The sequence below is a fragment of the Toxotes jaculatrix genome, chromosome 5 (assembly GCF_017976425.1).
Source record: "Toxotes jaculatrix isolate fToxJac2 chromosome 5, fToxJac2.pri, whole genome shotgun sequence".
Lineage (NCBI taxonomy): Eukaryota > Metazoa > Chordata > Actinopteri > Toxotidae > Toxotes > Toxotes jaculatrix.
Window position 1 is genome coordinate 12202686 of NC_054398.1, and position 508082 is coordinate 12710767.

At 40.7% G+C, this 508082-nt stretch overlaps 24 protein-coding genes across 42 annotated transcripts; 9 read left to right on the forward strand and 15 right to left on the reverse strand.

Moving 5' to 3' along the window:
* Window positions 1-41698: 41698 nt before the first annotated feature.
* On the reverse strand, window positions 41699-46824 carry LOC121182640 (endoplasmic reticulum-Golgi intermediate compartment protein 2-like). The gene is made up of 13 exons (XM_041039250.1): window positions 46393-46824; window positions 46194-46302; window positions 45931-45977; window positions 45740-45807; window positions 45517-45557; window positions 45028-45129; window positions 44770-44862; window positions 44603-44658; window positions 44340-44438; window positions 44153-44250; window positions 43900-44062; window positions 42723-42802; window positions 41699-42593 (listed from the first exon to the last, which is right to left on the reverse strand). The coding sequence occupies exons 1-13, from the start codon at window positions 46496-46498 to the stop codon at window positions 42525-42527; spliced, it is 1131 nt and encodes a 376-aa protein (XP_040895184.1). The 5' UTR covers window positions 46499-46824; the 3' UTR covers window positions 41699-42524.
* Window positions 46825-47268: 444 nt separating this feature from the next.
* kxd1 (KxDL motif containing 1) lies at window positions 47269-49453 on the reverse strand. Of its 3 annotated transcripts, none has more exons than XM_041037427.1 (5): window positions 49313-49453; window positions 48871-48993; window positions 48528-48680; window positions 48402-48448; window positions 47269-48291 (listed from the first exon to the last, which is right to left on the reverse strand). In XM_041037427.1, the coding sequence occupies exons 2-5, from the start codon at window positions 48966-48968 to the stop codon at window positions 48035-48037; spliced, it is 555 nt and encodes a 184-aa protein (XP_040893361.1). In that variant the 5' UTR covers window positions 48969-48993; window positions 49313-49453; the 3' UTR covers window positions 47269-48034. The 3 variants fall into 3 exon arrangements, with proteins under 3 accessions (XP_040893361.1, XP_040893363.1, XP_040893362.1); XM_041037429.1 differs by having other exon boundaries at window positions 48871-49006; window positions 49313-49446; XM_041037428.1 differs by having other exon boundaries at window positions 48871-49443.
* A 615-nt stretch (window positions 49454-50068) lies between these two features.
* On the reverse strand, window positions 50069-56675 carry LOC121182509 (SIN3-HDAC complex-associated factor-like). The gene is made up of 6 exons (XM_041039062.1): window positions 56552-56675; window positions 53720-53847; window positions 53504-53603; window positions 53248-53371; window positions 52943-53093; window positions 50069-52332 (listed from the first exon to the last, which is right to left on the reverse strand). The coding sequence occupies exons 2-6, from the start codon at window positions 53845-53847 to the stop codon at window positions 52002-52004; spliced, it is 834 nt and encodes a 277-aa protein (XP_040894996.1). The 5' UTR covers window positions 56552-56675; the 3' UTR covers window positions 50069-52001.
* A 2296-nt stretch (window positions 56676-58971) lies between these two features.
* Window positions 58972-75523, reverse strand: LOC121181985 (DENN domain-containing protein 5B-like). The gene is made up of 21 exons (XM_041038234.1): window positions 75263-75523; window positions 70936-71045; window positions 69623-70337; window positions 69084-69271; window positions 67393-67890; window positions 67044-67272; window positions 65891-66041; window positions 65104-65194; window positions 64890-65009; window positions 64636-64788; window positions 64389-64467; window positions 64211-64286; window positions 63726-63854; window positions 63488-63609; window positions 63059-63204; window positions 62829-62947; window positions 62050-62234; window positions 61782-61864; window positions 61133-61259; window positions 60690-60864; window positions 58972-59379 (listed from the first exon to the last, which is right to left on the reverse strand). The coding sequence occupies exons 1-21, from the start codon at window positions 75372-75374 to the stop codon at window positions 59196-59198; spliced, it is 3792 nt and encodes a 1263-aa protein (XP_040894168.1). The 5' UTR covers window positions 75375-75523; the 3' UTR covers window positions 58972-59195.
* A 1076-nt stretch (window positions 75524-76599) lies between these two features.
* Window positions 76600-80468, reverse strand: armc10 (armadillo repeat containing 10). Its single transcript, XM_041037416.1, has 6 exons — window positions 79958-80468; window positions 79609-79754; window positions 79340-79474; window positions 79039-79215; window positions 78761-78832; window positions 76600-78522 (listed from the first exon to the last, which is right to left on the reverse strand). The coding sequence occupies exons 1-6, from the start codon at window positions 80214-80216 to the stop codon at window positions 78271-78273; spliced, it is 1041 nt and encodes a 346-aa protein (XP_040893350.1). The 5' UTR covers window positions 80217-80468; the 3' UTR covers window positions 76600-78270.
* A 340-nt stretch (window positions 80469-80808) lies between these two features.
* fbxl13 (F-box and leucine-rich repeat protein 13) lies at window positions 80809-96767 on the forward strand. Its single transcript, XM_041037376.1, has 21 exons — window positions 80809-80880; window positions 81162-81268; window positions 82098-82197; window positions 82329-82396; window positions 86924-87078; window positions 87431-87540; window positions 87674-87772; window positions 88682-88777; window positions 88877-89012; window positions 92478-92530; window positions 92671-92771; window positions 93251-93380; window positions 93872-93970; window positions 94171-94291; window positions 94397-94559; window positions 94650-94769; window positions 94892-95015; window positions 95107-95187; window positions 95487-95621; window positions 95756-95919; window positions 96002-96767. The coding sequence occupies exons 1-21, from the start codon at window positions 80809-80811 to the stop codon at window positions 96192-96194; spliced, it is 2427 nt and encodes an 808-aa protein (XP_040893310.1). The 3' UTR covers window positions 96195-96767.
* LOC121181473 (leucine-rich repeat-containing protein 17-like) lies at window positions 89024-93582 on the reverse strand. 2 transcript variants are annotated; one of them, XM_041037378.1, is made up of 7 exons: window positions 93321-93582; window positions 91967-92129; window positions 91371-91850; window positions 91012-91226; window positions 90111-90266; window positions 89668-89809; window positions 89024-89578 (listed from the first exon to the last, which is right to left on the reverse strand). In XM_041037378.1, the coding sequence occupies exons 2-7, from the start codon at window positions 92089-92091 to the stop codon at window positions 89296-89298; spliced, it is 1401 nt and encodes a 466-aa protein (XP_040893312.1). In that variant the 5' UTR covers window positions 92092-92129; window positions 93321-93582; the 3' UTR covers window positions 89024-89295. The 2 variants fall into 2 exon arrangements, with proteins under 2 accessions (XP_040893312.1, XP_040893311.1); XM_041037377.1 differs by having other exon boundaries at window positions 91967-92237.
* A 149-nt stretch (window positions 96768-96916) lies between the features above and the next one.
* Window positions 96917-101482, reverse strand: fam185a (family with sequence similarity 185 member A). Of its 2 annotated transcripts, XR_005894091.1 has the most exons (9): window positions 100941-101482; window positions 100683-100792; window positions 100321-100413; window positions 99976-100114; window positions 98849-98890; window positions 98659-98754; window positions 98405-98539; window positions 98093-98275; window positions 96917-98052 (listed from the first exon to the last, which is right to left on the reverse strand). XR_005894091.1 is itself a non-coding variant. In XM_041038479.1 (8 exons), the coding sequence occupies exons 1-8, from the start codon at window positions 101374-101376 to the stop codon at window positions 98163-98165; spliced, it is 1164 nt and encodes a 387-aa protein (XP_040894413.1). In that variant the 5' UTR covers window positions 101377-101482; the 3' UTR covers window positions 96917-98162. The 2 variants fall into 2 exon arrangements, 1 of the variants encoding a protein (XP_040894413.1); XM_041038479.1 differs by having other exon boundaries at window positions 96917-98275.
* A 748-nt stretch (window positions 101483-102230) lies between these two features.
* Window positions 102231-114528, reverse strand: LOC121181513 (proteoglycan 4-like). The gene is made up of 4 exons (XM_041037430.1): window positions 114453-114528; window positions 109398-109499; window positions 104582-108233; window positions 102231-103396 (listed from the first exon to the last, which is right to left on the reverse strand). Exons 2-4 carry the CDS (start codon window positions 109416-109418, stop codon window positions 102687-102689), a joined length of 4383 nt encoding a protein of 1460 aa, XP_040893364.1. The 5' UTR covers window positions 109419-109499; window positions 114453-114528; the 3' UTR covers window positions 102231-102686.
* Window positions 114529-115094: 566 nt separating this feature from the next.
* On the forward strand, window positions 115095-124164 carry LOC121182021 (lysine-specific demethylase RSBN1L-like). The gene is made up of 8 exons (XM_041038297.1): window positions 115095-115619; window positions 115879-115998; window positions 116411-117099; window positions 120530-120667; window positions 120796-120938; window positions 121167-121334; window positions 121461-121572; window positions 122431-124164. The coding sequence occupies exons 1-8, from the start codon at window positions 115130-115132 to the stop codon at window positions 124162-124164; spliced, it is 3594 nt and encodes a 1197-aa protein (XP_040894231.1). The 5' UTR covers window positions 115095-115129.
* A 1374-nt stretch (window positions 124165-125538) lies between these two features.
* tmem60 (transmembrane protein 60) lies at window positions 125539-127240 on the reverse strand. 2 transcript variants are annotated; one of them, XM_041038298.1, is made up of 2 exons: window positions 127080-127240; window positions 125539-126772 (listed from the first exon to the last, which is right to left on the reverse strand). In XM_041038298.1, exon 2 carries the CDS (start codon window positions 126721-126723, stop codon window positions 126319-126321), a length of 405 nt encoding a protein of 134 aa, XP_040894232.1. In that variant the 5' UTR covers window positions 126724-126772; window positions 127080-127240; the 3' UTR covers window positions 125539-126318. The 2 variants fall into 2 exon arrangements, with proteins under 2 accessions (XP_040894232.1, XP_040894233.1); XM_041038299.1 differs by having other exon boundaries at window positions 125539-126816.
* Window positions 127241-127545: 305 nt separating this feature from the next.
* Window positions 127546-135812, reverse strand: prr5a (proline rich 5a (renal)). The gene is made up of 11 exons (XM_041038329.1): window positions 135565-135812; window positions 134137-134267; window positions 132099-132224; window positions 131923-132003; window positions 131331-131379; window positions 131175-131232; window positions 130968-131059; window positions 130739-130879; window positions 129955-130090; window positions 129568-129846; window positions 127546-129454 (listed from the first exon to the last, which is right to left on the reverse strand). Exons 2-11 carry the CDS (start codon window positions 134265-134267, stop codon window positions 129165-129167), a joined length of 1383 nt encoding a protein of 460 aa, XP_040894263.1. The 5' UTR covers window positions 135565-135812; the 3' UTR covers window positions 127546-129164.
* Window positions 132291-142331, forward strand: rad52 (RAD52 homolog, DNA repair protein). 3 transcript variants are annotated; one of them, XM_041038325.1, is made up of 12 exons: window positions 132291-132696; window positions 138762-138839; window positions 139253-139354; window positions 139615-139708; window positions 139803-139870; window positions 140003-140121; window positions 140217-140292; window positions 140383-140612; window positions 140711-140904; window positions 141354-141434; window positions 141554-141793; window positions 141879-142331. In XM_041038325.1, exons 1-12 carry the CDS (start codon window positions 132649-132651, stop codon window positions 141938-141940), a joined length of 1392 nt encoding a protein of 463 aa, XP_040894259.1. In that variant the 5' UTR covers window positions 132291-132648; the 3' UTR covers window positions 141941-142331. The 3 variants fall into 3 exon arrangements, with proteins under 3 accessions (XP_040894259.1, XP_040894261.1, XP_040894262.1); XM_041038327.1 differs by lacking the exon at window positions 132291-132696 and adding an exon at window positions 138424-138518; XM_041038328.1 differs by lacking the exon at window positions 132291-132696 and adding an exon at window positions 138449-138473.
* LOC121182036 (serine/threonine-protein kinase WNK1-like) lies at window positions 142331-170234 on the reverse strand. Of its 5 annotated transcripts, none has more exons than XM_041038323.1 (28): window positions 170043-170234; window positions 166970-168220; window positions 158765-158937; window positions 158178-158398; window positions 156364-156521; window positions 154845-154933; window positions 154534-154753; window positions 154297-154398; window positions 153747-154125; window positions 153456-153619; window positions 153192-153275; window positions 152772-152807; window positions 152132-152269; window positions 150843-150910; window positions 150588-150750; window positions 150384-150500; window positions 149831-149944; window positions 149673-149721; window positions 149414-149557; window positions 148334-149301; window positions 148166-148240; window positions 147925-148044; window positions 147478-147823; window positions 146710-146887; window positions 146398-146591; window positions 146056-146232; window positions 145727-145956; window positions 142331-145570 (listed from the first exon to the last, which is right to left on the reverse strand). In XM_041038323.1, the coding sequence occupies exons 2-28, from the start codon at window positions 167765-167767 to the stop codon at window positions 145184-145186; spliced, it is 5892 nt and encodes a 1963-aa protein (XP_040894257.1). In that variant the 5' UTR covers window positions 167768-168220; window positions 170043-170234; the 3' UTR covers window positions 142331-145183. The 5 variants fall into 5 exon arrangements, with proteins under 5 accessions (XP_040894257.1, XP_040894254.1, XP_040894255.1 ...); XM_041038320.1 differs by having other exon boundaries at window positions 147925-148047; XM_041038321.1 differs by lacking the exon at window positions 170043-170234 and adding an exon at window positions 169575-169651 and having other exon boundaries at window positions 147925-148047.
* Window positions 170235-171463: 1229 nt separating this feature from the next.
* On the forward strand, window positions 171464-199259 carry LOC121181927 (ELKS/Rab6-interacting/CAST family member 1-like). 3 transcript variants are annotated; one of them, XR_005894085.1, is made up of 21 exons: window positions 171464-171620; window positions 173013-173780; window positions 173921-174109; window positions 177098-177389; window positions 177993-178120; window positions 178248-178322; window positions 178404-178559; window positions 178670-178837; window positions 179083-179250; window positions 179397-179534; window positions 179652-179792; window positions 180124-180264; window positions 180402-180595; window positions 181772-181907; window positions 181988-182119; window positions 183109-183269; window positions 183472-183619; window positions 184669-184764; window positions 185909-186094; window positions 186182-186716; window positions 199250-199259. XR_005894085.1 is itself a non-coding variant. In XM_041038157.1 (20 exons), exons 2-20 carry the CDS (start codon window positions 173235-173237, stop codon window positions 186317-186319), a joined length of 3333 nt encoding a protein of 1110 aa, XP_040894091.1. In that variant the 5' UTR covers window positions 171464-171620; window positions 173013-173234; the 3' UTR covers window positions 186320-189127. The 3 variants fall into 3 exon arrangements, 2 of the variants coding, with proteins under 2 accessions (XP_040894091.1, XP_040894092.1); XM_041038157.1 differs by lacking the exon at window positions 199250-199259 and having other exon boundaries at window positions 186182-189127; XM_041038158.1 differs by lacking the exon at window positions 199250-199259 and having other exon boundaries at window positions 181772-181901; window positions 186182-189127.
* LOC121181928 (F-box/LRR-repeat protein 14-like) lies at window positions 189862-192482 on the reverse strand. The gene has a single exon (XM_041038159.1). The coding sequence runs from the start codon at window positions 191900-191902 to the stop codon at window positions 190691-190693; it is 1212 nt and encodes a 403-aa protein (XP_040894093.1). The 5' UTR covers window positions 191903-192482; the 3' UTR covers window positions 189862-190690.
* A 10118-nt stretch (window positions 199260-209377) lies between the features above and the next one.
* On the forward strand, window positions 209378-245411 carry LOC121182550 (genetic suppressor element 1-like). Of its 4 annotated transcripts, none has more exons than XM_041039124.1 (16): window positions 209378-209598; window positions 229501-229680; window positions 231256-231455; window positions 233948-234114; window positions 234279-234482; window positions 235921-236076; window positions 237125-237432; window positions 238716-239037; window positions 239170-239765; window positions 239939-240051; window positions 240147-240426; window positions 241420-241533; window positions 241645-242016; window positions 242211-242513; window positions 243164-243267; window positions 243447-245411. In XM_041039124.1, the coding sequence occupies exons 1-16, from the start codon at window positions 209562-209564 to the stop codon at window positions 243582-243584; spliced, it is 3594 nt and encodes a 1197-aa protein (XP_040895058.1). In that variant the 5' UTR covers window positions 209378-209561; the 3' UTR covers window positions 243585-245411. The 4 variants fall into 4 exon arrangements, with proteins under 4 accessions (XP_040895058.1, XP_040895059.1, XP_040895057.1 ...); XM_041039125.1 differs by lacking the exon at window positions 209378-209598 and adding an exon at window positions 220301-220428; XM_041039123.1 differs by lacking the exon at window positions 209378-209598 and adding an exon at window positions 221467-221515.
* A 412-nt stretch (window positions 245412-245823) lies between these two features.
* Window positions 245824-248163, reverse strand: LOC121182135 (dynein light chain roadblock-type 2). Of its 2 annotated transcripts, XR_005894092.1 has the most exons (5): window positions 248120-248163; window positions 247741-247816; window positions 247472-247639; window positions 246260-247301; window positions 245824-246097 (listed from the first exon to the last, which is right to left on the reverse strand). XR_005894092.1 is itself a non-coding variant. In XM_041038486.1 (4 exons), the coding sequence occupies exons 1-4, from the start codon at window positions 248120-248122 to the stop codon at window positions 247258-247260; spliced, it is 291 nt and encodes a 96-aa protein (XP_040894420.1). In that variant the 5' UTR covers window positions 248123-248163; the 3' UTR covers window positions 245824-247257. The 2 variants fall into 2 exon arrangements, 1 of the variants encoding a protein (XP_040894420.1); XM_041038486.1 differs by having other exon boundaries at window positions 245824-247301.
* Window positions 248164-248198: 35 nt separating this feature from the next.
* psmd7 (proteasome 26S subunit, non-ATPase 7) lies at window positions 248199-251847 on the forward strand. The gene is made up of 8 exons (XM_041039393.1): window positions 248199-248336; window positions 248771-248862; window positions 249191-249283; window positions 249382-249479; window positions 249602-249682; window positions 249909-250000; window positions 250203-250401; window positions 251220-251847. The coding sequence occupies exons 1-8, from the start codon at window positions 248263-248265 to the stop codon at window positions 251481-251483; spliced, it is 993 nt and encodes a 330-aa protein (XP_040895327.1). The 5' UTR covers window positions 248199-248262; the 3' UTR covers window positions 251484-251847.
* A 608-nt stretch (window positions 251848-252455) lies between these two features.
* Window positions 252456-257995, forward strand: hprt1l (hypoxanthine phosphoribosyltransferase 1, like). The gene is made up of 9 exons (XM_041037564.1): window positions 252456-252764; window positions 253132-253238; window positions 253638-253821; window positions 254120-254185; window positions 254275-254292; window positions 254843-254925; window positions 256036-256082; window positions 256649-256725; window positions 257428-257995. The coding sequence occupies exons 1-9, from the start codon at window positions 252747-252749 to the stop codon at window positions 257473-257475; spliced, it is 648 nt and encodes a 215-aa protein (XP_040893498.1). The 5' UTR covers window positions 252456-252746; the 3' UTR covers window positions 257476-257995.
* Window positions 257996-258515: 520 nt separating this feature from the next.
* On the forward strand, window positions 258516-259806 carry nudt7 (nudix (nucleoside diphosphate linked moiety X)-type motif 7). Its single transcript, XM_041037563.1, has 3 exons — window positions 258516-258932; window positions 259013-259171; window positions 259273-259806. The coding sequence occupies exons 1-3, from the start codon at window positions 258777-258779 to the stop codon at window positions 259624-259626; spliced, it is 669 nt and encodes a 222-aa protein (XP_040893497.1). The 5' UTR covers window positions 258516-258776; the 3' UTR covers window positions 259627-259806.
* A 2879-nt stretch (window positions 259807-262685) lies between these two features.
* Window positions 262686-282350, reverse strand: nfat5a (nuclear factor of activated T cells 5a). 2 transcript variants are annotated; one of them, XM_041037561.1, is made up of 12 exons: window positions 282033-282350; window positions 273029-273157; window positions 269982-270612; window positions 269649-269832; window positions 268678-268868; window positions 268397-268569; window positions 268078-268212; window positions 267903-267955; window positions 267656-267788; window positions 267070-267254; window positions 264818-266978; window positions 262686-264594 (listed from the first exon to the last, which is right to left on the reverse strand). In XM_041037561.1, the coding sequence occupies exons 1-12, from the start codon at window positions 282103-282105 to the stop codon at window positions 264191-264193; spliced, it is 4452 nt and encodes a 1483-aa protein (XP_040893495.1). In that variant the 5' UTR covers window positions 282106-282350; the 3' UTR covers window positions 262686-264190. The 2 variants fall into 2 exon arrangements, with proteins under 2 accessions (XP_040893495.1, XP_040893496.1); XM_041037562.1 differs by lacking the exon at window positions 282033-282350 and adding an exon at window positions 271161-271223 and having other exon boundaries at window positions 273029-273119.
* Window positions 282351-284688: 2338 nt separating this feature from the next.
* Window positions 284689-408037, forward strand: wwox (WW domain containing oxidoreductase). Its single transcript, XM_041037892.1, has 9 exons — window positions 284689-284903; window positions 285825-285889; window positions 286284-286341; window positions 286459-286628; window positions 295469-295575; window positions 319221-319309; window positions 323669-323854; window positions 326648-326912; window positions 407846-408037. Exons 1-9 carry the CDS (start codon window positions 284797-284799, stop codon window positions 408035-408037), a joined length of 1239 nt encoding a protein of 412 aa, XP_040893826.1. The 5' UTR covers window positions 284689-284796.
* A 1127-nt stretch (window positions 408038-409164) lies between these two features.
* mafb (v-maf avian musculoaponeurotic fibrosarcoma oncogene homolog b (paralog b)) lies at window positions 409165-474878 on the reverse strand. Its single transcript, XM_041037894.1, has 3 exons — window positions 473606-474878; window positions 466309-466379; window positions 409165-409284 (listed from the first exon to the last, which is right to left on the reverse strand). The coding sequence occupies exons 1-2, from the start codon at window positions 474580-474582 to the stop codon at window positions 466352-466354; spliced, it is 1005 nt and encodes a 334-aa protein (XP_040893828.1). The 5' UTR covers window positions 474583-474878; the 3' UTR covers window positions 409165-409284; window positions 466309-466351.
* Between the last annotated feature and the right edge of the window lie 33204 nt (window positions 474879-508082).

Sequence of the window (508082 nt, forward strand, 5' to 3'; positions counted from 1 at the left end):
GACCGAATGAATGCAGCATGATGGCAGATCCAAGTTGTACTTGTAAACTGGTGTAGACCTACTGGTAAACTGCTTTTAGCGAGATAATGCACCTGCAGACTGGGACACTAGTAAGACAGAGTGCGTAAAGCGTCATCGGGACCGAACTTGACCTGCAGTGGTTTCTGGGTAAAACGTGTGGTCCAGATGTTTCTGAGCTGACTTGAAAGATACAGTACGCTGGGGGTTGATGTGATAAACTCATTAGTGAGGAGCATGAGAACATGCCATTAGGCTGTAGAAATGTGTTTACTGTATGTAGGTGAAAGAATATGTCATCCAGCCCTCTGTCTCCATCCAGGCCGTCCCCCTGCCTGCCGTGAGTGATTTTGTATACAGAAACAAAACGCTTTATTGGAACCCGTGAAGGATGGCACGTTCATAAATCCCCATTGAGATCAAGTATAACTGTGTAGTGTTAATTGTGTATTATTCACCTTGTACAGCTGTATTCCTACAAATATGGTTTACTGTATCATTGATACTGTAGTTTCAAAGACGTGAACAACTATTTTTATGAAATGCGACAGTACTGATATATTACATTTTGCTAAAAAACAAAAAACTTGTTTACTGAAAGATATTCTGAAATACTGTCAAATAAACTCTTGACATGGTGTAAAATATTTTCTTCTAGAAATTGTTTTACTTATAACCAGGGGCGGGATGGGGTTGAAATTCAGCCCAGGAGCTTGGTTTGGAGAGACCCGATCGCACTACAGACGCACGTGGAACTGTGATTTTAACATGAACACTTTATTTGCAAAAAAACAATCTAATGATATACATGATATACAGTCAGTAGAGTGTACTAAAGTAAGCTACATATGCTCACACATACTATGCATACTCAAACACTATGTTCATTTAAAAATTAAAACTCTCAAAATTAAAAATCTTAATTTACCCCACTCGTCTTTCACCCCCCCCCAACAGTGTTCACGGAGGTGGAAACTATCAATAGAGACCAAAAACAAAAAAATGTACCAGGCTGTAAATATGTTAGGATGTAAAGTTGGCTATTTTAACATGGGGGTCAATGGAGAATTGCTCACTTCTGGGGGCCAGCCCCCAGCGGCAGCCGACCATAAATCAGCAATTAAGTCATAAGCCAGCGGCAAAATATGCTAATACATGCTAGCTAGTACAGTCTACACTACAACAAGCCATACTGTCAAAAAAACCTATCCGAACATTGGCAAAGAAATACGTCCACTGCAGCCCCTGTCAACCGCTGGAGGTAGCCGGTGGCCTTTGGATGTAGCTGCCTAGCCCAGCCGATGCTTTATCAAAGAGCTAACTGCCAGTGCCTGTCTATGAAGCTGTCGCTCAACATAACCACGCCCTAATTTATGTAAGAATTTTAATCGGGTGAATTTTTTTGTACCACAACCGTTTTAGTGTTATTTAGGCTTTGAGGTCTTATTAAAACATTACTTTTTTGGCATATTTTGATGCCTTACGACCGTATTATGACGTTTTTTATGACATTTTGAGGTCTTACTAAAATATGACTTTTTTTTGGCATATTTTGACGCCTTACTACACTATGACGTTTTTTATGACATTTTGAGGTAATACTAAAGTATTACTTTTTTTGGCATATTTTGACGCCTTACCCCCCATGACGTCTTTTATGACATTTTGAGGTCTTACTAAAATATGACTTTTTTTGGCATATTTTGACACCTTACCCCCCCATGACGTGTTTTATGAGATTTTGACGTCTTACTAAAATATGACTGTTTTTGGAATATTTTGACGCCTTACTATACTATGACGTTTTTTGACATTTTGAGGTCAGAAATTTTTTTGACTTTTTTTGGCCGATTTTCATGCCTTACTATACTATGACGTTTTTTATGACATTTTGAGGTCGAAAAAATTTTTGACTTTTTTTGCCCGAAAAAAACGCCTTACTATACTATGACGTTTTTTATGACATTTTGAGGTCGAAAAAAATTTTGACTTTTTTTGTCCGATTTTGACGCCTTACTATACTATGACGTTTTTTATGACATTTTGAGGTCGAAAAAAATGTTGACTTTTTTTGTCCGATTTTGACGTCTTACGGACGTATGACGTTTTTTATGACATTTTGAGGTCGAAAAGAAACGTGACTTTTTTTGTCCGATTTTGACGCCTTACTATACTATGACGTTTTTTATGACATTTTGAGGTCGAAAAAAATTTTGACTTTTTTTGGCCGAAAAAAACGCCTTACTATACTATGACGTTTTTTTATGACATTTTGAGGTCGAAAAAAATTTTGACTTTTTTTGTCTGATTTTCACGCCTTACTATACTATGACGTTTTTTATGACATTTTGAGGTGAAAAAAATTTTGACTTTTTTTGTCAGATTTTGAAGTCTTACGGACATATGACGTTTTTTATGACATTTTGAGGTCGAAAAAAATTTTGACTTTTTTTGTCCGATTTTGACGTCTTACGGACGTATGACGTTTTTTTATGACATTTTGAGGTCCAAAAAAATTTGACTTTTTTTGTCCGATTTTGACGCCTTACTATACTATGACGTTTTTTATGACATTTTGAGGTCGAAAAAATTTTTGACTTTTTTTGTCCCATGTTCACGCCTTACTATACTATGATGTTTTTTATGACATTTTGAGGTCGAAAAAAAATTTGACATTTTTTGTCCGATTTTGACGCCTTGCTATACTATGACGTTTTTTATGACATTTTGAGGTCCAAAAAAATTTTGACTTTTTTTGTCCGATTTTGACGTCTTACGGACTTATGACGTTTTTTATGACATTTTGAGGTCCAAAAAAATTTTGACTTTTTTTGTCCGATTTTGACGCCTGACTATACTATGACGTTTTTTATGACATTTTGAGGTTAAAAAATTTTTTGACATTTTTTGCCCGAAAAAAACGCCTTACTATACTATGACGTTTTTTGACATTTTGAGGTCGAAAAAAATTTTGACTTTTTTTGTCCGATTTTCACGCCTTACTATACTATGACGTTTTTTATGACATTTTGAGGTCGAAAAAATTTTTGACTTTTTTTGTCCGATTTTGACGCCTTACTATACTATGTTTTTTATGACATTTTGAGGTCGAAAAAAATTTTGACTTTTTTTGCCCGAAAAAAACGCCTTACTATACTATGACGTTTTTTATGACATTTTGAGGTCGAAAAAAATTTTGACTTTTTTTGTCCGATTTTCACGCCTTACTATACTATGACGTTTTTTATGACATTTTGAGGTCCAAAAAAATTTTGACTTTTTTTGCCCGATTTTCACGCCTTACTATACTATGACGTTTTTTATGACATTTTGAGGTCAAAAAAATTTTTGACCTTTTTTGTACGATTTTGACGTCTTACGGACGTATGACGTTTTTTATGACATTTTGAGGTCAAAAAAAATTTTGACTTTTTTTGCCCGATTTTCACGCCTTACTATACTATGACGTTTTTTATGACATTTTGAGGTCAAAAAAATTTTTGACCTTTTTTGTCCGATTTTGACGTCTTATGGACGTATGACGTTTTTTATGACATTTTGAGGTCGAAAAAAATTTTGACTTTTTTTGTCCCATTTTGACGCCTTACTATACTATGACGTTTTTTATGACATTTTAAGGTCCAAAAAAATTTTGACTTTTTTTGTCCGATTTTGACGCCTTACTATACTATACTATGACGTTTTTTATGACATTTTGAGGTCGAAAAATTTTTTGACTTTTTTTGTCCGATTTTGACGCCTTACTATTCTATGACGTTTTTTATGACATTTTGAGGTCGAAAAAATTTTTGACTTTTTTTGTCCGATTTTGACGCCTTACTATACTATGTTTTTTATGACATTTTGAGGTCGAAAAAAATTTTGACTTTTTTTGGCCGAAAAAAACGCCTTACTATACTATGACGTTTTTTATGACATTTTGAGGTCGAAAAAAATTTTGACTTTTTTTGTCCGATTTTCACGCCTTACTATACTATGACGTTTTTTATGACATTTTGAGGTCCAAAAAAATTTTGACTTTTTTTGCCCGATTTTCACGCCTTACTATACTATGACGTTTTTTATGACATTTTGAGGTCAAAAAAATTTTTGACCTTTTTTGTCCGATTTTGACGTCTTACGGACGTATGACGTTTTTTATGACATTTTGAGGTCAAAAAAAATTTTGACTTTTTTTGCCCGATTTTCACGCCTTACTATACTATGACGTTTTTTATGACATTTTGAGGTCAAAAAAATTTTTGACCTTTTTTGTCCGATTTTGACGTCTTATGGACGTATGACGTTTTTTATGACATTTTGAGGTCGAAAAAAATTTTGACTTTTTTTGTCCCATTTTGACGCCTTACTATACTATGACGTTTTTTATGACATTTTAAGGTCCAAAAAAATTTTGACTTTTTTTGTCCGATTTTGACGCCTTACTATACTATACTATGACGTTTTTTATGACATTTTGAGGTCGAAAAATTTTTTGACTTTTTTTGTCCGATTTTGACGCCTTACTATTCTATGACGTTTTTTATGACATTTTGAGGTCCAAAAAAATTTCGACTTTTTTTGCCCGAAAAAAACGCCTTACTATACTATGACGTTTTCTATGACATTTTGAGGTCCAAAAAAATGTTGACATTTTTTGTCCGATTTTCACGCCTTACTATACTATGACGTTTTTTATGACATTTTGAGGTCGAAAAAAATTTTGACTTTTTTTGTCCGATTTTGATGCCTTACTATACTATGACGTTTTTTATGACATTTTGAGGTCCAAAAAAATTTTGACTTTTTTTGACCGATTTTGACGCCTTACTATACTATACTATGACGTTTTTTATGACATTTTGAGGTCGAAAAATTTTTTGACTTTTTTTGTCCGATTTTGACGCCTTACTATTCTATGACGTTTTTTATGACATTTTGAGGTCCAAAAAAATTTCGACTTTTTTTGCCCGAAAAAAACGCCTTACTATACTATGACGTTTTCTATGACATTTTGAGGTCGAAAAAAATGTTGACATTTTTTGTCCGATTTTCACGCCTTACTATACTATGACGTTTTTTATGACATTTTGAGGTCGAAAAAAATTTTGACTTTTTTTGTCCGATTTTGATGCCTTACTATACTATGACGTTTTTTATGACATTTTGAGGTCCAAAAAAATTTTGACTTTTTTTGACCGATTTTGACGCCTTACTATACTATGACGTTTTTTATGACATTTTGAGGCCGAAAATTTTTTTGACTTTTTTTGCCCGAAAAAAACGCCATACTATACTATGATGTTTTTTATGACATTTTGAGGTCAAAAAAAAATTTGACTTTTTTTGTCCGATTTTGACGCCTGACTATACTATGACGTTTTTTATGACATTTTGAGGTCGAAAAAAATTTCGTCTTTTTTTGCCCGAAAAAAACGCCTTACTATACTATGACGTTTTTTATGACATTTTGAGGTCGAAAAAAATTTTGACTTTTTTTGTCCGATTTTCACGCCTTACTATACTATGACGTTTTTTATGACATTTTGAGGTCCAAAAAAAATTCTGACATTTTTTGTCCGATTTTCACGCCTTACTATACTATGACTTTTTTTATGACATTTTGAGGTCGAAAAAAATTTTTGACTTTTTTTGTCCGATTTTGACGCCTTACTATACTATGACGTTTTTTTATGACATTTTGAGGTCAAAAAAAATTCTGACATTTTTTGTCCGATTTTCACGCCTTACTATACTATGACGTTTTTTATGACATTTTGAGGTCAAAAAATTTTTTGACTTTTTTTGCCTGAAAAAAACGCCTTACTATACTATGACGTTTTTTGACATTTTGAGGTCGAAAAAAATTTTGACTTTTTTTGTCCGATTTTCACGCCTTACTATACTATGACGTTTTTTATGACATTTTGAGGTCGAAAAAAATTTTGACTTTTTTTGGCCGAAAAAAACGCCTTACTATACTATGACGTTTTTTATGACATTTTGAGGTCCAAAAAAATTTTGACTTTTTTTGTCCGATTTTCACGCCTTACTATACTATACTATGACGTTTTTTATGACATTTTGAGGTCCAAAAAAATTTTGACTTTTTTTGTCCGATTTTGACACCTTACTGTACTATGACGTTTTTTATGACATTTTGAGGTAAAAAAATTTTTTGACCTTTTTTGTCCGATTTTGAAGTCTTACGGACGTATGACGTTTTTTATGACATTTTGAGGTCAAAAAATTTTTTGACTTTTTTTGCCCGAAAAAAACGCCTTACTATACTATGATGTTTTTTATGACATTTTGAGGTCCAAAAAAATTTTGACTTTTTTTGTCCGATTTTGACGCCTTACTATACTATGACGTTTTTTATGACATTTTGAGGTCGAAAAAAATTTTGACTTTTTTTGTCCGATTTTCACGCCTTACTATACTATGACGTTTTTTATGACATTTTGAGGTGAAAAAAATTTTTGACATTTTTTGTCCGATTTTCACGCCTTACTATACTATGACGTTTTTTATGACATTTTGAGGTCCAAAAAAAATTCTGACATTTTTTGTCCGATTTTCACGCCTTACTATACTATGACGTTTTTTATGACATTTTGAGGTCGAAAAAAATTTTGACTTTTTTTGGCCGAAAAAAACGCCTTACTATACTATGACGTTTTTTATGACATTTTGAGGTCGAAAAAAATTTTGACTTTTTTTGTCCGATTTTCACGCCTTACTATAGTATGACGTTTTTTATGACATTTTGAGGTCCAAAAAAAATTCTGACATTTTTTGTCCGATTTTCACGCCTTACTATACTATGACGTTTTTTATGACATTTTGAGGTCGAAAAAAATTTTTGACTTTTTTTGTCCGATTTTGACGCCTTACTATACTATGACGTTTTTTTATGACATTTTGAGGTCAAAAAAATTTTTGACTTTTTTTGTCCGATTTTGACGCTTTACTATACTATGACGTTTTTTATGACATTTTGAGGTCAAAAAAATTTTTGACTTTTTTTGTCCGATTTTGACGCTTTACTATACTATGACGTTTTTTATGACATTTTGAGGTCAAAAAATTTTTTGACCTTTTTTGTCCGATTTTGAAGTCTTACGGACGTATGACGTTTTTTATGACATTTTGAGGTCAAAAAATTTTTTGACTTTTTTTGCCCGAAAAAAGACGCCTTACTATACTATGACGTTTTTTATGACATTTTGAGGTCAAAAAAAAATTTGACTTTTTTTGTCCGATTTTCACGCCTTACTATACTATGACGTTTTTTATGACATTTTGAGGTCAAAAAATTTTTTGACCTTTTTTGTCCGATTTTGAAGTCTTACGGACGTATGACATTTTTTATGACATTTTGAGGTCGAAAAAAATTTTGACTTTTTTTGTCCCATTTTGACGCCTTACTATACTATGACGTTTTTTATGACATTTTGAGGTCCAAAAAAATTTTGACTTTTTTTGTCCGATTTTCACGCCTTACTATACTATACTATGACGTTTTTTATGACATTTTGAGGTCCAAAAAAATTTTGACTTTTTTTGTCCGATTTTCACGCCTTACTATACTATACTATGACGTTTTTTATGACATTTTGAGGTCCAAAAAAATTTTGACTTTTTTTGTCCGATTTTGACACCTTACTGTACTATGACGTTTTTTATGACATTTTGAGGTAAAAAAATTTTTTGACCTTTTTTGTCCGATTTTGAAGTCTTACGGACGTATGACGTTTTTTATGACATTTTGAGGTCAAAAAATTTTTTGACTTTTTTTGCCCGAAAAAAACGCCTTACTATACTATGATGTTTTTTATGACATTTTGAGGTCCAAAAAAATTTTGACTTTTTTTGTCCGATTTTGACGCCTTACTATACTATGACGTTTTTTATGACATTTTGAGGTCCAAAAAAATTTTGACTTTTTTTGTCCGATTTTCACGCCTTACTATACTATGACGTTTTTTATGACATTTTGAGATAAAAAATTTTTTGACTTTTTTTGCCCAAAAAAAAACGCCTTACTATACTATGACGTTTTCTATGACATTTTGAGGTCGAAAAAAATGTTGACATTTTTTGTCCGATTTTCACGCCTTACTATACTATGACGTTTTTTATGACATTTTGAGGTCGAAAAAAATTTTGACTTTTTTTGTCCGATTTTCACGCCTTACTATACTATGACGTTTTTTATGACATTTTGAGGCCGAAAATTTTTTTGACTTTTCTTGCCCGAAAAAAACGCCATACTATACTATGGCGAAAAAAACGCCATACTATACTATGGCGTTTTTTATGACATTTTGAGGTCGAAAAAAATTTTGACTTTTTTTGTCCGATTTTCACGCCTTACTATACTATGACGTTTTTTATGACATTTTGAGGTCGAAAAAAATTTTGACTTTTTTTGCCCGAAAAAAACGCCTTACTATACTATGACGTTTTTTATGACATTTTGAGGTCGAAAAAAATTTTGACTTTTTTTGTCCGATTTTCACGCCTTACTATACTATGACGTTTTTTATGACATTTTGAGGTCGAAAAAAATTTTGACTTTTTTTGTCCGATTTTGACGACTTACTATACTATGACGTTTTTTATGACATTTTGAGGTCCAAAAAAAATTCTGACATTTTTTGTCCGATTTTCACGCCTTACTATACTATGACGTTTTTTGACATTTTGAGGTCGAAAAAAATTTTTGACTTTTTTTGTCCGATTTTGACGCCTTACTATACTATGACGTTTTTTTATGACATTTTGAGGTCGAAAAAAATTTCGACTTTTTTTGCCCGAAAAAAACGCCATACTATACTATGATGTTTTTATGACATTTTTAGGTAGAAAAAAATTTTGACATTTTTTGTCCGATTTTCACGCCTTACTAGACTATGACGTTTTTTATGACATTTTGAGGTCGAAAAAATGTTTGACTTTTTTTGTCCGATTTTCACGCCTTACTATACTATGACGTTTTTTATGACATTTTGAGGTCAAAAAAATTTTTGACTTTTTTTGTCCGATTTTGACGCCTTACTATACTATGACGTTTTTTATGACATTTTGAGGTCGAAAAAAATTTTGACTTTTTTTGTCCGATTTTGACGCCTTACTATACTATGACGTTTTTTATGACATTTTGAGGTCAAAAAATTTTTTGACCTTTTTTGTCCGATTTTGAAGTCTTACGGACGTATGACGTTTTTTATGACATTTTGAGGTCAAAAAATTTTTTGACTTTTTTTGCCCGAAAAAAGACGCCTTACTATACTATGACGTTTTTTATGACATTTTGAGGTCAAAAAAAATTTTGACTTTTTTTGTCCGATTTTCACGCCTTACTATACTATGACGTTTTTTATGACATTTTGAGGTCAAAAAATTTTTTGACCTTTTTTGTCCGATTTTGAAGTCTTACGGACGTATGACGTTTTTTATGACATTTTGAGGTCGAAAAAAATTTTGACTTTTTTTGTCCCATTTTGACGCCTTACTATACTATGACGTTTTTTATGACATTTTGAGGTCGAAAAAAATTTTGACTTTTTTTGTCCGATTTTCACGCCTTACTATACTATACTATGACGTTTTTTATGACATTTTGAGGTCCAAAAAAATTTTGACTTTTTTTGTCCGATTTTGACACCTTACTATACTATGACGTTTTTTATGACATTTTGAGGTCGAAAAAAATTTTTGACTTTTTTTGTCCGATTTTGACGCTTTACTATACTATGACATTTTTCATGACATTTTGAGGTAAAAAAAAATTTTGACTTTTTTTGTCCGAAAAAAACGCCTTACTATGCTATGACGTTTTTTATGACATTTTGAGGTCAAAAAAAATTTTGACTTTTTTTGGCCGATTTTGACGCCTTACTATACTATGACGTTTTTTATGACATTTTGAGGCCGAAAATTTTTTGACTTTTTTTGTCCGATTTTGACGCCTTACTATACTATGACGTTTTTTATGACATTTTGAGGTCGAAAAAATTTTTGACTTTTTTTGTCCGATTTTGACACCTTACTATACTATGACGTTTTTTATGACATTTTGAGGTCGAAAAAAATTTTTGACTTTTTTTGTCCGATTTTGACGCTTTACTATACTATGACATTTTTCATGACATTTTGAGGTAAAAAAAAATTTTGACTTTTTTTGTCCGAAAAAAACGCCTTACTATGCTATGACGTTTTTTATGACATTTTGAGGTCAAAAAAAATTTTGACTTTTTTTGGCCGATTTTGACGCCTTACTATACTATGACGTTTTTTATGACATTTTGAGGCCGAAAATTTTTTGACTTTTTTTGTCCGATTTTGACGCCTTACTATACTATGACGTTTTTTATGACATTTTGAGGTCGAAAAAATTTTTGACTTTTTTTGTCCGATTTTGACGCCTTACTATACTATGACGTTTTTTATGACATTTTGAGGTCAAAAAAATTTTTGACTTTTTTTGCCCGAAAAAAACGCCTTACTATACTATGACGTTTTTTATGACATTTTGAGGTCCAAAAAAATTTTGACTTTTTTTGTCCGATTTTGACGACTTACTATACTATGACGTTTTTTATGACATTTTGAGGTCGAAAAAAATTTTGACTTTTTTTGTCCGATTTTGACGCCTTACTATACTATGACGTTTTTTATGACATTTTGAGGTAAAAAAAAATTGTGACTTTTTTTGCCCGAAAAAAACGCCTTACTATACTATGACGTTTTTTATGACATTTTGAGGTCGAAAAAAATTTTTGACTTTTTTTGTCCGATTTTGACGCCTTACTATACTATGACGTTTTTTATGACATTTTGAGGTCAAAAAAATTTTTGACCTTTTTTGTCCGATTTTGACGTCTTACGGACGTATGACGTTTTTTATGACATTTTGAGGTCAAAAAAAATTTTGACTTTTTTTGCCCGAAAAAAACGCCTTACTATACTATGACGTTTTTTATGACATTTTGAGGTCAAAAAAAATTTTGACTTTTTTTGTCCGATTTTGACGCTTTACTATACTATGACATTTTTCATGACATTTTGAGGTAAAAAAAATTTTTGACTTTTTTTGTCCGAAAAAAACGCCTTACTATACTATGACGTTTTTTATGACATTTTGAGGTCAAAAAATTTTTTGACATTTTTTGTCCGATTTTCACGCCTTACTATACTATGACGTTTTTTATGACATTTTGAGGTCCAAAAAAAATTCTGACATTTTTTGTCCGATTTTCACGCCTTACTATACTATGACGTTTTTTATGACATTTTGAGGTCAAAAAATTTTTTGACTTTTTTTGCCTGAAAAAAACGCCTTACTATACTATGACGTTTTTTGACATTTTGAGGTCGAAAAAAATTTTGACTTTTTTTGTCCGATTTTCACGCCTTACTATACTATGACGTTTTTTATGACATTTTGAGGTCGAAAAAAATTTTGACTTTTTTTGGCCGAAAAAAACGCCTTACTATACTATGACGTTTTTTATGACATTTTGAGGTCCAAAAAAATTTTGACTTTTTTTGTCCGATTTTCACGCCTTACTATACTATACTATGACGTTTTTTATGACATTTTGAGGTCCAAAAAAATTTTGACTTTTTTTGTCCGATTTTGACACCTTACTGTACTATGACGTTTTTTATGACATTTTGAGGTAAAAAAATTTTTTGACCTTTTTTGTCCGATTTTGAAGTCTTACGGACGTATGACGTTTTTTATGACATTTTGAGGTCAAAAAATTTTTTGACTTTTTTTGCCCGAAAAAAACGCCTTACTATACTATGATGTTTTTTATGACATTTTGAGGTCCAAAAAAATTTTGACTTTTTTTGTCCGATTTTGACGCCTTACTATACTATGACGTTTTTTATGACATTTTGAGGTCGAAAAAAATTTTGACTTTTTTTGTCCGATTTTCACGCCTTACTATACTATGACGTTTTTTATGACATTTTGAGGTGAAAAAAATTTTTGACATTTTTTGTCCGATTTTCACGCCTTACTATACTATGACGTTTTTTATGACATTTTGAGGTCCAAAAAAAATTCTGACATTTTTTGTCCGATTTTCACGCCTTACTATACTATGACGTTTTTTATGACATTTTGAGGTCGAAAAAAATTTTGACTTTTTTTGGCCGAAAAAAACGCCTTACTATACTATGACGTTTTTTATGACATTTTGAGGTCGAAAAAAATTTTGACTTTTTTTGTCCGATTTTCACGCCTTACTATAGTATGACGTTTTTTATGACATTTTGAGGTCGAAAAAAATTTTGACTTTTTTTGTCCGATTTTGACGACTTACTATACTATGACGTTTTTTATGACATTTTGAGGTCCAAAAAAAATTCTGACATTTTTTGTCCGATTTTCACGCCTTACTATACTATGACGTTTTTTATGACATTTTGAGGTCGAAAAAAATTTTTGACTTTTTTTGTCCGATTTTGACGCCTTACTATACTATGACGTTTTTTTATGACATTTTGAGGTCAAAAAAATTTTTGACTTTTTTTGTCCGATTTTGACGCTTTACTATACTATGACGTTTTTTATGACATTTTGAGGTCAAAAAAATTTTTGACTTTTTTTGTCCGATTTTGACGCTTTACTATACTATGACGTTTTTTATGACATTTTGAGGTCAAAAAATTTTTTGACCTTTTTTGTCCGATTTTGAAGTCTTACGGACGTATGACGTTTTTTATGACATTTTGAGGTCAAAAAATTTTTTGACTTTTTTTGCCCGAAAAAAGACGCCTTACTATACTATGACGTTTTTTATGACATTTTGAGGTCAAAAAAAAATTTGACTTTTTTTGTCCGATTTTCACGCCTTACTATACTATGACGTTTTTTATGACATTTTGAGGTCAAAAAATTTTTTGACCTTTTTTGTCCGATTTTGAAGTCTTACGGACGTATGACATTTTTTATGACATTTTGAGGTCGAAAAAAATTTTGACTTTTTTTGTCCCATTTTGACGCCTTACTATACTATGACGTTTTTTATGACATTTTGAGGTCCAAAAAAATTTTGACTTTTTTTGTCCGATTTTCACGCCTTACTATACTATACTATGACGTTTTTTATGACATTTTGAGGTCCAAAAAAATTTTGACTTTTTTTGTCCGATTTTCACGCCTTACTATACTATACTATGACGTTTTTTATGACATTTTGAGGTCCAAAAAAATTTTGACTTTTTTTGTCCGATTTTGACACCTTACTGTACTATGACGTTTTTTATGACATTTTGAGGTAAAAAAATTTTTTGACCTTTTTTGTCCGATTTTGAAGTCTTACGGACGTATGACGTTTTTTATGACATTTTGAGGTCAAAAAATTTTTTGACTTTTTTTGCCCGAAAAAAACGCCTTACTATACTATGATGTTTTTTATGACATTTTGAGGTCCAAAAAAATTTTGACTTTTTTTGTCCGATTTTGACGCCTTACTATACTATGACGTTTTTTATGACATTTTGAGGTCCAAAAAAATTTTGACTTTTTTTGTCCGATTTTCACGCCTTACTATACTATGACGTTTTTTATGACATTTTGAGATAAAAAATTTTTTGACTTTTTTTGCCCAAAAAAAAACGCCTTACTATACTATGACGTTTTCTATGACATTTTGAGGTCGAAAAAAATGTTGACATTTTTTGTCCGATTTTCACGCCTTACTATACTATGACGTTTTTTATGACATTTTGAGGTCGAAAAAAATTTTGACTTTTTTTGTCCGATTTTCACGCCTTACTATACTATGACGTTTTTTATGACATTTTGAGGCCGAAAATTTTTTTGACTTTTCTTGCCCGAAAAAAACGCCATACTATACTATGGCGAAAAAAACGCCATACTATACTATGGCGTTTTTTATGACATTTTGAGGTCGAAAAAAATTTTGACTTTTTTTGTCCGATTTTCACGCCTTACTATACTATGACGTTTTTTATGACATTTTGAGGTCGAAAAAAATTTCGACTTTTTTTGCCCGAAAAAAACGCCTTACTATACTATGACGTTTTTTATGACATTTTGAGGTCGAAAAAAATTTTGACTTTTTTTGTCCGATTTTCACGCCTTACTATACTATGACGTTTTTTATGACATTTTGAGGTCGAAAAAAATTTTGACTTTTTTTGTCCGATTTTGACGACTTACTATACTATGACGTTTTTTATGACATTTTGAGGTCCAAAAAAAATTCTGACATTTTTTGTCCGATTTTCACGCCTTACTATACTATGACGTTTTTTGACATTTTGAGGTCGAAAAAAATTTTTGACTTTTTTTGTCCCATTTTGACGCCTTACTATACTATGACGTTTTTTTATGACATTTTGAGGTCGAAAAAAATTTCGACTTTTTTTGCCCGAAAAAAACGCCATACTATACTATGATGTTTTTATGACATTTTTAGGTAGAAAAAATTTTTGACATTTTTTGTCCGATTTTCACGCCTTACTAGACTATGACGTTTTTTATGACATTTTGAGGTCGAAAAAATGTTTGACTTTTTTTGTCCGATTTTCACGCCTTACTATACTATGACGTTTTTTATGACATTTTGAGGTCAAAAAAATTTTTGACTTTTTTTGTCCGATTTTGACGCCTTACTATACTATGACGTTTTTTATGACATTTTGAGGTCGAAAAAAATTTTGACTTTTTTTGTCCGATTTTGACGCCTTACTATACTATGACGTTTTTTATGACATTTTGAGGTCCAAAAATTTTTTGACCTTTTTTGTCCGATTTTGAAGTCTTACGGACGTATGACGTTTTTTATGACATTTTGAGGTCAAAAAATTTTTTGACTTTTTTTGCCCGAAAAAAGACGCCTTACTATACTATGACGTTTTTTATGACATTTTGAGGTCAAAAAAAATTTTGACTTTTTTTGTCCGATTTTCACGCCTTACTATACTATGACGTTTTTTATGACATTTTGAGGTCAAAAAATTTTTTGACCTTTTTTGTCCGATTTTGAAGTCTTACGGACGTATGACGTTTTTTATGACATTTTGAGGTCGAAAAAAATTTTGACTTTTTTTGTCCCATTTTGACGCCTTACTATACTATGACGTTTTTTATGACATTTTGAGGTCCAAAAAAATTTTGACTTTTTTTGTCCGATTTTCACGCCTTACTATACTATACTATGACGTTTTTTATGACATTTTGAGGTCCAAAAAAATTTTGACTTTTTTTGTCCGATTTTGACACCTTACTATACTATGACGTTTTTTATGACATTTTGAGGTCGAAAAAAAATTTTGACTTTTTTTGTCCGATTTTGACGCTTTACTATACTATGACATTTTTCATGACATTTTGAGGTAAAAAAAAATTTTGACTTTTTTTGTCCGAAAAAAACGCCTTACTATGCTATGACGTTTTTTATGACATTTTGAGGTCAAAAAAAATTTTGACTTTTTTTGGCCGATTTTGACGCCTTACTATACTATGACGTTTTTTATGACATTTTGAGGTCGAAAAAAATTTTGACTTTTTTTGTCAGATTTTCACGCCTTACTATACTATGACGTTTTTTATGACATTTTGAGGTAAAATATTTGACTTTTTTTGCCCCAAAAAAACGCCCTACTATACTATGATGTTTTTTATGACATTTTGAGGTTAAAAAATTTTTGACTTTTTTTGTCCGATTTTCACGCCTTACTATACTATGACGTTTTTTATGACATTTTGAGGTCGAAAAAAATTCTGACATTTTTTGTCCGATTTTCACGCCTTACTATACTATGACGTTTTTTGACATTTTGAGGTGTAAAAAAATTTTTGACTTTTTTTGCCCGAAAAAAACGCCTTACTATACTATGACGTTTTTTATGACATTTTGAGGTCGAAAAAAATTTTGACTTTTTTAGTCAGATTTTCACGCCTTACTATACTATGACGTTTTTTATGACATTTTGAGGTCCAAAAAAATTTTGACTTTTTTTGTCCGATTTTGATGCCTTACTATACTATGACGTTTTTTATGACATTTTGAGGTCCAAAAAAATTTTGACTTTTTTTGACCGATTTTGACGCCTTACTATACTATGACGTTTTTTATGACATTTTGAGGTCAAAAAATTTTTTGACCTTTTTTGTCCGATTTTGAAGTCTTACGGACGTATGACGTTTTTTATGACATTTTGAGGTCGAAAAAAATTTTGACTTTTTTTGTCAGATTTTCACGCCTTACTATACTATGCCGTTTTTTATGACATTTTGAGGTCCAAAAAAATTTTGACTTTTTTTGCTCGGAAAAAACGCCTTACTATACTATGACGTTTTTTATGACATTTTGAGGACGAAAAAATTTTTGACATTTTTTACCCAAAAAAAACGCCATACTATACTATGATGTTTTTTATGACATTTTGAGGTCGAAAATTTTTTTGACTTTTTTTGCCCGAAAAAAACGCCTTACTATACTATGACGTTTTCTATGACATTTTGAGGTCGAAAAAAATTTTGACTTTTTTTGTCCGATTTTCACGCCTTACTATACTATGACGTTTTTTATGACATTTTGAGGTCGAAAAAAATTCTGACATTTTTTGTCCGATTTTCACGCCTTACTATACTATGACGTTTTTTGACATTTTGAGGTGTAAAAAAATTTTTGACTTTTTTTGCCCGAAAAAAACGCCTTACTATACTATGACGTTTTTTATGACATTTTGAGGTCGAAAAAAATTTTGACTTTTTTAGTCAGATTTTCACGCCTTACTATACTATGACGTTTTTTATGACATTTTGAGGTCGAAAAAAATTTTGACTTTTTTTGTCCGATTTTCACGCCTTACTATACTATGACGTTTTTTATGACATTTTGAGGTCCAAAAAATTTTTGACTTTTTTTGCTCGGAAAAAACGCCTTACTATACTATGACGTTTTTTATGACATTTTAAGGACGAAAAATTTTTTGACATTTTTTGCCCAAAAAAAACGCCATACTATACTATGATGTTTTTTATGACATTTTGAGGTCGAAAAAATTTTTGACTTTTTTTGTCCGATTTTCACGCCTTACTATACTATGACGTTTTTATGACATTTTGAGGTCGAAAAAAATTTTGACTTTTTTTGTCCGATTTTCATGCCTTACTATGCTATGACGTTTTTTATGACATTTTGAGGTCGAAAAAATTTTTGACTTTTTTTGACCGATTTTGACGCCTTACTATACTATGACGTTTTTTATGACATTTTGAGGTCAAAAAATTTTTTGACCTTTTTTGTCCGATTTTGAAGTCTTACGGACGTATGACGTTTTTTATGACATTTTGAGGTCGAAAAAAATTTTGACTTTTTTTGTCAGATTTTCACGCCTTACTATACTATGACGTTTTTTATGACATTTTGAGGTCCAAAAAAATTTTGACTTTTTTTGCCCGAAAAAAACGCCTTACTATATTATGACGTTTTTTATGACATTTTGAGGTCAAAAATTTTTTTGACCTTTTTTGTCCGATTTTGAAGTCTTACGGACGTATGACGTTTTTTATGACATTTTGAGGTCAAAAAATTTTTTGACTTTTTTTGCCCGAAAAAAGACGCCTTACTATACTATGACGTTTTTTATGACATTTTGAGGTCAAAAAAAATTTTGACTTTTTTTGTCCGATTTTCACGCCTTACTATACTATGACGTTTTTTATGACATTTTGAGGTCGAAAAAAATTTTGACTTTTTTTGTCCGATTTTCACGCCTTACTATACTATGACGTTTTTTATGACATTTTGAGGCCGAAAATTTTTTTGACTTTTCTTGCCCGAAAAAAACGCCATACTATACTATGGCGTTTTTATGACATTTTGAGGTCGAAAAAAATTTTGACTTTTTTTGTCCAATTTTCACGCCTTACTATACTATGACGTTTTTTATGACATTTTGAGGTCGAAAAAAATTTCGACTTTTTTTGCCCGAAAAAAACGCCTTACTATACTATGACGTTTTTTATGACATTTTGAGGTCGAAAAAAATTTTGACTTTTTTTGTCCGATTTTCACGCCTTACTATACTATGACGTTTTTTATGACATTTTGAGGTCGAAAAAAATTTTGACTTTTTTTGTCCGATTTTGACGACTTACTATACTATGACGTTTTTTATGACATTTTGAGGTCCAAAAAAAATTCTGACATTTTTTGTCCGATTTTCACGCCTTACTATACTATGACGTTTTTTATGACATTTTGAGGTCGAAAAAATTTTTTGACTTTTTTTGTCCGATTTTGACGCCTTACTATACTATGACGTTTTTTTATGACATTTTGAGGTCGAAAAAAATTTCGACTTTTTTTGCCCGAAAAAAACGCCATACTATACTATGATGTTTTTATGACATTTTGAGGTCGAAAAAAATTTTGACATTTTTTGTCCGATTTTCACGCCTTACTAGACTATGACGTTTTTTATGACATTTTGAGGTCGAAAAAATGTTTGACTTTTTTTGTCCGATTTTCACGCCTTACTATACTATGACGTTTTTTATGACATTTTGAGGTCAAAAAAATTTTTGACTTTTTTTGTCCGATTTTGACGCCTTACTATACTATGACGTTTTTTATGACATTTTGAGGTCGAAAAAAATTTTGACTTTTTTTGTCCGATTTTGACGCCTTACTATACTATGACGTTTTTTATGACATTTTGAGGTCAAAAAATTTTTTGACCTTTTTTGTCCGATTTTGAAGTCTTACGGACGTATGACGTTTTTTATGACATTTTGAGGTCAAAAAATTTTTTGACTTTTTTTGCCCGAAAAAAGACGCCTTACTATACTATGACGTTTTTTATGACATTTTGAGGTCAAAAAAAATTTTGACTTTTTTTGTCCGATTTTCACGCCTTACTATACTATGACGTTTTTTATGACATTTTGAGGTCAAAAAATTTTTTGACCTTTTTTGTCCGATTTTGAAGTCTTACGGACGTATGACGTTTTTTATGACATTTTGAGGTCGAAAAAAATTTTGACTTTTTTTGTCCCATTTTGACGCCTTACTATACTATGACGTTTTTTATGACATTTTGAGGTCCAAAAAAATTTTGACTTTTTTTGTCCGATTTTCACGCCTTACTATACTATACTATGACGTTTTTTATGACATTTTGAGGTCCAAAAAAATTTTGACTTTTTTTGTCCGATTTTGACACCTTACTGTACTATGACGTTTTTTATGACATTTTGAGGTCAAAAAATTTTTTGACCTTTTTTGTCCGATTTTGAAGTCTTACGGACGTATGACGTTTTTTATGACATTTTGAGGTCAAAAAATTTTTTGACTTTTTTTGCCCGAAAAAAAACGCCTTACTATACTATGACGTTTTTTATGACATTTTGAGGCCGAAAAAATTTTTGACATTTTTTGCCCAAAAAAAACGCCATACTATACTATGATGTTTTTTATGACATTTTGAGGTCCAAAAAAATTTTGACTTTTTTTGTCCGATTTTGACGCCTTACTATACTATGACGTTTCTTATGACATTTTGAGGTCAAAAAAATTTTTGACTTTTTTTGCTCGGAAAAAACGCCTTACTATACTATGACGTTTTTTATGACATTTTGAGGACGAAAAAATTTTTGACATTTTTTGCCCAAAAAAAACGCCATACTATACTATGATGTTTTTTATGACATTTTGAGGTCAAAAAATTTTTTGACTTTTTTTGCCCGAAAAAAACGCCTTACTATACTATGACGTTTTTTATGACATTTTGAGGCCGAAAAACTTTTTGACTTTTTTTGCTCGGAAAAAACGCCTTACTATACTATGACGTTTTTTATGACATTTTGAGGACGAAAAAATTTTTGACATTTTTTGCCCAAAAAAAACGCCATACTATACTATGATGTTTTTTATGACATTTTGAGGTCAAAAAATTTTTGACTTTTTTTGTCCGATTTTCACGCCTTACTATACTATGACGTTTTTTATGACATTTTGAGGTCGAAAAAAATTCTGACATTTTTTGTCCGATTTTCACTCCTTACTATACTATGACGTTTTTTGACATTTTGAGGTGTAAAAAAATTTTTGACTTTTTTTGCTCGAAAAAAACGCCTTACTATAATATGACGTTTTTTATGACATTTTGAGGTCCAAAAAAAATTCTGACATTTTTTGTCCGATTTTCACGCCTTACTATACTATGACGTTTTTTATGACATTTTGAGGTCCAAAAAAATTTTGACTTTTTTTGCCCGAAAAAAACGCCATACTATACTATGATGTTTTTATGACATTTTGAGGTGTAAAAAAATTTTGACATTTTTTGTCCGATTTTCACGCCTTACTATACTATGACGTTTTTTATGACATTTTGAGGTCGAAAAAATGTTTGACTTTTTTTGTCCGATTTTGACGCCTTACTATACTATGACGTTTTTTATGACATTTTGAGGTCCAAAAAAATTTTGACTTTTTTTGTCCGATTTTGACGCCTTACTATACTATGACGTTTTTTATGACATTTTGAGGTCGAAAAAAATTTTGACTTTTTTTGTCCGATTTTGACGCCTTACGATACTATGACGTTTTTTATGACATTTTGAGGCCGAAAAATTTTTGGACTTTTTTTGCCCGAAAAAAACGCCATACTATACTATGATGTTTTTTATGACATTTTGAGGTCGAAAAAAATTTTGACTTTTTTTGTCCGATTTTGACGCCTTACTATACTATGACGTTTTTTATGACATTTTGAGGTAAAAAAATTTTTTGACTTTTTTTGCCCGAAAAAAACGCCTTACTATACTATGATGTTTTTATGACATTTTGAGGTCGAAAAAGATTTTGACATTTTTTGTCCGATTTTCACGCCTTACTATACTATGACGTTTTTTATGACATTTTGAGGTCCAAAAAAAATTCTGACATTTTTTGTCCGATTTTCACGCCTTACTATACTATGACGTTTTTTATGACATTTTGAGGTCGAAAAAAATTTTGACTTTTTTTGGCCGAAAAAAACGCCTTACTATACTATGACGTTTTTTATGACATTTTGAGGTCGAAAAAAATTTTGACTTTTTTTGTCCGATTTTCACGCCTTACTATAGTATGACGTTTTTTATGACATTTTGAGGTCGAAAAAAATTTTGACTTTTTTTGTCCGATTTTGACGACTTACTATACTATGACGTTTTTTGACATTTTGAGGTGTAAAAAAATTTTTGACTTTTTTTGCCCGAAAAAAACGCCTTACTATACTATGACGTTTTTTATGACATTTTGAGGTCGAAAAAAATTTTGACTTTTTTTGTCCGATTTTGACGCCTTACTATACTATGACGTTTTTTATGACATTTTGAGGTCAAAAAATTTTTTGACCTTTTTTGTCCGATTTTGAAGTCTTACGGACGTATGACGTTTTTTATGACATTTTGAGGTCAAAAAATTTTTTGACTTTTTTTGCCCGAAAAAAGACGCCTTACTATACTATGACGTTTTTTATGACATTTTGAGGTCAAAAAAAATTTTGACTTTTTTTGTCCGATTTTCACGCCTTACTATACTATGACGTTTTTTATGACATTTTGAGGTCAAAAAATTTTTTGACCTTTTTTGTCCGATTTTGAAGTCTTACGGACGTATGACGTTTTTTATGACATTTTGAGGTCGAAAAAAATTTTGACTTTTTTTGTCCCATTTTGACGCCTTACTATACTATGACGTTTTTTATGACATTTTGAGGTCCAAAAAAATTTTGACTTTTTTTGTCCGATTTTCACGCCTTACTATACTATACTATGACGTTTTTTATGACATTTTGAGGTCCAAAAAAATTTTGACTTTTTTTGTCCGATTTTGACACCTTACTGTACTATGACGTTTTTTATGACATTTTGAGGTCAAAAAATTTTTTGACCTTTTTTGTCCGATTTTGAAGTCTTACGGACGTATGACGTTTTTTATGACATTTTGAGGTCAAAAAATTTTTTGACTTTTTTTGCCCGAAAAAAACGCCTTACTATACTATGACGTTTTTTATGACATTTTGAGGCCGAAAAAATTTTTGACATTTTTTGCCCAAAAAAAACGCCATACTATACTATGATGTTTTTTATGACATTTTGAGGTCCAAAAAAATTTTGACTTTTTTTGTCCGATTTTGACGCCTTACTATACTATGACGTTTCTTATGACATTTTGAGGTCAAAAAAATTTTTGACTTTTTTTGCTCGGAAAAAACGCCTTACTATACTATGACGTTTTTTATGACATTTTGAGGACGAAAAAATTTTTGACATTTTTTGCCCAAAAAAAAACGCCATACTATACTATGATGTTTTTTATGACATTTTGAGGTCAAAAAATTTTTTGACTTTTTTTGCCCGAAAAAAACGCCTTACTATACTATGACGTTTTTTATGACATTTTGAGGCCGAAAAACTTTTTGACTTTTTTTGCTCGGAAAAAACGCCTTACTATACTATGACGTTTTTTATGACATTTTGAGGACGAAAAAATTTTTGACATTTTTTGCCCAAAAAAAACGCCATACTATACTATGATGTTTTTTATGACATTTTGAGGTCGAAAAAAATTCTGACATTTTTTGTCCGATTTTCACTCCTTACTATACTATGACGTTTTTTGACATTTTGAGGTGTAAAAAAATTTTTGACTTTTTTTGCTCGAAAAAAACGCCTTACTATAATATGACGTTTTTTATGACATTTTGAGGTCCAAAAAAAATTCTGACATTTTTTGTCCGATTTTCACGCCTTACTATACTATGACGTTTTTTATGACATTTTGAGGTCCAAAAAAATTTTGACTTTTTTTGCCCGAAAAAAACGCCATACTATACTATGATGTTTTTATGACATTTTGAGGTGTAAAAAAATTTTGACATTTTTTGTCCGATTTTCACGCCTTACTATACTATGACGTTTTTTATGACATTTTGAGGTCGAAAAAATGTTTGACTTTTTTTGTCCGATTTTGACGCCTTACTATACTATGACGTTTTTTATGACATTTTGAGGTCCAAAAAAATTTTGACTTTTTTTGTCCGATTTTGACGCCTTACTATACTATGACGTTTTTTATGACATTTTGAGGTCGAAAAAAATTTTGACTTTTTTTGTCCGATTTTGACGCCTTACGATACTATGACGTTTTTTATGACATTTTGAGGCCGAAAAATTTTTGGACTTTTTTTGCCCGAAAAAAACGCCATACTATACTATGATGTTTTTTATGACATTTTGAGGTCGAAAAAAATTTTGACTTTTTTTGTCCGATTTTGACGCCTTACTATACTATGACGTTTTTTATGACATTTTGAGGTAAAAAAATTTTTTGACTTTTTTTGCCCGAAAAAAACGCCTTACTATACTATGATGTTTTTATGACATTTTGAGGTCGAAAAAGATTTTGACATTTTTTGTCCGATTTTCACGCCTTACTATACTATGACGTTTTTTATGACATTTTGAGGTCAAAAAAATTTTTGACTTTTTTTTGTCCGATTTTCACGCCTTTCTATACTATGACGTTTTTTATGACATTTTGAGGTCGAAAAAAATTTTGACTTTTTTTGTCCGATTTTGACGCCTTACTATACTATGACGTTTTTTATGACATTTTGAGGTAAAAAAAAATTGTGACTTTTTTTGCCCGAAAAAAAACGCCTTACTATACTATGACGTTTTTTATGACATTTTGAGGTCGAAAAAAATTTTGACTTTTTTTGTCCGATTTTGACGCCTTACTATACTATGACGTTTTTTATGACATTTTGAGGTCAAAAAAATTTTTGACCTTTTTTGTCCGATTTTGACGTCTTACGGACGTATGACGTTTTTTATGACATTTTGAGGTCAAAAAAAATTTTGACTTTTTTTGCCCGAAAAAAACGCCTTACTATACTATGACGTTTTTTATGACATTTTGAGGTCAAAAAAAATTTTGACTTTTTTTGTCCGATTTTGACGCTTTACTATACTATGACATTTTTTATGACATTTTGAGGTCCAAAAAAAATTTTGACTTTTTTTGGCCGATTTTGACGCCTTACTATACTATGACGTTTTTTATGACATTTTGAGGCCGAAAAATTTTTGACTTTTTTTGTCCGATTTTGACGCCTTACTATACTATGACGTTTTTTATGACATTTTGAGGTCGAAAAAATTTTTGACTTTTTTTGTCCGATTTTGACGCCTTACTATACTATGACGTTTTTTATGACATTTTGAGGTCAAAAAAATTTTTGACTTTTTTTGCCCGAAAAAAACGCCTTACTATACTATGACGTTTTTTATGACATTTTGAGGTCCAAAAAAATTTTGACTTTTTTTGTCCGATTTTCACGCCTTACTATACTATGACGTTTTTTATGACATTTTGAGGTCGAAAAAAATTTTGACTTTTTTTGCCCGAAAAAAACGCCTTACTATACTATGACGTTTTTTATGACATTTTGAGGTCGAAAAAAATTTTGACTTTTTTTGTCCGATTTTGACGCTTTACTATACTATGACATTTTTCATGACATTTTGAGGTAAAAAAAAATTTTGACTTTTTTTGTCCGAAAAAAACGCCTTACTATGCTATGACGTTTTTTATGACATTTTGAGGTCCAAAAAAATTTTGACTTTTTTTGGCCGATTTTGACGCCTTACTATACTATGACGTTTTTTATGACATTTTGAGGCCGAAAAATTTTTGACTTTTTTTGTCCGATTTTGACGCCTTACTATACTATGACGTTTTTTATGACATTTTGAGGTCGAAAAAATTTTTGACTTTTTTTGTCCGATTTTGACGCCTTACTATACTATGACGTTTTTTATGACATTTTGAGGTCAAAAAATTTTTGACTTTTTTTGTCCGATTTTCACGCCTTACTATACTATGACGTTTTTTATGACATTTTGAGGTCGAAAAAATTTTTGACTTTTTTTGTCCGATTTTCACGCCTTACTATACTATGACGTTTTTTATGACATTTTGAGGTCGAAAAAAATTCTGACATTTTTTGTCCGATTTTCACGCCTTACTATACTATGACGTTTTTTGACATTTTGAGGTGTAAAAAAATTTTTGACTTTTTTTGCCCGAAAAAAACGCCTTACTATACTATGACGTTTTTTATGACATTTTGAGGTCGAAAAAAATTTTGACTTTTTTAGTCAGATTTTCACGCCTTACTATACTATGACGTTTTTTATGACATTTTGAGGTCCAAAAAAATTTTGACTTTTTTTGTCCGATTTTGATGCCTTACTATACTATGACGTTTTTTATGACATTTTGAGGTCCAAAAAAATTTTGACTTTTTTTGACCGATTTTGACGCCTTACTATACTATGACGTTTTTTATGACATTTTGAGGTCAAAAAATTTTTTGACCTTTTTTGTCCGATTTTGAAGTCTTACGGACGTATGACGTTTTTTATGACATTTTGAGGTCGAAAAAAATTTTGACTTTTTTTGTCAGATTTTCACGCCTTACTATACTATGCCGTTTTTTATGACATTTTGAGGTCCAAAAAAATTTTGACTTTTTTTGCTCGGAAAAAACGCCTTACTATACTATGACGTTTTTTATGACATTTTGAGGACGAAAAAATTTTTGACATTTTTTACCCAAAAAAAACGCCATACTATACTATGATGTTTTTTATGACATTTTGAGGTCGAAAAATTTTTTGACTTTTTTTGCCCGAAAAAAACGCCTTACTATACTATGACGTTTTCTATGACATTTTGAGGTCGAAAAAAATTTTGACTTTTTTTGTCCGATTTTCACGCCTTACTATACTATGACGTTTTTTATGACATTTTGAGGTCGAAAAAAATTCTGACATTTTTTGTCCGATTTTCACGCCTTACTATACTATGACGTTTTTTGACATTTTGAGGTGTAAAAAAATTTTTGACTTTTTTTGCCCGAAAAAAACGCCTTACTATACTATGACGTTTTTTATGACATTTTGAGGTCGAAAAAATTTTTGACTTTTTTAGTCAGATTTTCACGCCTTACTATACTATGACGTTTTTTATGACATTTTGAGGTCGAAAAAAATTTTGACTTTTTTTGTCCGATTTTCACGCCTTACTATACTATGACGTTTTTTATGACATTTTGAGGTCCAAAAAAATTTTGACTTTTTTTGCCCGAAAAAAACGCCTTACTATACTATGCCGTTTTTTATGACATTTTGAGGTCGAAAAAAATTTTGACTTTTTTTGCTCGGAAAAAACGCCTTACTATACTATGACGTTTTTTATGACATTTTGAAGACGAAAAAATTTTTGACATTTTTTACCCAAAAAAAACGCCATACTATACTATGATGTTTTTTATGACATTTTGAGGTCAAAAAATTTTTTGACTTTTTTTGCCCGAAAAAAACGCCTTACTATACTATGACGTTTTTTATGACATTTTGAGGCCGAAAAAATTTTTGACATTTTTTGCCCCAAAAAAAAGCCATACTATACTATGATGTTTTTATGACATTTTGAGGTCGAAAAAAATTTTGACTTTTTTTGTCCGATTTTCACGCCTTACTATACTATGACGTTTTTTATGACATTTTGAGGTCAAAAAATTTTTTGACTTTTTTTGCACAAAAAAAACGCCCTACTATACTATGATGTTTTTTATGACATTTTGAGGTCCAAAAAAAATTCTGACATTTATTGTCCGATTTTCACGCCTTACTATACTATGACGTTTTTTATGACATTTTGAGGACGAAAAAATTTTTGACATTTTTTGCCCAAAAAAAAACGCCATACTATACTATGACGTTTTTTATGACATTTTGAGGTCGAAAAAAATTCTGACATTTTTTGTCCGATTTTCACTCCTTACTATACTATGACGTTTTTTGACATTTTGAGGTGTAAAAAAATTTTTGACTTTTTTTGCTCGAAAAAAACGCCTTACTATAATATGACGTTTTTTATGACATTTTGAGGTCCAAAAAAAATTCTGACATTTTTTGTCCGATTTTCACGCCTTACTATACTATGACGTTTTTTATGACATTTTGAGGTCCAAAAAAATTTTGACTTTTTTTGCCCGAAAAAAACGCCATACTATACTATGATGTTTTTATGACATTTTGAGGTGTAAAAAAATTTTGACATTTTTTGTCCGATTTTCACGCCTTACTATACTATGACGTTTTTTATGACATTTTGAGGTCGAAAAAATGTTTGACTTTTTTTGTCCGATTTTGACGCCTTACTATACTATGACGTTTTTTATGACATTTTGAGGTCCAAAAAAATTTTGACTTTTTTTGTCCGATTTTGACGCCTTACTATACTATGACGTTTTTTATGACATTTTGAGGTCGAAAAAAATTTTGACTTTTTTTGTCCGATTTTGACGCCTTACGATACTATGACGTTTTTTATGACATTTTGAGGCCGAAAAATTTTTGGACTTTTTTTGCCCGAAAAAAACGCCATACTATACTATGATGTTTTTTATGACATTTTGAGGTCGAAAAAAATTTTGACTTTTTTTGTCCGATTTTGACGCCTTACTATACTATGACGTTTTTTATGACATTTTGAGGTAAAAAAATTTTTTGACTTTTTTTGCCCGAAAAAAACGCCTTACTATACTATGATGTTTTTATGACATTTTGAGGTCGAAAAAGATTTTGACATTTTTTGTCCGATTTTCACGCCTTACTATACTATGACGTTTTTTATGACATTTTGAGGTCAAAAAAATTTTTGACTTTTTTTTGTCCGATTTTCACGCCTTTCTATACTATGACGTTTTTTATGACATTTTGAGGTCGAAAAAAATTTTGACTTTTTTTGTCCGATTTTGACGCCTTACTATACTATGACGTTTTTTATGACATTTTGAGGTAAAAAAAAATTGTGACTTTTTTTGCCCGAAAAAAACGCCTTACTATACTATGACGTTTTTTATGACATTTTGAGGTCGAAAAAAATTTTGACTTTTTTTGTCCGATTTTGACGCCTTACTATACTATGACGTTTTTTATGACATTTTGAGGTCAAAAAAATTTTTGACCTTTTTTGTCCGATTTTGACGTCTTACGGACGTATGACGTTTTTTATGACATTTTGAGGTCAAAAAAAATTTTGACTTTTTTTGCCCGAAAAAAACGCCTTACTATACTATGACGTTTTTTATGACATTTTGAGGTCAAAAAAAATTTTGACTTTTTTTGTCCGATTTTGACGCTTTACTATACTATGACATTTTTTATGACATTTTGAGGTCCAAAAAAAATTTTGACTTTTTTTGGCCGATTTTGACGCCTTACTATACTATGACGTTTTTTATGACATTTTGAGGCCGAAAAATTTTTGACTTTTTTTGTCCGATTTTGACGCCTTACTATACTATGACGTTTTTTATGACATTTTGAGGTCGAAAAAATTTTTGACTTTTTTTGTCCGATTTTGACGCCTTACTATACTATGACGTTTTTTATGACATTTTGAGGTCAAAAAAATTTTTGACTTTTTTTGCCCGAAAAAAACGCCTTACTATACTATGACGTTTTTTATGACATTTTGAGGTCCAAAAAAATTTTGACTTTTTTTGTCCGATTTTCACGCCTTACTATACTATGACGTTTTTTATGACATTTTGAGGTCGAAAAAAATTTTGACTTTTTTTGCCCGAAAAAAACGCCTTACTATACTATGACGTTTTTTATGACATTTTGAGGTCGAAAAAAATTTTGACTTTTTTTGTCCGATTTTGACGCTTTACTATACTATGACATTTTTCATGACATTTTGAGGTAAAAAAAAATTTTGACTTTTTTTGTCCGAAAAAAACGCCTTACTATGCTATGACGTTTTTTATGACATTTTGAGGTCCAAAAAAATTTTGACTTTTTTTGGCCGATTTTGACGCCTTACTATACTATGACGTTTTTTATGACATTTTGAGGCCGAAAAATTTTTGACTTTTTTTGTCCGATTTTGACGCCTTACTATACTATGACGTTTTTTATGACATTTTGAGGTCGAAAAAATTTTTGACTTTTTTTGTCCGATTTTGACGCCTTACTATACTATGACGTTTTTTATGACATTTTGAGGTCAAAAAATTTTTGACTTTTTTTGTCCGATTTTCACGCCTTACTATACTATGACGTTTTTTATGACATTTTGAGGTCGAAAAAATTTTTGACTTTTTTTGTCCGATTTTCACGCCTTACTATACTATGACGTTTTTTATGACATTTTGAGGTCGAAAAAAATTCTGACATTTTTTGTCCGATTTTCACGCCTTACTATACTATGACGTTTTTTGACATTTTGAGGTGTAAAAAAATTTTTGACTTTTTTTGCCCGAAAAAAACGCCTTACTATACTATGACGTTTTTTATGACATTTTGAGGTCGAAAAAAATTTTGACTTTTTTAGTCAGATTTTCACGCCTTACTATACTATGACGTTTTTTATGACATTTTGAGGTCCAAAAAAATTTTGACTTTTTTTGTCCGATTTTGATGCCTTACTATACTATGACGTTTTTTATGACATTTTGAGGTCCAAAAAAATTTTGACTTTTTTTGACCGATTTTGACGCCTTACTATACTATGACGTTTTTTATGACATTTTGAGGTCAAAAAATTTTTTGACCTTTTTTGTCCGATTTTGAAGTCTTACGGACGTATGACGTTTTTTATGACATTTTGAGGTCGAAAAAAATTTTGACTTTTTTTGTCAGATTTTCACGCCTTACTATACTATGCCGTTTTTTATGACATTTTGAGGTCCAAAAAAATTTTGACTTTTTTTGCTCGGAAAAAACGCCTTACTATACTATGACGTTTTTTATGACATTTTGAGGACGAAAAAATTTTTGACATTTTTTACCCAAAAAAAACGCCATACTATACTATGATGTTTTTTATGACATTTTGAGGTCGAAAAATTTTTTGACTTTTTTTGCCCGAAAAAAACGCCTTACTATACTATGACGTTTTCTATGACATTTTGAGGTCGAAAAAAATTTTGACTTTTTTTGTCCGATTTTCACGCCTTACTATACTATGACGTTTTTTATGACATTTTGAGGTCGAAAAAAATTCTGACATTTTTTGTCCGATTTTCACGCCTTACTATACTATGACGTTTTTTGACATTTTGAGGTGTAAAAAAATTTTTGACTTTTTTTGCCCGAAAAAAACGCCTTACTATACTATGACGTTTTTTATGACATTTTGAGGTCGAAAAAATTTTTGACTTTTTTAGTCAGATTTTCACGCCTTACTATACTATGACGTTTTTTATGACATTTTGAGGTCGAAAAAAATTTTGACTTTTTTTGTCCGATTTTCACGCCTTACTATACTATGACGTTTTTTATGACATTTTGAGGTCCAAAAAAATTTTGACTTTTTTTGCCCGAAAAAAACGCCTTACTATACTATGCCGTTTTTTATGACATTTTGAGGTCGAAAAAAATTTTGACTTTTTTTGCTCGGAAAAAACGCCTTACTATACTATGACGTTTTTTATGACATTTTGAAGACGAAAAAATTTTTGACATTTTTTACCCAAAAAAAACGCCATACTATACTATGATGTTTTTTATGACATTTTGAGGTCAAAAAATTTTTTGACTTTTTTTGCCCGAAAAAAACGCCTTACTATACTATGACGTTTTTTATGACATTTTGAGGCCGAAAAAATTTTTGACATTTTTTGCCCCAAAAAAAAGCCATACTATACTATGATGTTTTTATGACATTTTGAGGTCGAAAAAAATTTTGACTTTTTTTGTCCGATTTTCACGCCTTACTATACTATGACGTTTTTTATGACATTTTGAGGTAAAAAAATTTTTTGACTTTTTTTGCACAAAAAAAACGCCCTACTATACTATGATGTTTTTTATGACATTTTGAGGTCCAAAAAAAATTCTGACATTTATTGTCCGATTTTCACGCCTTACTATACTATGACGTTTTTTATGACATTTTGAGTTCGAAAAAAATTTTTGACTTTTTTTGTCCGATTTTGACGCCTTACTATACTATGACGTTTTTTTATGACATTTTGAGGTCGAAAAAAATTTCGACTTTTTTTGCCCGAAAAAAACGCCATACTATACTATGATGTTTTTATGACATTTTGAGGTCGAAAAAAATTTTGACATTTTTTGTCCGATTTTCACGCCTTACTAGACTATGACGTTTTTTATGACATTTTGAGGTCGAAAAAATGTTTGACTTTTTTTGTCCGATTTTCACGCCTTACTATACTATGACGTTTTTTATGACATTTTGAGGTCAAAAAAATTTTTGACTTTTTTTGTCCGATTTTGACGCCTTACTATACTATGACGTTTTTTATGACATTTTGAGGTCGAAAAAAATTTTGACTTTTTTTGTCCGATTTTGACGCCTTACTATACTATGACGTTTTTTATGACTTTTTAAGGTCAAAAATTTTTTTGACCTTTTTTGTCCAATTTTGAAGTCTTACGGACGTATGACGTTTTTTATGACATTTTGAGGTCAAAAAATTTTTTGACTTTTTTTGCCCGAAAAAAGACGCCTTACTATACTATGACGTTTTTTATGACATTTTGAGGTCAAAAAAAATTTTGACTTTTTTTGTCCGATTTTCACGCCTTACTATACTATGACGTTTTTTATGACATTTTGAGGTCAAAAAATTTTTTGACCTTTTTTGTCCGATTTTGAAGTCTTACGGACGTATGACGTTTTTTATGACATTTTGAGGTCGAAAAAAATTTTGACTTTTTTTGTCCCATTTTGACGCCTTACTATACTATGACGTTTTTTATGACATTTTGAGGTCCAAAAAAATTTTGACTTTTTTTGTCCGATTTTCACGCCTTACTATACTATACTATGACGTTTTCTATGACATTTTGAGGTCCAAAAAAATGTTGACATTTTTTGTCCGATTTTCACGCCTTACTATACTATGACGTTTTTTATGACATTTTGAGGTCGAAAAAAATTTTGACTTTTTTTGTCCGATTTTGACGCCTTACTATACTATGACGTTTCTTATGACATTTTGAGGTCAAAAAAATTTTTGACTTTTTTTGCTCGGAAAAAACGCCTTACTATACTATGACGTTTTTTATGACATTTTGAGGACGAAAAAATTTTTGACATTTTTTGCCCAAAAAAAACGCCATACTATACTATGATGTTTTTTATGACATTTTGAGGTCAAAAAATTTTTTGACTTTTTTTGCCCGAAAAAAACGCCTTACTATACTATGACGTTTTTTATGACATTTTGAGGCCGAAAAAATTTTTGACATTTTTTGCCCAAAAAAAAACGCCATACTATACTATGATGTTTTTTATGACATTTTGAGGTCAAAAAATTTTTGACTTTTTTTGTCCGATTTTCACGCCTTACTATACTATGACGTTTTTTATGACATTTTGAGGTCGAAAAAAATTCTGACATTTTTTGTCCGATTTTCACTCCTTACTATACTATGACGTTTTTTGACATTTTGAGGTGTAAAAAAATTTTTGACTTTTTTTGCTCGAAAAAAACGCCTTACTATAATATGACGTTTTTTATGACATTTTGAGGTCCAAAAAAAATTCTGACATTTTTTGTCCGATTTTCACGCCTTACTATACTATGACGTTTTTTATGACATTTTGAGGTCCAAAAAAATTTTGACTTTTTTTGCCCGAAAAAAACGCCATACTATACTATGATGTTTTTATGACATTTTGAGGTGTAAAAAAATTTTGACATTTTTTGTCCGATTTTCACGCCTTACTATACTATGACGTTTTTTATGACATTTTGAGGTCGAAAAAATGTTTGACTTTTTTTGTCCGATTTTGACGCCTTACTATACTATGACGTTTTTTATGACATTTTGAGGTCCAAAAAAATTTTGACTTTTTTTGTCCGATTTTGACGCCTTACTATACTATGACGTTTTTTATGACATTTTGAGGTCGAAAAAAATTTTGACTTTTTTTGTCCGATTTTGACGCCTTACGATACTATGACGTTTTTTATGACATTTTGAGGCCGAAAAATTTTTGGACTTTTTTTGCCCGAAAAAAACGCCATACTATATTATGATGTTTTTTATGACATTTTGAGGTCGAAAAAAATTTTGACTTTTTTTGTCCGATTTTGACGCCTTACTATACTATGACGTTTTTTATGACATTTTGAGGTAAAAAAAATTTTTGACTTTTTTTGCCCGAAAAAAACGCCTTACTATACTATGATGTTTTTATGACATTTTGAGGTCGAAAAAGATTTTGACATTTTTTGTCCGATTTTCACGCCTTACTATACTATGACGTTTTTTATGACATTTTGAGGTCAAAAAAATTTTTGACTTTTTTTTATCCGATTTTCACGCCTTTCTATACTATGACGTTTTTTATGACATTTTGAGGTCGAAAAAAATTTTGACTTTTTTTGTCCGATTTTGACGCCTTACTATACTATGACGTTTTTTATGACATTTTGAGGTAAAAAAAAATTGTGACTTTTTTTGCCCGAAAAAAACGCCTTACTATACTATGACGTTTTTTATGACATTTTGAGGTCGAAAAAATTTTTGACTTTTTTTGTCCGATTTTGACGCCTTACTATACTATGACGTTTTTTATGACATTTTGAGGTCAAAAAATTTTTTGACCTTTTTTGTCCGATTTTGACGTCTTACGGACGTATGACGTTTTTTATGACATTTTGAGGTCAAAAAAAATTTTGACTTTTTTTGCCCGAAAAAAACGCCTTACTATACTATGACGTTTTTTATGACATTTTGAGGTCAAAAAAAATTTTGACTTTTTTTGTCCGATTTTGACGCTTTACTATACTATGACATTTTTTATGACATTTTGAGGTCGAAAAAATTTTTGACTTTTTTTGTCCGATTTTGACGCCTTACTATACTATGACGTTTTTTATGACATTTTGAGGTCAAAAAATTTTTTGACTTTTTTTGCCCGAAAAAAACGCCTTACTATACTATGACGTTTTTTATGACATTTTGAGGTCCAAAAAAATTTTGACTTTTTTTGTCCGATTTTCACGCCTTACTATACTATGACGTTTTTTATGACATTTTGAGGTCGAAAAAAATTTTGACTTTTTTTGTCAGATTTTCACGCCTTACTATACTATGACGTTTTTTATGACATTTTGAGGTAAAATTTTTGACTTTTTTTGCCCCAAAAAAACGCCCTACTATACTATGATGTTTTTTATGACATTTTGAGGTTAAAAAATTTTTGACTTTTTTTGTCCGATTTTCACGCCTTACTATACTATGACGTTTTTTATGACATTTTGAGGTGTAAAAAAATTTTTGACTTTTTTTGCCCGAAAAAAACGCCTTACTATACTATGACGTTTTTTATGACATTTTGAGGTCGAAAAAAATTTTGACTTTTTTTGTCAGATTTTCACGCCTTACTATACTATGACGTTTTTTATGACATTTTGAGGTCCAAAAAAATTTTGACTTTTTTTGCCCGAAAAAAACGCCTTACTATACTATGCCGTTTTTATGACATTTTGAGGTCCAAAAAAATTTTGACTTTTTTTGTCCGATTTTCACGCCTTACTATACTATGACGTTTTTTATGACATTTTGAGGTCCAAAAAATTTTTGACTTTTTTTGCTCGGAAAAAACGCCTTACTATACTATGACGTTTTTTATGACATTTTGAGGACGAAAAAATTTTTGACATTTTTTGCCCAAAAAAAACGCCATACTATACTATGATGTTTTTTATGACATTTTGAGGTCGAAAAAAATTTTGACTTTTTTTGTCCGATTTTCACGCCTTACTATACTATGACGTTTTTTATGACATTTTGAGGTCGAAAAAAATTTTGACTTTTTTTGTCCGATTTTGATGCCTTACTATACTATGACGTTTTTTATGACATTTTGAGGTCCAAAAAAATTTTGACTTTTTTTGACCGATTTTGACGCCTTACTATACTATGACGTTTTTTATGACATTTTGAGGTCAAAAAATTTTTTGACCTTTTTTGTCCGATTTTGAAGTCTTACGGACGTATGACGTTTTTTATGACATTTTGAGGTCGAAAAAAATTTTGACTTTTTTTGTCAGATTTTCACGCCTTACTATACTATGACGTTTTTTATGACATTTTGAGGTCCAAAAAAATTTTGACTTTTTTTGCCCGAAAAAAACGCCTTACTATACTATGCCGTTTTTTATGACATTTTGAGGTCCAAAAAATTTTTGACTTTTTTTGCTCAGAAAAAACGCCTTACTATACTATGACGTTTTTTATGACATTTTGAGGACGAAAAAATTTTTGACATTTTTTACCCAAAAAAAACGCCATACTATACTATGATGTTTTTTATGACATTTTGAGGTCAAAAAATTTTTTGACTTTTTTTGCCCGAAAAAAACGCCTTACTATACTATGACGTTTTTTATGACATTTTGAGGTCAAAAAAATTTTTGACTTTTTTTTATCCGATTTTCACGCCTTTCTATACTATGACGTTTTTTATGACATTTTGAGGTCGAAAAAAATTTTGACTTTTTTTGTCCGATTTTCACGCCTTACTATACTATGACGTTTTTTATGACATTTTGAGGTAAAAAAAAATTGTGACTTTTTTTGCCCGAAAAAAACGCCTTACTATACTATGACGTTTTTTATGACATTTTGAGGTCGAAAAAAATTTTGACTTTTTTTGTCCGATTTTGACGCCCTACTATACTATGACGTTTTTTATGACATTTTGAGGTCGAAAAAATTTTTGACCTTTTTTGTCCGATTTTGACGTCTTACGGACGTATGACGTTTTTTATGACATTTTGAGGTCAAAAAAAATTTTGACTTTTTTTGCCCGAAAAAAACGCCTTACTATACTATGACGTTTTTTATGACATTTTGAGGTCAAAAAAAATTTTGACTTTTTTTGTCCGATTTTGACGCTTTACTATACTATGACGTTTTTTATGACATTTTGAGGTCAAAAAAAATTTTGACTTTTTTTGGCCGATTTTGATGCCTTACTATACTATGACGTTTTTTATGACATTTTGAGGCCGAAAAATTTTTGACTTTTTTTGTCCGATTTTGACGCCTTACTATACTATGACGTTTTTTATGACATTTTGAGGTCGAAAAAATTTTTGACTTTTTTTGTCCGATTTTGACGCCTTACTATACTATGACGTTTTTTATGACATTTTGAGGTCAAAAAATTTTTGACTTTTTTTGCTCGGAAAAAACGCCTTACTATACTATGACGTTTTTTATGACATTTTGAGGACGAAAAAATTTTTGACATTTTTTGCCCAAAAAAAACGCCATACTATACTATGATGTTTTTTATGACATTTTGAGGTCGAAAAAAATTTTGACTTTTTTTGTCCGATTTTCACGCCTTACTATACTATGACGTTTTTTATGACATTTTGAGGTCGAAAAAAATTTTGACTTTTTTTGTCCGATTTTGACGCCTTACTATACTATGACGTTTTTTATGACATTTTGAGGTCCAAAAAAATTTTGACTTTTTTTGACCGATTTTGACGCCTTACTATACTATGACGTTTTTTATGACATTTTGAGGTCAAAAAATTTTTTGACCTTTTTTGTCCGATTTTGAAGTCTTACGGACGTATGACGTTTTTTATGACATTTTGAGGTCGAAAAAAATTTTGACTTTTTTTGTCAGATTTTCACGCCTTACTATACTATGACGTTTTTTATGACATTTTGAGGTCCAAAAAAATTTTGACTTTTTTTGCCCGAAAAAAACGCCTTACTATACTATGCCGTTTTTTATGACATTTTGAGGTCCAAAAAATTTTTGACTTTTTTTGCTCGGAAAAAACGCCTTACTATACTATGACGTTTTTTATGACATTTTGAGGACGAAAAAATTTTTGACATTTTTTACCCAAAAAAAAACGCCATACTATACTATGATGTTTTTTATGACATTTTGAGGTCAAAAAATTTTTTGACTTTTTTTGCCCGAAAAAAACGCCTTACTATACTATGACGTTTTTTATGACATTTTGAGGTCAAAAAAATTTTTGACTTTTTTTTATCCGATTTTCACGCCTTTCTATACTATGACGTTTTTTATGACATTTTGAGGTCGAAAAAAATTTTGACTTTTTTTGTCCGATTTTCACGCCTTACTATACTATGACGTTTTTTATGACATTTTGAGGTAAAAAAAAATTGTGACTTTTTTTGCCCGAAAAAAACGCCTTACTATACTATGACGTTTTTTATGACATTTTGAGGTCGAAAAAAATTTTGACTTTTTTTGTCCGATTTTGACGCCTTACTATACTATGACGTTTTTTATGACATTTTGAGGTCAAAAAAATTTTTGACCTTTTTTGTCCGATTTTGACGTCTTACGGACGTATGACGTTTTTTATGACATTTTGAGGTCAAAAAAAATTTTGACTTTTTTTGCCCGAAAAAAACGCCTTACTATACTATGACGTTTTTTATGACATTTTGAGGTCAAAAAAAATTTTGACTTTTTTTGTCCGATTTTGACGCTTTACTATACTATGACATTTTTTATGACATTTTGAGGTCAAAAAAAATTTTGACTTTTTTTGGCCGATTTTGATGCCTTACTATACTATGACGTTTTTTATGACATTTTGAGGCCGAAAAATTTTTGACTTTTTTTGTCCGATTTTGACGCCTTACTATACTATGACGTTTTTTATGACATTTTGAGGTCGAAAAAATTTTTGACTTTTTTTGTCCGATTTTGACGCCTTACTATACTATGACGTTTTTTATGACATTTTGAGGTCAAAAAATTTTTTGACTTTTTTTGCCCGAAAAAAACGCCTTACTATACTATGACGTTTTTTATGACATTTTGAGGTCCAAAAAAATTTTGACTTTTTTTGTCCGATTTTCACGCCTTACTATACTATGACGTTTTTTATGACATTTTGAGGTCGAAAAAAATTTTGACTTTTTTTGTCAGATTTTCACGCCTTACTATACTATGACGTTTTTTATGACATTTTGAGGTAAAATTTTTGACTTTTTTTGCCCCAAAAAAACGCCCTACTATACTATGATGTTTTTTATGACATTTTGAGGTTAAAAAATTTTTGACTTTTTTTGTCCGATTTTCACGCCTTACTATACTATGACGTTTTTTATGACATTTTGAGGTCGAAAAAATTTTTGACTTTTTTTGTCCGATTTTCACGCCTTACTATACTATGACGTTTTTTATGACATTTTGAGGTCGAAAAAAATTCTGACATTTTTTGTCCGATTTTCACGCCTTACTATACTATGACGTTTTTTGACATTTTGAGGTGTAAAAAAATTTTTGACTTTTTTTGCCCGAAAAAAACGCCTTACTATACTATGACGTTTTTTATGACATTTTGAGGTCGAAAAAAATTTTGACTTTTTTTGTCCGATTTTGACGCCTTACTATACTATGACGTTTTTTATGACATTTTGAGGTCCAAAAAAATTTTGACTTTTTTTGACCGATTTTGACGCCTTACTATACTATGACGTTTTTTATGACATTTTGAGGTCAAAAAATTTTTTGACTTTTTTTGCTCGGAAAAAACGCCTTACTATACTATGACGTTTTTTATGACATTTTGAGGTCAAAAAAATTTTGACTTTTTTTGTCCGAAAAAAACGCCTTACTATACTATGACGTTTTTTATGACATTTTGAGGTCCAAAAAAATTTTGACTTTTTTTGCCCGAAAAAAACGCCTTACTATACTATGCCGTTTTTTATGACATTTTGAGGTCCAAAAAAATTTTGACTTTTTTTGTCCGATTTTCACGCCTTACTATACTATGACGTTTTTTATGACATTTTGAGGTCCAAAAAATTTTTGACTTTTTTTGCTCGGAAAAAACGCCTTACTATACTATGACGTTTTTTATGACATTTTAAGGACGAAAAAATTTTTGACATTTTTTGCCCAAAAAAAACGCCATACTATACTATGATGTTTTTTATGACATTTTGAGGTCGAAAAAAATTTTGACTTTTTTTGTCCGATTTTCACGCCTTACTATACTATGACGTTTTTTATGACATTTTGAGGTCGAAAAAAATTTTGACTTTTTTTGCCCGAAAAAAACGCCTTACTATACTATGCCGTTTTTTATGACATTTTGAGGTCCAAAAAAATTTTGACTTTTTTTGTCCGATTTTGACGCCTTACTATACTATGACGTTTCTTATGACATTTTGAGGTCAAAAAATTTTTTGACTTTTTTTGCTCGGAAAAAACGCCTTACTATACTATGACGTTTTTTATGACAGTTTGAGGACGAAAAAATTTTTGACATTTTTTGCCCAAAAAAAACGCCATACTATACTATGATGTTTTTTATGACATTTTGAGGTCAAAAAATTTTTTGAGTTTTTTTGCCCGAAAAAAACGCCTTACTATACTATGACGTTTTTTATGACATTTTGAGGCCGAAAAAATTTTTGACATTTTTTGCCCAAAAAAAAAGCCATACTATACTATGATGTTTTTTATGACATTTTGAGGTCGAAAAAAATTTTGACTTTTTTTGTCCGATTTTCACGCCTTACTATACTATGACGTTTTTTATGACATTTTGAGGTAAAAAAATTTTTTGACTTTTTTTGCCCAAAAAAAACGCCCTACTATACTATGACGTTTTTTATGACATTTTGAGGTTAAAAAAATTTTGACTTTTTTTGTCCGATTTTCACGCCTTACTATACTATGACGTTTTTTATGACATTTTGAGGTCGAAAAATTTTTTGACTTTTTTTGTCCGATTTTCACGCCTTACTATACTATGACGTTTTTTGACATTTTGAGGTGTAAAAAATTTTTTGACTTTTTTTGCCCGAAAAAAACGCCTTACTATACTATGACGTTTTTTATGACATTTTGAGGTCGAAAAAAATTTTGACTTTTTTTGTCAGATTTTCACGCCTTACTATACTATGACGTTTTTTATGACATTTTGAGGTCGAAAAAAATTTTGACTTTTTTTGCCCGAAAAAAACGCCTTACTATACTATGCTGTTTTTTATGACATTTTGAGGTCCAAAAAAATTTTGACTTTTTTTGTCCAATTTTCACGCCTTACTATACTATGACGTTTTTTATTACATTTTGAGGTAAAAAATTTTTTTGACTTTTTTTGTCCGATTTTCACGCCTTACTATACTATGACGTTTTTTATGACATTTTGAGGTCGAAAAATTTTTTGACCTTTTTTGTACGATTTTGAAGTCTTACGGACGTATGATGTTTTTTATGACATTTTGAGGTCGAAAAAATTTTTGACTTTTTTTCTCCGATTTAGACGCCTTACTATACTATGAAATTTTTTATGACATTTTGCGGTCCAAAAAAATTTTGACTTTTTATGTCCGATTTTGACGCCTTACTATACTATGACGTTTTTTATGACATTTTGAGGTCAAAAAAAATTTTGACTTTTTTTGTCCGATTTTGACGCTTTACTATACTATGACGTTTTTTATGACATTTTGAGGTCCAAAAAAATTTTGACTTTTTTTGCCCGAAAAAAACGCCTTACTATACTATGACGTTTTTTATGACATTTTGAGGTCCAAAAAAATTTTGACTTTTTTTGTCCGATTTTGACGCCTTACTATACTATGACGTTTTTTATGACATTTCGAATTCGAAAATTTTTTTGACTATTTTTGTCCGATTTTGACGCCTTGCTATACTATGACGTTTTTTATGACATTTTGAGGTTAAAAAATTTTTTGACCTTTTTTGTCCGATTTTGAAGTCTTACGGACGTATGACGTTTTTTATGACATTTTGAGGTCGAAAAAAATTCTGACTTTTTTTGCCCGAAAAAAACGCTTTACTATACTATGACGTTTTTTATGACATTTTGAGGTCCAAAAAAATTTTGACTTTTTTTGTCCGATTTTCACGCCTTACTATACTATGACGTTTTTATGACATTTTGAGGTTAAAAAATTTTTTTGACTTTTTTTGTCTGATTTTGACGCTTTACTATACTATGACGCTTTTTATGACATTTTGAGGTCAAAAATTTTTTTGACTTTTTTTGTCCGATTTTGACGCCTTACTATGCTATGACGTTTTTTATGACATTTTGAGGTCCAAAAAAATTTTGACTTTTTTTGTCCGATTTTGACGCCTTACGATACTATGACGTTTTTTATGACATTTTGAGGCCGAAAATTTTTTTGACTTTTTTTGCCCGAAAAAAACGCCATACTATACTATGATGTTTTTTATGACATTTTGAGGTCCAAAAAATGTTTGACTTTTTCTGTCCGATTTTGACGCCTTACTATACTATGACGTTTTTTATGACATTTTGAGGTCCAAAAAAATTTGGACATTTTTTGTCCGATTTTCACGCCTTACTATACTATGACGTTTTTTATGACATTTTGAGGTCAAAAAAAATTGTGACTTTTTTTGCCTGAAAAAAATGGCATGTTTTTTATGACATTTTGAATAGAATTTTCCCTGTTTTTTTGCTTGTTCTCCGCGCACACACACACACAGAGTAGTTTTAGTTTTTAAATAAACATAGTGTTTGAGTATGCATAGTATGTTTGGTTTTTTTTGCAAATATTCATGTTAAAATCACAGTTCCACTTGCGTCCGTCGTGCGATCAGGTAAAAGGCCTTTCCAAACCAAGCTCCCAGGCAGAATATACCACTGACAATCCTGAACATTAACAACAAATCCACATCAAGTTGAAAGTGGATTTTATTTAACAAATCAGCCTCATATTTACACATAGGCACACTTGTAGAACAGTTTAAAACCTTTCTAGTCTTTTCACACAACCCTCCTTTAAAGGCCCTGCAGGTGTTTCCTTTACTGAAGCTGATTATACGTCTTTTCAGCTTTAAGTTGGGCAGAGCTTTGCTGGGAGTTTTCTGAGGTCACCAAACTACATGATAGGATCAGAAAAACATCCCTCTCATTTCACAGGTTTAAACCTAATCTGTCAGGGAGATGTCAATCAAGTGCACACTCCAAAATATAACCCAGAATCAGCCATTAGCCAGAGTAAGTGTGGATACCATGGGAAAATTTAACACCAGGTATTTAATGAAGTCAGACCTACAATAATGATGTAAATGATTTCTGCTGTTCAGTCGTCCTGGTCTAGCCTTCAAGCGAAAGTGACAGGAAATTATTGCAGCAATCAATTAAAATCCTTCCCAGGCGGAACGGTGATGTCTGACTCTTACACCCAATCCAGTAAAAATGTTTTAAAAAGATAAAAATATGTACACATTTCTGAGCACAGCAGGGACAAATTTTATAATTAAAAAAATGTAAACATTTTCCCAGCATCTCATTGCTGAAAGGTGGGTTAGGCCAAGATGGTGAGAAGTCAGTCGACTGCAGCTGAGTAGTAGTTCTCACTGTTGAGAGTAATTTTCTGTCTGAACTGGGGTTTTGCTGTTTTCCTGCACATCCAGAGGAGCCTCCTGAGAAAGAGGAACAGAAAGATTAATAGTGATGACACTAAATGAGAGTTAAATTGCTCTGTCAATTTGCAAATTGGTTTTAATTCAAAGTGGACACTCTTTAAGCTTCACAATCATGGATTCGTTCACCTTAAGTTGCCTGTAGATTCCCATTTGGAAACGACAGCAAATTACATCAACCAAGAAGCCGACCATCCCATGGAGCATTCCTGCAAGAGTGGAACAAGGTCCAACGTTTAGATGCTGATGACGGCTCAGATGAGGTGAAAATAGCTTGGTTTAACCTGTCAAGTGTGTCAGCTGTGGCTTTTATATAAGCAAGGACGTTGAGTCAAAATACAGGTCTGCATTTGACAGACACCCATAAATAATACAAAAAGCTACTCAACACATTTTATTCAATTATAAATTATTATTTTAAAACTAAATGTCTAACGAGCAGAGTTATTCTTCTGCCATTTAAACTTCAAGCTTGCCAGTAAGTCCATCACCAAATGATGATACACTATCACCACCTCCCATCATCTTTAATATCTCTGTGAGAAATCAGACAGCCCAGCTTTAAAAGCTGTTTTTTTAAAACATATGACAAAATTACATAAATGTAAAGGTTGTTAAGTCTTGTTTTAAGTGGTAAATGAATGGGCCTTTAGCTAAAAGGAGAATACCAGTTGTTATACATGATTTTTATACTTTTCAGGCATTTTTTCCACTTCACAGGAGTATGAAAATGAATTTGTTAGACCTGTGTGTGAGCTGATGCAGATGCATGTGGGGCTTTTTTTTCTTAATGTGTTCAGGTGCTTGTACAAAGCTGTAAAATCCAAAACTAGTAAATTAGCAACAGCAAAGAATTGCCCTCCTAAGCTACGTCAGAAAGTCTAACCTACACAAATAATATATTTTAATAAATAAACAAACATGGACACTGTTAATATGGGTTGGTAGTTTACTGCTTTAAAGACACTGTACTGTAGACCAGCTGACTCAGATGCTAGAGAATCCAAGAAAGATTTTTCTAGTCAGAGCTTCCTACTCCATTACCTTGCAACAACAGCATTACTTTTCCGTTTTTACTCAAAGTAATGAGGTACTTTTCTTTACCACGTGTTAAGTTGCTGAAAGTTGATGTTCATACTGTAGTTTGATCAATAAACTTAAAGCACCCATGGCTGCCCAAAAGTCTGGAAAGCAATCTAAAAATTTTGTTACAGTATAATCTGAAAGTGCTCACAAAAGTGCATATGAAAACCTCATGGGTTTGCCACCCAGTGAAACATATTGCCAGTGAAAAGTGTTTTCCTACCTGTGGTAGAGAAAATGCCTCCAATGATACCACAGAGTCTGACGAGAAACTGCCAGAGGGGCATGTGCTGCTCAGTGACTCTGACCATCAGTGAACTGATATCGTACTTCATAAAGATCCCTGAGACTCCATGGCTGCCTGCAGCATGGTTTATCACTCGCTCCTGCAGAACAAGAGGAACACAAACACATTAACTGTGCTGATACATAGCACACCACACATATACGCAAACATGAGCAAAATTAAAGCCTACCCTCTCAGTGACTGAGTACTGATGAGTGTCAGCAGACACCTTGTAGGTATTCAGCTTGGTTGGCACGATGGTGATGAAGTACTGAAACATGTGGTTAGCTAGAGAGAAGCATAAATAATCCATCAATGGAAAAAAAAGCATATCAAAGTGTAGATGAAGATAAAAATGGATTCAACACAGGACGTACAATCAGCAGAGATTTTCTCTGTGCCGTCCAGTGGGCTGATAATCCCAGGGATCACCTCTCCAAAGGACAGGTGGTCGATCCGATGAGAAAAGTTATAACCTACGGCACAATGTCAAGTCAGAACAGTTGTCTTCAACATTTTAAGTGTCACAGCAAATACAACTTTAGTATACAGTGTGGACATCATCAACATAAACAAAATATGAGAACAAACATCAAGTAGATATGTGCAGAGTAAGGTTTTATTAAAAAGATAAACTCACTGTCGTGGCTGACTAGAGCAGCTAAATGGGCATGGCCTCTGGGATGTGGGATGGACCTGCGTAGGGGTAAAAAGTTCCTGTTCAGTGTCTAATGTTACAATAATGAAATTTCCACTAAATTATCAATATATCATCATGAGCATGTTTATAACTGTATGGATACATACTTGCCAACAGTAATGTGGAAATTTCCTGCCACCTTGTTGACATACAAATGTCCATGTATCCTACAGGCAGTGAGGGAGGTGGCGCTGTCCTCGCTGTGAGCGAAAAAAAAAAAACAAACACAATGTGGCAGGGATAATTTTATCAAAGTATCTGGAAGGTTGAACTGTTCCTGATTTATAAATGCAATCATGTCTAACTCTATGTCGGTCCATCTCTCAACTCCAAACACACAACAGCTCATTTTTAGGATGTAGTACCTCTGAGGCAGAGCGGGAGGAGCTCCTTTAATTGCAGCCTTGAAGAGAACATCCTGAAGAGAGTGCTCCACTCTCAGACGCTCCTGGATGTGCAGCAGAGTCCTGATGGGGAGGGACAGAAAAGTTAGGAAAACAAAGGACTCACTTGGAATGAGACAAAAACAACTCAATGGATAAAACAACATTTAAAATTTAATTTGGCTGGTCCAGTAAAACAAGTAATCTTGTTTTCACAATTTTGTAATGTTTTATGGACAAAAAGATGAATAAGTTAATCAAGAAAATAACTGCCAACTTAACTGATCATAAAAAAAAATCATTATGATTAGTTGCAGCTCTGCTACCAGTGAGAGAGAGAGAGACTGTCATCTGCCATTAAAATGCAACTCTTTGCTGAATGTAAATAACATAGCAAAGAGAAAACGTCACCATATTCCTTTAGGGAGTGTCTTAGGCATTACAGGTTCAACAAGTTAATTGGAATCTTACATGTGCCATAATCTTTGCTGTGGTGAGAGTTCAAAGTTGACCTGAAATGTCAAAAAATCAAAAGTCAGACAAGTATGAAGAACCTTTACCACCGAAAGATAAAGTTTTAAACAGGATTAATGGTGTTTTGTAAATTAACATCTTTAGATTTCCACTGACAAGTTTTACTTTTAGCACCACATCTTTATTATTCAGTAATTTAATTGTAGAAACTCATACTCACTGGTTCATATTTTAAGCCATCAGATGCAACCATGGTCTCTGCCAGATCCAGGACATCTGCACCTATATCTACATTCATGCATAAACACAAATTAAAAACATATCATGCTACCTTCGTCAAGCAAATATGAAGGAATGGTTGTTGTTTTTTTTACAGCTGACGTGAAAATAAAATCTATTTTTTCTACTTACATTGGCATCTCATGGCAACAGTAATGTCAACATTTATCCTGAGTTTACTGTAAATAAATAGCAGATGCAGAACATACAATCAGTTGCCAGTTTATTAGGAACACCTACCTAAAGCTAATGCAGTCTAATACAACAGCCCTGCAATTACTCCTGCTTTCACAGAGATTTCATTGTTGAGTTTTCGTTGATATCGTGTTAAAGAGGTGTTCAGCTGTATGATCATGTTTGGACAGTGCAGTCTGTGGTGTTGTTGGCTTTCTCACCTGCTGAAGTCCTTGTCCACCTCGTACTCATACTTCATCCATGTGTTTCTGTACACGAAGAACTCCAGGAAGGCAAGTACAGCCATGAGAGTGAAGGCTATCAGAGACACTGGAGAGAGCATCAGCGTGAGTCACTATGGTGAAATTAACAGCTGAATGCCATGAATGCTAAGAGTCGTGTTTGTTGTGGTATCTGTACCTGTCCCACCGCTGGTTGTGGACTCCACGTAGCTCTCGGGAACTTTGGGGAAGGCGTCCAACTCCTTCACCAGAGTTAGAGCCTTCTTCTTGGTTAATCTCCTCATCTTAGAAGCAGAGTGACTTCAGGTGGACACCCTCATAAAGTGAACGTTTTCTAACGGCTTGGTTGTTTTTGAGGGTGAGCTAACGATCAGTCATACGTTTGTCTTCTCCAGGCTGACGTCGACCATGACAGCAACCGAGCTAACTGTTACCGTCAGCTAATCTAGCGGTCTAAAACATGGCTGTGGTTAAAATTAGACAACAAAACGATACTGTGCCGCCTGTTAACGCGCTTTTTGTTAAAGTTAGACGTTAAGAAAATCCCAAACCCGCAACATCTGGTGAATGTGTTGTAGACTAGGGTTAGCTACCTGTGCCATTTGACCCTATTGTCTGAGAAAAAAAACTGGTCTTATCCGGACTTAGCGCCCTCTGGCGGTTTGTTACGTGTTACAAACACATATTTTATGGCTTGAATACGATTTAAATGTTTTTAAATTATATAGATATGAAAACGGGGTATACAACAAAAAAAAAAAAAGAAAGAACCATAGAATTGGGCCCATGGCTGGACTTGTTAAGAGGCTCAGGGCATAGATGCCATTAAATATAACAGTCTTCTTCTTTTAGCATATTCAGAGCAACATACTGCGCTTTTTAAACACTCAAGACTGAATATTTAGACTGTTCCTGGGTTAGACCATCAAGAAGGACTTTATGCCCTTTCAAACCTTTTGTCTCTCTGCTTTTCAAGAAGATTTTTTTTAATCCATAAACTGAAACAGATGTAAAAATATGACAGAAATAACAAATGAAGGCTGGATTTTCCCCCTTTAAACGAAAACTGCATCTTTAATGTGTAGCAATGTGGCAGAATGGTTAGATCATACACTCACACAACCTGGTTTCCGGCTCTTACAGCAAATTTAATGTATCCTTGAATAGTCTGCTGAGTCCCTGACAGCGTCGGGGACACAGATAACTGAGAGTTAACCTAAAATCTGGCCCCCCTGCAACTGGGAAGGAAAGAAAAGGGAGAACTTCTTGGCAGGATCAGTAAAGCATCAGATTAAATGCTGCTAAAATTATTCATACCCCTGGTTTTAACAGAGCTCCACAGAAAAACAATGCTGCAACATGACAGTGTTGTTAATAACTATATGAATGACTCACAATCCCAAACTACTATTATTCAGGTTTAGAACACTAACTTTTGTCTTTCAAGTAACAAAAATCATGAGTGACATCATGAGAGACTTCTTCCCTAAGTCAGGTGTGCGTCTCTTCAAACTCAACAAATGAAATATGCTTATATTCACATAACAAGTGAGGTTTACTGTCAGTAAGACAGATATAGCTATAGTGAGATAATATACAACTTCAAGTATTATCTGCATTATTTTAGTGCTGTGCAGGCGTAGGACAAATAAGCATGCCAACAAGTATCCAGTGTCCTCAGAGACAGTTCATAGCCACCTCTAACATCGAGGTTGTGATGCCCTTTGCAAAAGACAGACTAATGACTGGAAAAGTTAGCAAATATTGTAAAGGCCAACTTAGTTTCAAGTTTAATGAAATCCATTCACAAACTGTCCGCTCTATTCTGCAGGTACAGAGTCAGGACCTTCGTCCTGTAGGACGGCGGTCTCTAGGATGTTGGAGGTGGGCGTGTCGGGCGGCTCTTGAGAGAGATCTTCAGAGCATCTGCTCACAGTGGGTGAGATCACATCTGGACTTGTGTCACACGACTCTGTGCTCTGCTCTGAGGTGGCTGTTGTAACTGTTGTGGCAACACTGGGAGGAACTGGGTCAAACTCATCATCATCGTCCTCCAGGATCGGTGACTCGTGAATATCTGCCCACAAACAAACAAACAAATATTTTAGACATAACAATTAGATAAGCTTATGTGGGAAAGTTGATTGTGGCTATGAAAGGATAATTGGAATGAAAAGGCTCACTCACTGCTGAAAGCTTCTGGGTACTGCTTAGCAATTTTCCCTTTTAGTGTCCTGAAGAATCAGAGGAGAGAAAAAAATCAGAGGTTGTGTTGGTCTGTGTGTATGTTTGCACTGGTGGGGTAGTGTTTACCTGATCCTTCTAAAGATGCTGTCCAGATCTTTCTTCATCTCCACAAGGGTGCGGGTGTGGAGCAGGAAGCGCTCGTTCATCTGCTGCAGTCGCACGTTAGACAGCCCGTTGAAGTTGATGAGCATTTCATTGGTTTTCTCAAAGCGGTCAAGCCTGTTTCCACAATAATCCAGCAAAGCAACAACAATCTTCAGGTACCAGTTTAGATAGAGAAAAGCTTGTGGCAGCATCACTGTCACATACAAGTGCACTGACCTTCACTTAACAGCTCAGCCTTTTCATAATTAGAAATATGAAGCAGCAGAGAAGCACATATGAAGATAAACAGAGCTACGACACTCACATGTGTCTCTGAGCCTGGATGATGGCGTTCACATCCTCAGAGTTGACCATGCTCAGCATCCTGCTACAGAACACGCCGGATGCCGTGGGCTCCACCATGATGAAGATCAAGTCGGAAAAAAAACTGCCAATGCAAACTTTTATTCAGAAATGTGCAAACAGTATAATATACTCAAACATTAACAACATAACAGCACCGAAACCATGAACCCACAGAGAAAGCCTCAGTATAAAATAGATTCAGTAGCGTTACTACACGTAGCATCATCTTCTCCAGGCACAGTCAACTCCAGCTGTTCATTTTCTCTGAGATGTTTTAGCTGCAGCAGGTTGTATCGATGATCAACTTTATTAACAGTTCAGCTGTCTGGACAAACCGTTGATCACACCGTTAGCTTGGAAGCTAAAATAACAAGCGCAGCAACGACATTCGTGTTACCTACCTCAGGTCCCACGGTGGTTGTTTGTCGATCTCTACCTGTTAAAATAGCAGATTTAAAACAACATCTGCAGCCTAAATGTACATCTGACAGCTGGCTCTAAAACAAAAACAAAGCACATCCGTATTTTTTTTAACTTCCTGTCATAGGACCACTGTTTCCGGTGTTTTGTTTTTTTTTTTTCAATTTTGTTTTTGTCTTTATTTAAAATTGCACAAATTACAAATGTAGATCACTAACAAATCTAATTTGGTTTATTTTTGTCTTATAGAGGAATTATATAATAATAATAATAATAACGAGTGCGTGGCACGCTAAAGACCAATACATAAATTAATAGCTGTAAAAAAATATATATTTTTTTTTTTTCTTAAACAAATACAAAAGCATATAGAAAAGCATGTAATTACGAAGTGCACGTAATATTTTTAAATTTCAATTAAAGTAATTATAGTGTAATTGCACTGAATGTTTAAATACAAGTGACCAGATTCTTTCAAAAGATTAGACAGATATGCAGTGTTGTCTCTGAAATTCACTTTTACTTATCTTGTATATCTATCTTGTAATATCTTATATTGATATATATATTGATTATATCGATCATATATCTGCCGTAAAAGTATGTCTTTTTGAGGAAATAAAATAAATCATTCCAAATATAACTGTATGGTTAACTACATTTTGATTTTCCTGCTGAGTTCATGTTTATCCACCTCCTCACCTTATAGAAATAAATCCACTAGCTCCATATTTCCAGAAAACTCACAAAATTACTTTTATTAAGGGACAAGTAAAAAAAGTACATGATGTATAAAAAATACAAAACCGCTTTGTCTAACTTGTAAGCTAAGTAAATGCATAGCAACGGTACATGCAAGTCTAGAGTTAGGTATCCTACTGTTCTGTAACATTTTTAAGCTACAGGCTAAACAGGGGGAAAGTACAGTTTGGTTGCAATCTATCATTCGTTTCAGTCTACGTGATACAGATCCAAAGGGATGATACAGAATAAGTTAGGCTGCACGCAACTCAACCGATGAGCAAATAAATACTTAACATCATTTCACAAATATTGACAACCGGTAATTCGACGCAATGTTAAACAAAGTCTGCGTGAGAATTACATTCGATTTCTGATGTACAAAAACCATGCTACGCATAAGCTAAAGATGAGAAGAATTCGTAGTATTACACTTCTAAGCGGGGATGCAGTGATACAAATAAATATGAAATAAATAAATAATGAAACCCTTATAAGAGCCATATTGCTCGCCCAACCCCTTATGTACATAACACACCCTCTGCTCCCAACTACAACATCACATGTATGAAATTTCATATTAGTGTTCGTTTTTAGAATACCATAAACATACATACAAATGACCTCGGACAAGCACAAGCGTCCATAGAAAACCTGCATTGATTTGACATTGGGTGAATTTCAATGTGCTTTGGCTTTCATTTGATAAATAAAGTAATATTAGGCTATATATCACAACACATTTGTGGTATATAAGAGGCAATGGCATAGAATTTCAGCTTGTATAAAGACTTTTACCATATACTGACCCAGGAATGAAGGAAATGACTGATATTGATATTGCTGAATGACTATAGACCGATTGTGTGTTTTGCTGTCGTATTGTGTGGTATTATTATGCAAAGACACTTCTATTTTCACTTTTTCATTTTTTTTTACATATAAAAATAAGTTAAAACTTCAGAGAAATGGATCCAAAAAAATAAAAGTAAGATTTACAGTTTATATAAGGCCATGCAATTTTTAGTACTCATGCATCAGATCATTAGGTCTTTTGGATGAGTGGCTTGCCATTCATGCAAAATGCACTATGTGTTGCTGAGGCCACGATAAATATAGCTACTGTCCCTTTTTGTTCCTTAATACCAATCCAGAATTAACACTAGCACTGTCTGTAACACATAATTAAGGCTGGTGTATTTGCTGTTGAAGCTGTGAATAGGCCTTATTTAAATGGGACCCACATACGTATTTGCACACAGAGACGCTAATCCAGTCTACAAACACAAACTCTTTGATAGGAGTGGATGTCAATGTGAATAGACACAAACACAAGGGCTACTGTACAGGTCTGTGCTCTGTCAATGTACAGTGTCATTCATTCCAAAACGAGATATCCACCATTTAAAAAAATCAAAACAAAACAGAGATATCTACTCTGTACAAAGAAAGCAAAATCTAATCCCATCATATTAGTCATCTTAACATATATGCTTATAAAATATCCACATTGAGAATGGGTTCAGCTGTATGTTTGAAATGTTGAGTAATGAATTTCAAGTAGCACCTTTTTCTGTGAGTAAGTGGATCTATTGCGTTTTGGAATAAAATCTTTTAAATGTACCAGCACACTAGAGCTCCAGCATTTCTTCTAAAGTAGATCAAAAACACCAAGGATGATGGTCCACCGTCAGGATGGTAGGAATATTAAATACAAAAAAAAAGGAGACAAAGTGGAAACACAACAGTCCATAAGTTACCGTTTAAACATAATAAACAAACCTCCAACATTTTTACGGAGAAGACCAAAGGATTTTCAGCTGCTTTATGATTGAAGGCAATCTGAGGCAACTTCTTTCTGTAAGTGCTCGAGAGAAAAACAGCACCCCAAGATTTCTTCAGAGATGTGTGCAAGGGGGGGTTTTCACTTTACCACCCTCCCTCTGCCACCACCACGCTTCTGGTTGGAGGCGTTGTCACGGTAACGCACAGCTGAGCAGGCTCTGAATTTTCCTCACACGCCGGAGTCTCCTTCACTTCCTCTTCCGTCTGGGATTTTTGCCCGCTGACATCCGTGCCCACCTGGCCCTCCTCTACCTCCACTTCTTCCTCTTCATCTTCCTCCTCCTCGTCTTCTTCCTCCTCCTCTTGTTGCTGCTGCTGCCGCTGTTTGTTGCGGCAGCACGGTTTGAACAAATGCGGGTCGATCAGCACCTCCCCGAAGCGCCCCTTGTAGATTATTCCACAGCACACTTTTTGCCTGTACAAAACATGATACATGGTTCCTATTCAAGTGTTTGAAGCAGCATCAAAATGATTATAGGCTTCTGTTAACCATGCTTTAGACCATTTACACTACTGCACTGAAATGCAATGATAGTGTAACTGTGACAAATATCTAAATAGTAAACATGTCATTTAATGATGCCTCCATCTTTTATTCAATTTATGTAACAGACATTGTGAGTTTTAAGCTTTTTTGACCCAAAAGCTCTGTAAAGCACAGCATTAAAGACCCTCAATGATTAGACATCACCAAACTATGAACTAATGAACACTGTGATGTGTCCCAGCCAGAATTAGCAGGAGAGTGAAGGAGATGCTAATCAAGCACAGTCCGTACACGCCCACACAGCCTGAAGATGAGCTCTTAACAGGCAACTTAAGTGAAAACACCAGTGTGGGTGGACTACTGGAGTGTAGAGGCTTTAATAAACTGACGTCTCGCCTTTCCATTTTTACAATGTGAAACTGTACTACATGAACCAAAATGGCTCTTTTATTTATTTTTCTTTAAGTGATGCAATGTGCTGTTCTGAATAATGAGTCTGTAGAACAAAGAGGTGCCACTGGTCCACTGTCCAATTTACCTCTTCCAGTAGGTGAGGTCCAGGAAGGAGAAAACGGGGGAACGGCTGGATCCTGGGCTGAGCTCAGTGTCAGAGCCGTCATCCGACAGGTTGCTGTAGCTGGGAGACTGAGCCGGAGAGGCACTGGAGGTGGTGCTGTGAGCATCTGAGTCTAGCGGGCAGAACAAAGCACCAAAAGTCAAGGGATGATTACATCTGTTGTGTGTATGATACACACACAAAAATATCTACTCCTCTGAGAAACAAACGAGCAACCATCATTAAACATGAAATTGTATCAGTGCATGCCAAAATGCAGAACTCACTGTTTCGTTTCAGCTCTTTCTGCAGCCTGCTGATCTGGCTCGGCCGTGCTTTCTTGGAGATGGACTTTATCTTCTTGGGCCTGGATGTTATCTTTAAGCTGGGACCTCCCCGGGCATCAACCACCTGTGAGGAGGAGAGGTGAAGAGAAAGGAAAGGAGAATTTTTTGACTTTTAGTAAGTTTGAATAATTTGAAAGTATTTCATCATGGCTCATCACAGCTCAACCATAACATCAGCACTGTGATTCCCACTCACATGGTTCCAGTTCTTCTTGGTTCCCACCGGTAGCTTTTTCCATCGTTTCACCAGGAGCACACAGGCGTTACAGATATCTCCAGACCGCGTTTCACTCAACCTGCGGGACAATTACAGTTTGTGAGGGACAATATTTCTCATCGATGAGGTATGTTAAAGTCTAGATATTGTGACGGATCTCTCTCCAAACTCCACGTGCTCAGGTGTGTGTCCTACCCGAAACAGCTCCTGAACTCTTTCTCGTATCGCTTGCTGTCCGTGAAACGAGAGCTTGACGACTTTGCGCGGCAAATGCAGCAGCCGTCCAAACTCCTGTACATTTTCGGCTTGTGAAAGCCAAACATCTGTGTGCAACAAACAAACAAACAAACAAACAAACAAACAAACAAACAAACAAACAAACAAACAAACAAACAGATATAAACATCTCAGGCTCTCATCAGTGTGCATCGCGTGTTAACTGCAGTACCTCCCTGCAGCCGTAGCCTACATTTCTGGTCCAGATCAGAGGTAGTATTTTATTGTCCCGTTTCAGATTAGCCACATGTGAATTAATGCATAAATATCGAGTGTTTTTGTCACAATCAGAGAGCATTAAAAACATCCAGGGAAAGCGGTTTTGCTGGAGCATCTCTCCGCTCTGACCCACATGGGGGGGAAGTAGGTCAACAGTCAGACAGCGTGTCAGACAGATCATGTCACCATGCTGCGCTCACAGGATGCACGCTTAATTTTGGAAACTCAAAATATAATACTGGCACGCACTTAGTCCGAGCCTCCGGGCTGCAGGGGGATACATTATGTGTTATGATCAAACACAAACTACAAAATGCTAGGTTTCGTTGCCAGAGAAATGCTCGAAATATAAACGTGTCCGGGGGAAATTGCTCGAAATGCAATGAGCGCGGCGATTATGGAGAGGAATTATGATTTATGTTGCTAGGCAAAAAAAAATATTCTCCACAGCACATGTAGACCTGAACTGCGGCAAAACTGCGAGCCGCGCCCCCCAGACTGGATTTTTTTCCCCTTGCCATCAGTCCTCGGGGTCTTCTGACAGTGCGGTGCCATGGAGAGCAGGCAGAGAGCAGGAGAATCACAGACATCTCACTCTGCTGGTTATATCAGATACTAGTTAAGGCCGGGCAATGCTGGGGAGAAGATGGGAAATAGAAAACTATCTCCTGGTGGCTAAAGATTTCAATATAAGTATGAAAAAATGACACGACAAACAGATTGGATGAGAATAGAAAATCACAGTAGAGCTCACTGTCAGCAATGAAAACTTGGTAACATGGTAAGAGCATAATATGACAAACGTCTATAAAATAATAGCTACACACGCCTAGTACTGTAAATTTTGTAAAAAACAAAAACTGCCATATTTTCATGTACAAGATTTACTCTTGCAGCCCCCCCAGCCCAGGAACTTGCAAATAAAACCAATGTCCTGCAGTTGTGCAGAGGTCGAATTCATAGCTCTCTTTAAACAGGAATCTGTGCTGCACTGCAATTAAAAATTTATTTTCCAGGAGTGTCCTGACCAAGAGACAACAGCAGCACACAGAACACAGGGGTCACACACCGTAACAGACTTACAATGAAATATAAAGAGAATAATAAATAATAATCAAATCCAAGCACATATGGTAAGAAGGACAATAAAATACAAAAATAAATAAATAAATAAGGCATAAAGCATATCAATTTAAATTTATAGGTGTTATTGGATAAAAACAACCTCGTATCAGCTCGTGCATGTTTACGGGAGTGTGCGACAAGGTTTTTCAGGTTGGAGTGTGTCCTCTGTAGACAACAGACGATCTCTGCAGCAGAATACAGTACGTGACGCAACTCAACATGGCAACACACTTCAAAGGCGGAGGCAGTGTGGAGAAGGGGGTGTGATGCGATTTTCCGCAAAAAAAAAACTGTCATATTTAAAGTAAACTGTAAAAATCCTCTCGTAAGCGGTCGGGAGTTGGGCGAGGGACACCTCCGCTTTTTAAAATAAAATAAGGCGCCGAAGAATGCGCTTGTTTTTATCGAGAGAAAAGTGCAAGTCGCCAATTTCACCGCCCACTCCAGCGAGGAAGCATGGCATGCCACACGACCTGCTTCATGCGCACCCATTTTATGACGACCGTCCTCTGCTCGACGGTGCCCGACTTTCTTACCCCCCCCCCCCCCCCCCCCCCAACATCAACTTTACGCAGTGAGATAAACTAAGACGAACACGTTTCGAAAGCAAAACGGCTCGTTCGTACATTTAAGGAGGAGCTGTTCTCCGATAATCGTGTAATTTGATCTTTACTCTTTGTTATTCCAGAGCCGCGTCGCTGCAACAGTCCACCTTCAACTACATGTGCACGAAGTTGAAAGCGACGGCTTTTTTCCAAGTCGGTCTTTAAACTGCCTTCGTACCCTAAAGACGTTTTCATAATCCAGCTTTTGTTTTCATTAGCCGTTCATAAATAGTTTGTGTTCTGCTGTTTTGTTGACAGCAGCGCCCGCGTGCTGAGACTCATCTCTGCTCCGGGTGGGCGTGAGAGATTCAACTTGGCTTATTTAGCAGGCGTAGATGTGTAGTAGACTGCAGGCGCTCCGCGGCCACACTGTGGACATTCATGCTTTGCAAAAGAGCATGTTTCAGAGCGTAGCTCTCACAATAACCGACTTTAGCCAAATTTCGGCACCGATAAAAAGGAGCAACTCCCTCCAACAGCCAAATGCTCCGAAGCACCCCATAATAACAACTGCCTGCCCCTTGCTCATCATGCTTGCACATGAAGGCCATTCTGACACTACTAAACACATCCTTGCGTTTATCTCGCCTTCCCTCCACTTAAGCCGGTTACTTCAACTGTTCAAAAGGTGACCTACACATCAAGCTGACCACCCAGTCGGTTCTGCAGCGGGCCTAAAAGAGCAATTGTTCAGAGACAAGTCGAAGCTTGTTTTCAATTATACATCCGAAAGCTCCGCTAAGACTTTAAAACGCCTTAAAGCTTCAGAACAAAACAAGTAAAAACCGCCGTCACTCGTTACCTTGCAGCAAGTTGTGTGGAGCTGAGTCAAAGTAATGGTCCCTGTAGCGCGTCGTTACGATGTGACTATTATGAAAATCAACCCGCATCAGTAACCCGCTCTCTTGTTGATGTCTGCGCTTGTGGACGGGACTGGATAGTTGTGGACCTAGTGCGCATGCGTCGTATCCACACCTCCATTTCAGAGTAGAGCAGGAGGCTTTTTTCTTTTTCTTCAATCAAACCATTTACATAAACGACGTATGACGTGGCCGTGCGTCTGCATTCTGCTGCCCTTATAAGGATGGGAACATTGCGCGGGAACAGGGGGCTCGGCCCCGGTTGCTATGGCACATTGGAGAATGTAAGCAGAGGGGCGGGGCCTGTCTTTTTTACTACAGAGCGCCAGATGGCTCGTCTGGAGGCCTACGGTTTTTAGGGGGCTCGGCGTCTAGCACGGAGATGCGCTTTGTTGGTTTCAATTGCGTGACAACGGACCAGATTAGTAGTAAATAAACTCTGGCTGAAACGCGGGGTCTCCATCCAGTGGTCAGCTTAGGGCGAACAACCACTTGTACCACTTTTTTTCAGACATAACACTGCGTCAGTTTGATAACACTATTGGGATGTATGGACTGTTGTCCTGTGGTGGAATGTAAACACCGGTAAGTACATTAATTCAAGTACTGTACTTAAGCAGAAATTTGAGGTACCTGTACTTATTATATTATATTATATTATATTATATTATATTATATTACATATTATATTACATACCACTTTGCCCCACTATTACTCCACTACAGTTCAGTAGGAAATAAGTTTTTTTCTCCACACTCTACAACAGCTTTAGTTACTAGTAAATTAAGATTTTAGCACACAAAACATGAAAATGCCGAAGAAAGAACAGCTGATAATTAAGTGACAACTATTTTCCCTTTTTGTCCTTTTTCATGTAAAAATGCCAAATATGAATGGTTATTTTGTAATAATTTTAATTTTATTTAATTTAGAAATTTGGACCATTGGTTGGATAAAACAAGCATTCTTAAGGTGTCACTATGAGCTCTGGGTAATTGTGATAGGCATTTATCACTATTTTTAGAATATTTACAAACCAAACAATTATTCAAGAAAGTAATGAGCAGATTAATCCAAACTGTAAATCAGTCCGAGTCCAGTAGCCCTGGAATAAATACTCTGAGTACTTGCAAATTGCATTATACTGCATCTACTTTCTTTGGGTCGTCCCTTGTCCCACGAGTACACAGTAAACTTGGTTTTGCAACTGAAAATCTGAAAATCACTTTACTGTGCAATTATCATATCCTTTCAGATGCCACAGATTTGAGATTAACAGCACAAAAGACCCCAATACCAAGACATTTCAGTTATGTCAATATTAACTTTAATCTTTGACAACACATTTCATAAATAACAATTCATTATTGCTTTGTCTAATCTGTATTTAAATGATAATAGAGGACTGGGAATCGTGGGTTACATAGTGCTTGCAGGAGAGTGCAGGAGACAGCATTTTCACAATTCATCAACTGTTAAATTAAATGCGACATCAACATAATACCTAGCGTTTTTAGGAACCTGTGCTCTATTCATTGTCTGATTGTTCCAAAGACAATTGAACAGTTTAGAAACAAACAGCATGACTATTAATCCACATAATCAGTAAAGGGTGTCCACAGCGAAATCTATTGTTTTACACAGACACAAACCAGATGCCTTTATACAGAAAAATATGCCACAAATTCATTATACCATAATACCAAATGGCCACAATTCTATCAAAGATCAAATGAGGCAAAATATTTACAATGAGAGAGGGAAAAAAAACTTTCTGACAAAGTGGCAAAGACAATTTGAACTGACACAATTAGGACACCAGTTTGGTTTCAGTGTTTCACCAACGGAGGAGGATTTCATGAGCACGATTCTGTGCAGTCTGTGACCCCAAACTCAAATAAACAAGGAGAAACAGGCCAGACGTTACACAGCATAACAAGAGCATAATAATATAACATTTTGTAACACATTATAGTGTGGGAACATTATCTTTCTTTAGTATATTTACTAAGATATTTAATGAATGATGCCAAGAAAAATGTTTATATAATAAGGCCTGAGTCCTGATATTTCAGATTACAACACACTAAGACATAAACAAACAAAGAAACAGATTTTGGCCATGCATGTGCTTAGTTTAAAATTCAAGTGCAAGCAATACAGCAGTAGAGGGAGAGTTATAGTAGTCCCAGGTTCAGGTACAGTAAATGGTGTGAGTTGTGAAAATATCTACTGTAGATGTGAGATTATGAATGACTCTCTATTTCTCTTCAAGGAAACAGAATTTCACAGTGTAAACAAGCATAGGAAAAATCTGACTATTTCCTGAAGCAAATAAAGTATCTAAGACATTTACATTGGTGAACAAGGCAATATGTTTGGAGCTGGAGTTGCCAGTGACTTCATCTGGTCCACTGTCCTTTTTCTTTTTTTTCTTTTTTTTTTTTAAGATAAAGTCACTTTTCTCAAGTGTCTGAATGTACGTCCTTTTCCCACAAGATGGAAAGATTAATATTTTAACCCATCAGCATTCCTGCATTAGGTTGCAGAGAAAGGGGGGTGGACTTCATGCTTATCTGTCAGGGTCAGAGGTCAACCCCCTTAACCAGTGCCATCTCCAGGGTGATGGTGAACTCATTGAGTGTGTGTAGGATGCGGAACAGGGAGTGTACGGCTGCACGGTCCCGCAGCAGAGCACCTTCCTCGTACGTTCGTGGTGTCAGAGGACACTCTGCCAACAGGGGGAGCCACTGAGAGAGCAACCGGTCTCTGCCAAGAGGAGCAGGTCAGTGGTCAATAATTGTTCCATAAATGCCAAATGAAGTTTGGCATTGAATTGAGAGCAAGTTAACTAGCTGTAAGACAAAACCAAAGCAATGTACTTTCTCTTGAAACACTTCAAAATGCTTTCACTGTTCATTAACCTGAATATTCAGCTCATTCAGTTTCAGTCCAAAGGACTAGTATCATTAAATGACCAAGTTACATGTATTGGGCAGATTATACCCCAAACATATTGCTAAACTGTTCTTACACTTTCCTTCCTTTCCCAGAGAAAAATAGGAAAAAACAGAAAAAGATAAAACGTGACATGACTTATTAGCAAGACCTAAATGCATTTGACTATGCACATCTCTTCTTGTTTATCCCATCACTACCTTACGTTGACTACCTAAATAATTTTACTCAGTCTACATACAGTATTTCATAATAAAATGATGCTACTTTGAAATATCAGCCAACTCAGATTTGATGTAAGACAGTATTTATTCATTCTGACTGTATTTGTTTCAAGACGAGGAAAGAAAAAATGATTTCTGTAACAGTGGTGTCACAGTTTTCAGACTGAAATTCTCTTGTCCCACCTGAAATAGACTGAAGCTAAATTTTGCCATGTGAATTTCGACTGCTTTGCTTGGCTTGTATATGACATTGTGTGACAGGTGCCATCTGATCAGGGTTGTTTTTTTTGTTTTTGTTTTTTATGTGGGCACTTGTAATGTGATTTGAGAACAGCAGTAATTTGAAGTAACATCCTCAGCTCATTTGAAAACAAAATACTCTTATCTTTATCTAATTTACAATCGGAGATATGAATGATTTTTCTGTCTGTTAGAGGACGAAGTTTGATAGTTTCCCTCCCTGAACTGTGTCATGTAAATAGGTCAGTCAGAGAAAACAGTCATGCAGTCAAGCTGCAGGCCACTTCCTCATGGCCTCAGGCAGGGAAACTGTACCACCTTTGCAAAACACAATGCAATGACGAGGATCAGATAAAATCATAAATCTGTGTCGGAGACTTATTTTATTAGACTTCTTATATTGGGACAATTTCATTAGTATGGGTACTACAATTTAGATTATAATGCTTTTGTTGTATTTTGTATTTGTACTGTTACAGCTTTCTATTCATTTTTGTGTTTTTGTAATGTCTCGCCATTAGCTCCTATTATAACCCCAGCTATGTAAGGAGGGTGATGTCTTCTTCCATTTTTTTCTTTGGGTGTTTTGGGGACTTTTTCCTGGATCTTTCTTGCTTGAGTTTTTAAACTATCATTTTTAAAATTATGAACACTCACCTGATTCCCAGGCAGACGAACAGCTGGAACTTGCCCTCTTTTCCAATGTTTCGGGGCGAAGCATTGATAGCGTTGACGTAGTGGCACAGTGAGTCGCAAGGTGGACCCTTTGTCAGCGTTGATCCATGCAGGTCGCCCATCTGATCAGCTGTCTCCATGGAAACCACTGCCTTCTCTGTGGGAAAGAGTTGGTCATACTGTCAGTGCATGACTTATTAATATACTGACAATACTGTAAAATGAGGACAAACACCGGAGACGGATGGTGTAACACTGACTGTTAACAAAACATATCAGTCGTGCTTTGTTTCATGCAATTTGATATATGAAACTCATAATCACTGCCACTAGATGGAGACAGGAAACAGACATCTGTAAGAGGTAAAACATCACTTTAAAAGTTTAATGCATCCTCTTAATGAACTCGCGTTCACAGTACCTACCGATAAAGTCCCAAACAAACACGTTCCTCTGGAAAAGACGGTTGGACTTGAACCCGTGGAGAAGGAACTTCTCCAAGGACAGCACCAGCCCTCCTTCGCCACATAACAACACTGTCAAGTTTCCCCTCTGGGAGGAAAGAAATGAGAACAGAGATTTAACACAGGCACTGTAAGCAAGAGGCTCATCTTACAACTTCAATAAATCTGCTCATATGAGTAATAGAAAGCACTGCAGTTTTCCCTAATCCACCACAACAGAGAACAATCTGTTTATAAGTAACAGAAGTAAACAGAACTGTGCTTGTACATTACAGCCTGTGCACTGAAGATGTTATTACAATGAACTGGAGGCCCATTACAGATAAACTAAAGTGATCCATCACGTCTCTTCAGTGCTTTTAACTCGCTGTTGAAATGAGAGGGTCTAGAATGATACACAAGTGAAGCCTAGGCTGGAGAAGCCAGGGTAATGAACCGTGTTGGAGATAAAAATAAAACACACAGGAGGTTGACAGTTGAACACATCCCTGCAGAGACGCTCTTCTTCGTGTTAACCATTTTCTCCCCTTATTTTAGCTCAGTAAGCAAACGGGTTAAACGAATGCAGGAGCTGAATCATGGGGACACTCTTACGATTACAGTCACATACCTCTTGTTCAGGTTTGTGGAAGTGTTTAACAAGGTTATTTGCCGCCTCCCTCATGTCCTCTTGTACTTCAGTAGACAGCATTCCTGACAAGATAAATGAAGGAGAGTTACAAACAGGAACATGAGGATGAATGATGACAGTCATGAGGGGAAGAGAACAGGGACTGAATAGAAAGGTGATACAGGAGCCGAATCTGGCATTGTGATGAGCTTACCAACAAGTAGGTCAGCTATTGTACTAAAAGAATGTGTTCTCTGTGGGTACATACTGCTTCGGCTGCCAAGCGATCCAAGCACCGTCCGTACACTCTGAGAAGGAGAGGCCAGCTCTGGAGGCGTCCCTGTCCACCTTCCAGCATCCTCCTCTCCACCAGGTGACACCAGCTGACCAATGAGAACTCTTTCCAAGCTGCCGTCACCCACGCCTTTCCCCAGCCACCGGCCACACGGGAACCTGAGAAGAAAGAGGACACAGTGTTTCATTATATTCAACATTAAAAAAAAAAAATTATGTGATTTATTATGCAAGGACCTGGCGTAAGTGAGAGCCATCTGTTCTAATTTGGTGTTTTTGCCAAGTGCATGCAGTTTATTTTTCTAAATAACTTCAAGAATCACACTTTTGGTTTAGTATGTTTTAGTCCATCTACTATAAATCATATAATTCACATTAATGAAAACAATTTTCCAAGGCATACAATTTATCTTTAGATTTAATTACTATCTATCAGGCAGCAGCTGGTTTCAGTTCATGACAATATTGTATTAAATAAACTTGCACAGACCGCGGACATGTAGTCACTAATTTTCTATGCCTACATTTTGTTAATATCATGTGATAAACCAGCTTTCTCATGAGAATGTTTAAGGGAGCTCAGACATCCAACATTTGACAGTGAGGATCATTTAGATGTCAGCATATCTTAAACACGTTCTCACATGTGGAGCTGCCATGTGCCAGAAACACATTTTTGCACACACAACTACGGTGCTGAAAAGTCACAGTCGGTGTTCACTAATGAGACCAAGGTCAGAGGATGAATCTTACTTGTAGGTGTGTCCAGTGATCTCATTGTACACCATCACACAGTCAATCAGACACTTGGCCAGCAAACCAGAGTTCTCCTGTCCCAGCTGCAGAGTGCTCAGCCTGCCCAGGTTCTTGCACTGAGGTGAAAATCACGGATCACAGAAAGATCAGCTTTACACTAAGGCTGGATGTTGCTTTTTATGTTTATGTTGACATTAATACTGAGGGATATATATATATATACAAACCTGGAAAAAAATCTCTTGTGTATTCTTGGGGATCTGCCTAACTCCTGAATCACCCAGTTCTCCTGACACACACACCCAGGGGTTAACTGTGGCCATTGCAATGCTCAGCTTCTTCATGGGTATAATGACGACGCGGTATGGAATACCTAGAGAGACACAAGACACCAAGAGCAAAGTTTTATTAAATCATTCAGCCATTTTCTTCACACTTAAACTTGTCCAACTCTTCTGAGTAAGCACGATTTTCAAGTGTTGGGCAATTTCAATCTGGACCCAAACCCCAGACTTTCTAAGTTGCAGAAAGTCTGGGGTGGGGGTGGGTGTTGTAAAACTCAACACACAACCAGAAGTAAACTTTCAGTGTCTTTGTAAGCTACAAAAACTGCCAGTAAATTCTACCAATTTGTTGTTAAAGTTTATGGGACTCACTGATGGAGGTGAAGACCCGTGTAAAACAGAGGTAGTCCACAGTGTTAAGAGACAGCAGGTGGAACAAAAACTGCTCCCTTTCTTCCTCACAGAGCAGGAATGCATGAGGTTTATACAGCTGCCTGTTGGGGAGGGGTGGGACGGGGGGGCAACACAAGGGTTAAAAAAAGATTGTCAAAGTTATAGCCCTTAGCATGAATTAAATCTGACAACATACTGATTATGAATGAATTCTGACCTGAGCAGCTCCTGGTTTGTAAGCAGCTCTTTAAGGTGCTGGGAAAGCATTTTTTTCTCCAGAGCCAGATGGATCCAGGCCCGGGCCTGACCCACCTCAGACAGACCCTCACTCATGGTCTGGATAAACCTAGTAGAACAACAGACAATGATCTGTCAGAAATGAGATCTAATATTCAGCCTTTTCTTAGGTACTTCATTTATCTGGAAAGTCAGTCAGCAGAATACTGCAGATGTAATTCATGTGCAATATATTAGTATTTTTAAAAAATCAAAGATTTTTGTCTTCATCTAAACCTCAACTAAAATGTGTTATTTAAATGGGAAAATGAGGCAGCTTTTAGTGCAGCCTGAGGTGTTTTTTCCATCTGCATTTTTCATGAAACATAGATCAAAAACACAAACACAGCCTTTCATGCCATATACAGCATTGGCCACATAGATACACCACTGTTGCCAATATCACAACACGTTTGCTCTCATTACCTCATGTCCTGTATTAAGGATCCTCTCAGGAGCAGAGCACCATCATCAAACATTCTCTGGTCCGAACCATTAGATCCTACACAGGCAGCAAGGTTTAACACCAACGATCAGTCAAATTTTAGCTCTGTGATTTATTCAAGAAAAACAGTAAAAAAAAACAGTAGGATTGTGCTCTGACCTGGGGACTCAGCTGGTGTCTCTGTCTTCCCCTGGGCAGCCTGGAAGTGAAGCAGATGGGACCAAAGAGCAGACTTCCCCTGTTTGGAATAAACACACATCATCATGAAACCAGTTCATATAATCATCTCTTTGTGTTCATGTGCATGCTGTAAATTTGTTTACAAGAGGACAAGCAGTTCCAGATGTTTCTGTAGGTCATCTGTGCTGATAGGGCAAGGTGAATCACACGTCTGTGTGGGTCTGACCTGTTTCAGCTGCAGACCATGGCCCCAGGTTCTCTCCAGTAGGTCACACAGCCCGTGGATGAGCGTGTTTTCCTGCAGGCCTGTGATGCTGGCTTCTCCCTGGCCAAGTTCCACACTCTCCTTCCCCATCCTCTCCATCAGCATCCGTTTGGTCTAAAAAGACAGAGAACATTTTGCAGCATTAACCTTGAACAATGATTTAAGAAGCCAATGACAGCAGTGCCTCCATCACCACGCAGAATGAGAGCTCTCACCTTCAGACGACACTCGCTCAGCAGCCCATCAACAAACTCTCGGTGAGTCTGAGTGATGGCTTGAGGCGACGGGTCGAGTAGCTTAGACTGTCGGAGGTTCTTCCTCACAAATGTGTGCTTCTATTAAACGAGAAGGTAATATTTCAGACATAAGTCTCCTAAAGTCTTAGAGAAGGTATCTGTGTGTGTGTGAGTGTTTACCCATGAAAAGTACCTGTCTCTGTTCATTGTCCACTCCTGAGGGATCAGTCATCGCTGATCTCTTGGGGTCAGTCCTGCGTGATGCTGTCACACGACCGGACCACCTGTTAAACCCAGATAACAAACAAAATAAAATTCACAAAGCCAAGTGTGTGCAGTGTGCTTAATCATGTGTGTGTATTCTGGTAGACCCTGGCAACTACTTAAATTGATGTCCAAATGCAGTGGTTCTGGCTCCAAACCTTTTTTATTCTGAGATTTTAAACAAACAAACAAACTATAAGATGAACTCAGGAGTCCCATCATCAACAGTCTTAATTTTAACTGATTTTAAACTGGATGATATGTAACAATATTGCCTACATAAAAGTGGATAATCTTACCATAACCATAACCACTGTTATCATTTTTTATCAAGTTTAGGCCAAATTCCTGGTGCAGCAGGAGCAAGACATCATTTATCATTTATCCATTGCCTTTAGCTATTAAACTCTTTATCCATTACTTTGAGCTATTTTAACCATTTTTCCATATTTTAGTTAATTATTTCAGCTGTCATTACTTTTAGCTAGCTACTTGAACTGTTTATAAATAAATCTTGAAAAAACTGTTTATAGTGAAAATAAATTCACAAAAGACCTTCATCATACCAATTTCTAATCTAATATCTTTTTTTCACAAATTAATTAAGCTATTACTTGTACAGCCTGTCAAGAAGTACCCCCTGAGATAAAAGTACCCCTGCTTGGGAATCACTGTTCTAATGTTTTCTCCCTGAACAGCAGAAAACGGAGGCTCACTTGTTGGTGTTTTGTCCCTGTGCAAGCACATCAGCCTGCAGCTTAGGGAAATATCCCGGCTGGTGACGACCCTGGCCAATCCTCATGTCCAGCAGGTGGGGGTGTATGGCTGTGTGGTCGGCTTTCAGCAGCCTGCGCTCAGTTGCCTGGGCTGCAGAGACAAACACGGGTTTGTATTCAAGCTGGTTAAGTGCTACTAAGTTTGTTTAGATGCAAGCAGACACACAGGACAACTGTATGAGAAAAAACAGAGACATGAAGAGACTGACAGTATAATGGAAAAGAGAAAAGCAAGAGTCTGAAGCAGAGTCTAAATGCGGATAGTGACACAGACAGACTGAGATGTGAGCAGAGCATTTTCTGCAGTGAGGTTGGCAGGAGTTCAGAAAAGCAGATGGTTTGAAACAGTTTTCACTGGACACAAAGTCCTGTCCTCTTATATAATGTTCTTCCCCTGCTGTATCATTTAGTTCAGCCCCTCCCTAATTCTCTAATTCTACCTATCTCTCCCCCTCACTGTCAGATTCTATCCCACCCACTTTTGTGTTTCAGCTATTTACCAGATTATTTAATTTCTTCTTTTTGTGTGCAAAAAAAAATGTGGTGGCAGAAAGGCCGTGCAACATAAACAACATATAAACCCAAACAGAAGGAAAGACGGCAACAGATTTGCAGACTCCTTCTGCGAAGTCTGGCGTCCACTTCAATCACATTGTTCAGCTCAAATAACCATGTTGAGGTTACAATCTACTGATAAATGCTGAAAAGAAACTGGTGAAACAGCCCAGAGTTACTCTTGGCTCATTGCAGGTTTCCGCTAAAACATACAGCTTCTAAAATGACTGAAAGTATGTAAGTGCCAATGTCTCTTTAATCGTATAATCATCATTGCCTGCCATCAAAGGCAGCAAACTTGCACATCACAGTCAGATTTACATAAAAATCTATGGAAATGAGGTCAGGTTGAGTTAAGTGTTTCCTGGTGAGAGACAGCAATGATGATGCATGAGATATCAGCTGCAGCACTGGACCAGGAAAAGCTTTAACATGTTTGTTTTTTTTGCTGCCTCCTTTGCCTGTAGGAAAACATTTATATTTTAATTTATCTTGCAACTGTGTTCATGTCTTAGTGCTTTATTTCATCCTCTTTTACCTGACTCAAAGAGCGTGGTGCATTTCCTGTAGTGACAGTTCTGGGAGTCCTTGTCTGTGTCATACGGTCGTTCTTTCTCCAAACGGTTGTCAAACAGCTGCTGCAGTGGCTCTCTATCCGCCCAACGTGATATCACTTTCCCGTCCACAAAAGAAGAAAACATGGATGTCTCCAGGAACCGCGACAAGAAACGCAGGTGGGTCGCCGGCTGAACGGCGAGGAAGGAACCCTGAAACGTTGTAAACACAATCAACATCAGCATTTTCAATCATAATAAAAAAGGACGCAAAACTATTTTAATACATGGGGAAATAATAGGATCCGTGTGCAGTGACATTTACTGAGGTACCTTGTCAAAGCTGAATGTTCCCTCTCGGTTGTTCAACCAAGAGTCCAGATCCAGAGCACTGTGGATGACAAAATCCTCATACCTGCCAAACATGGCAGCAAAACGTCCAGCAAACACCTCCCTCAGCTGAATGTTAAGCTTCGCAGCCTTCAGCTCTTCCTCCTCCTCTTCGAATACGTGTCCCAGTGTCTTCCCGTCGTCTGACATTTTTCCTCCCCCGCACCTCCGTGCCAAAGCCTGAAGCCTCTCCAACACCGCCAGCTCCTCGCCTCCGAGGTTCCCGTTCCTTCTGTCCTCCATCAGATCCTCCAGGACCAGGCTGCTCACACGGGGGGAGGTGGTGGTGGGCTTAGTGATCACACCGCCCTGTGGAGGGAGCCCAAATCGCAGCAGTACCTCACTCAGTTCTTGGATTAGCTCAGTCTGGTCTGGAAAGACGGGAAGGTCCTCGGGGGCTTCGACACAGTGGTTGTCAATGTCCACGAAACACAGGTTGGCCTGTGTAGGAATGTGAGACAAACATCACGTAATCATAAAAGGTTTAACCGGTCACGATGCTCAGACTCATTCATCTCATGGAGACAAAGTGGCTGAGCTTTAACATCCAATTAAGATCAGAGATGAAGATTTACACTTCATAAAATTCTTGGCATTTCACCGTGAGAAGCCCTCACAGGACATTAGCATGTGAAGGATTATCTAATAATTACTGTTATCACTGCAACAGGAGAAACTGTGCAATATCAGCCTTTCACACCGGCAAACAACATCAGAGACCTATGCAAAAACTGTGCCCATGAAGCTGCTGAGCAATGAGTAACAGAACTTTGTGTGAAAAGATAGGCACTGATTTGGAAATAAAACTGCCTCTGTAAGCAGCAGTGGAGCACAGCGCAGTCAGCAGCACAGCAACACGACCTTCAACAGTGACCTCAAGCAGTCAGTTTATAGCCTCAGGGGAAGTTGGGAGATGTACTGTAGAGAGGACGGAGGCAGACATCCTCTTACCCCGACAGCATACTCTGCGCAGCTTCATCCTCCCAGTTAATGTCTTCACTTCTTAGTGAAGATCCTTTCATCATGTCTTTGATCCAAAGAGGAAAACGAGGATCAGGGCTCACACAAATATATTTTACCATTATCACCACACAGCATTTATTGGTGTTGTGATAAATTCCTACCAAACCACAATTATCACTAGGATTAAAATACTTTACACTTCCCTCAAATTGCACAACTCAAGAAATAGGTGGCGATTCCCAATTCTCATTAATTATTCAGAGAGTCCCATTATTCTGGATCTCTCATGCTCTGTGTTTTTGCTTTCATCCCCCCAAGCTGTCTTCCCATTGCCTCTTTTCTGGGGCAGAGCAACTTCAAAGAGGCTTCAGTGAGATATTCATGCAGCATAAAGTGATCTCAGTTGCAGGATTGGATTTGCAGGGGCTGAGATGGGTGGGGGTTGGGGGAGCAGCTCTAAGTTTGACAGGACGGAGGCAGGGGGCGAACTGTCATGCAAGCAGAATGGAGGAGATCAGCAAATGACTGTACGAATGTTTCAGCGTAACAAAACCCGTTCTAGATATCCTTTTGTGTGAATGTTTATTGAAATGTCTGCATCCTGAAACTCTGGCACATTCACACGAAAACAACACGTGTTTTACACACGAGCTCCTTGCTTGATGCCATACCTCGTGTGGTAGGTGGAGAGAGGATTGCTGAGCTCCATCTCTGCGCTGGATGCCCATCAAGAACGGCACAGGGGCATCCAGGAGATGGTGTAACGGCGTAGAAACGATGGGCAGGTAGATGTGTTGCCACTGGAATGGGAACAGCAAGGTGGTGATGCCCTCTGCCACTGTCATCAAACGCTGGTAGTCTGAGGAGATGAGAGTGTGAGAGAAAGATGGCACATTAACAAGAACACTCTTTAGTTCTGATGTAAGTTTCCCTGCAGTATTCAACCTCAAATCCATGTCATGTTGTTGCTGTAGGTAACTTGTTTAGTTTCATTTTGCACCATGTCTTGTAGTTCTCTTATCTATTTCTATTCAGTCTGCACTCTAATGTTATGTCTATGTCATGTTAAGAATGATGTATTATGAACAAAAACAGCTGCCAGAGATTGATTAAGCTGCTCTTCAGTACAGTCACATAGATAAAACTGATGTTGTTTTGTTAATATCTTCCTTTGATTTCAAGCGTGCTAATTAGCGAACAAGGTTCTTACCATGAGAGTAAAGTAGGACTTGTGTCTCCAGAAATGCACATGTGAGTAGTTGCACCATATTGTCGACACCCAGCAGGGAGAACGCCTCTCCAAGAGGATACTCCCCCAGCGGGAGCTCATCAGGCCCAGGGCGCTGGCACACAATGGGCCCCTGCACCCCGTGAAACCTCAGCGACCTGCCGGGTGGAGGCAGGGGCACCTCGTATAGGATGTTGTGGATGTAGCTCTCTAGAGGGAGAGGTGGAGCTGTGTGTGACGTCACCGCCTGATGAAGCTGGGATAGGAACTGCCTTGAAGCTTGAAGAAAAGGGAGTGGCGTCAGGAGGCAGAGAGCTTTGGACACATACAGGGTGTCACGTGTTGGATCGAAGGAGCCTGCACAGTTGAGGCAGCCAGAAACCCCGGCCAGGGATTCGACGTCTGACTCATCCAAGCTGCTCACAAGAGAGTCCATGCTGGAGGTGGAGGGCGAGGAGGCAGATGAAGACGTAGAAGAGGGAGAGGAGGCCGACGAGGAGGACTGGTGCTCCACATGGTGCATCTGATACAGAGTCTGCATGGCAGTGATGATCTGAGGACTGATCACTTCCTCATAAAAAGTGTGGACAAAGCCGTAGGAACGTGTACCATCGTCAGAAGAAATTGTAAATGAGTGGAACTGAGGATCGAGTCTGTCTGCCTGAGTGCGGAAGGACAGACCCCTCGGCATACAGAGCTGCACAGAAGTGGTGAGGAATGAAGAGGAGGAGACAACATAAAACAGGGTTTTAGTGGCAATTTTATGTTGGCAATGTTAGGTTTTATTTGTGTACCTTTAAAATGTTTCCAGATCTGAAAACCCAGTAAAATTACACTAAAAACTGTTTAGAAAGATCATCCTGTGATGTCTTTGGGAAGCTGTTTATAATAGATTTTAATTATGTGAAAGAAGGAAAACTAGATATAAAAATGAATTTGATTCCCTCTAACTGTTAACAGTTCTTTTGAGGCTGATTCTTTCATCGTCCTGACCTGCTTTTCCAACATATTCTGTGTATGAGGATAAAAAAAGAAAGAGTGTGTGTTGTGTGAGAGGCAGACAACAAGCAGAGATACATGGGTCTCACTACACCTTTTTTGGCGACTTGACTTTGTTATCATGTTCCCTTTTTCTTTTGTCGTTCATTGCATTATTCACTTACACTGGTTGGAAGAGCAACAAAACATTTGTCCTACAAACAGGCACATCTTGTCCTTCCTTATAGTTTCCATTGTTGTGAGAGAAAATGAGCAGCACTGAGGACAAAACAATTATGTGCAAGCCAATATCTCACCATGTTAACAGCATCTTTATTGAAGGGGTTCCTGTCTGTGTTTTCAGGGTAGTGCACCAGAACCTTTGACTTGAAGGACCGTCGAATGGGGCTCTGCTCAAAGCTTTCACCTGAGAAGACAGACACACAACACTGATTTATGAAAAAGCTCGGACAGGACGACCTTGTCTGACATCAAAAAATAAATAAATAAATAAATAAATAAAGAGTTAATCTGTTGTCGACAGCAAGGGCCATTCTACAGCAAAGAGGGAAAATCCTTCCAAGGGTTATGTAACTCAACTCATTACCATAGCGATAGACTGGAAAAGTGGTGCAACACCCCTCATCCCTGACACTCTGCAGCAGGAAACCTTTTACACCTCTAGGACAGAAATATGCTGCTTTTTCACACATCAAAAGCTTTCAGGCTCAGGATAAAGGATGAGAGATTTCTATACATCAGCTACATGTACACAAAAGGAGTGAATTTGCAGCACGTGCAAGAAATGTCTACTATATATCCCTACATTCACAAGGCACATATTTGATGCATTGCCCCTGTCTGGCTCAAGTTTCTCCTCTCTTCAGTCTCTGCAGCTTGTGACAGCCTCTAGCTCCGGTTACATACAGAGTGCTGTCTGTGTGAGCTTGAGTGGATGAAGAGGAGCTGGTGAAAAGGAAAACAGGCAATAGAAATAAACTGTGTGTGTATGATTCAGACTGTGTAATTGACTGACAGCAGTGAATGAGTTACTATCATTATTCATCCACTTTCCGGGGGGATGCCCTTGAAGGGCACTCTTCACTGCGTTGCCCATTTCTCTAATTCACCATGAATTCTCAGAGTTCACCTTCAGCTGTAACTGACATCACTGCATTACAAGAACAAAAACAACTACAAATGGCAAACTAACAGTTTTCTCTCAGCTGCCAGCTTTGACGCACTCATTCAGCATTCAGGAACATCCACCTCGCCTGCCTACAAGATGACGCACAGGACCCCCGAGAGAGGAAACTGCGCTGGAGGCAGAGTGAGGAAGGAGCACCACTTCAAGTGAAACTGAGTCAGACTGGTAGGTGGGAGACCGAAGCTAATGGATCACAGAGACGAGAGGGGGAGTCAATGTTCTTTGCTAAGGATACAAATTGGTGTTGGCGCTGAGAGGCAGAATTGAGCCTTGCACAAGGACGCCTAGTTGCCATGGAAGCCACATCCGCTGTGGCCTCGAAGATAGCCATCAGACAAAGCTCGTCAGCTGTTGCGTCAGCCCGAGTTTCATCAGCTGACCCAATTAAAACCCACACTCAACCTGACACGAGTTCTCACCAAAGAGTTTGCACAGAACACATTCAAACAGTCTCTCTCTTCTTTTGTTCACAGAGTAAGAGGGAGGTGGAGGGTGGTTTGTTATAGTATTGGAATGACAGCTTAAACGCCTGTTTCAGTTAGGCTGTAATGAGCACGTTCCCTCCTCTTAACCATGTTAACACACAAACACTAAATGTATACGAGCCCATGTGTTGCAGAATGCTTTATATCACTCAGTAATGATTAAATTCATAATTAAAAATGTAATATATGAAATGTCCAAAAATAGTGACAAAAAAACCCAAGGTAGCGCGTTCAAATAGCTTATTATAGTCTGACCAGCTCCAAAAACTCGAATATATTCAATTTGTTATCACATAAGACAAAGAAAATCAGCAAATCTTCACAATTGAGATGTTTTGCGTAAAACGTTTTTAAAAAATGTATTTAATTATTACTTGATTTAAAAAGTCACTGCAAATTCATTTTCTGTCAATTAATCAACTGTTTCTCATTTAATCTTCAATGCTTAAAAATGTTTATCACTGTCACTATAATATCAATATTGTCAATGTTTTAAGAGGACAAAAGCAACCAAGTATTAATTCCACAGTTTAGGCATTCATCACGAAGATTTATGGCCCCAAATGTTCCTCCATCCCTAAAACAGGAGCACTTCATCAGGGAAGATTGAACAGCCACAAAGGTAGACATCTGTCATATTCACCTACCAAATTACCCCCACTGTCCCATTTGTCGCATCACTACAGGAGTAGATGAGGACAGACGTAAAGAGTGGAAAGAGATTAAAATGACAGCAAATGTCAGCTGGCACTGACTGATGAGGAGTTATTCCTTTTTGGCTCAAACAGTTTAAATCACTCTGTCTTTGCATTACAGGCTTTGTCCGTCTGAAGGTGAATCATGTGACAGAAAAATGACAAATTTTACTTTTCATCTCAGCCTGAGGCACAGACGTGGTGCTGTGCTCATTTGCTTAAAATAAAGGATAAAAGTAAGTGCCTAAAAATAAAAACAACTCAGGCTGGATGTTTTACGTACAAACAGCATGTGTATTAATAAGACAAGTGTGAGATTTATACATCTCTCTGTAAACGGTATAAAGCAGCTCTCAAATGTTCGGTCAGGGAGTTCTCGTCCTCCGCTGACGTCATTCCCCTGTGACAGTCACCCAGCGTGAACGGGCGCTGGAGCCTCAGCCATTCAGCATTCAAACAGGCAACATCATGTGAAATTTGATTAGGCTGCAGAAAACACAGTGGCATCTATTGAGAAGCCAACAAGGGCAGCTTGTCTCTCTGTAGGCATGCACTAATTACACAAATACATGGAGAAGAAGATATTGTATTAACTAACAGAAACAGTTATAGGGCCAGTGTACGTAAAGGAATAAACATCTCACACCTGACTGCAGCTCATGGCATATGTATGGAAAGGCAAACACACTCACACACACACACACAGGAATCCCTTGAAAGGAGCAGACCCCCCTGCTGCAGTGGGTCTGAGATGACCTGCTGTTACATAAGCAGATTGGTAGCGCTCAGATATACTAGCCAGCGGCGCTGTCACTCGCCGCAGGGAGCCAGCTATCAAAGTCCTCTCTGGTTAGTTAGAACACAAACTAATCTGCAGCAGAGCTATGTGTTCCAACATGATACAGAGATCATCCTAAATACTTTGTGCTATTATTCAACATACATTTAACTGTAATAGGAAATACAAAAAGGATAAAGGATACAGGGTGTGACTATTGTTTGAGCTCCACAACTCAAACCTGGAAGTGACACGTTAAGGGTGTAGATATTCAGCCCACCTGCAGAGTTCTGTTTCCTCACAAAGACCAAGGCATGGGCTCACACACACACACGCACACACACACGCACGCAGTGGGACACGTGCAGACGTCACAGAGAAGCTCCTGGGTGACTCTGTCCTCACCTCACCGAGCTGTGCGTCAACAACTCAGACCAGAAGAAAGAATACATCACCTGATATTTCTGTTTCTAACAGCGTTATCCTATCCACCACAAATAAACCGTCACGAGCGCCTGACACAAGGTAGCATCACTGCAGCTGTCATCACCGTAGCAACCCCCACATCCACCAGCAACACAGCATCCGTTACCTTCCACCTCCTTCACCACTGCTGGCTTTGGTAAGAGAAGGACAGAGGTCTCCTGCCTGAGACCAGGATACATGTTAAGAGACATCACACAGATAATCACTGTTTTTTGACACACCAAAAAAATCACACACTGCCCTGAGTTATCCACGAAGAACTGCCTGGATCTTCAAGTTCCAGCTGTATTGGGAGAAAAGGGTGACAATGATGATGATGATGATGTCCTCTCTGTCCAGCATTTTCTCTGTGATGTACCACATCCAGATGTAGCAGTGGATGACTTGCAGAAACCAGCAAAGTCACATTCTCAACTGACTTTCAATATCGTCTTGAAAATACGATCAAATCACAGTGAACAGACTTGCACTGTTTTTCCCAAGCAGATGTAATACAAAAGGATAGGACTATAGAGGACAATATAGTTGACCTGTCATTTAAAAATTCAATTCAAACTGCTGTAGATTCACAGGAAAATCTTCATTCTTTTGGATTTGTTTTTTGTTTATGATTTATTTGTCTCATACATAAAGATATTTACATTTCACCAACCCTGTATGTTCAGAGATAAAATACACAGATTCTGCCAAGTAAAGTGTATCAGCAAATTCTGATGGAATTCATTCAGGGAAAATTGTTCTGGGCCAGACAATAGGTTATTCTACACAAGCTGCTTGCAGATGTTATGTTGTCAACAACCCTTTGAAAGGCAAAGAGACGAGGCGCCCAATCAAAACACGTTTAAACGGATGTCACCCCAGAACAAACAGGCCTATACGAACCGGTAAATATTTAACATGACAAAGAATGCCACGAAATGTATTTGTATTTTTTCGCCTGTGTATTTCCGCAGTGTGGTATTTGTTTTCTTTCATGTTTTGTTGCCCATCTACCTGCTCCATCGTCCGGCTCCAGGCCCGTCTCCGCGTCCAGTCCACACACGACAAAATAGTGGGCGAAACGGCAAGAAGAAGCCGATCCTATGGTCGCTGCGGTCCCGCTCATCCTCGACACGTTTACGGTGTGATATTTACTTCTACTAAACGTTGCGGATGTTCATAGCTGACGAGTCTGATCCGTATTGCTGTGATCCCCCCCCCAACCCTGGTCCTTTTCCTGATCCGTGCGCTGGGTCGTGTGAGCCCGCCCGCCTGCACTCACTGATCCGCGGTCTGACTCTGATGGAGCACTGGATGATCCAGCGATGGTCATCTCGTTTGTTTCAGAGGGGGAGGAGGCTGCATGTAGGCCTGTGAGGGAGGGAGAGAGAGAGAGAGGGAGAGGGAGACAAAGACCTAAACGCATCATCAGCCTCATTTTAAAGGGTGTTGTCAAAATACATCATCAGCACCCACATCAAAATAACCATGCTTTGACAAAGGGACTTAGTGTTCATATACGTGTGTGTGTGTGTGTGTGTGTGTGTGTGTGTGTGTGTGTGTGTGTGTGTGTGTAACCGTGACATGCAAGTTTAATCTCAGAGGTCAATAGATTTTTTTTATTTCGCTATTTTTAAGTTTAAGCCAAGTTAAATTGTAGAACACATTTAATGCACAAAGGCAATTCAACATGCTAAACAAAATGCATGAAAACATTAAAAGGAGTACAGCATAAATAATCAAAATGGAAATTAAGACATTATAAACCAGTTTAGAATAGTTCTTTTAAAATCAAAAAGACATTCTGCGTTACAAACTGTAGGTCTTGAGGTTGATTGACGTGTTTTTATCAGTCTTATTAAATCGACGTAGAGTTGCATTGTGGGAAATGTAGGTTCCGGTGTTATTCGAGCTTGACCTATACTACAGACTAAAAGTCATGGTGTCTGGGTTTGACGGCCGAGAAGTTTCATATGATCATATGATAAAAGACAGAAGACGTGTTTTGATCCCGAGCCACCACCGAGAGATTTATAGACATTTAACAGTAAATTACACTCTGTTCTTCAACATGCTTTAGCAGAAGTCCACTGAGGTTTTCTTTTTTTGTTGCCCACACTTTGCTAGAAATAAAAGGAATGCATGGACAATCATTCACTAACACAAGTATTCTGATTCTTGCCATATTATTTCACATGGTAGTAAGACAAAGTGAGACAAAGCCAAAAGGCAGTCCTAGGCATTTAGCCTATCATCTACCCACTGCAGTCTGTCATGAATTCACTGGATGTTTCTAGTTTAATATATTTGAGTAAACTTGAGAAATAAAGAGGTGGATATCCACATTTATAGGTCATAGGGTATTTATTGAACCATTCAAACACACATAAACAAATTTCTCATTTTATCTGCAAAATGCTTACTAACTTCATTAAATAAATATGATAATCTAGGTCACAAGTAATTCAACCTCCTGCTTTATCTGTTCTAGTAAACCATATTGCCTGAGAGATATTTAGGATTTGGGTTAAATAAAGTCAGTGTCCAAACATCAAAAGATGTGCAGCATTTCTGTAGACCTGGACTGGCTCATGCCATAAAGTCCTTGCAGTAAAAACCAGATTTTGAGATAATCATCACATTTTTCATGCAAATTAGAGGTATGCACCTACACCCGTCCTCCTTTCTGTAAATATTGTTTAACAAGTGAGCAGATGGATCCACAGCTTCAGTCCTCCAGGTAAACATGTGGATCTATCACTTACAGCCTGTCTTTTTACAGTAAGTACATAACAAGGCTTGTATTTAACATTCAGTCGCTGTTGTCATTCAACAGCTATTTTATGCATAACATTTGTCACAAACAGTAATCATGGCTCTTACCATTACTGTGTTCTCCAAGGTGAACCACTCCTCCATTTGTTTTCAAGTTGCATATTTGCCTGACTTATGTGGTAGTTGTAAAATAACTGCAGCAGTCCAGACATCCTTTTTCCTGTGAAACTTCCTCCAGCTCCTCCCTGGGGGATATGCAGGTGTTTGTAGGCCAGTTGAGACATTCAGCAACGCTATTACATCCCACATCAACCTGTCCAGGCAGATGTGATTGGTATACCGTCAAAGGCAAAGTTTATCCAAGTGGCTTCCTCACCAAGTAACCTATACACCTCAGCTAGCTCTTTTTTAATGTGGGGAAGGTGTGTGTCAACTTCAAAATCTTCCTGACACACTGAATCCTTCCTCTTGTCACAGAATCCCAGAAAGTGGGGCCAACCACGCTGCAGCTTAACCTCACTTTGTCTCTTCTAAAACCATGACACACTTTCTAAAATTAAATAAACAGATCAAAGATGTTGGTATAAGACTATCCAACATGTTGATACATTAGTGAGGACTGGAGCTGTAGTGCACCCATTCACTGGTGTCTCCAAGGCATGCTAAAGAGTGCAGCAAGAAGACAAGTCTCTGTCTGAACCGCAGAGGGATAGTATATGAGGTCATGCTGCACTGGTCATTCAAACAAACACATTCTCTAGAAAACTTTTGGCAGTGGGTTTGGGTTCAGAAATTTCACCTGGAAAATATCTTCAGAGAAAAATAGGTGAAGTTCTCAGAAGGAAGGGCACTGTGGGTCTTTGAAGGAAAACAGTCTCTGGCAATGAGAAGAAAACTCTCAGTGGCAGGAAAAAACAGGGAAAGGTGGTTTTATACTCTACTTCCTGCTCACTCACTGCTCATCAATTAACTGTAGTGTAAGTAGCTGGAGATCAGGGAAAAGTGGCTGGTGAGCCGGAGCAGATCATTTAGTTTTATGTGATAATAATATTGATCGGGGGAATACTGTAGGTATAAAGAATGTGGGAGAGTGAACTCAGAATCCACAGGAAGCTATGCAGCCTGCTCTTCTATAAGGTTAATGTTAACAGATTTATAATTTAACTTGAAGGGTGATAAGTTGATGGCTTTGGCAAAGTGTGTAGAAGCAAAAGCTGTGCATGGATCAAGAGTGCAGATAGAGAGGTCTATGTCAAGATACGAGCCACTTGGGCCTGAATCTCTCCATCAGGGTGTGAAAGCAGCTGGACCAGTTTGCTGTGGAGCTGGGAGGATTCATCTAACATGACCCGGAAGAGGCAATCCTGCTTCCGCCTCAGTTCATCAGCTACCTGGGCTGAAGGCCTCCAGGCCTTCAAGTTCCCTGCAAACGTCAGCAGTCGCAGAAGCACTGCCGGAGCCGTTCGAGCATCAAACAGCAGCAAAACAGAAGCTGGAGCCTTGGGCAAAAAGCACACAACAAGATCAAAATGAGGATTTATAATGAAATCTGGAGTCCTGTCACAGCAGTCTGACAACAAAAACCTTGGATTGTGCAGCATTTGCTTGTTTTGATTAACTTTTACCACAGAGCCATGCTAACTTATTTACTGTGTATTATATAGACAGACAAACCTCACTGGTTGTTTAACTTAAATGACAATGATAAGACTGCATTTTGATCCCTTTTTGACTTACCTGAGCTTGAACAATGTCATCCATCATATCTGGATTTGAGGACAAATTCACGAGGACTTTCAAAGCCTGAACCTGAAACAAAAAGAAAAAAAACTTACTCTTACTGGCCTTAACTGGTTTCCAACTACAGCAACAATTTTTCGATCATCTCTGAGAGATATCAATGGTATCACATCATTGTTTAAGGATTGTTAAATAGAACATTTATAGCATCCAAAAATCAGTTTTTCAGAAATGTAAAAGATATCAAGCCAAGGGCAACCTGAAAAGATACCAACCTGCAATGCTTCAGCGCTCACTACAAGTAGAGACAGTAAAAGCGTAACTGATTCCTTCAGCAAGTGTTGATGTTTGTCTGTGACTGAAAGGTTTGTCAGCAGCCTGAGAGCACCGAGCTGAAGGTCAGAATTCACTGGTGACATCTCAATCAGTTCTAGCACTTGTGGCACATAAACCTACAAGACAAGATTTTTAGTGAAACAAGTTTGTCCCCCCAAAATAGACATGAACTTATAAACAAAAAGACTTCATTCTCTGCAACGGATTGCATGCTATTTATTGTACAGAACGGCAACAAACCTTTAGCTGCTCCTGGTTTTGGATGTTCATACACAGATTATTTAAAGCATTCAGAGTCTGCACTCTAACTTCTGTCGCAGGATCAGAAAGGAATCCAGCTATGATATGGATCCCTTCAAATTCCCGTATTAGATTCTGGAGAACGAGAAAGAAAAAAGAGAGTTAGAAAACACAAAAGCTACATTACTAAAATACGCAATTTACAGTATTAGACTCTTGATCGGCAATAAGCATATAGAGAAAGTATACTTTTACTGTTACTGTTTTACCTGATTCACAGTGAAGGCAGCAGCGTTTCCTAACGTAAGCAGGATCCGACATCTGTCAGATGGATTATTGCTGGTCTGCAGACATGACAGCAGCATTTTCAGGTGCTGTGGCTCCAGGTTGCCGGGAGACTGGTGGATGATGCCACCTATGGAGCAAAAGAAGCCTCTTAACCTACGTTTAATGATACCCAATATGTGTTTGCAGCGAAGGAGACTGCAGGACTATAACCGAACTAAAATTACTGTTGAAAGTCTTGAGATACTCACTTTGCTGGAACACTCAGATAAGTTTAGATATATGCTATTTTCTGCGAGTATTGTCCAGTTTTATAAGCTATATGGTTCCTACCTGATGCATCATCCGCAGGTCGGGGACAGACAACATCCAGTCCAGACACTTTAGCTAGCAGGCTGCCCGGCTGTACAGTAACTTCACTGGACGGAGTGCTCCTTACACCAGGACTTTCACTTGTGGCACTTTTCTTGTTTCTCTTGAAGCTTCCTCCGCTGAGAAGTTTGTATATCCCGTAGGAAGCTCCAGCGCCGGCAACTATTCCGAGCAACGCCTTCATGTTGCCGAGCCTGGGAGTGATAGTACCATCGCCCATGCTGCTGCTAATTGTGCCTGTAGCTGAGCTTTGCTAGCTTGCTAACGTCAAGCTACAGATGCTCTGAAGCGTTATGATTTAAATCTTTTATGTTACCAGCTAAATGAACCGGCTCATTAGTTAGCTAGGACTGACGATAACCAACCGAAAACACTACAAAGCCCAGACAAACTAATGTAAACAGCTTCATTGTACTGAAAACTGGAGAAGTTTGCTGACAAGCCACAGTTGTCAACAATGTTTTGTTCCGTTGTTCCGGCCAGCTCAGGGTGGCCAACAAAATCTTTCGCAGAGTGACTAGGGAAGACAAAATCTTAGGCTTAAATTTTGTAATATGCATTTTGACTTTGTTTTGAAAACCTAACTTGGTATAAACAAATTGTTAGCTGAAAAATCCAGTGTATGTATGTTCACACCGTGGACTTTGCTTCGCTGCATTAAAACTCACTAGCTGTCCAACATTTAAGGTTACCGAAGTTTTAATTGCTTCGTTACCTAGCAACGATGAGTTTCAAAATGGAGGAGGACCAGGCGAAATCTGACAAACTATAAACATAGATATTTTAATTAACGGACGTATTGAAGACAAGACATGGCTGTAGCAAACACAGAACCTGTTCTGAAAGAGTGTGAACTGAATCACTGCCTCCCACAAATATACAAGGTACGTTATCGTCAGTAGAAATGGCATGTACAGTAACGTTACAGATAACCAGAGCCCTTAGCTCAGCTCTTCAGTCATTTACACATAATCCCATCGCTTTCTTTAACTACTACTATCGCCACTTGATTTATTTTATTTTATTGTATTGTATTGTATTTGTTTATTTATTTTTATTTATTTATTTTTATTTTTATTTTTATTTTTATTTTTATTTATTTATTTATTTATTTATTTAACTTGAACCCAAAAGTTCATCATCTTTATTTTTTCCTTGACAACAGGCCTTGTTGACAGCTTCATGCCTGTCATGTCCCAATGACCCAATACAGTTTCTGAAAAATACTCTTTTGGCCTTCCAGGGCCATGATAATCTTCAGAATGTAGACTGGTAGGTTGAACCTCCTTTTCCTTTGACTTTTCTTGAGACGGACACATGGTGGCTCTCTTTCTTAACTTTACTTTTACTCCTGGGAGAGAAAGTCATGGTCGGCTACCAAATGTGTAGGAGTGGAGATTAAAACCCATATTTTTCCATATCTACATTCCATCTCTGACCCCAAAAGGTGGTTCAGTGAGAGGAAAAGCATGTAGAAATTACACAACAAACTAAACTAAAAAGATTAGTGTATAATATATAGATATTTTTCAAACCACACTGTGTTTTCAATTGCATCAATTTCTCCTCTGATTACATGGCCTACCATTGCACATTTGCTCACAGATTTTAAGTGGGCCTTTTAGGTACATACACAAGAATAATCAGATACTCTACGTGGATGGATATACAGTTTCTGCACCATTATACTGTTAAGTGACTTTTGAAAAGTGACACCCCTGGGGGTTAGCATCAATATCCCTAACACCTATTATCACTAACAATTATAGGCATAATTCACATAATAGGCATAAAAAAAAATTTTTTTTAAACAGAAACTTAAGTTAACAATAAGCATATGTTAACTTAGGTTTCTGTTTAAAAATATTTTTTTCAGACTTAAGGAGTGGTGGTCTTTACAGGTCATTTAAACTAATCTTGTGAAAAGCCACTAAGCAGACAGGATGCATCTCTTCCTCTACTAGTGCCAATATATATACCCTTTTACTATTATACATGTACTCAATTTAACAGAGTAGCATTATGATTGTGTTAAATCATTCAGGAGTACAAATTAGTCTGGGGCATTATCTGTTTTTGATGTCAGTTTTATTCTTTTGAGGCACAAATTTATTGCTGATGCAGAACAGCGAACTGCAGCAACCACCTCTCTGATGCGTAGGACTATGGACGCAGCCTATATGGATCCAGATGACAATATGGTACAGTATGTTTGAGTAGCATACACAGCTTTTACAGTCAAGTTGAATAACAGATTTTCTGGATAAATTAGACACAGATGTAACAGTTTTAATGCTTTTTATTATAATTGCTATTCTGTATTCCTTTCTAGCTTTCCTTTTGTCTTTTTGAGAAGGCCTACTGCTGTTACAGGAAAAATTTAACAAGCGCTTGCTTCAGGTAGGCTCACAGTACTGACTTCTAGACCAACACATGAGTGACTGATGAATCATTTGTCAAAGGGGGAAGGAATGGAATTTCTGAGAAATATCAAATTGTGATGCCTGTCAAAACAACATCAATAGTGACGTTGAGTATACATGGAATACGTGACACAAAATACAGATCATCAACTTAAAACATTGAACTTGTTGAGTAGATTATCCAATTTGACACAATCAAGAGGTGAAAAAATATTTACAGTATTTCATGCCTTTACTGTTTATGGTGGATATGTGTAGAACACTAGAAACTTGATTTATTTCCCCAGTTGAAGATGGAAACAGGCCCTATTGAGCAAAAGAAAGAAATGTTCAGCTCCAGTTTTCAGGTGTCTGAGAAATAAACATTCAAAATATGAACACTTACCCATCATTACAAGAGGACTGATGTCAGTCAGAAATTGACCTATAATTAAGAAAATAATAAAGAAATCCAGTTTAGTATTGAGAGCCAGAATTGTCATATTGAACACATTTTGCAGCAGTTCACTTTCTAGTTATGCTTGAGAGTCTGGGCAGCTACAGTATGACTTTTATGACCCTCCAGATTTTTTCATTTGAATGTTTGGCTCTAACACAATTCTATCTTTAAAAAAATAGTCTGTATTTACTGCTGTCTTTAAATCTATTAAGATTTTAATCTTCTCTGTCTAATGGCATAACTGAAGGATAAATTCAGAATGGGTAGCTCTGAGATGTGAGAATTTTTTCAGCTTAAGGTTCCAACTGTAACCACAGCAGTTATGACTACATGTAATATGTTTAAAAGTTTTTTTGATACCATTTTATCTCTCTGTGTTGATGCCTCCCTACTGTTCTTCACATCCTTGGGGACAGTTGGGGCTGGTTCCCATTGGTCTTTAACAGTCTTGCCTTCAACAGGCTGATATGGTGTATAACGGGTCTTTGATAGAGATACTTTACTCCTTACGTAGCCGTTTCTGGATTTCATAACATATGCATTTACAAAAGGCAATGACGTTTTGGGGCCCGTTTGAGGAGGATGCCTTTTTGTGTTGCCACCATTCTTCCAAAAGACTCCACTGAGAGTAGAACCAGACACATTGGATGCAGACAGCAGTTTAGGGGGCCAGTAGACCATGTTGAAGGGCTCTTTATTCACATTAGCTGAATGATTCTGTACTTTGGTCGGTTGTGTGAAGGTCTGAAGAAGGCCAGCTCTCATTGCACTCACAAAGACATCATTTAGAGAAATGCCTTGCCTTTGTTGGGTTGAAAACAAGCCCAGGCCATTTCTGGCACCATGTCTATCACCAGGAAGAAACCTATCAGAGATTATATTCTTGATTTTAAAGTTCTGGGACATGACTTCATTGCCAAACAATCTTGAAAAGGCTTTCTTTGGTTCTGATGTTGGAGCCAAATTGATTGGAGAGTTAAAACTTGCATAAACATCACTGACCTGAGATGAAATTCCGCTCTGGGTTGAATATAAGCCACTAGAAATGGGAATGCGGGCATTCATTTGTTTTGGGTCCTGAATTGCAGATTCTAGATTCTGCTTGGACAGGTCAGTTTTCTCCTCATCTTTTGCCTGGGCAGTGAGGATGGATGAACCAGAAACACTGACTCTCTGGTTTCCGAGATAGCCATCATGTCTGCTTGAGTCTTGAAGAGAGCTGGAAGGTTTCACAATAAACACTGGGTGGGATCTGACCAGATGCTTTTTGCTAAATACTCCCTGGGGGTCATGTGGGCTGCTTGTTTCAACTCTCACATGACTGTCACTACCCTCAGATGAAAGGTCAGAGTTGGAAGAAACAGAACCAGTAGACACAGGCAGGTGGATGGTAGGAGTGTAGTTTATATCCTTTGATTCCTTGCCAACAGTGGGTTGATATGCCTGAACCAGTTGGGCTCTTTCCCTGTGTTTAGGAAGATTATCTGGAATATAGAGTTGACCTCTTGGTGCACTGACATATAAACTTTTACCATAGGAATTCAAAGATGGGGGCTTTTCTGGAGACAGGGCATCGGCATGTGTCACTCCACCTGGCCTCTCTCTTTGGAAATCTTTACCAAGTTCAAAACCACCAAATGTTTTTTTATACCCCATTAAAGAGTCTCCACTGTGAGACGAATATTTTGGTTGTTGGATATTCTTCTCAGAGGTTAGGGGTTTTATGCTGGATTTCTTAGTTTTATAGTTGCTGAGATCTTTTGGGCTGTTTGGGATGTTGACAGGGGATGCAGTCACATGGCTACTGAGGAATGAGCCAGAGGGTATTTGTTCAGGGAGCTTGTAGCTTGTTGACTGAACATCTTCAGTTTTCACATCAAGAGCCCTTGTGGAAATGTCAGGGTTTTCCCCAGAAATGTCACCACTGGCCAAACCTCCATAATTAATTGAGACACGTTTTGTGGCTAAATTATGGCGTGGGTTGAGAACAGAGCTGGGGCCAGAGTCTTGGTTGTCATAAACAGTGGGAGAAATGAGAGTTTCAGTAGAGTCGACAGGATCAGGGAAAAGGAGGCTTTCACTTGGCTTTTGGTAGTTGGTGTCTGGTTCACTCTGTTCAAACTCTGTATTCATAGGTTCACTCCAGACTTCATTTTTACTGTTGTCACCATGAGTGGATCCCTCTTTTACAGAATCAGAACTAGTAGAAGACTCTCTGTTAATATTTTCAGCACCAGAAGTCAACTCATTTTCCATTGTTTCCCGAGCAGTTTGGAAATGTCCACTCAAGTCACTTCCTGGTATTAAGAAGGAGTTCTTCATTATTTCTATGAAACGTCTGAAATCCGTGATTGTTGGGAAACTGATGCCCTCCACAGCTTTCTCAGATGTGTGCTCCTTCACTAAGCGGCCAAAGGGATGTTGATAACCAGAACCCACATGCTCATATTTCTGTACAGAAGGAGCAGAGGAGACCACTGAAAACTCATCTTGCTCCTGTTTTGGCTCCGATTTGTATTCCACCATCTCTTCACCAAGACCAGTAACTGAGCTAACATCCTCTCTGTTTTCATGATGAACTGATTCTCTCTGAGGGGAACCAAAGCTCTGGTACATTGTGGCCTGTGTTTCATCCTCATGGTTTGTGTTCAAAGATTCTCCAGAGTGAAACTGGTTTGAGGTTTGTAGGTTCTCATTTGCAGAGTAGCCATGTGCAATATTGTAACCTACAAACAAACATTACATTAGATTCATATAGCAGAACACAGCAGTGAATAATTAAAAAATAAATCTTACCTTTGTGAAGAGGAAAGGAAATGCAGCCCCACAACAACAGAGTGCAAAGCCAAGAAATCCTGAAAAACAATTAAGTTATAAACAACAACAACAACAAAAATGCACAGGCCAAATTTAGCCAAAGATACACACTTGTATCTTATTTACCCATATGGAAGATCCATGGCAGTGAGTTCAAATACTGAATCCACCTGCAGCAACAACAACAGCAGACTGTTGATTGAAACTACCAGACCAGACAACAATTAATCATGCCCTGTTAACAGCACAGGATGACAGGAAAACTGCGAGCAGGGATGGTAAAATGTTTGAGATTCTACATACACTGATTGCAGTGAGGTGATTGTAGACAGCTGGTGCTGTGTCCAAGTCAAGCTAATTAGACAAGCACAGGTGGAACATTCGTTCAAAGGACTGCATGGCGATGGCCTAAATGTCACTGAAATCAATCCAGAAATGAAAAAATCATAGCTTAAAAACATCTGTTGTCTTCCTCTTTGTGTCTTCTTATAAATCTGTGCATCTTGAATATATAAATTGCACACTGCTAAAAAGAGGACATTAAGTTTGATAAGGTTTTTGGAACAGTATGTAGAGGTTACTTCCAGGTTAAAAGCACTTTAAGTCAACTTGTCATGTCATCATCTGCCACTTAACTGGGTCCAGGCCCAAGTCACGGGGGCAACTCCCACCCAATTTACAATGCACCGAAGTCCCATGGCACCTCCACGGGTGGTGAGCCCATGGGAGGTGGTGCTACCCAGAGTGGGATTCAAACCCATGACCCTGAGAGGTTGAGTCTCATGCTCTACCAACTGAGCTAACTGGGCAGCTTGAGTTAACTTCTCCTACTTGAAAAATGTTGAGGTCTCAAATTTGATCATGATCAGAGAGTGACTCAGTTGGAGCTCTAGGCAGAAATTTGACCCATGCGAATTAAAGTTTTGAACATTTTCTCTGGATCATTGTTAACAAGTAGATAAGTTCATGAGGATATTCAGTTTCACAGATTCCCTTTCACCTCTCCATTGTCAGTGCACTCACCTCCATCACTGGCCTTTTGTCAATCACACTGTCCTGTCTGAAACTCCAAACCTGCTTCACCTGCATCATCATTAGAATAAACTTATTTAAGATGACACAATGATTTAATTAATCCATGAGTGTTATTTCAGTGTTGCTGACTCCTGTCCTGTTGAGTATATTCAGGTTCCTGACAACCTGCCTTTCGTACCTGTTCACTGAATTAATGATGAGCTGTGTACACAGGAAGTGGAAGAGGTTCACTGTGCAGAGCAAGAGAGATACCATAGAGCTGGCTCTGAAGATGGACGTGACAAAGAAGCACTTTGAGAGGACATGCCAGCACGCTGCACTCACCAAATGGTTGAATTGGGTAAAATTACACAAGAAGACACAGGCTGGTAGGTGACCACACAAGTGTTTCCGAGGAAAAAGTAATCATGAGGAGGGTTGGCTTAACTAACGTGAACCGAATGTTTTTGCAAGTTGTGACTTTATCATGCATATAGCCAGAGAAAACAGGCATTGTGGTAAAGAAATGTGTCCAAACTGAAAATCTTTCCTGACAATAATTTCTCGCCCGCTGTATACACCCACTCTTGTGACTCATTTTGTCCCCTGTACTTTCAGCATTAAACTCTGAGACTGGACTAAGTTAAAAAGCTAAATTTGTCTTGAGATTCAGCTAAATCCAACTCTGTCACAATTACAAATACTTGTTTGGAATATTTTTCATATTTCTTTTCAACTTAGCTGCCATTGAGAAACTCGAGAGACTTGTGGCCGCTCGTCGCCTTAAGCGCATTGTAGTTGCATGGCGTAATGTTGCAAAGGACTCAAAGAGGACAAAAGAGTACTTCAAGGTATACTTTTATGTGGAATTTTAGTTAAAAAAAAAAACAAAAAAGATATGTAAATAAATACAGTATAAATATACAGAACTCTGCCAATATTCTGTGTTGTTTGATTGTGTGTTTGTGTGCTTGTATCTTGCAGAACTTGGAAATGGGTTTTATAGAAATCACTAACAAAAACCACCAGATTGGAGAAGGATGTGACAGACTGTCTTTGCTCCCTAGGAGCCTCTCATTGAAGGTAGTTCTTCTAAAATCTCCCAGCATTCACGAAGTTTACTCACAGAGTGAGGACGGCCCTAGTTTAATAGCTGTAGCAGGGTAATTTCTCAGTTCTCTGAGCAGTCAGTGATGAGATCATACGTATGTGTTACATAATACTGTGGACTTCACTGTAAACATACTTCCAGTCTCTGTGAGGCCAGCTGATTAAAGTCAGTCGCAGCTGGTTATGCCATAATGTACCTATTACCTGTTACCACAGAGAGGGCTGTGTTTATGGGGCAACTCACTCACAAGATCTGTTGAGGTGTTATGGTTTTATGCATATTAAGAATAATATTTGTGTAGACCTTATGTAATTGTTGAAGTACTTTCATACCAGTGGCTCTCTAGATTATAAATATGTTGAAAACTTAAGTGAACAAGTTATCTTGCCTGCTCTTCTTAAACTAATCAGTTGTGGCCTCTGTTTGCTTTGGATTCACATTTGCTGGCAATGTGAGTGCAGTTTTTGGTTTTGTTTGCTCTGGTGTTTCTGTCCAACACCTCTCTCAATAAATAGCGCTCTAACATGACTATGTTTGGAGAGAGAAAGAGCTTGCTCTCTTGTACCATTCTGAAGTGGCAGTGCCAGTGGTGGCAGTGAACCTTGTCTGGGCACCTAACTGTCCCCTTCACATGCAGATATTTGCAAGGTGAGGGGTGGTTAGGTGAAATTAAAACCTGGAGGACTAAATATCAGACAAAAGATCAGTATGGAAGTTGCGTCATTGTATAATCATAATCTCTTTCTCATAACATTTGCCACAGACAAGGATATGCTTAAAGTTTTAGTAGAATAAATAGAGAGGCAATTCATATGTCTACCCTCTGTCATCTGACCCTTTTCAGAATTATCAGATATGTTGTGTTACTGTTTCTGCTTCAGGTCTTTCAATATCTAGAATTACGAGACTGGCTGAATTGTGCTGAGGTGTGTTGCACATGGAAAGCCATCATCCAATCAGGCACATTGTGGAGTCAGGTCTGTACAGAGATTGATTCTTGTTTTCAGTGCATAGAAATGTTTGAAGTCATAACTGGAACAGGACTATAAATGTTTCTTAATGTTTGTCCCTTTTAGATCAACTTCTCTGTAGAGAAAGACTGGATAACAGACAGCACAACGAAGCAGATCCTGCAGAACTACCGCCCATTTGTGATCCATCTTAACCTGCGAGGCTGCACGTCACTTACATGGCCCAGCCTGAAATGTATCAGTGAGTTTTCCAGATCCTGTTGCCACATATGATTTTTTTTGTTTTTCTGTGCGCTGTGCAATACCCCTGTTGACTCATACAGATCATGCTCTAACAGTAATGATTACAGTACATCAGTAAGCTGATAAATCTTATATTTTGATTACACAACTCACCACAAATCATAACAGCAACACTGAAAATGTAGTTTCTCCATCTGATACAGACTGTTTTATAATATTGATAGCAAATGAAAGAAAGGAAAACAGAGAACCTCAGATTTCAGGTCAGATGTTCACTTTAGTCAGGACAGTCGGATGATCTGGTATTTCTGGGGAACTCTCAGGTGGCTTGGCTCCAGCTCCTCCTCCAGCTCTCCCTGCACCTCCATCGGTGTGTTCCAAAGCTCAGGGTTCGTTTCGTCTTGGTCTGTTCTGCTGTGCTGTCTATCCTTCGGACACGCTCTATTGTAGGAACTCACATAGTCCTCCACACGCTCCCCAGTATGTTCAGGAGGGGAGCGGCAGAGCAGGCCAGAGTGCCTCACCCCTGGGTGCAGATGCAGCCAGTACACCATGTAGTGGATGCTGGAAAAAAAATGCCATCAGTTTTTAATAATGATTTGCATTTTTGTCAAACAAAATTTGATTGTACACATTTGAGCAGAAGAACCCACCTATAGTCACACACCCAGGGGTTTCCTCCCAGTTTTAGCTGGGACAGAAAGTAAAGGTCTTCGAGAACCCCATACTGGATAAAATGCAGGCTGTTGTCAGATAAGTCCAGCTCACGGAGGTGCAGGAGCCCAGACAGAGACCCTGTGAGAATGAAAAGAAAGAGGTGCATTGGCATTTGTTTCTTACTTCTCTCAGTATCATTTTATGTTATGTGTTGTTATTAAATTATAAAAAAGAAAAGTAAAGCTCAGGGGTGCAATCAGCAGCAATTGCGTAACATGTTACACCTTTTGAGTTCCCATATGTTTTCCAGCCAAAGCCAAAAAAAAACACTACTTTATTTGTCTAGGTTTTCATCCTGGATATTACAGGAAATATTAGGCACGTACTGCAAATCATGATTAATAGGTATGCAGCAATAATGAAACATAGAAGGTTTTACCCGTGTCGATACGCTCCATGTTGTTACTACTGAGGTTAAGGGTTCTGAGGCTCCTCGCTCTTTGAAAATCTTTGCCTCTGAGATGACGGATTGAATTATGGGACAGATCGATATGAACAACATCATCTGGAATGCCTGTGGGCACCTCAGTTAGACCTGAACACAGGGAGGAAAGGGTTACTTAAGGGGTAACTCAGAAGCATTTGATTATTTTATGTCTACCAAAAAAATAACTTTACTTCATTCACATGCTCAGTATGTTTTCTTAATTAATTAGAGTAATGGATTCTTCATCTATTCCATCCAAATCTGTCAAACCAATGACAAAGAAATCATCTTGTTTCCTCTCTTAGTTCTGCAAGTTTAGTAACTGAAAAACTGGCGCAGAGATAGATTTATGCTCTGCCTCTATCCATGACCTGAATTTGATACTAATGTCCAGGCTGCCTGCCAATAAGAGGCAAATAGTAGCAACACATTATTTGATTCAGTCTATTCTCAAGCAAAATTAAAATGTTTTTACATGTTTTATTTAGCTAATTCTTACCACGTTGTTCATAAGTTGACAAATGACTGTAACATGGAAGTAGTCAGAGGTTAAGCAAGCAACATAACACTGAATAAAAGACACCTGCCAAACCAGATATGTCTCTTTGCCAGTTCTATGTCTGGCCCTGAAAATCCCTTGAGAAATGGAAGTTTAGTCATTCCAGTCATGCAACAGTGATATTTTATCATGAGTGAATAAGCTCTGTGACATGGCGCTACAGAGGTATTTTTCTTAACTCCTCTGTTGCATGAGAAACACGTGTTCTGGATTTCTCAAAACATAGTGAGGCTCAATGTAGGGTACAATTAATCAACAATGATTTACAAAAATATTAGCTGATTGCAGACTTGCCTCGTTTACTGCAGTCCATTTGCATTTGGGGGAAAAGGTAGAAATGGCAAGATGTGGTGGCATCTGGTTTGCCGCGAAATGGACTGGGCTTCATGGGGTCGGCGGTATCTTTTTGGTCGCCCTGCGGGTCGCCTGTTGGGTCTGACTCCTTACAGAGTAACTCAGCGTCAACCTCCTTCAACTTCATGCTTTGTAGCCTGATCGGCGCTGCACACCTAGCAGAGGAAGTACAGTTAAGGCATGGAGAAATCAAATGGTGTACTTGGAGGCCGTTTGTCATTCTGAGTAATGACTTGTACACCTGTGGGATCAGAGTAATCCATCACACTGTGTCAAAGTCTTATGGTGAAATCATTCACCTGGCATGATTTCCCAAATTACGGTTACTTGGGACCTGGAGGGTGCGTATGAGACTATCCATCGGGCAGAGACAGTTCCAGGGATTGTCATATAAACGCAGGTAGCGAAGGTTTGGCATGGGGATGAGGGCCTCCTCGCTAAGTGTTCCCAGGCGGTTGTGCTGCAGCAGCAGGGTTGTAAGGTGTGTCAGGCCCTGGAAGGCTCCTTCCTCCACTAAAGCGATCTGGTTCTGCTGCAGGTCTAGACTGGCTAAACTCTCATATCCAAAAAAGGCCCCATCACGAAGGACTTTGATCCGATTGCGGGCTAGAAGGAAGTGCTTAGGTTGTTTGGACCAAGTTTGTGAAGTGGGAATGGAGGTGAGACGTCGGTCCTGACAGTCCAAAAAGACGTCTCTAGATTCTGTTGACTCCAAGCAGGTGTCAGGTGACACGAGCCTGGAGGGGCCAGATCTGCTGTGACGCCCAGCACCTCTCACCCTGACAGTTTTCAAACACAAAAAAAGACAAATTCATGGCTTTTCAATGTCTACACATTACCATAAAACTCTGTGAAAAATGGATTGAACAAGTCAGACTCAAGAGTAAATCCATACCTGTCCCGCGTGAGTTTGTGTCGTGCTCCCTTGAGGCCTCTGCCCTTCCCTGGCCTTTTCATCTCGATGGACGAGAGCAGGAGGAGGAGGAGGGAGGCTAAGAGGAGACAGGAGGTCACATGCATCCTGAGCCCTGCAGGGATTACCTTCTCAGCAAGAAGATCTGGAGCCAAAGCAGGGGTTTGGGGCGAAAATCTTATGAAAACAGGCTTGAAAACAGAAGCAATGGGTCAAGAGTGTAATGGCTGATGAGACACAGCTGCAGCAAACCCTGCGGAAGAAGTGAGAGGTTGCACATTATGTAAGCGATAACAGCCGTCCAGGAATGTATATACAGCTTTGAAACAAGGCAGAATACTGCATCACTTCATGTTGTTCCTCATATAAAGTTGTATATTGCTTTATTATATTACAACTCAGATATCATATTTGTTGCAAATTATCTCTAGTTTGTACCAGCTAGTAGTTTGACCAGCTATCTGCTCTTTCTGTGCATTTTGTCTTATAATAGGTGAATGCAGAAATCTGCAGGAGCTCAATGTATCAGAGTGTTTTAATGTCACAGTAAGTAAAACATTGTTGAGACTATTGATATTCTATAAGAAAACCTGTAAGATAATGCATCTTCTTCACCCACTCACTCTTGTAACAGTTGTCTTGCTGAGAAAACGTGAAGTGACATTTGAACCTGTGCTCTTTCACAGGACATGATGGTTCAGAGAATTGTCGAGGGCTGTCCCTGCCTGCTCTACTTGAACCTTTCCTGCACACTTGTAACAAACAAAACTCTGAGAGAACTGTCCAGGTAATCCTCCAGCTGTGGTAAAACCATCAGACATTAGACTTTATGACCAGATTAGATTTGTGCTCTAAACTGGAGTCCTACTCACTTTCTTTTTCTGGCCTTCTGCCCCTTAGTTCCCAGAATTATCCCCATTTCTGTTTGCCCAAGATGCAGCCCCCTGCTGTATTGTACTTCATGTCTGAAAGCAGCCTGGTCAGTGCCAATGTAATGATTTAGAAGAACAGATGTGGCACTCATAACGGCTGGACTGCATGATTGCATCATTGATAGTTTTGCAGTATCTCTCTCATGGGTGGTGGTATTGTGCAACATGTTTTGGAAATATTTCACATTTTACCATTCAAGAATTTGTAGGTATCATTTTTCATTTTGTTTAATGATGTTCATTTTTGTTTAGCAACCAGCTGTAATCGACACACAGCTTAAACACAAACAATTTGAGTGATGTATTAAATGTGTGTAAAATCGATTTTGGACAGGAACTGTCTCAACCTTCAGTATCTGAGTCTGGCCTACTGCTACAGATTCACGGATAAAGGCTTTCTGTACCTGAGCACAGGGAAGGGCTGCCACAATCTCATCCACCTCAACCTGTCCGGCTGCACTCAGGTCGGTTGGTGTGCTCCTCTCAGTCTGGTATATGGTCACAGCTTCAACTGTAGACAGGACACAGCTATTTTCCTTTTGAAAGTTCAGTGTTGAGTCCACCTTGGATAAATCCAGTCACTGCTCTCTGTTTGCATGTGTCTCCTCTTGTTACTGGCTGTACACTGGCGACTGTTTGCACTCATTCAGAGCTAAAAGCAAATCGCCGAATATCTGAAGGAGAAGTAGAGTAAAAGGCAGCTGTGGCCAAGTGGAGGGTTGGGTTTATACAATCAGCTCTGGCCCACCCACTCAAGATGTGCACACTCCATAACATAACACACATGCACCGCAACTTAAAACTCACTTCTCCTCTGGAAATGTGCATCAGTTTGGTTCCAGATGTATGGTTTCACTTTATGGGGCCCTGAGAATGTGAGGAGTGACGAAAACTGCATCCAGGAGAGTGATTCAGATTCCTTCATAGACATATATTTTCCTGTCTCTCCTCCCAGATGACAGTAAATGGGTTCAAATACATTTCAGCTGGATGCCCTTCACTCAAAGAGGTTGTGATCAATGACATGCCCACGCTGTCAGACAGCTGTGTGTTGGTAAGTTTGTCTGTTTCTAACATCATAGGTTTCATACAGGCTTAAAATTACAGCTCTTTAAGGTTAAACCAAGAAAATAAAGAATAAATTAGACGAGAAGAAGAGGAATTTGCTTCCTCAGCTCAAGCATAATTGTTTGTCCACACACCCTTAACCCCTCATAGCACAGAAAAGTTTTGAATCTTACTCTGCTTTAACAGGCACTACTTTCCACATGTCGCTGTCTCTCTGCCATTTCTCTGTTGGATGCTTGTCATCTTTCCGACATCGCTTTCAAAGCCATTGCTGAAGTAGCCACACTGAAGACGTTCAGCACAGAGGGTGAGATCATTTTGCAGCCTTCAGGCTTCATTTCCATTTACACATGAAAAAATATAAATCTGATCCAGTTTGATCTGTCTGTTCTACACCTCATGTGCGATTTAGGCAACAACCAACTCTCGGACGTCAGCTGGAAGGCCCTGTGCAGCAGCTCACAAGGCCTCCGCAGACTCCACGCTGCCGAGTGTCCCAGAATGACCGACACCAGCCTCAGATCTGTGGCCACCCTCAAGGACCTGCGATACCTGGACATCTCACTTTGCAACAAGTGTGTGTTTGTACCTGCTGAAGCGTGTTACACTGTCAAGCTTGATGCTGTGCTTTGTCATTACAGTGCATGATGTAATGTGTGTTTCAGGGTGAGCGATGTTGGGATCAAGTACTTGACTGAAGGCTCCTCAGTCGCCAAATTGCGACAGCTAAATGTCAGTCACTGCACTCACATCACTGACATCTCTGTCATGAGAATTGCACAGAGGTACACAGTATAACTGCACACACACATATACACACTCTTGCAATCATACCTGGCTGTGGTCTGTGGATTAGTGTCATACAGCAGCTCTAATGTCTCATGTGCATGTGTGCACAATTGATCAGGTTGTATAAACTCTACCATCTCAACTTGAGCTACTGTGAGAGACTGACTGACACGAGTCTGGAGTGGCTGAGTGGCAGCTCTGTCTGCTCTCTTGACATCAGCGGTTGCAACATCCAGGATCAGGTATCGTTTGTTCTTACAGTCACACATTCCTGGAGAAAAGATAATTAAGCCTTGCGGTGAACAGTCTGTAACCTGATACTTGTATTTTTAGGGTCTGGCTGCTGTCGAAGGAATTCGCCTGAAGAAGTTATGTCTTGCAGAGTGTGTCTACGTCACAGACATTGGCATAGAGGTACAAATCTCGCTACAATTTCAACACATGGCCAGATGTGGCATTTTTATAGAACAGTTTACAGTTTTAATGAGTCCAAGTTTACTTCCTTTTCCAGTGCTTGAACAGTTTCCTGGTAAAGCAATTCCAAAACAAGAGTCACTCTTTTTCTTCACTGACTGTTACTGTCCACAAACAGATGTGAACAGAGCATCAAATTTAGTCATCTTGTAAGATGTGGTTTCCCAATAGCTTCATGGCATCGGTTCACATTTAATCCAAATTCTCTCTGTCATCTCCTTTGTTCCCCACGAGGACAGAAGCTGTGCAAAAATGTGAGAGATCTGGAACATGTTGACGTGTCTCACTGTGTCGCTCTGTCTGACCCAGCCATCCGAGCCATTTCATTTTACTGCAGAGGTCTGGTCACACTGCGGATGTCAGGTTGTCACAAGGTAAACACACAAACACACACACACAAAGACACTTTTCTAAAGCCTTTCAATGTTTCCTGGTTGTTCCCAAGTCGACTGTGTTTCCCCTTGTCATTTCATACCACGTTTTCTGGTTTTCTGCTGCCCTGCCTCAGATGACAGATATGGCTGTGCAGTATCTGACGACTGGCTCTCAGTACCTGCGAGAGCTCGATGTGAGTGGCTGTGTTCTTCTCACAGATCGCACGCTCCGACACTTGGAGAGGATTTGTCCACCGCTCAGCTCCATCACGATGGCCTGCTGCAGCAGCATCTCCAAGTAAGACACAAACTTAGAAGGATACTGCAAACTTAAAACGCTGCCTGAGAACTTTTAATGAGCACTGAGTGTGTTCCCTCAGGGTGGCCGCCTTAAAGCTGCGGTCGCGTGTGCAGCACTGGGAGCACAGCAACGACTACCCTCCATACTGGTGTGGATATGACATGGGCCAAACAGCGCATTCAATAACGAGACCAATCAAGACTGATGACACCTGGGAGGTGGTGGAACAGCACTCAGTGATGGCAAGAGCAGCAAGTACAGAGAGAATATAAACAGATCTCCACATGTAATGATTTTGTAAAAATAGAGCCTTAAGTAATATGTGCAGCATTACTGACAATCATGCGATCACAGCAGCTATCATTGTGGTATATACTTTGTATCAAAATGTATTAAGTGCATTTTCAACAAACCAAAATTTGAGAATAATCAGATGAAGTTTCACCTTTATCTGTGTGTGTCCTACCTTTCAGGACAGAAGCTCAGACATACAGTAGCATATATTTCATCAGCTCCTGACAGTGGAATGTCCTGTGCTGTCCTGTTTTGCTTTTAATACTACAGATCACTTTTTTTGCTTCCACATAAATAGTTACACATTGTCTTTGACCCTGAAAGCCTTTAATGCCTTTAAGAATGCTTTTATAAAAGTAAATTCAAACGTGTGCTACTTTTGCTTCAAACATTCTTCAAATATTCTATACAGTCAGCCATCAAAGGTTTGCAACCTCTCAGCTGTAAGTTTGTTTTAAACTGTGAAACAACTAAGTGAATGTAGTTCCAATTTTGGAGTCAAAATTGGGCTCTTATATATTGTATTACTTAGACCAGGGGTGTCCAAACTGTTCCACAAAGGGCCGCTGTGGCTGCAGGTTTTTGTCCCAACCAATGAAGAGCACACAGTTTGACCAATCAACTGTCTGAAGACTGAGATCAGTTGATTAAATGAGTCAAGTCTGGTGTGCTGCTGCTTGGTTGGAACAAAAACCTGCAGCCACACCGGCCCTTTGTGGAACAGTTTGGACACCCCTGACTTAGACGGTGCTAGGACAGGCTCTGCCTCAATGTGACTACACTGGGTTCCAGACTGAGGACAAACTTAATTTAAGTTTTAGATTACAGCGATACAATCTGTAGTTGAGCTATAGCCACACATCTGGAATCACTAAATGGTGTTTACCACTCAGCACTAATTATTTAACAGAGATGACAACTGATTGCAAAAGTTGGCCATCTTCAGTTGAAAGGACCTTTACAAAGTTTTATACATTCATATACAAAGGACCAACCACAAAGCACTTTAAATTTGGGCTCTTTAGTGTTGCTCAACCAGTTCAACAGCCTGATTTCAGAGCTTGTTAAATTTGATCATAATCCTTTTGCTTCTTTCTCTAAATGTTGTGATGGTTTGTCTATGCAGTATATGTACTTGTTTATCTTTTTCCTTTTGTTTATTTATACTTATTAAATTAAAAAAATTTAATAATCTTTTGTCAGGAAGAGTGTGTGGATTTGTTTATGGAACCTAAACTGTATAAAGTCAGTAAGATCTATAATGCTTCGGTGAGATGAAGCTCATTAGCTGAAGCACGTACAGATTCTGTGCAGTTTATTAGCTCATCTGAGGCACTAAGATTAGGCTCTTTTAGAATGTGCAAAGGGGATTGTGGGAAATGTGTTTTAATATATAAATAAGTGTTACGATTAAAATTTCATAATAATTAATGTTCATTAATTAGAATTCATTAACTGACAGGAATGATTTGTAACTAATTAAATTTGACGGTGTGAGTGACTTCAGTCTGGGTGAAGTGTCTAAGATATTCCATGTTACTGTCACAGTCTGAGGTTTCTGATTCATTTTTAGAGTATTTACATACCATACAGAAAACATACAATCACTGGAAGCCAAAAGTAAACTTAAAAAAATATGAACAAACTAATAGTTTCTTATTAACATTCTGGACAATTTGACAATTCAGCACAAACCAGTTGCAACTTACTCAGCATGCTTCCAACACTCAGTGTCTGCACAGTGATTTTTGACATACAGAACATTTGTTAAATACTATAGATGATACATCATTTCCTCATTGAAAGCACAGTACATAATGAGCAGAGAGTTAAATACTTCAGTGAGGTAAAGGTACATTCGGTCTTTAAGATCTGCTGTAAATATCTGGCTCTGTCTGTAAGTGTAAAGCCCTATCATCATGGACAGAAACCCTGTCGGTCATAACTCAGCTCCCTAGCTTCAGCGACTCAAACCAGCTTTGTGTCTTCAGTCTGACAGAGCCCCTGTCTGCCCGAGCTTTAACCCACTGCTCCACTGGAGACGCTCCATTCATATAACCTAAAAGAAATACAGGAAATATTCAGGGTATGTAAAAGAAACAGAACATTATGTGTTGATTTACTTGGTGGAGGGTTTTGTTAATTAACTGTGCCGTGAAACGTGATGTAATGAAGAATAATGGTCTACCAGTAACTGTGGTTTGGCCTTCAGTTGCGTTGTTTTCTACTCCATGCAGAGCAACCTCTGGGCTGATTTCCACCGATGCTCCACAGAGCTCCACCCCTGCTCTTAACGTGGATGGGACACGCACACAGGCCGCTCCTGCGAAAGGCAGAAGAATGAGGGATAAACTAAGAATATGACTCAAAAGATTGGACAGCACACAGGAAAGAAAGTTGCGGTTCATGAGGTGAATAGTCTCTCTTATACTGTGTGTTTACCTTCCTGACTGTGGAGTTCAGCGCTGCCACCGTCTCCCACATAGACATCAATGCCTCCGCTGTGAGAGGAAACCTTCAGGAAACTATTTGAACCATCTGCAAAAGCAAAGCAAGCCTCACGTGTTTTGTTTTTACCAGCCACTGATAGATACCATACGTAGGTCATTGTGTAATCAGTCAGCATGCTTACCTATAACCGTATCTCCAGACACATTCTTCACAGTGGCTTTACCTTTAAATCAATGAAAGCACAACATCAATTTAAGTAAAGGAACTAAATGTTATTATGATTATTTAAAGTTACCAGTAGGTAAATTACAAAATATGGAAAAGACTGAGGAAAATTTGGCAAGGCCTCTGTCACAGACTGTACGTCTCATAAACCTGCATCACGGACGTTTGTAAGATAATTGTTTCCATGTATTTGATGATGAGAGGCTCGTCTGTTTCAGGAAGAGATTAAAATTCTATGTGGATGACGCTTTTTTTTTTGCTTCATGTCACATCAGAGAGCTGTTATCCAATCTCTACATCCAAAAATGAGTCTTTTTACAACTAATCTATTTTATAGCTACCACAAAAACAAACAAGCTCAGAATTTTTAGATAAACTGCAACCACATTGCAGTTAAAAATCGACTCTGTTGGATCAGAGCCCAGGATTCCTAACGTACCAAAGTCCTGCTTGACCAGTCAAATTAACACAAAGCAGCTGCATCACAATGGCTCATGGACAGAGGAGGTTTTGAAATTTTTGATCCCAGATGCCAGAATGACCTACACAAGCTGCTGGTTCTTTTAACTTTAACTCTAACTTAAGTGCTAGCGGCTGTAGTTTAGGTTGTAGAGTGGGTCAACTGTCAGTCATAGAGTTGGTGGTTTGACAACCCCCCCGTCCCATGTCCTTGAGCAAGATGCTAAACCCAATTACCTCCTATGTGTGTCTATAATTAGGAAAAAAAATGTATATAGAATATATTTTAAAATTAAGTTAAAATCATCACACTCATGCTGGTAGAAGTCTTTTCCACTTTTTTAAAAAAAGAAAAGCAGACTGAAAGGCAGGTGAGAGAAAAATAACTCTTTTTCCATCTGTTTAAACCGAAGAGAGAAAACATTTTAGATCAGACTTGGAAAATGGAGACAAATAGACAAAAAATAACTTGGTAAGGTGCTGTGTCCAGTATGTAAAGTCTAAATCCACAAAGTATCTAGCAACTATTGATGTCAAATAAATATGGAGTGAAAAATACAGTATTTCACTCTGAAATATAGTGGAGTAGAAGTACAGTATGGTTGGATGGGGCTGTTTGCTCACCATGTACGTGTCCCAGATGTACCCTCCCAGAGCAGGAGGAGATGCAGCTGGACTCAGCATAGATGGCTTTGACCTGCAGAGGGCCGTGTTCTGTTGAAACATTCATCTTGGTGCCCTGGAGCTTCTTGACATCCACTGCCTGCAAACACACATGCACAGCTGATCGGTGCACAGGGATGTAGCCAGGTGATGTATGAGTTAATTTTTTTTTTCAGTTTTACCTCCATAAGACTCAGTACTCTAAAAACACACAGTGATAAATTCTGTATTCAGGCTGTTGCTGCCCCCTAATGTCTGCTGAGAGTGAAACCAACAAGAACACAGTAATCACAATGTCCTCCTTACACTGTCTCCACATGTGCTGATGTCCACATTGCCGTGGATAGTGCCCACACCTGTGACATGTCCTCCATTGGACTGCACCTCAACCTCATGACCCTGAGATACAACAAATAACAGTGAGACAACCAAAAATGACAAGTCAGTCCTAAGATTTTTAGGAACACCTCCCCCAGTTTGGTAACCGCTGTTCTTGTTGTTCAATGCTGACTCCAATATATATTTTTGAAGAAGATACTATTTTATTTAATGGGCAATTTGATAGTTACATGAAGTGGCAAAGAAAATGCTAATATCAGACACATAGTAGGCTATTCCATATTAGTGATAGTGACTCTCTTAACTTATGTTGTCATGCCACCGCCTACCTTGACAGAGTGCAGCAAACAGTTGCCTCTCTCAGTTTGCACCTTGCAAATGTCACACTCCATTTTCTTCACTTTCACGTTGCCTTTTCCTTGAGTAGTGATGTAGAGATCTGACAAAACACACACACGCGCAGAAACTATTCAAAGACAACGTAAGGACAGTGAAGCCAGGATCAATCACAGGCTCTGTTGTAGAGATCCAGTGTGGTACCGTGACTGTTTCATCCAGACCTGCATCATTTCACAGGACACACTCACTGCTTTTGATGGGTGCAGCCAGATCAATGGACACGCTGCTGTTCACCTTCTCAGCGGAGATGAGCAGCTCTTGGCTCTGATCATCGTAGTGGACGTGTAAGTGATCCAGACCGACCTCCTGCTCGGTGTCTGTCGCGTGGACTGTGATGAAGGCTCGGTCAGCCTCCGGGAAGGCGTGCGGGTCCAGCGGCCGGATGGAGATGCTGCAGGCCAGGTGTGCCCGCACCGTGCTGAAGGGGCTCACCGCCAAAGCCCACTGCTTCAGAGGCTGTTTCACCTCTTCGTGGGTTGGAGATTTCCCGGGGGCAGAGATGGAGAAGGACCGTGAAGTGTGCAGATTGCACCGGGCGGTTATGAAAGTCCTGGGGCTGACTGTGAGGGACCAGCAGCGGAGAAGTCCGACACATCCCCGCTGACCTGCTGAACTCCAAAACATCTCGATTAGAGTCCGGTAAAACAGCTCATTCACACTGTTTCAGCTAATTATCAACACTAACTACTGGACTACACAAGCTGCCATTCGGTCAACATGGACTGTCACAACGCTGTCAAGTTTTTGGATACACTGATGCAACAAGAGTACACTTCCGGCATGGGTTTTCAGACTAAAAGCGACACCAATTTACAGCTTACATTTTTCAGTTTGAGCAAACACGAAATGTCAAATGCGGCAGTATTTTCTGTGTTAGTATCAGTAAGTGCTCTACAAAATAGATATGAATGATGAAAAAATAGGAAAACAGAAAGAATGAAAAAACATTGTTGAAATGCAGTTAGCTTTTTTAGCAATACAATGCACATTTAAAGATGTTTTTTTGTTTTTTTTGCTTCTATGTTGAAGGTATACTCTTTTATTTCCGGCCTCAATCACCGTCAAACTAGTCAATGTGACAGACCGGATGTACAAGCTTGTGTAAACGTAGCACCACCCTCTTCTGGTTTTGTCCAATCAGGAAGCCTATATGGCAACTCGCATGTGACCTTATTCTATCCGTAAAGGCTGTTGGGAGTTTGAGTCTTGAACAATTCATGCCCCACGGAAGTCGAACTCAAGGGCGCCCAGCTTCTCGAATGTAAACCTGATAGGTCTCATGTCTGAGGGGTCTGTTGCTTTTCTAATGATGGTGACTTAAATATCTATTTGTTATTTAATGTATTGGTCAGTTTGTGCATTAGTTTGCAGTTAATTTCAGCAGACAAAAAAAAAGAAAATAATTTCTGTAAATTCCTTTTTATTTATCTTAACAAAATGAACTTATTTATAAAACATCCAAAACAGCTTCAGTCAACCATCAACTGGCCTTCCAGTACTGTAATAAAAATATCAGTCTCTTTTGCTACATAACAGTCGGATTCAGATCTTCATAGAAAAATAACTCTTCACAAGAAGATTTCTCTCTCATCACTGAACTAAGTCCCCTCTAAAAACAAATAATAACGTTATGACATTTTAATATTAAAGAGGTTATTCTAAAAGATGCTATGTAATTAGGACTATAACCTTTGTAACTATGTACATCCTCAGTTATTGTCATGTTAACCTGTAAACAAAACAGTAGGCTATTGAAAACTCAAACACCACAAGGCGGCAGTATTGTGTAAATTGTGTCCAATAACTGTGTGGAGAGTATACTAAGTTTTATAAAAATTGTAAGGAGCATCTTATGAGCTTATGGTGGAAGCTAGTAGCTACAGTAGCTACACCCTTTGTCTTTATTTTTAAACATGCCCTGGCAGAGTCACAGCTCATGGTGCAAAGCCTTTTGGCCTGATCATCATCCTGACAGTTTTAAAGGACCGTCTGTCATTGGTGGGGTAATACTCTGCAGATATGTTATGCCACGTACCCCAGAAAATCCCATCCCGGACTCCTGTGTACTTTCCCAAGTAGTATCTCCCGTTGAGGTTTGCAGCGAAGCAGGCATCAAACCACCAGCCGGAGCTGTAGTAGGCCCCGCAGTTCCCAGATGGATAGCGGTCATTGTCCCTGTCTGGGGTGGTGAACGGCTTGTTGTTGTGATCGTAGCTTTTGCTGAAGCGGAGAGCATCACCTGCGGTGCCAGAGTAACCTCCCACTGTCAGCCTGTAGCGCAGACGCTCACTCGCCACCTTGAACTGCTCGTACTCTGCGTACTCCATCACCCCGTCAAAGTCCTCCAGTTCCACCCGCAGCACCATGTCCCTGGCCAGGGTCAGCAGGTGGATCATATTGTTACCCAGCCAAAACTCCCCTCCGTCCAGCTCCCCGAAGCCTGATCTGTACTCAGCCCAGGTGCGGTTGAAGCTCACGCTGCCGTCGTGTCTGCGCTGCAGGACGGTCCATCCTCCACCACGCAGCTCCATGTCACAGAACACTGGGAAGCTTTTGCTGCGGATGTCAGGGATCACCAGGTACACTCCGCTTTTTGTTTCTCCTCGGAGCAAGAGGTCTGAGCAGTCTCTTCTCTTCGTAGTGACTGCAGACAAGGAAAAGTCGAAGAAAAAAATATTGAAAACTTTATTTTTTCTTAAAAAGCTTCCAAAGGCAAACTGTCCCTTCTTCATTTAGGAAATTAGCTAACCGGAGTCCTGCTTCTGCTCATATCTTGCAGGTGAAATTTTCACTGCACCTGGGATACAGCCGTGAAATGTGTTAGGTGAGGTCACAAGTGCAACAGGTCAGCGCAGAACTACTTTTCCCCCATAAAATATTTAGTGCTTTTGAAGCCTTTCTAGGTGGACCTCCACAGTAGATACACATACACAGTTTAAAACAAAAAAAAAAGTAAGTGGAAAATGATAAAATGTGTAAAATAACTACATTTTTAGTCTGAGTTTTCAACCTTTTCCCAGCAATTGTTTCGGTAAATAAAACACAAGTATTATTTATAGTAAAGAATGAGGTGAACAAATAGGATAATCCTCTTTATCTACACCTGTTACTGCAGGATTAAAAGGCGGTCAGTTGTTACTTTAATTCATATGCAGTGTTTGAACTCAAGTGTTAAACTCAAGAATCCATAAGATTGATCTGATGCCAAATTATTCACTTACTGTAAGCCACGCTGCACTGATGTTTTTAAGCTGTTAGTCTGTGCATAGTTGTGGTTTTTATCCCTAATCACCACACACACATTTTGCACACGTTTGCAAATTCCTCCTTTGATAAATAATAGCCACGATGTATGGTACAAAGATGATCTCACACGGCGCATTATCATTTAAATTATATGTGGAGTCATTAGAGCTTATTGTGTGGGCCTCTTAGTTAAAATCCTTTCGGCTCAGGTCATACCAATTTGCTGTTTCAGCGAGTGATACAATTATAAGGCTCTCAAATACTAATGTACAACAGTTCTTCAGAATTATTCTCTCAGCGTAATTATTGTGACGTAATGTCACCAGAGGACAGAAGATCTTTGTGAGATTGCTTGTAATTTTCAAAGAATTTGATTGTGAAGTTGCATAAGCCTTCTTTCTTCCTTTTCAAGCTAAAATTAATTCGCATTTAAATGTTTTGTGCAGTGAATATTAATATATAAAAAAAGATTAAATTATTGTACATGGTGGTGCAAATCAATATTATTTGCTGCTACATGTGGTTTGCACATAAAGACAAAACTCGATCAGGCACTGTAACAATATGAAATAATATTTCTTACCTTGAGATGGTATCCGCGTTGGTGGTTTGCGGTCATTCCTGCTGCCTCCCTGGTTGTCCTCTGGGTGCTCTTTAGGGCGCCTGTCCAGTGATCTTCCATTTGGACTCAGGCTGTTATTAAGAAAAGCAGCCACCTGATTGATTTTCACACGCAGCTCACGTGCACTGGGAGTGGAAGACTCAGCAGCCGGGGGCTCGGGGCCAGAGGTGGCGGCAGGGGTTGTTGACCTGAAGTCAGGGCTGAGTGTGGAAGTAGTTTGGGCACTGGGGGAAGGGACTGGAATCATTTTGTCTGCATCTGGAGTTTGTCTGGATGTTGTTTCCTCCACATTGTGAAGTATTTTAGCTTGTAAACTGGAATCAACATTAGAACCTAGATTTAGCTTTGTGGATCCTGGACTGGTGCTAGGGATAACACTTGGCAGGATCCCACTGATGATTTTGTTTGGTTTTGTTGTCATTGGGATCGATGATGGTTGACCGGCTGTTTGTGGCCTCAGATCAGACGTAATCCTGCTGTTTGGGCCCACCGTGAAACCTTCAGGGAGAGTATGAAGGAAAGGGAAGGGTCTAGTCTCTGGGCTGTTGGAGATCTTTGGACCCTGAGTGATAGTTTTCCTCATGCTGGGACTGAACTCCGTGTCCCCCCGGGAATGAGTCACTTCAGCAGCCTGTTTTACAGGGCCAGATGTAGGTGGCATGTCAGTTTGAGAATTTTGGATGCCATCTGAAGTGGTCCTGCTGATATGAGGAGGATTTAAATCTGTTTTGGTCTTTGGTCTTGGCTTTAGTTGCACTGCTGGTTTTGGCTTTTGAACAGATGTTGCTCCTGGCTTGAGCGTAGGTCCGGTTGGTGGTCTGTGTCCATGGGGAGGCCTAGGTTTGGATGTTCTGTGGGATTCTGCTTTGGGGATTTCATCAGGCACAGGTTTTGGGTTAAGATTAGGCACTTTGCCAGGTCGAGGTGTTCTAATGCCCTGATTTGTTTGTGGTGCTTGGCCGGGTTTAGGCTTCACATTTGGTTTAGTCTTTTGACCTGTGGCAAGTTCTGGATGTTTTTGGTACAGTTTAGGGGATTTATTCACAGGATCAACGGCAAGCTTTTGTCCAGGTGTTGAGTCTTGGTTAGGCTCAGGCTCTGGAGACAGGTTTTCATCAGAATTTCCCATTAAGTCTGTTACAGACTTTTGGTTAGGTTTTGGTGTGAGGCTAGCTGTTTCACTTCTGTCATATTCGGGCTCTTGAACAGGTGTGTAATGTTCGTTTGGTTCAGACCTTTGATCAGGTTTTGTTGTTCCTTCAGTTTTCGGCTTCTTCTGAGGTTTTTGCTTTTCGTCAGGCTTTTCTGTGATAAGAGGACGATGTGGCTTTTTCTTGAGTTTTGAGTTTTGATTAATAGCTGTGATTCCAGTGGAGTCAGGCTTTCGGTCAGTCAGAGGATCTTTGTCAGAACTGGATGTGTTTACAGTTGCAGGTCTTTGATGAGACGTAGGTCTCTGGACAGGATGTATAGACTTATGATGAGATTTTGGCTTTGGAACAGATAGCTTGTTTCGATCAATTGTACGGCCTTCATCATGTTTAGGTATTGGATTGTTTTCTAGATTTTGATTAGTAGTTAAATTATTGGGTGGAGCCCTCTGATCAGGTTTTGGAATTTGGACTCGTTGAGGGCCTCTGCCAAGTTTGGGTTTCTGGTCTGCTGTGGGTTTTTGGTGAGAAGGCTTCTGCTTTTGGTCGTATTTTGTGTTTTTGTCAGGGAATGGAGCTCGGTCAGGTTTACGGTCATTCTTAGGATTTTTTAGCTTTTGATCTGCTTCAGGCTTAATTCTAGGTTTATGCTTTTCACCGGGCTTTGTTCCTGGGCCTGGTAGGGGTTCTAGTGTAGTTCTAGTGTTCGAGCTGAAGTTCTTTTTAGCTGTCTCATGGCTGTGGTCTGCGAATCCTGTGAATGCAGTTGTGTATAAATTCTGACTGGGAGTTGTATTCATGGTTGTAGTTGCCGTGGTTGATCTAGCTCGCCCCTGGAAGCCTGCCCTCGGTCTCGGATTTTTTGTAGTAGTGAACCTGGTTATCTGTTGTCCGGGGCCACCCAGTGTGTTTATTGTGGCTGTTGTGGTTTGCACGCTTGTGGTCCTAAAGCCTGCCTCTGCATCAGGGCTTGGGAGCTCAGAAATGCCATCCGCTTCAAAGTCTGTTCTTTGGGTTGGTGATTCATAAGCAGCTACCGTCATCGCTTGACTGACATCTGTGATCAAATGTGAACTGGACAAAGGAGGAGATGGAAGAGATGACGTAAAGGTTGTAGCTCCACTTGAGTCCATGGAGTCATGTCTAATGATAGACTGAGGAGTTGGGCTGATTGAAACAAAGTCTGTCCCTTCAGTTGCTTTGTTGGATGCTATTTCTCCATCACTGTCTCTCTGTACACTCTGGACCGCTTTTTCTCCTTCTGTTTTGATCTCCTTTTCCATCTCCCTGTCCTCCTCCTCCCCTTCCCCCTCTTTTACAGTCTTCTCTTTTTCTACGTGCCCGATGCTTTCAGTCTGTTTTGGTTTCTCATTATTTCGCTCCACTTTTATGCCCTTCTCTGTTTTCTTTTTCCTCTCCTCCCTGTGCTGCTCACGCTCCTTATTTGTATGCTCATCATAGTCCTCAGACATCTTTATTCCATCACTGCCCCTGTTGTCTTCAGTTTGGGTCTTTTTGTCTGTTTCCTTTGTTTCACCTCCCCACTCATGATGGTCTCTTTCCTCTGTTTTCTCCTTATTTTTTATATTAGTGGGTTTTATATTAGTTATCTCTCTTTCTTTTCCACCCTCCAACTTATCCTCTCTATCTCCCTTTGAATCCCCTTTTCTATCTTTTTCTTTATTTCTTTCCGTCTCTGTCTCCCAGTTGTTTTTTTCAACAACCTTTCCTCTCGCCACATCCCCTATTCTCTCATTTCCACCAGCACTTGGCACCTTTGCCTGCCCCAATTTGTCCCTTCCTTTTGCCCCCTCTGTGTGAGTTTTTCCATCTTTTTCCACCAATTCTTTTAAGGTTTCTGCTTTTTCATTTGCTTTTACGACCCCTTTATCACTCTCTCTTTCTGTTTCCCACTTCTTTCTCCCTCTCTCTTCCAAAATGGTTCTTTTTTCTGAGTCAGTGTCACCATCTCCTTCTATAGTCTTTTCCACTTTAACCCTGTCTGTTCCACACTCCTGTCTCAAATCTTTTAGTGCCTCAGGATTTCTCCCATTCACCCAGCTCCTCTCATCCTCAGGTCTACCTTCATTCAGGTTCACATGCTCTCTTTCTCTTTGCCTTCCACACTCTCTCTCAGTTTGGCTTACTGTACAATCTGCACACATCTTCCTCAGTTCATCCACATTGTCCTTCAGCTTCTGCAGATCCTTCATGATCTTCTCCAGCTCTCTGAGCTGCTCGGGCAAACGAACAGTCAGCGGTGGTAGACTGAGTAGGTAGGGGCATGTGTTCTCATCCTGCCCTTGTCTGCATGGCCCCTCAGGTCGCAGCGTTGCAGTGCAGGGCCCATTTCCTGTGTCCCCTAGGAGGTCTCCTTCACCAGAGTCTGCTGTGGTCCAAGAGAGACTTGAGAAGGCCAGTAGGGTCCCACAAACGCACAGTGCTGTTAACCTCATTGTGTCCTGAGAGGAAAGAGTGAAGGCAGAGGAGGGAGAGAGTGTAAAAAAGATCCACCTCGGTTTGTGAAGCACAGTGACAGTGAGAGGAGGAGGTAAGGTGGGAGGGAGAAGAGGAGGCAGGGAGAACTGATGAAGCTGTTCAGTGGAAAGCAAATCTGTGAGAGAAAGAGGAAGTGCGACACTTTGAGGAAGGCAGGTAAAAAAAAAAAAAGAGTGAGAGGAGGATTGTGAGGATGTACTTTTCGATAGATGGTGTCTGAGATAGTGGATGATAAGCATGACGTGTGAGAGAATGGTCAAATATTTCTACTTCATAATATAAGCAGAATTAGTTGTACCAGTTAGATATCAATCACGAAAAAGCACAAACTGTGAAATCTTTAGAAAGCATGTGTCTTATTGTAATCCTGTTATTACATTCCAATTTATCCTCATTCTAATCACATCATTTAATGAAGACCATTTGCGATGCATTCTCACTCCATGCTGTAATGATAAGTATATCATGGCCCTCAGTATACATGTGTGTCACAGTCGCTTTGGCAGGCGCTTCCCAGGCTTCCTGTCAGTGGGTCCACAAACATGTGAAGGACAGATGCGACAGGTCAAAATATGCATTTGAAGCAAAATATTGGCTGCTGGGCCAGAGCCAAGAGTTTGTCTCTGAGATTTGTAAGGACATATTTCATTTTACTGTAAGCTGTGTGGCTTAGTTCAGCCTCTGAGTAATGGAAGTCAGGAATGTCAGATTTCTCCAAGAGGGCCACTTGATTCAAATGCAATGCCAGGGGAGAGAAATTTCTCATGTACTATTGATTTTATTTGGACAATACTAATCCTCAACAAGTGTAGAGAATCAATGAGGCAGTCTCTAGGTGGAGAGGCCAATCTCACTCTGTACAAACTGTAAGTTCACCTAAGATTGGGGCATTGTGTCCACATATAGTCAGAAAAAAAGAAAGAGAGAAAACACAGTTACATGAACCAAATGAGGAATCTGCTTGGCAGGGAGTTTAGATAATGAGGGTTTAGTTTCTCAGACCCGGAGAATGAATGTCAGTCCCAGCACAGGATATGAGATATGAAGGATAGCATGCAATGCCTGTGTTTGATGTTTCAGGAAGTTGTCCATTTTTAATTCTTGTTAGAGAACGAAAATTGTCTTACTTTTAGACGGCGATGAAACATGACCCCTGTCCATTTTGGCTCTGTCTATTTCACTGGATGGTTGCTCTGACTGCACGAAGCTGGAGAGATGTCTCAGCTGTCCTTTAATAATGACAAAGGAAACCATTTGTTTAGTGAGAGGACTGTGGGAAACACCACCTTACAAATGAAAAACGAGTAAAGGTGAAAGAAAAAGACTCCATATAGGTCATAGCTACGTCTTGTAAGAGCATAACAGCTTTGAATGCTACAGTTTGTTGAAATGCCACTTTAGAAAATAAACTTTTATATGTTTCAGCTAAATTATAAAGGCCATTAGACTATATTTATGCTCTGTAGTCTGTGCATATATACATCTGTCCAACCCCACTCTATATGACTTTAAAGTTGGACCCATCCCCCTTCATCTATGCTAATGCATCTGTGGGCTCATTTGACATTTGACAACTGTTGGCAGGATAAAAGCCAGGAATAAGAATCCTTTCACCTTTCACAGTCACTTTAATGCTTCAACACTTACACTGGGAAATAGTGTGAGAGAAATGTTTACACTCTCAAGAGACTTCTGTCTGAACACTAGGCCGTATTGATTTATTATCACAGAGCCACATCTCTTACAACACAGCCAAGTGTAAATTTCGAGACAGACGCTGCTTAGCCACAGCGAACTAACTTGATGCACGAGCTGCATGACGAATGAGAATGATTAGAAGTTAGAATGTGGTTTATCGAGGTTAATAGGGTTGATTCTTTTGAAAGTAGCCAATCTAAATTAATCCATTCTGTTCTCAACAGCTGCATAACACAGCCAGGAGCCCTATTATTCCCAATAATACCCGCTCTCCTGGCTTTACCCATTTATGGACAGCAGTTTTTTTTTTCTCCACAAGGTGCCCTCTTGGGATACAGTGTTTTGAATTCCCCTAGTGAGCTGGCTTGGCCCACTCTCTGTCCTGGATTGTGTAAACACTGTGGTTTTTTCCATACAGACTAGAACAAACATCTGACCATCAGTCCAGCTTTGCTGCCTGAGCTTCCTGGCAGGCCACTTCATCTCCATCCACTTTGGGCAGAGGAGCCAGTGTCGTCGGTCATGTCTGTTATGTGCATAAGTGTCCCATTTCCAACTGAACTGGAGTGAACCCAACGACTGTCGTGGTGCAGCGCCAGCCTCTTGTAATACCACACTCAATCTGCCTGCCTGAAGGTATAAACCTACCTGGAAAATGTTATTCCGCTTACTCACTGTTTGCATGCTGAGAACAAATAAACATGTTCGTTTAGAAAAACAGCTCTATGATACAACACCTGCCTTAATCCCGTGGATCAGTGTATATCCATTTAAAATTAAAGTATCCCTGCTTGTCTCTGTCTGTCCTCTCTGTCATACACACACAGACATATTCACATTCGCATGAATAGCTCCGTTGCCAGTTCCTTAATCCTTCAGTAACTGATACATTCCTTTGCCATGTGTGAGAATGTTTTTCATCGGTCAGTTGACTGATAGCGATTCTTAAAAATGAAACAATCAAGTGTCCCTCACATCTGGGCTGGATTTCCTACAGCTAGCCAACACCAGATAACGTCAGGTCAATTTGCTTCTATTCCAAAAGCCTGGACTTCATTAATCCATTGTTTGAAATTTATATTTAAGAATCCTTGTCCTGATGAAGGATATGGAAAGCAGGCGTAACATGGGAACAGGTTATCTGCTGCTGTCACCTTCTGCCCAATGGGACAGAACTCTGAGGTGGGGGGAGAGGGGGTGCTCTGGCACGCACAAGAAATAAACAGGTATTTTTCCAAGACAGAAGAGATTATTTTAAAGCATGTTTTGTAATAAACTTTCTATAGAAGGGCATTAAAATGAAGCTGTTTTGTTTTCCATCATATCCTGGTGTTCATACTGAATGGATATGTGCTGGATTCTGTATATTTCCCAGCTGTGGTTAATAGAAACCATGCAAAATACACAGCGCTGACAAAAAAAAAATCGCTGACCTTTCCTTTTGTCTTTATCAATTTTAAATAACATTTAGATTACGCCTGGTAAAAGTAATTAATTAGAATGACAATTTGCTGTATTATCCTGAAGGTCAGTGGTGGAGGAAGATAGGAAGATATCCTTTACTTGAGTAAAAATAAATACCACACTAGAAAAAAGTAAAAGTCCTTTATTGAAAATGCAAAACTCTAAGTATCATTAACAAGAGGTACTTAAAGTATCACAAGTAGAAGTACTAGTAATAGTAATAGCAATGTAATGCTAAATAATGCTAGTAATACTAAAAAATGCTTGTGTTGTAGTAGTAAAAATCATATTATTAGATTATTATTATTACATACAGTAATGATACAGTAATGTGTAAGTGGCATTTTACTGTTGTAGCTGGTTGAGGTGGAGCCAATTATAATGATTTTATATACTGTTTAATTAATTTGCAAATGAGCTAAAACTGTCAAAAATGATGGTGTAAATACTACATTTCCCTCTGAGATGTGGAGGAGCAGACGTATAAAGTGACATAAAATGGAAAAAAGCAAAGTACTTATACCTCAAAGATGTATTTGAGTACAGTGCTTGAGTAAATGTATTTTCCATCACTGCTGATGGTACTGTAAAGGATTATTCTATTTGCACTGCCTCGTTTTATGGGAACCAAAAATAACCTCTGCTTTATTATCCAACTAACTGTGTCTTCTTCGCTATAGCAACTGCTCAAGTGTCAGTGCTCAGTGTGACATTCACCCAGTGAACAATTTGGGTCAAAAGAAATCAACAAATCTCATTTTAGAGTAAGCCAATGTCAGCACTGATGAACGCTGTGTACACTACCTTTCCAAGCTCCCTGACAGATTAAGACTTCTACTTTAGAGGCTGCAGATTCGGATGAGAGTAGCATATAAATGGATGTGGACTGAGAGAGACGACCATTTGACAGACTGGTTGGGAAAAATGTAATTTTCCACATTTTTGGAGGATTTGTTTATATTTTCTGTCATAACAAAAAGCCAGCTTTCATCCAATATTAATATGTTATGAAAGACAGTATTTAGCTATTGTATTGAAATTTTAATCACATAATGTTGACATTAAATGAATAATAGAACATAGATCTTAGATGTAATAAAACTCGTGACTAACCAAGTCTTATTGTGCAATAGACATGCAAACAATTTTTCAGCCGACGCCTCCCGATATTTGTGAGTGTTTTTATGCAGGAGCTGTAATGACACAGCTGCCAGGGTCAGTGTATGTGATGATTTTCACAGAGGAAAAATGCTTGTCAGTATATTTCCATCACTATACTGCCACCTAGAGACACATTAAGAAATATCTTAGACTATAGAACTAATAAATCTGTAAGAAGCATGATAAACGGCATGTAATCGTCAAAAGTGTAAATTGGACAACATATTTTAACAAAAAAGACAATAAATTGTCCTACAATTTACTGTCCCTGTAGGACAATAAATTGACCTTGGTCCTACAGGGTCCTGCAGGGTCCCACAGAACAATTTATTGTCAATTTATTGAACTGTATTGTCTTGAGATGGACTCATGAAACCATGAAATCTGTTTGCTCCAACTTATTTGTTTATTTTTTTGTTAGTTTGTTTTTCTTCTTTTTTGTTTATGGAAGCTGTAATAGTGAAGCTCATAATTATCACAGAATGTGATCCATATTCTTTCTTTAGTCCTCTTTAACTTTATTGTTGTTGTCATATGTTGGACAGACTGTAAATCCCTCTCAGTCAAATGTGTGGTTATATAAATAAAACTGGTATGACTTGATAGGTATCCAAAAACAAACAACCTAAAACAAAATAAAAATAGATTAGAAAATAAGGAATTAATTTTAAAAACGTAAAGTCAGAGGTCCGAGGTCTAATCTGGAACCAGCTATTTTACTAGATATAGTCCTCTCTCAACTCATTTAAAACTTAAAACTAAAGGTTTAGGATAAATAACTCGTCATCTGTGATTACACTATCGCTATTAAAGCAATATTTCCATTTTTTACTCCCGGTTTGAGAACTGAAACTAAAACAGTCCAGCAAAGCCAAAGAAAAGGAGGCCATCAATGCCCCCCCCCCCCCCCCCCCCCCGGTGTAAAAAGGTCTCCTGTGTTATTGCCATACTACATATAACCATAGACTGTATAAGACATGGACGTAGCACCCATGACGTCACCCACTGGTTTCGGGGAGTCGGTTTTGTGACCAAACCATGGGCATTTGAGCTGCGCCATCTTGGATTTTAGTGGGAGTGTACTTTCCATATTTGGCGAAGAGGCGGTTACTCTACGGGTCAGCCGGGGTCAGCCAGCCGAGAACCCGGCCACTTAGCTCGGAGCAACCGAGCTAGCCTAAGGCTAATCAGCTAGGCTAACAAGCTAAGCGGCAGCAACAACAGATATCATAATGTTGCTGCTGTGTTTTAAACATGACTGTTTCAGATAGAGAGGTTTTAGATGGAGCTGCAGGGTTTGGTGGAGTTGTGGGGGGAAATTTATTTCTAGCCTGTTATTTAACTGTGAAACTATCAGTATTATTTCATATTGATAAAATATATTTAAAAGTTACATTATTATTATTATTGTTATTATTATTGTTATTATTATTATTATTACTAGTACTATTATTATTGATGATAACGATCAAAATAATGATGATAATAATATATTAAAATGTTTAATATTTAATATTTACCGGGTTTCACCGTTGCCTCCACCCACTATCCACTTACAGTTACAGCAGCACACAAACAACAGCAGCCGCTTACTGACGGAGCTGCTCTGTCCATGCAATGTCGGACTTTTTACACAGAAAAATGAGACGAAATAAAATTGTAGCCTAGTATTCCCGCAATAAACGGACTCAGAGCACGGAACACACCGCAGCAGCGTTCCTAACATTAGCTGCTCCGGTCCTCTATCTGTATAAGCAGCGAGCATAAATCGGCAATTAAGTCATAAGCCAGCGGCAAAATATGCTAATACACGCTAATTAGTGCAAACATCCAGGTAAAATAGTGAGAAATTTACTTACCGAAAAACTGCAACACAGACTCCTTCAGCGGTCGGTTAGTACAGTCTACAGACACAACAAGCCATTTTGTCGCAAAAACCTATCCGAACATTGGCAAACAAACACGGACACTGCAGGCCCTGTCAACCGCTGGAGGTAGCCGGAGCCCTCTGGATGTAGCCGCCTAGCCCAGCCGATGCTTTAGCAAAGAGCTAACTGCCAGTGCCTGTCTATGGCCTGTCACTCAACGTAACCACGCTCTAATTTATTAAGCCTAAATAACACTAAAACGGTTGTGGTACAAAAAAAATCCACCCCCCACAGTGTTCACGGAGGTGGAAACTATCAATAGAGACCAAAAACAAAAAAATGTACCAAGCTGTAAATGTTTTTTTAGGCTGTAAAGTTGGCTATTTTAACATGGGGGTCAATGGAGAATTGCTCACTTCTGGAACCAGCCCCCAGCGGCAGCCGAGGAACTGCAGCTTTTTGAACGCGGAAGTGATCCTCACTGCTGAAACCTACAACTCCCCCCTTGGGTATATAACACAGCGCAGCTTCTTGTCCTGCAGGCTGTAAACACTCCTGTCCGCCGCTCTTCGTCCTCCGTGCGTCTGACGCAGTTCGCTAAGGCCCGCCCCCCGGCCTGTCTCTCACGCACCAGTTACGTCTGACCGTAAAAAATAGAAACTTCCAAGATGGCCGAGTCCGTGGACTCCATGCATTTCGCAGCAAACAGCAAAACAAATTCCCCTAAACCCCTGATAGCCAAACGGCCGCCGGAGAGCCGACCGCAGTCTTCCAGCGACATTTACCCACCGCCCCCCAAGAAGGTCCGGGTGGAGGAGAAGGGCCTGAAGCACAGGAAACTGAACGGAGAGGTGTGCGCAGGGGAAAAACACAACGGGAAGCAGAGTTGTGGGAGCCCAGCGAAATGGAGTTTCGGCCCGGCCAAGGCGAGCCACTCCACCGCCGCCGCGGTGCCAGCGACCCCCGCTCGGAAAATCTTCAAAATCAGCAACTTCCTCGCTTCGCCTCTCAAAGTGAAGAAGGCGAAAGAGAAACGACACAAGGAGAAGGAGAAAAGCGGCGAAGCGCAGCGGAGCTCCGCCGCGGGTGTGGAGAGAGTGAGCCCAGCTAGCTGCCATACAAAGACCGAGAACGGCGACGTGAAAATGCTACAGAGAGGTAGGACTACACAGCCAGCCCGCTCACCACAGGACTCTGTCCAGCCAGGTTATCACCTAACTAAAAACCCAATGTGGAGTAATACTATGATAAAACGATTTATTGAATTATTACATAATTTGCTGTACCACAGGCCCCAGTATTTATTAGGCCCAGATGGGGATTTATACACGTGGAAATGTTTGTTCGTCAGTAATGTGTCTCTACATGAACATAACAGCATTTCACTTCACCCTGTCTCCTCCACTACTCTTCTCAGATCATCGTGTGAAGGAGAAGGACAGAGAGAAGAAAAAGAATAAAGAGTGGAAAAATCACAAATTGCCACCTGTGCATGACATTGCAAGAGAAAACGGAGAAGTGATTTCTCCACAGAAAGGTAGGAATTCGGTGTAACATTGACCAGCTGGGATGAAAAGTGTTTTTTCATTATGCTGGGACAACTCTGAATTACATTGGTCCCTTAAATATGTTTTGCCCACATATAGTTTTAGAAGTGTGACTTAGAGGTGCAGCTTTGCTCTTGTGTTAGTAGAAAACAGGTCAAATCAGAGCAAATGACTCCAGTATGATTAAGTATCTGAGTTTAAACAATGTTAGGATATGTAATGATATCATTTTTTATTTTTTGAGTGAGAGAGTTTAAAGTTCATGCAAATCAGAAACACTAAATGCACATTGATTTGTAGGTACATTAAAATATAATCTAGTGCAACAAATGTCTTTACTGTTACACGGTGTTGTTAATGTTCAGGTGTAGAAATAAAAAAAATTATTATCCTCTCTCACAGAATCTAAGGAGAAGCCCAAAGCTGGTTCAGAGGAAGACCTTCTGCTGAAGAAACTCAAGAAGAAGAAGAAAAAGAAACACAAAGATGGGGAGCGGGTGAAGGAGAGGTATAGCCGACCCAAAATGTATCATCGCTCATGCCAGACGGTGTGTTCAGGAGTGTCCCTGGGTCTGCCTGAGTTCCTCAGTCGAATTAATGGGAACAGCAGCATTGACGGCAGCGGTCTTCTCCACACCAACACTGCGCCACAACAACACCATCAGGATCCTCCTGTTACTGCCACTACCTCTGCCTCCATCTCCTCCATGGTCATGGACAGGCTTGCCTACAGCTCCCCGCTGCACTGCACTCCAGTGCCGGGCCTGCCCGGTCTGGAGTTTGGTCATCTGATCCACATCGAGCAGCAGGCCAATGGAGGAGCGTCTGTGGCGCACGCCTATAGCGAGCAGCTTTCCGCTCTGTCTCCAGCCGAGATGCAGCGCTTCGCCCAGGAGTTTGTGACCCTGTCGTTCAGCGAGGACGGGGACCAGGCTGCCTGTTTCGTGATGGGAATTATTCATGGAGCGGCATCCTACCTCCCAGACTTCCTGGACTACTTCTCCTACAAGTTCCCCAATGCACCAGTGAAGATGGAGGTGCTCGGGAAGAAGGACATAGAGACGACAACCATGGCCAACTTCCACTCTCAGGTGAGATTGTTGTTTTCTATTGTAAGAAAGCTCTGTGTGCAAGAGGCAGCTGGACTGTCCACAGCACAGGTTCACACGTGAACCGTTTAAGTTTTAAGATATCGTTTCACACTGCTTTGAGCCACCTTTGCTCCTGTGCTCAAAGCATTTCACCGTCCAGGTTGTCTCATGGGGCTGTAAGCTTTCATGGTGTGTGTCACGTCATCAGTCGTCACTTATCTTTGGTTTCTTGGAAATCTGGTCTGCTCGAGTGCTTGATGGTGATTATGACACCTTAATGTGTCAGCCTCTGAAGGTAGTGCTGAACGAAGTTTAATTATGCATAAGCTCAAAGATGTTATTCTGTGCTTTGTAAAGGTAACTGCAACTAGGCCTGCATTCTGGTGACTGTTTTGTGGTAGCCTTGGTTTGTGTTAATAATTTTGTTTTGATGCTAAATTTATAAAATGAGCAGAGGTCCACGTCTTCAGTCTAAACTTCTCCACCAGCTGGTTGCAGTTGTTGTGATAATCTTCAGTGTTGCTTTCACTTGATTTTTTTTTGTATTATTGTTTCTGATTTGTTTCTTATCGCTTTCCTTACATACTAAGTAGGTTTGAAACAATTCTCTTTCACCCCCTTAATCTAAAATCCTGTCAAATTAGTTAATTTGACAAGATATAAGTAGAATGTTGCCATTCGCAAAAAAGAAAATAAAATTATGAACACCAGTGAAAGCTGCTCAGCACTTGTCTGAGACAAGTGTTTTTATAAAGCATTTGTCTTTGGATGTTTATTGAAAGAACCTTTAATGAAACGGCACAAGATTTGTTGTCAGAAACCTCCAGTTTTATATGAGTCACAGTTTGTTTCCATATTAGCCATAAAACAGTGTTTCCCACCTGCACGTGAGATACATTAACGTCAACTCCCACAATGAGGCACAAATATCCGAAGAAGTGCCAGGATCTTGCTTTTTAAATTATTTATCAGTAATTACTAAACATCTATTTATATCTGCCATAAACGGCTGCATCCCTACAGTGGCTGCATCTTGCTAGACATGATTAAGAAATCTAATCCACTTGAGACAGCTGTTTGTTAAATTATATTTCTAAAACTTAAAAAAAAGGATGTTAGCATTTACTAACAATTACAAATTATGTTGCTCTTACACCTCATCCACAGCTTTTAGTCTAACATCATCTGAACATTTTTAGGACTTGAGAGAATCCATTTAGGTCAGGCAAACATCAGATCATTCATGCCAGGGACCCCTTACTGGGACGAAAAATTTTCCAAGGTGTCCCTTGACCGTACTGGTTCTCCATGCGCTTTGTAATCAGATATTGCTTCAGCTTGTCTGGCATCATGCCGTCCTCCACTACCAACGTAAGGCAGATGATGCATTTCATCCTGCTGCTGTTCTCTATAAAACCAAATTCGATACAACTGTCAGCATATTTTCTTGATTTAGCTGGTTTGGGTATAACGTCACGTGATGAACGGGAATGTGAACTTATATTTTTCCATACCGGCACACGGTGATGGTGAAGCATCCGTGTCGAGTGCTCCCCCACTTAAGTGAGTGATTGATTCATGACTGTGTTTGCTGTTAGACTTGACAAGATGTGTCAGAATCACAGAGTCTCTACTGGCACTAAGCTTACACGTGGGAGTAATGGATTCAGTATTTACATGTATTTGATTGCACAGCTTGGCTCAATAGCCTGAAATACGCACTTTTTAATAAAACAGCACAGTTTTATCTCAGTGTTTTGTTCCTCCTGGCTGTGTGTCAAGGCCCACAGGGGTCTTCAGTTCTCACTTTTGAGAATCCCTATTTTAGAGCATCTCAAACGGCGTCTTGTGACGCTGCAGCGTGTTTTGTCTTTGTTGTGGAAGACTGGAGGGAGCGCCACTTGTCAAGGCCCATTCTCCCTCTGTGTCTTCCACCAGTCCTGGAGTAGGTTTAAGGCATAGTCAGGCTAATTTTTCTGCAGGAAAATAAAACCTCTTACACACAAAAGTAAGTCAGAAGGGAGAGGAGAATAACGTGGTGGTAGTCAAGCCTTTGGAAGTCATCAACTCCAGTGTAGCTGAAATCTTGATTGGTCTAAATGTTCAAACACTTGATTATTTGACCTATGTTGACATTTGGAGTTGGGAGTCTTGGAGGAAGTAGTTTGGAAAATACTCTACACCTCGGCTGTAGTCAAGTAAACACTCACAGGGTCATATCAACAATTTAATCAGTATCTGGTGTCATTATCTGTCGCTGTCAAAAGACCAACATTTAAAGGAGGGTTAAGTGATTCTTGAGGAAGACTGTTGATATTTGAACTCAGCAGCAAAACAAATACACCCCTCACTTCAGTGCTCATTTAGAAGCTCCACCCCCCCAGTTCAGGGACGTGTATTGCCGCGGTAACGACACAATGGCAGAATCCAGAGCGTCATATACGGTGTGGAAATGGACACACTTATCTCATAGCTAAGCAAACATTATAATAAATAATGTCATCAGACAAATGACATGCTCACCAACAGCATCCAAAACACAACAGAGTAAAACCCTACAGTGACAGAGGGAGCCCAGTACAGTGACCTGAGCTTTCCGTGTGTGATACGTGCATATCACATATCCAGAGTACAATAAAATGGAATTTACAGATTTCTGATAGTGCCACCTAAAACAGAATATTATACAATGTCAGGATTGTTGTATTGGGTTGCATTTGTTGTACCTAATAACATGACTATTGGTGTATGGTGTGTGTGTGTGTATATGTATATATATATATTCATTTATTTTTACTGTGTAATCATTTGCATTAAAATTTCTCCTTTATCCTTTTAAGTTATAACTTAATTCAGTGTAACTAGAGACACAGGTGTTGTACACAACCTTATGTAGTCTCCTCACACACATTACAAACTAAAGCTTCACAGTGATCAAAGAGTTGAATCACTCTGATTCTGACACATAATAAAAGTTGATAAGCTTTTCTCAGGCTTCATGAAATCCCCTTCACACTGCGTAAGTGGACACTGGACACGTTCGTTCAGCTGAGCCCTTGATGTGTGGGTCTTCCAGTTTTCTAGATTTGATTAGCTTTTTTTTATTTTTGCTTGAAAATTGAGCGCATTGGCGTTCCACCAAAAGACCTAAATCTGTGTGTTTAAGATCCTGTTAACTGGAAAGCAGATGCTGATGGTGCTGAGTGCTTTATCAAAGGCAGGTGCACTGGAAAGGCCACACCATTTATGTTAATAACACATTGACAGTTCTAGCCTGAGTAGTTGTCTATAAAAGGTGCATATAGTTTTTAAAAACGTTTCGACCAGCAGTGGGCTACATGTTGTTTTTAGTGAAAGATTTATTCTGGTAAGATTTATTGATATCTGCTGGGTGAGTCTGATCCGTTTCCTCTGTGGTCCCATGCTACAGGTGAAGCGGACATATTCCCAGGGAACATACCGTGCCGGGGCCATGCGGCAAGTAAGTCTGGTTGGAGCTGTGGATGAAGAGGTTGGAGACTACTTCCCAGAATTCATCAGCATGTTAGAGGAATCTCCCTTCCTGGAGGTGAGTGTTTTCGTTACGCATGTGTATGTGCCCACCCCTACAGCTAGAAGACGTGTGAACACCTGTCTAGCTTTTCCTTGTCAAAAGAGTCATCATGTGATGAAGTTTCTCGCCCCGTGTTTCTGCAGCGGACTCTGCCCTGGGGGACGTTCTCCAGTCTGCGGCTGCAGAGCCCCACTGAGAGCGACGACGGCCCCATCATGTGGGTCAGACCCGGAGAACAGATGATCCCTTTGGCGGACATGCCAAAGTCACCCTTCAAAAGGAAAAGGTGTGTGGAAATACCGAGTCTGTAAATGTTCACCAGCGCACAGGTGTTATCGTCTCACCAGTGTCCTCATTTTTACAAGCAGGAAAATTAGTTTCAAGTAGAGCTGACATAGCAAAACCACATCTTAGTAAAATATTTTTGGTGTTATCTCTTACCTGAACATGCTACGTACTTGTATTTCACCATGCCCTGAACATATCCGGACTATTGCAAATAAATGTATTTCAGGTCCACCAATGAAATAAAGAACCTGCAGTATCTACCCAGAGCCAGTGAGCCCCGGGAGATGCTGTTTGAGGACCGGACAAGAGCCCACGCCGATCACATCGGTCAGGGGTTCGAGAGACAGACTACTGCTGCTGTGGGTGTGCTGAAGGCCGTGCGCTGCGGGGAGGAGTGAGTACACAGTGGCAACTTTTTAACTGTATCACACTTTTAAATCATGCTTTTGCTCAGTTTATTCATTGTATGTCAGATTCTAAGTCAGACCCGGTAAACAGGACTTTGTTTATTGCCCTGCAGCAGTGACGCTCCTGCCAGGATCACCAAAGATGTTGTGTGTTTCCACGCTGGAGATTTCCCAGATGTGGTCATGAGGCTGCAGCTGGACCTCCACGAACCTCCGCTGTCTCAGGTGGGTCAGATTTATAAATCCTGTCTAGTCAGATGCAGCTGGACACGGCAGATATAAATAGACAACTTCTTGTCAAATATCCCTCAGAGCTTTCCAATATGTTTATATTAACACTAAACCAAATGACTGAGTGTAATGTTATAGGGGTCACTCACACAGACAGTGATCACACAGCTGCAGTTCCCCTTAGCTCAGCTGAGGTTTTAGTGTCTTCCAGCTCATTGTTTTGTTTTTTCCAGCCCAGAACTTGACTATTTTGGTTTACTCATCAACCTGCTTTCCAGCCACAGGCAGCTGTTTTCAGTTGAAAAGCTCTGATAAACCCACTGTAGACTACTCGCTCAACACCAAACGGCAGACAGACATAGTTAGCTACTAGCTGGTGAACATAGTGCAACAATTAGCAGCTAAAGAGACAGAAAATCTTTACAGGAGTTTGTAAAGACCAAACCAGAGCTAAAAGGAAAGTCAGCACTGGCCTTACAGTCGCCCTGCTGTGTGTGTGAGCAGAGGTACTCCAAATGAATGGATGCCGCTCCATTTTTGTAGTATATGTAAAGGCAAGATGTCTGTGATATTAACTTTAATATACCAGCACTGCGTTTACAGTTTGTTGCCAGAAAAAATCGATATGATGCAGCTTTAAGTGTGAAAAAGAAAACCTACAGCTTTTGACTTCTGACATGCCACATTGTCTCTTGGTAATCAATATATAGTAGAGGAATTTTCCAGTATAATGCTTTTAGTCTGTGAAGTAAATCAACTTTTTTTCCCCCTAACACACAACTGAAGTTCCACATGTGCTCGTTTTATCACGGAATTACTGAATCTCATCTTTTCCTGTCACTGCGCCCACAGTGTGTACAGTGGATCGATGATGCCAAGCTGAACCAGCTACGGAGGGAAGGGATCCGATACGCCCGTATCCAGCTCTACCACAATGACATCTACTTCATCCCCAGAGGAGTTGTCCACCAGTTCAAGACTGTGTCGGCTGTCTGCAGTCTGGCCTGGCATATCCGACTCAAACAGTATCACCAACACGAAGAGAAGGAGGAGGAAGAGGAGGAGGAGGAGGAGGAAGAGGAAGAGGTGAAGGAAGAGGAGAAGTGCGCACAAGCAGTCACACTTCCTATCAAGGAGGAGGAGGAAGACGAGGAGGTAGAAGGGAAGGAGTGTGACCGTGCTACACAGAAAGTGACGAAGCCAGAGGAGGAGGACACTGAGGGAATGGAGGCGCCGTTCCCACAAACTCTGACACAGATTTTCAAGGAGGAAGAGCAAGAGAACAGAGCTGAGATGAAGGAGTCATCAACGACACAGTCTGTAACTTTTGTCAAGAGGGAGACAGACGAAGGTGTGCTCACTCATACACTAAAGGAGCCTAAAGCTGAGGAAGATGAGAAAGAGGAAGGTAAGGGAGGGGGAGATAGAGGCGCAGACACATACCAGACTCAGCAGAAAGGCCAAGAGGAAGGTGGAGTGGACAGTGCATCTTTAAAGTCGCTACAGCAAATTAAGAAGGAGAATGATGTGGAGGAAGAGCGGCAGCAAAAGACAACTCTGCCAGGTCAAGGTCTGAAAGAGAAAACTAAAGATAGTATAACGACCACTTACAACACATCACCAATCAAAAAGGATAAGGACAAAGGAAAAAGAGAGAAAGATGAGAAGGAAAGGGCTAAGGAGAAGAAGGACAAGGATAGGAGTAAAGAGAAGGAGAGGGATAAAAAGGAAAGGGGAAAAGACAAGGATAGAGAGAAGGACAGGATGAGAGAGCAGGAAAAGGTTAAGGCGGAGGGAGGAAGAGAGGGTAGTGCATCGATGCAGCCTTTGCCACAGATAAGGAAAAAAGAGGACGAGGAGCGGACAAGAGAGGGCAGCAAAGCCTCTCAAACTTCCCTGCCCGCTCAGAGAGACGAGAAGTGGGCCAAGGAGTGGGACTCAAAGACACAACCCCACATCAAGAGAGAGAAGGAGCACGATAAAGACAGGGGAGGCACACAAGCAGCGTCTCACCCGCGGCCAGACAAAGAGGAGGCTCGAGACGCCTGTTCACATAAACACAAGTCTTCGCATGGGAAGAAGGAGAAGAGCGGGCACAGGGAGGGCAAGGAGAGCAACCCGGCAAGTACGCAAGGAGTGCAGGCAAAGACAGGGAGAGAGGACGGGAAAACGAGCACTCCCAAACCTGCGAACATTCAGGCTAAGAAGGAAGGAAAGAAGGAAAAAGACGTCGGCATTAAGGACGAGAGGAAGAAGTCGTCATCTGGTCCCACGCCACCAGAACATAAACAACCACGGACACTCATCACCTTTGACCTCTTTAAGCCGATGGAGGCTCACCAAACTCTCGCTCTTTCCTTCACAGACAGTAGACCTAAGACCCACCATCACAGTGACTCTCGAGGCTCTTCGTCTAAGCCTGGATCTGACAGTCGGACAGTTGTGCCCTCTAAAGGACCAAAAGTAAAAGACTCGGTGCAGGGAAAACCTGCCACACCCCTACAGGACACTCGGCCACAGCAGCACTCGTTAAAACAGCCCCTGAAAACACACATGCCCCAAACACAGAAAGACTTCTTAATATGAATGTCTTGATGTCTAGTCGTCTTCTTTTTTTTTTTTTTTTTTTTTTTACTGTACAACTTACGCCAAGGCTTTGTTAAAATATTTGAAAATGCATCCTTCCTTCAGACATTAACTGGTCTAATTTGTAAACAACGAGCAGGTGCATTCCATTCATTTGCTGACACAGCCGTATTATGCCAGTGAGGCAGTGAGGATGCACTCTCCAAGTGTTTTAACAGGGCCTAAGAATGTAAGCTAAGTAGCTCACTTCACGTTTGTTAGCGAATGTATGTAGGCTCTTTACAAAATGTTATGTGACCCGTGTGTCAGTGCCTGTGCACTACTTAGCTTCGCTCTTAAAGCACCTATTTTAGGTACTGGACTAGCCAATCTGAAAACAACCATCCTTACTCCCTGCTGTAAGAATCACCTGCGTTCACTGTTTGGAACATGTCAGCAAGTCACAGAGCTCCTGCTGAAATCCTCTCTTGGCCATGTTGCTTTAGTCGATGGAGTTTGTTTGTTTCTAACACTCCAAAAATCGGAGCAAGCAGTTGTTTTCAGACTGGACTTTGTTTGACTCACACAGGGCTGTAAATGATACTGTATGTACCAAAACTGTACAGTATAGATGTTATTAGCACCAATGTGAGAAAATGTATACAGAAATTGCATATATTTTTTGTAAGACAAGTTTTATTTTCCATAGAACTTATTTATATCATTTACTGTCTGTTTTTATTTGAAACCAATGTATGTGAAAATTTTGTTGTAAATACATTTTATTTCCTAAGATAAGACTTGGTAGTGTGATTTATACTCTGATCAGAACCTCTCAATAAATGGTTCAAAATATTGACTTAGTCGATGTTAATGTCTCTCCTGCATTTCATGTTTTATTAAGGTTTCAGTATTCGTCTTTTTAGCTCCTGTAGAGAGCTTGGCTCTACAGATGACGGATGTTGGTCCAACACTGAATACTACTGGATGGACTGCCATGAAACTTGGTGCCACTCAGTCCAAACTGTCCACTTCTTCATCCCTTCAATCCATGACAGGATATCTGTAATATCTGTGATGCTAAAATAAAATAGGCTGCTAAAAGGCCTATTAAGCAGCACAGTGAAAACAGGTTGCACTTAATGTAGGTCACTTTGGACAAAAATGTCTGCCAATTTAAAGTACTATGACTGACAAAGGATGAAGTGCAGCTCAAGCTTGACATGGTGAGGCACGACAAAGTGACAGTTTACACTGATGACAGCTGAGTCTGACAGTGTTGAGCTGTGCCTGAAAAGGTGAATTGAGATGTCCTGAAACAGCCAGTACACAGGATAAACCCAGCTGATCGAGGGAACGGCATGGCCTTTCATCCAATCCAAAAACTACAATGTTTTCCATGAAAATATAAAGGACTTTTTTTAATCCATACAGTCAAGAGAAAGTTCTGAATTTACATTCAAATGGTGTCAGTGGCAGAGGGACGTCCCTGGAGGGTTACTGACAAATTTGAGATTTCCTACTGCTTTACAGAAATGCTCAAATAGTGATATACTTTGCAACAGTGAATCCACAAACAGGTTATATGGCTCAGTGGCACACAGTGCATGCTAGTGCAGACCAGGTAATTTCATCCTGTCAACACACCGCTAGTGTCAGTGTTACATGGACACCACATTCGAGAGTGTTGCATTGGTGTGTACATATGTGTGCTCTCTCCCTAAAAAGTTAAGAGGTGAATTGTAGACCAACATTTAGTGTAGTAAAGAACTGGTGTATGGATCACAAGTCACAATTTCTTTTTCGCTGTTGCCTAAAGACAAGTCAGAAGGCAGTGATGGGAATGCCAGAGCAATGTAAATTCTCCCTTCCTCTCATATTTAAAAACTGTAAACCACCCCGTGTAGAACTCATTGGAGCCTGTTTAGGTGGCAACCTGCTGTAGCTTATGCAAAGTGTAGCAGAAAAAGTGAATATCATGATTACCTTGACAAAGAAACAGTGTTTAATGTGGATCAGTCATGTCTGGCTGATCCACAATCTGCTTAATAAGGTCAGTGTTGGCTCTGACACCAATCCAGGGGATTGGATTGGTGCACCCATAGCTAGAGAAGCTTGAGTGCAGAAGGTTTTAGTCCCCTGTATAATAGTACTGCAGAGTTCAGTACCTCCAGTTCAGTCCCTCCTGTAGTGGAAAACACTGTGTCCCAGCTCCACCAGTGCCCCACTCAACAGCACCCACAAAGGGACACACACTACGCTGACCCACATGTCAGTGAGTTTCTCCAGGCGGGAGCACAGAGTCAGGCAGAAGGCCAGCTTCAGCAGCAGGGCTGTCAGGTACCACAGCCTCCTCTTCAGGCTCTGCTCGCCGTCCCTGGGGTCAAAGTCTGGCTTGCAGCGCCCTGCCATCTTCACTATCAGCATAAGGATGAGGATGGTGTCAAAGGTCCAGACAGGGAGGAAGATGAGGAACCAGTTCCAGTGGATCTTGGAGTCCAGCTTGAGGACCAGCATGATGAGGAAGATCAGGGCAAAGATCCAAGAGAGGAGCACTCGCTGAGCCAGGGACATCTTCATCTACAGAGGACTGGCACAGAGCCAGTGTCATCCACACCCAGAGAGAGGACTGAGGAGCACAACCAAGGTGACACACACACACACACACACAATCTGAAAACACACCACAATACAACTCAGCAGGCTTCCTCTCTGATGGATGTGATGCTCCATTAATGAGCACATGACAGATAATAAGAGTCAGCTCTGGTCGTACATCAAGACTCTCACCACTAGTGTTTAGGCTTTTCATAAATTTCGTCAATGAGTCCTCTCACTTCCACTTAGCATTAGAGCAAACCTAAAGCTACTGCCTGTTAGCAAGCTACAGCTAACTTATGAAACCAAAGTAAAAACATTGTTCAGAGATGCCTTACCTCGTTCACCAGGAGAGTCAGTCTGTTTGCTTAAAACCGAAGTTTGAAAGACCAAATCTACACCAACAAGGCCAGTGTCAACACATCTAAACAAAGATTTAGTTTCTTACAGCGAGGAGTAGGGGATACACTGTAGTTAGCTTTAGCTGCGGTAAAGGCAAGGCTTCCGGTCGGTATTTTCGAAACAAAAGCATGTTCTTTTTAATCGACGGTTGGAATTTATTTTGATAGATAACAGCAAGGGCTCCAGTTTACAAATAATATAAACTTGGTGGTTAGCCTAATATTGTTATATTTAATTATAAAATGTGAAACATTCCTGTCTATGGTGTCTGGTAATAATTTCCTGAGGTGAGGTGGGATTGGGATGTATACTGGGGGAATCTGGACTCTTAAGTAGTATTGACACACATGGCAATATCAATCAGGGCAAATACTCTATTACCAATAAACCAGGTATTTACAATAGAAAGAGATAACCAATGTTTTTAAACATTACTCCAATTTATTCATTTATTTATTTATTTTACTGGGCTAGTATAACAAATTAATACAAAGTACAACTCCGCAGACATCATAGATTGTCAAAAAAAGTAAAGTACAAAACGCTTGAGGTAAAACATCATTTGAAAAAGATTCAGTTAAAAAGCCCTTATTAAAATCTCAATTAATTTCAAGGTAAAAGCTCACTTTACACTAATTAGCTGTCCTAAAAACCAACTATGCACTTTTATATACAAGGTAGTGGTGGTGCAAAATACAGTGTGTGAGACAACATTCAGTGAAAATATTCATGTCAAATGTAAACAATAAACATCGGCATTATTCCTCAAAGTCCTGCTGTACAAAGCTAATGCAGAAAAGCAAATGCTTTCACACTGATGCTCTAAGGAGAGAATTCTGCATTAGACTTCTACGAGCGCAGCTGACAATAAAAACAATTCAACAGTCCACATTTTCATCATGACATGTCGTGCAAAAGTGAGAGCATTACTGTGTTAATGCTAACTGGCAGGCAAGAGAGCATAAACAGAATGTAAAACCCTTATGAAGTTAAAAATATGCTAATACAAAATAAACCCATAAATTAACCCATGATGATTATGTAAAATTTCAGACATTTTTGTTTAAATGGCGGCTGTAACAGCCATCTCCTCAGAAGAGGTAAGGTACTGCTGTTGTGTGAAAACCTTGTAACTCAAATTCTGGTAGTTTATTTCAGGGGTCTTCAACGTTTTTCAGGCCAAGGACCCAGAATCTAATCTATTCTTACCAACCAAAAATTTCATGACCCCCCCTGCAGTACCTCCGCGGACCCCCTAGGGGTCACGGACCCCCTGTTGAAGACCTCAGGTTTATGTGATTTTAACTTCAGTTTGAACGATTATGTGCCCCTCTATAGGTTGCAGGATAAGGCTAGTGATATTTTATATTTTTGTTATTGTCAGCAAATCCCATGAAAAAAACAAAACCACAAACACATTAGTGTCACACTGCTGATCCAGCCTATTTGTGGCTTTCAGCCCCCAGCCCATTTGTTTCTGTGGAAGATCTAACTCTTTAAAAACAGGTCACAAATCTGTAGTTCGGTTTTTTTAAGGCTAAATAAGTTACTAAAAGTGCTGACAGTTTGTACCAAGCATAACTCAAACAAGAATAAATATTGCGTTTGTTAGCAACTATTTCCAGATGCAGATTAATACACATTTTGCACGTGAGTGAGTATTTATGGCAGCAGGAGGGTATACGTGGCATTGACTCAAAACAAACTCTAGTGCCCACGTTAATGTAGGAGCATGTCAGCCAGTGTAATGATGTGACTCATTAATGTGTTTTTAAATCATTTTATGTATTTGTTAAACAAGAGTGTTTTTGCATGGTTTTTAAAAGGTCGACATTTTAGAGTTACAAGGTTTTCACTCACCAGTGAAAGCACTTGGAATCGTCATGGAAACTCATCATACTACAGAAAGAAAGGAAGATGGTACCCATTTAATGAAATGTAATTTTATGATTACTTTGATCTTTGTCCCAGATTATTGACGTACACACTGGAGGGGGGAGCGTTCCGAAAGGCAACTACAGCTACACAGTGCTCTGTCTGCTCTCGCGGCTGTACCCCATAGCCTCGGATGAGTGAGAAGGGAAATCAATAAATATCCCATCTGAGTCTGAGTCCGCAGACTCTAGCACTTGTCCAATTATGGTTTCAGGGCTGGATGATTCACTGGGTGGCGTGGAGGATGCACCCTTACTGAGATCAGTCATTGTTGTTGTGGCCTCAGTGCCGTGGAGAGCTCCTGAGGAATGTAGAGGAAGGATGGAGGGCGACGAAAGAGGCAGGTCCATGGCACTGGCTCCTGCTTGTACAATACCTGTGAACGACAGGGTGCTGGATTATTGTGGATGATTAGATTATGATTTTTTGTTTCTTTCTTTGCTTTTTTTTAATAATAACGAACCAACCACATCTTAATTTTTGCCATACCATTGAACTGAGAGCCCACACACAGCCTGTTGGAGGAGGCGCCAGACAGTTCAGATCCTGGGGCCAGGTCAGCGTAGGCCAGTCCTTGTTCCTCCAAGCATGATATAATCTCGCAGGCCGAGTGCCGTCTAATTCCTCCACTGCCAACAGAGCTGGCATCTGGGTCATACTCGGCCACTGGGGTCAGCAGCAGAGGGATGTTGTAGCTCTTCGATCGTACCACAGGGTTTTTAGATGGTTGATCTGTGGATTTGGGCCAGCCCCACGGTAAACGCTTGTCTGAAAGACGAGAGGAAGAGAAGACAAAGTTCTGATTGAGAAATGTTTCTTCTCAGACACAAACAACATTACTACTCTGCTTTTGGGTTTATGCACATTAAGCCTCACCCAGAACACAGCAATGGGCCTCAGCACCATCTCCAGAGTAAAGGCCGTGGGTGCCCAGGTATGGTGAGACCACCTTCTGAACCAGAGACTCCAGCCTCAGGTAGTCCTCATTCACACCACGTGGCTCATGTACCCCCTATAAACACAGACAGACATCTTAGTGGGAACTAAAGCTGTTACTTAGTGCTCAAGAAAAAGAGCAATTATTATTTTCATATTTAGAATAAGTTAGTTATAAAATAAAAATACCAAACATTTAATGGTTGCAGCTTCTCAAATGTAAATAACTTGTTTTTATGATTGTAGATCTGACAATATACAATAATCAACAACAATAGTAGGAATAGGAATAAACAACAATAAAATGTCACTGCGGGCTCAGAATCAGAATCACAATCAGCGACCTTTGATGTGTTATTGACTAAAAGTTTTTTTTTTTACTCTCATAAATGGGTTTTATTTATTTCATTCACTTATGTATTTCTGTGGCACTCAATGCACCTTGATACACAAAAACCAAAATATTTTTTATCAGCATTTCTAAGGGTATTTTTTGCAATTCTGTCTAATGTGTGTATATCCATGTCTGGATACAAGATACTACATTTGAGCAGGACCGAAGATGCAAAACAGCAGGTGTTTATCATCTGTGATGGTGGCTTACCCTTCTGTACTTTGAAGCAGTCACAAATTAACATGTGCAAAGCTTGAAAACATGATTGAGTGCTAATTTGCCTTATTAAGAACAGAAAATAAAATTTTTCCTTCGTGCCTGCAGGCCCACCTGTAGAATAAGCAGCATCTGTGTAACAGAGGGGGGCACACGGGCCCGAGGTCGAGACAGTGCGTCTTCTAACTTTACACTCAGGACTATGGTGTTCCTGAAGTGAAGCAGAGCTAGCTGTCGGACAGAGGGCTCCTTACCCTGCAGACGGAAAAGAGCAGAACTGTTTGAAATTTATCCTTCGGGCAGCAAACACAAAAACAAGCAAACTCCTCAGAAGGTTATGTACCTGAACCGGATGAAAGATGGCCTGCAGCATCGAGAGAACATCGCAGAAGAAGAAGTCCCACGTCTCCGCCAGAGAGTCGAGCAACTTCTGACCTGCACCAATCACACAAGAACAAGCCAAGATGTCCAAGCCAAGCTGAGTAAAGCTTAACTCAGTTGAACCACACACTATGATATATTTTCACACTACGTATTATTGCAGTCATACCTTCGTAGAACCTTATTTTGTCCCGAAGGATGACCATGCCTTTTGTCAGCAGCTGGTTCTGTGAAAAGAAGACAGTAATTATGAACATCTGAGGTACTGTCACTGCAGAACTTCATGTGTCTGATCCTATTTCATTTAATACCAGAGACGTGTTACCTGAAGGTATTCTGTGAAGAAGGATCCCAGCTCAGTCTTCAACAGATGTCTGAGAAAACAAATATGTGACATCTACTTAACTTCAAAAGTCAAAATGAACATGAATAAACATATAATGGACATATAATGGAGTTAAATCATTGTCAGTAACGTGTCTGTGTGTTTATGATCTGTTTATTACTCAAGTAAGCAGAACCACAGAGTGGAAACCAATCTACTAAACACCCTGTTTTCCTGCATTATAATGCAGAGTTTCCTGTGTAGTTAAAGAAATGTGTGTGTAAACCTCCTTGTGGCTTTTCTGTACATGGAAATGTGTTTACTGGGCTATAATGGAGGCTGATGTGATAGGAGGGACGGGTCTGGTTTGGTAAGATAATGAGATATCTGGCAGGACCACATGACTCCCCAGGCCCACATACTACAGTACATACACACAAACAACCTCATTCACAAGAAAACATCCAGTGAGCGTACACAGGACAGACAGTAATTATACTAATTATAGAACAAAATGACATCGACAGTCTAAAATAAGGTACGTTTTCCCTGTGCTGTAATTGTGTGCGGCTGTTTCTGTGAATAAACTCACCGGACACCTTCATTGAGGACGTAGAGTTCATTATCTGCCAAACCTTTCTTCTGGAAGACTGCTATGACAGCGTTGTGGATGCTGCAACAGAAGATACACACATAAAACCGGTCCACACTGCCGTCCCAAATGTATTTAATCACCACATTTTATGCACGTTTTTGCATTTGGTGTACCTGTTCCAGGTGGCGTTGGCTCCTGCCCTCTTCTGCTTCTCCCCTCTGTCCTCTGGTGAACTTTTCTCACTTTTCCCCAGCTCGCTGAGGCTGGGGGAGCTCATCAACTTCAGCCGGTGCAGAGTCCTCATGAGGGAGATATAAAGGAAGTGGAGAGAAATAAAGAGTGTGCACTAAGTACTGGACAGGAGAGAAAAGAAGGTCAGGCGATGAGCTGACACACAGAGACACAGAAGAAGAAACACAAGGAGATAGCTGGAGGGGAGAGGAGAACATAAGCAGTGCGACTCTGAGAGAGAGACAGACTATGCAGACGGAAAAAGCACAATGACAATACAAAGAGCGGCCGGCGACAGAGGAGAAGAGAAGTAGGACAGGATGATGCATGGTGAGAGAGGGGCAGCACGTCAAGAGCAGGATGGGTGGAGCCAAGCCGTGAGGTGGGCCACAGTGTCACCGCACTGCCCGAGAAGAAAACAATAGCACATGCACTGATGGGGGCATACTCTTCCTCCCTCTCTGCCTCTCTGTCAGTACAATACAGCCATTGATGCAAACAAATATTTATGCAGAGCACAGATGCCAGAGGAACTGCAGGGTAAGCAGAGTGAAGCAATTGGGACTTTGTCACTGTACGCAGGGGAGGGGAGGTGGAGGAGGAAGTTGTCCGGCTTATTAACAACAACAAAAACAGGGATAGGAAGCTGTGACACAATACAGGACAGAAGGTTGTCTTGCTCTTCCTGCTCTCTCTTCAACACAGCTGGTGCAGAACAAAAAAATAAATAAAAAGTAGTACAATACATGAGACAAGAGCCTGACTGATACTGGATTTTTGCGTTGCTCTGTCCAACGTTATCAAAAACCACAATATCAACACCTCTTAAAACTGACTAGTTGTTATTCCTTGGTTGTTTAATCCACCCAAAAACTAATTCTTGTCATCACTGTGAGGCTGCCAATCAACCAGCTGACACTCCAGGAAGTCACTGCACCCAGCTAAGAAGTGAGCAAGAACAAAGCCCCCATAAAACAAATATTTTTTTTATTTTGGTTTTTGTTCAAATTAAACAAATAAGATTTAATATATTTATAAGTGAGCTTCAGTTTTACTTGTAGGTGTTTTTTTTTTTGTTGCCTAGCTAGCTGCCTCCCCCCTGTTTCCAGTCTTTATGCTAAGCTAATCAACTGTTGTCTCTAGCTTCATATTAGCATACAGATGTGAGAGCGGCATCAATTTTCTCGTCTAATTCTTGGCAAGACAGGCGAATTTCTCAAACTATTCCTTTATAAAATCTGATGAAAATATATTATTGCATTATAATATACATGTTTTAATACATTTTAATTTTTTTTTTAATGTATTGAGCTGGCCAACATATTTCCTGACAGGATACATATGCAATCAGCTAATGTCATCCATATACTGGGACCTTTGCTTTATCTTTTGGTCTAGCTCTATATGAGATATCCTCTACTCTGAGACATGTGATTCTCACAGGTGTGATCATAGTTTTTTAAGTGCGAATTTCTCACGGATTAATTAAAAAAAAAAAAAAAAAAACTAATAAAAAAACTAATACATCCTGAATTGAATTGAGTGTAAAAGAAAACACTGTTTACATATATGCAAGAGGGACTGGTGAAAACTCACACTCTGAAGAAAAATATGGAATGATGAGTTCAAACCTACGCAGTCCAGAAACTCTCTGCTGACAGCATGGCAGTCAAACGAACAGACCCCCCCGTTCAACACCCACGTACACACAAGCACAAAAAAACAAAAACAAAACAAATACATAGAAAGCAAGTGTACAGACTGATGAGATGTACACACATAAGAAAATGAGTCCATCAAACATCCCCCCAGGAGATCATTATCATTAGGTCAACATGTGTTGGAGGTAAAGCTCTGACGGTTAATGAAATCTTCTGGGACAAGAAATGGTGGGATTTTTTATGAATGCTAATGAATAGTTCATGCATTTCCCAGGATGCTGTATGTTGTGAAATGTTAATCCCAGGAACTGAGCCTTACCTCCTGATTGGATGCTCACTGCTGCTGTCCATGTCCGGGCTCGGGGGAGGGGCAGAGAAGGTGCTGAAGTTGAGGGACAAGGGTCGGGGGGAGGGCCGGGAGACATGTCTCCGTCGCAGTCCATCAAGCATCTGAACATATAAGGAGGGATATGATAGAGAAATGGTTATTGATGTTTGCGTAAGCGTAGAAATGTCAACAAAGGCAAAGAGAGCCTACAGGAGAGATCACATTTTTTCATGGAAGCGTGAGACATCAGAGAAAAATGTCCAAGGCCCTGAAACAGTCATGATCCTCCTGCTACCCTTTTACTTTGAGACAGCGAATGATTTGAGGACCACTAACACAGACTAACACAATCATTTAAAGTAAAACCTTACAGTCACAGGGGCACAGGAGAAAATCAAGCCACACATTTGTGATCTCAAAGGAGTTTTTGTGTGAAATCCGGAGGCTGCTTTCTGTTTCCTTATTCTGCCAGTGACTGTTATTTCAACATGTAAGAGTGTTTTGCAATCAGAGCTCAACCTACGCTCCAACCTTACCACAATCACACACACATTACATCAGGGGAGGAAGAAAAAAAAGAGAGAAATGCATGTGTGTGCATGTACAGTATGAGAGTGTGTGTGACTGGATTATTCTCGTAAAAGCCACGTAGCCACAGTCCTCTCTCTTGGAGTATGACATTACAGTATTATAGTCTATTTGGGTGTCTCCCCACAGAAACATACTGTACATAGTGAAGCACCATCCCCTGGTCAGAGAGGAGAACAACAGTCTGGGCTGTCACTCTTCAGACAAAGACACAACACAAGCCCCCTCCTCTGCCACCATGAATCCATGTGATAAATGGGTGTTTTCTGAAGCACTGGCCTGCAGTTTTATTAGAGTAAGATCACATCTCAGTCAGAGACACAGACCCAGACTACACACTGTGTACCCAACATGCCATGCCACGCCAGTCTGGGCATTTCAGCTTTTGTTCACCCCTCCTCCTTGTCTTTTAGGGGCGACTACAATCATATCGATACCACTTTCAATTTCTATTATTATATTCTATTTCTATTGCTTTCCTGACTGATATCCCAGTGTGCTGTCCCCGACCTGTTTATTCGACATAATATAAGCAATCAATCGGCCAGACACGCAATCAACAGTCCACGTTTATCCTACAGGGAGGAATGCACAGCCAGTCATGCGTACGTGGAGGTTTTGCTGTTTTTTTTTTTTTGTTTTGTTTTTTTACCTGTGTGGACGAGAGGGTGAGGCAAAGTGTCACTGTAAACAACGTGTCTGTCGTATGAATACACACAGTCTGGCGCAGACGATTCATTAAGCCCACCTATGGATAAAAACTGTACCATAATGGCTACAAAGTTACCGTATGTCATGCGCCTCTGCCCGCCCACTGTAGCCTCCACTCACCGTTGCTTATCCTGTCGTGTTGTTCCTGGTGGGATGAAACGCGGTCATGTAGTACTGACGGGATATGTTTACTGCCCGGGCTCATTAGCTGGACTGCTCCACGCCAGTCTACGCACCCACACGGGCATCAGGGTGCAGGCGGATGAAGGGTCCGACCTGCGGCGCTGGTGGAGGGGGACTCATTCATGAAGCATGCACCGCCGCTCGCTCACTCGCTCACTCGTCCACTCGTCCGCTCGCTCGCTCGCTCTCTGGCTCGCCCCCGCTTTGTTTTGACGAGATGCAAAGCGAACCTGGACGCGGACGCGAGCAAGCACGTGGACGCGCATTGAGGTTTTAGCCGTATGCAAACGAGGGGAGTCACTGAGATTCAAGAGAGAAAAAAATATATAAGAGCGGGAGTTTGTCCAGATGTGGACATGTTTGGACATTTTTTTCTTTGTTCCTCAAGCATTCAAAATCAGACTCATGTAGGAGACATTAACATAGAGGCACATAGAGGCTCATAACCCCTAACACACAAACATCTTCTGGACCAAACAAAGCAAGAGATCTACTGTATTCGCACCATAGCACAGTAGTACAGCAGGTGTGCAGACACTGGTACTGAGGCCTGCATGTGCCATGTTGCTTTGGCCAGTATGGATAATCAGAACAGGAGGCAGTAAAACGCATAGTATCCAGCACTGACCCCAATCTATACAGTTTAACACACTGGGGGTCTTGCCATCTGTTAATGCAGGCACGAGTCTTTTGTAGATAATCCTCCATTTTCACGGGTCGTGATGTAAATTTGATTTTTTTTTTTTTTTTTTATTAAAAAGAATTATCCGAAACAACTCGAGCATGCAGACAATCTCTGCTGCATTCTCAAAATATAAGGATATTATTTTCTGTTCAGATAATTAATTGCACAATTTATTCAAAGTGAAAAAAATGTGAAAAGACCAGGGAGGCTTACAGTGGATGTTAACCATAAAAATTCAAATGAACGTAATGTATTTTTTAATTCTTTTAAAATATGATTTGATTTTATTTCATTTAATTTCATAGAATAAATTAAAATACAATCTTAACCCATCTCCTGGACTGCAAAACACTGAAAAAACACGATCTGTGATCGATGTGGTTGAAGATTGTGCTTGATCTCGAAGAATTAAGAGATAACCACTCTGTATAAAACATGGACGTAGCACCCGTGACGTCACCCATTGGTTTCGGGGAGTCGTTTTGTGACCAAACCATGGGCATTTGAGCTGCGCCATCTTGGATTTTAGTGGGAGTGTACTTTCCATATTTGGCGAAGAGGCGGTTACTCTACGGCTCAGCCAGGGTCAGCCGGCCTAGAACCCGTCCACTTAGCTCGGAGCAACCGAGCTAGCCTAGGGCTAATCAGCTAGGCTAACAAGCTAAGCGGCAGCTACACGCAGCTACATCCACCACACGACAGTCCCCGAGTCCAACCCGACTAGCTCGACCTCGTACAACCGCGACACACAGCATACACAGAGATCATAATGTTGCTGCTGTGTTTTAAACGTGACTGTTTCAGATAGAGAAGTTTTAGGTGGAGCTGCAGGGTTTGGTGGAGTTGTGGGGGGAAATTTATTTCTAGCCTATTATTTAACTGTGAAACAATCATTATTATTTCATAAAATATATTGAAACGTTAAAACCATTATTATTGTCATTATTATTAATGTTAACAATAAAAATAATGATAATAATAATAGTATATTAAAATGTTTAATATTTAACATTTACCGGCTTTCACCGCTGCCTCCACCCACCATCGACTTACAGTTACAGCAGCACACAAACAGCAGCAGCTTACTGACGGAGCTGCTCTGTCCATGCAATGTCGGACTTTTTACACAAAAAAATGAGACGAAATAAAACTGTAGCCTAGTATTCCCGCAATAAACGGACTCTGAGAGCACGGAACACACCGCAAAAGCGTTCCTAACATTAGCTGCTCCGGTCCTCTATCTGTATAAGCAGCGACCATAAATCGGCAATTAAGTCATAAACCAGCGGCAAAATATGCTAATACATGCTAATTGGTGCAAACATCCAGGTAAAATAGTGAGAAATTTACTTACCGAAAAAACTGCAACGCAGACTTCTTCGACTGTTTGTTAGTACAGTCTACACTACAACAAGCCATTTTGTCGCAAAAACCTATCCGAACATTGGCAAACAAACACGGACACTGCAGGCCCAGTGAACCGCTGGAGGTAGCCGGAGGCCTCTGGATGTAGCCGCCTAGCCCAGCCGATGCTTTAGCAAAGAGCTAACTGCCAGTGCACGTATGTGGGGCTGTCACTCAACGTAACCACGCTCTAATTTATGTAAGAATTTTAAGCCTAAATAACACTAAAACGGTTGTGGTACAACCCCCACCACCCCCACCTCCCAGTGTTCACGGAGGTGGAAACTATCAGTAGAGACCAAAAACAAAAAATGTATCAGGCAGTAAATATGTTTTTTTAGGCTGTACTGTTGGCTATTTTAACATGGGGGTCAATGGAGAATTGCTCACTTCTGGGGCCAGCCCCCAGCCGCAGCCGAGGAACTGCAGCTTGTTGAAGTGATCCTCACTGCTGAAACCGACAACTCCCCCCTTGGAGATAACAGTCATATCAACAAAGCTGAATCAGAGCGACTCGTTTATAACGTAAAGATTCGCACAGTCTCTCACATGTCTTAAAACCACATGTAACCACAGTCTCTGGTAAAAAAACAAAAACAAAAACAAAACAAACAAAAACAAAACAACAAAAACAACGTGTACGGATACGTACAGTATTTTCCGACAGGCTCTGAAGGCAGCACAGGCTCCTCCTCCGGTAGTCGGAGCGGGAAGTTCAGATGATCGGCTGAGATGCTGCAAATGTCCCGGTGCTTCGGTTGCTTAATTCAAGACAAACTTTAACTCTGAGGAATTTTAACCGGTGAATTTGTATTGATATGCATATGAGCTAATTTACAGCAGCACTGAGTCATGGCTAATGTGGTATTAGCAAGCTAAGTGAAGCCAATGTTTATTAGTCAGTTTGGTAAAGTTAGCTTCACTTTATGTTAGCTTACTTAACGAGCAGGCTACAAGTATGAATGGTTACAGTGCGATTTGGTGGGTTAGAGCAGCTGACACTAGCTGTTATTTAGCTACATTAACTACTACCTGTTTATTTCAGAGACCACAGCAGAGCTCTGCAACCATGTCCGGCAGCAATGAGGACAGGAGCACCTCTGCAACCAAGAGCTTCGGACAGGTAAAACATCATGCTGCTGACTGCTTTAAATCTTAGAATAAAACTCCTCTGACAGACTCACCCATTCAAATGAGACTCAGGTAGGCAGAATAAATTGATTAGCTAAGTAAAGTACACGGCTTGGTTTTAGGGTTAGAATCAGGTTTAGGCTTGGGTTAGGCATTTAGCTCAGAACATTAAGGTTAGGGGTAAGGAATGCATTATGTCAATGAGTGTCCTCACAAAATTATAAGTACAAGTATATATGTATAATGTGTGTGTCCAAAAATCAAAAAATGACAAGAAGTGTACTGAGTTAAAAGATTAAAGAATAAATAAATATGTAAGTGTGTAATAATAAGTGTAGAATTTTCCTTCTTTCTTTAGTGTCCTTTTTTTGTGTGTTTCTAACTGTAAGCGTATTGTTTTGACAGTGTACCTACACAGCTGAGGAGTACCAGGCGGTGCACAATGCTCTGCGCCAGAGGCTGGGACCAGAATACATCAGTACCAGAATGGCTGGAGGAGGACAGAGGGCAAGTCTTTGTTTTTCACTCTGTCGGTCTCTGACTGTGTTTTTCTCTCCGGCTCTGAAGCAAATTTACATGTTTTAAGTGAATTGTAGAAATGTTACAAACACTTAAAGGGGGTTAATGTGAATTAATATGATCCAAAGTCAAAAGAAAAATCAGGCAGGAATGAAAACTTTGTTATGATATGGAGTAGCTGAGTCACAGCCAAGTGAAATCACTTGGCTGTGACTCAGCTAGCACCACTGTCTCTCTGGTTTCTACAGGTGTGCTACATTGAAGGGCACCGCGTCATCAGCCTGGCCAATGAGATGTTTGGATACAACGGATGGTCTCACTCCATCTCTCAGCAGAATGTTGGTACGACTCATGGAGCTTCTTGTCGTCAGATGATCCTGTTTTAACGCCAAACCACTGCTATGCAGCTAACAGGCTCAGTGTTTGTGCTTTACAGACTTTGTAGACCTCATCAATGGAAAGTTTTATGTCGGAGTCAGCGCGTTTGTCAGAGTGCAGCTGAAGGTTAGATGATGGCGAGTTTTCTTGATTCTGATTCCAGCAACATTTTCACACAGTTTCAATCTCATCAGAATTAATTTCACCAGAAATCTTCTATAGCCTTACCCCCTCATCACCCTCATACTTTTCCTCCAGGATGGGTCGTTTCATGAGGATGTAGGCTATGGAGTCAGCGAGGGACTGAAGTCTAAAGCTCTGTCACTGGAAAAGGCGAGAAAGGAAGCTGTCACTGATGGCATGAAGAGAGCACTGAAGTACTGGGATTTGCATGTTTATACTTCTTATCTTATTGTATGAAGAGAAAATCATTTAAATAATTTTTCTAAAATATATGTGTTGTCTTGTTGAGATGCTTCGGTAATGCCCTTGGAAACTGCATCCTGGATAAAGAATACCTCTTAGCCATAAACAAGATCCCCAAACAGGTCAGATACAGTATAAAAACTTTCAGTGTTTTTATTTTCATTCATTAAACCAATGGATGCTGAATCTTATAACTTCTCTTCGACACAAAGCCTCCTCCTCCTCTCAATCCGGCCCAGACCAAGCGCTCTGAGGGGGAACCCTCTGTAGAGAAGGCCCGGTTCTCCAGTCTTGTCCAAGAGGAAAAGCTTGCACCTGTGGTGGGTCCTGCCAGGATGCCGCTGGAGCCCAGAATCCTTGACCAGAACCAGAACTGTTCAGAAGTTCACACTCCTAATGCTGGCTCTGCTCCCGACAGGACGAGTGAGAACATCTGCTCCAGGTAAACTGCACCAGGTTTAACCTCTGATTTTAATTCTGCTTAATGCCTCCTCATTTAGACTCCACCTTCGATTTCAATTCTCCCCATCCTTTCCACAGATCTGCCATGGACTCAGCGGAAGCTGTTGGGTCTGAATTGCACACAGACCCCAAGCAGCTCAGGAAGCTCCGGCAACAGCAGCTGCAACAGAAGTTCAGGAGAGAGATGGAGGCCAAGAAGCTCCAGCAGCAGAAACAGGATCAAGCCAAGTCTGAAGACAAAGACGTCGCTATTGGGCAAAGATCCAGTGGAGGTGAGGGTTTCACGTGTACAGTAATCCAGAATGATTTCATTCTGTTTAAAGCAGCGGTCTCGTACTCAAATAACATTTTACTGGACAGGTTTTTTTTCTGCCATGGAATTACAGCTGGAATATTGCAGATTCGTTTTTTTCTTCGTCATACCTACACTAAAACTATTTGGGCTTGTATGCTTGGACTCAGTGGCTTTTTACTCTCAGACATTAGAGAAATTCCACACATTTAACTCCACAAAAATAATAATTTTCTTATGCTCTCTGGAAATTACCTTTGCACCGGTTTCTAAAACTTATATTAAAATTGGAAAAAAATTAAAATTTATTTGCAACCAGATGCAACACTAAATTTAAAACATTCAGTTTTAAATTCAACACTGAATTTATAACATTAAGTGTTGCATCTCCGCCATTGATGTTTTTATGAAGATGTTTCTCTTTGCCAGATCATGAACGTGTACCTGCCTTGAGTGACAGCACTGCAGCGGGACACACAAAGCCCAGCAGTAGGGACGAGTACTTAGCAGGTGCTGTAAGCCACCACCAGAGGACTCAACACTCTTAAGACAGTGCGGTGAGGAAACCCGCCTCTGTTCAGCCTTTACCAGGCGGCCTTGGTTCACTTCTGGTTTGCCTTCCTCTGCAGATGATCCTGAGATCTGGGATTTTACTCTGGATGGGATTGAGGAGCTTGATGTCCCCACAGGCGAGCCGCTGTCCAGAGGGCTCAGGCCCAGCACGCCCAGGAGTCACCAGATGCAGACGCGCAGTCAGACCCCCCAGAGACCCCCCAGAAGACCTCCAGACGAGGCCCCATCGTACAGCAGAGGACAGGACAGGACTCAATACAGACCTCAACACCAGAACCAGTATCAGATGAGACCAGGTGAAGTGTCATGGGCAGAGTCACTCATTTATTAGTGAACTGTTTTTATGACCTGTGATTTATTTCTACTTCTTCAATCTTACAGGCGAAGCCTTCAGTCCATACAGACAAGGACAGCACATGAAGAAACGCAGACTGGACACTTAAGATTTTTGTCCTCAACACGTTCTAGAATCCAGCCACATAATCTTTGCATTTATATTTATTTTTAGTGTATTTGTTATTAATGGATTGCTGCTACATCCAATATTTGGAGAAATGTTACCTGGGTTTGTGAAAATTATTATTGTTATTAATTATATTATTATTATTATCATTATTATTAATATTTTGTGTTAGAAGTATTTAGGATTTGAAACCCAGTTTTCAGGGCCTTTAAATAAAATTTGATAACCTCTTTTTTTAAAAAACTATTAATATGGGACAGTAGAAAAAAACAACCCAGTTTATCCATGATAAGTGTTCAATTAGTAACAAACCCAAAAAGAAGCACAGTCTGGTCATAACATTTTTTAATTACACCAATAAACACGAAAGTGCTTTAATTGATATTTTTATTTGTTTTTACATTTTGTACAACGTGAAAAACACAAAACAGACAGAATCACAGAAAGTCTGTACGGAGGGATCAGAAATAAAGAGTCCAACAGATATTACTGCGTGTCAGTAGCCTCAAACAGTACTGTATTGAGGTCTGTGATAAGTACTGATAATACCATAGTAGCACATGGACCAAAGCTTTGCTGTGAGCTTGTGCTGTACAGTGGCCAGTTGTCATTTGTAAGATTAAACACCAGTGAAGCCGGCATGCAGAAACCATATGCTGATAGTCTGATATTGAAGTTGTGTCTGTGATATTGGTGAATGGCAATTAAACATCAACACTTTGTGATGACTCTCAGAAAGGCAAATAACAATAATAATAAAAAAAAAATCACTAATATTCCAATATCAAAAACACTGAAGTCAGTAACAACCCTCATCAGCATGCAAATGTTTCCATTACCCCTCAGACCTTATAAAACTTTAAACATTGCATATTCTGCATTGCAGTAACTTATTTTTTCTCTAGAGAAGTTTAACTATTCATTCAATCTACAAGCAGGCAAAAGAGTCACAATGACAGCATGGCACTCGTGTGAGGTGGTGAGACAAAAGTTGAGCATGCACGAGAGCGTGACAACTTTTTGAACCTTGATACAACTCACTCGCTGCCTGGACAAGTGCTTCTATGAAACGGTTTAATGATAAATCCACAAAAACATGTCAGTCTAAACCATGTACGCATGAGCCAAATATAAATACACAGCTGATTACACAACCAACACAAATGTAACTGTAGAGAGAAAAGAAACTGTTTCCACATTACTCAGTGTGCTCTTTGTTCTGCAGTCCTGTGTGTGGTGTCTGGTCCAGCGGTTCAGACCGTTACGTCCTCCAAGTTGGCCGTGTCGGGTTGTGTTTACATCGTGTATGGGTTAAGTGGTTTTCTGCAGTACAGTCACAGCTACAGGACTAGATGAAACTGGAACTTGTCATTAGTGAGGATGCAAGGCACTAAAGTGTTCCTCATGTTTACAGGTTAGAGTGCGTGTGCATGTAGAGTGGGTCACCACAAGCATACTCTAGTGACTGAGCGTTACGTGAAAGCGTTTACCTCACATTAACGTATATACAATAAAATAGAAAAGGGGGGGGGGGCAGGGCAGTCATAGATAGAAGAGCTTAATAAACCACAGGATTACTCCTGCGTGGTGAGTAGGATACCAACAACAACAACAACCCTGCAATTGCACTTTTTATATTCCTTTAACTACATGTTGTTTAACAACCTTTAATAATAATTACAGTGAAACAACATCAAAATCTGATGGCTGAATACAGGTCCATAAAGAACATTTTGTTTGTTTTTATTAAATAACGCATACAAAAACAGACCACAGAGAGAGAACCCCAGACACTTGTGATTTGAGAGGTGACGGCTAAATGTTATGAGCGGAGATATTTTAATGTGACATGACTTTGCTAACAGCCTGTTCATGAGCTGTGCACTATCTGTGTAAACAACTGGGAGAAGTGGGGACTCTGTGTTCCCTCAGAGTCTGAAACCAAACACTATCCTAATAAACAAAAACTGTTTAATTTTGTATGATATGAGAAGCAGACTTTGAACTGCTCGTCTCTCATTGCTAAGCACTAGGTGAAGTGGTTTCATGTGTCAACTTAGGATTCTTAACAAGATTTCATTCTTGTGCTTAAACAAAACAAAAACAAAAATAACAAAAATAATTTATCACCCTGCAAACACTCTCTACCCAGATTGTGAACTACAGCAGCATCACCTCCTTCAGTTTCAAACTCCGAATGGTGGTCAACACCAGGACAATGCTTTTTTATGTGGCAGATCCACTGGCTTACATGTCAGATGTGAAGAATAAATCAGTATGATAATAAATCTATATGGTAGAAACTCAAATCACAATGACACTAGACTCTCACGGGGACATAAATATGCTAAACATGGAATCATAATCCAGTGAAGAAATATCTATGTACAAAGTCAATGTTTAAATGTTTGGGGATTAAGGCCACAGTTACAAGGGACAGTTTTATCTACTCTTTGCCGTTATTGCATTTTACTTCATAGGTAGCCACAGGGATGTATTCATACTCCAACCCTACCCATTACACTCCAGCCTAACTTGCCATGTCTTTCTTCTCACTCCACCAGTCACACTTTACTGCTCCACCTGGGACAAACTAACTGTCCCTCGCTCTTATCTTCCACTTTCTGTACACTTACATTCTCCCCTCACTCTCTGAGACAAAATAACCTACCATCCCAAATCACTCAACCATGTCAATGTTTAGTCGGGTGTGTGTGTGTGAACACACGTGTCTGTTGTGGTGTATTAGTTCCACTGTTTTCAGTGCCAGTTTGGCTTAAATTCAGGACCAGTAAGGATGTCAACCAGAATCCCTCCTACCTTCTCCTCTTCAAAGGAATCACAACATTACAACGTCTGCTTTCACAGGACATCTTTGGCAGCTGTTGGTTATGCCTTTGGGTCGTTACATCACAAGACACAACCAACCCATTCGTCACAGCTCAATTCCACAGCTAATGGCAGGCTAAGTGTGAGACTCTTGTGCTGTGGGTGTGTATTGCACTCTCCCTCCAATTGCCAGACAGATTTCGTTCTGCCTGAGAGGACACAGGTCAACTCATAACACAAAATGATACAAGTTAAAATAAAAATAAAAAGCACAATACCCAGCCAGCTAACCAGCAAACTGCAAAGAGAGCTAGTGGTTCTCGATCAACGACTGTCTGCCCTCTCTGCCCTACATGGACCTGCTGTCTCAACCTGGACCGGGGCTCTGACTCCGCTACGTAGGCCTCAGGTTGGACCCTCCAGGGTTGACTGATTTCTGGGGGGCTGGCGTGGTTCCCATGTGGTAGCCTTGGTGCATGGACACTGGGGCTGTCGTAGGCGGCTGGTACTGTGCTAGCGGCTGTGCAGGGTTAAGCATGCTGACCTGGCATGTGCCTGTGGGTCCTGCCCACTGAGGAGTGCTGTATGGGGCCGAGGCATATCCGTACCCCTGAGCAACTGGGCCCAGAGAGCCTTTACGGGGCCCCAAAGCGACAGAAGGATTGGCTGGGTTGGGAAGGTGAGTGGTGGTGGTGGATGTGGCGTTGGGAGGCGTGGGAAGTGTTGGGCAAAGGTAGCCTGGAGCTGAAAATTTACGGCCCATGTTGGCTGGAGGGATCATCTGTTATAGAGAAAAAAAAATCCTATAGCTGAATGTGCAGCATTATTACAAACAGTAAGTGGTTAATAAAAACTCAAGTGTCATATGTGATCATATGATCATAAAGTACTACAATGACAAGATCATTTTTATTAAAAGAAAGTAGTGAACACTTACATCATGTCCCAGTACTGCCTGTGCTCCAGTTTTAGGACCTCTCTTGCAGTGGGAGAGGCTGATGGCGTCTCTGGCCCAGTTATCCACCAGTTGGTGCAGGTCATCAGTGAAGGTGCCCTTGCCCTTCTGGGTGTGAGAGGCAGAAGGAGCGGGTCCAGTTGCTTGGGTCAGGGAAGTAGGATGGTTCTGGCAGTGGCCTGAACCGTTTGTGGAGCTGGTCCCGCTAGATCCTGGGAATCAAGAAGAGAGGTTGAGGTGTGAGTGAGGAAATTAATTTAGGAAACCAATTCAAGCAAGTCATTGTGACAAGATTCAGTGCTTACACATACCTGTGGAGCAACTGCTGAGGATGGGCATGGATGGAGAGGATCGGAGCTGCTGTGTGGATGACTTGCCAACTGTTTGAGACGACTCTGTTGCTGTTTCTGAGGCCTCTGATGCAGAGGGTGAACTTTGCTTCGGAGGGGACTCTGAACTGTGGAGGCTCTGAACTGAGGCCGGAGATCCTGAACACATGAGCCCAGCACAGAAGGAGTGTCATATTTAAACATGAACATGGTATTTTAGCAGCTTAGCTATTTGGTAAAGCACGAATATAGAACACAAACTGCAGTACTAACCTCAGCAATGAAATTAAACTCGTCGAACAACAGCCAATTCAGTGTCCTTACCTGAGTGGATGGGACTGGGTTGTCCACTACTGCGAGCAGATTTGTGGCTTTTGCTTTTCAGCCTACGTCGACCTCCAGCCATGGCCACAGCAGGGGATAAGACAGAAGGAGGAGGATGTTTGCCCATGCTCGTGAACAGAGCCTCAATCTCCTCTTTCTGACGAGTATGCAAGGCCTGAATCTCCATCATGTGTCTGTGAGTGGGAGAAGAAAGGCAGAAAAACAGTCAAATTACTTCTACTGAGCAGTGAAATAACATTCATTCAGATAAATGTGGGTGGTGTAAAACGGGATTGTAAATACGTGACATACTTTTCTCTCAAACGGCTAATTTCCTTCTGTAAAGCCTCGTCCTCAGTCTCCGAGTCGTCATCATTGTCACTGCTGTAATGGGCGTGTGCATTATGCGGGTCAGATGTTGAAGATGAGGGCCCGTTCTGCATACTGGAGCCGTGTGATGGACTGGAACCTGCTGCAGGAACTGGGGTCACTGAGGGAAATTAAACAAGGTCAAATGATATAAAAATGTACTCTTCACATCTGTGTTCTGTGTACCGGATACAGAAAATCTTTGTTTCATGCAAATTTACTGACCAAATCCAGGGATTATCTTCTGATATGATTAAAACAAAATTGATTTTTAAGCTCAGTAGCTCCATATGTCTAATGAAATTGCAAATGCTATCAAAGCTCTGCAGCCTCTGCCAACAGTATATATTTAAAAATAATGAATGAGGCAGAGGTGAAGATGCCTCCACACAGAGTCCATGACTTTCCACAAAGACACCCAAGAGCGCTTTAACCTGCTTTAAAAGGCTGGCTGTGATAAAATGATCTTCCATTTTTCTAGACACTTATTTTATGCTTCATTTAGCCTTAGCTTAGTTCAGCTACAGTGATAGCTGTGAATTAAAGGGTAAGATAGTGTAAAGCATCAGTTTTATATGGTACTCAGCATAGTGCACTATGCAGTAGGACCCTGTGTAATGTATTAGTCCAGTGAAAAGGCTTTACACGAGTTTTTCAAAGCTAGTCTCTGTTACTAAGCTTTTAAGAATTTGCTGTGAACCTGGTGCGCACCTGTGACTGAAAATCGTCCCACTTTAGAGCCAGTGGTGGGTCCAGATGTGGCACTGCTGCTCGTGGACACTTGGAAGCGGCCAATAGTGGTGAGCTGACTGGCAGGAGCAGCAGACAGAGATGGGGCTCCATTTACAGCGTCAGTTTCATAGACTCCTTTGGACAGAGGCGATGACCGGTGGAGGGTATTTTCTGGACTTGAGGGGGAGGAGGAGGAAGAGGAAGAAGAAGAAGAGGAGGAGGAGGAGGAGGAGGAGGTGGTAGAGGACGGTGTGAGCAAAGAAGAGGAAACAATGCTGGAGGGATCTGGAACGCTGCTGGACACACCATCAGTGGCAACAGATACCTGAGAAAGAGGAAGGAGGCAATTTTAATGAACTGAGCCTGTGGTTTAACCGGTTCAGACCAAATTAACCACAATAATTTTAAGTGGAGTCTAAAACTTACTTGGAAACGTCCCAGAGTGAACCCTGCCGCTGGAGGCTGGACTCTGTTACCTCCCTGAACAGTCTCTGGGCTCAGAGCTCTTCTCAACTGTGCATCCAAATTACCCAGGGGTTGCTGTGGCTGCTGAGTCACACAAACAGGAAATAAAACAAACAATTTAAGTAGAACACTTAGAACCTACAGAAGTAATTACAGCGTCAGTTTCATTGTAATTGGGCAGCAGGGACAATGTAGATCTTACCTGATTTGGTCCAGGAAATGGAGGTACAAGGTCAGAGGGAGGTGTAGCAGCTTGATCAAAACCAGTAGGTAGGGTCTAAAAAGTATAACAAACAAGGAATTCAAAACATTAATTACTACAATAACCTGCATTTAGGATTTAATATTGGTTGCTGCAGTTTTTACTGACCTGTGCCCTGGGCTTTGTTGGAGGGGTATGGGGATGTCCAGCTGGGGTAATAATCTGTCCCGGGGTGGCTGTGGGGCCCAAGACACTTTGTACCCCAGAGGTGAGGGGAAGGTTAGAGGGGGGCACCAGGACAGCTCCAGGTGGAGGGGAAGAAGTCCCTGTCGGAGGAGAGGAGGTCCCTGCGTTTTGACTGGGATCCACTGACGTTGAGGAGGCAGTGCTCTGGTCTTTAAAGAGTGACCGTAGCTTCTTATCCAGGGTTTGGATGTCATCTCTACCAGCGGTCTTCGACTGGACGTCAGCCCCCTCCGACTCTACCGGCTGTGACTGGACCTGGCTCTGACTGGTTGATGAGGTGGGAGGTGGGAGCTGAGCAGAAATGGGAACGGGCTGACACTGGGAGGTTGTGTGCTGTGGTGCATGGATAGACGAATTCATAGGCTGAGAAGATGTAACACCACTATTAAAAGGCTGCTGCTCTGAAGCAGGGACGGTACCAGTACTACTAGATGCAACAACAGCAACAGAAGAGACAGAGACAGAAGTACTGCTCTGCTGAGGCCCAGGTACTGCAGGGACGGAGGTCTGCACTGATGGGGGAGAAACGGCAGCTGGTGGAAGCTGTGAGGGGGGTGTTTCATGGGAAGACTGAGAAGGTGGACTGGGATCACTGCTGACAGGAGCGGGAGTTTGGGACTGAGTAGATATAGGTGGAGGGGAAATCCTCCCAGTTGAGGGAGGTGGCAAGGATGTTGCAGTAGATGGAAGAGATTCTGGAGGAGGCATCATATTGTTAGAGTTTGGGACAGGTCCAGCCTCAATGGACGGCACAGTGCCTGGCTCTTGATCAGCAACAGGGAGATCAAGGGTGCTGCATCTCTCTACACGAGCCTCCTTCATCTTGCTGAAAGCCTGCTGGAGGGTCCCAGATGGAGCGGAGAGAGAAAGGCCCAATGTCATAGAGGGGGCTAGAAAAAAAGTGAAAAAAGGAATTAATTATATGAAAATTACATCAATGGACGTTGACAAATGTAGAGAAGTATGTGAAAACTGCTTATGACCAGACAAAAACAAACTTACCGGGGGCAGGTTCATCTCCAAAGGAGGTATTAGCAGAAGAAGGTCCAAAGAACTGCTCTTTAAGACGAGACTCTGGCACTGGGCTGACGATGAACCTTCGTCCTGCTGAATGCACCACCTGGGCTGTTGTACTGGGGGAAATACCTGAGAGAAAGGTTAAAAAAAAAAAAAAAAGTTTAGATATGAGGCGGGAGGGGGACTTCATAAAAAACCAATAGCTGGACATTAAACACTGTATATGTGACTGAAGTCTGTTAACCTGGCAGCATTGGAACAGACAGCTCAGGCTGTTGTTGGAGGTCACTCATCTGCAAAGAGACAAAATGTAGGTGGTGAAGCCTTCAGGTTCAGCAGGTGTGGATCAAAATTGTCATAATGGGCATCTGGATAAAAAGATGATATAAACTAAAGAAATACCTGTGGAAAGCCTTCCTTCATCCCCTCTCCTTTCTCATCAGCCATTTCTATGACTTCACGGATCTGCTCGATGAAGGACTCCCTCTCACTCTCCAAGATGAACTCACTCTCAACCTGAAACCCAAAGGAAAGAAGTTGAACTACTGTAACTACAACTATGTTCCACAGAATGATTTCATATGTTTGATGGTCATTGTCATTGGTTGAGGCAGAATATAGTAAAGGAAACAGAGAAACAATTAGTTTTTAGTTGTATGTGCCTTCTGATCTTGTTTTTTGTTCTGTTATGGTGGATTGTCATTGTCAGTTGCCATTTCAGTGGGATTTTGTGAATGATAGCCATGCAAAGCTATTTACACTATAACTATAGTCTTTATAGTTATAGACTATAGTTATAGTGTAATAGTTATAGTGTACATAGCTTGTAAATAGCTTGAATAACTATATTCTGTGTATTATACGTGCATATAGAGATCATATTCATTATAAGAAGTTACCATTAGACAGTTGAAATTTTCTAAATGTTTAACAAAAACTAGAGAACCACTACTACCATGATCTGTGCAATCTCCTCTGGATTATCACCATCAAGGTCAAATCTGAAGGTCACCATCTTCCTGTTGTGTGTTTCCAGCTGGCACTCGGCTACTCTGTCACCCACATTAGAAATCTGCAAAACATTCATTTAGGTTAAAACTGTTTGGTCACAAAGAGCTTTGGAAACAATATGAATGAGCTCATCATTGCAGATCCGTACGCTGAGAACATTTAGCTTGGCCTTTGCGGTCTTGTCATGGCGGGAACGGCTGCGCACGGATCGCCTTTGGTGACGCTTCAGTGAGCGCCCCTCATGGCGACCTCCTGATGTAGAACTCCCATCATTGCCGTCACTAAGACCTGAAGCTGCATCTGACAGGCAGCTGTAAGAGACATGAATCCATGAGAGAGAGATCGGGCAAGTTGTGTGGTGCTGATGAAACCTAATTTTTTAAAGAAATAACTTCCTTCTCACCCTTCAACAGATTGTGGAACCAAAGCTGGCTGCTCCACTGATGTGGACTGAGGACCACTCACAGGGGTCTGAAACAAAGATAAAATCCAGAAATCAAGCACCTTGTGTAAAAAGCAAATCTCAAAATTGACAATACTTTCGTTTGTCCATTACTATTTTGAAATTATTTAGGGATTAGCACCCTGAACAAATGATTGTTTACATACCATTCATATGATATTTAGGCATTTAATTTTATTTTGGTGATTTATGCTGTAACTATTTACAGCAAATGAAAGGATTTAAACCAGACCATCCACCAGGTGGAGCTGTTTAACCTTGTGAAATATGCTGAATATGGGTACAGCAAGAGACGCCATTATTCACCTCTCAGGCATGGCGTAAATATTGCTGTGCAATGGAGTTTTGATTTCATTTCCCTAAGTGTACCCATTTTTTCCCCTCTGCTGTGTTTATGTGAATATACGTTATGTTTACATAGGCTCCTGCTGTTCTATCAAGTTCCAGTTCCAGCTTTGTTGGTAGTTACTCTACTGTGATTTCTTTAACTGTGATAAAGTCTCTTTAATTTATTACAAGCACACACCTTATATCCACTGGTGTACTGTTTTCACAGAGGAATTTAAGCTCCAAGTATAACCCTTAAGCTGTTGAGCAGCCAGTAGATATGAAATTCGATAAATTGTCTAATGGTCAAAGTGAGCTTGTACTGCCCTCCTTATGTTACTCATATGTTTATTGATGCTTAATATTTACATAATGGTCTTTTTTTTAATGTTTTATTTTTTTGAAGGGTGAATGTACACATATTTCAGGGAAGAGAAACTGCATAAGGAAGTGTGAACCACATGCTTCACACCTGACCCACATACACCCACACACACAAATCTGTTGTGCTCTGTAGAGTACCTGCAGAAGAGAGAGGCATGACGCCTGATAGAGGAAGAATAGATGCTCTGCGTTGAGTGGAGGAGACAGGATAGGAGGGCTTGGATCATTGGCCCAAGACTAAGAGTCATGCAGGAATAAGCAGCATGCAGAGAGGCGAGGGTGGAAGAAACAAGGGGACAGCCACGGTAATGAGAGTTATGTGTTCAGAGAAAAGAGAAAAAAAGATTTAGAAAAAAAACGCAAAAATAAAAATGGACAGCATGAAATTCATACTGTAGTATGGTCATGCGGCAGTGGAATTAATGAGTTCAACAGAAATATATGTCACAGTTGGTGTTTCAAAGCAAGATCTAAGACATTTTCATGTCAGGTGTTAGGAGGAGAGGTGTGTGTGTCACCTGTAGCTGCTGAACTCCAGTCGGTGCCTGTGGTACAGTGGAGCTCTGAAGAGTAGAGCTGCTCTCTGGCTGCTGCTGCTGCTGCTGGGGGGCAGACGACTGAGACGATGGGGGTATCACCACTTGCTGGGTGGGAATCTAAAAGAACAGGATAAAGATGGAGTGGAAGATACAAGAATAAAATTAGAGAGGTAAGATGTTAAGACATGATAAGGAATTGGCACACATTCACTGTGACATTAAGGCTACTTCCTGAAAATCTAGATTCTTTCTATTTTTTTTTAAAACCTTGGCTCTATTACACAGCCACATGCACTTACCTGTTGGAAAACATAGCTGCATAAATCAGACCATTTATTTGACAGAGTGGGGTGTTAAGGTATTGATCAGTGAAAACTGAAACGTGCAAGGTTTTAAAAAACTGGATCCAACAGTTTTGTCTGAAAAACATAAATTCCTTTTTTTAAACCCCACCACAACTAAAAATTTATCATCCATCTGTGAAAACTGACCACAAAGGCTGAGTCTGCCATGCAGACCAACAGAGAGATTAAGCTCATTTTGTTTCCGAGAACATGTTATCTGAAAGGCTGTGGGTATATTTAAAAGCGGTAACAGGAAAATGGGACATTTTATCTACCTGAGGGGGGAGCGATGGTTGGTAGTAAACTCCGTACTATAAGAAACAAAACATAACACAGGGTGAGAGTAGGAAACTTTAGAATGGAAAAAAAAGTAAACTAGGGAAAAACCCAGGGATTCAGAATGCTCAGCTACTTTCAATGCAGCTGCCTGAAGCAGAGAAGGTAGGCTTTAAAGCTTACTTTAACACCCTCTGAAAATCATATTTTTGCTGACCTAGAGTGGTTGAAGTTCACATTTGCTGTGGATATATAGAAGTCTACTCAAGGTGTGTTCAGTACACCCTGACATTATTGCTTACTGTGTTGTTACATGCATCAGATTTGAAATTTTTAATTTGAGGTCAGTGAAACAGTGCTTTTGAGTTGGTGTTAAGTTGTGCTTTAAAGGCCATTAAGACATGCAGGACAACTTATACCTGTGGAGGTGCCACTGGACCAGACTGGCTTGTGGGTGCAACAGGAACAGCTTCAGGCTGGACACCTTGCATCTGGGGCTGAACCTTGTGCACCAGAGAGAGAAAACAGCAGCATATGTGGTGAAAAGAAGGCAAAGAAGAAAGTAAACTGACAGAAAATTAAATGCAATGAATATATACTTAACTCTGAGGAACACATGACAAGGGGAAAAGCATCTCATTCTCTTCAAATCAGGCTTATGTCTTATTTTCAACATGACTCACCACAGGCAGCTGCTGCTGTTGCATTTGGTCATTTTGTGTCTGCGGGCATGACACCTGGGGCTGAAGGTGCTGACTGGGAGGGGAGCTGTAAGATACTCCTGGCTGAGGAGGCTGGGCCTCAGGAAGGATGGAGGAACCAGGTAGTCTGTCTCCCATGTGACTGGCTGTAAGAGGGGAATATTAGGTTAATTTATGAAAGGACCCAATGCACTCCCCTTCAAAATTTGAACTACTTTATGATCATATAATGGGCTGTAGGTGTATTTGACCATTATCAACCTTCATACACACCTCCTCCAGTGTGCTGTAGATGTTGGTCAGTCTCAGGCTCCTCTGACTCTGGCTGGATGGTGGCCACACTTTGACCCTGAACTGGAACTGGGACTTGCCCAGCTGACTGAGGAACATAAGGGACCCCCTGTACCACCCCAGTCAGTTGGGTTGATTGAGCAGTGTTGTAGTTAGTACTATGAAGGCTCTGCTGAGAAGCAGGTTGGACAGACATTTGTGTGCTGTGTTGGTTTGGTTGTGGAGGAACATAAGAAGCAGGCTGTGGCACTGGCTGGGACTGAGGCAACTCTGTACTAGATTGTTGGCCTGGTTGCTGCACTGGCAGTAATTGACTCTGCAGTTCTTCTTCCAGCCTTCTCTTTTCTTGATCTTCTCTGACCTTCAAGACAATCAGCACCAAATGTATTAAAATCTCTAAAAGAGACCATTAATAAGCAACATGTGAACCCCACAGCACAATTACATACATCCAATGACTGAGTATTCAGATAAAAGCACTTAAGCAACTTAAAAAAATAAATAAGATGCACTACGGTCAGTCTGGACACACCTGCTGCCGCTGTGCTCTCTTGCGACTGATTAGAGACACCCTGTCTTTTATGGCCTTTGCAATGGTCTTGTGGTCACCCTCACACACATAGCCAGACTCAACCTACAGCACAAAGACATAATGTAGAATTCAGCCATGAGCGTTTCAAAGATAGCAATGAAAACACTTTTATCAATCTTGACTGTATTAATGAGATGTTGACTTATTTCTTTTCACGACATTAAAAGACCAATTCACCATTTCCTGAGCGACATCCTCTGGAACGTCTTTGTTGAGGTCAAAAGAAAACTCAATAGCTTCGTTGTCTTTGTACTTCCCCTTGAGTCTCTTTATATCCTCAATTCTCAGCCACAGCTTAATCGCCTCCATCTCTCCATCATCCTCTTCTGCCAACTCCACACGCACCCCTGTGTCCTCCTGGAAGAAGGCATGGTTCAGAAGGTCCTTGATGGAGTACCTAAAAAAAGGAGAGAAATCAGTGAGCAAATGTTTCCTGGAGACCTTGATTACCCTTAACTTGTTAATTGTGCTCGTTTTAAGTTCCAGACCTCTCATCCTTGTTCTGCCGAATACATCCCTCAATGATCTCCTTCACCTCGGGAATGGCCACCTTGTCGAAGCTGCCAGGTTTCACTCCCTACGGGAAACACAGAACCCTCAATGAGAATGGTTCTCCATCTCATCTGACCTTATTTTGGATACTACCCCATAATCTTGTTGTCTTTCTCAGCTCAGAGACTCTACATTAGAACCACAAAAATATCTGCCGTATTGCAGATGACTGAAACAACTGCAAACATAAACTAACTTTGTCTTTCAACTTTGTTTTGGAATGTGTCTAAAAAGTCACACTATGAAGTGGAGAGGGGGCTGCCGCTAAGAAACATGATCTCCACACAAATCCATTCAAATAATGTTAAAAAAAAATGGTATGGATTCTGCCTGGTGGCATTTAAACATGATGTGCAAATAGATGCAGGTAACGTGCAAATATCTGGATGTAAAATGCCAAGTGATGGGAAAAGGAGCGAATAAGCCAGTGGAGGACAGCTGATAAGAGGTGATGGACTGAGCCAACAGCAACAGGAAGCTGCCTGGTGCTACAGGAAAATTAATGATGATGAAAGGATGAGAGCTGAACAGCTGAGCTGAAATAACAACGTAGGAAGAACAACAGTCCGTCTCCCCAAGGAATACTACTGCAAAACTGAGGATGTCACGCTATCTAAATGTAGGCTCCACAACACAATAGTACTTTGTTTCTCAACTGAAGTAACTATGTTTGGTGCTCTTCAGTTTGAGCGATTTGTGGTTCATTAATAGAACTGAAGAACTCTATATTTATCACTGGGCCAAATAAAATCTGCTCTGCTGAATCATGCTTCAGTGTTCAGACTTTAGTGTTGCAGTTAATGATAAACTGGTAGTATTGGTATAGATTTCAAAGGCACTTTTTAGATAAGAGTCTAAGAACAGGTTCAACCTTTTTAATCTATGAGACTTGTACTTGCATGAATCATGTGTATGAATCATATCAGTGGCTATGTATTTCAAAAGTAAACCAGTATGAACTGTATGAATAAGACTAAAAATATGTGTTTTTTTCTATGACAGTTCCTGCCCTTCTGGCATCATCACAAGACTGAACCTTTAGCCCTTGGGAAAACAGCAGGACTATGCTTGTTCAGCATCTTATCAATCATCCACACCTCTGGTCTACATGCTTAACCAACATACACCATAATCCAGAGGGAAAGAAAAAAAAACACTGTGTGAGGTGAAGTAAAGGGACTCGTTGTTGGAAATAACACGTTTTCTCTTGGAGGATTTCTAAGTTCATGGGTTCTTCTAACAGGGCAATGGGACTTTACCTGGGAGATACAAGACTACACTGAAGTTAAGAGGTGAAATAAAATACTAGAAGATAGAAATGTGATATAAGCTTGACAAAGAGGTGACAGCAGGAATATGAAATTATTCCGGAATGGGACACTGGCCTTCTTGGCACCTAGGAAGAGGTGAAGGCAGGGCAGAGGGGTGACATGGATGGTTGAAAAGAAGACTTACGCTGGTAACTCTGCGGTAGATCTGTGCAGCATTCTGGCACTCTGAGTAAGGGTACTCTGAGGTGGCCATCTCCAGCATGCACATTCCAAAGGCATACACATCCACTGACTCGTCGTACTTCTCCTCATACATCTCAGGCGCCATGAACTCAGGGGTACCTTAAATCAAAACAACTATTCAGAACTCTCGAACTCCCTTACTGATTGAGTGGGGTTCTCACAACCCATTGCCCCTCTGCTCCTCTAACCCGTGTGGGGTTGAGGAAGAGGAGGATGAGAAGAGTGACCAGCCTGTTGACATCTCCTGGACCAGAACCTGTGAGGTGAAAGTTGGAAGAGAGAGGAAAAAAAAGGGGGAAGGAAAGCAAAAAAGAGACAGAAAACAAAAAAGGAGGGAGAAGCTGGGCTCAGTTAGACTGCAGAGAAGAGGGCACGTGTTTGTCTGTGTAAGACCTTGACATGTTGCATTGTAAGAATGTGACTGAGGTTACCAATGTGCAGAACACACTTGTTAGCCAAAGTGAATGCCATTTACAACATTTTAAAAAATCTGCTTTAAAATTAGGCACTTGAGAAGAATCCTCAGGCCAGAATACAGCATAATTTGTTCACAAGGCTGCCAATGATCTCTGTGAGAGAAATATGACTAGCTATGGAAATAACTTTTGTCAAGACCTTACCTTACAACCTCATTAACATTATCTTTTATAGTACACTCACCTTTCGAAGTCTGACTTACCATCTCTTCTTGACCTGCAGGAGGAAACTGTTATGGTCAAGGCTGAGAGAAGCAGATCCCATAGCTAGTTACTGTGCTGAGCAGTGTGTCCCTGCACATCAGCCTTGTTCTGTTAATTTTAATTTCAATCTCAGGTCTTACACAGAAAAACTGATTTGGTTATTTGAATGTAATTGTTTTTGATATTGATGTGTGTTACAGCACACTGTCAGACTTACCAGGCCCATAAAAGTTCATACTTACTCAATGACCAGCAGTACCCTATTCATTCCAAACAGCAGAATGGGGCACAGCTGAGGCTAGAGCCTACATTTTAAAAACATACCCAAGAATGTGAAAGTAAAAAATGAATAAATAAATAAAACAAAAAAAAAAAAAAAACAACCAAAGGCAAAAGGCTGACAGAGAGAAAGTGGGGAGAGCTCCCTGGACACAAAGATGGAGCAAAAAGATTCTGCGGTCCTGCAATATTTTCAAAGACAGTAAGAGACAAACACTAGGAAAAAAAAACCTGTTGAGGCAAACCCATAGAAAGAGAAGTTAAACATCATAGGTGTAACTGGCAAACAGACCACATATTTCCAAACCACAGAACAAAGACCAGTCTAAGACAGAAGCAAAGGCCATACCTTTAGCCATGGCCAGGTTAGCCTGCAAGAAGGCATAACAACTATTATAATAATGATATTAATATTTAACAGTAGGAGAAATGTTAGGCGCTACTTACATTCAGTAGGTGCCTGAAAAAAAAACCCTCTCTTTTTTGGAGAAACATAGGACAGTAGTATTCTGTACAATGACCAAACTTGATAAAAAATACTGTGAGTGCAAAGAGTGAAATCCTTGTGGTTATCTGCCTGAGATGACCACAGTATTTGGCCTCCTTTTGAGCTGTGGTTTGAGATGCAGCTGAAACGCTGTGGTCTGTTTTTGAACCACATCGTCAGAAAAACAAAGGAAAATACCTTCTCTAAAAACCATCACTTTCAGTACAAACTGGACATCATGACTTCAGAAAAGGTACTGCCCCAGAGCAGGACAGGGATCAGGAAGTAGAAATGACTTTGGAGTCGTACCTATAACACTCTTGGCAAAAGATGCACGCTTGAGTGTGGCCAATCCCAGGTCTCCAATCTTGACGGATCCTGTTGGGCCTGTGATGAAAATGTTGTCACACTTGAGGTCCCTGTGGATGATGGGGGGAGCCCGGGTATGAAGGAAGTGAAGCCCCTTAAGGATTTGTCTACACCAGCTCCGCAGCACTTTAATTTTCATCACTTTGAAACGCTTCAGATATCTACGAGAAAACAGATCATAATTTTCCATAAATCCTCTGTGCTGTATTTTCAAAAGTGTAAAAGGTAACAGAAAAAATAATGCTTGCAAATGTTGTCTTTCCTGTACACTTCAGAATAAAAGCAAATAAGAAGTGTTGAAGTTTTGTATTCAATTATGTATTCCATTAAGTTTTAAAGTTACATTGTTAATTTTATTGATAGTGAAACATGTTTTGTTTTCTAAAACCTTAGATGAATATTGGTTATAACATTCATAATCACTAATCCAGATTATACTTTTCATGAAAATGGCACAGCACTAGTGTATACTGTATGTATAGTATGAGTCCCGTATGTTTGTTAGCTCTGCCAAGTTTGAGACTCACGTTTTGAGTGTACCAGAAGTCATGAGTTCAGTGACCAGTACAATGCACTTCCTGCCTTTGGAGGGTCCCTCCCAGGAGTCATAAAAGCGGACAATGTTGGGATGCTGAAGTCCCTTTAACATCCCTGCTTCTTCCTTAAAGCGCTGCCGCTCCGCCTTTGACAGCTTACGATCCTGCCGGGGGACAAAAAGGAAATACTTAAAGATTTCACACAACACAGGCAGCACTATTTACACATGCATGCAGAATAATTTAGAGTAATGAAAAAGTAATATGCAAATTTCTGGAATACTGAAGATCAATGGCCATGTAAAGTTCATTTTCCCTCTTATGAGATGAGAAGGACATATTTTTGAATCTACAATGAGCTTGATATTCCAGCTTTGGCAACGGGGGGGGTTTCAAAAATGGCTTTGAAAGGTTAACTAAAAAAGTATTACAATATACAGTTCCTTCTTTCCACTGAACATTGCTCATATACTCTGACACAAGTGCACATACAGTTGGGGGCACAGGGATGTGGCCCTGTTTTCTCTGGCAGACGTCTAGCTTTGTCCTAGATTCTAAGCAAACCAAAAAAAAAGAGAAAAGAGCCTCAGCATGACTGAAAATTAAGGAAGATTAGTAAAGAACAGGCTATGTCAAAAACAAACAAAAAAATCTGACAAACACCACTCTGAAGTAGGTTTAAGCAATGTAGGGAAAATAAATAATAAATGACTAATTTCAGTATACATGATACTTTGTCGTGTATGGATGTGGAAAACTGCCTGTTGTAGTATCTCAAAAAGTATTCATCACACAATTGTAATGCATGAAAATAGATAATTTATTAGGAGTGTGATTCGGGCTCGGTTCATTCTGTTAATTTAGACTGTGTAGCATTATTCACTATGTTGACAATGATAGACGATAATGAAATATTAATATTGATATAATGCCCAGCCCTTCAGATACTAACTGTATCTGGTAGGAAGCTAACACTGTGCTCACCAAGGCCTGTGTTCTGAAAAAAGATATGGATGATACAAGTCGACAAATGTCTGGCAGCTGACAGGTTTGTCAATGAATCATAGCTAAATGTATATAGACTCGATAGCACTCTGCCTAGTGGGATTTAACATTCCATAAACTGACTGGTGCATAAATAAGGATTGGCAGAAATGCCTTTTGTGGGGTCTGTGCATTAACACAAAAATCTGGAATGTGCACAACCACCCCTCTCAAGTTTCCTGAGTAATTCCTGGAGTGACCTACATTTACAACATGCATGACTATAGAGCAACTAACCCATGCCAGTTAGACAATCCCAGTGGAACCCCACAGCCAAAGACCTCCCCTGAAAACCCCAGAGACCTGGCCACAGTCCAGGCTGTCCAGGAAATTTAGCCCATTGGAGGCCCATAGAGAGTTAGTGTTTGACTTTGCGTGTGTGTAAGCAAGGGATACAAAACTTTCCAGTGACTGACATCACACGAACAACAACACAATTGAGACTGCTGCAGCCTTTGCTGGAGGTATTTTGGAGGTCTGAGGTTGAATGTTTGCAAAGTCTGGGGCAACGTAGGGCAGATAAAATGAGAAGCTGAAGGGAAACGTGTAAACAATTAGGAGTAGGACGCTGAATCAGGGAGCAATGTCAAAGAAACAGAGGCTGAGGGATGATGGGCAAGTAATGGAGGCTCCACCATGCACTTGGACCGACTGACCTACTTTCCAGAGTATTTATCTAGTGGGGCAGTGGCTCCCCTTTGTCTTTCTACACAACATATGAAAACAGTCATGCAAAATATCCACTGCAGCAGTCATAGCCTCAGAGTTCCTTGCCTTGGGTGTGTTGTACCGCAACCCCCATACATACCAAACTACTGTATCAATGACAGCATTTCTGCTGGAGCCACACTACCACACTGATAACTCATTTAACAAGTTCAAGCCAGTTAAATCCGCATTCCTTGGAGGATATAAGATATTCACCTACTAAACTGGCATCTACTTAAACTTCTGCTAAGAAAACATTGAAGCAACTGGGGGAGTGTTCATTTGTGAAGATACATGCTAAAACACTGATATGACACTTTTTGGGGGAAAATCTACTTAACAGATGGCTGCAGATTTTTTCTGCATAAAGAATGATGACAACACGCAAGCAGATTAAAACCAACAAAGATCACGGAAGGAGATCAGAAAGTAGTACATTTAGTTTGCACCTAAGTTATTTGTACAAATATTTCACTTGAAGTTATATGTAGGCGTTGCTACTTAAAAATATGTAGACCCCACGGCATGTAAAAACCCTCCAGGAATTTACAATCTTGCAATCAGACGTCACACTCCCTTTAACTGTCACTTGAAAGAGATCTTTGGCCTGTGCCATGTCATGCTGTTACTGCCACTGGTCACAGTGCCTGGCAGTCTCTAGTACATCCACAAATCCTGAGCAGAGAGGCCAAATATCCATCATTCATTGAACAATGAAAGGGAAACAAACAGAAATTCTCTCCCTCATTAGTAAGATTACCTATCAAAGTCAGACTATCGCCATTTCATTTTTCTCGCTGTCTCATTTACTTATCTTTAACAAATAAAAAATGTGGATAAGACTCTTTGAACTCTGCAATATGAAAAAAAATCTTCCCCAGCCGAAATTAACGGTTGAAGAAATGAAGGAAATGCATACATATTTCCATATTATGTTACAATATTTAACATCACATCTTAACATGTATTTTGGAAACAAATTTGACAACTACTGTTCTATTAAAAACAAGACATTAAATACATTTGAACAAAAGTATGGTTATGTGTATGGTGTCTTGGTGGAGCAGCAGTTTGACACTGAGACTACAACCTGGTTGACCTTGGTTTGCGCTTGGCCAGAGATTTTTGTTTAATATTATGTCCCTGTCTTTCTTCCCATGTTTATTGTGGGCTGTCACTATCAAGTATCTGATAAAGGCAAAGGGCAAAAATGTTTTTTTTTTTATGTTTTGGGCATGTTTTATTGACTGACAGGTGTCTCAACCTATCACCCAAGGTGGTTGTGGCTTGCTTATACCATCCCCCATATCTGACATAATTTAGATTGTCTGGTTCAAAAACTCACTAAGACGGTCACAATTGGTAAAACACAACATAAGGCCTTAAATCAATACTTCAAAACCTTAAGGTGCTTTTATAGATTCAGTGTCCATATTTTTAGGCAGACAAGGGTGCTGTCATATTCTATACACAATTTGGAGGGAGACGCTTTAAAAGTCCATAAATTCAGAAACATAACCTGGATGGCACTCGGAGGGCAACAGCAGCCACCACTGCCTTTACAATATCATAACTCTCATCTGTAAGATACTGCCCTGTCTGAAAGTGATAAACTGAGAGAAAGAGTACATGGAAAAAATACAGTAGAACAAATGTGAGCATAAGCTATACGCACACACAAATTAATCGACATGTGGGAATGATACAGAAATGAATTTTAAACTACTTTTCATTGTTTAACTTTAGAATCTTAACAGTCATATCTTCCATATCAGATTACTCAACACTTTTTTTTAACCACCTTTGCAGAGTCAGCAGCACAACACATCTAAAATTATGATACCATTGCTTCAGGTCATTGGCACACCCCTCAACAAGCCAATACATGCTTAGGCAGATGAAGTAAAAGCCCAAGTTTTTAATCGCAGTCAAAATTCTATCATTGTATTTGATTGTGTGAATTAACTAAATGAGCTGAACTAAGGCTACAACTTAGGACTGGATCAACTTTGATTTATTACCCACCCCTAGTTGTAGTCCAAAAACATAAGAGAAGATATTACAGGATACTACAGGGAAATTTAATCTAATCTTTTATCAATTTTCAATCAATTTTACTGTTATAATATGAAAATCATCCAAATTAATGACTGAGTTTATTTTAATTGTAACTAAGCTTTTATGTATTCTCTGAAGTAATGCATGGCATACATTTGCAGTGCCATCAGAAAAATACTGCCATTAATATTATTACATTAATTTCAACCATAATCGCCAAGCCCCAATATTACAACTTTATAACCTAAGACGTTTCCAGCTGACGTGAATCACATCTAATGCCAGTTAACTACAGTATCACCAAAGCGGAGCAGAAAATACTGCTTCTAGGCAAAGGCCATCATAAATAACCCAACAACCCTAAAAATAGAGTGAAAGAAAAAAATCTGTGATCATGCCAAGGGCTGGCTCTGTCAGGTCCCTGCTCTGAGGTTGACACTGAGGATTAGATGGAGCCCTCTATGTAACACCGGTTAAGACCTGGGTAACGTCTGAGAGCCAAACGGCCATGTTGAGCCAAGTCCACCCTAAATGTTTCTTTTTATTGTGTTAAGTGCAGCATGTCTCTGTGGGAAGAAATGTTTGCTGTAACTAAGACACTGTGAGACACAGCAATGAGGTCAAATATCACTGTGTCAAACTGTTAGCAAAGGGTAAGATGACGGATCCAGGTCTTTTCACATCTGCTCGTATGACTATTCGTCTGATTTTAATAGTGTAGAAAAGCTATTGTAAAATACAGCAGGATCAAAGAAGGCAAAAATAAATCCACACAAAAGTTCTTTTCACAAAATGCAAAAAGTACTGTTCCAACATCTTTACTGCCCCTATCAACAATCTTAGACAAATTAGATGGTAAACCACTGAATGTCATGCGGAAGTCTACCCACTGATATCACAAAGGAATGCTGACAATGCAATCTTGCTGTACTAAATGTGATATTTCCTCACAATTTTGCTGTGTCTAACACATACAAATAAGCTATCAAAATTCAAAATATTATGGTAAACTCAAAGACTGCTAATCATGAAAGGTTATTACAGATGAGTCACTGTTATACTACTTGGATATAGCATGTCACTCCCAGCGGATGCCATTAGCCAGCTGGACAAGCAGCTCCAATAACTTCTAAATGATACCTGGGATCCTCTTCTTTCAATGTTTGGCTTTAGCTAGTAAGGGAGAGGAAGGAGGTGGGGAGACAACGAGTGGAAGTTGACATGGTTGAAGATGGAATAGCGAGCAAGAAAGCGGAGGCTCCTAAATGTATTCCTCTTTTTTTCCTCAACTTCCTCTCTGTGGTGACCTACTTATTGGTCAGACATGCTTGCAATGTGAGATCCGAAACAAATGTGTGGGTTCACGGGTGGGTGAAAAAGGGTGGACGCCTAGAAATTCTTAGACAATTGTGGACATATGGCCTCTCAGACTGACTAAACCTGGGCCACTGCATTTAAACTTTACACACTGAAGTTTTTTGCCATGATTGCAGCATAGCTTGAGAGAAGGCTGGTTGGTTCATCACTAGTTAGAGATATTTCATTCTGGTCCAAAGTGAAATATCTCTAACTACTGAAAAACTTGCCTTGACAGTTGGTACAAAAATTCAGTTTGTCCAACGTTTAGATATTTATGTTTTTTGTACATGGCTCCTGACAAAGATCTTGATCTTTCGATGTACGATGAGCATTACAGCCTCACAGGACTACTAGCGTAGGTCTGGAATTTTTGTCATGTTTAAGGAAGATTACAGGATTTTTGGAGAGAAAACCTGTCAGACTAGTTTCAATGGCGTCCAGGCACAGGTTCTGCTGTTGCTTTCAGCTGACACTGTATTCCCAGGGAACAAACAAGTGGCAAGGCTGATTATTTTCTGCATCACTGATTATAGCATCAACAGGAAACAAAACAATAAGTGTCTTAACCGAATGAGTCCCTACTCCTTTCTTAAGCAATGTAGTCTTGAATTTTGTTCTGAATACATTTACTTTTCAGGAAAATATTTGCATTTTTTATGCAGGCAAAGTAAAAAAGTAGAAAATGGTCAATACACTTTTATCACTGTCAAAAGCTAAGAAGAAAGAGCAGTAATTACCTGCTTGGAAAGGGAATCAACAACTGAAAACACTTATATAAAGTAATGTATTTTTACATTATATTCCCAAAAAAATCTGTATATAAATATACCCGTGGGTTGCATGTGCAACGTAATACCAGCACTTCAGTGACCACGGGACAGCTTTAACAACCACGTGTGAGGGGGATTTCAGCTTCTGTGTAGCTGAACCGTTTCTAGTACTGAAACTCCCGAGTTGAGAGAGGAACGAAGGGGAATGAGAGTGTCAGGTTACATGTTCATATTTCAGAAACGACTACAAGTCTGTTAAACAAAGCTGGTTCTCATTCAACTGTAAGAATTTCATTAAAGTCCCTCTTTCCATCAGTCTCATGATACAAGTAGTAACTGACAAAGACCCAGTTTAATCCTACACTGAGGGGAATCATTTTCTACAAACCACGCAAACAAAGAGATGGGTACATTTTGCTTTTGATTTTTGCCTGCATTTTCAATATGGTCCACAGAAAGTCACAAGGATCATCTCTCTGATAACACTAATTGATGCCCCAATCTTCAAACTATTTTACTCCATAAACAAGAAACTGATAATCATAAATCACTTAAGTCAACTGGCTCTAGTAACTTATGTTCATTTATCATTAGCTGCAGCCCTAATACTTATCAATCTATAGAACTAAAGAGCAGTATAAATCTCATATATACCTTACATATCACAACATGACGTCTTGTAATAGATGAAGCCAAATGCATACTAACAAAGGACGTAAATATGAGCAATCACTGTGGCAAAGCAAAATACCAGTTTTCATATAGCCCTCTATGTATGCTGCAGTAGCTGGCTGACAAGTAAGCTGCTTTGAAATCAAGCAAAAAAAGACTGTAGAGTGAAGTTTAGACAAAAATGACAATATATGCAACCTCATAGTGTAATATTAACTAATGGAAGTAGTGATTGCTTGAAATAAGAAGAGTTAAGAAAAATAGAAAGGTGGGAGGTGGACTAATAGTTAAGAAACAGGCCTTGGCAGGCAGGCCGGCCTGCTGGGCTTCACACAGGAGATTCCTCTGTCAGGAATGTGACCCATTTTACATTCACATGAGCATTCGAAGCAGAAATGCACTGAGCATGCGCGTGATTTGCTCTGTGTGAGGGGGGGAGGGGCACGTGCCTCCAATCTTCACATTGTTCTGAAACCAGTGTGCATGTGTAGCTATGACTATAGTATGTGCTGCTGTGTGAGGCCTCTCATGACTGGGTGAAAGCGTGACAGTAAAAGCAAATAGTCATGTGGTGAATGAGGTCAGACTTTGCTATGGGCAATGTACCTGCATTAACTGAACAGACAGCAGAATTACAAATGTTTCACAAGCTTTTTTTTTTCCAGAAAAATACTAATTACTGGTCTAAAGATAAATGATGGCATATTTAACACAAAAACTGTATTCATGTAAAATGACAATGAAATAGGTTCAATAAAGAAATTGTTTTAAAATAGTGTAGCTCAATTATAACTGCTGTTGCTGCATTTAGTCCTGTTATAATTGCTTCAATGGCATTTTATAGTTTTATTGACTTTTAAAGCATTTTTTACATCTAAAGGTGTAATAACCTGAATGATTAATTTCCCCTTTGGCTGACATGAATTTTCTTAGTTATAGAGTAATGTACTGTTATGATAATCTGCATGTCTGGAAGACAGGTATCATAATTTATTTCTAAAATGGTATATAATGTCCTCTGCCAGTGTGAAAGCTGAATACAGGAAATCGTTCTCATGACTGCATCAAATCTGCACACTAGCAGTGCAATGAAAAAAAGCTGACTTTGAAATCTAGTCCAGAGTAATTTCCTGCATCTAAACTGTTAGGTATGCCTTAGTCATAGTTATAAACATATATTATACAAGCCTTGATAGCTTCTGGAAATTTGCCAATGTCTTATGCAATTATGAAGTGGACACTTTCAAGACATCCAATTTGAAGTGAATTCATGCCAGTCAGAAACTAAGCTATAACAAAACTATGCCTCTCAGAGGGGAAATGACAGAGTCTGTAGCTCAGGTAACTGTGTGGAAGGAAATTGCTTTGGCACTACTCCACCATGGTTCAGTCTGGTAAAACCGGGTCCAAACTAAATGAGATGATAACACTTGCAAGAGAATGCAACACTAAAGGTGACTCAGTTAAAAGATATTAACTGTGAATGTGTTGAGTCAGTGCACAGAGGTGAAAAATGTATTCAAATGACAGCAACAGTAACAAAGGAAGGTAAGTAATAACAACAATGGTTATCCCAATTTCATACCTGCAGCTCACACCAAGCCACCTCCACTGTGGTCTCGGTGTCCAAGCCCTTGTAGACTGTCTTGAAGGAGCCACGTCCAATTTCTATATCAAACTTTAGGAAGCGCCCATCTGGTGATGTTCCTACTGCTTTGGTCTCCGCCTCTTCGATGTCGTCCTGCACTCTTTTCTCAGCTTCTCTCTGCTCTGCCTCTGCTCGTGCCTTGGCAGAGTCCTTATCCTCTTCCTCCCCCTCTTCATCATGATGTACCTTCACCTCAGTGGTGCTTTCAGGTTCTGTTCGACTTGGCAATTCTCTTCCTAACCCTGGTGCAGAGTGAGCTGCTATCACGGCCTCTCCATCACAGATATCTTGTACACTCGCAGGCTCCTGGTCTGAAGGCACTACATCCACCTTGGCTATTTCTGTATCTTTTCCTTCTTCTCTTCCTCTTCCACCATCAGCAGACTCCTCATTTTGAGCTAAACTTGTTTCAGTCCGCGGCAAATGAGCAACAGCAGTAGCCTGTTGTCGCTGGGGGGCAGCTTCCCGTAGCTGAACCCACTGAGGTGCAGGGATGGAGATTTTGGTGGGTAAAGGGAGAGCCAATGCTGTAGCATTAGAATCACTGATGACACTGCGACGCAAGAAACGGTGCTCAGGATTACATCGATCACGCTCCATGGTGTGATGCCGGCGTCTCACTTCCGCTGGCCGGCACTCACTCACCATGGAATCTGAACCAGAACTGGGGCCGTTTCCACTCTTCTGAGGGGGAGCCAGGAACTTCACCATTTTGTCGTCTGGCTTTTCCGACATCCCACCACCCACACTAAGAGTAAGGGGGTACAACAACTGAAAAATTAAAATAAGGATACTTCCATGTCCGTCATACAGGCTTATATAAGCAGTATCTATCTGTGCTTTAAAAAGGAAAAGGATAGAGCACTTCAATCTCTGGCTGTCTTCTTTATTGCTCAAAAACGGTCTTTATATATATAGTGCAGAGACTGGAGATGTAAGATGGGAGGTGTTCTCTTGTAAATGGAAAAAGACTGAACACCGCAGCAAAACACAGAGTGCTGATGTTGATACACAAGTCTTTTTAGGTCCACACCATCCATCCTGTAAGACACAGGGTGCAGCTTCTATCAAGCATAAGGAATCACTGGTGAGGAACAAATGTGCACAGCCTGCAACAGGCACCAAACTTCCTACTGTCGACAAAGACAAGATGGCCAGACACTGCGGATATGTTCCGGTCCAGTTTCACTGCAAGAGAAAAAAAGAACACAAAAGTTGCCAGACATGTTTTGGAAAGTAACCAACATTATGTCAAATGTCAACAAGATTTGTAAATGGCCAGCCTAAGTGTTCACAAGTAGAATTTACAGTATACATAAAGTTTAATAACACTGATTTACACATAAGCACAGATGACAGATATCACATATCTAGTGCTTCAGATATTACCTTAATTCTACTGCATGTCTAAACGTGTATTTTTAGAGTGGTGTACTGAATCACCATCATTTAGTGACACACTTTTGATAACTGAAGAATTTTTAGGTTCCCCCTCTTTGAAAAGAGTTGGTGTCTTACGAAAGGACATGTCATGTACAGTAAGGCACATGTTTGCCTTCACAGTGGCTTCAGTGCAGGTCCTGAACAATGTTAGTGTAATTTTCAGCTGTGCCCAATCAATAAACCATTCAACTGATTAGTTTAGTGGGCATTAAATATTTATCTATATTAAATGTATAATATAAACAAGCATTTAAGTATGTAATGTGAGACAAATCCCGAATGAATTCCACAGCCCCTGGGAGTGACACACTAACCTCTCAATGCTTCAGATTTGTTAAAGAGCATAAGTTAGTACTTGAGCACAACTGACAGCTGATTGTTTCTCCGGTATAAAGCAGAAATCATATATACCGCTACTTATACGGTCGGTGAACATTCTCTGAAAAACTAAGATTAAGTCCATTAGTGAAACAGCTTTGATACACTGAATGTTTAAGCTGTATATAGGTATAAACCTTCCAACATTTAAACTGTAGCTGCAAAAGATCGGTGAAATTCAGTGCGACTACTTGTGTAATTGTTAACAGGCTTGCAATGACAACCTTATTACTTATTAGTCATCTATATCTTGCCATGGTTGCAGCCATTACCAGCGGAGACAACCGCAACCAAACCTGGCTATGTTAGCGACAATATTATTCCCATAAATAAAACAGACGACCGTGCAAATTAATTAAAATAGTATTTTAATTAACGTAAAACTCGCCGTGCGTACCTCTGTCTTCGCTGCCTTATAAGTGACACCAGAACCACTTGAAACGGCAACATCGAGCATACAAAGCGAGGACGAGCAACGGCTCTTTGTTAGCCCGCTAACGAGCACAGCTAGCACAGAGCTAGTTAGCTGGGGTTAGCTAATCCTTAACCAGTGAAACGTTAACCAACGATGAATGATTTCCACGTCACGTCTTTTTAAAATACATAGCGCCCTGTTATTAGAAACAGGGCTTACGGTTATCTCACATAGCTACCTAATATTGTCATATTAAAATATCCAAAACGTTAGAAATTAACGTATACTGTAAAATGACAACTTTACCGTATCCAAGTCAAGCGTCCATCCCTGAGTGACTAACATTACAAGCCGAGCTAACACACCGGATACGTTCGTCCGGTGTGACGCCGGTTGGAAAGCTACCAGGCAGTTACAAATAGCGCCAGTGCTACTCGGCTTGCTAACGTTAGCTAGGCGGGTCTTGCTGCTGGCCTACAAAGCTAGACCCACCTCCTATCTGTCCCCATTCAATTTGACGTTATCTGAAGGGTTAATAACACTGGCGCTTCGTTTTTTATTATTACGCAGTGTTAAATATATTTTGATAAGCTGGTTATGACCACTATTCGTATCCGACTGGTATACCATCTAAATAACGTGTTTCTATTTTATAAGGTTACATTAATTAGCTGTTCGTCGTTGTCGAGATGGGTTTTGCTAACAGTTTTAGCATTGTAGCCCTCCACGACCTAGCTAGCGTAAAGTGGTGCCGGGTGGCAGACAGCGACCTACCTCGTATCCACAACACAGGCTACGGTCATCGGCGTTGAAATTGCCCACACAGCGTGAATCGTCGCATATATAAAACGGAACACATGTATAGTATCCTTAAGTGTGAAGCGGACCCGTTACACAGTTAGTGAATATCACAGACGAGATTTGTGGGCTCGCTTTCAAACAAGCTGAGCAGTTGCTAAATATTGACGAAGAAACGGGTTTTTCCGAAAGCGCCTGCGCCGGTGAAGAATGACCTCATAACCATAACAGACACACATCAACGTGAAGCACCTTCATGCTACTAATGTTTCAGATTTTTTTTTTTTTTTTAAATAAACCATTTATTGGTGCTCTTCTAAATTCTATGATAAACACGTTAGAAATTAAGGTAAAGAAAGTAGACCCCAAATTCGTCTGGGGTCCGTTAGTGTACGATACTAACTGGAATAAAACATTGCGATTCTGTAAACTCCCCAAAAGGCTTTAAAAAGTCCCCTAATGTTTCATATTTCATCAGTGCTGTCAATGTCTTTCTGTTGGAGTCTGAATCACTCACATTTCTCTTTTACCGCTGTGAATTTACTGGACTTTTTTGGGCTAGACTTTAAGAGTAATTTTCAATATTGTTAACCCGGGTTACAGCTATTTTTCTTCATTGACTAATGCCTTTTTTTTACTAAACATATTGATTTGATCACATCATTATTAGCAGAATCATCCTTAACAAATTATATTATAGATGCGGTCTCATTATTAAAACAGAACAGAACTGTTTGTGAGCCCAGAGGTCTGCTGCTCCTCAAGTTCAGATTTCTATCGGCCTATCGACTGTAAAAAAAAAAAAAAAAAAGATAAAGGACCTTGTGTTAATGAGTAGCTAATATAATACGTCTGCATATTGTTATGCAATGAAAAATGAAAAAATATGAAAAAATAAAATCTGCAAGACTATTGGCTTTTTTTTGTTGCAGAAACCATTTCGTATGTACACTTTTCTTTACAGGTAAGCACTGCCCCCTGCTGGTATCTGTTGACTCATCATGGCACGTGTAATTTCCATTTTAATAGTATATCACCCAAAATGAAATATTCACTGCTGAAGACAATTCATTCACGATGTCCAATTAATATTGCATTGTCAATTTTAGATATTCTAGATATTCTACACTTAATAGAATTAAACTACCTTTCCATTGGTGCCTGCTTACTGAATTTAATTCTGAAACACTCCAGAGTTTGACCACAACTTTTCCTCGTCCCATCATATTTATTCAAAGTTCTACATTGGTGTCAAAACACCAGAGACCTGCTTCACGCTGTCTGTCTACATCCTCGCACCAAGAACTCGTGATCGCGCATTTAAATTCAAGCGTGGCGAGGAAGACTGTCGTGAACGCGCACAGGAGGCTTGACGTCACTGAGGCGCCCTGGCTCTCCTGAGCCGCTGGTACTGCTGGTAAAAAAGATGGGAAAATCAGATAGACATCTATCGAGTAATTAACATAAAATGACCGTTTTTGCAGCTGATTTCTATCCATTTGACAGAGGATTCAGCACTGGCACCGGTTCGAGTTCCATCAGACAACGAGAAAGGTAGTTTGTTTGGAGAGGTTTTCACCACTGGCTATTGTGTTAGCGAGAAAAAACAGAGGTTCTGCTTGACCACATAAATTGGATGGACTAGCCTCCATATGTCACGGCGAGCTAACGCTAAACGTTATGTACATTTGATATTTTATGTCTATCCTTGATGTTTACTGGACTCGTCATGTGTTTGTGAAGCTCTGAATGAAGAAAACCGTAGCTTAAAATGAAAATCCGCTCAGTAGTGGAGGAGGAAAATGGGTATGGTTTGATATGGGTGTCTCCAAAGCAGACCCTGTACGGTGTCGTTAGGTTTGTACAAAATGCTTCAATTCTGGTTTAATGTGTCACAGTTTGACACCACATTTAATGAACTTATCACATCAGCCATCTAGCTGTCTGTCCGGGAGGTTATTACTTCCATTTGTATTCATTTTTACAAGCCGGGAGATTTTTTTTTCTCCTTACAATGTCCACCATGGACAATCCCCTTTGCTTCCCTTGCTAGTTTTAATCCACAGCGTCAGCACGTTGGAAAATGATTCAGAGGTCCAAGATTTAGTCTTCAGACACAATATATTTACAGACGTCTGAAGCAAAACGACAACGATTTAGGGATAACATGTACTTAAAGGTAGAGATGTCAGCCGTTACTGTTAGCCGGTATGTTAACGTAACGTTAGCTGCTAGCAAGGCCACGCAGACTGCCTAGTTAAATGGCTGTGGTGGAAATTCAGTTAAACTCAAAATTTAAAACAGAGCACAAACCTGAACAGTCAGATGCATGTGTTTATAAAAAAATAAATAAAAAAGAGCTACTTTAAGGTTAACTCGTAACGTTAGACTAAAACTCGACTTACTTTAACAGTTACAACGTTCAATTAACCTTTGGTGAGCATAAAGCTAAATCAGTGGCTCCAAAACTTTTCCACATTTATGTCCTTAAGATGTAATTGGCTGATTAGGAATGAGTCTGTGTGAAGGGACACCAGCTGAGAATAATTTTTGTTCTTCAACATGACTTTATACAATTACATAACTGTACTGCAGGAAGGAATCCAGTGAAAGACAGTGAAACCTAAATTCAGGGTAGGAATCCCTACTCATTCTCATAGTGCTAAATGTTATAAAGTGAACCAAAAATGAAATGTAATATCATATCATCTCATTTGGAGGAGATAGATAGAGACTCCTTCAGTGACACTCAGTGGACTCTAGACTGCATAATGAAACTACCAGTTTTTTTCATTTAGAGTTCCCACAGTTTGATGATGATTTAGTTGAGTTTAGATAGTACTTTGTCAATTAACATTCATCCAGCTGCAGTATTATATTATAATAGCTGATTTATGTATGCTCTTGCTGTGCAATTTACGGTGAACACCTATGTTTTCTTTGCAGATTGGTGTCATAATTTGTAACACTGGATAGCTCCTGCTGGAAGAGGAAAGGCTTATTTTTTATCATGAACATTGTGCCGACTGTCTCCAGTTGAAGCAGGGTCACCATCACATTTTCACACAATTGTTGAAAGTCACAGCCCCAAATTCAGCAAGAATATAACGGACACTTGAGGTCATAAATCAGTTTTGCAGTTAGCTCCGTTCTTCTATATAGCAGAAGATGTATGGTAGTGCCCGCTCTGTTGGCAGGGGGGATGCCAACCATAGTGGAGGAAGAGATGGAGGTGGTACTGGTAATCAGGGATCTGGCCGTTCTCCTCGCCTTCCCCGCTCTCCTCGGATGGGACACCGTCGTACCAACAGTACTGGAGGCAGTGGAGGGGGACCTGGAGGAGCAGGAGGCAAGACGCTTTCAATGGAGAACATCCAGTCCCTCAATGCTGCGTATGCCACCTCAGGCCCTATGTACCTGAGTGACAATGAGGTTGCCATGGCAGGTGACCACCTTCCCAAAAGCGGTGGGACAATGACAACCATGGGGAGACAAAGGGTGACATATGGCTCAAGGGGCAGCAGTGGTGGGGTGGTGGCTGCTAGCACTCCCAACATCTCCACCTCAGTGCCTGCCAATGCTGTGTTGCCAGCAGGCATGATGGCAGGTGATGCTTTAGCATTTGGGGACCATCACATGGCCTCCACTGTTCCTCATTCTCTGAGGCAGGCCAGAGACAACACCATACTTGACCTGCAGGCCCAACTTAAAGAGGTATTTTGCTAATATTTCTCCCATTTTGCAGAATTTCTCTATGAGGGATGTGGCAATATTCAAGGCTGTCTTGGTAAGTTTGGCAGACCATATATAGGTGCCCAATATTTATGTGCTACTGCTTTATCCTGCTTTCTCAGGTTCTGCGTGAGAATGAGATGCTGCGGCGGGAAGTGGAAGTTAAGGAGAGCAAGCTCAGTTCCTCCATGAATTCTATCAAGACCTTCTGGAGCCCAGAATTAAAGAAGGAGCGAGCTCTCAGGAAAGATGAGGTTTCTAAGATTGCTGTTTGGAAGGAACAATATCGTGTCATTCAAGATGAAGCACAGGTGAGTGTTCCCTTATATTATTTTGAATAGACTGCTTAGATGAATTTGTTTTAGATTTCCTGTTTCTGATCTCATCAACTAATTTTTCTCTGTTTGAACGGTCATCGATCTGCCTGGATCAAACATGTTTGACTGGAGAATTGCATATCACACTGTGTGTCAGCTTTAGTACAATCATGTTTCTCTCTCGCTTTCTCCCCTCTCTGCATAGGTTAGAGGCAGTTTTTGAACATCTAGTTAATCCTCTTATACGCAGCTATATGCTCATGCTTAATAGATGAAAGCGGCCGTAAGTCTAATGGCAGCTTTAGCATCTCTGTATGTTTCAGAAATCGCTGGATGTGGTGAACAGGATAAAAATGTGGAGTGCAAATCTAAAACTAGGTATATGTGTGGTAGTTTAACCACTGCAGAAAATAAGAAATAATTTTAAGAGTGATCTTAAGAAAAATCTTCGATCATGAGTAGCAGTAACAAAGGAACACTTGTGAATAGCACTTTTGATTTAGTATGCTATTTATGTGCCTTTCAGCAATATGGGACTTAAGGTTCTCATCTGGATTATCATAAGTTTTGGACACAGGCTGTTGTACCATGCATTGAAGTCAAATGACCAAAAACCAGATGAATCCATACCAAATCTACAGAATTCACTTTCAACACTTTTATCATATTTTCTCATGGATACAAAATAATCACTCAGTATGAATAAACGTGCTGAAGGTGGACGTTTAGATGGAAGAAAAACGCAAGCAAGAGAATGTATACCCATACTGTATGTATGTGACTTGTTGTTGACTGTTTTGATTTCTTTTAAAAGATTACACGTTTTTATAAGCTCCTCTTTCATTCCAGTTTTTTTTAACTGGGTTTGAAAATTCTAGTCCTCACAGTGTCGCTTCTAGTACCTGTCAAAATAAAGTATACAACAGTCTACTGGACTTGCTATTATAGAGTTTAATATGTGTTGCCATTCATCCAACTGGCTTCTTCATTCCTGATGTCAAGTGTGGAAACCCTACATTTTCAAAGGCCTTGTAATTCCTGTAATTTCTTCTGTGTCAATCTTCTCTTCCTTGGCTGTGGATCTAAAGTATAGAGACACAGGCTTAGCAAAATTTGAGACCACTTCCTTGCTTGTGAGTCCGTGTCAACCTGCACACATTTAGCAGATAATAAGTGAATAAATACATTCACAAGAGCTATTTTTAAAACCCACAGTATGTTGTGGGCATTGTGCAAATTAAGTTTCCCTAATGAACAGAAATAGTCTTTGTTTTGTTGTGATTCTTAATGGCTGGGCAGACCTGTATAATTTGCTGTTTTCACTCCTGCTGAGTCACAGAATCACACTGTGGACTAATTCCCAGTAATGCCCGACTAGCGCAGGGCAAATTAGTGGGTGCTGTAATTTAAAGATGTCTGCTTTCATATGTCAGCCTCCACCTCCCACGCTGGCACACATGCAGCAGAAAGCACAGACACACACACACACATTCTCAAAGGCATTTGGTTAATTACAGCTTCAGTTAAACTGCATTCCCTCATTGAACATAGGTCCAACTGACTGTGCATCTGCAGTTGTATGTTTACATTTACGTGTGGGTGTCATTTTGTTGTGTTTTTGTGCTTGCTATACTGATATGCACACTGGCCACACTGTTTCCAAATTCAAACTACAAAGCATTTCTCTCTGTCATTGTCTATTACACACCATTACCTAGTGTGTAATAATGTGAAATGGATATCAACTTCCTTTTCCCGTTTACCAAAAAAAAAAAGGTCAGGTACTCATCTAATAATCATCATTTATTTCTTGCTAAGTACTCTTTGCCACATGAATAAAAATCCCATTTATCATAGGTTGTTGTGAAATGCTAATGATGTTTTATGAACTGATTCATAGTAGTAGTGATGATAGTGCAACACATATAAGATTTTAATGTTAAGATAGGGAGAATAGAGAAAAATCAAACACAGAGCATCTTTAACATTTTGACTTTCATACAGTTTGTCCAGCGGTGTGGATGCTCTCATAACAGGGGTTTGGTTTTGTGTGCACTGTGTCCTTACCAGCTGTGACTTACTGTTTATATCAGTTCATTTAGTGTATCACATCTCCTATGCTTTGTGCTCTCTCAAATGCCTGACTGTTATCTCTCCTCAGGCAAAGAGAGAGTGAGAATATGGGAGGGGAAGGGAGAAGGTGTGTGTGTGTGTGTGTGTTTCCGTGCTTGTCCGTGCATGCATCTGACTGTGTGTATATTGGAGGGTGGATCTGTGCAGTCACAGCAGTGAGTCAGCCTTAGTCACGGGGTAGAGAGGGTGATGGAAAGGGAGGGTTAGTGAGAAGAGAGGTGAGAGAGTTGGAGGGAAGAGATAGGGTGAGAGGAGGCAAGGTAGATAAATAGTGTGTGAGGAGGAGAATAGTGTGTGCCGGTAGAGGGAGAAGGAGAGAATGACAAAGGAAGGAAAGGGAGGGGGCTGGAAGAGGAGGACAGAGAGAAACGAAGGCAGACACTGACTTCTCTCTTTGTTCTGTCGTCTGAAAACGCTCACAGCTGGTTCAGACCAGAGTGTAACACAGCCTTGTGCTACTGTCTCAGAGCAGCCCTGCCAAGTGTCCGTGGCGTCAGATGCCACAAACAATGCAATACTATACTGGGCCGATTGTGTTTCACCACTTGTATTTGTCTGAGCATGAAATGTAACACTGTCAAAGCCTGGCTGTTGGGGGTACATCTGTCAGGGCACTGCTGAATTTTCAATCATGATTAGAGGCTGATTTTTAACAGGGCGTAATACAATACTATGTCAGGATCCATTCCATAAAGTGGGCTGGTTGCAGCCCCGCGATCATTTAAATAATCAATGTATTTCTTTACCTCATCTACCCCTGTGTAAATCCTTTTGTAATAAAGGCTTTCAAACAGAGGGAAGAACAGATGAATGTTAACAAATGCATGTGTGTCTCTTATTTGTCTCTAGCATCTCCAGATGACTGTTCAGGCTCTTCAGGATGAGCTGAGGATCCAAAGGGACCTCAACCAGCTGCTTCAGCAAGATCCCGCCACCCAAGGCCGGGACCTGGCCCTGACATCTGAACCTACAGAAGAGAACTACCGGCGGCTACAGGCCGAGCATGAGAGGCAGGCCAAAGAGCTCTTCTTACTCAGAAAGACGCTGGAGGAGATGGAGCTGAGGATTGACACTCAAAAGCAAACCCTGGGAGCTAGAGACGAATCCATCAAGAAACTTCTGGAGATGTTGCAGAGCAAAGGTAGTTTTGAGCCTCAGGGGTATAGCAGAGCACCGGGTTTACAGGTTTTCTTCTACTGGCCAACAGAGTCTCTATCTTAAAAAAAAAAAAAAGCAACAACAACAGTATATAAAGGGGTTCTCCTGTTGAGTTGATATAAGAGGTTTCCTCCACAAACATTTTGGGTCTCAGTAGGTTTTGGGACTCTGGCTATCACTTTAAGCAGCTGTGGTTGCTGCTCACTTGTTCCCAAGCTCTCTCCCCTGCTGGCCAAATATGGGTTTGTTTTCTCTATAAACTGACCACAATGCATGCTTTAAAAACCCAAGCATGCTTCTGAGGCTACAAACATTTGAGGGCTTCATGAAGACACCCTTGCATAGGTGTCTCTTACCCCAGAAAATGTTTTACATACATACAAAATACCTATTTTTAAATAACTTTAATTCTGTGTGCTTTTGCTGTTTGGTTATTTGGTCTCAGCTCCTGTGTTAGCCTCTCTGAGTTAAACACATGACTTATTATGCTCCGCTTGACTCTTATAAAGACTTAATGTTTCAACTACATAAATGTCTTCTCACTACCTTCGTCATGGTAACCAGATTGTTATGTTTGCTTTGTCAGGGCCATCTGCCAAGGCATCAGAGGAGGACCAGGAGCGGACCAGGAGACTGGCTGATGCAGAGATGCACAGGCATCACCTTGAGAGTTTATTGGACCAGAGAGACAGAGAGATCACTGCATTACGAGAGGTAATGTCCAGTATTTTTCTTTCTTTCTTTTATTTATTTATTTTTTTTACCATTTATTGTCTGAAACATCACATAGGTAATGTAGTTTATCCATACAAGAAACATACTTCTTCTTTTGACTCAACAGGAGCTGCACCGTAGGTACGAGGGAACCCCAGAGTCCACCAAAACTAAGGCTTTACAGACTGTTATCGACATGAAGGTGAGGATTTAAACAGTTATTATGTATGTGTTCTGTCACACTTGTGCATGCTATGTGTATTAACTCCTCTTCATTAACCAGGATGCAAAAATCAACTCAATGGAGCGGAGCCTGAGGGACATGGAGGAGGAGCTGCTAATGCTGAAATCCAATGGTCTTCTGAGCTGCGAGGAGCGTCAGGAGGAGATGAAGCAGATGGAGGTTTACCGCAGCCACACCAAGTTCATGAAGAACAAGGTAAGAGATAAACACAATGCATATAAATATAGATGTCTATAGATTTATATGTCCATATATCTCAATCTTTCCCTCTTTCTTGTTTTCCTCCTCTGCTTTTTCCTTATCAGATGGAGCAGGTGAAGCAGGACCTCTCCAGGAAGGACACTGAGCTGCTTGGTTTGCAAACCAAGCTGGAGACACTCACCAACCAGTTCTCAGACAGCAAGCAGCACATCGAAGTCCTCAAGGAGTCTCTCACTGCTAAGGAACAGCGAGCTGCCATCTTACAGACAGAGGTACAGCAGATACATATCTTTATGCTCTATATGCCCAAAGAACTTTAGAATAGGCAAACAGTAAGTTCAAGGGTGCATACTTTGTGCAGTCAGGTCAGAGACTTCCTCCCGCTTTGGACTGATAATACTACTAACAAAAGCACAGCATTTACCATACGTCAAGAAAGGTTTTCCACTTTGAACTTGTTAGCAGGACACAGTTACGGTTTGTGGCTGTTGTAAACTGTCCGCCTTTTCCTGGCCAGGTCGATGCCTTACGCCTGCGCTTGGAGGAAAAAGAGGCAACTCTGAATAAGAAGAGCAAGCAGATCCAAGAAATGTCAGAAGAGAAGGGTACACTCAATGGGGAAATCCACGACCTCAAGGACATGCTGGAGGTTAAGGAGCGAAAAGTCAATGTGCTACAGAAGAAGGTGATTTAACTGTGACTAACAACCATTAAGAAGATCTTGTGTTGGGCTTATTATGTGAAATGGCCACAAAATGCATCCATCATGTCGCAGTACGTGTCCTGTGGTTGATGTTTATTTTGACTGGTTTTTGTTTGTTTGCTCTGCAGATTGAGAACCTACAGGAGCAGCTGAGGGACAAGGAGAAGCAGATGAGCAGCCTGAAGGAGAGAGTAAAATCTTTGCAGGCAGACACTTCCAACACTGACACCGCTCTCACCACACTGGAGGAGTCTCTTGCAGAAAAGGTGAATTTATGACTTCCCAGACTCAGTGACTGGTGCCTTAGCAAATAGGAATTTGTACTTATTTGCGTTATGTTTGTGAAGGCAGCATGTGTTTGTTTTCTCTCCCTTCACACCTAGGAGCGCATCATTGAGCGTCTAAAAGAGCAGCGAGACAGAGACGACCGGGAGAAGACAGAGGAGCTTGACTGTACCAAGAAGGAACTGAAAGAGCTGAAGGAGAGGCTGAGCTTACTGCAGGGAGACCTGTCAGACAGAGAGGTGAGAAACAGATTCAGTAACACAAGCTCACACAAAGACAGGCAAACTCTTGTATGCTGTGTTTTTTTTCCACATTAGTCACTTTTGCAATGAGTCATGGATGCCAGTATTACAGCTAATGCATTTTCAGTCGCCCCAGTCCCATGTTCTGGTAGTTTGATGAGCTGGAACAGGTACATCTATATTTTATACTTATGCTGCATATATGTATATGTCTGTGTGTGTGTGTGTGTGTGTGTGTGTGTGTGTGTGTGTGTGTGTGTGTGTGTGTGTGTGTGTGTGTGTGTGTGTGTGTGTGTGTGTGTGTGTGTGTGTGTGTGTGTGTGTGAAGACCTCACTGTTGGACCTGAAGGAGCATGCATCATCCCTGGCCTCCTCAGGGCTGAAAAAGGACTCAAAACTCAAGAGTCTGGAGATCACCTTGGAGCAGAAGAAGGAGGAGTGCCTCAAACTCGAGAACCAGCTTAAGAGAGTAAGATACATCACATAGAACAAACAGTCAGGATGTGACAGGCTCAACACAACATGATCCTATTTAGTTCACTTCTACCATCACTAACCCTGAAAGGACTGCAGCTGATTTCTAACCAGCATCTTGTCCTCCGTCAGGCTCAAAATGCAGCCCTGGAGGCTCAGGCTAACACCGAGCTGGCCGAGCGCATTAAGAACCTCGAGCAGGAAGTGGCCCGCCACAAAGAGGATTCTGGGAAGGCCCAGGCTGAGGTGGACCGCCTGCTGGAGATCCTTCGGGAAATGGAGAATGAGAAGAATGACAAAGATAAAAAGATCAGTGAGCTGGAGAGGTGGGTGGAAACGTGCATGTGAAGTAAACCTGAAAGGTGTGGACATCTGACTCTGCAATGTTTGTTCAATCTTTGCTGTTAACTATTTAGTAGCTAATGAATGTCACTCTCGTGCACAGTGGGTTTCTGATTGTTAACCCTGAGATAAGTATTGTCTTTAATGTTCACAATGTACAGATTTTGTTGTGTCTGTGTCACAGAGGTTTTGAATGATTGAATCTTTTCTGTGCTGTTTTTTTGTATTGTTCGACAGCTGATCTTTCAGCACAGCTCTTTTGTCTCTGCTGGTCACTGTTCCTCTTAATTGATTCACCGTGGAGACTGTTGCCCCCGCCACATTAAATGGTGGATTTTAGTGTAATTTGGCCACCTGCCATTTGGCATTTTAGCGGCATTGCTTTGAAAGCTGATGTGGTGAATGTTATTAGCTGTCCTAATGGTGGTAGGTAGAGCAACAGTAACTGGCAATAAGCAAGCTGTCTTTTACGTAGTGTTACCATGATTGTTGTCTTTTGTGAATTGTGTGGCCTTGTGACATCAGAGTCAAAGACACTGAATAATCCTAGAGCTGACATGTATGAAGTCTGTCCTGTTCCCCTCTTTTTTCTTCATATTTGCCCATCTTCCTGGTCTGAGTCTGTTTTTCTCTTTACTGCTTTCTTGTCTTTACACCGGAAATCTCTCACCCCACCAGTTTGGCCTCCAGGTTAGTATTTGCTCTTTCTCTCTCCCTCTCTCTCCCCCTGACATCTTTTTACTCTTTGTTTTCCTCTCGCATTTCTCTCCTTTTGTTTCTTTTTACCTCTTGCCTCTCCATACCATGTGGGGCCGCAAGCAATTGCCTTGTCCTGACATATTGAACTCCTTTTCTTTTGTCCTACCCCTGCTCATGCTCATTTTTCCTCTTTTGCCTCCTTATTGTTCTGTCTTTCACCCTGAGCCAAATCTGAGATTGACTCCTTGCAGGGCTGTCGAAAATCTTGGCAAAGCAAGTCTGTAAGGCTACATAAGGCTAAACGTCATTCTGTGTTTTTAAAATGGTAGCTTTTCATTGGATCATATCTCTTCATTTGGAATGATAAATGTTAGATTTATTTGTCAAGTGGGGGCCATATACTGACTTGTACATGTACAGAGCATGTAAATTCACCTGTGTATCTCATGGTGTCCTTTTAGGCAAATGAAGGACCAGACGAAGAAGGTGGCGTCCCTGAAGCACAAGGAGCAGGTGGAGAAAAGCAGGAATGCTCGACTCATGGAGGAGGCTAGGAAGAGGGAGGACAACCTGTCCGAGACCTCCCAACAGGTAAAGGTAAGGCTCTGTGTGCCCTGCAGAGTCGTCTTCATTTTCTGGCACTGACAAACAGCAATTTGACGTCTTCTGTTCCAAAGGACACTCTGCGTCAGAAGTCGGAGCGTATAGAGGAGCTGGAGGAGGCCCTGAGAGAGAGCGTTCAGATCACCGCTGAGCGAGAGATGGTGCTTGCGCAGGAGGAGGCAGCCAGGTCACTGCAGGAGAAACAGGTACACAAACTCCCCCCTCCCCCAACAAAACACACAGGATCATGGCATAGCAATAATAAAGCCACAGGCTCACATCCACAGTACATGCATATCTAAACACATCTGAATACAGATAAATCAAAACACCTGCGTATACTGAGATTCTTTCTCCCTCATCTTTTTGCTGCCATAGTGGTGTTTCTCATTCTTCTTCACCTCCCTCCTCTTCTCGCCTCTGGCCTGCTCCTCTTTCTCAGTTCTTTTATCTTTGCTTGTCATTTTCTCTTGTTTTCTCTCTGCTACACACTGCCTCTCAGAAGCACTCACTCAAACCAATGCATGAGTCCAACCTCGCCCACTTTAAGTGGTCTAAGGTATGAGCCCTGTACGTGTGACCTCCATCAGAGAGCAACAACGCTTGCATGGGGTGGACACAGTAACAGCAACATCTCTGCAATGCATTCATTCCCATACAACAGCCCTGCCATAAACATTTTTGTGAAGATTTGTTATTTTCGGGGCATTTGAGTTTGACTGTTGTTGGACTGAGTGTCTTTGCAAAGTGTTGCTGTTGTTTCCAGTCCGTGTAATTTTTCTGTTATTTTGTTTACCTGTTGTCTGCTTATAAATCATGCTTATTAATTGGTTAGTTCACACATGAAAGTCCCAGTAAAATTGATTTGGGGATGAATTATTCACCCTTTCCTTCAGTCAATTGTGATTAAAGTATAAGTTGTTATGAAACAGAGGAACACTTGAGCCTTTTTAAGTAAACAACAGGTAAATTAAATTTAGTGCTGTGGTTTAATGGTATCTGTGTTATAGCTTAACATTAGTCCTTCCCAAAACCCCACATGAATTCTGCCCCTGCCTCTTATTAGAGCACTTCACACTGGCAAAAAAAGTCTTCTTGAAAAAAACCCTGTGCTTTCACTGATGGATTTAGATATATCTTGTTCTTACTCTCTTCATGATTGAATATTTGTGTATATGTGTGTGTGTGTTCCCAGATGGAGGAGCTGCTGGGAGCCATGGAGAAGGTGAAGCAGGAGCTTGAGTCTATGAGGGCCAAGCTGGCCTCCACCCAGCAGTCTCTGTGTGAGAAAGAGGCACACCTCACAACCCTGCGAGCTGAGCGCAGGAAACACCTGGAGGAGGTGCTGGAGATGAAGTAAGACACATGTGCACAGATACACATGCAGTTGGTTAGAATAGACTCAGGATTATTGATTGCTGCCTTCATCTTGTAAAATGTCATCCAATTCTGGCCTCCCCCAGCTGGCAGGATGATTTTTGTGCCATGAATTATAAATGAAAATTGAGCTATTTACTTGTGTGGTTAAATGCCATGTTGTTTCATCCCCACCTAACAGGCAGGAGGCGCTTTTGGCTGCTATCAGCGAAAAGGATGCTAACATCGCCCTTCTGGAGCTGTCCTCCTCCAAGAAGAAGAAGACCCAGGATGAAGTTTCTCTGCTGAAGCGGGAGAAGGACAGACTGGTGCAACAGCTCAAGCAGCAGGTGGGGAGGGGTCTTCTGCTGTCCACCAAGTCGAATACACGACTGAGACATCACAGCAGTTTGAGCCTCGCCATGATCGCCAGACACGTTCATGTTATTTTTCTTTCGCGTTTTCCCTACATGTCTCACACGTGACATGTTCACCAGTAGAGGACAGAGCACGGGGATTCAGTGTCCTGCTAGAGGAAACAGACACTGGCTGCCAGTGGGACTTTCCACTAACAACAGTTTGTTTAACCACCAGGCATGCTGCAAAATTACAAGCCAAATACCAGTAAAATTTGTCTTTGGTATAAAAACCCCTGAGGATTATCTGTCCCAGTGGGAACTTTTTTTTTTCTGTTGGCAATATTGGAAGTCCCTGGATGTAAACAGATTTCCTCTTTCCCTGCTGACCTCCATACACACTCTCTAACTACAAGCCAGTGAAAGAAAAGTAAAATAATGGCTCCATTTCAATCAGACTCTCTTTATGCTGGCTCCAAACAACAGTTTTAACCTTGTGCAGTCTTTCTGTAATTTTTGTTGAAAGTTATCTTAAATTAGATTGATTATATAGGAGCTAAAACAACATATAAATTTAAAATTTGAATCACACAGCACGAGTGAAAATGAGTAGAATGACTTAATCATCTATAAAGTGTATGACATATTTTTGCCAGTATGATGAATGATTGTTTATCAGTTATTTTCTCTGTTTACCAGCCCTTAGCCAAAAGTTCAAAAAGTTACAGGAAAACTTTTGTTGACATGACACCATATGATTATCTGAGTGCTTGTGCTGCTGGACACAATTATTGGATATCACCACTCCCCCAGATTTCAGAAGAGGGTAAAATGTTGTTAAAATTGATCAGACCGATGGCCAAACCTACTAAAATAAGCCATATAAAAAAAGTATAAATTTTCTAACCAAGCATTAGAATCAATCATGTCCCTTGCTATCACATCACTCTCCTGTTCTTTCTACCTGCTTCTTCATCAGTCAGAACAGAAACTTTTTTTTTCTTTTTAATTCTGTTTTTATCATTTCTGTCTTTAATTTACAGACTCAGAACAGGATGAAGCTGATGGCAGACAACTATGAAGATGACCATCTGAAGACGACCCCTGACCAGACAAATCACAAACCCTCTCCAGATCAGGTAGCTTACCTAACCACCAGTCAGCTGGGTCATGTCTGTATTTCATCCTTAACACAGCTTCTCTAGAAATTCTGCAACTGATTGGTTAACAAGGTAATGTTAAATGTTCTTTCATAAAGAAGTTTAAACTGATGCCTGCTGTCCAAATGGAACCATAATATTGAAATGGAAATTTTCTTTTTGTCCTTTTACCTTTCTTTTTTTTTGGGTCTGTAAACGCACTAACCAAATGTTCCTTTCTAATGCTGCGATTGGCTTACCTTGTGGCTAACAGGATGATGAGGAGGGTATTTGGGCGTAGCCAACCTTTTGCCCTCCCCCTCTCTCTCTCAGCCATTTTGTTCAGAAGGGTGAGCTCGTGTGAAAAACCAGACCTGTTGCACCTTTCTTCATCGTTACTCTGCAGCATGTTTGCTTGTCTTCCATTTTGTGGTTTTCTTTTCATCACGTCACTCTTCTTAACATTGATGGTCATTGTCATCATTGCTTTGTCTTTCTGTGAGAGCAGTTCTCACCTCTCGTACCGTGCTTTAACACTGTTCACTTATTGCTTTTTTAGTGGCTTATGGGATAGGGATCAGTGGTGTGTGTTTGTGTGTGTGTTTGCATGCACAAGCTAAGAGGATGAGATGATTTTGATCCTGGCTCAGTCTCATCGCCTCAAACCAAAGCATCTTAGCTTTGCATGCCAGTGCTCTGACGCTAATGAATAGCTGCTCACATTTCGACTCACACAAACAGGTGTTGCATTGGATGACGGTTTTAATCTTGACTTAATCAGTGGTGGAGTAAGTTCCTTTGTAAGACACTTTGTTGTGCTACACATACGTAAATAACAAGCATACATATGTAAATAATGTATCCGAGAAGGTGGGCTCTAACGCGAGATGGTGTTGGGTTCATAAGCTTGCATGCAGATGATGATGTGCTGTTTTTCTCTCATGAAAAAAAAGTTGTTGTTTTTTTTGTTGTCATGCAAATGGTGTCTTGTGCTTGGGTCTGTCATTGTTCGACCACTGAAATGGGAGCATAGCTCCTCTTTTGTTACTGTGTAATCCCTTACTCTTTCCCTCCACTTATTCATTTCTCTCATTTGTCTTTCTTTTCTGCCTCACCCTCTCTTCCCCTCCCTCCCACCCGGCAGATGATACCCCCTCTTCTAGCCTTGTCCCAGAACCGCAGTAAGCTCAAGCTCTACATCGCCCACCTGACAGACCTCTGCCATGACCGGGACCCCAGCATCCTCAGCCAGCTCACGCCGCCCTCTCACTACCACCACAGCGACCCCGAAGACTGGGAGGAAGAGCTCCAGAAGATGAATGTCGAACAGGTAGTGGAGGAACAATACAGACTGTTGTTGATGGTTGGATTAACATGCAGTTAAAAATGAAACTAATTCATGCTCTCTTCCCTCCAGTTGGAGCGGGAGCTGGAGGTGTGTGAGAAGGAGAGCGGAGAGCTACAGGAATACGCCAACTCTGTTCTCCAGCAGATCGCAGACTACTGCCCTGATATCCTGGAGCAGGTTGTCAATGCCCTGGAGGAGTCATGCTGACAACTCTGACCTCAGACACAACCCAGCTGACTCCTGGTCTTCACATAAGCTGTAGCTGAGCCCAGGTGCCCCTACCTCCACCTAATGAGGCTCCTGGAAGGAAGGAAGGAAAAAAGCGGGGGCGTTATCTCAACCCACTGAGCTCTACTTCTTTGTTCCCCTCGTCCACCCTGGAACAAACCTTCATGATCCCTGAGTGCTTTCCTGTCTCATGTGTCTCTCTAATGTCAGGCCTGCGATAATCGAATTAGGGATGTTCACAAAGTCTATCAAAGCGCCGTTAAACATGCCACTTTGAGCAAATATCAGATTACTTGTTTAACGATGGCCATAGCAGATGGTGGAGTAACAGTGGGAAGAGAAGAATGAACGTACATATGTCAACAGCCTACGGAAGGTTAGTCAGACGTTTACCCTTTTGCGTTTGTGAACACACCAAATTAGATTTTTGCTCCTAGGATACTTGCAAAAATATCATTACACACCTGTAAGTCTGGGACAGGTGCGTTGGGAGAAAAAAGATTTCAGATGAAAGAAGCAAACTTCCGCACAAAGTCTTGGAGTATACTGCCAACCTTCCTCTCCCTAGACGGCTTCATTCACAGCAGGAATTGCCAGATCAAGCACAGTTACCTCACTCATTTCTATCTCAGTCCTTTACCGCTTAGATTCCTCTCACAAATCTTTAAAGTTTAAAGGGGTATATGTATTCCTCACATGGGGCAGGAAAGCACTTTCTGTCTTGGAGAACTGGGGAGCTGCTACATCTAGAGGGGAACAGAGAGGAGCTGAGTTCAGGGTGTAAACCAAGGAGCCATGTAGATGCTTGTTTTGTATTTAAGTCAGTGTTCCCTAAGTACTGGGTTGAATCCCAGTCACTAGTTAGAAATACAGCTGCCGGTGGCCGAGTATCACTTTTTAACCAAATAAATGCAGCATGTTCTCCAAATGGCTCCGAGCTGCAGATCTGTCCACGTAGCCAGGATTAGATTGTAGGTACATTTTTCTGTGTCACCTGTGGCTGGGTCATTGGCATGAGAGGGGGGACCAAGGCCTGACCTTTGACACAGATCAAAGATCAGAATCTAGTTAGACTTAAGTTTTCAACGGATGAGAGAGAGGAGAAAAAAAATAATATAGCTTTTATTCTTGGTGACATATTAATTTTTAGATGGGTTTTGCACACAACGTCCACTTGTTTATGAGGTATGCAATGTTTCTTTTGAGAACGTTCTAGTGGCCTTGGAGCATGCACAGAGATCAGTACTGGACCTAATGCAGGGATACTTATTCCTCTGTAATATTGGTGCTAAGGCATGATGTAGGGAATTTTTGATCTGATCCACTGATCATTCAGTCTCATCCAAAGTTTCTATACATGTTACGTAAAGCCCACCTGATATTTAGTTTGCCGACTGAATCACTGAAGAATACAAGCGATGCCCTTTTTTCTTGTGTTTTTCAGGTCACTTACAAATGTAAGTGATGCCTCCTTTATCGTATCTTTTGAAATCTTCAGGGCTGAGGTTTTTAATTACTAAGTGCATCTACATTTACAGGAAATGAAAGTCACTTTTCAGCAGATTTTGACTTTTTAGATCAGTTTGTAAATAACGTGATAATTTAACACGTACAGTGACTGAATAAAGGTAATTAAGTGGAAGGTGTTGTGCGTTCTTTTAAACAAAAAAAAAAAATCAGAAAAGTTAAAAGCAGTGCAGTTGTCTTTTGTGTCTAATTTTGTCTTCAGGACAAAATGTGTGTGTGTGACAGTACTGCCATAACTTGCGGAAAGTCATGTTCTATAGAGATATATATATAAATATAATACATATATATAAAAATGTTTACTGTATGGATATGCATTGAATGTTTGCACAGAATCTTGAAGAGCGAGCTGCTCTGAACAAAAAGACCATCGAGTTAGCGCCCTCAGCAGAAACTGAGGAAAGAAGTGTCAAAAAAAAACAACTTTTGTGTCAAAACAACGTGTGAACTACAAATGTTTTCAAACCGTGACTGTGTGATGGGAGAGTACTTTTCTTGCATTTATTTCTAATTGTCATTTTTTAAAATATATTTTCACCACATGGTGATGTAAATGTATTATCCTGAGATTCCAGTGTTGTTGTCTTTTTTTTTTCTTTTCATTTCTTCTTACCTGTTCTGTCATGGTTGATGTCAAAGGCAGGTTGAGCCTGATGGGTGGGGGAAAAAAATGGTCTCCAACCATCATTGTCCTCCTGCTGTTATAGGAGGAACATATTGTTACAGAACAAAACAGTGAAACACTGCGTCAGTATACATTTAAAGATAGGTGGAGTTTTCTCACAAACTTCTGTGTGGTTGATTTACAGATAAATTTGGGTGGGTGGGTTTTCAAAGTGGACTAACAGCACTAACAGATGTTGGTTGGATGCTTGCTTTGTACTTGTACATGTCTCTGAGCAAAGGTTAATTTCTTTCTGTTCCAAACCCCTTTACCTTTCATCACTGGTTTCAGAGAAGGATGAAGGCTTTTTTTCCCCCAATTGTTTTATTTCCTTTACTTTGGCCTGTGTGTCCCTGCCCTTGCCTTAATGTCTCGTCATCTCTTTTTCTCGACTCCTTATTGAGGAACACAGAGCTGATTAAAGGGGCTTCTGTCAAGTTCATGGTATTTGTTTTTCTTTTGCATTTGTATAAAAAATGTACTGCCTTCTGTCTGTTCGTGTTAAGAACCAAACTGTGTAAAAAGAAAGCAACACAGACATGTTTGTGAGTTATTTGGATTTTGTATGTATGTAAATAAATAAATTATAAGCCTTGTTTTCGTGTTTCTTGCATTTTTTTTTTTCAAAAAACTTTAAGGTAAAAGAAAAACTTGATGTTACATCTGGTAGTTTCAGACTGAACCACCTTTTCAGACTGAATGGTATAATATGACTCTATGGTGTTGGTGTCAAAATAAAGTTTTTAAACCCACATTTATCCAGTGCAAATACTTTGGCTTTTCCAGGAAGAGCACTGTGGAATTCAAATTCTACCCCGATTAACTGGCCATAGACCTGCACATTTGTGATGTTAATTTATCGTTTAATTTCTCATTTTGATTGCCCAATCAGAGACCAGTGTCAGCTACACCGTGGATACTTCTCCATGTGTACATACATTTTATGCAATACACCTTTTTTTCATTCATCATAATGACTCAAATATTATCCAATGTTTAAATAACAGTTAAATGTGTTTGAGGTGTGAATACCCCTCAGGGGCACAAGCTGGTAAAATATGAGGTATTAATAATTGCTATTACCTGCTGTGAAATGATTAAGATGATAATCTCCTTCTTAATTACATAATTTACTCTAGATTTCATCTTCTAATTATCTTGTGCAGCATACACTCAACAAACATAGCTAGTAAGACTTTAGACTTACTAAATACTGAAAGATATTTCAAATGGAGCACTGAACTGCTAAAATCTTACAAAATGTTAGTATTATAAATCACATAGTAGTTGGTAAAACTTACAAATTACACAAAAACTGACAAGACTGAAACATATTTGCCATCTTTATTCATAAATATCACTACTGTATGAATATAAAACAATCTTAAATTACTACTTTTTTTAAACAAATACTCTGACACTATCGCTGGAAGCTCCTCAGGAGAAAAACCACTGATGAACAGTTTAAGGTATTGCATATAGCCTTGGCAGCTGTTAATTACTACGCCTTACTGTAGTCGTGCTGATGAACCTTTGACAGAGTAGCATACTGGAACATCTGATACATACTTATTTCCTCAGGAATACGAAACATAGCCAACTATACATAGGTAAACAAGGACAGACAGGAGTGATCCACCCACTTCAATTTGAAGTACAATTTTGTCAACAGTCATTCAGTACAAAAAATATTGGTTATACAAGTAAAAAATACATCAGCCAAAATAAAAAAAAAACAACAACATTCTATCAAAACTTCAATCCAAGATAATCCAGCCTCTGTGTTAAGAGTTAAAATGCCTACCTATTATTCTGCAATGAGATTTTTCTTAAATATCAAAATCTCCATTGGTATGTGAGTCACAAAAATATGCCATGTAATCTAGTATTCAGCGATGGTAGGCACTCCTGTGTTTGATGGGTGAGGTAGCTAGATAGTAAGAACTGTACACTGGCTGAGATTAAACAATGCACCTCAAAAGAGAGCACACAACTGAAACAAAGTCAGAGTAAAAATGGATATTGCAGCGGAGGTGAACAATATTCCAGTGATCAATGCTGAGTCCCTCTCCTTGTTTTTAGTCACAGTATAGAAGGTAAAATTAAGAAACTGAGCACTATACACAATGAAACACATGTATACTAGACAGGATAACTTTTCACCTCACTCTCTCACTCTCAGTCATCTGCCACAGTCCCAGGTTTAACACTTTAAGGCACGGGAGCTGTGTTATCCTCTCAAGACCCCTTTTGGTGATCTTAGTACAACCGTACAGATCAATTCCTGTCAGCTGGGTCAGGTGGTCAGCTATCAACTCCAACCCCTTGTCCGTGATCCTCACGCACTGTCCAATGTTGAGAGTCTTAAGTTCGTGCATCTGGCGTACCATCCTGTTAATGCCATCATCGCTGATATGGCAGGAACATAGCGAGAGGGACTTGAGCTGATACAAGCCCTGGGCGATGTATGCCAGGCTCTGGTCCCCAATCTTATCACAGAAGGAGACGTCAAGTCCAGACAGCCGGAGGGAGCCCATGGCCAGATGCATTATCCCTGTGTCACTGATGTTATCACAGGACCGCAGGTTCAGGCTGCACAGGTGGGTCATATGTGACAGATGAATCATCCCTGCATCCGATATCCCTCCACAGAAGCTGAGGTTGAGCACTTTAAGCTTGTTCAGGCCCTTTGAGACATGTTTGAGAGAAAGATCTGTCAGCTTCTGGCAGTCCTGCAAGGTTAGCTTCTCCAGAGACAGGCAGCCCTCCGCAGCACTGCGGGTCATGCCGGACAGGTGACCGATGCCCACATCGGACACATGCCTGCAGCTGCGCAGGTTAAGGCTCTTGAGTCTGTGCAAGCCCCAGGCAATGAGCAACAGGCCCGTGTTTGTGATATTGCTGCATCCCCCGAGTTCAAGCACCTCCAGGTTTTTGAGGTACTGGGCAATCCTGCCCAGGCTGGAGTCTGTGATCTGTTTACAAAGGCTGAGGTTCAGCACCCGCAGTGATGGGATGTCCTGCACAAAGGCATGTCCGAGTCCGTTGTCTGTCAGGTTAAAGCACCCACACAGATTAAGGCTTTCGATGTGCGGCATCCCTTGAATAACGTAGCTCAGACTTCGCCTAAGGCTGAGGATCTGAACTTTTTTGATTCCTCTGGTCTGCAGACTGGGGAACAGAGACGGGTTAGCTCGCCGCAGATGGAGCTTGGCTTCAACCCCCCTCCACACAGACTTGTGGTAGGACGCGTCTCTCCAGGCCGCGCACACTTGGGCTACTCTTCCTTTGTCTTTAACGTCCAGATAACTGAAAATAATGGCCAGGATCTCCGGGAAAAGGCACGATATATGTGTCTCCATTTCAAACATGGCGGCAGGTTGACTGCTTTGAGCAGCAGAAGTTGCTTGCGGGCGAGAATACTGTTGTAGTTAGCTCGCCGAAACTCTCCTGCAGAAGTTGCGGGCTGGCTCGGCAACGTTAGCTAATGTCAGCTAGCATACGAGCAGGTTAGCTATAGCCAGTTAGCTTTGTGTGTAACCTAGCAAAAATCCACCCATCTCACAGGAGCGAGGCTTGCTATTAAAATGAATGATATAGTTGTATAAAATGAATACTAGCTGCACCGTTCTCGGATTGACAAAGCGGTCACTGAAGCAGGAAACTCCGAGAGGCAGTCTATTTACCTAGCGAGCTAGGCTAACGCTAACAGCTAACGTCGGCGTAGCGTTAGCGTTAGCTGTCTAAACTTGTGAGCTTCAAAGGCGAACAACCTCCTCGTCCGAGCTGTCCAAAACAACTTATTCTCCTTTCCCCCTCATCGCAGAGCGTATCCGGCAACTTTTTTTGTTCGTCGAAACTTTCAGCTACAGAGCAGTTTTCTCGTACAAAGGTGACTGCCAGGCTCCTTTACCTTCTGAGGCATTTCCAGCAGCGTCGGAGCATCCCGGATCTCCACTAATGAATAAACCGACTCTGGTAGCTCAAAGCCGTTTCAGACACTGACCAGCGGCTCCTACTGGAAGTAATGAGAATCGTTACTGTTGTTAACTGGCTCCAACGTTTCACTGCTGTAAAAACAGAAAATTAAAGTGTAAATTAAAACAATAATATTTGTTTATGTATGTTTATTGATTGATGTTATGGCTGTTTATGGGTTTCTTTTTGCCGGATTATGTAACAAAACAGGTTTAAATAAGTTGTTGGTAAGGGAAGAAAAAAAACAAAGATAGTACAGCAGGGATGGACAAGAGCAATTAGATAAACACATAGTTATACAGCTTTTGTGTGCAGAGCAAGTGAATAGAAAAATACAAACAATACAACAATACCCGGACAAACAGTGTCTGTATGCAGGCCATTTGTGAATATTGGATTGTAGTGTATATCGTCTGGGAGGTGCATTAAGTTACTATATAGGAGCAAAGTACTACTGTTCATGTGCTTTCCTAAAACCTAAATATCACCAAAACATCACCTTTAATTTATTGTTAGAACATGCATTAATTAAAATGTAATCAGCATTTAAGGACTTCAGTGGACAAAATATACTCAGACCACAACATTATCATTCTTTTTAGAATCAAAACACAATGTATACATTTCAGCTGACTTTATAACCTATTTCTAGAGCTGACAAAAAAGGGATGTGGCCTGTTTGTATTTGTGATAGTGTTTACTCACTTTCAGGGGGGAGACTTGAAAAAGAAGCTCAAAGAGACGCCTCTCTGAATATTCTCATCCTTTTCTAACTTATTTTGAAACCAACCAGTTTAAAAGACTGTCTTTTGTTCCCAAATGTTTTATGTTTTACCCCAGTTTTTGGAATAATTTTGTCAGCGAAGTATATGAACAGAAAATACAACTTTTTTTTATTTTTAACAGTGTGTTTTTGTTCTTGTTTTTAAGCATACATTTACAAAAAAAAAAAAAAACATTTTGGGATGAAAATCCCAAAGGACCTCCACCCACATCAGTTGTGTGATTTTCCACACTCCTACACTGTGAAAGGATTTCAGGTGACAGCTACATATTCCTAAGTACTGAGAACATTAACAGAAATATTTGGCTTGATTAAAATATGTGACGACCACACAGTACACAATATTTTATCTTGCATCTGATACTTCATTGACTGACCCCTGATATAATGTGTTTATATCATTTTGACATGAAAAAAAATCCCATTCATAATGAGGTTGCATGCAAAAGATTAGAAACTTAAATATTTTAGTGCATTGATGTCTCTGGAGAAAACAATGTCCTCAATGTTTTGTCCTGTGGAGAAGTTTAAGAACAGGGGTCATGTAACTATATTTATTGTTGGAAGCTTTTCCTGGACCACTGGCAACCAGAGAGGTTGCCTCATCCCCCAGGTGCAGCTGAGAACACTCTCTATGAATCTTTATACTAAAAATAATAAAATACTCACACATTCAGGGTCAACCCAGAGAGAGATGCCTTTGTTCAGAGGACTCTGCTGTGTCACCTGCCTCCCTCTTGAGCGCTACTTGGTATAAATGTCTTTGACCTGGCAGGAGGCCCAGAGTTACCGAAGCGAGGTGTTCACTGACTTGGTCACCTCTACCTGCTGGGAGGACACACAGCGTGTGCTTTTACAGTGATTGTTAGTGGTTCAGTGTGGATGAGACAAGCGAGGCAGAGAGGCATTCAGGTTCCTGAATGCTCACACAAAGAATTAGACTGTTTACACACCAAGAGTAATAACAGATAAACAAAGGGTGAACACAATAATAACACATTTACGCACAATAAAATGCATTAGACATTTTCTAGACAGTAGGAGTAGAAAAAGAACAAGTGTAAATAATAAAAGTAATGATAGCTGAATTCCAATTCGCTGCTCCAGTTTCAGGATCCTGGTATTGTGCATCCTGCCTCACTGTCACACTGTCACTTGAAAATGAGCAAAATCATTGTTAATGTTATTAGTGAAACCTGTGTTTTCCTGTGATGACATTTCAAAATGTTGGCGGTGAAAAAAGTTTATAACTTTGCCATGAGTATGACCTCTGTTATATGTTTTTGTTGAGTGTCAGTTTGTTTACTTGGGTGTTTAAACTCCCATGTTATGTGTCTGTCTAGCAGCACCAACCAACGAGAAGTTAATGTAGTTAGTGAGTGAATCTGACCTCAGACTCACCTTCGACCTCCAGGGTCACTGCTGGAAATCATGGGCCCCCTGAAAACAGCTCACTTGAGGCAATGACACAATAAATATCTACTATTCCTGACATGTTTCAAGGCTTCTGTCTTGCTCTGGGCCCCTGAATCATTCTCCTCCACAGAGCTCCCCCAACCTTCACCAGATATCTTACACCTCACAGGTCTCCACAGCTTTTCATGTGAGAGCTTTTGCAAGGACACAAACAGGCAGAAACTGCCCAACAACAGAGGAAGCACGAAGCCAGAAACCATCCAGATTTTTGATAAGAATAACACACCAACGTGAATACAAATGTAGAACATTTTCCTGTAATTAAATGAGAAAGAAGGGGACACCACCACAAATCTAAATAACATGAAAATGGTGAAAAAGTGAACGATGATCATGTTTTAACTGCTATTTACGGTATACATACCTATAATGCTGAAACTTAATGGAAGCAGAGACCACCTGCAGAAAAATAAATCAGGGTTATTATTTTTACCTATTAGGGTGCTTATTAGGTTTATTATTTTAGATCCTAAATATTATTATATTTAAATTTCCAGAGATGTAATATGATAAACATCTTTGTTGCTTCTGTTTTAGTTTGTTTAAAAGGAGCCAAAATTTCCATTTATTCAGTGCATAATACCACATACAGTATCTATAATGGTGTTGTGTCAGGCATCATTTACTTTATTTCTGCCACGGAAGCAAATGAGCCCTTTTCCTACCATTATCAACTTCTGTCAAAATGCCCTAGAGGAGAGCACCAAACCCCATCAGAACTACAGAGGAGATGTTGAGCAAGAGATAATGGTTGTAAAATGCCACAGATCAAACCTGTTGTGTTTTTAAAAATCTGTTTTTGATTTCCAGCTTCCAGCATGACCATCTTAAGCCTTGGTACTGTATTTCACTTTGAAGATGGCAGAGATGGAAACACTAATCGGGACAGAAGGATCTAGTGTCTTTAGATGAAAATGTTTCAGATACACGAAGGCAAAGTACATGACAAATATTGTTTAACTATCAAGTGGAGAAAATGGTTTGAGTCTTACTTTTCACTGAGTTTAGTTTAGCCTTTGATTGGTTTGGTGTGTTCATAGTATTATAGGTATGGAAAAGTTTGATTATCAAAGGGTTTCATTCTGGGGAAATTATTGTACACACGACCACACGGGGATGGAGAAAGGGACCTAGACTGGTCTGTACTCTGCACTCAAGGTTCACTGCCTAGTTTAGGAGAACTGAAGGCAGATATGAACCTGTTACCTCTGTGTAAGAGGGGCCAGTTGGATGCTTGGATTAAAAACATCCAAGACCATTTGTCTACCAAATTCTAAATTTCTCGCCCTCTCTTCTTCACCATTTTCATTGACACTGACCCTCCAGACTGTACATCACATGGAGACAGATCAGTCAAACCTGCGTGGTCGGTCTGGGCTGGAGGCCTCAAAACTCAACCTTCTGACATGCTTTGATTTAATGGTCTGAAAATCTGGTGTTAATTTAAAAGCACCTTTAAATTTTTTTGTGGCATTTTCCTTCACAAGACAATCAGTAATGGAGAAATACAGGAAGTAAAAAGAAGAAAAAAAGGTAATATGGCTGTTCAGCAAAGGTTCTGAACTCATGATACAGTTCAATATCAGACAAAAACTCCTGGTTTTCTCCAATTTTGACTGTCACGGGACGTGAGCTTAGTATGTCATTGTACAGTGTTAGAATATTTTCACTCTGCTTTTTGTTTTGGTGTGTAGCAGGATTCTCAAACTACAGGCCCACAGAGCCATTTCATGAGGCTTTTTACACGTTTTAAATGTTTATAATTTATTGTTACATCTGGCATTGTTTTCAAGGGGGGAGCTGTAGGTTTCAGCCGTGAGGATCACTTCAAAAAGCTGCAGTTCCTCGGCTGCCGCTGGGGGGTGGCTCCAGAAGTGAGCAATTCTCCATTGACCCCCATGTTAAAATAGCCAACTTTACACCCTAAAAAAAACATATTTACAGCTTGGTACATTTTCTGTTTTTGGTTTCTAGTGAATTTTTTTTTGTACCACAACCGTTTTAGTGTTATTTAGGCTTAAAATTCTTACATAAATTAGGGCGCTGGCAGTTAGCTCTTTGCTAAAGCATCGGCTGAGCTAGGCGGCTACATCCAGAGGCCTCCGGCTACCTCCAACGGTTCACTGGGGCTGCAGTGTGCGTGTTTGTTTGCCAGTGTTCGGATAGGTTTTTGTGACATATAGGGCTTGTTGTAGTGTAGACTCTACTAACCGACCGTGGAAGGAGTCTGTGTTGCAGTTTTTTCGGTAAGTAAATTTCTCACTATTTTACCTGGATGTTTGCACTAATTAGCATGTATTAGCATATTTTGCCGCTGGCTTATGACTTAATTGCCGATTTATGGTCGCTGCTGAGGACCGGAGCAGCTAATGTGAGGAACGCTGTTGCGGTGTGTTCCGTGCTCTGAGTCCGTTTATTGCGGGAATACTAGGCTACAATTTTATTTCGTCTCATTTTTCTGTTTCAAAAGTCCGACATTGCATGGACAGAGCAGCTCCGTCAGTAAGCGGCTGCTGCTGTTAGTGTGCTGCTGTAATTGTAAGTGGATAGTGGGTGGAGGCAGCGGTGAAAGCCGGTAATTATTAAATATTAAACATTTTAATATATTATTATTACTATCATTGTTTTTTATTATCATCAATAATAATGACAATAATAATAATAATGTTTTTAACGTTTTAATATATTTTATTAATATGAAATAATGATTGTTTCACAGTTAAATAATAGGCTAGAAATAAATTTCCCCCCACAACTCCACCAAACCCTGCAGCTCCACCTAAAACCTCTCTATCTGAAACGGTCAAGTTTAAAACACAGCAGCAACATTATGATCTCTGTTGTATGCTGTGTGTCGCGGTTGTACGAGGTCGAGCTAGTCGTGTCGGACTCGGACTGTCCTGTGGTGGATGTAGCTGCGTGTAGCTGCCGCTTAGCTTGTTAGCCTAGCTGATTAGCCTTAGGCTAGCTTGGTTGCTCCGAGCTAAGCGGCCGGGCTCACGGCCGGCTGACCCGTAGAGTAACCGCCTCTCCGGCAAATATGGAAACTACACTCCCACTAAAATCCAAGATGGCGCAGCTCAAATGCCCATGTTTTGGTCACAAAACCGACTCCCCGAAACCAATGGGTGACGTCACGGGTGCTACGTCCATGTCTTATACAGTCTGTGACTGTTTTACATTCTCCTATTTTTGTGAGGTTTTTTTTTGAGAGATCATTTAATTTTCTAGCAAATCAACAAAAGTGTAGGAAAAAACCTGCCTGAAAAACTTGTCAGCATAAAGACTTAAGCTGTGACCAACAGCACTTTGATTTACTGTGGTGCATGTTACATAAAGCAGACTTAGAGGGGAGGCAGTGATTGTGGCTTGGTTAATTTTCCTCAACTGAAGAAAATGTCATCAGATTTTTGACAACTTGCAGACACTCTGTTCCCCCTGTGGTGGACAGGAAAATAACCGGTCCTTTCTTTCCGTCTCATTTATCTCTGTTCAGCTTTGTGATCTCAGGCCCACACCTGACCAGCAGAGGGCAGTGCTGATCTGACAAAACAATCGCTGAAATCAAGAAGAGCTCTCCACACACAGCTTATTACCATTTCAAACGCTCTTTTGCTTATAACTTAATCAGCATGTCGAGCAAAGAATTAAAAATGTATTTGTATGACTGTGCTTTGCAAAGGGAAGAAATTTGGACCACAAAATCTGAAACATTTGATTTCCGGTTCTGATCAAACAGACATAAGGACGGAGGTGGAGAAAAGAGAGGGTTTGGTAGACGGGGAGGAAAGGAAAACTAAAGACAGAGGGAGAGAAAGTGAGGGATGGTGATCCCCCTCTCGGCCTCCCCTGTGGCTGGACTTGTCTCTGCTAATGACCCTGTCTGCTGGCTCACACAGACAGATGGTGAATTAACTCCAATTAGCCCACTCTCACCAGATCTCCTCTGACAGCTCACCACACACACACACACGCACAGACACACAGACACACACACACAAGACAAATGAAAAGTAGCTTGGAAAGCCTCCACCTGTTTACATTTGTTTATCTTAGAATTTGTTGGAAAGTACTGAATAAGAGAGCAATGTTTGTTTGATCTCTTATTTAAACGGAAACTAAACTCACTTGCGATAAGATTGTGGTGTAACTTAAACATTAACATTAAGTGTCTCATGTTTATTTCATTTGAAGTGTAATCTTTGGATGCAGATGTTTTTTAGAAAAAAACTGCAGAATAATAGAAACTGTTGAGTCATGTCTTGTCATTGTGGTTAACATATGTGCTGTTTCACACACTTTTGCAGGGACACACAAAAATCACACACACACATGCGCACACACACGCAGACCGGAGACAGTTACTTCTGTGTGACTGCGACCTCCTGTCACTGTGTTCAGAGTTAGTGAGGTGTGACCGGTCATCATTCATACAGTGCACATTCTCTGAGTGACTGAACTCACATGACATGTCAAACAGAGCGTAGTGTGTGTTGTGTCTCTGCAGAGCTGTGTGTCAGTGTAATTGTCACTCACAGGGCACGTACGCTTTTTAAAATTTATCACACTGAGGATTTTATATCTCTTACAGGACAGTGATGCCGCTCAGTCTGTGTGTGTGTGTGTTTTGAACAGGTGTTGTCCCTGGTGCTAAAAGGGCTCCATATGGGAGTGTGCCCAGGCGGTCCCCGGTGACCTCTGACCTCGTCCGTGAATGGGGTCGGCAGGTGCTAAACACAGGGCAAAGGTCAGGAGGTCAGCTAGAATGTGGCTGGACGTGATGACATTATCGAACACAGACGCAAAATAAACACTCTTGTAATGCAGTAACACGGCAGTCCATAAACCATGTCTATGAAGTGTGCATGTACACGCTGTTTGTGCCAGCACACGTTTGTGAGAAAGACTGTGTGTGTGTGTTTGAGCAGAGTGGAATAATCCCTTTAAACCTCTTTAGCTGTTCTGATCCATACTTCAGAGCATGGGGACAGTATGGACAGCAGCTGTCTGTGAAGGATGTGTGACCCCGGCAGCACAGAGGACACACAGGGAGTCGTAACACTGCCTGACCTCTGACCTCAGCTCAGAGGATGTCACGCACACTGTTTACTGTAGAGTGTGGATTAAAGTAGACCTCCCATTATTCTGTGCAAGCTCTCCAACTCTCTCCTCTGTGTGTGTGTGTAGTCCTCCTGTCAGTATGATACTGAAGTGAAAAGACAACCATTATGTCGAGAGAGAGAGAGAGCTACAGAGAGAGATGGAGGGAGATAGTTGGGAAGAGACAAACGTGACAAATGAGGAGCGATGAGCGAGATGTGGGTTGAGGTGTAGAGGCGTTGTGTGTGTGTGTGTTTGAGTGACAGAGCAGAAAGAAAGAGAAGAGAGGGAAGATGAAGATGGAGGCACAATGGATGGAAGGATAGAGGAGGAATGAATTAAGGCAATATGCAGAGGAGGGAAAGAAAGGAGACGGTGATCAGTCAAATCCTGAGCTGTAAGATGAAGGTTTTGACTCAAACGATGAGTCTGTGTTTTTTTTTTCTTTACAGCTCAGGCTTTTCTGTTGGAAATGAAAACACTGTACTTACCAAAGTAACTTCTGAGATGCTGAAGCACATAGTGACACTGCCACAACAAAGACCAATGGGGCAAGAAATGAGCAGACAGACGGTCAGACATCTTTTAAACAAGCCAGCAGTTTTAGCCAGAAGGGTAGAGAAAGGGGAGGGGGAAAACAGAAGAGCAGGTGAGTGGAAAAAGAAATCTGGACAATGTGCGGGCTGTAATAACACTAAGCTGAGGATGGTCGTATCTGAGGAAGAAAACATAATGGACATATTTGGACAGGAAATGACCAAGAACATCACAGTTACATATGACAACAATGACAAAGAAAGAACAATACGACACGGTTCTCCAAACCTGGGGAGGAAAATAATTTCCTTTAGAGTCAACATTACACAGGATAGTATGTACAGAGAAAGGGGGTGAGGAGAGTAGGAAATGGAAGAAAAAAGCAACAATTAAAAAAGACAAGAAAAAGGATTCTTCTGAGAACACAACTCATTGGAAAATTGGTCAGAAAAATGAGTAGTAGCTTGTCTTTTTCTTGACATTCAACATTTTTTTTCCTCTTCCAAATGAGTCTATCTAACCTGGGAGTTTGTCAACCTTATTTTTAACCACATCACCATGTTGTCAGATCTCGACAGTCAGCTTGGTGAGTACAGTATTATTATTACCAATAGGAAGAATGGCCAAACTGTAGAAATAAGATCCAAGAAAACCACAAGTATCCTTTAAAACGTGAGTGTGTTAGTTCAATACCTACAACTGGGGTCAGTGTTTCCCTCGTGCGCTCTGGATCAGTGTATGCCAGTGGGATGGAGCGCTTCATTAAGCACTTTTTCATGTAGTGCGCTGCAGCTCAGTAATGTGCTGCTGTCATACAAACATACAGAAAAAAAATGAGCTTGAAGACACGCAGTGACACATATGCAAATACACACACAAACACACACTCAGTCATCACGTCTCCTTTTCTCTCCTCCCTCAGCGTGTTGCTCAGCTTGTGAACTCTCAGTTACAACGCCGAGCCTTGTTTTTTGTGCTGCATAAATTGATGCGTTCTTGTAAACCCCCCCCCCCCCACCCCCACCCCAATGCATCTCTGCTCCACTTGCGTGTGTATTTTACCAGCACTGCACCGTTGTTGTTGTTGTTGTTGTTGCTGTTGCTGTAGTTTGCTTTATATGTGCTAAGCCTTTCCCCTTTCCTCCTCCTCCTCCTCCTGTCTCTTCATTTGCTTCCCTCAGGGGCTGATGTGATTTAGGGTTGTGCTTGAAGAATGAAGACTGGGCTGTTATCTGCCTGTTATTGATGCGAGCCGTAACTCTCACTGTCCACACTCCACAGGCAGAGGGAAAGAAAGACAGAGCACTGCTGCTCTGGAAGGATGGGTGGAGGGAAGAAAAGAAACAGTGGAGAGATAATGCCAGCAGATTGATGGCTCTCCCTGAAATGTTCAGATTTTAGACTCTGTAAACACAGTCATGTAAAAACAACAGTGTGCATGTTATAAAAACCTAGAGATTTTAGTTCTCCTACTACTTCCTCCACCCTGCAGCTCTCCCCACTCCTTTTCTTCCACTCTCCCCCCTCTTTCCTTCCTATTTCCTCTTCTTTCATCCCCTCCCTGTCCCGTTTTCCCGTCCTTCCATCTGTACATTATGTAGATGTCAATAATTTAGCGCAAGATTCAAGAATTCGGTGCTTAACAACAGGTTACGATCTTTGCTATAAAAGCCATAAAATATGCATTTGTGAATAAAATATGATTCTGTCTCTTTCAAAGCAGCCGAAACCTGTCAAGATTGCCATTTGTTTTCTGACAGTATCGCGGTGAAGTGACAGTTCAAAAGCGGGGGTTTGTCTTTATCTTGGCAGGTTTTCAATCTTTGCTCTATTTCTGCACACCGCAGAGCATTATTTTCTATCCATTGTTTTGTAGACCGTCTTTCATCTCCAGGGCTTTGTTGTTTTCTCACTCTCTTGCCGTCTCTCACTCTCTCCCTCTCTTACATCGTGACTTCTTCTTTTTTTTCCCCTACTCTTTTACAGTTTCATCTCGTATTGTACAGTAACAGTAGCGCTGGGCTCGAAGGACATAAACAGCTAACACATCCCACTCTCACTGCCCCTCCAACCTCCAATCACCTGCTTCATAAAAACCACCCAGCTCTAAATACATCGGCACTTCCTTCTCCTGCTTCCTATTTCTCTTGCCATCCTTCTTCCCTCTGCTTTTCCTTCCCTTTCCTCCCTCCTTCTGCTAACACCTCTCTCCTCCTCCCCCTTTACCCCACAGGCCTGGAGATCGTTTCTTTGTTCCTGACATCTGTTTTGTTGGGTGATTAATTGAGATGAGCATGTGGGGTGAAGGCCTGTAGAGGGGGAGCTCAGACCCCCCAGGTAATGTGCATGTGTGTATGTGGATGTGTGTGAAGGTGTGTGAGCGTGTGTGTGTGTGTGTGTGTTGGCAGCGGTGCTACAATAATCCTTGATCTGGTTAGTTAGTGCAGACTGCCAGGATTTCCCTCAAGAGCCGTGCAATATGAAACATTTGAATATCTGTTATCTTGATAAAATGCTTAAAAAACGGCTTTGCCTCAACAGAAAAATGTCCTCCGTCTTCCCTCTGTGTTTTAATTCAGCAGTGTAAGATGTTAAGTGACAGCTGACTGACAAGTGCACGCACAGGTATGCCAGACATCCCAGAAGGCACAGTCGTGATTCACGGGAAATCATGATATAGTGTAACTACCACAGAATGATTTATAGAGACTTATACAGTGACTAATCTCTAAAAATAATGGAGATGAATATATCTTCACATTGATAATGCCAAAAAGAAAGTAAATAAATAAATAAATAGACATGGCAATACAACAAAAATACGACACCAGCATATATATGTAACACACATTTTGACACATATAACACATTTTGTTATTAACCCTGATCAGTACATGACCTGGCCTGTATTTGCTCCTATTTTCTTTAAAATATAATATTAATAGCGACACATTATTTCAGCTAAAATGGTGAAAAACCTTTTATTCACATTATCAAACATAAAATTCCAAAAAGACAAACACTATGATTAGCAACAAGAGCATGTTGCTCCTTCCTGATTAGACATCAGTGTTGCTGATTCCTGTCTCTCTTCTTATGCTTCTTTGTCCTCTTGCTTCCTGCAGATGCTCCTCAAAAGAATTAGATGTGAGTGAAAGACATGTTGATAGGGTTAGTGTGAGAAAATAAAATTCACATTTTGCAGTACGAGAAGTCAGAGAGAAAGGTTTGAAGCTCAGAGAGAGTGTCTGAGGAAGTGATTTATGATCCTTTGAGGTCAGAAAGCTTCAAGAGGCACAGAAGCAGGCTTGGAGGTCGCACGGCCAGGTCAGAGGCCAGAGGTCACCTCGGTGGTCGGGGAAATGTGCTGAGAGAAGTTCAAAACTCTCCTGGGGAGCTCTGCTGATGTGATCCTGGCTGTGGGAGGTTATGGGTGTTTCCCGAGGGAGCACAATCAATGTGGCACCGCGGATGGTGGCATGGCGAGGAAGGGAGGGACCTGACAGGATGGAGGAGGAGATACACACAGAGATAATCACTAGATATCACCATCTGGGTGGAAGGAGCAGGGCCAAACAAAGGCACACACCTCAACACCTATCCATCACACCACACACACAGACACACACACACGCTGAAGACCAATGTCACAGCAGCAGGTTAATTTCCCACTCAGTGTTAGATAGATAGATAGATAGCTAGATAGTTCAATTGCATTATGGGAAATGTAGTATCCAGTGTTTTGGGGCCTTGACCCCTGCTTGAACCTATAAGTCAGAGTGTGTGTCAGAGACTGCTTTGATTTTGTCCATGTTTTTGGTCTTGTTTGTGGAAGTGCAATGCTAAATCACTGGAGTAGCACATTTTAGTGTCTCAGAAATGTGTTGGGCCACCATGAGCCACCAGAGCAGGGATGAAATTCAATTCTTCCAAAAGATACTCCCTCATCTGTTGTTTTGAAGATGGTGTCAGGGAGTGTTGTCTGACACGTCACTCTAAATTCTCCCTTATGTGTTCAACTGGCCTGAAATCCCGTGACTATAAAGGCCATAGCAGAGGATTCACATTGTTTTCATACTCTTAAAACCACTCAGTGATCACTTGTGTCCCGTGGGGAGGGATTCATCATGTTTCTTGTGTATGCAGGGTTTTTCTTGCAATTCCCATCTATAGATAGATCATTTTAAAAAATCTAATCATTTAAAAACTTTCAGTTGCACAATTTAGAGGACGTCATTTTTTCTAAATGAAGGAAAACACAAGAGCATAAAAAATCAGATGTACATACTGCATCTGTACGTACACATATGTTGACAGTTGTACGCACTCCTTAATCGACATGTACATAAACACCAATAGAAATACACCCCCCCCCCCCCCCCCCCACACACACACACATACACAGTCACAAGACCGAATGTCACAGCAGCAGGCTAATTTCCCACTCAGTATGTGTGTCGCTGTGCTCTGCTCATACTTGCAAACAGACAGATGGACAAGAGAGAGAGAGACAGAGAGAAAGGAAGAGAGAGAGACAGAGAGAAAGGGAGAGAGAGACAGAGAAAGAGAGAGGGAGAGATTGCGTTTGGAGGTGGAGAAGTACAGTGAAGCCCTGTGGCTCAGGCCCATTAACAGTCGTGATTTATGCCGCTCTGCATGCTGTGGTGGGACAACGTCAGCCTAGTCAGTGTGTGTGTGTGTGTGTGTGTGTGTGCGTATGTGTGTATGTGTGTGCTGATTCAGGGCTTCAGCAGGCCACACTCTGATAATACATGTCTATGTGAGCATGCATGAATGGCGTGTTTAGGATAGCTTTGTGGCCAGACAGGCACCAGACAGCCTGAGTCCAGAGTTTAGCTTGGGGGCTGAAATTAGTTTTTTTCTTTTCTTTTTAGGGTGGTGGGCTAAAACACAGCACACCACCCTCCTCATTTGCCTGCACACATATGGAGACTGACAGCATCACACGTATGCCAGCATGCACCACATTGCCAAAGACACTCAGACCAAACCAGTCTGTATCTCCCAAACCTCAGTAAGTTTGCAGTTTAGGGTGTTATTACTGAACGTCTGAGGCTGTGTCGTAAGTTTGGAGGAGAGGAGACGGTCCGGTAATTGTGCTGCCTTCTGGATCATTTGTAAGTGTTTCTACAACAGACTAATGCTGATTGTGGTGTGGCTTCGGTTTCATGTCCCAGCAATTTTAACTTATTTTCTCTCTCTCTCTCTCTCTCTCTCTCTCTCTCTCTCTCTCTCTCTCTCTCTCTCTCTCTCTCTTCCTTGAGGTCACAGCGAACCCATCAGCGTTCAATTAAATCCCTGATGGTGTGGAAGACACCCAGAAGCTGATGAAGAGGGAAGAGGAGAAATGATGAGAAGGATCGGTTGAAAGAAGCGTCCTCGGGTTTCTATACAATATGTGCATAATGAGTTCCGCTGACAATTAACTTTGACGCGACCAAACCCCTCCACCCTCCACCTCCCATCATCCGTCCCCTCATCTCCCCACCACTTTATCCTCCAGTCTACCCCATCCTTGATTTACAGCCTTTTAATCTCTTCACTCGTCTCTGCAATGATGCCCGTCCTCTATCGTCTCTTTAAACGTCTTTTCTGAAACTGCCCGTGTGACTTCAGGAATGACAAATATATTTACTGTTCCTCCCATCAACACACGGTCACGTGCACACACACACACACACACTCACTCACAGACAGACAGTGCCCCCCCCACCCCCCCACCCCCCTCCTTGCTTTGTGAGTGGATACAGAGTGACTGGGTAATGAGTCTCACTCACTCGGGGTCAGTGACCCCACCGAGGCTGAGATGGGGAGGAAGGAGGATTGGGGGAGGAGGCTAGGAAAAACAAGAGGAGAAGGAAACGTAGGAATAACAGCAAGATGGAGGAGGGATCTTTCTCTCTCTCTTCCCCCCCATCATTTCTCTCCTTTTATTTGTCGTCTTCTCTCTGTTCCTTGTCAGCAGTTAGAGTGCTGCATGGACGCAGGGGAGAGAAGAGGGAAGTAGCCAAGAGAGAAACTGTTTAAGTGCTGATGGCAGCCCCTGGTTGCTGCCGGGGACTGGGGTGTCAGCTCTTATTCTGCCACAGCAGGCATCTGACAGGCAAATGATAGAGAAAGAGGCAGGAAGAAGAAGAGAGGAGAAGAGAAAAGATGGGGTGGGGGGGGTTGAAGATACAACCAGAGCTCTTCCAGCTTCGGTGATAGATTGAGTTATACTGCTCCCTCGGTGACAGGCATTCCCTCGCGTTTCCACAGCGATGAGGTCAGAGGTGGACGCTCGTTATTGGCTGTTGTCTGTAATCATCACAGATCGTGCTATGTGTTTTGTTGGCCCTCCTCCTCCTCCTCTCTCGACCTCGCTGACCCTGCTCCATGCAGCAGAGCGTGACCCTCATGGGCCAAAGGGTCTCGACTGTCTCGACCCGGAGGTCAGAGGTGTTTATAGAGTCTTGGCTGTTGTGTTTTTGTGTTGTACAAGTGTGTGTGTGTGTGTGTAGCAGCTTGGGCGCTGATCGTACAGAAAAGTGGACAAATAAGAGTTTGATCAGATCCAAAACCAGAATCGATAGCAAGAACTGACAAAAAAAAAAACAACAAAGCAAAACAGAAAACATCTTTTTATGACAACCCTCTTCTCCCATCACACACACACACAGACACACACACGCACATTTCCTTCACGACTTCTCCCCTCTTTCCCTTATCCCCCGCACAACCACCTCTTCATCCTCTTTGCTGTTTCCTAGTTTTCTTTATCTGTTCTCCCCAGTCTGCCCCCACTGTCAGTTTGTGGTTGGCTGATGTTTCACAACTGCTCTCACAGCTGTTGATCATTGTGTGTGTTTGTGTGTATCTGTGTGCGCATGAGTGGGGGTTTGCATGTTGGCTTGCATGCCAAATGTACATCCCTGTCCGTGTTTACACATATGTGTTTGTGAATGTAAGCGTCCATATCTGTGTGTGTGTGTCTGTGTGTGTGTGTGTGTGTGTGTGTGTGCGTCTGTGTTCATATTGTATACAGTGTGTCCCACAACAGTCTCTCTTCATTGATTCACCAGTGACAGACGGGGCTATAGATAGCTCTTTGAGACCCTCACGATCAATCTTATCACCAGCAAACTTCCTCCTCACAGCTCACAGAGAAGAGGGAGAGAGGTGAAGAAGAAAGGGAAGAAATGCAGAGAGGGGAGATTAAAGAAATGAAGGAGGGGAGGAAAATCGAAAAAGAGTGGAAATGGGAAGAGAAAGGTGAAATAACTGAGAAAATACGGCATTGAATTTGAATAACATGCCTGCGTCCATCTACGTTCTTACACTTGTGTGTGCGCGCAGTGAAGCAGACACTGTGTGGCTTTGTGGCTGCGTGCACCACATGTGTGTGAGAGAGGAAGTGACAGAGAGAAATGAAGGTTACTGTGTGGAGATGGAGACAGTGATAGAGCGGCCAGGTTCTTCCAGGCTGCCACGGACATACAGACTGAAACCACTAGCGGCAAAGAGACGCCCCAAAACGGCACCACTGACGTTACACCACCAACGAGCAGAACACCACAGAACCACCTCAAATAATTGCTCCTAATGGTAGATCATTCCCCTGTGATGCAGCTTGGTTTGACGCTCTGTGTGTGTGTGTGTGTGTGTGTGTGTGTGTGTGTGTGTGTGTGGGCAGTGGTTTATGGCTCTAATGTGGCTGTGATAGAATTGGGTCTCAGTGACAGTAGATGGGAAGCCAAGAATGGACAGTAATTGATGGAAAGCCCCACTAACATGATGTGTCAGACATATGAGGCCTGTCTAATCAATGGGAGCATGTGACTGGTTTTGGGGCTGCGTGTGTGTGTGTGTGTGTGTGTGTGTGTGTGTGGATAATAGAGCTATGCTGGTCACATCATGGTATGCACCAGTATGTCTGCGATCCAAAGCAGGAGACTGCTTTTTTTTTTTTTTTTTAACTTCAGGACTGGAGGCTGAAAAAGAGGAGGGAAGGAAAGAGAGGAGAAGAAAAGGAGATCTGAATGAAGCAGATGCTTAAGGGCAGGTTTTAACCCTCCCTCCCTGCTCTAAACACACACACACACACACACTTTTTCCTCCCCTTCACTCTCCCTTCCTCTCTCTCCCATGATGAATCAGCTGTCACTCAGGCACCAGTCCAATCTACTGATAATGAGAACTGCATCAACACCCTCTCGCCTTTCTTCCTCCCTCTTTCTCTTTCTTTCAATCTCTTTTTGCTCTAACACACACACATACACACAGAAATCATCCTTCCTCCTCTCTTCATTTTTCACGCACACACACGGACACGTGTGCGCGCCACACTCACATAAACTCATTCATCTCTCCCTCACTCATCCGTCTTATGATTCTCCTCCCCTCTTTTTTCCTTCCTCCCACCCTCTCTGCTTCCCTCCCTCCTCCTCCTCCTCTTCCTCCTCCTCCTCCTCTGTGCACGCTGAGCTGAGCAGTCAGTGGTGGGACTGAGGCAAAGGAGGGAGGATAAAGCAAGAATAGAGACAGAAAAGAGAACAGAGGCAGAGAAAAACAGATCATTATACAGCAAACGAGCAAGAGGCCGCTGAATGAATAACAAGGAAGGGATTACAAAGCGCAGGACTAAAAAAAGGAGAGAACGCCGGCTGAAGACTCTCTGCTCTCTCTTCTCTCATTCTCGCACTCCCTCCCCCCTCTCTATCCTTCCTGTCATCCTCCCAACTCTCTCAAAGGCTCTCCCTCCCCGACGATCTCCTCAGTAAAAGATGGCATGAGCACACTGTCACCCATCCTCAGCTTGTGGAGTATTTTCCCTCCTCTCTGTCATTCTTCCTGTCTCTTCTTCTCTGTTTTTCTCTGATCCCTCCACCTGTCTTTGCTCCACACGGGTTCAGTCCAGAGGGTGAAGAGGAGGGGACGAAGGTAGACAGAAGCTGACCTCCTCCCACCTCCCACCTCCCTCCTCGCACCCGCAGGGCCCAGAGAGGAAGCCAGAGCGGGGAACCGTCTGATGACTTACACCAACAGCAAGCTCCTTAACCCGGCTGACCACAGCCCGATCCCCCTGCCCACCCCCTCCCTGCCTCTTGTAACCCAGTCTCTTCTTCTCTGAGTCCGTGGAAGAGTGATCCAGGACCATGTTTGGATTAAAGACTCCACACTTCTACCTCCCAGGTAGGACCCTTTTTATTCAGTATTTTATGTTTTCTGTGGACTGCTCTGTGCTGGTATTCCTTGTTCTGTCAAACTCTATCAAAGTGTATGCTGGTCACATGGCTGCAGAGAGTGAATTTCCCTTTCATTCAATCATTCTTTCAAGGATCAATTAATAGCTTGAGTGGTGTCACATTGATTTACTGTCTTCTGCCAGGTGAGGAGTTACCTTGTGCTTCTGTAATAGTCATGGAAATTGCAGCCACGGTGTTGAGCAGTGTTTTTGTTCAGTCATCAATTTGATCATTTTTAAATAACTAAGTGCTAAGATGTCCCAGCAACTGTTATTGCTAATATTTCTTTCAGGATCATTTATATTTTCTCAGTCAAATTAACATTTGCTGGTTGTGCTGGTTCAAAGATATGTTGCTTTTAGCTGTGTATTTCCTTTTTGCCAGTTTTGTGAAAGCTATAGCTGCAATTCATATGTTTCTTAAAACAAAATAAAACAGAGTATCTGAATATGTCAACTTAGGCATTTTTTTACTGTTTTCTGATATTTTTGGACCAAATAATTTATTGATTGATTAAATAAGAAAATAATCAATTAATTTTAGAAAACAAAATATTTGTTTAAAAAATCTTAAGGAAAATTAGGTGCAACCCTAAAATGAAATAACTAAAATGAAAATCATGATAAACATTGGTCTATAACAGTTCCATGTTTGACTGTCTGAAACAACTGTAGTTTATTTCTCCTTTGCTGTGGAGCTTTTGCTGCTTCCTATTAGCCAAACAGCATGAATGTCTATTGTTTGTAGTTGTGTGACATGCGAGAGAGCGAGAGAGAGTGTGGCCAGTGTCCGTGTAGAGACAGGTGTGGGGTTACCTGTGAAAGGTGCTTAAACATGCCTGACAGCTGGATGACAGAACAACACCAAAAAGAGAAAGGAGGAGGGCGGAAGGAGAGGTCAGTGAAGAGGCAGTGTGGGGAAGAGACTGAAAAGGGCAAGGTGAGGAGGAAAGGAAGGGAAGAGTGTGTTCATTTAACCAGTAAAAGGAAATGATGTAAATGGTAATGTTTCAAACAGAACACTGTTTGCTCAAAGCCAGACCTTCCCAGAGTGTCTTTCCCCTGACCCCCGACCCTGATCTCTGACCTTTTAGTTGTCTGGGCCAGACTGCGGTCAATGATTAAAAACCCTGCCGTGCCAAAAGGTGAAAACTGGCTGAGGGGAGGGGGTGATACAAGAGAGAGAGAGAGTGACTGAGAGAGACAGGCGGAGAGATAGAGAGGGTGGGATTGATGGGGGGAATTAGAGGGCGGAGGGCAGATTAAACAATGTTCTTTGCCTTGTGAATCTTTCATGCTGGTTTTTGAATTATACATCTGCTTTCATAAATGATTGAATCAGAGCGATTATGTGGTGCTTTGTCATTGTTTGTATATCTCGCTGTGTGTTTGTGTGTGTGTTTTCTATCTGTGCGTGCATGTGAATGAGAGAGGAAGAGGAAGATGAAGAAAAAAATCTCTTCAGGAAGCAACAACTCCCCTCTCCATCCCTACCCCCCTCCACTCTCGCTTTCATCCTCTTTTTTTCCGTTTCCTAGGTCTCGCGTAATGTCTGTGTAGTTTGAACGTCCACATGCGTGTGTGTGTGCGAGTGAACTTGATTGTGTTATTGTGCATGTGTGTAAATGGTTTTTTGTCATAGCTGGCACCTTTATGTGTGTGTGTGTTTGTGTGTGTGAGTGTGTTATTGTGTGCACCTGTCTGAGCTGTGTGTGTTTGTTTTTGTGTGTGTGTGTGTGTGTGTGCTCTCATCATTCACACACTGGAAGATGCCCCAGCCCCCCTCCTGGTCCTAACTGCCGTTGCTGTGGAGACAGTGTCAGCCACACGCTCGCTCCTCAATGATCATTTGACAATGTAGGGGGTGAGGGGTAAAGGATGTGTGTGTGTGTGTGTGTGCGCAATGTGGAGCGATTATTGTGTGATTAGTCAGGGTAGAAGGAGTGGAGCAGAGTAAGGATGAGAGAGAAATGGAGATTAGAGGCAACAATAGAAAATCAGGTTAATGATACATATTATCTACACGAAAATCTTTCATAAAACCATCAAGGGGAAAAGAAGTGTGAGATAGAAGACATGACAGACTGCGAGAGAGGATGTGTGTGTGCTTGCTACATTCACGCTTTGTTACCAAGAGCATACCATGACCTTAACATGGTATCATAAGGAAAAAAAAGTGGCATTTTGCTATCTCCCACTTTCTAGACCCCCTGGTGACTTGCGCCACACACATTACATCAGTTTACTGTTTTTCCTAAGTGACTTTTCAGTTGATCACAATCCAAATGTCTTTTCTACAGTTGTATTTTTTTTAATGTTCTTCTTGCCAGCAAATCTCAGGAAAAGAGCAAAACCCACAATGTGTTAGTCTGTCTCCTCAATATGTTTCAACTTCTGGTTCATCCTGTCCGTGGTTCTCAGGCTCACACCCATTTGTTACATCTGAACATGTAAATCATTAAAAACGAGTCACACATTTATACTTTCCGGTTTAAAAAAGGCTGGGTAATTTACTGAAACAACTCAGCAGTTTAACAAATGTGCCCCAAGGAAGTGTAAACTGTGAATTTAAGTGAATGTAAGTGAATTTTGGCGGACTATTTTCAGCTGCAGATTAATACACACTTGGTCCTCTAGTGAATATTTGTGTGATATGATTCACTCAGAATAAACTATGGAGTTCATGTTCATCAGAATGAAGGAAAATGTTGTTCAACACATCACCAAATTATTTGCGGAGGCTCCGCAGGTTTAGATAATTCATCTCTGGTTCTTACAATGTCACCAGGTCAAACCTGGCTCAAGTGTCTCCATGAAGAATAGACACACGCTGTGTGACATTTGTGTTTCTGTCCATGTATGCATTCACTCACGGGCACATGCACACACATTATCCCCGGCGAGTCGATGGGGTGAGAAAGCCGGGTTGTTGACGTGTGTATTAGCCTGCCATATTTATTGGCTGCTGTGGTATTTTCGGGGGCTGGGTATCTCTGTTCGACTTGACCTCTGCATTGATTTCCATGATACGTGTTAGAGCTACAAGGACACTATGGCTTTTGATTTATGGCAGATGTCACATGAACGTACACACACACACACACACATACACACACAGTGCAGCACAAACACAAACTTCTCACTCAGCCTCAGGCTCCCGTACTGTCAGGGTGGCATTTGCTAACTTCACTTCAACTTAAATATTTCTCCTGCATTGCACAGGTGCAGCAGTTCTACATACACAAATAAATACTTATTTATTACCATTTGTGAATGTTGTAGCAGCAAGAGAGACTGCCCTTCATCCTGAGAGCTGCTGAAGTGGCACTGAGCAAAAAGGAGGAAGGCAAACTAGAGTTCAGAACAGCAGAAAATAATTGATTAAAACAAGAAAAATCAAAACATAGCTCAAGTACAGTGCAAAACTTAATTCAAACTGTATTTAAATATTAATGATATCCAGCATGGCTGGTAGTTCTGTGGGACAGACAGACTAAAACTGATCCCAAGAGCCTGTAATGATAGATTGAGGATGGCTTGGTGGTAGATCAGTATCCCTTAATTTGACTCTCTTGCCTCCCAATTGTTTATTTTCTATATATTTTTTTCTGCTTCCCTCTCATCTCTTTCGTCCCTTGTTTTTCATTTTACCTTGGTTTAGATGCCAGGTGGACTCTGTGCTGTGGTGGAGCCAGGATTCAATCTCTGCTTTTGAGTCTTTTAAGTAGGACACGAGATGTGTGTAACTAAAACATATACGTATGTTTATGTTTTAGTAGGTTGAGAAGCTGCTGGCACACGCGAGTGTGTTTGGACATATTTCTGTTCTGTGTTTGTGTGTGGAGAGTCTTTGTGTATTCATGTAGGAGGTGGCTGAGATGGGTGCTGCCTCAAAGGAAGCTGCTGTCAGACTCTCCTTTGCTGTTAATTGTGTGTGTGTGTGTGAGTGTCTCTGGCTTTGTGTGCAACTGCGTGCGCGTGTTTGTGCTCACTAGCGTGTGCCGATGAAAACAGGGTCGCGGAGCTCCACCTCAAGGGCACGGTTATTAATGAGATGAATAAAAGACCATGACAACAGCTTGATAACACAGAGGAGATAAAAACCACAGACACGCACACAGACACAAACATCATATGGGAGCTGGGCGACTTTCTTTTGCCAAGACAGAAAAAAAAAAACAAGAATAAAAGTGCAAAAACAACCATAATCTATTTTTTATGTTTTCTATCCTCCAGAGACAGTGAAAATAAACCTGAAGAAAGCGTGTAAAAGAAAAAGAATGAATAAAACAACGTGTTTGGTAATGTCTCAACCAGAAAACAAACAAGTGAGCAAGTAAGCAAGCCATCCTAATTGGTCAAAGAGCTGGTGTCACTAATGAGCTCTTAATTAACAGAGGACTCACTTAAAGCACATGTAGACACAGCAACAGCAACACACACGCACGCACACACACACACACACGCCCATGTATAGGCAAACATGCCTGCTCTGTGATGTTTACATTCATTTAGAACAAGCAGAAAGCTTTGATGTGAGATCTAACACGCAAGCATACAATCACACAAAGAGTGCACACACATACACACGCACGCACACACACACAAACACACACACATGCACACAGACATGTACATGCTGCCTGTCTGCTCACTGAGCTGAGGAGATTGGGATAAATGCCAACAGTTTTTGACCTGAGGTGATAACGACAACTCCTTGTAGCTCTCTCACACACAAACGTGCACACACACACACACACACAGGCATGACATGCACATGCTCAAAGTGCACACACACACACCAACACGCAGAGTAAAACTGTAATAAGCAGCTCGGTGTATGATAACGAGCAGATGGCAGGAGGATTAGCCAAATGAAAATACAGCAGCTAAAATTTGCCGGCATTAATATCTTTTACGGGGAGGTGAACTCCTTAACACACACACACACACGCATACACACACAGGCAAACACATATACATCTACAGGACGGAGAGAGAGAGAGGGGCAGAGAGAGAGAGTACTCAGACACTCAGTGCTCTGCCCCCGCTGGTTCTGTACCATCTGCATGTTCATGAACCATGTCAAAACATAATTGATTGAATGTGTCAGTGTGTATGTGCATGCGCATGTGCAGTGAATTTGTGTGTGTGTGTGTGTGTGTGTGTGGGAGGAGCCTCTCTGCTCTGGGCTGGAGAGCTGGTTAACAGCAGTTAGATGGCAGTTACCGTCAGACAGGGCATGTATGCTTCATAATGCAGATGTGTGTTTGCACATGTCTCGCTTGTGAGGTGCCACAGTGCTCCAGCCGGGAGGGGTATGCTCCTCTCACACATACACACACACACACGCACACACAGTGATGTCGCTTCACTGAAGAGCCTGTTGATTACCCATGGGCATGGCTCTGTCTGCCACCTGGCCGCACCATGTTAGCAGGTTTGTGTGAACTTGCACATGTGACCACGCACGCACACACACACACACACACACACACAAACAGGGTGACTTACCGTCCTCTCCTCTCCAACTCATTAACCCTTCTCCTCTCTGTGCATCTAATTCTGTCTCAGCAGTAACCAGCAGATCTTTTTCTTAAAATGCCCAAAACACATCCATGATTAATTAGGAGACTGAGTGCAACCCTTTTGAACCATGTGCCTGGCACTGTGACTCTTTTTTTCCGCCATTAAACTAGCGCAAGTGGATTCGGGCACGCCCTAAATGCACTTGCTCTATGCAATTAGATTGTTAAAACAGAGCCCTTAGACTTTTTGTGGATAGTAAGTGGCACAAGGAAGAAAAAATAGGATAAACAAATTAGGATAATGTCAAATATGTCCCACATTCTGTTGCACACATATATACCCTCTGACACACACATCAACAGCGCACACACACACGGTTACAGGGCACGTGTTTGCTCATGTGTGATCTCTCGCCACCTTGTTCCGCTTCTGACTGTATTTGCATAATCTGCATAATGATGCTGGCTTTAATTGCCCACGCCCAGGTAAGGGATCATGTGGTTAAGTGGGAGATCATAATTATGTAAATAATTGGCCTGACCACAGCAAGCTGCTACTCTCTGCCACCCATCTGGAGAGAGAAAGGGAGAGGAGGAGGCAAAACATTACGAGAGAGAGAACACAAATGGAGGAGAGAAAGAGGTGAGAAAAAGAGGGGAAAGAGAAGGATAAGAGGGGAGGAGTGAGAAAGAAGGGATGAAGGAATGAGGACACTTTGAGAGGAAGGTGGAGGAAATAACATATGGTGAGGGAGATGGCTGAGAGGATGAGGAGGAGGAGAATTAGAAAAATGCAAAGAGCAAAAAGGATGAAAGAAAGAAATGTGTGATTGTCTGGATGTTTAATCTGTTGAAGAGTTCACCCACAAGTTCCTGATCCCTTCGGTTGTAATGTAATGCTTGATTTAGTGTTTTTTCTTTCAAGTTTGTTCCCATAAGACAATTCAAAACCAAACACACTTATACACACTAATCGAAAATGAATAACGGACATGCCGCACATCAAACATTCAGATCTAGACAAACTGAAAGGCCAAGTCTGGTGATATTCTCCATTTCTTTATAGACTCCAAATTCCATGAAATCAAAACCACAGATGAATTGATCTTGCCGGTGTAGCCAATGCCTGTATGTATCTTATTCCCTTGTGCCATAGAGCTTTGTTGTTGCTTAAAACCCAAACTTTATTCAAACATTCAAACTTTATTCAAACAACATATTCATTCAAACATTCCCTGCAAGTGGAAACATTTTGCATATATGCTTCTCTGGGCTCATGTCTTACTACGGAAAACTTGATGAGTCAAATCATGTGATTACAAGCTCAACACACGAGAGAAAAATGACCATACATATCTAATCTCATCCAAAAAACACACATATAATCCAAATTAGACCTAAAATGAAACTCAGTAAAGTAACACCAACATTTACATGTTACGATCCAAAAATTATTTACATTTCAAAAAACTTTTAATATGTAAAATTTCATTAACTGAGCAAACTCCATCTTCTGATGAAGCTCATGTGATATGAGCAAAAACTCCTGTAGAGATATTGAATGGACTTTGAGCTAAAAAATTTAAATCATATAAATTTCATTACAAATGAGCAAACTCCAAATGGTTGAAAGCACCAGAAAAGTCCCTAAATGGCCCTTGACTTTGTCAGCATTAACATTTGCATCATTAGAATTGTGACAACCTTAAATTAACCCCTGAACTTACCTCACCTGTGACCTTAAACCTCAGTCCCAACTCTTAACTCCCCAAATGCCCCATTAAAAACATCAGATCCTGTGAAATGTCTTTATTTTTGAAGATTATAGAAGTATAGTTGTACAGAAACACACACATGCGCGCACACACACATTCACACACACACACTCACACCTGCCACTGTATCTGCTGCACAGATGGTAAAGGCAGCAGCCCCTTTACACAGACAAAGGGAAGGTAATTCTCTCTGCAGGACGTGAACAGAGCTGGAGCTGGAAAAGAGCAGCAGACATCAACACTCCCCTCCCTGTTTCCTCGTCTCAGCCCCAGGCCAACAAACATCACAGGAGTAAACTGACAATGTGAGCGCTTGTGTTATGTGTGCATGAAATGTGTGTGTGTGTGTGTGCGCGCGTGTGTGTGTGCCCGCTGCTGAAATAGGCTTGAGGAGGAGAGACAGGAAAAATAAGAGAAGAGGGAAGAGAGAGGGAGAAAATGAGAGAGAGATAAAATGAAAAAGAGAGGGAGAGTGCAGAGAGGGAGGAGGTAATAAACAGGATTAGTGCTTATCTTTACAGCACTGTGTGCGTGTGTGTATGTGTGTGTGTGTGTGACTGACTCCAGTATTACCTTTGCCAATGTGTCTCCATCCCCAGGTATCTCTTCTCTCTGGACTCCTTCTGCTTTGTGTGTGCTGGTACACAATGTACCTGTGCGTGTGTGCGTGTGTGTCCATGCACACACCTATATAATTACTGTCTAAGGTCTGTGTACTTTGAGGGTGTGAACTTATGTGTGTGTGTGCACAAGTGAGAGTAAACATGCAACGTGTGTGTGTTTAGTGAAACAGTGGTGAATCTGCTCTGCTTTGTGTGTGTGTATATGTGTGTGTATGTTTCTGCACACTGCTTTGCATGGGGATTGTGAATACGCTGTACAGTATGTGTGTGTGTGTACAGCTGCCTGAGGATATGGAGTGTACTCACCTCCTTGTTGCCCCTGCAGTTTGTCTGAATTGCCAATAAATCTTGCCACACAGTGTATGTGTATGGACATGTACGTCTGTGTCCGTGTGCCTGTGTGTGTGTGTGTTTGCGTGAATGCTCAGAGGGTGGGTTTAGTTGCCATTATAATGCTTGTCCAGCCACGTAGCAGCATTGTATGTGACAGTGTTTCTGTTTGTAATCTCCTACCTGACCAGAGCTAACAGGCTGCTACAGCGTCTCACTTTCACTGGATGGGGAAGGAGGAATACATTTAAATAATCAGGGGTTTGGGTTCATGGCTGATATTATGCCTCGCTGCTTTTGTAAATGAGCATCTGTGTGTGTGTGTGTGTGTTTATGTGCGAGCAAGTGCATCTGTTTTCAAAGACATCTGTGGATGTCTTGGTGGATTGTTCTCCTAGCAGTATCCCCAGCTCTACACTCTTCTTTGCTATAGATGAATAGACGGAGAGCAAGAAAGAGAGCCGGAGACAGAGACAAAGTGTGTATGTACTTGTGTGTTTGTGCATACAAATGTGTGTATGCTTGCGTGTGTGATGGATAGAGGGCTTTATGAGAGAGGAATAGGCTAATGACCAGGTCTCCAGAGGCAGTAAGATTCCTGGAGCTATTACTGCTGGAGTTCATAATGGCCTCTGTGCTTGGCCTCTTTTACACGCTACTTAATGGGGGATCCTACAGTCCACTGCCAAGTATAACCCACCCGGAGGATACACACCGCTGTGCGCTTTGACCCCAACACTGCACACAAACACTCAGAAAAACACACAGAGCAGCACATGTTGGATCAGAAGGTTTAGCCTCTCTTTCATGCACCTGCAGTTGTACACACACTGTACATTTTACAGGTTATCTTTCCCTCACACACACACACACACACACACACACGCACACACACACACACACACACACAGTACAACCTGTATAGGTCACAAAGGATGGAGGTGAGACACCCACCTCAGAGAAAACTGAGAGTGCCTGCCTGCAGCGCACAGCCAAACCATAAATCATGTCAGGCTACACTAGTCTCCACAGACACACACACACACACATGCACACACGCACACATACACACAGTTCTCATTCACTCCCCCTCTTTTCTCTTGTGTAGGTTTGAGTACGAGAGAGGGATTTGGGGATTATAGTGGAGCCTCACTTTTTTCTTTTCTTTTTCGTTGCTTCCTTCAGTACTTGTTGTTTCCATAGAGAGAAAAGTAAGGAAGTAGGGGGCTGCTAATCTTGGTGCGTGTGTGTGTGTGTCCGTGAATGTACAAATGTGTGTCTATTAGGGTGTATGCATATCAGTTTGTGTTTATGCATGCCTGTGTGTGTGCTTCTTTCATCACTGAATGGATCTCAGAGAAAGACTTGAAGGAGACAGTCTATTCATTGAGGAAAACATCAAGGCTGTTTGGTGTTACTGTGTGTCTGGCATCTTAGAAATGCAAGAGGAAGAGAGGAAGGAGAGGGGGAGAAACAAAAAGTGAGAGGGAAGAGGAGGACGGACAAGGTAGAAATCTGCACTCGGAAGCGCAAATCAATGCAAAACAGCTGTTAAATAGCTGCAAAGTGGAGCAGCTGCTTGGGAGACGAGGAGAGAGGGATGGGGAGATGAAGGGATGAACGACCAAAGAAACAGACAGACAGGGAGACAGAGAGAGAGAAGGCCCAGGGGACATGTTGAAATATTAGACTAAATGAAGCAGGCTGAGTGAGCTTATAGCACAATGATGACAGCTGAATATTAATAAAGATGTTTGTAACTTCATACTTCACACTTCATACTTTTGCGCACCGACAGATAAATCTGCTGTTTGCTAAATTTGCCAAAATGACCTTATCACAGATATACTGGTTTGAGATATGTGTTGCCTGATAGGTGACAAGAAACTGCAGAACGGAATTACCAAAGATAGTGATATGCCTTAAGAATCCAGCACTGGTCAGGCTCTACAGTGCCAATACACTTTTATTGAATTAAAAATAAATCCACTGATTAAATACCTCTATTACTATTGTAGTAGTAGTAGTGGCACTAGCAGTATAGATGTATTAGGAGTTGAACTGGCCCGTGTATTCCTCTGTACAGTGTGAGTGTAGCAGCAGCAGGAGCTGGCTTGAACTGATCTGTCTGTCTCCAGTGGACAGTAAACATGTCCAGGCTTTGAGGTATCAGCAGTCTGGGGCCACATCTTCCCTCTCTCCATCCATCCCTCCATCTCTCCAGGGAGCATCAGAGGAGCAGGTGCTCACCACCCCCCCTCCTCCTCCTCCTCCCCTCCTCCTCTGATACCCCGCCTCTCTCTCTCTCACTCTCTCGCTCTCTCTCTCTCTCTCTCTCTCTCTCTCTCTCTCCCCCTGAGGACAGTTAACGTGTTGTCCTTCTCCTTCCCACATCTCCGTGTGTGTTGTGCTGCTATCGGGGAGGAGGGGATCGCACAGTATATTGCTGCACTCAGACCGGCTGTAATTTATCGACATAAGGATGCGCAAAAATCGTGGATTTTCTTTTCTCTGGTGAGGCGGTAAGTTGTGTGTTTTCTGTTGTTTTAGTACAAAATGTCTGAAGTTATTCTTTGTTGTAGCGTGGAGTGAATATTAAGGTCTCATTTACGTGTATTTACTGGTTTCAAAGTTAACACTGAGTCGAATGAGCACTGAATTGATGTCGTCTGTGGTGCTGAGTGGTGACTTTATCTCATGACCTTAGAGCTTCCATTTTTAAAAAACCTACAATATCCCTTTTCTGTGAGGGCTCAACTTTGCATAAGTCAACAGTGACTGACTTTATGACATTCTTCTGTGTTATGGCTGCAATGGTCGCGCTTTTTACGTTTGTGGGCAGTTATATTCTCTCTTTGTAGCCTACATTTCATAATTTTTGACGACCTCACCTTATAGGAAGTTAAGGGAGGAAGTAAAATTGTATTTTTAATTGAGGCTATTTTTAGATAAACTGCAGATCTATGACTATGGGCTAACAGTGTGCAGTGTGATTGAATCAGTCGGTTAAATGCAAGCAGATAAAGTGGTTGAACTTGACGTCAGAAGGAGAAAACAACTTCTGGTTATCGCTTTCAAAATAAAGTGACATTAACACAGCAATCACAGCAATTTACGATAGGGCCAAAAGTCGTAATGTAAGGAAAGGAACGGTCAAGCGCAGGCAAACCCAATGACTCCCTTACTTCAGAAAATTTTGTATTTTTAAGCAAATCTCCGCTTAGGTAACATTGCGTGCTCTTATTTTTACACTTGACTGATCCACTTCCTGTTTCGTCTAGCTAACAATGGGTGCCTTGAGGCAGCTGCGGAAGGTGAGGCTTGTGAAGGTGTCGGTGGTTCCTTGTTATGCTATCTTTCTGGCCAAACTTGTCGCTGATCAAACAGCGTTCCTGTTTGCCCCTGGTAAACTTAACGGACAGGAAGACAGACCAGAAACACTGTGGTGTGTGTCACCCAGTTTCCCCGGGATGATTTGTCACACAGGACCCATGGGAGTTAGAGGAGTCGCTCTTTAATCCGGGACCTTTAACAGCGGCTGTATTGTTTGGCTGAGATAGATGCCGCTGGGCGCATTAGCAGCAGTCAAGCGGATCACGTCGCTTTTGTGTGTGTACACAGCCCGCAGGTGGAGTTCAACACACGCACACACACACTCTCACACACACACACACACACACACACACACACACACACACACACACACACACACACACGCTCGCTCCATGCGCCATGTGCTGCTCCTGACCTGCCGTAGACCAGCTGCTCAGCAGGGGTTACTGAGTAAACCTCCAATCTCTTTAATTACCTCCTTGTCATACAGTTACTGTAAACACAGTAACTTATACACCCCCTTATGGCCTCACTGTCCATTTCTTTAAATTATAAAAAGTTTGGTGTATTTAACGGTCTGTGAATTATTAAGATTGTAGAAACATTTAGCACCGTAATATTCCTCTGGTAGTGTGTTTTTTGTAGGTTACTCAATATGTAAATAATTGTGGGATCTTACTCTGATACTTTCTAGCCCCTTTTGTTTCAGTAACATTAGAGCTGAAAATGTGTACAGTCAGTTAATGCTTTCCCCTGTTTCTGCTTTCTTCTTTTTTTTATTATCGTTGTTAATACAAAAAGTGTGGACCCTGACTTAGTTTTGGACTAATCTTTGGACAAAACGAGACATACTGAGGAATAGTCCAAATGATTTTCTTGACCTTGTAAACCACAAACTCCATTAGTAGCTGTTCTGGAGCTTTTGATAATACCATATCTTCATCTGCAGATTAGGTTTGCAAGTTGTCATGAGACTTTAGATCAGCCCTTGGAAACAGCAGTTGGTGTACGTATCAGATCAGAGCCATTTAGAGCCATTAAAAAATACCATATTAATCAACATAATAATCAGTAGTTAACAGCCCTAAATATAGTATTAATTTAATCCTGGTCCTAAACCTGTCCTACACCTGTAGGATCATCTTGTTTTTTTGTTGTTTTTTTTGTGATACCTCAAATGTGATATCCTCAGATATCTTCCAGGATTACTGAAGATTAGAGCGCAAACGATTAATCAGTGAGTCAGTAAACAGAAAAAAATTCATTAATCAGCAGCAATTATAATGATCAATTAATTGGTTTAGACATTTTAAGACATCAGCTCGAATTTCTTGGAACCTGGGATGGACATTTTTTACAGTTTTCAGACATTTTTTACATAATTTAATTTACATCGGTAGATTCATTGGTAATGAAAGTGATCATTAGTTGCAGTCCTACTTAAGATTCCCATATGCTATGGAATTAATCTAAATAGCATCATCTGCACCTTCGACATTTTGAAAAAACATAGGAAGGAAGAGTTGGATGTGTACAACATGGAAGCACAAAGTAAATTACTTTGTTAAAGTCATTATAAGCTCGTGTTTCAGTCACAAGAACAAACGCCAGAGATACAGCTGACAGCCAAATGGCATGTATTCAAGTTGTCACACAAGACAGAGGTGATGACAGAAATAAATCAACAACCAGGGCTGTTTTCCTTATTGCTTTTGTCTAATCTAAACAGTGATAATGTACAAGGAAACAATCCCATAAAATTTGTAGACTCAATTTTCTTAGAGACAACAGTTTCGGCTCTGCTCTGATTTGCTGACCCAGAATGCACTTTGAATATCTCATTCAACATTAACATCATTGTTTACTACAGCGACAGTTGTTTTGCAGGCAGTACACACATTAATTATACCTTGCACTTTATACTTATCCAGCACCTGCCTGACAGACCAGTCTGTGTGTCTTCATACACCTTTGTGCAATGAGAGTGTGTCTGCGTGTGTTCTCCCCCACCCTCATGTTTGTTCAGATGGTTGAGGTCTAGCCACCGCGGTGTCGGCACCTGGTGAGCAGAGCCGGCCTCAGGCCAGAGGAGGAGGAGGAACTGTGGCTGTCAACTGTCTGACACGACCCTCTGTGTACACCTCCACCAGTGCTGAACACACACGCACACACACACACACCAAATAAAAACCCACGGGCAGGAGTCAGACGCAGCCAGGCGCCGAAAACAAACTGAGACAGAGTGAGATTGGTTTGCTTCAGATTGTTTTATCTTTTTGCATCATCTCCGTATCAGAGAGAGGCGAGACTGAGCCACACGCTGCAGTGGAGATCGATGACACAGAGGGGAAAAACAGAAATGCAGCCGACGTGATGGGAGAGGCTGTCGAGTGAGTGGTAGGAGACTGAAAAAGAGATAGTGAGGAGCAGATGACAAGGCAAAGAAACGATAACACGGTCAGATAGAGAAAAGTGTAAGGGGTCCCAAAACAGCTGCTATTTATATTTTCTGCTTTCTGCGTCTGACAGACAGTGACAAGATGCTCATAGACAAGTACACTGATTAGAGAAATGGAGAAGGGGTCACTGAAAGAGGAAAAGTGCCTTGCAGCCAGGAGGTGGGGGAAGTGAAGGCCTGTGTTTAAGGAAGGAGAGAAGAGAAGAGAAGCCTTTCTGATGTAGCCATCCTGTCTTTGCTGACAGGCCATATTTCTGCTCTAAGCTGTAGCTGTGATAATTTATAGACCTTTCACTAACTTCTCAACTCTGTTATGATCGTGCAGTAAACATGGCTCTGCTCTGGCGGATGCACTGTTTAATATAAAATTGAGTAATGACTGCTACACTTGTCACACTTTCTGCATTGTAGCTGTGTGCTACCTATTCACTGCTCCAGCGTGTCTTTGGATGTGCTTCCTGTTTGTTTGTTTTTTTTGCTGGAGGTGTTGGTTATTACAGTATGTGGTTTTTCTGCTCCATTTATCCCAGGACCATAAATGCATTCTGGCTGTTTGGTCCCCAGGAGTCACATGCATATGTTTTGTGACGCACACTGCCCGAATCCTGAGTCAGCTAATTGTGGATGTGCCTATCTTTACACAGACAGCTTACCTAACATTATGCGTGTTTTTGTTGATGTCATTGTTCTGTCTTGTGTCATTTTTCTGACGTTTCTGTTAATTTGCTTGCCTATTCATGTGTTTGTGAGTGTGTGAGATGCTGGAGCGGGAGAGTGTGTTCGTTGTTTATGGATTGTAAGGAAGTGTTAAGTGTTTCTGTGCGAGCTGCAGAGTGACTGGAGCTAGTAAAGCCATTTAGCAGCCCCTGGAGTAACCCTGGAGACTGCTGTGTTGACGCCACTCTGACTGCTATTACAGACAAGTTTAAGAGGCTGTAAAACATTTGGCTACTTTTCCTCCCTCTCTCTCTCTCCTTCTCTCTCTCTCTCCTTCTCCCCTCTCTCTTTGTCTGTGTGTGTGTGTGTATGCTTGTCAGAAGAATTTGAAAAAGTCTGCCAGCTATTGTAACAGCAACAGTAGCTGTTGTTGCGATTACTATCAGCTGTAGGAGCCAAAGTAATAGTGTCTTAAAACTTAAATAGAGCATGTTTTTGTGTTAAGACTTTGAGTGTGTGTATGTATGTGTGTCTGTGTTCGTGTGCGCACTCATTATTGGTCTAAGGTTAGGTAACTGTTCATAAACACAAATGAGGATAGTCAATTTAATGTCTAAGTGTTAACATAGCTGACACAGGAACACACACACACACTCAGACATGCCTGTGTGATGAGGGTTAATGAGTAGGTAGTGTGTTACAACCTCTTCTTCTATCCTAATCACTCATCCCTGCTCACACACACACGCGCGCACACACACACACACAGACATTGTGCTTTTTTTAATGAGCTGATAGGGCAGAGCAGGTCCCCCCTGCTGTCCTCACAGCCCCCCTGTGTTTGTGTCTGTTTTTGTGTGTTTGGGAGAGAGAGTGAAAGTAAAAGAGAGGGAGAGAGAGACATGAACAAAAGGTGTTAAAGAGACAGGTTTTAACATGTCCTATGTCACTTACTTCATGCTGAGCAGAGTGCGATTGTGTATGTAGGTGTGTGTGTGTACGGATGAGTGGAGACACGCCCGGATGTAATTTCCATTTTGGCAAACTTGTTTGTGATGCTTATTTTTAGCTGTAATAGCAGTGGGGCTCTACAGGAACAGTCAGTTGGTTGATGGATCAACTGTTGGTGAGTCTAACATTTTGGTCTGGAGAGAAATATTGGAAAAATTGGATGGAGTGCAACAAAATTTTGCATAGACAGCAATGGCTCCCTGAGGATGACGCATAACAACTTTGGTGATCAACTAATTTTTTCATGTAGTGCTACCAGCACTTCAGAGTTAACCCTTGTCCAACCCTATAGTTTATGACAGAATAGATTAAAAAATAATGACCAATAACTAATAACCCCAGTTTGAATTAATGCTAACGTGTTTAATGTCAGTATGTGTATAGCTGCTGCATGTTAGCTCATCTGTAACACACTGTATGAATTAACATGCTAACATGCATATCAAAACGTGCCAGCTGTAAATATAATAGCATGATGCTGTCTGCAATAAACTCATGGCTGAGCCCAAATACTCTGAGGCTACAGATAGTCTGACAATAGAGAGCTGAGCATGAAGGTATGTTCCAATTTCATATTGCGTGTACTGTAAAATATTTATTTTTGAGTGTTTTTATGCTCCTTTGCTCAATTGACCCCAAGCCATTGATGTACCAACTGTGATGAGCTGTTACTGTTATCTAGCTAACAACCTGCTCGCTAATAATGTGTGAGCGAAGATTGCCTGTTTTGGAGTGTGTTTTGGAGTGTGTTTCACAAACACACACACAGCTAAAACAGTACTGGTCTCAAAATAGGACTACTGTTCTGTCTGTTATTGGTGTCAAGGTGTGTTTCTGTTTTTTCTTCTTGTCTCTGGACGCTTATGTATTAGAGTAAATTTTTGCAAAAGTTGAAACATTTTCAATTTGCACTTCCTATCTGCCCACTTCTCCCATGTCTTTTTCTTTTTATTGACTTTCGATGCAGTTAAATCACCTGTTCAGTCTGAACATAAACATAGCTGTGGTTTGACATCACTGCTAACGTGCTACGTGTTAGCGTTTTTGTAGTAATGTCTGTACGTTAGCTTGTCTGTAACATGGCAACTGTAAACATGTTAGCATACTAATACTAGCATTCAGCTGAGCGCACAGAGGAGCCCCACAGACACGTGAGACTCAAAAGGGCAACTGTGCATAAATGCTTTTGTTTTCTGTAACAATATGGATTTCCACCAGCGCCATCTTCAGACCAAAATTATACTTTTTGACCCAGTATTGATATGAATAGCAATGCTGTCTCTCCATTTTTCCTCCATCCAACACTTTTTTTGTGTCCAATGATCCAGTGAACATTACAGCTAGCATGGGCTTTTAGTCGTGTTTACTCATTCAGTCATCACTTTTTTTTTTTTTTTTAAAAAAAGGTCCTTTGAGGGAGTTAAATATCTTAATTTGTATGTAGGGTAAAAGGTGAAAGGTCACTGTCAGCAACCCCTCACCCCCCACCCCAATGAACTCGCTCCTGTCCCCAAAGCAGACTGAGCTGACTAGCAGAGAGACAGAGTGATGGATGGAGGGTTAACATTAGCCTCTGCCACACACACACACAGCTCAAACCACACACCCACCCTCCCTGTCATCCCCCTAAACCCCCCTCCTTCTACACCCCCACCTCTTAGCCACCACTGCCACCCTCCCAGGAGTGAGAGCCAAAAGGAGGAAGGATGAAGAATGAAGGGAGAAAAGAAAACGACAGAGCACAGTTTGAGAGAGAAAGAGTGAGAGCAAAGGGACAGCTAAGGAGAGAAAATGGAAAGATAAAAAGAGTGAGAAAGAAAAGAGGAGGTAGGATGGAGAGGTTGGTAGATGGAGAGGGAGGGGAAGGAGGAGGAGGGGGGCGGTGGATGGAGAAGAGGAAGAGGAGGAGGGGTGGTGGTGGGGTAGGGGGTGGGGGGTGGATCGAAAAGAGGTCACGTGACCACGTAGCAGCTGCAAGGCTGAGAGGGAGAGAGAAAGAGTCTCACAGAGGAGCAGAAAGACGACGAGCAGGAGGAGAACAGTGAGCGGGAGGGTGAGTGTGTCTGTTTGCATGTCTGAATTATGTGCACATGCATATGTTAGTATGTGTGTGTTTGCCTTTGTGTGTGCGTGTGTGAATGACATGGATAAATATCAGAGGAACAGCCTGTAAGAAAAGATTGTAGAAAGAAGGAAGGAAGAAAGCAACAAACAGAGAGGAGATTATGTGTGTTGGCTTTTGTTAAATAAGCTCCAGTATGCTGAGATAAACGAGAGAGAGAAAGACAGAGAAAGAGAGATGGGAAGGAAAGAGTGAGAGAGTAGAGGGGAGGGAGGGAGAGAGAGAAGGAGTCGATAGAAACTGTCTTATCATCTCTCCCTTGACTGCTGGGCTCAGCAGAGACAGAGATATAGACACACACAGCCTGTCAGGATCTGAGCTTTTACTCTCTTCATCTCTCTTTTCTGTTTCAATTTCAATTTGCTTCATTGACGAGACATGTAAATATGTAAGTGAAGCCAAAGAAATAAAGGAAAACAGAAAAGAAAATGAAAAAATATGAGTGTAATTGAAAAAGTTAAATAAGAAAAGATTATAGGATACACGTCTTGTGTATCCTATAATCCTCTCATGTATAAATACTGTCATGTCAGAAGCTGCATGCATGTTAATTGTATACATTACATGTTATGCAATTTGTTTCATTTAGTGCATTTATGTAGGATGACAGATTATTTGTTATCTGTCTGTGTTGCTTTGCTATAGCAGGTAACAAACTGAGGAGGCTTTCTCATTGGCTGTCAGGGTCATAAAGCCTGGAATAGCTTTTTTAAACTTGGATGATGTTTAGCTCTAATGGTTGGTTTTATATATTTTGGACACATGCAGAGGAAGTGTGGTGGCAGTGGTTGCAGATACATTTCTCTGAGGGTTTTCTCCGATGATTTCACATAGCAACCTCTGCCAATCTCCACTTCATTTTCACTTTCTATAAGATCTGGCTTTTGTTCATTTCCTCTCCCCTTCGTGCATCTTCTTCTCTCGCTCTGTCGCTCCACAGCTCCCTCTGCATGCTTGCGCTCACGTGTGTGAAGTCTGGCAGGTAGACAGTGGACATCTACTTTAACATCTGTGAATATGAGATTTATTACACTATCAGTTAACAAACTCTGAGATCTGTCTTTCCTTTATTCTTTCACTTCTTCAGAATCATCTATGTGATGGGCAGAACATTCAATAATGGTGTTCAATGTGCATGTATGAATTTTTCATGAGTGTGTCCACTGCTTTGGCTGTTTGTTTGTTTGTTTGTTCCTCCTGTGGTATGTGTGTGTGTGTCTGTGTGTGTGTGTGAGTGTGAGTGTGAGTGTGAGTGTATGTATGCTTGAAAGGTGGTTGTGTGTGTTGTGGTGGTAATGAGGTCATTGCTGTAGCAGGCAGGGGGGGCTGCTGGCTAATTCCAGCTGTAATTAACATTAGTGGGTCAGTAAGAGGGTACAGGGTGAAGACAAAGGTTACTCCAACCACGTCTGCTCAAAGTGTGTCTGGTAGATCGATAGGTGTGAGTTGTGTCAGTGGCTGTGCGCGTTTAATTGTGTGTGCACATGCTCGCATTTGTGAGGGTGTAAAAGCTGCAGTGATTCCTGATAATGTTTGCGTGTAGACACTCCTGAGGTCTTAAGATGTGTTGACTGGCTCCCTTGAGGAAATGGACATGTGTGCACTCATGTGTGTGATTTGCTATTAGGGTCACCGCTCTATTTGACACAGCTCTACTCCCTCCACTCAATCTCTAGTGGAGCTGACCCACGCATATACACTCACTATGGCTGTCCAGAAACAAAGGAAGGAACGCACACATGCACATAGGCACACACAAACACACACTTGTCCATTCCCTTTCAGCGCTTGTGTATGACAACTTTGATTCATTCAAGATGAATGAGATACCAACTGTGTGTGAAAACTGATACTTTTTCTTACTAAAGAATTCAGATCACAACCATCAGTTTAAAAACAGGAGAAAATCATGTTCATTGGTTCACAAAGGCCTCACACACTTTTGCTAACTGGACTTTCCCTGTTATATTTGAACATATGAAATAACATCTCTCTCCCTACTCTCCTCCTCAGGTATGAACCATGAGTCCAATAAATCATCATCATTAGGAATGATCTCCACGGCAACTCGCACCACGGCTACTGTCAGTCCCCTTAGCCCACTAACCAATGGGAACGCAGTTGCCCAATCTGCAAACTCCGGATTCGCTGCTGCTCTGCGTAAACTGGCCAAACAGGCTGAGGATCCCAGAGGTGAGCGGTGATCTAACCTCCTTAAAAACCCAGAGCTCCAGCAGCTCCAGGCCCTAGAGAGCTAACATAGTCCTGAACACACATACACACACACACACGCACACACATGTAGAGCAGATTCTTCTTTGTCACACCCAAAAACAACCACCTCTGCCACTGCTGCCAGGTTTGTTCAGTATCCTTTATATACATGCAGATTTTTTTTTACTTTTTTGACCTTTCTGTCACCTCAAAACCAAGAAACCAAACTGCGAAAACAACTTTAAAGAAACAGTTCAACACTTTAAGTAACACACTTGTTCCCTTTTAATGCTGAGAAAAGAAAATAACCTTATGTACCTGTAAAACCGCATCGTGTCAGTTTCACACTTTGGTTTTCCTGCACAAACAAGATATAACTTGTTTATTAATGAGCTTTAGAGATGCTGGGAGATGAATGTTGTTAGAGCCAGGCTAGCTGCTTCTCCGATTCCATCTTTTATGCTAAGCTAAGTGAACCGGCTCCTGGTAGTAACTTCATATTTACCGTACAGACAGGACAGTGGTGTCATTCTCCTCATCTAACCCTCCTCCAGAAAGGAAATAAGCACATCTACCAAAACGTTGGACTGTTCCTTTAAGATGTGAACAAGGCGTTAACGACTGAAAATTGGACACGGCATTGCACAGTTTCACCGTGCCAGTAACTGTGCAAATAGATAATTTCACAGACGAAGGTTGTGTTTTGTGGATTAATGTGAAATGTTTTAGTACCTGGCAGCTCTTTGGTTGAGCGTGTGTGTGTATGTCTTTGCTCAGCTCGTTGGTGTCCTAATGAAGGTGTAGCTGACCTATTCTGACCTCTCCCTCTCTGTCACTTCCTTCATCCGTTTTCATTCATCTCCTAATAATGAGAATCTAATTACCACCAATTATAACAAGCTCTCTCTCTCTCTCTCTTCCACCCCCCCTACTATCTATCACCATCTTGTTTTCCCTCTCGCTCTCTCCCTGCAGCTCTTTCTCCACCTTCTCTCCATCTCATTATTTCCTCCTTCTTACCATCTCTGAATGTGTTTGTGTTTCTGCGCATGTATGCTGATTAGTGAGTGTTACAGTAATAGAGTAATGGTGGTGTGAATGTTAAGGACAACACACGTTCTCTCTCTTTATCACATTTAACACCTCCCCCTTCGCCGTGTCACACCTCAGCCTTTTTTTAACACTTTCATTTATGACATCCTTCTTTCACTCTCTATATATCTGTTTTTTGTCCCTTTTCATCAGTGTGCACACACGCATAATTGGCACACACTTTCATTTTGTACCCTCTTCCTCATCTCTTGTACCTCCTCTGTCTTGCTTTTTTCTTACTTTTATTTCTGTCACATTTCCCCAGAATATGTTTCATCAGAATGATTGAATCACTGTTTACCTCTTCACAGGCCAGCGCACTGACAAAAAAGTTGATTTTTCTTTTCGTGTACCATCTATATTATGCCACGGGGGGAATTGTTTGATCCTGAAATCCGTCTGATCGCTGAAGTTTATTCCCAACGCTGCCACTGTCATTCATCCCCTCTCTCCCCTCCTCAGGTTCTGCCCTCAGCGGTGAGTCGTCTCCAGTCTCTTCCCCGGCCACCAGCCACAGCTCGCCAGTCACCACTCCGAAGCGGGGCTCATTAGGGCCCCTCCTGGGCCAGACCAGGGGCCACGGTGTCCCCAGCACACCCCCGGTAGTCACCATTGCCCCGACCAAGACCAGCAACGGCCTGTGGAGGGCCGACGGACGACAGGTGAGAGATGATGTTTATCAAGCCGTCTTACCTGCTGGTGTTCCAGACAAGTTTGAGACAAGACAGCTGCTGCTCTTTCTCTGTCATCTGCACTTCCTGTTCCCCTGTCTTGCTGGTTTGTCTTTTTCTCATCTCTCTCTCTTGTGTGCTTTCTCTCGGCACAGATGAGTCGTCTGTCTCTTTCTGTCTCCCTTATCCGTCCTGCTGCTGCTCCTTCCATTAAAGAAAGGGTGCTCAGTGCTTGTCAACATGAAACTGTCAAAACCAGCCATCCCTCTGTGTCTCTCTTTCTTTCCTCCTTCCTCTCCTTCTCTGTCTTGTCTCATTCTTTCATTTTCATGCTTTCACCTCTCTTCTTCACTTCCTCTTCCTCTCACTAAACAGTCCATGTCTTTTTCAGCAACACATGAGGGGTTTGTAAAGAAACACTGGAGGCTGCAGAGACTGGCACCTATTGTGTTCAGCTTCCTGCGGTGTTTGTGTGTGTGTGTGTGTGTGTGCATACGTGTGTGTGTGTACTTGACCCTTCTCCACAAAAGGCTTAGGATGTGAAGAGGGACCTGTGTATGTGTGTGTGTGCGTCTGTGGATGTGTTTGCTTGTGGGTGTGTGAGTGAATTTAAGCTAGGGCGAGGAACCAGGCCCCTCACACAATGCAGGGGTTAGCCCCCACAGTAGCCACTTCCCCCTGGATCAGAGCTGCCTTTCTCCCCCTTCACAAAGACCACTCTGTGGCTCTGCCTGCCTGGGGCTCCCATTCAGACATTCAGAGAGAAAGAAGGAGGGAGGGAGGCAGGAAAATAGAGAATAGGATGTTAAGAAAGGGAAGGGGGACTAGTAAGAATGAGCAGGAGAGTGACAGAGAGAGAAATGAGGGCTCTAAAGGTTTGTGCAAATTCAGTATTTGTCCTTTTGGTTCACACCTTGTCGTAGAACAGAGAAAGAACGAGCACAGGACGATTTCAGCAAAAGAAACAGACACACAGTTTGTGCGTGTGTGTTTATCGCTTCATCTGTGAAGGCTGTTGGCTGTCTGCGGGGTGAGAGGTCAAGGAATGCGATGGCTGCCCTCCAGGCCCTTCGTGTGTTGCCTCCCCTTCTCATTTTGAGCCAGTGTAGATTGCTGAGAGAGAGATATGCTTCATCACTGGTTTGAATCTGCTTTCCATGACTGATGCATTCAAAACTATTCAAACATATTCAAAGCAAAGTTATTTCACTGCAAGTCAAGTGTTGTTCAAAGCTAAGGTAGCAAATCGGGTGTTTCTGGGAGAACTCATTTGTTTGTGGTTTGCCCGTAGCCTGTCTGACCTGTATTGTCGTCTGTTACTGTAGCAACAACATTTGACACTTAAGTGTAAATGCAAAGGCACGTCCTCTTCTCATTAACATGTCAAGTTAAAGGTTTCCTGGCAGCTGTTTCTCTTTTATCCTGGAAAAATCAGTCCTGTCTTGGTCCCAGTGTAACAGTTACAGTCTGTGTTAATTTTTATTTATTTATTTATTTATTTATTTTTTGGGCCATGCTAGCAGTGTGGCTCTGCAATGTCAGTCTGCTGGTCAGTTGAATGGTCGGTAAGTTTAGACTAAAATATCTCAACAGGTATTGGATGTTATTGGATGAATTGTTAGTATGGTATATATGGTGTGTGGAGGATGAATCTGACTTTTCGTTTGCGCCATCATCAGGTCAAAAAATGTAATTTGTCCAGTCATTTGGTTTGTGACCAAATACCTGCAGAACTAATGATTTTCCCATCAGGCTCAGCTGTACTTTGTGCTTAGTGATAATTAGTAAACATTACATTCAAACATGCCAAATCAAGATGATGAACATGGTAAACACTATACCTGCTAAACATCAGCATGGTAACATTGTCATTGGGAGCGTGTTAGCATGCTGACGTTAGCATGTAGCTCAAAGCAGCACTGTGCCTAAGTAGCTTCACAGCTGTCAGAATAATGACACGTGATATATTAGGCAAATTGGGTCCAGATCCAAACCCACATGTGACACGATCACATTGTGTGTGTCTTTGCCAACTGTATCACTGTCAACTGTAGATTTATATGCAAGTTTAGGAAACATCCATCCATGTTTTCTTTTTCATCACTGTTTTTTTTATCATGGTGGTGATTTGAGGGTTGGAATTTTACTATTTAAGCAAAGGATCAAATGCAATGTTGTGGCGACTAAATCCTCTGAGTGGGAAGCTCTTAGGAGAGAGAGTGAGCGATGAAGGAGAGAGCAGTTGGCCAGATATTAGGATCATCTTTCCACTTTGATCTTGACCTGTTATGACATATCAGACCCACTTTTCCACTCTGCTGAGCCTCCAGGTGCAGCCCGGGGGGTTTTTACCCAGTCGCTCCTTCTCATTTCCCTTTCCTCGTTTCCTGAACTTTTTTTTCTGCTCAGTTCCAATTTAACACCCACTTAAAAGCCCACACACATACATAGTAATGCCTGCTCTCACACTGTCTCCCTGTCAGGTTGAGCCGGGTGTTCAGGGACTCAGTCGGGAGAGGGTGGCTGCTGAGAACACCCAACCACAGCAGGATAAGAGGACTCCACCTATCCCTTCATCTCACCCACTGGCTCACTCCTTTGGTCTCACCCCCAGCTCCATCATGCAAGACCCCAGAATACAGAGCCTTAGGTAAGCGTAACACACACTCATAGTTGGACTGTATTTGCATGAGAGCATAGTAACCCTCAAACCCCTTCAGACAGAACACTTTTGAAGCCACATGAAGAATTTTTAGTTTAAATATATATTATTAGAGCCAATGTGACACATAACATTGTGTCGTGTTTCCACAGTTTGCCTGGGCAGATGCACCCTGTGGTTCCCTCAGGTGCCGTCCCAGAGGAATACCTGAGAGCACTCCGGCCCTTTGCCACCTCAGATGACCTCCGATTGACCTCTTTGCCCCTGAGTCTTGACCCTGCTGCTGCCGCCCATGCTGCAGCTGCTGCTGCTTACTATCATCCTGCCTACCTGCACCACCCTCTGTCCTTACCAAGGTAACTTTACAACCATAAACTCTTCAGTCCCATGGGACCCTAACAGACGTGTTGTATGTTTCTCTCAGTAGGGGTATATTGTACTTTAAGTGAAGTGCTGGAACACGCAGATGTTGTTAAACAGCACGGGACTGTTTTATCAAACCACCGTTTCTGAGGGTAAATTTAAGGAGTATTTTGGCAACATCAGGGAACAAATGCAAAGCTAAACTGTTCTATGGATGTACGAAGGTGACACTACTTATTCTAAGCACACCATTCTTTAACACGACTAAACACAATGACACGACATAAATTACACCAACCCATCAGATAGTCATTAGATACTCCCATCACCCAGTTCACAGTTCATACACAGAGCAATAAAAATTATTATTCATAATACTATGAGGAGGATTTACAGAAGCACAAACTACAGTAAAAGGTGAAAGAATACAATTTACAGTGCTTGTTTAAAATGATTTTATCAAAAATAAGTTAATTGAACAATCAAAATGTTGATATACGTATATTCAGGTTAACACTATACACTACTAGCAAAAAGTTTAAGAACCAGCTCTTATTGAAATTTAAGCAGTGAATAATCTGAAATGGTACAAAGACCAGTAGTAAACTGCCCAATGAAAAAAAAAAGTAATTTCATGTAGATTTCATAGAAAACAGGACTTTTTCAGAGATAAAGAACTAAATAAATAACAGTTTTTCTGCAGCAATGGAAGTAAAAAAAACCTTGAAAGTTAATGCAAACAGTTCCTGCAGGTGCCTCAACTTTTGCTGATGACTTAAAACTCCTCAGTCTGTATAAAGGCAGTGTTGGGACAAAGTGTGTTACTAGACTTTCTGATGTATTATTAGGACAATACTGCACTGCAGAAGTAGGACTGTAAATTGATGTCAGATATTGTGAGAAAAAGGCAACCAACAAAGGAAGACAGACTGGTTGGTCAGGGTTTCATCCTACAGCAAGATAATGACCGAAAACATTAGAACAAAGTGGCTTCAAACAGTCAAAGACCGGCGAAGTCTCCAGAATTAAACCCTATGGAGCTGGTTAGGGATGAACTGGACAGAAAGTGAAAGCAAAGCAACTTGCAAGCCCAACACATTCGTGGGAACTTCAGCATAAATATTGCATAAGGTTCTATATTTCAATTTCAGAGTACACTGAGACATTACTCTGTGTAAATTTCAGTAATAACTGGAAAAATTGATGTGTTCTAATACTTTTCACCAGTAGTGTACTTACAGTCTGTGCATTCTCAGAGTGTATGCATGTGAATTTTTCTTTTTTCAAAGTTCTGTTCATTGCTCTATCATACCTCACACAGTACTTTCATCCATTCACATCAGTCTTTCACTGTCACTGCTGTGTAATCTTCCTCTTCCACATGTGGCCTATGCTGATAAAGTCTGATTGCTTTGCCTCTGTCCCTCATAGGATGGAGGAGTCTCTGTGTCTCTCTGCGCTGCGGTCGCAGTTCTACTCTGTGCCTGCAGGGGGCGCCTTCCCTCCTCTCCACCCCTCTGCCCTCCACTTGCACCTGCCTGGAGGCCGCTACCCTGGAGAACTAAATCACACAGCGCTGGCCGAGAGGTAACACACATACATATTCTCTCTCACACACACACACACACACACACACGCACACCTCTGCTTGTTTCACTATATTTTTGGGAACCTGTCATTGACAAAATACACCTGAACCATCAGAACTGAATGTCTAAACCCAGCCCTAACCCTAAACCTAATTCTAATCCTAACCCTAAAACCAAGACTCAACCATCAAAACGCCATTGAAACTTATGGGCATTTTGGTCCTTACAAAGCTGTGTGACCCCACAAGAATAGATGACCCCACAAATAGAAAAATAAATAAGCCCACACAAACACAGACACACATGAATTCATTCAGTACTTCCTTCCCTTTCTTTTTCTTTCTTTCTTTCTTTCTTCCTTTCTTCCTTTCTTTTTCTCTTCTCTCTCTGTCTGCAGGGCTGTATAATCTCTCTCAATCTTTCTCTGTAGGGTAGGCACCGGTTGCTGAGTGTGTGATATTTTTAGCACACACCCTACAGTGCCTCCTATACACTCATCACACACACTGTCCTACACACACACACACACACACACATGCACATAAGGAAGCCTTTTTTACCCCCTTTCTCTGTCATTTTCTCTCAGTGCTTTGAGTTCCTTCCTCAGGTTCACATTGTTTCCTCCGTGGCTTAATGCACGGGGAATTGTTTGTGTTTGAAATGGATGGTATTTATCGTCTGGTTCTGTAATGGCTCCTGCATATCTTGTAGGTTTGTTTGTGTGCTATTGATTGCTGTGAATGTGTTCTGTTTTGCGTGCGTGTGAGTGTGTGTGTCCTTTTCCTGTGGATACCTATTAAGTGTTCATCTGCTCTTGCTCAGTCATGCTGTGTATGGATTATTTTCCTCATGGTAAGTGGAGAGAGTGTGTGCATATTTGCGTGTGTTTCTGTGAATGTGTGTGTGTTTGAGCAGAAATGTTTGTGTGAGGTTCACCAGTGTGTGGTTAATATCTGCCTCATGTTGGGTGTTGCATCTCTCACCTTCTCCCTCTGTGTGTGTCTGTGTGTTGTGTATGTGTGCATACTTGTCAACCTCCCCCACAGGCTACAGATGGAGAATGAGCTCCGCCAGCGAGAGAGAGAGCAAGAGCGTGAACGAGAGAAAGAAAGGGAGCGCGAGGCTGGGCTGGAACGAGAGCGGGAGAGGGAGAGGGAGAGAGAGAGGGAGAGGGAGGAGGAGAGGGAGAGAGAACGGGAGAGAGAGCTGGACAGACAGAAGGAGAGGCAGAGGGAGAGACAGCAGCAGATGGTCAGAGCAGTGGAGAGCCACTACCTGGCTGAGCTGCAGGCTCGGAGGGCACCACCGGAGGACAGGGCCAGGCCAGGGGAGAGGCTGACCCCAAACAGACTGGGTACCTACACACAAGCATGCACTTACACAAACATGCACACACGTGCACTCATGTATGTGTACACACATGCAGGCACACACACAACCAGATGCTCTGAGTTGAAGAAACTGCTAACAGACTACCTGGTTAAGTAAATAAGGTATTCTGTGTACAGATAAGAGTTAGATGATTACTCGTTGAAAATTAAAAAAGAAGAGACAAACTCAAAATGTCATTTAAGAAGTTTTGATCTTTAGTAGTATAATTTTCTGAATAGCCGTACATCATAACCTTTCTGTCTGGCTTCTGTGAACTGTAATGATGGCAGTTCAGCTCAGAAGGTCCAGCGCTTTGGTCCAGAGCCAAATATCTTGACATGTACTGGGCAGATTGCCATAAAATTTGGTATGGATATTTGTAGTCCCCAAAGGACAGGGATTTTATTGACCCCCATCCTCTCCTCTAGTGCAGCCACCATGCCAAATTTTCCATTTGTATACAAGAAATATCAAAATATAATAGGCAGATCGACACAAAAGTAGCATGTGCATGTTCCCGAAAGGCCCTTTGACTTTTATTCTCTCCATGAGCTAACCCTCCATGAGCCCTCAGGCCTTAATATCAACTCTGCAAGCACGATATTGATGAATCTAAAGTAAGGCAGGCGGTTTGTGGGAATTTGCAGAATACAGTCACGTTTCCTAAATGTTGAACACCTCTGGTTACAATGACCCCATGACCTTTACTATAGCGGGTCAGTGTATGAAGAAGTGTATGAAGAATACTACATATAAGATAGTTCATTGTTAATACAGGAGAAAATGCCTGTTGCTTTATTTTGGATGCTTTTCTTTGTACCAGATTTGCATTCACACTATTGTAAATGAATAAAGAAAAGACTTACTGTTTGTAGCACAGCGGTCGGTCATGTAGAAGCAGTAAATGCACTTCTGTTACTGCTTTCTACAAAGCGGTACATTGAAACTTTATGCATGATGCTTTGCTTCTCTCTACTTTCACACCTCCAATATGACACAGTCCAATCTGTTGGGATGTATTGAAATTTAATGAAATGCATTTTTAAAAATCTTTAGACCACTCAAACAGCACTGCATGCACATTTGTTTTAACCTTTTAGTTAAACTACAGTGTAAGAATGCAGTGTGGAATGAAGCCTCAGTAAATCTCTGGATAATATGCAAAAGTCAGAGATTTTTTTTGCTGTTCCTCTGTGTCTACACAGGCATATTGGTGTCAACATTACATGTTCAAGAACTAATTTATGGTTTCCAATGTTTCCCCAGATAAACCCAAGGATTCTGAGCATCCGGGTTTCCCAGCACCTAAACCTCTGGCCCTGCAGGCTGGCCTTCAGTCCTCCAGGGGCTCTGTCCCGCACCCAGTGCCCAGTCTGGTGCCTTCTCACCTGGGGAAGCATCACGCTGCTGCTGCTGGTGCTGCTGGGGGGATCCATGGAGCTCTGGCAGCTGCCATGATGACTCAGAGGGCCAACGAGGAGGCCTGGTTAACACGGCAACGAGGGCAAGGGCAAGAGAGGGAGGCTCAGCTGGAGCTGGGCCTCAGGTCACCAGGGAAAGGGGTGGATCCAAGAAGAGACATCCACAGGTGAGAATGCCAAATAAACTAGCTTCAGAAAATGAAGTAAAATGAAGTTGTACTCTTTCTGCAATGTTGCACAGTGTAGGTGGACTATGAATCTAAATGGTATTGTATTTTGTTTTCTTTTTCCCGAAACAGAACCAATTCAGTCCATCACAACCCAGGCAGCAAAGATGTGCCCCCTTGCCTTGGTGCTCCGCCTCCTCTCATCTCTCCTAAAGGTCCTCATCATCCTCCTGCCCCTCCGACTACACTTTGGAACCCAGCTTCCCTTGTTGACACACCTGCAGACTCCCGCAGAAAACTCAACCCTCCTACACCGCCAAGCCGACCACCTCCGGGACTGACAAGAGCCGACAGACCCCCGCTAAGCTGGGGGGACAAGCTGGAAGAAGGAGGCAAGAGGAGGGCAGAAGGCACAGAGAGGTACCCCTCACTGAGGGGAGCTAGTTTACTGGAGTCCTGGAACAGGGCTGAGCAGGACAGGACCATCCAGAATCTCTACCACCGGCATCACATCAGTAACCTCCACCAGAGATCCTGCGTGCCTCTGTCGGTCCCCAGCACTGACCTTGGGGGGCGGTGCCAGGAAGCCTCCCCATCTCCGGTGAGGGAGCGACAGAGTCAGGCGCCTGACAATATGCTGGTGTACGATGAGGTTCTGCAGCAGCACCGCCGGCTGCTCAGCAAGCTCGACCTGGAGGAGAGGAGGAGGAGGGAGGCCAGAGAGGGAGGTGAGCAAGATGATGGAGGAGGATAGAGGGGAGGGGATTTATTAGCAGGAGGGGAAGTGGTAGGCAGAAGAGATGACTTCAGGGAATGGTTGCTTGTGCTATTAAAAACTAGCCCTTGTGCCTGCATTTTTTTATGATGAAAGATAATTTCTGCTTTGCTCTACTCTTACCAGGTTATTACTATGACCTGGATGAGTCGTATGATGAGAGCGACGAGGAGGAGGTGAAAGCCCATTTGAGGAGAGTGACAGAACAGCCCCCACTCAAACTGGACACATCCTCCGAGGTGCATGAATATAGGCTCCCATATACATTCATCGTAGATTTGTGGTTTGAAAATTTTTGAGTGATATTAACCTGCTCAAATTCCTCTCTCCAAAGAAAGTGGATTTTCTGCGTGTGTGTGGTCTGACCACACTGGCCCATCGCGATGAGCTTTTGGCGCAGAAGAGGAGGAAGAGGAGGAGGATGATGAGAGAGCGCAGCCTCTCTCCGCCAGCCGTGCAGGGCAAGAGAAAAGCCTCTTCACCTTCAACACCTACAACTCCCTTAAGTACCCCGTATTCTGCCGAGCAGATGGACAACACCCCAGAACTGCCAGAGAAAAAAGACTTCCTCCTCATGTTCAACCTCTCCCATGTCAGCCCACAGCAGAGAAGAGGTAACAACCTGTTTGGTATCCACACACATCCTACGTGTTACTCTGCTCTCTGCACAGTTGTTCTGGTGATTCCCTGTGGAGAAATACAACATTCAGTTTCTCTCAGTTTTGATATTTACCAAGGATGTAGGAGGGGTGAGAAGAAAATAAAGTTCTGGAGATGAGGTTGTAGCAGGGTTTTCTACTTTCTCCAGCAAGGGTAGGTTTTAATCCACACCCTGTCAAAATGCAGTGTAAGTTCAGAATGAATGAATTCCTTTGAAAAAAAAAGTTATTGAACTTGTGAATTTTTAATGTAAAAATGTAATGTCCACATTTTAAATGGGCAAAATGAAATACACTACTTTTTTAGGCATATAATTTCTGTAAAGACTGCATTTGCAATGTTGGATATACTTAGGGCTCATTAATTTCCATCACTTAAAAACTGTTTATTAAAAAACATGAAAAATCTAATAAAAAAAGGGTCACAGTACAAAAATCCAGGAAAGAAATTGGATTTTAAAATATCTTTAACAGTGAAATTTTTCTGTTGTTAAAATGTTTTTTACCTGCTCAGAGGGACACTGGTGCATAATCAGCAGCTCATTTGTGCTGCTTTTCAGTTTTTCTCTCCATTTTCTGTTACGGGCAGCATTTTCAGATGAGTCAACATTGCAAGAGAACCCAGTTTACTGTAAACTGCAGTAATCGGCTTTTGGATGAACAGAGGATATAAAATCTGGGTTAAAATCTTTACAAACTGATGTGCTCTTCTTAAATAAGCTTGATATTTTTTTAGGTGAAAACTGGTACAAACTGAAAGTGATGAGCCTTCGTTAAACTTCAGTTTTGTGGCCACAGTCTGGCTGTGATGGTGCTGCAGTGGAATTTACCTCAGATCATCCATTTGTTGACCTTTTTCCTTCAGCTCCTGGTGCCAGTCAGTTCTTTAAGTCCTCCTGTTCTCAGATATGAATGGCAGGTGTTCTCATTCTGTCTTTTTCTCTGTAGATAAGGAGAGGACAGAAGAGCTGCTGAGGGCCATTCAGAGGAAGACTGTGACGTTAGACACTCTCAGATATAATCCTCTACCTCCGTGTAGTAGTCCTCCTGCTCCCTCAACTGGTGAGACACACACAAAGACACATAAGCAACCCCACACTCGCACACATTTATGTGCATGTTTAAAGCTGCAAATAAAAATCTTTCTAATCATCTGTGCACATTTGTTTTTAGGTGACTCTTCCTCAGCCCCTCTGCCGTGTCAATCAAACGGACATCTGTACCCAGACTCTCCCAGCCCCTCCCCTCCTTACTTAAATAAACCTAAGCACCTCCACAACGACACAGTCAAACCCTCCATGGATTCCCAGAGCGTTCGCATCCCTCCACCCTTAGCCCCCCATCATGAAAAGTTTGAGTTCGCCGAGGCTCAGCCAAACAGGAAGCTCCAAGGCCTCCAGAACGGCGCTGTGGCTTCTACTCAGAAAAAGGAGCTGGTGCAGAATGGAAGGAACCGGCCCTGGGAGAGATTCACACCTGAGGCCTTTGCTCAGCACTTCCACCAGGCTGTGCTGCAGTCAACTCACATCACACTGCAGAACAAAGGTTAGCCACTCACTCCCATAGGTGCATGGTCATTAGGTTAGATTGTGAATTGTAAAATGACAGTGGTCTGCCACCTAGTGGTGTTTATGTGAACTACCCTAAAAAGCCTACTGGTATACATTCAGTATGTTGGCTTCTTGTGAGGCGCTAAAAAGACTGAAGTTGCCCTTTTTGTCTCACTTTTTTCTTCTAAGGAGTCTCAAATTGTGTCCCCGAGGCAGGCGTGAAGGCTGAGCACCCCTTGCCTCACAACATCTCTCAACCGAAACCTTCAAATTCTAACCATGCTCCTCAGCACGCGCACATCAACGGCCATCACCTCCATTCTCCTGTGGGCGGTCGGAACATGGCAGCACCACGGGAGTACCTGTCTGATGAGGACGAGGAGGAATCTGGGCAGGAGGAGGAGGATGAAGAGGATGAGGAGGTGGAAGAAGCTCCAAGGAAGTGGCAGGGTATTGAGGCTATTTTTGAGGCCTACCAGGAGTATGTGGATGGTAAGTCAATGTCAAGTCAGATTCATGTACGTAGCCCAAAATTGTCTCAGAGGGCTTAAAGGTTTCTCTGGGTGACTTAAATGAGGGATACAATAGTCATACAGTCTAAATATTTCCTCAAAGAGGAAAAAAAAACTTTTTAAAATATCTTATTTTTGTATGATGTGAGGAAACTATTAAAGTGTTATTTTAAAAAGTGTGTGTTATAAAAATATAAATGATAGAACACAGGTCTTGACTATCACTAGATTTTGGAGGTTGATACCAATATTGATATTTTATAGTTAAAAAAAAACAGGTAGCATTATGTTTGCCAAGATTCACTTTTAAACAAAAACACATAAACATTGCTAGTAAGAAACCATTACATTTAAACGAAATATCAATTAACAGTTGAAAAATAGAATTTGCAAGTGTTCTCATGAGGATAAACTCATGTCATCAGTGTTTCTAAATTACCTTTCTGTTGCTGGCTCTCTGAGAAACACACTTGCACCTTCTGAAACAAGTCTGTTTTAGATCATTTACATTACTGTGTGTCAGGCTCAGGGGGACAATATTAAACTCTGAGGTCATTTCTGTGAACGAGATGTTAAACTGTTTATAATTTTCCCTTCGTTTATGGTTTCTGTGTCTGTCTTTCTTCACAGAATGGAGCATAGAGCGGCAGGTTCTTCACAGTCAGTGTAAAAGACTTGAAGCACAGAACTATAATCTGACCAGAACAGCAGAGCAGCTCTCTCTCACTATGGGGGTAAGTATCTGAGACCATATCTTTACTCTCGCCTCTTTGTTTCTCGCTGATTTGTGTACTTTCTTCTCTCATCGTCAGTGTTCCCATTTCTTCTTTGTACTCCTGTCTGTGAGTGACGCAGCTTAGTGCAGAAAGTCTTGGTTCTGTAATGAGAATCGTGTCCATCCTTCATTTGTCAGGAGCTGGTGAGTCAGCGGCAGAAAGTGAGAGAGGAGAGAGAGAGGCTGCAGGCCCAGCTCGAGCACTTCAGGAGATGTTTGACACTACCTAACATTCACTGGGGCAGGGGGCAAGTCAACGGACACACACCGAGGTGACCTCTGACAGCAACTCTCTGACGGATACGCCTCTGACAGCGAAGGAACAGTAACAAGAACAAGATGGACTGGAGCCAGACCACTCTCCGCACTTGAAGCACTTGAAGGAGCCAGTTCTTGTCTTGTTACCTTTCTGGCCAATCAGTTATGTTACCTGACTGGTTCCAGATTCAATTGATTACCTGCCATGTTTGCCACGGTAACAGCAACCTATTGTGGCCATATAGTCTGGGCATTCCCAGTCTCTCTCTCTCTTGTTCTGCCCATGGACTGTAACAACACTGTGTAGGTCAAACAGCGTCTTTGTGACGCTAACCACTCCCACTGGTCCCTGAGTTGGCTTTAAGGACTTACCACAATTTAGCTCATATCAATTTCTGTAAAAACTGCATTGATCCACACTAATGAGATGTATCACTTGGCACAAATCTGTAGCCTCTCTGGACAGTAATGAAAAGAGACTAAGGGTGCAGCGGTCACTTGGTTAAAACTCAGAGAATAAAGATTGAGTCAAGGAATCAAAGCACACCTCAGGCCTTAAACTTGACAGGATGCACTTGAAATGGAATCTGAGGAAATACTTGACCGTCCTCTGTGTGGCATAATGTTGTAGTGTCTACTGAGTACTGTATCTGACAGATGAAGCAGTTTTTTGTGCTGGTAATGGTTCCACAGAGGATCGGAAACATCTAAAAAAATATTATCTATATAATGGCAAATGGTATCAGTGAAGTTTTTTTTTTGTTTTGTTTTGTTTCTAACATTTTCCATTGGTAATGTCACTTGTGATAGACGAAGAATTTTGTATGTTTTATTGTTTTAACCATTTCTTGTGGGAAGCCATATGTTTTGTTTGAACTGCTGCTGGTCAGAATAAAAATGTTTAGAAACTGAAGGATGTTAGGACAGTTATATTTGAGAAATGTCATGTGATGTCACAATGTTTGGGGATGGACAGAGATAAGAATGGGGCTGGAGGACAACGTGGCAAATGCCATCCTTTGTCTCAGAACATGATCAAGTTCCACTGTTCAGATGGTTTATCCCAGGGTCTCTGTCCTAAGCCCCTCACATGCCTATAAATGTTGACAAAACTTGAAGAGAATAAAAGTTGTGATTTGATTTCATTGGTTTGAAGGCCTTTTGAAAATTTCTACATGATGTTAGACAATTGGCATCACTTGAGGGAGACTACAGTCATTTAAAGTTATTTACGGCATTATTTTGAATAAGTATGTTCAAATTAAGATGATAGAAAAGCCAAATTATTATTCACTTACATTTCAGGACTAATAAACTGTGTCTTTTCTCTTGATAGTCTTAAGAGTACTTGAAACAATTCTGTAATTGTTTATGGGTAACATGAACATCAGAATGGCACTATCCTTCTGCAGATAACAAACTACACCTCCTGTGGTCTTTGGATGAGATTTAGTTTTGTTCAAGCCAGAAAAAAAAACAGTCACAAATTCATCATTCTCTTTGACTCTGAATATCGAAAATCCCAGGAGCCGTTTCCTACAAGCACAAACTACAATAGCAATCTTCCCAAATCACCTGACATCCCTGCATCACCTGTTCAGTCTCCTCGACAAACTTGCTGTGAAATCCTGCATCTTTGTTTCAATCAGTTGTTATGTAATGTATTCTTTGGGCTGTATAATTGCAATGAATTATTTATTAACATATATTGCTGTACATTCTGATGGAAATTTACATTAAAATATTTGTAAAATGTCTTTTATCTGTGATTGTCACGCATCTGGGGAGAGATGAGAGTTTTCACTTATGATAAATATTAAACAGTTGCACATTGTGTGCAGCCAAACTCATGAATATTTACAACTGAGTCTTCTGATGCTTTTGCTTTTCAGTAATCACTAGCCATTTTCTCTAATCCCGAACCCCTCTGAGCTTGGGCTCCATCCATAAAATATTTACAAGCTACACATTGTGTCCTCCATAATTATAATAGCTGAATTTAATAATTGTAATTTTCTACAGGGCATGTGCTCCATGATAACACTGATCGAATGCCAAGCCTCTATTGTGGACCTGGTGGTTATATTTATTTGGATATTATTAATTTGTCTCTGTTAATTTTCACATTTTACTTCAACATGAACAATGTAGTCTATAGATTGTGAACACCAGGACAGGAACAGAGCTAAGACTACGAAAGTAAGTAATGCAAACGTATGTTTATTTTTTGATGTTTTGCTCTCTTAAAATAGTTAATGAAGAGGGACAGTTAACTTGCCATGTGATGTAATAAAATTCTGCATAAGAAGGGATTCACCAGATGTAAAGATGGTTGCTCCAGCAGCTCGGTTGGTGAAGTTCAAAGGTGAATCTGCTGTCTGAGACGTTGCTCCAAAATCTCCAGTGGGCATTTAATTAAGTCAAGTTTAAGTGACTGTAAAGGCCACAACATATGATTCATCTTCATACTCATCAAACCATTCAGTGATCTCTTGTGTCCTGTAGTTGGGGGCATAGTCACAGTTTCAGCACTGGATAAAAGCAGAGGTGGAAATACATTTTCTCAAGTTCTGTACTTCAGTACAATTTTATGGTTCTTGCATATTATCTGAGTTTTTCAATTTTATGTGACCTCAAATTAATAACTTTGCAAATGGAAGTCTCTGTACACCCACCCAGGTCTTTTCACTTACCCTGTTCCCTGTTATGCCGGGAAATATGTGATTTCACCAGACTCTATGCACTAAGAATGAACCCAACAAGCACAACAAAACCTACAGAAGCGTGAGGGAGATGTCAGTTAAGCAAAGCACTTATTAAACAGCATAACTGAAAACACCTGTGTGGAAGAACCTTGTATATGCATGGCCTTTACAGTATAAAACAGTATAGCCTAGTTAGCATAAGATCCATCTTGAACAGCTACAAAATTAAAATGCTGCTTATAATTAAATGCATCAGTAGTAACAAATAAATGGTATATAATTATAATATAACATTCTGAATATTGAGTACTTCAGATACTTAAAATTCTTTTTCTGATAATACAGATCTAAGGCTTCTGCCACTGGATAAACGCGATCACTTACAATAACTTTGTATTGTTTTCCAATGACCTTTCTCTCTGTGGGGACAAGTGGAATCAAACCATGGCAGGAAGATTTATCCCACAGCACAGAGCCATCAGATGCCCTTGTTCAGTAAAGCATATAGGCTTTAGTTAGTTAGTGAGTTTAATACGGATTCCAATTTAGTCACCCCTCTTGTTTCAGTCAGTTGATAAGTCTTTGTGACAGAAGCTCCTGCCATCAACGTTAATTCAACATTTTTATACATCTTGTATACATGTTATGTGATGACTGATATGTTGAGTGTTCAGTTGTCTGTCACAGTGCACGTGTGTGGAAGCATCATGTTTCTCCACTAATTTATTCAGATTTTTCATTGAATTTGTTACCCATCTGTACATTAACAAAATGAATAGGGTTCATCTATGAACTACTGTACAATCATCCTCAGTCACCAGCATCTTAACTTCACAAACTTATTCAACATACTTCAGTTTCAAATAGAAAAGGAAGAACTATGCAGAACATGGAGCAACATAACACAGTGGAATAAAATCTCTTGCCTGGATAAAGCACCACCATGTGACCAACCAAAGGCTGACTCTCATGAAAATGTCCGGCAGCTATTCACATGGGTTCTGGATGACTATCAGCAGAAAGTCATTCTCTGCAGCAACATAAAAAAAGAGAAGATGTGGTTAAAGTAAGATGCAGTGAAAACAGTAGAGCCAAAGTGTTCCTCTTCTAAATTACAGCTAATGGCTGTGATAATATTAAATGTTTGTTTCAGTGGTCAGCATTAAGTCAACAATACCGATGTAACTACGATGCACTCACCTGGTGCAACCATGATCTCATGTTTCTTGGAGCGGATGCGGAGGAAGGTGAGGTCATTCTGGGGGTCAATATCCCTCACCGTGCTCCTGGCCTTCATCGTGAGGTGACGAAAAAGTCCTGCATACTGAACTGTTGTGGAGTTATCTAAAGTTGTCCTGATGGGAATACCTGAGAAGATAAAGCAGTAACCTTTACAGTCAGACTGAATTGTAAATGTGTTTTATCAGAGGAAATTTCTGTGCTAGATATTTATGTTTTTTTTTGTTTACCTTCTGCATTGACAACTATTGTTCCAATCACACCTTTATGAGCTTCGATCCTCTTCAGTGTTTCCTCAACTTCAGCCTGCAAGACAAAGGAAATTAAAAAAATAATTGATATTACAACCACTAATGAAATGTTTGTTTGGCAAATTCTGCTAATAATATAGTAATAAACAGACTGTCTAGATGATAGCGAATTTAATTTCAGTCAAGTTAATAGTTAGCAAGGCTAGTGCCAGTAGGGTTTTTTTTTAACTAAAATAAGTTATGCTGTTCCGAATGTTTGATTATCTAACATTCATTTAAACATTAAGAAATTTACCGTAAAGTGACATATTACAATAAAAACTTAGGAAACTTATGAACTTATTTGCTCAGTTCCTACCATTTTGCGACAGCTTCTCTGTCTCCTCTGCGCGTCTCTCTTGTTGCCAAGAGAAACGGAAGAGACGTCAGACGCAAGCGGAAGTGTAGCGTAGCCGTCATTGTGTGGAGGTAGGTTGTGTGCTGTTTATCTTCACTGCAAAAATGCCGGAGTTAGCGGTGGAAAATGTGGTCGTACATCCCCTGGTGTTACTCAGCGTGGTTGATCACTTTAACAGGTCAGTAAATTCAACATTTGTGATCAGCCTTTACTGGTTTTGGCAGCTGAAACGTTCAGAAGCTTAACGCCGCTGTTAAGCTAAGCTAATGTTAGCCCTGCTGAGTCAGAGTCCCATTGAGCGTGAATGCATACATGACCAGGCTAGTTAGCTTACCGCAATCAGTTTAGCTCTTCATATAGACATCGTTAAAAAGCAATATACAAAACAATATACTATATAAAACTGTTAAATGAGGCAGTTATAGGCAAGGTGTAATAATCTGCTCTAATTACATGATCTTGTCATTCATTTCATTTGCGTTAGAGAACATGAAGGTTTGCGCATTAGCTTAGCTTACAGCAGCAACCCAGCTAGCTACTCAGTCTATGTTTACGAATTATGGTGAACTAATAACTTAATGTGTTGTGTTAATTTGACTGTTAAATCCACAGGATAGGAAAAGTTGGCAATCAGAAACGAGTGGTTGGTGTCCTTCTGGGATCATGGCAGAAGAAAGTTCTTGACGTCTCAAATAGTTTTGCAGGTGAGTGTCATGATGACAGTATTTGGGGGACGGATCCATTAAAGAACAGTGTTAAATAATAGAAGCATAAGAGGTCGAGATATGCAGTTTTTTTTTTTAAGAGCTTATGGTGTAAGTTCTTCTAAACCTTCCTCAAATTCTTCTGTCCTAAGTAGAGATAACCCAGATGAGGTTATCTGGGTTATCCAGTAGTCAGTATTTTACTGTGGACTCATAACTGCTATAGCACAATATGAAACAAAATGATTCTAAAGGCCAATAAATGTTGTAAGTCTGCCACAGACAGATTTTGTCAGTTCTCAAAGTTATTGTCAATGTTCCTTTCCAGTGCCATTTGATGAGGACGATAGGGATGACTCAGTGTGGTTCCTGGACCATGACTACTTGGAGAACATGTATGGCATGTTCAAGAAAGTTAATGGTAAGGTGCTGCCTATGTTTATGTAATTCATTTGTGCTTCACATTAGTGTGTTACCCTGATTTTATACTTGTGAATAACTGTCTTCCCTGGTTTTCAGCCAGGGAAAGAATAGTTGGATGGTACCACACAGGACCCAAATTACATAAGAATGACATTGCCATCAATGAGCTCATCAAGCAGTACTGTACCAATTCGGTATGTAACTGCTTTGCTTTTTCCTTCTGTTAAATGTGTGTGTATCTGGACGACACCTTGTTCTACTCTATTCATTTTGATGTTCTATAACCCACTCATATATTTCTCTGTCATCCCACCAGGTGTTAGTCATTATAGATGTGAAGCCCAAAGATCTTGGTCTACCCACAGAAGCGTACATCTCCGTGGAGGAAATACATGATGTAAGTGAATCATGGGTTACGCTGCTGCAGATAAAATACCTGTTTTTTCCAGAGGTGATGGGAAACTAGAAATGAATCAATGCATCTTTGTTTAATTGCTAATTCAAACACTGCACTAATAATTTCAAAGGAAGGATTATCATTTGAGAAGCTGCTGTTTAAGAACAAACTTAACTTTAGATAAGAGTTGGAATTATGTTTCTATGGGCGACACACTATTTTCTAGGATGGCACTCCGACATCCAAGACATTTGAACATGTCACCAGTGAGATTGGAGCTGAGGAAGCAGAGGAAGTGGGAGTGGAGCATCTGCTCAGGTACTGAACAAACTTTCAATTCACACACATTATAGCCACATGATTATAGTACGGAATATAAAGGATGCAACTCTGGTACTACTTTGCTGAAATCACCCAAGAGCAAATGCAAATGCAGAAATAATCAACAGGTAACTTCTTGTCTACTTGAATAAAACAAAACAAGCATTTTGTGCAAATTCTCCTCTCTTTCTGTTCACAGAGATATCAAAGATACCACAGTGGGCACTCTTTCTCAGCGCATCACAAACCAGGTTCACGGCTTAAAGGGACTTAACTCGAAACTGCTGGACATCCGCTCTTACTTGGAGAGAGTGGCAGCCGGCAAACTCCCCATCAACCACCAGATCATCTACCAGCTGCAGGATGTCTTCAACCTGCTGCCAGACGTTAATCTGCTGGTAAGTAGTTTGTGTTTGCAATACAAGGTGATTTTACAAGATTTTAAGTGACATCTACTTCACAAACTTTTTTTTATGTACTTTGTGAATTTGAGAGTTTTTTTTTTTATAAAAACAGGATTAAAGCTGCATTATTGGAAATATAAAAGAGTAATTTTACACTACAAATTTTGGGTTTGACTTGATATACAAAATAAAATAAATGAATATACAATAAAACAAAAAAAAATGAAGCTGAAAACGTGAATTCTTTCTTTTAGTCTGCATTTGTAAATGAGCAGCAGCTTCTGGTTTTATCCACTGGAGGGCAAACTGAGCCTGGTTAAGTGAGACAGATATAGTTAATGCACGTTTGTGCTCAAATGTTGTTAGTATAGTATGACCTGCACTGTTGTAGCTTATAACAAACATATATCAACTAAGGGAAGATTTGTGTTTAAACTGTGATTTGCTTTAATAATGATGTCAAATCAAAATTTATATCGAACCTAAATATTAATGACATTTTATAGTCATTTACGGCAACATGTGTATCTACAACCAACATTGTAGATACACATATAAGACCTTGGAGATGAATACTTGCTCTTGTCATATCTGAGAAATTAAAGCATAGTTCTGTGTCTGTTTCTTGGCTCATCTGTTTTCTTTTTGTCCTTAACACTTTGTGTTCAAAAATTTTCAGTGACGCTGCATAAAATTACATTGAATTTATCATTTTGTCTTTCACAATATTTATTGTTTAGCTACCACATCATTGTTCATTTCATACATACTGCGTGTTGTTGTATTGAATTTTATGTGTTTTGTCTTCACAGGAGTTCACAAAAGCCTTCTACCTTAAGACCAATGACCAGATGTTGGTGGTCTACCTGGCCTCACTCATACGGTCTGTGGTGGCCCTGCACAACCTGATCAACAACAAGATTTCCAACCGAGACGCAGAAAAGAAGGAAGGACAGGAAAAGGAGGAAGGCAAGAAAGAGAAGAAAGATGACAAAGAGAAAAAAGATGAGAAGGACAAAGACAAGGAGAAGGAGAAAGCAGATGGTGCCAAGAAAGATGAGAAGAAGAAAAAATGAGTGTTCTTCTTTGAAGGTCTTCTCTCAAATCTCGCTGTCTTCATCTGGATGGTGCTCTACTTTCTGCCCACTGTCACAGTTCTGAATGTGGGTCTCAGGCTAAAAGTAGGGTTCTATATGGGGAATGGTGTCATTTGAGATTCGGCCTCATGGTCACAAGTGGCCACTCATAAAGACTTTTTAATAACGTACAGAGATGAGGATGTTTGCTTCTTTCGTGTTCTGAACTACGAGAACGTGTTTATTCTGTTTTCGTAGCTGCCCATGTTCCTGGTCTTCTACAATACCTGGTATTGCTCTTTTGTAAGATGGAGATTTTTTTTTTTTGTTTCTGTATCACTCATTAAATTGGGATCATATTATACGTTTTTTTTTTTAACCTGTTCTTTCTAAATGTAACAGCAATTTGGTACATTGTTGTACAATATACGTGCATGTAGGTATATGTACAGATATTTTTTGCGATTAAGTACAGTATTTCTAAAAGCATGGTTTTGATTGAAGCCAACATGGAATGAGAATTCCCCAAAAAGTTAAACAGATCCTTAAAGTGCTCCCAAAAATGAAAATCTGAATTTCTGTCAAGTCCATCTGCTGATGAGGATCGTGTCATGTGGCTGAAAGCCCCAGAAAGGTAAAAGAATGTATTAATGTGACAGGACGCGATGTGTAAGAATTTAATGCAACAATGAGGAGGGTCACTGGGGTAACATCCGCGTGTAGGAACGGTTATGAACTCACATCTGATGCAGTTTAACCGCACACGGGGAGCAACGTGGTGCTTTTACAGTGAAGGGGCGGAACTGTCATCTGTTATATTTTTAAAACTGCGTCATCTGCAGCTTCTCGGAGACGCTCGCGCTACATCGCTGCCACAGTTACCTCAGCTTGCAGCAGCAGCAGCAGTAGTAGTAGTAGTAACCAGTATAGCGCATTTTAAGCTCAGGTTGTGTCGGGCAAATCAGATTATTGGGAAGGTAAACTGGATTCTGACGTAAAGGGTTTAACCCGCCCCCCTCCTCCTCCTCCTCTTTGCACAGCCCCGCCAGAAGAGCATCGCATGTGCAGCTCGGGCTCGTTCGTGGTCAGCAGCAGCCTGTGAGGGGAGAGCAGCTCGGTCAGCCTCCAGTCAACAACAACCACCCCCCTCCTCCTCTTCCTCCTCCCTTTCTCGGTTTCTCCCCCCCAACCCCCTCTGGGACCTGAGCATGACTCCTCAGACATTTCACTGCGACTGAACGGAACTACACGGCCGCCGGTGACATGGCTTCGTATCTGCAGGTGAGGCTGTGAACCGCTGTCCGGGGATTTGTTTGGTATTCTGATAACTTGCTCACTTGTCGGGGTGTGGTTGTGCTGCGCGTGCTGCAGGCCTGCAGCAGGTGGCACGGGCTTTCCAGTCCCTCTTTCAGTGTTTTAGTTGTGATCTGCCTCATCAGCGTTTGATGTCCGTTTGCAACCCCAGCCCTCTCCTCAGTCATGTGTGTGCGGGCGATAAACAGGTGGTTGAGAGGCTCAGTGTTGTCAGGGGCGGGAGGACAGCTTGGCTTCACTTTGATTAAATGCGTCTTTTCGGCGCACGTTATCTGCCAATGCCAACAGTTTTGCGCGCAGTTGAAGAGATGGCTTCTCCTTCGTCTTATTCCAGATCGCTGATGACGAGAAAGGCCACGAGCTGGACCTTTTCTGTGTCCCCAGACATTACGAGAACGATTTGGACAAGGTGATCATCCCCCATGGACTCATCATGGACAGGTAAACCAGTCAAACAGCAGCCTCACCACCAGCGCCAAAACAATGGGACTTTCTCTCTCATGTCATCTTACTCACTCTCTGGCTCTTTCTGTTTCACTGTCCCCAAGAAACACACTCACATTCGTGGCTTATGCTGGGATTACAGAAATGAATTATCCTGTATTTGTTTGACAAATGACTGTAGCCTACATCCTGAAGTGCATTTGAATGTGGATTTGGAAGAGAGGGTTTAAATAATGGTCAGTGCAGGGTAGTAAAATGCATTGTAAGCAATTATGTTTAAGTGCAATGTCATGTCAAGGATCCCCTCCCTGTCCATACAACTATACTGCATTCACCACTGCACTGTAATTTATGATGCATCTGTTTCCTTTGTTTCCTGTTTCGTGTTTGGTCCAGGACAGAGCGTCTGGCTCGTGACATAATCCGGGACATGGGGGAACACCACATCGTAGCTCTGTGTGTGCTAAAAGGGGGCTACAAGTTCTTCGCAGACCTCCTGGACTACATTAAAGCACTGAACCAGAACAGTGATAAATCAGTCCCGCTGACAGTGGATTTCATTAGGGTTAAGAGCTACTGTGTAAGCTGCCTTTTCTCATTTAATTTCCGGGAACCGCTTGTGCTGACGTGAGGTGTGTGACATTGGCTTGGCAAAGTATAAATGAGAACAATTTTTTTGAAAAATCAGAAATGGGCCACTGCAGTGTTCACGGTGTGGAGGCTCAGGATGCAGCACAGAAGCATTTTGAAAATTGAATGTAGACCTGTGGTGAAGATTTTTCTGGTGATTTTAAGCAGAACAGGAAAGACGAGGTTAATCCATAGTGGATCTTTAACAACACTGAAATGGATCATGTCTCCTCTTTGTGTCCCCCCAGAATGACAAGTCAACAAACAGTGTCCAAGTGATAGGAGGGGATGAGCTGTCCAATCTCTCAGGCAAGGTTAGTCTTCTGACGATTGTTAGGAAGAAATGCTTCAACTGCACTGTAGATTTATACATAATTAACTGTTCTTTCATTTTTCTCTGCAGAATGTTTTGATTGTTGAGGTAAGACGCTTCTTTTTTACTCTGTATTGCAGATGGGCGATGAGCATAAAATCTGTAATTGTAATTTTACATTGGGATATCTGTATGCTGCATATCATGTTATTATGAATGATACTGTAAAGAAACTGTCCACTGATATGATGACCAGAGAGGAGTGTGTGTTTTTGGTTAGTTAGCAAATTAAATACCTGACAAAAAGTACTTCATCACAATGATGCAATGAAATATTTTCCATAATGGTATAAATAACTAAAGGGGATACATTTAGACCTCTCTATAAATGATAGGTTGACTCTTTATTTTCTCACACTACTTTCTACTCACTATTCTTTATTGATTTACATCTTAATATTGCATGAGTTTTAATCAATATTTAATCAGTTTACTTTGTTAAATTTATACATAATTTGTTCATTTAAAACAAAGTGGATATAGAACAGAAAGTTCTTTTGCACAAGTGTTGAATAAATGTCATATGTTTAAGTGATGTTTCTTTTATTTATGCCTCCACTTTGTTGTGACCTCCTCCTGTGTGCCGCATTGGTAAAAGGATATTGTAGAGACGGGCAGGACGATGCAGACGCTACTGTCCCTGCTGAGTGAATGTAATCCCAAGATGGTTAAAGTTGTGAGGTAGGTACCATTGCAAGCTGTTTATAGTCCAGGAATTATGACATAAATTAAAGACTTAAACTATAACTGGATGGTGTGTCTTCAGAGAGAGTGCTCTTAGCTAATGGACGCTCTCCTTTAGGGACTGTATTAGAGATGTAATGTGACAGAGGGAGAGAGCAGCTTAAGAGTTAATCTGCCATACTATTAACTGCACTGTAGATGTAGAGGCCATTTGTCTGATGTATTCCTGATAGCTGGTTGAAACAAGAAATATGTTGAAGCAGTTGTGGGTTTTCTCTGATGCTTGCATTAAAACATAGTGGTCTAGGTTGTGTTTGGTCTGCTTTGTAGGGTCATTTTTATCACTTTGACGTCAGCCATGTGATCATGTATCACCAATATGCCTCTTGCCATTGTGAATAACAATTCCTTACTGACCTATCCGTTTAAATAAAATTCTGACTTAAATGGCCTAGTTCATGCAGACACACACACTTTGCCATTTTGGTATCAAGAAATGCACACAGTAGTTCCTGTTCCTGCTGTTCCTGATTTCTACTGCCGCCCCAATATATTAGTGCTAAATAAAGTTTTATTTGTGTTGCACAAAGCACTGAAGAAGTGCTTTGAAGGACTCAAAGTGCCTATTGTTCCAGATCATTTGCAGACCTTTCTGTAAACCTTTTTCCTTTACAACCATTTTTGATGTAGAGCAAAAATACAGCAAGGTGTGAGATTATTCTGAATGACTAAACACTTGTTAATGGAAAGTGGTATGTTGGAGTTTTTACATTTTGTGAAATGTGAAATTACATTTCAGTGAATTAAGCTGTAAGGCAGAGGAGCTGTGATCACTGGTCACCTCTTATCCTGTGCTTTAGTTCTAACACTGCATCCATACATGTAAAATAAGCTCCACACAAAGAGGTTGATCTTGAACCGTGAATGGGAATCCGTTTGGCTGAGGTGTTGTACAGGTTACCAAGACAATCAGTGCCATCTGTCAGGACTTAAACCTGCACTGAAAAGGTTGTGGTGACGGTGATCGGTTATTTCTCTTTGATATTTTAAGTTCTCTTCAAAAGCATTTGTTTCATATATCCTGTATTTTCTTTTCCTCATTTGCAGCCTTCTGGTTAAGAGGACCCCGAGGAGCTCAGGGTACAGACCAGACTGTGAGTACCTCTGTCCTCACATTACACTAAGACGTGTTATCTGCATAGTGTAGTGATGTATGTTAGAGCTCATTTCATGCCTATCACTCATGTGTGTGAGTGTGTCTGGTTCTTTGAAGGGTTGGTGAACTGTTATTTAATAAAGCTGTGTTTTCCACGCGGGATTAACATTCATTTTAGGAAGATCTACTCTGAATGTAGCCAAGCTGGGCACTTACGCACTAATGCATGTCTGATAACCCCCTGCTCACACTGTCTCTGATTATGTAATGCTTTTAGGTTTGAGTTGGATAATCTCTTTAAGATTGTCCCTCAAGGACAGCTGTTACTGTAAGCGTTTTGACTTTCCACGATACAGCACTGACAGCTTAAGTACAACCTTACACACACACACAGTAAAAGAGCAACCCCCGTAAGTTTAGTAAAGAGCCTCTTTCTGGGTTAATGTTTCTAGATCTTATTTCAGATCAGCAAGATGAGCATAGTTTTACCTCCGTTGCACTTTAAGTGGAAGTTCTGTGTTTTCTTTACATGACTCACGTTGGTGGCATCTCTATTTATTTTAGATATTGGCTTTGAGGTACCAGATGCGTTTCTGGTAGGATACGCTTTGGACTACAATGAGTACTTCAGAGATCTCAGTGTAAGTTTGCTGCAGTTGATTACTCCATATGAAAAATGAAGACAGACCTCTTATGAAACAACAGCTGTGTTCCAGTTCAACACTTCATAATAACTGTATACAGTATGTACATTATTCTGATTCTTATAGTGTGCCCGTTTTGCAATTGGATTACCAAATATCAGTGTACTTAACTGTTTTGTACTAACAGGAAATCATGAAGTAAAAATGCAAAACAATGTATGTATATCAATGAAACTTCCACCACTGCCACTTAAACGTCACCACAAGAAAGCAAAATGTTTTCCTAAGATTCTTGGAGCGCAGGTATAAATGATAAAAAAAAAAAAAAAAGAGTGATGGCTAAATTCCATGTAGCTGCCTTGGTTTCAGGGTCCTGCCTTGCTGTTATACTGTTGTGGCTCAGTGGGATACTTTAATAGAACAAAGCTGTTAATAACTTTTAACAACTTCTGTGCGTTTTCTACTATGACAAGTCAAAATGTCTGTTGTGACAAGTGCTTGTTCTGCTGGAGAAATGCAAAAATCTTATTAATTTATTAAGACTTAAGTAAATGTTTTCTTAGAAATGTTTCATTTCCTTAAACTAAATCAAGGACATGACCTCAGGTGGGTTTTTACACTGTGGGAAAAATCTTGTACTTGGACAATAGAAATTAATTAAACGTGAACTCATTGTCTGCTGATTTGCTCTAATTTCAGCACATCTGCATACTGAATGACCAAGCCAAGGAGAAGTACAAAGTGTAAGCAGATGAAGTGCTGCAGAGGCAATGACTGAATCAATGAAGACTAGGACCACTGTGATGACCCTCCTTAGCTTTTGCTGTGTTTTGAATCTTATTTATTTTTCTACATAAGAATCCACAAAATGTGACTTGTGGGTTGTAAATAACTTTAAGAAGAAAATTTCTTTTGCCCCCTATGGAATAAGTGGGATCATTTATGTACATTAAGAATATTTTGGTTGTTAAATTTTAATTTATTTATTCACTACCTGTAAATTGCAGTTTTATCTTGGAGATGGAAAACCAATGTCATTAATTTGCTCTGGCTCATTAAATCACAGGTCTCATGCTGCTTTATGTTCAGTGAGCTGTGGGCTGTTAGCAGCTCTCAGTTTGCACACGTTTTTGTTTCGGCTTAAACTGCTGATATATCTTCTCATCATGCCATAACATGACTTGGAATGTACTGTATGTTTTATTTCATATTTAATGTTTTCATGGAGGACCTGTTTACAGCAATACAAATCTCGCGAAATATTGGATCCTGTTTTTTCGGTTGCGCTTTGTCGGCTTTCCCACAAGAGGGAGTAACGTTGCACTTTTTAGTCATATTCAAGCACAAAAACTAACCAACCATTTTCAAATCCCTGTCCATTCATGCGGTTGTTCTGTGGGTTTACATTTATAATATATTGTCTCTTATTTCTGAGAATCGAATATATAATAGCTATCAAACTAGTCACTACAGCTAACCGGCTAATGGTGGCTAAGGCTCGTCGCATAATATGACGATATATTTTCATTTCGGGTGTTTTGTTATCGTCTAACGTTAGCCTAGCCGCTGTACAAAAGAATAATTTCAGCTGCCATGAAAATACTGCAGGCAATAACAATGATGCCGTCTGACATATTTTTTTTAAAATCTTGTCCGCAACAGCGTGACTGGCAGGTCTGCAACCTCATTTGCTATGTAACATTCTGCCTTAACATTGGGGTTAGCTTTTCTGCTAACGTTAGCTGATCGTTTGACCTTGTGACGTAAAATATACAGGACGGCCACAGCTCGTTTAGGGTTCACGGTTTTAGAACAGTTTATAGCCACACTTTCATGTTTAGTAGTTGACAGAAATTAACGAGCCATTTAAGTCGCAATAGAACCAGGAAACATACAGGTTCACGCCGTTTACGAGTGTTTTTCATTTGCGTGATATCGGTCGGCTTCCAGTTTGTTTTTACTTTGGACCTCGGTGTGTCAAATGCTCACATTGTTTTTTGTAGCTGTCTTCCACTTTTCTGCGTCTGCTTTGAAAGCGAACAGATACCATGCCTATTAAAGAGGAAACTATAGCCATTTTAAAGCAGTTTGATATTGGAAACAAGTTCTCTTATCTACCGGTGCTGCCCAAAGCCTCTGTGCTTATCCCGCTGATTGTGAAGAATGGAGAGCTGTACACCTTGATGACTCTGCGTTCAAAGGAGGTAACCGGCACAGATGTCAGTTTGGTGAAGGATTTTATGCAATTTAACTCAACTTTTCAGTGAATTTTGTCTCTCTTTAGCTACGGACCAGTGCTGGTGAGGTGTGTTTCCCCGGTGGGAAGAGAGACCCCAGTGACAAGGATGATGTGGACACAGCTCTGAGAGAGGCTGAGGAAGAAATAGGACTGCCACCTAATGGTGTTCAGGTGGTGTGTAGACTGTTCCCTATCATTAACAAGGTAGGACAATAAAAATGACTTTTCCATGTCTTAAGCAGCAGTTGGTTTGGGTCCATCTTTTTTCTCACAAACCCCCCCCCCCCTCTAATCTTTTAAAACAGAGTGGTCTGTTGGTGACCCCGGTGGTTGGATTCATAGAGGAGTCGTTTTGTCCATGTCCAAACCCAGCTGAGGTCAGTGCCGTGTTCACAGTCCCTCTGGACTTCTTCACCAGCGAGAAAGACCACTGTGCTGCACATGGTGCTTCTGGGATGGTGGGGCTGTTGCACTCATTTCATTTTGTGGACCCTGATTCAGGAAGCGAGTATCACATATGGGGCCTGACTGCCATGTTGGCCATACTGGTGGCAGCCGTTGCTCTCAGGAAAAAACCTGAGTTTGACATTGGTTTTGACTCTGAGGATCCGTTATCCTTCTTCCAACAGGTTCTACATAGAAGAATTAGTAAACTTTGACAGGGTCCTTTCCTGATGTTAACAATACGTTTGGGCCTGTGCAAACTACTGGACACAAGATTTGTTTTTAACAGCAGTGTATAATTTGCTGCATTAATCATTGGGATACATGTGCAATGTGAAACTTGACTTACATGCAAGGTGTTTTTGAAACCATTAATATAAAAGCTGATTCACACATTTTTTTGTTTTACTGTTTAACCTTTCAGAGCTTTTTTTAATTAGTACATCTAAAATCTAGAGGGGGCAGAATAAAAGCAAATCAAGACATTTAGATTTTTATTAATTCATTTAATGTAGCAGCAGGATTACAGATATAAACAGAAGAGTATACAAATGTCCAGACCAAGGCAAAGTACATGTTAATAATAGTTCAGATGTATGATAACACACTGGGGTTGACCTTTATCCCTACTGCAGGGTTTTAAGGCTAGATACTAAAGCTCAAGCTACACAGAACGGATACAACAGAACTGTTGGAGAATGTGAAATAGAAAGCGAACTAGGAAAAGTGAGCAAACCGATTACACACAAGATACAGCTCACACTATTGGCAATTAACAGTTATCATGTTTGCTCCATTTGATCAAGCATTTCACAGCAACAATAGTAATGTTGACAAGCACATCAACACAAGAAAGCTCTCCATAAAACAATCTCCACTGTCTCGTCCCTTTTACCTCACATGTACAAATCTCATGAGGCGTGGAAAAAACATTTTCAACAGAAAATAATAAACAAGTCGACAATTCACTGGTGAAGCTGCACAATATTATGTTGAGAGTACTCACTCTGATATCTTGCAATGGATTTCCAAAGAGAATGTGTTAATACTAAAATATATTGGTATGGGCTATGGTTGCGCTTGTGTTGTAGAAATAAAATTTAAATCACTGAAAAGTGTCCTGATGTTAAACAGTCCTCAAGGTTAAAAAGGACGAAGAGCCAAATAGCAGTGACACAAAAGGGACACCAGTGAACACAGCAGAGTAACGGTTAAGTTATCAAGGCACACAAAGTTCTGTTCAAAGCATCACAATTGAAATTCAAGATACCCCTGCAGTATATTTCACATTTAAATATACATGGATATTCATTTACATGACTGAAGGACAAAACCGATATTGTGTAAAGATTTATGTGCTGTCTTCGCCACCATTAAATCAACGTATCACATGGTTTTTTCAGGTGGAAGTGGCTATTCGAAGAGTCAGACTGAGCATCCTGGATTGCTCTGAATGAAACGACTGGAGGTGAAAAACATGAAATTACACCACAATCCAAGACAAAACAAAACAATCTGACAAATGTACAGTGACACAAATGACAGTTGTTGCCACCCCCACCCATCCCCTCTGCCTCAAAATATATGTTCTCTTAAAACTGTAATTGGTCCGATGTTCGATGTAGAGCAAGCTCTATGTCCACACCATGAGGTAAAATTTACATTCATGAAACTGAAGTCACAGGTTGGCTTTCTGTGTTGGTATGGCTTTAAGAGGCATTACTGTTCCGCACTTCCTCCGCAACATCATGTGCTCTTAAACTCCCCTAACCCAAGAGGAATGGAATGCTTGGAAACATCACTACTGCGCTCTAACGTGATCTACAGTTAATGGATGAGTCAAAGTGCCATTTGAGATGTATGATGTTAAAAAAAAACCAAAACAAAACAAAACAAAACAAAACAAGAAGTTAAAAAAAAAAGCCACACACACACAAGAAACATAGCCCATGAAATATGTTATAAAAATTGGGTAAAGCCAATGTTAAAACAATAGAATTAAGTTCTAACATATTTGCTTGATGTCCACTTAATTACATCTCTAATTTCAGTCATACACTTCACAAAAGACCGGCGCTTCATTTCAGGAAAACATACCAGCAATGATATTCTGTGCTATGAGCATAAACCAAAAACTTCAGTTTTACAAAAATACTCTACATTTCGATACATGGATACAAAATTCTAAAAAAGATAAGTTACTTTAAAATGGATCACTAACAGCTGCAGGACAAAATAGTTTGACTATGAAAATGTAAACAGATGCATATGTGAGCAATGCTACTCTAAACATTTGAATTATTCTCAAAAATTGGCTTTTTGATAATGCCAAATTGGCTACTGTTGTAGATATGGAAAGTACAGCAGTATTACTTTGCATCAAAAAATAGAGTAATGTAATGAGAAATGTAAAAATTGGTGGAAATGTTAACGAGGGATTAAATGATCCATGGAACAAAGTACCTTTACATATCTTTTTATAAATGTTGTACTAAAAACAAAACAACATGCTGAATTGCTATCCATGTAAGAGCTGCATAATTTCAATGAGTAAGTATAAACGAGTAAACATGATGAGAGCATCTGAAAGGACAAGTGTGCGACAAGATGACAAGGATTCACAACAGGAGCTTTGGTATGCCTGGGTGCACTCCAGTCTGACCCCACAACAACAGCCAGCTCTCTAGACTCAACTCTGCTTTAAAACTAACAATTAATGTCAGTGCTATTGATTTAAGTATAAACTGTTATTATGTACTAACATCACATCAGAAGTGCCCATCACTCCTGTACATAGCACCATAGATAGAATCAAAATGGCGGCCTCTATGTAACAGAGATTTCATTTACCAGTGAGCCCCTGTTCACAACACAAGGGACGGGTACTGGGTGCCAACTTCACATGGTGCCAGCCTGCGCACGGTACCAACACTGAGACAAAAACTTAAATATCTAACACAACACAAGGTAAAACAGTCTCAAGTGACAGACTGAGCAGTAAATAGTACAAACAGCATAACAATGAAAATCCTTCAGTTCAATGCACAATCTAAATGAATCAGTATTTTAGGTGTTTTGTCTGTGTGTAAAACACAAAGGCCTACTTACCACTCTGACACTGAAAAATGACAATGCTTTTGTGGGAATGGCTGCTTTTTTTTTTTTTTTTTTTTGGACAGACTTGACTGGACCACTGAGACTGAATACAAAGAGGGATTCAACAGTGAGCAGACATTCTATACAAAGTTGTCCTAGACCTCAAAAATATTCTGACATGAGAAAATGTAAAAATGCTTGGTAAAGATGTATTTACCTTTACAAAGTCAACTGCTTTCTGTTTTTTTTTTTTGTTGTTTTTTTTCATGTTTTTTAATTGGACGTTTCTGAGTACAAATTCAGCTGGGTCAGTAGAGAGCTGTGGACGGATATAAGGATTAGCTGGTTACACAAAAAGAGGTTATAAAGTGCTTGAGATAAAATGTTTATAAAACCACACAACACTCCATTTTCACTAGTGGAAAATTTCTTTCTATCCACATTAGATTGGTAAAGGTTACCAACTTCTTCAAAACAAATAAAGAGACACATACTACAATGCTTCTTAAAATTTGACCAAGAAGGCTTTCTGCAAACCCAGTGATGAGGCCCAAACATATGAAAACACTGGGAGGCGCCTAAACAAAAGGCCAAGTCACATTATTCACCAGGTTGAATCTCATTTCCGAGTGTTTAATCTTCTCTTTCTGCACATGGGGGAATCCCCTGCAATACCAGAATGTATTGATACCCCATTTTGATGAGCGAGTGCATTTCATTTTTGTGGAGCACAGTTGATAAAAACAGGTAACTGTCCTCCCGCTGAGTGTGTCAGCTCAGGTGCAGACTCTCGTCATGAAAGCAAACATGATGGAGGCAAAACATTCTACAAATGTAATCAATTTAATAGTCTTTACTCTTAGAGTATAATTCAGTCAAACGTTGACATGTGCAAACACAAGGTTTTGATTAATTGCAAAAGATCTTACGTTCTCCATGACAAAAGAAGTTTGAATTGAGTGGCTGTGACATTATTTCTTTGCTGTTTTTTTTTTTTTATGCCAGGTAATCTTCCCCCTGGCAAATTTCACTGTCACTCCACATGACAAAAACACTCCTCACTGACTCTGTCTTTCTGAGTGAAGTGACTTTACACACTCACGAAATGAGATTCAGCCTATATCTGACACTTATGTGCAATCTGATATTCACTCCATGGCTGGCTGTTTTATCTTCTCTGCTTGCTCTTACAGTCTCATCTCCATCACATTACCATTCCCCCCGTTTCCCTGTCACTGACATTCTTTATCCCTTTCCAGTTTCCAAACCTCACAGGCTTTTTTTTTTTTAAATCATAATCATCTCTTGGGCTCACATTATTAAAACACTCTGACAACAAAACACTGCATTTCTGAGACTGATGGATAAAGCAGTTATTACAGGCCTCTCTGATCCTGCAAGAGGGGTAATAACAAAGGCGGATTCATCAATTCAAGGACAATGGATGTACGAAGGCTCTAATTAATGATAAATATTTCATAAAAACAAGGAGATACATGAGCTCGTAATTTGGGTTTTAGATAAAAGGGGTATTTAATTCTTAAATATTATAGCTTTTTTAAGTTTTGTGGCATTGGCACAAAAAAACCATGCACCACCACTGTTTGTTGATGTCTGGATGTATAACTCTCGGCTACATATCACACACTCTCCTTAGTTCTCACATTGTCCTAATATTTATCACTACTTCTGTAGGCTTTCCAGTAGGTCCTCGATTTTATCCATGTTGGACGACGCAGATATTGATGCCTGCAACTGATTCTGTAAGCTGCTCTGTATCTGTGTCTGTAGATTGGTCTGCATTGGAGTTGGCAGGCTTGTTTCTATGGTGGCCTGTAAACTGGACTGCAGAGCTGTTTGTGTGTTTGTCTGCATTGCATTTTGTAGGCTGGTCTGTATGACGTTCTCTAAGCTGGACTGCATTTGTGCCTGGAGGGTGTTCTGTAAGCTGTTGTGCATGGTGGCCGGCATCGGGGAAGCAGCTTGGGCCATGGGCTGGTCCAACAGAGGCTGCATGTGACTGGAGGTCTGGGGCTGGGTCTGAGCTGGCAGGTTGGGCCCGGAGGAATTGAGCAGCTGGGGCGAGTCTGGGAGGAAGAGAAAATAGTAATCACTATAATCAAACAGTAGGTGAAGGATATGATTGTGGCATTGGAGCAACTTGAGCAGTTGGGCGTGTACAACTTATAGCTCTACCTTATAATAGGTAGAGCGTGACGGGACCATGTGCTTCAGGAAAACAAGAATTCAACAGTTACTACACTCTGATTTACTGTACTTTAGAGGTGAAAAAGCCCCAAATCATCTTACCATTCTGAATGCCAAACACAAACAGGTTGGTTTGTCCTTGTGGAGCCACATTCCCACTGACAGTTGTCTGGAAAAGCTGCTCTGGAGGCTGCTGGCCAGGGCTGGCTACGACACCCACACCACCCTGAACCACAAAGATGGTTGTGCCGGGTGCTGGAGCCTGGCTGCTCAGCTCCTGTGAGCTAATAGTGCTCTGCAGGCGAGACAGAGATGTCTGTGGCAGGAACAACTCTACAGGTTGACTGCTTGAGACGCTGCTGGAGCTTGGGCCGACTTGCATTGGCTGCTGCTCCTGAAACAGGCTCTGCTGTTGGTTGTCTGTGGATGTTGAACTGCTGCCTGACAAGCTCTGGTCTTGGAAGGACATGGGCTCGGCTGGGTCTGGCTGAGGGATTCCAACGCCAATGCTACCTATAGGAGAAGGGCCTTGGGTCTGGGTGCTGAAGAGAATAGTTGGGGGAATAGCCTGGGGGTTAAGATCTGAGGTGCAGAGGAGAAGACCTGCCTGCTGGGGTTGGGAGAGTTGGCTCTGGGGGACAGGGTTTGCCTGTGAGTGGTTTGGGATACTCTGGAACAAGGAGCCCTGCTGGCTCATCGGAATCTGTGGTGGCTGTTGTTGATTCTGCTGTGCAGACTGCTGCTGCTCCATGGGGGTGCTCTGTTGCTGCATTTGGGAAAGCTGAGCCTGGGGTTGGTTCTGAAACATTGCAACGGACTGGGGCTGGCTGGTAGACGTCTCCATGGAGGAGATGAATGCCAGCTGCTGTTGTTGCTGTTGCTGGGGCTGAGGGTTTGGGGACAGGTAAAGGGTTGACCCAGGGGACTGTTGCTCTGAGCTGAGACTGCCGCTAGTCAGAACAGTCAGTGTATTCTGAAGCAAGGCAGCCTGGACCTGCTGTTGGGAGCCCTGGGTCTCAGCGAGGGGCCTGGGTGACTGGAAGAGCTGTTGTGGGGGGGATGTGTGGGAGGGAGGCTGTGTGGGAAAGCTGGTCTGAATGGTTAGCAGCTCTCCAGCCTGTTGAAGTAGGGACACCGGCTGCTGTACTTGTGGGGTAGAGTGGATCTGGGGCTGGAGCAACTCAGCCACCTGAAGGTGCTGCTGCAAATTCTCCAAGACTTGCTCTTGCAGTTGTTGCTGCTGTTGTAGATTGCTTAATGCTTGATTCTGTTGTTGTTGTTGCTGCTGCTGTTGTAGCTGATGTTGCTGTAAATTGTTAAGTATTTGATTTTGTTGTTGCTGATCCTGAAGTTGGATGTTGTTAAGGACTTGCTGTTGCTGATTTTGTTGCAACTGTTGCTGCTGTTGAATATTCTCCATGAGTTGCTGTTGCTGCAGTTGTTGGTCTTGTGGTTGTAGTATTAGTTGCTGCTGGATCTGCATGTTGCCAAGGACTTGCTGCTGTTGCTGCTGTAGACGTTGCTGCTGTTGTTGATGCTGAAGGTTACCAAGGATTTGCTGTTGTTGCTGCAGTTGTTGATGCTGCTGGAACTGTTGCTGTATTTGTTGCTGTTGCTGCTGTTGTTGTATTTGTTGTTGCTGTTGTATCTGTAGCTGTTGCTGCGTAGACAGTGAATTATCTGTGGTTCCCAGTCTAAGGCTGTTCATGTTCTCCTGGACGTGCTGCTGAAGAGACTCTGCTGAGGGTGTGGGGCTGTAAAGCACTGAGTTTAGTTGCTGCTGGGCTACAGCTGCCTCCAACACCTGCTGGAGTGTGGTGTTACCTTCAGCCTGTAGCTCCCTTACTGCCCTCTCCAGCTGGGCCACCCCTTCTTGGGGGAACAAGGGAACCTGTGACTGTTGTGGCTGGGGTTGAGAGGGAGTTGATATCTGAGGCATGGCCACAACCACAACCCCCCCATTATTGTTGGAACTCTCAGGAGCCAAACTATCCTGAGGGTCTCTGAGGAATTGCTGAGGGACTTCAGGTGTCACAGGGGGGATTGTGGTGTCTCCCGACACTGGGAAAGAGGTTGTGGGGGCAATGTCTGTCTTCTGTATGGTGCTGAGAGACTCTAGGCTGGGGAAGACAGGGGGTGCCTGTGGAAGCTCCACATCTTCAGGTTGTAGGGGCAGTGGGCTCTGAAAGGACTCTCCTCCTGGATGAGGACTAGAGCTGAGCTCCAGGGTCTGCTGCACTGAAGCAAGAGGGTCAGGGGACGGCTGAGAAAAGAGAGGAAACAAAAATGTTACCAACTGCAGTTCTGAAGTAGACATTTTAATTCCCCTTTGTTAAGAATGAATTGTATCTTACCTTAAAGACATCTGTGGGTGGTGGATTGCTCGACACTTCCATTGGTGTATCCTCTTGCCGTTTGGAAGGCTCACCAGAGCAGTCAGTTTGCTCAGAGGACATAGCTTTAATCTGGCCATCAAATATACACGTCTTGACCAGGGAGGGTCCCTCTGTTTTTACCGTCCGGATGTTTGAGTTATCAGCTGAGGGCAAAAGTGGAAACACAGGATAGCTTTGTGTCTGTGAGAACACTACACATCTACTGGACATATTTACCTTGAGCTACACAATTTATTAACTTATAACAGTGTATTGTAATTTCAGTTTCAGTTATGAGTCACAAATTCTGACATTTCAGCAATCCTGAAACCCTTCATTTAAATGTACCTTCTGCAACTGAAAAAAGCCAATGTAGGTAGCATTTGTCCTAATATGGTTACAGTATCTAAATAAATCGGATTATCACATTAGTCATAATCATACAGCCCTATCCTACACCACTGCAAAATAACCTACAAGAGGTCTCTAATTCCAAAGAGATTAAATCCATGTAGTCTGAAAATGATCAACTACTCCACCTCTGCATTTGAGCTAGTGGCTATACCTGAGTCTGGAGTGTAGGTGAAGGGCTGGGCCTCATGTGATCTACCAGCATTGGTCATCACAAAGATTCCCACAGAAACGGGAGTAGTGGCAGACTGGTTGTGGAACGGAGGGACTGTCACTATCAAATGGTTCTGGAAAACAGAGGTCCAAGAGGGAGAATCTCATGAGAACAGGCTGATTTGATACAACAGGTTATATTATTCAAGAAGAAGGCAAGAGTAAACATACAATTCCGCTGCATTTACCTGATGGAAGAGGTCCATGTCAATCTTTGCCTCAGCCTGCCAGGAATTATCATCTACATATAAAACAAAGATTTTTTTTAATTATTCTTCTATCCACAAGGAGGCTTACATGCAGAAACTCATATCCACAGGAATATAAAGGACGACACTGACAACACCAAGCTGGCTACAGCACCTGCAATGTTCTCCTGAAAAATCACTTTGGTTCCTTTGAGGAAGTTCTTTCCAATGATAAAAACTTCCTCTCCTCCTCTCACTGAGCAGCTGTGAAGACTCTTCTTCAGGATCTCTGGCACTCCTGCTGGCTGGGCTGGAGAATGACAGAAGAGGGAAGGAATCAAAGCTCTCATGACATCTGAGTAAGTGTTTGTCACCACACGTCACTGGAAACACACCATCAGGATTCCCCAGCATTCAGCCTCATGAAGCCTGCTGGCAGATCCTTTAGCTTTGGACAGATTTTTTGTAGTCCATGTTTTGCCTGAACTACTTACTGCAGAGGATGGGTGATGAAGGGACCTGTAGAGTGAGGATGGATCCATCAGGCTGGGGGATGCTGACTCTGAAAGCCAGCCTCGCACGGGTGCTCTTCTTCTTGGATCCTGCTACACCAATACGGGCCTCCACATCTGCATTACGCAGCTTCAAAATTCCTACACAGTCCACCCTGTAGAAGAAAGGAGAATATATAACAAGCACACAAACTACTTCTTAAACATCAACACTGCTTAAGTATTAACTAATCCCAAATTATCCACCAAAAATAACCCCTTACGCAAGCGTCATGTCATTGCTCGGCTCTAGCGGGATCTCAATAACAGTGGTGCCCTCTATGTCCACCTCCTTGCAGGCAGTGGTGTTGCGTCCTGTCACTCTGCAAGCCTGATAGAAACCGTGAGGCTTCACTCTTCCTGCGTCATTCGCTACGAACACCTGCAGCACGACTGGCTCATTCACACCCTCCAGCTGGGGACAAAAAAAAAAAAAGAAGATGACTCGACCTTCACTAACAACAGAAAGCACAACACTATTAAATAATAGAGTTGTTTTAAGCCCAAAGCAACACCTGTCTTGGAGTAAACACAGAATCTTATGTAATGTGTGGATGCTTGTCAGGGTTGCCAGAAAAAGCCCGGCCTGTTTTCTCCATGTACGGATCTCACAAAAACATACAAGGGAAACACTGCAGGTAGGAAATTTTAAGTTATATCATAAAAGAAGCATATGAATTTGTTCAAAGATAAACTTTCTAGCATCTTTACTGTTGTTATCATACAGTACGTGTGTGCTGGTGATTTTCAGGGCTGTTTTGTTGAGTGCTTCATACTTTACACACTGACAACTCGGGGCTGCTCAATCCACTCAGCTAAGTTTTATTTGTGGGCCACTGAGCAGCCTGAGTGGAGCAGTGGAGGGTTAAGTGCTTTATTAATGAATGCAAAGCAGGAAGTACTCCTTTGCTTCCCTGCCCAGATTTTTCAGGAACAGGTTAAGTTTCTACAGGATGATCTAGTTTTCAATTTTTCACCCTCTGAAAATTGGGTCTGTTGTTGAACACAGAATACAGCAGGTTAGCCACTGTTAAAAAAAAATCGAGCCTTTTAAGTAGTTGAAAACTGGCATTCTCTTGTGGTGCACAGTACTCCACACTCCATGTCCTGTTTATTTTGGCCTTATTTCATTTCCAACGTAGGTGTTAATATTTTTCCTGTGTCAAGAAGCAGCCGGTGGCCTTGTTTGTCAAACCTTGACAGTGGGGAATCCCTGCTGTGTGCGGTCTTTGACAGAACCTCTGCTGCCCTCAGTCAGATAGCGAGCTCTGTGCTGGGTCTCTGGCTGCACCAGGATCTTTAGCTCTTTCCCGTCACTCCTCTGGGGGAACTGAGCCGACAGTGACCCACCCTTCACTGCAGTCCCTGACTCAAGAGAGCTGCGGGGCAACAAAAATCACATGATAGCATTAATATGACCAGAATTTTAATTACCCCTGCTAAGACTAAATTAAATGACAGTTACTGTATTCCTACAGGGAGATGCTGACATTCTGACAGAATGTGCACTGGACAAGGGTCACCTCACCTGGCCATGGCACTGGTTTTGTCTGTGCCCAGCTGGGAAAGGACAAAGTGAGGGGCCTTGGCGCTGTCAGCATCGAACACATCCATACTGTCCTCCGGAGGAGCAGGCTTGGGGCCAGGCCGCTGGCGGGGGGTGCGTTTTCTAGATTTGCGCGGCACCTCTGTGTTGTCGTTGTAGGAGATGGAGCTGATCAAGCTGAAGTTGGAGATGGAGTCATCAGCCCACATGCTGCTGCTATGCTCTGAGTCTGGACCTGGTGGACCAGATATGGTAGGCTCCTCTTGGCAAGACATCTGGCTGTCATCAAATAGGTCCTCAGGTGGTGGGGATATGCTCAACACGGGCCTCCGTTTTGATGGGGTGTTCTGAGGCTGCTGGACTCCTAGCCCTGACAACACTCCTGACCCTGTGTCTCCTGTTGCAGTGTTTGCTCCACTGTTGCCTCTGCTGGTGGCAGACACAGCACCCTCCATACCTTGCATCTCTGAAGCTCCAGCTCCATCCCCTCCAGTGGAGTGGAGATGCTGGGGAACCTTGAGATGGTCTGAGGATGAGGTAGAGGGGCCAGTGGATGGGACTCCCATGGCCAAGGAGGAAGAGGCAGAGGGGCTGGAGGTGGAAGAGGTGGCATCTGTAGTAGTATATACAGATAAAAAAGTGAGTACAAATGTTCAGGACAGAGCAGGCTAGCAGTCCCATTCAAGCAGCTGAATTTGTGCATAATTTGTATTGATTTCCCCTCTTCCCAACTCTAATTTCAATAGACTGTTGTGGGTTATATGCTCTCACTGTGCATGCGAGAGCTGTCAAGCATTGATCAAATATTCTGAAGTTAAAGTTGAGAAGGGTACTATAGGTCCCACAATGTTTTGATTCCTACAAAACCGTTCTCAATTAAAATCAATGTGACAAAACTGACATGCTTTGTTTACAAAAACAAAAGCAAGCTACAAATTGTTACATACACATTGCCAGAAAAAAACATAACAAAATCTGGTCAAACTTTCTCGTACAGCCAAATTTGCAAGCTGGTAATGTGGCGCCAAATTAAATTTGCCAGGGTTACAGTACAGTTTGTGCAATGTGCATTCAGTAGTAAACAGTAGTTTGCGCATGCCAATTGGAAGATTTGGTTGGGACTGAGCGTAGCCATGGAGACAGAATAAACAAGCCTCTGACCTATGGAGCAGTGAACTGCAGACCATTTTATATGCAGACACTCCCTGCCTCAGAGGGAACTTCCTGCAATAAAAACGAGACAGCCAATGAGCAACAAGAGAGCTGATCATTCAAGACTCAACTTCTGTCAATCAGTAAATTGGATGAGTTAATATACTGAACGAAGGAGTAACTTTTGAAGTTGATCATTTATAGACACTTTGAAGCATGTGTATTTGGTTAATGATGATCTGAAGGACATTACAGTAGTCATGCTTTTGATCAGCACTGCTTAGGGCCAGCTGGGTCAAACAGGATAGTGAAAAGGTAGCGTTAAAAAAAGTGCTCTCTCCAACATGACTGTGGACCAGTTAGTTTGCTCTTTAGATGAAACTGACGACTGGAATCCTTTACAGTTACAGTGGATGTCGACTGCCCTGAACCATGATCCAAGATCAGACCGTATTCCTTTGCTTTGCTAAATAATATTTTAAAGTCCATTGACCGCTAGGGGCAACTTCACTGTTTCATAAAGAGACAGGCCCTTCATAATTACTGAAACTCTCAGGTGATTTCAAACAGCTGCATTTAGATGGAAAACTCATAATGTTTGAAAGTCTCTGTAAATTTTCAGGTGATCTCCTGCTGTTTAAGTTTATATAAGAATAAAATTTAATTCACATAGGCTGTCTGCTTTAAGCACTTGTTAAGGCAAATTAAACTAAAATTAAAACCTAACTATATTGACACCATCAACCTGATGCACTACTTCACAAGTGCTAATACACCAACTCTGTAACACAACATAATTTCATAACATGCAGGATGTTTGAGATGACCGCTAAAGCCAGACGACAGTATCTGGATCAGCAGTGTTGGGTTATGCTGCATGGGGTTTTGCTGCATCTCTGAAGCTGGACCACCCAAATATATTCTCAACTGTCTAAAAAGCCAAGTGACAAAAGAAAAAAAAACAAACACTGAGCACAAGCATCACAGGGAAAAGTGTTGCTGAAAAAAAAAAGAGTGAAATGAGAAAGAACAAGCTAGGTTAGCATGCTGTTAATGCAAACTCAACATTTCTTGGAGCCGTTATTCAGAGTAAGGCTTTCCAGGACAAAAAAATGCTGTGTATGGCTTTTAATACAAAGAAGCCACTAAGATTCTTAAATTGCAGTTGATGCCACTAGCATAGGATAGTTACATATTAATTGAGTTTAGAAACTGGTCTACGTACTATATTCAGCAATTTTTAAATATATCTTGAAGTGAAGACAGGTGAAGAGCTGTGGACACTTAATGCAGTTGCACTTTGGATGAAAATCAAAGCCACAACACACTGAGTCAATGTGACCAATGACTCTTCCCATGCTCCTGCTAGGATTATAACATGTAAACCACATAAACATCTAAAATACCTAAAAGGGTCCCCTTAGCACTGACAATGTCAAACAAGCTAACAGAAAGACCTTCAGTGCTAATCAAAACAACGACAACAGATATTCACTAACACGTCACAATAATGGAACAACTGACTGTCCCAAACTATATTTAAGTACAGCTCAAATCCAGCTGTAAAAACTGGCTTTAACACTATGCCCCCATTCCCCAACTGGTACCACTATTGCTCTGTGGAACCACGGAAACGCCCAATATAAACCAGTAAAACAGTTTTAAAATACCTTTGCTGAAATTTACATACTATACTAGCCTCTATAATCCCATACAGTGACATAATTGTCTCAGAAACTGGTGAAAGGGTGAAGTTGCCCCCTGACAAATGATACGAGACCATATTAGTTTCTTCACCCTTGCTGACTTGGGGAATAGTTTGGCAAGGGGAAACTGATCCCAGATCATGGTTTTCATTGGCTGAGCAGGTAGCCTACCTGAGGCCAAGGCTGCAGAGGGAGGAGGTCCTGCCTCTCCCCCACTCTTCTGGCTCATGGTGGGTGGGTCGGTCTGGGTGGATGTCGGCTGGAGCTGGAGCTCTTTGGGGAGGAGGTCATATACCGACTCTGCCATAAAGGATGAGCAGGAGAAGATAAATTAGGTGCTGCAAAACACAAGTGAGATTATTGTTTATTACTGGAACAAGTAACTAGAAAAGATTGTGGAAAGTTTCTGACAGAATTGAGTTCAGCAATTCTGCCTTAAGCCCTTTCCAAGATGGTGGAGCTTACTTAAATTTGCAACCTTAATGGGAAAATTGTTCCCAACATAAATGGAGGCAATCCCGCAATGGGACTCGTAGCAGACCCGGGTCCCATGATCAAGAGTTCTCCTGCATCTACAAAAAATTCTGCAGTCAACACTATAACGCAACACAGGGTATCTTATGATAAACTAAATTAGCCACCTGTGGGGTTTAGTGTATTAAAACCTGCAGAGACATTCCTTGGTATATAATGATGATTCCTGATGTTGACTATAATCAACCACTGCAGTTACACTGGCATAAACCACATCTGATGGCAGATGAACACGATTAGGTAGTCTGGTTGCTAAGAAACAGGGTCCTATCAACACCCTGACATGGATATTTCAGCTGTGCGTCGACAGCACCCAGCATGTGTAGTAGTCATCTGATACACAGCTTTGACTTAGCACCAGCAGAATGGTGAAACTGACAAGACACATGATCTCGCACTTCTGTGACGTCAGCCATGCTGAGGGACTGACAGGACAAAGTCACCACAGTTCACACAGAGAATTACACGGTACACTAATTCACAGAAAGACAAAATTAAAGCACTGAGATGGATGCCTGCTCTATGCTCTATTTCTTAACTAGCTAATCTGTCTTAAAGGAACAGTTCCCTTCAATATTACAGTCAAACTTGTCCATCCAGAGGGATAACCCTCTATCTGAATCTGTTGTGCTTTGTTCATTGAGTGAAGAGAGGGAGGCCTTGTGCAAGGATGTATTACGGATTGACTAGCAACCCGACATGACCTCAGTCTTGACTAATACCCCCGTCGAACAGGAGATGTGTGTATGATGTGATTCTACTGAACCTGCCTGGAACACATTCATATGCAAAAAGCACTCACATATAAATAAATGCCATCAGGATTCACAGACTCACACTACATCTGCAACAATAGGCTATTATGTACATGTTCCTGACACACAGCAAAATTATATTACATAGTAAAGATAACGAAAATGCATGTTTACTGGGCTTGGAATTTTCTGACCCAGGATACGGGGAGAGTCACAAAGCCAGGTAGGATGACATGCATTGATAATCACTAAACAACCTCAAATCTGCACTACATCAATATATGAAATCTACAAGAACAAATCATCCAGAAAAACTATCCTTGGGAAAAGAGATCTGCGGTCCACCAAAACATGCAAAATGATGACTGTTTTTTATATTGACTGTTGTTATAGGGAATGTTTTGTTCACTACAAACTGTTGAAGAAATAATTTCAACCACTGTTATTACACTGATTCTACCCAAGCCATTATTCATCAGAAATGCATTTCACAGATAAACTTGGTGGCATGGGAGGCTCAAAATAAAATTCAGAACTTGACACTAAAATATCTACCTAAAAAAACACTACATTGCTGTTTAAGCATACAGGATCTATTCCAAATGTTTACTTCATAGTTGCAGTTTGTTAAAGAAAAAAAATTCAATCTCTGCAATATCAATTGGTGGGAAACCTATGCAAATGAATGTGACAAGATCATTGGCATTTTATAGTGTTAATATGAAAAAAAAAAACCTCCCACAAAGCTTATCAGTCACAACAGTCAATAAGAGATGACGTTGTTTGCCTGCCACACATTGAATATGTTTGTCTACATGTGTACTAATACCCTTAGTATTATCATACAGTATGTAATATCTAGTCTGTTATCTTAAAACATAAGGTTAAGGCTGATAATCAGTGCAAGCTCAAATTTAGTAACACAAGGTTGCTGCTCCATAATTTCACTCAGTTTGGGTATGTAAATGCCTAGTCTCGATTTCATTCAGTGTTTTGAATTTACTCCTGTGGCAGACTGCCCAGGGACTGAGCAGTATGCAAAACAGTGTTTGTATACACACTCACTGGGCACTTTATTAGGAACACCATACCAATACTTGGTAGGGCCTCTATTTGCTCTCAAAACAGCCTAAATTCTTTGTGGCATGGTTTTCACAAGAAGTTGGAAACATTTCTTTGAGATTCTGGTCCATGTTGACATTGCTTCGTCACATAATTTCTGCAGATTTGTCAACTGCACATTCAAGCTGCCAGTCTCCCACTCAACCATGAACCAAAAGCATACTACTGGATTCAGATCTGGCGACTGAGGAGAGCACTGAAGTACAATGAACTTGCTGTCATGTTCATGAAACCAGTTTGAGATGACTTTTGCTTTGTGACATAGTGCGTTATCATGCTGGAAGCAACCATTAGAAGATGGTAAATTGTGGCCATAAAACGATGCACATGGTCAGCAGCAATACTCAGATAGGCTGTGGCATTGAAACAATGATTGATTGGTAATTAAGGGGCCTAAAGTGTGCCAGGAAAACACTCCCCACACCATCACACCACCACCACCAGACTGGACTGTTGAAACAAAGCAGGCTGGGTTTATGGATTCCTGAGGCCCTACCACCTGCGTGCCTCAGCAGAAATTGCAATTCATCAGAGCAGGCTACATTTTTTCCAGTCTTTAAATGTCCAGGTTTGGTGAACCTTTGCCCACTGCAGCCTCAGATTTCTGTTCTTGGTAGGAAACGGGATGTGAACATTATGTGAAGCTCCTGGCCTGTGTCTGCACGTGCTTATGTGTTGCACTGCTGCCACACTGTTGGCTGATCGGACGATTTGCATGGATAAGCATGTGCACAGGTGTTCCTGAGGCAGTGTTTAGTAAGCGTACAAACTGGCGTGACTTGTCATGGTGGAGAATTACAGGAGATTTATCAACACACTTGGTTACACCAGATGTTTTTATACCAATACAAATACAATACTGGGTTTTGGTACCAATATCAAAGCAACACGTTACCTGACCATTTTTGTAAAAAAAAAAAAGCCCAAAGAAAAAGCCAAATGTGGCTATTGTTGTCAAATAGCTGTATATAACACTGACAAGAGACCAAGTACAAGATGAATCTGATTGAAGTGTTTGGTGATAATTTGATTTTGTACTTGGTTTTCGTTTATTCCATTCTACTGTCAAATTAGAATTAATACTCAAAACTGTTAAACTTAGATACAAAGCTCTATTCATCAACACCACCACCAAAATCCCTTCATTTTTCTTCTCTTACTTTGTGGACAGAATAAAGTGCTTTCTATAGGCTACCACCAGAGGTGGGTAGTAACGAGTTACATTTACTCCGTTACATTTACTTGAGAAAGATTTTGAAATTAAAATACTTCTAGGAGTAGTTTTAAACCAATATACTTTTACTTTTACTTGAGTAGATTTATAAAGACGAACCAGTACTCTTACTCCGCTACATTAGGCTATACTGAGCTCGTTACTTCTATCACAGATACTGGATAAAGCTTTAAGCTATCTAGTATCTCTATTTTTATTTTGTCAGAGAGACACTTCCGCCCAAGGATCTACCGCGTGACTGTGTTTAACCAATGAAACGTAGCCCTAGCCAATTGCGCAGCCCTGTCACGTGACCATACTCAATCTCAGCGGCGGGACCAAGGGGGTAGTTGTAGCCTATAAAAACATATTTACAGCCTGGTACATTTGGTCTCTATTGATAGTTTCCACCTCCGTGAACACTGGATGTGTGTGTGTGTGTTAGTGTTATTTAGGCTTAAATTAAAGCGTGGTTACGTTGAGTGACAGCTCCATAGTCAGTCACTGGCTGTTAGCTCTTTGCTAAAGCATCGGCTGGGCTAGGCGACTACATCCTGTGGCCTCCGGCTACCTCCAGTGGTTGACAGGGAACGCAGTGTCCGTGTTTGTTTGCCAGTGCTTGCTGTAGTGTAGACTGTACTAACCGACCGTCGAAGGAGTCTCTGTTGCAGTTTTTTCGGTAAGTAAATTTCTCACTATTTTACCTGGATGTTTGCACTAATTAGCATGTATTAGCATATTTTGCCGCTCGCATATGACTTTATTGCCGATTTATGGTCGCTGCTTATACAGAAAGAGGACCGGAGCAGCTAATGTTAGGAACGCTGTTGCGGTGTGTTCCGTGCTCTCAGAGTCCGTTTACTGCGGGAATACTAGGCTACAATTTTATTACGTCTCATTTTTCTGTTTAAAAAGTCCGACATTGCATGGACAGAGCAGCTCCGTCAGTAAGCGGCTGATGTTGTTCGTGTGCTGCTGTAACTGTAAGTGGATAGTGGATGGAGGCAGCGGTGAAAGCTGGTAAATATTAAATATTGCTCCGAGCTAAGTGGGCGGGTTCTCGGCCGGCTGACCCCGGCTTACCCGTAGAGTAACCGCCTCTCCGCCAAATATGGAAAGTACACTTTCGCTAAAATCCAAGATGGCACAGTTCAAATGCCCATGGTTTGGTCACAAAACCGACTCCCCGAAACCGATGGGTGACGTCACGGGTGCTACGTCCATGTCTTATACAGTCTATGACAACACCTCACTGGAAAGCCACTCCGCTGCATTGGCTTGTAGACCTGTCAACACGGGTCTTCCTGCATTTGCATCCTGTGAGAGACTTTTCAGTCATGTAGGACTCCTGCTCACTGCTAAACGATCACAGCTTCACGGCAGGAACCTTGAAACTGCTGTTGAAGCTTAATAGTCACATCACTGAGTGATTCTTTGGTGAAAATGTTTGTTTCTGCATGTTTTGTCACAAACGCACAGTTTATGAGAGTTTATGGACTTGTTCTGCCTCATGCTGAGCCACATGCACAGAGTTTATGAGATGTCTTGTTCTAGTTCTGCCTCATGCTGAGCCACATGCACAGTTTATGGGATGTCTTGTTCTAGTTCTGCCTGCTGAGCCTGGTGAAAAAGTAAAGGTTTGGAAATTTGTGTTACTTGTGCTGTAATTTAAGTTATTTTGTAAATATTTAATTTTTTATGTACTCTTATTATTTCATTGATTTTATTTTTATTGAGGTACTTTTACCAAAAGATTATTTTATTTTAAGAGATTCTTTTATTATTTATTAATTTAATTAATTTTATTTTATTTTATTGATGAGATAAACTCTCTACTCTGTAATTTTGTCTGATGAATGATCAATAAATATAAATCATATAAATCAATAGTTACTCAGTACTTGAGTAGTTTTTCCACCAAGTACTTTTTTACTCACGTAATTATTCGGTTGACTACTTTTTACTTTTACTTGAGTAATATTATTCTGAGTACAATTTCTGGCTACTCTACCCACCTCTGGCTACCACACATGAATCCAGTAAACAGTAACTACAAAACACATAACATAAATGTGTAGTTGCTGGAGAAATGACCATAGAGAGAATCATATAAACATTTTAATCAAATTGTTACCGTAATGTGTGATTAATAAAAGGAAGCTACAGAGTGTTACTTCACAAGAGAAAATATTAGGCTGTTTTGAACTCAGATAAACCTCAGCTTAACAGAAAGAAGTCAATATTCCCTCTGTTCCCGAATGAATACTAGACATTGATAATATTGTGAAATGGATTTTGGTGTTGGGTCTCCATTTGCTTTTTCAGAAATCAAACATCTATACAAACTCAGCTTACTAGAGTATGCCTGAAAAAGTAGGCTGCTACACACTCGCCAGCCAGGGGGCGGACTGACTTTAACCTACACTTAGAACAATTAAATTACCTCATCTCATAGTTACGCACTGCTCACATTACACATGCCTTAAAGGTTTTGCCAAATGGCAAGGCCACCAGTCCATTTTTATTCTTTGCAGCTGGCTTACAGCTAAGACGGGGGATGACAGATGAATAGACAATTCACGAGGGCTATGTTTTTGTTGCAAATGAGAAAATATGCAGACCAAGAATGTATCTCAGTGCCCAACAATGGCTGCTTTAATTACACTCTTGAACACATAACGATATGCTCAAGCCAGAGTACTGACAAAAAAGCCACTCACTGCACTCAAACCACAAAGAATGCTATTTTTGGCTATTTGCACCATCTCTGCTTACCTTGAAACTGAAATGTAACGCCAAGGAATAGCTATGTATGGTTTTTGATGTGCCTGTGTATGTACATCAGATGAATAAAGGAGAGCAATACACACACAGTTATAACCACAGTTTTAACTGTGTATGTACAAGTGCATGGCCTGAATTTAACCACAGTTTGAGCTTAAAAAGATGTAGTGAATAAACAAACACAAACAGAGTGTGTAAATAAAAGTTATGAGGCAGCATGCTTTTAAACGATTATTTCCAGGAAGGACTTTCATTCCCTCTCATATGTCTCAGGTGACTGACAATAAATAGAGCCTAATGGATGCATGCACCGATATGAGTGCACTCAGTTCAGGAACAGTGAAATAAAAATAGAACAGAACAAAACTAAACTAAGATTTCATATTTACCATGATGATTTCTAGCAATGCATGTCCTCTGTGTCAGATTCAACAAAATGGAATCAAATTGCACACACAGATGCTATAGCTCAAGCTTCTCACACTGATAAGTTCATGCAACATTACTCTCCCTCTCACTGAAACTAAACTGTCTTTTCAGATTTTCTATTTGCCTAACTGAAAACACTTGAAAAAGGGAGTTGGATAGGATAAAATACAAGTGGTGTGATGCAAAGATAAAACATTACTGCAATATCCTATTCCATGTTTCCACTAAAACTTGCGAGAAAAAAAATATTGATGAAGCCAAATAGATAACCCTTCAGCAAATGTCAAAGCAACAAACATTTTTTCTCTCCTTGAATATTTCATAATGTTGGGAGATAAGCTTATTTTCTCTCGTGGATAATTGGCCTCAACCTATGAGTTGATTTCTGTCGTTTAAATATATCATTATGTAAATAAAACACGCCAGATTTTTTTTTTTTGATGGATGCCAATGATTATGCTACTGTGGATATGGCTAAACAGCTGAGAAAAGTATGAGTATCATAATTTGAGATGCATAAAGAATATTTTTGTAATGAAAATCTAGCACCCTGAATCAAACCTTTCGATTTGTAACCACGTTCTACAGGTGGTTATAGTTTTCTGGTGTACATTCAGAGCACCTACCTACGTCATTTAGAGTTACATAGTTAACACTAAATCACTGCCTTTAGTTTCAGTCTCAGAGTTAGATGGCCATGCAAGTCATTGCTGGTGGTTCACAGAGGTAGACTGAGCAAACCTGGCAGCCCTGTCTGGCACACAAATATTTATTTTCTATTTTAAAAACATTAGGATTGAGAAGTTCATCATTGAGGTTTTAAATTTGCCTCATCTTGAACAAACGAAACAACCCACAACCACCTAAATGGTGCAATGCCTCATTCAGACAGGCCAAAACACAACTTGGCCAGCTGTCCCCTCTCACTTACAGCCTGATATACATGAGGTCTCAGACTAGATCTTTGATGAGCAAGCCTGCTACCTTGACCCCAACACGTACACACACCCAATTACTGAGATATAAATAAACAGCCATCATGTGATACAGTGTGACCATATGGCAGGCTCAACTGAGCATTTCAGGGTCACAGAGCAATGCTTTCTGCTGGCTCATGAACACCCTATACATAACAGTCAGGCAGATGTGGGTCCAGCAGGTCAGACAGCAGGTAGGTAAAGCATGTATTAGGTATTGCTGCCAAAGTATTTGTTAAATATTAGCAGTCAAAATATGAACTAAAGCCAAGACCAGAGGGTGAAACGGCAGCAGAGGATGCTCTGTTGGCCTATCAAAATGCAAAATGCATAAATCCATGCGTCTCAGGTTACATTACTACTTTAAGAGCAGTACACAACAAGACACAACATACAAGGCTTGCTCATGAATAACCAATAGCATGGTAGCTGACAGTGTTGAATGGGAGATTGAGAGGCAGTTTCTTTGCACATGAAGTTGATACACTTCTTCACAGAGAGGAAATTAACTTACAGACTGAGCGCTGCTGAAAGCCAGTACAAACTAACCCAGCTGACCACAACAAGAGCTAAAGCTCTAGTTCCTACATGATGCAGCACCACCCTCTTAATAATAACATAACAGTTGGCTGACACGTGTCCAGTGCCTATCACAGATAGGACACATCCTGGCTTTGGCGGCCCTGGTGGCAGCACCCCTTATCCTGTCGGGGAGAATGAGCCTTGAGCTTTGAGATGCCAACAACTGCATTCTTTCTGTGAAACCAGAGAATGTGAGGAGGATAACTCTGGCTCAAATCCAGCCATAACCCAAAACAACAGAGGGACTGTCACTCAACAAAACTAACCAAGGAGAATAAACAAAACAACACGCATAGACAACTTTACGACCTATTCACTCTCTCTCTCTCTCTCTCACACACACACACACACCTCCACGGGATCCGACCAAGACTTAAGTACGTTAAACCGCTGAACAATGTGGTGGCTGGAGAGCGACCTCACGCAGCTGTGGCTAGCCAATAGTATGTGCTTAACATAATGCTAGCCACCATCCCATCAAAACGAATAATAAATCTTATTCCGTCAGTGTGATCTCACGTATCACCTTTACAATTAGACGAGCAAACTCGCGTATCATGCTCTTCCAACCATGTGACATGGACAGCTAACCAGTCAGACAGTCGCCAATGCAAATGCAGCTAACTAAGCTAGCTAGGCTGGCTAACAGCAGAAAAAAAGCTAACTACAGCTAGCTAGCAGCTTAACATGAGCTACCAGGACATTCATATTACTTCCGTTTAAACCAGGACAGAACGGGTTAGTTTCGTAACAGAAGCCTTTCTTTAGTAAAATCTTACCTTTAGAGTATAGAGATTTGGGGGAATTGAGGTCGAGATCCGAGCTAAGGAGGGATATAAAATCAGAGGGCATCGCAACGCTTCATCGAGGGGAGGGGAAGCGGACACTCTTTAGAAGAAACGAAGTCGGTTGCTCTTGGCCAATAAATATTGCGATTTACAAGCGGAATGTTTAATGTACAGAGTACAACATCGAAACAGTCTTAAGGCGACAAAAACTAAACTTTCAATACAAAAAACCGTTCACTAGCACGTTTCACGTTAGTGTGTATGTTTTTGCTGAGAGGAGACACATTTCGTGCTACGTTGAGACGAACACACACAAACACACACTTGCCTACAGTTGGTCGGCCCACCTCCTTGCCCCTCCCCCTTTTGGTGTCCACGAGCATGCGCTGTAGCATAGCCTACAGTTCTCTTCCAGTGATACATCCACGGTTCCAACAATGCTAGAGGAAAGTAATCTAATTATATACTGCTTGGTGTGGTCTTATTAATGGGGGTCACTGTATCTAATCTGCTGTTTATATCATTTACACCTTGGTAGATGGAGCGATTGCGACAGCAAGCTGAATCCATTCCAGGTGACTTGGAAAGACACCCATCCTCAAGTCTCTAAATCTTGAATGTTTTGACAAGTCCTGTCCATGGGTGGATTACAGACACAGGACAACTGGGCACAGACCCAGGGGACCAAGAGATCTGGGGATCTGCAGGCCAGAGCCTCTGTATGAAGTGACAGTGACAGTTAATCTTTCTTGTTTGGAAGTCAGGTAAAAGACACAAAATTACTAAAAAAGTGATGCAAAATGATCCCAAAGAGATAAAAGTTGTCCAAACAGTGATATGAAAAGAGCCAAAAGAGATGCAAATTTTGCATCTCTTTTGCAAAATTTGTCTTTTTGGTCATTTTGCATTGCAAAATGACCAAAAAGACACACGAAATGACCAAAGATAGATGCAAGACTGACCAAAAGAGACAGAAAACGAGCAAAAAGATGCCGAGCAACCATAGAGATACTCACAGCTGTGGGTGATGATAATTCAGGAGGTACTTGACTGGATATCAGTTTCGCCTGTCTGATGGTTCATGTGCAAATACATCCACACCCACGGGTAGATTGTTGTTGGGGTTGAGAACCATATCAGTTGCAATCTATGCATCTGAAATGAGTCCAGATTTGTTTATGGGTATTCAGTTCTTTGGGGACAGTCTGCAGCTGGACATTATGTCTTAGGTTGCCACTACAATGTTTATCTGCTTGTGCTCCAAAAGCCTAAAAGTGTGAGGGAGTTCAGGTCTGCATCAAGGTGTCTCACTGTTTTGCTAGGTTACAAAAAGTATTTCATGTTATCTTAAGCGCTGCATCATTTTCACTGTCTGAAACATCATACATTCTTGTGACTCTTCCATCATGATGGCGTAATCTAGATAACAGAAGACTCTCATGCTTTAGTGTATCAGTGGCTTAACCGCTGTGTCACATTTCTGAGGAGGCAGGGAGTAGAATTGCAGTTGAATCATTGCATGAACAAACAGGAGTGGTACAAGTGGAACTCACGAAAATACCCAAGTCTGAAGACCAGCTAATCTGGATAAAATGTCTTTGTGTGGCCCCTCACAGCTCCATCTTCCTGCTTTAGAACCACACTAAACTCCAAGTATACATAGATAAACATTTACAAATTTAAAACTGCTAAATGTGTTTGTATAAAGACATGAAAGAATTAAGTAAAAGGCCTTTTCACATTATTTTTGACTCATCATAGTAGGATAAGTTTTACTAATAACAATGGTGACATATCAAAATGTCCTCTGCGAGAAAGGCCTATGAAAACATTGTTTGAACACAACTTGAGTACACAAAAAAGAGATAGACCGTGGCTAATGGGGAAGCATCTCATCTTCCCCTTCTTCTTTTGGTGCCTTGGCTCCCAGTACTTGTGCAGCTGTCATCTAGAAACAAAGCCTCAGCACACAGAAAGGACACCTACATGCCAGGACACGATAACCGAACTGGTTAGAAGACAGATAAAGTAGCAAGGACAAGGGAGCACTGCTGCTTTTGCACACAAAATAATGAACTGATGGGGATAATGGTTTGCAGGTCAGTGGCAGGTCACGCAGGCAGTCGGCAGACTAGTAGGTGTGGAAAATAAACACACGCCCATATTTTGTGCCTCCCACTTTAATTACATTTTAAGTTAACCAAAAATATTTAGTTAGGAATTAAGTGCTTAGTAGACCAAATATGTTGTTCTATAACTTTTCTCAATCACTTGAAGCTCGTAGACAGTCAATTACTTTTTGTTTTCAGTTATGAACCAGCATGAGAGGCCCTGCTCACTGGCTTTTGCTTGGTTATCTCTTGATGTTCATTATTTCTGGATGTTAACTGGTGGGGTGTTCTGATGGATTTCTTGTAGATTTCTAACATTAAAATAAGCCATAAGGAATATTGGTATGTTTTTGATTGTCTTAATTATCTTTGCCTCTTATGTTGCTATTGATAACATATTTAAAATAACAACGTTTAAATGTTTCATGTTTAACTGGGGAACGCTGATCCTGGTAAAGCGATATCCAACGCAAGTATCTTCAGCCTCAATTTCCCAAAAGGCAGTTCGTCTGTCGTCATCGTGTTGTTGCGGAAGTGCCGGTGGGACGCTGTGTCCACTCCGACAGTTGCATTCACTCTTCAGAGCAGATATTATTTACTGGTTTGTGTTTGTGGCGCCATCGTTTACGCGAAAAGCTTGGGCAATGGCGGCTCTAAAATACGCAGGTATGGACGATACAGATAGTGAGGATGAGTTACCTCCTGGGTGGGAAGAGAGATCTACGAAAGATGGATGGGTCTACTATGCAAAGTAAGTGTAATCCCTCTGGTAAGGTTAACTGTAAACACCAGCATGTCTGTAAATGAGTTTAGCTTTGACCAGAGGATCGTGTCGTTGTTACCAGTACGTGGCTAACAGAGCTTGCTTGCTGTACAAGTTTAAATAAAGTAATATCTGAATTGACGGCATGAAAAGTCTAAAAAGATTTTCGGTAGGTTTTGCGTATTTTTGCTTGGCAGATGTTTAACTCTGCGAGTAGTTGTGGTAATGTGCAGTAACTGAGCGGTGGTGAAATGAGATGCATAACTTTAGGACAGAGATATTGTTTGAATATAAAATCCTAAAACCCTTATCAGTGATGGAGCAGTGCTCTAAGTTGCCAAACCCATGGTACTTCCTACCACCTATACCACCTAAAAATGTGAAATTTGGTTATTGGAGAAATAACAGCTTTTTACATCAGTGTCTGTCATTGATAGACAGACATGACTGATTTGTCAGACTGTTTCCAAGTTGTTTTTCATGCCATAGGCTTATGTGATGTCCATACTTGTGGCTGTCTTGTGTGCCCGTTCTGTTTGTTTTCTTTTATGAATGTGTTATGTTATGTGCTTGATTTTAGGTACTGTTTTGTCTCATCTGCTGTTGTTATGATTTCATGTGTCTTTTCTATAACAGCTTTCATTAGCTTGTGTTTCATTTATGTTGTACACGAAATATTATTAAATATGATTTTGTATTTTTTTTCTTGCTTTTTTGTTTCTCATAATGGATCAACTAGCCAAGAGATTACTGATGAATGTTAACCTTTTGGCAAAACATTAACATTGATGATGATCAATATGCACTATCCCCAATGTATAGAAAAATTGAATGAATTAGTAAAGGGAGTAAAGTAAAAACCAAGGCCCCTGTGAAATAAAATATTGCTTTGTCTCTGTGTGCCTACAGCCACGATGAAATGAAGACACAATGGGAGCACCCCAAGACAGGAAAGAAAAAGCGTTGTGCCGGAGGTTTGCTTCATTCTCATTTTTCAATGTCTTACATGTATTTCTGTCTTTTCCAGGGTCAGTCAAATATGCAAAAAAGAACTGCAGCAAGGACTGAAAGAGAGTTACCAGCTGCTCGCAAATCACTCAAAGTTACTAAAGCAAGACATAGAATTAAGTGTCTGTTTTAATTATACAATCTTCTCTGTCTAATTAGTGTTTGGGAACATGTTTAAAATGCCTTGTATTCTATCTAATGGGGTTATAATCTTACCTTTACAGCAAGGGGGTTAGACAGCTGCCTCATTTCTTGCTTTATGTAAAGTTTTTTTAAATATAACTTTCACCTGTGGCAAAGATATTAATTTCGTTCCAATGTATTCTGGCTGTCAAATAAAAATGATGTCTTTTCCCACAGATTTACCGTATGGTTGGGAGCAAGAAACCGATGAGAAAGGGCAGATAATTTACGTTGAGTAAGTAGATTGATAGTTGGACCTCTGTTTGTGTAACAGAGAAGCCAAATGTGTTAGACTGTGCTATCCTGGAATTATGTTTCTATTATAACATCCTGTTTCCTCTGTCATTGTCAGTCACATTAACAAGCGGACCACATATTTTGACCCGCGCCAGGCATTTACAGTAGAGGATGTGGTGGTGAAGCCAAAGCGGTATGATGGAAACACTGCTGCTCTAGAGATCTTGCAAGGTCGGGACCTCTCTGACAAGGTTGTCCTCATTACTGGGGGCAACTCAGGCATTGGTGAGTTTCATAAAGTCCTTATGTGTTTTCCCAGTTCAATAATGTTTTGTCACAGCTCAGTTAGAAATCATCAGCATGCAGGAAAGTGTGTTTCTAGGTCGAGACCACTAGGTGGTGATGTGGTATCACGCTGTAGTAGATGGGTGTCTGACAAGAGCGTCTCTGCTCCCTGCAAGTACCCATCCCTCCACGGTCAGACATTCATCAACATTAGCCTCCAAAATGATACACTTAGACTCAACAAATCACTCCTTAATACCGAACATGATTGTATTGAAGTTCATTAGCTCGGCTGAATTGGATGTCATTGTTAACTGTAATGAATGGTGTCCATTTGTACCCGGCAAATGCATGGCTCACTATATAATGGTTTGGAAACAAATGTATTTCCTCTTTCCTTTAGTTTAAATTAGCACAAGTGGTGGCCATTTGTTCAGACTTGCTGCTTTGTTCGGGGTAGATAATGACAGCACGAGGGAAATCAAATAAACATAAAATCGTTAATTGTCTTTATATTCAAATCCTTTGTCCCTAGAAAAGTCACAGCAGTGTAATTGCTGTGTGTGTGTGTATATTATGAGATGCTGCAAATCAGTGCTGTAGAATGTAGATTTACAGCAGCCTGGAGACCTTCACTGAACAAAGCAGTGTGTGAACTCAAACGCCTTCCTGACCTTGATCTTCCTCTATCTTCATCTTTACACATATACCATCATTAAAATTAATACAGATTTGAATTATGTGATCTTTGATATACGGATGGATCTATATGATTAAAATACACATTTTTTTTCAAATTTTTTACCACACCATCCAGTTCAAGTTTTAGCAAAAATATGGTCCTTACACAGTGTGAATTGTGAGGTCTTATTGACAACAAACATAACTTCTCAACTGAACTCTTGTGAATATATTTTCTTTGAGGAAGTTAATTTGTGTAGTGGAAAATGACACAAATAAGCCAAACATGGAACATTCAAACAAATAAAGCAATTTGTATCTCCACCCAGGATACAAATAATGAAACTACCAAAAGCTTTGGGTAAAAACAGAGAATAATAAATGGGGACAATAATGATTTAAACTAATTTTAAACTGTAGCATGGGCCAAAGATATCATCGTCAAAGATTGTCAGAGTGTTTCAGATAAATCAAACTTGAAGTTTGTGGCTGCAGACAGAGAGCTTATGCAGAGATGGCTGTGGGATGTGTACATAAACCTTCCAGTCCAGCTGGAAATAATTCAGTAGTGAGAATGTTTCCCCTATTTTGGAGTTGGTGACTTGCACAGGAACAACTGCAGCCATTCATCCTGTCTTAAAGTTGTGTAAAAGAGGATTTATTTGAAGTCATTTGAAATAAATTATCCAGCAGGAAAATAATCCAAAACATGCAAAGCATTGAATTTAAGGGAGGCCTGTATTAATTTTTAAATAAAAGGTGAATTCTAACAAGAGGTGCTGACTTAAATAGCTTAAAATTTTCTGCCCGTCACTAAAAGTCCATTGTTACCTTGAAGAGCTTTTGAGAATAGAAAAACTGTCAACATCACAGGACACTGTGGGACACTCTAAAAGATTTCTGGATTACTGTGGATTCTGATATAAAACAAAATTATTTGCCGTTTTAATATAAGGTGGTGAGCAATAATTATAGAGGGAGAATGTAGAAAATGCAAATAACCTTAACCACAAGAGGGCACAGGAGGTCCATGATGTTGTTGCTATTGAGTTTTTAATGTTACCATATTAACAGCTTCACATGTGCCTGTTCTTTCCTTTGTAAAAAAAAAAAAAAGTATATTATATATATATATATATATGTATATATAGTGAAAAAGACAATCCACATTCAACATTTGTTGTGATGCGTTTAGTAAATGAAAATTTGTTCATCTGAAAATAAAAGCATTTCTCAAAGAAATGCATCAAACTGCTACAACACACGGGCATTTTTATAGTGTGTGAATGCTTAATAAACCCATATTAACATAACCTTTGTTTTACTCTACCACATATTAAATATGCATCAGCCATAATTAAAGGTATTCTAATAGTAATTGCGACTGCTGGTGTGCTCCTTTGACATTCCTCTAGTGAAATGTGGTTATGCCAATTGGTTGGACCCACTTAGCATTTTAATGGCATCAATAGTGTTTTAATCCAAGTGTCAAGGCTATTTCCATTTTCTTCAGTGCTTATTTCCTCCACAGGAAATGTGACATTTTTATTAGTAATGGTGGGATATTATTTAATTAGCAAATTTATATTTTAGCTCTTTAATTTAGTTCTTAGTGCACATGAACATGAAAAGCACACATATGAGTTTATTTATGCATGAAATGTCATAGTCTCTGGTTTTCTGACCAGCCTTGAAGCTTCATTGCCGTAGTGTTGGGAGGCGGGACAGTAATGCGGTTTGTCTTGCCAATGTGATCACTGTGCTCGGTTCACAACATTAGTCTTCCTCTGTCTGCTTTCTTTTGTAAATTAAAAACCAGTACCAACCTGAGTGGTGTTTTTAATTGTGATAATGGAAATGAATGATCGCACTTTGTTTCCCCGCGTTTCTCCTCCTCTCACTCTCTCCCCCTTCTCTTTAAAGGTTTTCTTACTCTTATAGACCTGTGGTTGTACACCTGTACCTCTGCATTGATTCCTAAGTGGCTGTGACCCAGGCCTGAGCCTCCTATCCATCCCCATTACACACTCCTGCTCAGGCTCTAATTCCCCTCCTATCAACTAACTCTCAGGTTATTTACTAGCCAGGGGTCCATGGAACAGTTGTCCTTAAAGGGCCATTGTCGTGATATCTCTGGCCCTCGCTGGCTCCACAGACAAAATGCTTTTTTTAGTGTAAGCCCTTTCCTGAAATATTTTTTGTTGAGGCGAGGAAAGACTATATTTGTATTCTCTTGGCACATGTAGTCATCTTTGTCCTGTGACAGCTCTTTTGGGACCTGTGCATAACTACATATATGTGTCCTCCTACCTGGGGAGCAGCGTCAGTCTCTCAGGCTCTTACAGCAGGTGCCATGTTGTCAGCACAAAGTATGTGTAATAGTGGTCAGAAATAACATATTGACCCTCTGTCTCACTCAAATAAAACACTCAGGAAAGCGTATCCAGCTGTCTTCCATGTTCTATTTTATTCCCAGTACTGAATGTCTGACGTATGAAGCATGTTTAGACATAATTTTACTTTTCTTGCTAACCTTTTTTTTTTTTTTCTAGAAAGGCACTGACAGAAGTATTGTATTATTGTGTTTGTAGTATTATTCGTAACAAATGAATAGTCCCTGCCAACTTTTTAAAGTTTAGAGTGTTTTCAGCGCAGTGTTTATTCTTTTTTTTTATGTTGACATGCTTAGAATTTTAACTGAACATTTCTGACCTTTCTGTACGTTGACTGGTTGTAGAGCAATACCTACAGTTGCAAAGCTCTACTCAATCTAAATGCATGCACTGAATTCCACATGGTATTGTTGTTTAGGTGCAGGGTCAATGCTGGAATAAGAAGCAGAAAAGTCTCAGGCGGCCCAGACGGGGAATAGCAAGGATTTGTAAAGGAGCGCTTCATAATGTTTTAGTATCTCTATGCATTGTATCTGCAGTGTTTTAGGACTTTGAATGTTATTCTTATTCATGAAAGACTAACATTGTTCTATGTTTGTGTTGATCCTAGTGTTGTGTTGGGAGGATTAAGTGTCAGGCCGGTGCTCTCCTCTCTCTGGATGGAGAGATCCCTAAGCATATTCAGTGAGTCGCAGAGCTGGGGGAGCCTCTGTGTGCAGATTAAACCCATAGCCTAGCTTTGTGGCTGATCATTAGATTGAGGCAGATTTGTTAAGCATAACTGCCATTAAATTGGCTGCAAAGCTCTGGTATTTACTGCACTGCTGTTTATGAATAAGGACCCCCTTAAAGACCCGCGCAGCGATGCGTTAAACCCGAGCGTCGGTAAGGAGGGAAATGCATTATTCATAGTGGGAGGAATTAGATGGATAAGAAGATGTTCCTGGTGAGGGTGGCATGCGGTGTCTGTGTCTCGGTGTGCGTGTCTCCAAGCATCTCTGAGTGGCTGCGTGTGGTTTAGATGACATCCAGAATGCATCTGTGTTTATATGCAGAGGTCTGATAGTATGTTGTGTGTGTGTGTGTGTGTGTGTGCACTGGGGGCAGCGGCCGGCCCTTGCCCTGCTCTGTCTCTTCTGTGTCAGCTTGTGAACTTAGCCACTGAGGAAATCGAAGGAGAATTTTATTTCTTTTCAACGGGCATTTCATGTCCTCACTGATGAATGTGTTTATTGGCTACGTAATGAGAACCAGTTATGGTTGGTTAGTCAAATTATTCAACTTTATTAACCTTGGATAAAATTCACTATGCAAACCCAAACTGGTGTAACATGCAAAGAGTATTATGCTGGAGGCCAGAAAGGTTCAATAATGATTACAGCTCTAATATAATAGAACTGAAGTGGTTAGAGAGAGAGGATGGAATACATATATGTGCTTAAAGGCTGTAGGTAAAATAAAATGAAAGGGTACTGGGTTATTGTGTGTAGTCAAGTAGTTTATAGACCCATCGAGTTTACAGTCTGCGGATGATGAGGGGATGAAAGTTACATGATGGGGGGGGGGGCGGGGGGGGTTTGATGACAGTGATGAAAATAGTCCTAATGCTCAGGAGATATGTGTGCATGAGCAGGCTTCGGGGGTCTGTGTTTATCCTTGCATGTGTGTGATTTGGTGTGGTGTGTGTTTATCAAGTTTACTGGTCTCAGTGTGTGTGTGAGGTAGTCAGGTAAGTCTGGCTGCACGGAGCAGCGGGGGTGACCAGCGTGGGGTGAGGCCATGATGAGAGATTGTGTAGGGAGTTGTAGGTTGACACAGAGGGTCAGAGGAAGAGAAGGGGGGTGGGTGGGTACCTACTAGGTAGGTGCTGCATGGATGGGGAGACACCGGTGGGGGGGTAGGAAGGAGGCAGAAGGGGACAGGGAGGGGTAATAGAACCACTTCAGTGCTCTCGCCTGGAACAGCTCAACCTTGGGCTGTAATTACTAACCATACATCCCACTTTTGGGGTGACATCTCCCTCCTCTTGGACTAATGGAGGGGAATTAGAGGGGATCTTAAAAGTCACAAAGTGTGGGGGGGTTGTGCAGTTCCTCACTTCTTGGGACAAGAAATACACATCAGCAGCAGGAACAGGTGCACTCATCACAGAGACAGTCAGGAGTTAGGCTGTGTCTGAAATCACTCCATCGTTCACTTATTTACTACTTTCTATATACAATAAAAGACACTCAGTAGTTTACTCTATATTGAGCAGTAAATTGGTATTTGGACTAGAGCTGAAAAGATCAGTTGATTATCTGATTCCCTTGTTTCAGAATTTTCTTTTATATAATTTTAAACTGAATATGTTTAGGGTTTGCACAAAACAAGACATTTGAAGACAGCCTTACCTTTGACTTGCGTATGCAATTTTAACAAAATCAACAAATTTTAATTGGTTAAAATCATCTGCAGATTAATCAGTAATAAAAATAATTGTTAGTTGAAGCCTATTTCTGACAAAATCATCATCATTTTGTGTCACTGACAGACACACAACTGCAGTTTTCACATTGAGCGTCCTGGCGGCCTAATGGTTAAGAATGACAATGGACCGAAACATCCCGGGTTCAAGTCCGGGCCAGGGACCTCTGTTGCATGTCATTCCCAATTTTTCTCTCCCCTCGTTTCCTGTTATCTCCCTACTGTTGATTTGATAACAAAGGCATATTCAGTGATACTAAAAATCTTTTTCTAAAAAAGTGGCATTGTCAGTAGAAAGTAGCGTACATGTCACTGACAGTGCAGTGGCAGCACTGGACCATGTGGAGAGGGTCTGCTGCTTGCTCGAGACCCGCATCAGTTTGAATAAATTAATTTATTAACACTTTACCAACTCAAAGTCTAACAAATCTTTATGACTAAATCAAATTGACTGCACCAAATTAAGCTAGTAAGAGATACATAGAATTAAACACTGTAATTAACAGTCACATATTTAGCAAATTTATTCGTGGCCTCAGAAATGTAACAGACAACATATTTTTATGTTGTGCATTACGGTTAAAAATGGCATATAATTCATTGAGGTGGGGTGATATGTGGGCTGTTCATGATGCTTGTTGCTCTCGTGTTCTTCCGGGCCACAAATTCAGCTGTGGCGAGAGGGGATTGCGGGAACTCGACATGTTTACCCACAGGTCTTGTAATGATCTGAATTGACTTCTGTTTGCCCAATTGTACTGCGGAGCTTATTTTAGTTAAATGCCTCTTTGGATGCAGATCAAGAGAGAGAAGGAGCAGGCGGCTCCGTTTGCCAAATAAACACGTTTACTGACGAGGCTGGTAATGATCTCATTACACTGAGCCAATACACCTGTGTACGAGGGGGATCCAGAGAGGGGCGGCGGGCCAGGGAGGACAAACAAAGCGTGAAATCACTAAATCACACTCATTATTGGGGGATATCAGTAGGGCCAGGATCCTAATGTACCATGAAGAGCATTCACTGCTTAATGGACATTTTACACAATTTTTTATACATTTTACACATTTATACATACACAGTAAAGCAAATTTTCCAACAATAGCTGAGCCATTTACTGTATTTTTGTTATGTTGTGAATCTTTTGATTGAACAAGCACACAATCAAAGGATCTGCTTTAACTGGGCTGAACTGAGTTAATCTCATCCCACACTTTTTAAAAAATGTTCTGACGAAAATCAGACTCTGTATATCTCCGTGTTTGCCGTGTTGTTGTCTGATTAGACAGAAGAACCTGGAAGATCATAACTGTGCAGTGTAATATTCAGGCCTCCTGTGTGTTGTAAAACAGCTCATGGCGTCTGTCGATCCACCAGAGCAAAAGAAACCTCCCTCTGACCCCTCGTCATGTTCCGCCATCAGTGTACAATGCTGAAACAGGCTCTCTTTGTTGTACACCTGACCAGGAACTAATTTCAGTGCGGCCCTCTCCACCGGCAACATGGGTGAGAGGGCGGGGAGTCTCTGTTACAGCAACGCCACTCTCGTTATTTCACAATTAATGTCAAGCCCTTGTTATTTGTCATTGGAAATACATGGCTTCGGTGCCGCTGCTGTTGTTGCTGCCATATTCTAATTTGTTCTCCATTATGGAAAACACTGGTGTCGATTAATTTCACTTTCATGGTTTGTACACACAACAAGTGAGGGTGAGGTGTTGTTGTTTACCAGCAGCCAGCACTCGTGTCCAATTTATAAAGGCTGAAAAAATACTTTTAAATTGTGGCATGTTTGGAATCCTTTTTAGATCATTTGCAAATTTATGTTGCTTTTAAATTTCAAATTTGCTGTAACAATCTTCCAAGACACATTCTTTTCCGAGGTAGATTTTTAAAAAATTATTCATCAGCCATTTAAATTAAATTATAGTGAAAATGCAGATATTTTGTATGACGTGAAGAAGATTTTATGACATTTGTTTCCTAAAGCCTGCTGCTCCACCTGCAAATTCAAAGCGCGTATTTACTCCCGGAGTAACACTGCTCGTTTTTTCCTGTCATGTTGTTTTTATTTTCATTTCCATTTCCTCTGAGTGAAATGATCTCCGCTCACAGCCACAGTCCCCTCCATTACACCTAATAAGGTGTCATATAATTTAATTCCATGCTTCACTTGTCAGAAAGGGCTTCCAATCCTACTCCAATTTTGAGTTTTAATAGATATTAGTCCTCAACACTCTCCTCACAATTAGGCCTCCCAGTTTTGCTCTTAATGAAAATCAGATTAAGACATACAATCTAATTACAGTTCATATTAATCCACCCTCTGATACACTCTGCCTCTCAGACCCTCTTTGCCACAATCAATTATTGTGCCTGTCAGTTTGTCAATCAGGGCACTCACACTGTGAATGTGTCTATCTGACTGTGGTTTGTATTTATTGTAGAGGTGGGACTGAAAAATGTGATGCTGCTCTACGTTGTTGAAATTTTCCACGAGACTATGAAGGATAGTAAATGTCAAAGGAAATAAAAATACGGTGAAGGAAAAAAGTTAATCTCATAAATTAATTCAACCTACGGGTTGAAATGACCCATTTAGACTTGTAATTTAGAAATGAACTTCTCTCCCTCTATCTTCAGTTTTTGTCAGTTTTATCGTGACTACATGATTTGGATGGAGCCATGAAGTAGTCTTGGACTGATAAATTCTGTGCGTATCTGTGGACCTCGTTTCATGAGAGAAATGTCCTTATCATAGGCCCCTTTGATGTTCTGAAATATCACACCGAGGTGCAGTCTGAATGTCATGTCTGTACGATTGTTCATTTGACACCCCTCTATTATGAGCCATGTTTTCATAATTACTGCCATCACTGCATAATTACCAACATAATTAATAATAACCGACCTCCCTTTCTCTAACCCGGTATGAGCACAGATACCTTCTCGGGAGTCGGTGGTCAGATCCAAAACTTTATCTAAGACGAGAGGAAGAAGTCTTGAACCACAATAATTCCATCAGTTACATCACTTCAGAGAGAAATGATTAACTCCCTCTACTAGACCACTGGGTTATTCAATGAAAGAAATTATATGGAAAATTGATAGGGATTTTAACTTTCACCACCCCCAGCCCCCACCATCACCACCACCACCCCATTAGATTCAACCCCTGAGAATCAAAGTTATCTTCAGAAAAAAACTAATCTTTGAAGCATTTCACGCTTTCATAAATTTTTTTTTCTTCATGTCTTTATCTGTCTGTGTGTCTCTTTGTCTCCCTCCTCATGTCTCAGGCTTTGAGACAGCCAGGTCTTTTGCTCTCCATGGTGCCCATGTGATCCTGGCGTGTCGAAATCTGTCCCGGGCCAGCAAGGCCGTTAGCCTCATACAGCAGGAGTGGGTAAGTGACGGGCAAATCTTCATCAACCAATTTTCTGATGATATTCTCTATTTTTTTTCTTACTTGCAAAAAAATGTTATAAAAATGACCAAAAGTAAGAATGAATTGATCTCTCTAATGGATGTTGGCTGGGTGGCCAAAGCTTGATGTATCTTACTCCTCTTTGCCACAGACATCCATTATCCAAAAACTACCTAAAACACATTAGTGAGCCACTTTGTTGCACTGGGTGACTTATTCCCTCATCACCATGAATATGGGCACTGTAGTTTATTTTGAGTGAATCATACATATGCCATGTTGCTACCATAAACACTTACAGGCGTACCAAATGTGTATAAATCCGCTATAGAATGAAGCCCCCAACAAATCCACCATTAATGCTCTTTGAGTTATATTTAGGAAAAACTACAGTGCCCAGCTGTTTTGGGAAATTATTTAACTGTTTTTAAAAAAAATGAAAGTACATATTTTTCACTTTTTTGGGCTGAGATCCAAAGATAGTGTGGAAAGGTTGGATGGTTTTGATAGATGGATCAATCCACAGCTGGCTTTAGTCTTTTTCATGGGATTTGTTGGCTGTAAAAAAAACAAAATGTAATTTTGTGAGCTTTATCATTTAACATATGTCATGTAATATGTATGACGTATATATATGTACTTCCTTCATTTGATATTTTCATTTGATGTTTTCTGTATATACGAGATCTGTTTTATGTCTGTCCATTACTCCCTTTTTTCCCTCAACAAATTTGTGATTAGGGGCTGTATAAATGAAAATTTACTTGACTTGTTTCAGTGTGAATAGTGGGTGTATGACACATCTTAGATACATTATTTCTGTGACATTAAATAATTTATCCAAATTTCTCTATGATCCACATACTCCTGTGTTAAAGAGAAACCTTTAACAAGTCTTTACGTTTAGGTTCTCACAAACTACCAGCACACTTCTCAGGAAAGGTGAAGAAACTTCTGTATAGGTGTCTCTGTGTAAAGTAAGTGAGAGAAGGAGAGAGAAAGTTAAAGGGAGGGAGGGAGAGGGAGGAAAAAGTGAGAGAGGGCATCTGATAATTACCTGAGATTATTGCTCTAATATCGCTGCGCTTGTGACGCGTCACCAGATTTACGAGTGTGGGAAAATAAACAAGTGAAATGTGGGTGCTGGAGCAGAAAGAATAAGCCATTAGCACTGGGTTGATTACAGAGAGCAGGACTTGAAGAAGAAGGAGAGTGAGTGCTCAGCGCAGATATGGAGAGAGAGGCTGAGAGGGAGGAAGAGAGGGGGAGAGAGAGAGAGAGAGAGAGAGAGAGAGAGAGAGAGAGAGAGAGAGAGAGAGAGAGAGAGAGACAAACGCCTTAGAGCGAGAGTAGATCCGCAGTGTTTAAACTCACCCAAGTCTCTAATTGAAGTATGCCCCTGGGGCTGTCAGTGCCGCTCCACACTGTGAAATCCAGTGTACAGATCTATTAATGTAGCTGCTTTGTCTAAATGAGTGAGGAAAAGCTCTGATCCAAGTACCAGATTTTGTAGTCAAATTGATTTTGAAGCTTCACACCTGCCACAGTGTTATCCAAGGTGTTGTTAAATGTTTTGTTAATTAACAAATGGAAGCTGCGCAGAATTGTTTCAAAATATTAAATGACTGGTGACCTCTGCAGTGTGAATGATAATCTCCTCTATTTGTGGTACACTTGCATGTGGCATGTACAGATTGTCAGCAAATTTAATAGAGACTGAGTTAATAGAGTTCTGCATAGTTCAAATGGAGCATGAGTAGTGAATTAACATTCCCTAAGCTCACTCCATATTTCCTTCTCAAGGAATCCCCCTGTTATAGGCTAATGAATAAAAGTCACAATATCAGAATAAATCTTTGCTGCAAATTCTCCCCTCTGGCGACATTATTAATAGATTCAGGAGAAGAATAGAGAGGAGGATTAATCTTTAAGATGATGGATGGGCTCTGCTCGCCTTCCCATGCTCCTACGTTAAGGTCATTTTGATAAGAGGGTATATTTTGGGGTCCTCTGTACAAAAGGTCATCATATCTACTTCCAGGTCCCTCTCAGAGTTCCGCTCTGGCTGCCAGGAGTGGAACTGCTGTCCCGATTGCACAGGACCTCTGACCTCTAACTACCTGCTTACTATTACTCTGAACTCTCTCTTTCTCTAACTCTTGTCTGTGTGTGTCTGGCTGTGTGGGCTAGCGTTGCCGTTCGGAGGTGAGAGTGATGGCTCATCCGCAGTGCAGGGCGGTGCGGTTCAGCGTAGCGCCATGTACTGACAGTGGGTATAATAAGGGGGGTCACAGAGGGATAATGGGCAGGTCAGAACAGCCACTGGCTGTTAGGAAGAGCAAGGTCAGAGGGTTTATCCTTCCCTGGCAATCATACTGTGCTCTGCCAGGAACAATATAAACAGAACAATACACTTTACAGATTCCTGGTAGAAATCTCCCCTGTACTTCTTCTTTAACTAGGATGAAAATATCTGTTTCTATATTTAGCACATTTAACTGCTCATTAATACTTGACATTACATTTTAGAGCTTGTTTGCCACTTCAGAGTTTGTATTACCTGTTTGTGTTTCTGCTGACTTTTTTATCATAAAATTAGTTCCTTGCTGTGTTTATGTTACACACTGTTTTCATGATGGGATTTTAACTGCATCTCCACCGCAGGTCTAATCTGAGCAGAATGTGTTGTTTTCTCTGCCTCTATTCGAGCTGTGAGGTGAAACCCCTCCAGCAGGCTCATTAGGGGAGTTTAGAGTGGCGGAGAGGGGATAAACATTTACCTTATGATTGTGTTTTACAATAAGCCTGATGCTGGTTGCCTTTATAGGGTTCAAAGGGGCCTGTTTTTACAGGCTGTGATGAAGCCACAGTAAAACCAGGAGGGGATTAAGCGGCAGATGGGTGCTGGGAGAGATGAAGGGAGAGCAGAAGGAGATGGGAAGCCAGATAGAGAAAGAGAAAATGCAGTAACACAGATTTGCTCCAAGAAGAGGCAAGCCAGATAGATGTTGAGAACCAAAATCTTTGATTAATGCACATTGTAATTTTCTGGATTATTGTAAAATTTCCATCCTAGTGTTGTCATATGAAGTCCTTCAGGGAGTTCTGCCGTGCAAATCTTCAAGCTCTCCATCTCTTGGCCTCTGACCTTTAGCTATGCTTAAACTGCATGTTAAGTGTAGGACTACATGTCGTTCCCACAGCCCCTTACCTACTGTGTATTCATAAAATATTCAGTCTCCTTCACATTTTGTTATGTTGTAGCCTCATGGTAGAATCGTTGTAATTAGATTTTCCCTCATCAGTCTACTCTCAATACCCCGTGATGACAAGACAGAATTTTTAGTTGAAGCGCCTTTGACAGCGATTACAGCCTGGAGTTTTCTTCAGTATGACGCAACAAGCTTCGCACACCTGGATCTGCCAAACAAAATGTGAGAAAAGTGAAGGGGTCTGAATACTTTCTGAATGTGCTGGATCTATCTCCTATTCTGCTCACATCACTTGCAGGTTAAGTTGCTGGTTAACAACCAAAGTGTTACGTGCTAGAGAGTTATTTTTCCTGATTGCCTTTAAAATTCTGCTTATCTTTGACTCCAATGTCTCCCTCAGAGAGCTGTAATGGACTCCCCTGAGATATAGCCCAAAGCTTGGTGGGCCAAGCAAGGCCCTTGGCCCCTGAGTAGAATGCAGCACACACACAAACACACACACACATATGCCGTGGTCTTATTTTGTAATTTCTTTCCTTTTTTTTTAAAAAAAATCCAAAATGCTTATTTCCCCTACTGCCTCTTTCTACAACACATGCTAATGAGATGCTTTGTAAAGACGTTAATTAGTGAGCTAGTCACTGATTGCTGTGCTTGTTGTTGTTCTGTGTGTGTGTGTGTGTGTGTGTGTGTGTTGTGTGTGTGCGCACGCGTGTGTGTGGCAGGGGGGTATTAATATGGCTGTGTGCCGCTGAAGAGAGTTCTGTCAGGGTCTGCTCTGGAACCAATTAGGCTAAAGCTCAGTGTCCACTGAGGCTGCTGGGAGAAAAAAGCCTGCTGCTTGCAATGTCAAACAGCAGCATTAACACGGGCCAGAGAGGCAGAGTGAGACAGGCGGAGTGAGAGCCGATAAGAAGAAGCGTTATTGTCCAAGTATGTTTTACACACACACAGGAAAGCAGGGGTCACTCATACAGGCAGACAGACCGCCCGATAGACGGACAGTTCCTCTGCTAGATATAAAACTCAGACAAAGGATACACTCATACCCTCTGCCACAAACCTCCACCATTTTTATCACATTCAAGACTTTAGATCTATAGAAATATATATATACGTGTGTGTGTGTGTGTGTGGAGAGAGAGAGGGAGAGATAATCTACCCATGTAGATACTCTTTCGCTGGTTCTCGTGCTGTAGGATAAGGTAACATCAGAATCAATGAAACACAATGTTCCTTCCCAAGCGCCTGCTATTTCAGGTGGAGTGACTGGATTTTTACAAAGCAGAGGTGGAAGAGGTCTTGAAAGACATATGGAAAAAAGAGAGTCTCACCTTGAAGATGTCAGTGCAATATAGTAAAGTTGTGCTCCCATGCCTCCCGATTCACAATGGCTTTTTCCCGCTCATAGCCTGTGATTTATAATGAGAATGTCACATGTTTATGCGTCATGGCCTACATACAACAGTATGAGGCAGCAGAGTTCTGCATGAGTTCCACATTTCTTCTCAAGAACTACTTTCTTGCATGACTATGTTCATTAGGATGCATTCACACATTCAGACCCCTTTCTGTGGCACCCTCACTCTGCATTTAACCTGAATCACACTTGTTTGGGGAGGAAGACGTGTGTTTGTGTGTGTGTTTGTGTTTGTGTTGATGCATGTGTGCCTGCATTTGTCCATTTGCCTGGTGCATAACCTCCTGTGTCAGTCTGACAGGCTCTGTGCCCCCGCTGGCCACCATGCCATGCCATGCTCCTCCCGCCGAGGCCAACAGGAAGTGACACATGTGAAATGCTGACCTGGTCGGTTGCATCCCCCTCCAGGGCCTCAGGATGCTGCTCTTTTAGTCACTCTTCCCCCCTCTTCCCTCGCTCCCTGGCTTTTTCTTTCTTTTTTTTCGTCTTTCAGAAAGACCTCAAAAGACTTGTGCCCCCCTCCATTCACTCACCGATTCTGTAACACTTTTTTTCGTCTTCGTCTCTCTCCCAAAATGATTAAGGAAATTGCATCCCATTTCCCAGGTCAGTGAGCAGGTCTGTATCACTCATCTCCGCTGCCAGCGAGCCCAGTAGATCATAGTTCATAATTTTTAGGTTTTATATCTTGCAGCATTTGACCTTTAGCTTGTTTTTCCTAATGTGATTTCACAACCACCTTAAATGTTATAACATCATGTGAACACACACAAGCTTATTTTCTTCCCCTTTTGACCTAAAAACAAGGCAACAGCTAATAGCAAAACAGCAGTTCCTCTGACTTTCTTTGATTAAAACATACCTGTTTCATGTGGTGCACTTCCTTTCCTTAAAAAGCACAGGCAAAAGTGGTGTTTTTTTTTTTTTTTTGCATGTGGTTTTGCTGACGCACACAGTGTTAAAGCTCAGATAAATCCAGTGCAGATTGTTGTTGGTAATGTCGAAGCTTGTACTTAAGCAGCCCTAGAGCTCCTTTTCAGACTGTCCCTAGACTATGCCAACATTATACCTACGCTTCCACCTCTCCCTGCTCTCCCAATCCTCTCCTCCAATCTCAGGTGCATCCACTGAATCATTGAGGGAGAGGTGGCTGTCCCTTATTTTCAGGATGAGGCATTGTGCAAATCGGTCTGTTTCTTCGCATATTAGTAGCACGCGTTCCCCTCTCTGGGGAGACCTTCTCATATCTCTGGATTTACTTATTTATTTCTTTGTTTCCTGCCTGTGTTCCGTCCGTAAACTGGGAATAAAGACGTCCCACATCCCCAACTGTGCTCTATGTCGGCTTGGTGCTGAAGAGAGCAGAGAGGATGGATGGAATGAGGGCGGAATTGCGATATGTAAATTTGATGAGGAAACCCCCTTTTTCCTCAAATTTATCCAGCTCTGATTCCTCCAACAAGCAACCACACAGAGCTCTGGAACTACAATAGGATTTAGTGTAATATACCATTGAGGATTTCTTTACATTACACAGGTGACGGTTACAAAGCAGCTCGTGGGAGTACTAAAGGAAGCTTTGTGTAGTATAGACTGTTAGTATATAAGTGTAAGAGTTGAATACCTTGAGGTTTTACAGTCGTAAGCATTTTGTGTGTGTGTGCGCATATGTGTATGTGAGTGTGCATCTATGTAATACTCTCCACAAGTACAGTATGTATACACACGTACATGCACGTGCATGGTCATTGCACACACCCACCCACATGGTGTGTATTTAAATGCTTGATTATGCATTTTGCATAGCTTTGGGACATGCATCACTCTTCCCAGACTGCTAATAAAGTGACCAGGGAGATGGGGAACCTAAATGAATCCTAAAGTGCCTGGCTTGCATTCCTCACTCCCTCACTCTCTCTCACTGCTCTGCTTAGTTATTCCAGCCTGTCGTGAAAAGCTGTGCGCGGCTCCGCTCTCCTCCTCCTTATGTCTGTCTGCTATTGCCAGGTGCTCTGTCTCCTGAAGAGGTGTGGCCTGCCCCTAATTGCCTGGACCACAGTGAACTATGGGCAAATGCTCTGTGTGAAGGAGCACCGTGGAGGAATAATTTTGAATAAATCACATAGTTAGCCGTGTGGTATTTTCTGCTAAATAAGCAGTTCGGCAGCCGTCTCACATGGAGGTGTGAGCGTTAGAATGACGGGTCACTTGCCATAGGTCATGTTGGGGAGGATTTAAATGATTTAAATGATGTCACTGCCACTGAAGGGGACAGGTTGAGGAAGGATGTGTAAGGCAGCACCTCTTTGTTGTTTGAGCCTGACAGACTCTCATCCTTTACTCCTTCACTCGCCCCTCTGAAGGAGGGCTCATAGCCCCGGGACGAGGGCTTCTTATGATGAGAGGGGTGAGAGGTTGCTTGGATCTCTTTCACTCTTTCTCTCTCTCTCTTTCTCTCTCTGCCAGCAAAGAATGTTTTTATTGAAGTCTGAGAAGTGCTGACCACAGAGAGACAAGTCCAGCACACACTGTAATGTTTTAAATCAGGAGATGAGCCAGTTGTAATAAGCTGCAGCCAAATAGACCCAGGCTTAGTTGATGTCTGCCAAACAAGCAAACATAGTAATGCTGAATGCAGAAACCATCTGGCAACCGGCTATAACATTTATCTGCTATTACCCCAAGCTCTTTTAGCATCTTTAGCGCAGTTTGAAATTAGCATAGGCTCTCAGATCCCATGATAAAGTACATAGGAGATGCAATAGGCTAATTAGATGTAATTCCGTGTTTGATGTCTCCATGAGATTTAAATTGTCTGATGCTGTCTCTCATCATCTCTCATAACCCACCAGGAGTATGTTCAGGCCTGAGATGGGAACTTAATGAGTATGTGTGTGTGTATATACGTGCATGTGTTTGGTGGCCCGCATTTCCGTGTCTGATTGCATGTCACATATTAGAGAGAGGGGAAAAAAATGGAGGAGAGGACCGTGTGTACGTGTGTGTAGCCTGTGGTCAGTTTGTTTTTGCAGTGAAGGACAGAGGGATTGTCTGCTAATGAACAGACAAGTACGTCACAACAAATCAACGGCTGCCATGTCCGACCATTCAGACAGTATACGTCACCAATTTCAATGTCAGACTGTTCAAGAACAACAGCAAAGCTCTCTGTAGTCAAAAATGTGTGGAATCATGAAGATACTGTGTGAGTGCTTTTAAGCACATTTGACGTCATTTAATTTTTACTATGTGATTATGACTATTTTGTTTTTAATTTGGTAGTATTTAAAAAAATATTTTTTAAAGTATTTTTTTAGTATTTTGGTGCAGAACTTTGCAAATCATCTTTCTTGACTTTTGCTTGACTTTTGCTTTGACTTGGCTTTTGCTGATATGGCTGTGTCTCTGAGCCTTGTCTTGTGTTTATAGGATATCCTCTGCAGTCAGGTCTCATGGAATTGATATCAGTGAACCGCTCCAGGCATCCAAACAATCCTGCCCCAGGCACAGCTATCATTATTTTCTGGGAAGTTGTGTGCATGTGTGTTTGTGTGTGTGTGTGTGTGTGTGTGTGTGTGTGTGTGTGTGTGTGTGTGTGTGTGTGTGTGTGTGTGTGTGTGTGTGTGTGTGTGTGTGTGTGTGTGTGTGTGTGTGTGTGTGTATGCATCCAAGTATGTATATGTGGGTGTGTTTGTATGTGCTTTGACACAGAGTTAACACTGGTTTACAGCTTAATCAGTCTGTGTAACTGAATGCATATTTATCAGAGAGAAAATTCATGCTCAAAGAATCAGACCTCAGCCAATACATCATTATCAAACACACACACACACACACACACACATGCACACCTTTAGACACACACACGCACACACAGATCCACATTTCATTAGAGAGGCAGATTCAGGCAGCAGTAGATTAAAAACAACGTGTGTTTTTACAGGTCCATAAATCAAGCATGGGACGAGGGGGATTCATTTAGAGAACACCAGAGTTGTGGCGTAGTTGCCCTCACGTGACTAATGCTTAACTGCGATACTTTGATACACTGCCTTTTTATTAGTTTCATTCTCTCCTGCCCCATATCAATGATTATCTCTCAGCTCACATTTGACTTGCAGAGTAGGCTAGATGTTGTGTTCATTTTGGTTGAAGATTTCGATGATGAAGCGGCCTTCCTCACTAACCAGTGATTAAGCCTAGTATCCTAATCTTACACATCTATGGCACATAGGGTTGATCTTGTATCTATGATATAGATAAAGCTTTATTTTTTTCTCTTATGTGTACTGTGTTTGGATTTTAAAGCCGGATCATATTCTTTATTCCTTTCATCCACTGAGCTGGTTCGCCTGGTAGATGCAGAGCAGGGCTGTTAATCTGTTATTGCTATTTGGGCTGCTCATACTTTCAAAACGGTACCAGTGTATTAATGGTGTGTGAAGCACTCCAATAAAATGTTTTGTTGATCAGTGATGTTGGGATATAAATGCAACATTACACATGCACACCCACCCACACAAACACCCACACACAAACACTTCCCCTTCATCTGTCATACAGCTGTTGTGTGAATGCTCATGTTCGGAGTTCTTCTAAGGTTTACCTGTGTGTTCATGTGTCTGTGTGTTTGTAATCCCCAGTTTCAGCGGTCTCAGGCTAGAGAGCAGGTGTAATTTCCACTGCACTAAAACCCCAACAAGTGGCACCAGGGGAGAAAGGAGCATATTACAGGTTCAAATGGCTCTGCTCCCTTGGACTACAGAGAGCTACAGGCTCTCCTGACCTGTGACCAGGCACAGCCCTTGTGTGCATGTGTGTGTGTCTGCGTGTATGTTGAGGGAGGCTCAGAGGTGTCGGAACTGCCTCACTGTGTTTCTTTCATAGTGTAAATCCTTTATTAGGGTCCGGACCTGTTTGGGGGGCCGCAGGGCAATATTATTTCACGTGTTCCAGTTGAGAAATGAGCATGTGTGTGGGTGTTTACTGTACAACTTTTAGATAACCAGCTCTATATAGAGGCAGGTTAGAGGGTGAACAGGTTGGGTAAATATATCAAATAACTCTGTAATAAAACCTGCTGTAAACCAGTGAACACAGCTTGACCTTTAACCTCTAACTCCCTCAGTCACAGCACTATGTGTAGACCGCAGGGGCTCTGCTGATTAATTCTGCTGAGGGCTGGATGCTATGAAGAGGAAACATGATGTGTCAAACTCTGGTGAGCTTTTTGTTCCACCAGTGCTGTCATAATGGATTGGGTTATTATCTTCTGAATGGACAGTTGACTTTTAAGCATTATTTTAGTGATTGACTATTTGCAAACCTCTCCTCTGAACAGCAAACATCCAGTTCTAGCTTATTAACTGTAACGAGGCATGGCTGTCCTGTTCGCTGTCCAGCTCGTGGTGTGCATGGCACTGTAGTAAGAGAGTTAAAAGGAGTTTGGTGGGTGGTCTCTCTCTTTTTTTTTTTTTTTTTTTTAGCCATTCCAAGACCAGAAATACACAGGCAAACAGACAGTGTGCAGTGCGCTTACTGGATCTAAAGTAAACTGCAAATATTACCATGTCCTGCTAACTACCTTACTACCTGCAGTAGTAACCAACAGTCTTAACAGTCGTAGCAACAGTAATTAAAGGTTAGTTGGGTGAGGAGAAAAGATTTTAAACTCCTGTTGGTATTTCAGAGCAGGTGTAGAAGTACAAAGTTCAAGTGCAGATGTCTGGGGAAAAATATGATTTCTGTAATTCATTTATACTTGATCATCCACTGAGCTTCTTCTCCCTTGTCATTCACAGTGGTGTTCTGTGATACACGGCGAGCTGCTAGAGGATAGAGTAATTTGACAGATCTTTGTCATTCCTACAGGTCTGTCTGTAGCAGTGAACGGTGAACGGAGTTAATTGGTGCCTCTCATCTCTCCTCTGAAGGGCACTGCTGCCTATTAATACAGTGTCATGATAAATTAGCCCAAATAAAACCGTACACACAGCAATGAATGATGCGCCTATGTCTGTGTGAGTGTATGCGGGTACATGAGCAATTGGATATTTCCTTGAGTGAGTCTGCCTCATTAATTTTTGGTAACCACATCTCCATTAGGTTTGAATGAATGATCAAGATGAGCCAGCTAGGGCAAGCAAGAGGACTGGACTGACGGGCAGAGGGGAGGTAAAATCACAAGAGATGAAGGTAGGAGTGCAGAGTGTGGTGTGTGGAGAGAGATGGAAGGAGAAGAGAGTGAAGGAATGAGCGAGGTGAGGTGGGGGTGGTGTGGCGAGGATGCTCATCCATTACATCCCACAGCGGCCCAGGGGTCGGCTTCAGCAAGACTGATTCAGAGCGATCAGGTTTGGACTCCATCTCCCATAAATCCTGGCATGTGACGCTGATGGATGTGGGCCATAAAGCCTCCTGCTCTGACATGTGGAGAGCAACATGGAGAACCATGGGAAAATGTGAGTGCTCCAGGTTAATGTCAACGAGGCCTGGGAGCGAAGATGGGATGATGGAGGGAAGGAGAGACAGGGACAGTGAGAGATCAGAGGTGCAGAGAGGGAGATTGAGAAGAATGAGTCGGCTGAGAGCAGAATGTGAAACAGCACAGAGTTTGTGGGAACACTGTAACAGAATTTACTGTGACATTGCAATAATTCAGCTGTCATCATACTGGTTTAAACTCATGTTGCTTGGAGTGCAGTGAATAGTCACACCCCATGTCTAAGAGAGGAAGGCGTCTTCTTTCCTGACAGTCGTTTCGTAATTTATTACCTTCCAGCTCCAAAGCTTGGTTATAAACTGCGTGGCTATATCAGAATGTTTGAGTATTAGTGTGTTTTTGTGGTGTAATTAATTATGTGTGTCTTTTCATTTATTCTGTTATTGTATGTCTGTGTGGTGTTTGATGTGTGACCAAGATGAATATAGCTCATTAAAAAAAAACGCCTCGTGATTATAACAGGGCCAAATACAGGAACTGCCGACCTGGCTAGACAGGAAATGGAGACACGTATACTTCCTCATTAACAGAGCCCCATTTGGGCCATAAAGCACCATCCCAACGCGCTCAAAGAAAATGTCCTGATTAGAGGAGTGGAGGGGCAATGCTGCCCTAATGAAGGCTTCCCCCACAGTCATTTATGATATTGGTATGGGTGGTATGGTGACTAGGCCTATGGGATGAGCTGACTTAACAGAGATATGGACATGAGATAGCAGTTGCAGTATATTTGTATGGATCGGAGAGATGAGAGGGCCAGGGGAATGCATATCCACAACTCATTTGCAGGAGCCAGTTTTACTAGGTTGCGGCTAATGGAGATGAGCTCGTGTTAAGAGCCAGGGGAGACGCTAATTTTACATAAAACCAAAAGAGGTCTGAGAGCCATGAAGGTGTGTGTGTGTGTATGTGTGGTCAGGTTGTGCTCACTTTATTCTACCAGCTCACTGTGTGAATTCTCAAACGCTGACCATCTTCTCTCATAAAAGCTTTAGCTATACAGCTGAAACAGAAATGATTGAGAATGACGTCACTTATCATTACCATGTTTGCTCCTTTAATTTACATTTTAATAAATTGACAAAAAACAAAACAAAACAGTGAGAGAGAGAGGCCTGTGTCCAGATATACTGAGATTGTGTTTTGAGGGTAATCTGCACTTTTTTCTTTTTTTGCCACTCAGTTGCTAAGAGGGCAAACTTTAATTCTGTCTCTCTGACAATTTTATGCAAATTACAGACCTTTGCACAAAGTTTCTGCCACTGTTCAAAGGATTTTACAGGCACTACAACTATTTTTGGGAGAGCTGGAAAGTGTTAATAAGCACTATGTTTTATTTGCACAGAAACAGCTATTATGTGGGACAGATAATGGGATTTAAAGAGAATTTATGAGGGTTTATTTTTTGACCAGTGGTATTGTGCGTGCCTTCCATTCATTATGGTGGTTTGTGAACAGAATGGCATTCTAACTGTCATTTTAGTCATGTTGTTGGTACATTTTTCTCTGTACACTTTTATTAAATACAGTCCTTACTGTCTTAGCAATAATGTCAGTCACTGAATGACTGTTTCTTTTTATATAGGGAAGAATCTGATATTGAATTAATTCCTGCACTGAATTTGAAAAAAATTTGGTTGGGAAAGTAAAGATACACCTAAACATTAATTTTAAGGCCTATGTACAAATTCCTTGGCCAAATCTTAGAATAAACTTCTCCCTTGCCCAGAGCTGTCTACACCTCTCTCACCCTCCTAATTTTTCCACTTTTTCTTGTCCCACCCCCCCATCACTACCCCCACCATCGCCACAGGAGCTACCTGAGGCCCTTGTGTCCACCTCATTCATCACCTGGGTTTGATTCCTCTGCTTTGAGAGAGAGAGAGAGAGAGAGAGAGAGAGAGAGAGAGAGAGAGAGAGAGAGAGAGAGAGAACAAGGAAGAAAGAGTTGAGGAGGAAGAGTAAAGAGTCATAACAAACCCTCCTCTGTTCTCTGTTCTTCTTTTCTACCCCCCCACCCCCTTCAGTGTGTGAGGGAGAGATGAATGCAGCCAGTGGAATTAATTGCACCCCGTTACTGAAGATCAGCAAGTTTGCACTGTTGGCGTGCTGATCTGCCATATGGTTGCCCACTAGGTGAACACTTTGATTAATGTTGCCCACTCCCCAGTTTTTTCCCCACTAATATTTGATTCTGATAACTGAAACTCAGCTCCTCATTCTTAGTCTTTCCATCTTCAGTCCTCAGTCTCCTCCTGTTTCCCTTTTGCGCAGTATTTTCCTCCACTCACCTGAGCCATCTGTTTGCAGGCAAAGTTTTGGTTTCCAGTCTTGTCTTTTCTTTCATTGTTGTTTTTCGACAAGCTTCACTTACAAAGTCTTTGTGCGATGTGGCGTCCGTGCAGGCAGTTTGGAGTTTACAGTATCAGAGAGATTAGAGGGAGAAAGAAAGGCCAGAGTGCATCTGTGTTCGAGAGTGGTTTGGAGCTACGGGTACATGTCCTTCGCAGTTGATTAGGCCCCTGGTGTGTCGAGTGTTTCTCTATTAGCCTCCTCAGCCTCTTGTCTTCTACTGTGCACAGTGACTACTCTCTACCCCAGAGGTCTGGGCTGCACACACGCACAAACAAGCGGGTACAGACACACACACACACACACGTTTCATGCACACAGTCAGATAGGAGGCTGTGCTGTGGTCCAGGCAGTAACAAGGAGGTGAACAGATGCCGGAGTCACAATATCAATAGGGCTGAGTGTAGGTAATAATACCTTAGCAGGGTTCAGCCATGAGACAGCGCTAACTAGAGAGGCAACTCTCAAGTGGAGCATTCACTATCTGCAAATCACACTATGTAGCTGTGTGTGCATGTGCGTATGCTTGTGTTTGTGGGTGCACATACTCCCATTACATGTTAGAGAGAGCCTGTTTGTGCTGCAGGGGAGGAGTGGGATGGTGTCAGTGCCATCATCAACTCTGAGATAAAATGTTCTCACCTAAGGTCACAAGTTCAAGTTTGTTTTCTTTTTTCTCCCGCTATAATGAGGCAGCAATACAGAACACTATGCAGACATCTACGCTGGAACATCTATTACAATCACTCGGGTGCTTTGTTTTCCCTCTGTTTTATGGCTTGTTCCTGCTGCTCGTCTATTTTGGTCTTCCTCAGTCTTGTTAAGTGCTGCCATTCTCCTGTGTTTGGATGTGGCCCAAAGGGCCTTTAGCAAGACCAGGGGCTGGGAATGAGCTGCGAGCCCCAGCCAGGGGGTGCCCACGGTAGGCTGCCAGTCCCACTAAATCTCCCTGATTACGCGGGGTGGCTGCGGTGTGATGGGGGTGTTACCAAGGTGGTGGGCTCTCCAAAGAGACTGATTGAGATGCAAATGGAGGCCATAACTCAGAGGTAATGCAGACCTGAGCACCCTTTGCCTCGTCCGTTCCTGCTCACCTCACTCTCTCATCGCTTCACATTTACTCCAGCATAGGAGGAGGGACTGTTATTGTCTCAGGATAAAGTTAGATATTTATCATAGCGTAAGATGGAAATTTCTGTCTTCCAAGATGTTAAGGTGGGGGCCGAGGAAAACAAGAAAATACATACATGTGAATTCACAGTGGCTTTGATCAAGGTAAACAATAATACCAGATACTACCCCATAAGTGCACATACTTCTCTGGCTCACCGCATAGAAACACACCTGAAGGTACCGGTGCCCAAGTCTGCTTCTGTCTCTTTGAAAGAACAGATGGACACAATAAAGTACAAGGGACTCTGCTTGCCAGTAGAAAGGTGGAATGAACAGGGGAAGAGGAGGGAGAGGAGTAATTGCACAGTCCTTTGCTGAATTGTTCTGTGGATGCAAATTTAAATCCCTCCTATTATTTTAATAATCTGCCTTTTACTGCTTGTGCTCGGATCATTTGTTTGCAAACCAGGTTATTTGGAGAGGGAGGCTCGGGGGTAATTTCATGCTTTGGAGCATTTATATCTATAACTTAATGAGGAGAGGGCCTGTTGTTTCCTGGTAATACACTGCTAGAGGGGAGCAAACTTTTTATTCTCCGTTTAGGGTACTGTTAGAGGGCAATAATGTGGGATTACTCTGATGGAATTAAGGAGCAAACTGAGGAGAGACCTAATGCAGCTTTGGGTGATAGACCAAACTTAATACTGATGTTTCATTCAGGGTTTTTTAGGTTCTTGGGGTGTACCATAAGAAAAGGGATTTCTCATTTGCCCATCGCAATAAATGTGCACAGATTTCTTCAAATCCAAGCATCCTCAATCCATAGTTGCTGCCTAATTGTCTGTTTTTAACCCTTTTGTACATTTTCTTTTCCTTCTTAATTATCTAAACTTTTAAAAATGTTTATGCAACAGACAATGCATAGTCTGCATATCAGTTTATAAAATTCAGATCTGTCTCCTGCTTATTGTCACTCAGTTCATGCCCCAGGCAGGGAGTCAGTCTACTGTCCCAGCTCAACTCAATTTAACACAACCTTATTACATTTAGCTGAGAGACAAAAGGAGGACTCGCCATTTACGGAAAGCAGCACACAGTCTTGTGAGATGATCAGGATTGTTAACGTAGTTACTCTCCTTCAGTGGAGCCAAAGACGTCTTGGGATGGAGTGATGGAAGGGAGAAGATACGTGTCCACGTCTCATCGTCCACCGCCTCTACTCCTTTTCTTCTTTCCTTCCTCCTGTCATTCCTTCGCTCCTCTGTTCCCTTGTGAAGGACTCTTCTCTTGGCAAATTGAATCAGACTGCATGAATTAAAGCAATAATTCAATTTGTTTACAAGGCATCATTTATTCTCTGTCAGGCCAGCGCTCCGTTGACAATCGGTGGCTCACTGACCCCTGACCTTTGCCGACCATGATGCATTTATTACATTGTTCAACAAGAGTCTTTCAGGCTATTATCAGGCGACAAGGGGCTAAAGATGCATGATGAGAATCCTATTATTCAAATCTGCACAACACTGTAACAGAATGCAAAACCACATGACCTTATCACCAGACAGGATAGATCATGTAAATGGTGCTTGAACAACTACAGTTGGTGGTAATGAGTGTTCTTATGAATATGAAAATTACAACAACAAGAATAATTTTATTATTGTTTAATATCTGTTGGCCTTTTTCTTTTCCTGTCTTTATTTCCCCTTCTAAAGCTTTTCAATCCAGGTTGCTTTTATTCATTTGTTCTTCTTTTATCACTAACTCAGTATCACTACCATGTGATTTCATACCAGAGAAAACAAGATACTTTATCACAGAGAGCAGAGGAGAAAAAAAAGGCACAATATCTTCTATTTCTAACCTAAACTATTATGACAGTGGAAAATGGTAAGCAGTTTAGAATATTGCTAAACAAAAGAGCTTTTAATCAAAGTGCATACCAGACCCTGCGGAGTGTAAAACACTCCCTCATCAAAAGGCCTGTTTTACACTTACTCACATCAAAGGCCTCCATGTTTTGTAATTGCCAGATTCTTTTCTTATTCAATTACGTTATTCTTATGTTTTTATGAAGCTGATACGAAGAGGGCTTGGGTAACCAAATCAAAGGGGCTTAATTTATGTATCTCTGTACAGTGATGTGTGCTCACACAGTGTACATATGTGTAAATGAGTGCATTTCTGTGCATGTGTTTGGTACTTTACCGGCCCTCCGGATACCGAGATGATACAAGACTGGAGTGTTTCAGGAGAAATTAAACAGTGTAAAACTAGCAGGTTTAGATAAAGCAATCACATTACCTCCACACTTGAAAAGAACGCATTATTTTGTACTTGAGAGAGTTGCGCTTTATTGCTGACATCCCCAAATAGAAAGTTCTATATACAGTATAAGTGCACAGGGTCTAGGGTGTTTTCCTCCGACTTTATTGTTATCTAACCACAACATAATCAGCATCTAAGTCTGCGTGTGCCGTTCACCCAGACACTAAAGTCCCTGTGCAGAATTGCAAAATAAGCTGGGTGTAAATATGTAATTGCCAGTGCTTATTCTGAGATCTGAAATATTAGGGAGCAATATGGATTGCATTAAAATCCTGGTTGTTAGGGGTATCGGTTACACTGAAGACATGCAGGAAAATGTGCACTGTCTGCGAATCTGGTGGAGATGGAGTGGGTGAGATGAGGGGGGAGATAGGAGCAGGAGAGGGTGAGGAAATGGAGAGGAAGAGACAGAGAGGAAGAGGAGAGTAAGATGAAAATCTCTTGATGTCTTTCTGAGAACATAGACACATTATTTAAATCTCCATCACTTTTTAATGTAAATCTGATCAGGCTCTGCACTGGACGAACAGGGGGAGAAGTGAAGTAGAGGCAGAAATGGAGACACACACATACACACACTGATAGACACAGGGAGACAGAGAGCAGGTTTATAATATAACATTGTTAGGATTGAAAGCTGGATGTTACCATCTCACTTCACACTTTATCCGTTATAGAACACAAATGCACACAAAACACTTTTAAAACGACATCAACTGTCCTTTGCTTTAATGAAAAAACACTCACACAGGCTGGCTGTGGAATATTTTGTGTGTGTGTGTGTGTGTGTAGGTATATATGGGTGCATGTGTAAGTTTGTATGTGTGTGTTTGTGTGGAATCTGATATCTGCCTCAGGCCCCATGGCCCTGGTCTGTCTGCATCCGAAAAGCAAACTCTGCAATTATGATGACCGCCCTGTCCTTTTCATTTCCCATCTCTGTCTCTCTCTCTCTCTCTCTCGCTCTGTCTCTCTCTTTCCCTCTTTCAGTCTTTTTATTTTTTATTTTTCTCCCTCTCTGACCTGTCTGTCTTGCCACTGAAAGCTAAAGAACTTCTCAGTAGTGAGACAATAACAGGCTTGATTACACCTCATAATATAAGGTCTTCTTGCGCTTTCCTCTGGGTGCAGTTCGACTCACATGCTCGCATAGCACCTCTCCTTAAAATATGATTTCTTTTTTTTTTTGTAACAACCTCAATGTTGCTCAAATTTTTCTTACAATTGATCAGACAAGGTGTTTTTTAGTTGAAGTGTAACACCTATAATATTAATTATATGTACAAAATGACAAATCTATAATGCAAAAAATGTTACTAGTATCATGATTTTTACTTGATAATTTTCTACATACTGGCCTGTACACAGTTTTGTTTATTTCTGTAAAATTTTAATATTCTTAGTATATTTTTACACGATTTTGCCAATTTACACTGTGCTCTAAAATATATATTATATATAGTTGTGCAAGGTACCTAAGCACATTTAATTAATTACTGTACTGTACATATACTTGAGTATTGCTTATATACGTCTATTCCGCTACACTACAGGAAGATATCATACTTTTTACTTCACTAAATTTATTTGATAGTTAAAGTTAATAGTTACACTGCAGATTAAGAATTTGAAAACCTATAATGAGCAAATAAAATGTAATGCATCACTATACAGTAAATTAAATTACACAGCAGTATATAAAGTACTTAAAATCATTTCACCTCGACCAGCTATAACATTAAAATTCTGCTTACATGTTAATGCATCAGTTTAATAATCTTATTATATAAAATGGAATTATTAAACACTACCATTTTGTCCACATGAACAGTACTTTTTGTTTATTTAAAGTACATATTGTTGTACTGACAGATCTGCTTCAGTCAGTTTTTTTAATGAAAGAGTTAGAATGGAGTATTTTTATATTGTGGTGCTCACCTGAAGGAAATAAATACTTCCTCCACAGCTGGTTATCTGTAGTTATTTCCCCTTTTGTTCATTTCAGGTTCTTTGCGTTTTTTTTCTCAGCGTGTTCAGTGTTTCTCTGCAGCCTGTACACGGCCTCTTGTCAGGTCTCAGTGAGTGATTAACTGATGGAAGTTGTTACTAATTAATGTGCTTCTTTCATTCATTAATGCTGTGTTTACTAACATAGCCCTGCAGTAGCCTTAGTACATCACTGAACAGAAATGTCAGCAAGTACTTAACCGAGACCTGGCCTTTACTCCCTCTGTGTGTGTGTGTGTGTGTGTGTGTGTGTGTGTGTGAGAGTGTGTGTGAGGGAGGTGCCCCTGATGTCCATGTTAAAAGTATCAGCACGTACAGTATGTGCCTCATTCTCCATGTTTCTCATCTGGAAAATCATCCCATGTCCTTCCTTCACCTTTCCCATATCTGCCCCTGCAATTGCTTGATTTGTAACTTGATTTCAGGAAAGGGAAAACCTGTAGATTATCCAGCTTTCATTAGGGGGGAAAAACCCAGTCCGTGTCAGAGAAAGAAGAAATCAATTTAATACAGACTTAACTGGAGGAAATTGCATATTCTGCCTGTATGTGCTGAACAGGCACTTTCTCTTCCTCACCAGAGACCTGCCTCCCTATTAATTGCAGTGTGTGTGCATGTCAGTGAGTAAGTGGATGTGTATGTGCGCGTGCATTTGTTTGTTTGTGTGTGTTTGTGTTTGTAATGTGCAGAGCGTCTGCATTCATTTGTGTGTTAGGTGTCTGAATGCATGTTTCCCGAGTGTGTATTCAGTCTCTTTGTCTGTGTGTGTGTGGAGGTCAGTTCTCAGATCTGTGGTAGGGCGCCCAGCCAGATGTGTCTGTTTCTTTATTTGCGGTGTGCATGTGCGTTCACCGCACGTGGTGTGTGTCCATATTTCTTTGTTGGTGTACGGCGCGTGCATAAGCACAAGCGCATGTGACTTAGCCAGGTGGAGAGGAGATTGGTTGGTATTTATGAACAAACGTCATAATTGTGACAGGATGATATACGACCAGCACATTCCACAGTTTCCCCCCCTCCTTCCTTTTCTCTTTCTCTTTTTCGCTAAAAATATATATCTATGATAAAATACAGTCTTAAAAGCTGATGACCAATTTAGTGTGGTGTGTTGCGGACAAGGTCATGGAGATCTGAGTTCCTCTGTGTTCCTCCCTCCGAGGCCTGTTCTAATCTACAGAGCAAGAAGAGGGGCTCAAAGTCATTTCTCTAATTGCTTTTATAAGGTGCCCTTTTCACACGGTGTCTTCCCTGCTCATTCACTTTCACCGCCATTACATCACCTTACCTGCGCACCTGCTGGTTAAAAATACAACCACAGAAGACTGCTATTACTTTATATTGATATTAGTTGTCTCATATTCACGGGGAGTGATAGAAAACATATCAAACTATAGAAATAGTGCACTTTTTGTCTTCCTCGACTCACTCTTTTACCATCCTTCTCCGTGCCTGAGGTGTTAACCGAGGTCTGCAGGGTAAGTGTTTCGTATATATGGGGGTCCTTTTGATTTCTTAAGTGTTGTCCCTGCATTGGTGATCTATAAGGGGAGCTGAGGTGGTGAGGGGGCAGCATGAGGTGAGTTAAGATGGAAACAGGGGTTAAAGTGTGAGAGGGAAGGCTGAGAAGGATAAAGGGAGAGGGGGATGAGATTGAGCCTAGTGCATTAAGACAGTGTATTATTTGGCGGTTCCACTTGCTTGCGTCCATTAGGGGTGGCTGCTGTGCTATTAAAGGGGTCAGCGAAGTGTGTGTACCTGTGTGTGCACATGTGTGAGTATGCCTGCATGTGTGTGTTTTAAGAGTTAGTAGAGTGGTCCAGTGTCTTATTGAACAGGATGGGGCTCCCCTGCTCTAATACCTCTTCATTTTATTGGATTGGATGGCCCCAGTTATAATTGTATTAGAGCTCTTCCCCCTCCATCCCCCACTCTTGTCTCCATCTTTCTCCACAGCAGTGACCACATGACATTCCCCAACACACGTGGAAAACACCAGGAGAGACGAGGAGAACCTCTACAGAGGCCGACTGCATCAACTCACACTTTCTCCCTCCTTCCTTCTTTGCTTCCTCTTGGTGAAAGTCGTAAAGGTCATTGTCATGTTACAGACAGCTGTTCTCTTGGGCTGACGGCTGGAGGTGGGGGCGGAAGGTGAGAGGTGGCGGCGGCAGTGGAGGGCTGAGGGATCTGATGCTCTTGTTATCATCTTGGTGACCTTGCTGCTTTCTGTCTCAAACACGCTGCTCTTTCACGGATGTGCAGTCATCGAAGATGAACGCACAGTCATCGCAGTTTCTAGTTTTCAAGCCATAACACTTATTTACGTGTCTGTTTCATTCATAATTAGCCCTTTGCTTTTAGATGGAGTAATAGGTTGTGTGTAGCTGGGGGCAGTAAGCTCTGTCACCCTGAGCCGAGCTCTGTGGTGTTGCACACTCAGCGATTACTCTGGAGTTAACCAGAGAGGCTTTGCTGCCTCTCACTTTTCCTACGCCCTTGAAGAGACCAGGAGTTGTCAGGGTCCTCATAAAAACCCTGAACGATTGCGTCCGTGCGTTCTCCCTCTCTTTTTCTACCCCTTTTTTTTCCTCTTCTCCTTCCAAAACCTGGCCATCTGTCTAATTGTTCACCTCCATCGCTTTAATGCTTTTTACATGCTTTTTCCCCCCTCTTTCCAGGCAATAAACTTTATTTTCTTCGCAAGACTTCAATCTGCAGGGGGAGGGTAGGCGGACGGGCGGGCGGGCAGGCAGGCTGCTCACCTTCTCCCTGCTGGATTTGCTCCAGTGGCCCCCCTTCAACCCCCCTCTATCCTCCCTCTGGTCTCCCATTACTCCATCTCTCCTTCCCTTTTCCCCCCTGTCTCTGGAGAAGGGGATATGTGTTCGTCAAGCTGACACCTGCTCTCATCTTCTCTGCTGGTCATACACACATTGAGTGCTACCCTGTTGAGGAGGCCTTATTCTGACCTGTTAATGATCAGACTGCTGCGCGATCTGACCTTGTTTGGGAGTAATGTTTCATTTTTCTCACTGTATAATTCAATTCTTCTGTTTCATAACAACTGGCAGCTTTTGTTCATTTACACACATTTACACGGTAAAGTTAGCTCATTATGTCACTCATCTTCCTCTTACACTTGTACAAATACTTGGTGACCAAATATTTGTTTTACAGCCAACGCCTTTTCACTTTACCTTCATTTTTGTGTATGTATACCGTGTAAAAGTGGCTTGGAGTGTAAATGCATATTGCACATACAAGTCATTAAATTAGACAGTTGTCTCCTCTCACCTGTGATTACTGCTGTGTGCAGATCATATAAGCAGGTACCCTATAATCATATCTATAATAGCCGTAATCAGCCCTTTAATGCTTTGTAATAGCATCCATATAATGGTATAGAGTAGCATCAAGAGAATAATTCAGGCATAGATAATGGTGTGATAGCGTGGTTTTACCCTTGAGTCACAACATTGAATTTGCTCTGTGTGTGTGTGTGTGTGTGTGTGTATGTGGTTCTGCATGTGCCTGTGTATGCATGTATAAATACACCCTGGGGCAGTTAAGGTGTCTGTAAAATGCCTGAAGAATCACATTTCCATCAGAAGGTGCTCTTAACCCTTTCTTGTTTTCTTTGTGCTCACTGCTCCATGGAGCGTCCTTGCTGTGAGTGTCATGTACACTTAGCTCTGCGAAGACAGACACGCAGAGGAAAGACATTCCCATATGACGCCCAGAGACTGGAGATCAGATCAGTGGAAAAGGCTGACAAGGGAGCAACAGCAGGAGCAGTGGTGGTGGTGGTGGCGGCGGATGGAGAGCGGAACGTTGAACGCTCTTCCGGGGTGTAATGTGAGCTGACAGTGTTCCTCAGGGACGGTGGGCAGGACGAAGGGGAGAGGTAGCATTAGTACCTGGTGCCACTGAAGCCAGAACCCAGCTGGGATTCCTGGGAGAAATATCTCACTCCTTTCCAGGAATGAGTCTAATGGACCGTTAGTCTGAACCGAACACGCTCCACCTCAGTTCACACGGCACGCACTTGTGCTAACGTACACCAAGGTCCCGCGTGAGCTCACATGTTGAAGGAAGACAGAACTCGGGTTGTCGGTTGAGAGGGCCTGTTCTGATAAAGATGTGGAGAAAGGCGAGAGGGGGTAGAGAAGAAGACAGACAGGAAAGCGTGGAGAGAGTCTAATTTGACGTGCTATATCAGACAAAAAAACATGGTCGTATGCTGTTGTTAAGGAGATATGCTTCTTTAGGCGTCCATGCGTCTCTGCTGAGGCCTTTGCCCTGCAGCAGAATGCTACAGTGGGATTGAGAGGATGATGAATATTTAGCCTGTCTTCCTCAGTGTGTAAATGCAGCTATGCATTCACTTCTTAAGTCATTTATCTTTCTCTTCTCCTCTCCTATCCTCACCCTGTCTCCCAACATATGGTGTAAGATGAGACACACATACACACAAATACATGCTGAAAACGCAGTCAAAATCTATGGAGTTCTTTAGGAGTCTTTAGACAGGACTGTGACCGTGTGTCAGCACTCGTCTCACAGCATTTTTTACCTGAGTAATAGTAATAGTCAAGTCAGGTCAATTTTATTAAATGAAGGTGCTGACCCAATTGTTTTGCTGTTGCTGCTGGTTATTACAATCATCCTTCTGTGTTTTCTCTCTCAACAGCACAAAGCAAGAGTAGAGGCCATGATGTGCGACCTGGCCTCTCTCCGCAGTGTCAGGGAGTTTGCTGAGTCTTTCAAGGCCAAGAAACTGTGAGTATAAACTACAGTATGAATTTTCTAACCTGGTTTTCTTCTCCTTTCTGATATTTGCTGCTTGATATTTTTTGCACAAGTTTTGGTAGGATAAGAGAGAAGATTTACAAAACTGCAGGAGTTTACATCTCCTGCTTTCCTGGTGAAATAGGTGCTTTTTATAATTTTTTCTTTTTTTTTGCATCCTGCCAGTGTTGTACAGAGTTCATTTTAGTTAACCTTTGGTGATAAAACCTGGCAGAAAATCAGGACAGATCACACTACTGTTGCTTGTGCAGATTCTCTGAATATTGAAAAAGTCTCTATGCAATGTTGCACTTGTATTTGGGGTGAAAGAAGGGTTAGACTACCTAATACTTCCAGTATACTAGGTACCTGTTTTGAATTGAAGCTCACATGCTGAAAATAACCTTTTGGATTAGTTTTAATCTAAAGGACCATCAAAAGGCAAGGGGTCTCAAAAATGTGAGAATATGGGGCAGATATGGCAACACGCCCAACTAACAAATCATGGCTCTGTCTCTCAGTTGTTAAGGGCAAACTTTAAGTAGACATCAGTCCCATTTCAACACAGTAATAAAGAAACAGTTAAGTAAAAAGCAATGAGAACTAAACCAGTTCTACCTCTCTCCCTTTCTCAAACTTAAAACTGATCACTGTATTCATCATGATTGCTTCCCACCTACACCACTCTTAAAGGACATCCTGATCCAACTGTTACTGATGGACACCATATGGACAAGGCCCCAGGAGTCAGTGTGTGCATTTGTGCCGATTTGCTTGACATTGGTCAACAGAACGCCAGACTTTATCGCACTTATTTTGTGGTGGTCAGCTTTTACAGCATGTGTCTTGCATCTTGTGGCTGGTCGCGCAGTTGCTATTTTGGGGTCATGTATTCTGTCATCCATAGTGTTCATCCACCGCCAAGTCTCTAGCGAGTGTGTCTGTGTGTGTGTTTGTTTGTGTGTAGGTAGTGGTGTCAGGGGAGCCCCTTGGGGAGAGGCAGGGCAGTCATTGCCCGTAGCAGCCCTGGGGCAGGGTATGGCCATTCAGGACACGTGTCTTGGGTCAAAGCCAACTCTCATGGTGGCTTCCCTCACCCTGTGTCCTATAGTTCCCTCCCATCTCTTACATGTGACTGTCCCGTCCACACTGATGTACTGTATGTTGACCTCTCTTTAACCCCAGTGGCCCCAGAATTACTCTCTGGATTTTATGTTTTTGCATATCCCTTTTATTCATTTGTTTATCTGCTGCAGTTTCTCCCTCTCTTTCTCCTGTTGTCTCTCAGTCTTTCTCTGTCTGTGTCGCTCCCTCTCTCTACCTCAGTATTTTGGCAAGGTTGTATTTCTTCATTAGCTGTGCTGTTGGGGGGGGAGTGGGGGAGTCCCAGGGGACGTCAGAGTACATTAATTCTCATCAGAAGGCGAACAGAGCAGAGTGGAGGCTGGGAGCTCTGAGCTGTGAATGGCACTGGGCAGCTGTCTGAGTCTACCACCACTCTATTACTGCACGTATGTCTTCAGGCATAACACACCCAGGAGTACGCACACACAACACGCACATGTATGTGTATGCATGCGTGGACACACATAGAGACAATTCTGTGCAGCAGAAGCATACACACACACACACACACCCACACAGGTCTGTAAACACACAGAGACAAACAGACACACACAGTCATACACACACGCACAATAATGCTCCTGCAGCGTGTCATTGACAGGTGAAATGTAATCAGGGTCCTTTTCTTTTCCTTCTCTCGTTTCTCACTCCCTTGCTTTTAAGTGCTTTAGTCAGTGGCTTTCACGCTGCTTTGTGTTCCATTGACCCCGATTTTGCTTTAATTGCCTGTCCTTTGAAATGAAATTACCTGGATATTGATATTGTTGAATGCAGTGCAATTTCATTGGGATGTAATTGATGGAGGACGGCGCTGACAGAGTGCCCCCAATACAATTTCTACTGAACGGTCCGTAATTAACACATGCAATTTGTTTTCACTTGTGATTTTTTTTCCCACCACGTTTATCCTGTTCTGATTTCAGGCATATTGTGTTTAATAGGTGGTCTGTATAAATACATGCAAGCCAGATCATATTAGACTACCGTTCTTTCCTTCATTATAATGGTGACTGTAAGAATGTTGTGTATCTTTGCACACTTCACAGTTATGCAGTTCTGGTGTGTGTGTGTGTCTGTGTGTGTGTCTGTGTGTGTGTGTGTGTGTGTGTGTGTGTGTGTGTGTGTGTGTGTGTGTGTGTGTGTGTGTGTGTGTGTGTGTGTGTTTGAATATGGATCAGGATGAGTGGTGCACACATATCTGTACAGCATGTGTGTTGTCTGTGCCAGTTTTCCTGTTGCCAATAAAGTGCTGTGTTAATGACCAGTAGTCTGAGCCCAGCTCACACAGACAATCTCTTCTGCTGGCCCACATTATCATAGAGGTCAGGGGTCATACCCAGGGGGGTTATTTAAAGTAAATATATAAACTGATGTCTCCCTGTTTGGTAGTTAACACCCTCGTTTGACCAGCGCTGAGATTGCACAGTGCACACAGTGTTGTGTGAGGTCTTAATGTGGAGAGAGGGACTGTGGTACGCGGCAATAGGCCTATTAAAGACATTCATTAGACCTGCGCTTATGAGAGAGGGACTAACTGGTGGGCAGTTGAATTAACAGGCCTTTTACATTACAAGCAGACTCACCAGAGGCCCATCTTAGCTGCGTGGGGGGAAATCGCTCTACTGGCCAGAGAAAAGTTGGTTATTGGAGTTTTTGATCACAAATTTGTGATATACTTTGAGTGACATACTGAGTTTTTTTTAGCGCAACTTCTGTCGTTACATTGTAAAGTCCCAACAAAGGAAGCAAACTTAAATCTTAAGAGGTGTAACTGGCATAGAGACTAGTTTACAACAACAGCTACAGTGAAAGGTTGAAAAGTTGGGTCAAAAGTTCATGTGCAGCCCCTAGCCAGTTCATTTGGGACAGAGCCAAGAGTTTTGCCTTGTGTAGCACAATTTGTACTGTACTTCACACTCAACTAGACAGAGGAACACTGGGCCAAAAACAACCAAAGTGTTCTGTCTGCTTTTAACCTGAGAGCAGTTTCAGAGCAGTGGCATTGCAGCCTCTGTGGTGCTTCACTCTTGTGTCTAGTTTTATCAAGTTTAAGTGCAGGCCAGAAAAGTCATTTATCTACAGAGGTGTTTTTCTACCAAGCCATTAAGTCAGACTTCCTTACCTTGTTGTATTTTGGGTGGAAATTTAAATATCTTGCTGCTAGTGTGCTCTCCGTAATGTGCTGAGGTCGGCATTCTTTAAGTTGACTTGTGACTAGGTTTGTGCTCTTTAATGAACCTTGTGTGTTCGGAGGCCTGAAGGTGATCGTACAGTGCACTCCTATGTAATAGCATGGGATGGCTCATTATAGCAAGGCATAACAATTCACACATTAATTTTCCAGCATCCAGTTTTTAATTAATCCAGTAGGCAGTCTTAAACACAGGGTACACAAATTGCCTTCGGCCTCATAATTAATTCTAATGGAAGAAATTAAAAATTGGTGGGGTGTGTTTGGATTGTTCGGCTGTGTTACTGTGGTTTCGAGCTCGCTGGAGCGGCGCTGTCACCGACAAGGATCTCTCACTGCCCTGACCAATCCAGCAATCTTCATTCACTGGCACGCGAGCAGGGAGTGTTACTCATTCGCCCACACAAAGTCTCCAAGAATGGAAATGCGTTGCGTGTCTGTGTGTGCTAAAGCATATGCTTTTTAAATTTTTTTTATTTTTATTTTTTTTACTGGGCCCTGAATAAAGGCAGTTGCTTTTTATATCATGACTTGTGTGCGAATTTCCTTTGATCTGCTCTTTTCTGCACAGCCTTTCTGAGTCGATCTGTTGGTGGGTTTGGTTACTCAGAGTAGTTACACAGAGCCTGTATCAACACCCATTACTTCCACCACCAGCGTGTGTTGAAACGGTTTGAGATTGCTTTTCATTGTGTTGTTGCTCTTGGATTGCAGCCAGCTGTATTCAGTATCTACAGTACCTGTCGAGCCATGGGGATTTGCACTGGAAACCTCTGTATCATATCAACATTACTGATGCTCTGTCTCTGTAGACCTCTAAAGTCTACCACACTCTGGAATAAGACACCCTGTTTGCTTTCTCTGCCTTCGCCTCTCACTATTCCAACCTTTTTTTTGTTTCCTCTCCCCATCTCTCCTTACTAATTCTTCAAGCTAATATGGAACAAAAATCTCCCTTTTATGCAGCTTTGTCTTCTTTTTCGTCACAATTTATAATCAAACATTTTTTTTTTTCTGCCTTCCTCCCACCATAGACCCGTGCACATTCTGGTGTGTAATGCAGCAGTGTGCACTCAGCCCTGGAGCCTGACGGAGGACGGCCTGGAGTCCACCTTCCAGATCTGCCATCTAGGTCACTTCCTCCTTGTCCAGTGCCTACAGGATGTGCTGCGTCGCTCGGCCCCAGCCCGTGTTGTGGTTGTGTCTTCAGAGTCTCACAGGTAAAGACAATAAACTAGGTAGGCTGACTAGTTTGGTATCAGTTTATCTGCGTAGTCTTAAGAGACCTGTAAGTAAGACCAGTAAAATCAGGCTTTACTTCAGGTGGAATTTAAAATAGAAAGGATTTTTGCTTTTTCAGTGAGTATTAAGCATAACCTGCTTTCTTTTAGATAGAATGATTAGCATCCTAATTCATTATTAACAGGAACATATTTATTTTTCTTCTCAACACACACTCCGACACAGTAAGCAGTGTTTTTTTTTTATAGTGTAGCTACAGTACCACGCTATTCTGTCATCTTCAGTTTTATATAAAATATAGTTTTGCATTAGTCCTGCTTTACTCAACAGTAAATAGGTGATGTGATAATTAGTTAACATTTTGATGCACTATTATACCCTCCGTCACACCAGTTTCTATAATGCAAACCCCCCCCATGATTGCCAATCGCAGTTAAGTCATATTAAAGTCACACATATAGAGTTTAGGCAGTAAGACCCTGTCTAATCCAACAACTTTTCAACTCCAGTCATGCTGTTATAGCCGCTACACTGGCTAGTTTTCACTACAAACTGATAGATCACACTTAATGCGTATTGTCAAACATGACAGCCTCACTCACTGAAAACTCATTTCCCTCCACACGCTGTCACTATGAATTAAACGTATCATCAACATGATGGATGGACTTATCAGCTAAAATTTACTTTGATCAAGTATCTGCTCCTTTCTGTGTGACCCCCTGACTCAGCCCCTTTCTCCCTTCTTTTCCCTCTTTTTGTCATCTCCTGTTTTTCAGGTCTTTTTGTTAAGCAACTCCGCTCCATAGGCTTCTCTTTTTCCTGTCATACAGTAGACAAGCATGATGTCTTGCAGTGATCTGTGAGCCCAAGCTCTGAGCCATGTGGTTCAGAGTCAGTATGTGTGTGTGTGTGTGTGTGTGTGTGTGTGTGTGTGTGTGTGTGTGTGTGTGTGTGAGAGAGAGAGAGAGCGACATTGATCCGGGCTTCATGCAGTGAGACAGCCAAGCGGAGTGATTGATTGGAGCTCTGCAGAGTGACCTGAGACAAGGAGAACATACGCAGAGTTATTCTAGCAGATCAAACAGCAGCACTATTACAGGGGCCCTCATATGAGTTATGTTATACAGACTGCCATGCATGAGAGCACAGGAGCAGCGGAGGGGATGGTTTGACACCCAGATTCACTTGGGGTCACGCTGCTATTACATGCTGTAGGAAAAGTAAGAGGAAGAGAGAGTAGAAAAAGCTTATTGAAAAAACGCATGTCATGAAGTGAGTATTGACAGAATATGATTGATGCAAGACTTGCTTACACAGTAAGAACAGTGAGTTCACACAAGTTTTGGTGGTGTAAAAAAACTATCAGGCCACTATTTGAACAGGCAAAATGTTTACCATTCATGCATATTTCAAGGCCTGGAATGGTCAGGTATTGTCCTCACTCTTTGCCCTGCAGCTCACTCTCTCCTCCTTCACCTCCCAAACACATACACTCACCTTTCCTTCCCTCCTCTGCAAGCAGCGGTGGCTTTAACCCCATCAAAGAGGGCTTAGGCAGGACCAGAGAGAGTCAGTTACACACTGACACAGACTAGAGGCAGGGGAAGAAGGAGCGAAAATAGACAATATCTTATATTACATCTTCCATTCTGTCCACCTCATTCCAGACCTATATTACATCTTTTGAAGTTGCTCCCTTTTGTGTTTGTGTTATTTTCAGTTTCCGCTGATTTCTCGTTTATTCACTTAGCCTCCCCTCACAAGCGTGTGTGACCCCTGACCTGGCAACATATTGTATTCCCTAAGCCCCTTGTCCGCTGGTAAAGTATTGACCTATAAGGGGACAGGGGTGGGAGAGAAGGACACACGGGCAATTGCTGGACACTTTATCAGTTTCCACCATAGGGGCTTACTGTGGAATTGGCCCAGTACAGGTTTACTTCGCCCTGGTGCTGCATCAGATCTGGTCAAACAAGTAGAGATAATATCCTTAATGAAATTACCTCCGATAGATCAAAGCTGCAACTTTGACTTCATACTTTTATGTGCGGACAAGATATTTTCGTTACCCAAAATCTTTATATTTTATTATGCCTGTTTATGTGGATCATCTGGCAGAGTAATTCATTGACCGTAATATCACTGTAAAACCTTTTTCAAGTGTAACTTAAGTATAACATGTAAACAAATTTAGGAAAAAAAAACTACATTTGGTGCTCAGGCAATTGATTTATCAACCTCTACTTGCTAAAGTAGTTATGAAGTTGCAGCACATGAAATGAAAAGCCTGCAGATGTTGTAATTTAGCCAAGCAAGGATGTTGCGGAAGGCGACAGTAAACAAGAGGCAGCGAGCTTGTAAAATCACAACAAGGAAACCAGGTGACATTTTGATTGGTTGTTTTCTAATGACTGGATTAATATGTAGGATGTGTTCCACCGGTTTGGAGCCTATCTCTCTCTGTCTCTCTCTCTCACTCTCTCACACACACACACAACACACGTGGAGTGTAGTTTTTGTGTCCATGTATTGTGATGTTATTGTGTGACTGCATAATAACACAACGAGTAGTGTAATGTTTAAGGGGCCTTGTCAAACATCTGGAGTTTAACAGCTCTGTCGCAGGCAATTAAAGAACATCATGTCATGCCTTTGATTTGTATGCAGCCAGCACCACACATCTGCTGATAGAAAGCCTACACACAGGCAGACACATATATACACACACATACACACTCTAACTACGCGTAATCTGGACCATGTTTCAGGTTCACAGACCTGTTAGACTCCTGTGGCAAGGTGGACTTAGCCCTGCTGTCTCCCCCGAAGAAGGAGTACTGGTCCATGCTGGCTTACAATCGGGCCAAACTCTGTAACATCCTCTTCAGCAATGAGCTCCACCGCCGCCTCTCACCTCATGGCATCACCTCCAACGCAGTGCATCCTGGGAACATGATGTACACCTCGATTCACCGGAGCTGGTGGCTGATGACCTTTCTGTTCACGCTGGCCAGACCTTTCACCAAGTCTATGGTAAGGGGAGAAAACAAGTTGGAAAAAGTGTTATATAAGCTTGTGAGTGCGCAGCCTGTATCGTGACCTGAGGAAGAGCACTTTATTATATTTACCTATAGATGTTGGTAACACCAGAATGGATTGGAACTTTTCATTCCACCAGAGTAGCTCTGTAGCTAGTTACATTTTTTTTTACATGGACAGCAGGTCAGTGAATTCACCACACTATACTACGACCTCTTTTTTCTGACTCTGTGTCCCTTATTCTGCCTATATATTTGTCTTGGCACGTTCCTGGGAGTTTGGAGAGGAAAAGGATGGAGAGAGGCTGATCTGCTGAGTGCTGAGGGCTCAGGGAGAGAGTCTGGGTTTCACAGATAGAGAGATATTCTGTGGTTTGTTTTCCTCTTCCTTCTGTCACTGTTTATTTAACTCTGAGAGCCCGTTTCCCTATCCTTTCACCAGGGTAGGTGATATTCCAGATCCTGTGTACTGCGACTATTAGGTTACAGTAAATGCACTGCGCAAACTCAAGTCTCTTATCCTGTGCAGTCATGTACTCTAGAGTACTAAGATAATAAGCTCTCTGTCAAATATGTTTTTACCATATATCCTGTTCCCGTCAGGAGAACCTATTACCAGATATTTTCACATGCAAGTTCTGAGTCTATTAGTAGGCTGACCCAAACTTGTTTTGCAAAGACGTGTCTGAGAGCAAATATACAGTAAAGACACTATGTCCTCACAGCCTGTCTTAGAGAAAGACAAAGAGAGGAGACCAGGTGCTGCGCTGCAGGGACCTGTGTTTTTTTTATTTGTTTACATGTTTAATTTTGATGCAACACAAAAGCGAGATCCCTCCAGAGAATTGATACTTGGTCACAATGGTGGTGTTTCACGCTGTGTTTTTGGGTCAACAGGTAGGGTGTACATTGACTAACTAAACCCAGGTAAAGGTCTTGGGACATGAAATAGTCTCTGGTGGGGAAGGTGCTAAAGTTGGTTCAGGAGATACAGCTGAATCACATACATGTAGCTGGGCTCACCTCCCTAAACAGTGCTAGCTCTGGAAGCAAACTACTGCATGGGGCCTGCCAGTTACACTCTGTCCTTATTAAACACCATGTTTGAGTATAACCTAGTACATTAGTGTAGCTGGTACCACACCCTTAGACAAAGACTCCAGCTTTGGAGTTGTATCATCCGGTTGCAGCAGTATGTCTTTCTCAAGCTACTCTCAGCAAGGAGTAGAACCGTTAACCATAACTTGGGTTAGCGGTTGGCAGAAAAGACACTGAGGAACTAAAACCCAATGGACACAATGTCTTTAGAGGATGTAGAGCCTTCCCCATCTCGCTGGTGGAGTGGACTGAATGGTGATCTCCACTTCAGAAAGGAGGGTATGTCTGATTCATTGGCAGTTGCCTATTCAGTCAACATGTTTTTGATGGACTGAGGGAAGATTTATGACCATATCCCTGGGAGGTTCTTGTGGGGTTTACAGTAGAAATATAGGGAACCAAGGCCATTGCTATTTTGTGGATAGAATTTCTAGATGCAGCTGAGGAGTGCAGGGTGTCATCTTTGGTGATTCACAGCTGCATCTGTTTTTGCTTTCTGCTGGTAATGACATTTCTTTTGGCTTCACCAGACTGTGACCTCCAGTGCACACTGGTGATTTGCAAAAATGTTTCTAAAATCAACCTTTTTGTCAACTGTACCTCAGTTGACTCCCAAAGTTGGATATGCATCAACTGAAGTTAATGAAGCATTTTTAATTCCATTCAAAAGTTTTATTATACAGTGTTTGGATTAGAGCTATGTCCAATACATTTATGTTTTACTGCCAAGAGATCTGATGATATCAGAAGATATAAGCAGACTTATTGTTTCCGGTCAAGGTGTCCTGCTGTGGCAGTAAACTCAATAGTGCAGCTCAGAGTGGCAACTGTTATGCTTATGAGGATACATCTGCATAGTTAGTGAACAGTACATGACTGCATGTACTGCTATGTATGTGCAAGACAGTGTTCATAGCACATGTGTGTGCTTATGAGGTGATATCAGGTGCCCGAGGTTAACGTCCTCGCACACTTTGGATGTGAACTATAAAATCCAGCTCCGTGATTTATCTTCATCTGTATTGCGTCCTCTGCTCTGTAAGACTTTTCAATGGATAGCAGCCCTCTACCCTTTAGGCTCCATGACCTCCTAATATATGCTTTAGTTTGACTATTACATCTTTCCATTAGCCGCTCTTCATAGTTTATCAATTTAGTGTTTGCACTGAAGGGAAAATGTGATGTGTTGAAAGGCAGCGTGGTGGAGTTTTAGTGAAGCGTTATTCTGATCCATCATGTTTGACAGACACAAGGCCTCAGGCCATCATTTGTCTCTCCTCCCTCTGACATGGGATGAGAGATGAGAGGAACTGCTCCTCAGCACCTTTCACAAAATGCCAAGCTGAACATTTCCTCCATTTGACTATTTCTGTCACAAATCACTCTCTTTTTTCCTTCTCTCTTTACTTTCTCTTACATTTTTCTTAGTTCTTTTTCATCACCTGCTGTCTTGTTTCCATCTTCAAATTGCGTTTGTGACAATTTTAGCTGGACCAAAATTTGTTAAACATGCTTTTTAATCAGATGATTTGGAAGTGTACCCTAGAGTGGATGACACTTCTATGTTCTTTGTGTGTCTAAGGGAAGGGTGTTAACGTTTTGGATGTGGGCACACAGATGCAATTAGCAGAGTGGTTTCTCTTCCAGAATGGGGCACTGGCTTTTCCACACGTGGTTAATTAAACGTAGTGTAGATATTAGTAAATATTAAAGGACAAAGGTAGAGCTAGTAATTAAATTCTGGTGTGCTGACACAGCGATTAGCTAAAACTCATGTCTGATAAAGGCCACACGCAGACACACAGCCTTACACACAGAGACACACAGAGATACACAGGCACACCCTTAAGCTGAGCATTTGCTCTTATTTAAATCTGGGGTTGATAAAGCCCCTGAAAGTGTATCCTCTTTAAAATCCCACTCCTCACTCCTTCTGCCCCCACATTAAGGGCTTAATAAAACAGTGATATTATTTCAGTTATTGGTTGCAGGGATATGAAGATGGTATCGCTTTAATTGCTTGCGTACGCTTGCGGGATCCATGGAGATTGTTCTGGGATGCAAACATAAGCAGAATGTCGACTCCAAAAAACAATCACAAAGCCCCCGTGTGTGTTCTTGCGCAAATAACCAGCCTCTCATTTAAAACACAGGTTTGATTTATAGGAGCACAGGTGGAGTGATATACAGTTGCCCTACATGAGTAGACACACACACGGACAAGCACACATACAAATTCACAACATGGAGACTACTGAAACACCTGGAGCTACATGTGGTCCTAAATCTTTAATTTGATTGTCGTAGTAAAGGTGAGGAAATGTCATGTCAGGCCATGCGCTCCGTTATTTTATCAGCATCTCACTTTTACACTCCACTTTTATCTTTTAATACTGCATTTTGTTCACATATTACCAAAAATATATTTTGACTTCCTATATTTTGCATTTTTTGTGTTGTGGATTCTACTTAAGGGAAAAGAAAGTTCTCTATTAGCAGGGTGCACAGCCCACTCTGCTATTGATGTAGAGAGCTGATTTCATTTTGCTGAGTTGAGAAAGGCATCTATAAAGAGCCATGACATTTTAATCAGCCAAACTATCTCTCACTAACATCATGTTCTCCTCCCCGTGCCTTGATCTACTTATCAGAGATTGTGCGACCAGGCCTGTAACTCCTGTTTCTTTAATTCAGCGTGTTTAGAGTGGGAGTTTTCCCTGTGCCCTTTGGTGTGATTATCAGTGTTGAATGATCTGGCCTGCAGTGGTGTGTGTGAGTGTGAGAGAAACTAAGAGAGAGCAAGTAAGGCGAAAGACAGCCGTTATCATAGTTCTGCAATTTAGTTGCAGCAATTTAATGCTGAAAATTTGATTGACTTAGATTTTGATTGATTTTTTTTTTTGATGTAGGATAGTGAGATTTTCAGGCCTTTCTTGTTCGTGCATATGCTGTAAAAGTTATTAGATGATACACTTTGAACTAAAATTCAGGTCGGACACACATTTAGAAAGCACATAATGAATGTCAGTGACCATTGCAGTTATTAGTTGGGCTGTAACCTTTGTGAAGTTGTCACCGTTTTGTCACGCTGTAACGCTGACCCTGTGACATTTTGTTGACTGACTGATTGCTCCCTCAAGATCAGTGTACCCTCAGGCTCTGAGCAGCTGGGCTCAGCCTATACTCATCAAATCTATACCTTAACTATAGGCACAGACAGCGCTGAACTGCGTGGAGATCAGTGTGGGCAGTGGCTCCAGTACCTCATCATCCACTATAATGGATAGAAAGAGGGGAGGGGGTTGTTATGGGCACAGGCCTAAGAGGCTCTGCTGGTCCAATCAGACACTTCAGTCCCCCCGGGGGCCGGTTTCATCAGCGCTCTCGCCTCGTCCCATGCTTCTTAGCGTTTTAGCATGATTATTTTACCCAGGATCCTGCCTCCGGCACCAGGCCACCTTTTTACATATGCACAGTCTGAACTTTTGACCAGGCACCAGCAGTCAGGGCTTTATGAGAGAAATGCTCGTTCAGTCAGGAGTAGTGGGACTGCTAGTGCCTGCTCTGCTGAGCCTTGCCTGCTGTGACCAGGAGCGCTCCGCTGCTCCTTGGGGGATAACCCCAGAGACAGGTCCTGCGATGAGGAAGACATCAGCATTACCATATAACAGACGTACAGTAAGGTGGGGTGGTCGATGCTGTGTGTGTGAGCATGACAGCCACTGTTACTTCTGTCTTCTTTATCAGTTTCTCTCCTGCAGACAGACATAAGGTCAGGTGCTCTATCTGCTATCAGGTGCAGCACACAGATGTGGTGGCTCTGCTAGGCACCCAAGCAACCTGTGTGTGTGCCGGTGTTGTGTGTGGTGCTCAACCATGTGGAAAGAAAGAGGAGCAGAGGTCCCAGTCTCCCTGCCAGCCCCCCTTCTCTTCTGTGGGGTTAGATGAGCTGCCAGGCCCTTGTAATAGAGTCCTCTTGGATGATTAGGAGCTGCACAGGGGTGGGAGTGGGGGTGGGGGTTCAGCCCCAGCCTGACTAGCTGGAGATTTTGTGTAGGTTTCTTCTCAGTGGTGTAGACAGAATATTACACATTATGCCAATTGGTATGAGATTCACATACTCAAAGTGAACATCTGATGATGCACCAATTTCCTTTATACACCATGTTTTAGATCATTTTTGAGGAACTAGATGTAATTCTCCCAGACATCCCCTGCTGTGCTGTGGGAGAGAGAGAGAGAGAGAGAGAGAGAGAGAGAGAGAGGGAGAGAGGGGGAGAGAGAGAGACATGGGGAGAGAGAGACGTGTTGGTGTGGGGATGGATAAAAGCATACAATCCCATTTGGCTGTATTGACATGTGTGTTCCTGCCCAATCCTGTTACTGGGATTATTGTCCACGGAGATACCATTTCATTAAAAAAACCACACACACATGGTCAGATACACGTGCACACGCACAGACACACACAGAGGGGGAACAGCGATGGCCTGAGGCCTGGTTATGTGGTCCATTGCACAAGGAAACTGTGTAAATGGTTTATTGTGGATGAGTTGATGTGATGGAGAGCGTGTCTGGATCAATAAAGAACCAATCAAATGCTGACAGTCTGCTACTGTATGCAGTCAGTCATTCACCCCTCCTACCTGCGTACAGTTATACAACATGAGTGTGAAGGAGGCATGAACAATATCCCTGTTGAAAGAAGGAGAAGTTAAGGAAGAAAGTCATTTTTAAGAATCAAACCTTTCAAACTGAAATCTTGCAGCTGTTTAATGCTACAAAATAGTGTCATCTTCTAGATAATGTTCCCTTTTCTATATTTCTCTGGTACAGTGCATGTTAGTTTTGCCTTTACCTCTTTATAAGAAATCTGTCTGTGACAGCCTGAGTTTGTGAAGAAACATTACTTAAAGGCCTTAAACCACATCCTCCCTGCTCCTCCAGCTCCAGCTACAGACACCTCAGGGAGGCCATTAGGACGTCTCCCCAGCCGAGGTTGTCTGAGTCTGGGCTGAGTCTGAGTTGGGGCTGGGCTAAATTACCCCAGAGCCACAGGTCAGAGCCAGCTAGACCCTCATTGCCAAGGGACTCTCTCTCTCTAATAGAAGGGATCAGAAAAGGCCAAAGAGCCAGAAACTGACCTGGCCAGAGAGACATCCTTACTTACTTACCCTCTACTCTTCCACATTGCCTCCTTCACCCTCCAACTCTCTTACCTTTAGAACTTCTGAGCTTTTATTCCTGTGACCCTCAGAGAGGAGAGAGATGTAACCTATCACCCCTTCCTCAACAGCCCTCTTCTACTGCTTTCTTGCCACTGACCCCCACCCACCCCCACATCCAAACACGCACACACTCACACACACACACACACACACACACACCGCTCCCTCCCCTCTTTGTTGTGACATGGAGCTGATGGACTATTTTTCAAATTGATTTCAAAAATGTACATAAGCAGCCGATCCCCTAGCCCAGATTACCTATTGATTTTTAATATGAAAAGCTCATTATATAAGCAGGAACTGCAACACAAAAAGCTAGCCAACCTTTGCATAAATCCTTTAATTGAATTTCCAGAGCCTGTGGTTCTACATTTTTTAATTAAATCCATTTCTTTTTTTAAGGGTTGCTGTGTAATTTGCATGCTGTGAAGTGGGTGCTGTCCCAGATAAAGTGCCATTGATCCTTATTAAGGCTCACCTCTGGGCTCGCTGAAAACCAACCGCAGAAATTAAATGTGCTCATGGTGCATACACTTATTGCCCGCATGATAGGATTAGAGGCAGAGGGAGAGAGAGAGAGAGAGAGAGAGCGGGTGAGGGAGTGAGATAGAGATGGAGAGAGAAGGAGTGATGGGGTAAGAGGTGGGGAGAGAAAGGGGGGAGAGAAGGGGGGGGGGGGGGGGGGCGTATTATTAATAGTTGTTCATATTAATGTAATATTTCACCTTTCCTCCTCTGGGGTGAAATTGTGAAGAGCTTGTTTATACATACAGCCTAGTCCGGGTGTTATTTGGGTTTCTCATCAGACACACTCTGGTCTGGTCTGTTGGTCTGTTGGGAGTCGCTGTGATTTCACAGTTTGAAGGTAGTGTTCAAATCTCTTACCAAACTGACAGATATGGCTGCATGTTCATATGTGTTTCCCGTGTTAAACCAGTTTTTTACATATCTTTTTGCTCCTGATACGTGTAAATCGCTCATTTCATATCTTTCATTGATCTTGTGGAGGTCAAGATTATTAGGAGGTCAGAGTCTGCAATCTTTCTAAGTAGAAGGCATTTAACTACCTATTTAGAGATTAAATGATACTTCATTTTCTTGTCCTTACCCTACTTAGCATCAGGTAACAGTGTGTGTGTGTGCACACGTGTGTATGTGAAGGTGTAGGTGTGCGCGAGCAGTGATTTTTATCCTGCATTTGTGTTCTGTGATCGCTGGTCAGGCAGGCCTCTCCTTCCTTGTCTTCCTGTGTGGCTATATGCAGACGGTGGAGTAAATCAATAGGGATTAACCTGTGACCCCAGCCACATACTTATAGCCCGGTCCTCACTGCTCACACATCTCTCATCAGTTTCACTTAAACACTGCACCTCACTCAATAAGGCACCGCACGCTAATTCATTTCAAAGATGGAGAGGCCCCTATCACAGACCTCTCTTACCATGTGAGTGTGTGCTCACACACACACTCATAGACATTAAACATAAAAAAAAAAGAAAAGGAAAATATTGACCCTCTCAGGTAACATCGGCAAAGACAAGATAAACTTTAGGGCTGCAGCATCACAGACTTATCACCAGATTTCTTTTACATATACGTACACACTCGGTGAGAGGACTAAAACATTTTCCAACTAATACATTTTTTTCATCATTGGTTAATTTGCTGATTATTTTCTTAATTAATCTGTTAATTTCTCTGTTTAAGAGTGTAAATAAATAAAAGAGAACAGTGGAAATATCTGCCACCATTTCCCTGTGACCAAGGTGATGTCTTCATATATTTAGTTTGATTCAACCAACAGTCAGAAACTCAGGTTGCTGTCATAGCCAAATATTTACATCGGAGAAGCTGGAAGCAGTGAATTTTTGTTGCTTATGCTAAAAAATGCCAAAATGATTAAGTGATCATTGTATTTGTAAACTTACATTTTAAAAAAATTGCATCAACTTATCTTTTCAAATAGGCCTTACATTGGAAAATTATTATATATTATTAATGTTTTGTTATATTTTGGGTGAACTGACCCTTTAAGTACTTACTACAGCTTTTTGCTTTTCACTGAAGAAGAGATGTCAGAAGGTGAAATTTTAGTCCATAAAAGTTCCTAAATTGGGGGGAGTTGCCTGGTTTTCTCTCAACACAAACACCCACTTTCTCTCCCCGTCTTCCTCTTGAAATATTGACACCGGCTGACTGATTGGTCTGATATCTCTCTATCTTTTGTGTACATGTCCATGTGAAAATGCGTGCGTGTGTGTGTGTGTGTGTGTGTGTGTGTGTGTGTGTGTGTGTGTGTGTGTGTGTGTGTGTGTGTGTGTGTGTGTGTGTGTGTGTGTTGAGCGGTGCAGTGTCAGCAGTATGTGCTGCAAGTATTGACCCAGGCCTGTCCTCTGCTCTGACTGGCTCTTGTCCCTAACTTGTCATCTCTCTCTCTCTCTCTCTCTCACTCTCTCATAGTGGATCTCTTGGTTGATCTCCTTGCGAGCTGATCAATGTTTTGCCACCTTTTAATAGTCATAAACAAAACAACAAAGATTCTGTTCCTCTTCATTCTGCTAGCATTGTTCTTTATCAAATTTCAGTGTGAGATTTGTGTTTCTTTTCTGATAGCATTATGCCGCATTACATGCATAGCATTGAAACACATTCATCAGATGGGGGTCAGAGATGTGAATGACCTCAGTAATGTACAGACTAGTACCTGAGAGCTCAGCGATGCTTTTAACCCACATACAGTTTCACATAATGCTCGTCACTGAGTGATGGTGGAAGGTCAAATCACACGTAGAGGAGGGTGCCTTTTCTCACGGGACGATCCTAAATACTTTACGAAGAACGTCTCACTTCTCCTTCACCTGATTGTATAAATAGACTGATGATTCATTTCATGTATTTCACATTTTTTGTTGTCAACATTCACCCTGTTTGCATAAAAAAAACCCCACCCCATCACTTACATCACTTTCTCTTTCACTCTTTTAGTGCATCTCTCTCTCTCTTAGGTGGGTAGAAACACGCAGTAGCTGCTCACTGAGGTATGTGAAGGTGCTGGCCAGAAACAAAAGGCTTTGATTTCCCTCATTTCATTTCATAATGCAATCAATCAGACTAAAACAGCTTGGTTCCTTTTCTGTCCTCCCCTAACCAACCATCCATACATATTTACACACACACACATACTGAGCGCCTCCTAAATGTATGTGGAGCAAGTCATTCCAGTAGTGGGGACCCCCACCACCCCACCCCCCCTTGGGGTTAGACCACTCTGTGTGTTATTGATCGCATTACTGTTGCATGTTGTGCTCAATCATGTGTTCCATGCGTCTAGCGCTGTCCTCTCCCACCTGGCCCATTAGATTAGGCTAATGCATTCAACCATTGATTAGTCATTACACTCAGACCTGATCAGCCAATCGTCTACCTGGTTTGACTCTACTTGACCTGTGAACCCCGGCTCTCATGTCATCCCGCCAGCTCTAACACGTTAAAAAACACACACGTAGCTCACAGCTCTATCTGATATGTAAGCCGCGTTCACTACCTGTATGATATTCGATACTGATATAATTTCCACACCTCTTCTAATCACATGCAACAGAGAGCTATAGATTGGATCATTGAGCATAGAACCGACGTACCTGCCATTGATCTCAAAATTGACCATAAATGAGCTTGTTGGTCGGAGTGCGTAAGAGCTCCTTACAGAAGTCACAGTGAAACTATGATGTATGAGATGTTTGTGTGTTTTCATTTCTTTCTCCACCTACTGTTCCCCCATGCCCAGCTTCCATAAAGCTGTCCCCCCCGTGGGTGCTCACTTATTGTACTTTACTACAATTTTGAGGTTCTTGTACTTTGGTTGATTTCTTTTCTATTCTGCTTTTGACTTCTACTCCACTTCATTTAAAGGGACATATTGTACTTTTTAGTCTTTTTAGTTCACCACCACACCGCTAGTTAATCAGCAGATGAAGATTTTACGTATAAAACATAGGAACAGTAAATAAGATATGATGAATTGCATAGATTAAACTAAGCAAAACTATATAAAGTGGTTAAAAGAGTGCTCCACCAATTTAACTTTGCACTTATTATACTGTCAGGCTCAAAATTGACACTTAAAAAACATATGAGAATTGATGCAGCAGAATGGAAGATAAGGTCTTTTTATTTTTTTTTATTATACTCATTCTTCTTCCTGGTCAAAATCTGGTGCCCACATCACCCACAATGCAACTTGGCTGCTAACAGTTTGGTCTGAATTTCAGATGGTGCTGAATTTCAGATGCTTATAACTGCTAATGTAGCCCTGAGCTGCTTGCCTCAAGCAGAGATGAGGAGCAGACTACAAAGGTCTGGTAACTTCACTTGTTTCATTACTTCAGGCAGTTTATCAGATTTCACACTTTGAGCCACAAAAAGTTTTACACAACTTTTTTTTACATGCGTGACTCTCCAAGACGTGTAAATAGACTTTAATGTGTATCAGTAATAATCATCCAATTATAATATATGTAATATTTTAACTCTGACAGGGTTTATTTTGCTGCATAGTGAGATTTCCTTTGCTTTTAATTCAAGTACATTTTGCTGCTAATATTTTTTACTTTTACTTAAGTAAACTTAATGGACTAAGTTTTTTTATTTCAGTACTGTTGCTTATAGTTTAATAATCTCAATACATTCCTCCACCACGGGTTTCGTGTCCCTGTGTGACCAAGCCATCCAATGTCAGGAGTCTGACCTTGACAGTTGTGCTTAAGAAATAATAAGTCCCTCCCCATTCCCATCCTCCTTATGTGCTCTTTTCTTTCCTTTCCTCTCTCTCCAAAGTATTGAGTCAGTCTGTGAGAAATAGCTGTTTTAGGGACAGGCCCATTGATAAGTGTGTGTGTGTGTGTGTGTGCAGTGTGAAGCACTGAGTTGAGTGATTGGGGATAGATGTCCTTATTGGATATGAGCTGGCTACTCCGTGGCTCTGCATTAAATTTGTATTGAATTGGAAATTAATGATTGGATAATTTTATTGATGTTTCTGGTATTGAACATATAAACAAAATGTTCTTTTGAAGCATTGTGTCAGTGTTGCACCCCGGGGGGAGGGATCGGTCCCAGTTGTGCTTAAGAAAGAATAAGTCCATGTTAAGTCCATAGTGTATTGAAAAAGAGAGCGAACGGATCGATGGGGACTTGGCGCTTGAGACACACTTTAATTGTATTATTTTCTTTCAGATTTCTGCCCTCCCATATCCATCTCAGCAGAGCAGTGACAGATTTGATATGTATTGCCGACATTGTCATGAAGACAGATTTGAATTTATTGAACAGTTTCAAAAAGGAATGTGTTCTGCTTTTATTAGAAGACATATAGACCATAGTTATAGTGTAGTGTTTGACAAAGGGACTTTTTTTGTATTTTCTGTACATTTTTTTTGGGAAGTTCTCTGATGCCTTTTTTTGTGTACGTTAAATCAATGCTGTACCACTGCTGCTTGGAAGTCTTCAGAGTCAGACACGTACAACTTTCTCAAAGTGGAGATGGACTGTTTCTTTTACTGTGAGTCGGATGGGAGCAGATCAAAGAGATGAGAGATGGCGAGACTCTGAGTGGAGGAAACTTGTTTAATTAAAATGAAGCGATGAAGGGGGGGGGTGGTAGAGGGATGTTCTTTGATGCATGCTCTGGATGCACCGTATACGTTATGCAGTTATTACACATGATTTTTGTTTAAGAGGTTCCAGCAGGGGGTGGGACAGTAGGAGGTGTTGCAGACACAGGGAAGGAGAGAAGGAAGGAGTGAACTTGATGAAGTTTCTGATTATCCCACCTCCTCTGGCACAGGGAAGAATTACTGAATGCCATTTGGGTCAGTGCTCTTTATGGAACTACATTTATGAAATACATCTCTCCCCCTTTTTCTTTCTCTCTTTCCATCTCTCCCTCTCTGTATCTCTCCCTTCCTCCCTCCCTCTGCTCTAATTGGAGATGCAATAAAGGTGTGTGGGGTCAGTGGTTCTTCAAGGTGAGGCCGCATGTGCGTCTCACTCTAATGTCCTCCTCCAGACACATGTGGAAACCCACAGAGTAGTTTCCCACCTCTCCAATCTTACATTTTCTGCCTTGCTCACAAAAACCACAGGCCTATAGCCGTCGTCTGCACCTCAAATAACTTAACTCATTCCGCTCGCCTATTCTGTGGTAACTTTCTTTCAATAATATATGGCTCTATCAGTCTGTAGCTCCATGCTTCCTGCCCTACCCTCCTCTCTCAACTTTGCTCCGTGTCCTTGTGCCAACCTTTTAAGCCAGAGGGCACGCTGTGGGTGAATCAGAGACAGAGCTTTGCCAACACACCCAGCGGGACAGGCCCTGCCAAGGGTGCCAAGGCCTCGAGAGGGAGAGAGAGAAGAAAAAAGGGAGGATCTTGGAGGGTGGGAGGAGAAGAATTTGGAGTGAATGAAAGAAGATGAAGAAAGAAACTAAAAACAACAAAATAAAACAAGACTTTTGATGTGGGGAATATAGAGTTTATATTAGAACAAGGAAAAGAGAGTGATCATTTCTGCCCTTTCCTTCCCTGACTCTTGTTTTATTGTGAGTCAGAAGAAAGCCCCAAGTTCACAATGAAGTACAAGCTCTTTGTCTGGTGATCACACTAACCAAGTACCATTTTAGGCCAGTAGGGGTCATTGTAGTTCAACTGACTGAGCAGAGAGAGCCGATCAGGGCATATTGAGGCTGCGGGACAGAAAGCTGCGGTTCATTTGCTCTTCAGTCACAACTCTGTTATCGCAGGCTTTTTTTTTCTCCATTCTGTTAGGATTTCTGATAGTAGTAGGATGCATTTAATCGCTGGTGACCTCTGCATGAGGCTTTGGGTCATTTTTATAGGCTTGATGCACAGTGCACAAGTCAGTGAAGTAATGACGTACATTGTTGCTAATGGCACAGGGCTTTGATTTCCTTGTAATGCTTTAGCACAAAATAACCAAAGTTAGGAGATAAAGCTAAGGTTTGCTCTCGTGAATGAACAACACAACACCGTCTGTTTCAACTGCTGCTTGAACAGTTGGTTTAGTGCTTGGGTTGGTAATTTAATGACCAGGATGAAGAGGCCTTTGCAAAGTCTCTGCCTCCAGGTATTGTTTGAGACGCCATTGTGGAGGAAATAATTGCAGAGTCTGTACTCTTTAAAAGTCTTCCTCTTTCACCAGGGTTGTTGTTTTGGTGAGGACAGAAAAACACTTGTACACTATTTCTCTCTGCGCATCTATTCATGTTTTTTTTTTTTTTGCTTCATGCACAAACACATCTCTGAGACTGTTTAAATATGCTGGGATGGATGTAGCCTTTTTTTTGGTGAACACTCAAAGACAAATTATATTATTATTTTGTTCAACATTTTTGTAGAAGGTCAACAAAAGTGACCGGGTGTATTAATTGTCAATGTTTTATTTTTGTTGAACTTCAACTCTGTGCTCATTTAAACCGCTTATTCTCCACCCCTAATTTGTTTATACAAATTAAGCTTGCCACCACTGCCATTGACCTCCAGTAGATGAATATTAGATGAAGCAGCAGCCAATATGTGAATAGCTGAGTTCAGGACAGCAACGATTTTAATGGCAGCGAGCAGCCATTAACAGTATATCTGAAAATAGACAGAGGATTTTCCATAGATCATTAATGACGGGAAATCTATCCCTCTTTCCCTTCCTCCATTCTTTCGATATATATACCTCTTATTCTATGTATTTCACCCATGTCATTTTTTTGTTTGTGCTCAGTGTATTTTAGTGTCACATCACTGCTGGTTGCTACACAGCTCCTTCAGAGACAGAGGCCTTCCAGGGCTTCCTTTTAAAATGCATCAGATATTTGAATAGAGCCCACTAATGTCTGTTTAGTATATAATCCACGTCCCCTCCTCCCATATTCCTTGTTATTCTAGTTTAGTGCCGTAATCAAGCAGGGCTTGCCAATAAAGTTTATTGTACGGAGCTAAGTGTCAATATCACACACACACCCAGGGCAGAGAGGTCCCTTTAATTAGAATAGGAGAGAGAGGAAGCTGTGTGTGTGTGTGTGTGTGTGTGCGTGTGTGTGTGTGTGTGTCAGTGCATACCTGTATGTGTGTTTCTGCATGTGTTTATATGTATGTTTGGATTTCTTTGTTGATTTTAACCATCAGAGACTGTAAATGCCATTCAGTGTTAACTGCAGGCCTGTTCTTTGTAAAAATGACAGTGTGTGTATGAATAAAAAATGTGATGCAGGAAAAAAAAAATCATAAACGTGACACCAACATCAAAAATTTCACTGCTTTTATGAACAAATCAATTCTACCTTTACATGCCTATCGAGCCTGGATGTTTTGAATCTATGTTGAGACTGAACAAACAATAATCCCCACTATATGAAGTATTGATTAGACCTACTCCCTCTCTGTGTGGCTTTATTAAAGGTACAATTGTAAAGGTCTTTATGATGATGGTATAACGTGACGGGAGAAAACTTTCACGACGGCTGTGTACCAGCTCCAGGTGAAAACAGGCACTCTCTTTTTTACAAATGAGCCACACTCAAGGTATTTATCAACCTTTTCTTTAGTCTTCTCTAGAATATTACAATGAAAAATGTTGACATTTTCCACAGCCATTTAATTCAGTGTAATATTTTTAAATTCAGGAGTAGAAGCTGGTTTTCATTTTTCTCTCTGGCTCTATCTCTCTCCACTCTTATCTATTTTCCTATTAGGCCACTTACAAACAGCCTGGTTAATATGTAGAATCAAATTACTGATATGAATTCTTTGATAAAAGACTATTTGAGCAAGGGCAAAATTGAAAACACCTCCCACTCCTAAACACAGAGTCCCGCGGTGGTGAGGGGCGGGTTCGCAGCCTCAATCAAATAGTAAAACACAAAACCATTTCCCATTACAATGCAGAGAGATTAAAGACAGATTAAATGTACTGTATGGGAGCCGGGGCCTGTGCCAACCACTGATCGCTGTCTACTCTGACGGGGAGAGGAGAGGAGAGGAGAGGAGAGGAGAAGACGAGGAGTTGATGAGACAGGAGAGGAGAGAAAAGGAGAGGAGAAGAGAGGGGAAGAGAAGAGAGGAAAGAAGGGAGGAGAGGGGTAAATGCACGGTGCGGTGAGGGAGAGCAGATGGAGGAGTAATTTGCGTGGGTTGTGGTAGATGGGGGAAACATGGCTGTGTGTCAGTGCTGAGCGATGCCTCCCGTTCTGAAAGAAATCAATTTAGGGCGGGACGGGGATGCTGTGCATACAATAATTGAATATTACTGCTTACTATCTCCTTCACATGCAACTACTCTGCTCTGCACCGTGAACTGTGTGGAGAAGTGAATCAGGCGGCAGAGTGGGAGATAGGGGTTAGGGCAAAATATTGAAGAGGTTCAAGTACTGTACAGATAATAAGTTGATACTCCAAATAATCTCTTCAAGTTAGTACATGATTGAGAAGAGGAGCTGCGAAGAGTGTGTGTGCATATGTGTGTGTGTGTGTTTGTATCTGTCTTTTCAGATTCTCTGCCTGCCAGCGCTCTCTCCTCTCTCTCTCAGTGTCCATCTGTCTGTCTTGTCTGTCTGTGCGAATCTGGACCCTGACCTATCAGATCTGTCAGTTCTGTCTGGGCCACATGGCATGATCAATAATCACAACTGTTAATCAATGAGCTTTTAAATAAGCATCGACCCTGCTTACAAGGTTATCCTTGTTTATTGGTTTACATTAGGCTAAGTAACACGATCAGCTGGTCATAAGAGCAGATATGAGCTCTCATTTTCTCACTGAGAAAAACACGCATACACACAAAGTACATTTTGGTCTATATCTAACACACTGTGCTTTGGAGCGTTTTTGGTGGAATGTCATTTTCTGGTTTGCATAATTTGTTTTTCTTCATTATAGTCAGTCTCTGCTAAATTGCGCTGTGTTTGATATATTGATTTGGTTAAAAGCCCTGCAGAAGGTCTGTTTGCACAGGATGCACTTGTGTCTGTTTTTTTCACTTTCTGGACTTTTTCTGTGAGCATTCTGCATTTCATAAACAAACAAACAAACAAAAAAAGAGGAGAACATACATCTCCACCTGGGATTAAATGACAGAAACTTTTCTATTACTGCAGCTCACGATTAGTCCTGAATTGATTAAATCAAAGTTAATTCAATCTTTAATTTGTGCCTTATTTCCACATGGTTCCTCTGTACAAACGCTCATTAATTCTTTGAAATTACATCAGACTTCTCTGTTATACTATCATTTAATCACCTCTGAACATAATAATCATCCATATATCATAACGAATGATCATGGAAACATTTAATTAGGATAATTACTCATTAATCCACCGAAGGAGCGTTTTTGGAAGGTGCCTTGCAGATTGTTTGCGCAGTTTGTGTGTGGATGAGTGTGTGCACATGTTGCGTCTGTGTGCGTATTTGTGTGTACATACGCATGCAGCCTGGTCTCAGTAATATTTGTCACTGTCTGATTTACTGTAGTGAGGTTGCCATAGCAGGCAGGGATCCACTGCATTTGTCTCCATTTCTTAATGGTATTTCAACAGCTCCTCCACCATTGGCCGTTTCTCATTTTAATGACTGGAGAAATGACTCTCTGTGTGTGTGTGTGTGTGTGTGTGTGTGTGTGTGTGTGTGTGTGTGTGTTTGTGTGTGTGTGTGCACATGTATGTTTTTTCCCCTTCAGCTTGGCTACCTGGGCAGCAGTTTGTAAAGACAAAACAACATCAACAATATTCCTTTGCTTTGATTGGGAGCCCTGATTGATGTGGTTGCAACTGGTAGCTATTGAAGTGACTACTGTTACACTGGTTGACGTGATTGAAATTGGGTTTCTCTTCTACCCTGCTCACACAGATGACCCCACCCCCTCCTTCTTACACACATACAAACACACATACAAACACACAGTCAAACGCAGAGATGGTTCCTACAAGATCTGACAATTACAAGAGGGGCTTTTAATCAATCTGAAACGCAGCTTGGAGGGGCGAGTGATAGCAGGAGAGGGGGAAAAGGAGTGATTACTCCCTCTCAATCTTTATCTCTCTTTCTATGTCTCCTTTCTCCCTTCCTCCCTCTGTCTCTCTCTTCCTCGCTTTTTCTTTTATACATGGTCCATCCCCTGTGATTCCAGTCACAGACTATTTGAACAAGCCCTCTCCTCACTTCTCTCTCCTTCTTCTCCTGTGTTTTTTTTCCCTCCCTGCTAGCGCTTCATGTTTGACTATTAGCTGACATGCACACAGGGAGCATCGCTCATCTCCCCAATTTCTCCTCCTCTTGCCGCTCTCCCACCCCCTCTGCTCTCCTCCTACTTCTCACTTCTTTCTCCTGCTCCATGTATAACTATTAGCAGACATGCTCTCAGGGAGTCTGATGAATATTTTAGCAGCCGCAGGGAGGGGCTCCAATCCTCCAGTCAGTTTTCCCCTCACACAACTTTACATTGCGCTTTAGGTTTCTGCACTGCACCTGGGCACACTATGACATTAGACTCTGCTTTGTTTGCTTTGTCCGGGTTGGATTAGACTAGGAGAAGTGATGGGCTGGTTAAGGAACACTGGGGTTCATTGGGCTGAAGCTGGACTGTGTAATACATGTAGTACATGACAAAAGCCTTTTTGCAGCCTTAAGTACTTTTCCCTTATTTGTGAAGGAAAACGAGAGTCAGACTTTGCTTGTGGCTTTCTGAACGAGATGATACAGTGTAGGAATAAGAACCGAGTTCTGCAGCAGAGAGAAAGTGAAACTTTCCACAGCACATTTTCTGTGCCTTGACAAATCAGACACGAGGCTCTTTATTTTATGTAAAACCATACCTGTTTACATCTGTTAAAAAATAAATACAGAGATTCAACTTTCTTTTACTCCATTTTATTATGCTGAATTACTCTTTTTTTTTGTTTTTTAGATGGTTATTTTACATTTTTTTAAACATTACCTTGAGGTGACTGCTTTTGATGTAACATTCTAATTCCTTCTTGTAGTACCCTGACAATTTCTCCACAAACAGATCTGTAATTAGTTAGATTATAGTCTGTTTTATCTGTATGAACTGCTGGAGTTAAAGCTTTGACCAGGGAAACTGGGACGGTCATTCTTTACTGTTTTCTGACATTTTATATATCAGACATGTAAGCTCTTAATTGAGAAAATGGAGATTAATCGATAATCAGAATTACAGTCAGTTGCAGTCCTGCTCGACAGCCTGTTTTCACCTCTGCTGTCTTTGTAACACATCTCTTACCACAGCATCATACACCTGCACTCTCATCCCTGAACTTGCTGCCATGTCCAGCTGACGGTGCACACAACTGGCCACATGACTGGCAAGAAAATTGCACTGGTTTGTAAACAGATACTCACTTCCAGAGTGTGAGATGTTATTTGACTGTAAGGGGACACATCTGGCTTCTCTTAAATAGCAGGACTATGGCTGAGTTTAGTTTTTGAAATGCTGTATATTAGGTAAAACCAACTAAACAGTCATACAGAATCTCCTTGTGTCTGCGTTAGCCTTTAGCTTGTCTTTCACACTGCTTCACTTCCCTTTCTTTCCTTCACACTTTCCGTGTCTTGTCTATCTGTGTGGTACAGTACATGCTGTGTGTGTGGGTACTTTTACAGTGTGTGTGTGTGTGCACGCTAATCTTTAGATGAGGGGCTGGTGGTTAAATCATGATGCATAGTCCAGGGCTGCTCTGGCCACTGTCATTAATCAGTACAGGGGCGGGGGACGTATCTGCTTTTTATCCATCTCTTAAATCAGTCACTGCAGCTATCGGCAGCCCCCCCTCCCCTCCTCCCCTCCATCTCCTCCTTCCTCCCCCCAGCCCCCCTCCCCCCATGGGCCGCTGATTGAAGTGGCATTGTTTGGGAGACAAGCGGCGCTCAATCAATAGGCAGTCTCACTAAATTACCGTTTGCATGAAAAATGAAGGGCCGCCCAACCTGACTCCATTCAGCTGGGGATATGCTGTGCTCCGTGTGGGCTGCTGTGTGCAGATTGGTGCAAGAGATAGAAATGTGTGTATGGGATGAACCTCAGGGAAGAGAGGAATGTGTGTGTATGTGTTTGTCAGGGGACAGAAAAGACAAAGTGGGCAGGTAATAGAAGCAGGTTGTGCGTCTCTTTCTCTCTGCTACAGTGTAAAATCTTTGGGAGACCACCTACAGCTGCACAGGGATGCAGAAGAAACGGGAGCTCAGGGTTTCCTGGCCATGTATTGATCATGGCTTGTTAAGGACTTCTGCTGTCGGCCGACACCCTGACCCTCACCCTTCCCCTTCACCCTTAAACTTTACCTTTCACCCTCACCCCTTACTGACCTGTTCTGTCTACTTCTTCATTTATCTCCAACCTCTCCACAGCTCAGCTGAGAGGAATTCAACGATAGATGCTTCTGGATTTTTATGTGAGCGTGAACGCCGGTAGAGATCTGTGGTTGAAAAAAATTGACTTTCCTGGTGTGCAATGATTTTTTTTTTGGTGTCTAGATTTGGATGGTCGAGGTAGGCTGGAGCGAGGTCTCAGTCTCTCTGCCTCTTTGTGCTCTGCCCTGACCTCTGGCTATTAATCATCTCTAGATCTGTGTTTACCCTCAGTTCAGCTCTCCAGCACACAGGCACCTAGAGGGGCAATTAGAGAAGAACAGTCGCCCCAGCGCAGAGGATTGCCCCCTGTTCTAGTTACACACACACACACACGCACGGACTCAAAGTGAGCCTCTGAGAAGCAGGACCTAGCCTCACCCAGAGAGCCAGCTATAATGTTTTTATTTACTTTAAAAGCATTCTGCTGTTAATACAAGTGGCATATCACAGTGCTGCCATTATATTTGTATGGGAGAGAGTTTGCGCATCTCTTTGTTCGAGCGTGTTATGTGTGTGTGTGTGCGTGCGTATGTGTACGTGTGCGCGTATGTCTCCCACCCCCACAGGGCATACCAAACATGCATTAGTATAAGTTGCGCAGGCTGAGTCTCATCCAGTGTACATATGGTAATGGATGATGTGTGTGGAACATGTCAGCCACCTCATCATGTAAAAGCCTTCGTGTACAGGAGGGAGCATAGAGGGCTGGCAGGTAGGCATTAGGCAATATAATGGCCTCTATTTTTACACTGTGGAACACAGTTGAAGAGGCGACGCTTATGAAGCTTTCAAAAAAGCAGACACACAGGTGGGGGGTGGGTGGGGTGGGGTGTTATAAGTGGGTAAGTGAGAGAATAAAACTGCTTTTCGAATCGCCTGACTGTTAGACCCGTTTGTCTGTGCCAATGTGTCTGAGAACAAGTGCACACATGCATTTTGTTTGCGTGTGTGCACATATTTGTATCTGTGCTAGTTTTTTTTTTTTTTTTTTTTTTTTTTTTTTAAATAACGGCGCCAATAATGAGCAGTCCAGTGGTGATGTGTAATCCATGCTGTTTTTATTGCTCAGATTGATCAGAGGAGTGGAGAGAGAGGCTTTTTAATGACCTGCTCTGATCTCTCACCGTCTGGATTGTGGTGCCTTTCACTGAAATACTGCCTGTACCACTTTGGAGCAAAATCAACCTCTGTAATCTTGAACATACCAAGTATTAGTAAGAATGATACATGAGATTCTTAGTGTCTCTAGACATCGCCCTTTGGTCATTTCTTCAGATGTCAGCTGAACTTTTTTCTTGAACTTGTGTAATTCATCTCAGGGCTTACATGCGGTACATGCTCACACACTCACATACTTTCACCCATGTCTGAAGTTGGACAGACTGTGCCAGGGTCTTGTGCTGAGTGGATGTAGGCCTGCCCTGGGCCCAGGGAGGTAGTTAATCTCTGTGTGTATGACATGTGTGAGCTCAGGGTATTGTACTGTATGTTTCCCTCTCACTCAGCTGTACTTAATGTAGCCCATAAAGGCTACACAACAATAAGCTACGCCTGGCACTCAGGCCACCATTCCGCACTACACTAGCCCGCTGAGCAGGATAAATGACTCCTATAAACCTGTCACACACATACATACACACACACTGGAGCGTGCACAGACTATAGAAAGTCATCTCCCTGGCTGTGGAGGATCTGCTGTGGTTCTCAGGGCGGTTGTGTGAAGTTTGTTTCACTCTGTGCAGTGCACGGTAATAACCAGAGCGCTGCTCGTAAAAATCTGAGGTAAGAAATATGGACGGAAAAGTCTTCTTGTTATCTGGAATCCTCACACTCAAAGGATATTAATGGAGGCATAGCATTCATGTTGATGGTTCCATTATGCATTTGTGCATCAGTCCCCATTGATGCCATCCCTTTATATTCCTTCAACCCTGCCCAGTGTTTAATCAGTGGCTGAAGACAGATCCAACTTTCCTAATGTCCTGGCCCTCCCTCTGCATCGCACCCAAGAAGACTGATCTACATTAAGAGGAGATAAAATAGCCCTTCCATGTGATGGCTGGCCACAGTGTTCGTAAATGAATGCCATTTAAAATACATAAAACTGTTATTCTGCATAATACCTTATGAATATATGTGTGTATGAGAAGTAGTTAAGTGTCAGTGGGTGTTGTGTGGCCAGCGATAGATGGCCCCTGGGATGTGTTCAGGTGTGTGTGCCGTGTTTGTGTGCGCATGTTTGCGTCTCACACTGTCTGATATTGCACACCATTATTATGAGTCTCTGAGATTGAGAGGATTTTATCTATCATTTTTACAAAAACACCCACTAACCGTCCTGACTGAGTGCATTGTAGTGGGAGCAGTGAAAGAGCTATCAGTCTATTTATGGATCCAGCGTGGTGTTTATCAGTCACAGACTGACTGTGGCACAGACAGCATCATCTGGCCCCTCATGTTGCTTTTAATGATTTTTCCTGTTTAAGATGTCAGTGTCATGTTGCTCTTGTTATTTCCACTGTTGTCCTGGCAACCACAGATGAGAATGGTGCATACAGGTTTAGTGGCACCCAACTTGATTTTGATAAAAATGTAAATGTGATGTAAATCCTAATATTTATTCTTTCACTTTAAAAGAAGGAAATGAAAAAGGCTAAACACATTATCTCTGTATTTTTATGTCTTGCCTATTTTGGCACCAGCCGTGGTATTCATAAATGAACCACATAGATAATAGTCGTCGGCGAGAAATCCATTTTCATTCTTAATATTTATTCAAGCAGTTCTCTCCCATGTTTATACAATCCAGAGTATTAAAAGATTGATTCAATTTTATGTTTTGGAATAAAATGCAAACAAAAACAGATGCTTGTGTCTTTCTCTCCCCCCCTCCCCTCCTAGCTGAGAAGGTATTGTGGTTTATGTAAACCATAGCGCTCTGAGCTCTATTCTGGGCCTGGAGCTTCCCAGAAAGACAGAAAAGAGAAGGCAGAGATGGTGAAGGTAGACCGCTGTGCTATACAGCAGGAATACTGTGTGGGTGAGAGCACAAGGCTTAAAGATGTTGTCTGTCTGAGGCTTGGTACAGCTGGTATAATATGACCTGATTTTAGTTACTATAATGGGTTTGTGTACCAACCTACAACCCAACCTACAGGATACACGATAAAATTTCCAGTCAGGTTCTGAAATATTGTATTTCATTTAATGTAGAAATCTTATCTGAATATATATCCCCGAAAATCTGTGTTTGTGTCTGCTTTCAGAAAAATATCAATACTTTTGTTCAGTCACCCGTGCTGAGACTGTTTGTCCATAATTGTGATGGGAGTTATAGGGTAACTCATAATGTGATACTATTACAAGCAGTTTTTAAACTGGAGGTATTAAATTATGAAACCCCACAAAATCAAGTGATGACAGATTGTCAAATCATTGTTTCATATTGTTTCATACAAGACTTTTGACCTCCCATAAAAGGTCACAAGTCCTCACTTTTTCCCAGTATTCACCACCTTGGCTCTCTTTTTTTTGTCTCAACAAAGTAATGGGGGACGCATTTAATAAAAACACTGATATTTGGTGTTGTGTAATGATAACACTTAGTATCCTGACTGTCATGGCTTCTATTGGGTACTCTGCTCTTTGTATGATGGGCATCTCTGTTAGGTCTGTGCCTCCTGTGCAGGTCTGCCTTGGCTGACGGAGCTACTGCTTATAATGTTACCCTGGCTTCTCTTGTGTGTCTGGCTGTTAGGCTACCAGTCTCACTTGCCCAATAAAAGTTTCTGTTTTGGGTTGTAGCTGCCATAAAAAGACTCTAATTCTGTTTCTTGAGGCAGCTGTGCTTGTGTTAGCAGTGCCCCTCGTTTTTGGTGTTGTGATTGTGTCTAGTTAAGGGATTAGTCCACATGCTAAGTTACACTGGTTGCTGGGGCAGGTTTAGCTTCCTTCCTTCATACTCATGCACTGCTTTGCATAAACACGCAGATTAATCTCTGCCTGGTACAGGTGGAGAAGGGGTTTGTATGATTTTATTTTTCTGTATTGTTGTAAAGATTAGTGCAGTTGTTTAGAAGGTTTGCCTCTCTTTCTTTTAACTAGAGGCAAGCATGGAGAGAATTAAGAACAAAGTGCCGTTTGGCTCTTGCAACGTGTGTCTTTGAGATTTTTGAGCCTGTACTTTAGCTGTGTATTGCTTTAAACCCCAAGTTTCCCTAATTTTCCTATAAAAACAGTAGCAAAGTGAACCTACACTAAAACACCTTGGATTTAGTGGAGTTGCACTGAACCCCCGTGTTACAAATGTCTGCATTTGTTTGGGATACAGTTTGCTGCCAAAGTTGCAGAATGGGGTTACACTTCTGATGTAAATGCACATTCGTCTTTTATGATAATGCGGTTTCACACTGGCGGAGTTTGTTCTCGATCGAGGTGCCACTGTATAATCGATGGCTGTTGATTTGATGTACTTTACAAAATAGTGTGTGTTAGTAACTTTGATCGTCAAGCGCACGCCTACGTGAATTTCACTGGGATCAGTGCACAGAATAACTCACCTCTTCACAGCATTTTACCGTATATCACACAGTATATGCGTAAGGGAAAAAAGAAAGGAACGACCAAACTGGGACTGGGCACAACCAAACTTGGTGTCATCAAATAGGTTCCTTCTACATTTTGTGCCTCTAAGTGCTTCCTAGACAGAGCAGTCACAGATAGACACACACAAACCACTCTCCAAATATAGTAGTAGATTAAAAGTATAATTTAATTGATGTAATACATTTGTATACATTTTTAAAATGTTCATTTTTCAACCTGTGTTTTTACTTAACTTGAAACACAATATATCGCCATATGGAGTTTTTGCTCCACCTCATATTGCATACACAGACACACACCCATTACTGAACACTAAATTAAAGGCGTATTCTCTGTGTCCTGGATTGCTGTACGCTCATGTGTGGGACGGACATGAGGGCGTCCTTACTGAGTGTAGGGGGAAGGGAGCTTCAGAAGGTGGGATGGGTTGATTTTACATTGGTGCAGATATGCAGGGGGAAGTGGCAGCCAGACAAGGGGGTAGTCAAAGCATCCTTCATGTAATTTAAATGCAATTATGCATTCACCCACCCTGTTCCTCCATGGCTTACGGTGCTAGGGTGAATAACGTGGGCGTATCTTCATCTAGTCCTGCCCAGGGAACTAGTGTTTCTGTCTGGGCCAGTCTGGCTCTTGCCTCTGCTTCAGTCACCTGCTCGTCTTATTATTGGACATTATTCCACTGGCAGAGCAGAAAGGAAGAGAGGAGGGGAACTTTAATAGCACACCTGAATAGAGGGTGTCATATAATCAATGCATACAGGCCTGCATTACAGGCTGTCACTGAGACTCCATCACACACCAGCAGAGAGGAGGAGGGAGAATGGGATATTAACTCTTGTGAAAGGAGGGATGGGTACCAGCGGCCTGAAGTTAAATGGCTTGCTCTAAAGGAGATGAGGCCAGAAATGAGGCACCGGTTTGAGTTGGAGTTGGGCGTACGTGTTTTGCACAATATTTGCCTCTCTGCTCCAGATCTGTGCCCTCCAATCAGCTCCTTGACTCACTCTCCTTCTCTCTCTGTTACCTATCACTTGTTTCCCACACGTTCTCAGTGATGCATTATGAGGATTTCTCTAATCATACTTATGATCAAAAGAACTGCTTTCCAGTGTTTCCACATATTTGACATCTACTTAGAACTTCCTCAAACAGAACTTCTCTTAAGAAGTTTTCTGTGTTTTTATGCCTGTGTGTGTATTCAACTGCTGTCGTCAGCAGACTGTAATCCCTCTGAGCCTTCCCTGTGTGTGTGTGTATGTTTGTGTCAGTCCATTTTTTTCCTGGTTTGGAAAATGCCGGACTGCATGTTTATGTGTGTCTGTGTGTGTGTGTGAGAGAGAGAGAGAGAGAGAGATGTTCAGCGGAATGCCCTTTGATACAGAGAGAGTTTTAGAAATGCAATTTCCTCCCTTTCAGTATATGCGTGTATTCATGTTGGGTTTATTAGAATATGAAAGTGTTGCGCCGCAGTGCCAGGGTTAGCCTCTCCCTCCGTCCGCTCTCGCTCCCTCGCTCTCCCCTTTCGCTCGTTCTTTGGCCTCTGCGGTCTCTCTGGCTGGCTCATGCATTAGAGATGAGGGGCTGGAGAGAAGAGGGAGACCAACGCCAGGGGAGACCAACGGCTTACACCAGGAAACTAGCCATTATAAACAGGATCAACACGCCTCGCATATCAGACACTTTCAAGTCTGTGTGTGTATGTGTGTGTGTTTGTGAGTGGGTATAGGTGGGAGGGGATGTAGTAGTTAGGAAGAGATGAGTGTGTGTTTTTAAGTTTTTATGTGTTTTTTTTTTTTTTTTAAATATTGTCTTACTTTTTACTTTTGAATTTGAACCTGGATTAAAAGGACAATCTTCCTTCTCAGTGCTGCCCTGCTGTGATCAAAGAATGACGCAACACAAACAAACCACATGCAATCATCATCATCATAATCATCATCTTCTTCACTGTCATTAGGATCATCAACACCTTCCAGCAGTTACAAGATTGTAGGAGTGAAAGAGAAGGAGTGAAGAGAGGTCATGTAGAGAGAGGAGACTTTTCTGTTTAATAAAATACTTGTTGATGACCAGTCATCTTCTCTAAACTATACTGCCAAGTCCCATGGATGTGTGGGCTTGTGTATGTACGCTAATACAAATGAGACCTCTTTCTTCTGGCTCTTTTCCCTCTGCCCGTCTCTCTCTCTCTTTACTCACTCGCTTTCTGTGACTTTTGTGTGCGCTCCCTGTTCATTGAACAGTTTGATAATGCCAGGCAAAGAGTTGGGTCTCTGTTCTTAGTAGGTGCTCCAGACAGAGGGGCTTCTTGTTTAGGCTCTTCTTCCCCTGGAGAGCAGATGGGGGAGAGAAGGCACAAAAAGGCAGACTCACCCCTGGGGCTAGGTCTCTGTTCTCCCGTCAGCAGGCCGAGATGAGGTCAGCTCTGGGGTGATGTGCACGGTGGCACAGCCTGGATCTGTAAGAGCCAAAACCACATCTTCTCCATCATCATAAGTGGAATGTTGCCATTCTGTCTTTCCAGTTTATGATGTTTATCATGATTGACTGTGTCTGTACACCCAGACCTTTTCTTTTTATTGAATCTTGATACGTTGCTGCTATAAACAAATGAGTAGGATTGTCCCAAATCTGATCTGCAGGATGTGAATCAAGGACAATCAATATATCTCATAAATGTGATCAGTAATTGCAATATAAAGCGCGATCCATTTCTGTTCCTTTGCTGATTGTAAACCATCTATCTTCAGATACTTTAGCTGTCAGAAACATTTCATTACGCTCCTTTAATACACTGAAACATTTTCCTAATACATTGTTGTGTCCAGATGAAGCACGGACCAGCACAAATAAATAGCAACCTTCAGTTTCAATAAAATATCCAAACTGAAATTGTGTATCAAGGAGTCATATGAGTGCAGCAGCTTTGGGTGAAAAAGGATTGCTTTGCTACAGTGTTTTACTTGTTTAGCAACGTTTCTCAGGTAAATCAACAATCAACAAAGCTGTTAACCTGCCAAACACATCGTAACTAAATTTAACTTGACTAGTTTTACTAGAGGCCTACTGTAGGCAAAGAGTACAGCTGTATTATGAAGTAAAATAGAAATATCAGATCAGATCCATATCAGCTTATTCTCTTTACTGAATAACCTTGACTGGTAGAGGGGCTAAAGCAAACAAAGAAATAGAGAAAAAAAACTCGATCGTGACCTCCATACCAAATAAGACTGTTGACCACAAAGAAAACGTAAGGCCTGGATAAAGTCCAAAAATGGACGCAAACACGATTCTGTTTAACTTACATTTAGTGTATGCATAGATGGATGTGTTCCCACATGTTTATCGGTGCATAAGGTCAGCATGGGCGGTCTCCACAGTCATAACTTTTTGGCTGCAAAAAGGCCCTTGCAAAGCCTTGTGGATGTGGATGCTCTACAAATATGAAGTGTTTTCCTATTTCCCATTTTTCTGCATTGCATTCATTTGAGACTGCAGTGCTGTTAATGTCTTGTTAATGCATGGAAAATGAAGGATGCTGAACACTGTAAGCAATTTCATTTAAGGGAATGCAGTCTTAATTTTTTTATGATTATGATATGCTCCACATACTTAAATTCCGTTTGTCAGTTTGTCAATAGTCACTTCCACCTATAGATTCTCCTAGAAATCACTTCTCTTTTTCTAATAGCTGACCTCTTGCAGTCAGTATGGGGTGGTCCCTCCACTGCCCCCACTCCACTGGCCAGGGGCTAATGTTCACAAGGCCCCCATCCAGACAGGGGCACTCCTCTAGCCTCTGACCCCAGCCTCCCCCTCTCTCACCTGGGTCAGCCCGCAGAGGACAGGGCTTGGGAGAAGATTAATGGAAGTCACTGTTGGAGCAGGTGTGTGTGTGTGTGTTTGTGTGTGTGTGTGTGTGTGTGTGTGTGTGTGTGTGTGTGTGTGTGTGTGTGTGTGTGTGTGTGTGTGTGTGTGTGTGTGTGAGAGCAAGAGAGAGAAAATGCTCACAGGTCAGTGTGTGTGACAAAGAGAAAAATTTTTTTTACATGTTTAAAATTTGTCGACAATAACGAGACAAATAAAATTTCAATTTGATTTCAATTTAAAATTTTTTTCTATTAACAGTTTTTCACTGAGGAGTGATTTAGTCAATTAGTCATTTATGTATGTAATTTCTGTCTTCTTCAGGTACCAACTATAACCCTTATTTAGCAGGTGATTATGCAGCCCCACGTGGCACAAACCCTGTCTTTTCTCATACACTCACTCTCTCTCTCTCTCTCTCTCTCTCTCTCTCTCTCTCTCTCTCTCTCTCTCTCTCTCTCTCTCTCTCTCTCTCTCTCTCTCTCTCTCTCTCTCTCTCTCCTCCTGTGTGTGAAGAGTGCTGTTTCAGCAAGGTCTTCTGTTCATTCTCAAGGTGTCCTCCGCACCGGCTCTTTTCTGAAGGCCCTTTTAATGGATTGGCCTGATATACCTTCCAAATGGAGCACTTTGAGCGTTAATTCGCTTTCTGATAAAGATCCCCCCTTTTTACCTTCCCTTTCTATAAGTCTTCTCCCCGATATGAAGTACACAAGGAAGGGCAGATGAGCACAAAATCCTCTCTCTGTGTCAGGCTGGGTGGGAAAATGGACTGGGGTGAAAAAGAATCAATTGGATCCCCATTCATGTGTTAGTGGGGTGGAATGAGGAGAGTGTATTGTAGAGAATGGCTGGAGGTTGTCTCTCTACCCCCCTGCTGCCTCCACAGACTGGCCCAGTGTCTGGGGGGGAAATTGGAGCCTTTCTGTCGGCTTTGTGGCGACAGCAAGGGTTATCGCCGGGATCTGGCCATTGGCAGGTATAGCTGTCAAAGCTGTCACTACCTCTGAACTCAGGAGCATGTCTGCACACATACAGTATGTGCACACACAGACAGAGACACACACATATACACAGGCAGGAGCATGCTTAGACCCAGCCAATACACAAAAAGTAGACATGCACGAACAAACGAAAACATGCACACACAGACATGCAAACAGCATCTAAATTATGGAAGTATGCTATATAAGATAAGCGGTACATTTTTGGACAACCTATTACTGCTCCAAAGCTCATTCAATCTGTTAACCCTCAGCGTGCCGGAGTCCCACACTGCATTTTTGGCTGTTCCCGAAGGAGCACAATGGAGGTGGTTTGACCTGTTTGCCCACTCAAGTGTGACATTATTGTGCCGTATTTGCAGCCGGACTTGAAAACTTCTTTTGCTCAAACTACAAATTAAACATCATGTCTCTACACAAGTGCTTACATGGTCAGATTCTTATGAATAACTTCCCACCCGCCTTCATTACCCGTCTCTGCAGGAAAGTACTCTATGTCTACTGGCCCTCTGATGCAATGTGGTGAGCTAGAAGCCTCTGACTCTTCAAACAGTTTCTCATGCACTCGATTATTTATTTATTTCTTCTGTCATTGACTGAGCGGGAGCAGCGCTCTGAGCAGTTTGTGTTGCTTTGTTCATTGCTGGAAATAGAAGGTCGGAGTAAAGCCCCTTTTCTTGTCGTCTTGGCTGGTAGTTTATTTGTTTGATCAGTGCGCTATATTGTGTTTGCAGCCTTTGTGTGTGTGTGTGTGTGTGTGTGTGTGTGTGTGTGTGTGTGTGTGTGTGTGTGTGTGTGTGTGAAGGGGAGAGAGAGAGAAAGGGAGAGAGAGCTGAGAGCTGAAGAGAGAAAGGGATAGAGAGAGTAAACTCATGTTTACAGTGTTGTCCCAGTGGATGAGGGCTCCCTGCGGTTCAGCCCAATTATGAGCGAAGAAAGTAAAGCAGCCCAAAACATATGCACATCTTGGCTCTGGAGAGGAAGAGAAAGAGAGAGCAGGAAGAGTGGAGGAAGAGGGCAAAAAGTGCAGAGCACAGGACCCAGTGGGCTCTCACTTGGACCATTTGGCAAACACACTAATTAATACACCCTCACACACACACACACACATGCACAGACACACACATGGAGACGCTTTGTCACATTTTTCAGCAGGCTGACTTAATTTAAATAATTCCTTTTCCATTCATTTCATTATTAAGTGTTCTTTGACTTCTTCATTATCATATTTGTTCTCTGTCAGACACACCACCATTAGTCTCATTTGTGAAAGAGTTTATTCTGTCTTCTCTCCTCTTCTCCCCCCTCCCTCTCCTACCCCCTCTACGTGGCCCTGGTTCTCCCCTCTCTCTCAGTTCAACGAGACACTGAAAGACAGAGACAGAGAGCTAATCCAACAGCATGTTTGATGCATTTTTAAACAGCTCTGGACTTTTTCAAGTTTCCAGCCAACAGAAGATCTCATCTGCTATAATTTAATCAGCGAGTGGAATCACACTGCATATTTAAGCAACATTAAATATCTCCCGTTCTCCCTCTTCGGCCACTTAACTGAGAACAGGAAAAAAAAAAAAGGATTTTATTTTATTTCCTGCGTATTTCCCCCCATTTACACTCTTTCATCTGGCACTTAAAAGAGGCAGTGATTTGTCAAGTAATTACCATCTCTTTTTGGAAAGAGAGAATGTTCAAGTGCTGCTAGGAGAGTTGTGGTTGTTCTGGCGCACAGGGTGGAAAGCTGTAGAAGGACTTTAAAAGCACTGTGTGTGCTCAGAGGTCAGAAAGCTGCTTTTACACACTATATCCAATCTGTTCAAAGTATAACACGCTTCAACCATAATGTAAATCTTGTGTTATTTATTCTCCATTAAATGATCCATGTGTGGAATTGCATTACTGTAGTTATCTGATTATTTGTAAACTGCGAGTGTATCTTTTAATGTGCACTCATGTTTGTGTGTTGCATGGGGCTTTGTTGGGGAGGCTTTCCTATTTTGCCCATCACAGCTTTTTTTCTGTAACATAAATATAAAAAAATGAATATTTATCAGCGGTCCAGGGCTGTGTGCTGTGGGATAGGGAGAGTGGAGAGCAGGCTGTCTGTGTGGATGAGGGGAGGACCAGGGGAATTGATTTTTGACCAAATGTGTTTTGGATTTAATTCAGCTGCCGCATTTTTCTCCGCTGCTCTATTTGCATAGAAATCATTTGAGGTGAGTGAATTTTAGTGAGGACAGCCAAGTTGCAAGATGCTACAGTCTTCCTTTGTGTGTCTGTGATTGAGTGTGTATATTTGCGTGCGTGTCTGCCTACAATGCATGCATGTGTCTTAAGTTTGTTTTGGCATGGTTGTGCACTGTGTGTTTTCTCTGTGGGCTCTAAGCTGTGCTGTTACATGAGCTGCCCATGTGAAGGCAGCACTCCGCGCAGTCAAGCACTCTGACTCTCTCTCCAATATGCAAACGCACACACACATACACACACACACATCAGATTCTCACAGTTCGTTTTTGCACTCAGCTCTGAAGGGGAGCATTTTGATGACAGTCAATAGCCCAGACAGCAAAGCTCTGTCAATATTTAGACAGTACTATAGTGTTGTAAAATGAACCAATACTCAACGGATGAAGCTCCTCACTGGATTAATGATGCCTGACTGACTGGCTGCTGCAGACACAAGTGGAGATGAAGATGTTATTTACTCCTTTCTCTCGCTCTCTCATTCTTTCCCTTTGCCTCTCTCTCTTTCTCTCCTTCTCTCTCACACCTTCCTTCATTTGGAAGCTGCTCTTGTGTAGTTTCGCGGTGATCGATGAGTCTATGTTCAGTTAAAGAGGAATCTGATTCCAATAGAATAACGCTGGGCTTTGTTCACTTTGCATTTGTGCTTCTCTCGACACTGTCTCAGCTTCACAAGAGTGCTGTTTGTACAGTAATACACTGGAGAGAGTTGTACTTGTGATGGTTTGGATCGGGGGGGGGGGGGGTTGAGTGGAAATGCTGATATTGATCCCAAAGTGTCTTCAGCCCAAATCATAAGGAATATAGTTAATGGCTCAAACACTCAAATAATAATTTTGATTTTCTTCTTGCCAAGCCTCTGTCACCTCAAAGTCACTCTGTGGTTTGTGTCTCCCTTTTGCTCCGGTGACGCAATGCCGGCCCTTGTGTGACTTCTTCCAAATGGGCATTAGAATCACCACACTGCCATTGACTGTAATGGAATGTGACGATTAGCGCTCTCGTCGCTAGGCTAATGGGCCTGACTTCTCTGTTGGGGCCTGTGGGAGGTGCATTGTGGGATAGCCTAAATGATAGGTGGCGCACAGTGGATGGGTGTGAAGATGGGGCTAAGCTCCTTTCTTCTCCTTTTAGCCTCTCCTGTCTTTTTCTTCATTTCTCATGGAAGAGCGCAGACTGTTAGAGAATGAAAAAAAACCCTGTGTTTCTAAATGTCAACTCCTTCTGCTGGCCAGTGGGATTGTGCTCTAACTGGTATGTTAGGAGTAAAATATAGCCCAGAGGGGGACCTGTAAGCACAGCTCCTCGCAGACAGAAAAAAAATGTCCAGGACTGAAACAGTACAATCTCCATCTGTACACAGAAACATCAGAGGGGGTAAAAGGTTAAAGGGAACAGGGGTGAAACTGGGTGAAATGTCATTTTTTGGAGGAAGCCTAATACCTGCTCCTGCAGTGCTGTTTTGCTGTTGGAAGCTCCTTCTTTCCTCCTGTTGTCTCTTATTTCTACACTCAAAATTTCCCACCTGTCTAATTTAAATACTCACAGAATTGAAAAAAAACCCCTGCACACTAGCAGTCACAAGTTTTAGAACAATCCCATTCAGTTCGGGTCCAGTGAGTCATCTTAAATGGTACAAATGCCAGCGGTAAACTGCTTTAGGCTAAAGAAAAAAAAAAACAACAAAAAAAATTGATCAAAAATTTTGATTCAATTCAGTTCAACAAGAAGATTTCATGATTCCTTGTTTCTAAAATCTCCAGTTGTCTATTTGTTCTATGCTTTGTTATATGCTGAGACATTGAATTACGTAAATTTAAAAAACAGCTGAAACAATGGCGGTGTTCTAAAAATTTGCGGTGCATGTCTCCAAATCTCCCAAAAGTCTTTGATTGCTACTTTGGTTGGCTTTGGTGCCTCTTGACAGTGGTGGTGAGGCCCCTGCCCCACCACTATCTCCCAGCTCCATACACCAGCTTCACTGGAACAGATTAAATGAACACAATGATTCTTTAATCAGATAACCCACGCTCCGAATAGATTAACCTTCCTAACGCAAGTCCTCGTCCCTCTCTCTTCGTCTCCTCTCCTCCTTTCTCCTCAACCAGAGAGAGGATGGAGGTCCACAAACTTTAATCTTCATTACCTGCTTTGATTTCTCTGCTAAAGGAAGAAATGCATAATTTACATCCTTTGAAGTAGCTCCACTATTACTGACAACATGTTACCTTTAATCTTAAGAGCCCTGGAACATTAAATATTTAGTCATTTACCGAACAAAGGAGGACCGAGGCGATGCCTTCCTACCTCTTTGACTTTCACTGTCATGTGCACTCAATGTCCCCAGTAAAAAGCAATTAATTTTGGGGGGAGAAACGGCTTTTACTGAAGTGCAGGTAACTTTAAGTTGTTTTCACACTTTTACCTTGTTATTTAATCCTGCTGAAAGGAGAGAGCTTTAAAGTAAAGTGCTACCGTTAGCAGAACTGGGTGTGGGTGACCGGAAGGCTAACAAGTTAGCGCCAGTCTGTCTCTCTTTCTCCGTCTGTTTGATTTGTCACTTTTAGACCCATCCTGTTGGGTCTTGTCTGTCCTTCCAGCGATGGTGGAGTTAGTGGTAAAATCTCTGAACCATGTTGATAATGTCTTTTTTACCCTTGTTGTCCCATAAAGCTATGTGCGAATGTGTGTTTGCGTTGTTGTATTAGAGTGCTTGTGTGCTGCTGACAGCTGGTGTGTGCATGCTCACACACCCACATGTTTGTTCAAAAATGTACAAACACATACATATGTGTAGGTGTGTGTGCCCTACTTAGGTCTCTTCCAGGAAGTGTGCTCATATCTCTGTGTTTTTTGCTTGAGTAGGTAAGAGGGTGAGCTCAGGTTTTTTTTTTTCTCCTTGTCCACACATCTCTCTAATCTCATCTCTCTAATCTCATCTCTCTAGTTGTGAATTTCAGTGTATTTGGGTAGTTGCAAACAGTCTGTGCCCTATTGGGTGACTTTAAACATCCAGTCATTAGCAACAAAATAGAAAATTGCAACTTTTCAACAGACGTCTCTATTGGTTTTGGGAAAAAAAAAAAAGAAAAAAAAAGAAAAGTATACTTCTAATGAATGGTGGATGCTTTGATAGCCTTCCTCATCTTTCAGCTATGGAACAGTGCAACTGCACTAGCAGTTTGTTTTCCAATTCCTTGTTGGGCTCTCTGAAGGAAAATTAGACAATTATCCAGACTCATAATGTTGTTCCACCCTCCAACCCCCCATCCTCTCCCCCTCCCTCTTTCTTCATCTCCTCCCCCTCTCCGCCTTTTATGATTAATTACTCTGTGAACATCATATGCTGGTTGAACAGAAACATAAGTGTGGGACTACGTAATTGTGTGTCTCTGTTAATGAGTGTTGATACACGCTTATAGTAGTTGCTCAATCCCTCTCTGTTGTCTTTCTCCCTCCCTCTTGCACACGTATACACAAAATGCGTGTGTGTTCTTTAGTATACACACACACACACACACACGCGTGCGCACGCACACACACACACATACACACACACACACACACATACACACACACACAGGCTGGAGGTATAGATTACCATGGTAATAGCTGCTGAGTAGCTTAGGGCTGGTGACTGATGGTCTTATGCAGCACCTCTGTCTGCCACTTGGTCAGTGAAATTAATATCCACTCCAGTCTAAGCCGGGCTCCGAGGCTGAAGTTGCTGGTAGGAATTGTGAGCTGTAGCCCAAGGCTAAGATCTGCCCAACTTCCCCTCTGAGCTGCAGCAGGCACCAGAGACACTGCTGCGACTAAAGCCATTAAGATATAGGCCCACCTCTTTCTCTCACCGTCTTTCCTTCTTTGCTTCCTCCCTCTCATGGCCCTTCAGACATCTCCATGAGGGCCTGCAGGAATAGAAATGCTCTATTGATCAGAATAAACAGTGGAATAATCTTTAGTAATCAGCCTGGGCTCTGGCTTTATTAACAATTGATGTGGTTGGAGTGGAGATCAAGAGAAGCGTGGCTAAGATGGACTGCTGTGTATGTTTATGTGTGTATGTTAGTGTGAACAAGATAAAGTACGGTTTGTTTGTGTGTGTGCGTGTGTTTTCCTTTTCTTTTTTCAGTCACCCAGTTCATCTCCATCTATAGGGTCCTGTCTCTTTGCCCCATAAATTATTAAACATTTGCTCTACTGGAGCCTGCTGTGCACTCTGGGTCATTTTAAATACCGAATGCACACAAATACTCATATGTAAACCTGCAGTCTGAAGTATGCATGCGCACTTACTAAGACATCAACAGTGATAAGCAACTTATGGGAAACAAGTGTAGAAATAAGACTGGACACTTGTGGGAATATCTGAAAGCCGCGACAGCCTGTTTTGGCCTTTCTCTCTCTTGAGTATCGTACTTGAACCTGATATATTACTGACTCGTTTTTCAGTATCAAGCCTTTTTTGTCCTTTTTGCTCATAGCACATCACAGTTTGTCTCATTGTTAAGCTTGCATGTGTGTTTGTGTGCGGGCCCGTGTGCAGCCACCCCTGGGCAGGGCATTTTTCTCCTTTCAATACGACATTGATTTCCTGTATGACTTCATCAGACTAATACCCGCTTTGCCTCCGTCTACACTTGCACACTCACACAGAGAGAGAGAGAGAGAGAGAGAGAGAGAGAGAGAGAGAGAGAGAGAGAGAGAGAGAGAGAGAGAGAGAGAGAGAGAGATGCCCATAATGCCAGCGTTTCCTCCCAGCAATCAGTCAAGGCAGCTTGTCTTTGGATCAATGGCCTCTATGAACAGACTTCAACACTGGAAATGGAAAATGGACCATTCAGAAAAGCTGAACATATAACATGATGAGCAGTTAGACTGTCACTCCACAGAGAGAGCACCGTGAAGAAAACTTGACACATCTGGATTTCTATCTGCATTATGTAGTCTCATGAGACATTATTTGTGTTGCTCTGCCCTGTTTGTATTCGCTCTGCATGATATCAAAAAAGCCCACATAATCTCTGTAGATATTTCAATGCAAAGACCTTTAACAAGACAGATTCCCCCTAAAATAACATATGACAACACAGAGCTTTAAAGCATCGAAGGGGGGTTGGACAAAAAAAAAAAGAACTCACCATAAACCTTGGTTGTGAGTCTACAGAGACAGTACCACGGGGAACTGATGGTCACCAGATCAAGGTTTTCTGGGCTGTTTAAAAGAGCTGGATAGTCTGTTTATTAACCCCACAAACACCTACCCATATGGCATGCACACATACATGAACAGAAAGCAATACTTCCCTACTTCCCACTTTGATAGCACAGCCCATACTCTCTGTGATAATACACTCAGTGATCCCTATCAGCAGTACATGAAGTGTCAGACAGAAAAGAAAAAGGGGGGTGGGGGGGCTGGACAGAGAGAGGAGCTAGTTATCCTTATGCGAACATGCAGATTAGAGCCCTGCTGGGTTCACTACATATAATTGAAGTGCGCCGCTTATCTGTGGATTCAATGGAGAATATAGCTTCCCCAATATTGCAGGATGTTATGAATAGAGCGAATATCTTAAAAATGTGTTTAAAATGCACAAGCAGGTACGTGCAGACATGTGTGTGTAGAGTACAAGTTACTACATGTACGGTATATGTGTGTCTGTGTGTGTGTGTGTGTTTGACTGTGCCTGGAGATGCAGTGCATTACCTGACAGTGATATAAGGATGAGTGTAAGCTGGAAGAACTCAGGAGGAGACCAAGCAGTGTCAGGTGTCAGGAGTTATGAAAGAGCAGGATACCTGGTATTTTTGGCTCCCCCAGGCTCAGAGTGACAGGATGCAGTGTCCCGATGTTATCACAATGTTTGTTTCAAGCCTTCACATTATTGTAGCAGGCATGGAGGGAACACTTGTAGGATCAGACACAAAAGCCCCTTCAGGAATAACCTTCATTTTTGTGCCTCTCTGATCCCTGTTTGTACACAGTTCTGAGGTGTGTTTTCTCCCACAGTCACATACACTTTTTCTCCCTCTTTATGTCTGCCTTTCTTTTTCGCTCAGACTGCCTCTTTGTCAGCAGTCCTACATCAGTCTCCTGAAATCGCCCCCCCAGTTCGCTCCTCACAAACCAGGTCACATAGTATTGTAGAGTGACTCCACTTTTAAGTTTTCGCTCTACTCTCCTGATGCACTCTCCCCACTGGCTTTTAGCCAGTGGGGAAGGAAAGAGATTATGAGATAAGAATGAGAGAGAGAGAGAGAGAGAGAGAGAGAGAGAGAGAGAAAGAAAGAAAAACACCTTTTACCCTGTGAATGAAGATGGTACTGTAGACTCTTTGACATGGTGGTGCAGTGTGTGAGCAGTGTGTACATTGGTCCTTTATGACGCTGCCTGTGTTTCTGGCTATAAGTTCAGGTTGTAAAAGTTTATCCCCTTTATGTACTTTAACAGCCTTTAATATCAGCTCATAAAGTAGCACCAAACAGGCCACTGAGGCCCTCTCTCCCTCAGATAGATGACACACTGATGAACGCTCTGCCAATTAACAGCTCCACATCTCCAACACTTGACTGCCTCAGCTGGGAGGAGCGGGAGGCACGGGGGAGTGTGGGGTTTGTAAACATGTGAACGCTTGAGTGTGAGCACTGGCAACAAATACACAGAAACACATGAGGATTTTTCCTCTGAGGTAAAACAACTCTTTGTGTGTGTCAGTGTGTGTGTGTGTACAAGACGAGACAGTGTGTATGTGTGTGTGTGTGTGTGTGTGTCCCAGCGGAGTGTGTAATCTCTGCTGTCTCTGTCTCCTGCCTGGCTGTGACGCAGAGGGAGGATGTGATGGAAATCTCCCTCTATTTAAATCCACCGCTGGCACATCAAAGCCTGCTGCTGCTGCTGGAATAACAGAAATAATTAGACACAAACGCCTCATTTACATAAAAATGTTAATTAATCTCTTCTCTCTTAGCCCAGTCAGGGCTAAGAGAGAAGAGATGGCCCTGTGTACTGTATATCTGTCTTTGTGATCTGTGTGTGTGGAGACTGAAGCACTTTCTTTTTGGTCAGTTATGAATGAGGAGTCAGAGGCTTTAACTGAGGCTTTCACCCCCCCTCCTCTTTATCTTTTTCTCTTTGTACGTGTCAGCTAACTCTTTGTTGACTCTTCTAACAGCGGTCCTCACACATGGCTGTGTGTGTGAGCAGTGCTGGACTGCCCACATGAGTAACTTGACTATTAGGCCTCTTCCTATTTGTCCCTGTCCAGCACGTTTGTTCAGATTCCCTCCTCCTGTCTGTACATCTTCATCTTCATCATGGAGACGAGTTTGCCACAGTGATTACACAAACTCTCATGCTGTTTATTTAAAAATGAGAAGATGAAATTCGAGAAAGTAAATTCATTAAATTATATGCGTGTGTATGTATTTGTTTGGATGGTTTTCCTATTTATTCATTGCATGCACATTAGTTGTTAATTCTATTTAATTTAGTTTGATCTTGTTTTTATTTATTACTCTTATGCTTTGCCTCTATTTTCTTTTTTTCTCTGTTACTGTGAAACACTTTGTGACTTATCTGGAAAGATGATTAAACTTTACTTACCCACAAAAATAATGCCCATACACAAGTATAAATAAGTACAATAACCCAAAATATATATGGATCTGAATACATTTTAAAATTAAAATTATTCTTGAATACTACAGCAATCAAAAAGTTTCAGTTTCACTGAAAAGTCATATCTGTGTCTGTATAATCTCTTGTCTTTTCAGTACTTAATATTCTAGATTACAGTCTGTCTGTAGAGGTGACCTCCTCCTCCTCCTTTCATCTCTGTCTGCTTAACCTGAGACAACACTCTCTGACTGGAGAGTACAGACTCTCCAAGTTGAGCCTGATTATTACAAGCACTTAAATCCGCTTCTGCACACCCCCCTAACACCAGGGTTTTATTAGAACAAGCATTTACATCAGCCTCTACACTGGCTTTATTAGATCTAAGACCTCTTACATCATTCAAGAAACGTGCTCATGCACAAGTCTTTGCTCACCAGGTCAGGGTTTATCAGTGCTCTTCACTTTGTTTGAAAAAAGGATTGGAGGGAAGATTGTGGACAATTATCAGAGGAGAAAAAAGGGTACATAATAAAAAAATGTGTAAATATATAAAGTATTATAATGTAATTATTTAATTAATGCACTAACCTTGATTTGAATTCTCAAAATTTATTAAATAAAATGTAAAATTGTTGAAGAGGAAATATCTAAAGCTATATTCAAATATGCTGTGACACATACAGCATGTTCACTTGAGTTATTTTAATGCTTTAGCAGATTGTTGCCACTCTGTCTTTATTATAACTTAACTTAATGTTTGATGATAAAATCAGAGACAGGGAATGTCCCACATAAGCTCTATTTCTAGGAAACAAAAGCGATATTGTTTGCGGTGACTTTTAATTGTGTGCCTGGTCTTTTCTAAATGTGTGAACTGCTCTGTGTGTACTCTCAGTCAGTCACCAATATAGACATTTTGCTTTGTGAAACAACCCTGTCCTTTTCCTAAAGCTGAGAGTCTCTAAGCAGTTCAGTATGACTCTCCAGTAGCTCTATTGACTGGCTCTCTGCTCCTCTGGTCCGGTCTTGGCTGCTCCTTTCATTTACACACCCAGCGCACAGCGGCCCTGCTCCGGGGAGAGCTGCTGAAACAAGACTTCATCAATTCCAGATGAAACACCAACATTTCCTCCCATTACACCAAAGCACTGCTCCCGCTCGCTCTCCGCGATCTCTCACTGCTCTGCTCTCGCTGTGTGTAATGAGGAATGGGACTGGGTGTGTGTGCGCATGTGTGAGAGTGTGTGTGCATTTATGTGTTTTGTGTGTGTTTGTGTGTAATGAGGAATGGGAGTGTGCGAGTCTGTGGCGGAGGCAGGGAGAGTTGGGGCAGTGCTGAGGGGATTGGTCCGGGGAGCAGGTGTGTTTGTTTGATGTCTTCCTGCAAATAGAGGGAGAGACAGAGAGAGAACAGGGAAGGGGAGGGTGGGAGAGAGATTTTCAGCAAAGACTTTCTCCCCTCGAACCCCATCCCTCTCTCTCTCTCTCGCCTCCTACACATCTCCTGTAAAGAGAGAGAACTCATTTTGTCTCTCTGTCCCTCTCAAGGCATTTAACAATTCTTACTCAAAGCCTCTCAAATTAAAATTTGCTTTATGGGCATCACCATTAAGTACAGTATTGACAAAGCATGTTGTAGATGGTTTACAGTGTTCAGGATTTCCCGTTTCCCGCAGTGAAATAAAACCTTAATCTTCATGGACGAAGAACTAAAACAATAATATTCAGTGTGTGGGACTGACAAAATTGCTCATGAGATGTGTCACGATCAGAGTGGCTTACTCCCTTGGTCAAACAATTTGGGGCAGAAAAATCCTGAAATCTAATTATTCAGAACGTAAGAAAAAGATACTAGATACCCGGGAAACTTCTCTCATCTCATAACTTAATTTTGTTGTTGTGTACAGCTGGCAGTGTTTCTGTATTTGCGTCGCTTTTCTTTATACTTCATAGACAGTGTTAAATTTGTAAATGCTTGCATGTTGTTTTGAAGCTGCATTTTTTTTTGTTTTTTAAACGAGGCGTTTGGGTTGTCACAATGTTTGATTTTGCTTGTGTTTTGTCTATTTGCAAAAGTTGCATTGCATCAAGGTCTCAGCCACTGTAATATACACTACATAACATACTCTATATTTCACTACACAACTATAATCGCTATACAACCTGATAGCGATACAGTTGAATACCTGAATTCTAGGGGTGTGACATTTATTTTGGTAAAAATCTTCTTCTGTCTTTACACAAGCTGCAAAATAGCAAGAAGTGATTGTCTGTCTTTACCTCTTGTTGTTGACAGAACCGTCCTTTTTTTGTGTTTTGCCAAGTTTGTTTTGCCAGAGCCAACAGTTACCAGGCTGAGGTCTCTCAGTCTGTACTTTGTTAATATTTTTCTTGGTTTCAGGTCATTTGCGATTCTTAGATAATCTGCCTCCTACTATTGTTTGTAAAGTGCTAAACAGAACTGAAGATTGCAGAGCTACTCTCTCTCTCTCTCTCTCTCTCTCTCTCTCTCTCTCTCTCTCTCTCTCTCTCTCTCTCTCTTTCACCCTCTCGTTCCCTTCTAAATGTGGCACAATCATAGCTGTTGTACTGCTGACAATGCCTTTGACATGTTTTCTTATTCTTGTGATCTGGAGCCAGTCAACCCTGCCACAAGATTAGAGGAGAAGGCGGAGAGAGCTTCATTTCAAATCAACACGCTCACCTCTCTCCCTGTGCATTACCCCACCTCACTGACTTACTATATGACTGACTGCTCAGGACCGGCACCTCTCCGGACCCAGCAAAGTCAGACCTACTGTCTTCATTGAATCTGAGTGTAGCGGAAAAGGGAAACAACAAGCCTGGCTTGGCCACAGGAAAGAGAGTATGTGGTGGAGGAGGGCAGGGGCTGATACTGGGGGAGAAACGGACAGCTGGGGGAAGGGGAGAGTGGGGCTTCTTGTTTGTTTAATATCTTTATCTTAATCTCTGCCCTCAGGACACAAAGGCGAATTCATCCGGAAAACTGGATTATCTCACTTAGATGAGTCAAACACACATAGGACTGCACTCTGTGTGGGTGTGTGTGTGTGTGGGTGTGTGTGAGTAGGAGTAGGAAAGGGAAGGAGATGTATGAGGCTGAGTGCTTTTTCATTTTGTGGCTATGTGGATCTTCTCTTCTTTAAGTTGCTGTGTTTTCACACTTGAGTATATTAATTGATGTTAATTTGACTGTTACTCTGATCTGATCTCCTCTGATTGTTTATTCAGAGGAATTTGTCCCTGAAAGTTCAGGTCATGTCTGAACTGGACTTGGTTTTTCTTTAAATGTACGTACATAGAAAGTCATGGGTGTCATGGTAATATCTTTAGTATCATTGATAGGTTTTTAAAGGGATGTTTATGATCTGAGAGTTCGGTTTATTACTCACCACTTTGTACCAGTTTAAGCCAGAAAATTGAAATCTCCACCTAGCAACAAACACCACAGCAGACTATGGTAACCTGAGACACCAGTCAATCAGGAAACATGTCCGCTGTTAAACTTAGTATTTTTTTCTTAAAGCCGTTTTGTGTAAAAACATATTATTTTCTGTCTATGCGTTGTCACATCACTGGCTTATTTCCCCTATATCAATGCTCTTCATTCCTTGGCTACTGCCGTGACAACTTGTATGTTGCACTTTGTTGCTCCAGGTCAGGTCCACTGTTAACACACACTTGAAAAAGTGTATAATCAGCTACCGAGACTTATGTTTTGTTTAAAATGTTTGGCTTTGCGTTTCTCTGGAGAATTTGGAAAAGGTTCAAAATGACCTCAGTAGTTAGTTGGGGTTTCCTCAGAGCCGAATCAAGTGGCGATTTTAGAGGAGCTGCATCCTAATATTTTCACACTGGCTTCAACAGAGGTCAAAACTCCAGCAGTTCGTGAGGTAAAAAGAACAACCTCATAGGGTCATAGATGACCCTGATGAAGGCTGCAAGCCATAATGTGTTGATCTCACTCTAAAGTTGTTCTCCATACTCCATGTGCTGCTGAAGTTTTGACCTTTTCAGAGTATTGCCCTCTTCTGCATTTGAAGTAGGTGAAGTTGTGCCAGAAATCACTGTTGGCTGCCTCTTGTTCAGGGTCTTTAGTCTAGATAATTGGAAATCCTGCTCAATGGCTGGATTTAACTTCAAGGATTATCATTTGAGTTTGAATTGATGTCGATTCCTCCCTTTCCTCATCAGCCTGTGGTAATGATTCCAACTCTGATTCTGAAATCCCTGTAACAGCAGTGAATGTGTGGAGTGAGAGCCACGGAGTTGAAAGTGTTTATGGGGGGAGGCTGAGAGGTCCTTTCATTTACCAGCTCATCCTTTAGTTATTAGGTTCCATGTTCAAACTACCAAAACACAAACCACTGCGGCCCCCATAGGATTACACTGAGCTTGACATTCCGTTCATTAGATGTGTATTTTACAGTGTGTGTCCCCATGTGTGTTTAAGCACTAAATCATTCATATTTCCCTTTGCTTTCACTTTAATTGGCCCTCTTTCCACATTTGCCAGGATGCCACCCCCTGCCCTCATCCTTCCTCTCTGCTGCCTCCCATTTTCCTTCCCCCACAACTCACCACCCGGCTCTGCTCTCAACTTGACCCTAATTGATTGTAATGAGCACAAGCTCTTATACCCTCCTCCCAGTATCCCATCCTCTCTGTCTTCTTCCTGTTTCGTTTATTGTAGGTTTGTGTGTAGCAGTGTGGGGGACATGAATTCCTTCTGTGTCCATGCGAGTATTGAGTAGCTGTAGGAGTCTGTATTGGTCAGGACATGCCTGCTCGCCTATGAAAAGCTCAAGTGTAGTACGATTAATAGTGTGCCACATTTGGGAATGTGTGAAGTGAAAGACTGATGCTTGACTCTCTTCTGCGTGAGGAGTCTGGTTATTTGGTTAATTTTCCACCAGTTGTTCATTTGTTTCACCCTCAGAATCCAGCGGTAGCATCAGGGCAGGGTTATGCTCAAAAGTTACAGAAATTGGGATGTTGCTGCTCCAATTTCAGACATCAGAAAAATGTTGATGGAGGAGGTTTCAGTCACCATTTGACCATCAAACAAGCACTGACATTTGTCGTTTTGGTTTGGTTTACTGTTAACACTGTGGGTGTTAGTGGGTAAGCAACTGGATCTGACTTGAATAACACTAGCTTTGGGTGAGTCAGAGCTGTGTGGGTTAGAACCTGTCTTGAAAGTGATGTCTTCACTGCCTATATGTCAGGATGTGAACCTTTCAGACTAAGTGATGTACTTGTAAGACAACCCTGCACCTTTCCAGTAGGGGATTTGTACTGGCAGATTTCTGCTGCTCAGTTGGGTCTTGAGTTTTACTTTTGTGGTCATACACTTCACCTCTTGCCTCCGACTTGATGTCTCCCGGCTCTCTTTTGACTGGGTTTTATCGTGCATTGTCAAACTCATCTAAATTTCTCTATAACTCCAATCACACCCTTTTAGACTCTTCATTTTATTCAAATAGCATCTGTCCATTTCTTCAGTGTTGCAGCTCTTCTCAGTTTCTGAACCGCTGCTAATGAATGACCCCTACATGATGTCACCGTGCTAATTCATAACAACTGACATATTTCTTTGCTTTGAAATGCCAATATGATTAAACACTATGTCACGGCCAACTATCAATCTACACCTTCATAAGCAGCACTAAAGGCATTGTGCAATATATGTCCCAAACGAACATGCACAGCACACACATGCACTCACTCGGGGACATATTAGTGTGCTGTAGCATTAGCACTGGGTGGTAGAATTGTGGGGGTGTTTTAACAGTGTAACATATGAGCTTTAACATCCAGGAGATGACAAAGTGCAGGGTCCTTTACAGCAGAAGGCCCTCACACTCTGTTAATGCCACACCAGTTTCATGCTTGACATGTACCCACATTTACTTGCTTGCAAGATCAATAGCTTCACAGTATGGCATGCGTATAGTTATGATATGAAGAGCAAGTCCTTGCACCGTTGATCCAAGCAACCGCCAAAACACCATCCACATAAATTGTTAGTTTGACTGATGTTAAGGTGGCTTTTACATTAAAGTCCAGTGATCATCAGGGTTTCAAATGACAGGTCGATACAGCTGAGAGCTTTCAGACTCAGTCGCAGCCCAGCATTGATCCATTGACTTATGGATTAATGGGAACACTGATGATAGCCCACAGAGAATGTGGTAATGACAAACAGAACAAACACACACACACATGCACACAGTCACACAGGCAGGTTTAGGTGACCTCTAAGCTTCTAAGGTGAGTCCATTCGGTCAGAGAGAACATCAGGGGTGAGACATTGTGGTGTGAGACAGTCTGACATCGACCTGTCTGTCAGATGTCTAATCCCCACCGATCATGTGGCAGCTGATGTCAAAAGTTGAGAGGAAAAACGGAAACCTAACTTTCTCCTGACACAGTAGAATAAAATCTTTTTGCTTTTAATGTGTAGTTTCCATTTTCTTATTATGACATAATGCACTGTGAATTTAATACAGTATAAATATCAACACTGTGTCAGGTTTTATTCATGTCCATGCCTATTAGGGTTGTAACAGCACAATTTGCTGTGCACCCACACATTCCCCTGAAAACTGTTCTTGCTGACAGCTACACATCAAAGACACGCTGAAGGTTTCAGAGGTATTTTAATTTTGGGTACTTTTGATGGAATTTTAGATTTAAACATTGATTTTTTTTATGAGTGCAGATGGTATAGAATGGTAGATGTAAAAGAAGAAACGTCTAATAATTACTAGTAAAAGCAAACTAACAAACAAAAAACAGGTATACTGAGTGTCTGTTATCATTTTTGACACAGCTTGAGTTGGGGGTCGGGGGGTGGCAGGTTGATGTTAGGGTCCTGCGCTCAGCACCCAACTTCACCACAACACACACACACACTTGTCTATGCCTATATGTGTATCTATGCTTCAGCTCGGTCCTGGTGAGAGGTGCATAAGATCGATAAATCTGAACGAGACCCTTGCATTTGTAACCTCCACTATTACAAACTCACACACACTGAGACACACACATGCATAGACACACACACAGTCAGTCACCCACCCTTCCCCCTGTCTTCACCTGTCTGCAGAGGTAAACACATGCATTTAAATCAGTTGTGGGGTGCCGTGGTAACAAAGACAAATGATGTTGTATGTAATATTTTTCTATTAACATAAAGTAATATAAAGTGAAGGGCAGCGGTGTATGGAGGGAGTTAGGGGCTAATGTCCCGTATCAGATGTGGACAATGTCAGGGCTGCATACTGAGCAGTCTGTGTCCTTCTCTCCTGCTGTGTGTGTGTGTCTGTGTATGTCTGTGTGTGTGTCCTGCTCTTTCAGGAGGCTAGAAGGTAGTGACACACTGAGCTGCCAACGCTCGTATTATTCCCACTGCCTTATTAACCCCTCTGCCCTCACCTCTCTCTCTCTCCACTCTCTTCTCTGCACTCTCTGATGAGCTGAATGTGTATTCAAACTAACCTGAGCTCCTCCTCACCCACCTCTTGTTTTCCTGTCACAGGCAGCAACATATACTCAACATCTGTCAAGAAAAAAGACATCAAAGTGTCTCCCTCTCTCTTACTTATTCTTACTTGCTTTCTAGCACTTTTGCCCCCTCTGCGTAGACTTATTTCCCAGAGTAACAAGTGTCAGAAATGGCATGAAAATCACTGCAGGGGTTCTTGTCAGTGTTAGGGTGGTGACACACAAAGTAGTATAGTTTGGGACACACAAGCAACAGGCAACCGAGTAAGATGAACAAAAAGAAAATCAAAACCTCAAATTAGCAGCTGATGATTACTGTTCACTTTATCCTTCATCACTGTGTGCACTATGCCTGTGATGATGTCTCAGATGGTGGATAGGGTGATAACATCAGTGATATAAACACTGATTACCTAATAGGAAACAGAAAAGCAGGAAAATCTGTGAAGTTGTCATCAGCAAATATCTAACGTTACTTCTAAATAAATGAGTAAAAGGAGGAATACATTATCAAAATGATGGACTTCATGCATTGAATAATTGACAATTTAATTTCTTTCTAACAAAGTGTGCCTAAGATAATCAGACTATTCATACTTGCTCATCTGCGCGTTGGTGTCTCTGGTAAATTCCACCTTTTGTTCAGGACGAAGAGATCCTCCCACTACAATGTCATTCATATCCTCCTAGAAGAAGCAGAGTATGGCATCCTTATGTGGGTGTGATGAAGGTTACGTATCTTTGTGTGAGCCATGATGAATTCATCACACATTTAGACTGACAGACTGACAGCCCCAGTACTGATAACTGATCTAATATTCATCTCTCTATATGCTGTTACACACTGCCACAGCATTACTCCAACTCATGCTGTTGGTGAGTTCCCATCTCTGTTTTCCACCTTATTTTTGATGGTGTGTGTCTGTATTAAAGCCGTGTGTGTGTATATATGTGTGTGTGTTTTCCCCCATTATTATCCTCCTTATGCTGTGGGATAGACAGGAATAGAGAGCTGGTCTAGTTGAGCCTTGTGGGCGTATGGATTGGATCCACTGTAATCTACTGTAAGACACTGCTATCTCTGAGAGGCTCACAGAACGCCAACTCAGCCCTTATTCACACACACACACACACACACACACACACACACACACACACACACACACACACACACACACACACACACACACACACACACACACACACACACGTTCCACTAACGCAGGGGGATTTCAGGGGAAGTGAGTGAATAGTTTCAGGTCACCAGCTATATTCCAGTAGCAGGATGCTGCGTCAGCGGGAGTGAGGTTGTGATCAGAGCAGCCTTCACTGTCCTTAACTCCACTCTCTGTGCCACACAGATTTACAAATACATGTACAGAGGAGCACATAAAAACACGTGGCTCACAGCAAAAATGTATAGTCCAGATATGCCTGTGTATGTCATTGTTGATATCACCTTATCCACTACCTGAGACATCATTACAGACGCAGTACACACAGTGATGCAGGATAAATATTAATCTGATCTCCACTGAGCAGTAGGAAGGCTCTCTGAGTGTGTTGCCATATCAGAACTGGAGCGATATCTGTTTTAGGGCTTTCCTTGCCTTTGTCGAGCAGTGGTGTCTGGATCAAACATGAATATTCATTTATCAGACTGAGGAGATGTTAGCACAGGGAAGGAAAAATGTCTAGAGGGCTCATTCTTTATCGTTCTCTTTCTGTATCACAGACTCTCTCTCTCTCTCTCGCTCACTTCTTTCCTCACATCTAATACTTCAAGGACGGCAGTTAATTTAAGATCTATTATAAATGATTAATTCAATATTTATGAATATTTTAAACTTCCTATTAAATTACTTTGTATCTGTTTAGCATTACATCTTTCCGGATTTTTTTTTTTATGTATATTCTCTCAAAGAGACAAAACTGTTACTATTACTATACTCTTTCATCCTCCAAGATGCCTCATGCAAGATGTGTTTTTCCTTTGATGTATTTCACAATTAAACCAATGTTATTTCTGCCATCATCCTGCAGCAGATATACAGTTTGTATATGTGCATGTGTGCCTGCACGAGGATGCCTCTGACTGTGTGTGAGCATGAGAGTTTGCTCCACTGCCTGTCGGTGTTAAGAGATAAGAGTGGAGGAAAGTCTCCTTTCTTCCTCTTTCAGGACCATTACCTTTCATTCCAATCACAGAGGAGAGCCCAGGGGAGGAGGAGGTGTGGGGGGTGTGTATGACTTGTCCTGCATGATGCATATATAAGAAGAGTGGGGGAGTAATATAGGTGACTGATACCACCATGTTGTAGGGGGCAATGTACTGGTCACAGTTTTTTTTTTTAATTCATTTTATTTTATTTTATTTTATTTTATTTTATTTATTTATTTATTTCTATGGGAACATTAATGACTTTATTTAGCATTTTTCATTTGTTTCCATTGGTTGGTTAGAATGGAATTAATGCTTACTATGTATCACAGGATACAGACATTTTAGCTGCTCCTTAGACTACATGTAGCTTTAATTTGATTGTCCATGCATGATTATAAATCCTCAATCATTTGATGAAATTTGAGTTGCATGGCCTGCTCTGCCACTGGATTTTAGTACTTTTGTATTTTGTAGCTTCACCAAAATTGGTTAAAATGTCCTCAGCCAAGCTTTTATTCAGGTGGGTTATTCTTACCACAGACTCATGCATATATACATACTTACTAACTTATAAACATCAGTAATTATCTTTGTTATTATTATTACAGTTAGGTGGTTTTTATTGTCCCAGGAGAGACATTTGTTTTACAGCCTGCACATGTTCACGTCTCACCTGAGAAACATAGAGATACACGCAAAACAGTACATACAATGTATAACAAGGTCACAAGGAGCTTTAAAGAAAATATTTAATTTTTTTTAAAAATTCAGTATTGAAAGACTGAAATAACACAAAGATAAAGCAGCAACTAAGAAGTTTAAGAAAAACAAAAAATGAAACAAGTTCTAAAGTAAGGTAACTAAAATGGCAGTGGAACAGATAAAACACTCTTAATACAGATCAGTTTAAAAATCTGCTGTGAGTGAAAAGCTTCTAAAAAAAATTCAAATAAAGTACTTGACAGCAAAAACATAGGTCACATTAATAGCTCTGTCTTTGTGCCGTTGCATGGCATTTCCTTTGCCTGTACGAACAGTATCTTTATCTTTGTCCACACATGGATGTTACCAGTGTCACTTAAAATATTCTTAACTGATAAGAATCTTAATAATAACACAGTTCATTTAGATTTTTCACATTCACAGTAACATGCTGAAAAGAGTTAGAAACTCACCTGCTGCATTCGTGTTGCTGTAATAACAGGTGATGACATAATGCAGTGAGAGGAAGCGGAGTCTGAATCGGGTATCGGACTTGTTCCTCGCCTCTGGCTTCAGACTGCAGTGCCATCGCACAGGAAGTGTGGTTGATCTCAGAGAGGCTGATCAGAGTGGGAAATCGATCAGAAAGCAATAGATCTTGTGGGAGGCTTGTATTGATCCCTCTACCTTCACCCCATCTTTGTGATTGGCTGCAACATGGATAGATTACTGAAGTCTGAGGACCACTTACAGTATAAAGGTGATAGGATCTCTGCAATAACTGTATGTTAGATATTTAAAAATTTAAAGTACATGCAATTTTAGTAGTTTTCTGAGAGTGTCATAAAACATGGAGTATTTCATTTAAGCTTTGTAAAGATAAAGAAATACAATATTTCACATTTTTCTGTGGCAGTTTTTTCCTCAAAATGTTTGTTATTGGTATTAAATGTGTTTTTCATTTTGGAACAAGGTATTCTTTTAACTGTTTTCCATAAAACATTCTATTGGAAAAGTAAGAACAAAAGTAGTTAACATGCTCGATTATATGAATACATCTGAAAACCTTAAATAACCCTCCTGTTTGTTTTATTTTGTCCAGATTTAATTTGACTTTAAGATGCATTGTGCCGTGAGCTGATAAATTTAACAGGTTTTGCAGGGTTTTAAAATCTATTTCAAAAAATTACCCTTTTGGAGACGAAAAGAATACTGTGCCTTTACACTATATCTGCAGGACTAAGGTATATCATCCAGCTGGTGTTTTTATTCAGGGCTTATGCTGCTGAATACACCTTCTGTTAAGGTTAAGTGGAAGGAATAAGCAAAAGCAGGAGAGTGTTTTTCAGAGTCAAACATTATTGAAGAAGCTGAGAAATATTAAAGGATGATCAGTTCTACACCTGAACACAGTATTCCATATTTTAAGACCAGCTATCTTTCATTTTCTCTGTGGTTACTTCATTTGTGTCATTGGCTTAAGTAAAGGAAACTATACAGTGGATTTGTGTGTGTGTGTGTGTGGGTGTGGGTGTATGGGTGTATGGGTGGTGGGGTGGGGGATTTGACATCATGTAAGGGTGACACCAGTGATGTGTGACCGTGGGTCGGCCAGGTGACAACAGTGAAGGCTGATTTACTAAAAGGACAGGAGCATCAGAGTAGAACCTGACCACACATCCTTCACTCTGTCAGACAGATAAAACCCTCTCTCGCCATCTCAGAGAGAGAGAGACAGAGAGAGAGAGGGAGAGAGAAAGAGAGAGGCCCTCATCTATTCATTTTGGACAAGGCCTAGCTGTCTTTGTCTTTATCTCCATGTCAACATGTCCTTCTTACCATGTCATCCTCTCACGCAGTGTTCAAACACCAGCATGCTAGATTCAGCTTTATGTAGGACACCCTCAGTTTCTGTGTGTGTGAGTGTGTGTCCACAAGTACACAGGAATTTGTGCGTTTTCGTGGACACTCAGAAGCGTGTCCACTTTAGATGAATTTGAATCCCTTCCTTTCTCCACCTCTTACCAAGCTGATCTGGAATGTAAGGCTGTGTTCGTGTGTGTGTGTTATCAATACGCCCTTGTGCTATAAGTATCTTAATCAATAGCCATATGATTATCCATGTAGAGAAGGTATAAATGATTTAAAACAGGGCGAGGGTGACGGATGTTTGCTTTTCACATTGAAGTTACTGTCAATAAATAATGCATGTGATTAATCTGTCAGCAACTTCACATGTGGGGAAGGATGAGAAGGGCGTAGTGCTGGTCTCGTGTGTGTGTGTGTGTGTGTGTGTGTGGCCTTGACCCCCTTGATTCTCTGTAAGACAGTGCAGCTCTGGGACTATTTGACAGTCACACCTGTATGTGGTGATGGCACTAACATTGTGATTTTTTACATTTAAATCATTCATTAATAATCAGAGAGATGGACACATGCTATACCTTCTAAGGTGGTGACACTGGAGGCTTAATTTTATGTGCATAAGTTGACATCTGTAACACGCACTGAAGATGTCATACAGACAAAAGAAGTATTGATGGTACTGTAGCTGAGATGTTTTGATTTCTGTCTGCTTTTTTGAAGAGCTGACGTGCGTCCACACCGATAAATATGACAGGGCATATCCTGAAGAGTTGACATGTGCTGTTACGGATATGTGCAGGGCTGCATAGTAAACAGCAGGTGAAGATCTAATGTGGAACTTCGGACATTATCGGTGTGCGTTGCCCTTAATCCTTAGATCAGATAGTTTATGATTTAAAAGATGATTTTGCAAATTTCAGACTATTTTATTTCAGCAAAGTTCTTGTCCAGCCCCTTGTGTTTAGACAACATTTAACTGTTAAGAACTTTGGTTTCTGTTATTAAATTTAAAAACATGTTTCTGTAGAAAAAGTTACTTATATTTCTCAGAGTATGCTATCATTTTTATATTGTTTTGGTACCCGGTCTCTTGTGTAAAAGTTATATACTCAAGTACACAGCTTTCCTCTGTTTCTTCTTACCTTCTCAAACTTACCAAAGTCAAAGAGTAAAATCGGAGAAAGGTTCAGCAATTCAAGGATCCTGTGCCCCCCCATGTTTCTGTATCCTCCTTACACTCACTCTCTCTCTCCGTCTGTGTGTATGCACATGGAGGAGAATCCTATCTTGCCTGCTATCATTTCCTGAATGACCTCTGCTTTCAGTCTATGATGGATTGTATTGCGCTCATAGACATTAATTTTCCTGAACCAGGCAAAAAAAAAAAAGCTTTACTCACAGGAAGAGCATGTTGGTACAAGGGTAATTCCATAAAACAACAACAAAGATACAGCAGAGAGTCGGTGGTATCAACAGCAAGCCTGGGAGACCTTACCCACCTCCCTGCTTCATCTCCCTTTCACTCTCTCTCCCACTTTGAGTCTTTCACTCTCTGAGGTATAATCAAGTGTATTTGCTTGTCTCAGTAGTTAGTAGCTGGTATTTACATGCGTTCTCCTGTGAGTATGAGTGCGGCGTGTGTGTGCAGTGTTCAGGTAAGTTGCAGCTGCTGTCTCAGTGGTGCTGTCTTCTCATTAAGGCAGGTAATGAGCTCAGTCACATCCACCTCTGCAGGTCACCCCACGAGAGAGAGAGAAACAGAGGCGGAGAGAGGATTAGAAACAACACAGGGAGCGTAACAGAGTCGAGGTACTGCGTGTGTGCATGAGGGAGAGAGGGGATGTCTTAATCATGTCACCTGCCTGCCGTTCCACTCGACTGCAGCACCTTTGGGTTTCTCCCTGTTTATGCTACTGTACCGTCCTCTGCTGCGTGTGCTCTGGAAAGACTGGAAAAGGATGATGGGAAAGAAGAAGGGGAGTTGAAGTGAAGCAGGATACAGCAGAAAGTGTTCTGGAGGTGGAGGGGGGACAGAGACAGAATGAGGTTGTTGGAATGAAAGGGAGAAAAGGGTTAAAAACAAGCAGGAGGCTGGAGGGAGAGGGAAGTGTTAAAGAAGGAGGCGAAAGAGTGGAGCAGTGGGGAATAGAGGGAGTGTGTCTTCCCAGGAGTGAGCAGGCTGTCTTGTCGAGTAGTTCATCATTGTGTCCCCGGTGACTGTGTCTGTGGCCTGGCCCCGCTGTAGCTATAATAAGACATAAATAAGGAACAAGACTGCCTTATCTACACTGTGGCCCCCATCTCTTTCTCTCTCTTTGCCTCTCATCCTCGTGCTGCGGCAGATGTAGAGTTGTGCTTTTAAGAAGTGTTTTCCCACCATGTTCACCGCTGCTGCTATCTGATGACCCACGGTCATGATGAACCCAGAGCCCACACATACACAAACACACGCTATGGTGGAGGCTGCCTGTCCAAACTTCAGCACCACAAACAACGTGTCCATCACTCTTTGAAACCGTTTTAGTACAGTCACATCTAACTGCATAGATACACACAGGGCTCATTCTCCAGGGCCCCAGACATGAAGGGCCCCTATATTTAGAAAAATACCATTTTATTTCAAGTGAGCTATATATATAAAAATCAGTCACAAGAGTCACAGCACTTTGTCATGTTTTTGCTGATTTCTGTTGATACTGTCATTTTCCCCCATGCATATACATTGGTCTGATTACTCCCTATTTTCTCTATCTTGTGTATTTAATATGTTTTCCATAATATGCCAGACCAATAGAGAGCTGAACTGAAACAGAAACATCCTGGTTTTGCCCTAGAAGTAAGAAAACCTCATTCTAAACAGCACTGACATTTATAATACCACAAATTACTAAAAATCAGACTGTAGCCCGCATGCCACGTCAGGACTCCAGCTCTCTGCTGTGTATGTGAGTAAATTATCCATTTGCATTAGAAAAATTATCAATTTGGCACTTCCACCTTAGCTTTGTTCCAACAGCTTCTCAGTTTTTTTTTTTTTTTTATGTTTGGATGTTAATTTTTCCCAACACATGTAAGCTCTCTACTGTTTTCATAACCCAGTACTGTTTTTCTTCCCTCTACATGTGTGTGGCTGTGTGTGTTGGTAAAGGTGCTATATCAAGCCAAGTTATTAATGTGTGTGTTTATTAGTCGGATGTGTGGCTTCATTGGGGAGTTGGTTCTCAGTTGATGTCTCACTTTTGTTTACACAACTTAATGCTGCTTGACTCTGTGTCAGGCATGCCCATATGTGTGTATGTGTGAGTGTGGGTGAGAGTGTGCGTGTGAGTGAGGAGAGCATGGAGAGAGTAGAGTCACAGCCAGAAAAAGAGAGAGAGAGAGAGGGAGAGACCCCAGGAGAATGAGGTTTTTGCAGGGGCTTTGGTTGTTCCTGCATCATTACCCCGACTGCAGACAAAGCCTACTTAGGTCCCTCTCTCCCCTCCCCTTCCATACACTTGCTCACTCACTCTCTCTCTCACACACACACACATTTGGTGTACTGTATGTGTCAACAGAGGCTGAGGGAGTCCTGCACAGGGGAGAAAAGAGGAAATACGAGAGAGGAGGCGAAGGAGGGGATGCAGAGAAAGGAGAATGGAGAATAGATTTATGAAATGAAGCATTCCAAACAGCACTATCTGCCTGCTGTGAGAAACGCCTTTCATAAATCACCACACAGCAGCAGAAAATAGAGCATTTGGTAGGGTTCTTGTCTGTGTGTATGTGTGTGTGTTTGTGAGTGTGTATGTTTGTGCATATGTGTGTGTGTGTGTATGTGTGTGTGAGAAAGAGGAACAGAGAAGAAGAATCTTTTATTCCCGTCACTGGTCTCTGTGAAAACTATAGTGGAGAGTAGTCTTTCAGGTGATGTATATATGTGTCCATGCACATGTGTGCGTGTGTATGTACACACAAATGCATGTCAGTGTCGAGTGTAAGTGTGTACAGTCAGTGTGTGCGGTTGTGTTTTTGGATTCTGCCCTCCCACAGGGTATCTTTACAGCGAGCATGATATAAAAAGAGACAGATAGGGTTGGAGAAAGAAAACTGAAAAAGAAAAGGGGAGAGGGAGAGTGAGAGTGAGTACAGTAGCTCAGGGGGATCTCTGTCTGGGTCAGAGACAGAGAGAGAGAGAGAAAGAGAAAGAGCGAAGGAGTAGAAAGGCAGAAAGAGAAAAGGGCGATGTGCTGAGAGGAGAGTTTTTCCTCAGGTGAGTTGTTCTGTAAGTGAGCGCTGATCTGCCCCGATCCTGTCACCGGTAAGAACGCCGGGTCGACTGCACTGAGAATACAAACAGCACCTTACTCAACGCGCACACACGAACACACACTCATGAGCGCACACTCTGTGCAGCATCTTTCAGAGCTATTCAGATTCAACAGTGGAGCCAGTGAACTATTCACCTAGCTGTTGAACACATTGAGAGCTTATTAAGTGTCTTTGCCAACCATAGAAAGGCCAAGGATGTAATTTGCCAGTCACACACTGGCTTCACAGTCTGTCTCTTTAACACATCTAGCGCCCATCTAGCATCCTTAAGTCCTCAGAATGAGACAATTAGCGCTCAGAGACAAGGCCAGTGTAGTCAATGGACGAGGAATGGCAATGTGGGGAGAGACTATTTAGCAGAGGAATACATTGTGACGGAGGAAGAAAGAGAGAAAAAATGATGGCGAGACAGACAGATACTCTGGTAATGGTCTTTTTAGATTCTCTAAGAAACTAGAAGAGATACAGGAGGAGGAGAGAGAGACTTTTATAAGTCTCACAGTGAAAGGCAATCAGATGGGAGTGATAGGAAATAAGAGACAGCTAGAGCATGTGTTCAGCAGCAGACTAATTTCTTCTTTGCCCTCATTTCCTTTCATCTTTCTATTGTCCCTCTCAAATATAGACAAGATCCCCTATAAATAATTACTTTAAAAAAAAAAAGTTTTAATTTTAACTCTAAGAAAACATTCTCCCTTTATTAGTCAACTTTGGGTCACAGTTTCAAAAACTCAAAATGACATGTTAATACTGACATTTTTTGCAGTGTAACTAACTCTGCTGTACTTTATTGTGCGACTTCACCCAGTCCTGTAACTGGTCTACAGGGCTTTGGACAGAGGCGGTAATGTAGCATGCAGCTGAATTAAAGGGGTGGGTATTTAATTGCGGCCCACAGATGGCCTCATACATCTTTGGATCATTTAAAGGGGCGGTGGGCTGAGTAATGTGTGTGTGACACGGCGCTGTGTTTTATAAGAGGGTCCCTATTACGCAGACTGCTCTATAAAGAGACAAGTCAGCGGGGGAGAGGTGTGGTTAAAGGCCCGGTTTGTAATTGTAGTGTGACACCCTCCGTTTAAACTCTGTCACTCCAATACTGGCTTTGTTTACATGGAGATTTATTAAAGGGATTAAAGTAATTTTTTTTTTTCAGTCTGGAGTAGACCTCAGTAAGAACAGAGCAGTATAATTTGGTGAAAACAAAATTATAAATGAAATTATATCAGTAAAGCAGTAAAGCCACAGAAGAAAAAAGTCCATTGTTCACTGGCTTTCCATGCTCTGTTATCAGTCTGAGGCAAGGAAGCACATATAGCATAACAGTTTGGGCAAAAAAAGAAAACAAATACTTAGAAAGAGAAAAAAACAAGGAATGAGTTGAGAACCTATGAATAGGCGATGAGAAAACCAGAGGAGGAGTTTGAGCGGGGGAATCACAGTTAAATGAATGGAAAGAGAAGCTGGAGGAAAAGATGAGGCCAGGGGTGGAGGGATATGAGGATGGTTAAGGGGAAATGAAGTGAGGGATATGTAGAAGAGTGTGTGTTGGAGTCCCAGCTGTTATCTCCCTGGGGGGTGAAACAGCTGTCACGCACTGTAATAACACACACATACGTGAACTTGCTTTGTTCTCTTTCCCCATATCTATATACACCCTTTCATCCTCAGTTTCCCCTGTTTTTATTTGCTGATTTTTTTTTCTTTTAACCCCATCTTGGGTTCAGCCTTCTCTGTATGTGTACATTTTTTTCCTTCCACATTTCTCTCTTTCCTTCTTCTACACGCCTCCCTTTCAGAAAGAGACAGGGAAGAGAGAGAGCGGGAATGATGGTAAGGAAGGGTGAAAGAAAGAGAAAAGAGGCATGGGAAGCAGGAGGACAGGCCTTTCATGTGTCCGTATCCTCCGGTCTGCATAGTCCAGATTACATTCCCTCTCCTTGGCTAGACAGCTTTTCCAATTTCTCCCAACTGAGGGAAGACAGGTTGAGAAGAAGCAGCTGGTTAACTGCATTAACTCATTTTGGCCTCCTCAATATGTCTGGTACCCTAATCCCTCTCTGTTGACATGGCAGGACGAGGGAGTGTGGTACTGGTTGATAGGGAGGTCCTCCCGCTGCTCTGGAAGACACTTGCCCTCCCATCTTCCTCTTATCATGCACCCCTCTTCTCTTTCTTCCACATTAAGCAGCTCCAACTCACAAAATTCAAACAGACAAATTGGAAATTTGTCTTTAGCTTCAGCTTTGGCTCTTCAGCTCAAGCACAACGCAGTCAGACAAGGAGAGAAATTGGACTGGAGTTTACGAAGAGGAGAAGTAAAAGGGGGCTCCTGGCTAGACGCACTCAGAGAGGGAGGAGTGGGTGTACAGGACAAGGTGGATGGAGCGGGTGCAGCTTGGATAGAGGCAGGTAGAAAGAGGTTGGATAGGCATGAACATGCACCGCCATATAAGACTTTGGTGTTGGGGGATGGCGAGCATTGTTGTAGGGGTGGATACAGGGGAGATCTAGAGGGATAGAGGGGGATCAGCGGTGGAAAAGGAGGAGGGGTAAGAGAAGAGTGATTATGGTGGGTCTGGGCTGCCAGGCCTGATAAATGACTAATCAGGAGAACAGGGCCTTAGGTCCCTCACAGGACCACTACTACCACAGGCTTATCACATGCACGGACTGCAGACACACACACACACACACACACACACACACTAACACTTGCCTCTTGCAAACACCCTGCACACATGCAGCCTTACACACTTGGACACAAAAGGAGAAAGTAAGAAAAAAGAGAGTCATGGGTTGAATCCATAGCTGCCTCTCCTGGAGCAGTGCTCTGCTTGGAGAGCAGTTATAGATCCACCTTTGCCTCCTCCTCTCGCCTGTCTCACCTCTCTGACTTTTTTGCTCCAGGTCTAATAGTCTGCCAAGGCTGGGACAAAGAGCAGGTCACATAACAAACAAACAGTGGATCTCTTAACACACTGATATATCCAGAATGATGTCAGTTAATAACCATCATGAAGGGTCATCTATGATTTTTAACTTTTAAGTTTCAACAAGTTTTTGTTTAAGTGCATTCGTAGCCTTTCATACGCTACAGAAGATAGCACAGGACATACTGGGGGAAAAAATACAGTTAGTCTGGCTAGTTAAATCCAATCTGGCTGCATTCCAAGCTAATGATCAGGAAGGGATGGGAAAAGGCAGGCGAGAGAATTATCGAGAGGAGGGTGTAGGAGGAAGCGGTGGCGATGGGGGTATATGGACGCCTTTGTGTGCCACGCTCCATTGGCTCGGCCTCCATACCTCAGCAGCCATGTGATCCCGGTGTGATGCTGCTAATAGTGACACTAGCAGGGTCGAGAGCAAGTGCGAGGGCGAGACAATCGGGGGGGTGGAGGAGAGGGAGGAGGGATGGCACAGGGCAGATGGCAAGAGGTAGAGAGGGAGGATTGGAAGAATGAACAGGAAAGAAGGGGAGCTGAAAAAGGAGAGTTGGAAGAAGAGAAGAGTAGCGGGAGCAGAAATGGAGAAGGAGAGGCGGATGGGACTGTGGTCTCTGTGGGATTGTGTGCAAGGACAGCCAAGTTGGTTTCTCTGTCCCCTTTTACCTTTATGTCCCCCCGTGTCCCTTTATGTCCAGCTGTGTCCCTGGATGCAAAGTCACTCGTACAGCCAGATCACCTCTGTAGCGTATATACCTGAATGAGCAAACTCTGTTTTTACTCCTGTGACTACTGTTGTACTGGTGATATGACTGTGTGTGTATATATGTGTGTGTGTGTGTGTGCTCAAATTTAGACATTAACCTACACAAGCAAGGTTTGTCTGCCTCCCTTTGGGGCTCAAGGGCATATACATCAGTTCTTATACTCATTCATTTGTTTTATACTGTGCCTTTTGTGTGTGTTTTCAAGGTCTTTTGTTTTTTTCTTATTTTATCATTTTTGTTTTTTTTTAATGGTTCATCTTAACCTAATTATTTAGCTTACCCTTTTTTTTTTATTGTTTTTGTGCTGCTGGACCTGAAATACACTTCACATCAAAAAGGTATGTTGTGAAACATTTTTTGGGCATTTACGTTTTCTAATACTTTTTGCATATTATACTATTATGTACTGTTCATGCACCACACATTTCCCCCGCTCTGTGCTCAACAGTAGATAAAGATGAAATCCTACCGCTCTAATTCATATTTCACACCCAATATGTATCCGTGCCGTTCCTGGGGCAGCAGTCATAACATAGGAAGTGTTGGTTAAGCCTTCCCTGCTCTCTGACTGTCACTCCTAGCTAACTCCAAGCCGTGCTGAAGCCTTGTGATGCCTACTTCCCTCTGACTCTCTGTCTCCACCAATCACAACCAGCAGGCCCATGATGCCCTGTGATGTGGTTCCTGCAGATGCCGGTGTCCGTGGCGATAAGGCCTCACAGATGAACAATCTGATTGGATTAGCAGGCCTTTTGAACAAGCTCTGACTGGCTGTTTGCCGGCGGGATGCAAATGAGCTCCTTAAGAGGAAGGCAGAGCCTTGACCCTTATTGGGCCTGGCAGTATGGACGGTGGCACGGAGGGAGGGAGGAAGGAGGGGTAGAGTGTAGACTGCGAAAGCTCAATTGTGGGAAGTTAAGAGGTAAAAGTATATTACTGGCAGACAATCCTCCTTCTCTCTCCCTCTTTCTTCATCTCTTTCTCTCTCAGTCTGGATGAGTGTCTTCACAGTGCCATTGTCCTGCCTGGCTGGTTGACCTTCTGGCTGGCTGGCTTTGCTCATTTGTGTCTGTGTGTCAGAGCCATTTGCTGCTGTGTTATACTGTCTCTGACAGCCACTTAACCTCTAGGCCTGGCAGCATCCACTGTTAAGATTCTTGACCCAACAGACTGGAGCTCAACATAGTTAACAACAGTGTTGTAGCCAAGACCTGATCAGCTGGGGCTAAGAGGCTAAGACAAGACTTAGACCTGAGGCTGGGTTCATACAGACATTAACACTGTGTAAGAAAAACCTGCACCGCCCTCATACATTTCAGTAAGACCACTGCGTTGGCACAACTGTGCAGTGGTGAAGTATTTCACCGTTTGCGTTGAAGATTGAGTTGAAACAAAACAGGTTGAAGACCAAAAGAAAGACATTGTCAGAGCCTCGGGTATAATAACTGGACTGAAAGCTACTACTCTTTTGTGCAACATGTCAACTCTGCTTCAGTGTCCCTTAGGCATAGTACTGTGTGTATTAAATGTTTGAAAGTTACTGTACAGTAGGGGCTTGGAGGAATCTTTTTCTGTTTTATGCGAACACAGACACACTCACTCAGACACACTCACACATGCTATATGACCTCATACTGCCAAAGGAAGAAGAAAGTCAGGTAGGGGCTGTAAGTCATGCTAGATAAATCCTGCTTTTGTTCCGGTGAGACAAGGTTGTTTTGGGTGTGGAGGTACGGAGGACTGAATGGATGGAGTGGTGCCTGTACAGTTTTAAGAGCAGGTCCCACTGTTAAAGGCTTTGTAGGCAGTGTGGCCCTTCTCTCACCCCCCTCCTCTCCCCTGGGGGGTTTTATCTGCCCATTTCCTCCTCTCGTGCCGGGCCCTCGGGACGCCTTAATGGCGCCATGTTCCCTGTCAGTCAGATATTTAAATGGAAACCGACCATGAAAGTATGGCTGCTCAGGGCTGGCTCGCTGTGCCACGTCCTTGCTCTTAGCAGCAGAGTCAAATGCAGAGGCCCAAACCCCAGCCCCAAGCTCCAGACAAGTCTGGGGAGGGGGAGTCAGGCTCAATCTGCAAGTTTAATATCCCCCATCAGGTTTTAAACCTGTTTACCTTGCAGATTTGATCAAGGATACTGATGCAAATGGAGGCAAAGGCTCCTCGCTCTGGAAACCTTCTGTCCAGTGGTTCATTGATTCATGCTAAATGGGTTCCAGCATCGTTCTTAATCACTCACTTGACTCAATTGATATTGTCCTAAACACAAAAGAATATTGGTTTCTCTTGACAAACCTGCATCTGTAACAACGCAGTGATGCGTTTGTAGTCTGTTAGTGGCTGTTGTTGCGTCACTGTTGTCTTTCTCCACAGTTATAATAATCACTGTGACAATTGACAGCTGCAGGTGGTCTTACCAACCCTCACCAGACAACCTAATTTAACCCAGTAATAAATCTCTGTGCCCAGTTGGCCATTTTAGCTGTTTGGCACAGGGCACTGTAAATTCACCCTAATTAGATCCTCCCTCTACTCCTCCCATTCTCTTCCCCCGTCTTTCCTCTCTCCTCTGACTCCCTCCCTCTCCCCCATCTCCTCCCCCGCTCATTGGTACATATGCTCATACACCTGGCCTGCATCGTTACCTGTTTACAAATGACCAGGCTGGTTCTGCTGGCTTCAGCATCCACTCCACCACACGGTACTGAATCTCTCTCCCTCTCTCGCTCTCTAACCTCCCCTGTGTCATAATTAGACCTCAGAGCTCATGTTTGCTTAATATCATAGTCCGGTACACCTGCATTTCTCTCTCTATGGTGCTTAGGTGTACCACCCACCCCAGCTACAACCCCACTCCCCCACCCCTCACCTCATGCAGATAGAGTTTTAGAATTGATGTTACTGGAAACTGTTAGCGAGTGTATGTATTTTGTTTTCACATTTTCTCACCACCAACGCAGCAGCTCTGAAAGGCCAACTGCACACCCCTCCTTTTTGTAGTTCCTCTAAAAGGTATGAGTGTTGAGCATGTGTATGTTCATGTGTGTGTGTATGTGTGTGTGTCAGGGGTGTCAGTGTCAGGGCTAATGGTCTCTAGCAGGGGCGCCAGCCTGAAGATTTATGCCACAAATTAGTCAAATGTGATCAAACAGCAACCCAGTTAATCATGCAGGACCCACGTTTGTCCCTGCTTTATCTACAGGCATAATTATAGACACCCATTCCTGTGACAGGCCAACGGCAGGCCCCTGTGGAGTGATATTGGGGGGCCGCCACGCAGTGTTGTCACGGTGATAAATGTCTTACGGGTGCGGGGAGTGTTTTAAACACGTATATACTTAACACCCCCTTGTGAATGCTGTGAGTGAAGGCATGGCCCCTGCAGAACTGGTCTGACTGTTAGATAAGGACCAGTTTCCTAAATGAATATTAGTGTGAATGAGTCGGGCCCCCCTTCTCTCCTCAGCCTCACAATTTGAAGCACTTCAGCCATTAAGAACAAGCGTCGCCATAAATCCAATTCATCATATGACTCCCAATTCATTATGTGTTAAGTGTTGACTGGTTAAAGTGAGCTCTATCACTCATCCCCTCCCTTTTCAGCTGCCTCCTCTGCAGCCTTGTACAACTTGGAATGTGGGAATGGGACTCATCCGGCAGTATTCTGTTATTCCAGACCATTACCATGTGCCAAGCTGGGAAAGAGATCCAGTGATGTGTGCTGCAGTTTGTGATTGGAGTGGATCCTCTCTCTCTCCCCCTCTGACAGCCATTTTAAACACTCGTTTATGCAGCGCTTTTAATATCAATAAGAGAAGCAGGCAGGCAGGCGGACAGGCAGCAGTTTCTTATACACACACACAGACACACACACACAGAGTGACACACACGGCCTGGCTGGAAATCAGCAGCCTCCATCTCCCTGGTATGACAGGGTGTGGTAATTATGTCTCTGTGAGAGTGTGTGCTGTTTGCTGGGTGAAAAATGATAATGGGGTGATTTTTAAGTGCCATATCTCCCGCACGGGTAATGAAAAGTACTTTTAATCCAGTTCGGAGGAACGGAGGGGTGGAGGAGAGGAGTGGCTGGGGAGAGGAAGCAGAAGGGTCTGTTGTGATGGGAGGAGAGGAGGAGGAGTGCAGGAATAAGAGGGTGCTCTGAGGGTGGAGGGATGCTGATAGAGGGAGCTGAGGAAAAAGAGAGAGATGGGGGAGTTCTGTATGGAGATGAGGGGAGAGGACGAAACGAGGAGCGAGGAGAGGTTTCAAGGCAATGCAGTGGCTGAATCGTGTGTGTGTGTGTGTGTGTGTGTGTGTGTGTGTGTGATAGGGAGGCTTGTGTTGTGGTGCCAGGGGAATGCCTAAGCCTTGGCATGAAGCTTGAGCTCAGCAATTAGAATAATTAAGAGGGACTGACAAGCTTTTAGAGTCTCTCTCCCTTCCCCTCTCTTACTCTTCCCATTTCTCTCTCCCTCTTTTTCTCTCTTTCTCTGTCATTCCTGTGCCAGCTGTAAATGTGGAGTATGTCAGACAACATTATGTCAGTTATGTCAGGTTAACACACACGTGAATTTGTTAGAAGTCTGCGAATGTCAGGTGCGTGAGTGCCAGTGAACGGGGAAACCCTACAACTGTGTCGGCTCTCATTTCTCTCACCCACACATTCCCCTAAATTCATGCGCACTTTAAAGCTTGCATTAACACATGTACTATATGATAAATTCTTGCTGTGGAAATCTATTTTTGGGCGGCTGCTCAGTAAAGCATAGTTCACTAATATTACCCTGGAGTCAGGACTGCCTAAAGGGCTTATCACAATGGCACCTCACAAGTAAAGACTGAAATAATAGGTGTGTTGTTATAGACACACAAGGGTGTGTGTGTGTGTGTGTGTGTGTGTGTGTGTGTGTGTGTGTGTGTGTGTGTGTGTGTGTGTGTGTGTGTGTGTGTGTGTGTGTGTGTGTGTGTGTGTGTATGAGAGAGAGAGAGAGTTCACTAATGACTTCACACCCCATTAGCGCCTTTGCTTGATATGTCACACTTCATTATGTACTTAGATCAGTGGTGCATGAACTTGGAAAAGAGTGTGTGCATGTATGAAGCATGTTTGTGCTGGCGAGTGTGTGGCTGTATTAACTTCTGGCCATATCTCTCCTCTTGTGTAATAGACCACTGGGTATTACCATTTTCTTTTGGGACTTTTTGGGACTTCATTTTTTTTTTTTTAATTTTTGATAATGTATAGATTCTAGTCTCCATGGTTGGCTAATAAAACAATTTGCCACATTACTTGGCACATTACATTACTTACATTGAAAATGAAGTTGTCTAAAATATTGCTCTGTGTTCAAATGTATTTTATACCTTCTATTCTTGAAGAGGCTACAGGAACTTATGCTCTTATAACCCACTGACTTTACACAACATTAATTTTGTTCAGTGAAAGCTCTTTCACCTGCAATTAGTCCAGAATTATTTTGAGACCAATTTTTATTCTTCCTCTTTCCCCAAGCTTGGCTCTGGACCCAGAATGTGATTGTAGCTGTGTTAGTCTACATAATCTGTATGCAGGACACCTGAGAGCAAAAAATAAATGTCCTTGTCTAAGCAGATACATTTCTATCTGTTTAAATCTGCTTAACATTTTATAATAGGGGCCTGATATATGGAGAGTTTATTTGTCTTCATAATTTACAAGATCTCTTGTGTGTGATTCATAGATCAATTACTCAAAGAGCCACCACTGTCCAAACATTTATTCCACTGTTTAAGCATGCCTTTGTATATAAATCCATCATAAAATCCTAAGTGTAAACTATTTGTGTGCGTGTTTGCATGCCCGTGTGCATGTATCAGCGTTTATGTTCACATACTTGCGTGCTCGTATGTGCATGCAGCATATGTGATATGTTTTAATTCATGGTAAACAGACAGCAGTGCGGCCAGGCAGGTTAGTTTTATCAGAGTGTGTTTATCTTAATTCCCCTCAGTCTCTTTCAGCCCTGCCATCCATTACCTGTCTGAGGAGGCAGCATGCTCTCCTGGGCCCCACACACAAACATACACAGTTACCTTGGCGCTTAAAATACGATGATATGACTGAATGAAAGTATGTATGTATTGCTCACAGCGTGTGACTAACTGCCTGTGTCTTTGTCAGTTTCGTATGCATTGTTGCCTTGGTTCATGGAGAAGATGATGTTTTCATAGGAGTCCATTGTGACCTTGGCGGTGTAAACGGATTTGTAATGTAATCATGGGCGGAGGAGAGGAGCTGCTCCGACAAGGAACCATAAATAGGCTAATAGATGCATGCCATGCTAAGATAACACATCTCCACATCTCATACATCACATCACAGCACTTTGAGGTCAGGTGTGATAAAATTACCATTTTCCCTGTCAGTCTACTCTCAATAACAGTGAAAATCTGTTTATGTCAGTCTTTTGCAAATTTATTACAAATCAAAAACAGATTCACTACTTAAGTCTGTACTTTGTAGAAGATCCTTTGGCAGTAAATGCAGCTTCCAGTCTTCTTGAGTAAGTCGCTTCAAGCTTTTCACACCTGGATTTGGGCAGTTTATCCCATTCTTCCTGTCAGATCCTCTCAAGCTTTGTCAGATTGGATGGGAAGCGTCTGTGAATTTCCATCTTCAGGTCCCTCCAGAGATGTTCTGTGGGGTTTAAGGCTGGGCCACTCAAGGACAGTCAGAGACTTGTCCTGAAGCCCCTCCAGTGTCGTCCAGTGTCAGGCCACATGCACTCTTGAGCAGGTCTTCTTCAAGGATATCTGGCTGCATTTATCTTTTTCTTAATTCTGACCTCTGTGCTTCACTTTAGCAATGGTATTATTCAGGTGATGGTTGGTGCCTGGTGTTTGCCAGACAGTGCTTGTCTTCAAAAACTGAACCCTTTAGGTGTTCTGCCTAAAGGGTTCAGTTTTTGTCTCAAAGACAAGCAAATCTTCAGAGTTCTTTAAATGCCGCTTTGCTGTCATTTGCCTTTTACTCAAAGTGGCCTCTGCCTGGCCACTCTACCATAAAGCCCTGATTGATGGAGGTGCTGCTGAGATGGTCATTGTTCTGGCAGGTTGTCTCATATCTGCAGAGGACTACTGAATCTCTGTTACAGTGACTGTTGGGTTCTTGGTCACCTCCCTGACCATGGCCCTTCTTGCCCAGATACTGGGTCAGCTTGGCTGGAAGAGTCTAGGAAGAGTCCTGCTGATTCCAAACTTCTTTCATTTTACAATTACTGAGGCCACTGTACTAGTGGGAACACTCCAAGTTTTAGAAATGGTTTATACTGCCTGGAAAAAAATGGAAATTTTATTAATTTAAAATTAAATCTATAACACAATAAAGAGTGCAAAAAGTGAAGGGTTCTGAACACTCTCTGAGGCTACTGTATGCAAATGAGAGATGGCATCAACATGTAAATGTGAGAGATCCAAACACTTTCATGCACGCACTGTATGTATGCTCACACTACATTACCCCCTGTGTGGAGAATGACAGGCTCTTTCAGGGGTACGGCCGTCTCCCCATGCTGTTTGTCTTTAGGGTCACGTCCTGCCCTCTAACTCTTGACCCATGACCTCTGACCTTAGTCCGTCAGCCAGCAGACACCAGCACTGAGCTGACAGCTCCCAAAGCCCACTGACCCCAAAAGCAGAGAGAGAGAAAAAGACAGAGAGAGAGGGAGACAGAGCAGTGACCGTCGACCTCTCTTGGAGGGGGAGCAGTGTACATCCTGCTAGAGTGACAGTTTACCTGTTCAAAGAGGTCAAGAAAAGAGAGAGAGAGAAACAACAAAAAACACATATCTCATTTATTGAAAATGAAAAGCAAATTGAGAGGAAATGAAAAAAGAAAGGGATGTGAGGATTGAGGAGAGAGAGGAGAAGGAGGAGGAGGGGGGAGGAGGTGAGGAATGGGATGGGAGGACAAACATGGGTGAACCTGGCTAGTGGAGGTCACACTCTGCCTGAGGAGACAGGTGCCTCAAGATTAGCCCCCACATTAATGGCCTTTACTTACTCTGTCTCACACACACACACACACACACACACACACACACACACACATGCATACATGGCGCAAGCCAGTGCTATAGAACTCCTATACCACAGGGACGTGAAACTAGTGAGAACACAGCTCTGACTCTCATATCCTATTTATACATCCTTTCCTGTACATTACAATCCTATTTAGCTCGCCCTGCTTCCTACACAATCCTATTTATGGACTCACCCCCACCCCGCCACCTCCACACACACCCCCCCGCCCCCCTCCACTCTCGAATCCTATTTGTGTGCCCTCTCCTCCCGTATGCAGGTGCCATCTATCCAAAAGGCTGCCTACTGGGCGTGTAAGCTGTGATTCAGATGAGTGTTTGTGTGTTCACCAGTGATTTGTGTGTTAATGTAGCACTGAAATTGGAGTGTTCCACCCAGGAATAAGAGAAACACTATTCTTGGACTTTGTGTTTCCAAACATCAGTCAGTTGTTCTGTGGCTAACTAAGAAGCTTTTTTGTTCTCTAAAGGCAAACTAGCTCGAAATTTGCTTTTGCCTCATCATCATGTTCTGAGAGGAAACAGTGTCAAATCAGTCTTCCTCTTAAAGATGAAACAAACCCAAAACCTGAAGGTGAGACTGGACTTGCTTGCCCTCTACTGCAACCTTTGTTATCTGATGTAATACGTTGCACATCCTTGTCTCTGCATTCACAAATCGTCCATAAGTAAAGATGAGTGTCTGTGTCTTCTGTCCCGTCCCATCTCCACCTGTCCCTGTGACAGGCCTCTTATCCTCCATTAGTGTATTTAAACAGGACAAAGTGCCTGTCCACATCACGGACCTGTCTCCACCTGACTCCCCTGCCTGTCACTCACCCAGCATTATGAAAGCATCCTCATTCTGTTTGAAGGTGGGAGATGAAAGGAGAACAGCAGCCAGGGACCTGGTTGGCCTGACAGACCGGATTAGAGTAGCCGGTCCTGGAGAAAGAGGTACGAGGGAGGAGAGGGAAGGGCGAGGATGTTGCTGCCTAACTGGATTAGAGGAGGAGGTGAAGGAAAGGTATATGTAGAGCAAGGGTCTGTGCCTGCCTTTATTAGGGGAAGGAAGGTGTAGCAAAGTGGGCGTGGAGACTCGTGTGCTTGTCCATATTAGAAAGACAGGTGCTGGTTGGCTCTCTAGTCGCACTTCAGTTTGAACTGAAGGACTCGTGCCTCTCAGACACAGGTAATGTTGAGCCAGTAACAAAAACCATCAAATGCTGAAACACCGTCTTCTCCTGGTGAAACCGAGTAGAAGACAGACAGGCCGTCAGAGCACAAGGTCAAACAACTCGCTGTATGCTGCTGCTGCCGTATCTCCCGTACGTGCCTATACACAGCTGGACTAGTTCAAGTTATGTTGATGCTCAGAGCGAGTCTTAGGCAAAGGATTTCAAACAAGTGATATATGACGTCTCCCATTTGGCAGACATTTTTATCCAAAGCCAACACTGGAATGAAATAGTGTGAGGGAGCTGAATTTATTAATCATTCAATTAACTAAATGTTCCTTCTTGGTATGGTTCAGATGAATGGACTGTCAGTCTTTAATGCAATCTAATTCTCAGCACACCTCAAGAGAGATGCTGAGAACTTAACTGCTCCACAAGTCTTTAATTTCTCTCACTGCCTTTCACCTGCATTACTCATTCCCCGGTGCGCTGTTGTCACATTCATTTTTTGCTTTTTTATTTCTCTGCATCTAGCAGTCTAAATCCAGATTCTTTTCTCCAGTAGCAACAGTTTAAGCCGTCCTGTAGCCTACTATCTTTATCTCTCTCCCTCTGTGTCTCCTTCTTACCTTCCCTCCTCAGATAGAGTCTTCCTCTGTGTCTTTGGGGCCGGCTGGTAAAGACAGTCAGGGCAGTCGATCGTATCAGACTATCAGGCCAGTTCAACCATAAATTACCTGCAGCTAACAAAGCGTGCTGCTGTAACTATTACACAGGCAGTCAAAGTCACCCCGGCCCACACGGCTAGGCTACACACTCTCACACACTGAGTGATTGCAGGCCAAAGACAGTGCAGTGTTTGTGTGGACCTGGTCAGCCACACACCGAGATTTTAATATTCACCAGATGCAACTTCAAACACTGGTGGTAAAAAGGGTGATAATACAGTACATTCAAAAGCAGATGATGACCTAATATTTGCATGGCAGCGTAATAACAAGCAGCAGAACCTTCATGTTAAATGATGAGGGTTTTGAAATCAGCCCTTCTGGCATGAAAATTATTGGTCTTTGTAAACACTGGAAATATTGGGTTACTCTGTTCATTTAATAACATCACTGCAGTTGATCTATCTCTCCAACTCACCCAAACACACTTTACAAATGACACTTTTTATCACTTAGCCATAGTAGTAGCAGAAAAAACCCAGAGAAATATAAAGGTGAAAAAATTAAAACCATTAAAACCACAAAAGCTGGAATTGATGCAGTTTATATTTACAGCTTAAGAGGCAGGGTATTTGTCAATTTAAGTTTGTCATTTAATCAAGAATATCCAGGAGAGTAGTTTTACACCACAATTTCTCTTTGAAACATTTGAAACCTGTCTACGTGGATGAAATAAGATCTGCCAAATTGTTAGAGTTGGTCCATTTAAATCTTTCATGCCAAAATCATTGCAAATGGTCTCAGCCTCAATCACTCAGAGCATACTGCACACTGCCTGAAAGTACACACCCTCCTCTATCGTTAGTCATAAAAGCACATTAATACTCAACCATCCACATTAATACTCAAATGGTATTGGAAAGTAATTATAAACTTATCCAGCGTTCTCTCTTTGAAAATTGAATCGAAGGCAACTGGACATATGTTTGTCTGGGAAGACGTTTCGCCTCTTATCCAAGGGGCTTCATCAGTTCATTTTCAAAGAGAGAACTATGACCTGTATGAATGAGAACATTCACAGACTTATCCAGCGTTGATTTCAGTGCGTCTTTATTCAGCTGGTGTTGCTGCAGTGTCCACTGTTCCTGCATGTTTAACTATTTGTTGTGTGGAGACAGAGCAGAGCCTCTCCTTCTCCCAGCTGTATGTGCAGGTCTATGTTATTGGCTAATTGAGAGTGTGTTCTGTGCTGCAGCTCTGCCCTGGAGGTTAGTGTTAGCACACACACACACTGTAGCAGGACAAATGAGAATACACCCCGCCATCTGCCCAAGAGAGACACTCCCTTGCCCTCTCCTTGTCCCTCTACCCTTGTCCCCGCCTCTCCTTTTACTCTTTTTGTCTCATTTTCATTCCTTCCTTCATGCTCCCACCTCTCCTTTTACCCTCTCACACCTCTACCCCTCCTTTCCTTGTGTTTTCTGTCCCATCTTCCCACATTTTGATCCTCTTCTCTCTCTCTCTCTCTCTCTCTCTCTCTCTCTCTCTCTCTCTCTCTCTCTCTGTACCACCTCTTCATTTCTACTGCTCTTGTTTTGTCTGTCCTCTTTCCTGCCACCTGCCTCTCTCCATCCTGAGTTAGTCAGTGGGAGGTGTGTTTGTGTTGTGGTGTGGAGGTTCAGGCTGTCGTGTTAAGGTGTTACCGTACTCCAACCGCAGACTTTCAAAATGTTCCGTGGGTGCGATCCATAGGGGCTGACACCGAAGGTGACCCCCGGTCGGTAACCTTGGAGACCAACTTTATTAAAATGAATTTGAGTAGAGGGGCCGTCCTGACAGCAGCATAATTACATCGCAGAGCATCAGCACTAATTTATGCAGCCCGCATTCAACCGGTCAGGAGTGCCGAGATGGGGTCAGCGTAGACACACACAGAATCACACACACACGCACACACATATTCACAGTAGCAAAAACACACACACACATACAACTGGATCAGCATACCAATAAAAATAGGTAAATACATTCAGTTTCTTCTTACACTGCACAATACACTGGCCCATGCCTCTGTAGTGTTTTTACTGCTTTGAGGGTCAATATGTGTTTGAATATGAATATACATGCATATATGACCTGCGTGTGTGTGTGAGAGTATATTTAGCAGTGTTGTAGACAGGTGAAGGAGACAGGTACTGGACAGGTCTTATTACCTTCACAGCTGGAAAAGTGCAGCTGAGTGATCAAAGGCAATTCAAATACAGGCACCAAATTCACAATTGAAATACTGCTCTTGTGTCTCTCTAAAGTTTAATGTGTTTAATCAATAAACAAATTGAGAAAAAAATATCTGAAACTGTGCACTGTAGTGCAAGTCTAAATATTGAGCTGACGACAGAAAGATGATTCAAACTTCTGGACTTGACCAAAAATGACAAGTGTGAATAAAAGTCTTTTATTGCCGTCTTATTGTTTGCGACAGCTTTTCATTGAGCTTGCAACTAACAGTTCATGATTTTCATCACTTTTACTCATATATTGATTAGTGAGGTCCTCTGTGTTCATTAGGCTCCATTAACAAAGATCCATAATGAGAAAAAAACAATTCTGAGAATGTATTTCTGGTTTGCAACCAGGCCACGGGCAGCGTGGTTTACAGCCATCCTATCCTTGATCACAACTGAGCTTCTGCTCTGATAAGTTTCCACGACCCAGTCCTGAACCTTGTCATGACTGATCTCCCCTGTAGAGGATAAAACAAGAGATGGAACTTAAATGTGAAGCTGGAGTGAATGGAGAAGGGAGAGAAGAAGAAGAAAGGGTCAGAGGAAGAGAAGCAGGAGAAAGTGCAGCAGAAGAGAGTCAAAAGAGGGTGAAGAAGGAGGGTGGAGGGGTGGACATGGATATAAGTCACAGCTACAGTCACTCCATTGTAGCCGCTGTGACCAAGGGCACACTAATCTATCCCATTAGCAGATCTCTCCAACTCTCTCATAATGTTACCGCTAGCTGCTCTCCTGTGACGTGTTCCTGGTTTGTGTGTGTATGTGTGTGACGGAGAAAGAGGGTGAGTTTGTGTGAGAGTGTGTGTAAAGAGACAGTGTGAATGAGACAGAATGCTTTCGTCTGTGTGCGTGTGTGTGTGATTGAGTGTAAGTGTGTGCGTAATGACAGTTCAGCTAGTTGCTCTCCTGTGAAAATGACACGTTCCTGCCAAATTAATATCATTACTATCAGAGTTTAATGGGCCAGTGCTGCCTTCTTATTTAAAACAGAACATCCCTCTCTCGACCTCCACCACGAGGGAAGGGGGGAGGGCGGGAGGGAAGGAGAATGGGTTAGAGGGAATGGCTAAATGAGCAGGATAGACGATGTGAAAAGACTGTTTTTTTTTTTTTTGCTCCACAACGGTCAAAAGGGGAAGATGAGCATGAGCTTGAAAGCAAGCAAACAAAAAATGTAGGAAAACAATTACCTCATTCATCTGTGACGGGAAGAGCTCAGAAGAAATAAAGGTTTCTGAACATTTTAATGTGCAACTGAAACCCACTTTTGTGCATTCAGTTGGACTAGACTACTTATCATTCACAGTTTTTTCCCCTCCCAACCATGTCAGTCATTTGCCTAAAAATACATTTCCCTTTGCCGCTTTCTGTGATAGCTTTAAAATGTATCTCCACTCTGTTGAAGAATGGGGCTTCCTTCCCAGTTGTACTGTTAAATTTTAGGATTGTATTCTTAGTAACTGTTACAGCTGGGTGCATGTCTGCTGTTGGAGTGACGGCTGCTATCATCATTGGTACTTAACAAAAGCCAGATAATGTTTGCATTGTGTTTGGTGTGTTCGCGTGCTTCTGCCTTTTCTGTGGTGGAGAATTTTGGAGGATGCTCAGAGGTGTTTCGCTCTTGGGTACATTTTCTTTCATAGATGGTGTTTTACAGTACGACTTTCTGGTCATTGGGTTTTATTTTCTTTTACGGTACTTTACAGTAGGTGTATGTACAGTATGAGAAGTCTGTTAGGGTGTCATTCTTCACTTGGAGTCAGCACTGTGATAATGAGTTCATTTGGAAATACACTCTGCGGGCTGTCTGTTCATGTGGGCGCGTGCATGGCTGTGTTTGCACGTGTGCGTATTTGCACAGTCTGTATACATTTGAATATAACTATTGCACACTACATTGTATGTGTGTGTGATTTTTTGGTATGTGCGTGCGCCTGAATGTGTGTGTGCGCGATTCTGAGTATGTGAATATGTCAGATTGCCGCAGGAGACCAATTAGCTGGTGCATCAGTGAGGAGGTGAGCATACACACACACCTGTGTGTGGCCCTATTACACCAGCTCATCACACTCACATACCAACACACAGACAGCATTGCTCTGCTCATAATAGAAACATACTGACACTTACAGTACATTGACCATATGGAATAATGACTGCACTGTGCCAAACTGTCAGACGTGAGTCACCAGCATGCGTTATTTCAACCAGGTGTTACTAACTTAACCAACTTTTGTGAGTTATGGGTTATCCTACTGCTGAATGGTTGTCGCTGGCAATATGTACTTTACATTTGAGCATTTCTTGGCTCAAAACTGCATGACTTGTAGCATTCATACACAATAGCTATGATCAAAGCGTAATTCGGTCCAAACTTTGAGGTGCTGTGCACTGATGCAATCAGGTAAGAGTGAAAAAGCCGATCACAGCCAATAAAGCAGCCAGGCCTCTTCATGTATAATTCAGATCTTTTATGGTGGGCTATGCACCCATATGGGCGTGCTAAAGGAAGACTAAGGCCATTTCCAGCCAGAGAAAAGCCCTTTTAAAAGCTAATCCCTGTGCCAGAGTCCTGCTCCTTTTACTGCTCCTCTTTAATGAATAGGTGTCCAATAAGGCCTTTTATTGTCTTAGCATATGTTGCTTTTATTAGGGGAAAATAATTAGGTTGTGTGGATCACTTCGAAAGTCCTCTCGCAAGATAAAAATGAGATAGTTTCACAGTCGCTGCGCAAGTCCTTCTGACTCCCCGTCGTTTTCCCCTTGGATGCCTTGTGTCCTAGCTCCCTCATCTCCTCCTCTTCTTCCTTCCCTACTCCTTCTCCTTGTCCCTCCTCTCATCGTTATGCCTCCCCTCCTCCTCTCCCTCTTGTCCTTTGCATTCCCTCCACCTCGTTCCTCACTTCCACTTCTATTGTTCCCAGGAACATGTGGGCATTAAATGTATGCAGGGACGTCGCGTTGGACTGCACATTTACACACACACACATAACAGATGAACAATCACAGTGTGACAGGAGGCTGTTGATGACTGACACTCAGTTGATCTTATCTGGCGCAGAAGGGGTAAAGGGAGGGCCGCAGAGAAAGAGAGAGAAATAGTGTGTGTGTGTGGGGGGGGGGGAGTTCTGCGGTGCTTTGCTTTGTGTTATGTTCCTGTCACTCCTACATAGTTTACCCCTCTGCTCCTTTCCCGCTACGCCTTCTCATCCTCTACTACATCACTCTGTTCACTTACATAGAAAGATAGAAAGAAAGAATGTCAACCGGGCTCATCTGTGATCTGGGACTCCAGGGAAAGAGATCCATTTACTCACCTACTGTGACTGGTTTACCCATGAGACCTCAGCTACAGCAGCACTGTATGCCCAGTCCTGTAAGTTATGGTGCCGGAGGGGGATGGGGCTGCAGGGGAATAGAGATCTGCAGAGGGTTGATGGAAAAGAAGGGGCCCAGGAAGGAGCAGGGGGCAAGGCAGACAGACAGAGAGAGATCGAGCGGGCATGATGAAGGAATAGATAGAGAAGGAGGAAGGGAGGAGGCTGGTCCTTACATCCTGTCCTTAATGCCCCTCAGGGGAGCACGCTGCCCGTGGGTGAGTATTAGCCATCAGCCAGTGGGCTAATGGAGGGTATGAAATAGAGTTTAGTACATACAGATGACTGGGGATAGACTAATCACTGGGGAGACCCATGATGAGGAGAGCAGGTCATTCTCTCAAGCTCTCAGTCAGATTATGGACATGGCTCCTAGTTGAATAAAGGCTTTACCTTGTATTCTAGACTGCTGGATGTGAAATGAATCATCTGTTCCCCTCATAACATTCTTTTACTGAAATTATTTTGGCTAGAATTCACAAAATGCAGAGCAGAGTTACTTGATTTTGTTTAATGTGACCTTTGGCCTGCCTCAGTCAGGGTGACAGGGGTCAACACAGAGTCAGAGGGGTGAGTGTCAGGGTGCTTTCTGAAGTGTGCGCTGAGGTGTTTGAGGTGCTAATCTCCTCTCCTCTTGGTTGAGTGGTCAAGCTGAATGGAGGGACAGCTTGTTTATCTGAGGGTACCGCATTACCCAGGATTCCCTCTACAGCTGGGCCAGGCACGCTCAGCTGAGCTGTCAGCTTGCAGAGGTAACCACGGCTGAGGGCAAAGATCGCTGTGCGCACACACACACACGTACACACATCCACACATAAGATACAGGAATACACTGAACAAGTTTATGATTTCAATGGTTATTTATTAAATGTAAAATATCTTTAGCACAGATTAAAAATCAGACACCTCCATCTATTTTAAACATCACAGGTTGAAACAAAAAACATTCCTGAAACAGAATCACAATCCCTTCGGAGTCCCACTTTCAGGATAGCTAGTCCACAAGGCTGGGCAGAGGGCTGAGGCAAAAACCGCACTCCTCCTGATCCCTTTATGAGGGCTACAAGCCAGGAAGTACTTTCCAAATGCATGCTGTAGCCTTTTTTTTCTTTTTCTTTTTTTTCTTTTTTTTTAAACATTGGATTGTAGAAAATAATTTTATTCAGGTGTTTTAGCAGTTATAGATCTGATTTAAAAAAAACTGTAGTTTACATGTCTGTTTCCTTAAAACTTTGCTGTGACTAAAACAGGATAAAATAGTACTTGCAAGAATCAGCACTTGGTTTACCTTATACAACAACAAGGCAGCGGGTAGTTGATATCTCAGGATGTTGTTCGTCTGTAAGTGACAGGTTAGCAAACTTCAAGCAGACTAACAAAAGTTAGTTTTAGTTGTGACCAAAAATGTATCCTGATCCTACTGCATATTCAGTCGACTTGCACATGACAAGCATGGACATATGCTGTAATGATCTGTGGTTCATGCCAGAAAACTGAACTTCTCACACTGTGTACCAGGCATAGATAGCTTTATCTGTTTTGCCAACATTTAGCACTGCTGCTGAATTGGAGTGCCATCACAGAGGTCAGCTGGTGAATGCTCCCCCTCTCCTCTCTGCTCTGCCTCAACCCTCGCTGCTGTACAAATGCCAACTGACAACAACTGACACAGATGGTGAGCAGAAACACAGAAGGACAGGCAAAGGAAGAGAACCACCCACAGGAGTAAGAAAACAGGAAGACTCTACACACACTGTCCAAGAGAGGATATTGCCTGACAATATTATCAACTCATTTATTTTAGCTTTTTTTTTTTTATTTTAATCTTTTATTTTTTTCTACTTTTTTAAATTATTCTTTTTTTAAGCACATGCCATATGAGGAATCTGGGGATTATAAAAGTACCTGAAAGAATTGCTAGGTTTTCAGCATGCATAGCTGTTTGTATTTACAGGTTTGTATATACAGGGATGGGCCAAAAACAGACTGCTCTACAGTACTGGGTTTATTTACATCCAGGTCAGAAGGAGAGGTCAATGTCATAACTACAGATGTGGGGGGTGAAGGGTCACATGCATAGAGTCAGAGAAAGCTCATACAACTGAGTACAACTTGAATGATGAAGACACAGAACAGAACACGGCAAAGGAACATTACTGTAAATTCAACAACATCACATCTCCCCCACATCCCCTTTTTGCTTTTGAATACGCTCAATAAGGAGTTTTCAACAACTGATTATTGCGTTACACTATACAAGGACATTTCTATTGCAAGTCCATGAGGTCCTTGGGTAAAGAGTCAATACTGAGATTGGAAGACTTGGATCTGATCCCAGAGCAGTTCCAGAGCCATAGTAGTGGAGCCCAGGCTAAGTTCAGGCTTTTTGCTGCTTATCTACAGTCAGCGTATTGCAGGATGGTTTGTATGTATTTCCATAGTATTCGGGTGTGTTTTTATTACCCACAAAAGCAGATATACACAGAAGTAAGTAAAATCTGCTCTCCCTTCATACTCTCCTGCCCCTTTGGTTTGTTGTATTGCTGTGTTCTTTATATTTTATTTTTAGCATAGAGGATAATTTAGGGTTGATCTGGCGCATATCATCTGTCCCATCTTCTCCTCTCCCCAAATCAGTGTGGTAGTAGTAGAGCTGTTTTTCTTTTGGGGAATGTCCAAATGAAGTCTCAAGTCATTTAAAACAATTCCTGGTCAAGTCTCATATCTTCCAGGTGTCTGAAGGCTGACCGTGCTCACTAATGACATGGCACTAGTTCTAGAGGATTTAAGTGTTTTTATTTCAAAGCCCAGACCCGCTTTAAAAAAAAACATCTATAAATATAAAAATAAAATGATAAAGTTGTGCCCATTTCTCTTTCAGAGATAACTTGGAGGGCTTAGAAAAAAATATCAGGGGTGGGTCTATGTGAGTGGCTTTCTGAACAGTGCCATTTGCACAGCAAGAGGCAGGGAACCACACACTCATAGATTTAATCACAACAGTTAAGTAAATGAGCTTTAATTACTACAACTAGAAAATCTTTGCAATAACCTGCCACAAAAAATGCTGCATATTGTTATTATCACTCTTAGTCACATAGATGAGTCAAAGTCAAGTCTGAAGTCCTCATTTTTTCCGAGTCAAGTCAAAGTCTACAGCTCTGGGTAGTAGAGAACAACTCTTAAACACCACAGATGTTTTTTTTTTTTTTATCTGAAAACTACTTTACACAAGGTAATGATTCACATTTAGTTGCAGAAGATAGAAAGACACACAGCAAAATCCATCAGTTTGTAGACAGCTAAATTTACAGGCATAATGTACAGTTTCACATGGGTTAGAAATGGCTATTTCACCAGAGGTGTACATGATGCACACTGATTCGGTGCCATTACCTTTCATGTACATTGTCCCAAATATTTATCGGAGGACCTGTTCGTGCTCATGTGCAGGCGCATGCACGTATGAATACGTGTTTGTGTGTAGTTGTGTGATATAAGTGTATCAGTGTTGTTGCACACCCCCTCTTGTTCTTTTTCCCACTACCTCACATACCCCTTGCCTCCTATCTGCAAACACACATAAGCGAGCACACACACACAAAATGATAGATGGCTGTGGTGGGTGGTTGAGCATGTTAATGCCTAATCTCATCAGCCTTATCTTCTACAGAGGTCGTGAGGTCAAGTGGTGAGGGGGATGAGCTAAACACCAATAAGATAGTACATTGTTGGACACACAGCACAAACAGTCCATGTTTGTGTTGTGTGTCCACTCACCACTAACTGGACTGCAGCAGCCTTCAGAGAAACAGTATAGACTCTTGCTTTTCTAGGCAAAAATTTTCAAAAATTGGAGGTACTTTTGGATTTAAAAAAAAAAACCCTGAAGCTTTCATTATAAATTCAGCCCCACAAATCTGGATTATGAGCATGAAAGTTTTTCTTCTTTCAATATTTCAACTTACAGCAGGACCAGTGTTTGGTAACTGGACACAAACAAACTGCTCTGAAAGTCAGCCAAGTTCAAGGGGGCGTCAGTGAATCAGAGCCTGCAGCACTGAAATCTTCAGTGAAGTTTAAAAGGCATTTAGCTTTCAGACGAGCTAAATCAGATGCCCTAAGCGAGGGAGATGAGTTAAACTGAGCGTGTGTGAACCTGCAACTCGGAGACACTGCTTGGCATTTGTCTGTCTTTGATATGGCGACATGTGATGTGGATGAAGTTATCGCCCCACTGGCAGGTGAGACAGACAGCGGCACACAGAGAGATGCTGCCTTTTCATCTGCTGTTTACCAGCTCTCTCATCACACTGCGCTTCAAACACACTCAATCTGCTGCAGCGATGTTACACACCACGGCTCCTCCTGGCGGATGTTTACTTAGAGCTTAGAGGGGGTTGTGTGTATGTGTGTGGCTTTGTGTGTGTTGATGAGAAAAATATTTCTTGGAATCTGATTTGTGTGTGTGTTTTTTGTTCATTGCATTTGCATGTTTTTGTACTTGCATGTGAAAGTACAAATGCTTTAGACCTCAGCGGATCTTTCCACTTCATGTGTATTGGTTTCACAGTTGCTTTAGGAAGCTGTTCAAACAGTTGGCATGTAATGTGGCTCCATTATGCATGTGTGTATGTTTGTGTGTCTTGCCCAAGTTTGACTACTGCATATATGGGGTTGTCTCAGTGTGAGCCAGTGCTGTGTGCTAAACGCTAGTCCTCAGTCGTCACATCAGTGTTCCCTCTCACTCTCTCTGCCCCCCATCTGACTCTCGCTCCCTCTCATTGGGAGATAAAGAGGCGAGCCATTTCATGTGGCCGTATAGAAGTCGTCTCCAGCCTCAGAGTTTGTAGGAAGCTGTCACAGCAGCTTTTAGCCGGAGCTGCAACATGAAAGATCCCTCTTTGAGCAGTTGGGTTATGTGTGTAATTCTCTCTGACGTGTTTATTCTGCTGCAGTTTCAACTTTCATTTTAAAATGTCACAGAAATCCCTACTAATTACTGACTGATGGGGCAGGGTGTATCCGAGAACTTAGCAGGTTGCGTCGAAAATACTGTTTCACTTTTACAGTTTGTCTCGGCTTTAGACAACATGAAACAGAGTCATTTTCTGGGCTGAGACTCAAGTGATCTTCAGATTTAAAGTTGGCTATTTAATGAGAGAGGCCTTACTGAGAAGGAGCTGGAAGGAAAGCCTTGTGGTGTGTGTGTGTGTGTGTATTGTATGTGAAAATATCATGTATTTATAACCAACCAACTTCTGATTTAAACACATAGATACATAATTGTACTTGCATCATTTCCAATACTTATTCTGAACTCAACTTTGAAAGCCTGGCTGAACCCATATGCACATCATGTGAAAATATACATAGTCATAACCACAGTATTTAAAACCTGCTCTTTTGCGATTTACATAATAGCTGTGGTTTCCCTGGTGATTTCCATCCAGACAGGAGCTGGTGTAATTTTCTTGTCCACGTTCTCACCTTTTCCACTGTGAGTCTATACATCTGTAGCATTCTCATGGTCCCGTATAGCCACAGGTCCCGTACACACCAGGTAGAGAAATAAATAAATAAATAAATATATGTATATAAATATATGTACAGTAAGGGGTTATGCTATTCCCATGGTAATATGACCCAGTCATCATGGGCAGCAAGAGGAGGAGAGAGACGGCGTGTGGAGTCCTTTTTTTTCTTCCTGTGGACACTCTGTCCTGCTGTCTCTTTTTGTCTGTCTGTGTATATATGTGTGTGTCTCACAGAGGACGTAACGATGTGGTCGTGATGCACTATTTGCTGCTGTTTGTCCTCTAGCTTCTTCTCTGGACAGGACATGTCCTAATGTCTGTGTCAGTAGATGAGTTCTCCGTAATTTGTCTCCTCCTGCAGTCTGACGCTGTCTCGTTGTCTCAGTCTCGTGATTCGCCCACTGAACTTGTGTCTCCTTCTGTGTGTTTCTCTGTCCTCAGCAACAAGGGGCGGCCACCACGATGTACTGTGCCGTAGCCCCGGAGCTGGAGGGGCTAGGAGGCATGTACTTCAACAACTGTTTCCGCTGCCTGCCGTCCAGCCAGGCCCAGGACCTGAGCAGTGCTGCCAGTCTGTGGGAGCTGAGCGAACGTCTGGTTGCAGAGAGGTCAGCAGGCATTCAGGCCCTCTGATGGATGAAGGAAGAGGAGGGGGGGACTAGCCAAACGGGAATCAAAGAGGAAGGATGGTGGGTCACGGTGATGTCCACTTAGGTATAAACTGAATAAAAGATAACTGTACTTTGACTGCACTATACAAGAGAGCTGCCAAACCACAGAAGTCCATCTGGGTGTGTCACATCACTATGGGGGCTAAAACACACTACATATACAGCACAGGAAGGGGTTTCATATACACTCTATTGAATAAATCAAAGTCTGAGTTGTGTTCAGCTCTGCTGTGGTAGTTTACAGTGGGGGGGCAAGGGACAGGAGAAGATTTGGGACAAATTCAGGGATCTCTTAAAGTATGTTCTTTCTCTGTTTTTGTCTCTGTAGCACATTATAATTCAGTGTCACGTCTCCTCTATTTCAGGACTGTCTATTTAAAAGAGCAAAGTTAAAAAAAAAAGCAAATGACTTGTCTTACTAATGATACAGGGTTACCTAACAGGCATATGCTCTGTGGCATATGCATCTGATTCCAGCAATAGTGCACTATATGGCAAATATTGTGTCTTCCCAATTAATCTCTGTATATTCAGTATCCTCTTGTCTAGCTCTATGTAGATGCTGTTTCCTATTGAGATACAGAGAGCATTGGTTAATCGTTGTGCTAAATCTTTTTGGGCACAGAAGAAATAAGGAGTTATGGGCATGTGACACATATGGTTATATAAACACACTAGAGGTATGATTCTTATGGCTATATACATTATTTTGCAATAGTTTTATTTCTTGTCCCTATTTGTTTACTGTACAGTATTTACAACATCCTGATTTCTGCGCATGTGCTAAAGGGGTATGGACATCATATTTTTTTCGGTTTGCTATTTGACTCAACTCAAGTATTAATAATCTATACTCTGGTAAGTCTTAATTACAATTTGGAGGTATTTATGGGATGATCCATGTCCATTTGAATACCAAATACAGATGGTGGAGAATCATATCTCCAGAGTTCGTGATCTTCAATTTCTGTGTTTCTTCCCTTGTTTGACCAGAAAAATATGAGTGATTTCAGTCTCTTGTTTTTGTTTTTTTTTTTGTTTTTTTTGTTTTTTTATCATTGTTGTTTTAATATTGAACTCTGGCTTTGGGTTTGCTGTGGATTGGTTGCCCTGAAGCCGCTGTTGGGACGCTTTTGAGACATTGTGCTTTATGGCAGTCTGGGTGCCGTAGGTTGCTCTTGAAACATCAGCATTCCAGTGTCATGATATCTGTAAATAAAACAAAAGAAAAACAAACGAGAGAGAGAGAGAGAGAGAGAGAGAGAGAGAGAGAGAGAGAGAGAGAGAGAGAGAGAGAGAGAGAGAGCATTCAATAAAAATCCATTTTACAGTGAAATCTGTGTGAAATCCTTTTAACCACAGAAAGTGAAAAGTCCATTCATTTGCAGGCCATTAGGGGGAGATATTTGTGTAGGGAGCTGACAAGGAAGCAACACTGAAATCTGACTAAGCAGGACTGTTTCTGAGAAGAAAAATGCATTCTGAGAGTATTAGAGCATCTATGCTTCCACCGTGGTTAATGATTAACCTCTTAAGACTCCTGCCAAATTTGCCAAAAACATACCCAAATTAAATTAAAAGCTGTTCTTGAGCCCTTAGGAGTACATTCATAAGTTTGGTCTCTTTGTGAAGGTAACACTCTTTTTATTTCAGCAGTCTGATGTACTGTAATTGTAACTCGTATGGAGTAAGAGAATATTAAACAGAAAAAAAAAATTTCTTCGCCTGGATTTTTTTTAATGTAAAAATGCATCTTTCTAATAACCTGGGCTTGTAGGTATGGATTAGATGATAACATATTGCTGTAGACTGAAGTCCTACCCATTCAATGTAAAAATTTCATAGTAATTGTACAAAAAATGACTGTTTTGCACAGGTTTTTCAGTGGGTATGTCCAGGCGTTCTCAGGAGCTATCCAAAATGGGCACTTTGGATAGCTCTTGGGCATGCCAGGATAAAGTGTTTAACTCTTGAATGCTTCAACATACAGACATCAATGAGGGCTCTAATAAAAGGTGACACTTAGAGGAATCATATTCCAGATTCCATATTAATATTCACATTCACTATAAGTAGTATTGAAATAAAGTTATGAGAGAAAAAACACATTGAATGCTCCTTATCCTATTGAAACTAAACATGTGCATTATAAGAAATGAGTCAGAACAAGTGCTATGGTCAGAAATCAACACCTTTATGTGAATAAAACACACACAAACTATTTATAGCAAACTATTGACATATTTACAATTTCACCTCCCCCAGTTTGGCCGTCCAGTTAGCTCAGTTGGTAGAGCATGAGACTCAATCTCTCAGAGTTGTGGGTTTGAGCCTCACTCTGGACGGCACCACCTCCCGTGGGCTCACCACCTGTGGGAGGTGCCGTAGAATTTTGGTGTGGACTGGGCGGCAGTCGCCCCTGCAACCTTGGCCTGCACCATTGACTGTATAAAACATTGACGTAGCACCCATTGGTTTCGGGGAGTCGGTTTTGTGAACAAACCATGGGCATTTGAGCTGCGTCATCTTGGATTTTAGTGGGAGTGCACTTTCCATATTTGGCCTCTGCAGGTCAATCGCTGACGTTAGTGAGTGTGTGGGCCAGTACTTCCGGTCAAAACTTCCAGTGATCTAAAATCGACAGCGGAAGACAGCGAGAGCGAGAGACAACAGCAATCGAGTTACATTAACAGAGAGATTATTGTTTTTTATTTATATAACAGTAGCTATGTAGCTAACATAGCTACAGTTGTCCTGTAGATGTTTTAGAATTGTCAGTTGTTTTCTTTTCCAACGTTTGATGCTTTTTAGGTGAGGTGCATACGAACTAAACAAAAAAACACGGCACCTTGAAAAAAGCGCTAACTTTTCTTGACCAGAAGAAACGATTTATTCTGGCGCAGAAAAAGCATAACCTATCGCTATCGGACACTACCAATTGCCGCAATCCAGATTATTTACCACCCTTGTCCATGCATAAGGTGTTTGATCTGGTGGATATACATTTCAAGTCAGTAAAAACCCAAAGCGAATGTAGTGATGACAATGATACAGAGAATGTGTTTTAAGAAGCAAGATATATCTTTAATTCATTGCTGAGTTGCCCATGCCTTCACTAACAGTCACATGAAAATCAGTCTACTTTTCTGAACCAATACATTACAACACAAACAATACTACTCCTACCTTGACAGCTGTCTAAACGTAGTGTCCGATAGCAACACTACGGTATGACTCTTTTTGGCATATTTTGATGTCATACAGTGGTATGACATTTTTTATGACATTTTGATGCCATAGAAAAGTATGACATTTTTTTGCATATTTTGAAGCCTTACTATACTATGATATTTTTTATGAAATTTTGAGGCCTTACTAATGTATAACTTTTTTTGGCATATTTTTACGCCTTAAGGCCGTATGAAACTTTTCTTGCCATTGAGGCAAGGTCTTACTAAAATATGACTTTTTTGCCATATGTTGACCCCTTGTAGCCGTACAACGCTTTTCATGACATTTTGAGGTCTTACTAAAAAATGACTTTTTTTGGCATATTTTGACGTCTTACATCCGTATGTGGTATTTTAAGACATTTTGAGGTCTTACTAAAAAATGACTTTTTTTGGCATAGTTTGACGACGTACTATACTATGACGTTTTTTTATGAAATTTTGAAGTCAAAAATTTTTTTGACTTTTTTTGACCGATTTTGACGCCTTACTATACTATGACGTTTTTTATGACAAAAAAGTGAAAAAAATTCTTTTGAATTCTTTTGAAAAAAATTCTTTTGAATTTTTTTGGCCGATTTTGAAGCCTTACTATACTATGACGTTCTTTATGACATTTTGAAGTCAAAAAAAATTTTGACTTTTTTTGGCCGATTTTGACGCCTTACTATACTATGACGTTTTTTATGACATTTTGAGGTCAAAAGATTTTTTGACCTTTTTGGTCCGATTTTGACGCCTTACTATAGAATGACGTTTTTTATGACATTTTGAGGTCAAAATTTTTTTTGACTTTTTTGGTCCGATTTTGACGCCTTACTATACTATGACGTTTTTTATGACATTTTGAGGTCAAAAATTTTTTTGACTTTTTTTATCCGATTTTGACGCCTTACTATACTATGAGGTTTTTTTTTGACATTTTGAGGTCAAAATTTTTTTCGACTTTTTTGGTCCGATTTTGACGCCTTACTATACTATGACGTTTTTTATGACATTTTGAGGCCGAAAAAAATTTTGACTTTTTTTGCCCGAAAAAAATGGCATACTATACTATGATGTTTTTTATGACATTTTGAGGTCAAAAAAAATGTTGACTTTTTTTGTCAGATTTTGACGCCTTACTATACTATGACGTTTTTTATGACATTTTGAGGTTGAAAAATTTTTTGACTTTTTTTACCCGATTTTGACGCCTTACTATACTATGACGTTTTTTATGACATTTTGAGGCCGAAAAATTTTTTGACTTTTTTTGCCCGATAAAAACGCCATACTATAGTATGATGTTTTTTATGACATTTTGAGGTCAAAAATTTTTTTGACTTTTTTGGTCCGATTTTGACGCCTTACTATACTATGACCTTTTTTATGACATTTTGAGGTCTAAAAAAATGTTGACTTTTTTGGTCCGATTTTGACGCTTTACTATACTATGACGTTTTTTATGACATTTTGAGGTCAAAATTTTTTTTGACTTTTTTGGTCCGATTTTGACGCCTTACTATACTATGACGTTTTTTATGACATTTTGAGGTCAAATTTTTTTTTGACTTTTTTGGTCCGATTTTGACGCCTTACTATAGAATGACGTTTTTTATGACATTTTGAGGTCAAAATTTTTTTTGACTTTTTTGGTTCGATTTTGACGCCTTACTATACAATGATGTTTTTTATGACATTTTGAGGTCAAAATTTTTTTTGACTTTTTTGGTCCGATTTTGACGACTTACTATAGTATGACGTTTTTTATGACATTTTGAGGTCAAAAATTTTTGACTTTTTTGGTCCGATTTTGACGCCTTACTATAGTATGACATTTTTTATGACATTTTGAGGCCGAAAAAAATTTTGACATTTTTTGCCCGACAAAAACGGCATACTATACTATGATGTTTTTTATGACATTTTGAGGTCAAAAAAAAATTTGACTTTTTTGGTCCGATTTTGACGCCTTACTATAGTATGACGTTTTTAATGACATTTTGAGGTCAAAAATTTTTTTGACTTTTTTGGTCCGATTTTGACGCGTTACTATACTATGACGTTTTTTATGACATTTTGAGGTCGAAAAATTTTTTGACTTTTTTGGTCCGATTTTGACGCGTTACTATAGTATGACGTTTTTTATTACATTTTGAGGTAAAAAAAAATGTCGACTTTTTTGGTCCAATTTTGACGCCTTACTATAGTATGACGTTTTTTATGACATTTTGAGGTCAAAAATTTTTTGGACTTTTTTGGTCCGATTTTGACGCCATACTATACTATGATGTTTTTTATGACATTTTGAGGTCAAAAAAAATGTCGACTTTTTTGGTCCGATTTTGACGCCTTACTATAGTATGACGTTTTTTATGACATTTTGAGGTCAAAATTTTTTTTGACTTTTTTGGTCCGATTTTGACGCCTTACTATAGTATGACGTTTTTTATGACATTTTGAGGTCAAAAAATTGTTTGACTTTTTTGGTCCGATTTTGACGCCTTACTATAGTATGACGTTTTTTATGACATTTTGAGGTCAAAAATTTTTTTAACTTTTTTGGTCCGATTTTGACGCCATACTATACTATGACGTTTTTTATGACATTTTGAGGCCGAAAAAAATTTGGACTTTTTTTGCCCGAAAAAAACGCCATACTATACTATGATGTTTTTTATGACATTTTGAGGTCAAAAAAAATTTTGACTTTTTTGGTCCGATTTTGACGCCTTACTATACTATGACGTTTTTTATGACATTTTGAGGTCAAATTTTTTTTTGACTTTTTTGGTCCGATTTTGACGCCTTACTATAGTATGACGTTTTTAATGACATTTTGAGGTCAAAATTTTTTTTGACTTTTTTGGTCCGATTTTGACGCCTTACCATAGAATGACGTTTTTTATGACATTTTGAGGTCAAACATTTTTTTGACTTTTTTGGTCCGATTTTGACGCCTTACTATACTATGACGTTTTTTATGACATTTTGAGGTCAAAATTTTTTTTGACTTTTTTGGTCCGATTTTGACGCTTTACTATACTATGACGTTTTTTATGACATTTTGAGGTCAAAAATTTTTTTGACTTTTTTGGTCCGATTTTGACGCCTTACTATAGTATGACGTTTTTTATGACATTTTGAGGTCAAAAATTTTTTTGACTTTTTTTGCCCGAAAAAAACGGCATACTATACTATGATGTTTTTTATGACATTTTGAGGCCGAAAAATTTTTTGACTTTTTTTGCCCGAAAAAAACGCCATACTATACTATGATGTTTTTTATGACATTTTGAGGTAAAAAAAAAAAATTAGACTTTTTTGGTCCGATTTTGACGCCTTACTATATTATGACGTTTTTTATGACATTTTGAGGTCAAAAAAAAATGTCGACTTTTTTGGTCCGATTTTGACGCCTTACTATAGTATGACGTTTTTTATGACATTTTGAGGTCAAAATTTTTTTTGACTTTTTTGGTCCGATTTTGACGCCTTACTATAGTATGATGTTTTTTATGACATTTTGAGGTCAAAAAATTGTTTGACTTTTTTGGTCCGATTTTGACGCCTTACTATAGTATGACGTTTTTTATGACATTTTGAGGTCAAAAATTTTTTTGACTTTTTTGGTCCGATTTTGACGCCATACTATACTATGACGTTTTTTATGACATTTTGAGGCCGAAAAAAATTTGGACTTTTTTTGCCCGAAAAAAACGGCATACTATACTATGATGTTTTTTATGACATTTTTAGGCCGAAAAAATTTTTGACTTTTTTTGCCCGAAAAAAACGCCATACTATACTATGATGTTTTTTATGACATTTTGAGGTCAAAAAAAATTTTGACTTTTTTGGTCCGATTTTGACGCTTTACTATAGTATGACGTCTTTTATGACATTTTGAGGTCAAAAATTTTTTTGACTTTTTTGGTCCGATTTTGACGCCTTACTATACTATGGCGTTTTTTATGACATTTTGAGGTCAAAAAAAAATGTCGACTTTTTTGGTCCGATTTTGACGCCTTACTATACTATGACGTTTTTTATGACATTTTGAGGTAAAAAATTTTTTTGACTTTTTTGGTCCGATTTTGACGAGTTACTATACTATGACGTTTTTTATGACATTTTGATGTCGAAAAAAAATGTCGACTTTTTTGGTCCGATTTTGACGCCTTACTATAGTATGACGTTTTTTATGACATTTTGAGGTCAAAAAATTTTTTGACTTTTTTTGCCCGAAAAAAACGGCATACTATACTATGATGTTTTTTATGACATTTTGAGGCCGAAAAAATTTTTGACTTTTTTTGCCCGAAAAAAACGCCATACTATACTATGATGTTTTTTATGACATTTTGAGGTCAAAAAAAAATTTGACTTTTTTGGTCCGATTTTGACGCGTTACTATACTATGACGTTTTTTATGACATTTTGAGGTAAAAAAAAAATGTCGACTTTTTTGGTCCGATTTTGACGCCTTACTATACTATGACGTTTTTTATGACATTTTGAGGTCAAAAATTTTTTTGACTTTTTTGGTCCGATTTTGACGCCTTACTATACTATGACGTTTTTTATGACATTTTGAGGTCAAAATTTTTTTGACTTTTTTGGTCCGATTTTGACGCCTTACTATAGTATGACGTTTTTTATGACATTTTGAGGTCAAAAAAAAATTTGACTTTTTTGGTCCGAGTTTGACGCCTTACTATACTATGACGTCTTTTATGACATTTTGAGGTCAAAAAAAATTTTGACTTTTTTGGTCCGATTTTGACGCCTTACTAAAGTATGACGTTTTTTATGACATTTTGAGGTCAAAATTTTTTTTGACTTTTTTTTGGCCGATTTTGACGCCTTACTATAGTATGACGTTTTTTATGACATTTTGAGGTCAAAATTTTTTTTGACTTTTTTGGTCCGATTTTGACGCCTTACTATACTATGGCGTTTTTTATGACATTTTGAGGTCAAAAAAAAATGTCGACTTTTTTGGTCCGATTTTGACGCCTTACTATAGTATGACGTTTTTTATGACATTTTGAGGTCAAAAAATTTTTTGACTTTTTTTGCCCGAAAAAAACGGCATACTATACTATGATGTTTTTTATGACATTTTGAGGCCGAAAAAATTTTTGACTTTTTTTGCCCGAAAAAAACGCCATACTATACTATGATGTTTTTTATGACATTTTGAGGTCAAAAAAAAATTTGACTTTTTTGGTCCGATTTTGACGCGTTACTATACTATGACGTTTTTTATGACATTTTGAGGTAAAAAAAAAATGTCGACTTTTTTGGTCCGATTTTGACGCCTTACTATACTATGACGTTTTTATGACATTTTGAGGTCAAAAATTTTTTTGACTTTTTTGGTCCGATTTTGACGCCTTACTATACTATGACGTTTTTTATGACATTTTGAGGTCAAAATTTTTTTGACTTTTTTGGTCCGATTTTGACGCCTTACTATACTATGACGTTTTTTATGACATTTTGAGGTCAAAAAAAAATTTGACTTTTTTGGTCCGAGTTTGACGCCTTACTATACTATGACGTCTTTTATGACATTTTGAGGTCAAAAAAAAATTTGACTTTTTTGGTCCGATTTTGACGCCTTACTATAGTATGACGTTTTTTATGACATTTTGAGGTCAAAATTTTTTTTGACTTTTTTTTGGCCGATTTTGACGCCTTACTATACTATGACGTTTTTTATGACATTTTGAGGTCAAAATTTTTTTTGACTTTTTTGGTCCGATTTTGACGCCTTACTATAGTATGACGTTTTTTATGACACCTTTGAGGTCAAAAAATGTTTTGACTTTTTTGGTCCGATTTTGACGCCTTACTATAGTATGACGTTTTTTATTACATTTTGAGGTCAAAATTTTTTTTGACTTTTTTGGTCCGAATTTGACGCCTTACTATACTATGACGTTTTTTATGACATTTTGAGGTCAAAATTTTTTTTGACTTTTTTGGTCCGATTTTGACGCCTTACTATAGTATGACGTTTTTTATGACATTTTGAGGTCAAAAATTTTTTTGACTTTTTTGGTCCGATTTTGACGCCTTACTATACTATGACGTTTTTTATGACATTTTGAGGTCAAAAAAAAATTTGACTTTTTTGGTCCGAGTTTGACACCTTACTATACTATGACGTCTTTTATGACATTTTGAGGTCAAAATTTTTTTTGACTTTTTTTGGTCCGATTTTGACGCGTTACTATACTATGACGTTTTTTATGACATTTTGAGGTAAAAAAAAAATGTCGACTTTTTTGGTCCGATTTTGACGCCTTACTATACTATGACGTTTTTTATGACATTTTGAGGTCAAAAATTTTTTTGACTTTTTTGGTCCGATTTTGACGCCTTACTATACTATGACGTTTTTTATGACATTTTGAGGTCAAAATTTTTTTGACTTTTTTGGTCCGATTTTGACGCCTTACTATAGTATGACGTTTTTTATGACATTTTGAGGTCAAAAAAAAATTTGACTTTTTTGGTCCGAGTTTGACGCCTTACTATACTATGACGTCTTTTATGACATTTTGAGGTCAAAAAAAATTTTGACTTTTTTGGTCCGATTTTGACGCCTTACTAAAGTATGACGTTTTTTATGACATTTTGAGGTCAAAATTTTTTTTGACTTTTTTTTGGCCGATTTTGACGCCTTACTATAGTATGACGTTTTTTATGACATTTTGAGGTCAAAATTTTTTTTGACTTTTTTGGTCCGATTTTGACGCCTTACTATACTATGGCGTTTTTTATGACATTTTGAGGTCAAAAAAAAATGTCGACTTTTTTGGTCCGATTTTGACGCCTTACTATAGTATGACGTTTTTTATGACATTTTGAGGTCAAAAAATTTTTTGACTTTTTTTGCCCGAAAAAAACGGCATACTATACTATGATGTTTTTTATGACATTTTGAGGCCGAAAAAATTTTTGACTTTTTTTGCCCGAAAAAAACGCCATACTATACTATGATGTTTTTTATGACATTTTGAGGTCAAAAAAAAATTTGACTTTTTTGGTCCGATTTTGACGCGTTACTATACTATGACGTTTTTTATGACATTTTGAGGTAAAAAAAAAATGTCGACTTTTTTGGTCCGAGTTTGACGCCTTACTATACTATGACGTCTTTTATGACATTTTGAGGTCAAAAAAAATTTTGACTTTTTTGGTCCGATTTTGACGCCTTACTATAGTATGACGTTTTTTATGACATTTTGAGGTCAAAATTTTTTTTGACTTTTTTTTGGCCGATTTTGACGCCTTACTATACTATGACGTTTTTTATGACATTTTGAGGTCAAAATTTTTTTTGACTTTTTTGGTCCGATTTTGACGCCTTACTATAGTATGACGTTTTTTATGACACCTTTGAGGTCAAAAAATGTTTTGACTTTTTTGGTCCGATTTTGACGCCTTACTATAGTATGACGTTTTTTATTACATTTTGAGGTCAAAATTTTTTTTGACTTTTTTGGTCCGAATTTGACGCCTTACTATACTATGACGTTTTTTATGACATTTTGAGGTCAAAATTTTTTTTGACTTTTTTGGTCCGATTTTGACGCCTTACTATAGTATGACGTTTTTTATGACATTTTGAGGTCAAAAATTTTTTTGACTTTTTTGGTCCGATTTTGACGCCTTACTATACTATGACGTTTTTTATGACATTTTGAGGTCAAAAAAAAATTTGACTTTTTTGGTCCGAGTTTGACACCTTACTATACTATGACGTCTTTTATGACATTTTGAGGTCAAAATTTTTTTTGACTTTTTTTTAGCCGATTTTGACGCCTTACTATACTATGACGTTTTTTATGACATTTTGAGGTCAAAAAAAAATTTGACTTTTTTGGTCCGAGTTTGAAACCTTACTATACTATGACGTCTTTTATGACATTTTGAGGTCAAAATTTTTTTTGACTTTTTTTTAGCCGATTTTGACGCCTTACTATACTATGACGTTTTTTATGACATTTTTAGGTCAAAAATTTTTTTGACTTTTTTGGTCCGATTTTGACGCCTTACTATACTATGACGTTTTTTATGACATTTTGAGGTCAAAATTTTTTTTGACTTTTTTGGTCCGATTTTGACGCCTTACTATAGTATGACGTTTTTTATGACATTTTGAGGTCAAAATTTTTTTTGACTTTTTTTTGGCCGATTTTGACACCTTACTATACTATGACGTTTTTTATGACATTTTGAGGTCAAAATTTTTTTTGACTTTTTTGGTCCGATTTTGACGCCTTACTATACTATGACGTTTTTTATGACATTTTGAGGTCAAAATTTTTTTTGACTTTTTTGGTCCGATTTTGACGCCTTACTATAGTATGACGTTTTTAATGACATTTTGAGGTCAAAAATTTTTTTGACTTTTTTTGCCCGAAAAAAACGGCATACTATACTATGATGTTTTTTATGACATTTTGAGGCCGAAAAAAATTTTGACTTTTTTTGCCCGAAAAAAACGCCATACTATACTATGATGTTTTTTATGACATTTTGAGGTAAAAAAAAAATTAGACTTTTTTGGTCCGATTTTGACGCTTTACTATAGTATGACGTCTTTTATGACATTTTGAGGTCAAAATTTTTTTTGACTTTTTTGGTCCGATTTTGACGCCTTACTATAGTATGACGTTTTTTATGACATTTTGAGGTCAAAAAATTTTTTGACTTTTTTTGCCCGAAAAAAACGGCATACTATACTATGATGTTTTTTATGACATTTTGAGGCCGAAAAAATTTTTGACTTTTTTTGCCCGAAAAAAACGCCATACTATACTATGATGTTTTTTATGACATTTTGAGGTCAAAAAAAAATTTGACTTTTTTGGTCCGATTTTGACGCGTTACTATACTATGACGTTTTTTATGACATTTTGAGGTAAAAAAAAAATGTCGACTTTTTTGGTCCGATTTTGACGCCTTACTATACTATGACGTTTTTTATGACATTTTGAGGTCAAAAATTTTTTTGACTTTTTTGGTCCGATTTTGACGCCTTACTATACTATGACGTTTTTTATGACATTTTGAGGTCAAAATTTTTTTGACTTTTTTGGTCCGATTTTGACGCCTTACTATACTATGACGTTTTTTATGACATTTTGAGGTCAAAAAAAAATTTGACTTTTTTGGTCCGAGTTTGACGCCTTACTATACTATGACGTCTTTTATGACATTTTGAGGTCAAAAAAATTTTTGACTTTTTTGGTCCGATTTTGACGCCTTACTATAGTATGACGTTTTTTATGACATTTTGAGGTCAAAATTTTTTTTGACTTTTTTTTGGCCGATTTTGACGCCTTACTATACTATGACGTTTTTTATGACATTTTGAGGTCAAAATTTTTTTTGACTTTTTTGGTCCGATTTTGACGCCTTACTATACTATGGCGTTTTTTATGACATTTTGAGGTAAAAAAAAAATGTCGACTTTTTTGGTCCGATTTTGACGCCTTACTATACTATGACGTTTTTTATGACATTTTGAGGTAAAAAAATTTTTTGACTTTTTTGGTCCGATTTTGACGAGTTACTATACTATGACGTTTTTTATGACATTTTGATGTCGAAAAAAAATGTCGACTTTTTTGGTCCGATTTTGACGCCTTACTATAGTATGACGTTTTTTATGACATTTTGAGGTCAAAAAATTTTTTGACTTTTTTTGCCCGAAAAAAACGGCATACTATACTATGATGTTTTTTATGACATTTTGAGGCCGAAAAAATTTTTGACTTTTTTTGCCCGAAAAAAACGCCATACTATACTATGATGTTTTTTATGACATTTTGAGGTCAAAAAAAAATTTGACTTTTTTGGTCCGATTTTGACGCGTTACTATACTATGACGTTTTTTATGACATTTTGAGGTAAAAAAAAAATGTCGACTTTTTTGGTCCGATTTTGACGCCTTACTATACTATGACGTTTTTTATGACATTTTGAGGTCAAAAATTTTTTTGACTTTTTTGGTCCGATTTTGACGCCTTACTATACTATGACGTTTTTTATGACATTTTGAGGTCAAAAAAAAATTTGACTTTTTTGGTCCGATTTTGACGCCTTACTATACTATGACGTTTTTTATGACATTTTGAGGTCAAAATTTTTTTTGACTTTTTTGGTCCGATTTTGACGCCTTACTATAGTATGACGTTTTTTATGACATTTTGAGGTCAAAATTTTTTTTGACTTTTTTTTGGTCCGATTTTGACGCCTTACTATACTATGGCGTTTTTTATGACATTTTGAGGTAAAAAAAAAATGTCGACTTTTTTGGTCCGATTTTGACGCCTTACTATACTATGACGTTTTTTATGACATTTTGAGGTAAAAAAATTTTTTGACTTTTTTGGTCCGATTTTGACGAGTTACTATACTATGACGTTTTTTATGACATTTTGATGTCGAAAAAAAATGTCGACTTTTTTGGTCCGATTTTGACGCCTTACTATAGTATGACGTTTTTTATGACATTTTGAGGTCAAAAAATTTTTTGACTTTTTTTGCCCGAAAAAAACGGCATACTATACTATGATGTTTTTTATGACATTTTGAGGCCGAAAAAATTTTTGACTTTTTTTGCCCGAAAAAAACGCCATACTATACTATGATGTTTTTTATGACATTTTGAGGTCAAAAAAAAATTTGACTTTTTTGGTCCGATTTTGACGCGTTACTATACTATGACGTTTTTTATGACATTTTGAGGTAAAAAAAAAATGTCGACTTTTTTGGTCCGATTTTGACGCCTTACTATACTATGACGTTTTTTATGACATTTTGAGGTCAAAATTTTTTTGACTTTTTTGGTCCGATTTTGACGCCTTACTATACTATGACGTTTTTTATGACATTTTGAGGTCAAAAAAAAATTTGACTTTTTTGGTCCGAGTTTGACGCCTTACTATACTATGACGTCTTTTATGACATTTTGAGGTCAAAAAAAATTTTGACTTTTTTGGTCCGATTTTGACGCCTTACTATAGTATGACGTTTTTTATGACATTTTGAGGTCAAAATTTTTTTTGACTTTTTTTTGGCCGATTTTGACGCCTTACTATACTATGACGTTTTTTATGACATTTTGAGGTCAAAATTTTTTTTGACTTTTTTGGTCCGATTTTGACGCCTTACTATACTATGGCGTTTTTTATGACATTTTGAGGTCAAAAAAAAATGTCGACTTTTTTGGTCTGATTTTGACGCCTTACTATACTATGACGTTTTTTATGACATTTTGAGGTAAAAAAATTTTTTGACTTTTTTGGTCCGATTTTGACGAGTTACTATACTATGACGTTTTTTATGACATTTTGATGTCGAAAAAAAATGTCGACTTTTTTGGTCCGATTTTGACGCCTTACTATAGTATGACGTTTTTTATGACATTTTGAGGTCAAAAAATTTTTTGACTTTTTTTGCCCGAAAAAAACGGCATACTATACTATGATGTTTTTTATGACATTTTGAGGCCGAAAAAATTTTTGACTTTTTTTGCCCGAAAAAAACGCCATACTATACTATGATGTTTTTTATGACATTTTGAGGTCAAAAAAAAATTTGACTTTTTTGGTCCGATTTTGACGCGTTACTATACTATGACGTTTTTTATGACATTTTGAGGTAAAAAAAAAAAGTCGACTTTTTTGGTCCGATTTTGACGCCTTACTATACTATGACGTTTTTTATGACATTTTGAGGTCAAAAATTTTTTTGACTTTTTTGGTCCGATTTTGACGCCTTACTATACTATGACGTTTTTTATGACATTTTGAGGTCAAAATTTTTTTGACTTTTTTGGTCCGATTTTGACGCCTTACTATACTATGACGTTTTTTATGACATTTTGAGGTCAAAAAAAAATTTGACTTTTTTGGTCCGAGTTTGACGCCTTACTATACTATGACGTCTTTTATGACATTTTGAGGTCAAAAAAAATTTTGACTTTTTTGGTCCGATTTTGACGCCTTACTATAGTATGACGTTTTTTATGACATTTTGAGGTCAAAATTTTTTTTGACTTTTTTTTGGCCGATTTTGACGCCTTACTATACTATGACGTTTTTTATGACATTTTGAGGTCAAAATTTTTTTTGACTTTTTTGGTCCGATTTTGACGCCTTACTATAGTATGACGTTTTTTATGACACCTTTGAGGTCAAAAAATGTTTTGACTTTTTTGGTCCGATTTTGACGCCTTACTATAGTATGACGTTTTTTATTACATTTTGAGGTCAAAATTTTTTTTGACTTTTTTGGTCAGAATTTGACGCCTTACTATACTATGACGTTTTTTATGACATTTTGAGGTCAAAATTTTTTTTGACTTTTTTGGTCCGATTTTGACGCCTTACTATAGTATGACGTTTTTTATGACATTTTGAGGTCAAAAATTTTTTTGACTTTTTTGGTCCGATTTTGACGCCTTACTATACTATGACGTTTTTTATGACATTTTGATGCCAAAAATTTTTTTGACTTTTTTGGTCCGATTTTGACGCCTTACTATAGTATGATGTTTTTTATGACATTTTGAGGTCAAAAAATTTTTTGACTTTTTTGGTCCGATTTTGACGCCTTACTATACTATGACGTTTTTTATGACATTTTGAGGTCAAAAAAAAATTTGACTTTTTTGGTCCGAGTTTGACACCTTACTATACTATGACGTCTTTTATGACATTTTGAGGTCAAAATTTTTTTTGACTTTTTTTTAGCCGATTTTGACGCCTTACTATACTATGACGTTTTTTATGACATTTTGAGGTCAAAAAAAAATTTGACTTTTTTGGTCCGAGTTTGACACCTTACTATACTATGACGTCTTTTATGACATTTTGAGGTCAAAATTTTTTTTGACTTTTTTTTAGCCGATTTTGACGCCTTACTATACTATGACGTTTTTTATGACATTTTGAGGTCAAAAATTTTTTTGACTTTTTTGGTCCGATTTTGACGCCTTACTATACTATGACGTTTTTTATGACATTTTGAGGTCAAAATTTTTTTTGACTTTTTTGGTCCGATTTTGACGCCTTACTATACTATGACGTTTTTTATGACATTTTGAGGTCAAAATTTTTTTTGACTTTTTTGGTCCGAATTTGACGCCTTACTATACTATGACGTTTTTTATGACATTTTGAGGTCAAAAATTTTTTTGACTTTTTTGGTCCGATTTTGACGCCTTACTATAGTATGACGTTTTTTATGACATTTTGAGGTCAAAAAATTTTTTGACTTTTTTGGTCCGATTTTGACGCCTTACTATACTATGACGTTTTTTATGACATTTTGATGCCAAAATTTTTTTTGACTTTTTTGGTCCGATTTTGACGCCTTACTATAGTATGACGTTTTTTATGACATTTTGAGGTCAAAAATTTTTTTGACTTTTTTGGTCCGATTTTGACGCCTTACTATACTATGACGTTTTTTATGACATTTTGAGGTCAAAAAAAAATTTGACTTTTTTGGTCCGAGTTTGACACCTTACTATACTATGACGTCTTTTATGACATTTTGAGGTCAAAATTTTTTTTGACTTTTTTTTGGCCGATTTTGACGCCTTACTATACTATGACGTTTTTTATGACATTTTGAGGTCAAAAATTTTTTTGACTTTTTTGGTCCGATTTTGACGCCTTACTATACTATGACGTTTTTTATGACATTTTGAGGTCAAAATTTTTTTTGACTTTTTTGGTCCGATTTTGACGCCTTACTATACTATGACGTTTTTTATGACATTTTGAGGTCAACATTTTTTTTGACTTTTTTGGTCCGATTTTGACGCCTTACTATGGTATGACGTTTTTTATGACATTTTGAGGTAAAAAAAAAATTTGACTTTTTTGGTCTGAGTTTGACGCCTTACTATACTATGACGTCTTTTATGACATTTTGAGGTCAAAAATTTTTTTGACTTTTTTTGGCCGAATTTGACGCCTTACTATACTATGACGTTTTTTATGACATTTTGAGGTCAAAAACTTTTTTGACTTTTTTGGTCCGATTTTGATGCCTTACGGCCGTATGTCATGTTTTATGTCATTCTGAGGTCTTACTAAAAAATGACTTTTTTGGCATATTTTGATGCCTTACTATACTATGACTTTTTTTAAAGACATTTTGAGATCTTGCTAAAATATGACTTTTTTGGTCCGATTTTGACGCCTTACTATAGTATGACGTTTTTTATGACATTTTGAGGTCAAAAATTTTTTTGACTTTTTTGGTCCGATTTTGACGCCTTACTATACTATGACGTTTTTTATGACATTTTGAGGTCAAAAAAAAATTTGACTTTTTTGGTCCGAGTTTGACGCCTTACTATACTATGACGTCTTTTATGACATTTTGAGGTCAAAAAAAATTTTGACTTTTTTGGTCCGATTTTGACGTCTTACTATAGTATGACGTTTTTTATGACATTTTGAGGTCAAAATTTTTTTTGACTTTTTTTTGGCCGATTTTGACACCTTACTATACTATGACGTTTTTTATGACATTTTGAGGTCAAAATTTTATTTGACTTTTTTTTGGCCGATTTTGACGCCTTACTATACTATGACGTTTTTTATGACATTTTGAGGTCAAAATTTTTTTTGACTTTTTTGGTCCGATTTTGACGCCTTACTATACTATGACGTTTTTTATGACATTTTGAGGTCAAAATTTTTTTTGACTTTTTTGGTCCGATTTTGACGCCTTACTATACTATGACGTTTTTTATGACATTTTGAGGTCAAAATTTTTTTTGACTTTTTTGGTCCGATTTTGACGCCTTACTATGGTATGACGTTTTTTATGACATTTTGAGGTCAAAAATTTTTTGACTTTTTTGGTCCGATTTTGACGCCTTACTATAGTATGACGTTTTTTATGACATTTTGAGGTCAAAATTTTTTTTGACTTTTTTGGTCCGATTTTGACGCCTTACTATACTATGACGTTTTTTATGACATTTTGAGGTAAAAAAAAAATTTGACTTTTTTGGTCTGAGTTTGACGCCTTACTATACTATGACGTCTTTTATGACATTTTGAGGTCAAAAATTTTTTTGACTTTTTTTGGCCGAATTTGACGCCTTACTATACTATGACGTTTTTTATGACATTTTGAGGTCAAAAACTTTTTTGACTTTTTTGGTCCGATTTTGACGCCTTACGGCCGTATGTCATGTTTTATGTCATTCTGAGGTCTTACTAAAAAATGACTTTTTTGGCATATTTTGATGCCTTACTATACTATGACTTTTTTTAAAGACATTTTGAGATCTTGCTAAAATATGACTTTTTTGGTCCGATTTTGACGCCTTACTATAGTATGACGTTTTTTATGACATTTTGAGGTCAAAAATTTTTTTGACTTTTTTGGTCCGATTTTGACGCCTTACTATACTATGACGTTTTTTATGACATTTTGAGGTCAAAAAAAAATTTGACTTTTTTGGTCCGAGTTTGACGCCTTACTATACTATGACGTCTTTTATGACATTTTGAGGTCAAAAAAATTTTTGACTTTTTTGGTCCGATTTTGACGTCTTACTATAGTATGACGTTTTTTATGACATTTTGAGGTCAAAATTTTTTTTGACTTTTTTTTGGCCGATTTTGACACCTTACTATACTATGACGTTTTTTATGACATTTTGAGGTCAAAATTTTTTTTGACTTTTTTGGTCCGATTTTGACGCCTTACTATACTATGACGTTTTTTATGACATTTTGAGGTCAAAATTTTTTTTGACTTTTTTGGTCCGATTTTGACGCCTTACTATAGTATGACGTTTTTTATGACATTTTGAGGTCAAAATTTTTTTTAACTTTTTTGGTCCGATTTTGACGCCTTACTATAGTATGACGTTTTTTATGACATTTTGAGGTCAAAAAATTTTTTGACTTTTTTGGTCCGATTTTGACGCCTTACTATACTATGACGTTTTTTATGACATTTTGAGGTAAAAAAAAAACTTGACTTTTTTGGTCTGAGTTTGACGCCTTACTATACTATGACGTCTTTTATGACATTTTGAGGTCAAAAATTTTTTTGACTTTTTTTGGCCGAATTTGACGCCTTACTATACTATGACGTTTTTTATGACATTTTGAGGTCAAAAACTTTTTTGACTTTTTTGGTCCGATTTTGACGCCTTACGGCCGTATGTCATGTTTTATGTCATTCTGAGGTCTTACTAAAAAATGACTTTTTTGGCATATTTTGATGCCTTACTATACTATGACTTTTTTTAAAGACATTTTGAGATCTTGCTAAAATATGACTTTTTTGGTCCGATTTTGACGCCTTACTATAGTATGACGTTTTTTATGACATTTTGAGGTCAAAATTTTTTTTGACTTTTTTGGTCCGATTTTGACGCCTTACTATACTATGACGTTTTTTATGACATTTTGAGGTCAAAAAAAAATTTGACTTTTTTGGTCCGAGTTTGACGCCTTACTATACTATGACGTCTTTTATGACATTTTGAGGTCAAAAAAAATTTTGACTTTTTTGGTCCGATTTTGACGCCTTACTATACTATGACGTTTTTTATGACATTTTGAGGTCAAAATTTTTTTTGACTTTTTTGGTCCGATTTTGACGCCTTACTATAGTATGACGTTTTTTATGACATTTTGAGGTCAAAATTTTTTTTAACTTTTTTGGTCCGATTTTGACGCCTTACTATAGTATGACGTTTTTTATGACATTTTGAGGTCAAAAAATTTTTTGACTTTTTTGGTCCGATTTTGACGCCTTACTATAGTATGACGTTTTTTATGACATTTTGAGGTCAAAATTTTTTTTGACTTTTTTGGTCCGATTTTGACGCCTTACTATACTATGACGTTTTTTATGACATTTTGAGGTCAAAAAAAAATTTGACTTTTTTGGTCTGAGTTTGACGCCTTACTATACTATGACGTCTTTTATGACATTTTGAGGTCAAAAAAAATGTTGACTTTTTTGGTCCGATTTTGACGCCTTACTATAGTATGACGTTTTTTATGACATTTTGAGGTCAAAACTTTTTTTTGACTTTTTTGGTCCGATTTTGACGCCTTACTATAGTATGACGTTTTTTATGACATTTTGAGGTCAAAAATTTTTTTGACTTTTTTGGTCCAATTTTGACGCCTTACTATAGTATGACGTTTTTTATGACATTTTGAGGTCAAAAACTTTTTTGACTTTTTTGGTCCGATTTTGACGCCTTACGGCCGTATGTCATGTTTTATGTCATTCTGAGGTCTTACTAAAAAATGACTTTTTTGGCATATTTTGATGCCTTACTATACTATGACTTTTTTTAAAGACATTTTGAGATCTTGCTAAAATATGACTTTTTTGGTCCGATTTTGACGCCTTACTATAGTATGACGTTTTTTATGACATTTTGAGGTCAAAAATTTTTTTGACTTTTTTGGTCCGATTTTGACGCCTTACTATACTATGACGTTTTTTATGACATTTTGAGGTAAAAAAAAAATTTGACTTTTTTGGTCTGAGTTTGACGCCTTACTATACTATGACGTCTTTTATGACATTTTGAGGTCAAAAATTTTTTTGACTTTTTTTGGCCGAATTTGACGCCTTACTATACTATGACGTTTTTTATGACATTTTGAGGTCAAAAACTTTTTTGACTTTTTTGGTCCGATTTTGACGCCTTACGGCCGTATGTCATGTTTTATGTCATTCTGAGGTCTTACTAAAAAATGACTTTTTTGGCATATTTTGATGCCTTACTATACTATGACTTTTTTTAAAGACATTTTGAGATCTTGCTAAAATATGACTTTTTTGGTCCGATTTTGACGCCTTACTATAGTATGACGTTTTTTATGACATTTTGAGGTCAAAAATTTTTTTGACTTTTTTGGTCCGATTTTGACGCCTTACTATACTATGACGTTTTTTATGACATTTTGAGGTCAAAAAAAAATTTGACTTTTTTGGTCCGAGTTTGACGCCTTACTATACTATGACGTCTTTTATGACATTTTGAGGTCAAAAAAATTTTTGACTTTTTTGGTCCGATTTTGACGTCTTACTATAGTATGACGTTTTTTATGACATTTTGAGGTCAAAATTTTTTTTGACTTTTTTTTGGCCGATTTTGACACCTTACTATACTATGACGTTTTTTATGACATTTTGAGGTCAAAATTTTTTTTGACTTTTTTGGTCCGATTTTGACGCCTTACTATACTATGACGTTTTTTATGACATTTTGAGGTCAAAATTTTTTTTGACTTTTTTGGTCCGATTTTGACGCCTTACTATAGTATGACGTTTTTTATGACATTTTGAGGTCAAAATTTTTTTTAACTTTTTTGGTCCGATTTTGACGCCTTACTATAGTATGACGTTTTTTATGACATTTTGAGGTCAAAAAATTTTTTGACTTTTTTGGTCCGATTTTGACGCCTTACTATAGTATGACGTTTTTTATGACATTTTGAGGTCAAAATTTTTTTTGACTTTTTTGGTCCGATTTTGACGCCTTACTATACTATGACGTTTTTTATGACATTTTGAGGTCAAAAAAAAATTTGACTTTTTTGGTCTGAGTTTGACGCCTTACTATACTATGACGTCTTTTATGACATTTTGAGGTCAAAAAAAATGTTGACTTTTTTGGTCCGATTTTGACGCCTTACTATAGTATGACGTTTTTTATGACATTTTGAGGTCAAAACTTTTTTTTGACTTTTTTGGTCCGATTTTGACGCCTTACTATAGTATGACGTTTTTTATGACATTTTGAGGTCAAAAATTTTTTTGACTTTTTTGGTCCAATTTTGACGCCTTACTATAGTATGACGTTTTTTATGACATTTTGAGGTCAAAAATTTTTTTGACTTTTTTGGTCCGATTTTGACGCCTTACGGCCGTATGTCATGTTTTATGTCATTCTGAGGTCTTACTAAAAAATGACTTTTTTGGCATATTTTGATGCCTTACTATACTATGACTTTTTTTAATGACATTTTGAGATCTTGCTAAAATATGACTTTTTTGTCATATTTTGACGCCTTACTATACTATGAAGTTTTTTATTACATTTTTAGGTATTACTAAAATATGACTTTTTTTGGCTCATTATTATTATATTAGATTGTTTTTATATTGCAAATAAAGTATTCATGTTAAAATCACAGTTCCACTTGCATCCATCGTGCAATCAGGTAAAAGGCTTCTCCAAACCAAGCTCCTGGGCTGAATTTGAACCCCAGCCCGCCCTGCACATGGGCCCTCAGGTGCCTGGTGGTATCACTCCTCCAATTAGAAAAGCAGCAGAATGACTGTGTTCCTCTCTTTGGCCCACATACAAACACAATCTCTGAGTTACACCACAATTCTTTTTTTTTTTTACATTCCGTAAACTCTCTCTCCTTATACTCTGCCTCTTTTTTCCTGTCCCTCCTGTGCAGACACACTCTCACACATTCGGTCAGAAACATGTCGTGCCTTTACACAGCTGTGGCCTGCGCAGAAACTGATACCAGTGTCGTTCTCTGTTATAATCTGTACTGTACCCAGAGTACAGGTGTCTTATCACCGTCCTTTCACAGCAGCAGGACATACCTGGAACAGAGATACACACACACACGCACACACATGGCAAGAGCAGTCAGTGTCTCACATATACACAGCGAGGAGTTGAGTGAGAAAAAAAGAAAAGGATTTTATAAAACTGGCCTGAACGTCTCTCTTCTCTGGATCAACTTATCAGTAATAAAAATAGCTGGGATAACATCTATATTTAGGTACAGACTACATATATCTAAAATATACAGAAGAATTTCACTATAGCCACACTAATGGAGTGAACAGCGATGTTAGTTGCACCTCCACCACATTGTTAAAAAATATTAATGATTACAAAGGGTTTGCTGTTTGTGGCATTGGCTCATTCACGCAGCGTTCACTATACTTCTATCACTGGCAAACTATCCACAGGAAAATTTGTTCAGCTTGTTAATCAGTTCTAGAGCTTATTTTCACCATGTGTTTTTAGTGTACAGGCTGCTGAGCCTAGACACGAGACTCTTTCTCTAGTCTGCCGGGTTCAGCTTTGAACAGATGTATTTCCAGTTAGTGAGTGTTCAGTATGTCAGCTGTTTAGTTTACCTCTGTCTGTCTTGCTGTATTTTGTGTTTTCTTCCCCCTTTGGTAAATGGACTTCACTTATAAAGTGCTTTTCTACCTTAACAGACAAAGTGCTTTACAATTTGCTTCTCATTCATCCTCTCCAACACACACACGCACGCACACTCACACACCAGTGGAGGTTTAACTGTCATGCAAGACACTGATTTGAGAGCAACTTGGGATTTAGTGTCTTGCCCAAGGACTAGAGCTGATGATAAAATCGATTCTCCTATTCTGAATTGATTCTCATTTTATTTTCTAAAGATCGATTTGCACGTGCTCACGTTCAAATTCACGCATGCGCGCATGGTGTGAAGCTTCCAAACAATGAACATGGAGTCGGACAGTAAGCACTGCTTGCACTGCTTACTGTCCGACGTAATCTAGTAATGCTCAAGTTTGCACTTTATTTTTAACGTTAACTAAGCAGTGCTTACTGTCCAACGATGTTCATTGTTCAGTAGCTTCACACCACGCGCGTATGCGTGAATTCGATGACGCGAATTCGTATGTGAGCACGTACCAATCGATCTTTAGAAAATAAAATGAGAATCGATTCAGAATAGGAGAATACGATTTTATCAACACAGCTCTACCAAGGACACCAACATTTGTACAGGAGGAGCCAAGGATCAAACTGCCAACCATTCAATTAGTGGACAACACAGAACTACTCTGTAGGCTTCATATTTGGCTGTGCCACTCCTGGAACTACTAAAAGAGAATTTCCTGCCACATCTGGTCTCAAAACTTCTGACTCCTTCGTTGTGTCACACTCCACTTCAATAGAAATATAATTTTATTTAAAGCAATTCTAGAGCAGATAACCTGTTAAGTTGGTTAGAGATTTATAGTCTCACAACCTGGTTCTGTGATGAAGAGATCCACAAGTGAGATTCCTGTAAAGTTTGGCCCCTGACCTCCACCTCCCCATGAAAGGAGGAAGTCTCAAGGTGGGAATAAAATAAGCACAAGACTATCGTCAGCTGTTTGTGGTGATATTGTTTATCAGAAAATTGACACTAATGATGAAAGCTGGACACATGTTGTTAGTCACTGAAATCAGAAAATATTTCAAACAATTCACTATTACACAGTCAGTATACACCAGAATCCATGGCGCTTGCAGGTTAAGGAAAACTCTATGAAAGTGGAGCTATAGAGAACAGACAGAGCGTTTGAGGAAGCCTTCGATTAGAAGGGGCAGACTCAAGACACAAAGGAGAATCTTCAGGAGAACAACAAAGAACCAGACGTCTGTGTGGCTGGACACTGCAGTAGCCGATACATGGGTGTGTGTGCCTGAGTGAAGAGGGAGGGTCCTGCCTGGCTTTCATAGAAAGTCCTATCGATCAGGCCGCATCGGAATCATCTGATAGCTAATCAATATGCTACACTTCCTCTCAGCGAACAGGGAGGAGCGCGAAGCACGGCTCTCACAAGAGGAGGACCTTGATCCTTTGACCCCACCGTCTTGGCCTCATACATTCGCACACATACAGACACGCCAATTCACTTTCTCTCTCATCATGGCTCTGTCTCTTTATCTTTCTCTTCTAATAACAGAACAAGACAATATAATAACTGAAAGCTGGTGTAAACCAAATAACCGAGATACATTAGAGTGTTATTTTAATTAGTTGGATTTATAGTTGATTTTCTTCCTTCACTGAGTTTATTTCAATTTGGGTAGTAATTGTTTACGACTGACCATTTCATTTTCCATTATTGTTTTTATTTCTTCTTGTGATTAATTTCTCCTCTCAAAGAATAATTATGAGAGGATTGATTTGATTATGCCTTTGTTCTGCTCCTATTGGCTCCATTGACTGAGGGAATGCCATGTTGCCATTTCGAGCGGATATATTTAATGATCACAATCAATGTTAAAGCTCTCTCTAGACTCAACTAACTCAATAAATATCTGCCAGGAGGAAATTTACCATCTAACTACAGCAGGCAATAAAGTCTTGCTTCCTGTTCGCCTCCCTCCTCCCTGCTCTCTTTCCATCTTCCTCTTTTGAAGATGACATTGTGATTGAAACTGTTGATCAATTTTCATTAAGTACTAGTGTAGAGTCGATGAAAATATTATTTCCTTTCAGTATCTGCACGTGCTTTGCTTGCACACTGCATTTTTTGGACGATTATATATTTTTAATAATTGTAGGCAAAAGAAAAATTAGCTGATCATTCCCCCTGACACCTTTGTACTAAATCAGTACATTTTAATATAAAAATCTGCTTGTCTAAATAAAATCTCTTTTATAAGTCATGGTTTGCAGTTTTTTAAAGATTTAACTTTAATTCACTTCCAGTATAACAAAACCACTGTAGCTTTTGTGTAAGTGAGTGTGTGTTTAGGGGTAAACAGTGCAGAGAGGCTGCCACATCTCACAATGCCGGATGCACGGCTCTATGAGATAAAACAAACCAGTAGCACTAAAATAGACATCCTTCACTGTTTGGCACACTATTAACACAACACACTGCTCAGAACCACACTGCAAATAAGCTGTGGATGTTCTCTATGGCAGGATGTATAGCATTTTAAATAGTTTTCTCTTTGCAAATGATGAAAGTTGCATAACTTGAAGATACTGGAGTCGTTGGCATATGCAACAAAGTAGACTTGTCTCTCCACTTCAGTCTTTTCCATGCTCTTTTATAAAAAGAGGAAAAATCTTAGAAGCAACATTGATAACATTTGGATCCAGATAGCTATTATTCAGTCTGTTCACTATCAAATGCGCTTATTTCCCCCTGTAGATCTGCTTGTGCAATCTATAACTTTCTCTGTTTTTATTGAAGTCTCAACACGGCACCTTTGAGGAAATCCTTCCAGCCCCAAATCCCCAGCGTGTCCTCACTGCTAGACAGCATGACCTTGTAAACCCTGAGTTATTTTACTCACCCATTGTGTGAAGATAGAAAGAAAAAGGAGAGGGGGGGAGAGGAGGAGAGGAGGGATGGGGGGTAGAGAGAAAGAAAAAAAAGCTCCTGCCTGTCACAGCTTTCAAACACAAAGAAAAATGAGCACTTGGGCTGAAGTACAATTATTAGCCCCTGTCCACAGATTCATCACACTATGGAGAGGGAGGGAGGGGAGAGATAGAGGGAGGAGCGGAGCAAGAGGTGGAGTGGAGGAAGGTAGAAAAAGAGCTGTATAGGTGTGAGCAGAGCCATATAGAAGATGGAAAGAATGAGGAGAAAACACTGAGGAAACAGAAAATAGGGTTGTTACACTGTGAGGGAAAACTGTGAGCGAGCCAGGCGGGGCGCAGGGTGAAGCATGGAAAGCTACTGCAGAGTCGGGAGAAAAGAGGGGGAGGGAGGTTTTGGGGGAAATAAAAGAGTGAGGAAAAGAGAAAGAGCAAGGCAGAGGTAAAGGAAGGTAAAATGAAATAAGAGGATTTGTCAGGCCAGTGGTTGGTGGCAGTAATAAAGCCTGCTAATCTGAGGGAGAACGCTTGGCTGCTCACACACTGACTCTCTTGACGCCCCACTTTACCACTGGGCCAAGCCAAGGTCACACACACACACACACACACACACACACACACACACACACACACACACACACACACACACACACACACACACACACACACACACACACACACACACACACACACACACAGAGTTTATGCATGTTTTCAGTCTGTCCCATCTCTTTTTTTGTGAATCACGAGCCTGTGTTTTTCACTGCTGACCTCACTTCTCTCCAAGCGCACGTCTTTTCTCCCTGAGTCTCTCGCTGTCTTGTTAGGCATCATCTCCACCAAACACCCCCCTCAGCCATGTTGATTTTGAAATCTCATTTTTCTCTGTTTCTTAACTGGCTCTGCTGTGTGAATCAATACCTATCAAAACCATTACATAAATACATCTGTCACAAGCAGATAGTAGAGTGGGGATGTAATGTGTCTGGTTAAGGCCACCATAGGGTGAAAGGAGATATGGTCTGTGTGTGTGTGCGTTCTTAGAGGACAGCGAGTGTCATTTTGTGTGACCAGGTGTATCGGGCGGAGAGAAAGGTTGTTATTGAGCCGTGGTAAATGACGCATAACCTGGTGCACCGCTTACTTAGCCCCGGACCCCTGCTCTCTCTGTCTCTTTTTTTGTCAGTCGCTCTCTGTGCGTGTGTGCTCATGGCTATGTCTGTGTGATTTCTTGTAGACCGCAAGTCTGAACTGAGGGCACAATATTTGTAATGGCACCACAGAGCAGCCTGGCTGCATGAAGCACTGTATGTGTGTGTGTGTTGTGTTTGCATGGCTGCTAGCCAGACAGTAATCCATATAAGTAGGGCTGGGAATGGTTGAAAATTTTCAGTACAAGTGCTGACATGATACTTAACTTTTGGAGCAGATAGTAACAACATGCTTTTGTTATCCTTTTTGACAACACAACAAAAAAAGTTTATTAAAATTTTAGCAATAGAAGCCAAACTTCTCAAATGTTAAATTTTGTCTAAACACAAGGAGTTATAGAAAGAAAAAAAATTCACCAATGAAAAGTTCAAAAACTGGCCAAATATCAATTTAAATCAAGTATATGATCAAAGAATAAGCGAACAAGATTATGATTCTGATCAGACATTTGATGTCTGCTTTCGGTATGTCACATTTTTGATGCTTAGTTCTTTGAACACATTTATGGTTAGTATAAAAAAAAGTATTGTGGTTAGATACCCAGCCCCACTTACAATACACTCATAACTTTGTGCAGCTCAAATACATGTGGTGCATAAACTCAAGCAACTTTACTGGTTACGCAGAAAAATATGAGCATATATGAGACTGGAGAAAAAAATGATAGGGGTGAAAAAATGAAGTGAAAGAGGAGGGAAGAAGTTAAGTGAGCAGTGTCTCATGTCTTCTTCTGTCTCTCTAATTGGGACCATTTGGAGCTAATAAGATTGTATGTTCTTAAAAACTAGAATTATCGCCTTTTCCAGTCATTCAAGTTGCATTTTACATCCATGTCTGTCCAGACTAATATAATATGGGTAGTGAAGACTTTGGAGGAATTTAATAAAAGGTATTAAGTGTGTTTTATTGTAATTACCGTATTAATCATTGAGTCATGGCTAAAAATGTGTCTTGTGAGGTCATAGTGACCTTGACTTTTGTCCTTTGACCAACACATTCTAATCAGTTCATCCTTTTATGTTTGTTCCAGAGATATTGTGTGAACATAAATGGGGCGGATGTATAGCTGGACAGACAGACAACCCAAACACATAATGCCTCCAGCCACAGCTGCTGCTGGCAGCAAGGCAAAAAGGCGTAAAGGCATCTTCTTATTTCTTTCTCTTAAACACAAATACAGAGCATTTTTCTTGCACCAGTTTCTTGTTCTGTTCTTTCCCTACTCAACATCTTTTAGTGTTGTCATTGACATTTTCACACATCACTCTGCTGACAGCAGACTCAGGCTGTGATTGACTGTGCGATGCAGATTTACATGTCATGCTGAAATAGCACAATAACCTGCACGTAGATAATCACCTCATTGAGAAACGCTCCGGCCTCTCTCCACTCACAATTACTATTGTGTATTTGATCATATAACCACTCTCCAACAATGCACTTAATGGGCTTATTGGCAGCGGACCAGAACTTGCTTGTAAATAAGCCTGATGGTGTTTGATTCTAATAAATTAGGCTCATATATGCAAACACGGTAAAATCATAACAATATCCAAATGTGTGTAGGCAGAGGTGGGGTGGTGACAGGCCGAGATTTATGCTGCTACCAATTGGCCAGCCTCATCACTCACTCAGCTATCTTCAACTTTTTTATTTGTTTAATTTCCAAATGTGATTGCGCCACCACTCCTGCTCAGGCTGATAAATGCAAAGGATCATGGGTAGAGGAGGCCAAGATTAATACGCATAATTTTTCAACTGGACCAATCCAAAGATGTAACCGAACATTAGAGCATTACATTTTCTCTCTGTCTCTCTCCCTAATTGTAGCTGTTTAGGTGAAAAGCCTTTTAACCAAATAAAACACAAAGCCAAAATACACAACACTGAAAAAGCTTGATGACCTCATAGCTTTGTCTCTGTCTTTTATTTACCTGCATAATGTGAATTCCTACTGTTTTACTGTCTATTCTGTGAGATACAACTCCCCTGTGGGTACTGAAGGAAACACACACAGATATTGTGTTGTTTAAAATCTATGAAATAGATTCATTTTTACTTTGATTCAACCTTTGTACAATGGGAGGTACTTACAGTCTAAAAGGTTCTGTAAAGGCAAGTGAGGAGTTTAATATTGTAAAGAATTAGACAAACAGTAAAACGTAATCTGCACCTGAAGTAAAAGATAAGAAGCAATACATGTTAAATAGCAATAAATGTAATTAGCAGTAAGTAAATTTAAGCACAAGAATATAGGGTAAAAGCCAAATAAACCCTATGATGAAAATGCCAATACTAAGAGTAACAACAGCAACAACTTGATTAATAAGGAGATACTTTAGTCTCTGTGAAGCATCATTGAGAAATTCTGGTTTGTAATGCGGACAGAATGGAAATGTGTGTGTTCACTTGAAGAGTGACAGAGTGTGTGTGTGTGTGTATGTGTATAATAAATGGAAGGCAGAGAGTCACCTCTCAAAAACACACTCACACCTACGAGATTAATTACAAGTACCGTGAATCACTGTGCAATTAATTAATTCATCCTTATTAAAGAGAGTGTGTGTGTGTGTGTGTGTGTGTGTGTGTGTGTGTGTGTGTGTGTGTGTGTGTGTGTGAGAGAGAGAGAGAGAGAGAGAGAGAGAGAGAGAGAGAGATTGTGTGTGTGAACTGTGCGTACTGTGTCACACAGACAGCCCCTCCATCTCTCCACCTCTCGCCCTGTCCCCTCTCTAATTGCTTCCCTCTCTATTAAAATGCAGTCTGCTGTGACATCACTCAACCCTCTGTTAGAGCAGGGCCAGGGCAAACCACACACACACGCATGCACACACGCACGCAGTTTATTTTACAGAGTGTGGATTGTGTGGATTTTAGGGAGGATTTGGGATTCTGAGAGAAAACAGGAGAGATTTTGTCTCTTCCATAGTGAGACAGGAGTCAGAATGAGCTGAGTCTCAGAGTTGCAGCAGCAGAAGAGTCAACAGAGAGCTGAGCTTTAAGAGTTCAGGTCCATGAGGAAACAATGGTGGTCCTAATGATGCATTAAATCTGTTGTGCCACCCCGAGAAAGCAACTGCTTTCACATCTGATGTCTCCCTGCTTGTTTAACAATATTCAAGGGAATTGTATTGTGGCAATATGTCTATGCAATGTTATTATAATTAAAAACTAACAGTTATTGAAGTTCTTGTTTTACATTTGCAATGTTTTTTTTTATTTGTAATGCCTAACAGAGTTCACATCATTAACATTCCTAACACTGACTATTTTATTTCCAGTGTACGTGATTTTATACATTTTATTGTTTTGGATTTAGATGATCTGCGCACATTGTTTTTGTTACTTCTATTTATCTCTTCTTACTAAATTTTATATGAAAATCAGAATCAGAAAAAATAGAAAAACAGAAAAAAATGGTCTAATTGAATTTTTATCTTTTCTAAAACTTTATTATATGAAATAAAGTGAGGGGAAATATGAATTTGCCTTTGCCCTGAATCGATATCAGAAAAATATCTTTATAAATGTGAAGATATTGATTTCATATTGCCATATTGTCCAGCTCTAGAGGGTTATTTAGCCACCAGTGTGAATATCCTCTTCAAGGAACATGACTGTGTTCACTGTGCTCGTCTGTATGGAGCAACTACAAACTATATGAACGGGTCAAGTACAAAAAATGCATCAGTGAAAGTGATTTTTAGTTATTGTTGGATCTTCATTCTGATTCATCCAAATACAAGGTGAAAAACATGATGATAAACCAGCTGTGTAACGCCCCCTCCCCACTCTCTTTCTCTCATTCTCCCTCTCTCAGAGCTAATCAGATTGGTGCATAAATCATGCTGACATCAGCATGGGTGGAAGTTGGCCTACTCCTACACACACACACACACACACACACACGCTTTTGTCTTACACACACACACAGAGGCTGAGGCGCCTTGGTGAGGTGAGAGCTGCAGCGTGCTCCACGGTGATCATGAGGACAGTGGATAACAGATCTCTCTTTTATCATTCCCTGACTTTCCCTGACATTTAAAAAGCCATTAACACCACTGAGATTCACCCTCGTGTACATTTCATATGGAAGCACCCTCCTAACACATACACACACAGACACACAGACACAGACACAGACACAGACACACACACACACACACACACTCCTTATACACAGACGTACATGCTTGCTTGCCACTCACTCAAAGCGTTTCTACACTCTCGTGTGTGTGGGAATGATCTCAGTGATAACACAAAACCCAAATGACACAGACAGAGCAGTGAATTATACCTTAATAAGCTTTTCACACCTCCTTTTCTGTAAGATTAAAGGAAAGAGATCCAGCCCACTGCTTCTCTATTTTAATTGTGGTAAGATACAGCTAGTGATACACTTATTGATCCCCTGTTGAAATCAATGAGGTTTGGGGGCACTGATATCCTTGATCAGAATGCAGAACTTTCCCCCTCTGCCCCCACCCATCCTGAGCATGGTGACAAATGGACAGTAAGTAGCTGTTGTCTTGGAGTGACTGCCTTTATGAATGGTAATTATCCAACAATTCAGCCATATATACATGGGTATACTGTAAACATTAACAGCATAATAGTATTTACTGCTGAGCACTGTATTAATTTATGGCCCATTATTGTAAAGCCCATCGTTACAATGCGAGGGAGCATTTATTGTAATCAAAGGACTGATAGAGAATGGAAACACTGCTAATGTATGTAATGTACTCACGCAGTCTGCTTGACAAAACTGTACAGTGGCTAATGCAGCGAATGACATACGGCCTGACTCTTTGTTGTTAGCATTTATTAGCAGCTAGAGGAAGTGTGAGTGTGAAACAGCCATCGTCTAATTATACTCCATTGTGCCTGCGTGGAAAACAAGAAGCAAACATGCTCCACAGTGATACAATGGTCACCCCACCACTTAATCTGTAGGATGTTAACACGAAATTCTAAACTAAGTGTGCAGCTCGACTAGGCCTGCAGTATGAGTCATGACTAGCGGTGATATACAGCAGATATTGAGCTCAGTCATTTAAATGCATGTTATTGTAATTCTGCAGATGGCAGAGGCACGATTTTAGGCGATTATGGATCGGACCTTTTTAAACTCCTCTCAAAACAGCTCTAAATCTTACAGCCCCAGGGGGCATACAGAGACGTTCAGAAGGCAGGAGACATGTTTGCATTTGGAAAGTCATGAGAGGGAGAAGAGAAACAAAGTCAGAGAGGGCTTTAGGGGAGGGTTGACTCTCGGCTTAAGGAAGTAGGGGTCACCGGTGTGAAATAACTGGCATATTCAAAGATGAAAGGGAGAAAAATTACATGAGGGAAGAGATGGGTCTTTGAAATATTTAGACAGATCTAATGTCAAGGAGAAAGACAAAAATACTGCATTTTTGAAGAGATAAACGTTCAATGCACTGTTCAGTGTCTGTAAAACCCTCCTGGAGCAGTACTTGTACTTTTTATACTGTGTATGTGTATCTGCCCCGTTTAGTTGAAGGCAGGGAAGGTTTGGTTGTGCAGGGGTTAGGACAGTTGCCTCATGTTAGTTTATATAGAAGGTTCTGGGTTTGAACCTGCCAGCTGAGGCCCTTCTGTGTGGAGTTTGCATGTTCTCCTTGTTTCTGCATGAGTTTACTAAGGGCACTCTGGCTTCTTCCCACAATCCAGAGACATGTTTAGGTCAACTAGCTACTCTAAATTGCTTGTAGCTGTAAATGTAATGAATGGTTGTTTGTCTCTATGACTCTATGTGTCATAGACTGATGACCTGTTCAGGTTGTACTCTGCCTCTCGCTGGGATTGGCTCCAGCCTTCCTGCTCCTGCAACCCTCAAAAGGAAAAGTTGTATAGCTTATGGGTGGATGGATAGCTGGGGCAACTATGGCTTGGAGGATATGTCGGAAACAACAGTCGGATTCTGGGTGAATACTTTACTGAGTGAAAGAGAGGAGGAGGAAAGCATCTAAACAAAGAAAGTCCCATTCTCTTTATCATCTCCTATGAAGCTCTGCTCAGCTGAAGATATGCTGCTGACAGTCTGACTTGCTCTTAGCTGCACTATTAATGCTACAGGCCAAACAGCCTGCGACTCCAGATAGTAGGTGTACTTACTCACATCTGTTTTCATCATGTGTGAGAAAGTTTGGCATTAATTCACATCTCTGTTATTAGAGTTTCCACTCACGCTGATATGCGGCTTCGTTTATCTTCGCTCATGAACATAATGAGCTCAAAGAGTGAAGATGCTCCCCCAGAGTGATGCGTTGTTTATCATTCCTTCTCCACTTGAGTTCTATTTTGTCTATCCTCCTCCTCTGCGCATCGTTTTGTATTCAGTGCAGTGTTGTACTGTAGCGTCTGGTCTCTGTTGTGCTTTGTTGCAGAGGGGTGTAACGCACTGGGTCTCACCCCGTGTCCATCACTGTGCCTGCTGTAAGTCAGGCACTCGGCCAGACAACCTCCCACCAGAGAGAAAAAGATGAATGGTGGGATTTGGAAGAGATGCACAGCAAGAGGTGGGGAGGCACTGCTATGACTCAAAGCACTGGTGCTATGTCAAAAGTGGATCTGAAAATTGTTTAGAGAAAGAAAGAGAGATGAGTGGGTTGAAAGAGATGAGTGGAAAGAAAGAAAGAGAGGTGAAGTGTTACAGAGATATAATCATGAATGGCTATGAGAGAGAGAGAGAGAGAGAGAGAGAGAGAGAAAGCAGTGAGACAGACAGGATGAGTTATAGACTGAGAGAGGGAGAGAGAGCTTTCACACATGGAGGCAGCCTGGTGATTTAGGGCTAAAGGACACTGAGACAAGCTCTGCTGCGAAAGGTGATAGACCTAAAGAGTAGCAACAGATCCACTGCAACACTACAGCGTCGACTGTGTGAGCACTGGAGCATCGGTGCCTCCTCTCTTATCTTATCTACACGAGCATTCGTGCACCATGAGTTATGAAGACAAGAGCATCAGGAGAGCACTTCACTATGTGAAAGAGACACTTTCAAATGAGAGCAGTAAGCACATGTTTATCGTGTCTATCAGGATTAAAATGATAATGTGCACTCACATTGCCAAGAAAAAAATAGGAAATGGAAAGAAAATACTAAATTGCCTCTAAAAATGCCCTTCAACCTAAGCAACCAAATAGGTAATCTCGTCTTTGCCCTCCAAAATAACCAATTTTTTACTTTTTTTATCTGACACCTTAACTGTTTGTCAGTAATCTCTAAAAAATATGACTATTGGAAATGTTATTCTTAAGATTAATGTTAGAGTTAAGCACAAAAACTACTGGGTTAAGATTAGGGAACAATGCCAGTCATGAGTAAATGAAGAACTGCTTGGTTAAAGCAGTACTCCAGAAATTTTGTAATGCACTTAAGTTTGCAAGAGACTTGCAAGAGACCGATAAAAAAGAAAAAACTGAAGCAGGATAAGGTGAGATATTCTGAATATGAGTCCTGTTCAGCTTCAGAAATCCAGCCACATTTCCCAATTCAGTGACATCTATGCCTGGTAAAGTTTTTCAAACTTTCAACCTTAGATAACCCCGGTGACATCACCAGCTGATTAGGACATGGGACGTGAACGGCAGTCGTCAATATTACAGTCAGAGGCTTTGTATGCCTGCTCGCCGCAATATTTACTGGGCATTTGAGCCAGTGATCGATATTTACATTTTTTCTGGGGAGGACAGTCCCAAAAGTACAACTTGAGAATTTGCTAGAGCTCATACTCAGTAACCTCACTCGCACTGGCATGAACACTGTTTGTGTATATACACCACAACAGTTGAGTAAACGAGACATATTTATCTCAACATGTGTGGGTGTGTGCTGGTAAGGAGACAGCACTTTAATAGCTGCAGGTATTTGTATGGCAGCACGGTCGTGTCCATATTTGGGCAGTGTGAGGCGGTCACTAATCCATCTGACCTTCTGGCTCATTTGCATGCACTGCCCCCCCTCATCTGACTGAGAGATGCCATGACCTTTATTAGCTAATTAAGAAACATAACAGAAATAAACCTGACAGAATGTGCATGAACATGCATGCACGCACACACACACACACACACACACTCTCAGTGTGGTTGCCGACAGAATGAGGATGGGAAGACAAAGGAGCAGACAGGGGACAGACCGGAAAAAAAAATAAGACACGAGTGGAGAGAAATGTGGCGTTCATCAAATGGAAACAACCACAGCTACACGACCACATACAACTGTGTGCGTATTCTCTATTTTCAGCTTCTCAGAAGAAGTGTTACCACACACGCTTTAATCGTTACATTTGCCAGTAGGCATTCAAGCATTATAGTATTAAAGAAGTTGTTTCTCTTAATCACATACTGAGCTCCTTTAAATCTCTGTGTGCTGGAATAAGAGAAGTAAATCTCTCTGTCTCTGCTGTCTGCTGCCACTTAAGTGCAGTCGGCCTCTTGTTCTCTCCTCCCTCTCCCACTAAGGACTCATAATAAGCTGCTAGACCCCTCAGGCTATAGGAGGTGGTGAATGTGTGTGTGTGTGAGTGTGTTCCTTCCCTCACACCACAGACATACAGCAGCAAGACAAACAAGAGTAATGCATACAAACAAACACACAACTACAGCGTGCACACAAAACAGCTTTAGACAAATTGTTGCACACATTTGAAATGACATAAATGTTTAAGTGCGTATACCTAGGTACACATTCACATGTATACACATTTTAAATGCACAGAAAACACAGTGACTTAGAAATTGCGAGTGTTATCTCTCACACCTTCCTTTGCGTTCATTGTGTGTTAATCTGAGCTGTAATCTGCAGAGTGGGCAGATTATCAACTGACAAGCACCATTTTGAGGTATGTAGGATTACGCAATCAACTCCCCTCCTACAGTACATCACAGGGCTAAATATACAATGGAAACACACTCACTCTCTCTCTCTCTCTCTCTCTCTCTCTCTCTCTCACACACACACACACACACACACACACACACACACACACAAATGCATGCACACAGACACGCACATATATTTGCACTTAATGCTGAGATGGCTAAAACAGTTAGGGGCTGACATACTCTACTTTCCATCATTTGTATGATGTGGCACTTACTTTCACAAAATCACATAATTCAGACTAAAACCTATGGTGGGAAACTTTTTTTTCCCATTGGCAATAGAGAAGAATATAAAAATAAAATCATCAAAAACGATTATTAATTTCGAAACACCCACAGTTTCTGTGACATGTTAATGGAAATTTAGCGAGGCAGGAGAAAGACTGTATGATCTGGTTAATGAGAGAAACTGAGAAACATGAATGGATGGGTGGAAAAAAAAAAAGAAAAGAAGCAGACTGAAGGCTGTGGCCGCTCAGTGCTACGGTGTGTCAGTCTGTCTCTGTCACCGTGACAGGCCAGAACAGTGGGGAACCCTGAGCAGCTCGGCCCACACTGCTGCACACAGAGGCTTCACACACTGACTGACAGACAGAGCCAAGGGCTGTCCTGTCCGCAGCATATCACAGTCTGCGCTGAAGCCCCACAGTCTTTACAAACAGCCCAGCCTCCTGTTTCCTTCAGCTACGTGTACACAGAAAACATTTTGTTGCAGACTAAATGTTGATATGACCGCCTGAGCCACCACTGAACAACCTGAAAACTGAAAAGCTGAGATGCTTGTTCTGTTTTTTTTAGAAATCAGAACCTAAGCTGTTTAAATTTGTTTTTTGTTTTTTTTTCTGACAACTGAGCGAGACACCAGAGATTTCTGTATGTCTGTAACTGACCTTTACTCCAGCTTGTAAGTAAATTTGTAAGGGGCCAAGTTAGAAATTTTAGTTTTATTTATCTTTGACGCCTTCAAATAAATAAATATTTTATTGACTTTCACTGACTTCCCATTTTATTAGGAACATCTGTCAAATCTAATACAAACCAATGTGACAGATGTGCAGTAAGTTTGTTGAGCCTGCAATGCTAATTTTTGTCGACATCGTAAGTTGAACAGACCCTTTTTTCACAGCAATGTGATTTTTGTTACACATTTGTTACCAGTAACATGACTAATTGAAAGTGAAACCCATTAGCATTGTTAGTTGCGCTTGTTATTTTCCCGCAATACTAAGTGAAAACATATGCTGTGAAAAAACATCTGCAGATCTAATTTATTTGAGAATGATAAAGAAACAAGAGAGCTGAGACTCTAGCAAGGTCATTCAGATCTGGGTTTGCCTAATTTACTCTAATTTATTAAAAGAAGATTTGTTTAGATTTACACTGATTTCAGCTTTCAAAGAGTAGCATGACAGAAAAAAAATCTGGTAACCACTTACGCTGCACAAAATCTAACTGATCCCTGGGAGGACTCAGTCCACTGAAGATGTACAGCCAATGTACGGTTTTAGCAAATTACTTGTCTATGCATTGCATCTGTTTATGATACTGCCTGATGCTGATACTGTATGATACTCTCCTTCAGTGTTCTCATGTGTCTGTCTGTGTGGGCTTTCTCTGGCTTTCTGTTGGTTTGTATTTTCCACCCTGCCTCTGTAGTGTGATGGCTGAGGCTGTGATTTTTATCCTCCCAACATTCCAGTAAATACTCAGACAAAACGCAACGCACTCCGAGGAGCCTCAGGCCAGGGCAATCAATCAGGGAGAAAACAACACAGAGATCAGGCTGTTTCTGCTCCATAAAACAGCCTTCAGAACAACAGCAGCCATTCACTGTCTGGGATGTAGAATTAATACTCTCGCTTTCTCCCCCTGTATTTTTCCACCATCCTCCCTCTCAATCACTATATCAAAAACTGTCACAAATCCTGCGGTGAGAGCTGTAAACACTATTTGTGACGGAGCAGCTTCTTTACTGTATAATTTACCCAGTGGGTTGTCGGCACTACCAGTTGAGTGTTCCCCAAGAAATTCTGGCGCTGGATGAAAGGCAATGAATCTGTAACAACTCCAGACCAAGACCAGAGCTTGAATCCTCAACCTCTGTGATGCAATGAAAGTCAGCAGAGTGTTTTCTTTACTTACAGGCTATAGGATCAGGGATAATGTTGTATAAATATTTGATGGTTTCCTAGCAGGGTCTTATATGGCTGAGAGAGTGCAGCATTAAGCTTGATGATCAAGGAGAACTTCAAGGCATGCTTTCAAACAAGCGAACACACAGGAACAGCGATGCACACATGCAATCAGGTATGGCCAACATACACATGAATGACAGTGCACACACAAATACACGCATATGCAGCACAGACTGCTCTGTCTGCCTGTCTCTCTCTGCACTGCATTGGGTTTCACTTTCTGTGTGTGCTTAGTTTACAGATGTTGATCATGTCTCGCTGAGCTTGCAGTGAAAAGACAGATTCTTTACATCTTTGAGACCACTGCCACCCTCACACAGCAACTTGTTATGCTTTTGACAGAAACTGTAGAAAAGCTTTGGCTGTCCGCAGAGGCTGTGAACATTAGAAGTCCTTTGTAAAGTTTTGTTAATGTACTACACAGACGAGAAAAGTATTTTTGTTTTAGCTATGACTTTGTTAAAGTTGGTTATTTCAAACACTGTTAACAAAGGCTTCAAATATCACAATGTATTTCCTCCAGGATATAGAGAGAAATTTAGCACTGTCAGAGAGACTGTGTTAAATTACTGAGCTGTTATGGCTGCCCCCTCTACATCCCTAAAACAAAGTGTCCAAATTTTTCTCCATCTAGCAAGTGTGAAATGTCAGCCGGTGTATAATCTTACAGCGATCAACACTACCGAGAGCAGAGAGACAAAGAGTGTTTTTCTCCTTCAGAGGCGTATGCAGATGGCAGCTGATGTATGATATTAACCTTTGCTATTCTAACTCCTGTCTATACTACCCACACACACACACACACACACACACACACTCTCTCTCTCTCTCTCTCTCTCTCTCTCTCTCTCTCTCTCACACACACACACACACACACACACACACACACACACACACACACACACACACACACACACACACACGCATTCATGGCATACTAAACATATTGATCTACCTTTAGAAAGACAGCCCTATCGTTTTTCTCCCACTTGGTCAAAATCTGAGTGTGAGTTGTTAGGAAATTATTCAAAATTGTCACATATTTCATTTAGAAAGTCAAGACATACTACAAGTGTGTAATAACTTTTCCTGAGCATCCCAACGTAAGTAAACCTGCCATGTGTGCAGTACATATTACACAAATTAATTTGATAAATGTGTCAGTCCTCGAGTATTTTCTTTGGTTTGGATTGCTTGTCAGTGGCAACATTTTTTAGACAAATGAGCTCCTCGGTTTTAGCGTCGCTCCTCCTTTGTCTACTGAATTGTCAGTTTTAGCAAGGAGACAAAAAAAGAGCAGAGGGAGGATGAGAGAGGAGGCAAAGTATAAAGACAAATTGGCGAGGAGGGATGAGAGTGAGATATCAAAAGACTGGATGGTGAGGGATGAATGAAATAGAGTATCAGACGTGCTGTGGTCTCTGAGGTCAGGGTCTATATCACTCTATGCTTCTGAAACAACAACCACCACAACAAGCACCAGGGAGCCAACCAATCTGGGCTATGGCATTGTTCACTATCTGCTGAAGAAAACAGCTCGGTCTCTGTCTTCCTCTCTCCCTCTTTCTTACACAGACACACACACATATACACACATGCACACGCACAATCACTCCTCACTGTTCATATCTGGAGAGAGAGAATAGAGCGTGTTCCTTATTGTCCCCTTAGTGGTGATGTGGGGGTGTGTGTTAGGGCTTGATTGTTACTGGTTTACATAAGGGTATTAAACTCTAGCATAGCCCTATCTATCTGAGCCAGGCAGATATATTTGTGTTGTGGCTCCTTTATGCATTTGTTATTTCCAAAGAGGATTGGGATGCACCAGTGGAAGAGAGGATAGATAGCCTGCTGATATTACCCTCTTCCTCTCTCCCTCGCTTCCTCCTTTTTCCTCTAAAAACCACAAACTCTTGCGTGTTTGTGAGTGTGTACATGAGTGCGATTATCAGTGTGTGTGTTGCTGTTTGTGTACTGCCTCCAGAAACAAAAGCGGGTAATTAATTAAAGAGAAGTGCACTTTGGCGCCATTGTCCTGTTCAACAACTCTAACAGTGCTCAGCAAAACAGCATTCAGTGATATTACTCGTAATAATAGCTGTTTCAATCTGAAATGGTCTGAAATTGGGGATGTATTAGCTAAACATTGTGTAGATGCATTTAGCTAAACCAACATAATGTGTGGTGAAATGTTTACTGTCTATTTACAGGTCAAACAAGAGCATACTGTAAAATACATGAATGCAAATGGTGAAAATACATACACACAAGTAAATGTGTAACCTGCTCTGCAAGTACAGTTGATTTCTACTTCTACTTTATTACATTTCAGAGGAAATGATTTTGCTTCTTATGCCATTACACAGTTACTTCCACTAACTAGTTTGCTGTCTTACTGTAATTTTGATAAATTTTGTTCCTTGTTCAGCAAGTGTTAGCTTGCAGTGACTTCACAGTTGTCTTTACATGTTGTATGTTCTTAGCTGGCTTGCTACACTGGTAAGCCTATGTTAAGATACTAGCCGTGTTTGTTCAGAGTTCGAGGGTGTGTGAATCTGTGCAGTGACCACATCTAAGCTAGTTGTTGACAGTCAGGAATTACATCTGAACTGTAGGCTGGCTTCTTGTTAAACCATTGTGTAGTTTTCTGTCTCTATATGCGAAAACAAAAGATGTGACGTGATACTGGAAGATTTAGAGCTGTTTAAAGGCCCCTTTGACAAATAAAAGTAATGTTAGTGTAGTCCTGTAGTAATTACTTTTGATGCGTAATTATCAAAAGCATGTAATTACTTTTTCTAATCTGTAATGAGTAAGTGACATTTATAACTCACTATAATGAAGTTGTAACTAGATAAAAGTTATAATTATATTTTTCAATTGTAACTCATGGACTCTCATGACCGGATGTTGACTTATGAACATATCATGAACAACAAAATAGTTAAACACAGTTGTAATAGTATGAAACGATCTGAAATCTTCTTCCACCACTGATAAATACAAATGTACCCAAAATTACAAGGCTGAAATAAATTCTGAATTGCATCTTTAATGTGCTCATCCCTGAGAGGGCAGCTGTTATTTTGAGAATTCCCCAATCTGCATGTGTCTGTGCGCTTCTGAGGATCAGGCAGGAGAGGTTAAATCAAAGTGGAGTCAATAACTTCATCCCTCCCTCCTGGTCTGCTCTGCTGTGCTGCTGGGAACGCCTGCTGCTCGCTCTCTGGCTCGTGAAAGAAGAGGACAGGATAGGGTTCAACACTTTCACAAACACTAAAGGAGGGAAGAGTCGTGCTGCTAATACAGAGGATGATCTAAGACTCTGGCACACATATAGAGACACACATTTATCCACACACACGGTGAGAGAAAGGCTTCCTCACTGTGTCTGGGAATGATAATGAGCTAAATTCTCTTTTCTCCCAACCTGAGAGCCTGAGTCCAGTCATGGCCACAGCCTCGGCTAAATCAATATCATCATCCATAATCTTTATTGTGGGATGAAACACAGCATAAATCAGCTCAAAGCCTTTCACACATCCCTCTCTTTAGCAGCCTCCGATTGCATGCAGCACTCTCCTGGGGCAACAACACTTTCTTTTCTGTACAGAGAGGTTGTCTCCCAGTGTCTCCAGTCTCTGCAGCAGCTGCTCATGCATCACATCAGATATTTGTTTGGTGGTTTTGACCATGCTCGGTTTGCAGCAGACCTGAAAGGTGAGCTGAGAGAGCCATGCAGGTGTCTGTTTGTGAGCAAATGAATTGTCTTCTAGTGGAGTGGGATGATGTTTAAGTTGTTAAATCTCCCATGGAAAGGTGAGTGTTTAAGCAGGGCAGGAAGGTCTGTGTGTGTCATTTTGTGAGTGTGTGTGTGTTTTCCAGCTCTGCTCTCTTTGAGTGAGTGTGAGTAATGAGGTTTGGAGAAGAAAGCTTAGCCAAATCCTCTCATCAGTCTTCACTCCTTCAATACCCAATCAGCAAGCTAATTCAATACCCAATCACAGAGCTAACAGCATGCAGTCGAGAGGAGAACCAATGAGAACTCGCCTAATGGACCTCAGGGAATAACTAGCTGGACAAAAAGTTAGTGCAAAAAGAAGGCAGAATTTCTTTTTCTGTAAAGAAAATGTACTGTCTAACGATCTCAGTTTGGCGTGCAATTGCCTGCCACCGTAGCTGTGGAGCAGCGGAAAGACATTTATGTCTATTCGAGCATGTCAAAGGAATAAGTACGATGTTACATTCAAATCAGCAACTAAAATTAAACAAGAGAGATATTTTCATCAATTCCCCCAGCATCTAAGTTTAGTGCTTGTTTTATTATAGAATTACAGCCTTGTTTCAGTGTTACGCTTCGAGCAGATCTATGACATTTAACATGCAAACAGATTCACATCTCCCTTGCTCATTTTTCCCTCCGGAGCTGTGAATGCTGGGTGCATAAGTGCACGGGGCTGCAGGAGTGTCCCAGCCATTGTAGTGTCACAAATCCCCCATTCCTGACATGCACTGAATAAACTGTCACAGGCGTTATATAGTGTCTCCATAAAGCCTACCATCAAACAGTTACTACCTCCACAGCTTCAGTCCACTGCACCAACAACACAAACAAATCACACTGCGGCGTGTCCCGGTGTTTTCAGTTGAGTGTGTGTTTGTCCGTGTGATATACTGTAAAGTGGGCTGCATACATGACTGTGTTTTCTGATATGATCATACACCATATAACCTTCTATATCTTGCTTGGTTGCAATCCATATTGACCTCCCTTTCTCAGCCTCCTTCGCTAAAAGCTTTCCAGTGTGTTTCACGGCACATATACAGTTTCCTGGTCTTCTGTTTTCTGTCACTGCACAGTTTTGTGCTCAGTCATTAAAAGAGAACATCAGCATTCATCACATTTATTTTGGTGGTGTGATTCCAAGGCTGATTTAATGTGAGCGCTAGCAGGCTGTATGTGTAAAAAAATCTACTTTAAAACACAGCAGAAAATGTATTTTGTATTTATCTTTCAAGACCTTGAAAAACATGGATGTGACTTCAGGTCAGAATGGCTACAGTGGAGTTAAATAATACTGTATCCTATAGAAAATATTAATTTTTAATGTCTGGTTTAGGTGTCAAAGCCTGGTTGTTGTTTCAGTGCCAAACAACAACCACAGAAATCCAGAGGCACTGTCTGCTCTGCAGTTATTTTCAAAAGTGGAGTGAAATGTAGCTACGAGAGAATTTTTAGCTGCAACATGTTGTGGCTTTAGAGCTGGATTCTGGTATATGTAGTCGATCACTTACAGAAGCAGTGGACAAGGCTGTTTTAGAGAATGTGTGTAGAGCATGAAGACAAATTTGCGTGCTTTATCAGAGAATAGCCATAGCCGCCTTAAACCTCTGAACATCACACACTGATGAAATACTGTACAACAGTGTGAGAATAGGTGAGGGAGGAAATTTCCATTTAATCTCCTTCATGGCTACATCATCTTTTATTGGTGGACAAAGTGAATCTCAGCCTCCAGCCTCAGCCCCGTAGAAATGACAATTGATTTGCAGGTTATTTCCTGCTTCCTGTGAGCTAATTGAAATAAAGTGGGACGGTAGACTCAGGCTCCGCAGCATCTATCAATACTGCAGTTGTACAGTAGCGAGAGCCTCGTGCCTACGGCTCAACCAGTCCCACAGAATATTTGCTTCCTTGGCTGGCTCATTGCCATGCCAGTATTTTATGTGTGTGCTCATACATACCTGGCACTATGTCGCTTATGAGTGCTTATGGTCTGCATGTGTGTGTGCTTGTTCAGCCATGACAGCAAATCTGAGTTTGTGGAGTCTGTAGAAATGGCCATGCAAGCAGTTTAGCAATACACTAATATATCTCTCTCCCTCAAGGTGTAATATCAGAAACCTAGTGTCCTGTAGTTTTAGAGTTATATTAGATTTATGTTAGGAATTATGAATGGATGCCAAAATTATGGGTATTTGAATCCATTTCATCAGAGGAGAAAGAAATGTACTTTGCAAACTTTAAAACTTTGCAGCCCTGAATATTGTATATTTACTCAAACACTATCTCACAAACCCACACACTCACCCACACACATATACATTCACTGATTAGCTCATAATGCCTTTTCCCATCAATTTAATTATGGTAAACATACTATAGATAAATATACAGTATCCAGCAGTGCACATCTGTCCAGGCGTATGTACAGCAGGAGAGAGGGAAGGAAACAACTCGTTGCTCATGTATGGAAGGCAACAAAAGAATTACTGTTGACATGTGTGCATGTGTGTATGTGCAAGCTAAGGAGCTACGTTTTATTTACTTATAATGTCCCAGCTGTCGTGAGCAGCTGGATTTTTCACAGACTAAACTGGTGAGCGTATGGAATCAGATGTACAGTAGAGTACTCGCTTTCAGATAAACTACTGAAGGAATTTATCCCAAACAAGATCTTTACTTGCACCGTCCTAAGACCTGAAGTTTCACATGATCCAGGCCACAGAGCAACCACATTGGATTCATTCTGCTGAGGCTTTTGGCCAAAGTAACTTACAAGAAGTTTTGATATTTTATTTTCACTTTGCATAAACTATGCACTAGACACTTTTGAGACGGTTTTTGTTTTGGTTTGTTTGGTTTTAATACACCGTATTTCAAGACAAGCAATGGATTTCTTTAAATTAAATTAAAAATTGTATTTTGAGAAAACTGTAAATTAGAAAACTTTAATTTTATTTACCTTTAAATGCAGTTGAACAACAGTGTCCTCCTCTTTTCTCTCAAAGCACAGTAATGATTTAAGCCGGTGTCTTCCAATGGTTTAATCAAACTCTCGTTAGACTGCAAGATACACTGAATCATCATTAAATCTATCTGCATATTACCTGTGCAGCTACAATTAGCTCTGAATCTCATTTGAATCTCATTGAAATTCCTCCTATGAATCTCAATTAAACATAGAGATTCAAACAAACAGGGATAGCATTGCAAATGTGGATGTACACCCCCCCACACACACACACAAACACACACACTGCACCTGCTGTTATCATTGCTGTTGTTTTAAATGTGTTCAGTTTAATTAATTTGTTTTGATACTCAAGACAAATCCTTTACAAATCCTCATGTGGTAATTAACAATTATCGTACATTTAATAAGCACACTGAGATAATGAAACAATTAGAGAGAAACAAGCTGTTTAAAGACTGAAGCAGGGCTTTGAACTAGTGTATATTCTTTAATTGTCTTTTAGTGGCTTCCGACTTCAATGAGCTACCAGATCATAATAAATGTCCTCACAGCTTAGAAATCAAACACCCTTCAAAGCAGAATTACAAACTAATAAATTATTGCTTGTAGAAAATATAAGCTTTCAATGGCGCTGTAATGCCGAAACACAAACACACACATTCCTTTTCTCTCTGGTGTTATCACAGGAGCCAATTAGTGGGCCCCGGCTTTCTGCTCAGGCATGTGTCAGGGGACCTATAGGGAGCCCGCGAGGCTGCGAGAGGCCTCGGGGTAGCAGGAGAATTATCACTCTTTTCATCTCTCCGTCTCTCATGCATCCTTGCATACACACATCCACTATCTGCTCGGAGCGAGCGCATTCCCTTTCTTTCTCTCCTTCCCTCCATCGTTTTCTTGCTGTGCAGGCCTTCAGAACAGCGAACAAAGGACGATCCTGAACACTATAGCATGCAAATACTTCAAGCTAATTTACTCAGGTAAGGTGGCCAGAGTGGATGGGGTTCGATAAACATATGCATAACCTCCCCTTACAGATGAATCAGTCGATGGAGTTTACGCATAACCTCTGATCCCTCTGAACTGTACACACAGGACAACTTTGTGTGTGTGTGTGTGTGTGTGCACTTTTAGGTAACAGAAAGTCAAAGTCATCACAATACATGCTGATCAGAACCTGCGTCTATGTTGCACTCTGTAACGTGACTATTAGTGATGGAGTGTTCAGGGAGACCTAGCAGATTGCTGGAGCATGTGCTGGGCTGAGCTGAGTGTGTGTGTGTTTGTGTATGTGTGGACTTGGTTACTGTGCGTTTGTTCTTGTCGAGAGTTTTATCCCTATCACACTCCTTCCCACCTCCTCATCCTTCTTTCTTTCCTCTCATCCCTCTGTGGCCTCCTGCTGAGTGCCTGGTAGGTGGCTTGTACACACACACACACACACACACACACACACACACACACACACACACACACACACACACACACACACACACACACACACACACACACAAAGACAAAAACACACAGTAAGCCCTCCACAGGCTGTGGATAGCTGTAGATCCCCCTCTCTCTCCTCCACACCACAGGGAGGAGAGAAGAAGGGGGATGACAGGAGAGGAAAAGGAGGAAAAAGAGGAGGAATGGGTGGGGGGTGGGGGGTGGGGATGGCGACAGAACAGTATGAGTGGACACCTGTCCTCTGTCAAGCCTCCGTCTGTCTGCTACACTGTGGGCTGATGTCTTTCTTTCTGGCAGGTGGCTGAAGACTTTGAGTTGGTACAACAAGCTAAAATGTTGCTGAACGAGACTGAATCCATCTGAGAATAATAATTAAAACATTGGTTGTGAAAATTAAACTAAAAAGGAAAGTAATTATGAATGTAATAATAGGTATAAGCTCCGCGTCTATAAATGTGATGTGTGTATCTGTTGCTGTTCAAATTTCTTCATAAGTTGTTGGGGTTTTTTTGTGTCTGTTTGTATTTATATGTGTGACGTTGGCAGGGGCAGAGACAGCAGTAGTGGAGGCAGTAGATAAGATAAGTGCTCTTTATTTCTGACAGAGTCATTTAGCTGTGGATGAAGAGAAGAGAGCAGGAGAGGACGGGGAGGAGAGAGTTATAGTTATGGAGCTGTCGGAGGTTTGGGAGTGTTGAATGAAATGAGGTCCGGAGGAGCAGAGGCAAACAAAGGTGGAGAAGGAGAGAGAGGGAGGCGTCGACGTGACCTTGCAGTCAGAGAAACAGACAGATGAGGGAGGAGAACCTGTTTCCTCTAAATCATGTGCTGTGCTGGTTTTTTTCCCCCTCTCACTGTAACTCAGTTAACATGTCAGCCTACAGGCCACTTGCTATCTTCACTCTCCTCAGCCCACATCTCTGAATCACAATGACTGAGGATGTATCTGTGTTTTAGCTCTAAGCTGCACCACATTCAGTCTCTCACACACACTCGTATTAGAAGGTGTTTCTTTGTCATATATTTGCTTGTATTGAGGCATCAAACTGTCAGAGACCTCCTGTCATTTCTGCCATTTTCTTCTCTCCCCTTCAGTTCCTCATATGAAGAAAAGTATTTATTTTCACTTATCAAAGCCTTTTACCCCTGAGAGACAGAAAAATTGCAGTGTCTGCAATACTCAGACTGAGTGTATGTGTGTATGTGTGTGTGTGCCAGGGGGATGTGGAGCAATGCTGGGGGTTATTATGAAGAGACTGAGATGCGACAGGAGATTCCTCTGATTGGGAATAAAACACTATCTTATCTATTTAAATAAACCCCATTGCTTTTTCATCTACACACACAACACATGCACACACACTAAAAATAAGAAGGCATGTACTGAAAGACGCAAGAAAGTAAAGACATCCACTGAAGCACATGCACACACACACACACACACAAATGCAGAAGCTGGCAAATCTATGCATGTAAACAAACACAAGAGCAAATTCACAAAGGGATTTGTAGTAATTAAATTGCAATGATCGCCCTATTTTAGCTTTCACTTTGAAGATGAAAAAATAGCGTTCGAGCAGAGACATGAGGAAAAACAGTCCTAATAGAACATGAAAAGACCATCTAATTATTCAAAGGAGAGTAGTTACTGTAGGAATAAAAAAATACGATAAACAAATAAAAAGGTTTCATGCAAAAACTGAACAGAAAAACAGAAGAATCATTCAAAGCTCCACAAATCAATGTAAACTGAGATTTTTGAATCACCAGTGGCTTGCTGGTGAGCTGCACTGTGATAAACCAGTCAGCTGTGATCATCCCAGCCTCTGACACTAACCTGCTAAACTTTGACCTCTGGCTGACCAGAGGAGCAGAACCTGTACTTGACCTACGGCCTCATGGCATCTTTAATAACCAGCTCTCCCCCCCTGCAGGAATTCACAACTGCGCATATGCCAATAAGACACGAGAAACGCAAAAGATGGATGCAGTGGAGCCATATGTGTGTGTGTGTGTGTGTGTGTGTGTGTGAGACAGTAAATAGTGAGAGGAGAAACAGTGATGTATGTTGGGTCTGCAGTCTGAGGCTGCAGATGTTCACCCCAGGTGGTCTGACGCTAATAACATTCCACTTTTTACAGGCCCTTTAATTCACTCGAGATAAAGTCACATAAAATATACAGTACAGAACATTGTGTGTGAGTGTTAGAAACTGGATTTTTAAATGTGCTTTCTCTTAATTGAAATTGTGACGCACTCCATTTTATTCTTTGTCAGATTGTTAATATTATTATTATTATAAATAAGTAGAAAACATAGATTCTATGGAGCCTTTTTGGGACATAAGTGTTGCAGAAGTGTATTTAAAGATTGCTTCCCCTTCAAGACTGTGTTATCATGTCTACCTGCTACTCCTGCTGTGTGACTTCTGTGATGCTGTGTTTGATCCAGTCTATTTAATGCAACTGTTATGAGCAGCAGCAGCAGCCTGTGGCCAAAGTCAGCACTCACACAATTACCCCAGTGTGACATTAAACATGGATTATCGACAGTGTATACAAGCATCCTTATGTGTGTGAGATGAAATCTTTTGATTAATTACTCTGAGCAGAAAAAGGGCAGATTGCAATTTGTGACAATTATAAGACTCTAAAACTATGTAGTGTTACAGTCTGAGGCCTTAGGCCTCTTATGAAAATAACTATTACTGGTGAGCAGGTAATGAGCTCACTACCGCTTTTAAAAGTGAGCATGAGAGGGTTTATGTGGCGCACATATGGGCCCTCTTCCCCCTCAGTTTGTATTTGCAGGACGTTATGTTCACACATGCCGAGAGAGAGATCCTGTTTGCCCCTCCTTCCCTCGTGTCTTCTCCCTCTCTCCCCCTTTCTGTCCCCATATGTGTGTCAACCTTGAACCACGGCAGATGAAAAAGAGATAGTGAAAGTTCAGAACCTTCCCTTCATCACAGCGTACAGCAAAAAAAAAAACAAAAAACAAAACAAACAAACTTGGGAACAGAGATTTGGAAGCTGGTGGTGTTAACTTTTGCACAGAGTAAATAAAAAGAAATTCATTGCACAAGCTCTCAGGCACTATGACTTGCATATGTTAAATTTTAAAAATAATCAATAATAAATTTGCAATCTTGAATAGAAATTTGTCTTTCTCTTATTTGTTCCTGTTACTTTACCAACTGTAAAAACTGACAGTAAACAGTCAAAAAGCATAAAAACAGCATAAACAGCAGAAAAATATATTTTTATCATTTCTTTCAAGAAAAAAAAAAATCCTAAACATTTTCTAGACAGTCTCAAAACTGTATCACAAAGCTTACATTTACTGCTCTTACTAGCAAGCCAGTGGGCAGCATAGATCAGAGAAACTGCAGAGCCTTCCACTGTCTGTCCTCTCCTCTGGAAAAATGAAAGATTTTCGCAATGCTAGAGAGTCCTTGGCAATACTTCACATACCACACAAGTACAAATACACACACCCGCGGTGTTGACTTTGTATTCTAGTACAGTTAATGTGTACACAATCTATTTTCCTCCCCAGAATATCTGCTCTTGTTGCAGGCTTTCATAATTATTCTGCTAGTACAACCACCGACAGCAGGGTCCTGCCTGTTGAATTAACACACTCACACAAACTCTGGAATAAGATAGATTTCTGCACAGTAGAAACCAGAAATTTATTTGTAATTGAAAAAAAAAACATAGCTCTTTCAATAACAAAAACACCCTTAAACAGAGTACAGCTGGTTCCTGATGTTTTGTTGTCACAGTCACTCGGCAGCAGGAAACCTGAACTCAGCTTGTCTCAATGGTCTCATTGTAAAGACACCTTGAGTCAGTTAGTGACCGCTGTCTTTAGTGAATGAGAGTTTAGACTGTCGGAAAAGAAACCACAGCTTGTCTCCTCCCTCCCCACTCCTCTCTTCTCTCATTGTCTTCTTCCAGCCCATTAGAAGCGGGCTGTTTTTGTTTTTTTTGTTTTTTTTTTGTCATGAATCTTTAATCAGCCTTTTCAAGTGAGTGGGCAGGCTGAGTCTCTGCAGAGCACTGACCTGAGCTGCTGAAACACATATTCTGATGTAACTTATACAGACGCTGCACGGGTTAGACCTCGTTCACATCCCAGGACCTCTCTACGACTTTCAGCTGATCAGCAGCTAAAGCTCTCAGTTATGCGCTGTATCTTAACTTCTATGCAAGCAGATCAAAAATACAAAGGAAACACCGAATACTGTCTGAATTTAAATTCTACTGTTTAACAATATTTCCATCTACACTCAAATAGAGGACACAAAAATAAGGGATACTGTAGTTAAATTCCAGCATTGTTTGGTAGCTGGAAAAGCTGCATGCAGAGCCATCAGTGTGTTTGCTCTCCTGTTTAAGTCTGAGAGGAAATCCATCAGCAGGAACCGGAGAGTGAGAGAGAACTGATGGTTGTGTGTACGAATGGTCTCTGCATCGCTTTCTCTGTCATGACACAAATGCATTTGCTTGTGCAGGCGTGCACACAGCTGCACACATGAACACGCACACATACCTCCAACAGTAAATAAAGCAGTGCAGTCAGGTCAGAATCACAGTAAACCACACAAACGACTACCATCTGTCTCTTTGTCTCTGCCTGTACGAGTCAATGAGCCTCACTGGCAACAGTTCATACTACACTGCCCAAACACAATAACATTCAACATTATGTTTTAAAGAAATGAAAGAATAAAATATCTGTGAAGGAGTACAGGCTATTCATTATTCCTCTCCCTCTCTCTTATCACTCTCTAGTTTCCTCTTTGCCGGGCCCCGTCCCTCCTTCTCTTCCTGTAAATGAGTGATTTATCAGCCTTAATTGCTGGCAGTGGTTCATGTGGTCATGTGACCACAACATGACAGCATGTGATAAATACGCCCTGAAAATTAAACCCTGTGTTGCAAACAGTAACACATACTGCTTGCATCGTATCTGCAGAGTGAGAGTGTGCTGGGATGCTGGCAAAAATAGCACTGGTCTAATAAAAGCAGCGCTTTAAAAACAAAATCTCAGCTCATGATGCTCTTTAAAAGCAAAATGTTGTCATAATTAATGACATTTATCAAAGTGAGGCAAAGGGCAAAAGGGAAAAATGTACAATCAATAATGATAGACCAAGTAAATCTATTGTTATGAGGTGTTTCACAGCAGTACCCCATAAACACTGCATAGACACACACACACACACACACACACTGACACACACACAGCCTACAGTAGAATCTATCACCCTAGCTCACATGTGTTTCCTCCTCACAGCGTTCAGCGGCAGGATGCTGACTGAAGGCCCTGCAGTGCTCAGTTCATGCATCTTATTGTTACATGGAGCCAGTTCTCAACCACTGACCTTTTTATTCACCGCACTATACATTGTTAAAATAATGTATGAGGTGTCTCAGCCAAAGCCACTTCATTGTGTTGTGTTACACACTACAGAGGTACGTAGCATGTGTGTGTCTGTGCGGCATACATGGATTTGCACAAAAAAAAAGATGAATTTGAATGTGCAGAACAAAATACGTTTGACTAAATAACAGTATTAAAAAAAAAAAATCAACAAAGTGTGTGTGTGTGTGTGTGTGTGTGTGTGTGTGTGTGTGTGTGTGTGTGTGTGTGTGTGTGTGTGTGTGTGTGTGTGTGTGTGCAGAGGCAACTAACTGACAGTCATACATTTTAGTTTAATTTTACATGTTCTGACTGATAAAAGTAGATTCACATCATCAGTAGTGCTGTGCATGTCCTATCAACATCCTTGTGCTCGTTGTTTATAGACTAGGCAGTAAAACACATTTATGGCTGTGCTTTTGCTGCTGTCATGTGACAAATGCTTTTTGTAAATGTAAAGTCATCTTGGGTTTTGTGGCCTCAGAGCTGTTAAACTGGAAAAAAAAGGAGTAAGATTAAATGAAACCAAATCCAAAAAAAAAAGAAAGAGAAGAAAGGACAGCAGTCAAAATGCACAGACATCAAGATGAAAATTAAAAGCAAATTAAAAGCAAAATATGACAAATATTTTCAGTTGACATTCTTTTTTGCTCCTTACTGAAAAAAAAACATAAAACAGTAAAATCAAAATAGTCCAGTTTATAAAGTAAGGGGTTTGAGATTATGAAAACCATGACGAAGAGAAACCTGCTCTCAAGCTGTCGCTGCACAAGCAATTACGGCACATATACACATATTGAGCACACACAAACATATACAAAAATAATAAATTAACTCATGTAGTTTATACTTATAGAATATAAGTTCTTTGTTCTTTTTCTGCTTTATTCTTGTCTTTTCTGCAACAATACAGACATAGGAAAGCAACTTTTTTCACTATTACTTTTCCTCTCAATATTTAAATTGCAATCCACTATTGAGCCACTTAGACCCAAACCCGATCGCTGCCTTGTTTTCTCTAGAAGTTCAGATAAATGCAAGTCACCCAAGGAGTTGTGCACTGTGATCGGCCACATCACCTCCACACTAATCTCCTTGTCTGATGAAACACAGAATTCAGGAAGACTGAAAGGGTAAGAGAGGGCGACAGAGACAAGGGTCAGAGGTACAGACCGCAGTGAGAGAAGCATAGAGCCAATCTTACTTTCTACCTGACAGACCGACGTCCACCTGTGACATGTTAAACATTTGACCTCTGCAGGAGTCGTACAAATAACAGCACGAGATGATTTCACACTTTTGGACGATGTTTGTGTGTGTATGCATATGTGCTTCGCTTGTGTGTTTTGTGTATTTTTGCAGGTTTGCATATTGCATATATGAATGCCTGTGTATAAACAGGTAACGGGTTTGGGGGATGGGGGGGGGGGGGGGGGGGGGGGGCACAGCAGAGTGACTCCAGCACCTCTGCACCTTCCCTTCCTCCTCCTTATTTATTTGTCTGTATTAGTTAGTTCCTTCTCAGCACTTAAAATTAATGTCATCCAGCAGAAAATAGAGGCTGAAAGCTAAAATTCAGCACTTTCCCAGCAGCCTGGTTATTTATCAAGCTAACAAGGAGAAGATGCATCCCGTTTCAGCCGGGCCCAGGAAATATGTGCCATTAAAGCCCAGAGCCAGTGTTTGAAAGCCAGGGAATAAAAGTGAGGGTGTCAGGGAGAGGGGATGGACGGCGTCGCCGGCAATATGAATGCAGAGAGACCAGCAGACACATTTATATAAGGGACAATGGATGCACTCGGAGTAGAAGCATGAGAAACAAGCAGAAACAAATACATTCTGTCTACCAATGGCGCAGCCACAATACATATTCTGCATGTGCTGCATGTGTGTATATGAACTGCTGATTCGCTGATGGCTATAAAAGACGATCCTTTAGGGGATACAGGAGACATACTTCGGAGCTTTGAATAAATCATGTGTTGCTTAGCACTAATTTTCTCTTTAGGAGCAAGGTGTTGAAACACATCCTGAGGACTGTTAGTATTGTGCCGTGTTAACATCTCTATAGCATCAGGAGCTAACGCCGGAGTGTTGGAATTCAATTAGACACTGGGTGCAACGCTAAGCAGCTCGCGGTGGGCAGTCACCGCAGGGAAGGGAGAGGAGAGGATGGTGACGCGAGGGAAGCGAGGAAGGAGAGTGTGTGTGTGTGTGTGTGTGTTTGTGTATGTGTGTGTGTGTGTGAATGTAAGGAGAAGGAGGCTGCGGGCAAGAGGAAGGCCCTGGGCTGCTGGCTGCGGTGATTCAGGGGAATACATTAAATCACACTAACCTCCGGCTGATCACAAGTTCCTCTCTCAATCATGCTGTGAACACACAGTCTCAACCTGAGGAAAGCAGTGCCTCTGAGGCTCACACACAAGTGCACACACACACTCACACACACACACACACTCACACACACACAGTGATAACAGCTTTACAACTAATTATGTTTGAATAAAACAACACAATCCCGGCTTAAACAACTGAAACATGGGAGAGAAAATTGTATATTAACACAAGTTGAAAAGAGGAGCGGGTTGATGTTTAGAGGTTTGGCTCGAGGGCGCGGCTTTCTCCCTAAGTCTCATCCTCTCAGTAATTTAGAAGAAAGTAAGAACACATAACACATTTTTAAAAACAATCCAAATCTAAACACAGTTGTTCTGTGTTCAGTTTGTGTATCTTTACAACTGCAGAGAATGAAATCTTTTCCCCTTTTGGCTATTTCTAACACAGACCCAACTTGCTTCCTCTCTTTTCAGACCAGGTCTAATAATGAGCATACATCCTGTTCATGTACTGTCATTTGGATTTTCTGGATGGAGGGATGACGTCTGTGTCACTATCAAGACGATAACAGTGTAACAAGTCTAACACTGGGCAGCTAGAAGTTATATATATCCCAAGCAGTGAAGGATAGTGAAGTGTGTCAAACTGGGGATGGAGCAAATCCTGGTCCCTGCAGAACACAAAAGACCCCAACACAGCTGCAGTGTTTTATAAGTGACATATAAATACAATGGTAAAAATACAGTGTTTGAGTTAAGTGTGGGCAACGCATAAAAATGTTATGTTTTTATATAATGTAATGTTTATCATCCAAAATCATATTGTGGAATTTCGTGTCAGTAACAGGGACTAATGGCAGAGTTTTATTGTCTATATTAAACTTTATTTCCAGTCTGATTTCCACCAAGATGTTTTCGGAGAAGCTGAAAATGTTCCAGTTCAATTCTCATTTCTATATAGGCCAATGCGAAGAAGATTAACCAGCCAAAACATCATGATATACATCGATATCTGTCTTCTGCTTTTTTTCCCCATTTAGCCATATCCAGTGTGTTTATGGGGGTCTATTGGCAGAAACGGAACATAATATTTTCTTTAGTGTATGATCAGCTGAAACTGAAACACTGGTCCTTTAACGGTTTGATATTAATTACCATCTAATGGTGAAAGCTTTTCGGGTGATTTTAAATATGTGATTTTTCCCATTTCTCTTGCTCACAAACGCACACACACACACCTTAATGTGTGTGTGTGCGTTTGTGTCCTTCCTCCTCTGTCGTGACTACAAAAACCTGACCTGCCTGCTGTCAGCCACAGAGGCACCTTGCCTCCCGGAGCCCCCCCCCCCCCCACTTCCCCCGAGTGGCCGACTCACCCCGTCACCATAAGGGAAAGACGAGTTGAGGGGGGAGGAGGAGGAGGAATGACGGGGGATAACAGAGGAGGGGGGGCGGGGGTTGGGGTGGTGGGAGATACAAGGGGAGAGATGGTGGAGGCGTGGTGGGTGGGTGGGGGCTCTGAAGCTTCCTCTAATGTGCCCTCTCCACTCCCCTGCCTGTGACCTCAGAGCTCCTGACAGCAAGAAAGTGCTGAAGCATGCAGGTGTCCTAACGCTGCAGCCACACACATGCGAGTGCAAGAACTCATGCTCGGCTCACACACACACACAGACGCAGGTGTCCTGCCTTAGCAGCCTGCATTCTGTCATTCTTAACTCTTTCACCACCTCCATGCACGCGGTGTCAATACCATCACATCTACAAATGTGCTTCACACTGGCTATTTTATACTTAGTCTACAGAAAAAAAAGGGACGGTGATGGAGTGCGTATCAAATGCAAAACAAGCATGTGCATCACAATGCTGAGCACATGAGGAAAGTAGAGTATACTGTCTGCTGCACAGTAAAATTAGCCGATGCTGATGCTGTAGTTTCCTCTGTCCAGCCTCTCGACTGTACAGTGTAAAACCTGAGGTGTCCAGAGAGTGTCCTGTCTTGTGTGTGTGTGCGTTGGTGTGTGTATGAGTGTGTGTGTGTGAGAGGGGGGTTAGGGTTAGAGAGTTGTATTACAGTGGTGATGAGTCGCCTGGCTGCGAGGCTGATACCTCAGCAGCACCCAGCATTGACCAGGCCTTTAAATAAAGCCTTCGATCCTCCAGCAGCAGAGAAGGTCACCGCCTGCCTCTGGTTACCCTGCCTGTCTGTCTGCATCCACGGCCAGGAGCCCTCCCGCCATCCTGTCCTCCCTCCCTTCGTCTCATCACCTCCTCCTGTCCTCTCACCCTGGTGTTCATGTCTGCATTTAAATCCAGGTGCCTTCCTTTCCTCAGTCCCTTGACTCCTCCCCTAAATTTGCCACGATTCTTTCCTCCACTTCTCGTCGTTTTTATCTCTCCGTCCCGTCCCCCATTTTTCAACTGGGATTGTGAACGCACAAAAAACTAGCCCTCGCTTTCCTGTGCTCACTCCATCATCCTCCACCCTCCTCACATCCGTCCATCTGTGTGTCAGCCATAAATAAAAAAAGGAATTTACAGTGTTTGTCTCCACAGAGAGAGCAGAGAGGGTGAAGTAAGTCAGGGGTTCAGGACAGAGGTCAAAGGTTTTGGACCTCGTCCCATGAGCTCTGTGCATGTTGCCCTCCTGTCAATCAAGGAACACTGTCAGAGCCCCCAGAACAGAGGACTGCATAACGTCGCACACACTAAAGAGAGGGAGTGAGAGAGGAAGGAGTTTGGCTGTCATAGAGCTAAATATGAAGTGAAAAAAATGCTACTAATAACAAACCCTCCCAGGTGTCTGCTGTCCCAAATGAGTGCTTCCTTATTAAATTAAATCAATATTAACAAGTGGTTTGTGGTTTTGATTTTACTCAGGAGAAAGATACAACAATCTCACCTCATGTCTGAAGTATTATACTAACTTTTGTCAGATTTATACTAATACAGAAAATATCAGGATGTTATGGTGCTACAGATTTAAGGAACCTGTGTAACCATGTACAGAAAGATTGTATCCAAATAGGTTGAATTAAGAACAGAAAGTAGGTGACAGAAAATGCAAACTATAGTTAAAATTACTATTTCTATTTCACTAACTATAAAATCAAATACAATCAGAATTTTTTAAAGATTAAAAAATTGTGCAGTAATTCTGTCCAGCATTTACAGTGTGCTGTATATTATATATGGAAATATATCTCCGATATTTTGTTTAGATGTAAACCTTGCCTTTGTTTTTAAATATAATGTGGGCTTTTTCGGGTATCTGCCTGAATCAAAGTGACGTTTGAGTGAAGAGAATGTAAATAAAATAAATGATGTAAAATGCTTGGTGTGAACATCATGTTCTGTATTTGGAATTAACCTAAAGCAAACATGAAATCAGATTGTCAGACTTCCATACCACTAAATTTTAAGATGCTGCTTATATTTTATTTTAATTTGACATTAGTTTTATGTATTTTAACAGTGAAAGTGTACTAAATGAATTTGTTTTGCGAAGTAAAGGAGTGTTATAGAGTGGCTGAACCAGCACAAGTTACCTCAGACTCCAGGGTGGTGGGACGGAGAGGTCACCGCTCTCTATCACAGATGGAGGAATTTTCTTGACGTCCTACAAAGACAGGAAACAGAAATGAACTTTAAAACACACCGTAACCCAACAACAGTGAAACCCTGCTGTAGACATAACACTTTGAACATTATGTACTGAAACAGTTTTGTTTCAGAAGTAGCCTTGAATTTAAGGAAAGTGACATGCAGTGTTACAAAATGATAAAGGGAGCAAAGATCGAGTTACAAATTATTGAAGGGCAGAGAGTAATGTTAGTCAGTTTATGAAAAAATCAATAAGACCTTAAGCGAATCGCTACTTTAGAGACACTAAATGATGGGTTTCTGGATTATTAAAAAAAAAAAAAAGATCCAAACTGAATCACAATGCGTTATCAAGCAAAATTGGAATAATTATTGAAATTAGGAAGGGGATATATAGTTTAGAAATACAATTTAAACAAATAGGTAAACTGTTCAGAAAACTCATACACAAATGGCAAAGCTATAGATTAACAGAACAGCACAGCTAAAAACAAATAAAACAAAAGCAAGAATAAATCATATATATAATCAGTTATATTTCAATCAATCAAATATTTATAGATTTAAATGAAAGGTTTAGATTTGTTTTGTAATTTTGCTTTTACTCATAAATATACTGTATTACATTCACCTCACTTTCCAAGACATGGGAACAGATGCGCATGCATGCACCCGAACACACAGACACACATGCACACAGGCACAGATGTACGCACCACATTACATCATAAAGACATTACATTATAGTTTGATAATTATCCCATTCTTATAAATAATCAAAATGTAAGCAAATTATTTCAAATCATGTAATTAAAATGAGTTTAAATTTATTATTTTGAAATGATAAAATCCAGCATGAGGTCAATCAGTTTGTGAGGACCACATCTGCACCTGCCCACACAGACATGTATGTGAACACAGCATATGTGAACATTATGCTGTATGAACACGTCAGGAGACGACTGTGGATAAAGAAAACCCGATAAAAAAAAAGTGAGGAATCATCCTGAACAACTTTTCACTGGGCTTCAGTAGAGAGAAATGAGGCGAAGGAGCGACAAAGTATATTAATGCCCTGCAATCCATCTTTAAGCAACAATGAGAACCATTCATTTCCCTGTAATCCGATTCACACTGGGGCCAAATGGACTCTGACCCATTCAGCTTACACAGGAGCTCCCAGTGACAGACCTACAGCAGAGAGAAAGCTGCCGTCACCTGAAAAATGTTCTGAAACTCCCAGGTGTTTCTACACTCTGTTGAGAATTTACAGTTTCGACCCTTTAGAAATGAACCTACACAGAATTACACACAGACCTACAGGTGAACACAATGAGACAGCTTGATAAACACATCTGGCCAGACACAGAGGAACAGACACACACACACACACCTACACACACAGACATATAAGTATACTCCCACACATAAACACACTCACTGCGCACACGTGTCTACTCGTTGTGCACTCTTGCTAAGTCAAACAAGCACACACAGTGACACATATGCACACAAATACACACACACACACACACACACACAGGGCTTGATACTGGGGAAGTGAGGTCCACGTGCAGAGGGCTGCTACATGGCAGCAGTGTGTGGGGTCAAGGCCTTTCCCAGGTACAAATGAAAGGGAGAGGAGAGACTTTGGAAGAGCTGAACAACACTGTGGGTCACCTTGCCTGGCAGAGCGATCAATGTCTGACTGGCTGAGAGACGGGGAGAGAGAGAGAGAGAGAGAGAGAGAGAGAGAGAGAGAGAGAGAGAGAGAGAGAGAGAGAGAGAGAGAGAGAGAGAGAGGATGACTGCAGTAGAAGGGTAAATCACCTCTTGCTTCATTGAGATGCAGGTAGAACACACAGGGGTCGGGCTTGGCTCCAGCTCCACCCTGCATTACACAAACTTGTGCACGCGCCGACTTAAATGCGCACACGCAGTCGCATAATGCACTCAGTTTTCAAACAGCCCCCCACCACGTTCGCTGCGGTCCAAAACACACCACTCCACTGACTCTGTGCCCTGCAACTCAACTCACTGTTGAAAACATCAACACAGCCTCAGCTCTGTTTATCTGTGAGTCAGAATATTGTGATCACATATAATTAAATCATAATTAGCTTTCATCTATTGCCCTTTAGTTATGCATTCTGAGGAGAGCCTCTTTAACAAGCAAATGCAAATCTAGTCTGTGAATTCTAACATATACAAAACATGAGACACATAGCATGTGCCTATATACACATTCTTTGACAGCTGAGAATGTACAGTGATCTCAATTCAACACAGGACTATAGGATTGGATTCAGACAATCACGTTACCTCCAGTCTGCCTATGCTTCTATTTACTGGAAAAAAGAAATCACCATGTAAAGCCAATAAGATCTAAACAGAGGTGGTGGAACAAACCTTCTTTACAACTGCTGCATTCTTACCACATGCACAGCGGCGACAGGAGGGGACAAGTTAAATTATTAGGGTTTCAAATAAATGACACATAACTCAGGACACTGGAAGACAGAGAGAGAGAGAGGGAGAGGGAGAGAAGCTCTGGCGTTGCAGGTCTAGATGATGGACGGACCACAGAGGAACATAAATGCAGCTGATTTAAATCACTTTAAATGTAAATGTTTATCGCATGGAGTGATGCAGATGCGGACTGAGTGGAAGAGATTGAAATTGTTTCCCCTTTTGAATGTGAATATGTTTTTAACCCTTTGGGGGCCGGGGGTGTGTTGTGGGGATGTGAGCACGCACAGGGAGGAAAAGAAAATGAATGTACACAAAAAGTAAACAGTGGTGTAACAAAATGAGCTCTGTGACTCCTATTGTTACGAAGCAGCTTTTAGTAATATAAAACAAATTCTCTTCTCTAAGGTAATAAACTGTTTGCTTACCGCTCAACTGATTGTAAAAAGAAAAAAAAAACATGCTGAATCTTTTTTTTAACACCCGTGGCATGATCATTTTGAGTTTTTCTATGCTAAGTTAGATTATATTAACACAACTTGTTTTACTTAGATTTATTTAAGTTCCTTTTGACTGACTTAAAAAGCGACAAGCATCACTATGACATGAATAAATGACTCATTCCTGTAGATTCCATAAACACTGTTAAAGCATGTACATATCCTTCTGTCATGATGTCAAATAAAACACAGTGCTGCCTGGTTATTGAGCACTCACACAAATAGACACTAAACAGTGCGCGCATCCTTTGTCCGATTAATTCCGAAGCATTAAAGCGAAGTACATGATGATGATTCAAATGTCAATACTGATAAATTTCAGAGTGATTTCCCATACTTGACCTGAAAGAGAGAGTCTAATATTGTGACAGCAGACAACTACATTATCTTTAATAACCTAATCATTGGACAGACTGCAAATGATTACAGTGCAGAAGTCAATATACTGGGCCGGAGAATAGAATTACAGTTCATACTGATAAGATTAATAATGTGGTGTCTTTTTACCACATGTACACACTTTTTCAGTCCGTGCAAATGAAGGAGAGGAAGCAAAAGACAGATAAAGAAGCAGTGAATGCTGGTAGAGTGCTGAGAAATGAGGAGGAAGCGCTGAAATGTTGTTTCCTGTGCCTTCTGTCCTCCCTCAACACAGGAAATGAATCAGTGCTACTGAATCCTCCTGCCCCTTGGTGTGTCTAGAAGTCAAAACACATACACACAAGCACACACATGAGAATAAAGCATCCCGCACAATTTCCAAACCCCTCCAATGATCAGCAATTTTCCACTGTATCACTCTTATTCACTGAATAACAGAGCGCAGAACACTGGAAACCTATGAACCATTACACAAAGCAGACCTCCTGTCCGTCACATAACGCTGTTAATGTACAAGCAGGCTCCAGGTGAGACTGTCCCGAGCAAAACCCTGAGAGTCCTGGGAAAACTCAACTAATCCTATCTGCCTCACAGAAGAAAGAAGTGCCATGAAAGAAGTATAGCATCTCTAGTCCTAGGTTATAACACAAATGTAATTAAACAGCACACTATATTGACCTAATCAGATAGGAGGGCCATAAATTAGTGGACACATGCTCACTAAAAGGCCCTCTCCTCTCAGCTAGGATGCATCTCTGATCGTTTATCATCTGAAAGGAGCAGGAAGGCAGCCAGCATCTCTTTCTCTCTCTCTCTCTCTCTCTCTCTCTGTCCCTCCCTCTCTTTCTATCTGTCTCTCACTCACGTTTAATCACAGAGAAAATCATTCCTCCAGGCATGAGAGGATCACGCTCTCCCATCTCGTCCCTCACTCAGGGCTTTCACGGGACACCAACATGAGCCAGGTGACTGTGTGTGTGTGAGAGAGACATTGCTGTACAGGTGGGAGAGCACAAAACTAATACAGACTCTGTACACTTAGTCTTCAGCTCTGCATTCAAACAAGCCGCCGCTGTGGTGCATTTCAAAGTTTCCAGAAGATACACACACACATGCATTCGTAAGAAAAAAAAATGTACAGCTCCTCTTCATGTACATACACACAGCACATGCAAGCAACTCAAAGGTCGTGCAGTTGGAAAAGATAATATCCCTCCTCCACACACGCACCCACACACTCTAATACACACACATACCCACAGAGATTTCCAGCAGCATGCATTGGGGTGACCTTGTATGGCTGCCCGACCCAGACCCTGTTTGGGTTTTATCTCAACCATACTGTCTGTAGGATGCACTGAGTTCCCCAGGAGGAGAAACACTCTGCAGGCCATATTCAGTCCAGAGCAGAGGCTGGTTGCAGGCAAACCGAACCTGTCAATCACTACAAAACCAAATTACTTCGAGTGCTTCCTGTGGCTTTTATTCAGTATTTTCTCACGTCAGGTATCAAATAAATGATCTTTACACTGAAGCCAAAGTGGCAGATTAGTTCAAAGCCTCGCGTGTCATAACAGTAGCGAAAACTTTGTTTGGTTTTAAAACATTAAGCATAATTTAGTCTAAACAGAAACAAAGCGGTAAATCATGCCACCACAGTATAATTATAGTGTTTACCTGCATTTAAAAAAATTAGACACTGCGGAAATGTTGCAGAGTCAAAATTCATATATTTAAAATTAGACATATTTGTGTGAAATCGTGTATTTGATCTTGTGATGACAAAGATTTTTTTCCTTGTCGTTTAGAGTTTTGTCTGTGGTCGATTTTAAAATGAAAGTTTCCGCAGACAGCGTTCAACAAGTGGACATCTATACCGAGTAAAAAGTGCAAGTTTGCCCTAAAATCAATCATTAACTCAGGCTTTTATTTTTTTTTCTAGGACACCCGCAGCACAGTTACGAGGCCCTGAAGAAAAATTTAATTTATATCAGAAATACTGAGCGTTGTGGTTTTCTGCACGTTTTTAAAGCGAGATTTAAGAGCTTTTCTGTCTTTAAATACGCAACAGGTTAAGGCCGTCTCTTTTATTTCTCGAAAAGCAAAAGTCATCAAAAGAAAAAGAAAATGCGTTGAAATAATTCGCCGTGTATTATTTAAGAGGGAAAAAAGAATGAAAAACGTCTATTAAATTAAAGCATAAAATTTCTTATAGGCTGTATTAGAGCTGGACTTGATCCAGTATCGGTTATATCTAAAATCACAGCCAGATGTTTATGAACAGATGTGTATGTTATCTAGATGACATCTGTAACTGACAGTACCTTCTTTTGTTTATACGTAAGACTGGGAGTGTTTGATATCGCCTCAAAGACACAGTGACAAACAACATGCAAAACTAAAAGAGAACCAAAATAATAAACATTTTCAGGAGAGTGTATTTGTTTCCATTCATGAAGGTTTATTGATGAATGGTAGATTTATTAAATTCCATTTATAAGCGTGAACACGGTATCTGTCAGTTAACTGTACTGTCCAGACAATGCATTTTACTGGATAGAAACTCAGGGCATCACAAAAGATGTGTGGATGGATACTTTGCTTAATTATTCTACAACATCGGGAGAACATTAAATTTCAATTTCCAGACAGTTCACAGTTTATTTACCGAGTAAGACCCACAGGGTTCTGGGTAAACTTAAGTTCCTTAAATGAAAGGAAAACACATTAACAACGAACTGCAGAAAGAATAGATCATTCGTTGCAACAATTTTGCGTGACAAAGTAGCCTATTTCTCATTTTTTTTCAGGACATGCATCGTAATCTGCTTCTGTTCTGTTTAAACATTTTTTCTTCAGCCCCACTTGTTGATCGCAGTTATCTATTTAGGCTGTGCATCAGGAAAAAATTATTTTTTTCTACTAAATATTCGGATGCTGTTCACTTTCATAGTGTGGTGTCTATCAATATAAACCAATATTGAGTACAAAGCTGTTTTATTCCACAAAGTCGTTTCCCCCTCAAGGTTCCAAAAGAAGTAAAATGTTGAACGGTTCGTGTTCGCGTGAACTTTTATGAAGTTTTTCTTACAAATAAATTCCAAAAATCGATGAGGCTGAACAATGCAGTCACGGTATAATACAATCATTATATACAAGTTCACAAAATAAGAGAAAAATGGAAAGAAAAAAGCAAAAACACAGTCCGTACATGACCAGCATGCATGGCTTCACATAACCGTTACAGTCTGTTTGACATCGATTTCCAAACTTCTGCTGTGACTGAGTTTGGATTTTTTTTTTTTAATCCTTTGTTTTACAAGACACATGGATGATATGAAAATGAGATTATTCATATCAAAATAAACCGACTCTGAGTAAAAACAAACAAACAAATATATATATATATAAATTTACATTAAAATAAAAACGGCTGTGCCTGAGGATTGTTTAATTTCACAAAACAAATTTTGGGTAAAGCGAAGAGGATGGACGAAGCGCTGGATGAGGCTATAAGAGCGGACCTATGTGCTGCAAGATGTTAAGTAATTTTTGTGTGTCTAAATAAAATCATCACGAACTGGACAGAAGTCCTTTAAAATATCTGTATAAACGGAATATCTTGTCAGAGTCTTTAAAAAGCCTATTTACGCATCCTTTAAATGCGATAAAACATAACTCAAACAAAATCCTCACTCAGGAAATACAAAAAAAAATGGAAAACTCTTTTGTACTTAACTAAGGAGGCTTTAACCAAACAACGTCAACACAAGCACGCATGAACTATGTGGGGTTTTGTTTTTTTTTTAGCTGCGCGCAAATTAAAAGTTTTTGTTTTTTCCTGTTTCTTTGTGAGGGTCGGTTATTAAAACTTTTCAGCGCCGAGACTCACATGAAAAACTCCGGAGATGAAGGGTTGTTGTCGCTGCTGGATCCTCCGTTTTCTCTGAAGCCGGTGCTGATCAGCTTCTCGTATTTCTCCTTGTAGGCGTCCCTCTCCCTGGCCAGCCGGGAGATCTCCTGCTTGAGGTGGTCCACCTGCTGCATGAGTTGCGTCTTCTCTCCCTCCAAGACGTGCCGCTGCTGGACCCGCTTGTACCGGCAGGACTGGGCATAGCCCCTGTTCTTTAGCGTCCTCCTCTTCTGTTTCAGACGGATCACCTCTTCCTTGCTGACCCCCCGGAGCTGCCGGTTCAATTCCCGCACCGACATGGTCACCAGCTGCTCGTCCGAGAACCGCTCTTCCAGGCGCATGTGCTGGTGGTTTCCCCCCGCGCCGCCGCCGGACTGGGACCCGGAGGATGGGTGGTGTGCCCCTGTGTGGTGGTGGTGGTGATGGTGGTGGTGGTGGTGGGGAGCCCCGTTCTGAGCTGCGGCTGCAGCGATAACAGCGGACACCACGGCGGCCGCTGATCCCATCTCCTCCCCGGCCATGGCGCCTCCTGCCCCGGCTGCGCCGCCGAACTGCTGCCCCCTGGCATAGCCATCGAAGGTCTGGAGCTGGTGACTGCTGCTGATCAGCGCCTCTACGGCGTCCTCCGGGCTAAAGCCCAGAGCCTCGGGGTTCAACTGCTGTTGGTACCCGGTCATCCAGTAGAAATCCTCCAAGTGCGCCTTCTGTTCGCTCCCTGATCCCGGACTGGGCGCCGAGAAGCTTGGAGAGGGGGGAACCGAGCTGCAAGGCGTGCTCATCGGGGTGGAAGATAGGGATCCCCCGGCGACCAGGCGGCTGCACTGGCTGATGCTGCGATCGGGCTCCACCGGCTCCTTTTTCACTTCAAACTTCATCAGATCGAAGTCATTAACATATTCCATGGCCAGGGGACTGGTGGGCAGGTCGGAGTTGCTCATTGCCAGCTCTGATGCCATCCTCTTGCTGTTGACAGTCCTCCAAAGGGGGTGAGGAGCACCTGTCAAAGTGGGCTGCTGAGACACGCACTGAGCCAGCTTGATTTCTTTATTTATTTTCTTCAAAACCGGAGGAAAAGGTGGATTTTCTCGCACTAATTGCGCGGCGCAGGTTTTGGTTTTGTGAGTCGATAAGTTTTTTTTTTTCTTCAGTCTGTGTTGCACAGACGCATTGGAGCAGCGCTGTTTCCTCCCTCTCTCCCAGCGTGCGGGTGTCTGAGCGCCGCTCTCTCTGTTTCTACCATTTAACACTTCATGGCTCCTTTTAGGATTAGTGCGCCAATTTGAGGAGGTTCACGTACGTGTCCCGGGCAAATACTTGCCTTGTGGAGAAAGGCGAAAAAAAAAAACCCTCCACCCAAGGATTGATAGATTTTTTTTTCTAAGGGATCAGTCAGCCGACGAGTTAAAAAGCATTGCTTAGTTTTATAGGCGCCCTGACGTCAGGACTTAAATATGAAATTGACCGAGACTCAGCCAATGAGCAGCTCAGCCTGGGCGCGTAATTAGCATAATAGTATAGAAACCAAAGTTTTCTGAACTGTCCAAGCCTATCAGCAGATTGACACATGAGCCTTAATATTCATCCTTTTGTCCCTTTGCACTGGAAAAGAAAGAAAGCAAGCAAAAGCAAACAGATTCCGAGGATTACACGAAGATATCAGATGGTAAATATGCATGTCCACTTATTTTTAAATTAGCGCGTTATAATTTTAACACATTTCATATTTTTCCATCATAATAAGCACAAACAATATCATTTCAATTGAATTATCGAGTCAGATTTGTCAACAATAGTATTTGTTTCGGCATTGTCTGTTGATTAGTCAGACTTTCTTGATCCTGCTCTCATCTTGGGTGTTGATATAGTCAGAATTTGCACAGGTATATTTCATATAGACAGCTTTCTAATCACGAGTCAGACTGATCTCAAAAGTCTTGTCAGACAGTACAACAACAGTGTCTTTCACACAAAACATCAAAGTATTATAGTGTATCAAAAATTATCACACAATTACCGAGATGCGTTTTAATGTTTTTCACTGAGCGACAGATAAATGGCCCATATACCACATATATAACCGCAGAAACAGATTGCTACAGATAAAGCGGAGCGTTGTGAGGAGGGTGAAAGTGTTTGAAAAGAGCATGGCAAGGGTCCGGTTCAGTGACATTGTTTAGAAACCCAATGTCGCCACCTTTCGGTATAAAAGACTACTCCATCTCCATGTGGCTCTTGTGAGGGTTTGTATGTATTCGATTCTCCTGTGGTGTACAAATATTTTTCTGCTTTAAGTGGAGACTTTTTTTTTTTTTTAAACACTTTGCTCTAAGTAGAGCCTCATCTGCTCACTCTTCTCAATCATACAGCTGGGACTGGAGATTATTTAACAAGGCAAACATTTACACCATGATTGCCCATTACAGACAAAAACGTTTGTAATTTGCCATGGTTTAAAAACAAAGAAAAAACCAACAAACAAAAACTTTTAAAAAAATTATGTAAACTATACATAAGTCATTTTTCTTATGTATTCACATTGGATAGATTTCACTGTCAACATAAAATCTTTCATCTAATGAAAAAGTGTGTAGTGACAACATCTCCATCTGTGTCCTCTATAGTCTCAATCCCATGTAATAATCACAGCAGAGTCTCTCTCTCCTGGAGCACATTCCTCAGGAGTGGTGGCACATAAGAACAAACAATAAAGAGGGCTATACACAGAGGACTGGAGAGTAAATAAGAGCACTCTCCCTGGAACATGTCACATGGGGAAGCTTCAGAAAACTACAAAGCCGCCAGCAGATAATCCAACTCCCCCGTGTCCCAACACAAGTAAATATTCTCTTGGTCCCTGTGACTGTTCATGGGGACTTAACGTTAAACAGGAAGGATAAACATCGTGTTTTATTCATTAGAACTCACAACAGAGGCCCCTCTGATGCTTTTTAATAAATATTAAACAGATGAGGTGTCCCATCTGATGCCACTATATGTTGTTGCTGTTCTAGTGTAAATTCAGACTGGTAGTAGAATACAAGAAAACAAACTTGAAAGTAACAGCAGTATTTTAATTTTTACATTTAAGGTGGTATTGCTTTTCATGCAGTCATTTGTAGGCCTTTTATGCACTATCATGACATGTTTTCTCACTGCAGTTCAGTTTAGTGACAGGAAAATTAGAGACACAACTAAGGGAAGTGAAACAAGAGTGAATAAATTGATCCTGCTGAATGGAAAATGGGATTTTTCTGGTCCTGTAAACTGGCAAAATAACTCCAAAAAAATCATCATCTAACATATTTATCGATCCCTCATGGTTCATGTAAAATTGGTTCAAACATTGGTTTGTCACAAACTTAATTTGTTTTGCTTTGTTACATACAGGTCACTAACACACAGTGAGCAGTTTAAGTTGTGTGTCTTAATGTGTCTGTACAGATCCATATTTGATGCAGCAGTGGACACTAGCTGCTGCGTGAGCTCTGGGTTTGCCAGATCTCTTAAACCAGGATTTATCGACCCGGGAGTCTCAAGGGTTAACAAGCAGAGTCCAGAGCCAATGCATCAGCTGTGCTACTGAGGGCTAATAGTCCTGTATGCACCTCATTCTGTCTCCCTTTGGAGTTTCTCATAGGCAGCTCACTGCCATGAAGTTTACAACTGTCTTTATTATATTCTGGATGATTTTTGTTCCCCAAGACTACACAGGAGTTGCATGAAGACATATATCATAAAACAAGCTTATACTGCAGGAGGAGACCCACTTACACCATGTTCATACAGAGGAAAAGTTAAATTGTATTTGCATATCACTGACATATAATAAAGACATACTTAAATATATTAAAATAAAATCTACACCTGCAGAACCTGAGTAAAGTTCTTTAAAGTTTTATGTGATAATAAAGTTCTTCCTTAACTCCCAACCGAGGGCATGTTTCCTTATTGTAAGAACAACATAACCCTTAAAAGCCCTACATACTCGCAAATACTTATTTTATGAATCCAGGGCCTGTAGCCAAACAGTCTGAGGATGAAATCATCCAACTATTTGAGGTTGACTCCTCTGCAACACCGCTAATGCCCTGGACTTATGTGTACAAACTGGCTTTGTGTTAATAGTCCGGCCCCTACATGTGGAGCCCAGCTACAGTAGGTGTTAATGAGACACTGTCTGACCTTTCAGAGTTCACCCCAGGAGAACACTGATGCATCCTGGGTAAAGGATAACCACTGCTCCCGGACTTCCTTGTGATTTACTGGTACAGCGACTTTACTAATTGTTACATCTATTAAAAACATTCTCATTACAGTGTGACTTATGTGCCATGTTGCAACAGACCTCACTTTTACGTTCGGCATGCTAACCTTTTGTTTGCCTCTGGGATTCCCTCAAGTTACACACTAACAGAGGATGTGCATGTTGTTTGCTTTGTTATTCACCTTTACAGTAGAAGTGTTTTGCTCACAGGCATCTATTTTTAGAAGCAGGAAGTAGTTGTGAGGTTTATAGAGTAAATAATGTGCAGAAATACAATTTCATTTCAACAAACATGGCAGCGTAAACATAATGATATGATCGTAAAGCTGTATAAAATATTATCACAATGTTCTGGCAGAGAAAGGAAAAGAGGATTGAGAGCACTGAAAAGAAAAAAAAACTCATTAAAGCTCACTTTATGCATCTGCAAGATATGCATTTTATAACTCTACTTACGCTATTCCAAATCTTAAGTGTGCCAAAAATAGCCAAAGACATTACCATATTTAACAGACAGTAACTTAAATAAAACGACAGAAACTAAACTAAAGGATTTCTGCATTACCAAGATTATGCCTTATAATCATTCATTACATTCCCAATGGGAGGTAGGCTTCATATTCATTCTCAATCCCTGTTTAATGCCATATATTAAACTCTCTTGGCACTCCAAATGGGGGACAACCAGACGAGTAGGCTCAGTGGGCTCATCTGAGACACATTTAATTAGCGGGACAGAAAATGAAATGTTTCGTGGGGTCTTAACTAACTGTTGTATCTTTTGTAATAAAATGAGGAGCTGTGAGAAGCTATTACAAGAAGGAGCATGAAGAACATTACCACTCTTTCCTCTGCCAGTGTTTTATAGGGGGAATAAAAGAATGCATATTAAGATAATAAGCTTCCACATCACGGAAACAAAGTGCCACATTTGCAAAGTGTTTGACAGAACAGGCCTAGTGGCTCTCTCTCTCTCTCTCTCTCTCTCTCTCCCACTGCCTCAATGTCCTGTTCCCCAGTCCTACATTAATCAGACTTTTACAACCTTTTCGATTCATTTACCTGCTCAGGAAGCAGGTAGCAGCTCTCAGTGTGAACCGTCTGTTTATATGTGGACTTGACAAGCTGAAAAACGTGTGCATGGTTAATGGAGAAGAAATCTGGCCTTCAACAAGTGAGTCTGATCATTGCGTTGTGCCTGTGCACACACTCGCAAACAGAATGAAACTGTGTCTCTGAAGACACTGTATCACAAGGTTCCTCTGCAGCTTTTTTTATCTTATCCAGTTCTACTGGATAAACTCAGCGGTGGAAGAAATGTTCCGGTCACCACTGTCAATCAAAAACCTAAAAATGAAAATACTATGCAGAGTAAAACACCCAAAAAAACATAAAACTCTGATTCCAATGACTGGATATGCTTGATTAGAAAACTAGGCTGTGACATACTCTCTCTCTTTGGCTTTGTGCCTGACAGAAGGATGCTGCAACCTGGTAATTGGGCACAATGAGCAGACTTGCATGTGTCAAACTCTCCTCTTCACATCTGGTTATTGTCTCTCACAGCAGGTGGGCATCACAGGTATCATCTCAGCAGTCTGATCGTCTCTCACGATGCACTTATACTTTAAAAAACAAGAAAACTGCATGTGTAGTTTATACGATTTATAAGATATATATATATATATATATATATTTATATGACATCTAGAGTAAACAGGTAATGTGATGATGAGATGAGGGCCATTCACATGTCAGTGCTGTCTGTGTTAATGATTTTTTACAGCAAGAGGAAGTAGTTCATTGTGGATTGAACACTCCAGGTTCATGAATGTAATCATGTTTATATACACACACACACACACAAACAAACAAAAATTAAGTGCGAAATGTATGGAACTCAAGCTCATATTCTCTCATTAGACACACACTGCTACATTATGGGCCTCATTAGCTATCCCCACCGTGCATCACCCAGCATGTGGAGGAGCAGGTAGAAGAACTCAACACTCACAAAACAAAAAAACAAAAAAAACAAAAAAAAAAGCTATACAGGGTACACACACTATTTGTGTTCTCTGAAAGCTAATAGTTTCTAATGGCTGCCATAACTGGCGAAGAAACACGGACGATTTTATCTTTTCATGTCTAATGACTGTGTTTCTATTTTTAGGTTTCTAATATGAACACAGTGTTTGCATGTGTGATTCTCAGCATACACCCTGCCCACAATGATTCATGTCACAGTTAAAGGCTGTGAGTTGTTATTGATAGGGCCAGTATAGGTGCTGTGCCATAAGCTCTCAGCAACAGTATACAATACTGTTATTAATGTCCCCAGTGTCCACTGGGTGCTGTTATTAATGTGGCTCATATACATAGAGTTTCCCCATTAGTCAGAGTCAACTGCGGCATCATAGAGAGAGGAGGTAGGGGGAGAGAGTCATCTTCCTCTTTCTACCCCCTTCACCTCCTCTGCATTGTCATCACACTCATTCCATTAAATGACAATATAAAATCATCCATACAAACATTTACAACAGACCTCTGTTAATAAACTATTATTCATTTTATATAACTGTACACTGGATATCTGGGTTTTATGATCATTGTTGGTTGTACAAAACCAACAATGTGAACATGTAACTTTGGGCTCTGGGAACCTGTTCTGGCCATTTGTCTTTTTTTTTTTGTTAGTTTTTTACCATTTTCCATTCAACCATAGAGACATGATAAACTTACAAATTACACAAAATGAGAAACAAATTAATTGATAATAGAAATAGATGTTAGTTGCAGCCAGTAGCATTAAAAATCTTGTGGTTGAAAAACTAAAATTCTGTAGAAATTTGCATTTGAATTGTTTACATGTACATATTGTTTATTCCTGATGTGGAGTGAAAAGCATAGTCAGAAAAAAAAAAAGTTAAATAAGCAAAAAGCTTGACTCACACCAGATTCAATTACAAAACAAACTGTTTTACACAATTACTGCATGGTTCATATGCTTTGTAACTAGAACCACAAACAAGATGAGCACAGACTTCTCTGGCTCATCCAGTCTCACACAGACACGCACGCATGCACACACGCACACACACACACACAACGAGCCTGTGAGTTTTTTCAGGGGGCCGAAACTGCTACTGGCTTTGTGGAGATCAGGAAGCAGAGTCCTACCAGGCAACAGATAGTCAGACAGTCCACATGACCTAACCCAGACCTCATCAAAAGGCCTACCTCACATGCTCTCATTCTCTATCCCCTTGGAGACACTAAGAGATTCAGCCAAATGAAAGATGAGAATGTAAACACCTGCATGCTGTGTGATTTAAGATTATTGCAGATGAATGTAAATATTAATTTTAACCTCCCCGTGATAATCCCCTCATTTGTTCCTCAGAAAGTGAAGAATCATTTGCCTATGGCTCTTAGTAAGCACAGGAGTGTTTGAGAGAGCAGGCAAACTAAAGTCACATCTCTCTGCGTTATTCTGCACTCTGTCACAGAGGAAGATGCAGAGACAATACAGCCCACAGGGCACCATGGCCTCATACAACAATCCTTTATGTCTCCACTAGATTGATGCCAGGAGACAAATGCACTTCCACTGGGATATTCACTTCTCAGGGGGAGAGCGAGGGAGGAGAATGGAGGGAAAAGAGGTTGATCGTTACTGGTCCCAGGGATGGGAGATGAGGGATGATGAACAGGCTTCATGTAATGGGTGGACTTTTGATTATGGCAATATTGAGTGTGGAAATGAGATGTTTATCAGATGTGGTTTTGAAGGAGAGGCGGGAGGAGCGACGGAGCAGGGGGAGGGCTGGGATGAGCGTTAATCTGGCTGCTAAATGGAGGGTTTGACATGTTGTGTCTGTCTGGAGAACCCAGCAGGGACACGTCTCCTCTTCATCTCCTCTCTGCACACACTCTGATCAAGCTCACAAACGTTCCCAATTAACACCTCGTGGTGATGAGTGGAAAGTGCGGAAGCATTTGGAGAGTGATATATGCAGTTAAAAAGACAGAGATCCTGAGAGTGACACATAATTTTTGGGAAAAAAGGAGGTTATGACAGCAAGAAGGAACGAGATGAAGAAGAGGGGAAAGTATCTTTAAGCTTTTCCTAAAAACGCACAAACAGACTTAGTAAGAGTTAGTCATGGTTCTTTGCGCACTCATAGTAGATTTGGATGCTTACACAGGAGCGGAGACACCCTTCCTGTTGCTTATCCGCTTCCTGAGCCTCAATTTGTATTGAAATCCCTCACAGGCAATTATCCATATGCGAATGGTGTACTTACTCTGAGCTTATATAAGTTTCTTTCTCAGTAAGCCGCACCATTTTCATTTTAAAACTCTGATTACAATTTCAGAGTTTATTCCTATGAGAAAATGGCAAAAATGGGTGCTCACAGTTAACACAGAGCATAAAATCCTGCTGGACCTCTCACTGGCTTTATAATTTTAAAGATTGAATAATCTTTCCCTGGCATGATGTTGAAAATCCCTTTGCAGGAAGAGGGACGTGGGCAGCAGCTGGCATCTATGCAGTAAGGAAGACATTTTATTGAGTAAAGTGTTGGCAGGCAGAGGGAACCCCCCGCCCTCCTCACCCACCTCTCAGGCTGTCAAGAGTGTCATATATCTGGGGGATATCTGAGGGCGAGGGAGATTGCAGCCCAATTACGGGCTGATAACTAATCAATAGGCCGCTTATTCCTACAGCAGGAAGTAAAGGAATGGGCCCCTGGGACAAGTAGTTCAGATTACTCTCCCCTCAACATGGGACAGCCACTAATGATGAGACAGAAAAAGAGTGGAGAGGGGCAGACAGAAGGGGGACATAAAAAAACAAAAAAAAAAAACGGAGGGAGAAGCTGCAGTATAGTAAAAGACAGACATAGAACAAAGAGAGAAAGACATGGAGAAAATGGAGCATTCATTGGACAAAGTCCCATCATATTCAAAAAGCAATTTGTCAGACTAAGCACCCGGTGTGCAGTATACACAAGCTAGATCTCTTTAAACTTACTGGCAGGTACTTTAAAGGTTTGGTTTACCCAATTTACCACCATCAACAAAACAACAGCAACAGCACTTACCACTTTCCCTAGGTAACAAGCCAAGCAAATAGTTTTGGTTTTCACTGCCTTCCACCAAAGAAAAGTTCCTATGAAAACAGAGGAATTTCCAGTTATTCTGGATATTTCAAATTCAATGTCCTCACACTCACTACAGCTAAACAGCATCCGTCTTTCTCTGGTGCTTGTGTTATTTGGCCGTGCAGTTATAAAACAAACAACAGCAAAAACAACAACAATCTCACTCCGTCTCTCAAACAGTCTGGACGTGTCAGAGTTTGATCCGATTAAATTCTGCACAGCACCAAGCAGGTGGGTCAATTTGCAACAGGAAGCAAATGTGTCTTGCCTCCATCCCACATGAATGTGAACAAATGCAAAAAAGACATGTTTTTACCTGCAAAAAAGAAAAAAAAAACATTCTGTTGGCCTCTACAGATACTCAGGTTCATAGTAAACTACGGCAGTCATGCTAGCTGCAGACTTGGTCCTGGTTTTTGCCTCCAAATGAACCACCCCTTGATGCTTGAAGGGTCCTCTTTCCATGGAACACAGGAACTATTTGTTCTCATTTCTTCTGACAGGCCATTCGTTTTGTCGCTCCTCTGTCACTGTCGCCCTCATGAAGAAATATGGCAGCAGCCTCTGCCCCTGTCCCCCATACCCTCTGCCCTTAACTGACAACCAGGCCAAAAACCCCGGCCAGGCCCCCTTACATCCTTGAGTCCCCTCATCCAATTCCCCTGTCACTCCAACCACTCATCTATTAATACTGCATAAATAATCAACATTTCCTGGTTCAGACCTTGCCATTTCAACACAATCAACCCCAGGCTGGGGAGGGAAATCACGATTTGAGAAATGTTTTGTGTTAAAAAGTTTATGTATAATCTGTCAGGGTAGAAATAAAGTGTGATTTTTCTAATCAGCCTATAGAGGAGGAAACTATGGGCATAGTAAGTCTTTCGCTCCTGTCTTTCTTTTTCAGTAGCACCGCCTAATCAGTAGAATGGAGTTGTTGGCTGTCAGGCAGAAGGCATCAGTGAAAGACGAAAGCCTAAACCATCACCATTAACACTGATCAGATTTCTCCCAATCTGCTTGTTTATCCTCCTTTCTCCCCAGATCAGTGCAAAGCTACTTTACAGCCTCTTAAACTGACATGTTTCTCCTAGACAATACAGACGAACCACAAAACAGTCCTCAATGACTTTAGTGATTAAACGCAAGCAGTAGTTTTGGATGAAGTGAGACAGGAGAGAGCAATAGAGACAGAGAGAGTGAGTGAGGGAGAGTCACTCCTCCACACAACTTCATCTCCAAATCAGCTGCGTTTGGCATCGGCACATTGGGCAGATCCAAAGTTTTCCACTCAGAAGAACAATGCCATGCTCCCTCCAAATCGATTGGTAATACGTCTCATCCTATTGATGCCATCTCTAATCCATTCTGGGCTCCTTTGCAAGAGGGAGATGGAGAGGCAGAGGCAGAGGTATGGCAAGGCGCATGGAGAGAGAGGGAGAAAGAGAGAGAAAGCGTAAATACTGGCTGAGCAGCCATGTATTCTGAGGAATTTGTGTTGTGTCGTTTTTTTTTCTCTCTCTCTCCCTCTATTGCAATGGGGCTGTGTCGTTAAGCTCTTTAGTCCGCGTGGCTAATGAAATAGGGTTGGCAGGATTACACAGGGCTAAAGCACTGTGCCTGGTGAGCCTTGGAGAAACCGCTGCAGCTCCGCCAAGTGAAAGAGAGGGAAGGATGGAAAAGGAGGGGGGGGTTTGTATAGAGGAAGAGGGCAAGGAAAGGGTTTTGGGGGAAGGGAGATGGTAGGTTAATTGTAGAAAGGAAAACTCCTGGCAATGCCAGACCATTATCACAGCTGTCAGGTCTCATTCTGGATTGTTTTTTTGGACATTTGTCGCAATGATCCAGATGTAGCTGGTCTCTGAGTCTGCTGAACCCTATGTTCCCCCAAGGCTCTTAATTTTTAAGGTGGTCAATCGCGGTGGAGAGAGAAAATAGAGTGAAGTCGAAGATAGCTCACACTTGGCTTCTAAAAGTCATAAAAGCAGCAGAAGGTTTTTAACTAGTCGTAAAATCAGTGGCAGGAACAGGAGGATATTAATTAGATTAGCGCATTCATGGTCCTGTGATCACCTCTTCTGCTTCCATGATCATTTCTGAGAGATGGAATTAGATCAGTTCATTATATGATATGCGGTATATTGTGAATCATACGAACACACTGACTTACAGTGATACTGAAAAAAAAAACATTTTTGAAGATATATAAAAAAAGACTAGTTTGAAATATGTCAGTGAAGCTTCCTGAAAGTTTTAAGGAATTTTTGCTTCTATTCTGCAAATATGGAAAACAAAAGAAACCCACTTCCAAATACAGCTTGAAATCTGCTATATAAATCTTTAAAGGGGCATTCTGCCAATTTTATAAATGAAATTCAGTTTAGTCATCTTGAGCACTACTCAGCCTATGAAAGAACACTATGTATAGTTTTCTCTGTGGCTCAAACATTTCAAAGTTTGAAATAATAACCCTGACACTATCATCACAAACATGTCTCCTAGAAATTACATTACAGTAAATACTTTTTGAAAGGAATGAACTGCCGTCCAGAAAACATTTATTATCAGGTTAATTTGGAAACATAATTTTACATAATTTTATAAAGTTTACTAGATTTGTTAAATCTAGTAAACTTCAAAATGTTTCACCAAAAGCATTTGCAAATTGCTCACTACAAGTCAGGATTGCCTTGGCCTCTGCTGCTTTGGTTATTACCTGTCTTAAATACGCTTCTTTTGATTTCCCAAAACTTTTTGGAACTTAATGGAAGTGCAATTTTTAAATCACTGTAGGACCTCTTTCAAGTATCATTCAGTTTAACCCTCTGTTCATCCCAGGGAGTCATCGCTCTCTTCTTCCTCTCCCTCCTCTTTTCACAACACAGGAATAAATCTGTTTCCAAACATAATGGAGCCCTCCAGGGGGGAGGGGCCTCAGTTTAGTATAGCTCTCTCTGATTGGCTGCTCAGCTTGTTGTCGTATATGATGATAAATCTGGCCCAGGTGTCACCTCCCCAGCAGCAGGTGAGGATTGATGGGATACAGGAGGACTATCCATCATCCTGGGCAGGTGGCATGCTATCGGAATTTGGGAAATCTGTTCCCAATCAGGGTCCCGCAGTGCTCGGCGGGGTTTGCAACGCTGTTTGGGAGGCGTTACTGGAAATCAATGGCAAGCACTCAAGGTCAATGTACTGTTAGAAAACTCCTTAAGCTCTGACGGATAGATCCCTCTACTCCTTCTCCACTTCTCTCTCACTTTCTCCAAGTGTGAATGCGAGGAGACACTGACATCTTCAATCCTCTGCCGCCCCAGCCCCCTCTGTTAAAGGAAAGGTGGTTTTTAGGTGGATGTCATAGTGGCTGTCTGGAGTAATTTGCGACGTAGCCCTTCTCTAGGTGGAGCCAGCGAGTGCCAATCTGGGGCCGAGGCTGGGACTGGGGTTGGGGCCGGGGAGTATCGGAGATCTAATAAAAGCCCAGGGCGCCTGCCTGGCTCCTTATTCTTATAGATTACCTGTAAGTCACCTTGTCCCTGCTACTGTAAGGGTTGGGAGTTAAGCTGCATAAAGGCAGACATTCACCCTCACCTCCTTGGCTGGATGAAAGTCAATTCAAACTGCAGATCAGAAGAGGGGGAAACTTTGTTATAGACCTGCTGCAAACCAGTGATTCAGCATCCAGTCAGACTGTGGGTTCAGTTGCAGCATGAAAAAATCTGCTGTTGTCCCTCTTTTGTCTTAAAAAAGTGATGGATACACAGGAAGCAGAGTTCAATCATAGCTTGTCAGTACTGTACAACACAACATGGGCTGATTGCTAAGTTGTGTTTGGTTTTTTTTTGTGTTAGCTTTTCACTTCAGCTCTTTGAAGCTGCCAGAATTTATATGCATTCCAATATCTTTAATTTTCTGTAGCGTCACATTCTAACAGCACTGAGAAATCAGTGACTCTGGATTCCACCCCACCAAAAAACAAACAAAACTTCACCATCACAACACACACACACACACACCTACACCCGTCTCTCCCAAATCGATTGACACTTACAAACAACAGAGTCATTAATCGGTCAAATCTAAACATCATACGCACCTTGTTCGCAAAATTCCCTCTGTCCAGTGGTGTCACCTCCGACGTCCGTCAAGGATAGATGTCCCCAAATCCGTTTAGAAAACACATATAAACATGCTCCTTAAACTCCATGAGCCCTTGTCTCATAATCATCAGATTCAGACGAGCTCTTCAGTATCAGAGTTATCCAGGTCAGTTTTGTCCCTACAGGTTTAGATTTATTGAAGTATACACAATACCGCTAAAAAAAACACGGGGTGGACTTCAATACACATACATACAGCGACGCGCGCCCTAAAAAAACGTTTCTTTATTATAATTTTACCAGATTAGTAGTGCAGCGCGAAATAAAGTTTGACTCGTGCCACAGGTGTTATTTTTACCTCATGGTCTGGGCCTGTTAAAGCCTGAGCAACTTGACAGAAAACCGGAAACTGAGGAGTTGCAGTAAGGGACCGTCTCAAAAGTGCATCCTAATGAGCCAAGGAAACTTTTCAAAACTTTGTCGGCGGCTTTATGTTTTTTTGTTTGTTTGTTTGTTTGTTTGTTTGTTGTTTCTTTTGTTTATTTATTTTGTTTATTTATTTCAAAAAAATCTGTATAAGAAGTAGACATTAGTTTTCATCCGGGCATCCAAAAAAAAAAAAGACACTGCAACAATGCTTGGTCAAAAGTCTTGTTGTAAATGAACAGAGTATAGCACTGGAAAGTGCAAGCAGCGGGTGCTAGCAATTACTTTCATGAGTCAGTGTTCGGGTGCTTGACGTGCTTACAGATCTGGATGTGCAAGGAGCGTGGCGGCTAGTGGCATTAAGTAAAGGGTCGGGAGTAGATGCAGTGACCTGCTGCTCAGGCCAAGGTGGTATGTGCCCTAATCCCTCAGCTGTAGGGTCACCACAACATGACGTTTCTTTGTTGACAGCTAAACTTATAGATCTACGTATGAGGAGTATAAATGACAGTAGAAAACAACTTAATGCAAAAAATGAAGCAGAGTAGACATTTAAGAACAATTCCCAGTATACACCATGCCCACTCCCAGTGTGATCCAAATGCAGATAAGAATAAGGATATTTTTGTGATATAAACAGGTACAGATGGTAGCTTTGTGTTACATCCCTAGTAAATAGGCTACTGTTTGCTAACACATTTGACACATCAACTTAAAGGGTAAGTCTTTTTCTGCTGTCCCCAAGTGGCCAATAAATCAATAATTGGAAGTTTAAGTTTAGATGGCAAATTTCACAGTTACTTAGTAACTCTTCATTTCACTTGTAAGAGCCAGATTAACATAGAACTGATTAATGTAAGATTCAACTTTTCTTTTAAACAGCAGCATCACAAAAGGTTTGTATTAAACCCTTTTCATTTATTTTAGGTACTTTAGAACACCACAGTGTGTTTCAGAAAGTGTACATAATGTGTTCAACAAGAAAGTATTGACTAGGTGTACATGTACACAAGTGCACCCCCATCCTTCTCCCCTAGGAGTGGCTATCTGTCTCCTTATGTTGACCTCATTACCTGTCTGGAGGTCAGCTACAGGGAAGGTCACAGACCTAACCAACTCTGTTTCTGTTCTTGTACACTCTACGCTTATATCTTCTTCTCTCACCTTTTACCTTTCATGCTCATTCTTCTTTTATCAACATTCAACTCTACAGAACATTTCATATGTCTGTCTTGTAAGTCCATCTTACCTTTACCTCTACTAGTCTTCCCATTGCACATTTGCCACCCTGCCCCTCTATCCCAAGGTGACCCTGCCTCACAATCCCCACTATCGGTCAGGCTCGGGCCCCTATTAATCCTACTTCATTTGTCCTGCCTCTCCCCTTCACTTTGGGAGGAATTTATGACAGTACCTTAAATGCTAATGGAGTCTAATCTGCGGAGAGCTTCGCTCTTTTCTAAAGACTCCTATCACTCTTTGTGCCACATGCATACAATGAGTCCACACATACAGGGACAGAGCCAGACTGGTATTAAGAGAAAGTTCCTTCTGTGAATAGACAGCACATGTCCATTCAAATGTATTTCCACCCAGGAAATCATGTCCGCTTTGTGGAATGGTGAAAATAATATTTTTTTTTGTCAGAATGCCTTAGTCTACGTTCAAAAGATGAATCCTCTATCAAAGTTCAATGGCTCAGAGTAAGAGTCACTGCAGTGAACTGGAGAGATTAATTTTGGCCTGGGGTACTTCACTGTGACTGAGTGTGCGTCTGTCCTGCTGTCTGTCTGGCTCCCCCTGTCCTTCTGTCACTGTGACAATTAACATGGAAACTCCACGGGAATGTTTAGCCTCACTCAAGGATAAAACCTGTCAAAAATAAGTGCTTCCTTTTGGAAATGTGTGTTTATAAGGGAGAGGATAAAACTGGACAATTTTCTGCCTCACTAGTTTATTCAATGCAGGAGTAAAATAATGCACATTTTAAATGGATGTAATTACTAGTTATCACTGGCAGTTACTCCAAGTCACTTTGTGCTGGAATAGAGTGAAGGGGCCAGTGGTTTCTCTTCAGCACTGGAAGCTATATACCAAACACACAATGGTTTTGTGAGGGGAACAATTATGACACTTCAGTTCAGCGCATAGATCCTCTCCATTTGACCAGAGGGAGAGACACACTCACTGAAGGATAATACTCGGGAACAACAGACAGGGACAGACAAACAGACAGAAAAGATGCCATGCTGGAGATGGACTGAACATGTAGTACGTAGCACATACATGTGAACATGCGCGTGCATCTACCACACACACATGTGCCATCACAGACCTCAATGTAACGTGTTAATTAGTGAAGCATTAGCCTCTTCTACATATCTATATAATGTCCTAATGTGTTCTAATCCAAATGGCTTGATAGTAAAGTGTTGTCTGTCTGCAAAGACCCTCCCTCTGTAAGGTGATATGTCAGGTAATGGAGAGAGTGGTTTGCACACACACACACACACACACACACACACACACACCACGCACACACACACGCACACTCACGCACACACACACAAATACACACCTCAGTATTACGCCAATATTATATATACGCCAATATTCATTTAATTTCATACAATATAAATAAAGAGATAAAAGGCACTAAATAATAGTTCTAACCTAAATTAACTGGAATACCAAAGCCACTTTCTAAACTCTACTTTACATACTGTATGTTTGTGACTTATTTTAAAATAAATACTGTGGCTTGCATTGAATGTCACATGCTAAACAATTTTGTATATTTAGACATTTAGGAGGGAGTCCTCAGACAAATCGGCTTCAATAATCAACTCAGTATAATTACATCCATAATATCAATGGAGAAACATCATATTGGAATGCACTGAGGCGTGTGTGGGGGATTGTGTTTGTGCAGGTATAAATGTGTGTGTGTGTGTGTGTGTGAGTGTGTGTCAGTGCACGTCCACGCACATGTTAATTCTGTGCTGGTCACTGGAGTAAGCTACGCTAGAGAAGGCAAAGCTGTGATTGCGCTGAGCACTGTGCTGCGACCGACAGACTTAATACCAGCCCCACTGGGCTGAGATCAGCTATTAAGATAAACCAGGCCAACTTAGTTTAATTCCTGGGCAGAATTACGCTCAGACCTGGCCTGCATTTGCATTCATGGAAATTTCATTAAAAGACTAATTTTGGCAAAGATTTAGGTTCTCCTGTTATTTCTGAAAGCAGAACATTGTCATTTGCATGAATGCATTATGTATGAGAAGCCCTGTGACATAAAGCAGTTTAGGAAAAGACACACCTTTTATTTCAAGCCCTTTTTTATTTATATGAGAGATGAAGGAGTGGGTGTATGATCCAGTATCATGTGCAGGCCACATCTATTACAAACCTTGTCAGCTGTGCTCTCTTTGTGGTCCTGACCTCTTTCAAAATGCCTGTGTGTGGTACAATTGTTGGTTCATTTATCTGAATATAAATTGAAGCAGGTCATTGACTGATCCAGCAGTTCAGTGGAGCAACCAGAATAACGATGGCTGGTGAGACTTCAGTAAGGCTTCAATAATCAGACTGTAATAAAGCTGGTCATCCTACGGTTAAAACACAGCCTGACAGTGAGCTATTGTTTCCTGGAACTGTGGCTACCCATAAGGCAGTTCTATTCTCATAATCACCACACATAATGGATGATATGGGTCAACGTGGAGGTGGGGTATTTTTCATGCTCACTTTTAGCCAGCAAGCCTATTCTTTTATAGAACCTCTTCATGAGCGAGTTGGAACATCGCTGAATCTCACACAGCATTTCTTCCTGTTTTAACCTTGGTTTGACTTGTTTACCTCAAAACGTCAGGGGGAGGTCACGCTCCAGGTTCTTTGGAGGAACAGAAACACTGAAAGCAGCGTGTTGTGATGGGAGTAACAAGTTTTACTAGACTGTTTTCTCACAGTGTACTAACTTGATTCTCGAAATTGAATTTACAGTAGTAAAAAAAAGTACAAGTACAAGTACTGAAAAACGCAGCAACATCACCAGTTTCAGCACAAGCTGTTTTTAAAGATACATTTCTGCTGAGCATGATTAACAAAAACACAGGAGCACACATTGTTATATTTCCATATATGGTTTCATGTTAAGCCGTGCATTTATAACTCTGTATTGAATGTAAAACACAATAAGCCATATGGCATTTTTATTTGTTTTCTAGTGCAGGTTTACAGCAACAAATAAAAGTAAATGTATAGGAATTTTATGACAAAGGAAATTACTCCAGACTTTTCACTGCACCCCGATGACTGAGGACAGTAAATGTGACAATCAACAGCTGAGAAATGTAGCCTCAGAACGTGGCCTTTGCACACCATAGCTATTCATTTGTGTTATAAGACATGCAAGTTGTTAATGTTGGTCACTGGTTCCCCACAATGCTTTACGTACTCTACTTGTCATGCTAAGACTTTTTACACAGACCAAACAGAAACATGCAGAAATAAAATGCATTTATCAGATCCGGTGTCTTCTGCTCACATACCGTAAGTCTGCACAAAGAACAACTGTGGCCTCATGCACTATTGCCTCCTTCTCCCTAAATCCACACTGTAACACTGTCAGGGGTTTTAGTGAACATGTTTACAGTGCTGTATGGCCAGTGATCATGAAGTAGCCTCTTTTCCCCCCAGCTCCATCTCAACCACCTTAAACTTTAATAGTGGACAGTTAAATATTAATAACTGATATCAGTGGGGGCTGTTTTACTGTTTTTGGCAGTAGTACAACATTAGCCCGGCTGAGCACCATAACTACTGTGCTGGTGCTGCTCCAAAGAACACTCACACACACACACACACACACACACACACACACACACACACACACTGGCCACAAGTTCATGCTTTGCACATACATGAACCCACCACAGGCATAGGCAGACATACAAACACTGTGTATGTCTGCAATTTACTACTACATTTATTAAAAGTATGTAAGGTAAATAGTTTTAGCGAGTGAAAACTAGGACAGACAGTATAGATATGCACACACTGCAAAGCACTTTACATTGGAAAGAATCTTGTGGTTCTCTATAGGAAAAAGTGTGATTCTTTTTATTTTTCCTGAGCCTGAAATAAATTATAAATAGGGCCTGAGTTTTGTTCTGAGGGGATTCCTGTTTCAGCAGGTGTAACACACACTAGAGAATATCTTATCTTAACATAAGATAATGGTATGATTAATTACATGGCAGTACTAATAGAAGTGTGCACAGGTGCAGGATCAAAAAAATCTGCATTCAAATGAGAAGGAGAGGCTGACCTTGCATCAATTAAAATTTGAGAAAAAATTTGACTCTGAAGACAACCTCTACTTTTGCTTTTGCTTAATGCTTGTCCTCATTCTGAGTAAGGCCACAGTTCTTTGTTTTTACGTGCACCTTTGTACGTAAGTCTCTAAAACAGCTTTTAGGCACTCTGTCACGTCCCATCTCCACTTCTAATGCTCAGGAACACTGGTTTGTCAACAGAGATGTCTCAGTGCATCTCTGTAAATCTTTACCTAAACATGCAGGATCTCCACAGGTCAGCAGACATCACACACATTGTCTCCTGGAGCCTGGAGGGTCTCAGGTTTGAGTACCAGCATCAGTTCGACCATCATCCTTGCGCTGCAAAAATACAACCTTTTCTGCCTGAAGGCTATACTAAAACAGCCCAGTCTTCAATCACAATTACCTTAATTAAGAGAGAAACTAAAGCTCAGCATTTGCACAAGCAATAAACAGTGCTGGAGATAGTCAACAGAGGTTTAAATCAAAATTTCAGCTACATGCCCAAACTTGTGGCGCATGATTCCATCAGCAAAAACAAACTAGTTAACAAGACCTTGACTTGAGTCCTGCCTTTGTGGCTATATTCCCCCATGAAGCTTTAATGTAGTAGATTGCTGTGAGGCAGTATCACAGAAAGTCTTCTAAATTGTTTTGAAATTTTTTGAAAATTCAAAGTGTTTTGGGATCAAATTGTTCTGGAGGAAAATTTTCACAGATTTCAAAGTAGGAGTGGAAAGGAATCATAAATAAATATTTCTCAGTTAAACATGTATTCCCAATGAGCATTTGCCTATTTATGTTTTATCTAAGGAAACTACTCATCCAGCCGGCACAGAAGAGCGAGTGTCAGCAGTTTTGGTCCGACTCTGTTCTCTCTGTTCTTGTTTTCTCTGTTTCTCTCTGTCTCTCTCACCCTCTCGCCTTATGTTGTGCTTTGCATTTCCCAGATGAATCAGACGGGTTAAGGAGTGAAGTGGGCATATACACAGTAATCCTTTATTTGCTTGATGAACATATTTGTTTACTCCAGGGTACTCACTCTTAGAGGTAATTACATCCCCCTATCTCAAGCACTAATTACAGGTTTTGTAGTACAATCAAGGTCTTCAAAGTCAAGTGCACTGAAACACCTTTCTTTGAGCTTTCTTTATTTAATGTCCTTCCAGCCATATACTGTACTTGTTTTACTTTTTTCTTTCTTTTTTTAAATAAATATCTCAGAGACACTTCAGAGGTGATGAACATTTGCCTCTAATTTTACAAATTAAATTTCACAATCAAATTTCAAGTTGATACATAACTCCCAAATGTCCTCTTTTCCACCCTCCCTTGCCCTGTGAATGTCTCATATGACTGTTCATCCAGTAAAACTTTGTTGACTAGCAGCTGCTGTGATGAAGCTCAGGCTTGCAGCTTGTAAGCCCGTTCTCATCCAGAGGTCATTGTGGAGGAGAGCTCAACGGGCCGGCACCGGCCCCTACTGCGCTGCCAAGACGAGAGCAGGAGCGCTGCTAATCTGAGAATTGGGGGGATTAGGCTGCACTGTTATTGTCTGTTTGATGAGGGATTAAATTTGGTTAATCCAGACCTTCATATGGGATTCCTCATTTAAGATAGCGCAGTTCCATCACACAGCTTAACCAAGGCTCTCTCACTCACTCACTCTCTGTCTCTCGCCCTTCTTTCTCATACCAGTCAATATTTATTTTGCTCTCTCTCTCTCTCTCTCTCTCTCTCCTTCCCCGTCTGACTTTCTGAGTCTCTATCTTCACTCCTCATTTACCTGTGATTGTGATCACTTCTGATAAAGTCTGAAAATAATTGGCCTCCCTATTGAAATGCTTTTGTCGTTCAGTTTAAAAATAACACAAAACGCAGTCTATAACTTGGAAATGAAAAGTAGTAAATCTGAAGAATACATCTGTTTTTGACGCATGTGAAGTTTGTAATAAAGAAAATCATAAGAAAATATTTCACAGATCAATTTTGAGGACAGGTATGTGTGGGAAAAAAACGTTAATGAGGCCCCTACATTGATCCAATATCCTTCAGCCAACGAGTTATTTATTTACGAAAATTTTGATTTATTTACACAAGGTCAGTGGGTCCAGTGTTTTTAAGTAAGTCACATCAGATCTTCCTAAAATAGGCAAGAAAAAAACATCTTTTTAATTACTTTCAAGTAGTGCTTCATTTTACAGGTTCCAGTTGCTTTGTTGCAAAGATGGCAAAGATGATGAGTGCAAATCACAAGACTATGTTGCTTACTTTGTGTTTTTCATCAGTTTGAGAAAAATATTCACATTATAAACATACAGATTCAGCTTCAATGTTGGCGTCTCTGCATAATTTCTTAGAGATGAAATATTGACATTGTTTCTCCTGTTCATAACACCGATTGATGCATGTGAATAAATTATTACTCAACTTCAAATATTCATGATTTCAATGTGATTTTCTGTATATTTCTGTAGGTACAGCTGCTCTCAGGAGAACACATAAAAGGACAATAACAATATTCTAAGTGCTATTTTGCTGTATCATCACTGTCCTCGCTGATGTATTCAGTTTTATTGTACTTTTCATTCAGTCAATACAAAAAAGAAAGTGGTTTTTAGATAGCTCGCCACTTGCCAATACAAAGGCACAACCATAAAAGTATATGATCTAATTGATTCGTAGTGAAAATAAATTCCAGAGTTTTATGCATCGGAGTAGACTCTGCACAGGAAACAGATGTAGATATATTTCATAATCTCCCAAAATATGCTTACTAGTGACAGGCAAATAAAGCCACATATGTACATTTAAACAGTTAATAAAACAAAGCCTGTTTAACAATCAGAGCGTGTGGGAGGGCAGCAGAGAGAGATGGGTGAAAGTCAGTATATCATCCATTTATATCTGCACAGCAGCTTGTAAAATCCCGAGCATTGTCTTTGCCACACGTGCACCGCTTCCCTTTCGCTGACATCCCTCCACCCCCCTTCGCCCCCTCCTCCTTCGTTCACTCAGCTCCGACACCATTTAGAACAGTTGGCATCATTAATGGGAGGGATTGCCTCTAAATTGGCAACAATGAAAAGACAAATTATGAGTGGCAGAGTGCTGGAAAGAGAGAGAGGGCGGGTGGGAGGAAGAAGGGAAGAATTAGAGTATTTGAATAATTTAGCCCCCTGTGGCTGAGATGACAGGAGTGTTATTCTGAAGGAAGGCCCCGCTGCTAGAGAAATGAGAGGTTGTAATGAAACGTAAGTGTGCGTGTGTGAGTGTGTGTATGTGGGCGAAATGTGTGTGTTGCGCTTCCTCAGTAGCTCAGTACGTTTGATTTGGCAAGTATTTTCACACATAGCAATCAGGTTAGTTATAGAGAGGGCTGGTGTGACATGAGCCCTGTGTGTTTTTCTTTTTGTCAGAAACAGAGAGGCAGTTTTGCATGTCAGCACCGAGGTTTTTGTTTTGTAAGCTCTGTGCACACTTTCTCCGAGCCATTACTCTATTTACCCCTGAAACTATACATACAGCAGACCAGAGCTCCCATAACTTTAGTGTAACTTTTCTAAAATAATAATGAAAAAAAGATACTCCACAAACTGTTACCCCCAAAATGTGGTGCAATCCATGGAACATTTGTGCTGGACCAGTCAAACAGTCTCTGTCTTCTAAATGTGTGTGAATATGGGCCCAGTGACAGCTCCGTCCCTCACCTGTCCCCCACAGCGCTATCTAGGGACCCCCTCCCAGGCCCTCTCTGTAGGGAAGAGGGGAGACACCCCAGACACCTCCCCACACTCCACTCCACTTCTGCCTTTGAACACTTCCTCTACTTCAATGGCAACTTGTCTAAAAAAGCTCCTGCACTCCGTTCCTCACACAGCCACTTATAAGAAAGAATTCTCTCTTTCTCTCCTCTCTCACTAGCCCTCCTTCTCCCTGCCTTCCCTCTCTTTCTCTGCTGGCACTTGTAATTATCTTATGCCTGGGAGACAGGTTTTAAGCAGAGGTGTCAGGCCAGGTGCTTCCTGACAGCTGGGGATGATTAGGAGAATTCTGGAGTTCTGTCACTGGTCTCCATGGTGCTCCCCACGGCGACCGGGATGCCTTGTTGTCACAGCAACAATAGCAACTCTTAATTTGTTGACGGGGAGAAATTCATCAAGGCCTAGGTGGCTCTGCAACCCTAAACAACAGGCCCTCTGGGGGGTAGGAAGGCACACCGAGGGACCAAGGACTGGGTACTGATGGAGAGACAAAACTTCAGCAGCTCTTCCACACTTTGCTCGCATTTTATACACACTGCTACTTCTCACTTTTTATTCATTACCTCCTCTCTCTCCCTCTCTCTGTCCCCATGCTTTTTGTAAAACTGTAAAACTATCCATCTCACAAATTGACCTCCACTCATCTATTTCTCTTTCTGTACACACACACGCACATACAGACCTACAGACCAAGAGACTGAAATTTCATAGTTCATTAGAGCCCAGCTCACCATCCTTGGCATCTCCCCAGTGTGTGTGTGTGTGTGTGTGTGTGTGTGTGTGTGTGTCTGTTTGCCTATGTGAATGTTGTGATGCATGCCTGGTAATGTGCTGTCAAGAGTACTAACAACCATGTGTGTAACTCCCCCCGTGTTATAACCTGTGCTTCGGGACTACAAGAGGCCAGTGACTTACACGCAGACACACAGGCCTCATAAATGTTGGATTGGAGTCCCTCTGCTGTGACACACACACACTCTCCCTCAGCCTAACGATTGAACCACAGGGCTGCTGGGATACATTACAGCCCCAAATCACACATGCACAGTCTGCACAGGTAGAGAGAATGTGGCCTACAATGTTTTTCAGCACAACGGTTTTGAATTCAAGCACTTTTAAAATCCAAGCTACGCAAAACATTCATTATATATATTCTACATTCTTAGGCTTCAAAAAAACTTATTGAGGACATTAAGTTAAAGTTAAATTATAGGTAACGACTGAAACTTTACCAAAAAGCTTTGTTCCAGCGGTTTTTGTGTAACCACCTCCCACAACAACAGCAACAAAAAAACTTCTCTTTGAGAACTACACAAACAAACATTACATGAATCTGGGTGCTCAGACAACTGATTTTAGGGAAAGGAAAGAAAGAACCTTTGAAATAATGTTAACTGCGGTGAAGCTGGTAGCCTGCAGGTCTGTGGGACAGCTGCAGGGGAAAGTAGAGAGGAGCAGTGACCACAACTTTACAGAAAACAGGAGGTGTGGTGAAGTCAGGGAGAGCTAACTAGTTGATGTGTGTGTCTGTGAATTATCCCTCACTTAAGAGATAATTGTAATGTATTACAGTTTGTGTCATAATATGGCTCCATATTGGCTACAGTTAAGTCAGATAATCACTGTAAACAAGTCGAAGAGTTTGGCCAGATAATCGGAACCAGTTTATTGTGGAGTAAAGCCAAAAGGGAGCTTGACCTGTAAACTGTGATGGATGTTCACAATGGACGGTTTGGATAATAATTTTATGTTTCAGCTTTTCCTTCAAAATAAGTTTTGCTAACCTGAAGGTTTGTTTAAAAGCTGTCTGTTCATCTAACGCCTTGTGTTTCTTGCCCTGACTGATTTTGTCTTAGCTCACAAAGTTCTCACATCTCATCAAATACCTTAGTGATTGCAGTGATATTGTTAATGATTGGAAAGATGGACAAAACTGTAAAAAAAAAATAAGACAGAAGTTGTAATAAATCAGAATAGTCCTTTAAATCCAGCTGGTCTGAACCTTTCTACCTATGTCAGTTACACCACTGTTTCACACAACCTTTGCTCTGTCCTCTATTTATTTGCCAAACAAACCTTTTAAAAGGCTGCATATCACTACACACTGAACACGCACTCCAGCAAGCACACACACACACACACACACATACAGATGGCCAGTCCAATTACGTCTAAGTGATCAGTGAGAGAGATTTTCAGTGGAAACACTCCTCAGTTGCCTGTATGATGAACTCAGCAGGATGAAGGCACTCAAACACACACATACACACACATGCTTTGTGGAGGCCCAGGGTGGCAAAGCGATAGGGTCTAATTGAGGGGAGATAATGAGTGAGTTTGGGCCTCCCCGCTGGCACCGCCATGGATGCTCTCTCACCTCTCATCACGTCTCCATTCACTGGCAGAGACAAGGTGCTCAACATGCAAAGGAGCCTCTTAGTGTTGCTGCTATTGATTTGCCATCATGAAAGGCCTGAAATTAATATTGATTCAAAAACATCCTCATGATGAATTTATCATGTGCTTGGTATGTTGGATACATTTTAAAGGCATAGAGAGTGAGTGAGATGAGACAGACAGGGAAAGCATCACAGATGCTGCCACAAGCTTCTCTTTGCCGTTCCTATATGTGGTGACATTTTGAGGTAGAGAGGGTACACTTTGAGAAGTAAAGAGGAAAAAAAAACAAGTTAAGAGGGAAAGTTAAGTAAAATGCTGATATCGGCAGAAGAGGCTTCGTTGTGAGCATTGTTCGTACGCTTTCTTGCAAATACAGAAAAGAGGAATACTAGAGGGGAATAGGAGCTAATTAAAACTAAGATCAAAGCCTCCCTCTAAGTGTTTTTCCTCGACACATCCGGGAAAACTCAAAACACTGCTTTTATTTTTCTGCCACCTCAGATATTTCATTTTGGGAAAAAAAAGACAAATACAGTGAACTTTCTTTGAGTACATATTGTTAACTAATTATCCCATTCAGTTTGCTAACATGACCTGCTAACAAAAACAGAGGGTGTCAGTCGTGGTGTGTTCGTTGTGATAATCAGTGCTCATTTATGACCTTCCCGCACACGCCTGCAACCTTTTTTTACAACTAAGATCGCCCTGGATCCTGATTTAATTTCTCTTCATAAACGATCTTGTCTTAATCCAGCACCAAGCAATTAAGAATGGAGTCTTCGCCTCCATTAACATTTCAATTAATTTCCAGTGCAGTGTGTGTGTGTGTGTGTGACTGTGTGTGTTTGGGTGTGTGTGTGTGTGTGTGTCTGGAGCCCAGGGTACTGATAGATCCCCTGTAGCTCTGCAAGGATTACACCCCTAATCTACACTGTCACTCTGAATGAGCCCATAGACACACACTGCACTGAGGGGTGTGGGAGCTGTCAGGGCCTGTTACTACAGATGGTATAGTTTCACACAAACACACGCACGCATGTACACACCAACACTTCACCCACAGTTTATTCTGATGCAGTTTACATACTGTGAGAAGGGCTCCTATAAGGTTTCCTGTCCTCAGAGAGTTTTCACCTCATCAGTAACTCAGGGTTAGTGTCCCAGATTTGCGATCTTGATTATTTGTCTTTCTAACAGTACCAGGTAAGAAAACAATGTGAAAGACTATGATTATAATTTCCTGAGGCTAAATCTTAGAGTCCACTGCATGGTTTGTCTACTCAAGAGTCTGAAGCCCCAATGTATGTAATTAATATTTCGAGAAAAGCAGGAAATCTTGGGATTTCAGAAGTTATACTGCTGATTTTTTCTCTGACAAATGACTTATGTGAATGAAATTGTACTCCAGAAATTTAATATTTCACTTCTATAATGCCAGTAGACTTGCAAAAGACATATATAAACTAGAAGTACTGCATGGTGGTGGTATGCCTCAGCGCGGTTGGTGTTTGTAGCAGATGTAGAGGTTATGGGTGTTTTGTAGTGATAATGGCAATGTCTGGGAAGGTTAGCGTTGGGTGTTCACAAGCAAAACTTACACAAGATCACAGTGGCCTTGACCTCTGACCTCTGACCTCCAATACATATCGACTCCATCTTTGACAAGCAGTGATAATATGTACAAAGTCTGAGGAACATCACTCAAAGCATTGTAGAGATAACACATTCTGAAGCACATCATTTGCATTAAGGTCATAGCAACCTTGACCTTTGACCTCTGACCTCCACAATCTAATCAGTTCATCTTTGAGTCACAGTCAACATTTGTAAAAAGTTTGAAGACAATCCAGACATAAAATGAACATAAGGTCACAGAGACCTTCATCTTTAACCTTTGACCTCCAAAGTCTACTCAGTGCATCCTTGAGTCACAGTCAACATTTGTCAACATTTCTTTTTGTTTTGGGGAGGTTCTTCAGCTCAACCCTTTGTACTTTGTTTGCCTGCTTGGATTTTTGTATCCTTGTTTTTGTGTTAAGTTTTTTTGTCCGCCCCCTAAGTCACACTCTTGGGTTCCTTTTCTGAGAACTGTGATGTAGCCCAACTTGAATTTTTTTTTCAGACTGGATAAAGCTCCTCTAAAGCCACAGAAGATGTACACAACTTAGACAAATGTTTTCACAGTACTGCCATTGTTTTTAAACTAGCCTTTGTGTATAAAATAGGTTCAAGGGCTGGTTTAATAGATTATTGCTGATTAATTGTTTGTCCATCTCCTGACCAATTAATCAGTTCATTGTTTCATCACTATAGTAAACTTTCATGCTGACAGTAAAACGCAAGCCTATTTTCATCTTTTAAAAAAAAAATTCTAGCAATTGGACTTGAATTATTTGTTTTCTTTCTGAAATTATAAACGGCACCTTCATCTTAGTACAACATTCACTCTGAAAACTGCTGAAGTGACAGTCTACTGCCTCTTCTGTGTCCTGTCTTCAATGGACTCTGCACTATACAGAAAATGGAACATGGTCTTTCTATTTTATGATTTATGTCAAGTTTTTGGAAGGGAACTGCATTTCTGTGCTCTGTCCCAGCTGCCACAATAGTGTACTCCAAAGTTGCTTCCTGATACAGATTCAGAATAACGAAATCTGGTCTCAGATCAAATTAAGCTTACAGTTAAACAAAAGTAAGACTCTATATGAGTGAAAGTATCCAGGTGATAACATCACCATCACTCCATAGGTTTGTGGAGGTCACATTCATCTTGTGATGCTCTCCGGGCCAATAAGAAGTGACATTATTACCTGGTCCACTCAGGATTGTAAGTGATTGAGCTGTGCTGTAATGTGACACTGTATTGAGTTAGACCCAGACAGGTCACACCAACCCTTCCCTCCTCATCAGCATCACCAGGCCTTAAAAACAGCCTGCTCACCCCAATCAATGACCCTAATATACATATATTTGCATACTAACCTAATGGATCTTTACCTTTATCAGACCTGACCAGCACATGGACATTCGCATGCATGTCAAACACATACCTAGCTACAGATTTAGAACATAACACATCATAAATTTGATCTCAGCTGTAGTTGAGCTGTAACTTTACCTGTTACTTCCCTTTGTGAAACATAAAATGACTCTTCATTTTAATAACATACAATAGTATTCATTTTAATAACATATAATAGTAACATACCTTACATAGGTCCAAAATCAAATCTTTTGTCGTGAGTCTTAATCAATCCATTTCCTGTACTCTCTCACCTGAAACCCTCTGAAAATGGTTTCTGCTTTCTGATCCATACATCCATATACAGTGCACAGCCGTTTCTGCAAAAATGAATTTTTTTTTAGATTGTTTTCACACACATCTAGGATTTTATCTGTATTTCTCTGTCTGCCTTTCTCCATATTTCTCAATATCCCTTTGTTTTTCTCTGATCTCCAACAAAATCAGTATCACAACAGAAAGAAAGAGCGAGAAAGAAGGCCAACTGTGCAAACTCCTGCCAAATATCCTCCTCAGGGCAGGCTTAAACGGGTCTGTGGCAGTCCATTTATTTATCAGTGGCTAAATTCAATAAAACGGCCCATATATGAAAGAGGGGAAATAGCAGCGCTGTCTGACCAGAGGATTTATCACAGCTGGGAAACTCGCTGTTGCTCTTATCAGTCCAACACTGTTCCATTTTTTCACTGCTGATGACGTATAGCTCTCCCCACATCCACCCACACTGGCACTTTGGAAGACAGCCTGGCTGGAAGACAGACCAGTGACTGTATATACTGTATAGGAGACACTGATGCTTATAGTAAAACTGTTGGATTGGAGGTTTGCAAGAACTGGTGTTATCCTGTGAAAGTCTACTGAACAATACATCACTACCTTGGGGCTGTGTGACACTGTGCCTCCTCAGAAAATTGCTAATACACAACACTTGTAAACATTTGCATGTGTACACAAATGCACAGGTCCCACAAATCACCATTAGTAGGGTGAAGCTCCCTTAAAAAACTGAAGTTTGAACATGGTGGTGGCCTAAAACTCAGAGCCATTACCACAGTATTTACTTGAGCAGACACACACACACACACACACACACAAACAGTTGACCCTCAGTGAATGGAGATGATGTTTACAGGTAACAGTGTGGAAAGCCTCATTGGATACTTGGTGATTAAATGAGCAGGTCAGGGCAACAGCGCATTCCCTGTCACTCAAGTGATAGCAGATTAGTCATCTGAGTGGCAGCCATCAACTGCCTGTTCTCCAGGTGCACACACACACACACACACATACATACACTCACAGGTGTCAGCAGGCCTATCTCTGTTGACAGGTCTGGCTGTCCAGTCCTGTCTCTCCATCCATCTGTCTTCAAGTCCTATATCAACCACGTCACACACCAAATCCTGAATCCTGGTTGCCTGTATTGCTGTTGCATGTACACACACCATTTTCTCCTCTCGCCAGACAGACAGACAGACAGACAGATGGACAGACAGAATGACACTTGGACAGATACACGAAAGTCCCCAAGGGCAGCTGCAGTCAGTCTGATTAGGCACACTCACAGCCCCACGCAGCAATGCAAGCGCGCACAAGCGCACACACAAACAGGGTTACCCTAAATTGACCTGCCATAATTTTGCCCAGCAACCATGTCACTGGCTATGGCAAAGCTAAAACTCTACACCTCAGACATGCAGTGACCTCTCTCACAGTTTCCATTTTGTTAAACTAGACCAAACCATTATTACAGCATTTCGGGAAAAGGACCATTAGAACAGAAATAGCCAGGGCTAGGAAAAGCCAGATGCCAGCCATCACATTATCTGGTGTCAAATCACCAGATATTAGCTCAACCAGAGCTGTTACAGCTATCAAACTGTGCTTTTTGTCCTTAAATGTTCCAGTGTGCAGCTGATCTATGGTGAATGATATGAAGTTAAACAAGGTAGTGCAATCGAGCAGTCTTTATGTCTGGAGATGGGCCTGGTGAATGTTTATTGATTGAGAGTTAACTCAGGTTGAGGTTACTTCCTGCTCAAATAATTCATCTGATTGGCTTAAAGATGAGACTACAGAATGTGTCAAAGGTCGATTTCAGTCAGAGACAAAAGTGGATTATTCCACTGGATATTTTTTCCACAGAACTAGAGTTCACCGGCAGGTAAGCAAGATACGGTAATTGCCCTGTTAAATGTGTGTGTTTTTAGTAATTTGGTAAATGGTTGATAAAATTATGTGTTCACACACTGCAATTAGCTGAAAGTGAAAGACTAATTGTGTTATGCATTAATCATATCTGACTCTACTAAACAAATGGAATGTGCACTGAAATGCTGCAAACCAAATGATCCAAAAGTGAACCTGAATAATGACTGAAAAGTGAGAAAACGTTTCTTGTGGCAGATGCAACGACATGCCAGACCATTCAGATTTGTAAAGCTATATTTAATATCAGTGCCACAAGTGTCAGTTATAACCTTGCACAGACTTTGTTCACATTTGCAGCATATGAACAAAGTCTTTGTTAGAATAATCACCAAAAAGCTGTGCAACAATATTGTTCAGATATACATATTCTTTAGCTTAAAAAATTATCCAAGCTTTTTTTTAATCTGTTAAAAAAAGAAAAAAGAAAAACACACACACGTTGAAAGGGAAAGTTCCCCTTTCTCTGTGGTTGCATTCCCATGGTGGTTTGCGCAAACCCCTCAGGCAAAGCTTTATCCCCGAACTAACATGCTGGAAAGCCTCTGAGTACCCCAATGATCAAAGTCGCCCATTTGTTTGAACACACTGAGACAGAGTCATTAGAAATGCATATTACAGGACAGCTATTGCATATTAACACAGTCAGCCAGCCAATTAATCATTAGCTCATCAATATCTCATTTGCATGAAATTATTCTCTTTTAAGAGCCTGTGTCTGAGGTGACGGGGTGAGCTCATCGATAATGCTAATGTCCCTGTGGGCTTGGAAGAGAGAGGCAGAGGGGGGGAGAGATGAGGGAGAAATGGAGAGGGGGGAGACCTTGTTCAAATGTATGACTCCCACTTTAAATACCATATGATGAGAATTAGCATGTACATTAGCTAGAACAGTTTTATACCAGCGAGTTTAGGGAACTTGCTTCAGATATGCTCAGGTGAAATGAACATATGCAGGCAAGACATGCTTTATGCATGCACACACATACATACAGACGCTTGCACTCGCACGTTTATGCTATTGGCAAGGCCGGAGCGAGTGGAGTGTCTCAAGGTCGCCTAAGGCTCAGGGCTCTTATAGATTGCAGCTGCGGTGTGTATGTGCCCTGACCACACCTCAGTGTGTGTCAGTGTGTGCGTTGGAGGGCCGGTAGATGGAAATGGCAGCACTGGGAGTGATTCTGTCACCCTTCCCTAAAGAGTAAGGTGAGATGTGCCATGCTTGTTATCCATCAAGACATTGATTCCTCAGATGGAATATAGAAAAAGGGAGAGAGATGAAAATGCAACAAGAAAAGACATCAGAATTACTTGTTAGCCAATTCAGGTAACGATGAAGCAGGCAGCAATTCAAATGAACGTCTTCATCATAAAGTTCTGTCAGATTTAATTGAAAATGTTTCTTTGCTCTTGTATACCAGTGATTAATCTTCCAAATCAGCATTAAAGTTGTCCTGGGAAATAATGGTTTGAATTGTGATCCACTATCCCTTACTAACTGCTTACAATCTACTGATGAAGACCATGTGACACAGTACAAAGCTCTGGGATAGCTGGTAAGTGGCCCTTAAGTTGGGATTGTTTTACTACCTCCAATGTCAAGAATAACCTTTCACGTTTAACTTTTAAGCTAAGTGACGAAGTGCTGTGGAACAAAAGTGATGACTAGAGGATTTTAGGGCAGATAATGCAGAATCATTGTGAATGAACCTGAATTCAATTTTGGTTGGTGACACCTATGACTGCTCTACGACGTGAAAATGCTTCTTTATGTAAATCTCACCTTTTGTCCTCCTTCAACATCCTCTTTTCCCCTTGTATCTCCTTTACATCCTCATCCCCTCTCTAGCTTCAGGAGGTGATGCATGTACTTTTAGCTGATTACCAAACATGAAAAGGGTTTCCTAAGTTCAAGACTTTTCATTGATTAATGCCCCCCTCCTCCTTCTGCTCACTCTCTCTCTCTCCTCTCATGCTCATTGTCAATCCTGCCACCTCTCCCCTCCCTTACCTCTGTCTCTACCCTTTCCCCTCTTTACCAGTACCAAAAGCTTCCCATGTCGCCCATGTTAAGTGTGGTCAACATAACACAACACTGCCAATTGTGTGTGTATGTGTGTGTGTGTGCGTGAACACTTCTCTGTGTCTGTCTGTTCAAGTGTTTGTGTTGGAGGATACACTTGAGGCCTAATTAGAACCGTTATAGCTGCAAAGGGAGTGGTATAATGGCACATAATGAAAAATGCCAAATTTCCTCTCCAATAAAAACGAAATTGATTAATGAAAAGCACTTTGAGATAGAAGAGGTAAAGCGTTGTTGGATATAAAAGATGATGTATTAATCCTCTGCCGTTACAGATGGTTCAACCCTCCTGACAACTGCTATTATGTCGAGACACTGTTAGCATGCATAATTATGCTAATTAAGACCTAATTAAGTGCTAATTCTTTAGAGAGTCTCTTTCTTTGGTTGTAATTTAACACGACTCAGCATTTAACACTTCTTAAAGAATTTCACACCCCTTGTTTCGTTTGTTATATGTTGTAGACACATGTAGGCCTCCACACTGGTCAAACAATGATGTAAAAAAAGGCCATGGTTAAGAGAGAAATTGGGCCTGGAGCAAGAAAGAAAAAGAGAGAGAATTCAGTGCACTGCTATGGACATACAGATAATGAAAATTCAATTATGATAGGTCGTGTTAGAGACTGAAATATATTAGATAACACATAGCTAATTAGAGAAATGTTGCATCACTCAGTGAATTTATTTTTTTTAATGGACTGTGACAGGACATCAGTGTTAACATATAGGTGTTTTCACTCTCCATTAATGATCGCAACGTGCAGTAGTTACACACTTTGTATTTTTTTTTTTTTTTTTTACAGTGTTTGTGTTTTCACTAGTTTGTGGGAGAATTAGTTCTCCAGCAGGGCGACAGGACATTGTTATGTTGAGTGACAGACAAATCAGAAGTTGTTACAGTATATTGCGTCAGTGAAGGACGAAAATTGTGTGACAGTGATCCAGTTTGTGTTCAACAGCGACCCCACATATACACAAGCGATGACTCACTCCGTCATTAAGACAAAGCCATTACAAACTTGACATGACATCTGTCACCCCGGCTATCATCACAGGTCAGGACTCTTGACCTCTCCCTGTCATGGTGCATGTAGCGATCAGAAGTAATGCAACTCCCTGATTGGCTGCAGAGCAAAAGCTGTTTCATAACGCTGTCTGTTGTATCAGGCAGTAAGGTTTCTTTTTTTTTTTTTTCTTGGTTGCTGCAAATTGGCTGGTGTGTGTTTTTCTTCAAGAAGAAACCTTGAATCTGACAGTCCTGTTTTTAGAGCTCTGGTCTGCAATTTCAGCATACATCCTCTTTTTGAAAGTCACAAAAATTGACAAACTACCTCATCTCTCAACAGATGGATCAGATTGGTAACGCGTGAAACTCTTTAAATTTAAACTCTCACTGAAACAAAATGTTACATAAACCACGGACGGAAAAAAATGTTGCAAGAGAGGAAACAGATGCAGTGTGGTGTAGAGATTTTCTACGTTACCTTAAATCAACGATGGGTCTGTAGCATTGGAGCAAGAGTATGTGCAGATAATGAAGTGTGGCACTAAGTAACTGTGGAGTCCCTGCCAAAGCTTAATTAGAGATTCATCCTCTGGTATATATCACTGTTAGTGTGTGTCAACAGGGTGCCATATATCAGCCGCTGGCAGAAAGGGGTTTATGGCTCAAACTG

Excerpts from the sequence above, each read along its gene's own strand:
- LOC121182640 (XM_041039250.1), bottom strand. The coding sequence starts at position 46,498 with ATGAGGAGATTAACCAAGAAGAAGGCTCTAACTCTGGTGAAGGAGTTG. Across the intron at positions 46,303-46,392 it reads CACAACCAGCGGTGGGACAG|TGTCTCTGATAGCCTTCACT; the intron begins GTACAGATACCA and ends TGCTCTCTCCAG. Across the intron at positions 44,659-44,769 it reads TTCCACATTACTGTTGGCAA|GTCCATCCCACATCCCAGAG; the intron begins GTATGTATCCAT and ends ACCCCTACGCAG.
- kxd1 (XM_041037427.1), bottom strand. The coding sequence starts at position 48,968 with ATGGTGGAGCCCACGGCATCCGGCGTGTTCTGTAGCAGGATGCTGAGC. Across the intron at positions 48,681-48,870 it reads ATCCAGGCTCAGAGACACAT|GCTTGACCGCTTTGAGAAAA; the intron begins GTGAGTGTCGTA and ends TTGTGGAAACAG. Across the intron at positions 48,292-48,401 it reads GTACCCAGAAGCTTTCAGCA|ATATTCACGAGTCACCGATC; the intron begins GTGAGTGAGCCT and ends GTTTGTGGGCAG.
- LOC121182509 (XM_041039062.1), bottom strand. The coding sequence starts at position 53,847 with ATGTTTGGCTTTCACAAGCCGAAAATGTACAGGAGTTTGGACGGCTGC. Across the intron at positions 53,604-53,719 it reads GAGTTCAGGAGCTGTTTCGG|GTTGAGTGAAACGCGGTCTG; the intron begins GTAGGACACACA and ends ATTGTCCCGCAG. Across the intron at positions 52,333-52,942 it reads GACCTCACCTACTGGAAGAG|GCAAAAAGTGTGCTGTGGAA; the intron begins GTAAATTGGACA and ends TGTTTTGTACAG.
- LOC121181985 (XM_041038234.1), bottom strand. The coding sequence starts at position 75,374 with ATGAGCGGGACCGCAGCGACCATAGGATCGGCTTCTTCTTGCCGTTTC. Across the intron at positions 63,205-63,487 it reads ACGGGTCTTCACCTCCATCA|GTATTCCATACCGCGTCGTC; the intron begins GTGAGTCCCATA and ends GTGTCTCTCTAG. Across the intron at positions 62,948-63,058 it reads CACAAGAGATTTTTTTCCAG|TGCAAGAACCTGGGCAGGCT; the intron begins GTTTGTATATAT and ends TTTTCACCTCAG.
- armc10 (XM_041037416.1), bottom strand. The coding sequence starts at position 80,216 with ATGGGCGATGGTACTATCACTCCCAGGCTCGGCAACATGAAGGCGTTG. Across the intron at positions 79,475-79,608 it reads CTGCCTTCACTGTGAATCAG|AATCTAATACGGGAATTTGA; the intron begins GTAAAACAGTAA and ends CTCGTTCTCCAG. Across the intron at positions 78,833-79,038 it reads TGAGCGCTGAAGCATTGCAG|GTTCAGGCTTTGAAAGTCCT; the intron begins GTTGGTATCTTT and ends TTTTTGTTTCAG.
- fbxl13 (XM_041037376.1), top strand. The coding sequence starts at position 80,809 with ATGGCTGTAGCAAACACAGAACCTGTTCTGAAAGAGTGTGAACTGAAT. Across the intron at positions 93,381-93,871 it reads ACCTGTCCGGCTGCACTCAG|ATGACAGTAAATGGGTTCAA; the intron begins GTCGGTTGGTGT and ends CTCTCCTCCCAG. Across the intron at positions 95,188-95,486 it reads TCACAGACATTGGCATAGAG|AAGCTGTGCAAAAATGTGAG; the intron begins GTACAAATCTCG and ends CCACGAGGACAG.
- LOC121181473 (XM_041037378.1), bottom strand. The coding sequence starts at position 92,091 with ATGCATGTGACCTCCTGTCTCCTCTTAGCCTCCCTCCTCCTCCTCCTG. Across the intron at positions 91,227-91,370 it reads AATTTGGGAAATCATGCCAG|GTGTGCAGCGCCGATCAGGC; the intron begins GTGAATGATTTC and ends TTCCTCTGCTAG. Across the intron at positions 89,810-90,110 it reads CATGGAGCGTATCGACACGG|GGTCTCTGTCTGGGCTCCTG; the intron begins GTAAAACCTTCT and ends TCATTCTCACAG.
- fam185a (XM_041038479.1), bottom strand. The coding sequence starts at position 101,376 with ATGTTTTGGAGTTCAGCAGGTCAGCGGGGATGTGTCGGACTTCTCCGC. Across the intron at positions 100,414-100,682 it reads GTTTGCTGCACTCTGTCAAG|GGTCATGAGGTTGAGGTGCA; the intron begins GTAGGCGGTGGC and ends GTTGTATCTCAG. Across the intron at positions 98,540-98,658 it reads TGAACTCCACAGTCAGGAAG|GAGCGGCCTGTGTGCGTGTC; the intron begins GTAAACACACAG and ends TGCCTTTCGCAG.
- LOC121181513 (XM_041037430.1), bottom strand. The coding sequence starts at position 109,418 with ATGTTTCATCGCCGTCTAAAA. Across the intron at positions 108,234-109,397 it reads TGTTTCATCGCCGTCTAAAA|GACACAATGAGGTTAACAGC; the intron begins GTAAGACAATTT and ends CTTTCCTCTCAG. Across the intron at positions 103,397-104,581 it reads AACGCGGATACCATCTCAAG|TCACTACGAAGAGAAGAGAC; the intron begins GTAAGAAATATT and ends CCTTGTCTGCAG.
- LOC121182021 (XM_041038297.1), top strand. The coding sequence starts at position 115,130 with ATGGCCGAGTCCGTGGACTCCATGCATTTCGCAGCAAACAGCAAAACA. Across the intron at positions 115,620-115,878 it reads CGTGAAAATGCTACAGAGAG|ATCATCGTGTGAAGGAGAAG; the intron begins GTAGGACTACAC and ends TACTCTTCTCAG. Across the intron at positions 121,573-122,430 it reads ACGAACCTCCGCTGTCTCAG|TGTGTACAGTGGATCGATGA; the intron begins GTGGGTCAGATT and ends CTGCGCCCACAG.
- tmem60 (XM_041038298.1), bottom strand. The coding sequence starts at position 126,723 with ATGAAGATGTCCCTGGCTCAGCGAGTGCTCCTCTCTTGGATCTTTGCC.
- rad52 (XM_041038325.1), top strand. The coding sequence starts at position 132,649 with ATGCAAACAAATATTTATGCAGAGCACAGATGCCAGAGGAACTGCAGG. Across the intron at positions 132,697-138,761 it reads GATGCCAGAGGAACTGCAGG|AGACCACAGCAGAGCTCTGC; the intron begins GTAAGCAGAGTG and ends TGTTTATTTCAG. Across the intron at positions 139,355-139,614 it reads TGGCTGGAGGAGGACAGAGG|GTGTGCTACATTGAAGGGCA; the intron begins GCAAGTCTTTGT and ends TGGTTTCTACAG.
- prr5a (XM_041038329.1), bottom strand. The coding sequence starts at position 134,267 with ATGCTTGATGGACTGCGACGGAGACATGTCTCCCGGCCCTCCCCCCGA. Across the intron at positions 131,233-131,330 it reads TCTTCACAGAATACCTTCAG|AACCAGCTGCTGACAAAAGG; the intron begins GTAACACGTCTC and ends TTCTTTTCACAG. Across the intron at positions 129,847-129,954 it reads GGCCCATTGCTGTGTTCTGG|ACAAGCGTTTACCGTGGGGC; the intron begins GTGAGGCTTAAT and ends CTCGTCTTTCAG.
- LOC121182036 (XM_041038320.1), bottom strand. The coding sequence starts at position 167,767 with ATGTCGGAAAAGCCAGACGACAAAATGGTGAAGTTCCTGGCTCCCCCT. Across the intron at positions 150,751-150,842 it reads GTTCCACAATCTGTTGAAGG|CTGCCTGTCAGATGCAGCTT; the intron begins GTGAGAAGGAAG and ends TGTCTCTTACAG. Across the intron at positions 149,302-149,413 it reads TGGAGATGAACCTGCCCCCG|CCCCCTCTATGACATTGGGC; the intron begins GTAAGTTTGTTT and ends CTTTTTTTCTAG.
- LOC121181927 (XM_041038157.1), top strand. The coding sequence starts at position 173,235 with ATGTATGGTAGTGCCCGCTCTGTTGGCAGGGGGGATGCCAACCATAGT. Across the intron at positions 174,110-177,097 it reads TCATTCAAGATGAAGCACAG|CATCTCCAGATGACTGTTCA; the intron begins GTGAGTGTTCCC and ends ATTTGTCTCTAG. Across the intron at positions 183,620-184,668 it reads TGCAACAGCTCAAGCAGCAG|ACTCAGAACAGGATGAAGCT; the intron begins GTGGGGAGGGGT and ends TTTAATTTACAG.
- LOC121181928 (XM_041038159.1), bottom strand. The coding sequence starts at position 191,902 with ATGTTTGAAATGGAGACACATATATCGTGCCTTTTCCCGGAGATCCTG.
- LOC121182550 (XM_041039123.1), top strand. The coding sequence starts at position 221,467 with ATGCCGCTGGGCGCATTAGCAGCAGTCAAGCGGATCACGTCGCTTTTG. Across the intron at positions 237,433-238,715 it reads GCTGACCCCAAACAGACTGG|ATAAACCCAAGGATTCTGAG; the intron begins GTACCTACACAC and ends ATGTTTCCCCAG. Across the intron at positions 241,534-241,644 it reads TCCTCCTGCTCCCTCAACTG|GTGACTCTTCCTCAGCCCCT; the intron begins GTGAGACACACA and ends ATTTGTTTTTAG.
- LOC121182135 (XM_041038486.1), bottom strand. Across the intron at positions 247,640-247,740 it reads AATAGTTGTCAATGCAGAAG|GTATTCCCATCAGGACAACT; the intron begins GTAAACAAAAAA and ends TTATCTTCTCAG. Across the intron at positions 247,302-247,471 it reads TGAGATCATGGTTGCACCAG|AGAATGACTTTCTGCTGATA; the intron begins GTGAGTGCATCG and ends ATGTTGCTGCAG.
- psmd7 (XM_041039393.1), top strand. The coding sequence starts at position 248,263 with ATGCCGGAGTTAGCGGTGGAAAATGTGGTCGTACATCCCCTGGTGTTA. Across the intron at positions 249,480-249,601 it reads AGCAGTACTGTACCAATTCG|GTGTTAGTCATTATAGATGT; the intron begins GTATGTAACTGC and ends TCATCCCACCAG. Across the intron at positions 249,683-249,908 it reads CCGTGGAGGAAATACATGAT|GATGGCACTCCGACATCCAA; the intron begins GTAAGTGAATCA and ends ACTATTTTCTAG.
- hprt1l (XM_041037564.1), top strand. Across the intron at positions 253,239-253,637 it reads CATGGACTCATCATGGACAG|GACAGAGCGTCTGGCTCGTG; the intron begins GTAAACCAGTCA and ends TGTTTGGTCCAG. Across the intron at positions 256,083-256,648 it reads CTCAGGGTACAGACCAGACT|ATATTGGCTTTGAGGTACCA; the intron begins GTGAGTACCTCT and ends TATTTATTTTAG.
- nudt7 (XM_041037563.1), top strand. The coding sequence starts at position 258,777 with ATGCCTATTAAAGAGGAAACTATAGCCATTTTAAAGCAGTTTGATATT. Across the intron at positions 258,933-259,012 it reads TGACTCTGCGTTCAAAGGAG|CTACGGACCAGTGCTGGTGA; the intron begins GTAACCGGCACA and ends GTCTCTCTTTAG. Across the intron at positions 259,172-259,272 it reads TGTTCCCTATCATTAACAAG|AGTGGTCTGTTGGTGACCCC; the intron begins GTAGGACAATAA and ends CTTTTAAAACAG.
- nfat5a (XM_041037561.1), bottom strand. The coding sequence starts at position 282,105 with ATGCCCTCTGATTTTATATCCCTCCTTAGCTCGGATCTCGACCTCAAT. Across the intron at positions 267,956-268,077 it reads TTTTCAGGAGAACATTGCAG|ATGATAATTCCTGGCAGGCT; the intron begins GTGCTGTAGCCA and ends TTTTATATGTAG. Across the intron at positions 267,255-267,655 it reads CACCTACACTCCAGACTCAG|CTGATAACTCAAACATCCGG; the intron begins GTATAGCCACTA and ends TTTTGCCCTCAG.
- wwox (XM_041037892.1), top strand. The coding sequence starts at position 284,797 with ATGGCGGCTCTAAAATACGCAGGTATGGACGATACAGATAGTGAGGAT. Across the intron at positions 284,904-285,824 it reads GGATGGGTCTACTATGCAAA|CCACGATGAAATGAAGACAC; the intron begins GTAAGTGTAATC and ends GTGTGCCTACAG. Across the intron at positions 323,855-326,647 it reads GTGTCTTCAGAGTCTCACAG|GTTCACAGACCTGTTAGACT; the intron begins GTAAAGACAATA and ends ACCATGTTTCAG.
- mafb (XM_041037894.1), bottom strand. The coding sequence starts at position 474,582 with ATGGCATCAGAGCTGGCAATGAGCAACTCCGACCTGCCCACCAGTCCC. Across the intron at positions 466,380-473,605 it reads TCATCTCCGGAGTTTTTCAT|GACGTCAAGAAAATTCCTCC; the intron begins GTGAGTCTCGGC and ends CTGTCTTTGTAG.